The sequence below is a fragment of the Pelodiscus sinensis genome, chromosome 3 (assembly GCF_052426305.1).
Source record: "Pelodiscus sinensis isolate ZL-2025 chromosome 3, ASM5242630v1, whole genome shotgun sequence".
Taxonomy (NCBI): Eukaryota; Metazoa; Chordata; order Testudines; family Trionychidae; genus Pelodiscus; species Pelodiscus sinensis.
In genome coordinates, this window is record NC_143054.1 from 89643579 (window position 1) to 90131165 (window position 487587).

A 487587-nucleotide genomic window follows, 5' to 3' on the forward strand; every position below is an offset into this window, starting at 1 on the left:
GAGTATATTTGGAGTATAAATCCAAAAAAGGAGCCAGATGAAGAAGAAAAACAAAATTCTGGCACTGCAGCCAGGGCTTGATCCCATGCAGACATATACACATGCTTAATTTTATAAAGGTCAGTCATCTAAATGGTTTCATTTAATTTTGTATTTGAAGGACTGAGGCCTAACATGAGATTATTGTTTTTCCGGGTATCCCTGTACTCAGAAACCACACCAGGTGTCAAAGAAGTAGTTTTGGAGTTGTCAGAATGAAAATTCTTAGCTAAAAAAATCATTAGCAGATAACATGTTCCAATTCCTCATAACCAGCCAATTTGAATTTTACAAATTCATTTTTAAAAACTCTCCAAATACATTTAAAAAGTCACTTCTTAGGCTGAGAATAAGCAAGAGTCATTCTCCACATAGGGCAAACATTCTCCCAAGAAGTTGCTAGAGTCTAAATTAAAGAATTTACAACGATAAACTGGCTGGGGATGATGCTGAACATTACCACAGCCGACCCCCCTTTTCCCACGCCATAGAAGGCCAAGTATGTTCTCCAAATTCCTCTTTTAAACTTTTCAGCAACAATGGCGTTTGTAATAACCCAAGCCACTGGTGTGGTTGGTTTGGGGGCTTTATTTTTTTGTCTCAAATCCATTTAGAGCAGGAGCAGAGACTGATCCCTGTAGGAGGAACTAGACACTAATGAGTGTCCATACGAATCGAAATCAACAATAGCTGCTAATTCCGCTGCAGTTTGTCTCTCTGCACACACAAGGGTGGGAAGAATAGAAGAAGGGGGAGGCAGGGGGCGTTTCTCAGAGGTCGGAATATAAATATTCATTTGCAAAAGGCTTGCTGGTCTTCCCAAGCTGGGCTAGGGAAGCAGGTGCAGGGGGAGGGCCGGGGGCTCCTCTGTGGGTTTTTGTCTGTATCCTGCAGACAGGAAGGGCGAGGGAGGGGGAAAGGGCTGTGCTGGGTGGGTAACAACAACGTGAGCGACAGAGGGGCCGATCCGAGCTGGAGTCACCGGCAGCAGCCGCCTAGGGGGCCCTGATTGACGCAAACCTGCCGGCAGCCACGCACTGAACACAACGGCAGCCGCACCAGCCGACGCCGGCTTGCTCCAGAGCAGCACAAAGGCGGCGGCGGCGGGGCCAGCGCTCTGTCTCCATCGCCTGCCCGCCAGACCCCCGCCGGGCTGCAGGCAGCGCGCGCCTCGGGGAGCACGAGCCCGCTGCTGGTGCGGGGCGCGACTCTGCCTCTCCCGCCAGCTGCCCAGCGCCGGGCTTGCCCCCGAGAGGAGCTGCTGTTGCTGATGGATGCCGGGAGGTGCCGCAGTGCCTAGCGGTGTGTTCGCCTGCTGCTGCGGGCCGGAGCCTGGCGAGCGAGCGGGGCTCCCCAGCCCTTTCTTCTTGCGGGTGCATTTTTGCGAGGCGACTGCGGCCAGCTGCCGGGGAGAAGGACGAGGATGGGCGGAGTGCGGTGTGTGGGAAGACCTGGCTGAGATAAAAAGCAGGGGGGGGGGGCATCCATCATCCAGCCCCAGCTCCTGCTGGTGCCATCTGAGCTGACTGGGTGTGTAGGTGGGAAGAAGGAGAAAACCCACCCCAAGCCACAGGCTGCTCTGCTCTCTGGAGTCCTTTGCCTGCGCTCAAGAGGATCTTGCAGCATAGACCCGTGATTCAACGACATGTAGCCCCCCTTTTGCCTTTTAAAGCAAAGAAACGTGTCTCTTAACCAAGGCGAACGTTGCTCTTAAATCAACGGGGCTTTTGGAAAGCAACCCCCGAGGAGCTCTCCGAGTGAGGGGCCCCTTTATTCATATATGGGTTATAATTAGCCCCGGCTCCTGGGTCTCTAGTGATTGCAGCATCGGGGGTGAGATCACTGCCTGCATGGGAGAGGGATAAAAACCTCATCCCAAACCCGAAGGGGTCCTGCTTTTTTGGACTCGCTCTCTGTGAGCATGTGGCTCTCGGAAAACCACGGCAACGGCAGCATTTGATTACACCGATGAAATGCCTCCCTAACCCAAGGGGCAAAATTGGGTCTTCTGTGGGAAAGAGCCCTCCTCCTGGAAACTCTGCTGGGGATCCACTTTATTAGTTATTACTAGCTGTAACTGGGCTGCTTTCCATAGAGATTTGCAGCAATAGGGTGTTTGCCTGTGGCGGGTTGTTGTTATACTGGCTTTTCTCTCTACAGTGACTGCAGCTATTGGGGTTCTGGGGAAAAGGTTATTTGCAGGGTGGAAGAGGTGTATCATACAAGGCACAGGAGCAGCAGGTTGCTGGGGAGATTTGGGGAGAGGGTACACAGTCTAAAGGTGAGAAATAGCAATATTAGGCTTTTGGGGGGGGGGGGTGCATCCTGTAAGGGAGAGGAGCACTGATAGTAGTGACAGAGGAGGGAGCAGCACTATGACTCATTTGCAGGCAGGTCTGTCCCCAGAGACACTGGAGAAAGCCCGACTGGAACTGAATGAGAACCCAGATACCCTGCACCAGGACATCCAGGAGGTGCGGGACATGGTGATCACACGGCCAGACATTGGCTTCCTCCGTACAGATGATGCCTTCATCCTGCGCTTCCTGAGAGCCAGGAAGTTTCAGCACTTTGAGGCATTCCGCCTGCTGGCCCAGTACTTTGAGTACCGGCAGCAGAACTTGGACATGTTCAAGAGCTTCAAGGCCACTGACCCTGGCATCAAGCAGGCGCTGAAGGACGGCTTCCCAGGTGGGCTGGCCAACCTCGACCATTATGGCAGGAAGATCCTGGTCTTGTTCGCTGCCAACTGGGACCAGAGCAGGTAAATGCTGAGCCAAGATCTTAACACATGCCCCATCCCACCTAACTGAGACCTACTAACCCCCTACCCTATTGGGCTGCATGTCTTATGTTCTGTTCTTTAGGGTTTCAGTCAACCACTTGCCAGTGTCAAGAAGGGTCACTTCCTCCCAGTATTTTCTGTTTTTTTTTTTCCTGCTGAGAGGAGCGGGTATATCTCCTTCCTCTGAAGCACCTGGAGTGGCCAAGACTAGAGCCGAGACTTTGGAGAGGATGAGTCAGACTCAAGACTGTGAGATGGCACCATGCGTACTCTCTCTGTCAGGTGCTTGGCTGGCTGGTTCTTGCTCATGGGTTCAGGGTCTAACTGATCCCCATAGTTGGGAGCTGGAGGGAATTTTCCCTCCATGTCACATTTCTAGGGACATTGGTGAGCTTTCGCTTTCTTCTGCAGTGTTTGGGGCAGGTCATTTGCCAATATTATCTGGATATATCTTACATAATCAATTTCCTACCATTGCAGGATCCTTTGGCGCTGGTGCACCTAAGTCCCTTCTGTTCTGTGGCACAGAACAGTCTGGTCTCCTTTGGGCAGTAATAGGTAGTGTGATTTCAGTTGCTGTGTTTAGCATGTGGATACTGGGTGTTGGTGGTGGTCTGTGATGTACAGAAGGTTGAGATAATCTGGTGGACCTTTTCTGGCTTTAAACTCCATGACTGAACCTTCCCTCTATCATTGATGAAATCCAGGAGGTTACAGGGTGATGGAGAGGGCAATATAGACACACCCTGCTTTACACACAACAGGACTGATCTGCAGCATGGAGCACGAAGAAGGAAATAGAGACACATTTTGATTTAAAGCCCCTTCTGTATACTCCCCTATATATTCATGGCAGGGAACAGAAACCCTTTTCCCTGTTATTAATGGATTGGGCAAAAAGCACACTCCTTGATTTACATTCCTCTGCCTTTTCCCCAGCTGAGATAATGATGCATTTAAAAGAAGCAAAACAGATAATTTGTCCAACTGGCCTGACAAATATTTATTACATCTTGTCTCAGCTCTTTTTGCTTAAGCGCCCAATATATCTCAAGCAATGAAATAGGGTTGCTTGACAGTAGTCATTTGCATATCAATAATACCCACAATGCTCTTACAACTCAGGGCTAATTCCCATTTCTGAAGAGGAACTGAAATAGGAAGCTCAGGTTCAGAATACTTTTCCTCATCTAGAGAAGGCAAGATTAGTAACTGAACTATCTAATTATGCATGTGTCAGACTGATGTTAAACACCTCTTCAGCTCTCTCCTATTCTGCAGCACAGGTGACAGTCTCTTTGGTATAGTTATCATGGAGGTGGGTGGGGTCTTTATGCAAAGTTTTTGCAGCAAGCTTTCAAAACTGAATGAGGCTACAAAGGCCCTAAAGCTGATTACAGTCCATTCTGGTGCCATTGTGGTGTGGCTATGGCTTATTGGGCTCATACAAGTGCAAGGTTTTTTTTTGCACAAAACGGAAGTGGCTACACCCCTGGCGCAAAAAGAGTCAGCAGAAAATATGCTAATGACATCGCGACTCATGCATTAGCATATTTTCTGCCACAAAAACTTGCAGTGTAGACATATGCATGCAAGACTTGCAGAATTAAGCATTACCTAATAATAATGAAGAATTACATCATTATAGCTCAGAGCTGAGCAAAATAGAGCCTGTTGGCCAGATCCAGACCTCCACCATCCTGCAGCCCAGCAGAAGTGTTGAGCAGATTCCCTGCCCGCCACATCCCCACATGCTGCTCAGAGTGGCCAGCTGTGAGGGGCCATGTATGTCTCTGCATGCACTGTGCCCCTTGGGAGGAGAAAAGGGGAGCTTTATGCATTACCCCCACCTGCAGCAGAATCTTGCAGGTTCCATTGCCTGGACATTTAACTCAAGCCTTTTCTTAAGAAATAATCTGGTACTATCCTCAAAAAAAGAGCAAGATGACAGAAATAAATACAAGGATGTGACAAATTAGGCATCTTGTTAAAATTTTACTTCTGCTTTAATGAACTTCCCTCACAAATCTGGTCCTGACCTATCTCAGGTATGATCAATTTTCTTCTTTGTAATGGCACTATGGTAAAACAAGTTTTATGCGGAACTATCCAGAGCTCTAGTCCTTCGTCACTGCACAAAAATTGCACTTTAAAAACTTGTCATTAACATGTGGCAAGGGTGGGTTCATTCACCTGTATTGATTGTGAGATGTTTTCTTACTTGATTTGATTTACATGAGATCAGCTGGGACAATATTAAAAAGACAAATCATAATTACAATTTTATGGAAGTTTTACTGAATGCATTATTATTTATATTATAGTCATAGTATGACCGAGGTGCTCCAATACATATGTACTCCAACGAAGATTGGAATCCCATAGTCCTTGCCCCAGAAGGGAGCTGTTTGTCCATAGGAAGAAGACAGACAAAGGGAGAAGAACAAAGGTGCAGAAAGGGGAAGTGACTTGTTGAAAGTCACATAGCAGATCAGTGGCAGATCAGGGCATAAAACCTGGATCTCCTGACAGACACGTACCCCATCCAGAGACCACACTGCTTCCCCATGAGTACATCTGACCTGATACTCAGTTAATGACTGATCCTGTGGAGTGTTATGCACCCATCTCTCCTACTGAATAAGCCCTTAGTGATGTACAAGTACTCAAAACTTTGTGCTTTTTACTTATAGCAAAACTTTTCAAAAGCTTCTGGTCAGTCAGTGAATTCCCTGCATTCTTTCTTGACTAAGTTAACATGTGCTGCAAGGCCAGAAAAATATAATTTATCACAGATATACAGTTTCTTATAGCCAACATATGAATAATTCCAACAAAAATGATAGTTGTTTTTTAAGTGAATAACAGCCATAGAACAGATGACTTATATACGTCAGCGGTCTAGCATTTATAGTTCCAATTACCATCAGGCCAATTAAAGGATTTAGGAATAGGAAAAGGATGAAACAAAAAAAATCTATGAAAAAAGAACAAGTCTGTGTGCCAAACAAGACATTATACTCACTAAATTAAAGCAGGGACTGAAAACTGTATCAGTTGCCCTCCCATCTGAAAGACTAAACCAGAAACTTATAAAAAGATGAAGGAGGTTGTAATGCAAGAGCCAATGGGAATGTCTCAGTAAGAAGTTTAGCACCTCTCTTTGGAGCTGGGTAAGGAAAGGGTGATGGGATTCCTACCTGGATTGCACAATCTTTCATAATAACTTCTGAATTAGAGATATATGATTTCATTGGGGTAGTAGGTGTATTATTCCTCTTCCTTATGCCTACAACTGGTTGCTGGATGGAGATTGTCCCTCTCCCCACGCATAGACTCTTTATTGGGGATACAGGAGCTCTAAGACCTTACCCCTGCCAGTCAATTTGCTGGCTATTTCAGCGGGCGAGGGGTGGTTTTTTTTGTATCCTTATCCTCCACTAGCCTTTTTGAGGATTTTGGGATATCTTCCCATTTAATTACTGCTAATGTTTGCTATCATTACCACTCAGAGCTTTCCCAAGAAGGGCAGAATAAAACTGGCATGGTTCCTGTCAGTTTCATAGTTGTTTGCTGGGTTCTGAAGATCAGCAATGAAATTGACCAGACTTATTAATTTTACTCTACTGTGGCATGGGGAATCTGTATGCAGAGTTGAAGGTACTAGGTCAGTCTGTTGTACACTCAGGAACTGTACAAGTTCACATTCAAATAGCTATTTCCACAACCATAAGGATTAGAAACTTTTGTGAAATGACAGCTTAAATTCTGCAAACACTAAGGGCATGTCTACACTAGCAAATGATTTCAAAATAACTTATTTCAAAATAATAACTAACAAAATAATAATTATTTCGAAGTAGAGTGTCCATACTACAGGGAAGCCTTGAAATAAGTCTGAGACAGGCTCCCTTAATGTGGACATGCTACCTTGACTTAGAGCCCCAGGAAGCACTGGAGAGTAATTACTAAGAATGACTCTGGGGAATAGTTATTTCGAAATAGCAGCAGTGGAGTGTGCACACAGCACTTACGAAGCTGACATACCAGCTGCTTTCAGGAGCCATGCAGAATCAGCTTAGTTAAGGATCCTGCCTTGGCCCCATTGAACCACCAATTGGACCTTTGCTAGCCCAATCGGTTATGCTGACTAGAGCTGCCAGGTCCCTTTTTGACCTGGTATTCCAGTTGAATATCAGACACCTGGAAACCTTGTGGTAAAGGCAAAGAAACACGGTTTTGCTTCCTATACTGGTAGCCCTGGTATAAGACATTAACAACAGCTTATTGAAAAAAGTATTGTATACACCTGACTCGAAGCAAGGGTTCACAGCTGATAAGCCTGAACAGGGGTAGGTGTTTCCTTCCAGATTTAGATGTTGAACTCTGTGAAAGACGTAGTGTTTAGGACGCTACCGTCTCCTTGTCATCTCAAATTGGCTAGTTTAAGACATCTCCCATTAGCTAGCTTGTTGGCTTTTTTGAATCACATTCTTAGGTACCTATCTCTCCCCATTCATTGCATAGAACGTCTGAGTGCCTAACTCAGGCTTGTGAATCTATTGATTTCCTAGGTGTCTAAAAGTTGAACATTGTGATGTTTTTGTGAACCTAACCCACAGTATTAATTCAGTACATGATCATTTTTATCTAGCTTTGTTACTGATATATTTTTAGGCTAAAATATTGTATAAACCATGGTTATATAAAAGGGGGCATTAGTTGCAGTTAATAGTGAACTCTAGATTAGAATTAGTTATACTCCACTACCTAAAATATGTAATGTGAGAGGCTGTATGAAACAGTGTGACTGAAGTCAGCCATTAATTAACCAGGATTTATTTTCTAGCTGTGAAGTACAGGTCACCTGTAAGTTACAGTAAGACACACCTTATAGCAAATCAGACACAATATACACCACTCACCTGTAATTACTGTTGTAAACTGGGGACAGAGAAAAATAAAGCACTCAGTGTCCCTTCAGTAAATAAACATCCTAAACGCTCAAAGGCATTGAGGTCAAAATGACTTAAACTGCTGCACTCTTTGGGTCTTGCTGTGAAGAATGGGCACATGCTACTTAGCACACATCCTGAGGTAGCCAATGGTTGTAACTTAGTACAGATTGATGAAATATACCATAAAATCTCCAGAATAATGTGCACTTTCCCCCTTGGCTTTTTAGGCTCAAAGCCGGGGTGCACATTATACATAGGAGCTATTTTTTAAAGTTTTAAACTCTCCCTCCCTTCCGCACAGAAACTTTCCCGCTGCAGTGAGGAGCGGGGGCTACCACCCCCCAAGCTCCCAGACAAGGTGAGGAGCCGGCCGCGCTGCCAGGCTGCAGTGCCCTGGGTTGCTGCCTGCCCGGTGCTCCTTCAGGCTGCGCCTGGGGGGTCCCTGCAGCAGGCGTGTGCTTGGCATGGCACGCGGGCATCTGTCCGGAGGGGCGGGGGCTGGTTTCAAACTCCGCTGCCGGCTCCCCGGGCTGCGCGCGTGTTTCCCGGGCGAACCTGCAGGTACGAGCGGTGCGTCCCTCCCTCCCGCTCTCCTGTAGCCTGGGGCCACCTACGGGAAGCGGGCAAGGCTGGGCTTGTTACTGGTGGGTCGGTTCCTGGCTCCTGGCGCAGTGGGGCAGGCCAGGCAGCTGTCCGGGAGGGTGTAGGTTTCAAACTCCACCGCCGGCTCCCCGGGCTGCACACACGTTTCCCTGTAGCTTCAGGTCTAGTTTAAGGATACTCAAATGTTGTGTTCCAGTTTAGTAGAGACCAAGAAATTCTGGACTTCAGAAACAGGTTACCTCCCATTCTCTTATACAATGGGGTGCACATTGTACATAGGAGTTCAGTTTTTTTCATTATGCTAAGATTCTAAAGTCAGGGTGCACATTATATGTAGGTGCACATAATACTTGAGATTTTACGGTAATGATGGCGTCTTTCTTTCACACTGTATAATGGCTGTACTTAAAAAAACAGAATCTGTGACAAACCTCATCTCATTCTAGTTTTATGTTGTGCTAGTATAACTGGTACACTAGTGCTTTTCATTTTTTGCCTTGTTATATCTCTTCAGTTAAGGTGAAAGTTATCAGAATGCTGTATATGGATCTTAGCAATACAGTCCAGAAGGTAGGATGGGGACCTAGGCTACATCAACACTGCTGTGCGGAATAGCTATCCCATATCTTAACAGCAAGCCCGTTATTCCAAAATATAACAGGCTCGCTGTTCTGATGTCCCTGTAAACCTCATTCCACAAGGAGTAAGGAACGTTTCAAACCAGCGGGTTATTTTGAAATTTGGCACTATGTACACAGTGCCCAATCATGATATAAGCTATTTCAAAATTGACTTGAAATAAGTTATGCAATTTGCATAGCTCAAATTGCGTAGCTTATTTTGAGCTATGGGTGCAGTGTAGTTGCACCCCTGGAGAGGCTTTTATAAATCCAAAGACATACAAGAAATTGTATGGAAACATTTTGTAAAATTGTGTGTCTGCAAAAGACTAAAATATAAGCCAACACTCACACTTTTCATTAGTTAGCTTTCCTTTCCCTTCTCTTTATATAACACTTGCGGTGTATCAAATGCTTATATAAATAGATCTTAATAAATTTAGATTAGTGTAACTGTTTCTGAACAATGCTTAACCACTGGGGTACCAAAGACAGGGTTTTTTTTATAGGGTGTGGATATAAGGAAGCATTGATTGGGGTGATGGCAAGAGAATGGAAGAATAGGCAAGCAATTGGGAGGAAAGGGAGAAAAACAATCAGGAATCAAGAAGGAGACAACAATTAATAAGGGAAGTACATAACTCAGGAAAGGGATGGGGCTATAAGGAATCAATGGCTATGTGTCAATCTACAATGAAGAGACCAAAGAAAGATTGAAATAAGTACAGGCAGTCCCCAACTTACGCGGATCCGACTTATGTCGGATCCGCACTTACGAACGGGGCTTTCTCGCCCCGGAGCTCGCAGGCAGCGGTCAGCCACCTCGACCTCCGGGGCGAGAAAAGCTGCTCCCGGTGCCCCTGGTCTGCTGGGGACCGTCGCCAGCAGACCAGGGGCACCGGGAGCAAAGCCGCAGCGGCGGCGGGTCCGCGCCAGAGCAAAGCCTCAGAGGCGAGGCACCCCACCGCTGCGGCTTTGCTCCCCGTGTCCCTGGTCTACTGGGGGGGGGGGGGCGCAGCTAGTGTGCCCCCCCAGCAGACCAGGCTTTTGTTGTGGACCCTGGGGCAGAGCAGCTGGGGCGCTGCCGGTTGGTCCCGCAGCGCCGCTCTGGGCACTACTGGACCAACCCGGCAGCACCCCAGCTGCTCTGCCCCAGGCGTCCTGATTCAGCCGCTGCTGGTCAGTTTCAGCAGCGGCTGAATCAGGACGCCTGGGGCAGAGCAGCTGGGGTGCTGCTGGGTTGGTCCAGTAGCGCCGAGGAGTGGCGCTACTGGAGCAACCCAGCAGCACCCCAGCTGCTCTGCCCCAGGCGTCCCCAAGTCAGCCGTTGCTGAAACTGACCAGCGCTGACTACAGGAAGCCCGAGGCACAGTTGCTCTGCCCCGGGCTTCCTGGAATCAGCGGCTGATCAGTTTCAGCAGCAGCTGACTTGGGGTTCTTAAGTTGAATCTGTATGTAAGTCAGAACTGGCGGTCAGTTTCAGCAGCGGCTGAATCTGGACGCCAGTTCCGACTTACATACAGATTCAACTTAAGAACAAACCTACAGTCCCTATCTTGTACGTAACCCAGGGACTGCCTGTAGAGAGGACAAAGGCTATGTTAGACTGCAGGCTTTTTTTTGAAAAAGCTTTTCTGGATGAGATCTTCCGAAAAAACTACTTCCGAAAGAGATCGTCACATTGCCAAAGCACATTGAAAAAGCAATCTGCTTTTTCGAAAGAGAGCATCCACACTGAATGGATGCTATATCGCATTTAAGCTGATTACTATGGACAGCATAGCCATCAGGGCACCTGTGCTTTTTTCTCATTCCTCTTTTTTCAAAATAACTTCCTCTTTCCCGTTCACACACGCCTTTTTCTGAAAGAGAGCTCTCTTGGAAAAAGGCTTCTTTCTCATAGAAAGAGGTTTACTAATGTTGGAAAAACCCCTCTATTCTTTCAATTTTTTTTGAAAGAACACGATTGCAGTGTGGACGTCAGTAAAGTTTTTTTTTTTTTTTTTTTTTTTTTTTTAAAACAGCTGTTTTAAAAAAAAAAACAAAAAAACCCTCTGTAGTGTAGTAGACATAGCCAAAAGGAGGGAAAATGGGAGTAGAGGGAAAGAGCATCAGACGAAATTTGTCATGAGAAACACACATTTTAGGCTAGCAATACTTACCATCTCATTTTGGAGGGCTCTGTCTCAGGAACTGCTTGATCAAATGCTCAGAGTTACACCACACATTCTACCCTGGCTCCCGAATTGGCATGAAAGTTTTTCAGCTGTTCAGATTTAGAGGGGATTCAAAATAGTTTTTGTTTAAAAAAGAATGTTGCAATCTCAATTAGTGGTTACTTCATAATATATCTTCTAGATCTGGCCACGTAAATTATTCAACAAATATTGTCATTATGGATTGAAGACCATATTTGACCAGCTTTTGAGGTAGCAGGAAACTGAAAAAAGGCTATTTATCAAAGACTTGACTAACAACAGCAAAGTATTCACCCAGTGTTACCTTCTGTTTACATTTCCCAGTAAGTCTCTGGACAATGTTCCACACCACTACTATATTGTAAGAACCCATGAAAAAATAGGATACTGCTGCATGGGACTTTTATTTGTTGTTGGTTACTGAGATGTGACTGCACAACTATAGATTAGCCTGGCATCCAGTTTTTTTTTAATTGCATGTATCAGCAGCAAGTAATTTTCTACCAAACATACACACACACACACACACAGACTCAAGTCCTACAAGTCCAGGTGAAAATGGAGCATGTGCTATAATGTATCATGTAGCAGGACACGGTAATGCACTGTCAAAAGCCTGTGAAGGGACTTCAGTTTACATAGGTTCCATGTATTGTATAGAGCAGATTAAAGGTGAGTCTTTATGCAAGTAACTCTGTGCTATATTAAGACTGTAATATTGCACCTTTAATCATATTTCATTTGCTAGAGCTTTACTGTTTTTACTTTAATATACAATGTGCAATTTGCATCACCTAAGATTTCCTCTATTACATTGGGTTTAGATTTCTGCATAGCCCAGCATTCGCTCAAAGTAATAGCTGTGTTAAATGGCCTATAATCAGAACCTAATTTGTAGTGAAAGAGGTGCTGGGATTCAACCTGGGCACTCAGGTATGAAGGCAGCACTGCTGCCAGCAGCACTGCAGAAGTAAAGGCAGCATGGTATGGCGTTGCCACCCTTCTGCACAGCTGCTGGTAGTGGTGCTGTCTTCTGAGCTTGGTGGCCAGAGAGCCACAGCTGCTGGCTGTGAGCCCGTGTGTGCTGGAGCCATCAACTGCCAAGCCTAAAAGTGCCAGGACTCAGTCACATAAAAAATTAAGTGCTGCCTATAATGGATTTTTCTTTCATTTGCGGTTTTAAGCAATATAGCTGGATTAAATAGTACTGCAAAATCAAGACAAAAAGTACAGAACCAAAATGCTAATCTAAGGTATTTTATCTTCTATTTTCTGCTAATTTCCTTTAGGTGGTTTTTTTGTAACATGGACAGATCTCTGAATGGTTCTAACTTGTTTTTATTTATTTAATGGATACATTGGATGTCTTCTCCTGTTAGCTAGTGAAAGCCTTTGCTGGTAGATCAGTCAGTGTCCTTTTGGTCTTCTTCATTGGAAAAAGAAATTCTTGGCTTTTTCAGCTGAGAATCATGAAATTATGTTACAGGCCAAATTCTGAGTCTTATAATCACATTGAGTACGACCTTAATGGGACTTTTTTGGGGAAGCAGACACTACAGAATATGAGTAAGGATATCAGAATCTAGCCCTGAAGAGTCACAACTCCTTCAGCACAATGGGGAAAATCCTGGCTCCATTGAAGTCAATGGGAATTTGTCATTGTTTTCAATGGGGGTCAGGATTTCACTCGCAGTATTATGATTACTTAAGGGCCTTATCAAGCAAGCAGCACGTACCATATTTTCCGGCATATAAGGCGACTGGACGTATAAGACAACCCTCTAATTTTCCAGGTAAAACATAGGTTTTGGCCTATACTCGCCGTATAAGACTACCCCCCTATACAGAACGTCCCTGTGCTGATACTGTATGTACCGCGCTGAGCCAATCCCGGCAAGCGGTGTATTCTATTAATGCATACAAAGCCTGCTCGGATTGGCAAAGGTTGTAATAGCCTGCCTTCCCTTCCCCCCCCCAAACCCGTGTGGGGACGGGTCCTCGCGTTGACTGCACGGAGGCCCCACTCCCTAGCATTGCTCTAGGCTTGCTTGCAAAGGGAGGTTTAGGTTGTGGTCTACGCCCATTTATCTGGGAGAGACCAACCTACCGCCCAACAAGCCGTCCGCTTCCCCGGTTGGGGGAGAGTCCCTGTAATCTGGGATGGGGAGGACCTGGCGCCTGTCAGGGGGGCTACTCACAGCCCCTCTGGGTCTGTTGGAAGTGTCGCTCCAAGGGCCAGCGTCTCGGGCTGCCTCGCCTCCGGGTCCAGTGCACGTCCGGGGCTCTGGAACTCTCTTCCCCTCGCGTCACCGTCCTCCGCCACCTCGTGACCTCTCGGGCCACCTCTGCCGCCTTGGCACCCCGGGTCGCCCTGCCGCGGTGCCTGCCTCTCATGCCAGCTCCGTGCTCCCTGCTTGCCGCCGCCGCCCGGGGTTTCTGCCGGCCTCCTCCCTCGGCCGGCGTCCGCAGTCGTCCCCGGAGGCCCCCTGGCTGCCTCCCTGCTCCCAGCCGTGCCCGCCGCGATCCTCCTCCGGCCGGCGTCTGCAGTCGCTCCCTGGGATGCCCCGGCCGGCCCCACGCTCTCCGCCGCTTCCGCCTCTGACCAGCTGGTCCGGCCGCCTTTTAAACGCGGCGGGCAGACTCGGGCGCACACGCCACACCGCCGGGGGAGCGAGCCGACTCCTGCTTTCCTCCCCCCGCTGCCGGGGTCATCCGCGGGTGTACCCAGGGACAGGGGCACCCCGTCACAGTAGCCGAAGCTACAGTATGTTTATACCCGGCGTATAAGACGACCCCCGATTTTTGGGGGATGTTTTTTAGTATAAAAAGTCATCTTATATGCCGGAAAATACGGTATGTGTCATTCTAGGCCCCCAACAGGTTGGCTCTTCAAGGGTACGTCTGCACTACAGAGAAGATCGAAGCTGCTACTGTTGATATTCCAGGGTTTGAATGATTGGGTCTAGTTAACTTGAACTGCAAGGGGCTCTCCAGTTGATGCCGGTAGTCCTGCTTCCACAAGGAGTAAGGGAAGTTGAAGGAACAATGTTCTCCCTTTGACTTCCTGTAAGTGTGGACAAAGCCAAAAGTCGAGTTAAGCTACATTGTCTTCAGCTACGCAATTAATGTAGCTGAAGTTGCATATCTTAATTTGACCTTGTCCCATAGTGGAGACAGATTAATGTGTCCAGAAGAAATGTCTGTAAAAACTTGGTGCATGAGCTACTCTGTTTTATACTGGAGCTAAAGAATACCCACAAAGTTTCCTACTGTACATACACCTTAAGTAGGAGAGAATTATTTGAGCTGGCGACTCTTTTTCTTCCTCAGGTTGAGCTTTGAGATGGAGCTGACAGCTCAGGTTCCTTTTTGATTTGTAAATGTTTCTTTTTTGACTGAAAGTCATATATTGCAGTTAGACTGGATGGAGTCTTATCATATTGTTTCTGGAAAGCGGCCAGCTACAAGTGGCTGTGGAAAGCTGGAAGCCTTAGTCCTTGAAAGGGATCCACTGTAGTCAGCGCCTACGCTCATATAGATCCCCACTGACTCCAGTAGGACATGTAAGGGTCCATGTACAGCTGTTCGAAATATTTTTTAACATTTTACATTAAAAATGGAGTTTTAAAGATTGACTTTTCACTTTATCAAAAATTTTCATCAAAAATAAAAATGAATATTTGTGACATAAAAATTTAAAAATGTCACCCTTTTGTAAGCTTTCATTTGGAAATTATAAGGCAATTCTACTTCCCCCCTTTAAAATTTCCAGTGCAAGTAAAGGAGGAGAAAGTAAGAAAATGAGAGCGATAAGGTTCTTCCTCTCCACTTTCTGTTACTATCATACCTGCATTTTAGCAGTGGGGAAAAAGAGGGAAGTTTTAACATAGTCGAATTTATCTTGACAAAATAACTTGAAAGATTACAAAATGAAATAATAAATAATAATTGAAATTTTCCCCCAGTTTTGTTGTTGTTTTTTTGGTTTGCTAGCAGATCTCTTTCCAAATGTGGGGCCTTTACCGGTACTGTTCACTGGCAGAATAATTACAAGAAAAGAACCTCCTTGGAATAAAGAAAAGCCTCTTATCAGCTTGGTTTGGAAAGTCCATAGTTTTTGTACGACATACTGGGCTGTGACTCAGGCTACGTCTAGACTACAGGCTTCTTTAGGAAGAAGCTTTTTTCAGAAGAGATCTTCCGAAAGAAAGCGTCCATACTGCAAAAGAGCATCGAAAAAGCAATCTGCTTTATCAGAAGAGAGTGTCCAGACTGAATGTATGCTTTCTTGCATATAAACTAAAAGGGTGTCATAAGGAGGTGGGAGAAAACTTGTTCATTTTGGCCTCTGAGGACTGCAGCAAGGGAGATTTAGGTTGGACATTAGGAAAAAGTTCCTAACTGTCAGGGAAGTCAAACACTGGAATAAATTGCCTAGGGAGGTTGTGGAATCTCCATCTCTGGAGATATTTAAGAGTAGGTTAGATAAATGTCTATCAGGGATAGTCTAGACAGTATTTGGTCCTGCCATGAGGGCAGGGGACTGGACTTGATGACCTCTCGAGGTCCCTTCCAGTCCTAGTATTCTATGGTTCTATGATTGCTATAGACTGAGTGGCCACCAAGGCACCTGTGCTTTTTCCTCTTTTCTCTTCTGAAAGAACTCCCTCTTTCCTGTCCACACATGCCTTTTTGTGAAAGAGCTCTTTTGCAAAAAGGCTTCTTCCTTGTAGAATGAGGATTACTGATGCAAGAAAACCCCCCTCTGTTCTTTTGATTTTCTTGTGGAAGAATACAATTGCAGTGTGGACGTGCCTCAAGTTTTGTCAGAAAAACAGATGTTTTTCCGACAAAACTCTGTACTGTAGACATACCCTCAGAGAGACCAAAGTGAGGTAGTGAGACGCTCATAGAATTATAGTTTCTGTTGCATGTTTGTTTATATAGGAATCTTTACATTCATGTGTTTGTAAATATACATTATATACTATTTGTATTTTATTTCCTACATGCACCTGTTATACCATCTCTCTGTACACAAATTTAATGTGGACTGTAGCAGAAGAAAATGAACATCAGATTCTAAATTGAGTATTGAAACTGCCTTGCTAGTGGGTAAAAAGTATTCAGAAGGCAATTAATTAAATCTTAATAGGCTGACATTGCCTTTAACCAGAGATGTTCCAAAGCAGTGATATGTTTCTTTTATTTTTGTTTTTGTTTTCATTAAGAGACTATTTTTGTTGTGCTTTGAAAATTCTACAGTGTGCGAGAGAGAGAGAGAGAGAGAGAGAGAGAGAGGTGTGTTGAAATGTCCTTTTGTTTGCAGTTGAAGACTGGGGACTTGTGTTCTCCACCTTTAGAATTATGCCCAGGAACTTTGGGAGCATGTTTCTAGTGCCAGACTACAGTAGTTTTCCATGTAATTTTGATCTTAAAACAATAGAAGTTGCATTGATATTACAGTATATGCATTTGATAATTGGGGAAATAAGTAGGCAGCTCAGAAGGTTGTCACTCTCTATAGGAAATTTGACATATGCTGTGGCAGTTGATATTTTTCTGCTCATATTTCTTTATCTGAGGGAATCTATACAGCAAATATAAAATCAAAATCCATCCTTTGTTTGACATGTTTTGTAAATAACAAAAAGAAATGGTTAGAAATTTTCAAAACTGATGTTTGCATGCTCACATAATTCCTTTTTGGTTACCCTAACTCAGCCCACCCTCTGTTATTAACAGGTACACACTGGTGGATATTTTGCGTGCCATACTTCTTTCTTTAGAAGCCATGATTGAAGACCCTGAACTTCAAGTGAATGGATTTGTTTTGATTATAGACTGGAGCAACTTCACCTTCAAGCAGGCCTCCAAGCTCACACCAAGCATGCTGAGATTAGCCATAGAGGGTCTTCAGGTAAGATTCCCTTTTTTATCCCTTACTCTATTTCCTGGGCTCCAGGCTGAAAACCTGCATATTACATACAAACTAATGAGGTTCATTTCTTTAAAACAGGGACATTTACACCTTATGCAGGAATAGTGCAGTGCTAGGGTCAAGCTTTGATCTAACTCTTGAAATGCCTTAGCTGGTACTCAGTCTATAGGGTTGCCAGGTGTCCGGTATTCACCTGGATAGTCCGGTATTTTCAGCTCCAGTCCGGTAAAAAAATTCAGAGAATACTGGACACCTAAAATGTCCGGTATTTTCTGAATTTTTCCCAGGCCAGAGGTGAAAATGCTGGGCACCTGGCAATGCTACAAACACTCAGCACCTGGCCTCCCCTCCCACCAAGCCCCCCTCAGCTCCCCGACCCCAGCCCCCATGCTTACCTGGTTCTCCAAGGCTGCTGGCACAAAATGGCTGCAGGCCAAAAAACCTAGGGGAAGCTTCCCCCGGGTCTCCGTGCTCAACCGCTCCACTGTTCCTATCCCTGCACTTAAAGGGGACATGTTGTTTTAATGCTGTTTTATTTTAAAATTTCAGCTTAATAAGTCCTTGGAGTCTTTTTTTGCTCAACAACTTTGGTCTCCCCCCGTTCCCAGTGGTTTTTTTGGGGGAGGGTTCGGTATTTTTATTTCAACTATCTGGCAACCCTATCAGTCTACCACAACTTAGGTGAGTGGTTTGAGCTAACAGTGTGATTTCAGTTCTCTCACTTATTCTGGTGGAGCTCCATGGACTTGACAGGAATTACTCTGGATTTGTATTGGTGGAAGTGAGCACAGCCAAGCCCCATATTGGAAAGAGTGTGCTAAAATGAACCATCAGTGTGTAAGCTTGGCTGCGAGGGCAAAGAGCAAAGTTGCAGGTTATGTTGGTATACTTTGGACAGAAATCACATAAAGTGACCCAGTGGCACAAAGTATATGGCAGATGAAGGGCATGGTATGTGTTTTATTTGTGTGGTTTTCTCCTCTTGTTTTTGGAAACTTTTAATGTTGCATGGAATTTTTACTTTTGCAATATCAGTCAGCATTTGAAATGGTCCTTTCAGACATTAGTCAGAGGTTGTTACCCTGAGGACAGCTGAGAAATTTTCTGCTAAAGGTAAATGTATCTGAAAACATGACCGATGATGTAGCAAGCTATTGTGTTGTATCTTAAAATTCCATATTATTTTTGAATGATAGGCTGTTTGTTTCTGGGGCTGAGTGATATCCAGTGGTGTGATTTACCCATGGCCTGAGAGGACACCAGGATCTTCTAACAAAAGGCCCATTTTATAAGGTCTAGTATCCAGTCTTCAACAGTGGCCAGTGGCTTGATCCTGTGCCCACTGAAGTCAATGGTAAAGCTCCCATTTACATCAGTGGGGCTCTATCACATTCCAGATGCCACAGAAGATTCAAGAAACTCCTCATATGTCAAAAGTAGGATAACCTGTCCCCTGTTATGATTTGATTCCAAATCCCATAGTTAGAGATTGACCTATGCCCTGAAGCATGAACTTTTATAATTCCTGTTACCACCAATCTATTAAAGTGATTTAATAACTGTGGTGGCTGAATCTGTTGTAAGATAGATCAACATAATTATGTAGTGTAGACATAGCCTCAAACCTAATTGGATTTGGGACCTGTTACACTGGGGATAAGCCTGCTTAGCATTGAAGAGAAAGTACTGGAGTTTTCCCCTCAAGGGAGCTGGAAAGAAGTGGGAGGAATAAAAAAGTCACTTGGTCAAAGAAGAAAAACTAGGGGAGGTCAGCACCAGTGCAGAAAGCCTAAAATTGGCCAGTACAAGAGCGTGGGTACTTATTCTTTCACAGATTGCTGACTTATTTCTTGTTTAAAATGTTATCCTCCCTGCCGGTGACAGGTTTTTTTCACATTCTGGAGAAGACTTGTGGCAAAACAAGACTCTGACTGCATGTGAGACAGACTCCAAATGTTTTATCAGGAGGTACTAGAAGGGTACAAGAGTGACAGAGGCACGCTATTTGTTATCTTAGTAATCACCCTCTGTTTAATCAGAGAAGATGAATTGGCTTCCAAGATTTCACAGAACTCAAGATGGCTGCTCACTGAAGTTTACCATTTGGGGAGTTCAAAATGTGCCTTGTGTTGGGAGAACTAGAGGAAGGAAGTAGTGTCAATTGAACTTGATGATACTCAAATACCCCCTGAATCAAGTAAATTCAACATTTATGGTGCACATTAAATTCCCATTTGCTTTGGCTTTCATGATTAGAAAACCGTGAAATGCCACATATAGTAAAGCATGAGCATTATGGATTTTCTGACCCTCCCAGCTACTGATATTATTGTGATTAATTCCAAAATGAATTTTTAAATTAAAAAAAAATAAATCCAACTTGCTATTTAATATTCTAACTGCATTTAGAGTTCAGTGACCCTGTCCTCACTTTGGACTGACCATAGAGTCTTGCTAGGTTGCAGTGGGGTCAGGAGACAGCTCTTTTGGCATGCAGGCAAGAGCATTTCACACCCTAAAGTCCACACCCCAGTGACTGTGGGGAGCAGATATGCTCTTGAGTCCAGCATTGCTCTGGAAGTCGGGCTAATCATGCTGAGTTCAAATGGGAGACAAACACAGCACTGCTAAGGAGAAGACTCAGGATCATGTCTTTGGTCCCAGTGAAGCAAAGTACTTAAGCACTTGTTTAATTTCAGTCAGATGAATAGTCACATACATTAAAAGTGTTTTGTTGGATCAGGGTAGCTGGTCATTAGGAGCTAGTGGGCTACCCCCCACCCACAGTGTCAGAAACATGTAATATGACTAATATAATATAACTAGCCAATTAGCCCGTCATAAGACAGGATTTTCAGGTCTCTCCTCCATGTCACTCTTCTCTCCTGAGCCTCCGGTCTCTCTCTCTCTCCTCCTCCTCCTGCCTCCCCTCCTCTCTCTCTCTCAGCTCTCCTACGCCTCCTGCCTCTCCTTTCTCTCTTTCTCTTCTCCTCCCCCTCCTGCCTCTCACTCAGGGGACCACAGAGCCCAAATGGCCTTTTGGGCTTCGCGTTCCTCGTGCTGCATGGGGAGCGTGGAGCCCAAATGGTCGCTTGCGCCACTTGCTCCCACTCGGCGGCCTGACCAAGCGGCGCAGAAGTCAGCCAAGCGCCATGGCGGGAGGCGAAGGAGGGCGGGGTGGTGACATTCATGGCCAGGGGGTGGCGCCTGGAGCCGCTGTCACGCTTCACATCACTGCTCCACCCCCCTTCCCCTCCCGCCGTGGCGCTTGACTGACTTCTGCGCTGCTCAGCCGGGCCACCACGCGGAGGCAAGCGGCTGTTTGGGCCCCACAGTCCCCATGCAACACGGGCCACCCAGAGGGAACAGCCAGCATTTCAGCGATACAGATTTACAGACACGGAGGGTATGTCTACACTACAAAGTTAGTTCGAACTAACTTTAATAGGTGCTACACTAGCGCTCCGCTAGTTCGAATTTGAATCGAACTAGCGGAGCGCTTAGTTCGAACTAGGTAAACCTCATTTTACGAGGACTAACGCCTAGTTCGAACTAGCTAGTTCGAACTAAGGGCTGTGTAGCCCTTTAGTTCGAACTAGTGGGAGGCTAGCCCTCCCCAGGTTTCCCTGGTGGCCACTCTGGCCAACACCAGGGAAACTCTATGCCCCCCTCCCGGCCCCGGACCACTTAAAGGGGCACGGGCTGGCTACGGTGCCCGTGCCAGGTGCAAGCCTGCCAGCACCCAGCTAGCAGACCCTGCACCTGGCACGGCACAGAGCCACCCACCTGATGCCCCCAGCCCACCCCCTCTTGCCGGGACCAGGCTGGCGGCTCCCGGGAGCTTGCCCTGGACCGCAAGAGGCGGGCACCTTCCTGGGCTAGTGCGGACATCGTGGACCTTGTCCACGATCTCTGCACTAGGCACAGGAAAGTGGCCGTCTAGGGCAGGAGAGCTGCCAGCCTGGCCACCCAGGACCAGGTGTGCATGAAAATCAAGGGGGTCCACTGAGACCCCCGACCCTGAGCCCTGAGCTTACAATGGCCGTCCTGGGTCAGACCAAAGGTCCATCTAGCCCAGTAGCCTGTCTGCCGACAGCGGCCAACCCTAGGGACCCTGGAGGGGATGGACCGAAGACAGTGACCAAGCCATTTGTCTCGTGCAATCCCTCTCCAGCCTTCCACAAACTTTGGGCAGGGACACCACTCCTACCCTCTGGCTAATAGGACTCCATGGACCCAACCTCCATGACTTGATCTCACTTCCATTTAAACTCTGTTCTAGTTGTAGCCTTCACAGCCTCCTGCAGCAAGGAGTTCCACAGGTTAACTATTTGCTTTGTCAAGAACAACAACTTTCTCTTACTAGTTTGAAGCCTGCTACCCATTCCTTTCCTTTGGTGTCCTCTAGTCCTTCTTTATGGGAACTCAGGAAGAACTTTTCTGAATGCACCCTCTCCACCCAACCCCTGCTTTTAGAGACCTCTATCCTGTCCCCCCTCCGTCTCCTCTTTTCTAAGCTGAACAGTCCCAGTCTCTGTAGCCTTTCTTCATCTGGGACCTGTTCCCAACCTCTGATCATGTTAGTTGCCCTCCCCTCTCCCAGCCTTTCTCTTCCCCTCTCCCACCTCCTTTTCCCAGTCTCCCCCAGTTTTTTTCAATAAAGACAGAGTCAATGTTGGAAGAAACGTTATCTTTATTTTGTACATCAATAAGAAGGGGGGCTAGGGAAGGGTAAGTGGAAGGAGGTGAGGGAGGAATGGGGTACGAGCCCCCGATGGGGAGGACTGGGCTGGCTCTGCGGGCTTCTGGGGGTGGAAGCTCTCCTGCAGCCCCCCAATTACTCCCTCTCCCCAGATGGCAGCCTGCGGCAAGTGCAGCCGGGCTGATGGCCGAGTGGTGTGATGTGCCCAGCGTGGGTACTCCGGGCACTCCAAGCCAGAACTTCTTTGCAAGCGGGGCACCCCTTAGAACTGTGTGTCCGGGGTGGGGGTCGGGACCCTTTAAGTGCAGCCCTCGGCTAGCCTGAGACAGCATCTCCATGCTCTAAGTCCTCCTTTTATGCCCTGCCGGCACTGCTTCCGGCCATCCTTAAGCCCTGTTCAGAGTCCACTCAATGTGGACTTGCTAGTTCGAACTAGCAAAACGCTAGTTCGAACTAGTTTTTAGTTCTAGATGCGTTAGTTCGAATTAGCTTAGTTCGAATTAACTAATTCGAACTAAGTTAGTTCGATTTAGCGCTGTAGTGTAGACGTACCCTGAGCTACTATATATATGATGTACTGCAGTGCACACACAGTAGCACCTCTGTTGCCACTAGGGGGCTCTTGTTGTGGTTAAAGAGCTCCTTATTGGGATGAGCAATAAGTGGTCCACAGGCTGGAAGTGGTTTGCCAGGGTTAGTCCCTGGCAGGTTACCAGATTCTTTATTTACCTGCACACCTGCAGGCAGAGCTGCTTGCAGCTCCCATTGGCTGTGACCGGCACTCCTGGCCAAATAGGAGTTGTAGGAAGCACTGGTTTGACCCGCACCACTTCTCACAGCTCTCATTGATTGGGAATAGTGAACCACGGCCACTGGGAGATGTGAGTGGCCGTACCTGTGGATGCTGTCTGGTGACTTGCCGGGAGCTATTCCTGGCAAACTGTGCTCAACCTGCAGGCTGCTTATTGCCCACCCCTGCCATTAAGCTGCTGTGCATGTAGTTGCCACATACTGACCTCGAAACACATAGAGCTTGTCTATATGGTACAATAATAAGTGCTGATACAGTGTGCATTTTAAAAGCACAGCAATATTTTGTGCACTAGCTTCCTCGTGTGGACTCTGTTGGCTTATATTAAATGTTTCCTAATATTCATTAACAATATTTCTTTAACATGCACCAGCAAACATTTAGTGCATGACAGCTATTTCAATACAGGCTAGATGGTGTGCAACACATTGTTTCTCTTCAGAATGCATAGCCTCCTGGTGCTCATGTCTACACTGTGTAGACAAGCCCTATAGATTGCAGGCGCAGGACCAGGAATGAAGGCATCAGTGGGGCTAGCTCCACACCTATAGGCTGTGTCTACATTGGCACCCTTTTCCGTAAACGGGATGCTACTGAGACACTTAGGAATTGCAAATGCCGCAGGGGATTTAAATATCCCCCACGGCATTTGCATGAACATGGCTGCGACTTTTTTCCGGCTCAGGGTTTTGCCGGAGAAAAGCGCCAGTCTAGACAGGATCTTGCGGAAAATAAGCCCTTTTCCAGAAGATCCCTTATTCCTACTTTCAAGTGCAAAAGCACAACTTGTACATGGCAGTGTGGACATGTTCTTGCACAAGATTTCTTGCACAAGAACATCTTGCGCAAGTAGCCGCCAGTGTAGACATAGCCTAAAAGTTTCCTCTCATGATCAGAATGAATTTTGTGTTGTACACCAGTACGAAGTTCATGTGGCTTATTTGGATGTGCCACTGTGGCATCCTAGTTATTAATAAATATTTTATAAACCTTTACCTTTTCTCTCTGCTGCCATGTCTCCTCCCCTTGCTCCATCAGCTCCCCTGATGCCTGCTGCCCCCCAACTCCTCACCCTCCTCTGCTGTCCTGACTCCTGCCCTTCTCACTGCCCTTAGCCCTCCTCCACCAGCCCTTCTCTCCCCCCTGTGCCCATTCCTCCAGTAGCCCCACTCTGATCATGTGAGCTACCCCTCCTCATTCCCTCTTCTAACACCTCCCTCTACACACCTGCCCTGCCTCTCTCCTCTGGTGCTGGTCCCTCCCCTGCAGGTGTCTGCCCTTTTGCTTCACCCCAGAATCCCCTGGCACCTGCACCTTCCCTTAGCCCTGCACCCTCCTTGTGCCTCCCCCTTCCCTTACTGCCCCTTCCCCCTTTGCCCTCTTTTTCCCTGATGCCCACCCCCTCACCACTCGCTGCCCCCGTTCCCCTCCTGCTCCTCTGTGCCCTCACACATGACTTGCTCCATCCCCATCTTTCTCATGCCCACCCCCTTCTTTCAAGCCTTCTCCCAGCACCTCCAGCTCCCCCTTCTGTCCCCCAATGCCCTTCCCCTCTCCTCTCCTCTCCCAGCATCACCCTGTCCCCCCTCCCACTGACACCTCCCCTCCTGCCCTTTTCCTCATTGTCTGCACTTGTCCCCCTGGCATTTGTCTCTTCTCCATCCTGTCCCTTGATGCCTTCCCCTTTCTTCTCCCTCCCCCTCCGCATAAGCTCCTTCCTCTCCCATCCCTTCTCCCTATTTTCCCCCTCCCCCTCCGCACAAGCCCCTTCCTCTCCCCCCCCTGCACAAGTCCCTTCCTCTCCCAACCCTTCCCACTAGTTTTCCCCCTCCCCTACCTTCTGCCTTCCACATGCGGGGCCGGAGTCTGTGCTTGGGCCCTGGACTCTGAACCCAAAGCTAGGCCAAGCAGCGCAACGCGGCGCTGAGCAGTTTTAAAGTCCCGGGCCGTGACGTCACATCACGCCCGGGTGTCTCCCCGCTCACCTGGGAACGCTGCACATGGCAGCAGCAGCAGCAGCCGTCAAGGGGGAGCCGCACTGAGAGCTGCACACGGCACGGACGGGATGGGGCCAAGGGGGACACTCTGGGGCTGGCGTGGAAGGACGCGTGGGGGGGCCAGCAGGTGGGGTCCGGGGACTGCTCCAGGCAGAGCCGGGGGAGAGATCCAGCTCCAAATATTGCTGGAACAGGGCCTCCAGCTCTGAATACTAACTTGTCACCCATGGTGCCCAGCACACTTCCGGGTTCAGGATGCAGGGTCCCTTTAGGCATTGGGCCTGATTCAGGGGAATTGGGCGAATCGGCCTAAGGCCAGCCCTGCAATGGCTTAGCCTGGCAATGTTGAGTCATTGGTGAATGAGGCTGTTTGTTAATTGGCAGTGTGTATGGTTGAGGGAGACAGTGTAACAGCATGACTGGAGAGGTGGCACGGGGAGAAAATGGAAAAGGAGCCACAAAAGGAGGATACAGTTTATTTCCACTGGCTACGTCTAGACTGCAAGCCTCTTTTGAAAAAGAGCATCTAGACTACAACTAGTATTTTTGAAAAAGCAAGCCACTTTTTCGAAAGAGAGCACCCAGACTGTCTGGATGCTTTCTTTCGAAAAGCACAGTTTGCATTGCTTAGTTCCTTTTTTTTGGAAGAGCACTTTCGAAAAAAAGGCATTATTCCTTGTAAAACGAGGTTTACCGCGGTCGAAAAACCTGCCGCGTTCTTTCGATTTATGTTTGAAAGGATGCAGTAGCAGTCTAGATGCAGGTTAAGTTTTTTTGAAAAAAGCCTGCAATCGAGACATACCCTCTCTGTTGTCCTGTAGAATGTCCCAATTTTTCATTCCAAGGGGGAAAGGGTGGGAGAAGAAAGATGATTCCCTTTTAATTCTTGCTTCACATCCCTCCCTTATCTCCAACAAACCACTTCCTAGTACTTCCTCCCAGCAGTACTGTCCTAGTTTTCCCTTTTAAAATATGCCCAATCTTTGCATGTGTATATGTGTGTGGTGGGGGAGGAAATGGGGTGAATGACCAACTGCTCACTTCAAGCCCACCAGTTATTTGGACCTCAACTGCCACAGAAACTGGAGAGAGGCCTTGATCAATTTCCCCTTCCATACCGAGGCTCCTCTTCCCCACTCCAGAACTACCTATAGGGAAAAGGACAAAGGAAGAGGGGGGCTGCTTGCTCTTTGAAGCACTGGAACTGGTGCTAACAAATACACTACTCAAGCAGAAAGTCAAACTTAGTGAGCTTCTGCCACCTCTTATTTAAAGAGAAGTGTCCATCCCCATCCCCCCATGTTGTACTACATTTCCTGCTATGGCTCAGGTTCAGTGACCCCTCCCCTGGCTGGAATTTAGAGCAGAGGGGAGATGGGTTGAGGTGGAGAGCAGGGACTGTCCATAGCTGCTGTTTACTCCTGGCCTCTTTATCATCATTGGGAGCCCAGAAAAGCTCTGCTTTCAGTCAGAGCAGCATTACAGAGATAAAAAAATCAGTTTAAAATTCATTTAAAATTGATATTGCAGATTTGATTTACTATTAAATAAAAGAAGTAGATTTGGGATTAATTATAAAAGAGCTTTCAAAAATGCAAAGTTGTTGGGGGTGGCAAGAGCTCTTTAAGACAATAAGCAATTAGCTGATTTATGGGGTTCTTAAATCTGAGACAACAGAAATGCCTTCTAACATGTTACTGCTGTTTAGCAGATAATAGTAGTTGCATCCATGACAGCTTTGTTTTACACTTTGTCATCATGCAGACTGCATCCCAAAGCACTTTATGGAGATAAATAATAATTCCCAGTTAAATAAGGATGCCTCACTCCCTCCTACTATTTGAGAGCCAAATGCACAACAGAAGACATATTTTCAGCTAAGAATGGAAGAGAAGTGGAGAAATATACTCCCTCCTTTCTCAGATGCTGTCAAGTCAATGAGGCTGCTAGGATAATAGCCTGATTATGGAAGGGGACAGTGAGAAGGCCAGTGTTACACAATGGGTTTGGTGTGCAGGTGTTGGATGGTGGGCTGTGCTATACAGGGAGGTCAGACTATGTGATCTAGTAGTCCTTTCGGGACATAAACTCTGGGGGTACGTCTACACTACAGAAGAAGATTGAAGCTGCTGCTTTCCATCTTCTAGGGTTTGAATTAGCAGTTTAGATCAGACTGCTAATTCAGAGTAAGAGGAGCACTCCATTCGATGCTGGTAACCCTGTTTTTACGAGGACTAAGGGAAGTCAAAGGAAGAGTGTTCTTCCTTTGACTTCCTGCCGTGTAGAGAGCACCAAAAGCTGAGTTAATCTACTTTGACTTCAGCTACGCAGTTTACATAGCTGAAGTTGCGTAGCTTAATTCGACTTTGTTCTGTAGTGCAGATGTACCCTATGACTCTGTGATAATCAGAGGGTGTGAGGCGAAGGATTTTGACTTTATTAAAACATCAGTCTACAGCATGGCATGTACAAAGTTTTATGAAGATGCAAATTATAACCAGTATCCAAAATCTAAAATCCTCCCAACCAACCCAAACAAGGACTTTCATATCAGCCCCTTATCCAAATATAGTACAAGTTGAACTTTGATAGTCTGGCACTCTTGTCTGGCAATATCTAAGGTTCAGCATGAGTTTGGTTAGTCAGATGTCCTCTTATAAGTGTGGACAAGTTTCCCACAATCCTATACAGTTACTTTACAGCCAGCAGTCCTGGTTCTCAGTGCTGTTATTTAGCTCTAATTTACCCCTTAATATCTTCTAAGAGCTCACTAAGCAGTGGAAATGTTGATAATGCTACTAGACAATATTGACCTCCCCTGGTTTGGCACTGGTCAGATCCTGAGGGTGCTGGACTAGAGAAGTTTAACCTGTACTTCCTACCAACACACAGGAGAACAAATGAACTTTGCACTGTGACATGAAAGTAAACAAATTAGGTCTTAACTTGGTCAGTGAGGAAGGAAAGGGAGTTCCAGGCTTGATTACATCACCCTTTTCCACACCTCTCTTTTGTTTTAAATCTAGTTGTTAATGCAAGTGCCTCAGCTAAGCTTGACTGATAGGATATCCAACAAGGAGAGGGGCTTTGTAGGTTTAAGACAAATGACTAAAATAGTGCCCATAAGCAAATTAGAAGCAAATGATGATGAGAATGTAGGGGAGATGCACTTGCTGTCAGAAGTACTGTCTAACAAGCAGGGAGTCTCATTTACCACTAAATGAACTTTTTCAATAATTTTAAATGTGATCCCATGCAGAGTTTATTTCAGTCATCCAGCTCATAGGTGACAAAGATGTGGGCCACTGTGGCACAATCTGGAGCCTAAAGAGATCACAATTTCCCTCCATGAGAGTGGACATCATCCACATCCCAATCACTCAGAGCCATAATCTGGGGGTCATCTTTGACTAAGGGCAGGTTTACACTGAAAACACTGCAGTGGCACAGCTGCAGTGCTTCAGTGAAGATGCTACTAGGTACATAGGAAAGCTTCTGCTGTCAGCATAGTTAATTCATCTCTATGGCAGCAGTGTCAACAGGAGAAGTCCTCCGGTCAATAGTGCTGTCTACATTGGGGGGAATGGGGAATAGATCCTATAACTACATCGCTCAGGGATGTGGATTTTTCACACTCTTGAGTGACATAATTGTATCAATTTAGTCAATAAGTTTTCCAAATGTATTCCTGGCCACAATCTCCCCGCTTAGTTTGTGTGTGTATAATACAGAAATACCTCAAAGACTCAAAAGTTAGGGAACACCAAAATGAAGATTGCTCATGAATTTTAATTCAGTCTCCTTGGACGTATGCATTATGAAACAGCCTTTCATTACATGATCACATACTATTTTTGTGTAGGCCCACTGCCTTATTCAGTACACAACTGACTGGTGCTCTCTGAGGGTATGTCTACACTACCACCCTAGTTCGAACTAGGGTGGTAATGTAGGCAACCGGAGTTGCAAATGAAGCCCGGGATTTGAATTTCCCGGGCTTCATTTGCATCTTGCTGGGCGCCGCCATTTTTAAATGTCCGCTAGTGCGGACTCCATGCCTGTGGCTACACGCAGCACGGACTAGGTAGTTCGGACTAGGCTTCCTATTCCGAACTACCATTACTCCTCGTTTCACTCCTCGTTTAACAGTAGTTCGGAATAGGAAGCCTAGTCCGAACTATCTAGTCCATGCCGCGTGTAGCCGCGCGGCACAGAGTCCACACTAGCGGACATTTAAAAATGGCAGCGCCTGGCAAGATGCAAATGAAGCCCGGGAAATTCAAATCCCGGGCTTCATTTGCAACTCCGGTTGCCTACATTATCACCCTAATTTGAACTAGGGTGGTAGTGTAGACATACCCTGAATGAGTAGCTATTCAATAATCAGTTTTCTCTTTGTTATTCAATATATGGCCCCATGCCTTATTTACTGCACATTAGTCAAAGAGAGGCTTTTCCATGGTGCTTATCACTATAGTATGAGTGCTTCAGAAATATTAATGAATTTATCTGCACAAATCTTCACGGAAGTAGAGGAAGCGACAGGTGGACACCAGCCCCATTTTACAGATGGGAAACCGAGGCAAAGAGATTAAGGCCAGAAGTGCCCATGGATTTTGCATGCCCAATTTAACATGCTTAGGACTTGATTTTTTTTTTACAACTGTCATGGCTCCTTCCCGACTCTGTAACGATAAATGCAGAAGTGGAGGCCAGCAAAAGTACCCCAAAATCTTATCTACCAGGCTTTGATATAAAACTTCCCCCCCCAAATCTTAACAACCTAGATTTTGGGAATAAAATACCGCGGTCACCACCCAAATATTAATAAAGCAACCAGGGAGAGACTACTTGGGAAATCTCACCCCTAAAGTACAAACCAGGACACAAAAATTAACCAATACTAGGTTAATAGAAAAGAGAAAAAAGAACTTTTTTTTATCACCATAATATTCCTGTTGCAAGCATAATGACTAGATGGAACAGTAACAAAATAATATACTCATGGAGGAGAAATGTACCATGGGCCAGGAACTTAGTTACAAAGGCGAGCAAAACTCATTTTTAAATGCACAGACACTAGATCCCATTTTCCAAACCATAAAACAATAAAACCTAATGGATTTATCTAAACTTGATCCTACTTACAGACTGTGAAGAGTATTTTCTTAGAGGGAGACATCCTGTCCCTTTCAATAGCTGGAGAAAAACTGCCCAGAGACAAAGGAGGGAAACCCCACAAAATTCCTTTGTCCCAGTTTGAAATTCCTACCTACATTTCTGTTGGCTGCCTGCCACCTGGTTTAGATAAGGGACATAGTTGACCCCTTAGTCCCAAGGGTACTGGCTAACCCTCATGATCATGACAATAACATTTTAACATTCAGCTGAATTCTAATATTTTGTAACTTCTGAATACTTGACTTTGCAACATGAATAATTGTTTTTATATTTTAGTGAAATTTCCAAGGTTTTAAAATAACAAACTGAAAAAACCCTAGGAACTCCATCACATAACATTATAAGGGCACCCTTATTTATCATAAACAATGTTGGAACCTTTACATTCACCACACATACCCCTTCCACTTGAGCTAATGGAGTAACTGATCATAGTAGTAGGTTGTCATCCTACATGTGGACCAGCACTACAGGGGACAGGGACACTTCCCCAATGGATTTCATATTTGCTGATGACAGGAGAATGCTGAGATTCAGGGCTCTATCCAGGGGAGTGTGCTCTAGTGGTCACAGACTCTTCTGCCCAATCTCTCTCCCTCCAAACCCAGCTGCTTCTGCTTTGTCTGCTCTAATATGTCCTTGTCCCAGTCATGTCTTTCCATCCCAGCCTTCTTATCCCAATCCTAGTCTCCTTGCCCAGCCATTTCCCCAATTCCCTTCTCCCACCAGACCTTTAACACCTTATCCTCAGACTCTCCTCCAGTGATCTCAGTCTGCCTCCTCACCTACTGGCTCCCAGCTTTCCCCGTTACCCTCCCTGTTTCCTCCTCTCATTGCCCATTCACAGTCCTCTGGCTCCCAGTCTTCTTTCCCCTTGCCCAGCCACTCTCATTCTTTCTCCTCACCCCAGCTCCCAGTCCCAGTTTCCCTTTCCCCACATGCCACACCCTTCCACTGGTTCCTTGTCCCAATCTACTCCTGTCATGGGTCCAGGTCTGACTCTTGTCCCCTCTGTGTTTAAATCAGCTTCCTTCTCCACACTGCCTGGGCCAAATAGGACGGTCATTGAGAGCAAAGGAGATACAGATTTCCTGCTCTCAGATTCCCAGTACCTAGGCCAGGCACAGCCCAGTGTTCCAGAGCTGAAATTGAAGTCTTGGTCAACGCCTTATTGAATACTAAATCTTTTAGCAGTTGCATAGGGGGTGGGGGGGCAGGCGGCACTGTGGAGCTGGTGCTGGGGGAGGGGGGAACTGGCTTTTAAGCTCCTGTTCCCCCTTGCTGCCTCTGATACAGAATGTATGTGTATGTGTGGGGTGGGGGGAAGTGTGTGTGTGTGTGGGGGGGGGGGGGGGAGAATTGAGTAGTTGAGTAATCTACTCGGCTACCCAATAAGTTTAGGATTATCAGGTAGTTGACTACTTGCTTACATCCCTAGGGGGCACGAGATTTTCAGAATAAAGGACAGAGGATTTTTTAAAATGTGTTTAACAGCATGAGAACATAAGATCAGCCATACTGGGTCAGACCAATGGTCCATCCAGTCCAGTATCCTTTCTGCCGACAGTGGCCAATACCAGATGCCACAGAGGGAGGGGACACAACAGGTAAATCTCACGTGATCCCTCCTCTGTCACCCACCTCCAGAGAAACAGAGGCTAGGGACACCATTCCTACCCATCCTGACTAATAGCAGGACCATAGCCATTGATGGACTTAACCTAACATATTTTTCTTCAGCCTTATTCTTGTAAATGGTTGAAATATTTTGCTTGAAATTTCCGCCCAAAAATTCATCCTGAAGTGGACACCCAGAGTTGAAAAATTCATCCTAAACCCCCTACATAGTTAAAGATTGTTAAAGTTATAAGCAACCAAAACAGTGCTTTATCAATGGGAAGCATCTGGCAGCTTGAGGTATAGCCAGTGGTACCAGCCTAAGGGTGTCAACATGTAGCTGACTACATGATTAACCGATAAGCTTGGGTTTATCAGTTAATCCTGTCAATTACATGCATTCTCCCCCTCCCCCGTTGCTGCCTCTGTATCAGAGGCAGCAAGGGGAGGAGGAGGGAGCTGGTGTCTGTGGGAAGCTGGCTTCAAGACAGCTCCCTTTGAGTACTGGATCTACCTGACCCCCCCCCCCTTTGTGCTGCTGCCTCTGATAGGGGGGCAGGAAGGAGCTTTCATTCAAACACTAGCTCGAAGCTCGCCTGCTGGAACCTCCTCCCTGATCTTAGCTATTGCAATTTAGCCTCCTCATGTCCATTCAAAATGCAGCCCCATCTGGCTGAGTGTGGATTTCTGCACTGCCTCAGGCTATCAGCCCTTTTTTGGCTATTCAGCCGTCTGGCTGAGTAATACTCCTGTGTGAAATATAACTCTTTCTGGGGTATACACTTAACAGGGGCCCATCCTGGTGCCCTCTCTTAGGCTATGTCTATACTGCACGTCTCTTGCGCAAAAGCCTATGCAAATGAAGCACGGATTAGCATATTGCCTTGCTTCATTTGCATAATTAATCGGGCCATTTTTGCGCAAGAGGCTTTTGTGTAAAAAGGAGCTGTGTAGGCCACTCCTTTTTGTGCAAAAACCCCCTCTTGTGCAAGAGCCGTTCTTCCTGAAAAAATGAGGAAGAACAGCTCTTGTGCAAAAGGGGGTTTTGGCGCAAAAGACTCTTGAGCAAAAATGGTTCTAATTAATTATGCAAATGAAGCGTGACAATATGCTTACCTGCACTTCATTTACATAGGCTTTTGCACAAGAGAGGTGCAGTGTAGACGTAGCCTTAGCGTTCCTCGAGAGCGGTGCCTCTAGGGCTTTCCCTCCTGGAGACAGCTTCCTTGCTCTTACCTTAGGGCTTATTTCTCAGGCCATCAGTCCACTGTAGCTCCCCACACAGAGCTCTCCATGGTGCTGCTGCTCCCTCCAACCAGTTAGCCAACCAGTCAGTCTTCACCTCCTCAGGGCTCCAAAGACACTGAGGGTATGTCTACACTACAACGTTAATTCGAACTAACTTAGTTAATTCGAACTAAGCTAATTCGAACTAACGGATCCAGACTGAAAAACTAGTTCGAATTAGCGTTTTGCTAATTCGAACTAGCATGTCCACATTAAGTGGACCCTGAACCGGGCTTAAGGATGGCCGGAAGCAGTGCCGGCAGGGCATCAGAGGAGGACTTAGAGCGTGGAGATGCTGTCTCAGGCTAGCCGAGGGCTGTGCTTAAAGGGTCCCGACCCCACCCCGGACAGACAGTTCTCAGGGGTGTCCCACTTGCAAAGCACTCCTGGCTTGGAGTGCCCGGAGTACCCAAAATGGGAACATCACAGCGCTCGGCCGTCAGCCCGGCTGCACTTGCCGCAGGCTGCCATCTGGGGAGAGGGGGCAATCGGGGGGCTGCAGGAGAGCTTCCACCCCAAAAGCCCGCAGAGCCAGCCCAGTCCACCCCATCAGGGGCGTGTACCCCATTCCTCCCTCACCTCCTTCCACTTACCCTTCCCTAGCCCCTTTTCTTGATGTACAAAATAAAGGACAATTGTGTTCAAAAATGGAATCTGTCTTTATTGAACAAAACTGGGGAAGACTGGGAAAAGGAGGTGGGAGAGGGGAAGAGAGCGGCTGGGAGAGGGGAGGGCAACTAAAATGATCAGGGGTTGGGAACATGTCCCATATGAAGAGAGGCTAAAGAGACTGGGACTTCTCAGCTTAGAAAAGAGGAGACGGAGAGGGGACAGGATAGAGGTCTCTAAAAGCAGGAGTTGGGTGGAGAGGGTGCATACAGAAAAGTTCTTCATTAGTTCCCATAAAGAAGGACTGGAGGACACCAAAGGAATGGAATGGGTAACAGGCTTCAAACTAGTAACAGAAAGTTGTTCTTCACAAAGCACAGAGTCAACCTGTGGAATTCCTTGCTGCAGGAGGCTGTGAAGGCTAGAACTAGAACAGAGTTTAAAGGGAAGTGAGATCAAGTCATGGAGGTTGGGTCCATGGAGTGCTATTAGCCAGGGGGTAGGAGTGGTGTCCCTGCCCAAGGTTTGTGGAAGGCTGGAGAGGGATGGCATGAGACAAATGGCTTGGTCACTGTCTTCGGTCCATCCCCTCCAGGGTCCCTAGTGTTGGCCGCTGTTGGCAGACAGGCTACTGGGCTAGATGGACCTTTGGTCTGACCCAGGACGGCCATTGTAAGCTCAGGGCTCAGGGTCGGGGGTCTTAGTGGACCACCTTGATTTTCATGCACTCCTACTCCTGGGTGGCCAGGCTGGCAGCTCTCCTGCCCTAGCCGGCCACTTTCCTGTGCCTAGTGCGGAGATCGTGGACAAGGTCTACGATCTCCGCACTAGCCCAGGCGGGTGCCCGCCTCTTGCGGTCCCGGGCAAGCTCCCGGGAGCCGCCAGCCTGGTCCCGGGAAGAGGGGGAGGGCTGGGGGGCATCGGGTGGGTGGCTCGATCCGTGCCAGGTGCAGGGTCTGCTGGCTGGGTGCTGACAGGCTTGCACCTGGCACAGGCACCGTAGCCAGCCCGTGCCCCTTTAAGGGGTCCGGGGCCGGGAGGGGGGCAGATGAGTTTCCCTGGTGTTGGCCAGAGTGGCCACCAGGGAAACCTGGGGAGGGCTAGCCTCCCACTAGTTCGTATTAAGGGGCTACACACCCCTTAATTCGAACTAGTAAGTTCGAACTAGGCTTAATCCTCGTGGAATGAGGATTACCTAGTTCGAACTAAGCGCTCCGTTAGTTCGAATTAAATTCGAACTAACGGAGCGCTAGTGTAGCGCCTATGAAAGTTAGTTCGAACTAACGTCTGTTAGTTCGAACTAACTTTGTAGTGTAGACATACCCTGACTGTTGTAAAGTTGTCCCCTGCCTTTGCTCCATCACTGATCTCAGCTTTCCTGGCCACCAGTGAGCTTCTTCCTTAAACACCTCTTCCCATTTTGCTATTATACTGCCACACAGTCTTACCGGATTGTAACAGGATGGCTTACTCTTCAGCTGGAGAGCCAGGAGCTAAGCCAGCCCTAAGTTGAGCCCCACCAGAGCTGAATCTGTGATTCGGATTTAATAGGCAATTGAAAACAGCAGTGGAGCCATGTGGTTGGGAGATGCAGCTGAGATGACCTGGAGGCCCAATAGCAAGCTAAGGAAACCCAGGAAACGGGGCTGTGGAGTGGGATCTGATAATGACTCTGTGATTGTTTGGGGTCTTTTAAGTTCTGTTTTTGACAAAGTTTGCTACTAGCCTGGTGAAGGGTAAATTAATAGATTTTTGGGACTGAGAAGGGGACTGGAAGCTCAGTGAGTTCTTAGGCTCTGATGAAAGGGAAATAGAGGTATGCTGGTGGAGGTCAAGGTGGGACATGGATCTAATACTGTGAACTCAAATAAATACATTTCAGCTCATAATATAGCACTTTACTGACTCCTGGCAGATGTATTTTATTATGTTAATTAATTACCTATGCTCTGTCTGTCTATATGGCTCTCTTGCCTTATCAGTGCTGTAATGTTGTGGCCATATAATTTATAGACACAGTTGCTTTAATAGTTTTCCATGGGCCAGTGAGACCACAGAATTACTGATCTGAATGTTAGGTGCTACATACAGCTTCTGTAAGCAATGAACTTAAGATATGTTGAAATTCAGTATATTTAGTCAGTCAGGAGAAGCCCTGCCTTTTCAGTAACAAGCTTGACGTCTGGGTTTTCCTTTATTACAGTACATAGCCTACTTGACATTTTTATTTATAGATATTTCTATTTAATTATTTTTTCTGTTAGAAAATTATTTTTACTTTGCACATTTGTGACCAGGTGACCCAGCACAATCTAGGAAGTCTGTATTGCAAAATAGGCCAACGTTAGTGTAGCGGGTCTGTGACAACAAATGAAGCAGCTATGTCACCTAGTTGGTGGTGGTACTCAGGTAGCAAGTGGCATTTGTCACTAACTTTTTACCACCTGATCCACTCTCTGTCCAGCAGTTCATTCCTCTGGTCTGTTACTAATGCCCCAGATTTCTGAGAAGCTTTCAGAGTGCCACCATTCTTTTTAGAGACAAGGCACAAGAGGTTTATAGAACAAAAAGCAGGGTTAGTGGGTTACAGATTGCTGTAATAAGCCATAAATCCAGTGGTTTTATTAATACCTAGATTTTTAGTGTGTAGCAAAACTATGAATTTAAGCCCCCAGGCTTGTATTTTGAAACTGTAGTGCAGGTTTTCTTTGAGGTAAAGGTCAGATAGATCAAATAGGGCATGATTGCTTTGTGAAAAATATGATAGCGAGTTTTCCTCATGTCATTTTCCTTTGTTTTCATTTGAGATAGCCTGGTTTCCCCTACATACTTGTTGGCTCATTCATGGTGCGTCTATACAGCACAGTTATTTTAAAATAACTGCCCTTATTTCAAAATAACAATGTGAGTGTCTACACAGAAATTCCGTTATTTTGAAATAATTTTGAAATAATGGATGGCTTATTTCAAAATCTGTAAACTTTGTTCAACAAGGAATAACACCTATTCCATAATAGCTATTTCGGGATAGCAGTAGTGTGGGCACTCCACTGCTGCTATTTTGAAATAGCTCCTCCCCAAGGCCATTCAAAGTAATTACTCCCCAGTGCCTCCTGAGGCTCTAAATCAAGGTAGCACATCCACATTAGGGAAGCCTGCTTTGGACTAATTTTGCGGCTTCCCTGAAGTGTAGACGTGCTATTTCGAAATAAGCTATTTCAGAAAAAAATTTCTAAAGTAACTTATTTTGAAATAAGTGTGCTGTGTAGATGTACCTCAATGCACTGGATGAGGGACACCACATATATTGACAGGCATACGTAGGATCATGAATCTTAAAAGGTATACTGTAGTAGTGGAGATACATCTGCAGGTTTTACATCTGTTGTTCTGGCAGGGTCTGGTACTGCTTTGAGTTGGTGTGTCCTGGTCTGTGGGGATTTTGCTTCTGATGATGATCAGTAAAATAAGCTCAGCAGCAAGCATGTGATGAAATAAGCATATTTAAAGGCTTGGCAATGTATTATGTACTCAATATAAGATTTATGAGTAACTTAACCATTTGTATCCTTACTTTTCAGTGCTTGGGTTATATTTGTGTCAAATGATGATTTTGGCACTTAATTTCCCAGATTTTTTTAAATCCTTTTACTTTTTTCTCATGCCTCTCACCCCTGCAAAAACAAAACACTCCCCCCAACCTGAGGGAATAGAATGGGATGTATCCGATTGACAAAGGGGTGAGTTGTATTGGCTAAGTTGTTCCCAAAGTAGTTTGGTACAAGATGTGCCCGTTCACCGTGTAACTACCACACACATCACCTCCACTATTTCCATTCCCCCCATGATGTGGGTATGTACAGTGTCACCTGCATTCACTCTGAGTATCAATAAAAGAGCTTAGTAAATTAAGAATCAGAGCCAAGGCTAGAACTCATGTTAGTGTAACCTGTAGGGCCTCCCAGCCAAACTGTTGAGCCCATCCTGTCCTTAATTACACTATCTAAAACTGTGGAAGCTAATAATACTTTCTCATCTGTAGCTTTCAAAGTACTCGGCAAAGATGGGTGAACATTGTCACAGCTGGCCTAGCTAAGTGCAGATACTTGAACCAATTTATATGAGAAGCAATAAGCTGAGTCTGCAATACCAACCTGGAGACAAGTTTCCTAAGTAACTTGTCACAGCTAATCTACTGTTTGCTCCTTCATTGCACCCTCCAGAAAACATAGCTGGGCAAAGTTCCCCTGAGGCTCTGGTGGGATGTAAGAGGTGGGGTGGAGGGAATTGAAGAGGAAGCAGCATTTTACCTAAGAATTTCCTTTTACTTATGAAAAAATTGCCTTCCCTTGTTTCAGTCAATGGAACTGCTCAGTTATCATGGCTCTTCACCAGGCTTTACAGCCGGAGAGCAATGCCCATTTTATCAATCAGTGCCAATTTTGGAAACATTTTACACTACTTACCCTTGAAAATTACCTCTATACCAGCCAAGATTAAGCTCTAACCAGGTTTCATTTCTCTGTCTAGACAAATTAAAGCAGAGATCACTTAAGATGAATAATGGCAGCAAACAATTGACCATCAAGTTCACCCTTAATTGAGGTGGACAGGAGAGGTGCTGGTATTGGAAGAAGTCCTTTATAGTTCAGGATCAGGGCTGGGAAAGAAGGGCAGTGACTGTGTTCTAGGATTGTAAAATCTTGTTTAATTAGTTAAGTATTAAGTTTAACCAGTTAACTGATTAAATGGGACTGTATGGCTATGTCTACACTGGCAGGTTCTTGTGCAAGAATAGCTGTTCTTCCATAGAGCATACACACTGCCCGCCAGCTGTTGTACAAGAAGATTTACAGTAAAGTGTGGTAAGAGAGGACTTCTTGCGCAAGATCTATGCTCTTTTCTAACAAGTGTAAGCTCTCTTGCACAAGAAAGCCCTATGGCTAAAATGGCCATCAGAGCTTTCTTGCGCATGAGAGCATCCACATTGCCATGGATGCTCTTGCGCAAAAGCACATGGCAGTGTGGACGTGTCTTGTGCAAGAATCCTTGTGCAAGAACCCGCCAGTGTAGACATAGTCTGTGTGTGTGTGTGTGTGTGTGTGTGTGTGTAGGAATTCCAATGCACTGGGCTGGGTGTGAAAGCCAGAGGGGGAGGGAGAGGGTTGCTGGCTCGGATGAGAGCTTACTGACCATCCCCACTGCTGCCACTTCTGACCATGCCCCCTACTTCCCCTGCATGAGGCTGCTAACTCCCAGCCTGTGAGCCCATGTGGGCTGAGAGTTGGCAGTCCTTCCCCACCACCTCTTCTGACCCCTCACCCTCATGATGCTGCTGACTGGGAACCAGTAGAACAGCTCTCTGCCTGTGAGGGGCTGCTCCCGTGTAACAGTTACCAATTCATATCCCTAGTGTATTTCCAGCTCTGTCACTGAATTCTCAGGTAACCTCTACCAAATCAACAAAACATGAGGGTTGCCAACCCTTCAAGATTGGCCTGGAGTCTCCAGGAATCAAAGATTAATGTTTAATTAAAGATTATTCCATGGGATGTAATTGGCAACTCTACAAAGTACTCTAGAATGAACTTCTGTCTGTTCACATACTAAGTGAATGCATGTATTAGGGTCTAGCTATCTCAGAGAGATAGAAATAATTTTGTAGGTCATCAGGTCAACCTTCCTTCCAATACAGAATTGTTTTCTGCATTATCTTTATTGTGTCTTGATTTTAGCAAGCACAAGTAGAGCTGGGGGAAAAAATTGGGAAAGCATCTCCAGAATAGCAAGTAGACTATTATTTTGGGTCCTCACCCAAGACAAGGAAGACCCAGAGTCAAGCTCTTGCTCTTTCTGATTCAGGGACTTGAACCTGGTCCTTCCCTATCTAAGGTGAGTATCCTAACCACTGAGCTATTGATAATTCTGTGGGCTTGTTCTCTCCCTGGCCAGAAATTCCACCATGGACCTAAGAAATCCACCAGTCCTGTTGAAATTGGCACATTCTCATTAAATACTCTGAATTCATCTGAAAATTCTCAATCAGTTCTCATCCCCAGTACAGGTCTACCATGTCTCTTGAGACCATTCCACTTTTTCATACAGATTGGACCTCCCTGGTCTGGGACCTGAACAGCCCCAAACCAGGGAGTTTGATGGACCAGAGGAGATCAGTGCTCCCCTGCTGGCTACGGACCTCAGCTCCTGGGCTTCCCTCTGGGCTGTCGGCCTAGTCCCCACCACCAGCCCCAGCTACTGGTCCTGTCTAGCAGAGTTCCTTGCTGCTGGCCCTCCATCAGCCATGACTTCCTGGCTACCACTGGGTTCCCTGCTGCTGGCCCAACTGGGACTTCCTGGCCACCACTGATCCTGCTGCTGCTGCCCTGGCTGGGACTCGCCACTGTTGCCAGTCTGGGGCTCCTTGGCCACCGGCAGGGCTCCCCAGGGTCGGGGCTTCCTGGTCACCACTAGCCTCACTGCTGCCAGCCTGCCCAGGACTCCTCAACCTTTGCTTCCCCAGCTGCTGCCCGCCCTATAGCCATTAGCCCGTTTGGGTCTCCTGGCTGCTGGACTCCCAGCCAGCTCCTGATTCTGCTACCAGGGTTCTTTGGTCCAAAAAATCCCAGATATTAGAGGTATAGCCAGTACAGCTTATTGTTTTGTTTCCCCCGGTATTATTTATGTTATAATTTTTCTGTTCCATAACTTTACCCCATTACTTCAATTTGTACTCCTGAGTATTGCACCACAAGTGATCGCGATCAATGCAGAAATTTCTGGATGAATTTTCATGGCCTGTGTTATGCAGGAGATTAGAATAGATGATCACCATGATCCCTTTTGTGATGCCCAGCATCCAGCTGTGATCATATTGGGGTGGACTTTTATTGCCTTTTCTATGACACACTATCTTTGCATATATAATTCTGTAGTACCCTGCTGTATTCTTCCCCTCTAAAATCACTACTATTTGTTTGTACTCCTTGTTTACAGTCTCTTAGCAAGTAGTAGCTCATGAGTGATCCTGTTTAAGCCAATTTAAATTTGGCTATGAGCTACTACGATATAGAACATGCTGCAATGTCATTTAACTAATATTTGCAAAGCACACTTGGGATGCTCTGAAGGAAAGCATTATAGCAATGCAAGATTTTGTTTGTCTGAAGATAGTTTTCCATCTGTCATGGTTGCATCTTTGGAATAATAGAATATTGAGGATTCAGTATTCAGCTGCTGTAACTAGTGTAGCCTCACTGATGTTTTAGGGTGTGTCTACACTGCATTGTTTTTCCGGAATAACAGCCGTTATTCCAGAAAAACAATACTAGTGTCCACATAGCAATTGCATTATTTTGAAAGAAAATCAAAATAACAGAAGGCCTTTTCCGTCGTTGGTAAACCTCATTCCATGAAGAATAACACCTCTTCTGAAAAAGCTTTTTCAGAAGAGGCTGTGTGTGGACACTCCACTGCTGCTATGTCACAATAGCTCCTCATTAGGGCCATTCTAAAGTTATTCCTCCCCAGTGCCTCCTGGAGCTCTAATCGAGATAGAACATCCACATTAGGGAGCCTGCCTCGGATTAATTTTGAGGCTTCCCTGTAGTGTGGATGCTCTATTTTGAAATAAGCTTTTCTACAAGATATCTTCGGGTATGTCTACACTACAAAGTTAGTTCGAACTAATGTTAGTTCGAACTAACTTTCATAGGCGCTACACTAGCGCTCCGTTAGTTCGAACTTAATTCGAACTAACGGAGTGCTTAGTTCGAACTAGGTAATCTTCATTCCACGAGGATTAAGCCTAGTTCGAATTTACTAGTTCGAATTAAGGGCTGTGTAGACCCTTAATTCGAACTAGTGGGAGGCTAGCCCTCCCCAGGTTTCCCTGGTGGCCACTCTGGCCAACACCAGGGAAACTCGTCTGCCCCCCTCCCGGCCCCGGACCCCTTAAAGGGGCATGAGCTGGCTACGGTGCCCGTGCCAGGTGCAAGCCTGCCAGCACCCAGCCAGCAGACCCTGCACCTGGAACGGATCGAGCCACCCACCCGATGCCCCCCAGCCCTCCCCCTCTTCCCGGGACCAGGCTGGCGGCTCCCGGGAGCTTGCCCTGGACCGCAAGAGGCGGGCAGCTGGGCTAGTGCGGACATCGTGGACCTCGTCCACGACCTCCGCACTAGGCACAGGAAAGTGGCCGGCTAGGTCACGAGAGCTGCCAGCCTGCCCACCCAGGACCAGGTGTGCATGAAAATCAAGGTGGTCCACTAAGACCCCCGACCCTGAGCCCTGACCTTACAATGGCCGTCCTGGGTCAGACCAAAGGTCCATCTAGTCCAGTAGCCTGTCTGCCGACAGCGGCCAACCCTAGGGACCCTGGAGGGGATGGACCGAAGACAGTGACCAAGCCATTTGTCTCGTGCCATCCCTTTCCAGCCTTCCACAAACCTTGGGCAGGGACACCACTCCTACCCCCTGGCTAATAGCACTCCATGGACCCAACCTCCATGACTTGATCTCACGTCCCTTTAAACTCTGTTCTAGTTGTAGCCTTCACAGCGTCCTGCAGCAAGGAGTTCCACAGGTTGACTCTTTGCTTTGTGAAGAACAACTTTCTGTTACTAGTTTGAAGCCTGCTACCCATTCCTTTCCTTTGGTGTCCTCTAGTCCTTCTTTATGGGAACTAATGAAGAACTTTTCTGTATGCACCCTCTCCACCCAACTCCTACTTTTAGAGACCTCTATCCTGTCCCCCCTCCGTCTCCTCTTTTCTAAGCTGAAAAGTCCCAGTCTCTTTAGCCTCTCTTCATAGGGGACCTGTTCCCAACCCCTGATCATTTTAGTTGCCCTCCCCTCTCCCACCCTCTCTCTTCCCCTCTCCCACCTCCTTTTCCCAGTCTCCCCCAGTTTTGTTCAATAAAGACAGATTCCATTTTTGAACACAATTGTCCTTTATTTTGTACATCAATAATAGGGGCTAGGGAAGGGTAAGTGGAAGGAGGTGAGGGAGGAATGGGGTACGAGCCCCTGATGGGGAGGACTGGGCTGGCTCTACGGACTTCTGGGGGTGGAAGCTCTCCTGCAGCCCCCCAATTACCCCCTCTCCCCAGATGGCAGCCTGCGGCAAGTGCAGCCGGTCTGATGGCCGAGTGCTGTGATGTGCCCAGTGTGGGTACTCCAGGCAATCCAAGCCAGGACTGCTTTGCAAGCAGGGCACCCTGAGAACTGTCTGTCCGGGGTGGGGGTCGGGACCCTTTAAGCACAGCCCTCGGCTAGCCTGAGACAGCAGCTCCATGGTCTAAGTCCTCCTCTGATGCCCTGCCGGCACTGCTTCCGGCCATCCTTAAGCCCGGTTCAGGGTCCACTTAATGTGGACGTGCTAGTTCGAATTAGCAAAACGCTAATTCGAACTAGTTTTTAGTTCTAGATGCGTTAGTTCGAATTAGCTTAGTTCGAATTAACTAATTCGAACTAAGTTAGTTTGAATTAACGTTGTAGTGTAGACGTACCCTTCCAGAATAGCTTATTCCAAAAGAAGTTTGCAGTGTAGATGTAACCTTAGATTCCAAGGGTCTGTTGTGATCATGTGTTCTACTGAAGATCAGACAACAGACCATAAAACTTCCCCAAAACATAGGTTTTAGAAAGACATCCAATCTTGATGTAAAAATTGTCAGTGATGGAAAATCCACCATGACCCTTCATAAATTGTTCCAATGGTTAATTAACCTGACTGATATTTATACCTTCTTTCCAGTCTGAGGCTATGTCTATGCTACCAGGTTATTTCAAAATAAGTTATTTTGAAATAATAACTTCTGAAATAACTATTTTGAAATAAGCTATTCTTCTTCACGAGCAGGAGTTATTATTTTGAAATAACAGCCCCTTATTTCGAAATAACAGGCTTGGTTGGGTAGATGCTCACCTTGTTATTTCTAAATAAGGGAAGTTATTTTGAAATAACTCCTCATGTCCTTTATATGTCTAGATGCAACTTTCAGACATTGGATCATGTTATAAACTTCTTTGCTAGATTGAATAGCCCATTATTAAATATTTTCCCCCATGTTGTTACTTAGACTGTAGTCAAATACCCTTTTACCTTCTTTTTGTTAGACTCAAATTTCTCAATCTATTTAGTTTATTGCTATAAGGGAGGTTTTCTAATCCTTTAAATTTTCTCTTGGCTCTTCTCTGAGCACTCTCCAGTTTATCATCCTTCTTGAATTGTGGGCCCTAGAACTGGAGAGAGTATTTCAGCAGCAGTCACCCCAGTCAATGGAGTCATGGTGACTTATTGTGGACCTAACCCATGATCTTTAGAAGAGAAGTGCAAGCCTAACATTTGCAACATGTAGTGGAAACTGTAGGGTCCCTGTTGTTATGGGAAATATGGTCTCTTCTTAAAACATTCCCAGTTGACTTGTGACATAATACATCTCCTAAAGGTTTAGATACTAATTTCCCCTCTTTTTCTGCCTAGAGCCAAATATTTAATTTACAACCAGCTGCGACTCAATATGAATATTGGTGCCATGTAGGGTAGGAGAAGTATCTTTTACATTTTTTCTCAAAACTCCCATAACTTAAAAAAAGCCAATGAGGCTTTGCACAATTTTTTCACCTAACTTTTCAATCCCAAAGTTGAATATTTTGGAAAGTAAGGTTGAGTTCTAGTTCTAAAAAGGGGATGCTTTTAAAGCAGGGATTCAACCTCCTTGTTTTGTCGGAATAATTCAGTGGGTCTTCAACAAATTGATAACATCATCTGTGACTGAATTTTTAGGTAAATAATTACTTTGCCAAGTTAAAAATGATTTAAAAGTGAGCTCCATTAAAAAAGCTTAAGTTACTTTGGGGCATCTGTAGCTGACAATTTGATACTAATGTTTTAAACTTTCCATCTTGTTAAAACTCTCTGAAAACTATGCTATGCTCCTCAGTCTTGAAAGGGGGCTGTCTGGGGTCATACCTGCACTACAGCTAGGAGCCTGGGTCGAATAATACATGTTAGCTCTAACTGAGCTAATGTGCTAAAAATAGTAGCCTTTCTGGGGGATGCACTGGTGGTACCTTGGGTAGCTGCTGATGTAGCCAAGGGGGTTAGGCAGACTCATACACATGCAACTAACCTGAGTGTCTGCCCACAGACATTTTAGTGCCAGGGAGAGCATGCATATTTACACCCCCCAACCGATTTCTTTATCATTTTTAGGCCAGTTATCCAACTGTGGATAGTGAGGGCAGGAGATAATTTCTGGCAGAGGGGGCACATGACCAGCCCATAGAGGGTTTTCAAATTGTGTGATGCCCCTCCTGTGGGGCTCAGTCAAGCCTGGGACATGTACCTAGGAAATGCTACCTCCACTCCCCACTCAGCTCAGTGGGCTATAGAATGCACCAAAAAATCTGGAGGGCAAATGACCTCATGCCCCCCTTCCTACATATGCCTCTGCCCCCATATATTCCATCCTCATGGATCTTCATCCTGGATTGCTCTTTTGTACCCTCTTTTGGAGCCAGGACTGCCCTTGCTACCCTCTCCCACTCTGTCTACACTGGGATTTTTAGTGTGCTAGGTCGAGCAAAACTAGTGCATTTATCTACCCATTCTGGAAAGTATGCTGCAATATGGGGTGTAGACGTGCCCTTAGGGGGTATGGTTAGAGGAGTCAGGAGCGTGAGGGAACATGGAAGGGAAGAAGAGAGTGCAAGGAGCCAGAGGGCAAATCAGACGGATATGAACAGAGTGGGTCAGAGGTCTTGTAGGACATGGAGGTGAGGTCATTGGAGGCCTGATGGGATGGGGTGGGGAAGAATTGTCTTATCCAACTGGCTAAATTATAAATGCTTATAGAATTAATGACCCTGGGACCAAAGTCCTTTCAGAAACTTTACTGCTCATGTAAGCACAATATGAAGCTAACTGCATATGCCAATAATTTATTTTCATTTCAGAACAGAGGCAAAAGTTAAGTGAGAATGACTGATGGTGGTAGAGAGTAGGGGAGAATTATTTGGCACTGGGGAACTGGCTGAATCCCTTAACTATACACTTCCAGTGCCCCTTTTAAGAGGTAGATTTTCTTAAACAGTTTTTAAAATGCATTTAGGGTTCTGGCTAGGCACTATTGAAACATGCTTCCAACCCTGATTCTTTCTTAAAGCTTTTTGTTTAGGAATATTGAGCAATTATTTAAAACTTCCATGTTTGCCTTAGAAAACCTGAGGTTATCTTCATACCATGGCTATTAATACACTCCACTCTATAGCCCACAACAAGGAACCTCAGGCAGTGAGTGCATGTGCAATTTAATGAAAACTCTGAAGAGAGACTGACCAACCTATTTATAGCATATTAATTGATCAAGGCAGCCATGGAAAGAGGAAACTTCTGGGAAAATCAATGCAGGATCAAATGAAGGTGACACTCAAGCCTCTAAAGAAACCAGTATGGAAAGCCAATTAAAATAGAATCCATTTGATGACACATGGGAACAGCTAAGGCCATATATTGTAAGTGGTAGAAATGAATTCAAAATAATTGGCCTGTCACTACCCCTTCATATACACGTTCTTCTCCTGCCCAATTATTCTTTTTGATGAATCATGTTACCATTGTGTGGTCTTGATGTTGCTTTTCTCTCTGAAATGTCCTTTGCCAAAGGCTTGACAACCAGTTGCTTTTGTGCAGCAGACTCTGATGTCCCAGAGGTGACGGCAGCACTGGATAAATGAATGGTGCAGTCTGTTGGCTCTGGCTGTGTGGAACTGCAGCAATGACTGAGAAATTCAGGGGGGACGCAAGGGGGAAGGACACTTGGGCACATTGCTGTGACTGTCATAGATAAGCAAATGGAGAAGATATTTCTATTAACACTTTAATTTCTGGTCTGTTCAGTGATGTACTTCATCTTATAATAGTAGAGGCGTATACACTTTCTGATATTCTTTCATAGAGTCTGTCAGAGGGGCTGTGTCTACACTGGCATGAATTTCCGGAAATGCTTAAAACGGAATACTATTCCGTTATCAGTTTTTCCGGAAAAGGAGCGTCTACATTGGCAGGCTGCTTTTACAGAAAAGCCCTTTTCCCGGAAAAGTGTCTGTGGCCAATGTAGATGCGCTTTTCCGGAAAAGAGCCCCGATCGCCATTTTTGCGATCAGGGCTTTTTTCCGGAAAAGACTATTGGGCTGTCTACACTGGCCCTTTTCCGGAATAGTGTTCCAGAATAAGGACTTATGCCCGAGCGGGAGCAGAATAGTTTTTCCGGAATAGCGACTGATTTTGTACAGTAGAGCATCGTTGCTTTTCCAGAAATTCAAGGGCCAGTGTAGACAGCTCGCAGCTTATTCTGGAAAAGTAGCTGATTTTCTGGAATAAGTGGCCCAGTGTAGACACAGCCAGGTTGTGTGAGAGCATTTGTGTGCATACCTCCTCTGCCCACAGTACCTTCAGTCTATTGTTTGTGTGCCTGGCTAGAAAAGGTTAGATGAATCCCCAGGATTTCTTTTGTGGTAGTAACGGTGCTGTTTTGTTTTCTCTCACATTAAAGAACAGACAACTGGAATTCTGAAGGCCTCTGTTTTACTCGCGGGTCTATCACTGGCCTTCTAGGTGATGTTGGGCAAGTCACTTTGCCTCTTTACCTCAGTTTCCCCACCTGTAAAACGTCATTAATGATAGTAACATAGTAAATGTTTTGAGATCTATTGCAGCAAAAAGTGCTATGTCAGAACTAAGTATTTTTTCCACCAGATTTATTGATTTGGTAAGGCATTGTTGATATCTGAATTTTTCTTACTGCATATCCTATAAAGAAGATGGAGCCAGTATTTCCTAACTGATGTAAGGTTACTCTAGTGATAAATAGCCTTAAAACGCAAACACTAAGCTATGCACATAGACTTAAGCAGCCGAAAGTGGAGTGTTTGCTTTTATATTTGTACTCATAGCAAACAGAACTGTATCTAGCATAAAAAGGATGATGAGAAGTGAGTGGGGAAAAATCAAATGTTTGTTTCTCATATGCATAGCTGGCTGGGGTAGTAACTTATACTTTTTTTCCCTTGACACCTAAATGTGGTTGGAGGAAATGGGTAAAAACTCAAAGTTGTTTCTATTTGCTGCATTTTGTGGGATAAACTTAGTACTGTATCTTCTAAGAGACTTGCCATATGCTTGTCTTTGCAAAGTGACACCCACAGACATACTACTATCTATCAAGCAGATACATAAATAGTTCTCCCCTGTATTTTCTCAGAGGTATTGAATGGTAAGGGAGTTAATCAACTATGAACAATTTGTTTGTCTTGGCTAAACTGATATTAAAACAATCAAGAAACTGTATTAATGATATTTTACTTCCTGTTCAGTCCTGGTTAACTAACGTTATGCCTTGAGCTGCTCCTTAGTTATGCTGATGAATAACAGTGGAAATGTCAATTATCAATATCTCTTCCATACTTTTTGTAATCCCACACAATTCCCAATGACGCTGACAGTTTCCATGGTGAATCTTCACCAGACAATTTCAATATTTCATTAAATCACAAAAGAGGCAGGCCTATGCAGGAATCACATTTTGAATTCACACTGAGATTTTTCAGCATTCTGCACAATGTAAAGAAGGAAAAGATGGCAGGGAAATAGGATGTCTCATTTCAGCATATCTGTTACCGATACTTTCATGCCCCGTTCAATCTATATGGGTATGTCTACACTACAAAGTTAGTTCGAACTAATGGACGTTAGTTCGAACTAACTTTCATAGGCGCTACACTAGCGCTCCATTAGTTCGAACTTAATTCGAACTAACGGAGCGCTTAGATCGAATTAGGTAAACCTCATTTTACGAGGATTAAGCCTAGTTCGAATTTACTAGTTCGAATTAAGGGCTGTGTAGACCCTTAATTCGAACTAGTGGGAGGCTAGCCCTTCCCAGGTTCCCCCTGGTGGCCTCTCTGGGCACAACCAGGAAAACTCTTCTCCTCTCCCCCAGCCCCGGGCCCTTAAAGGGGTAGACTCTGGCCAGACGGCACTGGAGTCAGACAGCCCTGCCAGCAGTATCTGCCCCTGAGCCAGTGGCCCCACCATGAGCCAGGCAGCCAGTGGCAGTGAGCCGTCCCCTGCCCAGTCCCCGAGCACCCAGGGGCCAGCCAGGGGCTGTAGACGGCGCGCAACCTCCTGGTCTAGTGCGGAGGTCATGGACCTCATTGAGGTTTGGGGACAGGCCCCCAACGTCCATGATCTCCGTACTAGGAGGAGGAACGCGGCCGTCTACGGCCGCATAGCAGCCGCCATGGCCCGCAAGGGACACAGGTGCACGCAAGAGCGGGTGCGAATTAAGTTGAAGCAGCTGCGGCAGGGGTACGCCAGGGCCACAAGGGGCGGCGCCGCTGCAGGGGCTGCCACCTGTCCCTACTTTGCTGCCCTCCACCAACTCTTGGGGAGAGGGGGGAGTCCGTGCCAGCCCGGGGGACAGCGAGCCGGGACCGGAGGGCCCTGACCTGGGCGCACCGGAGGGGCCACCGCCAGCTGTTCCAGCAGGGTCGTCCAGGGAGACCGTACCGGGTAAGTAGTTTGAATTAAGTAGTTCGGGGGAGGGGGGAGACCAGAGACCATGCGCGTGGGCCATGCTTTCTACGGATCACGCAGACACCTGTGCACGTGCGAGCATGTGCCATGCCACCCTTGGGCAGGTGGCTCCAGCTGCGTGACACCCAGGGGCCATTGCCCAATAGGCACATGCTTGTGCAAAGAGACGTGACATGCTCCCGACCCCGGGGCAGGACCCAGCAGGATGCTTTCCCTTCACATGTCCCCTCTACACGGAGGCAGGGGACATCTCCCCCTCCCCCCCGCCGCCCTGGCCACACTATACATGGCACAGGGACATGGGTGCGGTCTTGGGGCAGCTCCCAGTCCCGGGGAGAGCCAGACATCCTGACCATGGCCTCTGTACAAGCACAGCGGCTGTGACGGTGCAGGACATGGTCACCCTCACGTTGCGGAGTTGGGGAGGGGGCTGGGCATCATCCTCTGCGTCCCCAGGGAGAACTGACCACTTCTCTTCTTTCTCTACAGCTGCACCAGCTGCTCGTGCAGGGCGCACCACCCCACCCGGGACATGCTCTCGCACCCGCAGCCTGCTCCGGACTGCCACCACGGAGCAGGAGTACCGGGAGCACCACCTGGGGGCCCTGCGAGCCGTGCACCGCACACTGCAGGTCTGGATGCGGGAAGACCTGCAGGTCCACCACGAGCTGCTGGCTGAGGTCCGAGGGCTGAGCACCAACCTGCAGCTCCTGCTGCAGAGCATGGTGCCCCGTGCTAGTCCTGCGCCTGCTGCCCCCCCAACTGCTGTTCCTCCTCCCACTCCTGCCCCCCCACCTCTTCCTTCTCAACCCCCACACCGTCTTCCTCAATGTCCACACCCCCCACCTCAACCTCCGCACTCTCCACCCCATCCCCCCAGGGACGCCGAGGCCCCCTCCCTCGCCGTGCTGGGAGGCGGTTGGCCCGGCGAGACCCCCACCCCTGATCCTTCAGTTTTCCCACCCCCTCCTTTCCCTTGCTTCCCCCTTTCAGCTCCCTCCTCCCAGTTTTCCCCCTCCCCTCTCCCACCCTCTCTCTTCCCCTCTCCCACCTCCTTTTCCCAGTTTCCCCGAGTTTTTTTAAATAAAGAGAGTTTCTAGTTTTGTCCACACGTTATCTTTATTTTGTACATCAAGAAGAGGGGCTAGGGAAGGGTAAGTGGAAGGAGGTGAGGGAGGACTGAGGCACGAGCCCCCGATGGGGAGGACTGGGCTGGCTCTGCGGGCTTCTGGGGGCGGAAGCTCTCCTGCAGCCCCCCAATTGCCCCCTCTCCCCAGATGGCAGCCTGCGGCAAGTGCAGCCGGGCTGATGGCCGAGTGGTGTGATGTGCCCAGTGTGGGTACTCCAGGCACTCCAAGCCAGGACTGCTTTGCAAGCGGGGCACCCCTGAGAACTGTATGTCCGGGGTGGGGGTCGGGTCCCTTTAAGCGCAGCCCTGGGCTAGCCTGAGGCAGCATCTCCACGCTCTAAGTCCTCCTCTGATGCCCTGCCGGCACTGCTTCCGGCCATCCTTAAGCCCGCTTCAGGGTCCACTTAATGTGGACATGCTAGTTCGAATTAGAAAAACGCTAATTCGAACTAGTTTTTTAGTCTAGATCCGTTAGTTCGAATTAGCTTAGTTCGAATTAACGTTGTAGTGTAGACGTACCCTATGCTAGAATTATCTAAGTCTTCATACAGTGTATGTGGAAATGGGAGCTAGTGAACTGCAGAATGCCATTTGGAGTGGGTGGAGGAGGACAGAGATTTTGCCACTTCCTCTCCTTCCCCAGGTTTTAATGCATGGTTTATGCAAGGTTGCAGTGCTTCTGAGGTTTGGCCCAGGCAAGAAGTGCTTGGCCAGTGGCCTGAGTAACCTCCTCACCAGATCTGATAGAGCTTCTCTGCTAGATCTTCAACTAGGAGTGGGTTCCCAGTTGTGAATGGAGCAGTGCCAGCCATAGCACAGAAGTAAAGGTGGCAATACCATATCATACAACTTGTTATATCTGGGCTTCAGAGCTGGGCACCCAGCCAGCAGGTCCCTTTCTCCAGCTGCTCAGGGCTGAAGGCAGCACAGAAGTAAGAATGACAATATTACAACCTTCCTCCCCCACAATAGCCTTGTGACCCCCAGTTTAAGACATGCTGACTTAAGGGCTTTACATGTTTATATTTTGCCATTTTAAAATACATGTTCATGCTTTGTTACAACATGTGACCTTTAAGATTTCAGTATCTGAAGCTGTGAAATTAAAATAACACTGCTTTGGTACTAAGAAAATATTGACAGGAACAGGAAAGAGCCTTTAATCCCTAAGCATTTCAGTGCACATATAATATCATTGAATACAATATGTTGTAGTTGGAATTTTGTACTTAAGAGCAACACTGCCTAGGGACTTTGTGGGCCTTTGCATTATTAGATAGTTCTGGGCCAACTTGCTCCATGCGCATAGCTCCTTTTCTTTTTGCCCTTTGTCTCTCTCTTTCTTTTTCCACCTCTCTCCTTACTTCTCAAAATGAAGATAAAAAAATCAAATACCAACAATTTTTACACATCATGCTGTGGCATATATTATAATCAAAGTAATTCATTTATTTATTGTAAAATAAACACTCCTTGGAGAGGACTCCATGCTTAGATATTAGACTACCTTGGACACTGCCGTGAGAATGTCTTTTTGTAGTGACCCACATTCAGCCTTTGCATCTGAGGCTATGTCTACACTGCAGGCTTCTTGCACAAGAAGCCTTTTGCGCAAGAGTTTTTGCACTAAACTTCTTGCACAAGAGCACATCCACACCTCAAAGCGCATCACAAAAGCGCAAGTGAGTGTCCGCACTGCATGGATGCTCTTGCGCAAGAAAGCTGTGATGGCCATTCACAGAATGGCCTTCAGAGCACCTATGCTTTTTTTTTTTAATCAGGATTGGCCGTTACTTTGTATTTTTCTTATCTCATATCCCCATGTTATATACTTGGATGGGAAGATCAACTGGATCAGGGCATATGAATATGTAGAGTGCATAGGATAATGGCACTTGAATCCCTTATTGGGGCATTAGTTGCTCCTGCAATACCAATAAAAAAGTAGTCAAATCGCTATAGCATGTTTTGGTGCATGGGTGTAGAGAAGAATCTAAATGGATAAGAGACTAATCATGGTAATGTGGCTGCTCTTCATGTAGACGTAGTTTGTATTTTATAGACATTTTCATTCTGCATTCCAATCCAGAGTGGTTGTTTAAATGTAAATTTCTGCGATAGACTGTAATGGCTTTTAATGAGATGAACATCTATGTAATATGCAGTTTTAAAAGTTATTCAATGGGGATTTTAAAGGTAGATGGGAATAGCTCCAAATCTCCATAAATATGTATTTAAACAATAGACTCAAATAGCTCCAGAATAGTCATTAAATTCTATCTAATCTATAATACATATATTAAAAGCACTAATGTAAAGACATATTTAGGGACTTGCAAAACTCCATATGTTTGCATTCTCATGAGCTATTTTTATTCTTTAATTTTATTTCTTTTTAAGTACTCTGTGGATTTGGCTGGGAGCTTTTTGCTGTACCGTAACTAACTTGTAGCTGCCACTTGGGAATACCTGTGAAAGAGGCTGTATCTCAAAACAAGCCACTTGTTGCATCTGAATATTCTTTCCTCTGACACTTGGGGTGTTCTGTCCCCAAGCACGCAGCCATATTGTGTGTGTGTGTGAGAAATAGTGAGGCAAAATGGAAATGAGACAAGTGGATGTATCAACCATTCACCTCCATGGATCTTTCCAATCAGTAGTGTTTATGATGACAAGCCTACATTTTCTGTAACTACAGGGGTCACGTCCTCAATCAAAGACATATAGCAGGGGTAGGCAAAAGGGCCTCCATGGACTCGATAAGGCCCACCAAGCAAGTTGATCCAGCCCATGGAGGCCCTGCCACTCCCACGCCCCTGGGCCAATCAGGGCCTAGAGACCTGGGAGTGCACGGTGCTTAGAGTCAAAGTTGCTGTGAGTCCGAGGACATGGAGTGAAAGATTTCATGTGCTCCCCATGCCCCCGGCCAATCAGGGTTTGAGGGGTGAGAGAGAAGCACATGAAGACTCCTTCCACCCTACCCCCATCCTGCAAAGAGTAAGGATGTTAGCTATCGGTAATTGATTAATTATTCATTTTGCATTGACTATTTGATTAATCGATAGGGCACCTCTAGGGCTGTTGCTACATGTCAAAGGCGAAAGCGCCATGTGGAGTTTGGGGTCAGCTGAGGACTTGCTGACCCTGGGCTCCGTGCAGTGCTGCTGCTGCATTTTAAAGTGGCAGGGCCGCACAGAGCCCGGCGTCAGCTGAGGAGTCCCTAGCTCAGGGGTTCCCAACCTTTTTCAGTCCCCGTACCCCCTTGGCTTTTAGTAAACCTTCCTGTACCCACTATTCAATATGAAAGGAAATACATTCTAGACTCTAGAATCCACAGCTTTTTTCACTAACACTACTACTTTTGGAATATTTCAATTAGGATAATTTAGTTATTTACCAAATATTCCCCGTGCCCCCTTGACAAGCTTCTCGTACCACCTGGGGATACGCATACCCCAGCTTGGGAACCCCTACCCTAGCTGATCTTGGACTCCACAGCACTGCCACTTTGAAATGCAGCAAGGAACCTGACGCCGGGCTCCCCCCCGTCATTTCAAAGCGGCAGCACTGCACAGAGCCTGGGGCCAGCTGGCGAATCCTCAGGTGATCTCAAGCTCCACGCTGCGCTGCCACTTTGAAATGCCATAAGGAGCTTGATGCTGGGCTCCCCAGCGTTTCAAAGCTGCAGCGTTGTACGGAACCCAGGATCAGCTGGGGAGTCCCCGCTAATCTCAGGCTCCACGCAGCACTGCTGCTTTGAAGTACCCTCTCTTCTCCTCTCTTCCCCCCGCTGCCTCTGTGACTAGGGGAGGGAAGTGACTAGTTGACTAGTTCCTCATATCCCTAGCAAGCAGTGCATGGCACTTCTAAGCGCCATGCCTTTTGCAGGGCAGGCGGAGACTTTGGGTGTTCCCCCTGCCCTCAGGCTCTGATTGGCCTGGGGCGGGGGAGCACGCGAAGTCTCCTCCCACCACTACGAGGCACCTAGAAGGAACCTAGAAGGAACCACCAGCTGTTCAGAACAGCTGGTGGTTCTCTCGGGGGAGAGGGAGACCCAATGAGGGTCTGTGGGCGGGGAAGCATGGAAGTATCTTGGCCCCCCTCTTCTGCTTGAGGCCCCACCCCTTTTGGGGCAGCCTGGGGCCACTTCAAAAATTTCTGAAGTCATTCCCGGTCAAAAATTATTGCCCACTCCTGACATACAGTCATCTCTTAAGTGGAATTCAGTGTCTGTTTTGCGGTGCATAACGACTCCTCAAGGCAGTTTGACTTAATGTGAAGCACACTGCAGCACAGTTGAGACTGCAGGAGGAGGAGGTTAGGTAGGCAAAATGTGATAATTGACACTGGAATTTGGCCAAGGCATTGAGGCTAATACCCTACATCTCATACAAAGAGTGCCATGGAATCTTTCCCTACCACAAGGGGTCAAGAACTCAATGTGACATCTGAAAGCAGGCAACTCCAGCAAGGCCAGAACCCTTTTGAGACTGATTTGAGGCTTTTATCTCTGTTGAGTCAGAAGGAAGAGTGCCACTTCCTGAACTGCCAACACCAGTATAACAGCACTAATTTTCCCAGAAAAATATTAACTTAGTTTACCTTTTTTAGTTTGTGTGTTCTGACATTTTTTTAGGAAAGCAAAGCAATCTATTTGACAATTAAGGTTTTGAACAGTCAAGATATCTTAAAACATATATAATGCTTCTAAATAATTTCTTTCATCATGAAACTGACCAAAATATAACTACACAATGTCCAGTTTCTGATCATGAGATTGTTAAAATGTTTCCTCCCTAATGCATTTATAGTTATATTTTAAACAGAAACAGCACAGGCTTTGAGACTATGTGGGGTCTTTAATTCCGAGTGGGTTATGAAATACAGCTATGCTGCCTCATAGTTCAGTTGTCTCATATCCCATTTTTCAATCTTGGTTGGGGTTCCCATGCTGAACGGTCTCTTCTCTGCACAAGGAGACTATGGTGGATCTGGTGGATCATTGGACAGAAAGTCCAGCCTGTGGAGGAGAACTGGAGATTAGCCCAATATTACGACTCCTAAGAAATGTAACTTTTTTTTGGTATTCAAATTTCATCTGAAAATCAAAACTTTCCATGGGAAAACCCAGTTTTGACCCATTCTAATTCTATGGCCACTTTTGCCTTATGCATATTGGCAGCTTCTAGTCTATGAAACTGTCTCAGCAAATAGTGATATGAAGCACCACAATGGAAGTCTTTTTAACAATGAAGCTTGCTGTAGGGATTTAAAAATTGGATTCTAGTTTGATCCCAATTGAAAGTGATTCTTCTATAAAATATCTATTTTAATAAACCTTCATCTAGTAACCCTGTAAGTGGGAGTTCTAGCTCTTGGGAGAGCCATGCAAGCTGGACAGGTCAGAGGAAAAACAGTTCACAAGTGTTCAGGTTGGGGAATCTACTGTCAGCTAACAACCTATCCTGTTTTAAAAACAGTTAGGGTGTGTCTAGACTACAGGGTTTTGTTGACAAAAGTGGACTTTTGTCAACAAAACTATACCTGCGTCTACACTACTGCTGAGTTCTATCGACGTTATGTCAACAGAACTCAGTAGTTTTATCGATGGCAGTAAACCTCATTCTACGAGGAATAACGCCTTTTGTCAACAGAGTTCTGTCGACAGAAGGCATTATTGCATCTACACCGTCCTTTGTTTCTACACTCTCATGTCGACAAAGCGGCTTGCTTTGTCGACAGAACTGGATGTAGTCTAGACGCTCTTTGTCGACAGAAGCTTTGTCGACAGTAACTGTCGACAAAGCCTCTGTCAACAAAAGCCTGCAGTCTATATGTACCCTTAGGCTGTGTCTACACTGGCATCCCTTCCGGAAAAGGGATGCTAATGAAGCACTTTGGAATAGGCAAATCCGCGGGGGATTTAAATATCCCCCGTGGCATTTGCATTAACATGGCTGCCGCTTTTTTCTGGCTTGGTGATAAGCCGGAGAAAAGCGCCAGTCTAGGCGTGATTCTCTGGAAAATAAAGCCTTTTCCGGAGGATCTCTTATTCCTACTTGAAAGTTTCTGAGTAGGAATAAGAGATCCTCCGGAAAAGGCTTTATTTTCCAGAGAATCACGTCTAGACTGGCGCTTTTCTCCGGCTTATCCCCAAGCCGGAAAAAAGTGGCAGCCATGTTAACGCAAATGCCGCGGGGGATATTTAAATCCCCTGCGGATTTTGCTATTCCGAAGTCTACATTAGCATCCCTTTTCCGGAAAGGGGTGCCAGTGTAGACACAGCCTTTATGTCTAGAAACACAACAAGGTAGCCATTCTGAGAAACAAAATGATTAAGATAGCAGGATCTTGTTTGTACATTGCGACATCTCACTATGGAATTGATTCAGAATAATCAGAAACTCATGTCCTTTTGCTAATTCTATGCCTAGCATCTCCCATCATTAAAAAAAACAAGAAATATTATTCATTTTGGACAGGAAGAGCATGGTAGGCTTATTATGCTAAAACATGCTGCATCTGTCAGCAGATTCCTCTGCATGTATAATCACTGAGGATCGTTAACAGTGCTGGATTTTAAAATGATTTGATGTACCTTTCAAATGGAAGCTACTGTAGATCAGGGAGTCTAAATAAATAATATGTGCCTTATTTCTCTGCATCCAGGTATTATCTTCCTCCTGGCTGGTGTTCTGCTGACCAGTTGCCCTTTTAATTTGGCTGTGTAGGCTGGCTTTTGTTTTTGGGTAGCTTTTTTGTTTTTGTTTTTTGTTCTGTAAGCCTGCTGTGCTCATTTCCCTTTTTATGCTGCTAACATCAAATTTGTTCAGTATGTGCACGAGCTATGTATATTAAAAGTTAAACAGCTACTCTTATACATTATTGATCTACCAGTAAAATGCTGAAATCTAGGGTGTAGATAGAACATTCTACCCTCGCATTTTATGCTGATAGTCTGATCTCTGAAATCTTTCATCTTTCATTTGAAGTAATCCATTATTTTTCTTTAAAAAAATATTCTACATAGGGTTGCCAAGTGTCCGGTTTTCAGCCAAAGAGTCCAGTTACCACTGCTGACCAGACACTAAAATTCTGGTTACCAGAGTAACCACAATCATCTCCCGACTAAGAGGGCAGAAAGATTGGCAACTGCTCAGCTGCTGACAGAGAGACTCATCAGTGACTAGAAGGGCAACCCAGTGACAACCCAGGGAAGGTGGCTATGCCTGAGGAGGGGACCAGCCCAGGGCTGGTTAAGGGGAACAGGTTCACAGGGTGCTGTGAACAGAGCAGTAGAGGAGAGGACAAACTCCAAGCAGGTCGTGGGAAGAAAGGGGGCAGTCCCACTGCCTTTGGGGTGCAGATGTTGGGAGAGTGGTCATTCAGGCTACGGCTAGACTGCGGGGGCAGTGTTTTGGGATACCAGAGGTATCCCGAAAAAACACCGCTGCATCCAAGGAATGTGTTTGCTCTTCTGCTTTTTTTTTTGCCGCATTCCTTGTTCCAAAAGAGGGTTTGTTTTCTGAAATTTGGCCCAGTCTAGACGAGCCAAATTTTGGAAAAGCCTCTTCCGACAAAAGTATCGGAAAAAGATACACAAAATGTGGAGCGTATTTCATTAATTTTTTTCTGATAGATCCTTGCAGTCTAGCCGAATCCTCAGAGAGCAGCCCTGACCTTGTCCTGCTCTCCCCACAGTGGCCACAGAGGGATCCCAGGTCAGTGCAGGGCTGTTTCTCCTGAAGGGCTGGGCCAGGTCAGGCTGCCAATCCTGGCTCTGCACACAGTGCAAGCACCATCCAGATAGGACCCTGGCTGCCTGTCCTCTCCCCCCACCCCAGCAGTACTCCTTGTTCAATCCTTGCCACAGGCTCCAGTGTTTTGCAGACAGCCTGTTGCAGCTGCAGTCAAGATAGACTGATCACTGGGGCCCCAAGAGCCCTTCATCATGGGGTATTGAAGAACCAGGCGTGGAAGCTTGTTAAACTCACCTAGGAAAGCAGGGGGACCCTGGAATCAATATTTCTATGTATGTTTTTTGGAGCCAGCCAAGGTGTGCAGGTTGCAGCTACAAACAATGGAGCAAATTCCCCAGATGGAAGCGAGCAGCCCTCTGCCCCAGCTTTGACAAGTGTTAATCTTTTCCATCCGTGTGTAGATGCTTTCCATCCATTTGCAGAATGTTTATGTTCACCGAGACATGTGTAAATGTGCACCACCATTAGAGACAAAAAACCTAGCTCTGAGTTCTCTGCTAATAAGCTGGGTGGCATTAGAATCTTTCCTGAATGGCTAACAGTTTACAGAAAATGCTATTTGGGACCATCTAAGGATGTTAAGGACTAGTCAACTATCCGATAAGCAAGTGCTTATCAGATAGTTGAGTCGACTGATGGCTTCCCTCCCACCCTTGCTGCCTTTATCAGATAAAGGCAGCAAAGGGGGGTACTTCGAAGCGGCAGCACTCCACAGCTGATCCCGGACTCAGCTGTGCAGTGCTGCCCCTTTGAAATGCTGCCACGGCATTTCAAAGTGGCAGTGCTGCGTGGAGCCCGGGGTGAGCTAGGGAGTCTCCCACTGAGCCCAGGCTCCATGAGGGCACTTCTGCTTTGAAATGCACAAGAGCCTCCACCTGCTGCGGACTCTTGTACATTTCAAATTTGGCATGCCTGCATGCTGCCCGGAGTCAGCGTGACTTCCTGTTGGTCTGGGCTGCACGTGGAGTTCTGCTTTCCTCCTTTGAAATGTACAAGAACCCCAGCGGGGGCTCTTGTACATTTCAAAGGAAGAATGCGGAAGTGCCTATTCACTAGTTGAGTAGTCGATGGAAATTCCATCATCTACTCGACTAGTAAATTACTTGATATTTAACATCCTTAGGATTATCCCTTGCTTTAGTGGTAGGGTCCAGAGGAGCTGGGGGTGAGAGCTTGGAGCTAGGACTCTTGGGTTCTCTTCCTGGCTCTGGGAGGGGAATGGGTGCTAGTGGGTTAGAGCAAGGGGCTGGGACTAAGGGCTCCCAAGCTCTATTCCTGTCTCGGAGAATCTTTCTGGCGCTTTTTTTGGGGGGTGGGAGGTGGGGAGGAGAGAGCTAGGGGTTAGAACTCCTGTTTTCTGATCCTGGATCCTAGCTCTGGGAGGGACGTGGGAGTGGTGAGTGAGAGCATGGAAGGGAGCCTGGAAGCCAGGATTCTGTTCCCAGCTCCTCCATTGACTTGTGTGACTTAAGTGAATGGCTTATGGAACACACTTCTGCCCACCTGCAGTCAACTGCTGAGGTGGGGAGAGTGTGGTGGTCTCTGGGCTGGGAGGGAGTGGAGTGAGAGGAGGATGGTGCATTGGGGGAGTGGGTGGAATAGGAGGCAGGGCCTCAGGGAGGGGATGGAGTACAGGTATCCAGTTTTCAGAAATTGGGAAGCTGGTAATGCTATTTCTACATGGTCATTATGTTGGATATTTCAGTGTAATAAGTGGAGGTGTAATGACTTTTGCTGTCTAATTTGGGTAATACAATTCATGAGTTTCAAAATTTCAACATTAGCAGGTGTTGGACAGTGTTTTCTTTTGCGTCTCTTGTTGTGATCTTGCTGCTGCGACTGCACGACTGAACCTTTTCCTTGCGTGGTGTGTTGTTTTTCCTTCTGCCGAGGTGTGAGAGTAACTTGTGATGTTACCACCTGCTTCTTCCCTCAGTGGATAAATTGAAATAGGCCATGTCTCCTCACATCAAGGCAGAGTGGCTCTGATTTGTTTAATCTTGTCAGATGGTTTCACTGATAGAGGGGGCAGCTGGTGAGAATAATTCTCTTTTCTTAGTTATGAAGGGATGGGTCCTGACTGAACAGTTAAAGGATGATAAAACTCATTCAGGATTTTGTGTTTATGATTTTAGTTACTGCAGGGAGATTTTCTCTTCTGTCAGTCTATTTTAATACTTGTGCCATTCATATAGCCTGGTTCACAAATACACATGATCCTTCTGTTATGTATGGTGTAACATTATCTCAGGATTTGGAATAACTCACTCACATAAATATTATCTATATTCTCTCCACCAAAACTATGTATGCCTACACTATGCTATGTCCACATATATATCATCTTGCATATTGAATGCAATAGCTTTCTGTGAGTTTCAACCAGTAATTATAGGGACATTTTTTTTTGAGATTGGGATCCAATTTATGTGGAAAATTGTTATACAGAAATAATAAGTACTATATTTTCCTATGATTGACTTACATGGGGTATGTCTACACTACCACCCTAGTTTGAACTAGGGTGGTAGTGTAGACATACCCATGGTGTTTGTAAACAAATTGTATATGCTGAGAATTAAGTTAGAGCTCCATTAAATGTTTAAAATTCATTCTGAAATAAATGGACTCTACATGAAATATTACTCTTCATTTTCTTTTCTTTTTTCTCCCTGTGTGCAATTTTTGGAAAAACCTGGTGGGAAGGCCCATGTTATATTGACTTGAATATTTTATAATATCCTGCATGTAAGTAGGAACATCTTATGTGTTCCTCCCTATATTAATTGTTGATTAATTGCTCTTCTCCATTTCCCACTATTTCTGTGTCTTCCTCATGTTTCTCATATCCACATTTCAATCTCTTTTCATTTTGCCATTATCTTAAACCCTTTATTTCTTTCCTTGCTATAAAGTGGAAATTAGACGAGTGACAAGATTGGTGTTTGGTAATGGGATATAGAGCCTTTCACCTCTAGATAATCAATTCAGATTTCATCCAGCTAAATTCTGGAACAATCACAGCACAAGGCCGGTGCTATCTAATGACTGTTTGGTGAATACTGTAAAATGCCTTTGATCTCAATGGACTGAGTAAGTATCCAAATCATTAAAACCATCACAACAGTTGGCCACCTTTGAGTAGCTTCAGCAGAGAGATCAAAGATTGCGTGTTCATGGGGATAAAAATATTTCATCTTCTATAGAGACAGTCCCTCCTGATCAGAATTGAGATGCAAAAGTGGTGCAATGAGAGAAGACTGAATCACATTTCATCTGTCTATACAATATGTATTTTGTAGAGTGACTTTTTGTCTTATGCAGTACCCCATGACACCTTTCATGAGTGGAAATTTCACACTATTTTTTCCAAATGCTAGAAAAATATCTTCCTATATTTATGCACAGTGCAATTTTCAATATAATATGCTTGCCTTGTTAACAAGATATTAATTACGAAAGTTCTGTGGAAAATTATCACAAGAATTTTTACAGAAGAAATCCCCCATTGGTAAATATCCTATTGGTAAATAATGTTTTTCCCATAGGAAAATTAAAAGAAATTTGTGTATGAGGCAACTTGCTTTTCCTCATTTTCCTTTCTGCTTGTCAACTTTGGTACTGTTCCTCAAGTTACAAAAGTGTGAAAAATTGTAATGGGGTTCGAGCCTCTCTGTAAGTAATGAAGTGAAATTGTGAGAAACTCACTTTTTTTAGTGAACTCTCTGAAAGTAACATTTTAAATTTCTCTTAACTGTTCCTCTCACTTCTGTAGGAAGAGAGAGAAAGCAGGCATTTTCCAACAGTTACGAATTAAAAATTTTCAAAAAAGACAAAATAAATTGACTTTTTAGTCAACATTTTTGTGTGAAAAATCATGGAAGCATAGGACTATAAGTAACTCCAAGAAGTCAAGTCAGGGAGATTTTGATAAAGAAACAACTTCAATAAGTTCTACTCACAAACTTTAGTAGGTTATTACAAAGATTAACTGTAATTTTTTACTCAAGACAAAGAGAACATAAAATGGTGTATATATAGGATGTGCCTTTAATTGTGCATATATACGTATTATTGTTCACTCTAATTATGCAAACATTTATCATCAGTGGGTTTTAGTAGTATATCACAAAATTATAATTTTTACAAGTGGCATGCTGAAATGAAAGATGGAAGGTTACTTGATGTGAAAAAAAGCAATATTCTTATTGGAGAGCTGCTATCTGTTTGCTGTTCTCATCTTATTTAATGGAAACATATTCCTATATAGCTTGTAAGATAAAATGAATGGTAAAAGGATTGCCAATAGTCAAATTGCCTCATCAGGATCTCTTCAGCTAGATGTCTACATAGAGTTGCAGATAATTAAAGACTGCCATGAATGATTTTAATTTGCCTTTAGGTAATTCCCATTTAGCTGACTGTTGTAACAAAAATACATTTTGGACTCTTTAAAATTTGATTTAGAAAATGCTCTAAAGTTCTTCATAAAACTGAAGCTAGGAATATAAGATAAAAAGGCACGTCTTCAAGTTAAAGTACATATCAGATTCTTAAAGTCTGAAATAGTTGAGGCAGCATGTTGTAGGATATTTGGATTTCTTGAGGTATCTGCATAGGAGGTTTACTATTTAATATTATTTATTTTGAATTCTGTGATTTATGACCCACCTGTCTGGACTGGAAAAGAGGTCAGGGTACCAAATAAAATATCACTGCTGCCTAAATCTTCCTAATGAAGGCTTTTTTTCTCTGGTAATTATGTTTTTTGCTTAAGTCCTGGATAGCTTTAGATGTGTAAGTGTAAACAAGATCAAGACCTTAGTGTAAATATTCAGGGACACTACAATTATCCTATAATACGTAGCGCACATTTCACTGCAGTCTATTTGAAACACCTTGTTTTTTGGATATCTGCAATGAAGATTTGTGTTTGGTAGCCTGTCTAAGGTGTCATCTACCCCTAATGTAGGCACTGATGGCTCTCAGTTCCCAGATTAGTTTATATTTTCTACTACTACTGCACTGTATTTCCAGGTGGTTGGCACCCAAGGAATTCAGTTGCAGGCTTTGAAAGACCCTTTTGTATAGTATGTAAGAAATCTGAGTCTTCCTAGGGCCCAAAAGCAAACAATTCCGCTGTGTAGGAAAGATAGAAAATATGGCAAAAGACCAGCTTGGCTTAACAAGGAGATCTTGCATGATCTCAAAATAAAAAAAGGAGTCCTATAAAAAATGGAAACTTGGACAAATAACAAAGGATGAATATAGGCAAGCAACACAGGAATGCAGGGGCAAGATTAGAAAGGCAAAGGCACAAAATGAGATCAAACTAGCTACAGGCATAAAGGGAAACAAGAAGACCTTTTATAAATACATTAGAAGCAAGAGGAAGACCAAGGACAGGGTAGGCCCACTGTTTAGTGAGGAGGGAGAAGCAGTAACAGGAAACTTGGAAATGGCGGAGATGCTCAATAACTTCTTTGTTTCGGTCTTCACCGAGAAGTCTGGAGGTGTGCCTAACGTAGTGAATACAAGCAGAGAGAGGGTAAGTTTAGAAGATAGGATACACAAAGAACAAGTTAAAAATCACTTAGGAAAGTTAGATGTCAGCAAGTTACCAGGTCCTGATGAAATGCATCCCAGGATACTCAAGGAGCTGATAGAGGAGGTATCTGAGCCTTTAGCTATGATCTTTGAAAAATCATGGAAGACAGGGGAGATTCCAGAAGACTGGAAAAGGGCAAATGTTGTGCCCATCTATAAAAAGGGGAATAAGAACAACCCAGGAAACTACAGACCGGTCAGTTTAACGTCTGTCCCAGGGAAGATAATGGAGCAGGTAATTAAGGAAATCATATGCAAACACTTGGAAGGTAATAAAGTGATAGGGAATAGCCAGCATGGGTTTGTGAAGAACAAGTCATGCCAAACCTCTTGAGGTCCCTTCCAGTCCTATGATTCTATGATTCTGTAGATAATGATGCTGATAATGGTGCTGATGCAAAGGGTGGGATTTTCAAAAACTTCTGGAGTCCTGATTTCCTTAAGCCCAAGTGATGTTCAATGTGAGAGAGGTCCTTACTATGCTTGTTGAGTATAGCAACTCATTATTATCACCAGCATTATGCTAGTGCCTACAAGACCAGTCAGAATAAGGGGCCCCATGTAATAGTACTTGTACAAACACACAGAAGATGGCAGTCCCTGCTTCCAAGAACTTACATTCAAATTTAAGGCCTGCCCTATGCTTAAGAGTTGGATTTACAGTACCTAGCTATGTTGCTTGAGTCTGGGAGAAATGTCACTTTTTGAGTGCCATAAGACACAGCTAGGTCAACAGAAGAGTTCTTTCTTCAACTTAACTACTACATCTTGCAGAGGTGGATTACCTACATTGATGGCAAAACCCTCCTTTTAGTGTCGGAAGCATCTATGTCAGGGGTAGGCAGGATCTGGTCTGCCAGGGTTTGCCCCTGGGCTGGATCTGGCCTGCCAGGGTTAGCCCCTAGCAGGCCCCCCAACTGCCATATTTACCTGCGTCTCCACAGTTACGGGGAATTCCAGCTCCTGTTGGCCATGGATCAACGTTCCCAGCCAACGAGAGCCACGATCACCCATTCCTGCAGCGATGCAGGTAAATATAGCAGCAGCGGCTCACCAGGAGCTAACCATGATGAACTGCCACCATTTTATTGCTCACTCTATGGTATGGCATTATGGAAGCATGCCTGTAGCAGTTATAGAGCAGACATACCCAAAGAGAAGATGCAAAGTGGTAACAGGTAATGGGGGATGGGGAGGAAGGGTAGAAAAAGAATTGAGTAAGAGTTGTGGGAGCATGGGATAGTATGCTTGCTGTGTGCACATGTTGATGGTGTTGAGACAATCAAAACTGAATAAGAATTAAATAAACAAATGTCAATAATCTTGAACATTAGAGGCATACAGTCAACTGAGTATGTCCAAAAGAGGAACTTCTGTCCACAGACAGTGGAAGTGTATTGATCCCAGTTATTTGTCAGTGGACCCATGCAGTATGAGTTATGGGTAGCAGTCTTTGTTTCTTCTCTGTGATCCTATGCATACAGAGATAACAAAAATATTGAAATGGAAGAGAACTGAAGACTAGAACACTGCCTGTGCAGCTAAAGAGCTCAAATCTGACTTCTCTGGTATGTGCCCAGGAGTAGAAATTGAAAGCTGCAGGTTGCTGGAAAGAAGCATGTAAAAACAGACAATGCAATTTCTGAGAGGAGAGTGGGGCTGAGAAGACCACTGTGCTGTGAGTAAATTAGGGTTCCTTGAATTTGGAACTGAAAATGCTGTAATAAGGCAATTTGTTTGGGACCATTCCCTTTAACTGTCTTGTTGACCTGAGAGAAGAGGCCAATTTAACAGTCACTAGGAGGCTAGGGATGTTAGCGACTAGTTGAATAGTCGACTATCCGATAAGCAAATGCTTATCGGATAGTCGAGTAGCAACTTGACTAGTCGCTTTCCTCCCTCCCTTGCTTCCTCTATCAGAACGAGGCAGCAAGTGGAGGGGAGCAGAAGCTGGTGCTAGGGCCGGTTCCCCCTCAGCACCATCTCCGTGGGGGCAGGGGAGGCAAAGGCACAGCAAGGAAACGGTGCGAGCGGGGACTGTTTCAGTCCCTGCTCATGCCATTCCTACTGCTGGCACTTCTGCTTTTGGAAAGTACAAGAGCCTGTCAGGCTCTTATATATTTCAAAAGCAGAAGTGCCACTGGGAGCAGGGGGCAAGCAAGGCCTAAAGCAGTTCCTGCTTCCCCTGTGTTCTCTGTGGCACCCCCCTCCTTGCTGACTCGATGAGAGGCAGCAAGGGGGGGGGGGGAAGGTGGACAGGAGCTGGAGGGAAAAAACTGGTTAAAAGCCAGTTCCCTTCAGTCCCGTCTCCGGGATGTTGCCTGCCCCTCCCCACTACCTCTGTTCGGGGTGGAGGGGTGGGCGGGGAATAGGGAATGCTGCTGTGAAGCAGCCGCTGTCCACAGGAGTCCCAGTGGGGAGCTGGGACCCACTGTGGACAGGGGCTGTTGCCACCAAGCAGCCCGTGTTCATGACAGCCAGGGCTCTCTGTCACAAACAAGGGCTACTGGACTCAGTGCGAGCCAGGACCAAGCATTCCTGGCTAGCACTGATCACTGTGCCCCTGCATTTTAAATGTAAAATGCTGAGCTGCGGTGTGAGTGGCTGCGAAGCTGGCACACGTCAGGACTGCTCATTCCCGGCTGGAGTCGGATCCTGGAGCTACCCCCACTGCGGCTCTACACAGCAGCGCTTGTTGACTAATCGTATAGTCGATAGAAATGGTACTGACTATACAATTAGCCAGTTAATCGCATTTTAACATCCTTATAGCAGACAACCTTACATATAAACATACAGGGCTCTACCTTTTATCTGACTGCAAACTATTAGCCAGCATCTGTAAGCCTTGGCTATTTAGGATTGTAAACAATACTAATTAGCTGTACCTCTCTTCATATATAGAATGACTGTATTTAGAACTGATTATCAGATGTATACTTATCTTGCTCTATTCCACACAGTCAGTAATGTTTCTCAGTGGTTAGTAAAAAAAGTCACACAAACAAATAAATCTAATTAGTTATCTATGTTGCAAAGAAAGGAAGAGATTAAGTACACTCTTTTTAACCATTCAGTTATGCTCCATCGGCTGCCTAATCACTTCTCCAGTCAAGTGCATAGCTTGCTTTGTGGCTCTTTCTAGATACATGTTTCTTCTCGGCTTTTGACATGGGATTTCTTTTTCAGAAATCCATGCAGAATGCGATTACTGGGCTACAGGCTGCTCTGCCATGAAGTGTTATAGGGGCACTTGCAATTGCCACCGTGCCTGTGACTTAATCTGGAGAAAACACAGGAATAATTGATTTGGAAGAAATTATTACCTGCTGATTTGTAGGATGGCCAAGCCTGATGCATCCCTGGTGTAAAAATTAGTTCTTCTTTTAGTGATTGCATGCACTGTCATCAGAAGGTTTCACTCTTACCAGTACCCATCAAGTTGGTTCTGCAGTGGCATCTTCATGGCAGTGTATTTAGGTCCCCTACCGACCTGCTGCCTGCTCGTTTCCTTCTTACTCCAAGTGATGGTCATTGGGGCAGCTTTTCTCTTGCTTTAGAAAGTGTTTTCCTAGTGGTTTTTTCCCCTGTTCATAGTTGTTAAATCATTATTATACCAGTTTGTTAGTAAGTTTGCATTGGGGGTTCTCCCCCACTAATTTTTCTCATCTCCGGGACATGCCATGGCCCCAGGGTTTCAAGCTGTGTGATAGATATGATAAGCCTGTGGCTAAGGTACTTGTCTGAAGTGCCTCGGAAAGGGACATTTGCAAGACAAGTATAACATTTGCAGAGGCTCCAAGCCCAGAACCAAAAGAGAGAGACTATTGCCTTAAGCTCCTTTTAATGGAGTTCATTCTCCAGCCTCTGCTGGCCCAAGAGCTGGCACCAGCAGCCTCAGTGCAAATCTCATTGGCTTTGGTGTGGTACACCTTGGCACTGAAGAAAGACAGCACTGTCACTGCTCCCCTGTGTGGAGGGTTGGCTCACTATCTCTGGTGCCGCACAAGAAGTAAGAGGCAGAACGGGATTGTTTCCTCGCCAAGAAGAGTAGATAGAACACCAGTTTGGTGCATCCCACATCAGAACACCAGAAAGCTGGGCCATGGGTCTCAACGCGGTTGAGTCTGGCCTTGAGGGGAGGTCTGTCGAGTCTGCTGTCAGTGCCCCAGTCAGGGAAGTGTTGAAGGTGGACCTGCACCTTTCCTCCACACCAAATACTTTAGCGGATCTCTGGGACTTAATTGCCATGGTGGCACAATCCCCAGCTGCTGCGCCATTGCCGACACTGTGTGCGCCACTACCTATCTAGCACCAGGATAAGTTCACCATGATGTGGCACCATTCCCTACCACCAAATGGTTCAGACCCAAGGCCTCCTCCATCTAGTGCAATGTCACAGCTGCAATATCAGTCACAGCGGGGGCAGATACCTCTGAGCATGTCATCAGGGAATTGGAGAGGCAGGAAGACCCTGTCCCACCTCAAGCCTCATCTTCTTCCTCACCAGATGAGGCAGAAGTGAACACTACTACATCCCTCTTGGCAGTGAGCATGAAAGCCCACTTGGACCTTCTTAGAGGGTAGCCCAGAACCTCAACATGCCAACTGAGGAGATTGTGGAGGACTCACACCCCATAATCTACATACGTATCCTGGAGGTGGCACAGCCACTTATAAAAATCATCCAGAACACCACAAAGGTACTCTGGCAGTCCCCTACCTCTATACTTCTAACTGCCAGGGGTGTGGAGAGGTGTTACTTTGTCCCACACTGAAAATGGTGCATAGCTACCTTTCCGTTTAGGATTTCTCAGCCCATTACCTAACTATTCTCTTAAGTATCAAACCAAAAATATTTCATAAACTTCATGGTGTGTGGGGTGTGTGTGTGTGTGCCATCATCCTAGTATGAATGGCTGAATTTGTTTTGTGGTGTAAATGGAAGGGGGAGGAACTTAACAGAAATAGATCCCATGGGCTCGTTTGTCTCTTCCATATCTACTGCATAAGGTAAATATTTGATCCTCTGAAATGTCCTGGAGGCTAATGGGAACAGTATAGGGACCATAAGTAGTAGTTCCTACTCTTCTTTGCTCCATTCCATCCTATGTACCCCAACCCCCACATCACACATCTGTTTTGTCTGAAGACTTCTTCATTAGCTCTAAGGATGTTCACTTGCATAGAGTACATACTGCTCTGTGCATCTATGCTGGAATGGCAAACTGGATTGACGGAGTACAATTTCTTGTGGATTTACAGAACTATCTGCAAATACTGGTTCAAATGTCACCAAACAATTTTTCCTTCCAAAATATTTCCACTGTGTACAAAAGATGGAAAGTATGGCACCTTGGCTTAGCCAGAAGAACTTACATAATCTAAAAATTGAAAAGGAATCATATAGAGTGAAAATTAGGTAAAATTACAAAGAATGAATATAAGCAAATAACACAAGTATGTAGGGACAAGATTAGAAAGCTGGGGGCAGAAAACAAGCTGGCTACGTCTACACTGGCCCCTTTTCCGGAAGGGGCATGTTAATTTCACCTATCGTAGTAGGGAAATCCGCGGGGGATTTAAATATCCCCCGCGGCATTTAAATAAAAATGTCCGCCGCTTTTTTCCGGCTTTTAAAAAAGAGCGTCTACACTGGCCCCGATCCTCCGGAAAAAGTGCCCTTTTCCGGAGGCTCTTATTCCTACTTCAAAGGAATAAGAGCCTCCGGAAAAGGGCACTTTTTCCGGAGGATCGGGGCCAGTGTAGACGCTCTTTTCCGGCTTTTTTAAAAGCCGGAAAAAAGCGGCGGACATTTTTATTTAAATGCCGCGGGGGATATTTAAATCCCCCGCGGATTTCCCTACTACGATAGGTGAAATTAACATGCCCCTTCCGGAAAAGGGGCCAGTGTAGACGAGCCCGCTCAGTCTAGTTAGAGACTGAGGGTATGTCTACACTACCCTCCTAGTTCGAACTAGGAGGGTAATGTAGGCATACCGCACTTGCAAATGAAGCCCGGGATTTGAATTTCCCGGGCTTCATTTGCATAAACTGGGTGCCACCATTTTAAAATCCCTGCTCTTTCGAACCCCGTGCCGCGCGGCTACACGTGGCACGAACTAGGTAGTTCGGACTAGGCTTCCTAGTCCGAACTACCATTACTCCTCGTGGAATGAGGAGTAACGGTAGTTCGGACTAGGAAGCCTAGTCCGAACTACCTAGTTCGTGCCGCGTGGGGTTCGAAAGAGCAGGGATTTAAAAATGACGGCGCCCAGTTTATGCAAATGAAGACCGGGAAATTCAAATCCCGGGCTTCATTTGCAAGTGCGGTATGCCTACATTACCCCGCTAGTTCGAACTAGCGGGGTAGTGTAGACATACCCATAAAGAGTAACAAGAAAACAAAAACAATAAAAAAAAGAACAAGTTAAAAATCACCTAGAAAAGTTAGATGCCTGCAAGTCATCAGGGCCTGATGAAATGCATCCTAGAATACTCAAGGAACTGATAGAGGAGGTATCTGAGCCTCTAGCTATCATCTTTGGAAAATCATGGGGGACAGGAGAGATTCCAGAAGACTGGAAAATGGCAAATATAGTGCCCATTTATAAAAAGGGAAATAAGAACAATCCAGGAAACTACAGACCAGTTAGTTTAACTTCTGTGCCAGGGAAGATAATGGAGCAAGTAATTAAGGAAATCATCTGTAAACACTTGGAAGGAGGCAAGGTGATAGGGAACAGCCAGCATGGATTTGTAAAGAATAAATCACGTCAGACCAAACTGATCGCTTTCTTTGATAGGATAACTAGTCTTGTGGATAAGGGAGAAGCAGTGGATGTGGCATACTTAGACTTTAGTAAGGCGTTTGATATGGTCTTGCATGATATTCTTATCAATAAACTAGGCAAATGCAACTTAGAAGGGGCTACTATAAGGTGGGTGCATAACTGGCTGGTTAACCGTACTCAGAGAGTAGTTATTAATGGTTCACAATCCTGCTGAAAAGGTATAACAAGTGGGGTTCCACAGGGGTCTGTTTTGGGACCAGCTCTGTTTAATATCTTCATCAACGATTTAGTTATTGGCATAGAAAGTACGCTTATTAAGTTTGCAGATGATAGCAAGCTGGGAGGGGTTGCGACTAATCTGAAGGATAGGGTCATAATTCAAAATGATCTGGAGAAATGGTCTGAGGTAAACAGGATGAAGTTTAATAAAGACAAATGCAAAGTGCTCCACTTAGGAAGGAACAATCAGTTTCACACATACAGAATGGGAAACGACTGTCTGGGAAGGAGTATGACAGAAAGGGATCTGGGGTTATAGTGGACCACAAGCTGAATATGAGTCATCAGAGTGATGCTATTGCAAAAAAAGCACTCAAGCAACTGCTGACCTAATGCCCTGTCTGAACCGGTTCTGGGTGGCCTCATATGCAAGATAGCATCCAATCAATGTGGATGCTATCTTTCGAAAAAGCAGATTGCTTTTTTGTTGCATTTTTGCTGTGTAGACTCTCTCTTTCAAAAAAAGTTTTTCTGGATGATCTCTTCCGGAAGAAGCTTGCAATCTAGAAGTATCCAGGGTATTTAGACACTGGAATAAATTGCCAAAGGAGGTTGTGGAATCTCCATCACTGGAGATATTTAAGAGCAGGTTAGACAGACACTTATCAGGGATGGTCTAGACAGTACTAGGTGATGCCGTGAGGGCAGGAGACTGGATTGGATAACCTCTTGAGGTCCCTTTTAGTTTTAGTATTCTACGATTCTAGTTGCTCTGATATGTAAATAACTTGCTATCTTTTAACCATCATAATGTATTTTTTCAGCATGGAGATTTATTTTATTGACAAGGTGCAAGGTGAATTAAGGATCCAAGTTCTTACTCATTCTGCTTGATGTTTGCAAGATGTGTAATGACCTCTTTGTGGCACAGTCTTTCCAAACACTTATGACAGTTATTTCAGATTTTGCTGTGGAGTTGTGATTATTGTATGTGCACATTTGACTTCTGAATGTTGAAAGACTGGTTCCAAAGGTGCAAATAGCACCTTCTTTTCTTGTTAATGAAGCAAGGCTTGGGTAGCATATAAAGCTTTTGAAGAAAAAATATTCTTAGACATGAAAGCAAACAGAAAGGGGGATAAAATACAACATGTAATTATCAAAGATAGATCTTACTAAACTAAATGGATATCTTTATAATTGACTTTTTTAAGACAAGGGAAATGTACTAGATTTAATCTATTTGGACGTTAGTAATGGCTCAGACATAGTATTATACAGGAAATTATTTGTTAGTATTGGAATTGAAAGCGGGGTTAGTGAATGGTGTTGAAAGGAGAACTTTTAATATAAAGTTCACTAGTGTATTTTCATTAATGATCTTGGGACAAAAAGTAGGAGTGTGCTGAAGACAAAATTGGGAGGTAGCAATATAGAGGAGGGTCAACATATCTAAGAAGAAATGGATGACCTTGAGGACAGAAGTAATAGAAATGGAATGAACAGTACAAAGTGCAAAGCCACGTATATAGGGGCTAACGGGTATTTTTTGATAGAAGCTGTGATTCATCAGTTGAATATGAGTGAGGAGGAGAGAGGCCTGAGTGTATGGATGGATCACAGGATGACTATGAGCCACTAATATAAGATGGCTGTGAACAACGTAAATATAGACCTAGGACTGTATCAGGCAAAGTATTTACAGTGGGGAGAGGGAAGTATTAATGCCACTGGACAAAAACAATGCCAAGACTTACTCTGGAATACTGTGTACAATTCTGTTTACCATGTTAAAGAAAGATGATTCAAACGGGAACAGATGCAGAGAAGAGCTACTAGGGTGATCAGGGGTACAGAGAATATAATTTTTGAGAGGAAACTAAAAACTTGGCTTGTTTAGCCTAGCAAAAAAGTTGGCTGAAATATGGTTCTTCTCTATAAATAAATACATCGGGTAAAATCCCAGGGAAGAAAATAATTATTTAGTTGGCACAAGAACAAATGCATATAAATTGGCTGTAAACATATTCAAGCTGGAAATTTCTAAGCATCAGAGAAGTGAGGTTTAGGAACATCCAACCACTAGAAGTAATGGGGGGCACAAAACCAACTTATTTTAAAATGGTGTTTAATAAATGTATGCACGAGTCCTTCCTTTGATTTCACTTGTTGCAGTAAGATAGTTCCTTTTTTCCTTTTGCTTGGTGGAATGAGGACAATCATGGGACACAGTTGTACCAAGATACAAAATATCTCAGGACAGAAGAGAGGCTGGTAGGGGAGTGGCACTATATGTGAAAGAAAATGAAGGATCAGATAAAGTAAAGCCCTAAATCGAACTACCTGTTATTCCTCCTGCAAGGAGGTTTAACAGGTAGTTTGATTTAGGGGCTTTAATTCGAAATACCAGGTCCCTGCTGTGTGTAGATGCGGGCAGTTAGTCCGGATTTGTAAATTTCAAAAAATGGTGACCGGCCGGGAAGATGCAAATCAAGTGCGGGATATTTAAATCCCAGGCTCGATTTGCAACTTCAAATGCCTATATTGGCCTACCTCGTTCGAACTAGGGGGCTAGTGTAGACATACCCTCAGAGCTCTACTGTCTTTGCCTTCTGGGGATCTGAGAACTTCTGGCAAACACGGGCATTTCTCCACAAGACAAATAAATGTTGAAGTAATTAAATATAGTAAGAACTCAAGTGAATACCATTATACAACTCATCAGTGTATCTAAATATCATCCCGTTTAAAGAAGCATGTGTGGTACTCATCCTGCAATGTTATATAACATGGGTATCTGTGAAAATGGGGAGCATTTAAAATTATTGCATATTTAAACCTCTTGTTGTCTTGCACGTATGCCTAATGCAAAGGGTCTAGCCTAGATATAAAAGAACAGCAGACTATTTGAGTCGCTGGGTATATGCACACATACAGACATGATGAATTTGGTGGCAGTATTCCAGAAAAGGGATAGTGAAATCACTTGTCACTTCAAGCTTTCTTCCTGGCTGTTAAAGAAGGGTGTCTGTTCCTTGCTATCAACTTTCAAAAATAAAATGCATGCTTGGTCATACAATATTATTGCAGTTTTTGATCCTGAGAACAAAAATGAGAATATGAAAATAACCATACAAATGAGTATTCCACCTCTTGGCAAAGCAGCCAAAACCAATTTAGAATGAAGCTTGCTCCATAAATGTCAGCTCACAGCCTTTGAATATGTTTATGAGAACAAGGCTCATAAATATTTTATGATCATGTTTAATGCAATTTAATTATGGAAACTGTAAACAATATTGTATATGTTTTGACTTCCAGGTTAGGTTTACATCTGATTTTTAAGGTAGGAACACTTTTTTGTGCAAAAACTTGCGGAGCGTCCACACTATAAGTGCATTCTTGTACAAGAAAAAGTACAGTAAATCGTAAGAACACAGGGCTTTTTGCACAAGAGTTATTCCTCTTTCTATGAGGACTAAGCCTTTTTACGCAAGCGCTCTTGCACAAAAAGGCATATATGGATGAGTAACAGGGCTTTCTTGCACAAGAAACCCCTATGGCTAAAATGGCCATCAGAGTTTTCTTGCACAAGAGAGCACACTGCCATGGATGCTCTTGCGCAAAAGCACATCTCTAGCACAAAAGCACTTGTCAATGTGGATTGGCTCTTGAACAAGAACTCTTGCGCAAAAAGTTCTTGCGTAAGAAGCCTGCAGTGTAGATGTAGCCTTCTAGTTATAATACTGGCAGAGATAGGAATGTGGCACACTAGTATTAAAGAGTGAATGAAATTGAATGGATATAATCAGGGACAGCATGCTGTATAGGTGGCTTCTGGGCAGATCATAAATGTGAAAAGTCTACATAGGGGCTGTTTATAGAATCATAGGAATGTAGGCTGAAAGGGACATCAAGAGATCAGCTCAGTGCTGTGAAGTCTTTTGTAATCATTCTGTCAGGAATTTGTCCAGAAGTATTGCTACTCTGCAATGGAATGTTGGAACAGCACTGAATGAGCACCATTTTGGAAAAAAAATTTAAGGTTAAGCAAATGAATGCATTTTAACAGAAGAAAATTGAGTTGATGCACACCATATATCTTTTCCAAAGAATTTACTTTACTCATGATGGTTTTTTTTTTAATGTTTTCTAGGATAGTTTTCCAGCTCGGTTTGGAGGAATTCATTTTGTCAATCAACCATGGTATATCCATGCCCTCTACACAGTTATCCGACCCTTTTTAAAGGAGAAGACACGAAAAAGGGTATTCTGTTTGTTTTTTGTATTGTTAAACAATGATAGTCTGTAGATGTATCATAGGTTATGTCTACACTGCAGAGCTTTTCCGGGATACCAGAGGTTATCCTGGAAAAGCTCTATCACATCCAAGGAACACATCTGCTTTTTCAAAAACCTCATTCTATGAGGAAGAAGAGATGTTTCGAAAGAGGGCTTTTTCTGACATTTGGCCCTGTGTAGATGGGCCAAATGTTGGAAAAGCCTCTTTCGGAAGAAAAGCGGAAAAAGATACGCAAATTGCACTTTTCAATTTGCGTATCTTTTTCCGACTTTTCTTTGTAGTGAAGACATAGCCATAGTGTACTGAAAATAGATGTGCTCAAAATCTCCAGTGGGTGTTTGTGTCACTCATTTCAATATGATTTTAAAGATTTCTGTTATGAAGAATGTCTCCCCTGCCACAAAAATATACATGTCTTTATCCTTTTAGACTCCAGTTCAGCAAAGCACTTAAACCTATTTTATTTTAAGAATGTGAGTCCCAGTGGGTTGAGTGATAGACAGGTAAATATTTTAACCAGTGCTCTTTCATAAGAAATGAGCACATAATGATTTTTAAAATTACTTCAGGGTTTTTTTTTAATATATATATATATAGTGCCTTATTCTTCTCTGGGGTAACCACATTGACCAAGAATGGCTGGTCTTCCTTTTGACAAAGTTGCCTTCTATACTTTCTCCCTATTTATCAGAATCAAATCTAGAATAGCCTTCTGGCCCAGTGAGGTTTTTTTTAACCTTCTTCAATAAAAGTTTCCAGTGCATTCTGAGAATTTGTGAATAACTGTGTGCTCTCAGAAGAGTTGAAGTTCCTCATCACTATCAAATCCTGTGCTTTGAATGTAATTTTTAGGGGGTTTGTTTGTTATTGAAAAACTTTCATCTGCGTCTTCTGGGTTTGATGGTCTATGGCACTGGTTCTCTGCCAGGGATCCATGGGCCCCAGCAGATTTTAGGGGGTCAGTCAAAATAAACTGGGCTTCATCCCTAAGTAGGAGGGCTTAGGAAGAAAGCATTACCTCCACCTTCTGACTCACCTTGGCAAGCCCTCTGCCTGTCTGGATTGGAGGTACACAACCAAAATGTGCAGAGTTGGTACAGATCTCTTCCCCTATCACATCAGAAGAGATTGCTTCACAGCTGTTGACTCCATGAGCAGGCAGCAGCTCTCCAAGGAGACACACCATCTCTGTGCCCTGCCACCTCAGCATTTGTGACCCACAGGTCCCCCTTGAACCACCTCTGGTTGGGGAGGGATTGGGATACAGGAGAGGATTTGAGGTCTGGAAGGGAGTTTGGGTGATGGAGGCAGTCGTGACCTGCCTTAGGGGACTAGGGTGAAGGGTTTGGGTTGTGACCTGGGGCAAGAGGGGGTTGTGACTTGGGGCAGGAGACCGGGGTCCAAGAGAGGGTGCAGGGGTATGGGTTGTGACCTGGGGCAGGGGATTGGGATGCAGGATCTGGGAGGGTATATGAGTACAGGAGGGGGACAGAGGGTTTGGATTATGTGGAGTGGGGGACAGAAGTTTGGGGTATCAGAGGCTGTCTCCAGCTGGGAGACCTACCTGGTATAGGTCTATGTGGTTTTTGAACAGCTACAAGCCGGGGGAGGGGGAAGGGTGTTTCCCAAGCTGCCTGTTGACAACAGGCAGCTTCTATTGATCGGAAACTGGCCAATGGGATTGTGCTGGGGTGGGAGCAGAGCATGAAGCTTTTCCTTCCCTCTCCCCCCACCCGGCTCACAGCTGTTCAAACAGAACCCCGCAATGGCTGCATTTCTCAGCAGCGTGCGGCGGGCAGGCAGAGAATCTGCCTGAGGCTCCCCACTGCATCCGCATGCTGGATCTGGCAGCTTGGTGGACCGGATCTGGCCCACGGAGGGTATTTTGCTCAGGTCTGGGTTTGGGGGTGTTTAGTTAAAGAAGGGCTGAGAATCACTGTCCTCGGTCACTTTGTTTCTGAGAGAACTCAGTGACTGTTTAAAGGCTAGTTGGTAAAAGCCAATATTCATTTCTTATGGAATTATCAAACTTAAAAAAATATAGATTGGATAGTGTCTTGTAATGTGTTGAATATTTATCTTCTTAGGCACTTGATCTTGTAAACTCTTTAGGTGGAACTGTTCATATGCTTAAAGTGATTCCCTTGTGTATTTGTAGGCTCATAGACACAACATGATGGCTCAAGGCAGGGATTCTATCTGCCTCCATTGGAACATCTCTTAGCCCAGTAGGGCCCCAGTATAAATATTTATTACCAGTTATAATAATGATATTATTTTGGGGTGTGTAGATTTGTGACGTTTTTGGTTTTATCCTCACATGAACAGATATTTCTGCATGGTAATAACCTCAACAGCCTGCATCAGCTAATTCATCCTGAGATCTTACCTTCTGAGTTCGGAGGGATGCTGCCACCCTATGACATGGGCACATGGGCGAGAACTCTGCTAGACCATGAGTATGATGATGACAGTGAGTACAATGTGGACTCCTACAGCACTCCTGCAAAAGACCTAGAAAAGGATCTCTCTCCCAAATCCATGAAGAGGTATGTTAAATCAGCTTTCGAGGCATCCCAGCACTTTTGTGGTGTTAATACTTCCTTAATTCCCTATAGTAGTTGCTCTTGATGCCATAGCTAATTTCTCCAAATGATTTATAACCTGGGAAACCATTTTAAAAATGTCTGCGAAGCTGATTTTTATAACAGTAATCATAACCAGTGGGACTGTGAGCCTATTATAATTTCTTCAATAGTACTCGGCACAGCATGGACAAGAAATGAAGGTCCCTCATCAAGTTGCTTACAAGAGATTAGCCTACATGTGGACCAAGTAGTGGGAGAAAGAGAGGGTACGTCTACACTGCATCCCTAGTTCGAACTAGGGATGCAAATGGAGACAATCGAAGTAGTTAATGAAGCGGGGATTTAAATATCCCGTGCTCCATTAACATGATCTCGCCGGTGCGCTAGTTCGAATCACAGCTGATTCGAACCAGGAAGTGCGCGCCGGGACGCGTTAGTTCGGACTAAAGCCCTTAGTCCGAACTAATGTTACTCCAAAAATGAGGAGTAACATTAGTTCGGACTAAGGGCTTTAGTCCGAACTAACGCGTCCCGGCGCGCACTTCCTGGTTCGAATCAGCTGTGATTCGAACTAGCGCGCCGGCGAGATCATGTTAATGGAGCGCGGGATATTTAAATCCCCGCTTCATTAACTACTTCGATTGTCTCCATTTGCATCCCTAGTTCGAACTAGGGATGCAGTGTAGACGTACCCAGAGAGAACAGAACCTAACAAATATCTTGGTATGCTGAGATTTCTTTGTATAGTTAGTATAATTATCTTGCCGTCATATAGCATGAGGACAGGATGTGCTAGTTATTGGTGAAAGGCTAACTGGAACAAGTATAGTTTTTAGGAAGGCGAGCAAGATGTTTTGGTACACTAGAGGAGTGATGCTGTTTCAGGCTTGGAAGATAGTATGAGAAAAAGGTGCAAGACTGCAGATGGAATGATAGGAAGGCAGAGTTGTCAGCGTGCAGGGCATAGGTAGATAGAAGTAGCAGGCAATGAGAGCAGAAATATAAACAGGGAAGAACAATGTTGAGCCTTGAAAGTGAGGATAATGGGGCAAATCTACTCTGTGACGCTAATTCAAATTCAGACCTGAAGATCCAATTCAAAGAGATTGAGTTTGGCACAGAAGGAGAAAGGAAGGCAGTGGAGGAACTAGAGCAGAGGGAAGCATTTTCAGAGTTGTGGGCAAGGAAGATCATTTTGACTGAAGGTCTCTCTGCGTTGGAGAGGGGCTAGATGAGAGCAGTAAAAGTAGAGAGTAGTATTTAATGGATGAGGCTGTTAAGATTAACCATTGAAGGCTGGAGCAGCTTCCTACCTGCTGCATGCAGAGGCCTGCTCTAGCCTTGTGGGGCCTACTGCAGGCAAGGTCTGCTCCAGCTGTTCTGGAGCAGACAACCCAGCAGTAGGCAGAGGAAGGGTGCTCCAGCCAGCTTGGAGTGACTCCCCCACACCCACCCTCCCCTTTAATTGGTTAACTGGTTCAACACTATGTTTAACTGGTTAACCAATTAAACAGGATTTTACATCCCTAGAAAGCTCTACGGCTTCAGTGCATTAAATATAGTGTGTTAAAATGGCATTGAGGCTAAGATAGACAGTGACAGGAGTAAGGAAAAATCAGAGTTAAGGCTGATGTTATCACCTTGACTGACTTGTTTTGCTGAGGTTTACATTGGTATGGTATCGAACAGCACACATGACTGATTTGTTTTGCCTTGACTGCATTCATTGTGGTATGCAGCAGCACACACTGCTTTCTGACATCTGTTGTAAAAAGAGAGCAAACAAAGAGTGGAGTGACAGCCGACTGAATTTCTAGGCTTTTGTATGTGTGTCAGAGCAACTGTTTTCTTCTTTAACTTCTTTTGGTATCTCAGTAATTATTGGACCCACAAGATAAACTTCCTCAAATCCAGTCCTATCAAGAATGTTATTATTCTGTCATTCAGCTTGCTTCCATATATCTTCTTTAAATCCATAGTGTATACTTCAGAAATGCCTCAAAGCTCATCTAAGTCTTCCGGGATTGGGTGAACCAAATGTGAAAAGCAGGATGATCTCTTATTTAAGGGTACAGTACTCCGAAACCTGAGTTGTAGTCTCAGCTAAACTTCCTGTGCCTGTCTCTCATTTGTACTAAAGCTCCTGTGCGACTCAACTTTGGAGTGCTTCAGTCTCTAAAATGGGGGTTAACAACACCAATCTATTTCATAGGGTGGGAGGAGATAGAAGATTTTTTCAAAATACAGTAAACTTCTGATAATCCGGCACCTTTAGGACCCAGGGGGAGCCGGATTATCAGATTTGCCGGACTATCGGAAGGGGGGGCTATGAGGGGCCTGGGGTGGGGCAGGATGCCACCCCAGCCCCTCATAGCCCCCCCTTCCGATAGTCTGGCTGCTGGTCAGTTTCAGCAGCGGCTGAATCGGGGACGCCTGCAGCAGAGCAGCTGGAGTGCTGCCGGGTTAGTCCGGTAGCGCTGACCCTTGGCGCGGCGAGACCAACCCGGCAGCACCCCAGCTGCTCTTGGGGACACCTGGGGCAGAGCAGCTGGGGTGCTGCCAGGTTAGTCCTGCAGCACTGCTCCTTGGCGCTACTGGACCAACCCCGCAGCCCCCCAGCTGCTCTGCCCCAGGCGTCCTGATTCAGCCGCTGCTGATACTGATCAGGGGCTGACTCCAGGAAGCCCAAGGCAGAGCTGCTCTGCCCCAGGCTTCCTGGAGTCAGCCGCTGGTCAGTTTCAGCAGTGGCTGAATCAGGACACCTGGGGCAGAGCAGCTGGGGCACTGCCGGGTTGGTCCCACAGCGCTGAGGAGCAGCGCTACTGGACCAACCCAGCAGCACCCCACCTGCTCTGCCCCAGGTGTCCCCAAGTCAGCTGCTGTTGAAACTGACCAGCAGCTGACTCCAGGAAGCCTGGGGCAGAGCAGCTCTGCCTCGGGCTTCCTGGAGTTAGTCACTGGTCAGTTTCAGCAGTGGCTGAATCGGGGACAGCTGGGGTGCTGCCGGGTTGGTCTCACAACCCCGAGGGGCAGCACTATGGGACCAACCCAGCAGCACTCCAGCTGGTCTGCCCCTGGCTTCCCCGATTCAGCCGCTGGTCAGTTTTAGCAGCGGCTGAATCGGGGAAGCTGGGGTCGGAGCAGCTCCAATGTTCCGGCTGCCCGGAGCACTTCCAGGTTCCTGATGGTGCTGGACCATCAGGAGTGCTGGACCATCAGATGCCGGACCATCGGAGTTTTACTGTATTAAAAATAACTTCCATCTAATGAAGAAAGTATTGTACAAGTGCAAAAGTGCAGTTATTGTTTCCTTGATGTGTCACTGACGTATCACAGCATGGAAGAGAGAGGTGCTTTAAAGAAGCAATGAGGATGATTACAACAAAGGGAGCCACAAATTTTTAAAGCTAACTTAATTGATCAGGAATATAAGCGTCTTTCCTTTTGAAAGCGTATCCAGTTTTTTGAGGGAGTGGGGGAGTTGTGGGTTTCTCTAGGCCCATACATGGCTTGACTGAAGTCAATACACATATGCCCATAATAGCCTCCCCCTCACTCTCATTTATAATTATTTAGTGACAGTTGTGGTGTCTTCCCTATTGTCTAGGGCCTTCTACCCCAGGACCTAGCAAATTTCAATGGCCAGTCTGAAAGAGATACAGATGATAGATAATTGATCTCACCTATTCCATTCCCATCTTACGTATTTGCTTGCAGTGGGAAATATGGGGTGTGCAGGTGGTTGGGGGCCAGGGCAGGGAGCAGGACAGAGGGAGTGGACATCCTTGAAAACCCTTGAAAAGCTACTAGAGTCAGGACACCCTTAAGCCTTTAAACAGCATAGCAAGGAACTAATGAAGGGTGGTTGTCATCTCTATTTTCTCTTCCTGATCATAAGCATGTCAGCTTTGTAATACTTGATTGTTCACTAACTTGACGAGCCAAGGCGTGGATTCATGGAACTTCAGTCTGATTCCTTAGAAATGACAGTAGTAATACCTCTTGTGTCAGAGGTTTATTTTTAAGCACCGGTTCATGAAGATTTAAATATAACAGAGAAATTAGCCCTGCACTAAAGCACATCAGCTTTTTTTAACAGATTTTCCTCATGAACCTGGGGACAAATCCCAAGTTCCAGCACATACTTGGGAACAAGTGTACTACAGGCAGTCCCCAGGTTACATGGATCCAACTTACATCGGATCCCTACTTACAAACGGGGTGAGGCAACCCTGCACTAGCTGCTTGCCCCCCAGCAGACCAGGGAGATGCGGAGCGGCTTTTCTTAGCAGACACCTCAGCTTGAGAATAAAGGACTGAGGGAAGTGAGGTGTGGGAGAATAAAACTGAGCTCTGGAGAAATGTTTGGCTAGAGTTTCCCCGACAATATGTACCAATTCCGACTTACATACAAATTCAACTTAAGAACAAACCTACAGTCCCTATCTTGTACGTAAGCCAGGGACTGCCTGTATTTTATTTTTAGTTCAGAAAGAAATATTAATGGAAGAATAAAAAGAGCTCCAGAATATATTGTAGTCAAACATTTTTATATATTCTATTTACTTGTGAACTAGTTTGCCTACACTACTCTTCTCTTTCTTGTTCTTACCAAGTATATAAGGGCATTCATATACACTCAGATATATATATGGTTATATGTATGCTATACAAACATTTCCTCCTTCCATTCCACATTGTGAAACATCTCCCCCAAAGTCCAGGAAGTTGTGATCCAGGACTAGCAATATTCAGCGCCATGCCAGTGACAAGTTTAAGTGGTGAAAGTAAAAATAGAGGCTTTCTATAATTGAGAAAAAAATATTCTTATTTTTTCACTGGGTAGAAATATTATTTATTTGCATATATAGCAGGGATGGCCAAAGACTTGAACAGGTTTGGGAGCTATACAAAGACAGATAGAATTCCTGCCCTGAAAATCTCACATATAATTTATTTTATTTGTTGTCTGTACTTGATGAGAAAGATGGACCAAATTCTCTCATGGTGTCAACTCACAACTTCATTGACTTTGTTGAAGTCTTAGAATCATAGAATACTAGAACTGGAATGGACCTCAAGAGGTCATCAAGTCCAGTCCCCTGCCCCCATGGCAGGACCAAATACTGTCTAGACCATCCCAGGTAGACATTTATCTAACCTACTCTTAAATATTTCCAGAGATGGAGATTCCACAACCTCCCTGGGAAATTTATTCCAGTGTTTGACTACCCTGACAGTTAGTAACTTTTTCCTAGTGTCCAACCTAAACCTCCCTTGCTGCAGTTTAAGCCCATTGCTTCTTGTTCTATCCTCAGAGGCCAAGATGAACACAAGTTTTCTCCCTACTCCTTATGACACCCTTTTAGATACCTGAAAACTGCTATCATGTCCCCCCTCAATCTTCTCTTTTCTAAACTAAACAAACCCAATTCTTTCAGCCTTCCTTCATAGGTCATGTTCTCTAGACCTTTAATCATTCTTGTTGCTCTTCCCTGGACCCTCTCCAATTTCTCCACATCTTTCTTGAAAGTTGTGCCAGTTCAAACTAGTAGAGCATTTGATCCAGTGCAGGATTCAGTGTTCTTAGCTTTTTGTGAGGCACTTGAGTTCTGTTTCGGTGTAATATGGAACTAGACTGCTGACACTTCACAACTTTTATTGACTGGCTTTTGAAATATTTTGGCTTTGGAATGAACAGGTAAGGTTGGAAGCCATGCCTCTTGTGGAAGTGATGCTGTCTAGTCTCTAAAGCTGTGCAGGGTAAGGCCAAGTCAAGGATGAAAGGTTCCCAATGAGAACCCATGAAGCCATCGAAAGTAGTGTTGGAAAGTACCATCTACCACTTAATCAGCAGCTCGGTATTATGGCACCAGCTTGTCACCTTTATAGTGCCTTCCATCTGAGGCTCACAGAGAGCCTTACAATTATCAGTGACTTTAGCCTTACATTAGTTCCCTAGTTAACTCTGTAAAATTGATAATGAAGGTTGAGGGAGGTGTTATCTGCCCTACTGGCCATGGCAGGATTCCATGGAACTGACTTAGTGGAATGCATTGCTGAGCACATTTTGTCCTGAACAGCAGTAGAAACTTGTGCAGATGCCTAACATATGCTGCCAACTGCAGTGCTCCATTAGCAAGTTGGGCTACTGGAAATGTCCCTTTATCAGCAGACTGCCATTCTTTGGTGGAGTAGGTCAGTCCATGAGCGGGCAGAGCAGACAGCTTGTGCCATGTTGGGTGCTAGGGAGAGATCCTGCCTTGCTGTTTGTGTGAACAGAAGAAGATCCCTTTGTGCTCAACTCCTGTGTCAGCACACCAACATTGAGTTCTTTCCTGCATTTGTTCCATCAAGGTATTTCTGATCACTTGCTGTGATAAGATATCTGTGTTGTCTGAACCCTTATTTTTGAGGCCTTTAAAAAAAAGCTGAGACTTACTCTTGTTTGGCTTCAGCAAGAAAATTCAAATGTTTTCTTTTTGCAGATCTCAGTCAGTGGTGGATCCTGGGGTGCAGAAACGCCTGGATAAAAATGAGGAGGAAAACATGCAGCCTCTGCTTTCACTGGACTAACAGTTTCTGAGCATCAAACGTGAATTGGGGTGGAAGGTCCTGCTTTTCAGCAGCAAGCAAACCATTGGAAAGGTCATGTACCAGCTGGGATTCTATTTATTCATGTTAATGTAGCATAATGTAATCAGGCAGCAGGTTATGCTAGTCTGCCTGAAACATGGGTGTCCTGGGTTGAAAAAATACAATTTATTCTGTAAGTGCCAACTTGTTTGTAAATATAATGTAATCTTCCACTTTGAATTTGTAAGTTATGCTAGGCAAGTAATATGGAGAAGTGACTATTAAAATGCACTGTAAAAGGGAACACACACCAACTCCTGCAAACAAAAATATTATTGATTAAGTTTTGTCCTTTCTGTAGGAAGCTATCTTGCAGCTTAATATTGACAGCTTTTTGACCCTGTCATGATCATCCAGCATTCAGAGACAGTGAGAATATAAGAACTTGGAAATAGGGAAAACCACCCTAGTTACGACAATAGCCTATACAAATTTATTTTGCCAATAACCTTGTGGTTTTGGGTGTTTACTTGGAATAAATCATGCAGCATAGGGGAAAAGAGGTAACATTATATGAGCAAGGAACAAATACCTCTTCTTCTTCATTGTTTGGCTGTATGGACTTGTGAGCTTTTCTTCCGTTAAGTTTACAAGAGAAGTTTGGGGTTTGGAAACTGCTTGACTCATTCACCTAATCTGGGCCTTACAGTGTGTGTCATATTGGAGCTACTTCTGTTGCATATTGTGCTCACTTCAAGATTTTTTCCAGAACATTCTCCTCTCTTGGAGTGAAAAAATATTCATCCCAATGCAGTATAAGAACTAGAATTTTGAACTGCAGCAGCAGGCTCGGGGTTAATTATGAAATCCTGTGCACTGGGTGACTGAATACATATATATTTTTACCAATCTTTAACTAACATATAAAGTGACATTATTAGACAAGTATATTTAATCCAGGGTTTATAAAATAAATCATACCTATTCAATGTACTTAGAGATATTATAGATTGTATATTGAGACAATGTGATCATTATTAACATAGTAGAATCTTATGTACAGCATCCCACTTCAAGCACGGAGTAATATGAATGAGGCATAGTCAAGCTATTCAGTGTAGACATTAAAGACATTTTTGTTTCGGTTGTGGTGTAATTGTATATATTAAACACGTGCCATACTACAGAAATATTCTTACCTCAGAAGAGCGACTGGTTTCAACGTGGACTGAATAGAGTCGGCTGAAATTTGGGGGCTGTATGTTCATATCTGTTGTGCTAATATGCACAGGCATCAAGATAAGAATGTGCCCCCTGAAACTGACGAGATATTTTCATTGGGATTAACACTGCAATCAGACAAGGATGGGAAAACAAAGAAAGTCAAGACAATACTGCTGAGTTATAGAGGTACTGTAGGAACGTATCAGAATCAGTTAGGGCAGGGATGGGGAACCTAAGTTGCCTGAATCTGGCCCCTGAGGGTTAGGGCCTCCCCCAGCATTGGGAAGCCCATGCTGGCACTCCAGTCCCCTGCTGCCTCCCATAGCCACCGACTGACTTTTCTGTGGATCAGCAGCCCTCGAGCAAAAGAAGATTCCTCACCCCTGAGTTAGGGTATTCTTATTTGATCCCTAGTAGCTGGGAAGGACCTAGGGATCCCCTAGAAACACCCCCTTCTTAGGTGTCTGTGATATTAGGTGTCTGTGATTCAAGGAAGATCTTACACTTTGGCAGTGATTACTTTTCTTATTTAAAACACAGATATATGTGTCAGGTCACTGATCATTTCCAAAGGTGGCTTTAGAGTGAAACATTAATATAGAATTTCAAATAAAAAATCCAGCAGGAGAACTGTAGCTTTCAGAATTAAGCTATAGATAAGGCCACACCAATGTTGGTATTGTCAAATGGGGTTCTGCCCTATCCAAAGTGCCACACTCTCTTTTTACTTAGAAACCACCAGATGTATTCTGACCAGAACAAGCGAAACAGAAGTACCTCTTTAGTATTCATGGAGGGAGCTGTGAGATTACTAAGTGGTATATGTCTGCATTTAGTGCCTCAACATGTGGTTATATTACAGTGATCATTCTGAACAAATCATTGTATTTCTGCATATAAACTACACACTAAAAATATAGTTATGAAAATAATAATATACAAGTCCTGAATTTAAAAAACTTTGAGCCCTGACAGTTTTAACAGAAGTCTGTGAAAACTGTAGGAGCTCACAACTTTGCAATCCACCCTTCCCAGATTGTATAGTGACCTCCTTTTCCAATGGCAGAACGACCTATATCTTTCTATTGTTAAGCTTTAAAAGATGATGGAACTGAGTTACGAATTCTATCACCATTAGTGTTACACCGTGCTGAATATCCAACTTGCACCTCGAGGGCTCAAAAAGATGCTATATTTCTATGTATGCTACACATAACAAGCACTTGTGGATATCAGGATGGTATGTTCACATAAATCCTAATCTTGAAATCCTTACTCAGGCAAAATTCTCACAATAGATCTTTTTCCCTGCATATGGATTTCAAAGTTTTGCCCAGAGTTAATGTTCCCTATCTAAGCATAACTAAAGATAGGGATGGTCCAAAACTTGATGGAAGTTTATCAGTTCCAAGTCTAGCAGAAGCAGTTCCATGTTGCACTACCAGCACCGAATATTAATTTGACAGTAAAAAAGAAAAAAAACCAACAATTTTTGCGCAAACCTTTTCACTTAATTGTCAGCATCTACAGAGAAGATTTTAGCCTCTGCTTCTTGTGGAAAATATTCTTTAGAAAAAAGATAGAGTTAAATTGCAATAGATTTTTAGCCTATTTTTCAGTCCAAATTTGAGCTATCTTCATTATTATGGAAGACAGATGACTCATTCTTGTACTGTAACATTATTGCTTTAGTGGTACAACTTCAAACATAGGATGGAATCCTGTGTTCCTGCTTTTGTTTGTTTGGGCAGTATTAACCTTTAGTATTCAAGTTCTGTGCTATTTTTCTTAAATGTAAAAAAAAAATCTTTTGTGGAAAAGGAATTAGCAGTATTAAATACCGGTGACCACAGAGTTAGGTGAAGAAGGTATTATGGTTTAAAAATTAGTTATCTTGTTAGTCTTTAAAGTGCTACATTGTCCTGCATTTTGCTTCAGGTCTTAAGCAGGCTCTCATTCCCTTTAAACTATGTCTCTGTGTATAAAACAAATATTTGTAAAGTACTAGAAATTCATGTAATCTTTTGTGCTCAAAAGGCCTAAGCCAGTACCCAAGGAAGTCAATGAGGATCTTTCTGTTCACTTTACTGAGCACTGAATCAGGTTGCAATAACCTCTTATAAATACCAAAATTTACATGGCCTCTTAGATCCAAAAGTGATTATATAGAACATGGTTTTTATCTCAGTTACGTCCCAGAAGGCATGTAAGTTTCTTGGACAATATAAAAAAGAATTGTTTTAGACTCTAGTGTCCCTCTTCACAAAAAGAAACCATTGTTTTAGTTTAATTAAGTCAGCATGCTAAGGGGAATACAGGCAGTCCCCGGGTTACGAATACAGGCAGATAGGGACTGTAGGTTTGTTCTTAAGTTAAATTTGTATGTAAGTCGGAACTGGTACATACTGTAGGGGAAACTCTAGCCAAACATTTCTCCAGAGCTCAGTTTTATTCTCCCACACCTCACTTCCCTCAGTCCTTTATTCTCAAGCTGAGGTATCTGCTGAGAAAAGCCGCTCCGCGTCTCCCTGGTCTGCTGGGGGGGGAGGGCGCTAGCTTCGCGTCTCCCTGGTCTGCTGGGGGGAAGCAGCTAGTGCAGGGTTGCCTCACCCCGTTTGTAAGTAGGGATCCGATGTAAGTCGGATCCATTAACCCGGGGACTGCCTGTACATACTTTTGTAGTGTACATCTAAAAGCATTGTTTTATGCGCTGTACATGGAGAAATGTTCTCTGTGGGGCTTAATCACAAGCTCAGCAAATTTTAAGTATAGCACTAGACAACATATTATACTTTTCCTTTTCTGTTAGGGTATGTCTACACTAGCCCCCTAGTTCGAACTAGGGAGGCTAATGAGGGCGACCGAAATTGCAAATGAAGTGCGGGATTTAGACACCCAGTGCTTCATTAACATGTTCCCAGCCGGTTGCCATTTTGGAAACTGACTAGCCCGGAATAACTGCCTGCGTCTACACATGGCAGAGAAGTGCTATTCCGAGATGATATGCCAACATGGAATGAGGTTTAACTGTTAATTCGAACTAAGGGGTTTATCTTGGAATCGTGCTTCTCTGCCGCGTGTAGACGTGGGCAGTTATTTTGGGCTAGTCAGTTTCCAAAGTGGTGACCGGCCGGGGACATGCTAATGAAGCGTGGGATATTTAAATCCCGCACTTCATTTGCAATTTTGGTTGCCTTCATTAGCCTCCCAGTTTGAACTAGGGGCTAGTGTAGACGTCCCTTTAGTCTTCTTACTTAGGCCTATATAATGTAATAGAGACTAAAAAGATTTCCAACCCCTCTGAGAACAATCATAACAACATGTGGGGAACACTTAACCAAAAGCAACACCGTCTGACTGCATGTCATCCTTTGCTCTATTGGTTTTGGCATCACTTCAAGATTTCCGGAAAGGATAGGTTTGGGGAAGCAGGAGAAGGAATGCCCTCAAGTCAGTCATTGAAGAGGGAAGTAAAAACATCTTCAGTTGCTTCTTTGAGAACGATTTGTTGGCATATCATCTAGGAATGTAAAGGGTTAACTGCTTACCCGGTAAACATGCCCCTTACCGTCTTGCTTACCTGGTTAACTGGTGGGAGGCTGCTCCAGTGGACCTGTCCCAGTTGGAGTAGCCTTTTTGCCCATGGTGTGATGCAGTGGGCTTGGCCCAGCCTGGTGAAAGCAGCCTCCGCCCACAGTTAACTGATTAAATACTGTGTTTAACCAGTTAACCACTTAGCTGGGACTTTACATCCCTAATATCATCACTGTTGAGAAAATGGCCATAAGGTAGATACCAATATGAAGGATAAGAGCAAAGAATGCATGGGATTAGCATTAAGAAGTCACTTCATTTCAGGGCTTCTAGTGGGCTATCATAGGAATGCAATGTAATCTTGTTATGATATGAAAGTATTCACATCATCCTACTTATCATGTTGCATTGGCAGCTTTGCCTGCATTTTTGTGGTACATAGAAGAGTGACTTTCATCCACATATCTCAAAGAGCATTACACAGGCAGCTAGCTAGTTATCATTTTTTCAGACAGAGTAGTGGTAAAGAGAATTAGACATGTGAGGTTCCTAAAAGAAGACTTACATATTGATATGTGGTAGCAATGACATTTTTGGTTTGTTTAGCTTACTTCCATCAGTATTGAAGAGCATGTCACTTAAATTACCCCTCTTTTATTTTTTTATTTTTTTGAGAAAACTATCAGCTATTATGTCACAAGCATGTCTAAGATTTCCTTAGAAATTCACTAAACATACTATCTGGAAACCCTTGCAAACCAGAAATGATTGGCATTCCAATATTATGTTGTAAATTAGGCAGAAATGAAGAAGAAAACATTTCTCACAAACTGTTGTAGCCCTGACCCTTAATTGCCTTGAAAACCTGTTACAGGACTGTATCTGGGATTTATTTATATTTAGTGTACATATTAACTTTGAGATGTCTTTCAGACGAGCTGTCATATCTTAATTCTCGAAGAAATCCTGACCAATTTTTCCACATAGGTGTTTAAAACCAAAAAAATATATTGGTCCCTGTTAGATTATCATGCAACCCGGCTTAGAGATTTGTCATTTTTGCCTTTTCTGTGGTATGCCAGCTATTGGCGTATGGCTGAATCACAGCTCATGAACTCTCCTGCTTTTTCCTTCATGTTTCAGTGCTACTTGTTCCTTGTGCATAAGTTGGTTAAACTTACATGAAATGATGTTTTGGAGGATAATAATGGAATATAAATTTGTACACCAACATTCAGAATCAATGTATATCGTGATGGCTTTCCTCTCTTCTGAATGACTTGCCACTTGAGTTATTAATGCTGACTTTGAATGGGATGGAACACTTCAAACAAGCAAGGAAATTCTGAAAAATGAGCTCATGGGAGCCGGAGGATTTGACCTTAGTTTTTAATAACACAGTACAATAAACTGGTATAAAAGTAGGCCAAGGTATTTGGTCTTTGAGGCTACATCTACACTGCAGCACTATTTCAGGATACCAGACGTATCCCAAAATAGCTATTCTACATCTTTTGAGTGTGCCCATTATTTCAAAATATAAAGGGCTCGCTATGCTGACATCCCTGTAAACCTCATTCCATGAGGAGTAAGGGACATTTTGGAAAAATAGAGATTTATTTCAAAATAAGTGCTGTGTAGACAGCGCCAAATTTCAAAATAAGCTATTTCAAAATACCATTGAAATAAGATAAACAATTTGGATAGCTCAAATTGCATATCATATTTCAACCTACCATGCAGTGTAGATGCACTGAATCCTTCTACCAAGCCAGCTATTTGCTTGACCCAATGACTGGGAGGGCCTGTAAGAGCTGTATTTGCTTTTGGTGCCTAAATAGATTTACAAAAAAAAGCGCAGGAACCAGAAATATTCAAGATCATTTATTTAGCAAATGACTTCTCCAAAAAGTTATGAGACTGAAGTAGATGATAGTGAAGGGACACATTTGAACAGAAAACAAATGACAGGCTAATTAAGATTCCTATTTTGGTGTTGAAATGCTACTACATTTCCAAAAAGGAATTGCTGCTGCACAAGCAATGGTCAGTATTGCCCAAAGGCAAGGATTTCAAATTGGATCCTTTGGTTAATAATAAATTAAAGAGAAAAAGCATAAGACAAGATAACAAAAAAGATAAAATGCATGTACAGGCAGTCCCCGACATATGCGGATCTGACTTACGTCGGATCCGCACTTACGAACAGGGCTTTCTTGCCCCGGAGGTCGAAGTGGCGGATTGCTACCTGCGAGCTCCGGGGCAAGAAAGCCCCGTTCGTAAGCTGCTCCGGTGCCCCTGGTCTGCTGGAGACCGTCTCCAGCAGACCAGGGGCACCGGGCGGGTTCCCGCACTTCTGAGGCTTTGCCAGAGCAAAGCCTCAGAAGCGCGGGGAACCGCCGCTGCTGCCGCTTCAGTCCCGGTCCCTGTGGTCTGCTGGGGACCATCCCCAGAAGACCACAGGCACCGGGACTGAAGCTGCAGCTGCGGCGGGGTCCCGCGCCTCTGAGACTTTGCCAGAGCAAAGCCTCAGAGGCGCGGCTCCCCACTGCCGCTGCAGCTCTGCTCCCCGTGTCCTTGGTCTGCTGGGGGGGGGGGGGGGGGCGCAGCTAGTGTGCCCCTCCCCCCCCAGCAGACCAGGCTTTTGTTTTGGACCCTGGGGCAGAGCAGATGGGGTGCTGCTGGGTTGGTCCAGTAGCACCAAGGAGCGGCGCTACTGGAGCAACCCAGCAGCACCCCAGCTGCTCTGCCCCAGGCGTCCCCAAGTCAGCTTCTGCTGAAACTGACCAGCGCTGACTACAGGAAGCCTGAGGCAGAGTTGCTCTGCCCCGGGCTTCCTGGAATCAGCTGCTGATCAGTTTCAGCAGCAGCTGACTTGGGGACGCCTGGGGTTCTTAAGTTGATTCTGTATGTAAGTCAGAACTGGTGGTCAGTTTCAGCTGCGACTGAATCTGGACGCCAGTTCCGACTTACATACAGATTCAACTTAAGAATAAACCTACAGTCCCTATTTTGTACGTAACCCGGGGACTGCCTGTATTCAAATTAAAATGGCAGCAGTCCCAAACTTAGAGAGCAAGATGGAAGTCAAAATGCTATAAGATTTTTTTTTGTCTCTGAAGGAATATCACATTCAGGAAATAGGGTGAAAGTGTAAATTTCTGTCAAAGGGTAAATTCATGGAGGCTCTAGGAACCCTGGAATACAATTCAACATCCCTTCCTTTCTCAAGCATTTAGGCTTGGTTTCTCTTCCCATCTCAATTATTATATAGAGTAAACAAGCTCTTCAACATGACTTTTACTGGTGAGTAGACAGGTTCCTGACTGACTAAGCTCCAGAAACCTGGGGGAGTCAGTATTTTGCTGTCCTTGATTGACAGTTCCATTTCAGATTCCATGAGGGGGAGAAGAGACAAAGTGCAATGAAGAAAATGAAAAGCCAGGTGGCCTGTGACAAAATGGCATTGAAGAAATGAAAGGGCCCCAATAAGCCTACTGTGATGGTGAGAGAGGCCTTCCTCGCACTTAATATGCTGCACAGCAGTGTTCAGGAGGGAGGGAGGTAAAATATTTTCTTCTCACTCCACCTCAGTCTCTTATTTTTAACCTTGACCCATATGCCAGTCAGTATCTTTTCTTATCTCGTCTCTTCTCTCTATCTCTGCTGGACTATTTCCCACCATGCTGTGCAGTCATTTGTAGCAGGGTAAACAACCTATCCTGAGATTTACTTGTAGTAGAACAAGAAAATTGAAGAGACCTCTTTTGCATGAGTTCTTCCAGTCAGGGAAAGAAGTGATGTGCTTTGCAACTCATTGCCATGGAGCTTACTTTGTATGGGTTGGGCCTTCTGCAGTATCAGATGATAGTCCAGCCAGTCCTAAAATCAGTATCTGGGCCTATCTATTTAAAAGACTGCAAATATATATTGTTTGGGAATTATCCTTAATCACTTAGAAAACTTCTTGTGTTCTTAGAAAGCTAGAGATGAGTATCAAGTATCAGTATCAAGCATTTCTGCAAACGGTGTTAATTGGACTTGGAAGGATTAATTTTTTTCAGTATTAGTCAGTAAATGTTGATTTCATTGTATATATGCCGAGGCAAAAAATATTTCAACTGATGATTACTGAAATCTACAAACAGGAAACATTAGAAAAATTATTTCTTGAGAACTTATTTAGAAACAAAGTCCAGTGATTTTTGGATGCCTGTTTCAGGCATGTCACAAGTGAGTTAGTGAATTAATAATAAGAAGTTACTATTTTTTTTGTATATTTTGACATATGATGTTGACAATTTGTGTTTTAATGGGTTATAAAGCTTTAAATTGTTGAATCTCAATGTTTCTTGTTATTAAATAATTGTTTTACCTCTTCAGTGTCTCACAATTATGAAAATTTTATTTTATAAAAATCTTAAAAATAAACTATCCATCAAAATTATTTTAAAAAACAGAGATCTGCCATGCTGAATGACGATGAGAGACATTAGTCATTCATATTCCAGGTGACTTAAAGGAACACCAACAACTTTCAACATCACACTTTGTTCTGTAAAAATATTATCTATTAGGCCAGATCTACACTAAAGGGTAAAGTCGACTTAAGATATGCAATTCCAGCTATGTTAATTATTGTGTTTTGCGCCACCCACACATTAGGACTTCCCTTACTCCTTGTGAGACGCAGGTTTACTGGCACCGACACTAGCGCCCTCTCAGTCATTCGAATTAATGTGTCTTCACTAGACTTGCTAATTCGAACTTTGGAAGATTGACTGCAGTGACTTCAATCTTTTCTGTAGCTTAGGTAAGCCCTTACAGATGCAAGTAACACTTAGTATTACTATAACTGAAAATAGGGGTTTCCCTCTTCTTGTCAGTTTCATAGTTCATTTGCTTTGTAATTTTTACAACACTTCCTTTATAATCACCTTCACTATTTTCCTCTATCTGTGGTTTTCCATGAGATTTCTGTGAGTCGATAACATAGGAATGCAAGGTGGGAGGGATATATTTTAAATAGGAAAGCATTTGCAAAACCACAAAAATTGCAAGGAGAGTCAGTGAAAGGTGTAGTAACTAAAACCACTTCTCTTTTTGCAGTTGACTAGATTTCAATTTGATTGTGCCTCTTTGAAATTGGTTCTCCTTCATTTTTTTCTTGCTGTAGACCATAAAAGACTATAAAAGAGATTCTGCAATGCTTTCCCAGGACTTCAAGTTTTCTCCTTCCTGCCCCCTCATATCCTTATATCATCTTAGGGTCTCAAAATATTTCATTTGGTGAATCACTGAGAAAGGGCTCCTTAGTTCACTGGTGATGAGCAGACAATAGTTTGAGAACCACTGTTTTAAATATTTCCCTTATAGAAACTCCATGGTAACAGGGTGAACTTATAACAACAGCTGACCTCAACCACTGAGTAATACAGGTAAGGTTCTGTCTAAGGGTCACTAAAGCTCTTGAGTTCTGTACTCCTCAAGTAGCAGTAACCATTAAATACATTTTTCTCATGCAACAATATACTTTGCAGCTGTATTGAAAATATGCATCAGCATCACATCAAATATACAAACTGCAGGATTAATTTATAAATAGTGCTTGTATCCTCAGTATAACTTTGTGTATTTTTTGTTTCGCAGTCTAGAACTATTAGGTGTCTATATAATGGCAAGACAAAACTGTTGATCATGTTCTCTCTATATATATTTTCAGTAAAAAATTCATTTAATCAATAGTCCTCCAGTTTGAATTTCATTCCTGGACACTAATAAAAAGTTTATTTTTTGATCTGTTGTGTTTCATCCTATAAACTGCAGATTTACCACCTTTGTGAATCACTGTCACTGTTTATATTGTATATTTAAATATCATTAGTTATTTGTGATCAGTGGGCTACTTTGGAAAGCGAATTCCTTTCAATCATTGTTGGTTACTGAGGAAGAATGACATTCTGTTTAATAAAATATGACCAAATGAAAATTAAAATACAAATATTTTTGTTTGTACACAAGTGTGTTTGTCAACCTACTTGTGCTAAAATATGTGTGGAGGAAATACTTTTGTTTGAGTAGGTTGTAACTGACATGTTAAGAACAAATAACTGAGTAGAAAATCAACATTTGTATTAAGTGTGGTGATATTGGATGATACTTTAACCATTCAATAGTGGGTGTTGGAGAGATGGTGCATTTTCACATTCACAATACTGTTATGTGCTGGCATTTACTGGAAATGTGTCAAATCTGGGCATCAGTATATGCACAGATGAAGAACACCAGGGAATCCATCATAGGGAAAGGTCACTCCTCTCAATAGAACTAGCTGCTGCATATCTCAACCTGCTCCTCCCTATGTATCTTATCTTCCTCTCACATTTATTCGCTTTACATCTGGGTAGGAGATCCAGGGAGGCTATAGTCTGATGTGACATCACTAAAGCTAGAATGATTCCATCAAAATCAGCTTCTTCAAGATACTGTTCGTATGAAAAGGTCTTTTTGCATAGTCCCTGTAATCTCATATTTAATGCTGATCTTAGCAGAATTCCTTGTTTAAATGTTGGTAAGGTACAATTGCCATGGATAAGTTCTGGTGGCTTGGCTCCTTTTTCCCAAAATATGCCATCCTTACTACCCCTCCAGGTAAATATATATTTACAATTTCCACAAGCGCAGTCATTGTTATATATGCAATCACTGCTCCAGTAATTCACAGTATCCCTAGACATAGGATGGGATTTTCAGCAAGGTTCAGTGTTGACCTAATTCTACTTCAATTAACTTCAGTGGGAGCAGAATTAGGCCAACGCTGAGGTTTGGCCTAGAGTAGAGAATTGTCCTGCTAGAGTTTTCAGCCATTGTAGTGTAATGGTATGTTCATTCTGATCAGTCATCATGGCTCTTAAATGTTCATGGTCAGAACATTTCCTCAGTACTCCCTTCTCAGGCCCAGTGCATTCTGGGTACTTATGCTACAGTGTCTAGTTTGTAAATAAAGCAAGCCACATCTGGGAGAGATGCTGTAGCATTTTTAAAAATAAAATGAGAACAATATCAGTTTGCCTTTTAATTGTATAAAATGATGTCTTGTAAAGAATTAAGAGGCACAGAGATTCTTTGATTTACAAACAAGAAAAGCTTTGTTCTGCTTGGACTGCATCTTATCAAAGTGAAGGCTCAAACTGCACAAGCTCACCAGAAGGAAGCATGCAGGAGTACAGGAGCCATGCTCATCTCTGAAGGGGTTGTGGAGAGTTGTGGTCTAGACGGGGAGGAGGAACAACCAAGGGGGCAACAGCCACCCTAGTTTTTCCTGTTCATGTGAAAACCACAACAGTTCAGGATACTATACTGCAGTTTTGAACAAATGCAAGTGCAATGGTACTGGCAAGCACCATTGTGTGGTCATAAAAACATGATACAAACATGGCAGAAGTGCACACTGGCAAAATTCCCTAATTTAGGCCAGGCTTTGTTTTAGTCTTATTGCCTGCATGGGTAACTTGATGATGCTGGTTCCATTCTCAGAAAAGTCCTTACATGCTGGGCTACAGAGAAAAATAAATGTAACACATCAATATTTCTTCAGTGCAGCTGGTTAACAGCATTTTTAATAGCTGAATCTTGACTAAGACAGTGTCACCATCTTCCCTCTGGATAGAGAGCCAGTCTGTTTCCCTACCCTTTATCTATCATCTTAAATAGCTGATGTCAGCCACCCAGCTCAACAGCTAAAAGAATATCCATCTCATGATTTTATCATGAGGGCCATCATGGGAGACCTTTTAAGGACATCAGTCCTGAGTTAATGGGACAAGTTGTTGTCCCTCCTCCCATATCTGCATAAGCATCTACTCTATTATTTATGCATTTTTCTCATGAATTTTAATGTTGCCTCTTCCACCCCAAGCTTGTACAAGAGAAGTCAGATTATTTCCTACTAATGAAAGTTTGGTTTGTGTACCATTGAAAAAAATCAGTGTCCCAAATTTATTTTCCAATGAAATCCTGGTGATTTAATAATTTTATGTGTTACAAGCAGTCATTTGATTGGACAGTACCATTATTTTAATCTCACATCCTTCTATCAGTTTCTTTTTTCTATAAGCCCTTTACTGATGTTTTAAAAAGAGTCTGAAATGTTAAAGCAGATGTACTGTGTCTGTACCATTTTTGTACTTGTGAGGCTCAAACACTCTGGCTGTGTCTACATTGGCATCCCTTTCCGGAAAAGGGATGCTAATGAGACACATCACAATTGCAAATCCGCGGGGGATTTAAATATCCCCCGCGGCATTTGCATTTACATGGCTGCCGCTTTTTTCCGGCTTGGGGATAAGCCGGAGAAAAGCGCCAGTCTAGACATGATTCTCTGGAAAATAAGCCCTTCCCCTAGGAATAAGAGATCCTCCAGAAAAGGGCTTATTTTCCAGAGAATCACGTCTAGACTGGCGCTTTTCTCCGGCTTATCCCCAAGCCGGAAAAAAGCGGCAGCCATGTAAATGCAAATGCCGCGGGGGATATTGAAATCCCCCGCGGATTTGCAATTGCGATGTGTCTCATTAGCATCCCTTTTCTGGAAAGGGATGCCAATGTAGACACAGCCTCTGGGTAATTGAGTTTTGCTTCCATGAATGTTTAGAGGAAGAACAATCTAAACTTGCATGCATGAGGATTTGTACCTGGATGTGTTGATTTTTATAGGGAGTGGGACACTGTTTGATGCAGCACGTAACTAAATTCCCAGAACCCTTCTCCTGAGCCCTGGTACAGAGGTGAAACAAGCCCAGACTTCACCCATGGTCGTGAAGAAGGCAGCAGCCAACCAATATTGCTGAGGCCCTTTGTCATAGCCCTTTGTGCAACTGCAGCGCATTACTGATGGTGACGCATATTGTCGGTGAATGCCTGCTGACTTGGTTCAGCGGTGGTCTAGAAGAACCACACTTCTGAATGGTTCAGCGGTGGTCTAGAAGAACCACACTTCTGAATGCTTCAGCGGTGGTCTAGAAGAACCACACTTGGCTAAATGACTATGCACATGCAAAATAAACTAATATATTTGTAGAACAGCAACTTTCCCACCACCTCCTACTGCAACCTTCATGAATGCTAGGTGACCACCACCTCCATCTCAGGGTGTGTCTAGACTACATGCCTCCTTCGACGGAGGCATGTAGATTAGCCAGATCGGAAGAGGGAAATGAAGCCGCGATTAAAATAATCGCGGCTTCATTTAAATTTAAATGGCTGCCCCGATCTGCCGATCAGCTGTTTGTCGGCAGATCGGGGGAGTCTGGACGCGATGCCCCGACAAAGAAGCCTTTCTTCATCGACACAGCTAAACCTGGTTTCACGAGGCTTACCTGTGTCGATGAAGAAAGGCTTCTTTGTCGGGGCATCGCGTCCAGACTCCCCCGATCTGCCGACAAACAGCTGATCGGCAGATCGGGGCAGCCATTTAAATTTAAATGAAGCCGCGATTATTTTAATCGCGGCTTCATTTCCCTCTTCCGATCTGGCTAATCTACATGCCTCCGTCGAAGGAGGCATGTAGTCTAGACACACCCTCATACTGTCAGGGCACTGTCAACCACAAGCCAATTGCCCGGATCTATAAAAAGCTCTCCTTCTCCTTTTCTCTCTCCCCTGTCCTGAACAGTGAGGAGGAGAGCAGGTGACTCTCTCATTCCAGAAACCCTTGTATGGTTAACTCACCCAACCAGCAATGTTTTTTCTTTCCATTCTCAGTGAATAATCACACATAAGAAAGCATCTTACAAAGCTTTAAAATTATACCAGACAGAAATGTTGATAATTACCAGAGCACTGCATTTCCCTTGTATTTTTTAATGTTATTTCACATTTTTGCAGTGGATGCCACGCTAAAAAGAAATAACAAGGTGAACAGTTTGAAATGTGAAGTGATCTAGATAACAAAGTACTGCTTACAGCAGAGAGACGCTCCTGTGAATTGGTCTATCAGCAGGAAATGTTCTGCCCACGAGTGTTTTACATTCTTACTAGGTTCACTTAATGCTTGCATTATGAAGGTCTAAAGAAACAGCGTGAGCAGCTTGTTTCCACAAAGAATCAGGAGGAAAAAACTAAAAAGATATTTTGTGTTTGATTTTTCCTAACTGCACCTTGCATGTCTTTGGAGAAATAGCTTCATTTTCTTGTCCTTTAAAAAGTCATAGCCTTTGTCCATTCCCTATTCAGTAACATAAAGATGATTTTACTTTATACAAATTCCAGGTGCACAGGCACTCAAGCCTAACAGCAGCTTATATTCATGTGGTGCTTTCTCTTCTAAAGTATCCCAAAGCCTTTATTGACTAAACCCTAGTCTCAAGGTAACCCTACAGAGGGGTGAAAGTGTTTGGAAAAACTTTGCAAGGAGACTCTTGTGGACTTTCCAATGCACTCTGCCTTCAAGAGATGAAGTTTTCAGCCTTTTTCAAGAGTCATGATCTTCAAATCCCAGAAGACATGGTAATTGAAAACATGGAGGGGTGGTGAAAGCTATGTGAGAGTATGTCTACCATACAGCATTTTTCTGGAAAAATGGCCATTTTCCTGGAAAAACTATACTGATGCCCATGCTGCTAGGCTACGTCTAGACTGGCATGATTTTGCAGAAATACTTTTAACGGAAAAGTTTTTCCGTTAAAAGTATTTCTGCAAAAGAGCGTCTAGATTGGCAAGGAAGCTTTTGCGCAAAAAGTGCTTTTGCGCAAAAGCATCTGTGACAATCTAGACGCGCTTTTGTGCAAGAAAGCTCCGATGGCCATTTTAGCCATCGGGCTTTCTTGTGCAAAAAATTAAGGTGCTTGTCTACACTGGCCCTCTTGAGGAAGTATTCTTGCGCAAGAGGGCTTATTCCTGAGTGGGAATGTGAAAGTATTTGCACAAGAAGCACTGATTTTGTACATTACAAAGTCAGTGCTCTTTTGCAAATTCAAGCGGCCAGTGTAGACAGCTGGCAAGTTTGTGTGCAAAAGCAGTTGCTTTTGCGCAAAATCTTGCCAGTCTAGATGCACCCCTACTGTGTTCTTTTGACAGAAAGTTGAAAGAATGGAGAGGTTTTTCCAACAGCAGTAAACCTCTTTCTATGGGAAAGAAGCCTTTTTCCAAAAGAGCTCTTTCAAAAAAAGGATGTGTGGATGGGGAAGAGGGATTTTTTTTTGAAAGAAGAGGCCTCCAGGGGAAAGCACAGGTGCCCTGGTGGCCAACTCTTAACTATGAAAGCTATTGATTTCTAGGTAGTAACCATGCAGGGGAAGCCAAACAAAGACAACAGTTACAGTATTAAACAGTAGTTATAATATTAAATCTAACATAAATCTGACTGCAAATAGTAATCACAAATTAAATGCAAGATAGCATCCAATCAATGTGCTTTTTCATTGTGCTTTGGCAGTGTGGATGCTCTCTTTTGAAATAAGCTTTTCTGGAAGATCTCTTCCAGAAAAGCGTCTTCCAAAAGAAGCCTGCAGACTTGTTTCACAAGGCATAAAGGAGCGATCGACAAAGGCGTTCCCTGTTGACCGATCTGTGTCTTGACTGCCGCACTGTGCTGACGATCAGCTGAGCTGGCACAGCGCGGTGGCCATTTTTATTTTAATGAAGCTGGGGATATTTAAATCCTGGCTTCATTGACTATGTCTGCTAGTCTAATTTACATGCCTCTGACGACAGAGGCATGTAGTCTAGATATACCCTTAGGCTTGGAGCCAGCATGCTTTGAAAAAGGAATAGCAGCCTGTTCTCAAATCTGTAGACACCCTAACATGTTCTTTTCTTGGGGACAGTCTACTGGAGACTTGCAGGGAAGAGGCAATATGATGCAGAGATTTTGCTCCTTCTCCTCTGCTGGCTTCAGGGCCCTTCTGCCCTTTCATTCTTCTTCATCAGACCCTTTGTTCTATAGTATGGAAAGAAATTGGCTCCAAAGAATCTCCACTGAAAACATGTTGCCTCCCTTTCTGTAATTTTGTTTGTTTGTTTGTTCTCTTGTTTCATTTTGAGGCATGGCTTGGGTAAAGAAATTGGGTCCCTTCCTCCACTCCAGGGTAACTCATGGAATGGAGTTTACATAACCTAGCAGACTGTGCAAATCATTGTGACAGTATTATTCAAAGTTCACCCATTTGAAATGATTAAATGTGAGCATCTCAGAAATGCACAATAGTGCCAATTTTCTGTCTAGTTTCCTTTTCTTGGAAGCACCTTATCAGTGTAACGTAAAGCCCAGGTTGACAGGAATTTACACCTCTACAAGGATAATAAAATGCAAATAGCCTAGTTTAGCTCGAGTACTTCTCATGTATAAAGTATAATTTTACCATCTCACCATTTTCCCTAGAGCAAGAAATAAACACTAATAACATGACTGCTGTCACTTTGGACTGAAATATTAGGTTACTGATTACAAATGACCAGCAGCAACTGGCATGCATTAGCTGAATGCTACATAGGGATAACTGCCTATTGCATGTCACCATTGCATATTCCCAGAACAGTGTTTACATCCACTGAGATGGCTGTAATGGAGCCTCTTTAAAAGGGGTGGGGGAGAAGTGGCGGCAAAGTTTTCAAACAATGAGGAACGAAGGAGCCCACAAAAAGCAAATCTCAATGATTTGGCCTTGAGCCTCCTCTCATAAATAGTGCTTTCAGTGAGATGCTTTAGCTGCTTTTCCCTTATGATTCCTAGGCTCAGGAGTCTATTTTCAAGCTGCCTTACTGGGCATGATTGCCTCCAACTACTTTATGAGAGCTGGGGCTGGTGACTTTATAGAAAATGTATCAATAAGAAAAAGCATGTAAGTAGCTGTTTTTCTTTTAGTTGCAGTAACTCACAGAAGGAAATAGACATATTGTTTCTCTCACTGACTCAACTGAGGAGTATTTAGAGCGGAGAGGGCTCTATAGGGTCTCTTGCTGGTTGACATATGAACCCCACAGAAATAATCAGTTCGTTTATTTCCATCTTCTAATGAGAAGTCAGCCTGCTGAAAAGCCTATTACTAATTCCACCTTCTGCTTTATAAGTTTGATTGACCTCAGTCGTTCTGATTTACCCCCATGACGTCTCCTGGCAGCAAGTACCGTATTTCAGCCAGCCTGAGTTTGATGATGTGACTAACTTCTGGCAGCACAGTTCTCCATATGGGGCTCACCAGCAGATGTCTGGCTGGGGAGGAAAGGAAGGAGTTTGAGCTTCCTTCCATCTCCTGGCTTTTGGGCATTAGTACAAATTAATAACAGGTAAATTTGAACAAGAGTAAAGTTTTGTCGTCTTGGTCTCTAATTCTACCTCCAGTCTTCCTTTGCATCTAATCAGAAATGTTTCTCATCACTCTTTCCCATCCTCTTCTTACTTCTTCTTGACTCCTCATGGGCTGTGTACTTAGTCTGTCACTACTTCAAGCAAGGTAATGGTCTTGCCTCATGCGTTCCCTGTAAATTAGGTATCCCTTGAAAAATTTTACAAACATCAAGAGTTTTTCTATTATTGGATATACCCTGGGATGAATTACATTATAAGCACATACACACACCTTGCAAGATTATGAAGAGAGCAAAGATTAGTAGGCCCAAAAGTGAGGTGATTCAACAAAGATCACAGATGACAGCTGGGGAGTAAAGCATGCCTAACTGAGCCAGTGGTAAAAATATTCTCTTCAGGCCAAATATTTAGCTGAGGTGTGTGATGTTTCTTATTACTGTCTGACCAGCGCGTTTGTGACTCACATAGGGAAGAAAAGCTCTTTATCCTAGCTGTGTTCACACCACATTGTGTTGAACCATCTATAAAATAAATCTTGTCTCCCCTAGCAGATTACATACCCATTGCCAGCAGTGGGTATAATTGCACCATTGGTCTAAGTGCTCGTGTAGAGAGGGCTAAACAGTATTCAAACACAAGGACCAAATTTTCAGGATGGTCTGACCAAGATCTTCACTATTCCAGGCATAAAACAGCACAGACAATTTATGTACACTGATATAAAGGCCAAATCTGGATTTAAAATACTGCAAAATATACCTGAGAATCGTAACAACTAGAAATAACTGGTCAGGAAATTCTGGCATTTCAAAATTTGTTTTAATTTCAAATCAGAACAAAACATCAAATTTCAAAATTTATCCCAGAATGAAAGTTCTGGGGAAAAAATAATCACTTCAAAGACACGAAAAAACTTTATGATAAAAAATATGTATAATTTTATTTTGATAATTTAGAGGCATTTGATATAGCTAATGTCAAAACACAATGTGACATAATTCATAGACTCATAGACTTAGACTCATAGACTTTAAGGTCAGAAGGGACCATTATGATCATCTAGTCTGACCCCCTGCACAGTGCAGGCCACAGAATCTCGCCCACCCCTCTTAGAATAATCCTCTCACCTATGTCTCAGATATTGAAGCCTTCAAATACTTTGAAGGCCCCAACATGCAGAGAGTCCTTCAGCTGTGATCTGTGCCCAATGCTACAGAGGAAGGCGAAAAACCTCCAGGGCCTCTGCCAATCTACCCTGGAGGAAAATTCCTTCCTGACCCCAAATATGGCGATCAGCTAAACCCTGAGCATGTGGGTAAGACTCACCAGCCAGACACCCAGAAAGTTCCCTATAATGAATGGTCAATTAGTTACCAAGATCATGTTATTTCATCCAACCATCCCCTTATCATAGAATCATAGAACTGGAAGAGACCTCAGAAGGTCGTCAAGTCCAGCCCTCCGCTCTAGGCAGGACCAATCCCATCTAAATCAACCCGGCCAGGGCTTTGTCAAGCCGAGACTTAAACACCTCTAGGGATGGAGACTCCACTACTTCCCTAGGTAACCCATTCCAATGCTTCACTACCCTCCTAGTAAAATAGTTTTTCCTAATATCCAATCTGGACCTCTCCCACCACAACTTGAGACCATTGCTCCTTGTTCTGCCATCTGTCACTACTGAGAACAGCCTCTCTCCATCCTCTTTGGAACCTCCCTTCAGGAAGTTGAAGGCTGCTATCAAGTCCCCCCTCACTCTTCGCTTCTGCAGACTAAACAGACCCAAGTCCCTCAGCCTCTCCTCGTAGGTCATATGCTCCAGACCCCTAATCATTTTGGTTGCCCTCCGCTGGACCCTCTCCAATGCGTCCGCATCCTTTTTGTAGTGGGGGGCCCAGAACTGGACACAGTACTCCAGATGTGGCCTCACCAAAGCCGAATAAAGGGGAATAATGACATCTCTGGATCTGCTGGCAATGCTCCTCCTAATGCATCCTAATATGCCATTAGCCTTCTTGGCTACAAGGGCACACTGTTGACTCATATCTAGCTTCTCATCCACTGTTACCCCCAGGTCCTTTTCTGCAGAACTACTACTTAACTGGTTGGTCCCCAGCCTGTAACTATGCTTGGGATTCTTCCGTCCCAAGTGCAGGACTCTACACTTGTCTTTGTTGAATCTCATGAGATTTCTAGTGGCCCAATCCTCCAATTTGTCTAAGTCACTCTGGACCCTATCTCTGCCCTTAAGCGTATCTACCTCTCCCCCTAGCTTAGTGTCATCTGCAAACTTGCTGAGGGTGCAATCTATCCCCTCATCCAGGTCATTAATAAAGATATTGAACAAAACTGGTCCTAGAACCGAACCTTGGGGCACTCCACTAGAAACCGACCGCCATCCTGACATCGAGCCATTGATCACTACCCGCTGGGCCCGGCCTTCTAGCCATCTTTCTATCCATCTTACCGTCAGAGATATTAAAATCAAAAGGGTCCATAGAATCATCCATAGAACGTCTCAAAATAATTCCTACAATCTATCTTTTAGAAAAACATCCAGTCTTGGTTTTAAAATGTCAGTGATGGACAATCCAACTTAATCCTCGGTAAATTGTTCCAATAGTTAATTACCTTCAGTGGTAAAAACTATGCTTGATTAATACCTATGTACAGGTTGGACCTCTCTGGTCCGGCACCCTTGGGACCTGAATGGTCCCAAACCAGGGAGTTTGCCGAACCAGGGGAAGTCAAGGCTACCCTCCCAGTCCTCAGCCCCCTGGGGTGCCAGTCCCAGTCACTGGGCTCCACTCCCAGCCTCGGCTAGGGCTACGCTCCCGCCATGCCAGCCCCAGTGCAACTGACCCCAGTGGGGGCTGCCTTCCCTGCCATGTGCTATGCTCCCCACTGCACCATCCCAGGCTGTGCTCCTCACCTCTGGCCTAGCAGGGGATTCTGGCCACTAGGCCTGCTGCCATTGGCTAGGGCTTCGCTTCAACCCTGGCTGCCCCCGCTCCCAACTAAGTTGTCTGGTCCAGCAATATCCATGAACCATCAGGACCATGGATATTGCTGGACCAGAGAGTGCTGGATTTCAGAGCTGTATTAATAATATATCGTTATTATAATATACAAGTAAAACGCAAGAAAACAAAATGAAAAAGTTAAAATGTTGCCTTACTTAAAAATGCCTTACTTAAAAATGCATCTATGTTGTCACAAAAATTGAGGAAACCAAAGCAAATCATTTCAGTTTTTTCCTGTACAACATTTCATCAAAATCAATATAGACCCACAAAATGTTCAATTTACTTAAACTAAATTGCATTTTCTACTGGAAAAAATTATTCAGTCAACATTTTTGTCGCCAGCTCTTTTTTATGTATCTTTCTTTAGAGAACTCAGCCTCTCTAGCCTCTCTGGCCTCTCACTATATCTCCATTTTTGAATTCTCTTATATTTACAATTAGGACACATTTTTGCTGACATCTCCTGTGCCTACAGCTGAGGATACAAGACAGCAGGTGCAGTCTTAGCTGTGTCTCATAGAGAAGGACATACAATTATAAAAGCACAGAAATATAAAATTGGAAGGGACCTCAAGAGATAATTTACTGCATTTCTCTGTACTCTAGAACCGAAACAGCCAAATTTACTGACCTGCTGAGTCACATACAACAGTCTTAAGAATGCTTAGGGCTGGGTCACACTTGCTGGGGCTCAGGGCTTCATCCCCATGGAGGAACCTGCCGGGACTTAGGCCTTCAGCTAATACATCCCAGAGTGTTTGTTTGTTTGTTTGTTTTTGCAGCAGCTTTACACTGTTGACTTATTTAATTTGAGATCCACTATGACCCTGCCCCGCCCCCATTACTTTCTGCAGTACTCCTTCCTAGGCAGTCATTACCCATTTTGTATGCATGCAACTGATCCTTCCTAAGAAGAATACTTTGCATTTCTCCTTATTGAATTTCATCCTATGTACTTCAGACCATTCCTTCAATTTGCCCAAGTCATTTTGAATTTTAACCCTATCCTCCAAAGCACTTGCAACCCCTCCTAGCTTGGTATATTCCCAAAGTTTATAAGGATACTCTACATCAGTATCTAAATCACTGATGAAGATATTGGACAGACCCACACCCAGACCTGATACTGGGGAGGGTGGGGGGAGACACTCAATATGTCCTTCCAACTTGACTTACCCCGATAAGTACTCTTTAGGAACAGTTTTCCAACCAGGTATGCACCCACCTTAGGTTATGTCTACACTGCAGGCTTTTGCAGGCAGAGAGTATGCTAATGAAGTGCTCATTAGCATTTGTCATGCTGTCATTTGCATATTCTCTGCCACTGCTTTTTGTGCAAGAGGTTTTTGCGCAAAAACAAGCAGTATAGACAGGTCCGTTTTGCACAAAAAACCCCTTTTGCGCAAGATCCTTATACCTCCTTTTTTGACGCATAAGGATCTTAGGGTATGTCTACACTACCCCGCTAGTTCGAACTAGCGGGGTAATGTAGGCATACCGCACTTGCAAATGAAGCCCGGGATTTGAATTTCCCGGGCTTCATTTGCATAAGCGGGGAGCCGCCATTTTTAAATCCCCGCTGCTTCGAACCCCGTGCAGCGCGGCTACACGGGGCTCGAACTAGGTAGTTCGGACTAGGGTGCCTATTCCGAACTACCGGTACACCTCATTTCACGAGGAGTAACAGTAGTTCGGAATAGGAACCTAGTCCGAACTACCTAGTTCGAGCCCCGTGTAGCCGCGCTGCACGGGGTTCGAAGCAGCGGGGATTTAAAAATGGCGGCTCCCCGCTTATGCAAATGAAGCCCGGGAAATTCAAATCCCGGGCTTCATTTGCAAGTGCGGTATGCCTACATTACCCTCCTAGTTCGAACTAGGAGGGTAGTGTAGACATACCCTTACTGGGAGATATGAATTTCAATCCTTCAGCCACTTTGGACATGGGTAGTGCTATTCTACCTGTATTTACTAGAAAAACCTCCAATAGGATAATGTTTGGTTCACTGTGAGTGTCTTATGAACCCAGAGAGAGAGTTAGGGAGGAGCATTTGTCAACCCTAGCAGCTAATAGTGTGTGGAACTTATCAGCTAATGGTTCTGAAATTTAAGTTTAAATGTTTACATGTTATTTTCAAAAAGTGAGACAAAATATTTCTTCCCATCTTTCCACTGTGAACAATTTATCGTGAGAAGATAGATATAAAAAAGAGAATGTTTTAAATGTATTTTTAAAATTAAATATAATTAAATAACTCCCAATCCTTCAGTTTCTTCTTAACATAGTCTCAGTGACAATGGGGGAGTAAACATACAGCAGTGACTCCTGGCAGGATAGGGATGAAAGGAAGTATTTATAGTCTAACAGCACAAAGACTCTTCAGAGCGTAATTTTATTTGTCCCATAATATAATACATCCGCCGTTGCTCAAAATCAGGCGTGCTGCAGGTCCTGTCTCATAAAGCAACTGATCTGTATGTTTATGGATCACTAAAACACAGGCCTACCATATATAATGACATAATCAAGCATGACTGCTTTTTGAGTTATACCATGTGCACATTTAATACTCAATTAACATCTTGGGCTATTGTACACTGTCATGTAAATTTTATTTTGTTTTTAAAAAAATAGAATCCTCTCATTACAGCCTCCTGTTAAGAATCTAAGGACTATTAGCTAGACCTCATAAGAGTCATTTTGGGGGTATTATATTTTTAACATGCATCTCCTATGAAAACTCTGTCTCTGTTCAAATAAGGATGAAGTCTTAATGTCATCCTTCTAGAAGCTTCCTTAGCATGCACAGTATGGTTTGCTACTTGATCATTTTGTATATAGTAGTATGGGCAGGATTTCCAAAGCTATGTAGGTTTCAAAATTGGAAGCTGTTATACACATAGGTTCCAGTGCAGTGTTCAAAGGATGCAAGAGGAATGACCAGAGTCTTGAAGTTCTTAGAGCTGGCCACATCCAAGATTCGGAAGCCAGATGAACTTGGTTGTACTGTCAGGCTAGATTACAAAAGGATTTAGGCATTGTGATGCTTAGCTTGCTTAAGAAATTATTTGGGGGAAGTTCTATGACCTGGCGTCTACAGGAGGGCTGACTAGACGATCACAGTGGTTCCTTCTGGCTTTGGAATCTACCTGGGTATCCGGGGGACAGCGAGCCAGGACCGGAGGGCCCTGACCCGGGCACACCGGAGGGGCCACCACAAGATGTTCCAGCAGGGTCGTCCAGGGAGACAGTACCGGGTAAGTAGTTCGAATTAAGTAGTTCGGGGGGGGGGGGGGGAGGCAGGAGGGAGACCAGAGACCGTGCGCATGGGCCATGCCTTCCACGGATCACGCAGACACCTGTGCATGTGCGAGCACGTGCCATGCCACCCTTGGGCAGGTGGCTCCAGCTGCGTGACACCCAGCGGCCATGGCCCAATAGACACATGCATGTGTGAAGAGACCTGACATGCTCCCAACCCCGGGGTGGGACCCAGCAGGATGCTTTCCCTTCACATGTCCCCTCTACACGGAGGCAGGGGCCATCTCCTCCCCTCCCCCCTGCCGCCCGGCCACACTATACATGGCACAGGGACATGGGTGCGGTCTTGGGGCAGCTCCCGGTCCCGGGGAGAGCCAGACATCCTGACCATGTTCTCTGTACAAGCACAGCGGCTCTGACGGTGCAGGGCATGGTCGCCCTCACGTTGTGGGGGGAGGAGGGGACTGGGCATCATCCTCTGCATCCCCAGGGAGAACTGACCCCTTCTCTTCTTTCTCTACAGCTGCACCAGCTGCTCGTGCAGGGCGCACCACCCCACCCAGGACATGCTCCCGCACCCGTGGCCTGCTCCGGACCGCCAGCACAGAGCAGGAGTACTGGGACCAGCACCTGGGGTCCTTGCAAGCCCTGCACCCCACAGTGGAGGCCTGGATGCGGGCAGACCTGCAGTTCCGCCAGGAGCAGCTGGCTGAGGTCCGAGGGCTGAACTCAAACCTGCAGGCCCTGCTGCAGAGCATGGTGCCCCGTGCTGGTCCTGCGCCTGCTGCCCTCCCAACAACTGTCCCTCCTCTCACTCCTGCCCCCCCCACCTCTTCCTCCTCAACCCCCACACCGTCTTCCTCAATGTCCACACCCCCCACCTCAACCTCCGCACCCTCCACCCCATCCCCCCGGGGATGCCAAGACCCCCTCCCTCGCCGTGCTCGGAGGCGGTTGGCCCGGCGAGACCCCCACCCCAATCCCTGAGTTTCCCCTCCCCCTCCTTTCCCTTGCTTCCCCCTTCCAGCTCCCTCCTCCCAGTTTTCCCCCTCCCCTCTCCCACAGTATCTCCTGCCCTTTCCCGCCTCCTTTCCCCTGTCTCCCCACAGTTTTATTCCCCCCCCCCAGTTTTGTTAAATAAAGAGAGTTTCTATTTTTGAACACACGTGTCCTTTATTTTGTACATCAGGAAGGGGGACTAAGGAGGGGTAAGTGGAAGGAGGTGAGGGAGGAATGGGGTATGAGCCCCCGATGGGGAGGACTGGGGTGGCTCTGCGGGCTCCTCGGGGTGGTAGTTCTCCTGCAGCCCCTCGATTGACCCCCCTCCCCGGATGGCAGCCTGCGGCAAGTGCAGCCGGGCTGATGGCCGAGTGCTCTGATGTGCCGAGTGTGGGCATTCAGGGCACTGCAAGCCAAGACTGCTTTGCTGTCCCTCATCGAGTTAGACAAGCGAGCGGGGAACCCTGAGAACTGTCTGTCCGGGGTGGGGGTCGGGTCCCTTTAAGTACAGGCCTCGGCTAGCCTGAGACAGTAGCTCCACACTCTAAGTCCTAACCTGATGCCCTGCCGGCACTGCTTCCGGCCAGCCTTAACCCCGGTTCAGGGTCCACTCAGTGTGGACATGCTAGTTCGAATTAGCAAAACGCTAATTCGAACTAGTTTTTAGGTCTAGATGCACTAGTTTGAATTATCTTAGTTCGAATTAACTAATTCTACTCCCTTCTCCTTATCAGTTGTGGAGTAAGGGGACTTGAATGGCTCATCTTAAACTCACATCCTGCATGTGTACCCTAACTACTGGGCTAAAGGTTCTAGGAGATTATTGTTAGATATGCTCTGAGCAGACCTATCAGATCAGGCCTCTCAGGAGAGTTGAACAGAGGACACCTGTTTCCCCCCAGAGAATTGAAGAAATATAGGTGCCCAGGGAACTTTGACGTCAAGAAGTAATGCTCTGAGTGGAGTTTAGGCACCTACAAGGATCAGCAGCAGCTGAGAGGAGGTTATATGAAGACCAATAGTTGCCTAAATCTGGGACTTTGGTACCTAAATTGTCAGTTAGGCACCTAAATCCCTTTGTGACTCTAACCCTCAAATTTATTTAGGTACTTAATTCATCCTTTAGCCTATGCAGATGATACCATTAATCTACGAACCTATGGAACTTTCAAGGGGGCAGGGAGACACAGGAATGAAACTGCATGGCTAGAATCCAAGTCATTTTCAGAATGGATGTGGGCAGGGGTGGCCCGTGAGTATAGGTCAACTTGGCAGTCGCCTAGGGCGCTGTCTTCAACGGGGTGCCCAGCACGCCCGATGATTACGTCACACCATTGATGGCCGTGCAGGCAGGGGTGCTGATGGCACGTTCCTCCTGGGGCACCAGCTGCCGCAGCTGGCTTCAGACCGCTCCTGGATGTGGGTAGCACATGGAAACTGTGGAGTCTGAACACCAGATGTGATCTGACCATGTCTGTCTCATGAGGAGTGGGACCAGCTGGAATCAACATCTACTCTCTTAGTGCCCTACTTAACCATTTAAACCCCCCCTTCCTATAGTTTTCAGGGCTCCCCTTGTTCTTACAACATATTAAGCAGCTCCCTGACTCCTGGAGCCACCTACTCATTATTTTCAGTGGGCCAAATTCTCCTTTTGGCTCCATGTGTGCAACTTTCTATTCCTGTGGGTACATATTGTAGCATTAGTGTCTGCTGCATTCATGTGGAAGAGTGGCCGGTGACAGCAATTACAGTACTGGGTGGAACAATATTTTCTTGGCTTGTTATGAGATTTCTGTGATAGGGCCATCTAAGGTTAATGAACAAGAAATAAATGGTGCCAGTAGTGGTTAAACAGGCAATTTAAGGAACAGGGAGACACAGCAGGGAAAGGAAACATAATGCACAGACTAGCTCAGAAAATGCAGACATTCCTTTCAACAGTAGCAGATGACAGCTCCCTGCTCGCAACCCAAAGCTTTTATTGGAAATCAGTAAATTCCTTCTGTTTGAAAGTGCTAATCATAACAATCCATTATAGTTCACTGACTTTAGTCCAGTGCATACACCTCCTGGTCTCTTATTTACTAATGATTTAGGATAACTAGCATCTGTATAGCATACTAAACTGAAGAAGCTGAGCTGTTACTGAGATTAAAGTCAGGCATCAAGTCACTGAATGCTAATCATAGTTTTCCTCTGGGAATACAGTAATCAGATTTGGGATGTCTGGCAGCCAGCCAGACTTTTATTCCACAAGAGTGGAGAGAAAATTAGTTATAAATATGGTGTGACGGGGGAGGAGGAAGTCCTGCTCACATACAATAGATTGGAACAACATGGCCTCAGATGAAAGGGAGAGAGCAGGAATACAATGGTTCATCTCCAAATGCGTAAACCTATTGGAGGTGACAGGTAGAAAGACCTTCTGAACTGCCCTTTGACCCCCTAGCACAGCCCCATTCCAGGAGTTTGGTTGCTGATAAACATGCAGTAGCGTGCAGCTTCTTGTTCCTGCTGCCTGTGTGCTGAGATTGAAGTGACATTTGATGATTCATAAAACAAGGGGCATGGCCGCTTCCAGAGGTGATTTTACTATTTCAGGGAGTAAAGACATTATTTTTACAACTATTTTATCACTGTTCCCTTGAAAACACACCCCAGTATAAGAGATTAGAGCACCCATAGTCATGAAGGAGTGTGTGCATTCTTCATAAATAGGTCAACCTAGCATTTCTCTCGGATTTCTTTACTTGTCCCTCCTAGGAGTACGGCTATACTGTGTTTTATTTTTTGGAAGAGGTATGCAGGGGCTTTCGAAAGTGGGACTTTTTTACACCATTTGGCGCCATGTAGACAGTGCCAAATGGTGGAAAACATTCTTCCAGGGAAAAAAATGGAAGAAGGTATGGAAATTTCGGTGCTATTTGCATACCCTTTCCAAAAAATAAAATATAGTGTAGCCAGATCTAGAATCAAATACTTTCAACTAAGATATCTGCATCCCATTTAATGGTTTTCTCCCACTCATGGAAAATGAAATGGTGGTTTATCTGTGAACCATAAACCTTAGTGGCCTGCTTCTTTAATATCTTAGGCATAGAATATCTCCCCCACGTCAGAAGTTGAAAGGGCTGCTGCCCTGACTGATACTGGCCTACATAGATAGGCCAATGCTGTCCTGCTCTACAGTAGAGTAAAAGACATACAAATGATAAGGCCAGGGAACAGCAAATTACTGTCTCCAACTAAGACTTTTCTTCTGCAATTAATGAGGCAGTGTTTTGTGTTTGGCTCTTCAGCCCAAAATTAGCTCTGATGCTTTACTACTCTCAGAATGAACAGTCTTCACTAGGGGTACATCTACACTAGCCCCCTAGATCGATCTAGGGAGGCTAATGAGGGTGACTGAAATTGCAGATCAAGCCTGGGATTTCAATATCCTGTGCTTGATTTGCATGTTCCCGGCTGGTCGTCATTTTAGAAATTGACTAGCCCGAAGTAACTGCCTGAGGGTATGTCTACACTACAAAGTTAGTTCGAACTAACGGACGTTAGTTCAAACTAACTTTAATAGGCGCTACACTAGCGCTCCGCTAGTTCGAATTTGAATCGAACTAGCGGAGCGCTTAGTTCGAACTAGGTAAACCTCATTTTACGAGGATTAAGCCTAGTTCGAACTAGCTAGTTCGAATTAAGGGGTGTGTAGCCCCTTAATTCGAACTAGTGGGAGGCTAGCCCTCCCCAGGTTTCCCTGGTGGCCACTCTGGCCAACACCAGGGAAACTCTATGCCCCCCTCCCGGCCCCGGACCACTTAAAGGGGCACGGGCTGGCTACGGTGCCCGTGCCAGGTGCAAGCCTGCCAGCACCCAGCCAGCAGACCCTGCACCTGGCACGGCACAGACCCACGCACCCGATGTCCCCCAGCCCACCCCCTCTTCCCGGGACCAGGCTGGCGGCTCCTGGGAGCTTGCCCTGGACCGCAAGAGGCAGGCACCTTCCTGGGCTAGTGCGGACATCGTGGACCTTGTCCACGATCTCCGCACTAGGCACAGGAAAGTGGCCGTCTAGGGCAGGAGAGCTGCCAGCCTGGCCACCCAGGAGCAGGTTGGCATGAAAATCAAGGGGGTCCACTGAGACCCCTGACCCTGAGCCCTGAGCTTACAATGGCCGTCCTGGGTCAGACCAAAGGTCCATCTAGCCCAGTAGCCTGTCTGCTGACAGCGGCCAACCCTAGGGACCCTGGAGGGGATGGACCGAAGACAGTGACCAAGCCATTTGTCTCGTGCCATCCCTCTCCAGCCTTCCACAAACTTTGGGCAGGGACACCACTCCTACCCCCTGGCTAATAGCACTCCATGGACCCAACCTCCATGACTTGATCTCACTTCCCTTTCAACTCTGTTCTAGTTGTAGCCTTCACAGCCTCCTGCAGCAAGGAGTTCCGCAGGTTAACTATTTGCTGTGTGAAGAACAACAACTTTCTCTTACTAGTTTCAAGCCTGCTACCCATTCCTTTCCTTTGGTGTCCTCTAGTCCTTCTTTATGGGAACTCAGGAAGAACTTTTCTGAATGCACCCTCTCCACCCAACCCCTGCTTTTAGAGACCTCTATCCTGTCCCCCCTCCGTCTCCTCTTTTCTAAGCTGAACAGTCCCAGTCTCTGTAGCCTTTCTTCACCTGGGACCTGTTCCCAACCCCTGATCATGTTAGTTGCCCTCCCTTCTCCCAGCCTTTCTCTTCCCCTCTCCCACCTCCTTTTCCCAGTCTCCCCCAGTTTTGTTCAATAAAGACAGAGTCAATGAAGCAACTTAATTAGCTTCATTAAAATGAGTCCTACAATTGCTGTTATGTGTCTCTTTGGATGCTGTTATGTCCACTCCAACTCATCTGATGAAGTGGGTTTTACGCACAAAAGCACCATGATTTGTCGGTCTCAAAGGTGTCACAGGATTACTCATTGTTTTTAAAGTTACAGACTTCACCAACACTACTTTTTTGTGATTCCCTGTAGCTTTCTTACCATAGGGAATACCTTAAATACTTCAAATGCTTAGAATATCTGACTTCAGATACTTACTTAGGGTCAGATTCTGACATTCCTATTTAAATTATTTATCCTGCAAATAATCCCACTAATTCGATGTAATGCAGGTAGCACCAGTTAGCGAAAGCAATCAGAAAAAAATGAAGGGTCACCACTGTAAAAGGTAAATGTACCTACTCTGAAAACTAAACATGCAAAATAGCAACTTTGCGCTATTCAATATGTTTTCTGTTTGCATTCAAAGCCATAACACAGGCAAAAATATGTTTTTACTACATTTTACTCTTCTTCACCCTAGACCCAACACATCTGACATCTATTCCCATTGGAGCATCATTAGTACAACTCTTTTGTAAATTCCAACTACAGAGCTAATCATTTACCTCTGAGTAGCCTCCACTGAGGATCATGGAATTACACGAATGTTGCTCTCGAAATAATCTACAGGTAATGGAGTTGAATAGGTTTCACAGGGAACACAATTTGAACTCATCTTGAACTTCAGATCATGGATTGAATGCACAGAGATCCATATAATGAAGAACATATTTTAACTGTTAATTGTTCATCTCAGTCACTGACAATGTACATGAAACCCTATAATACAATTTATACATAGCCATTCTTAAGAATGTCACTTTTAAAATCCATCAACACCATAGTAAATGAAATGAAAAGTGAATGTCAATTGTAATTATCTGAATATACGTATTGTATCATATTTCCTGTTTTCTTAAACATCAGTTTTCAAATTATCTATATCTTGTTATCATAGGAATTAAAATATTGCATTTAAGTTATACCACTGAAGAGCTACGAGGGATTTTTTGGGGAACTGGGCATGTTACATTGTATAGGAGAGCATGAAATATGGAAAAACAGTCAGCCCATCAGCTGAGTTCAAATATTTGGATCAAAAAATCTTTGAGTCCTGAGATAATATCTCTTAGGTAAAGGAAATAATCAGGTAGTATTAATTAAGTAATAAAAATGTGAAATTGCCTTTATGTGCTCATATTTATGTTGAAAGTTTAGCATGAGGGTCTTTGGAATGATATTCCAACTAAACATTTGATCTACTATTCTTTTTTTCATTTGTCCTACCTCACTAGGTGCCTGTTAACTGAAAGCAGTAATTTTATCGTGCTCCTAAATATTAATAGTTCGGAATTAACTATTGGGGTGTTAATTGCTATATTATACAAAATAACATCACACAAGGAAAATAATGCAGACTTTTCGTACCTATAATAATATGCATTACCAGATCTATCCAGACATCTAAATCATAATTTTAAAATGTCATAATTGCATTCTATCACATATCTGGCAGCCTTATGAACTTAGTTGTAATTTAACTCTGTGGGTATTGAACTATTTAGAGTGGTTGTTGTCAGTTATTTCTTCAGGTAATCATTGTTGCCTGAATGGCGAGGACAAGGAAAAGAATTTAGATATAATAGTAGTTACACCGAAGATTAATTTGGCCTTTATACAATTCAGTATTAGTTAACAGAAAACAAGATAGTGAAACTTTGTACTTACCAAGGATCTGACCTAATTAGATTGTTTACACCAGAACCAAAAGCTGGAAGGCAAATTCTTTTCTATGCTGGAGCTCTGTTTAGCAAGGAGAGGGAGGAAGCTAGGGAGCTGGTTTCAGTTCCCTGCTTCTGAGGGCCAACCATGCTCCCAAAGTCAATTAGTGCAGCTGTCAAACTGATTGGGAATCTGGTTTAGGGTTCCTAATAAGCCCCTACATTACAGGATGACTGGAGTAGCAGAGCAGAGCTCTGCCATCCCCCACTTCTTACTTCCCACTTCCTTCCCTCTGCCCAGTCCCAACATAACCCTCTAGACCAAGCTGTACATTCTGGAGCAGATGTAGGGGCTCAAGGCCAGCACACTTATGCCATCATAGAGTCCTCCTTTGGATTGAAAATTCTCTGCTGGTGATTTGCAGACAGTTTCTTGGAGTGTTTGTTCCTTCTGCATGGTGCAGAGGAGCCCAGTCTTAATGAGGAATCTGGCCTATATGGCTAAGTACTGAAATCTGAATGCATTAAGGCATATGAGCCTAAGGTTTTTGACGTATCAAATAATTCTGTGTAAGGTTCTTGCAACCCCCCCTGCTACTTCATGGTGAGATTTTCATAGTTAGCTTGCAGGCACCTTTTTAAAAAATTAACTATAACAGGGCAGTAAACAGCGCATGTCATTGTATGCAGATCAGTGAAACCCTCTGCTTAATGGGCAGCTGCAATCAGAACAGCAATGTGATATTAAGATGGATAGGGAATGAGATAGAGAAAATAAAACTTAATAAAAAATCAGTGATGCATCCTAATTTGGAATACAGTGTGTAGTACTGGTCACCACATTTCAAAGAGTCTGTTGTGGAAAGAGAAGGGCAAAAGAATGATAAAGGGCATGGAAGAACTTGCTTATGAAAAGAGACTGAAAGTATTGGGATTGTTTTCTTTAAAAAGGAGCTGACTAAGAAAGAACATCACAAAATCATCTATGAGTTTCATAGAGATGATAGGCAGGTAGCTTCTGTTCTCCTTGGCTACTTCTACACTGCAGAGTTTTTGTGCAAGAAGTCTTTTGTGGAAGAGTTATTGCGCAAAAACTTCTTACACAAAAGCATGTCCCCATCTGAAAGCCCTTTAAAGAAAACTGAGTTCAACTTTGCATACTCAGACTCAAAGCCTTAGATATATTGTATAAACTGCTCTTCAGATCTCTTCAGGCCTCTGAAAAGCTGCATCATTAATAACATATTTTCACCATAAATGTATTTTATCCAAGAATGCTGTTCAAAATACCAGACAAAACACCATGATGATGGAAACTCAGGAGCATAATTTCCATGAACAGGCATCTTTTTATTCTGTGGCTCAATGTTACTTTAGATCCTATTATAGTAACCAGGATTTTGCCTTATGAAAGCATATCTGCTTTGGATGTAAGCAATTAAATTGTAATAATGGTTTAGCCTTCACAGTGATGCTGAAGACAAAGACAAAAACTGACACATCAGATTTCTTGCAGTGCAGCAGCATCACTGTGCAAACATTTCTGTTCCATTTTCAAGCTAGGACAAGTTCCACATGATTATCTAAAGGAGGCAGTGAGAGACTCTTTAGTGGGGATGTAGCCAGGGCTCAGTCAGATGTCACGGCCATAAACTTAATGTCCTCACTTTCTTTTATATTATGCAGCTGTATAGTCAAAGCAAAATCCTAATCCCTGCTCCAGCAGCACAAAACCAATCTCTCAAGGATTTCTTCTGTGTGTATAAATCTCCAGGTGACTTGGGGGCCATAACAGTCCACATGCTACTGTCCTTCCAGCTCTCAACATAAGAGAGATGTCTGGAAAAAGAGATTGTGGTTAGAGCATTTCTGTAACCCCAGCAATCCTCGGTTGTCAAAATATTCTTTCTGTATAAAGTAAGAGAGCTCTAAGGTTGCTTTACTTCAGGCTAGGAGTAGGACCTGTGGCTGGATGATTCCAAGGTCATGGGGACCATACATGTGGCTTAATTGCATTTTTGTTGCTTACCAGTGAGATGTCTATGAGAGTTTCCTACACAGTTCAGAATCTGCATGTGTAATACCATATACATATTTATTATATACTATGGGTTAAAAAAGACCTTTTTAAATGTCAGTTGTTTTCAAGAATCAAGTTAAGTAAAACTAAACATCTGGTTAAAGAATGGTTTCATTTAAAAGAGCCATTGTTAGATTGTCTGTTTTACCCAATTTTAGCCATGTTTTAATTCGTAAGAACATAACCTAAGAACAGCCAGCCTGAGACAGACCAAATGTCCATCAAGTCCCATATTTTGTCCTCTGGCAATGGCCAAAGTCAGATGTCCCAGAGGGAGTGAGCAGAAGAGGGAATCATCAAGTGATCCCTCTTCTGTCATCCGTTCTCAGCTTCTGACAAACAGGCTGGGGACATCATTCCTGCCTATCCTAGCTAATAGCCATTGAGGGACCTAGCCTCCATGAATTTATCTAGCTTTGTTTTGAACAACATTCTCTGACAAAGAGTTCCTGCCACATGTTGACTATGTGTTGCATGAAGAAATGCTGTCTTTTGTTTGTTTTAAATATGCTACCTATTAATTTCATTTAGTTCATGTCTAGTTCTTCTGTTATGGGAACAAATAAATAACTTTGCCTTATTTACTTGGTTCACACCAGTCATGATTTTATAATCCTTTATCATATTTCCCCTTGGTCTCCTCTTTTCTAAGCTGAGTCTTTTTAATCTCTCCTCATATGGCAGCTGTTTCAAACCCCTAACCATTTTAGCTGCCCTTTTCTGAACTTTTTTCAATGCCAAGATATCTTTTTTGGGATGAGGTAACCACATCTGCACATAGTATTCAAGATGTGGGCATACCATGGATTTGTACAGAGACAATAAGATATTCTCTGTCTTATTTCTATCCCTTTTTAAATTACTCCTAACATTCTATTTGCTTTTTGGACTGCTGCTGCACACTAAGTGGATGTTTTCAGAGAACTGTCCACAATGACTCCAAGATCTCTCTCTCAATAGCTCATGTATTGCCTATCATTTTATTTAAATAGTTACAATTCCTGCCCATTCTTTTGCCTCTATACATGGTAACACCACATTTTTTTTCAGCAAAGATCCACTGCTTTCTAAAGAGCCAATATAAGGTTACTTTGTGTATATCATCAATTACTGATGTCACAAAGTTTAAGGACAATAAGACAGAGGTTGCTCTTCTACCATTTTTGTCCTCCATTTAGGAAATATGGTTTTCCTGTATTTCTTCTATAACTTGAAAATAGTACAATTTTGCTGCTTACTCTTTTTTTATAAGTGCACTAGCAAGAATGGTGTCTATTAGTGGTACTGGAAGTGGTGACAAATTTCATAATTTTATTTTTTTTTTTTTATATTTGGTATTTTTTGAAAGCACCAGTTCTTGGAGTAGTTAGCTGGCCCTTTCATTTAAAAATAATAGTGAATTTATAACACTCATGGCTGCAAAGAAAAGCATGTAGCTCTAGTGTAGCTTATGGGATCAACAACAAGAAAGTGAACAATGAGACTCCAAAGTGCGTAGTTGCTGGAACTCAGGGTGGAAAGGGTACAGTCACATAACTTGTGTTGAGGTGGTTTCCATCATGCACAGGTTTTACAGTTTGGTTCAATGGCTCTCAGCCCTCCACTATAAAATTGTTCCAGCACCTGTGCCAAAATGTATGTTTTATTTAAAAAATCTTGATTTTTAAGCCAACTTCATGATTTTTGGGGCTAGGCTCATGATTTTTTAACTCTTTGGGTTAGCAATTTTGAGGAGGATATGTTTTCTAGTGAAGAACTCTGATACCCTAGTGTCCTATCATTAATCTCACTGGTTATACTAGCAGTAAACTTAAATAACTCCTCTCCCTCACTGGTATTTATTCCTCAGATGTATTTAAAGAGCACTATTGTATCTCCCCTTGGAGTTCTTTTGGATAGGCTAAACAAGCCAAGATCTTAGGCTATGTCTACATTACATGTTTTCCCGGAAGAGGCAATGCAAATGAAGTGCTGATTAGAATTTTCTCGTGCTTCATTTGCATAATCTCTTCTGATCCTTTTTTGCACAAGAGGTTTTTGTGCAAAGACATGCAGCATGAACATTTCCGTTTTGTGCAAAAAACCCATTTTTTGCGCAAGATCTTTATGCCTCCCAGAGCACAAACCGTTGTAGGTTGTATGTAAACAATGGCTATTGTTGGTTTTCTTTAATATGTCAGAGAAAGAGATGAATTTTCTTTAAGAGTGAATTTGGATATTTCCTACCAGGTTATAACAATTTTAAGGCAGATCAAATTTGGGGTCTAAATAAGGTTACATTAGTCTTTAAGCGAAATAACTTGTTAAATATTTTGTGTGCATAATCTTATTCTTGATAACTAGTAAAACACAAATCTTTTATCCTGAAGCATATAATGAAACATTAATAAAGAAAAAATTGTGAACGAATTTACAAGTAGTTGTAAAATGATGACTTCAAAGCTGAAACAGGATAATACAATATTTAAGAAAATACTCAAAGATAATTTCTTAAAGGTATTATTCAGGAAAATGTCATTCCCTGTCAATTCCAGCTTAGTTACACAAGTGTCTTTGGAAGCCCCACATGATTTGCTATGGCAGTAGTTATAAAATTTAAGTAGTCCGACAGGCTGCGTGGCAATGCTGCAGAGTGAGTGCCATGACAAAAGAACTAATGACCTAAATAGCTTAGTACAACCAAGAAAGTCAAGTTTAAGAGTACTGCATAGCCCAAAGAATTTCTAATTGGGTGGGTGTTATACATGTAGTCCTCATTTGATCTCCCCTATGGTTATAGGAATAAAGTAGGAGACAGAAGCTCATTACAGTATGGAGCAGGCTCTTGAAAAGTCAGTTTTTAGATAAGTTTCTGGAGTGGTCTCAATGAGAATGATACTTTATGATACATAGATTTAGCTAGTGCTTTTTCATTATTCAGAAAAGCACGAAGTAACAATGACTTAAGTAAATTGGTCCATACTTTATAGTATTATTTTCTTCCCAAGAGTGCCTGTTCCCAACTCTGATATTCCTTGTAAAGCCAATTATTTGGAGCGCCATATTCAGGTCAGGTGTAAGTTAGTGTGAAAGAATACTACCACATTCTCAGTTTTCTTATCTGGAATTGGAACAATACTAAAACTCAATATTGTCTTCAGATGACTCTCTCAGATGAGAGTCAAAACTAATATTTCAAGAAATTTCATGTAACTATTTGAAGTATGCCTGTGCCTCAGATTTTACTTTATATCAAATTTCCCTTTACAATTCTCCTGCCCTCTATTTTCTCAGTGCAAGATCATTTTAGCTTGAAAACAAGCCCATTTTCTCTACAAACAAATTCTTGGGTCTTTATAGAGCATAGGTTTTTTTTCAAACAAATGAGCCCATTTTCCAATTGGTAGCAAAAATGGGATTAGAATTGCATTTCACAGTGAATATCTTGTAAATGTTTATCTCAAATGCATGTAACAAAAATGTCACTCTGCATTACTAATCAATATGAAATTCCATAGTACCACCGGTCAGTACATCTGTTATAGAAATCACATGTCTACAGCCATTCCTACAAAGACTGTGTATTTCATAGGAAACCTTGTGGCATCAAAATCAAATTCTAAAAATATTTTCATAAACTCATAGATGCTAAGGCCAGAAAGGACCATCTAGTCTGCCCTCCTGAATAGAACAGGCTGTAGCAGCCCTTCTCTCCCCACATTATAATTCCTAGATCAGATCTTTTAGAAATTATGTTGAAGAAGTTCTATGCCCTATATCCTATAATAGTCAGACTCCCCTGAGTTGCAATTAGCTTTATGAGTTAGAAGTGATGAACCCTCTCTTAGACCCCTTCTGCAGCAGACTAGCAGTCCTCAAGGTCATTCTGGCTTGTAAAGGACTACATGTTGCTTACTCCCATGTCACTGGCCATGAGGATCCACTAAAGTCACAAATTCACCTTGTGTTTGTGTCATTTCACTTCATTACCATGTGACTGTGATATCCCATACAGTTCAGTCCATTCAATCTCCATAGTCAATTACACAAGAAAACAATTCCCTGTGGATTATTATTTTTTGTTTTGTATCTAGATATCTCTTTCTCTATTATTTTATGTGAATGCAGACAAACTATCTGGCTGAAAATTCATAATGTTTGGAGACTGCAATTTTCGCTTTCCTCCCCTTTCTCCACTTAGTCTAATTCACTCAGCATCTAATGTTATGCAGATGAGCTAACTATAGGATTACAGTAAAATTTCTTCATCAACTATTTCTTTCTTTACAAACTATTTTTCTTCACAAGAGTAAACAAGCAGTGTTTCTCTCTCAGGGCTGGCCTTACCATGAGACGAACTGAGGCGGCTGCCTCAGGTGCCAGACTGTGGGGAGGGTGCCACTAGGACCCAGAGTGTAGAAAATGGTGGCTGCTGCTGGTGGATATGTATTCTCTCTGCTCTAGATGCACAGAGATGGTGGAGTGCTGGGCTGGAGGAAGGAGGGCACAAGAGACGTAACACGCAGGCAGGAGAAAAGGTGGCATGGGGGCGTTATTTGAGCTCCCCACCTCAGGTGCCAAAATGTTGTGGGCTGGCCCTGTTCTCTCTGAAAATGACATTTTAAACCTAAGCACATAAACCAGTGGGCAAAAAGAAACTATCCCTCCAACATACATCCACATGCTTTCTCTTTCTCTTTCTCTTTCTCTTTCTCTTTCTCTTTCTCTTTCTCTTTCTCTTTCTCTTTCTCTTTCTCTTTCTCTTTCTCTTTCTCTTTCTCTTTCTCTTTCTCGTCCACTCCTCACCCCAAGGAAGGACATTGTCCCAGTCTTTGAGATCTGAACAAATAAACAATTTGTTATTGTTAGAGACACTGTGTGCTAATTGAGCCCAAGAGGTTAGAGTTGATAAATGTGTGTATTATAAAACATAACATCATGGGAAATATTTTCACTAATTTAGTTTTTGCCTTTAATTCTTGGGGTCTAAACATTCCCTGAACCCGAAGCACTGTGGCATTATGCTGTGGATAAGGAGGGATCAACTGCTCCTCGTGTTCTATCAGTTCCCCGTCAACCCTTCTGCAATTCCAAGCCTACACTTGTAATCGCAGAAGGGTTGACAGGGAACTGATGACACTGTCAATACAGGCAGTCCCCAACTTACGCGGATCCGACTTATGTCGACTTATGTCGGATCCGCACTTACGAACGGGGCTTTCTCGCCCCGGAGCTCACAGGCAGCGGTCAGCCACCTCGAGCTCCGGGGCGAGAAAAGCTGCTCCCGGTGCCCCTGGTCTGCTGGGGACCGTCTCCAGCAGACCAGGGACACCGCAAGCGAACCCGCAGCAGCGGCAGGGTCCCCCGCTTCTGAGGCTTTGCTCTGGCAAAACGGTCCAGCACCAGAGCAAAGCCTCAGAGGCGAGGCACCCCGCCCCCCACTGCCGCTTTGCTCCCTGTGTCCCTGGTCTGCTGGGGGGGGGGCACAGCTAGTGTGCCCCTCCCCTAGCAGACCAGGCTTTTGTTGTGGACCCTGGGGCAGAGCAGCTGGGGCGCTGCCGGTTGGTCCCGCAGCGCCGCTCTGGGCACTACTGGACCAACCCGGCAGCACCCCAGCTGCTCTGCCCCAGGAGTCCTAATTCAGCCGCTGCTGGTCAGTTTCAGCAGCGGCTGAATCAGGACTCCTGGGGCAGAGCAGCTGGGGTGCTGCTGGGTTGGTCCAGTAGCGCTGAGGAGCAGTGTTACTGGAGCAAACCAGCAGCACCCCAGCTGCTCTGCCCCAGACGTCCCCAAGTCAGCCGTTGCTGAAACTGACCAGCGCTGACTACAGGAAGCCCGAGGCACAGTTGCTCTGCCCCGGGCTTCCTGGAATCAGCTGCTGATCAGTTTCAGCAGCAGCTGACTTGGGGTTCTTAAGTTGAATCTGTATGTAAGTTAGAACTGGCGGTCAGTTTCAGCAGCGGCTGAATCTGGACGCCAGTTCCAACTTACATACAGATTCAACTTAAGAACAAACCTACAGTCCCTATCTTGTACGTAACCCGGGGACTGCCTGTATTAAATAATTTCCCCCACTACTGACTGCAAACCTGCAGGGTAGGCGTTCTTAGGAAAGAGCTGTGTTACTAAGAAAGCATTAGGAAGCCATCTATATTTCATTCCTCTTCCGAGAGAGGAATGCAAATGCAGACACCCGAAATTGCAAATGAGGTGCAGATTTGAACTTCCCGTGCTTCATTTGCATAATTGCAGACTGCCGCTTTTCCGGAATAGTGCTATCTCAAGAAAAGAATGGGGTTATTTTGAGATAAAACTCTTCCTCCTACTTGAGGAGTAAGGGTTATTTTAAAGGAAGGATTTTATCTCGAAATAACCCAATTTTTTTCTCAAAATAGCGCTATTCCAGAAAAGCATCAGTCCGCGATTATGCAAATGAAGTGCAGGAAATTCAAATCCGCACTTCATTTGCAATTTCTGGTGTCTGCATTTGCATTCTTCTCTCTTGGAAGAGGAATGAAATGTAGACATACCCTTACTGAATGGAGCGCCCAGGTGAGAGTCCTGACAAAGTTTTCCAGCATAGATAAGACCTACAGCATAGCATGCACTGTTGCCATTCCAATATGGTTAATTTCTAACTGTTTAACTGTCAAGATGTAGATTCTTCATTCATACCTTCTTTCCTGCCAAAGAGTGGCCACTAAACCAAGTAATGGTCTTGTTGATTTTTCTGACAACCTTGCATCAGTTTTTTGGGGTAGTCAGAGAAGCAATGAGAAGCAACCCCTTTCTAGACCTGCTGGAGTGCTGATCTTCCTGCAAGTGTGTATGTGGCCTGAGCTTGCCTTTTGCCTTGTAACCATTCCCCAAATTTGGAACATGTCTTAGTTACCCCATACAGAGGAATCTTATAACTTTACATACAGTATTTCCACACATATTTTACCTGGACAATAATGATCAGCAAATGCTGAGTTTTCAAATGATGCCTTACAAGACATACTTTATACAAAGCTAGAAGATTTACTCGGTGTTGCTCAGTCCTTAATTAATTTTTTTTTCATTTAAATCATTGCTCTGAGCTGGGCCTGGGGATGAGGGGTCCAGTGTACAGACTGCCCTGGGGAGAAAGGACTATTTCCACCCCCTCTCTTACCACAGCATCTTGGGGCCAAGTGAGATGCATCTCTCCATGGCTGCTGGAATTTCAGTGGGCACTGCTGGAGGAGGGGTGCATGTCCTCCAACTGGGGCAGATCCAGGTTTGTCTGTTCCCTGCACTCCCAGCCCGAGTGAGGAATTCAGCAGACTGCATTTTCCTCTTGTTCCCTCATGAAGGGGAACAACCAGCAAGCTTTAGGGTGAGCTTCAGGCTCCTTACCCTTCCAAAGAGTGTCTGGGAATTGAGAGGTTCGGGACTGGGACATTCCCAGGTGCAGGGGAGGGAGTGTCCCCAGCCAGCCCCTTTTGCCTGCCTGGTGATTCTGTCTCTTTTATGCATGGTTATATGAGAAGCAATCCAATTGCAGGGTGTGGTATAAGCAAACCCTTACCTTGCTTTAAGTTAAGATAAGAGAAAGCTGAATAACTGAATTTGGCCCTAGGTCTTACTGTTTAGGAAGAGTTATTGAACAAACAGACAGACAGACACACTCACATCTATGTGTGAGATTTTTTGTTTATTTTTCATGATAGGAACACAGAATTTATCATACTGAATCAAACCACTGGTCCATCAAGTCTGCTATCCTGCCCCTGATGACACTTATACTTGACACTTCAGAGGAAGTAGGAAAATACCCATCATGCCTCTGGACTGTTTTGTAGTACTCAACATGTGAGAAGGTGGTAGTAGAGGCATTCCTTTCTGACCCTGTTAGCTATCCACTTAGGAACTAAACAATGACATTTAATTATCCTTTTCTTTGCACCCATCATGACTATAACATTATAATGGCTGCAAAATTACCCCACACTTTCTTAAAATGTCTACAGTATTTGAATCAATGTAAGCAGAAAAATATAAGAATCAATGCAAACCTGTAATAAGGATCCTTTCAAATGGGCTCAGCCAATGGAGATTAGAAATCACTCTGCATCTATATACCGGAAACAGCTGAAGTAGAAACAATCTAGTTATTGCTAGCTTACTCCTTGATTTTGAAAACAGCTTGTCATTTTTGTCCATGTTTCTTTGGTTTCTTGATCAGACTTTTGTGTGCAACTAAAATTATTTTGGTTTGCTGTACATCACAAAAGAACAGGGATATGCTTAGGGGGATTTGCTTCCATTAACGTTACACAGCTGACCTTTAGTGAAGAACAGAAACATATAGTCAAGGATAAAGAAAGAAAATAGCTTGGGCATAACACAAGAAAATGAGAGATTATTCTGTGACGTTTGAACAAAAGATGTAACTTTTTAATTTTAATTATAACTGACTACATTCAAACATTTTTGGGTTTCAGTAAAACTCTTTCTGTGGGAGAAAGAGCCACAATAGCCTTACGGTTGATTCAAGGAGGGAGGATAGTTCATTGGCGCTAGGCTGCTATCTGGGTTCTCAGAATGGATTCCCTTCTCTTTCACAGACTTCCTGTGTGACTTAGGAAACAACGAATGGTCCTTCAGCACCTTAGAGACTAACAAAAAATGTAGATAGTATCATGAGCTTTTGGGGGCACAACCCACTTCTTCAGATGAATGGAACAAAGCAGTGTTCCCTCTAAACTGCGTGGCTGCACACAAAACATTCTGAGCCCACCCACCCCGTTTGCAGAGCCGCACAGCAGCGCTAATCTTCCTGGATCTGAAAGGTGAGTGATATGGCTGCTCCCATGGCTGGGGCTGTGTGATTGGGGGGGGGGGGGGGGGGAAGGGAGGCGGACAGGTCCAGGGATGGGGCAGTGGCTGTGACCATGGCAGGAGGCGGCTGCTCTGGCTGCCGCCAGGGCCAAAGCCATGTTGGGAGGCGGATGCCACTAGGGCCAAGGCCATGTGGTGGGCAGCTACTGCTGCCTGGGACTGGGGACGTGGGACTTGTGGGTGGCTGCTGCCATGGGGTGTTGGGGCCTTAGGGCTGGCAAGCGGCTACTGCCGTGGGGAGTCAAGGCCTTGTTATGGAAGAAAGCCCCACTTACTGTGGAGATGCATTAGCTCCTGCCCCATCTTCTGCCCTGTTACACAGCTAGCACTAACAATATAGATAATGTTAGTAACAGATGGGTGCCATAGTGGCTCACATCCGAATAAGCGCACATGACATCAATATTGGAGCACAAGACAAAAACTTACTCAGCTCATGGATGGAAAAATCTTAGAGGGAACCCTGGCCCAGAGGTACAAATAAATAGCAGAAAAAGAGGGGCAATAGGGAGAGAAAGAGGAAAAAATCTTGTCAACTAGAGTGTCTGTGTTAAAGAGGCTAATCAACTAGCTAATAGGCTGTAAGTGCCCCATACTTAGCTTTTGATGTCACTTGGGTGTTGAATATAATGGTCCATCCAGTTCATATCTTTGTTCAGATCTTGATTAAATGTGTCAAATTTGCATATGAAGGGCAGTTTCGCAGTTTCTCTCTCCAGCTGTTTCTTGAAATTGCTTTGTAATAGTTAGTCACTTTTAGATCCTTTAATGAGTGCCTGAGCAAGTTAAAATGTTCTCCAACAGGTTTCTCTGTGTTAACATTTTGAATATCTGATTTGTGTCCATTAATCCTTTTTTGTAGAGACTGCCCGGTTTGGCCAATATACATGGCAAAGGGGCATTGCTGGCATAGATGGCATAGGCCACATTAGTGTATGTACAGTTGTACGAGCCCTGATATTGTGGCTTAAGTGGTTAGAGCCTGTGATGGTGTTACTTGCATAGACTCACTGATATCCCCTATGCTTGCAAGGTGATACCAGACTCTGGTATACTAGGAGCTTAGCGCATTAGAGCTAGAGGTGCTGAATTCAAATCCCATTAGGGACCTAAGCTGAGCAAGTACTATGATTGGTATTGGATGTTGTATGATTATTAGATGGACTGTGTAGTTACAATAGGAGGGGAGGTCTAAATGAGACAATCTCTCTAGAAGAAATAATCCAAAAATATGGAATATTTGAGCACTGCTGCTCACAATTCCTAGTAATTTAAGAGGCTACAATTTTTTTTCTTTTTCTTTTATTATTGCCCAATCAAGGGACTTGGACCACTACTGAGATGCATACTTCAACTTCTTTTACAGCCATTGCAAAAAGCTCCTCTATTGTGAGTGAACCTGGAAGAAAACAAACAGCAAGCTATCAAAGTAAATCTCAGTCAGCTGAAAAAGGCTGTATAGAGGTTAATTCAATTATTTAATGGATGTCTCCTTCCACAGCATGCTTCAGGCAGCTGTGCTTCATGTATTTTGTTTTTCTCTCCTAACATATTTCTTCTGAGTTCCTTCCACCCAAATGAAAAAAAATCATCTTATTCTTTAAAAACATTTCTTTACCACTATGGTTATCTGGCCATGCAAATGAATGTCTGATCATCCCATGCTCAAAGAAGAATTGAAGTCCATTATTTACAAAGAATAATTTTCATTTAGAAGAAACAGAATGATTTTAATGCAGGACAATGTAGCACTTTAAAGACTAACAAGATGGTTTATTAGATGATGAGCTTTCGTGGGCCAGACCCACTTCCTCAGATCAAATAGTGGAAGAAAATAGTCACAACCATATATACCAAAGGATACAATTAAAAAAATGAACACATATGAAAAGGACAAATCACATTTCAGAAGAGGAGGGGGATGCCGGGGGGGGGGGGGAAGGAAGGAAGGTAAGTGTCTGTGAATTGATGATATTAGAGGTGGGGAGAGTGGGATGTCTGTGAGCTAATGGTATTAGAGGTGATAATTGGGGAAGCTATCTTGGTAATGGGTAAGATAGTTTGAGTGTTTGTTCATTCCTTCTCGGAGAGTGTCGAATTTTAACATGAATGACAGTTCAGAGGATTCCCTTTCAAGTGCAGATGTAAAAGGTCTTTGTAACAGAATGCAGGTGGTTAAGTCATTGAGAGAGTGTCCTTTCTGGTTAAAATGGCAAGAAATTGTTTTTTCTTTGTGATCTTGTCTGATATCTGTTTTGTGGGCATTAATCTTTTGGCGGAATACTGGAACAGGATACCATACTCCAAGAGGCTCTCGGAGACAGACCCATTGTCTCCTATAGACAACCACCTAACCTCAAGATGATTCTTACCAACAACCAAAGGACATACCACACTAATACCAACCCTGGTACCTTCCCTTGCAACAAACCCCGTTGCCAGCTTTGTCCACATATTCATTCTGCTGATACCATTAGTGGACCTAACCAAGTGAGTTATAAGATCAAGAACATATATTCCTGCGCATCCAGAAATATAATTTATGCTATCATGTGCCGAAAGTGTCCGTCTGCTATGTACATTGGACAAACATCTCAGACACTTCACCTCTAATATCATCAATTCACAGACACTTATCTTCCTTCCTTTCCCCCCCCCGCATCCCCCTCCTGTTCTGAAATGTGATTTGTCCTTTTCATATGTGTTCATTTTTTTAATTGTATCCTTTGGTATATATGGTTGTGACTATTTTCTTCCACTATTTGATCTGAGGAAGTGGGTCTGGCCCACGAAAGCTCATCATCTAATAAACCATCTTGTTAGTCTTTAAAGTGCTACATTGTCCTGCATTTTGCTTCAGCTACCCCAGACTAACACGGCTACATTTCTATCAGAATGATTTTAGTAGCTGGAACTGCTTACTAAATTAAGTTTACGCTGGTAATTGTGTTGTGATCAATACTGTAATATTGCACAGTAAAATAGGCGACACTGCAGTTTGCAGCAAAAATAGCAGTGGGGGTCAAATAAACATGCCAAGTATTACTCTAATGAGGACAAATTTTAATGAGCTCCATGCATGTGTATTCACTGTTCTTACTTCAGTGACATCTAATGTGCTAACTCCTGCTAATATCCACCCATGAGGAGTGTGATGCACAACCAGTAAGATGAACAAAGTGATAATTTGATTTGTATGGAGGGAAGTGCATCTAGCAAATTGTAGATGATAAGATCGGGACATTCACTGTTAGCACCCCATAGCTTGTGAAATAATGTTCTTTTGCATCTAAGGGTGTGCAAAGTGTTTAAGCATAGAATTCTGTTAGCTGCGTCCACTTTTATACGCTTGAGTGCAGCGCAGTTGCTTATGATATTTTTTTTCAAAGTGGATGTTCTATTTGACGGTTTAAAAATAAAGACAAATAAACAATAAGATTTACTTCATAAAATCATGGAGCTAGATTGCTCCTTCACCCAATGAAACTGGAATCAACTGGACCCCTTGAAGATCCTCTGTAATCTTTTATCAGGTTATGACTTTTGTCTTCCCCACCAATGTAATGAACTGTTCTCCTGAGGAAGAACGGCTCTTGCGCAAGAGGGGGCTTTTGTGCAAAAAGGAGCTGTCTACACAGATCCTTTTTGCACAAAGGCCTCTTGCGCAAAAGTGGCTGCTAATTAATTATGCAAATGAAGGGCTTCATTTGCATAAGTTTTTCAGGAAGAAGGCTACAGTGTAGCCGTAGCACTGGAGTCCTGCACTACTGAGGGGACTCCACTAATTTCAGGCCAAATTACCTGTTCCATGTACAGAAAAGTTCTAAACAGTATGGAGGAAGTATTTTCTCTCTCTAAATCTCTCTTAACAGTCAGTTGCCCACTCTCCTTTTCCTGCCCTTTTCCCCTTAATGAAGCCAAAACCCATACTAAGTCCCTGAGGTGGTTAATATCCTTTTTTACATACACGCACTGCTCCCATTGAGCATGGATTTTGACAGCATGATATGAAAAAGATCTATTTCTTCTTTTATGGCTCAGTCATCCCACAAATAAACTAATAGGAGTTTTATTATTGATTTCCACAGGAAAAGGAGCAGATCTTTACTTCACCAGCTCCCTTCAGTGCAGGGAAGCTTTCTAGTTACTTAACAGCCTATTTTAGTTACCAATAACTGTCATAGCCTTTTTCCATCATAAAAATGTAGGCGTATTTCACTTTCATTTGAATTCTGACTATAATTCCTGAGTTCTTATGATTTCTTTTTCTGTCATAACGTTGGGATGATGTGCTATATAGAGTTTCAGGGGGTAGCCATGTTAATCTGTACCTTTAAAAACAATTAGTCCTATGGCACTGAGTCCTGTAAAAGCAGCAGGTCTGTGGTACCACCCCCACAGCATGAACTTTGTTTCCTGGCCTTTGTGTAGGCCTGCTGCCGTTCTTTTATTTTCATTCATACTAGGTCCAGGGTGTGGCCGTGCCATTTCTGGGCCAGGCTGGCATCCATCTGGCTGTACCATTTTGCCTTCTGGTGCTGAGATCCTGGAGGTTTGTCTCCTTGCCGCAGACCTCAGTGAGATCCAGGATCTCCAGACCAAGCTGTGTCCCCTGCTTGCTATGCTCTCCAACCTCTCTCTTGCTGGCTGCTTTCATGGCCAGAGAGCCCATGTACCCAAGTCACTTGCATCCTTCTCCTCTCCCACCACACCCCTGGACATGCCCTTTTATCGAAATGCTCTTTTTTCCGAAAGCCCATCTGACTCACTCACGCCCTTCGATTGCCAACTATCCCCTCTCCCCCACACTTGCTTCCTGCTTCTGACTCACTTACCAATAAAATTGTTTGTTTGTGTACAGAATGTAAAGCCTCTCCTGGCACCTAGCATGGGCTACGGAGAAGTGACCTGTCAGGAAGGGCTTTGCTCTGCAGGCTTGTGGATCTCACATGTAAATGAAACCCAAACACAATCAGTAAATTTGGGCCCGACTCCAAACAAATCCCCTTCATTCCAGGTGCTTCTGGGTACCTGGCTCACTAGCAATTGGAAGGGGCTGGGTTATGTGTGAGCAGCCGGGTAGGGAGAGAATTTCCTGCTCTCCATGCCTGATTACTGCCCATATTTGCAGGGCAGAAGAGCTCCAGATGTGCCCTTCCAGCTGGCAAGCGAGCTCCTGCCATGGGTCTGGGACATGCTCTGTGTGCACAGGGCACAATGGAGAGACATGGAACCATGGGGGAGCCCCAGCTTTATATGCCCATGCCCAACTGAAAACCAGATTTGGGTCACACAGGAAGAGAACCCAGTGGGGTAATTTGGGCTACTAGTCCTTATCCCAGTGCTCCATGGCCCACAGCCCACCCCCCTTCTCCTATTGGCGCTGGTACTTCTGTCCCTCATGAAGAGCAAGGGAAGTCAATGGGAGTGTGTGCTCCCGTTGACCTCCCGGTTTGTGTATGGCATCAAAACACAATCTAAGATATTTCAACTTGGAGTTGAATATCTTAAGTTGACTTTCTTCATTAGTGTAAAGCTGGCATTAATAAGGCAGGCACAAAATTTAGAAAGCTAACGTTCCATACACCCCCTAACATTCCATAAACCCTGTAACGTTTCCCACCATTGCTACCACTAGTTCAGCTCCAGTCAGTGTATCAATGGGGGAAGAGATTAGAGGATACCAGCATTTTATGCACCATGTTGTGGAGAGCCTCTTTGAGCAGCATTAAATAATTTTATCATCAATCATCAATCATCATCTATTAGACAATGGTGGCTTCCAGGAGCCCTATAAACACTAGAGTTCATACTACTGGTATCAGCTTAAAGGCTCATAAAGGCTGTACCATTGACAGCTGTGTGTAGAGGTGAAATTGTTGGCTAGGGTAGAAATCCCTTAATAGCACCTTAAAAACTTTGTGCTATAGAAACCAGGGCATCAACACAATGAAAAAGAGCTTTCAGCTGGTTGGTTTTTTATACCTTTACAACAACATGTTTTTCTCTGAAGAAAGAATAATTGCATCACCTTCACTTGATATGACATTTAGCTTAAACAATTCTCAATAAGGGTATGTCTACACTTACCCCCTCTTTCAAGAGAGGGATGCAAATGAAGACATTCAAAATTTCAAATGAAGCTGGGATTTAAATATCCCGCACTTCATTTGCATATTCGCGTTATGGCGCTATTTTGAAATAACAGATGCTGTTAAGACGCAGTTATTTTAAGAGAAAACACTTCTTTCGAAATAACCCTTATTCCTCATACAATGAGGTTTACCAGTTATTTCGAGAGAAGTGTTTTCTCTAGAAATAATCTCATCTTAACAGCATCTGTTATTTTGAAATAGCGTCATAACGCAAATATAAAATGAAGCATGGGATATTTAAATCCCAGCTTCATTTGCAATTTTGAATGTCTTAATTTCCATCCCTCTCTTGAAAAAGGGTGCTAGTGTAGACATACCCTAACTGAATTACCATATGTTGGAATTTCCATGAGATGCAGAATTTGGCACAGAATGCCTAATAATATTTATTAATACCTCTGCCCTTCCCCAATTTTCTGACGACATTCAGTTACCAAAGAAACATTTATTTCCTAATGTAAAACAGATGCAGCTTGGGACCTCCATAAGTCACTGGAGAGGGAAAGGTTGAAGTCCTGATGACTATGAGATTCACTGGAAGAACTGATGTCTATATTGTGGTCAGGAAAGAGTATGGGTTGGATTGATTTTTGGTTGATGGAGGCAGGAGAACATGATGAGAGGGGGAAGTGTATATTTTGCGGGGAATGGCATATGTAACATGGTTCTGGGAGAAAAAAAAAGTTTTGAGATCCTTTGTTAAAATTCTAGTGGTGCATCACTGGACAAATTTAATTTTTCCATTCTCAGTTGGAAACATAATAAAATACTGTTTCTCAGTACTTCTCTCCTTGTCCCTCTGTAGTTTTAATTATACTCATTATGAAGTGGCTGGGCTTTCTTTCTTTTCACAGGTAAGGTTGGAACAAAGGGCTTGAAGAAATAGTAACCCCAATTCTCATCTGAGCTCGGTTTTGCACTAAGAACTTCTATAGAAATCTGTGAAGTGGGGGATTATAATATAATATAATATAATATAATATAATATAATATAATATAATATAATATAATATAATATATAAATCAACTTGCTTTCTGAATAGATTTAGCAATTGGTATAGTGTTACTTAAATGAAATCGTTTATACTTATCAGATATCTCAATCTTTTTCATTCTCTCTAGCTACATCTACACTGGCGCGTTCTCACGCAAAAACTCTTTTGCGGAAGAGTTCTTCTGCAAAAACTCTTCCAGAAGAGAGCGTCTACACTGGCATGTACTTTTGCACAAGAGATGTGCTTTTGCGCAAGAGCATCCATGCCAGTGTAGACACTCTCTTGTGCAAGAAAGCTCTGATGGCCATTTTAACCATAGGGCTTTCTTGCGCAAGAAAGTCATATTGCCTGTTTACACTGGCCTCTTGTGCAAGAACAGTTGCGCAAAAGGGCTTATTCCTGAGCGGGAGTGTCAGAGTTCTGGTGCAAGAAGCTCTGATTTCATACATTAGAATGTCAGTTTACTTGCGCAAGAACACGCAGCCAGTGTAGACAGGCAGCAAGTTTTTGAGCAAGAGCGGCTGCTTTTGCGCAAGATTGCGCCAGTGTAGACACAGCCTCTGTGTATATTCAGATATGTATTCTTTCTTCTTGAAAATTTTCCCCTGTTTCTGGAAAGCCGGTTCATATTTCAGAGAACTTGTAACAGGTTTGGATCCCATTATGGTTAATCACTGAGAAGCGGATGTTAGGAAAGGTGTCCTACATATCCACTCCTGGGAAATTGACTTGAATGATGTGACATAGGTGAAATAAAATCTTCGCCAGCAATTTATCTCAATGATCAAATTGCCTTGTCCCCTGGAGCTGAAACCATAATCACAGACACACATTTCAGGTAATTTTCTAGAAAGCAATAGATGAGGAATGATGAAGAACTTGTTTTTAAGGTACAGAATCTGGGAGACATTTTAGCTGCTATTATCATTTTAGACTCAAATCAAGAAAGTTTTCCAGGTAGATTGCTAAATATTTCAGAAAAAAACCTACACGGTTTTGGGAAATGAACCACAATATTATAATACGAATCTAGTAGCTGAACCTTTCTTTTTCATGGGATGAGCAGGGTGGCATTAGGGACATTATTTTAATGTTTGTTTTACATTTTGCTTTCTTGTCTGGTGGGAGATGTAAGTACTGGAGAGGGAGGCAGATGAACTTAGATTCCAAAGTGGAAATCACTTCATCTGTCCAATACACAGAACAGCACTAATGCAGCTTTGACTATCAGGCCTGTAAAATCCTGGAACACCTTCCAATAGGAGTGTAGGGGTTAAAAACTCATTTATTTTAAGATTGAGCTTGATACATTTATGGAGGGGATGGTGCAGTGAGATTGTCTATTATAGCACAGGGCAAATCAATGACTGCTAGTAGTCAATATCTACAATTGTTAGAGAAGGAACACTAGATTGGCAGGGCTCTGAATTACTATGGAGAATTCTTTTTCAGATGTCTGGCAGATGGGTCTTGTCTATATATTCAGCATCTATCTGATCACCATATTTGGTGTCAGGAAAGAATTTTTGCTCAAGTCAAATTGGGAAAGACCCTTGGTTTTCTGTGTTCCTCTGCAGCCAGGGCACAGATCACTTGCTGATTAGAACTAGAATGGTAGAGTCTCTGGAAATTGAAGTCTTTAAATCAAGATTTGATTACTTCAGTAACTCAGCTAGATGTAATGGGCTCATTAGTGGAATTGGTAGGTGAGGTTCTGTGGCCCATGATGTGCAGGAGGTTAAACTAAGTGATTAAGTTGGTCCCTTCTGGCTGGAATGTCTATGAATCTATGGCGAGGTCTACATTACACCTGGAAGGTCAGCTTAAGGAACACCACTCCAGCTACATAAATAACGTAGCTGGAGTTGACGAACCATAAGGCAAGCTTGGCACCATCTCCACAGTGGGAGTTTGCCAGGAGAAATGTTCCCATCGACTTCCCTTGCTCCTCTCAACAGCGAGGAGTACCAACACTGACAAGGGTACTCCCCTCAGCATTGGATTTAGCGGGTCTTTACTAGACCTGCTGGATTGAAATCTGGAAGATAGATTGCCAGAGTTTCAATCCTAGGGTAAGTGGAGGATGTGGACTATGAGATGGTCCTGTCTTCACTGAAGCAAAGTTCAACACAGATAGCAGTAATGGGCAGGAAAATGAAGGATTTCAATGGGCAATAACTATTTTTTTTCACGTTAAATATCCACCTCAGAGTAACTGTGACCAGTGACTGCTTATTTAGTTTAATAACCCTCCCCTTCTGTCCAATGACATCTCCTTTACACATCTCTTCTTGGATGCCTATGTACCATTTCAAATGCTATCCCTAATAAAAATAAAACCTGATAGCTGTGCCTAGACTGGCCAGTTTTTCTGGAAAATCAGCCGCTTTTCTAGAAAATCTTGCCAGCTGTCTACACTGGCCGCTTGAATTTCCGCAAAAGCACTGACTTCCTACTGTAAGAAATCAATGCTTCTTGCGGAAATACTATTCTGCTCCCGTTCAGGAAAAAGTCCCTTTTGCGCAAAGCTTTTGCGCAAAAGGGCCAGTGTAGACAGCTCAGATTTGTTTTCCACAGAAAAGCCCCGATCGCAAAAATGGCGATCGAGGCTTTTTTGCAGAAAAGCGCGTCTAGATTGGCACGGACGCTTTTTCTCAAAAAGTGCTTTTGTGGAAAAGCGTCCGTGCCAATCTAGACGCTCTGTTCCAAAAATGCTTTTAACGGAAAACTTTTCCGTTAAAAGCATTTCCAGAAAATCATGCCAATCTAGACACAGCCGATAACTTTCAATCCTGATCCTGTTATAGTTGAAAGAATTTCACAGGATTTTTTTAGGGGGATGAGGCAAAACACCACATTTATTGACAATGTAACTTACATTCTCTATTATATGTATATTCACACCACCCACCCACCCACACTCACCCACAAAGACACACAATTATAGTCTTTTTGTTGCTTAAAGTTACCAGTCTGTTGCTCACATTAACTCATAGGCCAGGCAAGTTAAATGTGAGGGGGAGGAGCGGGAACTTCTCTTGGTCTGACACTCCAGTCTTGACAAGATGAGACCCGGAGATCCAATGAAAGACACACTATATTTTAGAGGACTTTTCTCACATTCAAGTCTATACATTTTGTTGTTTCTGTTCTTAATCACCATTTTAGCATCTGTTTATCTGGAACTCATCTTCTTTGCCAACTGACATCAGTATGTAGTACCTCCTTCCCAGTGTTCTTTCAAGGCTGTCTTGTTTGTAAAAGGATGCTTGCTTTTAACATTCCAAAGCCATCCATAGTGTCCTGCATTGGTCTGCTTCATTTTGGTCCTTAGTTTATGGTAGCTTGATGCCTCGCCTCCAAACACATTCCAAACTCATTCACTCCTCCTTCCCAGGAACTACACAGTCATTTCACTCATTGGAAAGGAGTTACAGTTGTCCATACAAAAGGTATCAATCTATTTCAACACAAAGAATCGTTCATCATATTTTCTTTGTAAAACAATCTTTATTCTAGTTACTTTTAAGATCAACAATGTGATTATGCTGAATCACAAGAGTCCTGATCTCTTTTTGTCTTGACATTAGATACAGTCACAAGCAGTTTTCCTGGTGCTAAGCAGAGAAGAGAAATGGAAAAAGTTATAGTTGTTTAACATTCATTCATACACTACAATTCAGCTATATTTCATGAACCATTGTAAATTCTGTTGTGTACAATCCCTCTCCACCACTTCTGTTATCTGCCTTTATGAACAAACTTGTGTTCTTTCCTTTCTCTCAGACTTGAATTCTTATCTTACCCAATTTTAACTCTTCTCTTTTTCTGCTTCCCAATATTAAATTAAGTCATTAACACTGACTTACAAAAAAATACTCCGGTCCAATGCTCTTGATACAGGCTATCATCCAGAGAACATCATAAATATACCTAGGGGCATGACTGCCATCTCTTTCTTTATCATAAATGGGAGAGAGATCCTGAAACTATTTGCAACATCAGGCCATGGTATAGAAAAGTTGAGAGCCAACAATCCAATTAGTTAATGATCATATGAACAAATATAGATTGAAAATCTATAGATTGCTAACATCTTCCCCTTTCACTGTTTTGTAACTTTTACTACCTACTTAAATTGAATGTGTTCACTGCTTTCCCATTTCTCATTGCAATAAATTTAAGTTCCTTGTTTTCATCTTCAAGACCCAAATAAACCCTACACCTTCATCTCTGTTTCCGGTTCCTCTTTTCCTATCCCTAGGTTTTTATTCTGTTTGACTGCTGTCTTTTTCTGCTGGCTTCACACATTTTATCATACTTCCCTCTTTGTGTTTGGCAACCATTTTCTTTTATTCTCCCTCAGCTTCTTTCCTAAAACTGATAATTTCAGACAATTTTTCCCACTTTGCTTTTCATCACCAAATGTTCTCTATGATTTCTCTGGCTTGGCCTATAGGTCTGTGTCTTTGAATATGAACTCTTCCAGGCAGGGAGCATGTCTTACTAAATGGTAAGTGCTGTGCACTCCCCAGACTACGATTTAGCATTTGCAAAGTTAGAATATGCATTATTAACTGCTCTTGTTTTAGTTCATTCCCTCTTTCAAAAGTATTTTATTATTGTGTTCATTTGAGGTGTTCCTGGGGTGGAGAGAACTTCTACAATCTCTATTTTGGGCAGATGTCATCATTTTGGGGTATTTTTCACTCTGAATATGAAGTCCATGCAGTCTGCTTGTCCCAGAAAATTGGGGACTTTTGTTGCTTAATTTGTCACACATATTGTAGAGTTGGGTCTTAATTCTTCTCTTGCGCACAGTAATATAAGTAAGGAATAATCTGATTAAATGCAATGGAATTTCACTAATATGGAATTGTGGTACAGTGGAGGCTATTCACACCTTCCTCCTGCATTCAGTCAGTGGGGAAACAATTCATCGTTAATTTTAATAGGGTCACACCATTACCAAACTAGAGTTGAGAATCGGGCCCCAAATTTGGCAACTATAAGCATGACAGCTAATTATTCTGATATTGAGAATTAAATCTGATATCTACAGATTATTGAATGGGTGATGATTTGTGTTATTTAACAACCAAACAGTACTGAGGATTCTATGTTTTGATGTTAAGGTAATTTGACAATTGAGATCACAGTAATCCCATGTCCTTTACATTTCCCTGAGCCTATGCTTGCCCATTCCCTTTGAAAACAGCTTTTTTAATCTGGAGTAATTTTCTAGGGAACTTTTACATCAGAACAACCATACTGGTTCAGACCAAAGGACAATCTAGCACACTATCCTATTTCTGACAACGACTGATGCCAGATGCTTCAGGGGAAATGAAAAGAACAAGAATGAAGTGATCTATCCCGTTGCCCAGTCTCAGCTTCTGCAAATTTTGGGACACCTGGAACATGCAGTTTCATTTTGACCATCTTGACTCATAGCCACTGATGGTCCCAGCCTCCATTAACTTGACTAACTCTTTTTTGAACTGTGCTGTACTGTTTGCTTCCACAACTTTCTCTGGCAATGAGTTGCACAGGTTCACTGCATGTTGTGGGAAGAAGTACTTCTTTTTGTTTGTTTTAAACTTGCTACCTATTAATTTAATCAGGTGACCCCCTACAACATGTATTTCGCAAGGGTGTAAGTAACAATTTCTTATTCACCGTCTCCACACCATTCCTAATTTTATAGATCTCTATCATATTCTCTTCACTCAGTTGTCTCTTTTCTAAAATAAACAATCTCAGTCTTTTTAATCTCTCTTTCTCTGGAAGCTATTCCAGACACCCAATCCTTTTCATTTCTTTTTCTGATTCTAATATTAGTTCCTAAAATTTTGTATGCTTTTATGCCTGCCACTACACATTGAGCAAATGTTTTCAGAGAACAATCCATGATGGCACCAATATCTCTTTTTTTGAGTTGTAACAGTTTATTTAGATCCCAACACAGACTGCTTGGCAGAAATATACAATATATTTCAGTTGAATTTCTTCTTCTTTTTTAGCTTGTTGACATCCTCATTTGTGATGTATTGAATCCAGAAGGGTTATTTTGTGTTGGGTTTTAATTTTAGTATTGGAGTCACTTTAAAATTGAAAATCTTGGGAGGGAGGGGCAAGGGGTTCTGTCAGAGAGGTTTCATCAACTGAAAGAAAGTGTTTCAAGAGAACTGGATTTGATATAACCCATAGCTATCTTGTGCACTTAGCCAGTATAAACTGAAAGTAAGGATACTACCTTGTGAGGAAGAATTTGGCTTTGCTTAGACAGACAAAAACAGCTCTCAGCTGTAGTGTTAGTAACAAGGAGAGCAGACCTTGAGTCTGGATCAATGTTCTCTCTAATGTTTTCATCCATTTGCGGATTTTTTTATATCCCTGCATGGAATATTTTTATGTGCACCAAGGCATGCACAAATGTGCACCACCAGTAGAAATACAAAACTTAGCTGTGAGCGCCCTGGTAATCAGCTGGATGGCATCTGAATTGCTCTCCTGAGTGGCCGCACAAGTGCTCAGTTTACAGGGAACAGTGGTCTGGGTGTCTGTTTCTTGTTGGAGTTGCTTTACTGAAAGTAGAAATTATGAGTTCTTTGCAGTTGCTTGGAAACCAGTGACATGTTAGAAGTTACTCTGACTTATTCTTTTTTCTGAGTTACGTATTGAAAGAGTAGAGTGAGTATTTTGGAGAAATTTAGATTTTCTATGTGCAAGAAGACACTGACAATAATCTCCCCAGCATCTTATAGAAAGGCTGACTACCAGAAATCATCTGTTGCTAGTCATCACCACCTCAGACTTTCAGTAACTATATTCTGTGGTTCGCTAGACTATTGCTATTTTAGATGTGTGCTTTGAACTCAACAAAACAAGGATTTTTGGGTGGAAACATTTGCATTTACTAGCCATTTATTAGACAGAGGTGCTGTATTTCCACTGATTAATTTTCTGACACTACCTGGAAAACAGACTAGTTACCATAGCTTTGGGTAACTAAGGAACCTTCTGTATATAATGTAAGCATCAACTCCCAGATAGAACACAAGACAACAAGATAAGGAAAGGAAAGAACATGGGAACTAATTCTTATTCTGCACTTGGTTAAGCCCTGCTATCAGTATTTTTAATGAAGAAGAAAACTCACCACTTGGGTCTGATTTACAGTAGAAAATTATGCCTCCTAGAGAGGCATAAGGATCCTGCACAAAATGGGGTTATTGCACAAAACAGAAGCAGCTACACTGCTTCATTTTGTGTAAAAATCCCTTATGCAAAAAGGAATACCAGAAAATATGCTAATGATGTCGTGACTTATGCTAATGAGTCCCTCATTAGCATATTTTCTGCCAGAAAAACTCATAGTGTAGACAGAGCCTCAGTGTAGACAGTGCTAGAATTCTTCCAAACTATTTCATTTTAGGGTACATTTCCACAGCAGGGCTAAAGTCGAATTGAGGCACACAACTTGAGCTATGGCAATTGCATAGCTTAAGCTGAAATAGCTTAATTCAACTTTTGGCACAGTCTACATAGCAGGAAGTCGAAGGAAGAGGCCTCTCCCTTTAACTTCCCTTACTCCTTGTAAAATGATGGTTGTAGGAGTCAGAGAAAGAAGTCCTCCAGATCAACATTATTTACAAATAATGACTTGCAGTTTTGACACGCTCTTTGTTATTTCAGAATAACATCAGTTATACTGAAATAAGTCTGCTGTGTAGACATAGCCTCAGGAAGGAGGCATACTTATGCTTATGGGAGCCCCCAGGGTGGTATAGGTAGTGTTTTTACTGAAGTACTACATTGGTACAGCTGCAGGATGCAGTGTTCTAAGAGTAGATAAGCCCTTAGTTATGAATCACATGAAGTCCACTTTTGGGCCATTTTGCTATCAGTGTTTCAATAGACACCTTGCATAGTAGTTCATAAATAGTTTTGTTTTTCTTGTTTTGAGGCTAGTAGAACTGCAAGGCCTGGCAGTTCAGTTGTAAATTAAACAAGTCCCAACAAAATGATGTTGGGCATTTGAGAGAACATATAGGGGATCAAAGAAAAATCCACCTCATGGCCCAGCCAGAAAGAATGCTCATTAGTCAGCTCTGTTAGAATGATTTATAAAGCTTTTGAGAGTAAAGGTGGCTGCACTTTAGACTTTTTGACTCAGGCTGCTTTGTGAATTCAGGTCAACAGCTCTGCAAGGAAGGCTAATAGCAGTATGTCTCTAGGCATTGTCAGTCTAGCACTTTGATCTTGCCAGATCAGCTGAATAATATGCAAGCAAAAAGGGGAGCTGGGAGGATGAGGAAGAATCTGTTTTGAAAGGCAGCAGTGAAAAGCCATTGTCTCAAAAACATTTCTCGGTTACAAGAAACCTAGCACAGCCTGAATTTTTTTCTGAATTATTTAATTGATGAAAAATATATCGAACCCCCCCCTTTAATAGTAAATTTAGAGCATCTGTTCTCAGCTTGTTCATCATTGTGGGTCACAAGTTAAGAACCACAGAAGCCTCCCCAAACCCTCTACAATCCCCTATGCTCAGCAGCTCCTTCCCCATGCACAGATACCCCTCCAGACAGTGGGGCCAGGAGGGGGGTCCTGGGTGCAGGGCTAGGCAAATGGACCCAGACGGAACTGAGCAGTTGGAACATGGAACCCCACAGTGTGGGACCAGCAGCTGGAACTTTTTCAGGTGGGTATATAGGGGTATCAGGCATCGGATGTAAGTATAAAACTCAAAGGAAACCAGGCTCGATTAACAGTATTCTGTTAATCATATAGGTGAATGCATCATTACAGTTTTTACAAAAATTGTGACGGGGTACTTGATTCCTCTTGTCCCCCGCCTGCACCACCTTTTAAAATTAGCCACTTAGAACTAGGTTGTAACTACTCTAATGAAGCTCTACAGAAGAGAAAAGAGGTACATGTGCCCCTCCCACCTCCATGCAAAGCCTGCCAGATTGCCCCTCTGCATGAGTGGGGTGAGATCCATTTTCTAAAGGGTTGAGTCTTCCCCCTGTCTCCCCGTAGGTGGGTGGAAAACGGGTGAGAAAAGGAGTTCTTTGGCTCCACCCACCAATACACTTAAGAGTGGAGATGGTTCAGTGTGGAGGGAAGTGAGCATGTTGTCCCCGTGAAAAAGCAGTAGGAGCTTCCTCACTCAGAAATGGGAAGCTAGGGACGGGATAATAACTCCCAAATACACTTCCTATCTTAGGGCTGTTTGTGGGGCAGCGCAGCTTCCTACATACTAGTCCTCAGACTAGGGTTGCCAGATGGTTTACCCCAAAATACTGAACACGCCCTCCCCTCAAAAAAAAACCACTGGGGAAAAAATTCTGTGGAGGGGAAAAAAAGGGGGAAACCAAAGTTGTTGAGCAAAAGAACCCCAAAAACATTAAAACCACTTTAAGTGACAATAGAGTCAGAATAGGGACAGAATAGGGATAGCAAGACCGGAGAGGCTTCAGTTCTTTAGGCTTTTTGCCAGTGGCCATTTTGTTTTCTTCATGAAGTTAGAATGCAGCTTCCCTGCAGAACCAGGTAAGCAGGGGGGCAGGGACAGGAGTGGGCACCGGGGGCTGGGCCCAGTTGCCAAGTGTGTAGGGTTGCCGGGTGTCTGGTATTTTCACCTCCTGGCTGGGAAGAAAAATCAGAAAATAGCAGACATTTTAGGTGTCCAGTATTTTCTGAATTTTTTTACCAGACAAGAAGCGAAAATACCAGATTGTCCGGGTCAATACCAGACACCTGGCAACCCTACCTCAGACAGGGCTTTGGATATGTGGTATTAAGGCTGAGACTAGCAAGGTGGGAGGTGAAAAATCATTAGGTCATCTCATCCGTCCCTTAAGGGACAATACAGGAGTGTCACATACAGTTATTCCAACTATCCTTCCATTTGTCAAACAATGCGGCTTCTATTACTTTGGTGGAGACTGTTGCATTGTCTAATAAATCTCACCATTAGGTATCTTCCCTTGACACATACTTTACACTTCTACTACATTCTAACAGTGAACCCGAGATAGGATTTGGCATGTGTAAATAAAAGTAAACGATTGCATTCTGCTATGCCCTAGGGTGATGTAACTCACGATCTCCCAACAGCAAGGTCAAATGCAAAATGTTTTAGTGCTTCATTTAAAGACATCCCAACTGCTTAATCAGGGGCTAAGCATGAAGACCTTCCACTCCAGTGTTGAAACATCAAGATGAATCAGAAGCCAGACTCCTTTGACCTTAGAGGCTGCTCCAGAAGGTACAGACTTCATACAATGAACAATCTTTTCCTGGCAATATGACATCATTGTCTGTTTCACATGATATGCTGGTTCCTTATATCATGTTTAAGTGCCTTTGCAAATTTATATCCATGCTAGTGTGGCTTTCATATTTGTACAGTAACTGGCTGTGTCACTTCTCTTAATACTCTCTCATGAAGCCAAGTAATTAGTGTCCAAGAATAGTCAGAAATTTCTGTAGTATATTTCATTATATGTTACAAAATAATGTAACAAGTAAAACAAATATGTGTCATTATCAGTACACGGAATGGATACTAGGAAAAATACCACTGACTATTCAACTGTCTTCTCTATTTGTACAGGACTGTTGCTCATAAGTGTTCCCAGAGAGATGAGTTACCTGTTCCTGTGACAGTTAACTGCCAGTAGATCAGAAATGGCCCTGAACTAACCCCCTGCATCTAAACATCCCTGAACTGTAGAGAAATATGAATCTGTATCCAGAGTAAAAATCTGCCAGAGACTCATAGCTTTAGAGTAAGATAAATCCACCAGCTATATTACAACAATTTAATCTAAATCCAGATAGGTATATGTATTTTTGTCTTTTGCCTGTTCTAATCTGCAGGTGTGACTTTCTGTTTCATGAGTGCAAAGAGTAGTAGTGCACCAAACTAACCACTACCATCACAGTGGTGTGGCAATGCCACTAGAGTAAATGTTAAAATGATAGAATCATAGGTCTAAAAAGGACCGTGAGAGGTCTTCTAATCCAGTCCTCAGTTCTCAAGGCAAGATAAAGTATTATCAAGGCCATTCCTGACAGGTGTGTGTCTAACCTGTTCTTAAAAATCTCCAATGATGGAAATTCCACAATCTCTCTAAGCAATTTATTCCAGTGCTTAACCACCTTGACAGTTAGAAAGCTTTTCTAATGTCTATCCTAAATTGTCTTTGCTGTAATTTAAGTACTTTGCTTCTAGTACTATCTTCAGAGTTTAAAGAGAACAAATTTTCTCCTCCATGTAATAATCTTTTATACACTTGAAAACTGTTATCAGTCTTCTCCAGATTAAACAAACCCATTTTTTCCCCATCTTGCCTCATAGGTCATGTTTTTTAAATATTTAATCATTTTTGTTGCTTTCCTCTAGAGATTCACCAATTTTTCCATATCTATCCTGAAATGTGGTGCAGAACTAGGCACAATACTCCTGTGGAGGTCTAATCAGAATGGCATAGAGGTGAAGAATTACTTCTCATGTCTTCCTTAGAACACTGTCCTCCAAAGCACTTGCAACTCCTCTCAGCTTGTCACTGTCTGCAAACTTTATAAGTGAGTTCTCTGTGACATTATGTAATATATTGATTATGATATTGGACAGAACTGGACCCAGAACTGGTCCCTTTGGGGTCCATTTGATATGCTGCCCTTCCAGCTTGACTGTGAACCACTGATAATGACTCTCTAAAAAAGTTTTCCAACCAATTATGCACCCACCTTATAACAGCTCCATAAGGGTTCTGTCTTCCTAGTTTCTTTATGAGACAGTCATCTGATACTACATAAAGCGCTTTATTAAGGTCAAAATATGCCACATTTACCACTTTCCCCCATTCACAAGGTATGCTGCTCTTTTAAAGAAAGCTATTAGTTCATTTTGACAAGATTTGTTCTTAATAAATCCATGTTGACTATTAGGGTATGTCTAAACTACACCCCTCTGCCGACTGAGGGATGTAGATTAGGCACATCGCTATTGCAAATGAAGCGGGGATTTAAATATAGCAGTCTAGATGGGGACAGGTGGACCAGGAAAGCCTTTTCTGACTGATCCCTTATGCCTCGTTCAATGAGGTTTACAGAATCAGTTGGAAAAGGCTTTCCTTGCTGACCGACCCCCGTCTAGACTGACGCTTTTTGCCAGCAAAGTGCCGCATTGGAAAAAGTGGCAGCCATTTCTATTCAAATGAAGCATGGGATATTTAAATCCCTCCTTCATTTGCAATAGCAATGTGCCTAATCTACATCTCTCTGTCAGCAGAGGGGTGAGGTTTAGACACACTCTTAGTTATTGCCTTATTATCTTTTAGATCTCTGCAAATTGATTACTTAATTATTTGTTCCATTATCTATCTGGATACTGAAGTTGAAATGATGGTCTGTAAGAGGGAGTTGTCCTTATTTTTCTTTTTACAGATTAGCATGATATTTGCTCTTTTCCAGTCCTCGGAATCACAACTTCTGTTTAAAGATTGACCTTTCTAAATCCTCTAAAATCAACATGTTTAGTTGGCTTCTTTTGAAATGTTTAGATGCCTTAGGAGGATACAGTTTAGGGATAGAGAACCAATTTTGGAATCCCTTTGAACTAGAAGTTGCAGAGATATAAGCCCTGAAAAAGAGAACCATTTTTCAAACTGTTTAAAAGTGGGTTTCTTTTTGCCAAGAGGTAGCGATCAAATTATTGTTGGTCAAAATGCTCTCAATGTGTCAAGTTTAATTCAGAAGTAGCACAAGTGCGAACTTTCTCATTTTGTCAAGGGTGCTTGACACCTGCTTCACCTTAGGCTCCAACTCCATACTACTCCTTCCCTCAAGGCGGCATCCCACTCTGCCTCTTCCCACCCATGCTCTGTTCTGCCTCTTCCCGCCCCATTCCATCCCCTTCCTCAAGTGCTCTGTACCCTTGATCTGCCCCTCCCTCCCAGTGTCTCCTGCCAGCCATTAAATACCTCATCCATGCCAGGCAGGAGGCACTAGGAGGAAGGGGGAAGAGTTGATTGGCAGGGCCACCAGCAGGTGGGAGGAACTGGAGAAGTAGGGGAGGAGCTGATCACTATGGACCTCTGAAAGATACTCCAGCCTCAGAGCATCCATGGAGTCAGCACCTCTGCAGAGTACTAAATCACTGGGGGAGCTACATCTTTGAGGATCCACATTGAGATTGGTATTTAAGGAAATGACCAAAAGGGGAAAAGGCAGAGGGTTTCTACTTCCTGCAGCTGATATGCTTTAAATCTCGACTCGTGTAAGTTCTCTATAAACCGAATGCTTACTCAGATTACTTTGAAATGTGGTTCCTATTTCTGCCTTCTTGCTATTGTAAAAATCACAGTACAGAGCTAATTTAACAATTTCAATTCAATTCATGAAATTGTGATTTATACAAGGCTTTATTCAGGGGTGAACATTTTACTTTGGTGGGGAGATATAAGCAAAGTATTGTGGGGGAGGGGAATGGACAGACAAATGCTTTCTGAGGGTACGGCTAGACTACTAATCAGTGCTTCATTAGCATTGCCTCTTCTGGCAAAACACATAGGCTACGTCTACATTGGCATGTTCTCACGCAAAAACTCTTTTGCGGAAGAGTTCTTCTGCAAAAACTCTTCCAGAAGAGAGCGTCTACACTAGCATGTGCTTTTGCGCAAGAGAATCCATGCTAGTGTAGATGCTCTCTTGCGCAAGGAAGCTCTGATGGCCATTTTAACCATAGGGCTTTCTTGCGCAAGAAATTCATGTTGCCTGTCTACACTGGCTTCTTGCGCAAGAACAGTTGCGCAAAAGGGCTTATTCCTGAGCAGGAGTGTCAGAGTTCTGGTGCAAGAAGCCCTGATTTTATACATTAGAATGTCAGTTTACTTGTGCAAGAACACGTGGCCAGTGTAGGCAGGCAGCAAGTTTTTGCGCAAGAGTGGCCGCTTTTGCACAAGATCGCACCAGTGTAGACACAGCTATAGTGTAGACATAGCCAGTAATGTAACACTCACATCTTAGCATGTGTGTATATATCCCAGCCAAACTGAAGTTTCTATTTCATTCATATGACAAAGTGGGCTCCAGCCCACAAAACTATCTGCCCAAATAGAAGAGTCAAAGGTGACACCAAGACTCTCATTCAATCAAAAAGTTTAATTTTAAGCGTCTGTTTTGCTGAATATGGGAGGACAGAAGCACAAGCTTGAGGGCTTTTTTGAACTGAGCCTAAATGTGAAAGTTTAGAAGAAGCAATGCAAATGTTATTTTCTAAAGGGACAAACGGGTGCCTAATTTCTACTGAAATGCAGCATGTGGCAATGTGTCTAATAGGCAGGTTTCTATTGTTGTTGTTTTCTCAGCCTCAGAAAGGACGTCCATCATTTAATTTTCCTTACATTGCCTATTCCTCTCTCTATTCTCCTTCCTATAATAATGAATTTGGATGTGGTTTTGGAGATTCCCTGACTAATTCGATATAAAAATGCACACAAAATGAACAAAATAAATAAAACTGGAGAGACAGAATGATGAAAAATTCTAGTCCTGAACAACCTTGCCTGAGGGCCAGAAGCTTGCATGTGTCACATCAATATTCTTAGCAATGCTTAAATTGACTTTGTTGCACCACAAATCACATAACACCTCCTCATGTGTGTGTTCTTTAGAACTCCCCCCTCCTTCCTTCATATATAAAATGGATGATCATAGACAGTCTACAAGCAAGCAGACCTTTTTTACTTGCTACATAGTAAACGTAGTGACCCAAAGAATATTTCAGTTTGCTTGACAATTTTCTCTTTATCAGTGAATGTATTGAATGACAGATAATTTCACCACACAATCCTTATTTTTGTCACATAAATCCTTGCCTTTGCTAAATTGCCAATACAAAATGTCATTTTATTTATTAGAGTATTCTTGTCAGCAAGATTTTGATTATGGCTTTTTGTTTAAATAATTATTTAATTGGGTTTCTCACCAAGTTCAAACTCTTGAAAAACCACTTAATAATGGAAATCCTTTCTCAGATGTTATTAAAGAGTTTTAATTATTTGGAAAAGGTGCATTCAAAGCACACATTAAAACCACGGATGCATTAAATTAACTACTATATTGACATTGTGTTCTGTATTTTCATTATAAGCCTCCATGGTTTTTCACTGCCATAAAATTGGTACCTGTATAAAAACTTACAGGCACACAGGATATCAAGTTAGCTCAGTCACAGATTTGTACATTAAACCACTATGCTTTGTAGGACCACATCATTTTTTTCATTTCTTAAGCTGCAGAAGCCCATTGTTGGTACCTCTGACTGTACCCAAATATACAAAACTCCAGTTTTGACACACACATGCTAAAGAAGTTTCCATTCCAGATCTTGATACCTCTGCTCAGGTGAATTCATTTATACTGAGGGAGCACCTACCAATCAATTACTGTATATCAGGGATGCATTGTGCCATAAATACGTAGCAGGCATATCGAGTAAACAATTGTCCATGCCCTGAATTGCTAACAATCTGAAATAGAGAGGCACATGGTGTTCCTTATGTTCATGGCAATGTAAAAACTTGATTCTGTTTGATGCTGACCAACTGATATGAGGGAAGGCCACAACTTCAATTTCCAATGGAAGGAATGGTCCCTCAGCCCCTCATCAAATCACATACTTTTATCTAGTAGCTTCTACGTCAACATTTATTGGGTTTCTTCTTCTTTGCTTTCCTTAAATGCTTTGGGTACAGCCAGGAGAGACAGAGAGACAGAGATAGCAAGTGAGCGAGCGAGCGAGAGAGCCCTCATCTTTCTAGAGAAAATGAAACTGCTAGGAAAAGCATGTAAATGGAACTCAGCAGGCTTGAGTTGCCAACTGAATTAATTAACAAATATCTCAATAGGACATCTTTTTTTTAATAGCTTCTACTTTAAAGAGGCTCATTTTAATCAATAGCCAAGTTTAGCCAATCCTCACACTGCACACATAAAAATTGTTTTCTTTAAGATGGTTGGAAGCATGGATGACTGTTTTCTGAGTTGGTAAAAATTTTGCCTACCAAGTTCGCAATGGCTGGAGTGTAATTGCTAATTTAATTCTCAAAAACTTCTCATCTGCTTTATCATCCACATAATAGTTACCTCTGTGCTCTATAGTGATTAGAGCAAATTAAAAGAAACTCTTTTTCCCTAGTTATATGGGCATCTGAGACAATGGATGCTTGGAAGGGTTTTTGGATTACAACTGTGTTAATGAAATGTCCTTTTAAAAAATCTTATTTAATGGCTGGTCAGATCCAGCCAATTGATGCAATACTTTGTGGCAAAGTTGACAGGCTGGATGGAGAGAGTTATGGAGGGTATGTCTATACTACAGAGGTTTTTTTTTGGAAAAATGGCAGTTTTTCTGAAAAACTTCAATTACATCCACACTGCAATCGCGTTCTTCCAAAATAAAATTGAAAGAGCACAGGGGTCTTTCTGACATTGGTAATCCTTTTTCTATGAGGAAGAAACCCAGGACTGTTGGTCACTGCTCACAGAGGTAGGCATGAACTGACCACCTCTCCCTCTTTATGTTCTCCACAGCTGAACCAGTCAGGACTGAGGGGTGAGCCACACCAACTGAGCCAGCCGCCAGAGCCAGCATGCCAGACAGCATCCTGCACAACATGCAGCAGTCCCTGGTGCAGAAGATCTGGGAGGATGCAAAGTGGCGGAACTGTGTGAGGGACCAGCTCATGCAGTAGTGTGATAGCATGTGTACCATCATGAGGGAAGTGATGGCACACCCCGCTGCTGTTGCTGCCCCTGCCTACCACCCTCCTGCCCTCCAAGTTATGCTCATTTCCCCTCCCCTTTTCCCCCAAGCAATGCCTCTGCTCCTTCCTCAAGCAATACCCATGCCCCCTCCCCAAGTGATGCCTATGCCCCCTGCCACCTGCCATCCCTGACTCTGCTCCAGCCCCCCTTTCTGCCACCCTCCTGTAGTCTCAGGACCCAACCAACTTCAAATCTGATGAGGTCCCTGCATCCAAGGTGGCACATCCAGCCAGTCCTGATGCCACTCCGAGCTCCCCTCCCCCTCCAGGTTAGAAGCCCCACTCTCCCTTTTTAAACACAAACACAAAGTTTGTTTTGTTCAAACCCAAACTGGTGTCTTTTTTGAGCCATTGCTTGACATATGGCTCCAGCCCCAGCTGTGTCCCTGCTGGCTGAGCCACATGCCTGGAGGAAGAGGAGGCTGTGGGAGGTACACAGGTGCGCTTAACATAGTACTAAGGATAAGCAATATCTGCCGAGACTCCAGTGGCTGTGACTGTTGCCTTGACTGACATACAGACAGCTAGGGCAGACAATGTTAGTGTGGTGATTTTTTCTGAAAAAGGATGTAAAAATGAGGCCCCCATGCCTTTCATTTCTCAGCAATGTTGTGATCAGATTGTGAGTAAAATATGTTTTCCCCAAATGCCAGCCTGGCGCACACAGCCTTTCTTTCTTTCTTTCTTTCTTTCTTTCTTTCTTTCTTTCTTTCTTTCTTTCTTTCTTTCTTTCTCTCTCTCTCTCTCTCTCTCTCTCGCTCATGCATCATCACTAAAGCTCTGTGGGCTGAACATGGCCCCAAGTTCCTCCACTGGAACCTCACCGAATGCAACCTCCCCATATGGCTCTCCCCGTCCCTGTCAGAAAGTGGCACAGCTCTTTTTGTGGAACTGTTTCCCTCTCCTCTGCTAGGTCGAGGAAGGACCCAAGGGCTGTGTCTACTTTCCTTGAAAGTAGGAATAAGGGATCCTCTGGAAAAGGGCTTATTTTCCGGACAATCGCGTCTACACTGGCGCTTTTCTCCGGCAAAAACCCCGAGCCGGAAAAAAGCGGCAGCCATGTAAATGCAAATGCCGCGGGGGATATTTAAATCCCCCGCGGATTTGCAATTCCGAAGTGTCTCATTAGCATCCCTTTTCCGGAAAGGGATGCCAATGTAGACACAGCCACGGTGTGTGCTGGGGAAGGGGAGAAAACTGAGCGGGTTGGAGTGGAGTAGTAGATGGACATCCTCTTCAGGCTCCTACAGAGCCTCGTAGGCCACAGGAGGAGCTGCAGTTGGGAGAACCTCTAGTAATGTGAGCTGGTCTCTTGTGGAATTACTGAGGATCTGCCAGCTTTGGGGGTAGACCCTGTGGCCTCTTCTATGGGTGGGAGTTGCAAGGCCCCCCCCTCACAGAATCTCACTGAGATTCCTCCCCTAGAGCCACTTCACGTGGGCTCCAGAGGAGGAGGAGATCATCCGGCCATGGCTAGAACATTAGCCGGTGCAGCAGGTGGAGGTGAGTTAGCGGTCTGTTCTGGAATGAAATAAAAAGCAGCACCTCTGACCAGGTGAGCCTGTGGCAGCTTGTTCTTGTCAACAGAACCAGGAATAGAAACCAGGTCTCCCAACCCCCATTCCAGTACCTTAGCCTCTAGCTTTTGCCAATGGCTTTTCATAAAGTCCCCACTGCATTATTTCAATGACTACACAGGGTGCTAGTCCACGGAAAAATTAGGCGTAGTTTATCCAGTGAGACAATAAACTGATTGACAGCCAGAGAGGCCTAGATAGTATTGCATGCTTTCTTCAGAAATTGAAACAAACTAGTAACTAACTAAAAGGGAGGTGTCAAAACAAACTCCTAGGTTCCCATGGACCAAAACTTCGGCAAGGTTTGACCTGCACAAGCTGCAGGATTTGCAACAATCCATGTCCCATTTTTAAAACCAGTTCGGTGTATAAATAGCTATGGAAGTTGTGCAACAAATTACTGATGTTACACCTCCCAGTTGGATAATTGTGCCTGGAAATTATTTGAGGTGATCTGTTGGGTAATTGCCAGGACCAGCTAGGTTGATGGGTGCATGGCTTTGCAAGCAGGTGGAGAATCTGGGACAAAGCTGCTGTCCTTCGCATCATCCCCCTGAGAATCAATGGGAGTATTACCATTACCGTTAACAGGAGGAGGATTGAGCTGTCGGCTGCAGTGTTCTCCCGAAGATGTTGTATCTATGTCTACGTCTAGACTGCATCCCTCTGTCAACAGAGGGATGCAAATCAAGCATGTTGAAATTGCTAATGAAGCAGGGATTTAAATATCCCATGCCTCATTAGCATACACATGGCCACCCCCTTTTTTTTTAAATAGAGTTTTTTCGGAAAAAACCCAGCAGTCTAGAGGCGGATCTGTTGAAAATAGAGCCTTTTTTTGACAGATCCTGTATTCCTCAAAAAATGAGGTTTACAGGATCTGTTGAAAAAGGGTTTATTTTTGATAGGTCCACATCTAGACTGCTGGTTTTTTTCGAAAAAAAAAACTCCATTTCCAAAAAAAGCTCTGGCCATGTATATGCTAATGAGGCACCGGATATTTAAATCCCTGCTTCATTAGCAATTTCGATGTGCCTAATCTACATCTCTCTGTTGATAGAGAGGTGTAGTCTAGACACACCCTATGCGTGGAGTGAGTTTTATCTTGGGCACCAATACTGAGATCATGGGTGTTTGTTCGGCTGTGTGCCACCATTGCACTCACCAGTTACTAACAAATATATTCATATGTTTGAACGATGAATATGTTTGAATATGATATTTGTTTGTAACTGGTGGGTGTCACGATAGAACATATCCGAACAAGCGCACATGACTTGAATATTGGTGTACAAGACAAAACTCACTCCCCTCATGGATGGAAAATCTTAAAGGGAACACTGTGACCAAATCTGCCACCTTAGAAATGCCTGGCAACCCTTCTCCTTCCCCTTGGGCCACAGAACCATCCTAAGCAGCAGGTAGACAGGTGGGCCAGCCTCCAGCTCCTGACGGCTTGAGGAAGGTTGAGGGGGAAGGAAGCACCTGATGATGATGGCAGCTGGCAATGCCGGCTGTCAGAAGCCCCACAATGGCTGGAGGCATCAAGCTGGCCAGCTGGACAGGCAGGAGACAGGTGCACATGCCTGAAGACACAGGGGTATAGTGTCTGGGGGCAATGCTGGTTAAGCTAGTTTTCTGGCTATTTAAATGCTGGATAACAAAGCTTTCACTGTATAATATGTCCACCATATTTGCCCTGTTCACTAAACCAGTTACTCTCTCAAAGAAGGAAATCAAGCTGGCTTGACATGATTTGTTCTTGAGAAATCCATAACGGCTGACAGTGACCACCCTCCAATCTCCAGGTATTCAGAAAATGAATGTTTTATATATTGTTCTAATAGCTTCCCAGTAATAAAGCCTGGTTGACTGGTGTCTAGTCCCTGGGCTCCACCTTCCCCCTCCTTATAAAGATGGGCACTAGGGTAGCCTTTCTCCAGTCTTTCAGGGCCTATTCTTTTTGAATTTTGAATTAGAATGGCCTACCATTATTGTCATGTCTCTCCAATTGAGGCAACGGGACATCAACAGCCTACTGTAAACCTGCTTTGATTAGCTTTTCTTAAATCACTGTTCTGCAGCATTTCCAAGCAAAATTAAATGTACCCAAGAGGCATTGTTTGCTGAGGTCTGACACATACTAGAGTTTAATCTTCTGTGACATTTAGCATTTTGCAACTTCATTGTTAATGTTCACTAATTTGCTGAGTGCTTTTTTTTAAACAAAGGTATTTAAAAAACCAATACCTCCCCACAATTTTTCTCTGGTGCTCAGATTTTCTCCCCCTTTTTTTATAGCAGCTTCTCAAAATATTAGTGAAATAGTCAATAATTTAATAAAGAAAAATGCATCAAGGACTTGAGTCAAATGCACAAGTGCTGGATCTAGGGGTGCTGCACACCCCCTAGCTTGACGTGTTTTCATTATATACAGTTGCAGATTGGTTCAATAGCTCCCAGCATACATTATAGAAATTGTTCCAGCACCCTGGCTTAGTGCCCTTTGAAGTCAATACAAGATCAATGACACCAATGGACCCTGGATTGGGCCCAAGTGAGGCTATCCTTTTTGGCAGTGTGTTCTGAAAAACAGGCTTGACAACTACAAGGAAGGGGACATTTTAGTACTAAACAAGAAGATACACTGCAGAGTTTTAAAAATTGCAAACAAACCCAGACATTTTCTTTTAAGATTTTTTAAAATTCTGCTGCCTAAAATCATTTCTATATTTTGCTGTTTTGTTTAAAAGCATGACCCCCCACTAACGTCATTTGACTGACAATTTCATAGTTTCCTTGCTCTGCTTTACAAATTTCCTGCATATCTCATTATGCCATGGTGGGCACCATCATTCTCATTGGCTGGCCTTTGGTTATATATGCATGTATGGCATCAGAACATACTGTTAACAGCCACATGCTTTACAATGGCCCATGTAGCAATGACTCATTCTGTCCTTCTCATTGCAAACAAAGACTCTTCAGAGTGGTCAAAGAAAGATACATCATTTCCCTTCTCTGCCCCCCCAAAATAGTCAGTTGCGTTAAGAAAGGGTGGCTTTGCCAACTCTGACAAGATAAGTTAGCTACAGAGAAAGAGATAAAACTTCCATCAACTCATCTTCTTGGTTGGTTTTTGTTTGTTTGTTTGAAAACTATGCCTGGCTCTAATTTATTAGCATGAAGTACTGGGCTTCTATCATGCCTTGTTCATCTTCTGAAAGGAAAAGCATGGAAGATGGCTGCTATAATTAATGGGCAGTTACATCCCCATAGTCCTGTCACCCAGTGCAAATATTTTAAAATAGAGGTGTGTCAACATCTCTATTGTGTGCTCCTTTTAAATAATCTGATTAATTCTACAGGGCCATCATTATGTGATGCCTCTCCATTAAAATAGCAAGAAGCAGATGGGATTGTTTCAGTGTTTCCTCCACACCAGCTGCAATTATTCAGTTTTGGAGTTTGATTTCAAAAGGATTTTTTCCCCCTTTTCCTGTCACATGCCATATTGATTACAGTAGCTAGAACAAATGTACTGACAATTAGGAATAAGTCGTGAGATAGTTTTAGGGTTGCAGCAATGAGAAATATCACACATCAGGAAAGGTCACTCTTTTAGTTGCTAATCTTGTCCAATAATTTGTGTGTTCTGATTGAGGGTAATGCTACCTCCTGTCCCTAGTTTGAATAAATGCTATAGAAATACAGAGAACAATAACCAACATATGGCAGGCAATGAGACATAAGTAGGGATATTGACACACTGCTGCATGGAGGAAAAGACATGCACAGGAATCCACACATCTAGCCTGTTGTGGAGGCAGGAAATATATAGGGTTAGACATATAGTTGCCTTTGCTAATTCAAGGCATGATGCAGCTCCTGGTCTGTTAAGCAAACTCAGATGGCTAAGGAAAGCTTTTCACACAGAGCTGAATAATTTGCTGCTTCTCCTATTTGGCTGTACAAAAGTTTACCAGCTTTTTTTTTTGGAGCCCTCCATGCAGGATGAACAGGTGTTCTGAGCTGCTAATGGCTTGTATCCTGTCAGCTCTATGGGTAACATTGGTCTCATATTTAGAAACCTTTGCTTGTTCTTGTTTCTGGCAAATGGATAAAACGATTGACCACCTCCTGAGCTGGGTTGAAGTTAGAAGCTCCCTTTGGAAGGCCCTCAGCTTTGGCTGGACAGTGCCGTGCAGGGCTACAGCAGTGCTTTAAAGGGCCCGGGGTTCCGGTCACTGCTGCTGCTGTGTAGCAGTCCAGAACTCTGGGCCCTTTACATCAACATGCCTCAGGGCACCTGCCCCCTTTATACTCCCTATCAGCAGCCATGCTCTTGCCAGAGAAGGGGGCACCAAAGATAATCCCATTTTCTTGCAACATCTAGTTTAAAGGGTTATCGAGGAGACTGGCAGTCTGAGTGCATCCTTGGGCTGGATAAGGGTGGCTGTGCAGAGGAGTGTAGGATGTCACCGATGTTCAGGCTACACAGAATCCACTACTAAGGTACATCTACACTGCACGGCTATTTTGAAATAAGCTACTCTGGAATAGTTATTCCAAAACAGCTTCTCTTGAAATAGCACATCTACACTGCAGGGAAACCTCAAAATTAGTCCGAGGCAGGCTTCCCTAATGTAGATGTGCTATCTCAGTTTAGCAGCACTGGGGAGGAATAAATTAAAATGGCTCTTGTGGGGGCTATTTTGAAATAGCAGTAGTGGAACATCTACACACACCTTATTTTGAAATAGGTATTTCAGAATAGGCATTATTCCTCATAGAATGAGGTTTACAGATTTTGGAATAAACCATCTGTTACTTTGAAAGTATTTTGAAATAACAGAATTTATTAGACGCTGTGTAGACACTCACATTGTTATTTCAAAATAACGCTAGTTATCTAGAAATAACGGTGCAGTATAGACACACTCTTACAGCCATAGTTAGCCTGTAATTATGGTCAGTGGCACAATCCAGGATCTATGGCTCTGACAAGAAGACACCTTTGCCTGCTCAATACTAAATTGGACCTGTAGATACACCAGCTCTTGAAGAGCAGACATCAATCTTTAAGTACGGGTGATTATCTAGTTTTGAGCTGTCCGTAGAGAGACAAAGATTCATAGACCCTAGAGAGAACCAGTGTGTAACTATAAACAGAACCCTTATCCAGTGCCGGACCGAGCCATACTTGCGCCCCAGGCAACGGGCACGCGGTGCATGTGTGGCTCTGCCTCCGGGCGCGTGGTGCATGTGTGGCCCCGCCCCTGGGCGCCCCTTACCACTTCAATCAGGTGCCCCCCATAGGTTGGCACCCTGGGAAGCTGCCAAGTTAGCCCCCCCCTTAATCCAGCCCTGCCCTTATCTAACGGGTTCTTCTGCAGAGCAGCCTCTTTTACAATGTTCTAAGACAAGGTTTCAGCCTCTGTGCTGGAAGAAGCTTGAAAGTGGACTCACTTTTGCAGACGGTTTGGCTGTTGAGGATGATAACTACTTCCGAAGAGCAGGAGCCTCAGATCAGTAGGCCGCTCTGGCTGGAACACTACCACCGAATCCACATGTTCTGAGTCCAGCAATGCTGAATGCCAGCAGCTCCCACTAATCTCAGCTAGAGCACCTCTCAAAATAAAGGTCTAATTTTGCAGACAAAATAATTATATCCTGTCAATGACAGTATCAACAAGATGGACAATAATAGACTTAAAATCTCCTCAGTGGAAGCTTCCACCTAGCTAGCAGATATCACAAAGTTTTGTTACCCTTGTCACTCTCTGTCTGCTGGTAAGAGGCCACACAACCCATTGTGTGGACTACAGACTAGTTACTGGCAAGAACATTTGTGTTTTAATATGTTTCATATTGATATTTAAATTATACTTTTCATTATTTGCATGATTCTTATGTAGATCTGTCATTAAGCCTTCTACACAACAAAGTAGAATCCATAAGAGATGTATGATAGAAAAGATTCCTCTTGCTTTGTAAGGCTGAAAGGAAACTGTACATCAAGTACATCTTCCATGCAGAAATATTCTCTCTCAGGAATTAACTGGCAGTTATAAATGCCTTACCCCTTGATCATCAGAATGTTGGTGTGTATCTACAAAGTGGTTGAACCAAGTTACTTTTACAAATCCCATTTCTCCTTTCTTGAATTTATAAATAAATCCCATAGCCAGAGGCAGATAAATCACATTTTATTTTCCAAAACTGATTATAATAAGCATACCTTTTATAACATTTCAGTCTGATTTAAGGAAAGCCATGCAATTCAAGTAATTTGTTGCTAAGATTTCAGATAAATGCAGTTTATAAAAGTCCAAGGATAAGGACAGCCATTTTGACTAAGTAGTTTTTATGTCAGTGGCCAGGATTAAGAAATGGTCGGATTTACATCACTTATCCTCAGGCCCACTGTCATAAAACAGAGGGGTGGGAATAGAAAGGGGGGGGGGCAAAACAGACAGCTGCCCCAGGGCCTGGTGATTCAAAGGCACCCAGGGCTCTGGGCCACCATTCCTGCAACTGCAGCAATGGTGGTAGCCATAGCCCCAGGCTCTTTAAGTCACCACTGGATCGCTGCATGGCACTGTTCTGGGCGGCACTAAGGACTGGGGGTAGTGTGGCATGCTCTGAGTGGTGCAGAAAGTTGGCTGCCTCCAGTCCCATGCCTTCCACCTGAGAACACACCCCTTCCAGGAGCATGGAGCTGGGTGCCCCCATCTTGCCCAGGGGCTGTGGAGGTTGTCAGTGCCCCTGCTTGTCCAATGAAGCAAAGACCAAATGCTTTACTTCTTCAGAGATAATTTGATACTTAATTGAAATGTTAGAGGAACAGGCTCTTAAAAAATGCTTGTCCTTCCCAAATCAAATGGGAAAGGAAGAAATAGACATCATGAGCAAAAAGGCAAATTAAGTGTCAGAAAAAACAACTTTTGTATAATTTCACTGATCAGTTGAATTGCATAAACAGATGACTTTATGAAAGTTATAGTCCTTTCATTAAAACAATCTTAGTAGGAAAAATATAGGACAGCCACCTGTGTAACGATAGTCTGAACTACACATAACTTGTGTCAGAGGGGGAATCATGTTAGTCTGTAACTTTAAAGCAACAAGTAGTCCTGTGGCATCTTAGAGACTAACAGAAATATATAGGATCATGAGCTTTCAAGGGTAAGACCCACTTCATCAGATGTGTTAGAGTGGAAATAACAGAAACCAATATGTATATTTTCCAATGTGTTAACCAGTTAACATCTTTATTCAAGCCCAGGGTAACAGTGTCAAATCTGTAGATAAATTCCAGCTTTGCAGTATCTCTCTGTAATTGGGTGGTGAAATTCCTTTGTAGAAGAAAGGCTGCTTTAAGGTGCCATAGGACTACACAATTTGTGGTGAGCACAAAAGATCGCTTGAGGGAATGAGGCCCAGTGTTCCTCCTTCCTCAAATGGGAAGAACAACTGCTAGACACAAGATGGTAGTTGAATTTCTAAATAACTGTCAAATCCATGTAATATGATGGTATTTGTGAAAGACTTGTACCTGCATAACACAACGTATGCTAAGACTAAGTACTCATTTCATATAGTCCACTAAACATCAATCAGAAAGTAATAATTTCCATTCATTATCAATCTGACCCAGTAACCTAAAGGAAAAACTCCACATCCCATTACCTGAGTCCTTTTGGGACATAGTTATCTGAAGCCCATGTAATTCAATCTTCCTGTTGAGATAAACATCAACGTTATGATGATATCTTGAATTATACTAACCCCCTCCCCACAAAAATGGTTTACAGACGTGAGCAGATTTATTTAACCAGTTATTAGGGTTACAATTCATGGTATTTCAGATGGTAACTGAGACTGGGGTCACAGCTACATGTTTCACCAAATAAATTCATAAATATAGTATGGAAGAAAAATAGCAGCTTGCAAAAATGCATTATTATTTACATTGCTAGACATGTACAGACAATCACAACAATGATTTACAATCAGACACCTTCACATAGGTCAAGTACCAGCACATCTCTTTTATTTAACATGGATAATTCATTCTGTCCGAAGAAATAAACAAGATGGCTGAGGCCTGGTATGTTTACTTGCAATGCCCATTCTAAAAGTAATTGATAATACAATGCACTTTGATGGAAACCTAGATAATAACTTATAAGGCCATCAGTCTCATCTAGCAAATTTAAACATCAAGATTTCTTACATTTATCCAATTTTTGCTGATCGCATCGAGATAGTATCATGTTGACATTTTTATTTGAAAATTTCATTTTGTGTCACAAGTCGTGTCTGATAATATAGCTTCCTGTCTGACTTTTTCTAAAAACACATGATAGCCAGCATGGTCAATCTGCAGTCTAATGCTGACTTGATAATGACATTGTCCATACAGAGACAGAGGAAGTTAAAAAAAAAATCCTTCCCACTCATGAGATCTTCACAGTATACTTCCATGATCTTCACCTCTCCTTTGCCCAGCCCCATCTTGGCTCACTTCCCCAGATCTCAAAATGAGAGGAAAGGTGAGGTGGTAAGATTTTACATACACATAGTAGGCATATATAGCAAGTTTTTATTTCTTGCCTTCAAAGTAAATGTAAATACTCATCTTTAACATAATTTGAATAGTAAACCTCACTGTATTACATTGAGCAGCTTAAAGGTATGTGTGCTTCCTTCTAAACTGGTCAATTATACATAAAAATAGCAGTAGTCATGTAGCACATTTTCAGATTTACTAACGCTTTTTCCTGTCAGTAATCTGATTGAATATTGACAGGATATGATTTAGGATTCCAGGTAATCTTGCAAAAAATGTTGCTGAAAGAAGCCTTGCATTAATATTTTTGCTCTTTAAAATGATTACATGGAAAATAGATGCACTTGAATTCAGAACTGGTAGAGGAAAAAAGAAGAGCAGAAGAGGCAGGAAAATGCACATGCACAAACAAACTGCACAATTTGACAAACACTATTTCAACACCACAGCTTTTCCTCAAGAACAATGTTAATAGCATTTGGATGAACAATGTTCATCCACCACCTCTTTTCCCTCCTCAGTAAGACACTTTCCCAGGTGCGTCAGATCTACTAGATCACATTTCTACAGTAACAAGTACCACTGTAGATACTGAGGACCTCAGTAGATGGGATAAAGTGAAAAATCTCAAAAAAACACCCCACGGTTCTCATGTCTCTTTACTGTCCTGGTTTCTTTGACTTCCGCCCTGAAGTCTTTGGATGACTAGGACTCTTCTCATGGCTGGGAGTTGGAGTAATAGGGAATTGTAATCCATATCCATTGTTTCCATCTAGAAAGACACATTGAAAGAAGCGGACTGGAGCTAGGAAAACACAGAAGACAAACAATTTGTCAATATTCACTGTTTCCAAATCGTGAGCCTGATTCACTACTGTGTGGCTCCAGTTTAATGCTTGTATAACTCCATTAACTTCAACTGTATCATGATGGCATGAAATTGGAGTAATATGGCAGGAAATTAAACCGAGTCATGAAGAAGAAAAGCTGAATGGGCTTTTTAGATCAATTCATGATGTTCAGAACACTCTGAGATTTTTATAGTATAACTGAAAGTGGTCCATATTACATTCAGCTTTCTTACAAAAATCTATTATTTTTCTTAGCTATGGGTATGTCTACACTACCCCGCTAGTTCGAACTAGCGGGGTAATGTAGGCATACCGCACTTGCAAATGAAGCCCGGGATTTGAATTTCCCTCATTCCACGAGGAGTAACGGTAGTTCGTGCCGCGTGTAGCTGCGCGGCACAGGGTTCGAACAAGCGGGGATTTAAAAATGGCGGAGCCCCGCTTATGCAAATGAAGCCCGGGAAATTCAAATCCCGGGCTTCATTTGCAAGTGCGGTATGCCTACATTACCCTCCTAGTTCGAACTAGGAGGGTAGTGTAGACATACCCTATGTTCCCTTTAGCTTATTGTGGTGACCAGATGTCCTGATTTGAGAGGGACATTCTTGATATTTGGGACTTTTTCTTATACAGACGTCTATTACTCTCCACTGTCTGTCCCAATGTTTCACACTTGTTGTCTGGTCACCCTACTTTAGCTGTCATCTGTTTCCTGGAATGGCTTCACTGTATGTGGCTAAAAGGCCCTTGAATCCAAGCACTCATGACTCTGTACTTCAATGACCCACTCTGAATGCTCTCAAGAGTTCCATCAAATGTCCATGGTTGGAGATGGGTAAATAATTGTTCCAAATGACCAGCACCATCATTCCTGCAGAACATTGGAATCATATATTGAAATATTTCTTTCCCAGGCTTTCACATGTTGGAAAGTTTTGCTAGCTTTGTGCCACTTGAGACTCACTTTTACAGTCATGCTTTTTTGCCATTACCGTATCAGCTATTTTAAAGGCTCTAAAGAGTATGCTCTTTCAGCTCAAAGAAAAAAGGTAAAATGTCTAATCTGTCAGGAATGTTGAATTTTATAACTGCATTTGAATGTTAATTACACTCTGGAATTAAAGTTGGTGCGGAATGACAATTATATGTTTGGGGAAATGAAAAGAGAAAGGCTGGCACTAGATAGAAATTAGTTCTCATGGAACTGATGTTCTGATGTCTGTATCTTATTTTCTTCCTGTCCATTCAATATAAGAAAGTTTAGCTTGTCAGTATGACAGTCTAACATGAAACAAACTGCAGGGCTTCCCTATAATAGAAACTCAGATACAAGATCTGTTTATTGACTGCCAAATCCTATCAAATGGAAGAGCACAGAATGGTTTGTCACAAAGGCCAGTGCATTCAATCTAGTGATTTGTCTTCTCTGGTCTTTTTGCTTGATGCACAGGAAAGTTAGTTCTTTGTCTTGCTCAATATTACACTTGATAACCGTGCTAGATACACTTGACAATTCTGAAAATGACTAGATGACTATCCAACAAAATTTCCAGATGATGCTCTTTGTTATAAAGAACAATAATTTGCAGCAAGGAAGTCAACCAATTACAAACTCACCTTTCTCTTTCTTAATGGAAATTATTTCTGCATATTCTTCTAATGGATATAAAAATAGGAAAGTAAGTCAATAGCTGGTTCTTTTTGTTTTACCGAGCAGGCAACAATGGGTCATGCACTTGTTAGTTCCAAATAAACATTAAAGTGACAAAGTACCAAACAAGCTATAAATACATTTTGGAAAAATTTATAAATAAAATGGAATTTTAATTCTCTTGCTTTTTGTATGTTTCCAGATTCAAGTATAGTCTATCACAATGGTTCCCAAACTTTTTGGCATCACACCCCCTTTTTGATTTTTAAGAAACCCTCATGCACCACCTCCTATAGCAGCAAAACTTGTCCGTCCGTCCGTCCGTCTGTCCGACCGACCGACCGACCGGTGCTTTTTCCGGAAGATCGGGGCCAGTGTAGACGCTCTTTTCCGGCTTTTCTAAAAGCTGGAAAAAAGCGGCGGACATTTTTATTTAAATGCCGCGGGGGATATTTAAATCCCCCACGGATTTCCCTATTACGATAGCTGAAATTAACATGTCCCTTCCGGAAAAGGGGCCAGTGTAGACGTAGCCTAAAGGTATGGAGACTCCACTACTTCCCTAGGTAACCCATTCCAGTGCTTCAGCACTCTCCTTGTGAAATAGTTTTTCCTAATATCCAACCTGGACCTCTCCCACCGCAACTTGAGACCATTGTTTCTTGTTTTGCCATCTTTCAGTACTGAGAATAGCCTTTCTCCAGCCTCTTTGGAACCTCCCTTCAGGAAGCTGAAGGCTGCTATCAAATCCCCCCTACTCTTCGCTTCTTCAGACTAAACAGTCCCAACTCCCTCAGCCTCTCCTCGAAGGTCATACGCTCCAGCCCCCTAATCATTCTGGTTGCCCTCCTCTGGACCCTCTCCAATGCATCCACATCTTTTTTGTATAGTGGGGCGGGAGGGGGGGGTTATCCATTTTTCATAAAAGGGATGCAAATTAGACATATCGCAATTGCTAATGAAGCCGGGATTTAAATCTCCCCCACTTCATTAGCATAAAAATGGCTGCCGCTTTTTTTCCGCACGGAGCTTTGCCGGAAAAAGCGCAAGTCTAGACACAGATCTTTTGGAAAATAAAGACTTTTCCAAAACATCCCTTATCCCCCTTAAAATAAAGGATAAGAGATCTTTTGGAAAAGGCTTTATTTTCCGAAAGATCCACGTCTAGACTGGCACTTTTTTCCAGCAAAGCTCCAAGCCGAAAAAAAGTGGCAGCCAATTTTATGCTAATGAAGCGGGGGAGATTGAAAAGGGATTCAATCTAGACGTAGCCGAGATGTGGCTTCACAAGAGCCAAATAAAGGGGAATAATCACATCTCTGGATCTGCTGGCAATGCTCCTCCTAATGCAACCTAATATGCCATTAGCCTTCATGTCTACAAGGACACACTATTGACTCATGTCCAGCTTCTCATCTACTGTAATCCCCAGGTCCTTTTCTGCAGAACTACTACTTAGCTAGTTGGTCCTCAGCCTGTAACAATGCTTGTGATTCTTCTGTCCCAAGTGCAGGACTCTGCACTTGTCCTTGTTGAACCTCATCAGATTTCTTGTGGCCCAATCCTCCAATTTGTGTAAATTACTCTGGACCTTATTTCTGCCCTCGAGTGTATCTACCTCTCCCCCTCGCTTAGTGTGCAATCCATGCCCTCATCCAGGTCATTAATAAAGATATTGAACAAAACCAGTCCTAGAACCGAACCTTGGGGCACTCCGCTAGAAACCGACCGCCATCCTGACATCAAGCCATTAATCACTATCCGCTGGGCCCAATGACTAGTTTGATGCATATTCCCGTTGGTTGACACCAGTCAGAGGTCAAATGCTCAGTCTAAGCCAACTACAAGAGAGACCCGAATGAAAACACCAAGGCTACATTTGCACTACGAGTTCTCTTGGCAAAATATGCAAATGTGGGACTCATTTGCATGAGTTGTGATCTCATTTGCATATTTTTTGCCAAGAAAACTTGTAGTGTAGACATAGCCCGAGAGTGACAAGAACCAAGGTGCCGCAGGATGTTCAATGCTGCACCAATGACTATTGGGTGCATTTATATGAAAACATCCAAGTAGCAGCCGATGCAAGCAACATTAGAAATATGTACGACAAGATCAAGAAAGCCTTGGGTCCAACTTCAAAAAGATCCTGCAACTGAAGTTCTTATTCAGGTAAGGAATGAGAGTTTTGCTTGTGTAAGGACTACAGGACAAGTGCTATCTAATTACAGTGGAATAAAACTGTTTTTTTATTCATTGTTTATTCAATGTTCTATTGAAGAAAAGACAAACCTCCCTCATACTAAACTGAAAAAAATGTTTCTGTTTGATACAAAGATCAGATCCCTAAACGTCCCTTACAGCCCAAATTTCCTGTTAATTCCCACCCCAGTTTTTGCAAATAAGAGAACTTTGTGAGAGGGAGAAAAAGGGTCACTTAGGAAACATATTCTATTAAAGAGAAGTATCTTTGTTTAGAGGAAATGGTGGCAGGCTGTTCAGAAAAAAAAATCAGAGACTATGTGAGGAAACAATCATTAGTAATTTTTGTTACCAGAGCTTCGAAGTTTGAACCAAATTGCTTCATTAAGTGGTTTCCCTAAGAACATTAAGCAACTGAACAAAGTACAAAAATTCATTACATTATAGAAATCATAAGCATTAGAAGTGACTAATGAGTAAGCAATTAGGAATATAAGGCAAGCAGTGACAATTTCACTGGGTTTCTTACTGATCACTTTCCATTTATTATGACTGCAAATACTGTATTTTGATTAAACAATCAAAACTGAAACATGTAGTGATAATAATTACATGTTACAGTGAATGGTTATTCTAAGGAACTGATTTAGCTACCTAGTGTAGGGAGGCTGAGGGAGACTTGCCTCTGTCTGCTACTTTACCTACCAAATACTTTAGGCTCTCTCTAACACCTCATCATAAAATACACGACAGGCTGATCACAGAAAGCACTGTAGGTGGTGGTCAGAAATTCTCTTTGAACAGAATGAACCTCACCATCTACTTTCTCATTTATCTGTCAAAGTGCATGCACACTAAACATAAGAGATGGCTTTATAACTGCCAATTAAATTTGATCTTGAATACCAAAAGCTAAATGTTAAAGGGTTGTACAATAACGAAAATGTTGTTCTTTTCAATTCAGCATATGGTGAGTTTTTAGACATTGGCTTCCCAATTTAAAAACAAAATGTATTTTAAAAAAACCCATTTGACATAAGAGGTCACCATTTTCTCAAAAACAAATGTGTTCTTCCAGCATTCTCCCCCTTAGTCCTTTTTTGCTCAATGAGGCCATAAAAATAGTATCAGTCTGGCCTCCAGGAAACAATCAACATGCTTTAATGGGTGTGGGGGCAGGAGGAAACATTACACACATCAGCAGGAAAGGTCAGAAGTTTTCCAAATCAGTTCACCCGTCCACTCAAAAATGACATTTTTCAGCATTATAATGTTGTAGCAGAGACAGCAACAGAGAAAAGTATCCCTCAAGAGAATATCTCTTCCACATCTCAGTTTCTGTCTTGGGTAGACAATAAAAGAAATGCAGACAGTACCTGTATCTACACCCTGAAAATAAACGGATGCCTCATAAAACACTGGAACTCTCCCTAAGTGCTCTACCTTTATCACCTTGCCCAACACGTGTTATAGGTTCATATATCCTACAGGTTGGACTCAGGACCCTGACTGGTCCCAAACGAGGGGATTTGCTAGACCAGAAGGTCCCTCCCCTTGTGGCCGTTATGCCACTGGGCTAGGGCTCCAGCTTGTCCCTGCTGCTGCCTCAGTCCCATGGGGTTCTCCCTGGCCCACTGCTGCGGGAGCCAGAGCGCCACAGCCAGAGCTGTGCAGCTGGGGCAGAGCTCTGCAGCCACTTGGCTCCATGGCTGGGGCCAGAGCTCTGTGTCTGGGGTGGAGCAATGAAGTCGGAGCTCTGTGGCATGGGCCAGAACTCCCTGGATGCTGCTGGGGCTGTGGCTGGAGTTCCCTGACTGCTGGAGCCAGAATATGGCTGGAGCTCCATGTCTGGGGATGGGGACAGAGTTCCCTGGCTGCCGCTAGACTTGGAGCTCCCTGACCAGCTTGGAGCTCCACGGCTGCGGTCAGGCTAGAGCTCCCTGGTTGCTGGGGCCAGGGAGCTCCACTGGGGCCAGAACTCCCCATCATGCCACCTATCCTCTCCCTCCCCCACCCATACACACTCTGGGCTCCCAGCTGAGTCACTGATGCCCCTTACAGCACTCCTGCCCCACCATCAGACCTCCCTCTTCCTGGGCTCTGTGGTCCAGGAACATCTGTGGTCCATGCAGGACCATGGATGTTGCCGGACCAGGGAGTCCCGGTTAAGGGAGGTACCGCCTGTACTACAAAGATAATTTAAATTATCTCATTAAAATTGCTATTACAATTGGTATTTGGGCTGGTCTAGAGATCTAATAGAGATAACGCTGTCTCATGAAGTATGAGAGCTCAGACAATAACTTCAGTAACTCTCTCTCCTTCACCTATGAGGGTGTGTCTAGACCACAGGGTTTTGTGGACTTTTGTCGACAAAACTATACCTGCATCTACACTGCCACTGAGTTCTGTCGACATAACGGCGACAGAACTCAGCAGTTTTGTCGATGGCAGTAAACATCATTCTATGAGGAATAATGCCTTTTGCTGACAGAATTCTGTCGACAGAAGGCATTATTGCATCTACACTGTCCTTTGCATCTACGCTGTCATAGCGACAAAGCAGAACTGGATGTAGTCTAGATGCTCTTTGTCAACAGAAGCTCTGTCGACAGTATCTGTCAACAAAACTTCTGTCGACAAAAGTCTGTAGTCTAGATGTCCCCTTATGGGCTGAAGCACCACAGAAGCAGTGCTTTCACTTCTGAGGGAGAAAAGCAAGTTGTGCCAGTGTTTGGAGCCCACTCTGGTCAATTGCAAAGCAACAATAACAGTTGCTAAAGGAAATTAGACTTATGACACCCTTTGCTCAAGGGAAGATGCCTGTGACATGAGCATCTGAAGGTAGCAATGGGGGAAAATCAGAAAGGAACCAAGAGGACAGCTACAAGATTTATTTATCAGTATAATAGGAGAAAGATGAATAGGTGGGGGACCCATAAAAATTCACTGATGCTCTCTCAGATCTTCAAAGAACTTCACTATCAGGTGCAGTGTTTTTATGCCTACAACTCCAAGAATGAATGACTAAGTCCAAAAATTCTCAGCTAGGTCTCTGTTGCATGATTCTGTTGGAGCACAAGTAACACAGCAGCATATAAATTGCACGTGAGCCTTTACATCCTATACTCTTTTTTCATCTTAGGAATTTACAGCTGTGAAGACTGGGCAACTCTTTGGGGGGCACCATACAGAAAAACTCCACACCTAAAATACAAATGATAAATAAAAGAGGGAGACAAAGTAGGTGAGGTAATATCTTTTACTGAATCAACTTTGGTGGGAGATAGAGTTTTAGCTTACACAGACACCAGAAGAAATTAGTCTTTCACCAACAGAAATAAAAGATATTACTTCACCCACCTTGTCCCTCTAATATCCTGGGATTCATGTGGCTACATCAACAATGAAAATAAATAAAAATGTAGGTTAGAAAAGTTTTTAGTGAAATAAATGGCAAATGTACAGCAGTGTCCTGCAAGCTATAGTAGAAAAGGAAGGAAAGCAGGTCAAAATTATAATCTTTGCACATGTGAGGTTTATGCAGCAAGGTTTAATTAGCATATGTAAAAAACCCTGAATGGTTGCCATCCAAATGTGGAATTTTACAACTATATAAATCTGAAGGCTGGCAACACTATCCAAAGTTACCACTAAATGAAAGAAATAATACAACCATTTTGAAAAAAAAACATTTCAATAAAGTCCTTTCAAATATCATGTTCTGGTAGGAAAAGACACAAGTTTCAGCATTCTTAAGTACTTAAAAGGTTTGTAGTCCTAGCTCACTTAGCAGTTTCTAGTATGAGCTGAAGAAATAAGCTTTGGAGTTTGAATAAGGATGGGATGAACAACAAAACACTAGCAATATAATTAGCAATAAATTATATCTTGGCCAGGAATTTAAAGGGGACAGTCACTTTTTTTAATCTACAAAACTTGGTGTAAAACAAATCAGTCAGGAAAGTCTGGGGGCAGTTTTGTTAGCACACATTTTTTGGTTATGGCCACACTGCACGGCTATTTAGAAAAAAACTATTCGGAATAGTTATTCTGAAATAGCTTATTTTGAAATAGCATGTCTACAGTGCAGGGAAGCCTCAAAATTAGTCCACAGCAGGCTTCCCTAATGTAGACGTACTATCTCGATTTAGGAGGAACTGGGGAGTAATAACTTAGAATGGCCCTGGTGAGGGGCTATTTCAAAATAGCAGCAGTAGAGCGTCCATACATGCCTTATTTCAAATTAGCTATTTCGGAACAGGCGTTATTCCTCATAGAATGAGGTTTACAGATTTCAGAATAAACCGTTCATTATTTTGAAATTATTTCAAAATAACGGAATGGCTGTGTAGATGCTCACATTGTTATTTCGAAATAACACTAGTTATCTTGAAATAACGGTGCAGTGTAGATGCACCCTTAGACTGGTAACTGGTTATACTGTAAATTAAAATTACAAGAAGTGCTTCAGAAAGTGCTGTCAGTTTAAATAGGACAAAGGCTTTGTTTAAAGCATGAGGGAGATGCTCAATGGATACTAATTTTAACAAAACTGATGGCTGGAACCCACAAAAAAAACAATTAATTCCAATTTACTAAAGCTGCACTGCAGCAGGTGCTAAGTAGACATGAAAGAAAGTGATATTTGAATCTAGCTCAACTAATAAGATTAAGAGCCTGACACACCAATAAGGTGTAGAAATTCTTTGATGAACTACTGGAAGATTCTGATTATAAAGCTGCTTTAGACAATCATAGTGTGATTACCCTGGTAGTGTTCCAGTAGGAAAAAGCTTCAGCAACCCCCAGCTGCTGTTGGAATAGGTAGTGTGGCCACAGGAGAGGGACATGAACAGGATGCTCCTATGCTATATCAAGTCACAGATGCAATTTTGACCCCATAGGGCCTTTAGTTGCTGTTATAATTTAAAGCAGCTCTCATGCTTCTCTAAATTGGTTCTCAGAGCCAGCCTGGTTCCTAGTGGCATGAGAATCAGAGAGTCTTAATAGAAGCTCACAGCTCCTGTACACCTCGTGGTTCACACAGAGCTTACCATGTCCAGATAAAAAGAGGGCTAGGATCTGGGCCAAGATGTCTAACTGCCAATTGGACCCACAAATTTGGTAATTAAAATCTCAATTCTACCACAGGTGACTCTAGTTGATCGAGAGAGCAAAACTGAAGGCTTGGTTTGAAGCTGCTTTCATAATGTATTTATAATTACTATATATTTTTTAAAAAGTTGAATACTTATTTATAATGAATATTGTATTATTATGAACCATAGAAAACAACGTAAACTGACAAATATATTTTATGTCTGCAGATCTTATGTCATCACAGAGGGCATGTCTACACTAGAAAATTATTTCAAAATAACTTATTTCAAAATAATAACTCCCTAAATAGCATATCCACACTGCCGGGAAGCCTCAAAATTAGTCCGAGGCAGGCTCCCTTAATATGGACCTTGACATAAAGCCCCAGGAAGCATTGGGGAGTAATTACTCTGAATGCCTCTGTGGAATATTTATTTCAAAATAGCAGCAGTGGAGCATCCACACTACCACTATTTCAAATAACTATTTCAAACTAAGTTTTATTCCCTGAGGAAAGCAGGAGTTACTATTTAGAAATAAGCAGCCCCTTATTTTGAAATAACAGGCTTGGTAGTGTGGATGCTCTGCTTGTTATTTCGAAATAACTCCCTAGTATAGACTAGGGGTAGACAGGAATCCCTAATTGATTAGAAGCCATAATGCTGAATATGACATGTGGTATCTAAAATGTCATGCTGGAAACTAAAACATTCTGCATCTTGCTAATTGGCTCCGGAAGCTTTTCAATATGAAGGTTTAACTCATAGGATGTACAATTTGCATGTGTAGAAAAATGAACTTTATTTCATCCTACCATCTCTTTTAATGAATCTCACAGCTACCAATGTGCGTGTATGAACCCAAAGTGCAAAACTCCCCTCAAACTAATTAAACACTTCTCCCTGTTAGATAATAAACCACATAAGACATAATATTGCAACACCTAACTGATGAAAATAGATGCCTTTCAACACAGCATACCAATTATCAGAGTACACAGTCTGAAACTGAGAACTACAGTATGATTGTCAACATCAAAAAGCGTGCACAAAGCTCCTTCACGAATGGCAACGCAATGCCATTAGACATGTTTCATTTGTGAAATAGAAGAATAAACTAGTCACATCATTCACAAAATTATTTCCCCACAGAACAGAAGTAAATGTAGGTCCTAAGCCAAAGCCTCTGGGAGTCTGGGAGTTTTTGCATCAACTGTAGCAGTCTTTGGGTCAGGCCCTAAATGGTCAGTGATGTTGATTATATTAGCATTCGTTCCCCAAGAGTTCTAGTGAGTTGATAGAACAATCTGTGCACTGATCTTGTAATTTGGACATGTTGATGTGACTGGTCTCTGCACTCTGATTACTAGGGCCATCACGATCAGCTAATGTTTTCTATTAACACTAGCAGATGTACACAGCATTGCTCAGATCTGTAACTGAAGGATATAAAAAAAATCAAAAATATACATGTGTTATTTCAATGACTATTTTTCAAAAATGAAAGAAATTGAAGGCTGGAGTGAGAGGCTCGGGGGTGAGGAGGGGCAGAGAGTAGGAGGCTTAGGGAAGAGGGTTGGGAGGTGAGGGGTAGCTCAGGACAGGGGGAGAAAAGGGGTGTTGAAGTCAAAGCAGATGGAAGGTGATGAACTCAGGGCAGGGGGCTCAGAGGTGGGGGGAGGAAGGGCTTACTGGGGCCACCATGGTGGCAAGGGTAGTGCTGCTCCAGCAATAACTCCTCCCAGGGAGCCAGGGAAGGGCTCTCCTACCAGTGACCACCCTCCTCCAAGGCCTGCAGGTTATTGCGAGGAAACTCTGGGGGCTGCCCCTTCTGAAACAGCCCACCCCCCAACCTGCAGGCTTTCTGGAGGTTGAGGCTCCAGGGGCTGTCCCCTTTTTCAGCACCTCCCCACGCACAGCAGGCAGAGTGGGGGGAGGCCAAACTCCAGGGGGTTCCCCTCCTTCAGCTGCTCCCTCCTCAAGTGTCTCCCCCTCCTGGCCTGCAGGCTCTCTACTGGGGGAGTAGGCTCCAGATTTGTGGCAGGGGAGGCTCCTTACTGGTGTGCTGGCAGGCAAAATGGTGGAGCCCCAGTCCTACTAGACACTCTCTTGGTGCTGCAGCTGCCCTTCATGACCACTCTCAGTATCACATCCCTCACCTCCCATTTCCGTTCCTTCTCTCTCTGCCCCTCCCATTCCATGTTACAGGAAATAATCTCACTCCCGACACTTTCCAGGCACAACCAAACCCTGACCTTGGTTTCAGTTAGGATAAGAGGAAGCTGTGTATCAAATTTGGTAGTCCTAGCTCTTACGGTTTAGGAGAAGTTCTTGAACAAACTAACAAACAGGTGCATAGACAGATGGACTCACAGACATGCTCTAAAATATATATACAGATCATAGTTTCTGAAAACCCGTTAGATACTGAACAATTAACAATGTTTACAACATGAAAATCAAACGGTAAATATCCCACCAGTGCAATAGATATAAAACAAATTGAAGTTCAAAAACAAAACTTTACACGTTTAACTTTCTAATGCAAGTGAATTACTCCTCCCAGAATAACGTCATTTCTCTCTCATGGTGTAGGTAGGTTTAAGAAACAGTGCTGGAAGTATGCTAGGGATAAGACTCAGTAGCTTCAAATAGGGCCACAAGTCCTTATAAGGAAAGGTCTGTCTACATTAAAATGCCACCCTCGTGGGGTCTCACAGTAGAATTCCAACAATAGTAATAGTGAGATAAATACTCTAAAGTTTAATTTAAACCATTTAAAAGTATTCTGCACTACATCCAGTTCAGCCAATGGTCATTACTAGAAACAGAGCTGGTCCCTTTGACTTGGGTCTAATGTTCCTTCTAATTTTTTCCCATCCATGTGTGGAATACATTTTGTAATGTGCACCAAGGCATGTGCAGAGTGCAATACCAGTAGAAACACATGCTACCAGTTATGGACACGAGGCAGCATTTGAATCTGTACTGAGAGGCCATCCAATGCACAGCTTACAGAGAATGCTGCTTGGTTCCCATAGTGTAACTGAAATAGGTCCAATGGGTTCAACTTCCACCAAATCAGAACTTTGGAAAAATAAGATCAGCTGTGCTTCACAGTGTGTATGTCATTTCTTAAGCATTTTTACAGCTACATGTTCTATGGTGAGAAATCCTGTCATTCTGCCCCCCAAACAAGCTATGTTATTAGAAGAGATGGAATCCCCCCTTCAGTCCCCTGGAAGAATTACATTTCAGGGGGGCAGAAGGAATGCTTTAAGGGCATTCATCTAAAGGAAAAATAAGTACTCTCTGGCATTCATTTCTGTGACTAGAAAATTGTTGGAGGAGGATGTTTTATACGTAGCTTATTTTCCAGAAGGTGTGTCAGAAATATATACATACTTTTCTTCCCTTCTATTTAGCAATACGATTAAGAAGAGTAATTAGCTAAACAAAGAGGTAAGAACCAACCGTGTAATAAAAAATATGAAGAAATTTCATATTGATGCTTGCTTTTCTAGCAGAATCGTTGAACTCTAGAGATATTTTAAAATGGTTATTTTGATTTTTATCTTCTGCCATAAATTCTGCATTTATTAAATACATGCAGCCAAAATGAGATATATTTTTGACCTAGTTATAGAAGGGGAAAATTAATTCACTGTCCAATAAGCAGAAATAACACAACTATTCTTATTCTTTCTGCAAAGTTAGGCAAATCAGAATCTCATTACTGGATCTAAAACTGCATGTTAAATAAGTCTATTTGGGATCTCTGTGCAGCATTAAATCTGTGACTTGCATATAATTTTTGGTTATAAAACTGATCCGTTTATCCCTAGAGAAATAGTAAATGTAGCTATATTTCCACTAATTTTATGAGATATTCATTTTTATTTTTAACATTATAAGTAATGCTCTGTACCACCATTAATATGAATAACTCATTAAAACAACCTTTGTTCAGTTCTCAAATTTACTTTTTCTTATGCTGTGCCATATGCTTGGAAAAACCAAATAACCTCTTTTTCTCTTCTCTCAGCTCTCTCACAATGGGACTGATTTTCCATTGCATTCACTTGGATTTACTAATGTTTTATATCCATTTCACATTCACTTTGCAATGGTTCAAATGACTACACAGGATTCAGGTTTATAGATTATAAGGCCATATGCCCTTAACACAGGCTTCCAATGCTAATAAATATCAACTTACCTGCTCCCATCCCTATGATTTATTTTAATTAAACATAGTGGAGCAGGTTCTAACCTTCTGCTTTGTAAAACACATTCATAGCAGAGGTACTATGTAAGTATTGCAAAATAATATGAAAAGAGCCCTTAATAATTATAGGAACTAAGTAACAGGTACTTTCAACATTAGAGGATCTCACAAGTAAGGCATAAGATCAGCCGACTTTGATATCCTGTATAGAAGTACAGTAAGTCTTCTGTTGACTTACCCTATGCTAAACCCTGTGGTTACATCTACACTACAGCAGAAAGTCAACTTAAGCTACAATCTACATGAATAACGCATCTGGAGTCATCCCTTAAGTCAAGTTACAGCAGGATCTGCACCATGGGCAGTTGATGGGAGAAACTCTCTCATTGACTTCCCTCATTCTTCTTATCCAGAACATACTCAGCTGGAGAGTAATCGGTGGTCAATTTGGCAGGTCTTCACTAGACCCATTAAATCGACCACTGGGGGATTGATCTCAGAGCATCAATCTATGCTGTAGTATAGATATAGCCTATGTTAAAATTCCAACTCACCAGTACTGAGTTGTGCTGGCAAACTGGTTCAATTCACTCTGGCTATGCTATAAAGCAGGCTGGGGATACCTTGTTGGGACAATATGAGCTATCGAGCTAGGACAGAGAATGTCCATAACAGAATCCTAGAAACAATCAAGTTGAGGGTGTCGGTGATGCTATGTTACTGCTTTTGTGTGTGAGTAAAGATTGATTTTGTTTGGAGGCTGTTTTTTTGGCTGAAAAATTCTGATAATGTTGATTGAAATGAATAAATTCACAAAATGTTTCTGAGAATTGTTTGAGTTTAAAAAAAAAGAAAAAAGGAAAAACCTTCAGAATTATCAGACTGAATCATATGCACATTATCAAAATGAAATATTTCAATTTTTCTGGCTAGAATCACAAAAGGATCTAGGAGCTATTCACAAGAGAGAGGAAGGGGTGGACTTACTGCCCAAAAGCCTCAAGGTAAGGGTACTCACCTGGGATGTAGGACTATCTTTGATGAGTGCCCTAAACACAAGACAATTGGCTATTCTACAGTGAGTCACACTGAATCTCTCCTATTGAAGCAAAATACTTGGAATAATCATTGGGCTAGAAAGAAAGAGTGGGAATGACTAATAGTTACTGTACTCCACTCCCCTGGAAAGGGCACAAGTGTGTTTCAGTCTCAGCTTCAGTGACTAAAGATTTATGCATGGTGTAACAGTTTTAGCATAAGAGTTTGAGCAAGCTCTGCCTTAGAATAGCCAATAGGCCAGTGGTTACGGCACTCACCTGGAAATGGGGAAATTTGAGGTCAAGACCCTACATCTAAAGTGGGGATTCAAACTTGGGCCTCATTGCAGTTGGAGCTAATGGTACCAATCTGACTGCACACCTAAGCAGTGACCATCCTGAAGTTTAACACAGAGTTTAAGCAAAATCAGTGAGGAGTTCTATGGCACCCTAGAAGCTAACAGATTTATTAGGGCATAAGCTTTTGTGAGTAAAACCCACTTCATCAGATGAATTCGAGTGGAAATCACAGAGCCAGAGGTATATATATGAAAGTGAAAAAAAATTACTTTACGAAGTGTTAATGAGCCTAATCAAGTCAGGGTTGATAATTAACTTCTTGTTCTTTTGTTGTAGTTTCATATATCGATCTCTGGAGTATAAGTACAGACATGACCTTAGTTCCCAAAATGGTTTCACAGAGAATAAGCTGAGAAAAATGGAATTACTAACACAAAGTAACTAAAGAACACTGATATCTTTTTGCTATTCATAGCTCATATGAAGTACAAAATATTGAAACAGTCAAAGATTCTTAGATATGTTATATGAGTGGTACAGGTCTTAAGTATCAAACCTTAACACACCTCAAAGTCTGAGCTCATTTCATTACTTTCTAGGAACTCATTAGGTTCAAAAAGTGAAGAATAATATTAGTGATTTAATGATGAATTTTGGTGAGAAAAGAAACTAGGGAATCCTTAATATAAGTGATTTTGAATTTGTTCTTGCTCTGTGGATCTCAACTGTCACTGACACACATCACTAAGAGAAACATTATTTGGTTTTTTTGAGAAGTCATGTTTTTTTTCCTCAATATTTTTGTTAAGCTTCAATACCTATCAGATTGCAGTCAAGTTATCAAAGTCAGAAGATGGATCCCAGAAAAGGATTTTTTATATATAAAAGGGATGGGGCTATGAGAAGAAGCTACTGCCAGGACACTAAATCAATCACAAAATTGCAACATACAAATAGTCTGTCATACAACAGGTGAGAATGAGAGGGAAAGATATAACCCTGGAGTTTCAATAGGTGAGTTTTCACAGTTGAGAGCTATTCATCTTGGTGTTGTCCTTCTCTAAGTTAGTTTAAATTTTCTTTTGTGGCACATTACTCTTGTCTGTGGTAAAAAAGTTCAATATTAAATTTAATACAGTATGTAACATTCCCTCATAAACCTTTAATGGTGTCAGGGGAGGGGAAAAAAAGACCCACTCCTTGTCAGTGTGTCAGAATTAACAACAACTTTTGAAAAATTGTATACACTCCAGCACTGACAAGTTGTATATGTCATCCAAACATCAAAGATGGTCTTACAAATGGCTAGAACACTAAATAGAACTTACTTGCTGTTTTTGCAGCTTTAGAAATCTTCTCTGTAAGAGAAAAAAATATGACACTGAATGCAAGACAATAAAATAACTTAATAGTAACTGTCAATCTCGACATGTTTGTACAGACTCATAATGAATTTATCTGCTGAAATTGCTGAGTTCTTCAAGTGATTACTATGTACCCTTGAATAGCTTCTGCTGATAATGTGATAGAATTAATCCTTTTATGTAAGGAAATATCTGATAAATTACTGCTATCTACCATGGCAGGAGAAAAGGATAAATCTATTTGAAAAATGCTTCCTTTAATAGAGATGGAGGTCTAGTTTGTTTGTGTAAAGGATTTTTCTGTCATGCTTAGTGATCATTTAAATTGTCTTAGTCTGAATATTGCACCACTTTAATAAGTATATATGCTATATATACACATATATAGGTAATATGTAGTTGTAACTGTAGTTCCCTATATCATCTATACAGTTGTTTAGCTTTCTAAATTCAATTGTAAATGCAAATACCTACAGAGCAGACATAAAATAAATTATATAGTCTCAGTGACAAACTGGGAATTGGCCGATCCTTGGTTTTCAGTAGTGTTTGGCCCTAGATGTGTGTCTGAACTTACCCTCATGTGCCCATTTATATTTTAGTGTGAGCAAAAACTACGGAGCCAAATATTTCTGAACTTTATGGAAGATCATATTTGCAATTTAGGCAGGCCCATATCCAGTGATATGTAATTGTTAAAATAACTGACGTACAGGTTTACTAAGGAATATAAATTATTGTCTACTGCAAGTATCAATATTGCATTTTCCTTGATAGGATTGCTCTTTAATCCTTGTATATAAAAATGTTTTAAAATTCAAGGTACATACAGATTTTAAAATTGCTTATTGCTCTTTATCTGATTGCCTTATAATATCTAAAGCCAGATGAAAGATTCAAATCCAAATCTAAGAATGTGAAACTATTCTGTTCAAGCTTTAGAAGCCAAGAGAAGATTTCTTATTTAATGTTTGAGATTATCTCAGAATGCTTAAATACTTTTCAGCTTTGATTATTCCAGTATAAAGTATTAGTATTTAATAGACTGTGCATAATGCATCAGGTTCAACTGGAAATACACAGGAAGAAGAATTGAAGCACAAATTCATTACAGTATCATAAATTTAGTCTCAGATTTTAAATCCTTAGAGTGTAGCTAATGCTGAAATATAGAGTTGATAAATGTTTGGCTATAATTCACTTTAACATTATTTATGAAACCTTTTATTTGTTATTTGAAAACATGCCAACATTTTTGTTCACAAAAACAGTGAAAAGAGACTGTCAAATACTTGAGTATCTTGTTTGCATGACCATTCATGGAAATATATTTGCACAGCCATCCTGAGAACTCTTTAAGGTCTAGGTTTATCCAATCAGGGATCATCAATATCATGTAACTAAACAGATTTATCACATAAACCAAAGTGATTACTAGAAGAAGCAATGGTGATAAATAACCTATACATAATCCATAGTAAATATGATTTTTTCCTAAGTGAGGTCTGTGACCATGGTTCCAAGTCTGGGATTTTTTAGGGCTAACAGGTCTTTTATCTTGAATTTACAGTATTTTCCCTTTTAAGGAAATGATTTTCTTCCTGCTGAATCTTGTGGTTTGGTTTTATAAGATATTAGAAATAAAAAAAATCATTGATATATATATATATATATATATATATATATATATATATACCACATGTGTGTGTTAAAAGAATAAGACTTACGCAAAGCCAAAGTTAGAAAGTGTCAGAATTAAGGTTGCTTGGCCAACCTTAATTTGTCCCTCTTGTGTGCCTGCATTATGATGCAATCTTTAATTACTTACATACTTTTTTTCCCCGTCAGGACCTATGGCTTTGTCAGGACCCATGCCTCATTTAGTGCAAAGAAAGGATGCTGCTCAACTAATCAATATTTTATTTCTCCCTTACGTGTTTGTTGTGTGACTGCATGCTTTCAGACCATATTAGTTCATTGTGTGTTTTTCTATAGAGCTCATCACTATAGTATTTAAGTCTTTCACAGTTAATGAACTTTTTCACATACCTCTGTGGAAATGATGGGGATCTGAGGCATGGAGATATTAAAATCAAATTTCCACTAGTTTTTCCATGCCCAATCCGAGTTTTCAGAGTACTTAGCATTATATAGCACTTCTTCTGTTCAAAGCACAGTTACCATTCCTTACAATTACATCTGTGAGCACTCAGCCTTTTTGCAAATCAAACCGCTACATCTCAGGCACGCAGCGAATGAGGAACACACAATTATTAACAACCTGAGAAAAATTTAATTTAAGTGACTTGTGCAGCATCACACAGGAACTCAGTGACAGAAGGCAGTGACAGAAACCAGTTCTCCAGGGCAGCATTCAACTGTCCCAATCATGAGACTGTTCCTTCTATTCCTGCAGGCTCCTTCCTTATTCACCAACTCCCTTCCAATATCTGCAACAAATGAGGGTCCTACCTGAAACAGTCTCCTTCACTATGCAACTCTGATTCACTCCCAGACCATAGTTTGAGAGGCAGGAGTCCTGTCCAAACATTAGTATGTGATCATATAATTAAAGACTGTATCATAATGCATATCTATGAGTGAGCTGAATAAGCATTGCAAACCCAACTTTAATTCTAGCATTTCCTAACTTTAGAATGCTTCATTTTGCTGTTTTAATAATGTTCTTGTAACAGATTTTTTGAAGAGATGTAATTTCCTAGGTTTTTAAGAAAGCAAACGGAAGAAAATTCTACCATGCGACATCATCTTGACGCCCATAAGAGGTGTTGAGCCTTATACCCACCACACAAGGCTTTTGCCATTGGAGTTAATGGAGTAAGTGATAACAGTAACCAGAAACCATGGTGTGTGGTCCTGCACTAGATGGGGATGAGACTCAGTGGCTTTCACAGATATTTGCTGGCAGGAGAAAAATGGGGAGATGTAGGGATCTTGGCTCCATTCCAGCCTATGGTATGGAATGAACCCTTCTAGCTCATTCCATCCAACCGTTTCTGGTCTCAAACGTAGCTCTTTCCCAACAACACCATCACATTGCAGTTCACTACCAGTCCCAGTTTCTCACTTTGGCCAGTGTCAGTTTCTCTCACTGAGCATCTAATCCCATCTGTTTTAGCTTCCCACTGCCCCCAGCCCTTTCATCATCTTCAGTGACTCCAAGTCCCTCTCCTTGCCTGGGTTCCTCATTCAGTCTTAAACTCCGCCTACACTGTGTCACAGAGCAGACCCTGGGGGTGTGTGAATTGCAGAATGACCTGAAACTTTAGGTTCTAAATGCCAAATGTAGATGCTGCTGGTGCTAGTTAAAAGGTACCTAGGTCAAGTTAATGTAGTCCTCTTTCAAACAGAACAATGTTACTGTGTACTAAGTGCCTTTTAGTTTACACCAGCTATGTCCATATGGGCAGTTAGAATGTAGCACGCTTGTGTGCTCGCCATTCCTACCCTTGCAGTCATAACTGAAGAAGTCTGTAGACAAGCCATCATTGCTATTCACCAGTTCCTCCTTGGCTCCTTTTCTAGTCTTTGCCTAGTTAATCCCAATTCTTTATCAAACCTTAGTATTTCCTCTCTCCCACTGACTGGCTCCCAGGCCTTCTTGCCCAGCTCCCACTCCTAGTTTCTTTGCCAAGACAGTCTCAGTCTCCCCCATTTCAGCTCCTACTCTCCATTGTTGGATTCAGCACAGCCCACAGCAGAGCTGAGAACTGTAATTGCAAGGAAGTCCTGCTCAGCTCCAAGCTAAAGAATGTTCAGTGTGGACAGAAACTTCTGGGAATTTAGTTTTTAACATCCAAGGAGTTTCTGCGGAGCATGTGTGAATTGTATTTTTCCTCCAAACACTTACAACTGGGTCAAATTTGGGTGGATTTTCACATAGATGGGAGAAACATCCCTGACACAAGACTCACGCTCCTCATGCTCCCTGTCAAATTTCAAGGCCTGCCTCAAAGGCACAGAGATACAAAAGCTTTTCAAAGAATTCAACATGGGCAAAACGGTGTATTTCCCTAGCCACATTCTCAGAAATTGTTGAGCCACTTTGGCTGAAGTTTTTCATAAAAATATAAGCTGAAGCAGATATGGGGCATGAAAAATTTCAACCCAACCAGTTTTAGTTTGGTGAAGTTATAAGCCACTGAAAACAGAATCTCATAAAGGAAAATGTCAGACAATCTTCATAACTAGCAACATTATTAGGACAAGAAGCAATGGTCTTAAATTGCAGCAGGGGAGGTTTAGGTTGGACATTAGGAAAAACTCTCTGTCAGGGTGTTTAAACACTGGAATAAATTGCTTAAGAAGGTTGTGGAAGCTCCATCATTGGGGATATTTAAGAGCAGGTTAGATAAATATCTAACAGGGATGATGTAGATGGTGCTTGGCCCTGCCATGAGGGCAAAGGACTGAACTTGATGACATCTCGAGATCATTTCCAGTTCTATGATTCTATGATCATGAACACTACCTATATTAACTCATTGAGCTCCAAAATTGAGCATAAAACAATGAGGCCTGTTTTGCAACACAGATTAAGTCTCTGAATTTCTGTATCTCTTATTGGACTACAGAATTAGCAGGACTTGCACTCTATTTGTTGAGCCCAAGACTCACCATTCCCAATGAAAGAAGAGCAGATATATTCTTATATGAAAGCAGATCAATCCTGAGGCAGCAAAACATTTATGCTAGTGTTTCATTTTAAGCCTGCAAATAGTCAAGAGGAAATATGCCAACATTCTGTATGCTTGCTATTAGTTTATTTTGTATTTCCTTATTTTTTGTTTAGTTTGTTTTGCATTTCCTTGTTTTTGTTTTGTGTTCACTTGTCTTGCACATTTTGTTATAATTAAAATATTTAAGCTTGACTGTTTGAAACAAGTTAAGACAAATACTGTTTGTGGTTATTGTGGGGCAACCTCACTGAAGTCCACAAAGTACAATTCAAAGTGCACATTCTTTCCTTTACACAGATATTATTCTGTAGTGAGATTAAAGGTGCTATCGGCAGCTGACATGAATCAGTGTAACTTCAGTAAACTCATATGCACTGAGTTACAGCAGTTAAGCATCTGCCCATGAGTTGAATCAATTGATGATTTGTACTATCACAGCACTTGTGATCCCACACCATGGTCCTGGATCCCATGATATAAGGTGGTATACAAACTAAGAATAAAATGTTGGTTTCTGTCCCAAAGAGCTTACACAACAAGACATTATAATAGCATCCCACCCTCCTTTCATTGTTTGTTTTAGAGGCATAGATCCCCATACTGAGATATAAGATGAAAATATGTTTGGGTTAAGGACAAAGATATAGTCCAAATACATCAATCCACAAATGCACAAATATGGGTTTGCTTTAGTTGGTTCATCCCTTGTGAAATTCTCATTGATTTTAATGAGTGTTATGCACATTAAGAGCTTGCAGGTTTGGGGTCTCTTTAAAAATGTAAGACGAAATATTGATTACCTGTTGTCAGGTTGTGCTGTCTTAGAATTTCTTTTACTGTCGGGACTGTTAAAGAAACATATTAGATAAGCAATGCAGTTTTATCATTTAAATAAAAACACAATTGATAGAGTTGGTTAACACAGATAAAGTGCATTTTGCAAACAAACCCTTTTAAAGGAAAAATGTGTCTCTGGTTGTTAGTTGAACAATCTCGCTTCAAAATATTACTAATAGCTATTTTCAAATGGACTATTTGAATCCTCAAAATGTACGCTCAATCATTTTGCGTGGACATGTCTCCCTCTGATTTGGGGGATCAGTGAATACAGATATGGTGGACCTCGCAGATCTGCACTTCTATAAAAATGATTTCTGTTTAACCAGCATGAAGATCCAGAGATTGCTCTCCATATACTGTATGTGGTTTTATACCTTTCAGTACCTTATTCTGCTTTTCCAATGCTACTAATTATTTTAGTGGGCATCACATAAACCATCATAGCAACTACAAATGACTCTGCGGAAAATAAGCCAGCATTGGGTTGAAGCTGTGGAGCTCAAACAGCTTAGTCAGCATGAATGTGACCAGGAAATGTTTCACACAAATGATAATTATCTCAAACTGTGAATGCAGTCATCACAAAATATACTGGTCAGCAATTCAAAATATCCCACACACTGAGGAGATGGAATCTGCACTAGCTCCAGATATGCTGTCCCAGCACACAGCATTATGGCAGACTAGGAAGAAACCACTACACTCCTATGTAGATAGAGTGTCTAGGAATCCTGCAGATAGGCTAATGTACCAGCTGTGGAGGGCCATATTGCAGCCTATATCCAGGCTACAGGAGGAGCTGATTTCATCCCTCTGTCTCATATACACAGGGCCAATATGCTGAGTTACTTTGGCTTCATGTGCCACTCTAAATCCCCCCCTACGCATATGAGAAAGGCTAATACAGCTCTTCATTCCAATCACCATAAAACGTGATGTTCTCATTTTAATTACTACTTGCAGAATTTCTCTTGCCTTTATTACCTTTGGCTTTTCTCTCTTTAAGATGTTTCTTCTCTGTTTTTTCTACAAAGCAGAAAGAAATATAAGAGTTTATGGAGGGGCAATTTAACTTTGCAACAATCAGTTTATCAAGGTCACTCTTCAGTTGGAACTGGGACAAACCTTTCAGAGATTGTTTCAAATAACAATAATAAGAGCTGTAATGCTGGACAATGAGATTACTACTGTAGTGATCTTACATTACACACACACACTTCTCAAATAGTCAGCTCTTACCTTCTCTTTCTTTTGCAGCCTTTTCTGTTTTTTTCTTTGCTAGAAAGATTTGCAAGGAAATATTAATTAAGGCTGTTATCACTTGGGGATTCTATTCTGGACACCTAAAGCAAACTGATCTCTGGTGTGTAACTATAAATGTTCCTAAATTTGCAGCTGGAATAATCTGCACATTTCATCAGGCTATAGATCTACAACATTATATTCTTTTTTTATTAAGCCTTACACCAAACACACATACTTGTCTTAGATTGATATATGTTTATGCCCTTTTTCAGCATTCCTTTCCCAATCCCCCAGAATACAGCCAGTTATCTAAGACACATTGAAATTAACTAAGGTGGATAACTACAGGCATCTGAACCATTCTAATATCCCCTGTTGAGTACAGCAGAAATCTGGCAGTATGCCTCAGAACTGTTCATTTTCACTCCATATGATCCAACCAACTGTAATAAGGATTCAATATCTCTTGGTGTGTGTGCCATCTGATTAACACAAGCTTGCTTAATTCTAATCACCTCTGTCTAGCTCACCCTTAAAAATAAATAAATACACTGAACACAAAATAATCAGTTCATCAGGCCAGATTTTCAACAGCTGAAAATCGGCATAGCACTAATAATTTCAGTGGATCTATGCCAGATTGCACCAGCCAAGGATTTGGTTACACATGTTTAGTGAGTATATATTCCATTGGTTTTCTTTGCTAGATACTAAAAAAAACATGGTCTTAATGAAAACACTGGATTTGTGGCTTATTATAACAATCTGTAACAGACTTGACCTCCTTATTTCTCTGTGAGCACAGAAATGTAAATGGGGCACTTCCCCTTAAATCCATGCTAACTCTTTATGCTCAACTATCAGTGCAATCGCCTGTTTAGCTATGACACTCTTAGGCTATGTCTTCACTAGCAATGGAATGATGAAACTTTTGTCAATCAGGGGTGTTAAAAAAAGACAAAGGTTTTGCTGACAAGTTCCATTGTCAACAAGAGTGATCTCACAGAAATTGGTCCAATAAAAGATATTTCCTCACCTGGTAGAAGTATTTTGTCAGCAAAAGAGCTGACAAATTGCATCTACGCTGCCTGGCTATAGTGACACAGCCATGTTGCCGAAAGCTGCATAGTGTAGACAAATTTTTAGAACCTTTCCCAGACCTGAAAAGCTCTGAGTAGCTTGAAGGGTAGCCTCTCTGATATTATCTCACCCGCCTTGTCTCTAATATCCTGAGACTAATATGGCTACAACACGGCATACAACTAGTCCTTTCTCCTAGATATTTGGGAAGTGTAATATTTACCTGCTACTGTCATTTCAGATGCTGGTTCTTTAGGAAAACAACAAGAAAGAAAAAAATAAGGAAGAAATTCAGGTTATTTTATTTTTAGAAGTTGATAGTTTTGAAAGAACTTTACTTTCAACTGCAACTGTTCCCATGGGACATTAATTTGGAAATAAATGAGTCCATGCCCTAAACATATACACAGAAATCTATCAGTTTTGCCCTTTGAAGTGCTATAATCCAACATGCAGCTACAATGCCAATGAAAGCTTTTCATACAAGTGAGGATTTAAATAGGGTTCTTTTCAGATAAGCATTCAAGGTTCTACCTGCCCAACATTTTTTTTCTGTAATGCAAATTTAAGCTTTTACCCCTGCTGTCCTACCAGCTATGTACCCTAATTAAGAGCTCTGACATTGACCTGCTGTCTGTGCTAGGACTTCACCTCTCTCTCTTTTGTGCCCCCAAACTTCTTTGTTTTAGACTGTAAGCGATTTGGAGCATCTTGAACAATCACTTGTGGTCTCTAGGCACTGCTGCAAACAAATACACAACAGATACAGTAGGCCAGCTCCTCAGTTGGTGTAATTTCAACATAGCTCCAATTTACATAAGGACAAATGAATCTGCTATGGGCTTTGGTGCCTGATCTGTGGCCCTGCCCCCCCATGCACTGCCCACACTATGTCTGAGGTGCTGCCTCTGCTCGGCCTCTTTCCTCTGAGATCTTACCCATGCTTCACCCCAAGGCTCTGCCTTCACCCCTTTTCCCCTCGGGGCCCCTTCCATTGCTTGCTGAAGGGGAGGAGCAGAGAGGAGTGAGCAGGAGGAAGGGGGTTAAGAGGAGTAAGTAGTAAGATGAGGAAGGTAGAACCTTGTGATGCAGCCCCTTTTAATTGTGGACCCAATGCCATGATGCCATTGTAAACCTGGGACTGAATTTACACTGTTTAAGACTTGGTGCCTGGAAAATGAAAACATTTCTTTTCCCCTCTTTTTCATTAATATTCATTTTATCCCAGGGGCCAGAGAGAAACATAATCCCTTTTGACTAGAACAGTACAGAACGGGATTGGTTCAGTTTGCAGGGATAGAAATACACTTTTCTTCAGATTCCACTTTGGGTGAACTATCACTTTTTGGCTTCAGCTGAAAATGCTATGCTTCATCTGTGTTATAAACAGAGCGGGCCAAACTTTTTCCATCAAAACTGTTTTTGATAGGAAGTTGCATTTTCAACTGCACAAACTTTTTTTTATAAAAGGTGTCCATTTTCTAGGAAAATGTGGACTTTGTTTTAATCTCATTAATAATAATTATGACAACATAGAAAATGATACATGGTACCCTATAAATGTTGTACTTTGGGCACCTCATGCCCCAGTTATCCCCTGTTGTCCATTTTCTGCAGCCAGACTACATCTGGAGACTGTTTCACTCTCTGGTTGGCCCAGATTTGGGGAGGAAAACCTTAAGAAGTTTTAGTGTCTCTTGTCTGCTTCTCCCTTATCTTCACCAAGGCAGAAATGCTTATGGATTAAAACCAGAGGAAAACATCAAAAGAAATTCTACCTAACTTTATACTTTTATTACTGAATAATACAATTATTTATTTTATTCGCAGTAGGGGCAGTGAAGGGCCAATACTGAGATCTTTTAAAAATTCCACACTAAATGTTTCTCCCACTGTATGTTAGCATGTCATATAATTAAATATTTTCTTCTTATTTGAGAAAAATAACATCAGCTTTGTTTTCTGTTCAAGGTAACCAATTTAATTTGACAGACTTTAAAGTAATCAGTATGCAGGAACTGTATTTTAGATTTGATTAAAGCTTCTGATTTGACAAATGACCAACTGCCAACACAGACACTATTTCATACTAAACTGGAGATAATGAAAATTGGATGGTTTACTATTTATTTGAATAGCCAGATGATAATTAATTTTGGTTGATTACTATTAAAATGCACATAGACAATTTTGGAGTCCTTCAGACTTAGTTTTTATTTCTGTTTCTGGCCTGCCTTTCAGATAATAAGACAAATTCTCCACTGATTTACACCTGATCCACTGATTCTAATGGGATAGCACAGGGTACAAATTAAAAAGAAATTTAAATCAAAATATGCATATGCTTTTAGCATATAGCTGTGCTACAAACAATCTCAGAAAGCTATTGATAACTCAATATCCATGGCTTTATAGTGCAAACTGATTTACATAAGTTTTATCTCTTACTACAATGCACATATAAATTAATTAGTAAAGCTATTGTTAATAGTAAGATTTGTCAGCCCCTATCCAGAAGAAATATTCTTCTGTTAAAGATCAGTTAAAGCCAAAATATATTCATATAAATGAGGATGCACTATAATACTGATCCAGAAAGTCTTTTAACTAGAGCTACACAGGGTACTGGATACTTTGATTGCTGAATTAGGGTATAAATTCTAGATAAAGATATAGACGTACGCTGCTGAGCATCTGTTTGGTGATTTTTTTAAGTTAGAAAGTATTTATCTAGCTCTATATGATCATTTCAGATCACAACTTGCAAATTCAAGGATGTTTGCACATATATTCCCACAAAAGTAATATTGATACATCTTGGGTACTGTTTGGCAAGGACGTGTCAAAGCAGCATATGCATTGGTAACATTTCCCATAATGCATCACAGTCTTCCCTCTTTCCTAGCTGCCAGGTGCACTAAGAATGTTCCCTAGCCTCATTGCATCATGGGAGATGTATTCTGGCTGGGAAGTCCACTCACAAAAAAGAATAAGGTCATCAGTTTCTCAAACTACAAGTCCCATGAGATACTGGAGTAGCTCAGAAGAATCCTGTCTAATGTCAAATTAAGCAAAATTGAAACATTTTGATTGTTACACACACCAGAATTAAAGGATTGTATCATTTTGCCAAAAAAAAAAATCCTAGACTTTGGGTGATTTATTTTTAATTAAAATGTGTAATTTTTCTACAGAAAACAGATCCTTTTCCTTAAGCATCTGTTTTATTGACAATGTTTTTTGTCACAAAATAGTTTCAAAGGTAATTTTTCTCCCAGCCCTAGTGATGAGGGGCTGCTGCCACCTGCTGACTTCAGTGTGAGTTGATGGAGGTCAATAACTCTCAGGATTTACCATTTATAATTTTATATTATTTTCATTAATATACGTATTTGTGTTACAGTAGAAACAAGAGGCCAAAGCCCGATTGTGCTACCCACTGTAGAAACACATAACAGACAGATCCTGTTCCAAAGACCTTTCTGATCATTTATCTGACAAGGTATTGATTAAATAATTGTCATATTTCATAAACACTGATCTTTATTAAAAGTATTATTGCTGTTTTAACCCAATGTGCAGTATGTAACATCTGATTTCACATGATAATTAGCACAAATCCAATCCTTCTCTATGCAACAAAAGCAACCATGGTCCTTAACAAGGAAAATTTCTGGAGTGCAAGGTAGATTCATTCGGTATATGTTGTCTAATTTCTCTTGAAACTCACTTAAACATCATGATCTTTTATTATTTTCTTTATTTTAATTGGGTATTTTATTCTGGTAGGGCTTGTCTACACTATAGAGAAGCTCGAAGCTCCCGCATTCGTTCTTCTGGGTTCAAATTACAGTAAACTTCCGATAATCTGGCACCTTTAGGACCCAGAGGGTGCTGGATTATCAGATATACTGGACTATCAGAAGGGGGGGCTATGAGGGGTCTGGGGTGGGGTGGGAGTGATACCACCCCAGACCTCCCCCTTCCAATAGTCCGGCTCTGCCCCAGGCGTCCCCGATTCAGCCACTGTTGGTCAGTTTCAGCAGCGGCTGAATCAGGGAAACCAGGGGCAGAGCAGCTGGGGTGCTGCCGTGTTAGGCCCATAGCGCTGCCCCTCGTGGCTGCAGGACCAACCTGGCAGCACCCCAGCTGCTCTTGGGGATGCCTGGAGCAGAGCAGCCGGAGTGCTGCCGGGTTGGTCTTGCAGCGCCGAGGGGCAGCGCTACGGGACCAACCCAGCAGCACCCCAGCTGCTCTGCCCCAGGTGTCCCAGAGTCAGACTCTGCTGAAACTGATCAGCGGCTGACTCCGGGAAGCCCAGTGCGGAGCTGCTCTGCCCCGGGCTTCCTGGAATCAGCCACTGGTCAGTTTCAGCAGCAGCTGAATAGGGGCACCTGGGGCAGAGCAGCTGGGGTACTGCTGGGTTGGTCCTGTAGCACTGTCCCTCGGCGCTGTGGGACCAACCCGGCAGCACTCCGGCTGCTCTGCTCCAGGCGTCCCCAAGAGCAGCTGGGGTGCTGCTGGGTTGGTCCCGCAGCTCTGAGGGGCAGCGCTATGGGACCAACTGGCAGCACCCCTGCTGCTCTGTCCCCGGCTTCCCCGATTCAGCTGCTGGTCAGTTTCAGCAGCGGCTGAGTCGGGGAAGCCGGGTGCAGAGGAGCTCCATTTGTCTGGCTGCCCCGAACACACTTCCGGGTTCCTGATGGTGCCGGACCATCAAGAGTGCCAGAGCATTGGATGCCGGACTAATGGAGTTTTACTGTACTGGGTCTAGTAAAGACATACTAATTAGAACTGAGCAGCACCAGGAGTCCTGCTCCTCACAAGGAGTAAGGGTTCAATGGGAGCATATGCCCCCATCGATTTCCCACTGAGTAGACGGTGCCAAAACACAATTTAAGATACTTTGATTCCAGATACACAATTAATGTAGTTGGATTTACATATCTTAAGACAACTTTTCCTTTTAGGGTAGACCAGGCCTTAGATATAAAAATTATAGGCTGTTAAAAAGGCTAGAAGACTTGCCTGCTTAATACACTACATGAACTATTTCTCAACAGAACAAAATAAATTATATAATATGTTCTTTATTTCTATTATGCTAAACACTATTATTCTAATTAATCTATAATTTCACAAAATTGATCTGTGAGCATACTCACCTCATTATGCTACTAATATAATTTACTTTACTTATATAAAAAGTAATGACAAATTAGCTTATCTTATTGTTGCAGTTTCACAGTATTAGACCACCAGTAGCTTTGGCTCATTTGCTTTTTAGGCCGAATGAACAAAATCTACAATACAGACACTTTTAGAAATGAAAATAACATTCACTAGCATGACAAAATAGCAAAAATGAAAACCCAATCCAAGGCATCATGCATTAAGGGCAGGTTCATATTCAATAGAAAATGTCTGTGGCACATACTTGCAGTTACTTTTGCTCTAGCTGAGAAGTAAAAGAGGGAAGAATAAAGTTCAGAATGGAAATGTATGGAGAAGGCTGACAATATTTTTCAGGCCAAAACTTGCTTTATTTATTCTTATATATAATTAAGCATTTTTAGTTACAACATTGCTAGTTACAATAGTAACAATGACAATAATCACTTTGAGAAAGATAAAATGTGCTATGTAAGAATTAAACGTAATTATTAACAACAGCCCCCTTATATCAACATAACTTCTTTTACATTGTAGGCCAGAGCGGATGACCTCTTTTATTGCAGTGGTCATCAATTTGCAGTGAAATTAAACTGTTCTCCTTTACACTGCTGCAGTAAATGCATTGCACACGAGAAAGTTCATACTACTGTAATGGTAGATTATTACTGTAATGGTAATATCCAAGAGTCATTTAACAAAATGAAAAATAGATAGTCCAATGTGGTGGACCAAACAAGATAACATATAAAATGCTAGTCTAGGGAGATAACTACTCTGGAGGAAAATGGAACTGTCCCTGGTCCTGAGAATTTGAACAATGCAGCAGCTCAATGAAATCCAAATGAATTGCAGAATGATAGAAAAAAATAATTTATGAATGAAAGTATTCAAAAGAAACTCTTTCAGATTATGGGTCAAACTCTGCTGAAATAACTTTCTTGACAAGAATGGAGTCAAGGAAGCAGGAAATTGTCTTTATACTGATGAAAAATTTGACATGGGAATTCTAAAGATTTGTAATGGCTTCAAGGTCACAGTATTCTGCAAAAAGTTTAACAATACTATAAACTCCTACATTTTGTCATTTGTCATATGCAGTTTTATTATGAGATTTATGTATACAGCAATTTTACATGTAGGGATAACTGAACATAACAGTAAAGCTTACCTGATTTTGTTTGTGGAACTTCTTTTTCATGTCTGACAGCTTCATGCTCTATATAAAAACAGCAGCATGAAACGGCTAAGTCAGTGATGCATTTTTAATAATAGTAAGCATTGTGTGTATGTTTTCTTCAAGAGTAAACATTTTTCTTATACTGTACATGCTGTTATTGTGGAAAAAAAGCCAAATTACTACCCTCTAACAGCCTATTCACTAGGAAGTCTGCAGCATAGTAGTGATAAGTAATATTGCACGAAGGTGTCAAGTCTCCCCATGATGCACACATAATGCTATTAATGCTACCAAAAGTTATGCACATATTTCCAGGGATAAAAATTGCGGCAAGATGTAGATTCAAAGCATATGCCCCAAAATGAACAAGGAGGTAATATTTTATAGTATAAATTCAGTACCCGTGAATATAGTCTACCCTTTAATCAGTAGCACAGATCACAAATAAGTGGATGACTGAAGTATTTTGGGGACTGATACATATCTCTGTGGATCAATGGGCACTTGCAAATTTGCCTCTTTTACCAAGCATTTGTTTGCAAGTTAGATACTTAAGATGAACGCCAAAAGTTCAGAATACATCCCAGGTCATACGAATAGACTATACGTTGTGATGGAGAAGAAAGGAAAGGAAAAGCTGAAGCAGCCGTAAGCTCTTATATTATGGTAGTACAGGTATCTTGGCCAACTGCAAACAACTAAGTGACATAGCAATTTTTAGAGCAGAAAGATCAGGTGAGTGCTATGTTGGCCACTGTTTCTCTCTCTAATTTCCACAACATTGTAACAAAAAAACAAAAACAAAAAACAAAAAACAAAAAATAAAATAACAACAACAAAAAACAAAATCCCTCAGCAAGTAGCAATACTTAAAAGTGAACTGAAAAGTTAAAATAAAAAAAATAGCTAATCCCAGAAATCAGTGCTAAATGCCTCTGTCCCATCCCCATTAAGATTCCCAGGAGTTCCATGTTTAATGATGATTCCACAGAATGATGCGTTCTGGGAAATGCCTAGAAAACCAGGAAGTGGCAGGAATTTCACACAGGAGACCGTGAATATAAACAATGAATTTAAACTCAATTTTGTGCTGTGTGAACCCTCCTTACATACACACACAATGCATTTTTGGGGTGGGATTACTTTTATGATGTACTCAAATTTTTACTTCAGCTTTGCAGTCCACCTGTATGTGTTGAAGAAAAGAAGGGCATAGAAAGTCAGCAAACTTGCCATACTGTAACCTCCATTTGTTCAGGCACTAGCTAAATCCCACAGTTACTGGGACACATTTCATGTTTACTTGTACCCTCCCAACCCCATTTGAGAGAGAGCTAAATTTCGCAGCGTGTTTTAATGTTTTTTCCTCTTTTTGTTTACTTGACCAACAGTGTTCATTTAGTCCCAGGTGATTGTTAACAACGATATTTTAAAAGTGTCCTACTCCTTTACTTATTTCTGTACTGAAATTTGTGATATGGGAGGGAACGAAATGAATTCTGTGCTAAAACAGTTGGTTATGGAACTAAATGGACTGCCAGTTAGGAAAGACAAACAAGTATGTTAAATAAAAGCAAAAGCAGAGAGATTAGGATTGCTGGGAAAGAGAGAAAGTAGTTTTAAGCAAAAACTAAAAAGATTACCAAAACAAAATTTTTGTTAAAAACAATCACACATCCAACTATATTACAGGATTTAGCCTTCTCAAGGTTTATACCACATACTTGCTGGCTTTGATTTGACTACAAAGGATAAAAGAAGGTAAAAATATAATATTTTAGGGATAAAGAATGAAGAAATACACTATAAACATTTTTGCTTACTAACATTGTTCCTTCCATTTTGTATATTCCTTCCTCACTCATTCTTAGCTGAAACATCACATTCCTTTCACATATAAAAAGGTATAAGTAACCTTACTATGGGCCAGATTAAGAAGGAATTTAGGCACCTAAGGATACAGACAGGTGCCTAACCTACTTTTGTAAATGACACTGGGTTCCTACTGAAAATCATTATTAAATAAATGTATATCATCATCACGCTATCACATGCTAATTCAACTGAGTATAATAAGCCTAATTTTCCTCTTCTGACAATGTAAATCAGGAGTAATTCCACAGTTGTCAACAGATGGTTGTACATATGGAATATAAAGAGAGTCAGGTCTTTTATACATATCTTGTGGAATAACACACACTATCTCTATAGCTAGTAGTAGCTGGCCAAACTAAAATGATAGAGGTCAGATTTGGTTTTGATCAGTGAAGATTATCCAGACTATCTGAAATGTTTAAGTCTGAAACTGGATTGGAAATTTCACAAAAAGCAGCCCTGTCATGACCTTTCTGACACTCCTGTTTCCAACCATACCCAGATATAATGGAAAAAGAATTGTTTTGTGATAGTTTGGTCAGAAGTCAGAGATGAGCCTTGTATGAATATTAAAAAAAGCTTGAATTTAATTGTAGAAATGGCTGAAAATACAAGAATGCTATTATTTTTAAGCTAGCTCATTTTTAAGCATCCCGGGTAGCTAACTTATTTAATATTACTTGTAGATACGATTTGAGTGTATTTTCAAATGGAATATTTGACAATACTGAGATTTTGTGTTTGGCAATTCTGCCAAAGCTATTATCAGACTGATACAAGTTAAACTGTTTTGGACTTTACTTTGCGATAGTATATTTGTATAAAACAATATTTTTACAAGATATGCAAGCCTGATGTTATGTTTCATCACTTTGTTTTATAGTACCATAATCATGCAAATTCCTGGTAAAATATAAAGATAAACAATATAACTAACAAGTACTATTTAAAGAAACCAACTCTTTTCAAATATACACTATTTTAATGGGTATCTAATTTGCAAGGAAGATCATACACTAAATCAGGCTGTGTCTAGACTCAGGCTTCTTTCGGAAGAAGTTTTTCCAGAAGAGATCTTCTGAAAAAACTTCTTCTAAAAGACAGAGTCCTCACTGTGAAATTACATTGAAAAAGTGATCTGCTTTTTCGACAGATAGTGTCCACACTGAATGGACACTATCTTGCATGTAAACTGTGATTACTATGGGCAGAATGGCCACCAGGGAACCTGTGCTTTTTCCTCTTCCCTCTTCTTGCAAAAGAACGCCATCTTCCCCATCAACACATCTTTTTCTGAATTCATAAATGTGAATTGTGTACAGTATTAGAAAAACACAAATCTACAAAGGATGACCTCTCCTTACCTAATTTTTCAGTGGGAGCTGTCTTTTCTTGTTTCATTTTTTCCTCTATATTAAGGAAAGGTATAAAAATATACATTCATGTGATGTTAGCATAGGTGTATAATAAACAATATATTTCTAAATACATCATATTTTACTCAAGCCACAAAATAAGAAAATAAACCCATTCCTTTAGCATTACTTTTATTGTAGCACTGTAGAATTTGTATTCTGATTAACTACTGAGGTAAAACAAAGAAGATCCAGAATGGAACCGGTGAAACTTTTCAGCAGACACAAAGTAGTTAGTCATTTTATTAATTTACATTCAATTTAGGTTTTTTTATTCCCTTACAATGTGATTGTCAGATTAATATGAGAGCTGTGCACCAAAAGTGACTCAATGCCATCTCACAGCTACCTCTAAAACTGACAGAACTATTTGGGCACAGCCAGGAATTTGAAGAAGCAGCTATTTTAGATAAAGCATCTCTTTTTCACGTCAGCTAAATTCTAAAATGTTCCTATTTTAATGCCATTGCATTTCCATTTGTCTAGGGTTTGTATATTAACAGTTTCATATATCTATACAGCAAAGAAAGGTCTAGATGACTTTAAAGTGGGCACTGTAGCATCAAATGGGTTAGTGCTGAGTGAACCTCAAAAGGTTTGGAGCTTATCCAAATGCTCCAAAGTCTCAGTGCTTACGTGAGCCTTAAACTGAATGGTTTTTGCTTTCCATTGTTATGATGGAAGTCTCACAAAAATTTTTTGTCCACGAATGTTTCACTATAATCTGACTCTTCCCAAAGGGAGGACAGCTTTTAAAATATGCTTGTATGTTGGGATTTCCTGAGGTTAGCTCAGCTTCGATTATAATAAGACTATGGTTGTGCCAGTGCTATGTATTCAGGTGCTTTTGCAACATGTGCAGAGAAGTCAGCATAAGCCAAAGGAAAGAAATATACACATTTCCAGTTTTCTCTCCTAATATGCGTGAAAAGAACACCATGTTTGAATCCCCACTTCTCAAATAGTCTCACAACAAGATGGTGGTATTGGCTGTATGATATTCAAGAGCCACCACGTTCAGAAGTAGAAGTATATACTGACATCTAGGGAAACTATAGCTGATCATTAAGTCAGTGCAGATTTCACTGTGCTCAGAGGGCAAGTATTCATGCAGACTGAATGTGTTACATGCAACAGAGCAGCCAGGAGAAAGCCTCTAACTTTCTATCAGTGTGTGGTGAACTGGAACTGGATGGTTTTTATTGCTAAGGGCAAGAGACTGCCTCAACAGAGTCCACTTACACTGACGTGCTAATTCAGCTACCCTAGGAGCTTGCTGCTATTTTCTTAGGCCAGACTTAATGCAGGAGCTATGCTGGTGCATAGACCAGCCATACCGACTCTGATAGAAGCCTTGACAGGTGAATATTCTGTCAAAGGGGAAGGTTGCAACAGTGGAAAGAGGCAGTAATGACCTCATTACCAATTTACCAAGTGGATGGCAGGTTAAGTCAAAGGTAGATACTTAAAGCTGTCCATTCATGAGAGGATAGTGGCAAATTGTCTTAGGACAATCATAAGATTCAGGACCAGAATGGTGAAGGAAAACATGTTATATCTCCTTGCACTGGCTTCACAAAATATGGCACAGAGTCCCTAATATCAGTAAATAAATAAGGGATTATGAGGTGAAAAGCAGATTTTGACTGTTTAAAGACTAGGATGAGAATCATTGACTGCCGCTTCCCTCCAAGAAGGCAGCAATAGAAGATTTCTAAATATCACCAGTTGCTCGATGCAGTGAATTCTTGCAGGGGAATCCTGTGCATATTTATGACATTCTAAATCTACTAGCTTGCTCCACTGTTATACAAGGGAGATGGGAAAACTAATATTCAAAGGATGAAGATTTCCAGTGAAACTGTCAAAACTACAACAAAAATGTGTGTTTAGACAAATAGGTGAGAAAGACCTATTTGTCTGAAGCTGAAGGAATTCATGTTTGTAAAAAATATATTAGTGATCTGATCCAAGAAGCATTTGTTTTTATGTAAATCTAGTCCCCACGATAATAGGAGTGCTGTCAAACAAGATCAATGAGATCCAAATATCTGATGTTTCAGTGCCTATTGCATACAATAAGACTATTCAGAGGCAGCTTAACCTAGCACAAAACAGCTGAATTTTCTATCAAATAATCATTTTAACGTAGGTTTCCATGGCAGGACTATGAATAACCTTGTTGTTTCAGGGGGGTTTCAGAAACTGCAGCCCAGTGAGAGGAAAGGGATTCACAGTCTGGCTCACTGTGGTACTCATAATGGATGAAATTCATGAATCACCCCAGTGCACATTATCAACACACAGTTGATTCATAACTGAACTCCTTGTCTGTAAATGATTCATAGACTGTATGTTTGTGCTCTTTACATAGTACTATATCCTGTCCTCTTTTGGACTTGGACCATTGTCTGTAACAACTGATTGTGCTGGGGAAAAGCTCAGATGGGGGAAATTTCAAATATTTATCTTTGGATTATTAAGGGTCAGATTATATGCACCTTACTCCCACTGGAGAGGAGATTTCCATAAATTGTTCCACTGCCAGGACTACTTGTGGGAACTACAACTCACCATTAGGAACAAGGCATTGAAATCTGGACCTGTGGGAAGTCAATTTTCCTAGCTGAATGTTGCAAACAAACCTCACCCCCAAAGAAAAACAAAACAAACCTTTCCCTGACCTAACAGAGGACCCTTCCTCCCAGTCCTGTATAATGTATAAAATTCCTATTAGAAAGGACCCATAAAGGAACATTGAAACTGAACACAAACAATTACCTGATTTTGCAGGGGGAACAGCTTTTTCTTGTTTAGTAGATTGATGCTCTGCAAATAAGAAGAACCATAGGACAGAGATTACATATTAGCCTGTATTACAGTATTTCCATTTATAGCTGAAATATGAAGAGACATTGCAGTTCAAAATCAGAGGAAAATGTATAACAGTTGGTGCCATAATTGCTGTGCAAGTTTCTGACTTCTGTTATACCAGTATAAATCTAAAAGAACTCCTTGAACTTCCATCTCACTCATTTTCTACACTCATATCTCTGCTCTGACAAGCAACATGTGGGTATGCCTTCCTCTTGCAAATATAACTTTCTCCATCCATCTTATACTTACTGTGTTCATGAGGTTTTACAACTGTAGCTAGAAAAAAGAGAAATATATTTTAAATGTATGTCACTATAATGTATGTTTTAATTAGTTTGTTCTATTTGAATCAATAACACAAAGCACTGACAGTCTATAAAACAGTCAGCATACTGTTTACAAATACTATAATATTTGCAAAAACTGAAAAGTAGAGCACTGTCATGACTGAATAGCTCCTTACAACTCATTTTAGGCCAATTATGAAGTGATATGCAAAACAGTCAAAATTAGGCTCCTGTAAAATTCCCTTAGAACTAATGACACCCATTCTAGCAGCTCATGAACAATTCTAAATGGATGGCAGTTTAGACATGAGCAAAAATGTTTGTGCAAACTTTTCTTTTTTGTTGCGGGGAAGAAATGCAGATATGGCAACACCAAAACATTTCATGAATTCATGTCCATTTTTCCTGTTTTCTTTTCCAGTTGAATAAAAGAAAAAAAATAGCCTGAAAATTCAAAATATTTTGACTCAGAATTTTCAAAATGGATAATTTCAGGGCTTTTAAAACTTTGAAATAACTTTTTATTTTGAAATACCTTTTATTTTTATTTTGAAACATTTTAAATGGTCAAAATCTAAACAAAAACTGTCAACTCTTTGATCTGCCAAAAATTCCAAAATTATTTGTTTTTCAACTTTCAATTTTTATTTACCCAGATATATGCCAATTATATTGCTAGCTAGCTATAGGGTTTGGGGAGGGGAGTCATTAAATTTCATTCTACAAAGGGGTATAGCAATGGCTACAGGTGATTCATTCTGCCTCCTTGATTTCACTCTGAATCACTGATGCTTTGAATTATCCTCACTAAATTGCAAAAATGTTTCCCAAAGAACAAAGCCATAGGGTCATCAGATGCCTGCGTATCATTCAAGAGAGCACAAGGAAAGATTGCTGATACATTGGTCCATGCATCACATCCTCAAAGGAAAATATAATCTATTATGTAAGTTTTGGCCTCCCCGCTTGTTAGGTTATATGCTGCAGTCCACAGCAACCATTAGGTAGGGGAAAGCAATGCTTCTGTTAAGTAGATCAGCAAAGCAAACTGCAGAGCAAGTCCCAACAAGGAGTCTAATGAAACATGCAGCCAGATCCTCAGCAAGTTTAAATGGAGCTACTTCAGCTTACACCAAGTATGAACTTGCCCCTTTATTATGATTGGCAGGACAACATGCAGGACTCAGGGGGTGGGGAAATATTAATGTTTTCAGTGTGGAAAAAAACCACCTCTGTAGTTGTTTTTCACCCTCAGAGAGAAATACCAAAAGGAATAAAAAATGTGTGGACTTCTTTCCTTTACAGAGCAGCTATTTTGCAATCACCCATTCTCCACTTGAGCCTGCTGTTGTTACCCTGGATTAAAAGAGACAGCAACAGGGGCCAATACACAGATAACAACAGAAACAATGGAGCGTGTTGTGCTAAGAGGGAATGTAGGATAAGAACACTGGGGACATGTCATTCATGCACCGGAGATGGAAGTTCTGGCATTTGATTATTCTAGAAGGTCTAGTATAGACCTGTAAAGTGAATGCTGAAGGCATCTCCAGTTGGCATTTGTATTCTCCTCAGTCATGAGGAGGGTTTCCTCCTGTTGGCCTCCCACTGTGAAATGCCACCACGCTCAGCTTAAGGTAAGCCAACTCCAGCTACGTATTGTACAGAGCTGGAGTTGCATGCCTTAAACTGACCTTCCAGGTATAGTGTAGACCCTGGCCTAAGTGGTGGCAAGGGTGGAATCAACAATGTGAAGGAATAATAGTAATATGTTGGTGAGAGAAGACAGCAGTACTCCTATGGCCCCATTTGTCATGGCCGTGGAATTCACTTATTAAAACATTTGGGCCCTGCAGTATTAAACTGCAGTCTTTTTACTACAAACTGAAGATGCTTGCTGTGTATCTCTTATTCTGTTACATTAGCAACATACTTGGTAGTTTGGCCTCGACTTTTTTGCCTGCAAAGAGAAAAAGAATCAGTTTTCAGTACACAATACGTTTTAGATAAATCCTACTGTATTTCAAGATTATAGATGACACATTAGACCTCTTAAGGGGGAACTCATACTGTGTGATGCAAAAACAAACAAACCCAAAACAAAAAAAACAAACAAACAAAAAAAACAAAGCAAACCAACCAACCAACCAGCCAACCAACAAGAAATTCCTTCCCAGCTATGAATTTTAAATGAGCAAATTAAATTTATAGCAAGTGCCAGTTTAAAATATTTATTTCTAGAGCTGAAATAATGGCCAGAACAAGTCTAACAAGATAGTATTTAAACACTGTAATAAATAAATAAGTAAATAAATAATTGTTACAGATAAGCAAATGAAACACAAAAACTCTTGAACTCTTGAAATTCATCAATAATGATGGACATTATTTGACCAAGTCTATAATCTCATTAATAATTATTTATTACAGTATAGTCTATTTAAAGTTCTCAAATTATTTTCAGACATTAAGAATTAAGTCTTTACACTTCTGTAAAGAAAATATAATTTCCATTTTACACATGGAAGAATGGAGAAAGAGAGATTAAATAATTTGCTTCAATTCACATTGGACTTCCATGTCAAGATCAGAATCTGTCTCTCTAGAGTGAGGTAGTAACTTTATCCTTGTCCACATGTTATGAATAGAAAACGGCAATGCCACTTACCCAAAGCCAGAGGGAACCATGGCCAGAATGGAATTTGAATTTATAAATACCCAAATCCAAGACTTTAACCTTACGGTCATGCCTCTCTCTCATGAAATACACTAAATATTAATTAGATTGGACAGGAATTTTCCATTTCAATGTTATTTGACAGAAAATGCAGTTTTTGCAAAACTGAAATTTTACATGAGAAAATTCTGATTATGCTGAAGTGTTTCAATTTTGTTCTGGGAAAAATCAAAACAAAATATTTACATTGGGGTCAAGTTTACCAGAATCAAAACAGTTTGGTTTATCAAACCTAATGAAAAATTACATGGGTCAATTGGACATTAGTCCATTATGCTGTTATGGTGTCTCGAAAGTTGTAATTCAGGTGTTTCATACCATCATTCTCCTCTATAGCCCATGCTCCTTGGCTCGACTCTACCTTCCATGATTCCCTGTAGTTTTCCCTCTGGCTGAACTACCATAGTGCATCATAGGAGTCTCATGGCCATGGTGCATCTTGGGTGATGAAGTCCAATTATGCAACCTGGCCTACAGAGAGGCCTGAGGCAATGAGGCAAATTGATTACAATTCAAAATGCATTTCAGCACTTAAAGCAGCTCAGGTGATCACAAATTAATGTCAAATCAAAGTGAAATAAGGCATTTTGACATCTCTCGATTGAAATTTTTCATAACTTTCTTTTCCATACATTTATATTCTGACATTTCCTCCCAATTTTGGAGTATGGAAGATTATACCTCTCCTTGGGTGTGTCTAGACTACAGAGTTTTGTCGACAAAAGTGGACTTTTGTCGACAAAACTATACCTGCGTCCACACTACTGCTGAGTTCTGTCGACATAACGTCGACAGATCTCAGCAGTTTTGTCGACGTATGTAAACCTCATTTTACGAGGAATAACACCTTCTGTCGACAGAGTTTCTGTCGACAGAAGGTGTTATTGAATGGAAACTGTCCTTTGCGTCCAGACTACCATGTCGACAAAAGCAGCTTGCTTTGTCGACAGAACTCAATGTAGTCTGGACGCGCTTTGTCGACAGAAGTTTTGTCGACAGTATCTGTCGACAAAACTTCTGTTGACAGAAGCCTGTAGTCTAGACGTACCCCTTAGGGAAAGGATGGGCACTGCTCCTGTCTCAGAATCTAGACTACAGACCTCCAACAGTGTTGTTCAGGCCATCTACCTTTTATAGGATGAAATTAAATCAGTATACATCTGTAACTCACAAAAATTCAGAGTGCTAGGCCATAGGGAAGAAAAAAAATACCAGCCCTTCTCCTTTTCTGTGAGGACCTATGTGGCCAAGGAACATGCCTGGTCAGCTTCTCCTTTGTCTAGTGGCAGAGGTGTTCTGAATTGCAGTCCTGCTCTTTTACAGAGCCACCTTGCCCTGAGCAGAACCCATCTCCTGACTTGACAAACCTCACAGCTGTGCCAGGTTGAGGCTGACTGTTCTAAGAGGGCTCCTAACTGGGCTGGGTATCTGTCCCATCACAGGGATAAAAACAAATTAAATATCAGAATGTCTCCTGCATAATTTCCCCAGCTTTTATAAAAATGGGACAGAAGGAAGATCACCATTAAATATCAGTGACATGACAAGATATTCAGAAATATACCATTGAAATTAATTAAGCCCATGGTTAAAAGACGAAGAGCCACATTATGCTTTCTTTCTTTCTACTGAGTAGTATACTAAGTAGTAGTCTACTCTGGAAGCAATCATATTGAAATTAATAAGACTATCTATGGAACAAAGTACTGCTCTATGTGAGTAAAGGTGACAGCACCTGACCCTACATAAATCATATACCTACCATATTTCAAGTTTAAATAATGAAGAGAAGGAAATAGAGGTCCAAACTTGGATGTGGTGTAAACAGGTGGCACTTCATTCAAGTAACTGGAGCTCAACTAATTTGATCAGTAAACTATCTAGATTTTATCCCCAAATAAGATGGTTCTCAAATTTCTTGTGTGGTATCCAGAATTATTCTTGGTAACCAGACTTGGTAGTTTCACCCATTACTATTTTTATATTTAATTCAAATTATGTTTGAATCTTGCTTGCTCTTTTGAATGCCAAGAAGGGTATTAATTATATACAGCATATTCCTGTAAATTAGCTTCAGATAAGATTGAGAAGAGGATCCCTTCAGTTTATTGAACCATAAATTGGTAAGGCTAAAAGCAAAACAGGCTTACTGATTACTGTCATCTAGATGGAAAACTTGACATGTTGTTTACTATTCAGACAGTGAACATTTTTGTGTGTGAGCAAGTGAGTGTGAACATGCATTACAAGAAAATAATTTATTATTAATGAAACAGATGTAATTCTAGAACCATTTATTGTACTAAGTGGTAACAAAAATAATACAAAAATATTTTATAGCTTGAGAAGCATTGTCCTTGATTGCACAGTTAAATATATATAATAAACTAGTTACACAGCAAGGACTCCAATTGGCTTTATTGCGATTTGGATTGCACCTGAAACTCACTCTACCATGACATTTGTCCATAAATACATTACAAGAAAAGGCCCAAAGGAAAAGTGAAATCAACCAGAATCTCTTTGTGACATCCAAAGGCAGAACTTGTTTCCTAGAATTTGCACCTGATACTTTGAGGCATAAAAAGGCTAAATTTTGTCCCCTTTATGTATGTTACATAGAAGAAGTTCTACTCCACAAGAACTCCTGTTGACTTCAGAGGGCCTACCTTGGGGGTGCATCTAGACTGGCAAGATTTTGCGTAAAAGCAGCCGCTTTTGTGCAAAAACTTGCCAGCTGTCTACACTGGCTGCTTGAATTTGTGCAAGAGCACTGACTTTATAATGTACAAAATCAGTGCTTCTTGCGCAAATACTTTGACACTCCCACTCAGGGATAAGCCCTCTTGCACAAGAATACTTGTGCAAGAGGGACAGTTTAGACAGGCACCTTAATTTTTTGCGCAAGAAAGCCTGATGGCTAAAATGGCCATCGGAGCTTTCTTGCGCAAAAGCGCGTCTATACGGGGCATGGATGCTTTTGCGCAAAAGCACTTTTTGCACAAAAGCATCCATGCCAATCTGGATGCTCTTTTGCGGAAATTCTTTTAATGGAAAAATTTTTCCGTTAAAAGTATTTCTGCAAAATCATGCCAGTTTAGACACAGCCAGAGAGTAAGGAACTATGCAGCATGAGTTAGAGTGTTAGAACCTATCGTCAAGTGTTTAAACGGATTCTCTCTTCAAAATGTGATAGAAATGTTAAAATAAAAAGTGAAGGCATACCTTCAGCAGCAGGATGAAGGACTACTTTAGTGTCTTTCACCTTTTGGGCTTCTAAAACCACTGTAAAAGAAAATTAAATGAAGATTTACCACCAAAACAAACAAACAAACAAAAAAACCCACCTCAGCCAAATCAAATATTTTATCCAAAACAAAGTGGAAAAAAATTTAAAAATGTGGAATTTGTATACCTTTTTCTCTCTGATGTACTAAGTAGGAAATCATTTAAGCATTCAATTAAATCCATCCCTCTTCACAAAAGCACATGCCTAATGTTAAGCATGTGCTAAGTAGCAATGCCTTCACAGGAATTTAAGCACATACTTAAAGTGCTTTATTGAATAGGGTCTAAGTGTGTCTCTGCTTTGTGCTTTGCTCCTTTTAAATTTCCAAGGAACTACTTCAGGGAGCAGCAGGAGTTAAAATGTGTCACATGATTCTGCTTAATCTTCAATACAGTTTTAATTTAAAGTTGGATGAAACAGCTTTGTCCTTGTTGGTACAGGGTGTTTCAGATTGCGAATTACGTGTGTTATCAACAAACCAGCAGAAAAATTAGATTAGTGTTATTTGGCCTGTTTCAGTACATCTCAGACTAAACAGATTTGAAAAAAAAAGCTTTAGAATGGAATTCATCAGGAATTTTCACCCTGTCCTTGACCAATTTATCCACTCTCATAAAGTTATTGCCTCTTGATTGAATGCAATGTGCCATTTTCTCAGTTTTCAAGATTTGTGGACTTGATTCATCATAATAAATTGCTCTCTTCTGAGCCCTGTCAGGCCTTAAGAAAGTAGATGCCTGTTAAGCAGTGGGGAGACTGATTCTGCTATGCATGTAGTAAAATTATACCCCCCCCCCCAAGTAAATTAAAAGCAGCAAGTTGATTGAAAAAAGAGGAGGTCATGCCTTTCTTGTCTTGCACTTCACTATACCAGTGAAGATTGCTCTAATAGCCCCTGGGCAATTAGGGATATATAAACCTGCTAAATTGGTTAACTGGTTAAATGTGATGTTTAATTGGCTAACTGATTAAAAGGAGGGGTGGCTGGCCTTCCACCCGCCAACCCTCATTACAGATGGGGCTGCCCCAACCTGGCCTGAGCCCCTGCCTGTGATGTACTCAGGCTTGCCACAGACAGGTGATGGAGCAACCCCCTGCACATGGCGGTGGGGAGCTGCTCCAGCCCCCACCAGTTAACTAGAACTGGTAATCATGACCTAATAAGGGTGAGGCTTACCAGTTAACCTTTCACACCCAATGGACAATAGGAACTCAATTGAAGGAACACAGATAAGAGGGAAACAGCATGGTAGTTAGCAGAGTAGACAAACAAAAACCCTGTGGACTGAATTATCCCCCCTTCTCCCCACCAAAATTACCTAATAAAACAGCTCTCCTGAACATAGACTGGCCTTTCAACCTTCCTCACAAATTCTGTCTTAGGTATTCAAATGGTTCCCCTTAATATAGTATCTCAAAACAGTTTTCAAGGTAATTATTTTCATAGCTTCCCTGTGAGCGAAGGAAGATTTAATTTTGTGTTAAAATTGGGAATACCATTACATGTCCAAAGTCACTCTGAAAGTCTGTGGTGAAGTTGTAAATTGAACATAGGTCTTCCAAGTCAAGGCTAGCCTTGTGACCGGTAGACCATTCCTCTTCTTAGTTTCTGCCTCTTCTGGTAGGCCTGTGTGCTGCTAGAAAGCTCCATGGAGCAGAGTTTCACAATCACTCTTCTGAATAACTGTGATGACTTGGTGCACTGATAAAGGCAAATCTCCTTAATGAAGATCTAGTTTAACATAACTAATAAATGCAGTTAGGTTTTCCAGGGCATTAAGCTACAGTAAATCAAAAATAGAAAATAGAGTGCTCAAATGAAAGCTATTGTTTTTTCCATCCTATAACTACAGTAGAGGAGCAATAAAGCCAATTCTAGTATATCTGACTTCATATAATTTCTAATTCTAATATATCTCCATTTGGATTGCCTTATATATACACTCCAAATAGCCTAGGCATTTCAAACTAAAGAATGAATTGACCTTATTTTTTGGGTGAGGGTTAAGCTCTATTCCCACACTACAGCTCAGGAGCACTTTGTTCCACACAAATATGAAGGAAAATAGAACCTTTCTGATACTTCTTTGGTATGCATGTAAACAACGGGGTATAGAAGAGGTATAGACTACATGGGGATATTTTCTGAGAGGACCCACTCTAACTTAAATCTGAGCTATACGCCTGTGGGGAACAGCAATAATGATCCAGATCTTCCTTCAGTTCATACATTCTGTCTGTCAGATGAACAGAAATACTGGGAAATGCAGATCTTGATGAAACAGAGTAATCGCATATGAAGGCATTAAAAGTTAATGGCTTTAAAGTACTGTAAGTCTCAAGCTCCCAAGAGGACAAATCTTCCATAGATGGAACTAGAGAGAATGAAATTACAGCTAAAGGCAGATTAAGTATGTGCATTGTATTCATTACTTTGGCATGTGTGTTGAGATGCCTAGAGAATACTCTTTCAATATAATTATTAAACCCTGACCTTTAGATGTACCAGAAATTTTCCTGCTGTTAGATTACAGGCAATATACAACCCACACAGATCATACCTAAAGTATATTAAAAAACAGCTTCCAAGGAAATCAGAAATCATTGGGGTCAAAGGCATCATTCTTTTACAGGGTGCTCATGTGTGTTTGCAAGTGCTGTTATTGTTCAGAGTTGAGCTCGGACCAGCCCCCCTCAAATGAAATAAATATTTCAAGCTGCATTTCATAGCTAGCAGTTATCTCTATAATGCACCAAATTAAAATCTGAAACCCATACCCCATAGAAAAAAATTGGATCTGATTCTGAACTTAACTGCTCAGACCCTTCTCTATTATTGACTAATCTCATTTAAGTGTTAAAAAAAAAAAAAAAAGCCCATGTCTTTGTGCAGTTGCTTCAATGTATTATGTAATTAAGGTGGGATAGAGATTATTAAAATGTGGAGAATGCATACATTTATGGAAAGTAAGAACATGCTGAGGGACTTCAAGGGAAAACATATGCATATGATATCATTTGAAATACTGACATTTAATTACTTTATGGCATGTTTATGAGATTACCTCCTCCCTACATCTTGCTTGTCACATTAATTATGAGGTAACCTAGTGGAATAATGACTGGTCTTTAATGCCACTGTTTTTTCAGTTGCAAGCTTCCAAAAGCACATTTTAGAAAATTAATATCACATAGTTAAAGTAGGGGATTTTTTAAAGTATCAAAACCAAGACTCATTAATTTTGGAATTGTATTTAACTATTCAGTCTTCCTCAAAGCACTTACGTGCAGTATTTTCTGCATGTTGGAATATGGTAATAGTTTCCCGGGTGGGGGAATGTGTTTGGATAATTAATCAGGTGTGGTAAGTATGGAAGGGTACATCTAGACTGCAGAGTTTAAGGAATTTTTTTTTTTTGGAAAAGCAGACACGTTTTTTCGGCAGTTCTGTAAACCTCATTTTATGAGGAAGAAGGGATGTTCCGAAAAAGGGATTTTCCCCAACATTTGGCCCACTGTAGGAAAAGCCTCTTCTGAAAAAAGAAGCGGAAAAAGCTACCACATCTTTTCCCAGAAGAACTGTGTAGTCTTGACACAGCCTTTAAGAGTCTTTCAATATGTTGCGCTGATTGACAGTTAAGCAGAATAATGTTGAAAATGCTGAAAATATGCCAGGGAACCTATATTATACCTAACAATCAATAAAAACATAGCCCTATATAGTTGGTGGCCTGTTATTTTAGCAATCACATAAGTTAAACTGTGTCTGTTATTTGGACTGAATGAATTACTATTTTATTTTAATACAAGCAAAAAGCGCTTAATGCATTGTGGTAATAGTAACTAAAATAAAGCACATATAAAATAGAGTAAATATTTCAAACTGGTGTTACCAAATAACATTTTGTTCTTTAATTTGTTCCTCAATTTTCAATTGAATTAGTTTGCACAAATGTAACCAACAGTTTGGGCTAAGCTCCGCTGAAAGTCATTTTGGGTAAATTTTTCAAAAGCTCCTAAGTAATTTAAGAACATCAACCCACTGAAAGTGGGTCCAGTGCTACTCAGTCACTAAACCACTTCAATTCTAGGTGTTTAAATACAGAATTAGAAGCCTAACTTTATGCATATGGGATTGAAAATTTTGACTTTGGACCCTAATTTAGGATCTGGTGAGAATAGATATTCTGTATCTATTCCACAATGGAGTGTATTCATTGTTACCTGGCTTTGCTGGCTTGTCTTCTTTTTTGACTTCAGGTTCTGAGAAAAAAAAAACATTTTGGAAGTTAAAATTATAAAAACAAAAATTCAGCCATTTCAATTTGTGTCCTAATTTGGTTACTCTGTTTTTATACCATTTCTCAACCAAAAAAAGATAGTCCTGCACTGATTCAGGGAAGATAAATAATAGTGTATAATAATACTATATTGTAATAATTGATGTGCTTTTCATAAAAAGCTGAGGAGCTCAACCGTGATTTTCAGTTATTAATTAATCAAGTATCTCACAGTTCTATAAAATGGATATTATTTATCTATACCCACATTACAGACAGATAGAGTGAAGTATACAGAGGTTAAGTAGAACTTTCTATTGAAGGCTATAGCTTTTTCAGTAAATTTCCCATATTCATTGCAAATTCTACATAACTACCTAGCATTAGGGAAGAAATGTTTTTTTCTGTCCTGCAGTTTATTTGGTATTATGGAAGTTATCCAGTTTGGCATTGGAATGAAATTGAAACCTGTCAACAAAAAATCAAGAGAGAGACCTTCCCACAAAATAACCACTCTCCTGGGAGAATTACACATAGCAGAATGAGATGAATTACCTCAGAATTTGCTTAAATCCGAGTTGCCTTTGCTTGCTTAAGTTTATTTATAAACTATTTATAAATATAGAGGGGTTCCTATAGTGTGGGCATTGCAACTGTGCATATATAATAATTTAAGTGATACTGGACTTGATCTTGGGATAAGAACTTGTCAACCCTCAAAGTGATAACTGAGGATTCTTACGTTATCAGTATATACATACTCTACAGATCAGGCTACAACTTTCTGTGTATTACTTTTTAGAGTAGTGTTGCATGTTAAGTAAATATACATGTGGTAAGCTATATACAGTGGTGGCTTAAGTCATACTACTAAATTGGCATGTTCAACTGTACCGTATCCCATATTGTTATGGCCAATTGTTTCAATCACAGGAAGACTTCCTTTCAATTTATCTAGCCAGCATACAGTGTGTCTAGACTACAGGGTTTTGTTGACAAAAGTGGACTTTTGTCGACAAAACTATACCTGTGTCTACACTACCACCGAGTTCTGTCGACAGTAAGTTGACAGAACACAGCAGTTTTGTAGACAGAGGTAAACCTCATTCTACGAGGAATAACGCCTTTTGTTGACAGAGTTCTGTTGACAAAAGGCACTATTGCATCCACACTATGCTTTTTCAAAAGAGAGCATCTAGAATCTCTGTTGAAAAAGCGGCTTGCTTTGTCGACAGAAGTGGTTGTAGTCTAGATGCTCTTTGTCGACAGAGGCTTTGTCGACAGTATCTGTTGATAAAGCCTCTGTCGACAAAAGCCTGTAGTCTAGATGTACCCTATGGGAGCTAAGTAGTCAAAAATCCATTTTTGTCTGGGTCTTTGTCAGTTTGTGGAATATCTTGATTTTTTTTCATATAATAAGAGGGGATCATGTAGTGCACTTGTCAATGTCTACATGATATACATTGATCAGTGTGCACCACTAACCTTAAGTAATTGTACTGCAAAAGGATAAAAGCCACTACAGGTTGAACCTCTAAAATCCATGACTCTCTGGTCTGGCAACATCCATAGTCCATCAGGACCACATATATTGCTGGACCAGAGAGCCCCAGATGGCTAGGTTCAGGGACTGGGCTGATGGTGGGGAGCACAGGGCTTGTGCAAGCCTTGCAGTTAAATGAACCTCTGATTTGGTGGTTGATGTGATTGACTCCAGTAATGAATTCGTTTGTATAGAGATGTGGGCAGAGTTGGCACCTGGGCTGATTGCAGGAGTGGGTTCCTGGATGCTTATGCTGTAGCTGTGTAGCATGGTTACTGGAAATAATTTGTTTCAGGTTGGGGGGTTGTCTGTAAGTGAAAATAAGTTTTTCTCCCAAGGCCTCTGAGAGTGAGGGATTCTTTTCCAAGATAGGTTGTAGACTGTGGATAATACTTTGGCATATTGTGGTGCCATGCAGGGGCCCATGGCTGTGCCGCTGACTTGAAGATACAAATTGTCTCTGAATCGGAAGTAACTGTGGGTGAGTACAAAGTCACAGAGCTCTGTAATCAGGTGAGCATTGCTGTCATCGGGGATGATGTTTCTGCTGGCCCGTAATACATCTTCATGTGGAATGTTGGTGTAAAAGGCTTCTATGTCCGTAGTGGCCAGGATGGTATTTTCAGGTAGATTACTGATGTTTTGAAATTTCCTCAGAAAGTCAGTGGTGTCGCGGAGGTAGCTGGGAGTGCTGGTAGCATAGGGTCTGAGGAGGGAGTCGATACAGCCAGATAATCCTGTGGTAAGTGTGCCAATGCTTGAGATGATGGGTCGTCTGGGATTTCCAGGTTTGTGTATCTTGGGTAGCAGATAGACTCCCTCCTCAGACCCTATGCTACCAGCACTCCAAGCTACCTCCACCACACCACTGACTTCCTGAGGAAACTTCAAAACATCAGTAATCTACCTGAAAATACCATCCTGGCCACTGTTATTGTGAGGGTGCATCTAGACTGGCATGATTTTGCGCAAAAGCAGCTGCTTTTGTGCAAAATCTTGCCTCCTGTCTACACTGTCCGCGAGTATTTGCGCAAGAATACTGATTTTGTAATGTACAAAATCAGTGGTTCTTACGCAAATACTCTGATGCTCCCGCTCAGGGATAGCCCTCTTGCACAAGTATTCTTGCACAAGAGGGCCAGTGTAGACAGCCACATTAATTTCTTGCGCAAAAAGGCACATGCCAGTATAGACGCTCTTTTGTGGAAATACTTTTAACAGAAAAACTTTTCCTTTAAAAGTATTTGCGCAAAATCATGCCAGTCTAGATGCAGCTGGACAGTTGAGGTGATTGGTAATGGATATAGAGCTCTTCACCTTTTGGATACCCCTCCAAATCCAGCATATACACCAACTTTCTAGCAACTCACTTCACAAAGATTACCAATCTCTGTTAGATTTGATCAGAGAAACTTTGACAGCTCATGATATCATCTACATATTTGTTAGTCTTTAAATTGCTACCAGACTATTTGTTGAAATTTGAATGTTAGGTTTGTCTTTGCTATTGCAATAAATTGGCACCACGGATTCAGTGTAGCAGTGTTGATTTAGCATGTTTGGTCAAAACACACTATGCTGACCAGAGAGCACTCTCCCATCAATGTGCCTCTACCATTAAAGAGTGGCAGAAGCTATGACAGTGGGAGAGCATCTCCCTCAGACACAGTGTGATGTAGATGGAATTTTAAGTTGATGTGGATTATGTGCTAGGGAAGTGGGTAAGGAGATTCAAACCTCAGAGGAAAGTAAATTACATTGAATTACATTGTAGTGTGGACAAAGTAGAAAATTAAGACATTCCTTCATATGAAGGGTTTGAATTATGTGTTGATTCATTCCCTTTAGAAACTGATATTTAAATCCTCATCTCACTAATCCAGTTACTCTCTTTCATTAAAATAAGTCACAAAGTACAGCTGTGAACTTCACAGCCAAAGCTAAGTCTATTTTCCAGGGCTCAGGTCTTTTGAACTGAAGTGGCTAAAACAATATCCATGTGCAAAAAGTGTTCCTAAGAATTCCATGTAAATATTCCTCACACTTGGCAGTGCAGATGACTTATTTTAGCTTTCACCTGCCTTATTCTTCACTTGTCTGTCTTTCACATTCTTTCATATTTGATAAATGCTACACACACCATGTATGCTCATTAGAAAGTGTCACTCAATCTTCACCACTTCATTTTTTATGTCTGCTTGTCTCATTATTCTTGCTTTCTGAGATGGAGGGTGTGTATTTAAATGAGAAAGGAATAATTAGAGAAAGCTGCATGTACAGTATGGTTTATAGTTGCAACGTGACATACCTGCAAGATGATATAGTCCTAATTGAACTCAAGTGTGTAGGTAGTATAATACATTTTAGGTAATGAGCCAGTCAATTTTAATCTAAATGCTAGGAACATCTATGACTTTAAAAGTTTTGGGAAAAATTATCCTCAAGTAAAACTAGCAAATGTTGACCAAAATTTTATGGCTAAAATGTGTCAAAAAACCATTTTTTTGGCCTAAGGTAATTTTCAGAGAATGATAAAAATAAGCAAAAAGTAGTGGTAACAGGTAGGAGGTTGCCTCTAAAACAGAGCTCTCTCCATGTATGCATCACAGAGCAGATGAACATAAAGTATGGCAGGAGCCAGGTTGTTTCTTTTAAGCCACACAGATGAGTAAATACCTGCTGGAAATAACACCTCCCACCTCCTTGGGTTACAAATTTTGTGTGGTTCAGGCAATTGCAACAACAGCTTGTATTCTCCCTGCTGCTGTTTTTTCCCCAGTTGCCTCAGCTGTTTGACATTCTAAAATTTTTGCTGGGCTCCAAAAATATCTAAATAAAACACATAAAAGATAAAGTTTGGCCTTTAAAAGTTTAAAAGATAAACTTCGGCCTTTTCTTCAACCTGATCTTCAACACTGGTAAAAGATAGGTCAATGATAACAGTTGTATATTAAATACAGTTTGCTCTTGCTCAAATTCCTATGAGAGAGATTCTCTATCTGCCCTTCCTGTCAAAATTATGTGTGAAGTAAAAGATATGAGGACAGAGTAGAAGAGAAAATAATAAACAGAAATAGTATATAAAATTAGAAAAGGAATTGAAATGTGAAAGGTAAGGATAGTCTGTAAAAATGCATATTTTCTTATTTCTGTGGGGAGATATCCTGGTGGGGGAGAGAAAAAGAATACTAAACTGAGGAAAATAAGCAAAGAGGGGAAATATTAAACTTGTTGAAAAGGGATTCTAAATATCAAATCCCCCTAACATTTCTTCCTTAATTATAAATTCATAACCAGAGACAAGCCTCCTACTTCACAAGGCAATTACCTCATTCCCGTCTTTCAGTTCATAATCTAGCAATGACTGTTAAAAGTTCAAGAATGTGCCCACGACTAGTGTTCTGATGACTGAAAACCAAGTGTTGTTAGTGCTTCTGCCTCTTCCCTGACTCCCTTCCCTTGAGCTATCTTCTGTGCCTTGATTGTTGCAAATTAGTGCACTCCACTGGAGACGTATTTAGTGCTGTTATTTTGGGGAACCAGAAGGAAACGCAGTGTTCATTTAAACACATGGAGTGAAATCTTGACCCCTTGAAGTCAATGGGAACTTGGCCATCAACTTCAATGGAGCCAACATTCCAACTTTCATCTGATGAAAACTACATTTTTCTTTAAATTTATAACCACATATAAATATAACAGAAGCGATAAAGAGCAAGATTGAAAATCACTTGCTGAATAGTAGAAACCAATTCCATTTTTAGTAATATAACTAACAGGTGTGCCAAGACCATTCTTTTAAAAGCATACTTTAAAAATTCCCCATAGATTTTCAGAAATATTGGCAATGCAGAGCCAAATTCTGGTCTCACATACACACATTTAAATCCCAAATAATTCAATTGAATTCAACAGAATTATTCCAGGTTTATTCTGGGTTAACAAACCAAAATTAGGTCCCCAAAAAGTTATTTTTAATGTATTTTTCCCCAACAAGAAAGCTGTATATAGCCAAATAGAGACATTTTATATAGCCAAATATTATTAACAAAGTACTAACTGAAACGTCCAAACTACTTTATCTTTCAAAGGCTCTGTTTGCAAAATAATGTAGTCTGGGTGCAGTCTAATACACTTTATGCTGTTACAGGTTAATTTAAGAGATAACATTTTAGAGAACACTCAGAGTTACATGATGTTCTAATCTAAGGTCTCCCAATGGGAGCCTTTCCAATGATTTCAGAATGCTTTGGATTGGACCCTTAATGCTAAAATATCAAATATAATGCCCACATTGGCACATGTTCATGTTACAGAGAGGTCCTAAAGGGAAAAATGAAACAAACACAGGAGAGCATGTTCTGCGAAGAGTAAACAATCAAACCAGTGTACACAGTTTATAGAAAGTTTTTTTCCCCCTCTCTCATGTATTGTAAAATAATAACAAGAGCCTTTCATCTTCTGCTTAGCCAGAATAATTGCAGTGACTGATATTGAGCTGTGGGCATGTAGTAAAAAGGAAGCAACAGAACATGAAATGACAATTGTGTTATCACAGTAGGACTAGATTACGCCATTTGATGGCAGCACATGAGCTGAGGGGAATCATCTCAAATGTGTCATTGAAGGAAAGAAACATTTCTTACAACAGTTGAAAGCTGGAATGAACTTCAGTGGAGAGAAACTAATTGATTTACCTTTCTTCTCGCCTTCACTTTTCACTGGAGCTGAAATAAGGGAAAAAAGCTATTCTTCTTGTCTAAAGTTAATGATAAATAATACCAACAACATTTTGCACCCAAGTTATACAGAATGCCTGCCAAGGAGGGATCTCAAAGCACTTTACAAACATTAATATGTATACCCTTGGGGAAGAAAGTCTAATATATAAATATTAATATTTATACATGCAGAAGCTCAGGTTCAGAGAGATTAAATGACTTGTCCAAAGGCATATTGAAAATTAATGACATGGATGGAAAAAAACTCAGGAGTATAAACTCTTACAGTAGAGGTTTAACCACAACTCAATCTTTCCTCACTCTTATTTATATGCTGAGTTACACACAGGATGAAGTCTTCAGAATAATCACTTCAGAAGGAAGGTAAAATGGGGGGGGGATTCGGAAGCTCTTTGAAGCACAGCCTGTGCTCCTTGGTTTAGGAAATTCTGTGGTCTATATTTTGCATTTTAATACAGGAAAAAAGTTAACATATTGTTATGATAATAACAGTAACTAAAACAATGTACAGGCAGTTCCCGGGTTATGTACAAGATAGGGACTGTAGGTTTGTTCTTAAGTTGAATCTGTATGTAAGTCGGAACTGGCGTCCAGATTCAGCAGCTGCTGAAACTGACCAGCGGCTGACTACAGGAAGCCAGAGGCAGAGTTGCTCTGCTCCAGGCTTCCTGGAATCAGCCGCTGATCAGTTTCAACAACCGCTGATTCTGAACGCCAGTTCCGACTTACATACAGATTCAACTTAAGAACCCCAGGCGTCCCCAAGTCAGCTGCTGCTGAAACTGATCAGCAGCTGATTCCAGGAAGCCCGGGGCAGAGTTGCTCTGCCCCGGGCTTCCTGGAATCAGCTGCTGATCAGTTTCAGCAGCAGCTGACTTGGGGACGCCTGGGGTTCTTAAGTTGAATCTGTATGTAAGTCGGAACTGGCGTTCAGAATCAGCGGTTGTTGAAACTGATCAGCGGCTGATTCCAGGTGTCTGGAGAAAGGCCTGTTCTGCTGGGGGGTGGGGCGTACTAGATGCGCCCCCCCCCAGCAGACCAGGGAGACGCGGGCGGCGGACCGAGACGCACCGCGGTCCTGCCGCCCGGGTCCTCCGTGGCTTTGCTCTGCGTCTCCCTGGTCTGCTGGTCTCCAGCACACCAAGGAGACGCGGAGCAAAGCCGCGGAGCACGCGGGCAGCGGGACAGCCCAGACGCGCCACGGCTGTCCCGCTGCCAGCGTCCTCAGAGGCTTTGCTCTCCGTCTCCCTGGTCTGCTGGTCTCCAGCAGACCAGGGAGACATGGAGCAAAGCCGCGGAGCACGCGGGCAGCGGGACAGCCCAGACGCGCTGCGGCTGTCCCGCTGCCGGCGTCCTCAGAGGCTTTGCTCCCCGTCTCCCTCGTCTGCTGGTCTCCAGCAAACCAGGGAGCCGCGGAGCAAACCCCGTTCGTAACTGCGGATCCGACATAAGTGGGATCCGCGTAACTCGGGGACTGCCTGTATAAGTAAAATAAATACTTTAAAATAGTGTTATTAAATAAATATATACTTAATTTAAAGGTATACCCCCAATTTTCATTTGAGCATGGTTACAAAAATGTAACCAGTAGGATTTGGTCTAAATCCTACTGAAAATAATCTTAGATAAAATTTTCAAAAGCTCTGCAGTCACTTAAGAATATAAACCCTATTGAAAGTGGGTCCAGGGCTTCTCAGTCAATAACACTGTTTTGAACACTTACCAAAGGTGCTTAAATACAAAATTAGGAGTCTGACTTTAGGCACATGGGGCTGAAAAATTTGGCTTTCGCCCCTAACTAATGATGTGGTGAGAACTGATATTCTGTATCTATCCCCCATTGAAGTTTATAAACTATTACCTGGTTTTGATGTCTTTTCTTCTTTTTTGACTTCAGATTCTGAGAAAAATGTTTTAAAAAAGATTTTAGAAGTTAAAATTACAAAATAATTTCAGTTTCTGTCCCAGTTTTGTTACTCAGCTTTTTACCATCTCTATTTTGAAAGTTTTCCAGTTCTGCACTGGGATAAAGTTGAAACTTGTTAAAAAAATAATCAAAGGAGAGACCTTCCTACATAATAACACACTTCCATCTCTATCCCATAGGTGCTGGAAGCAGGAGTGAGGGAGGGATGCTATAGTACCTCCTGGCTTGAAGTAGTTTCCATTATAAAAAATAGTTCCATCAGTCCTATTCACACCATTTTTTGTTTGCAAATAGTTTTGTGATTCTTTACACTACATTCTGAAATCTCAAAACTATTTTCAGGATGTAAAACTATTTTCTACTCAGCTCTAAATTAAAATTCTCTTAAGGAACCGTAGGGTCTCTCATCAAACCAACTAACTTCATTTTCAGGAGAATTTATTTTCCCACACACATTAGTTCATATATTTAGAGCATTACATTTGGCATTACCTATAATTCACTTTACCCAATGTTTTTAACCAGAAATTGTTTACTCTCTTTAGGTATAAACTTATTAATTCAGATCCTCAGCAGTTATAAATCAATATAGCTACACAGAAGGCAGTGAGCAATGGTAATTTATAGCAGATGAGAATCTGCCCTATCATGCAGATGGGTGAACCAGGTCAGAGAAAGAAGGGAGGAAGAGAAAAATCAAATACCCCACCCAGAAACTAAGTGAATGAAATAACACACTATTGTAAACTCCACAATGGTGAAGAGAAATATCCTCTAATCAAAATCCAATAATTTGTGCTGATATCCCAAAGTCTGTTAATATTCCCATGGGGTAGGAAGCTGGGAAAGAACTGAGAAACAGCCTAATTATTAATAGTGTATAGGAGTTACTAGCTAGTGAACTCTGCTTATGGAAGTGGAATGGGGGCAAGGGTTGTGGAAGCTGAAGTCACAATAAATGTATCTGCCAGATTCAAGGCTGTGGGGAGTCAGATGATTCAGAGCTATGGTTTAAGCTATGGGCACAGATGACCTTTTGTGAATGTGATCTTATTTCCACTCCCTTTGTGTATTATGCTCATCTATGATGTGTTAAGATAATTTCTTTAGGGGTAAGACTATCCACTGTGTTTGTACAGATCCTGGCAGACTCAGGGCCTGATTCTAATTTGGTCTCTGGTCATTATTGTCTTACAAATAAGTGCTAATGAATTAATGGAGAACATGGTTCAACTGCAGTGGAAGAGGAAAGAATGGAAGCAAAAGAAGGATGGAATTCTTGAGGTAGAAGAGAAATGATCTCCAAATGTTTGCATACATTCAAATTTGTTTTAGATAAACATCTGAAGTTTGGGGAAAGCTCTGAATCTTCTGAGTTGGGTCTGACTGGCTATGCATTTATTGCATTGCATGCACTCACACCACTGAAAAACTAATGCAACATTGGTATATTATGTGTAAATCTGACTGAGCAGCCCTCGGGACAGTGCTAGAGGAGGAGGAGAGGCGGACATGGCTACAAGCCACTTTTGCACTCCATCCCCAATATCTGTGGCTGGGAGATGATTCAAAGCTCAACTAGACTTTGACTCAACTTTGTGCAGCCTTAAGATCTTTTTAATAAGCAATATCAGGTAATGTCTGCCCCAAGTGCTTATTCATGACAGCCAAACTTACATATGAGCTACCTGAGTACTTTCTATACCATAAGAATCTTTGTCTAGCAGGGGAAGCTGGTTATAGGGCTTCTTATTGCTGCTGGAGTAGCATAAAGTAGCCTTATGGAGGCTGGCAGGATTCTACTTTCTACTCACTTTGCTTGAATGAAACTGCACAAATTTCCAAGCATTAGAAAATCAGGCTCTTGCCTTTCAAAAACATAATCATTATAGTTAACTTTATTTTCCCCTCAGAGATGGGTATCATATCATAAAAATCTTGTTTGTTACCACAATTATATATAATTAAATAAATTATGAACAATTGTTGTAATATCACTGTGTGGTATCTATTTGCAAATGCTGTATTTAACAGTGATCAGTATAAAATCACCTTTTTTTTTCTGATGACATGTACTGTAAATGCTCTACAAATCTTATGAGGCAGAAGAGACCTCATGATGACTACCACTGCCAATAGCATTGCTCTGATCAAATGCTCTTACTTGAACTTATAATGACAAGGAATAATGACAGAGTGCACAAAGACCATAATTCCAGAAGCTGAGCAATGCATTTGTATCTTTTAAGATAAATGGATGGATTATCTAAGGCAGTGTTCTACAATGGATAAAAGCAGCTTAATTTCTGAGAGTAAATGTGGGGTAATATATCTCTACTGGACATGAAATCAGAGCAGTGGAGGGCATTAAAAAAAAGAAGAAAGATAAATTGGGGAATACAAATCCTTTATCAGAAATGCTGTTGCCTGTTATTCTTCCTTGATAAGACTATTTTGAGGAAGAAAATCCTGAGTTTAACTATATCTAACATGCCCCATATATATCCAATCCCGATGAGTAAGTAAAGGCGACGTAAGGAATCTTTTAATCCCAGCATCTCCAGCTGATCACCAATCATTTAGCCTTCTTCCAAAACCATACAACTTGCTTATCATTCCCCCTTTGATAAAAATATGAACATTGCCTATAAATTTAAACTGGATACAAAAGAAGATAAACTTGATATAAGAGCGCATGTTCCATTTTCAAGGCTCCCTAATATGAGCTTGAATTCTTAGAAGGTACAACACAGGAGCAAACACCACAGGAATCTCTCCAGTAGTTCTTGGGAAAAATGGGAATTTTCATACTCAAGATCTACCTAGTCCTGTATCTTGTCAGCATCAGAGACTTCAGGCAAAGTATAAGAATTGCACAGTAGGTAGATGTGGGATAATTTATCTCCACCTCTAACAGAAGTCCTACCTTCATTTCTAATATTTAGAGATTGGCATAACCCCTGAAGGCTTAATAATCTTCCAACATTTTGTGTTAATTAATTATGAACATTCTGGATATTCTTGATATCTACATAAGTATCACATCCTTTTGTGAATATTTTTAAATGCTTGGTGTTTAGTGATGAGTTCCAAGGTTTGCTTACATGTTTCATATAAAAGTATAAATTTTCCCAATGTTTACTTTCACTGTATATCCCCTTGCTACCATGTTATGAAATATGAAGGACAGATGTTCTTGATCTCAGTTCTCTGTATCATTCACTATTTTATATACTTTTCTCATGCCCCCTCTTATTAATTTTCTTTCTAAGGTACACAATTTCAGCTATTTAATTTTGCCTTCACAGGAAAGTTGTTCCATCCTTCCTCACATTCTTCTCTGAACCCTAGTTAGGTCAGCACTATCTGTTATGAGATGCAGTGATGATTACTGCTTACAGTATTCTAGATGAGGCGCCACTGATCAATTTATACAAAGACATTGTTATCCATTTTATAGTATTTGTCATTCCATCCATTTTGCATCCTAACATCTTGTTAGCCTTTTTAAGTGCAGTTACACACTGGCTACATCTAGACTGGCATGATTTTCCGCACATGCTTTTAACGGAAAAGTTTTTCTGTTAAAAGCATTTGCAGAAAAGAGCATCTAGTTTGGCACGGATGCTTTTGCGGAAAAGCACTTTTTGCGGAAAAGCGTCTGTGCCAATCTAGGTGTGGTTTTGCGCAAGAAAGCCCCGATCGCCATTTTCGCCATCGGGGCTTTTTCGCGCAAAACAGTCCTGAGCTGTCTACAGTGGTCCCATTGCGCAAATACATTTGTGCAAAAGGGCTTTTTCCTGAACGGGAGCATCATAGTATTTGCGGAAGAACACTGACAATCTTACATCAGATCGTCAGTGCTCTTGCGCAAGTTCAAGTGGCCAGTGTAGAAAGCTGGGAAGTTTTTCCGCAAAAGCAACTGCTTTTGCGGAAAAACTTGCCAGTCTAGACACAGCCACTGAGTATAAGTCTTCACTAAGCTGTTCACAAAGACACACAGGTCCCTTTCTTCAACTGATATAGTTAATTTAGAATCCTGTATACTCTATGAATAGTTTACTATGGTGAATTCTAATCTCAGTACTACCACAGGTCTGCCAAGCGATCTTGGACAAGTCACTTTTCTTTAGGTCCATCTACCCAGCAGGGCTAAAGTCAAACTAAGCTATGCAACTTCAGCTATGTCAATTGCATAGCTGAAATCAAACTAGCTTAATTTGGCTTTTGACGCTGTCTACACAGCAGCAAGTTGAAGGAAGAACACTCTTCCTTCAACTTTCCTTACTCCTTATAAAATGAGCACTACAGGTGTTGCAGTAAGAAGTCCTCTACCTCTCCATTTTTTTTTGAAATAATGGCTTACAGTGTAGACACACTCTTTGTTATTTTGGAATAATGTCAGTTATTCTGAAATAATGCTGCTGTGTGGACATAGCCTCTGTATGCCGGTTTCCTTATTTACTGCTGAAGAGTTCTGTGCAAGAGCCAGGCATTGCTATTGTTTTCCCTCCAATGTGAATTAGGATAAATTTAATTTACCATCATGTTGCCCATTCATGTAGCTTGTTTACATCTCTCTGAAATTCCCTAATGTACTTTCCAGTGCTGACTAACTTAAGTAACTTTCATTAGGCTATATCATTACTCATGCCCATTTCGGATCATTAATATTAATCAATAACTGCTGTAGTATAGAACCCAGAAGCACCCCACTGTGAGCCTTTTGCAATGATGAAAACTGACTGTTTACTCCTACTCTTTGCTGGCTCTGAACCAGTTTTCGATCCAGGACTATGAATTTTATAACTAACGATTAAGGAAGACATTGTGGTACATTACACAACCTGACTATCTTATTTTTACCATATATAAGATCCAGCTGCCAGATACACAGACCTAAATTTTATTCACTGGAGTAGCCTATGAAAAGAAATGAACCTGTGCACCTGTGAAACCCTTTCACGGGCATTAGATTTATAATCAGTATCACATGATACAAATGCACTGCGTGTCCAAATGAGAAAGCAAAGCTAAGTATGTGACACTGGGGCTGCAAACATGTAGGTAATAATAAATGGAAGTGTGCCAATAATTTTTCAGTTTAGGAAACACATTTTTCTCCCAAATTGATGGTTGCATTAGAAGAATGAACCATTAATTAAAGTCAACTCATTGACTTCAGTGAGTTCTAGACAAAGCTTTGGAAAACATTGCTTCTGCAAAATAGCCAGCCATAGTGGTCAGCACTCCTTGAGCACTGGCAAGTGGCACTAACACTGCTTGCTGCATTCAGTACCCCAGAAGTAGAGTTATCTGTTAGGTGAAGGCCTGGCCAAGATGTCAACCCCAAATCTCCACACTGAACACCACCTGGAATGTTGTGCTAGAGGATCACATGCCACAATTTTTTAAAAGTCTAAGCAAGGGCTACTGCAGAGTGTTTTTGCCCCAGACCTCCTGGAAGCACAACACTTGTATCTACTCTGTGCAGGTATGAAACTTCCAGCTTTGCACCTCAAAAGAATGTTTAGACAATGTTTTTACAGTATCTAGCTGTTACCCAGAGAATTGTAATGCTCTCTCTCTCAAGTTCCTTATCTGAGAAGCCACAACTTCAGTTTTCCAATAATGTGACTATCAAAATCTCAACATTCTGAGTGCTTTCCCCCATTCTAGTATTACTACATTGTGCCACTTATTACCACTCTAAGGGTATGTCTACACTAGCCCCCTAGTTCAAATTAGGGAGGCTAATGTAGGCATTCGAAGTTGCTAATCAAGCCTGGGATTTAAATATCCCGCACTTGATTTGCATCTTCCCAGCCGGTCGCCATTTTTGAAATGTACAAGTCCAGACTAACTGCCCATGTCTACACGTAGCAGGGACCCAGTAGTTCGAAATAAAGCTCTAGTTCGAACTACCTGTTAAACCGCAACCCCCTGGTGCCTGGAGAGAACCACCAGCTGTTTTGAACAGCTGGCGATTTCCTCTAGGTGCTGCACATGCTTGACAGCAGGAGACTTTGCATGCTCCCTCTGCCCCCATGCCAAATAGGGTCTGGGGGTGGGAGAGTGTGTGAAGTCTTTGCTCCCTGCACCCACCCTGCAAGGGGCACGTGGCACCTATAGAGAATCACTAACTGTTCAAAACAATTGGAGGTTCTGTCTAGGTGCTGAGCTCCCCTGGCAGTGGGAGAAGACTTCGTTCTGTCCTTGCACCCCCAGGCCAATCAAGGTCTAGGGGTATGGGAGCGCATGAAGTCTCTTACCCTCTGTCCCTTCCCTGCCTGGGGTATGTGATACCTAGAGGGAACCGACACCTGTTCAAAACAGCTGGCGATTCCCTCTAGTCACGTGTCTTTGGCGGGGGAGGAAGCTTCAAATGCTCTCCCATCCCTGGGTCTCAATGGCCTGAAGGCAGAAGAGTGGCAGGATGGCTTCAGGCCAGATCAACCCGGTTGGCAGGCCAGATCCAGCCCATGGAGGCTGTCTTGTCTGCCCTGTTTAAAGGTATATTCAAATTTTCTCACAATTGGATGTTGACTTAGATAATGGGAATTTTACACCTTCTAATATATGAGTTCTATGTAGGTACTTTTATGGACTCCCTTACTTTAGTAGGATCTGATCACTGCAACAGCTTTTTGTATCCACAAAGCATCTGGTATGGACAGTGTCAGACAGCATGCTGGATTTGATAGACAAATGGCTTGATCTGATATGGCAATTTCTATGCACCAAACCCATATGTCTAACTGAAATATCTGATAATGTTTTTTTATTATGGATTACATAATGCAGTCTAATATGACATATGGTTTCAACTGCCCTATTGTAATGTTAGGTTAATTTTGCAAAGATATGCATATTGGAGTTGCTTACATCTAACATGATTAACACTGAACTATCTATCTCTTCTATGTAAAGTGACATAATGCTACACAAACCTTTGGTTGTAATCACATTATCTGTTAAAGGAGCTCCCTAATTATTGCATACTCTCACTTTGACTGAACCCACCTCTTTCCCCATCAATAGGAGTAAATGTAAACTCCTCTTCCTAGTTTCCCACAAGGCACTGGGCCCATAAACTCAGTGGAATGATTTTCTCTTACAAATCTTTTCTCAAATTCTGTTTGTATGTTCTATGTGGCATGTCACTTTTCATTGTTAAGAAAGAAATATCTAATGATGCACAGCACAGCACACGGATGCTTAAAGCCACTTTACACACTGAGGTTACACTTTTCTGACAAAATGTCAATGTGCTGCCATACACTTTCAGCATCACTAGGTTAGTTCCATTTGCTTTTGAAAGCACTGCTTATATAAATTCCAAAGGATAAAATGATTTATGAAGATCTATCACATAGAACAGGAAAAACAGAAGCAACTTTTAGGAAGCTGAAACACTGGAGCTGAATCCCAATCTGTAAAGGCAGCAAAAATAAGATTTGCCTTGTCATGAACTTGGGTGCTTGGAATTGATTTTCATCTCATTTGTTCGGGTAACTTCTTTGCATACACATATACAACCTGAGTCTGTTCCCAGTGAGGTCAAATGGGAAGTTTGCAATTGCCTTCAACAGTAGAAGGACTAGCCTAAAAGAGAGGGTTTATACATATGCAACTTGATCTTATTTTTTTTAAAGTTGCTTTTATTTTTGTTTAATATAGTGAGCTATAGAAAGGTTCCAAAATGCCCAAACTTCTGCAATGGTAAGTGGGAATCTTTATGGCCCAATTGTATAGAATATGATTGTATTTTATTTGTTTTTGATAAAGATGATGAGGTTTGGATTGCAAGTGTGGCAGACTTGAAATGTGGCCATTCTTTTCTGGAACACTGTGTCAGTGTATCAGATCTGACACATTCACTAATAAGACTTACATTGGGGTAAGTTAAGTAACATTTCTGTTAAAACAATAAGTAACTCCTAGCAAATCATTGCCCTATACTAAACAGGACAAAAACAAGACTGAAAGTATTACTCTTTGAATCTAATAGCAGCTACTTTTGCGGAAAAACTTGCCAGCTGTCTACACTGGCCACTTGAATTTCCACAAGAACACTGATGATCTCATGTAAGATTGTCAGTGTTCTTGCAGACATGCTATGCTGCTCCCGTTTGGGCAAAATCCCTCTTGCGCAAATGCTTTTGCACAAGAGGGCCAGTGTAGACAATGTGGTATTGTTTTGTGCAAAAAAGCCCCGATAGCGAAAATGGTGATCAGGGCTTTCTTGAGCAAAACTGCGTCTAGATTGGCACGGACGCTTTTCCGCAAAAAGTGCTTTGCGTAAAAGCGTCCGTGCCAATCTAGATGCTCTTTTCCACAAATGATTTTAACGGAAAAACTTTTCCGTTAAAAGCATGTGCAGAAAATAATGCCAGTCTCGACGTAGCCTTTGTGAAATAAGAAAGTAACAATACGTCACTCCATGCCATTGCTTAATTACTGCTTTTCCTTTAGAAAAAAAAGGGGATGGTAGTCGTAGCCAGGCAGGCTATGTCTACACTGCAGATTTTTTGTGCAAAACCAGCCATGTTTGTGCAAAAACTCACAGAGCATCCACACTACAAGTGCATTTTTGCAGAAGAAAAAGTACAGTAGATTGTCAGAAGACAGGGCTTTTTGTGCAAGAGTTATTCCTCTTTTCAGCCTTTTTGTGCAAGAGCTCTTGTGCAAAAAGGCGTGTGTGGACAGACAACGGGTTTCTCGCACAGATGCTCTAAAGGCAATCAGAGCTTTCTTGCACAAGAAATGGCAAGTGTGGTCAGTCTCTTGAGCAAAAGCATGTCTCTTGCACAAAAGCAGATGGCAGTGTGGGTGCGCTCTTGCACAAAAAGTTCTCGCGCAACAAGTCTGCGGTGTAGATGTAGCCTTAGGGTATATCTATACAGCACAGTTGTTTAAAAATAATGGATGGCTTATTTTGAAATCTGCAAACCTCATTCCGTGAGGAATAACTCTCTGAAATATCTATTTAGGAATAGCAGTAGTGTGGATGCTCCACTGCTGCTCCACTGCTGCTATTTTAAAATATCTCCTCCCTAGGGCCATTCAAAGTAATTACTTCCAGTGTTTCCTGGGGCTCTAATTTGAGGTAGCACATTCACATTAGGGAAACCTGCCTTGGATTAATTTTGAGGCTTCCCTGTAGTGTAGACATGCTATTTTGAAATAAGCTATTGTGGGGAAAAAATTCCAAAATAGCTTATTTCAAAATAAGCCTGCTGTGTAGATGTACCCTTATTGTCCTGCATTACTAGGAGCATTGCCAGCAGATCGAAGGAAGTGGTTATTTCCTTCTATTGGTACCAGAGAGGCAAGAACTAGAATATTGCATTCAGTTTATAGAAAGAGGTTAGAAACAGCACTCAATTTATTTCCGCTTTACCACTGATTTTGTTTCCCATTTCTCCCATTACTTGTCTTCTTTTTAAACAACCTTACATTTTCACATGAAAGTTTTATGTCTGAGTATGTCTACACTTGCAGCCCAATTCAAAATAGGGCTGCAAATGTAGGCATTCGAAATTGCAAATCAAGCCCGGAATCTAAATATCCCACACTTGATTTGCATGTTCTTGGCTGGGCCCCACTTTTTGAAATCGACAAGCCTGGAATAACTGCCTGCGTCTACACGCTGCAGTGAAATGGGCATTTGAAATAAAGTCCTAGTTCAACATACCTGTTATTCCTCCTGAAATGAGGTTTAACAGGTATTTCGAACTAGGGCTTTATTTCAAACTCCCGTTTCACTGCCACGTGTAGACGTGGGCAGTTATTCCGGGCTTATCAATTTCAAAAATGGCATCCATCTGGGAACATGCAAATCAAGCATGGGATATTTAGATCCTGGGCTTGACTTGCTATTTCAAATGCCTACATTTGCAGCCCTATTTCAAATTAGGCTGCAAGTGTAGACATACCCTCTCTGATTATCAATTAACTATCTCTGTGGCCTTCTTATTTCTGCTTTTTTTTTCTATGACATATGGTGGTCAGAACTGAATATATTAAATGAGAGAATCCTTATATTGTGATATTTTAATATAGAAATATTTTCTGTCCTATTTCGGTACTGTTTGTTTTCAATGGTGACTGCCATTGCACATTGAACAGGTGTTTTGAATAAGCTTTCCCTCATTTTAAGACTTTGTATTCACCATACTGTAAGTTTCACATTCATGACTCTTGACTGATTGAAAAAATTGGCTATGATTTAACAACAATATTTCCTTTTTTGAGCTATTGACTGCAGTATATTTGGTTTTGGTGTGGAGGTGGGGGGAATATCATAGATTACAAGGCCAACATGGATGACTGTGATCATCTAGTCTGACCTCCTATATAAGACCAACCCAGGTAATATTTAAATCTACATACTGTGAGGGTTCATTGAAGACATAACTGATACTTTGCAATGATATATGTTATGGATGAAATACTAGAAAAACTTCCATTAACTTCAAAGGGGCCAAGTCCTATGTGTGTAATCCGTAAACAAATATCTCTGGCTATTGTGAATTGTGTAGCATATTGCAGTGTAGATTTTCAAAGGTGAACATAAAAACACAAGGAAAGTCAGTGGGACGTGGAGTATTCAAATGCCCCTTAGACTAAAATAGCCCAAATTAGATCATGGACAGGGGCTGGGGAGAGGGCACTGAAAGAGCTTTGTTCTGTAAGTGATTAACTGCAGATGATAAAATTGCATTAGTCTATTCCTACTTGAACATTTGGTATGTTTTTAATGCTGTTGGATGGGCATATTACAAAGTTAGATTAATTGTCAGGACAACTACGGCTCTTGCATAGGCATTTCTTTTACTATTACTTGAATTAAAAACAAAACAAAACAAAAAGATCAGACCCAAAGTATTTAAGAAGAACTGATCATTTGAAGGCAAATATTCTAGGCATGTCAAACACTGTTAGATCCACATAGTGGATGTGTAGCATTTGTAGCCTTATGAAAGCTGAGCAGAAAGTAACAGTTCAAACATCTTAGGCACTATGTCATATCAGACTTGATGTTTTTTTAAAAACATTTTTTAATTCTAACCCATTTCTGCCGAGAGCGGGCCAATGGAAGGGTACAAAAAAGAACTTTGTTTTTTTCTTGTCCTGTATCTTGGGGATAACCATTCAAGACTATCTCTCTTTGCCAGGTTTTAACTCTGTGTAAAATTAGTTTGAGACTATTTGAGCCCTGATGCCTTTTGTTATTGCACATCATTTGACTTTCATGTTATTGTTGAAAGACATCATCATTAGAATTAGTGCGTGGAGTAATAGCGTGCTCTCCTATTATTCTAAATATTACTTACATATATTATGTCGAATGGATGTCCTTAAAAATTTGCATATCTTCTGTTTCATAAATTTTGCCAGAGAAAACATTACCTCATAAGTTGCAGTACCGGTAGCAACTAAATATCATTGCTAACCACTGGATATTTATCTGAAGCAGCTTTAAGACAACTAGCAGTTTCAAAGAGTGGGCTCTGTATCTTCATTTCAATTGACTGTTATTGCATTGCTAATTTATTACTTATTACCAGTTCTGAAAGTATTTATCCATTTTATCTGAGACTACTTTTTTAAAAAGTGATGTGTGTGTAATCAACTTGTACCTAGTATCTTAAGTGTAATCTAATTGAAGTCTAACCTATGAATATATATGAATAAGTACATTTGAAAGCATTCAATTAGCCTACAAAATCCCTTTTTTATATAGAGGGAATGTGTACCATCAGTATTTTTTTTTAAGGGAAATCCCAATTATTAAAGGTAAGACACAGTATATTAGAATGGCACGGTGCTTATATTGGGTAAGTGATGTGTAATATGAAATGACAAGTACAACTCAGAGACATGGGAAAAATTAAGGAAGGAAAAACAATGAGCAAAAATAATTTTCTGTCTGTGAGATCTATTTATCATCATTAGGTAGTCCATTAAAGTGCATGTCCCTTAACAGATAAATGAGAAACAACATTCTTGCACCACAGAGCTCAGAATTTAAGGATCTATAACCAAGATCCCTGAAGATACTGAGGAGCCTAACGAGGTGCTAATTGTTCTTATCAGTCTGTTGTAACTATTTGAACCATCTACTCACTGTCTCTCTCTATTTTTTTTCTCCTTTCCCCCTCCCCCTTATTTATTCTTGGATCTGGACTTCTAATACTCCTGTCATCTGAAAAAGTGAGTTTGCCCACGAAAGCTCATGATACCATCTACATGTAGGTGCTATTAGTCTATTTGTTGCTTTTAAGTTTTTCCTAAATATCTTGGAAGGTTTAGGCTTTTGTGTCTGTACAGAGCCTCAAATGGGGCTTCATATATGAGTAAGTATGAGCACACATGAATCTGATTTCAGGACCAGGGCCTAAGTTATGGCATAACTTCACAAATAATTGTTACCTCTTTCTCTGATGAGTACTGGAGGCTTCACTGCTTGTTTTCTTGTGACCCCTGAAAAAGTTAAATTTTTATATACATTCATGGGAGGCAAAGGAAAGGAGAACCAGGTACAGCAGTAATTGTAGGCAATAGCTTTAGTTGATGTTCTATGTATCAAAAGTTGATAGGCTTTTGTGGGGGTTTTTCCCCCAAAATCTTTTATTCTGTGTGACACTGTTCCTGATAGAGAAACATTGGGGTTTATAGGGTTTGTGGAAGGAGGATTTTTAAGAGAGATCTGTAGGAGAAACTGTATGGGTGGAAACATGGGATCAAGGCGCAGAGCAGTGTAGGACCTCCAATCACAGGTAAGAAGGCACAGAAAAAAGTAGGGAAATGAAATAAAAGGAACATCTAACAGACAACCCATGATGTAACGGGAATAGGAGGGGAGAAGAAAAAAAACCAAGAGATGTCTATTAGGTATTGTTTACCATTTCCCACCCCCAGAAATTTGCCACACTCGTGCCATTGGTGCAGTCTTATCGGTGACAGAAATGGTGGGAACTCATAAGTGTAGATAGGACATTGGTACTTTTGCAGTTTAATTACCATGTTTGTCTAGACCAGTTCTGTACATGGTTAAAAAACAAGGTTAAGATGCCAGGTGGCCAGTAAACACTAACATTTCTATTGTTTCTAACATGAACAGAGCAGCATATGTGATAACAACAGTGAGATTTTTAAAGGAAACAAATGTATTACTATGGGATTTAAGTGGAGGCCCCATTACATGATACATTTAAAGTGATCAAAACTTGATCTAATATATCTTAGTGGATCTTTGCCATCTCTACCATTTCAGAACACCATGATCATTATTTCTGCTCTTTAAAGTAGATCACAGGTTATATGATAGTCACTTTATGACCAACAAAGTACCATTTCCGGTAGCATGCAATTAATTAATAATGATGTAGGGTGAAATTTTGAAAAGCTCTTGAAGGAATTGGGCATCAAACTCTCAAGGTGCTTTTGAAAATCTTATTTTTAAATATGGATTCTTAGCAATTTAGAACTTCTCTTTTTTCTACTACCTCTGATTCTATTTTTACCTGTTTCTTTGACAGGAACTGGAGGCTTCACTTCTTTTTCTTTTGTCAGCTCTGCAAAAGTTATTAGCAAAAATTGAAGCAGGGAGGCAATTATATTATCATGCATTTATACAGTATTTTGAGCCATGAAACAGTTTCACACATAGAAAAAAAAATCAGTCAAACTAGACTAGGGTTGATTAGCATGGAGTTTTGTTAAAAATCCAAAACTCAGGTTAGTTTAGCAAAGGGTTCAGTCTGGGCAAACTATGCCCTGTTGTACCAGACCATTTTTACCCTGGAAAGGTTATATAGGTAAAATTATGCTCTTAGTACACCTGAACTCCCCCATTGTCTTCCATGGGTTTGCACAGGTGTCAGTGAATTTAGCAGGTGACTTCAATGTAGTTAATTCTATTCTAGCTCTCTTTCCAACAGGTGCACTGGCTGTACCAATCAGAAAAGAGACAAAATGGCAAATCTTAATTTTTATTTCTTAATTAGATATGACTTCAGAAACACAAAGGGCTCAGATCTAATGACTAAAAAGGTGCCAGTTTTTGTAACTTTCCACAGAAGATCTGCAAGTTGAGGTTAACAAGAATTGTGTACACTGAGGGTATGTCTAGACTACAGGCTTTTGTCTACAGAAGTTTTGTCAACAGATACTGTTGACAAAGATTCTGTCGGCAAAGAGCGTCTACACTACATTCAGTTCTGTCGACAAAGCAAGCTGCTTTGTCGACATGGTAGTGTAGACGCAAAGGACAGTTTACATGCAATAACACCTTCTGTCGACAGAACTCTGTCGACAGAAGGCGTTATGCCTCGTAAAATGAGGTTTACCAGCGTCGACAAAACTGCTGAGTTCTGTCGACGTTATGTCGACAGAACTCAGCGGTAGTGTAGATGCAGGTATAGTTTTGTCGACAAAAGCGGACTTTTGTCGACAAAACCCTGTAGTCTAGACACACCCTGAGACACCAATGGACCCATTATTATGGACAACTGGATATTTAATAATGAAATAGGTCATTTTTACATGTCCATTACCCTTTTCCTTTAAAGTTGCTGAAGTCTTCACTTCTTTCCTTTTAACCGGCTCTGTAAGGAAACATTTAACATTTATCAAAAGTCAGGTTAGAGAAAAAGATGACACATGAGAAGGAAGCGAGTCAGATATTTTTATATGGAAAGAGAAAAGAAGAGAGATGTGATAAGCAAATGGCTTTAATAGCAGGGAAATAAGCAGGCCAATACAAAGACATAATTAACTGAGCCTTTTAGACTTAGTTTGATATGCAAAATAACAAACCTGTAATGTGCCATTAATTCTTTTGTATTAAGAAAAATTGCTGGGTTGCCTCAAACACAGAAAATGAATAATAATGATTTATGAAGAATAAAGTAATTTTATACATCAGTTGGCATGAACAATGGATTTTTCCATGACTGAACCAAACCACAAAATGCACACACATTGACACAGTAAGGCTATGTCTATACTATGGATTTTTTCTGGGGTACTCCAGAACCCACGCCTCCTCCCTACCTTCAGGGCATCCCTTATCATACCTTCCTAATGGCAGAGCCTACTTCATCCCTGGGGATGCTGGTGTTGGCTCCCCAGTGGCTGCCTGGGTGGGTGGGGAGGGAGGGGGAAGGGTACGGGACTCAAACTGAGCACCCTGCGCTCCCCAGGTGAATGGTCCATCCACTAAAACTCTGCTGCATCCAGGGAACGTGTCTGCTTTTCCGAAAATTTTTTCTAAAGAGCAGATATGCTCTTTTGGAAGCCCTCAGGAATAAGGGCTCTTCCAAAAGAGGAGGTTTTTCCAACATTTGGTCCCATGTAGACAGGACAAATGTCGGAAAAGCTTCTTCCGAAAAAAGTATTGGAAAAACGTATGCAAATTGCAGTTTGCAATTTGAGTACCTTTTTCTGAAAAAAAGTCAGCAGGGTAGAGACAGCCTTAGAGGGTTAGAATTAAAAGCCAGATCATGCCAAAAAAGGCTTAGGAGATGTACTTTTTCCTGAGAGTGACAACAGATGGAACTAGAACTGGGCAAATATTTTTCTCTTTCTCTGGCCCACTGGCTATTCATTATCATTCACAATGGCAGTTTGTAGTTTTTCAAGTTCAGCCAGAGGGCACTGTGATGGGAATGATGGTTTGGCCAAGGAGACTGGTCCAGAGGAGGGGAAAAAAAGTGGGATGAATTACTTACTACTACCCTGAGTCAGCAGCTCAGGTGAATGCAATTCAAAAGTGAAATGAGGAAAAATGTCAAAACATTTTGATTCAAAATGTCAAAATGAAATATTTCATCCTTTATGGATCAAATTTTTTGGAACTTTACATGCGGTGGGAAATTTTGATAATTCAATCTTTCCATCACAATTTGTGACCAAACAAATTTTAAAATCTCAGAATTTCACATAGCATGAACATTCCAATTTTTGACTAGCTCTGCCTTCTAATTTCAACATTGATGGCAGGAGCAAGTAGTTTGAGTTTTTAACTTTGTTATTTGAACACTGAACCTTCAGTATATTTTGTATATGTGCCCTGAGCGTTATCAAACACGACATTTAGATTTCAGAAGAGATTACAAATAATATCCACTTATCTCCATTTGAGACTCTTACACAGTATTGCATAGCTATTTATGAATTTAATTATTAAATCTATGAATTTATATTTAACTCATGCCATTACCTTTGTCCTTTGGGATTTCTGGAGACTTCACATTTTTTTCCTTTGCATGGTCTATAGGAAAGTACAGTGAGTTTCACGTTTAGTGATGAAAAATTATAGATGGACACATGATGCATTATTCAGATATTTAATTATTGAATCAATGAATTTATATTCAATATGTGTCATTACCTTTGTCCTTTGGGATTTCTGGAGTCTTCACAGCTTTTTCTTGTCCATGCTCTATAGAAAAGTGCGGTGAGTTTCACGTTTAGTGATGAAAAATAATAGATGGACACATGATGCATTTAGAAAATTAAAAATTGGCAAGTAACCTACACTAAAAGAGCTAAACTGATATAACCCTTATAACCTGAGTATTAGCAAGTAGTGAATTTAGATGACATGAACAATTACGAATAATACCCACATATCTCCATTTGATACTCTTTCCTAATATTGCATAATTATTCAGATATTTAATTATTAAATCAATGAATTTATATTCAATATGTGCCATTACCTTTGTTCTTTGGGATTTCTGGAGTCTTCTCGGCTTTTTCTTGTCCATGCTCTATAGGAAAATACAGTGAGTTTCACGTTTAGTGATGAAAAATAATAGATGGACACATGATGCATTTAGAAAATTAAAAATTGGCCAGTAACCTACATTAAAAGAGCTAAACTGATGTAACCCCTTATAACCTGAGTGTCAGCAAGTAGTGAATTTAGATGACATGAACAATTACGAATAATACCCACATATCACCATTTGATACTCTTTCCTAATATTGCATAAATATTCAGATATTTAATTATTAAATCAATGAATTTATATTCAATATGTGCCACTACCTTTGTTCTTTGGGATTTCTGGAGTCTTCACAGATTTTACTTGTCCATGCTCTATAGGAAAGTACAGTGAGTTTCACGTTTAGTGATGAAAAATAACAGATGGACACATGATGCATTTAGAAAATTAAAAATTGGCAAGTAACCTACATTAAAAGAGCTAAACTGATGTAACCCTTATAACCTGAGTATTAGCAAGTAGTGAATTTAGATGACATGAACAATTACTAATAATACCCACATATCTCCATTTGATACTCTTTCCTAATATTGCATAATTATTCAGATATTTAATTATTAAATCAATGAATTTATATTCAATATGTGCCATTACCTTTGTTCTTTGGGATTTCTGGAGTCTTCACTGCTTTTCCTTGTCCATGTTCTATAGGAAAGTGCAATGGATTTCAGAGAAAAACTTAAATAATCCTTGTTATGTAAAAAAACCAACAAATGGTCTGGTAGCACTTTATAGACTAACAAAACATGTAGAGAGAGATAACTTCAGTGTTAGCAAGCAGTAGCATGTAGCTGACATAAGCAATTACAAATGATACCCACATATCTCCATTTGACATTTCCAATATTGGATAACTATTTAGATATTTCGTTATTAAATCTATGAATTTATATTTAACTTGTGCCATTACCTTTGTCTTTTGGGACTTCTGGAGACTTCACAATTTTTTCCTTTACATGCTCTATTGGAAAGTACAGTGGATTTCAGTTTTAGTGATGAAAATAATAGATGGACACAAGATGTATTTTAAAAAATTAAGACTTAGCAAGTAATCTAAGTTAAAAGCTAAACCAAGAAACCTTTATATATGCATATGCACACTAGGGGTATGTCTACACTACCCCGCTAGTTCGAACTAGCGGGGTAATGTAGGCATACCGCACTTGCAAATGAAGCCCGGGATTTGAATTTCCCGGGCTTCATTTGCATAAGCGGGGAGCCGCCATTTTTAAAACCCCGCTGGTTCGAACCCCGTGCAGCGCGGCTACACGGGGCTCGAACTAGGTAGTTCGAACTAGGCTTCCTATTTTGAACTACCGGTACACCTCGCGCTGCACAGGGTTCGAACCAGCGGGGTTTTAAAAATGGCGGCTCCCCGCTTATGCAAATGAAGCCCAGGAAATTCAAATCCCGGGCTTCATTTGCAAGTGCGGTATGCCTACATTACCCTCCTAGTTCGAACTAGGAGGGTAGTGTAGACATACCCTAGAAGATTTAACCAGCATTGCTTGGGTCCTTAACTCAATTAATTTTTTGGATTTTTTTGAAAAATAAAACAAAAATGTACATGCTTCATTTAAATCATTGCTCTGGGGTGGGGCTGGGAATCAGGGGTTCAGTTTGCAGACTACTCTGAGAAGAGATGACTATCCCAACCCTCTCTCACCACAGCAGCTTAGGGCCAGGTGAGAAGTACCTCTCCACTGCAGCTCGAGTGGGCACAGGTTGGGGAGGGATGTATGTCCCCCAGCTGGGGCAGGTCCAGGTTCGTCTGCCCCCTGTGCTCCCCAGCCAGAGTGAGGAGTGCAGTAAACTGTGCACTTTCCCTTTGCTCTCTGAAAAAGGGAAACAGCCAGCAATATTCCAATATTAATGGGGGGAGCACACCTACGGGTGAGAGTCTCTTTTCAGTATGGTTATATAAGAAGCAATGCCATTCCAGGCACATCCCATTTTCCTGGCACAACCAAACCCTTACCTTGCTTTACATTCTGATAAGAAGAAGCTGCATTTGGAAGTCCTAGCTCTACTGTTTAGGGGAAGTTCTTGAACAAATGGATAGATGGACAGACAGACAGACAGATAACCTCTCACAAATATATAGTAGCTATATAAATAACCTGAATGTTAGCAAATAGTGAATTTAGATGACATGAAGGATTACAAATACTGCCCAAATACCTCCATTTGAAAATTTTCCAATATTGAATAACCATTCAGCTATTTAGTTATTAAATCTATGAATTTATAGGTAACTTGTACTATTACCTTTGTCCTTTGGGACTTCTGGAGTCTTCACAGTTTTTTCTTTTACATGTTCTATAGGAAAGTAGAGTGGATTTCAGTTGTAGTAACTAAAAATAATATATGTACACATGATGCATTTTAAAAAATTGAAAACTAACAATACTGTCTGGTAAACACAAAACCAATATAACCTTGTTCTCTTTATACTTTCTAGCATTGTGTCAGCAATCACCTTTCACATTGTGTTAAATTAAGTCCTTGATTCTTTAATACGCTTCATTAGCACAGACCTTTTTGTCTAGGCAGGGCCCCACTGAAGTAAATGGGACTTTGTTGCATGCAGAGCTCCATGTAAGGGGATCTGAATGTAGAATCAGATTCTTAGGGCCTCAGCTAAAGCCTGTTGGAGGTTAACAGGAATCTTTCCATTAACTTTAGTGAAGAGTCAGGCCCTTCAATTCAATACCGTAGGTGAGGAATATGTATTTCATCTCAGTAAGAGTACTGAGCATGCTTATTACTTTGTATAAATATTATATAGCATACATCTTATTACTCGCCATTTCCTAGTGGCGCTAATCTGTTGGCCTCTTAAGTGTACAGATCAATGAACATTTGCAGGGATTAGATAGCAAATGATGTCTTCAAAGAGAGGAAATAATTTTGGACCTTTCTGAATGTCACTTAGTTGGAGTGAAAGAATGTTTGTAGGAATGCTAATTAGAATCAATCAATCCCACTGACCTGATATGGCAATTAAATGCCTAGCAGGACTAAATGTCCTTGAAAGGATTACCGTAGATTCTGGATAAACCAATCTCAGCAAAATCCACTATAATCACAGTTTTAAGACAACAGAAGATTCCCCCTAAACTAGGTTTCCAATGCTTAAGAGCCCCAGGCCTCCAGACTATCAAGACTGGATCCCAAAGGTCTGTCTTAATCCAGCACACAAACTCAGCCTAGGGGCTTTGTTAATACAAGTTCATTTCCAGAGGGAAAAGAGCCTTAGGTCACCTGAATGCATCTGATCTGCAAGACTTTGAAGCCACTATCAAGAGCACCAGAGCTCAAAGGAAGGGTACTAGTTAATCTGGCTTCTCCCAATATGGCATGGGGACACACAGTCCAACTGTCCATTCCTCCCTGCTGCAGGGGCCCTCCCTCAATTTTGTAGTAGGAGTAGCCATTGAAGAAGGTCCCAACATCCTCTAGCAATGAGGGTCTAAGCAGCAGAAGCAATAACTAGCAGCAGCACACAGGGGAACCTTTCCCTACCCTCTGTGAGCCAGGACTTTAGAGACATATGGACCCAAGACTTCCTCCTTTTCCACTGGCCCCAGGGAGCACATCAAATGGTCTAAATGATGTCAGCCTTCAGGCTGCTCTAATTTGAGTCAGGGACTGACCTGGTCCATGCTGGACCCAGGATTAGAGGAATATAAAAATAGTTTAAATCCACTTTCCCTCTCTCTGCCCCACACTGATCCTTTATTTATTCCCTATAATTTCAGGATCAGAAAAAGCAGCTAGTGTAGATCAATTCTTCAGTACAAAGGGTCTTGTTGTTACACAAATATTCACTCTAGCAATAAAGCAGGAAAAGAATAGAAATAGAACAGTCTGAAAAAGTAATCACTTTCTGATTCTTTTTGTTAGGCATCAGAGGATATTTAAATTTACACATAGCAGAGTAAGTTTCCATTTTTAAAGTAAAATACAAGAGAAAATACTCCACTGAACACTAGACACAGGATTTTTTTACATTAATCTTCAAGTGAACTACATATAATACATAGCAAATGTGATAAAGGACCAAAGAGCAGAAAACAATACACACTTGTTTCTTTAAATAACAGGTAGCATAAGTCCAGTGAAAGGGATAAAAACTACTGACTTTTTTATTTGTGTAGAAACATAAAAATAAATAGCGCGCATAACTGGGTAATAATGAAAAATATGCACAGGAAACTGCCTCCCAAGCTTCTTTGGCCTCAGATTAACCCCACATGATGATGTCAAATCAAATTTAAACCAACTTGCAATTGCTGAAGTGGCTTCTTTTTTTCAACTAAGAGCTCTGATTCAGAACTGGTGCAACCCACAGAGAGAGCACACATGCAACTAACCACTGACAGCACTGAATAGGCAAAAGAGAATACAGTGGGGAAGCAAAATGTTGTCCCTGAAGGGTTGTTGTGCTCCAGTGAGACTGAGTAATACGGGACTCATGCACCCCCATGACTTTGTATTTTTGGATATTAACTTTAAACTATGCTTACTCTGGGGGTGTAACATTGTCTTTCTGGGAAAGAGCTACAGATAGATGTTCTGTCAGGTACATAACTATCTCCAAGGCACACAAAGCACCTCAAGTTCCCATCATTAGACAAAGTAGCTGCATCACAAGAAGAGTAAGTTTTAAAGGCTGTGCAGCTTGTTTCAGGCACAGCAGCTAAATCCCAGTACCTGACACATTCATGTACACATGCACACCTGTCCCTACCCCTAATATCAATGGCTATGGAAAGTAACAGCTCTACACTAAATATATACTGTTAGTATTTAAGGGTACAGCTACACAGCAGTGTCATTTTGGAAGAACTAATGTTCTTCCAAAATAACACAGTCTGCATGTACACTACAAGCAGTTATTTTGACATAATATCGAAATAATGGCGAGCTGGAGGACTTCTTACTCTGACTCCTATAACCCTCATTTTACAAGGAGTAAGGGAAGTCAGAAGAAGAGCGCTCTACCTTGGACTTCCTGCTGTGCAGACAGCTCCAAAAGCCAAAATAAGCTATTTTGACTAATCTACGCAATTGACAAAGCTGAAGTTGTGTAGCTTATTTGAGCTTTAGCCCTGCTGTGTAGACATGCCCTAAGAGAAAAATGCAGTGTGCAGAGAAGCAGATTTCTGTCTCAATGACAGGGACAAAGAGAAAAAACTAAAAGACAACTGGACCTGCTGTGACCCTTATGCCCTTGACTAGGAAGACATGAGAGATGCAGGGAGCAGGGGTGGCCACAGTAGACACTGTGGAAAACTATTTGTGGGATAAAGAAGTGCACATGGAGAAGTGGTAAATCAACATGATTGTCAGGGCTTGAGACCTGTCACTATTATCTGTCGCTTTACACAGAGAAAATTAAATTCTTCTAATACGCCTGTTTGAAATAATATAAAATAATTACTAAAATCAAAATATTATTATATTTGCATAAATGGTGGTGCTTCTTATTCTGAAGAACTTAAAGCAATTTTAAACTATGTTCAGAGACATTATTGCTTCACCCTTGAAATGCAAGTAAATCTGGAGTGGAGGATAGCAATAAGGTGGATGAAAGGGGCACAGCATGCTGTAAAACAGTGACTCAATGGAAATTTCGGCCGAGTTAACCAGCTATATTTGCAAAAAAATGCCATTAAGAAATTTCAAATGTCCATGAGAAAGACAGGGAGAGAAGAAAATAGTCAGACTTACATTTTTAAAGACTCAGGTGGCTGAATGGTTGAAGCAGTGAGCTTTTAACCTCAGCCTTCACAAAGCCCTGCAGGCATGTCGCTATCTGTCACACTTTCATACCATTTCATATGCTTCTGTTATATATTATTCATGTTACATCCACAAAAGTTTATAGAAGCAATTCAGTTCAAAACCTGCCAACTGCCTCTAGACTACAATAATAATTCTTTATCTATATAGTCTCAGGGGGTAGCCAGGTTAATCTGTAACTTCTTCAAGGACCTTAGCCCTTTAAATTGCCTCTGGAGTACTCTGAGCAGCTATTAGGTCTGCTTGGAGAAGGCAGTGTTGGGTGGGATGCTGCAGTCTGGGTGGCGCTGACCCTTCCTTCTGAGGCTCTGCCCCCATCATCTTGCTTAGGGACCCAGTGTGTCTGTCAGCTCCCTGGGTCAATTGTAATCTTCAGATTATTTTTAAAGATAGAAGAAAGCCCCTCCCAGATTGAGTTATAATTATAGTAAAACTAATTATGATAATTATAAACCAACATTTTATTGTATTATGTTTCATTACCTTTATCTTTTAAAGTTGCAGGATGCTTCATTTCCTTTTCTTTGATATACTCTGTAAAAATATGTAGTAGTTTAAAAATTATCAGACTAAAGAGTTAAAGACTAAAATGACTCAATGACAATGCTTGATTAGACAACTGATTGTTTCAAAGGGTCCCCAAAACCATTTCGAAATTCAGTCAAAAACTCTGATTTTTTCATAATAAAGCTGCCCATTTTATGTAATTACAATGTGAGAACAAAGATCACTCAAAACTTTTCTGATGTTTTCTGAAATCCTTTGCAAACCTTAGCCAATGCTTCAAATTTCAGAGGCTGTAATTCTGAATTGCACCTACAATTCTGGCAGTATTAATTAGCCTTAATATGTCTTAAATTACAAAAAAAAAAAATTCCTCCCCAATCCAAAACTATGTGGTATCTTACAAATAAAAACATACATATTTAATGGGGATTTTAAAACAATCTAACCCTCTGTCATTTATAGTATTGTATTCTTCTATATTACCTTTATCCTTTGTTGTAACTGGAGGTTTCACTTCTTTTTCTTTTACAGGTTCTGTCAAGAAATATTTAGCACAGATACAGTGTCAGCCAGACACAAAAGCCTGGTTTATGAAATACAGAGTCTGAATCTTGTCAGATAATGAACCAGTTAGACAGTATGAGAGACTCTAGCTATACAATGGTACCAATGGCAAGTGATGAACTGATTAGAGGAGTTATCTGAAACTTGCCTTTTTTCAGTTCAGAGAGTGTGTTTTGTTGATTTCACGCTGAAACTTGTAAGATTTCCTAAAGTTTAAACAAGCAGCCCACTACAGGGGTAGGATATTCTTCTAATCCTACCTGCCATCTGAAGGGAGCAAACTGACCCATTTCTAACTCTCATCTCTTCAGATGATGTTTGGGTGACCCACTTTCACGATCTTCACTTTTTCAGGGATTTGCAAAATAATCTGAACACTTTGAATCCTCCCAATATCTTCTCAGGGGCGGATAGTCTGTTCACCCTCCTCAATTTTTTTTAACAGGCTAGGAAAAATGCCTGTGCACTGAGTATTCACTCATTGCTTTGAGGTGCCTTAACACCTTATTGAAAGTGCTTACATTGCCAACATAACAAGATAAAGACTAAAAATCAAAAGAGAATTCTACAGAAAGTGGAAACAGGATGAACTGCTAGGAGGAGAACAAGTAGTACAAGAATGTAGAATTGTTTTTTAAAGTGTGTTACTCTAGTAATGAGCATAAAAGTCAATAAAAACAAGTTATTTAAAAACATTGTAAGCTAGAGAAAGGCAAAGGAAATGGAGGCCCTCTGTTTAGTGGGAATAGAGAGTTAATAACTAATGACAGCAGGAAAGTAGAGATGTTTAATGCCCATTTTGCTTTAGTCTTCACTGAATAGGTAAATGGTGTCCAGATAGTCAACACAGTAATACTAACAATAGTGGGGAAGGAATGCCAGCCAAAATAGGGAAAGAACAGGTTAGGGAATATTTAGATAAAGTTAGTTGTATTCAAGTGGCAGGGGATGATGAAATTCATCCTCAGGTACTTAACGAACTTGCTGAAGCACACTCAGAACCATTAGAAATTATCTTTAAGAACATCTGGAGTCTGCATGAAGTTCTAGAAGACTGAAGAAGGGCAAACATAATACCTGTCTCCAAAAGGGGGAACAAAAGGGACTCAAGGAATTAAAGACTAGTCACCTTAAGTTTGATATCTGGAAAGATACTGCAACAAATTATTAATCAACTTGTAAGCATCTGGAGGATAATAGGGTCATAAGTATTGGCCATCATGGATTTGTCAAGAACAAATCATGCAAAGCCAGCCTAATTTCCTTTTGTGTCCGATTTATTAGCTTAGTGGGTAGAGAAGAAGGAAATATATCCTGATTTCAGTCAGGATTTTGACAGAGGCCCTCATGACACTCTCATGAGTTAAGCTAAGATGTTCTAGATGCAATTACAGTAAGTTAGGTGCACAATTTGTTGCAAGTTGGTACTCAAAGAATGTTAGGAAGAGATTTCAGGAGGTCATTGGAACCTGCATGGACATGCATCCATTGGATCCTAAATCCAACACCTTAACCATTCAGTCAGCCTGGTGCAGAAGGTTGAGAAAGTTAATGGGGGAAAAGCTGTTCTTGATTTGATTTTAATAAAGAGGAAGGAACTAGCTGAAAATTTGAAAGTGGAAGGCAGCTTTGAGTGAAAGTGATCATGAAATGATAGAGTTCATGATTCTAAGAATGGTAGAGGCAGACAAGAAAAATAAAGACAATTGATTTCAGGAAGGCTGATGTAAACCAACTCAGGGAGCTCGTAAGTAAAGTCCCTTGGGAAGCAAGACTAAGAGGAAAAACAGCTGAAGATAGTTGTTCTGCTCTACTCTGCATTGATTAGGCCTCAGCTGGAATATGGTGTCCACTTCTGAACACCACATTTGAAGAAAGATTTGGAGAGGAGCCAGAGAAGAGCAACAAAAATTATTAAATCTCTAGAAAACTTGATCTCTGAGAGAAGACTGAAAATAATTGCGTTTGTTTAGTTTGGAAAAAAGACTAAGAGGGAACATAATAATAGCTTTCAAGTACTTGCAATGGCATTACAAGGAGGAGGAAGAAAAATTATTCTCCCTAATCTCTGATGATAGGACAAGAGCAACGGGCTTACTTTGCAACAAGAGATGTTTAGGTTGGACAGTAAGAACAATTTTCTAACTGTCAGGGTGGTTAAACACTAGAATAAATTGCCTAGGGAGGCTGTGGAATCCATCACTGGAGATATTTAGGAGCAGGTTAGATAAACATCTGTCAGGGATGATCAAGGTGATGTTTGGTTCTGCAATGAATGCATGGGATTGGACTTGGTGACCTTTCAAACTCTCTTCCAGTTCTAGTATTCTATGATTCTATGAAACATCTGGCATATTTATTTGGCACTACCCTGGTGTTGGGAGCTGGAATTGGTGATTTCCTGAGGTCCCTGCAAACCATACACTTCTAAGATACATTGATTTTTTTGTTCCATTTTTTGTACAGCACCTAGAGTTAGATTAATAGGATCCAAGTCCCCGACTGTGGCTCCATGTTGCTATAATAATACATTTTGCTGCTAAATAGTAAATAATAAGGTGAATGGAGAGAGGTAACTAGTAGGATCCCCAAAGGGTCTGTCCTGGGAGCAATTCTATTCAACTTATTTATAAAAGATCTAGAGAAAGGAACAAACAGTGAGGGGGCAAAATTTGCAGATGATACCAAACTGCTCAAGATAGTTAAGACCAAAGTAGACTGTGAAGAGCTTCAAAATGGTCTCACAAAACTAAGTGATTGGGAAACAAAATGGCAAATGAAATGTAATGTTGCTAAATGTAAAGTAATGCACAAAAAATAATCCCAACTATATGTACAATATAATGGGGACTAATTTAGCTACAACTACTCAAGAGAAAGATCTTGGAGTCATTGTGGATAGTTCTCTGAAAACATCCCCTCAATGTGCAGCGGCAGTCAAAAAAGAAACTAGAATGTTAGGAATAATTTAAAGGGATAGAGAATAAAACAGAAAATATCTTAATGCCTCTATATAAAACCATGGTACGCCCATATCTTGAATACTGTGTACAGATGTGGTTGCCTCATCTCAAAAAAGATATATTGGCATTGGAAAAGGTTCAGAAAAGGGAACAAAATGATTAGGGGTTTGGAATGGGACCCATATGAAGAAAGATTAAAAAGACTTGAACTTCTCAGCTTAGAAAAGAGGACACTAAGGGGGGATATGATAAAGGTCTAGAAAAACATGACTGGTGTGGAAAAAGTGAATAAGGAAAAGTTATTTACATACTCCCACAATATAAGAACTAGGGGTCACCAATGAAATTAATAGGCAGTAGGTTTAAAACAAACAGAAGGAAGTTTTTCTTCACTCAGTGCACAGTCAATCTATGGAACTCCTTGCCAGAGGATGTGGTGAAGGCTAGGATTTTAACAGGGTTCAAAAAAGAGCTAGATAGATTCATGGAGGTTAGGCCCACCAATGGCTATTATCCAGGATGGGTAGGAATGGTGTCCCTAGCCTCTGTTTCTCCAGAGATGGGTGACAGTGGAGGATTACCTGCTGTGTCCCTTCCCTCTGGGGCATCTGGTATTGGCCATTGTCTTCAGACAGGATACTGGGACGGATGGGCCATTGTTCTGGCACGGTGTGGCTGTCATTATGTTCTTATGCCCTGCCCCTTCTGGAGCCGAACACCCTCCCATCCCCAAACATTGCCCAGGGCCCAGTGAAGTCTGTTGCCAGCGTTGGTATCTCTACATTGTAGGAGAAACCCAACAGCAGTCCTATATACCATGCCATATCCTGGAACACCAAAGCAACAAATGGGTGGGCAAAAGATGGAGTTTCTGTCTCCACAATCAGTGTCCTTAATGTTGAACACTTATGTCAAGAGCCCTTATGTGATTTGAACACAGCTTTTGTGGTCAATTCCAGCAATGAAAATAAATTTAATTATATTAGCAAAATAAGCCAGCCAGCATCACGCACAGCTAAACCCATTAAGTTCAGAAGCCTGCTTATAAGAACGCCTAGTCAATGTGCATCTCCATAACTAAGAGCACCATTATTGCATTATTTCAAAAGATGTCACACCAATGATTTAATTTCAAGAGATCAAACACTTGTGAACTCAAAATCCTGAATTATTACTGACTAGGTCTTATGCTCCAAATGATCTGACAAACCAGAAAACCATTCTGAAAATGCTGCCAAGATTAATGCCATCTCCAGGAACAGCTTAGCTTTTGTAATGGTGCTGTCTCTGATATAGATGTCACTCAAGAATTAAAAGAAGGCTAGGAAATAGTAGTTTAAATTATAAATAGATGTAGGATACATTGTGACTAGATAAGAAGTCTGAGATATATCATATAGTTAACACTGAAATACTATATTATAATCATGGCAAAATTATATTCTAATATGCAGGCTAGTGCCACTAATTCACACCGAAGTCCTCTGTTATTTAATCTGTACTTGTTCTTAGTACTAAACTTCCACTGACATCACAATATGCAGCTGAGTCTCAGTGATAATTAAAGATAATAATTTGATCCATAAAATAATATTTTTATAGTCTAGGTTTTTCACAGCTATGTTACAAAAAGGAGAGAAATCCCTTCATGGCAAGAGACAAACAGAGTAAACAGTAAAGAGACCTAAATTCTCCGCTTTAAAATAGAACAGAATTACTTAGCATTTCCATATTAATACTTCTGTTTACTTGATACTATTCTATCTCATCAGCCATTTCTCCATCCACCCACTACTACTACTACTACTAATACATGGCTCTCATATGCTGCTTTTGGTTTCTAGAGCTTAACATGATGCTAAGTCAGTCATAGGGAAAATGTATCTTAAAGCTTACTTGTTTCTTTCAGCTTTGGTTTATCTGAAGAAAAAAAAAATAAAAACAAAAACTCTTTAGAATTACCATTGTTTCTTGTGGGATTGAAAATGTATTGGTAACAAAAAATGGTTTGTAACAGAAGAAACCCATGGAAATGTTTTTAGTCAACAAACAAGAGAAATTAACCTTAACGATTAAGAATTAGATTGAAAGTCATTGCCATTTTATGGCTGTTTGACAGCAGATGTGAAAAGAATTCATAGATGCAGTCCAATTTTTAGTGGACATACAACCACACCACACCACACCACACCACACACATACACATACACACACACACACACCCTCCCCAAAAACAACAGGTACACTTTGCTACTAATTAGAAACTTTTGTAGCAGTGTGCAGTAAACCCGGGAATATTCTGACTTGAGTATATTTACAACTCTAGCTGTAAGGTAATTTACAGCCTGGTAAAACTCACTACAGGTTGAACCTGTCTTGTCTGGCACCGTTGGGACCTAACTGGTGCCAAACCAGAAATTTTGCTGAATCACGGGAGGTCAATATTGTCTATCAGCATTATTGACACTTCTATGCTTACTGGGCTCTTAGAAGACATTTAGTGCTAAATTAGAGCTAATAAACAGCCAGGATGAATGGTAACTAAACAATTTTACAGGACTGAAGGAAACTTGGCCCCATTCATGCTAAATGGACATATGGCTAACTAAAATCATGCTGGACCACAGATGTTGCCAGACCAGAGAGTGCCAGACCAGAGATGTTCAACCTGTAGCTCTAATCCAGCTAGCATGCTAAAAATAGAAACATAGCCTTAGCTGGCAGTGAGAGAAACCAGACAGGCTGACTGCCCATGTACATATCTAGGGTCCCAAGCAAGGTTGTATTTGGGATGACTAGCCTGTCCTGCCATGCTAGCTACAGTTCTATTTTTAGCATGATAGCTCAATCCAAACTAGAATGCACATATGTATTTAAACTTCAAATTACCTATCCAGCTAAAGAGTAAAGAAGTAACTCACTCCTAGTCTGTACCAATAACATAATATCCTGCCCCTCTTCCCTGCTCCACATTTGCTCATCTACTTTTGGCCACTGAATAAGGTGACAGAGAGAAAATTCTGTCTGTCCCCTGAAGCTCTCCAACCCCTGATCTTCATGCTTTCCTGTAAACATTTTGCAAAGGTTGCACTAATCTCCACATTTCCACTACCATGAAAACAGGTAAATATTATCAATAATATTTTCCCCAGTTTTATATAATAGTGATTTAGAATCCAAGGCAAAAGAGTCTTGATACCTGGACATTTTATTTTGAAACACTAGAATTCTTGCTTGGGTTGTTAAATTAACAACGCTGCTAACCTGTGATTTTATTATGACTCACAGTATTTTTGTGGCTCTTAAAGCCCGAGCTCCTAAAATCAGACAAGTAGGTAAGAATTTTAGCTTTCATTCAAAATTAAAATTGTAAGTTTGGCCTTCCTGTTTGTGAGAAAAAGATTGAATCTCTGATCTAATAAAACCCTAAGTCTCAAAAAACCAGAAGGCTAATACCTAAAACCCCAAATGAGGATTTTTAGAAACATCTTTTGGTTTTAACCCATGTAATTATTTTTCAGTTCTAATTCCTGAATGGTTGGGATTGGTAGCATAGAACTGGCATTACAGTCAGACAGACAGTCTTCCTTTCCTTTCCTTACTTAACTCTGGAATCTGACAACAAATATCAGAAATGGTCAGTTTTAGAGGTAGGTATATATGTGCGACAGTGCAGTGAGTGAACTGCTAGAACTACTGTACCACAAACCTGCATAGAATGCCTACAGCAGACCATGGCCATACTACTCAAGTGTTATTGGTCCATCTCTAGGTTAAGAGGTAAAAGGATATTGCCTAGAACCCAATGCAAAGCCCTTTTACTGAAGTTTTTCAAAGACTAGATTTTTATTCAACGAGTTTTTACATGCGTGTCAGGCTACTGCTGGAGTGGAAGGTACGAGTCCCAGCTTGTGCAAATGTACTTGCACTAGCTCTCATCAAGCTAACACATCAATTACAAACTGTTCAGAACTCTGGGTGGCTAGGCTGTGCTACTGCTTACACATGCTACCAGATCTATACTACTAATTTAGTGATCTAGCTCAATGAGAACTAGTGTGAGTTTTTCTATATGAGCTGGGAATCGTACCCCCAGCTCCACCTGTAGATATATCTGAAGACATGCCTCTTCTCTTCATCAGCCTTCCAGTTTTTCTTAGGATGCAAGGCAGTCTCCAGATCTTTGTAGAGACAGAGCTAGATCCCCAGGAGCATAAATGGGCAAAGCTCTTTGATATCAATGGAGCTACGTTCATTTCTCCCAATTGAGAATCTGTTCCACAGATGCTTGAAGCCTCACTTGCCTTCCCATTGATTAACTCTCTTTTTAAAATGGGGACTCCACATTGCTAAGGAAAAGTCACTCTGTAGTCAGGAAATCCCCTGTGGGACAGATGAAATGTTAAGAATACAGAATGGCTCATTCACTTGAAGACACTGTGTGTGTTTTGCATTACGTAAGTGAGATGCCAAACCGGAATCCTATTTCTTCTCTGACAAACTGAGTAGATCAATGGCAGCAACTGCTACAGCAAGGAATTTAAAGGTTATTGCCATGGAGCTGTCTGTTGTCCCCCTCCCGCTGCCATTGTCTTTATGAAGCAGATACTGTCAAAATATTTCAAGTTTCTCTTTACCTTGCTCCACTGCCTTCACTGTTTTTTCTTCCTTCTTTCCAGGTATTGCTGCAAAACAAAGATAAGGTTTAAGTAAGACTTCTAGTAAATGCTGCCCCATAGACAAATCCTCTCTCAAATAATTAAATGTCTACAGATATCTCTGAAGGAAATAATTTCAAAGTCTTGTGACCACAAGATAACCTCTCATCCTCACAATAAATTGGTAACACATTTTTGACCCATCTTATAAAGAAAAAGGACTAAAGTGAAAAGGGATACTTCATTTCATTCAAAAAATGAATAACAAAATAATTTCCTTTATCTTGAAAGAAACGTAAGGCCCACGTTGTGATGAGCCTGGCATGACTGCACAGAGGAACACACAAGACACTCTCTGCTTTGCACAGTCATGCAAAAGCCTCCCATAATAGCAGTCCCTATACTCCATACTAATGATTAGTGCCAGTACAAAACCCTATGGTAAAAGTAGCTTGTTGAATCAGGGCCTAAGCACATGCTTCCCTTTAAGTATGTGAATAGTCCCACTGACATCAGTAAGACTCTATCACTGAAATACTTATTTAACTCCTTTGAAAGAAGGGGATGATAGAGATTACCTGCTCTCTGCTCGATTCTAGGACATAAATCAGCTAAAAGGTAGATAGCTAGGAAGTGTGGTGACATCCACACAAAAAGGCTACAATCCCTCCTGGCAGGTACTTAAATAGAGGCCTTCATATTTTCTGACATTTAACTTGACACATTAGGGAATATGCAAGATCTTCAAGAGATCAGTAAGTGCATTTAATAGACTATAAAAGTTTTTGTTATTCAGGGACCAAAAAAAAAAAAAAATTGTAAACATCTGCTTTTAGTGATAAAGTGTAGTGGCATCTTAACTCTGGTCCAACATTTAACATCTGTAAAATGAAGCTCTTACAAATCCTTAGGCAAAATGAAATCCCCTGTAGTATATGAAACGAACAAAAAAATCTGTGGCACTAAGGAATTGAAAGGGAAAATGTCATATCTGATTTTCATCAAACAAGTTGAGAGAAACGCAAAAAGTAATCCAAGGATAAATTGCAAGAGGTAAACTGTGTTCAGAAAATTATTTTACTTTCAACAATCTAAGGCATTTTTGGTAACAAAGGGAAGTATGTTTCTTTATTTGTATTATAAGAATTTTCAATTAGCCCCCTCATTTTTTTCCATTCTGGCACAAGAAAACATTAAGTATAAAATTTTATGCTACAAGGAAAAAAATCAATGATTTTGCTTTTAAAAGTAATACTAATGGTTACAGTCAGTCTGCCATGTTTACTTAAATTGATTAGTTCCTGTCGAAATCAATGAGGCTATTCACAAGGGTCTTGAGCCAGCAACATGCTGAGGACTCTGGCCCCACTTCACCAAAAACATGCCAGCAAGTGCTCAACTTCAAGGGCTTGGCTATACTACAGAGTCTATAAGGTCGTAACAACAGCACTGTACCTATGCTAGCACAGGTGTAGTGTAGATTCAGCCTTTGTTGTAGGAAAACCACTTTCCTTGAGCAATGGTAGTTAGGGCATCAACCTAACTGCATCGACACTGGAGAGTAGATCAGATTATATCAGGCTATAGTGCAGGTTGTAGAATTTTCACCCCATGAGCTATGTTGATTTAAACTTTAAGTGTAGGCAATGCCTCAGAATGTGAATAATCTCATTTACTACTATAGTACTTAAGCAATTAGCAACAGCACATTTATGTGCTTATCTTGATTTAGCAGGATTGAGCCCATTGTAAATTACCACTCACTGTGAACAAGGGCAGTGGAAGCTGAACTACATGCATTTTGAAATGTACATGTAACTACAAAACTGCTATGATAAAGACCAAATGAATTTTTAAGTATGTTTGTTTTCTCTGAATGACATTTACCTTTCTTAGCTGCAACTGCAACAACTTCCTCTTTGGCTTGTTGAGTTTCTGAAAATTCAGGACATTGATGGAATGAAAAACAGACTTCAGAAGTCCCTCAAGGATACCAGATAGCAACCCAAAATAGCATTTGCAATGAGTGGCATCAAAATAGCAAAGGACAGCAAAGTGAGCCATAGCACATACTGTAATATAAAGGTGCTTGTTTGTTAATAAAAACAATCTTACTGATGATCTCACATTTATGGAATCAGGGGAAACACAGTGCAAAGAGAAAAAATGATGAGAAAGCATAAAAGTGGGAAAAAAATCAGGTTAGGTCATTTTAATCTATAAAATCTTCACATTGAAGGCCTGAGAACCCTGATGTTGATGGTAAAATAAATCTATTCAGTGAGCAGGCATATAACAGGCTAAACCTAGGATTAATTTTTCTTAAAACATTATAAATCTGTGAAAAAAAAAAAAACTTTTCCCCTTTTGATACCTTGTCAGATAAAACCTAAAGGAGTTGAATATCAAATGCCAGAACAGTTCCAAGTTTTAAGATAGAGATAAGCCTGTCCTGCAAAAATCTGATCCAGATTTCTAAGCTCTCCCCATTTGAGGGCATTTGGATTTAAAGTTTTGGTTAAGTCCATTAAAACAATAGAAGCCAATCAGGAAATTTGAGCTAGATGCCAGACCTTACTTCCCCATATTCTGCCCTCACCCTGCAAAAAAGATTTGGAGGATTCTGGATTTAAGGGGTTAAGTTTGAAGCTTTCTTGCATTAGGAAACTTAACTTTTCTCCATCACTGAATAACAAAGCTTAACAGCAAAAACAGCAGTAAACTTCTCTAGTTTTTCATAATTATCACTTTAAGACTCATTGCCCACAGGGAAATCTCTTCAAGATTACCAAGTGCCACTCAGAACTAATGAATTTTCAAAACTACTGCATTGTCATTTTTATATTAAATGGATATACAAAGCTCATTTTTAAAGTCCAGAATATAGACAAAATTCATGATGAAATTAAAAATGCCCCATTGTATGTCAATCAAGATAAGAAACCATGTAAACATTCCACTAGTGATCAAAATGGCTGCACTGCTCAAGGGCAGTGCAGATTGAAAAGCCCAAGTCAAAGCATGTGACATCTGGGAACAAAGTATTCTTAGTAACGTCCTGCTTCCTAAACCACCCTCCATATCACTCCTCCTCCATAAAAATAAGATTGTTTTTAAACTAAATGAAAAATATAAAAAGTCGAAACACTCCTCTAGCCCAAGCAGAATTTTGACCACAAAAAGCAAGGGTGACAGAGACTCCTTGCAATCCCCTAGAGATGTTGCCATTCCTATAGATTTTATTTGGAATATATCCAGATACTACAGTGATGGGCAGCTGAATAAACCTTTATGATTGATAAATGAATTACCTTAATAGATAGAAAACTTTTCTTAACATCTAACCTAAATCTAACCTAAATCACCCTTTCTGAAGATTAAGTTCATTTTTTTGCTACCTACACTGTACATGGAAAACAACTGATTACCATCTTTTTATAACAATCCTCTTTATAACTATTCTGTATTTTATAGTTGTACATTTGATTTTTCTTCCTTCTAAGTGCAGTACTTTCCACTTGTCTTTTTTGCTTTCCATTGTTGACTGTTGATTTCAGATCATTTCTTTTATTTGGCAAGGGATTTTGAATCCTAAATCTGTCCTCTTCTCACAAGTTGATATTATCTGCACATTTACTGACCATCAAAGTCATTAATGGAAATATTAACTATAGTACTGGTCCCAGGCCTCACCTAAGTGTGGCCCCCTGTAGAAACACTTTCTCAGTCTGAGACCAAACCATCAATAACTACTCTCTGAGTTGTTCACCTAACTCACAGTAATTTCATCTATACCTCATTTCTCTATTTTGTTTATGAGGCTATCATGCAGGCCTGTGTCAAAAACGTTACTAAAATCAAGATATATCATCTCTACTGCCTCTGTGTTATCCTCTAAGACAGTAATCCTGTCAAAGAAGGAAATCAGGTTGGTTTGGCATAATTTGTTCATGACAAAATCCATGCTGGCTATTCCTCATATCCTTTTATCCTCCAAGTGCTTACAAACCAAGTATTTAATAATTTGTTCCAGTATCCTTCCTGGTATAAAAGTTAGGAAAACTGGTCTCCCTCTGATAACTCATCAGAGAAATACTAAAAAAGTAAAGACTAGATATGCCCAGGTTTTTTAACCTTTCCTCAGAGGTCAAGTTTTCTAATCTTTTTAACATTTCTGTTGTTCCATTGTTAGAAAAGAGACAACTAAGGGGAATTATGATTGAAGTCTACAAAATCATGAAAGGCATGAAAAAATAAGCAAGTGTTATTTATCCCTTCACGTAACATAAGAACAATGAGTTATCCAATGAAGTCAATAGGCATCAGGTTTATGACAACCATAAAGAAGTAGCTCTTTACATAATGCGCAGTCAACTTGTGGATCTCGTTGCTCGGGTGATGTTGTGAAGGCCAAAATGTAACTGGTTCAACAAAGAATCACATAAGCTCAGTGAGGAAGGATCCATCAATGGGTTCTAGCCAAAATAGCCAGGGACACAATCCCAATTCAAGAGGTCACAAAGAATGTGATTTCCAAAATTTGGGACTGGACAACAAGTAAATTGACAATTTCCCTGTTTTATTCATTCGACTCTGAAGCATTTGGCTCCAGCCACATGCCAGAAAAATCACTGGGCTAGACTTACTATTGGTTTGACACAGTATGTCTGTTTTTAATCTCCTGAACTGGAGAGAGTTTCCAATGTCTGAAGAAGAGAGTTAAAACAAAACTTTCCTCATGTCCCTGTTATAGCAGCAGTCATTGAGTTTGGTAGCCAAGATACATTCTGACAGATGCTAAGCCTGAACTGGGAAGATGCTAAGAAGATAAAGAGCAACAATGGGCAAATAAATAGATATAAAAGACAAGGGACATATATTAGCCTTGTTTAAAGTGTAACTACTTCAGCCTACAGAAATTGAGCCTACAGTACAATGATTTGGTCCATACAGTACAAAAAAATTCCAACTTTAAGTCTTTCTGAGTAGTGAAGGAAACAGTAACAATATTTTAATTATTACAGACTTTTCATTATCAAACAAAGGATGTTGGCAATCCTTTAAAGTTTAGGATTAAATTAATACTTTGTGTTAATATGTGAAACTTTATTGAATTTTATAGAGTTATCCTAGGATGGATTTTGGTTACTTTAACCAAATATAGATTGCTGACTGACTAAAACACAAAGAAAATGTAAAAGGGAACATTTCTACCTTCCTTATATGCTCTTATAAGAAATCAGAAGGTTTGTGTTTTATCAAATGCAGATTCTTGTTCTGTATAGATAACAGGGCAAAACAAAGTAGACTAATGTGTGATTTACTACTCAATGAAGCCCTCCCTAGGAAAACCAAATAGGAGGATGGGAATTTACTATCAGAATTAGTCAGCTAGCAATTCCATTGCCATAAAAAGCAAATAAGTAAAAATGAGACAACTGTTGCAAGACATAATAGAATACATGAAAACAATGAAAATACAGCTGGATTGAAGAAGAAGGAGGCTAGTTATGGCTAAAAAAAACTGATGTATGAATTGGAGTTTTAGCAGGATATGTAAAATGTATGGCTGTGTCTACACTGTCCACTTATTCCGGAAAAGCAGCAGCTTTTCTGGAATAACTTGCCAGCTGTCTACACTGGCTGCTTGCTTTTCCGGAAAAGCAATGACGATCGAATGTAAAATCGTCATTGTTTTTCCGGAAAAACTATGCTGCTCCTGTTTGGGCAAAAGTCCTTTTCCGGAAAAACTGTTCCAGAAAAGGGCCAATGTAGACAGCCCAGTAATCTTTTCCGCAAAAAAGCCCTGATCGCGAAAATGACGATCGGGGCTTTTTTGCGGAAAAGCGCGTCTACATTGGCATGGACGCTTTTTCGGAAAAAGTGCTTTTCCGGAAAAGCATCCTGCCAATGTAGACGCGCTTTTTCCGGAAATACTTATAACAAAAAACTGTTCCGTTTTAAGCATTTCTGGAAAAGGGTGCCAATGTAGACGTAGCCTATAAGTAAAAAGGATTTTGGATTAGTATATATTAAAAGATGCTTAGAACGGAAGGTTTATGCATAAGGTTGTTTTAATAATATGCACCTGTGTAATGTTATGAAACAAAGTATAAAGAATGTGTTTAGTAAAGGTAGTGGAGCAAAATAGGATTGGACCAGCCTGGATCTGCTGATGACAAAAATGGCTTACCCACATCCAGGACTCAGTAACTGATGATTATGCTAGCCTCAAATCTGATTTAAGATTTATGCTTGATCAAGGTGGTGGTACATTGCCTTAACATGTTCTTATTAAAGCTTTAAATTAAGCTTTGTTTTTCGTACGGACTGTGCTTTTTCATTCAACCATATAGATGCAAACCTCAAGCTGGATGTTCATTTTTCAGACCTACTCTAAAGTGCTATCATTTTTTACACTGAAGCATGAATCTGCTGCAGAAAGTGTCTTCCACTACAACTCATAGATGCATACATTATGATTATCTAATTTCAGTGAAACTCATATATTAGAGCTATTCTTCAAATCTAATGTTAAAAACAGTTTTTGTGAACAGACCAATTTTTATCTAATTTTGCAGCACAGAGTTCACTGGGGGATTTTGTACCCAAACTTGGAACACTCTTTAGAAGAGGAAAGTACTGCACTGAGAGCTCTATTTCAAAAGCTGTGCTCTTTCTGGATGCCAACTTATCAGTTTTCTATATACTGTAATACAAGTCAAGAGACCAGTTAGAAAAGAATGACATAATTGCACGAGACTGCTCTCAATGACCTTTCAAAGTCTATTCCAGTCCTAGGATTCTAGATTATGAGAGTCTATGACGAGGGTGGGAAATAAAACACCAGCAGCCTGCAGTGTTAGTCCCTGGTGGGCCGCCACTCCTATGTTTACCTACGCCTCTGCAGGAGTCAGGCAATTGCAGTTCTGGTTGGCTATGAATCACCTTTCACAGCTAATGTGAGCAGCAGGAAGCATTGCGACTGGGATGCCATTTCCTGCCACTCACATCGGTTGCGAACAACAATTCATGGCCAACCAGAACTGTGATCCTCTGATACTTGCAGAGGCGGAGGTAAACATGGAGTCATGGGCCTGGCAGAGACTAACCCTGTGGATCGGATCCAGCCCACAGGCCAGATTTTAGCCACCTCTGGTCTATGAACTATGATTACAACACTTAATAGAGTCCAACAGAACATGTTCAGAAAGTAGCCAGAAGAAAACCTCATGCCCAATCCTTCAAGGTTCAGGTGCTGCACTCTTTCAAACTGCCATTGATGCTGATTGGCCCTGAAGGTGTTCAGAACCTGGCAGGTCTAAGCCCAATGATGTTGGCATATATAACGCAAATAAGGCCTGACAAAGATGACATACAGTACAGCATGGGAGCCATAATTGTGTTCCAAAAAGGATTTGCTCAACAGCTCCAAGAAAGGAGAAAAATAGCTTTTCGCATATGCCCATAGCTACAAAATGATATTTATTTCTCACTTCAGCTTTTCTAGAGTTTGCAACATACTTGTTTTCATTAGTTTCTCTATTTTGGCTGTTGGAGGCATAAAGAGAAAAATGTTTAAATTAATCTAGTTTTTATTTTGGTTAGCTGCAAAATGATAGTAGCATTATAATTTACCCTTTGAATCAGAAACCCTAAATACACCAGATAGAGAAAATTCTTTCAGTTTTGATTTTGTTTATGTTACTTGTAGAGGAGGGGTAGGAAACCTAAGGATCTGCCTGGATCTGGCCTCCAGCGCTTGGGTCTTGCCCAGCATTGGGGAGTCCATGCTGGCACTCCAGCCCCCCTCCCCCTCCTGCTTCCTTCCCAAAGCCCTTTGCTCAGGAGGGATTTTTCTGTGGGTCAGCAGCCCCCGATCCAAAAAAAGTTCCCCACTCCTGTCATAGGGAGTCTGATTCTGCAACATATCCTCACACTGGAAAGCACTCAGGTGATTATGTCCATGAAGTTCAGTGAGACTAGCTGTGCAAGTATTTACCACTTACTGTACAAAGGATTTCAGTTTGGGTGGTATCTGAGGGAGTGGTCTGTAGTGGATAGAGCAAGGGATACAAAATCAGATGTTCTGGGTGCTAGTCCCTCGGAAAGTCATTTTTGCTCACACCACCAGGCAGTGACCCTCCCCACTCTGCACTTTTATAGATGAGTAGTTATTCTCACAAATAGTCCCTTTAATTTCAGTGGAACTATATCTGTAAAGCATGGCACTATTCAAAATGGATAAGTATAGCAGAATCTGATGCAGAGGGCATTAGTCTTCCTTCCTTTAAAACAGGATTATTGATGCCTACTTAGTTCACAGCAATGCTGTGCTCTTTAATTGCCAGTTGCAAAGTGCATAAAGGTGATAAATACATGCAAAGTGCCATTTGTATAAATAGAGTCTAGAGAGAACACCATTTAATTTTGGATTCAGGTCATTCAAAGTGCACCTCCAAATCCGTGATTTATTTTTAACATGTAAAGACATGATTTTTTTTCAGGTTTGTAGAAATAATGTAGCATCCTTGCATGGTGCTTAAAGTTTCTGTGACTCCTCCTACTTCCCCATCAAACAGCAAAGCCATAGAGAAAGTACCACTAGATCTAAGCTTTTTTACCCAACTTCCTACAGTATTTATGCAGAATTAATAACAATAATATTTTTAAGACAAAGCTGGTAAAGAAGATGCCCCTTTTTCAGTCTGTACAAAACTTTGTCCCACTCTGTAAAGAAAACCACACAGTCAATAGCTCATGCAAAAAGTGTGCAGGGAAATTAGATAAATGATTCCCTTTTCACAATATTCCACGTCTATGTAAAGAGTTGGCCGAAGCCACATCTTGCCCTCTTTAAATCCACAAAGGCATTGGGGTTTAGGCACTTATGTCCCTTTGTGGATCTAGCCCTTTATGGATTTAGACTGGGTAGGCAATAGCTTCTGAATCACAAAGACTGAGGGAAACTGCCACCTGGCATGCTATGGAGACTTCAGGACAAAGACAACTGGCTGTCGGAGCAGCTTGCTCGGTGGAGAAGGTCGAGGCATTGCTATAGTTTCCAATAAAAATCCATATGGCTCTAATCAAATCTTTACATACCTCTACTGACCGTGATATGGCCTTTTTGTATTAATGAAAATATACATACACATTCTTCCATTTTCATTTTTAAAACACATTCAGTTACTCACCTTTTCCCTTATGACTTCCCACAGATACTGTAAAATAAATGAATATATTCTAAGAAATAAACTTTATAATGCATACAAAAACATTTGTCCTTTGCTAAGATACTCTCTTTGGAGCCGGTTAAAATCTACAGAAAGCAAGGCTAGCCATTGAAGTATATATGGAGCTTGAAAAGTTCCACTTTTTTCAGCAAGCCTATACTGCATACATGGAAGAATGGCCTCATAGTATGCATATAGCAGACACACGGGAAAAGAAACAATCCAGATATTTCACAAACATCTCAATAAGTCTGGCGGTTAGTAGTATTTGTCTCAAGTCAGCTGAAATATTTATGTGCAGAAGATGAAAAATAGCATTCTAATAATCATTCAGACAATGACATGTAGATACAAAAGACCATATCACATAATTCAGTCTAATTTACCTACCAGTGTTTGATATTTAATTATTGGATGTTCTTTCTTTCTAAAGCATAACTGATCAAAATGTCATACTCCTCATTGCCTTGTTATTAGATTCTTCATATTTATTGATGCCTGGGATGGATTTACATCCCTCACCCAATGGTAGGAAGAAAATAATATTTCCCTAAATGTCTGTGCTAATTGGAAAAAATTGCCATGAAACTCATCTGCAGACACTGGATTCATCTATAAAATTGGGCATCAAAGAAGTCTATAAGAAGAGTGAAGACTGTGTTTGGAGGGGTGTGAGAAATGGATCCAGCCAGAAATCAAAGGAGAGTCTGGCTGCAAGAAATCTTTTTCTCTTTCTACTGAAATGAAATATTGTTGTAAAAAAGAATGCAGTTTGGTTGTTTGAAAAAAGAGGATGGGAAAAAACCCTGACACAGTTTCTTCTTCATTCCAGAGCCAGACTTACTTCCTCCCTTGCACAAATAAAAAGGAAGGAAACCGAAATAAAAATCTAGCCATTCAAAAGAATAAGGGTGTCCTGCTTAGCTGCATGTCATTGGCTCTCAAGTACAACAGAATGGCTAGGTTATCATGCTCCATCACAATTCTAATAAATTTGAGTAAATTGGCTAATCTGTTCTTTTCTAGAACAGTTCATTTCTCAGCTCTTGGGTTAATTTAGGTTTAAGATTAAATTAAGAAAATGAGACTCAAGTAGATTTGTGTATGTTTTACCAGGTGCTTTTAGAGCTACTACAGGTATTTCCTTCTTCGATGGTTTGGCTGGAATAAATAAGAAAAGGTTGGTTATTACTGTGTGGGAGTTGCCACTAAAACACTGAGTAGCACTGATGAAAAATAAGACTAAAAATTGAGCTATTTACCAGTTTCCACCAGCTTTTCCTTCTTGGATGATTCTGAAAATGTAAAAAAGGAAAATGTTTTAGCACTACTTTGGTAATGCTGTTACATTTACTCCCTTAAAAATACTTTTTGTGAAGTGATCAGACACTGCTGAGCTAATGAAATCAGATGAAATGCCAATATCAGATTGTTAAAAGTTAATTTCATAGGTGACTTTAAAAGCAATTAAAGAGAAAACACATTTGACATTATATAAGGTCTGTTTCCCAATCTCTTCCACAATGAGATTTCCACAGAACATCAGTCACACCACCTATACAACTGGTCCCCCACAACACAGATTCAAGGCTGTAGGGCATAGTCAACCAGGGAGAGAGGGGAAGGGCTGGAGATGTTTATCTGAAATGTTAAATTTCCTATTATAATGGACTAAAATTCATATTAAATAAGAAAAGGGATGAATTAATGCTGCTTGGAAATTAAGTAAATATTTCATAAGGTATAAGCAACTAAACTATTTTTGCATGTTTGGATGTAAGGGAAGGAGGGGGAAAAAGAAAGAATGGAGTCTGGAAGATACTTTGGTTGATTTAACCAGTGATCTCAGTAACATCTTCAACATTGCTGCACACTCCTTCAGAATTCATTTGTATGTATAGTATATAAACATATTTTAATAAATATTCTTCCCCCACTTATGTTTACCTCTCTGAAATTGAAGAATATGTAATGATAGTTTCTTTGACTTCAGGGCTACTGACTTCTCCCTATTTTCCCACAATCTCTCTAAACTCAGGTCAGGAAAATCAGGACAGAACATGTATGGCAGAATGGCTACGTCTACACTGGCATGATTTTCCGGAAATGCTTTTAACTGAAAACTTTTCTGTTAAAAGCATTTCCGGAAAAGTGCGTCTAGATTGGCAGGACGCTTTTCCGCAAAAGCACTTTTTGCGGAAAAGCGTCCGTGGCCAATCTAAACGCGCTTTTCTGCAAAAAAGCCCTGATCGTCATTTTCGCGATCAGGGCTTTTTTGCGGAAAACAAATCTCTGTTGTCTACACTGGCTCTTTTGCGCAAAAGTTTTTCGGAAAAAGACTTTTGCCCGAATGGGAGCAGCATAGTATTTTCACAAAAGCACTGACAATCTTACCTGAGATCGTCAGTGCTTTTGCGGAAATTCAAGCGGCCAGTGTAGACAGCTGGCAAGTTTTTCCTCAAAAGCAGATGATTTTGCGGAAAAACTTGCCAGTCTAGACACAGCCCATATGTATGACTTTCACTTTAAACATTTTTGTACAACCTGAAATTTCATTTTTATTTAGCAAATTCAACAAGGTCCTTCCAGAAACATATGGAATCCCTTTGTACAAATATCTACATCTTTCAACAGGGAAGTATATAGGCAATAACTAACAGAATTACTTATGAATGTTGGATCACAATCTGAATTTATGGGTGACTTACTTCCACACTGCTATAATGGACTACACCAAAACCTGTCCCAAAAGCCACAAGCTTTGGGAAAATTTAAATCTGGATCTTGCCTTTGGGGTTCAAGCCATTGTTACTAATTTAGAAGTATTTTCTTCTATTAATTAATGGTCAGTGTGACACAGAAGAAGATTGTTTTCTGTTGCACAATATACAAATTTGACATTTGCCATGGCATTTGTAACAGTAAGATTTGGTCATGAATTTATAAAAATGTATTCATTTATTAGCCAATACAAAACTATCTTTATCCAGATCACAGCTTGTGGCTCAGAACAAATATATATTTTACCATATGTGTAACTGATTTTTTTTTCAAGATTGACACTAGTCTGAAGTTTTACCAGATTCTACAAATTTTGAAGTTTTTATCTAACCATTGTTTGCCTTTTTTAAAGGCAATAAAATGTTTGTTAATTGTTCATGAAACTACCTAAATGCAATTTTGTTTTGCTGCTAGTGATGCATCTTTTATATATCTTTAGAGAGAGGAGAGACAGAAGAGTATCTCTGAGGCTATTATTTATGCCACTCCATTCCTTAATCTGCAAATGGTGTGTTCGGGTTGGTGTATTCCTGCAGTGTACCACATATCTTCACCAGCAGCCAATTCTCAACTGTGATCTTCTCTTACCCATTGGCAGAGAAACAGTCACTATGTTCCCATTTTTACTCTCTCTCTCATTATATATATGCCTTTCAATTAATTCAGATAAATTATTTTAATCTTAAAGCAGTCATGTGAATAAGTGAAATTCATGTGAAACCAGTGACAAAGTTGAATATCTATTAAATTGCCTATTTTTTGTCCTAAAATATAAACTATACTATAATGAATATCATTAGGCTATTTGGATTATATTTCAGGGAAACCAATTTCTGCACAGGAATATTCAATTTCTGACACAAAGATTGTAATAAATCCTATTTTATATTCACAAAAACACAGAACTGCCAAATCCTGTTCAGTATGGCATATACCACAAATCTTTAGATTGGGAAGCTAACAGTGTTGTATCTTTTTGTTTGCTTGCTTGCAATTTTCCTATTGACTTCTTCAAGCATTTGTTACCCATTTTTCTTCAATTTCTGAAGAGCACTAATACTCCTCCCTTATTATGGTTTTCACACCAGCTTTATGGCTTCCCTTTAGTAAATGACATGACATAGTTTCTCTTCAGAATGATGGAGAAGGAAGAATAGGTTTTGGTATATCCTCACCCAGGAAAAACATGCAATCTCCAGAAATCATTAATCTGAAGAGATCTCCTGCCATGCCTGAAATAATAGTGGCACCATTTCTTCAGAGAAACATAAATACAACCATCTGATACCTGACCACTCTTAATTAAGCATAGCTAACAACTTTCCCACCCAAGCCAGGTTAGCTTTTATGAGTCCATCAGTAGGATCAAATAGAAAAAAATGTTTCCCGAGTGAAAAGAATTGAAAGTCACTGACAGAAACAAAGATCTTGGGGAAGCATGATAGAACAATAGTTCTACTCCAACCATGGGAACCTGGGCAGTAGAATCTGGCTTCCCAGACATGCTGGATGGCACCATGTCTTTCTTACATCTTCAGGATATATTTTTTTCAGAGGAAGAGAAACCTTCTCCTTTTCGTGTCACTCCAATATGCCTGATAATTCCAGCAACTTAGACTCTATGGAAGCCAAAGGAATATCCACAGACACAGCCAGTCACCCCACTAGATTCTGATATGCTCTGTTGTATTCTGGAGAAGCAGGGTAAGTCAGGACAGAATCAGAGGCAAATGACAAAAAGAATATAGATGCTACGTCTGTTGTGCCTGTTCCTTCAACCCTTCCTCTGAGGCAATCTCAGAAATATCATTGCTTAGAACTGCAATTTGGGAAATGAATCACAGGTAGATGAAAACACTCAGGTCAGAATGCCCATTAGGGCACAGATGGGTAGACACCAATGGGTGCTTGCCCCTTTACTCTTAGAAGAATGATACTCTTTTACTGAAGCTGCATAGGCATATCCCTAAAAGCCTCCAGATCAGAAACAGCAACACTAGATTAATTCCCGGAAGGAAATTTTTGTTTCCTAATTTCCCACCAATTTACAAAGTACTGAAGCCTATGTAGAGGTTTGAAAAACAAGGAAATTTGGCTCTAGAGAAAACTGTTAATCCTCCGAGTCTGAAATGGAGTTAACATGACATCAGAGGCAAGGAATTAACCATTGACAGAGCCTTCCCTAAAGCCATTCAGAATCATAAACTTAGTGTGGACAAAGATGTCCATTTTTAATGCACAACAAAGCAGAATCAGCCATCTCAGACACAAATACATTCCATCACTCTAAAAAAGTACAACTTAAACAAACTGATTCTGAGGCACAACCAGTAAAAGAAAAAGTCTATTTTAATTTCTTTGTAGAGTCAGAGGATCACTGACTGGCAGTAGATCTTTCCTGGCATTTGTATTCCTCCTTCATCTTCTTTTTAGGGGGAGTAGCAGACGGATCTGTGGTGTATTTCCAAACATTAGGTTTCTGTGACAACATTTAATTATTGAATCACAGAAAAGTCAGGCTGGAAGAGACCTAAAGAGGTCAAATAATCTATCCCTCTGCATAGAGGCAGGGCTATTCCCAATACCTGTTTCTCTAATCTGTTCTTAAAAACTATGGTGGTGATTTTACTGCAGCAATGGGTAACCTAGGGTAGTAAGTGGGCCACACAAGTGGCCCTCCATCTCAGTGGACTGCAAGATTGTCATAACCAAGATAGTTTCTGGGATAGGGTAATTTTGCTAACTGCGCTTGCACACCTAGAATTTGTGGATTTGCGGAGTGTGTTGGTAGAACCATAACAGACCTTTGATTGGATGCAATGGGAGCTCATGGCTCTCATAGTCAATGATGTGTACAATCAGCATGCATCTCACTTCATGTGCACTTGCTTTAAGTGTGTGTCACTTTAGTAATGACTGTGGAATAAACTGACTTGGACAGCAGCCAGAGAAACTTGACAACCCTGCGCATGGGAACGGGTAAACAAAATGTCTTGTGCATGAAACATAGAACCTTGCTGGGCCGCATGTGGTCCTTGGACCAGAGCTTACCCATTGCTGTTCTAGAGCCTCCTTAGATAACCCATTCCAGGGCTTAATTGTCATCAAAACTCATCCTCTATCATAAAAAGGTTTGGCTTCAAGGAATCTGCATTTTCTGATAAAAAAATAGTTTGTTGGAAAATACCTGATCAGTTCAAATTTTGTAATTTCTAATTCTGTACAGTTCTATGGCCCTAGAACATTAGATTAATGTACATGATCACCTAATGGTTAGATACTCGCGAAGGGTTCTGCAGATGCATAGCAGAGCATAGAACACCCACAGAAATTCTCAGCAAGGGAGATGTCTTGAAGGACATTATCAAACCAACAAAAAGCATCAGGAGTAGTGTGCAGCTCTGACAGTCAAAAAAAATGCTAGAAGCATTTTAGTGTATGCAACAAAATAAGGCATGTCAGCATCAGCTATTTTTGAATATTTAAAGCTCCAAACTTGGGCATTCAAAGATTATGCAGGAACCGTTATGTAAGAGGAAAATGCTGTGCACTATTTTTGGGCACTTTGAAAGAGAAAATGATAGATTTTGCACAGTGTATTCAAAGACTATGTTTGGTATATAGGTTATTGGGCTCAACTTTAAAACTAAAAATTGAGCCCATTTATTCCCTGAAAACTGCTTATTCAATGTAATACAAGATTAGCAAGATAGCATTTACAGCAGATGCACAGCCTGAGATGTCAGTCACAGAGTATTTAGCCCTTATGACCCTTATTCAGCAAAATACTTAACATATGACTAAATGCTTTGCTGAAGAATGAAACTCTTAAATATGTGCCTAAGTATTTTGCTGACCTTGCCCCCAAAATCTTGCAAATCAACAGTTAATTGTGAATATTCCAGTGCTTTTATAATCTGTCAGATATCAAGCAAACCCCTTGGAAGACATTCACACAAACAACAGATATTTTTAAAAAAATCATTTACATGGCTTAGATCTCATTCTCCTCTTATCACTATAAGAAAGGCAAAAGCCTGAATAGCAACTTCTCTATTTAACAGATAGCTTGCTCCCCCTGCCTTGTTCTTGAAGGACTGTCATACTCCAGTCTAAGTAACAAAACACTGCTTCCAATATATTAAATAGTAAATCACACATTACACTGTTGCAGGCATGCAAGATCAGTAATACTTACAAGGGAGAAAGAGTCTATTTTACATTTTCATAATCAGCAATAGTGCAGAAGGAATTATTGAAAATTCATTAAAAACAAATTTGGCTGAATATATATTTTTACAGTATTGGTGAATATCGTGGAAGCTCACTTCACATTAAGCCATAATATGCTAACTGGGTGAATGTTTCAGAGTCCTAGCAAAAGTTGTGAAATGTCTTGGATTCTATTTTTAAAGAACTCTATTGAAGAATAAGAATCAGATATCAGATTAGAAAACTAAATTGTTCTGAGAATGAACTACTTTACATGCCATTAAAAAAATCCTGTATTTAAAGATTTTAAGATTCCAAAGTGAAGCATTCTAAAGTTGGGAGAAGTGGAAAAAAGAAAGCCTTTGCAACCTTAACTCTGCCTCCTTGTGGGTATACATTATGATATAGATCACACACTAATATTTCCTTTCCCATTCAGAGTTAGGTCATTTCCCACTCTCCACGTCCACACAGAAGCATACGGGGAGTGAAACCTAAACCTCTGCATACCTTCTTCCAAGCCTATTCCTACTCTCCACAATAGTTAGACATGCCAGAGCCTTGACTCTACCTCCCAATATTTCAGTCAATACAGATTTTTCCAAGTACTGCATCAAGGAAGTTGACGTTATGAAAGCAATGGGCTTAAATTGCAGCAAGGGAGGTTTAGGTTGGACATTAGAAAAACTTCCTAACTGTCAGGGTGGTTAAACACTGGAATAAATTGCCCAGGGAGGTTGTGCAATCTCTATCACTGGAGATATTTAAGAGCAGGCTAAACAGACACCTTTTAGGGATGACCTAGACAGTACTTGGTCCTACCGTGGCGGAGGGGTAGGGAGAGGGGCGGGCGGAATGGACTCGATGACCTCTCAAAGTCCCTTCCAGTCTTAATGTTCTATGATTCTGTGATTCTATGAAAGGAGATAGGGTTGTGGACAAGAGATGTAGCAATATAGACTGAGAAAAAAAAAGATCTTGGAAGTGATATGGAAGAAGAAATAGTAAGATCAGAATAAGATTAGAATACTGTCTTAACACATGGATCTACAGAGCCACCTGCTGATGGTTAACATGAAAAATAAATTGAAATACTTGCACTTCTCAAACATACACTTAAATTATTACTGTTATTTAAAAAAGAATAGATCTTATCATTTAATGGCAGTCATGTGTGTTATCTGTGCTTTTAAGTATTTCCCGTACCTCTTAATAGTTTCCCACAGAAGCTTTCCAGAAGAAGATATTTGCTAGAGCCCAGCTATTTAAAAGAACATTTTCCCTCTAACACGTATTTTACAGTCCCATAAATGATGTTAATTTGCTACATTGCTTCCCTTAGTCAGCAAAATTTTACACATGAAAATGACCTGCAAAGATGAAGGTTTTTTCCTTACCTTCTGCTATTTTAGCTGCTGCTGGTGTCTTGGAAACTAAAAATAAAATAATTATGTTTGATATAATCAGTCAACTATCGAGTTTTGGCAATTTAGACAATACTTTTTCAATGTAGACATGTTCGGTTGTTGTATATCTCAACAATTCTTGCAAAAACTAATTAAATGTTCTTGAACATGTTGCAAGTGTTGATTTTGTATTTCCTAAGGGAAGATAACGTTCCATATGAATGGTTTTTTTTCAGTTGTTACATCAGAATTTGTAAGGGGGGGTGGGGATAACGGATGGCTTATTCCAACTTCTGTAAACCTCATTCCATGAAGAATAATGCCTATTTCGAAATAGCTATTTTGAAATAAGGCATGTGTAGTCACTCTACTTCTGCTATTTTGAAATAGTCCCTCACCAGGGCCATTTTAAGTTATTCTTCCTGGGGCTCTAAATCGAGATAGCATGTCTACATTAGGGAAGCATGTCTCAGACTAATTTTGAAGCTTCCCTGCAGTTAGATGTGCTATTTCGAAATTAGCTATTTCAGAATAACTATTTCGGAATAGCTTATTCCTAAATAACTGCAGTGTAGATGTTACCTTAGTGCTGTGTGGATTCTGTTCACATGTAGTGCTATCAGAAGACTTACACGAGGTTTAGAAGTAAGTTTCTTATTTCCACTCTAGCTTGGGAAATGCACAAAAAGGTAGCATATTCCATACTTAAAGAGAATAAACATTTAGTTCTGATAAATGTTCATAACTTTGGAGATTTATTAGAATTATCTGAATTTTCTGAGTCTATGGAACTGAACTGGAAATCTGGTCATAAACAAGCCCTGTTAGCAAGGAAAACCAAGAAAAATTTGGAATATCAGTTTTGACAATCAAGTACTGTACATTTACTGAACTTGGTCATGCTATAGATACCTTCAATTTCCTGTTGAGGAGCTCTATCAGGCATCAAAATTCCCTCAGAACATTCTTTGCTTTTTCTATTTAAAATTACAGGATTCAAGCCATAAAATAACCAACTTTTAATCATGAGAACTAAAATTCAGAGAGTAGATTTTCTTTGTGGGGAGAGGATAAGGGAGAATACAGGAGAAACAAAGAAAGACAGTTCACATTAACAAAAAATAGCATTTATTTTATGAAGAAGTGCTCCACAACCAGCATTTAAATATCTCTAGTCTTTGGCTTTTCATAGCATATATTTTGATTCAGAGCTACTTTCTAAGCACCATACCTCTAATATTGCTAAAAAACCACCCCTCTAATGTTGTAGCTGCCGTGAGAAATTCAAAACATTCCTGAAAGTTTGAGAGCACTGCTGAAGTAGGTATCAGAGGCCATTTGATCTAAGAATGTTATGGATCTAACCTATGCAAGAAACCACTATTCTCTTTAGAGAATTCACAACAAAATACATCTTTTAGATTAAATGGATTACACCAGAGGCCTTTTGTATAATCCAGTAGATGGTGCTATGATGCAATAAACAAGCTTTACAAACATGAGACATACACTGAAAACGTAGAGAAAGTTATTCTTACCTGGTGCCGGTACTTTTAGAAGGGCTGGTTTGGCTGCAGGAGCTTTTGCTGGCCCTTAAAGAGAACAAATTAAATAACTTACTGCCAAGTGTTATAGCATAAAAATACAGAAGTCTAAAAGAAGTCTGTACATGAAAAATACAGTCCTTAATGAAGAATGAAGAGATTATTAGAACAATAGAAGTACCCATACACTCAACTGATCCATAGGCATGAATACACTTAGAAAAAAATGTTTTTCCTCTTTAGAGTAACCTGTCATTATCTGAAGAAGTGGGTTGAGCCCACGAAAGCTCATACTATTATATGCTTTGTTTGTCTTGAAGGTGCTACTGGTCTATTCGTTGTTTTTTTAAGTTTTTCCTATCAATTGCTGTCATGAGCCAGAGGTTTCCTTCTCCCCATGGTGAAGACTGATCCTGGAGCCACTGCTTAGTTACTATTGCATTAGACCCTGCAGATGCTTAAATCTTTCTACATGGAGACTCAAGGCCAGACAAATCATGTCATTGTAGGTCAACTGGTTTTGGTCCAATCATAGTATACATGCAAACTCACTCTGGGCTGGGGCAAAGGAACCTCCCTGGGTCACAGTTCAAAGCTGTGAAAGGAAAGGGTACTTGTAAAAGACCTCCAATAATCTTGTCCAAACACTGCACAAAAGAACTAGATTGAATCCACTGGGTACATCCACTGTGTACTAGAGTTTAGCTAATACTTTGCATCCTGAATAACTGCTAGAATAGACTGTGCTTCAACCAAGATAATTTAACAATTTTTCATAAATCCGAGTCTACTGGTTTTCCTAATGGAATTTGGTGTGCCAACTAAAACAATACATGTATTCTCTGACTTACAATTCACATTTTCATACTGCAAAAGGAAATAATCATTTTAATCACAATCTGAATTACAGAATGCCAACAAAATGTTAGTTAATCCTTCACATCTGTCACAATGTTATTAAAAAGGAAAAAAAGACGATGGCTAAATCAGAAATGCAATTTCCAGTTCTTCCCCTCTAGTATATTGAGAAGTTCATGAAAAATGCATCAGCCTGTCTTGTAAAACATAATGAAAACAAAATATAAAGTTTAACAAGTGTGGGATTGGTTTGTTTGTATCCGTTTAAAATGATGCAGTAAATTAGTACTACAGCACTATAATTACTCTGGAGGGCTCATCCTTCTTTAAATAAGATCTTTAAGAGGAGACATTGTTAAAGAGTTTCCTTATCATTTCTATCTAGGTCCCCAGCCCTGCAAAAAAGCAGGAGATTCAATCAACAAACCTTATAAAGCTCAGGGATTCACTGGAATTACATATTTCTCCCCGTGGGCTCTGAACATATCTTTACCCTCCCTTTAACTCTCAGGCAATGCAGCTGCTTTGGAGTCAGGTTGCCAAGATGTCCCATAAAGGCAGCTCTCTCTAGAATTACTCTTTAAAGAGATTCCCAAGTCAGTGGGACTGAGGAAGGCACCTCCTACATCTCGCCAGGCTCAGTGTTTCCACCTCTGGCAGTGTAGGAGCTCCTTGCCATATGGTGTTTATTTTCCCCTTTGGGGCTTATTTCCCAATGTTTTTCAGGAAGCTCTCAAGCCAGATGAAGAGCACTCCACAAATTCACAACACAAAACAAAGGGAGAAACTTTACTCTATCCCTTTGTGGGGGCATGTGTAGGGGTGCTGAGACCAGGGATGCTCAAGTGTGGCAAAACCCCCTGTAACTTGCAGTGGTTTCTATCACATTCAGGCTTTGTAGTTTTATTCAATGACTCTCAGCACCCCCACTGTACAATCAACAAACCCTACAGATCTCAAGGATTCACTGGAATTACATATTCTCCCCATGAGCTCTGATGACATCTTTATTCTCTATTTAACTCTGGAGTTGTCCTTCCCCTGCATAGGCAATCAGTAACATAGCATCCACTGTCAGAAGGAGAGCAGCCTTCACCCTGGAGATGCCTTTCTCCCTGCTGCCAGTAGCCTAGCAGCAACTTGTCTCTCCTCCTCCTTTCTCACTGATGGAGGGGTTTTAAAAAGTGTCAGGAAGCCCTTAATTGGACTCAGGAGTCCCTAACTGGCCTGAGATAAACTCTTTTCAGGTTATAGGGAAAAGGGTCTTTATCATTCTAGAGCTAATATACCTGCCTTGCACCACTCTCTTATACAGGTTTATCCTGACTTGGTTACAGTGCAAAAGGTAAAGCAAAAGGTGTGTGAGTAGTTTTACTCTTATAGAGTCATCACATTGATTCAATAGGATAACTCAAATGAATAACATTACCCACAGGCCTTGTTTTTCGTAGGACCAGACTCTTGATTTGTATCAATTTTCAGGCCAGACTTAGGAGGGATGTTTTTGCACTGAGGCCCTTCTCAAAACATGGATCTTGACTCCCATGGGAGATACTTCCATAAGGTGCTGAGAAGAGGGGAGACAGTGCTACAGAGATGGTTGAAACTCCTTCTACGCAGATAAGGAAAGATCAGTAATAGATTTGAGAGTCTGGTTAGCATCCCCAAATTTCTGGGCACCAATAATTTTACTTATTACTTATTTGTAGTATTTGAGTCAAGGATGGTCCATCAAAGATTAACAAATTCCATAAGCTTTAAAAATGTCCCCCACGTTCAGTGCAAACAGTCTGATCAATTGAAGTCTGACCTAAAAAATAATGCATGATGAGCGTATTAGCTATGGGGAAGCACTACTGTAGAAATAAAGATTCCAGGGCTACTATGATATTTTCTTGAAACATTGTTTTGAGATTTATGATTAAGAGCCCAAACCTGAAATTACTACATACACAGAACTCCTTCTGCGGGAACCTTTAAGGTCAGGGGTGGGGAAACTTTTTTGGGTCGGGGACCACTGACCCACATTAAAATCAGTCAGGGGCTGCACACAAATAGAAGAAAACAAAAACAACCCCCCCCCAAACCCTCACTGATATGGCCCCTCGCTGAGAAGCAGAAAGATACTCCCCACATTCCTTTTGCACATCATAGCCTATGGGGCCAAGGTTAGTAGATTTTGTGTGCCACAGTCCTGTGGAGGGGCAGAGGCGGGGCTAGAGTGATAGCATGGGCTCCCCAATGCTAGGGGGGAGCCCTGATCCTTGGGGGCCAGAGTCAGGCAAGCCTTATCCGGCCTCTGGGCCTGAGGTTCCCCACCTCTGTTTTAGGTGCACAAAGAAGGCAAGGAATGGCAGTTTGAGAGTACTTGGGCATTTCTTCAGAAACCTACAAGTACATAAGCCTTCTCAGCTTTTCTACAAACCTCACACCCAGCAAGATCATTCGAAATATTTTTCTACTGTGAGAACCTCTGCTATTGTAGACAGGTGATAAAAAAATGGGGAGGCAAAACTGCCACTGTCAAGGAAAAGGAGGAATTAGAAATAGTGTAGGTATTGAAAAGAAGAGGCAGCTGAAGTTTAAACATGTCATTTTTCAATTATAAATTGTGAAGGCACTTTCTTCTTTCCATCTTCAACAATTTTAATTACGATTATTTGGGAACACTGAAACATGTTTAAAACAGCTTGCATTTAGGTTCTTTGGACATGATGGGTTCTTTATTACCTGTAAAGGATTTTTTTTAATACGCACACAAAACCAGACAGACAGATAAGTACAATAGACGTGACTGCTGCGGAGATGAGATACCCACAAAGTTTGCATGTGCATTGGGATCAGTTACTTAGAAAGTTGTGCCAGTTTAATATAAAATGTAAATTTAGACTAACTCAGTACAAAAGGCGGTGTGAACACAGTTATTATTTCTGATTTAAGTCAAGATCAGTAATCTCTTTAAGAGTAGGTAAAACCTGTTACTGATTGACTTAAACAAAATAAAAAATAAGCTGGACCATGCAGCTTTATCCTCTAGTTTAAATAACCTTGAGCTTGCCATGCCTTTCGTTAAACTGGTGCAACTCTGTACACAGGCAAGACTTTATTCATGTTGAGAATAAAGGGGATATGTTGTGGCTTGATCTTTATGGTGTGGGAGAGAGCTGGGCAGAGAGGTATTTGGTGAATGGAAGCTTGTTGGTTATAATGAACTTAACACCCTGCTTTAAGGATTTTTATCTGGGCACACGGCTGTGGTAATTATGACACAATGACCTCAATATTAGTAACTCTTAAATACCGACTCTGCTACTTGAATTGGCACAGGCAGCAACCTGTGACACATGAAACATGAAGAAACTGCTAGAGTGACAGTGGGTCAATAGAGCTAATACAGTATTTAGATTCTCACCATAAATAAATTATATATTCATTACTTCCTAGACACTAGAAACACCAACACTAGAAATATTATTCCAGCATGAAAGCCGCCAAAATAGAATAGACTTCAAATGCAAAACAGCACTAGACCATTACTGGCAACAACAACACCAAGTTGCCTGAATTTAAATTGATGTCTAAATTGTCACCAGCAGGGTGATCTGAGATAAGCTAACATAAATGACTGCCAAGCATTCCAATGAAAAGCCCTGAAAAATTCCAGGGGAAAACACATTTATATTTGGGTGATATGTTGCTCTGAACCAAAACATTTCTGAGTTAATCCTCTGCTTCCACTAACTTTCTGTGAAAGCATGTTTTGCAGGCACTACTTCAAAGCTTGATAATTACCACATTTAGATGAAATTAATCATGAAGCAGCTTACAGCGATGCTCTCTAGCTAAGGGGTCTACTAAAGCCTTTAAGAAGTGCCTAGTAGTTGCCAGATATGGAAATTTTAAAAGGTGTCCATTGCAGGGATCTGAATCATTTATCATAATAATCTGCCATTGCTATAGGATATAAAAAATAAACAAACTGGCAGCACCATTTACAACAACAGAAGTGATCTAAATAAAGCCCCCAAGCTCTCTCTTTTATTTTTTCCATATAAGTAATAATTTACTAGGTCAACATTCCTTAATATATTTTAGAGCATCAAGTTACGGTTAAAGGCAACAGTGTGTTTTTTTCCCTCATCCTAAGTATATAACAAATAGTAAAATTTAAGCAAATATCTAAATTGTCCTTCAATTCAGAAATTGTCACAATTTGTTCTTAATTTTAGGAGCAGAAGATTAATGATGGTTGATTTCAGTAATATATGACAACATAAATATTTATTTTTACACTAAACCCAAGATTTTCAAATCAGGGAGCCTGAAGTTACACTTCTAAATGCATATTCATGCACCCAGGATGGGATTTGAAAGTTAATACAAATTTGGAGACAATATTGTCAAAAGTGACTTATCCACACTCCTAACTCACATAGCTGCTTTTTAAAATTTTATCGTAAGTGCCTAATTAGTAGTTCTCAAAGTTTTGTATTGGTGACGCCTTTCACACAGAAAGCCTCCAAGTGTACCCCCTGTTATAAATTAAAAACATGTTTTATATTTAACACTATTATAAATGCTGGAGGTTAAACTGAGTTTGGGGGTGGAGGCGGGTCAAGCGCCATATACAGTAAAACTCCGGTGGTCCGGCATCCAGTGGTCCAGTACGCCTGATAGTCCGGCACCAACTGCAACCCGAAAGTGCTCCAGCAGCTGCTTCTAGTTGTTAGAAGCAAGGCACTGAGGTTAGTAGCAAGGATTGGTTCCTGAGTTCGAGTTATTATGGTGCGGTGTGTAGTTGCTGGTGAGAATATGCTTCAGGTGCAAACCTCGGTGCCAACTCTGCCCACATATATACACCAGCAACACCATCACAGGACCTAACCAGATCAGCCATACTGTCACTGGTACATTCTCCTGCACATCTACCAATGTAATATATGCCATCATGTGCCAACAATGCCCCACTGCTATATACATCGGCCAAACTGGACAGTCCCTACGTAAAAGAATCAATGGACACAAATCTGATATTAGGAATGGCAACATACAAAAACCTGTAGGGGAACACTTCAATCTTCCTGGACACACAATTGCAGATCTAAAAATAGCCATCCTGCAGCAAAAAAACTTCAGGACCAGACTTCAAAGAGAAACTGCTGAGCTACAGTTCATCTTTAAGTTTGACACAATCAACTCTGGATTAAACAAAGACTGTGAATGGCTCCCTAACTACAAAAGCAGCTTCTGCTCTCTTGAAATTCACACCTCCAGATCAGCTGCTAGAAGTGGGCCTCATCCTCCTTGATTGGATCCACCTCGTCATCTCCAGCCTGATCCTGGCCTGCATAGTTACACACCTGCCTCTGGAAATTTCCACTACATGCATCTGACGAAGTGGGTCTTTGCCCACGAAAGCTTATGCTCCTACACTTCAGTTAGTCTATAAGGTGCCACAGGACTCCTCGTCACTTAAGGAGAATGGAAAACAAACAAATGATCAATAAATCAGGCCAAATCGTGGTACAGTTGAAGTAAATGAGAGTTTTGTCATTCCCTTTAATGTGTCCAGGATATGAGTATTATAACAGCCACTTACAGAAATCAAATCCTGTACTGGGACACTGCAAGTAACAACTCCAGCATCCGGGGTAGGACTTTACTTCTTCCTAACCCTTCTATCTTTCTATCTAGCCAGCCTATAATATCAAAACACGGCAACTATATAGCCCTAATAAAGATTCAGCACAACCTACTGATGGAGATATTATCATTCCTGATCATGACAGTGTTTTCTTCCAGGGGGATGGTAGCCTTTTATTATTTCTTGTCCTCACAACATAATTGCCATTTTTCCTAATAGGCTTTTTTTACTGATCCTCTCTGATTGAATGATTCTCCCTTTCGGGTGTACATAGAAAAAAATTAGCTTATCTTTCTCCCCATCAGTTCTTGGTGGTGTATAAGGAGACGTCTACGCTGCACGGCTATCTCGAAATAGCTACACTGCATCTACACAAGCCACCCGTTATTTTAAAATATTTTTCAAAATAACAGGCATGATATTTCGGCATCCCGGTAACCCTCGTTCCATGAGGGTTAAGTTATTTATCAAAATAGCATGTTATTTCGAAATTTGACACTGTGTAGACATACCAAATTTCAAAATAAGCTATTTCAAAATAGATTTGAAATAAGATATGCAATTTGTGTAATGCACCCTAAGTGTTATTCTATATTCCTTTCACTTACTAGATCTCTTTGCTTATTGACACTCAAAGACTCACTTGGCTGCGTCTAAACTGGCATGATTTTGTGGAAATACTTTTAATGGAAAAGTTTTTCCGTTAAAAGTATTTCTGCAAAAGAACATCTAGATTGGCACGGATGCTTTTGCGCAAAAAGTGCTTTTGTGCAAAAGCATCTGTGCCCAGTATAGACGCACTTTTGCACAAGAAAGCTCCCAAGGCCATTTTAGCCATCAGGCTTTCTTGAGCAAAAAATTAAGGTGCCCGTCTACACTGGTCCTCTTGCGCAAGTATTCTTGTGCAAGAGGGCTTATCCCTGAGTGGGAGCATCAAAGTATTTGCGCAAGAAGCACTGATTTTGTATATTACAAAGTCAGTGCTCTTGCGCAAATTCAAGCGGCCAGTGTAGACAGCTGGCAAGTTTTTGCACAAAAGCGGCTGCTTTTGCGCAAAATCTTGCCAGTCTAGACGCACCCACTATGTTCACATTTGGTCCCTTTAAATCATTCCTTATGAATATGTTTTCCTTACACCAGAAGGTACACAGATAACATAAGATGGTTGAATATGCTTCCTGAAAGCTTAACAATATCATCAGGAATCATGTCCATAAGGCAGGCACAGAAATTCTAAATTTGTATTGGGCTTTCTTTGAGTGGCAGTGAGACTCAATAATAAGCAATGTGTCTTTGACGTTATCTGTAGAGGCTTACTGTTCTCCAGGAATAATGAAAATAGTTTTTGTTACTTTTAACAATTATTATTTTCACAAAAGATGGTTCATACATACTTTGCCTTAAGCAATAAGGTAAAAAACTTGGTATACTATTGTGCAGCAGGTAAAAATATAGAGCAAGATTTCCAAAAGCAATTGGTACTTATTAATTTTTTGACTGCCCAACTTCAGGTACCTTAAAAGGGTCTTTTATCAGAAAGTGCTGATGGCATCTTTAGTAATCAGGTCCCTTCTGTTGAGCCGCCCAAATACTGTGGCACCCAAAATCCTCAGTTACTTCTAACAATCTTAACATAACCTTGACCTTTCTTATGAAGAGCCATACAATTTTACAAACCACTAACCTGTACTATTGGAATCACTTGTCGGCTTTAGAGACACGTGAAACACTTCCACTGTAATTTTACAATAGTTAATCATGATTATTTTAAAGGCAGACATATTACACTATGGGCTATCAATATATCAGCATATTGTAGAATAAGGAGACAACTTACCTTCTTTCTTTAAAAGTGGAAGTGAAGGCTTTTCTTTTACTGGCTCTTGAAAATAATTAAAGTACAATTAAACACATTTTTAAATATTTAATCCCCCCCCCAAATATTTTAACATACATGATCTGGTTTTATTCTTATCTGTACATGCTAAATAGATCAATTTTATTCAGCCTAGAAATAAACATCTGGAGCTAGCATATGTGTATAGCAGTGAAACAGCTAAGCAGTGCTTTATTCTTTTACACCTTTCTAGTACTGGTAGCCTGCTCTTTTCCTCAGGCCTCGATCAACATTCTTTTGAAGTAAACTAGAAGTAAACAGTAGCTGTAAATGACAGCTAAACTACACAGAGGGTGATAAAAAAGCCTTAAGCTTATGTAGTGCCTTTCATGCAACTGTATCCCTAGGAGGTTTGTAATAAACCATTACACACAAATGCCTCAGTATTCTCTCACAGAATATGGTATGTTCGCATTTAAGTTAATTGACTAAATATTTCAAACCTTGGACTGGAATGAATCTACAAGTTCATGACAACTTAACACAGCTTCTCCACAGATTTTTTGCATAATGTATATTTTAGAAAATCTTACAGGTCAACTTCAGAGATTCTGAATAATCTATAAATTTGTACACAGGCAACTATTCAGGTAAATGCTTATGTTTCAAACTGTTTATTACCTTCTCTTAGAAGGATGCTCTATGCAGTTTGCATATGTGAGTGTCCTGCTAATTTCAGTGGGAGCTAGGCATGTATAACAAGGAGTAAAAATGTCCCTAAATCCAAGCAGCTTTCAGTTCAACTCAGTGGAAAGGTAATATACTGCAGCTCTGCTAATGCTGTATTGACATGTTAGGTCCACCAGGAGACAATTTTATTTCTGGAAGCATTATTCTGTAAACTGGAGCTAATGCAACTTTTCATGGGACGGCCATAAACCACAACATAACTATAATCTAACCTGGAGGTTACAAACATAGACTATAATCTCAGCATCAGTGGATAACCATATTGTCAGAATTCTATCTCTATATGATATTGATATATGTCAATCCAATGACAGAATTTTAGGATGCCAGAGTATAGGACATATAGAATATGTCTACACAGCAGCGTTATTTTGGAATAACTGACATTATTTTGAAATAACAAAGAGTGCATCTACACAGCAATCCACTATTTCAATATAATTTCGAGATGGCGGACTTCTTACTCTGACTTCTGTAACATTCATTTTACGAGCAGTAAGGGAAGTCAAAGAAAGAGTGTTCTTCCTTTGACTTTGTGCTGTGTAGACAGTGCCAAGAGCCGACTTCTGCTACACAATTGACGTAGCTGAAGATGCTTAGCTTAATTTGACTTTTGCCCTGCAGTGAAGATGTGCCCATAGTGTGATCTGCTAACTAGGCTAGACTTACACCAGCAGGACCCATTATAAGCTTTAGATGTCTCAATGGGACCCTTGATTCACAGAGCAAAAACAGATGTTAAAAAGATCCCGAAGTAGATATTGCCCATTATTAACCCAAATTAACACCAATCACACACTTTATCTCCCACTTAGCTGGTGGACAGGTGCTAGTGTGGCTTAACCAGTTCCCATGAGTTTACTATGCTGTGTATGGGGCTTGTATATAAACAGAGCAGAGTTAAAGGTCTTGTACTACATGAGTAGAAGCTCTAAGGCTACGTCTAAACTGGCGGGTTCTTGCTCAACAACGGCCGTTCTTGCGCAAGAATCTGCAGTGCATCCACACTGCCCACCTGCTCTTGCACAAGAAGATTTATACAGGCAGTCCCCGGGTTACGTACAAGATAGGGACTATAGGTTTGTTCTTAAGTTGAATTTGTACGTAACTCGGAACTGGCTCCAGATTCAGCTGCTGCTGCTGAAACTGATCAGAGGCTGACTACAGAAAGCCCGAGGCAGAGTTGCTCTGCCCCCAGCTTCCTGGAATCAGCCACTGATCAGTTTCAACAGCGGCTGAATCTGGAGACTGGGACAGAACAGCTGGGGCGCTGCCGGGTAGGTCCCCCCAGGACCAACCCGGCAGCACCCCAGCTGCTCTACCCCAGGCGTCCACAACAAAAGCCTGGTCTGCTGGGGGGGGGGCACACTAGCTGCACCCCCCCCCCCGCCAGCAGACATGGGAGACCCGGAGCAAAGCCGCGGAGGCGGCAGGGTCCCGCACCTCTGCGGCTTTGCTCCGGGTGTCCCTGGTCTGCTGGGGGGGGGGGGGGGCCCAGCAGACCAGGGACACCCGGAGCAAAGCCGCAGAGGCGGTGGGGTCCCGCGCTTCCAAGGGTTTGCTCCGGGTGTCCCAGGTCTGCTCCGGGTGTCCCTGGTCTGCTGGGAGGGGTCCCCAGCAGACCAGGGACACCCCGAGCAAAGCCTTGGAGGCGCGGGACCCCGCCGCCTCTGCGGCTTTGCTCGGGGTGTCCCATGTCTCCTGGGGACCCCACCAGCAGACCAGGGACACCCGGAGCAGCTTTTCTCGCCCCGGAGGATGCGGTGGCGGGACCACTGCGCGTCTGGGTGGTCCCGCTGCCCGCGAGTTCCGGGGCAAGAAAAGTCCCGTTCGTAAGTGCAGATCTGACATAAAGTCGGATCCGCGTAACTCGGGGACTGCCTGTAGCATGGCGTAGTAAGAGAGGGCTTCTTGTGCAAGAGCTACACTCTTTTCTAACAGGTATAAGCTCTCTTGTGCAAAAGCTCTTGCGCAAGAGGGCAGTGTGGATGTGTGGCAGGGTTTTCTTACAAGAAAGCGTCCACACTGCCATGGTTGCTCTTGCGCAAAAGCACATCTCACACATGGCAGTGTGGACGTGTTCTTGCACAAGACTTCTTGCACAAGAACTGTTGCACAAGATATTCTTGTGCAAGAAGTTGTCAGTGTAGACATAGCCCCAGAACAGGTATTCTTGCGCAAAAACTTGCCGGGTGTCTACACTGCACGTGCGTTCCTGCGCAAGTAAATTTACAGTACAGCGTTGGAAAACAGGGCTTGTTCTGGAAGAGTTATTCCTCTCCCCATGAGGAATAAGCCCTCTTGTGTAAGAGCTCTTCCACAAGAAGGCAGTGTAGACAGGCAACATGAATTTCTTGCGCAAGAAACCCCTATTGCTAAAATGTCCATCAGAGCTTTCTTGTGCAAGAGAGTGTCCCCACTGCCATGGATGCTCTTGCGCAAAAGCACATCTCTTGCGCAAAAGCACATGACAGTGTGGACGTGCTCTTGTGGAAGACCTCTTGCCCAAGAATTCTTGCACAATACAGTCCTTGCCCAAGAAGCCTGCAGTGTAGACATAGCCTAACAGGTTAGCCAAAAAAGAACCCATCCTTCTGTTCAATCCAGGAGAATTGCAAACCATGCTTCAGATGGAAATTACTGTTAGCATTTCTTTCAGTTGCTTCTTACCTTAGCTTCCATTTTTAAAAGAGCAAGAAAGCGAGAAAAGATTGACAGAAAGATGAACAGAAGAGGAGCTATGGACCATGGTATTATTGACCAAAATGTAACTGAGAACAGCATTTTGCTGTTCGACTTAGGTGCTGCACATTGAACACAATAGGCCCTTTAAACCAATGCATCTTCAATAGCCATTGGGGTTTGATTTGCTGCTCTTAGCAACAATTCAAAAGAGCGGAAACAGAGGAAGTAGCAGGTGGCTTTTCCATCATAAGAACAAAATACATAATTAAAGTCACTGAGAGGCCAATCTCAGTATAGACTGCAGTACTGCTAGCAGATGTATCTGACTTTAAACACAATTTGCTGAACAGGGAGATTTGCTAATGTGAATTACTATGGTTGAAGAGTAAGACACCTTACACTGGTAAGCAATCTGAAATTGTGATTAAACAAACATTTTTCCACTTTATACACACATGCAGTGGTTTGGCATTTCTCTAGTATTGTTCTAATTCCTCTCCCTAGTCTTCTTCTAATGCAATTTTTAAGTAAAACAAATAAGTTTCACAAATAAGTTTCATCTTGTAGCCTCCCCAAAATCCTTTGCATAATGATGTGCCAATCATGGGCAGAGATTTGAGGAGGCAAGAGCAAAATATTGTTTTGCTAAGGCCAGAGATGCCTGTATAGTTCTTTCTCATAAAGTCCACTACTGCCACATCCTCAAAGTCTAGTAGTAGGAGAAACTGTCTCCTTACAAGTGCCTCTATGTGTGCCTAAGGAATGTACCACATAGCCCTGCTGATCCCCTACCATCCCATTAGCCACTCTAACAATGCATATAAGAAGCAAAGGACCAAACTGCTGCTTCACTGAATTAAGTTCCAAAAACACTGGAACCTGCCTCTCTCCCTGTGAATAGCTTCCAATACAGCCCTTACTAGGGCTATGTTTATACTGAAAAAATTAGGAAGAATGGCTCTTGTGCAAGAGGGGTTTTTTGCACAAAAAGGAGCCGTCTACACAGCTCCTTTTTGCGCAAAAGCCTCTTGCGCAAAAACAGCTACTAATTAATTATGCAAATGAAGCACAGGGATATTCTACTCCACGCTTTATTTGCATAATAAGCTTTTGCAGAAGAAGGCTGCAGTACAGGCAGTCCCCGGGTTACATGGATCCGACTTACATTGGATCCCTACTTACAAACGGGGTGAGGCAACCCCGCACTAGCTGCTTCCCCCCAGCAGACCAGGGAGATGCGAAGCTAGCGCCCCCCACAGCAGACCAGGGAGACGTGGAGCGGCTTTTCTCAGCAGACACCTCAGCTTGAGAATAAAGGACTGAGGGAAGTGAGGTGTGGGAGAATAAAACTGAGCTCTGGAGAAATGTTTGGCTAGAGTTTCCCCTACAATATGTACCAGTTCCGACTTACATACAAATTCAATTTAAGAACAAACCTACAGTCCCTATCTTGTACGTAACCCGGGGACTGCCTGTATAGACGTAGCCCCAGAGTTTAAAGAGCTTCAATTTGGAGGAAGACTGGACTTCTTCTCTGTCGTCTACTAGTCTAGAAAAATCCAGTCTACCTCAAAGGTTACCATCGGTGTTCCCTCCTTCCATCCAATTAAGATGGGGAACCTCCAGCTCTCAGGGAGAGCTGATTACCACATAAACCAAAGGAGTTCTAAGTGACCAACCACTCCATAGCTTATAACTCCTGCATAACTTCCTTGGACCATTGCTACTACTGTGATGATCCTGGGTAGACAAGGGCTAGAGAGGGACTTCGGTGACGTGACACCATTACAGTCAGGAAGTATTAAAATGATTGGCAGGGGAAAGACTTGCTAGTGTGGGGATGTAAGGAGCTGAAAGGAATCCTGAGAAAACAGAAATAATATAGGGGAGGAGTTGTGATTTAGGGTGGCATAGAGTTTTAGGGGTATTAACCAAGTCAAAATTTTTGACGAAGCCTTAATGACATTTTGACACCACATCCCTGATGTAAACATTTAGGCTACATCTAGACTGCATCCCTCTGTTGACAGAGGGATGCAACTCAAGCACATCAAAATTGCTAATGAAGCAGGGATTTAAATATCCTGCACCTCATTAACATAAACATGGCCACCGCTTTTTTTCAAAACGGAGTTTTTTCCCCAAAAATGAAGTTTACAGGATCTGTCGAAAAAGGGTTTATTTTTGACAGATCCATGTCTAGACTGCCTTTTTTCCAAAAAAAAATTCCATTTCGAAAAATAGCGGCGGCCATGTTTATGCTAATGAAGCATGGGATATTTAAATCCCTACTTCATTAGCAATTTCAATGTGCCTAATCTACATCTCTGTGTTGACAGATTGGGTGTAGTCTAGACACACCTTTGGACTGCAAGTTGTTGGGGGCGTAGAGCGTACCTGTGTGTTGTCTGAGATGTCTTTATACTGTACATCACAAACAGTAATAATTTCCTGACTCTCAGAATTTTTTGTAAGTAGCTCTCCAATCGTCCTTGCTTTTCTTGTTGCTTAAGAATGGCAACAAATCTGAATTTCAGGTCTATATCATTGTCAACCACGGGATAAATCCACTGAGAACAATGGGGAATGGACTAGGTTGCCTAGTGGGGATGGACTAGATAACTGTATAGTTTTTTCTGTCTTTAGCTTTCTGATACACATAATTAATCATCTGAATAGCATTCAACAGGAGTTGCACATGTAATAAAATAATTACTTCAATCAATCAGAGGATTTGAGTGGCAGAAATGCTTAACTCATCTTGCAACTTCTTTTCAGTTACCACTTGTACGTGAGCTATGCTTTTTAGTGAAGAAGCATGAAGCTTGTCTGTCCTGATCAGCTCCATGCTGGAGAAGGGTAATAGCCTTAAGCCTGTAGAACACTTCAAAGGGAAGCAGACCGAAATGTTTATGAATTCATCCCATCTACAGTAAATGGCACTTCAAAGAAAGCAGATTCCCTCATGAGAATTCAAAAAGTTCTACTATCTGAGTGAAGCGTAAAACAAGGAAGAGAGCGAGAATTGAATAGGCAAGTGATTCACCTACATAAGTAGGAGAAATTTGGGAATGTCCAGTTAAAAATATACCAGAGACTCATTTTCCTTTTCTTTAATTGTTCATTCTTTTTTCACTCAGGAATTATTAAAAGGAAATCAACGTCTCCCACTAACAACATGTTCCACTGCCATTGGTGGGCATTACGGATGTTAACAATAGACCAAGGTTGATTATGAGATTGTAATCATGCAGGCATCAGAACTGTATGCATTTACACAAGGTATAGTCTACTGGGAGAATGAAGGAAGAACAGGTATTTTGGAAGATGATCAGGCATTCCCAAACTGTGCTGACGTTCTTCTGGTAGTGAGCTATATGGTCTATCCATTCATTTTGCAACAATTTTTTAAAGTGGCAAAATATGAACCAATGTAGTTAGGGAGCTGCTGGCATAGATAACAACATTACTGCTTATAGTAGGGCACCAAATCATCTCTGCTGTAAATTGTCATGGTTCCAATCAATATAAATATTTACAACAGGCTTTATATCTTCAAACAATGGGGGATTGGTGAGTTCTGTAAGGACAGGGTGAATCAACGTTTCTTTTGAGCGGGTAGAGGACAAATACATTCCAAATTATGTATTTGTAAGAAGATCTACAGCTTTGTGGTGGAACTTTTTCAGTAAAAATGCATGGGGAATTAATAAAATTTGGTGCAAACTTAAAAATGGCTGAAGTCATCATGGAGAACTGTGAATTACAATTATTTTCCAAACTGCCTCAAGAAACTGACATTTTTTGAGCATGAAAAATCAGACGAGGTTTTATTAACTCTATGGTTCAAATACTCCTTGCTACATTTCCTTTACTTCCCTTTGTTATAGGTTCATCTATCTCTCTCTCCTTTGCTAGGATGGTACATTTTAATTGTATTTCTGAACATGTAAACAGACAGCATTCTCATTCTGTGTGAAAAGGGAAATCTGAATAATGCAATGAACATCCACTCATCTTTATAGGTGACATGCAGTATTCTAATTATACCCTAAGAGTGCAGCAAAAATCTACGAGGAAGCAACTTCATATAGAACTTACTGCAATCAAGATAAAAATCAATTCACTTGTAACCATGACTATGTATGGCTCTTCCCCTCAGGACCATTTGCCCATTCTATTATTCTAATCATTTAACCATGTTTCTCTTTGTGTTATGTATAACAAAACAACAGAGCTGACTCTGCTGGTTAAAAAACAAAGAAAGAATGGCCATTAGGTATATTTTATTTTAAAAAATAAACACTCATAAATAAAAAGTGTAGCTTATATCCCATTTCTTTCCAAAAGCAACCAGGACCTCTATGAACCTCTCTAGAAGAAAGGCAGACAGGAAATTCTGCAGTGTAGCTGGATGCATGGTGAACAGGACAAAACTGAGGAGGTGTTCATTTTAGACTAATACTAGATTTAAGGCAGTTTTCTAAGGTCAAGATCCTAGAAAATGAGCCTACCCTATTCATGTAACTGGACTATTATCAGCATTTTATGCAAGGTCTCAAGAAGTAACAGGTGTCAATAAGCACATAAAAAGAACATTAGAACGGCCATACTGGATCAGACCAAAGTTCCATCTAACCCAGTATCCTGTTTTCCAACAGTGTTCAATGCTTGGTGCCCCTAGAGAGAATTAACAGAACAGGTAATCATCAAGTGATCCCACAGCCCTGTTGCTGATTCTCAGTTTCTCTGATGAACGTATCTTCCATGAATTTATCTAGCTCTTTTTAGAATCCTGTTAAAGTCCAAGCCTTACAACATCCTCCGGCAAGGAGTTCCACAGGTTGACTGTGCATTGCATGTTCCTTTTAAACCCAAGTTCTTATCTTATTATCTGTATCAATGCAGGCCTATGGGCTTTACCAATACTAAACTCACCTAACCTTCTTGCCTGAAAGAAGGTAAAAGGAGCTATATTGAGTATGTTTGTTTCATATATTGTATATCTATCAGTGGCTTGAAAAATGATTACATGTATTGAAATGTAGATAAAAACACAATGAAATGATTGCATTGTTTGTGCTCATGCTAGTAATTGCACTTTAAAATGTTAAATCTTTAATATAAACACAATGTAACTACTTCTGACACTGTACAAATTTTAATAATGACCATTTCTTTTATATATCTTTTAAGTTACTTTTTAAAATATTGATTTAAATGTACTTAAGACTGGGAATTGTAGCAAATCCTAAATTCTATGGACATTTTTAGTCTGCCTTAAGAGTATTTTTATACATAGATGCACACCTATGCATACAATCTACATATATAGGAACACACACAAACATATGGTTCACTGTTGTATTGTGTAATGGAATATTGTTGATGCCATTTGTAGCACCATGTATTGAATCTCAAATTCAGTAAAACATACCTAGGACCCAGAAGTCATTCAGTATGTCATATATGGTATCGTATTCTGAAATAGCCAAGAGCTGTTGAATGACCTTCTGGCTACATCTAGACTGCATCCCTCTGTCGACAGAGGGATGCTAATCAAGCACATCGAGAGTGCTAATGAAGCAGGGATTTAAATATCTCATGCTTCATTAGCATAAACATGGCTGCCGCTTTTTTCCGAAATGGAGCTTTTTTGAAACCCCCCCCGGCAGTCTAGAGGCGGATCTGTTGAAAATATACCCTTTTTCGACAGATCCATTATTCCCCCAAAAATGAGGTTTACGGGATCTGTCGAAAAGGGGTTTATTTTCAACAGATCCATGTCTAGGCTGCCATTTTTTTGCGAAAAAGCTCAGTTTAGAAAAAAAGTGGTGGCCATGTTTATGCTAATGAGGTGTGGGATATTTAAATCCCTGCTTCATTACAAATTTCGATGTGCCTAATCTACATCTCTCTGTTGACACAGAGGTATAGTCTAGACACACCCTCTTTGTATTGTCATAGGGTATGTCTACACTTCATACTTATTTTGAAATGAGCTATTCCAGAATAGTTATTATGAAATAGCTTATTTCAAAATAGAGCATCCACACTACAGAGAAGCCTCAAAATTAGTCCGAGGCAGGCTCCCCTAATGTGGACGTGTTATTTCGATTTAGTACCCCAGGAAGTACTGGGGAGAAATTACTTATAATGGCCCTGGTAAGAAGCTTTTTGGAGTGTGGAGGTTTACAGTACTCGAAATAAGCCGCTTGTTATTGGATGCTTGCATTGTTATTTCGAATGCTAGTTATTCCGAAATAACGGTGCAGTGTAGATGCACCCTTATAGGAGCTTCCAAGGACAATGACATATTCAAGGATAAATTATAGGAATGAGAAAGGTACTTTTTTCATTAACAATGTAAAAGATTTCATATGAAAACTGACCCAAAGCTCCTTGAAGTCAAGAGAAATACTTCCACTGTCTTTAAATTGGCATTGGGACAGGAGTCCCTACAGAGACAGCAGAAAATATATAACACTGTCTACATGCCATTTTAACTTGGTTGATATACATTGATGTTCAGCATAGAGTAATTATTTTAAATAGTAGGTCTGATGATTCAGACAGGAATCTTCTTTTGAGGGAATGGTATGATTTCCCTTCATAGAAAGATTCTCTTCACATTGCTTAAGTAACTGACACATACAACTAACCCTGTTATTTTTGAATCTGAGAAGACCAATAAAGATTGCATTAATTCACAGACCAACACAAATAGTGTAGTTGCAATGAAAATAGAGTAATTAATTAAAAATAGGCCAACTAGCTGTTACGAAAGTGCAGGTAACTCACTCAACACTTTTGAAGGGCAAGAGGCAAAGTGAGTATATAGTTACCTGAATAGTTCAGACATTTGATTTGTACTGAGTCCTTTTATGCCATCCCCCCAAAGGGTTTTTTAAAAGAATGATAAACTGTTAAACACTTTGTCTAGACTAAACAACTGTACTGTGCTTTGTTTGAGGCAGATTGACAGTTATAACGTTAAATAGTGCCTGGGTATTTCAAATCCAGCCAATCTCAATCTTTCATTTATTCTTAAAGGCATGGCATTCCTGGTTCTTGCCTAAAAGGAAGAACATTGAGCCCAACCGCTTTTGTTTTGTTTTGAACTTGACTTCACAAGGAGCCAAATCATCCCACAGAGATGCAGCTGCAGGAATGAAAGTAATATGTGTGCATTGTCCTGTTTGTCCTTATCCCTCCTTCCCACTCTCCAACCCACCCTTCCCTGCTCTGCATGTTCAGGGATTAATTCATAAGAAAGGATTATGTAAATTATCTGCATGTAGCTGAACTAATAGATGCTTAAAGAGTGACAGAACAATACTGTCATCTTGATACAGTATTCAGTTGCTCTTGTAAGATTCAACAGCAGCTAGGCCACTGCTCCATTAGGAGGGCAAGTTAAAAGTTCTTTCTCTTCTGAGTTGACTAAAACCAGCCTATCAGTCACTGGCAGAGTGAGCAACCGCCTTCCTTTCTTAGAAGAGGTTTCTGCAATGAAGAAGCACCCATATGATGAACCGGTTGCCACAGTGACTTGGGAGCCTATGCACTCATGTCAAAAGTTATGCAGGAAAAACAATGGGAGTTACGCGCCTAACTTTCTTAGATGCTTTTGTAATTCCCAACCTCCAGCTTTAGATGCCTAAATGCCTTTGATATTTGGATCGAAGATACTTTTCAAAATGGCTCTCAGGTTCCTAAGCAAGTTAGGTGCTTGAAAAATGTTACAGTGGGTCATAAATCGTATCTACCATGGTAACTTTACATAGTTCTCAGGAGGAGACACCCTTAACATCCAGCTGGTTCAAGACTGCAGGGATTTGCTTTGTGTCTCTATTTGGCAGTTTGTTTGCACTGCCCCCCATTGTATATAAGCAATGACCCTGTTTTTCATAGATATATGGATTCCAACACCAGAAGGGACCATTGTGATCATCTAGTCTGACTTCCTCAAAATAATTGCTAGAGAAGATCTTGTAGGAAAAGCATTGAATCTTTACATAAAAATTACCAGTGCTGGAGAAATCTTTAATCGCCTTTGGAAAACTGTTCCATTGGTTAATTACTATTCATGTTAAAATTTCTTATCTGAATTTAATTTCTGATCTGAATTTGTGCAACTTTAACTTCCATCACCTGGATCATGTTCTAACTTTCTCTGATAGATTGAAGGGCCAATTATCAAATTTTTTTCCCACATAAGTATTTACTGATTGTAATGAAGACATTCAACCTTCTTGTCATTAAGTTCTTGCAGTCTATCATGTTTTCTGCCTCTTTATTCATTCTTGTCTCTGAGCATCTCCAATTTATCAACATATTTTTGACATTGTAGGCACCAGAATTGGACACAGTAGTCCAGCTGCTATAGTTCCAGTGCCAAACAGCTATTTGTATCGGCTCAGATACGTGTAACCTGATTTTTAGTATAAGACCACATTACTATGTTTGTCTCTTGATGAGTTGGGAAGTGTCAATAAGGTAAGTAGGATCACACTTTATTTACTTAGATCACAGGGAGCAAGTATCTAGGTATTTAGTTTACAAGGTATGTACTATGTAAAACTAAAAGGAAATATTCTTATTTCCCATAAATCCACTATTTATTATAGTCCAAGACACCTAACACCAAAGATATGAAATGCCATTGCCTTTTGCTGCATGCTGTCACATAGACATTTGTGCAAAATGAGTGTGAAATGCTAATTCTCCATTCACTTACACCAGTTTTATATCTACTTTGCACAAGCAAGTGTAAATGGCAATACAAGGAGCACAGCAACTGGGAAACTGGGCCCAAAAACTTTAGGGAGTAAATGAGGATGTCACGTTGGCTATAACTATGAATAATGGGGAAAATTAAGCAAAGGAAAATTTAAGTGGCTTTTTATAATGTTTTTTCTTAAGTTTGAAATCTATTAAGACAGAATATTCTTTTAAAGTGGCCCAGAGACTTCATATATTTAAAACAAAGCTATATAAAGAACTTGCAGATGAACTGTACAGAACCATCTTGCATTGTGTGAAGAATGAATCAGATGATCTAACAGGTCATCTCCATTTCCACTTTCTCTGATTTTATTATACCAAGACCCACAAACAGGAAATTGTTGGCAAAGTTGAGAGACAGGAAAACTAGTGAATAACATCAGCAGCTGGCAACAATATATAACTCAGACTTTTTACGGGTTAATAAACATAGCCTAGTCCACAAGGTAGCCTGCATAGCTTGTGTCTGAAGAGAAAAGCAGCTATTAGTGGAGATTGCCAGGAAACAGCAGGTGAGTCATAAACAGGACCCAAGGGAGGGTAGAAAAAAAAAGTGAGGATGGTCTAAGATGCTAATAATGCCAGGAGCAAGTTATTAGCCAGGAATGAATCAGTCTGCAACACAAGAGAAGAAGCCTAGAGTTCTAGTAAACCAGACAAGGAACCCAGATGTTCCAAATGATAATTGTCGATTTTGCACCATGGGTAATAAAATAATAAGGATGATGATGATATAAGACCACAAACAGAAGCTGAGGCCTTTTTTGCTGAGGGCTGTATAAACACACAGGATGTCCTGGCCCTGCTCCAATAAACATAAGGTCTAGAGACAAGACACAAGTGAGTTTAACAAACAGTCAATCAGGGGAAAGCTGTTGGGGGAGTAACTGGGTAAAAGCAATAAATAACTGCATGTGCCTACTTTTCCAATGTGTCCAACTCCATGTTTCTGACCTGCACTTTTTTAAATTTAAAATTATAACATTAAAAACTCTCTTTTAATTCATAATCCTCAATGCTCCCTTAAATTTTGCTCTACACATACACATCCCTGGATAGCGCATCCCTAGGCAACTCATCTTTTAGTAATGTTGCTGATATATTTGTTTTCTGCACTTCTCTCTCTCCTTAGCTATCCCCAATCAGCCCTCCTCCTCCAGCATTATTAGTTTTCTGCATACATAGCTACAACCAGTTCCCCAAAGGAAAACTCACTCAACAAAATTTCAGGATCAATTTGAGGAAATGGCCAATTAAGCACCTTCACTCCCCACAAATCATATTTCATCAGTATGGGTCCCCCGCACCTCCAAAATATACTGTAACACATCTACACCACCATATACTTCACAGTTGCACTATAACAAAAACACCCTAACTCTGCCCTCAGTGCTATCACTGTGGAGGCCTGTTAAACATCTTTGGACAAGTGCATGGTATGAAGTGTGAATGAAGCTGGCATTCAGTGGCATCCCTCCTTTGAACTGTCCACAAGGGGTTTTTTTGTTTTCAGTTGATCGGGGAGCAAAATCCCCATCTTCATCAATTCAAACCTCTTGTAGTAATGTGCTGTGTCTTGTCTACATTGGTGTGTACGCCAAGAGTGTTTCTTTCAGGTACTATATGTTGCCATCGAAACCATGGCTAGTTCACTGTGTGTTTGCTGGCTCTGCTGGAAGCACTGCCCAGGAAGGGAATATTTCTGAAAAGGTATCATGTTTGGCAGGCATTTTAGCATTGTTCCCGGATGTACTGCATTCCAGAAGTGACAATTGCACCATGGTATAGGGAGGAGAACAGCTATAAATAATAGCTGCTTATCTCTAAATGCATTCCTTCAAGAAGGAACACTTATATATCGTAATGTTTAGTAGCAGAAAAATTTGGCAGAGAAAAGAAAAGAAAAGAATAGATAATTGGCCACCAGATGTCGCCACTCTTTCTCTTATCAGTAGAAAACAATTATATACGTAAGGTGAGAAGTGCACCAGGTAAAGTGTGGGCAGGAAAGCCACACAAATGAGAAATATAGGAAGGTTTTTGTGAAGACTAGGAATTTTTTAAAAAAATGGTTGTACAGATTTCTTTGTTTGCCTCTATGAAGCAGAGTAGCAAAGGCCAAGCTGTGGGAGAATGGAATGGCCTTTTCTCCTCATTTCTCATGTATCTGTGCCCTTTTGAAAGTTACCCAGACTGGCATTAAATAGCACAGAGTAGAAGACAATATGCCTGCATCAGACCATGCAAAAAAGGCAGCAGAGAGGCCCTGTCCCCGAATTCTTGAGCACTTCAGTTCTGCTCTCTGCAACACTAGTATAACATCCCTCTTCCAAATATAGAGAAAACATACTTTCCTCCCAGTGACTGTCGAGCACATCATCTCCAGGCTCCAGTAGAGTGGCTCACTGAATCCACATAGCTGAATAAATAATCCAGATATATGATAATGTCAAAGCAACTTTGCATTTGAGGACAAATGTAACCTCATTGTTTAAAGGTCCCCAATGCAGGTTCACTTGAATGACACAAAGGAATTAAAAGACATTGGTATTCTCAGAGCAAGCCCACCAGATTATCCCTGACAAGCACAGGAGTAATCCCATGCGGGCAGTGTAGAGGAGCCAATACCTTGTCAAAGGTGCCTGAGTACAAATAGGCACACCACACACGCTGACTTTTGATAAGCACTGTGTTGCACTGATGACCTCCTTTGTTCCATCCTGGCTATGGAGAGCATTGGTGGGCACCTGTGCATGACCCTCACAAATAATTTGTCTACACAGACTGAATTCTGAGAGGGCCCAAGCACTTTCTATATTTGCAAGCAGCAACTGTTTTTGCTAAACTTCATTTGGATGTTCTACATAAGAGGTTTTCTTCTAAGAGGACTGATTTTCATAAGAACATAAGAATATAAAAACGATCATATCGTGTCAGACCAAAGGTCCATCTAGCCCAGTATCCTGTCTTGAAACAGTGGACAATATCAGCTGCCTCAGGAAAAGGGGAAACACAACAAGTAATCCTCTCCTGTCATCTATTTCCAGACAAACAGAGGCTAAGGACACCATTCTTACCCATCCTGGCTAATAGCCATTAATGGACCTAACCTCCATGAATCTATCTAGCTCTTTTTGAATCCTATTAAAGTCCTGGTCTTCACAACATCCTCTGGCAAGGAGTTCTACAGGTTGATTATGCACTAAGTGAAGAAAAACTTCCTTTTGTTTGTTTTAAACCTGATATCTATTAATTTCATTTAGTGACCCCTAATTCTTATATTATGGGAACAAGTAAATAATTTTTCCTTATTCACTTTTTCTACACCAATCATGATTTTATAGACTTCTATCATATCCCCTCTTAGTCTCCTCTTTTTTAAGGTGAAAAGTCCAAGTCTTTTTAATCTCTCTTCATATGGGACCCGTTCCAAATCCCTAATAATTTTTGTCGCCCTTTTCTGAACCTTTCGCTATGCCAACATATCTTTTTTGAGATGAGGTGACCATGTCTGTACTCAGTATTCAAGATGTGGATGTGCCATGGTTTTATATAGAGGCAATAAGATATTCTGTCTTCTTCTCTATCAGTTTTCTAATGATTCCTAACATTCTGTTTGCTTTTTTGACTGCCGCTGCACACTGAGTGGATGTTTTCAGAGAACTATCCACAATGACACCAAGATCTCTCTCTTGAGTAGTTGTAGCTAAACTAATCCCCATCATGTTATATGTGTAGTTGTGATTATTTTTTTCCAGTGTGCATTACTTTACATTTATCAACATTAAATGTCATTTGCCATTTTGTTGCCCAATCACTTTCACAAAGTACTGAACAGATACCTTAAAAAGGATTTTAAAAGAACAGGCCCTCTTTTCCAGCCACATTTTAAGTTGGACACACTGAAGTTGAGACATTCAAAAATCAAAGCTTACTTTTGAACATCTTGGCCATTGAGCTTGTTACCCCCAACCAGACTGTTTCTCAGCAAGACTCCTTCAGAAATGTGCACTGATGTGGCTCCTTATTTGTCCAGCCAAGTGGAGCAGGGGTTTTTAAATAGGATTGTGCCAGGCTCTTATTTCTGCCAATTATGTTTGTTTAAGTGAGACCTCTGAGTTTATAACAACAGAATTATCTGTTTCTCAGAACAATTAGCACAATGTTTTTGTAGTAACTGGAGGCCAAAAGATTAATGTGTTTTATCTACAATACACTTTTAAAAGCTAATTAAAAATCCTCCAGTTTATTTTGTACTGAGCACATTCAGCATTAGTCTACTCTGCAGCAAACAAAGAGAGAGAGAGATAGGGGAGAGAGAGAGGTGACAAGAGGGGATTAAGAAAGGTGATAATTTGTCTGCAAACAAACAAATACACTATTGGGGGGCAAATAGCTCATACTCAGGGTGCAGCAGTACAAAAATTGTTCCAATGCTACTGGCAGTTAGGACAGAGCTGAGCAAAATTACATTCATGTAATGCAAGTGATAAAATTACACCAAGGACCAAAACCACCTTTCATTTACTAACTGGCACAAATCTCAAACATTAATCAGAAAATAAAAATGATATGCCGTTAGCTGTAAAATGTTGCCCATTAGATTGAGAAAAGATGGGTGGCAGCAGGAAGAGTTGCCCTCAAAGCATTATTTTGAGGCTCTTATTGTCTATTGCTCTTATTGTGGCTATGTCTACACTGGCAGGTTCTTGTGCAAGAACTCTTGTGCAAGAACACGTCCACACTGCCATGTGCCTTTGTGCAAGAGCATCCATGGCAGTGTGGACGCTCTCTTGTGCAAGAAAGCTCTGATGGCCATTTTAGCCATAGGGCTTCTTGTGCAAGAAACCCCTGCAGCGCATCTGCACTGCCCTCTTGCTCAGCTCTTGCGCAAGAGGGATTACACTTGTAAGAAAAGAGCGTAGCTCTTGTACAAGTAGCCCTCTCTTCCCACGCTTTATTGTAAATCTTCTTGTGCAAGAGCGGATGGCAAGTGTGGACGCTTTGCACAAGAACGGCCATTCTTGCGCAAGAACCCGCCAGTGTAGACATAGCCTGTGTGTCTTAATCAACCATGTAACCATCATTTTATTGTAGGAATAGACTGTGTTGACAGGCCTTGTGGAATCTGAGAGTCCTATGGAGTGATTTGAACGAAAGGATGGAGCACAATTTGAAGGCTAAGGTTTCAGGAAGTTTGTTCCAGGCATGAAGGGGACATGCAGTGGACAGAGCAGAAACTAGCATAGAAGACACAAGTCAGTCCTTTCTTGTTGGTTTAAGGGAACTGAAAGCGTTTATGGAAGCAGAGAGACAAAATCAGAAAGGTAGGCAGTAAAGAGGAAAAGCAGCAGTAAAGAGGGCTTTGAAGTCATGGGCAAGGAGCTTTTATTTAATGCAATTGTCACTGCCTGTCCTTCTACACGGAAAAGGAAAAAAATAATTAAATAGAAAACCATCCCCATAATCCTGCTTTTTGGCCACTTATTCAGACTGCAAGTTCAAGCCTTCCAAAGCTCACTAGTCAGCAATCTCTGCTATATCTGCACAAAGCATGTAAATATAACCACATGCTGAGACTGCTCATTTTAAAATTTTCAGCTATACAGTACTATCCTGTTGATCAAATGTGGCAATTATTGCAGGCCTAAAAGCTTTTAGGGATAACAATAAATGCTGCCAGTCAATGCTAAAAAAGAGACCATGAATTCAAAGAGCAAATCCAATGACAAATCACAGCAACATGTTTAACCAGAATATATTATGGATTAAGATAATTTAACACAAAGGCTCATGAACTTCAAAAATGCAACAAGCTAGGGAGCAAAGAAAAAAAGATGGAAATGTGGGTGTGTCTTGCACTGTTTAATTTGTCTCCCTCCAGCCTTGGTTTTAATGACTCACCAGGTGTACTAATGACTTCTGCAGTTGAACATGTTAATAACTTTATACTACAGTTTGACCATGAATTGTAATCTTTTAAAATGCTATATTCTCACATGAAAAGTATGTTTAGAGACAGAATAACGTTATGAGGGTCATTCTGAATTGTTATCTTAAGTTATGATATTTTATTTTTAAATCTGTATTTATACATTTAAGGATGCAATTTAACTTTATACTTCAGTAAACTCTATGGAATATCTACCTCTCAGTTTATGATGTAATTTAACACAAAATCTGAATAATTAGACAGCACAGATAATGCCAGGATACCTGAGCTGTAAGCCTGGCTCTGATAATGCTTCCTCTGATCCTGGGTTTAATGCTTTCAGTGTGATGTTAGGCTCTGTTCCAGTCTCTGTAATAATCACCATGGCATTAAGTGCCCATTAATTGTTATTACAGTTGTGGGTACTCAGCATCTCTCTCTCTCTCTCTCTTTTTCTCTCTCTCCTCTGGGTATGTCTATACTGCAGATTTTTTCCCGAAAAATGGTTGGCAGAAAGTCAAAAGCATGAAGGGGTTTTTCTGACAATGGTAAGCCTCTTTCGATGAAGAAGAAGCCTTTTTCCAAAAAAAGCTTTTTCAGAAAAAGGCATTTGTGGATGCAGAAGAGAGTGTTTTTTCAAAAGAATAGGCCTCCAGGAAAAAGCACAGATGCCCCGGTGGCCACACCGTCCACAGTAATCACAACTGAAATGCAAGATAGCGTCCAATCAATGTGGACACTATCTTTTGAAAAATCACATCGCTTTTTCAGTGCATTTTTTGCAGTGTAGATGCTCTCTTTCGAAAAAAAAAAATTCTGGAAGATCTCTTCTGGAAGAGCTTCTTCCGAAACAAATTTGCAGTCTAGACATAGCCTCTCTCTTGTTCTCGCTCTCAACCCTCCCCCCCCCCAAGAAAAACAAAAGAACAACAACAACCCAACCCTGGGTATCACTAGATGGACATTCTTAAATGCTTTTTTCTGAGCCACTTTTCATAAGGTTTTGCATGTACACTCAGCCCTATTTGTATATATGACTAATAGAGATGTCATTATAAGTTGTATTGTCTTTTGAATGTATTTATTTTCAAGCATTAGTACAACAGTCCATCTTAGTTATTTTAATCCTTTCCAGTTTGAACTTCAGGAGCCTTCTCAGTAATCTCCTATCTGTTGCATCCATGAGTTTACAGACACAAAATGCAAATCACTGAAGAGTTTTATGTGTGCCCTAGAAAAATACTGCTGGTGTTACTTGCCCCAAATGTTTAAGAATCATAAATCAGGCTCCAAGAAGTAATGAGTGTAGTTTAAAAATTCCAATAATGTTAAAACAATAAATTGTGTGTTCTTTTTATTTGTCTTCTAGTGTTTGAGCCTTTAAGGTTTAAACCTTCCTGAGAATAAAAAAATAGATTAGATTATTATTAAATTATTAGATTTTGTTAATCGAAAGATGAGATTCTACCATAATCACATGACTCCAGCAGATGCAGCTTTAAGAAAAAACCCCAATAATGCATGGTGTGTGATAAAAATCATGCAAGTTTATTTCCTCCATTATTATTTCCAATTTTTAAGGATTCAAAAGGAGATAACACGCCATGATCCTGAGAGCTATCCAATGGAACTATAACTACTAAGGCCATGCATGCCAGACTAGAAACCAGACCAATCAAGTTCACCAACCCACCTAGTAAGGGCTGGCTGGGAGTGGGCTAACAATCCACTTTCCTAACAAAACAAAGCTGGAAGCCTGTGCTACTGCTCAGCTCAACAAACTGGGCCTAATTCAACTCAACTCAGTTAGATTTTGAAGAGAGATGACAATGTATAATGGCCACACCTGAAAGGAAGCTACTCCTCTAACAAATATGCTCCATTCTAAATCCATAATTAAAATCTGCATGTGAAACATTCAGACATAATATAAGCCTGGTAAAATAGCTCAAGTAACAAGAAAATGGACAGATATAAACTAAATAAGGTAGTAAGATATTTAAGGTTAAAGAGGTGAAGTAAGATATTTAAGGTTAAAACAAATAACCATCATCTGGACATATTCTACTATAATCCGGGCTACTGAATGCCAATGTTATGAACCAGGATGTGGGTAGTCAGGCCTAATAGTCAGAGAAGAAGTGTTCATGCCTAGCACAGAAATGGTCACAGATGGCGCTATAAGCCATGAACAGAGACAGAGTCAGTAATCAGGAGTCAGGGACCACGTAAAGCTACAGCAAAGACTGGAAGGACAGTGGCAAAATTGGAGTCCAGCCAGGATCAGGTCTGGAGAAAGGCTAGGAGCAGGCGAGGGAAAGAGGGATTGCAGTTGTTGGTTTGTGTATTGAACAGCCACCGATCAGTTGTTGCTGCTGGGACTAAGAACAGGTTTGCTGACTTTCTCAGCCAATGAAGCATAGTAGTTAATCGGACAGCCCTTTGTGGTTCCTCTGTGCTCATAGGCTCCCTGGAGAGTGGGCAGGTAGGGTACGTCTACACAGTGGCACTATTTTGAGATAACATTCTCAGGGATGAGGGGAAAGGGCCTCTCTTCTGTCTTTTTTTGCATGATATGATGCAGGCATATTGTCCTCTACTCTGTGCTGTTTACTGCCAGTCTGGTCAACTTGCATAAGGGCACAGATACATAAGAAATGAGGAGTAAAGGTCATTCCATTCAGGAACGGGGTTGAGGCAGTAACAGATTATCAGCCTGCTATCCCATACCCACAGAGAAAAGCAAGCCAACAGAAATTACCTTAGGACTTATGTACAAATATTAGGGCTGAAAATCAACAAAGAAAAATATAAAAACTATGACAACACACAATAAGAAATCCCAATAACACTTTGAGATTGGCACAGAAGAGGTTTGACACTTCGCAATCCTTGACAGAACCCTGAGCAAGAGATGGAACCAATAGAATAGTGAAAACCATACAGGCAGTCCCCGGGTTACATACAAGATAGGGACTGTAGGTTTGTTCTTAAGTTGAATCTGTATGTAAGTCGGAACTGGCGTCCAGATTCAGCCGCTGATGAAACTGACCAGCGGCTGACTACAGGAAGCCCGAAACAGAGTTGCTCTGCCCTGGGCTTCCTGGAATCAGCCGCTGATCAGTTTCAACAGCAGCTGAATCTGGATGCCTGGGACAGAGCAGCTGGGGCGCTGCCGGGTAGGTCCCTGCAGCGCTGCACTTTGGCACTGCGGGGACCAACCTGGCAGCACCCCAGCTGCTCTACCCCAGGTGTCCCCAAGTCAGCTGCTGCTGAAACTGATCAGCGGCTGATTCTAGGAAGCCCGGGGCAGAGCAACTCTGCCTCGGGCTTCCTGTAGTCAGCCGCTGGTCAGTTTCAGCAGCGGCTGACTTGGGGACTCCTGGGGCAGAGCAGCTGGGGTGCTGCTGGATTGCTCCAGTAGCGCCGTTCCTCGGCACTACTGGACCAACCCAGGAGCACCCCAGCTGCTCTGCCCCAGGCGTCCTGATTCAGCCGCTCCTGAAACTGACCAGCAGCGGCTGAATCAGGATGCCTGGGGCAGAGCAGCTGGGGTGCTACAGGGTTGGTCCAGTAGCGCCGAGAGCGGCGCTGCGGGACCAACCGGCAGCGCCCCAGCTGCTCTATCACAGGCGTCCCGAGTAAAGCCTGGTCTGCTGGGGGGGGGGAGGGGAAGGGGCGCACTAGCTGCCCCCCCCCCCTCCAGCAGACCAGGGAGACGCGGGCGGTGGGACCGAGACGCGCCGCAGTCCCGCCGCCTGGGTCCTCCGCGTCTCCCTGGTCTGCTGGGGGCTCCCCCAGCAGACCAGGGAGACGCGGAGCAAAGCCGCGGAGGACCCTGCGGGACCGCGGCGCGTCTAGGAGGTCCCGCTGCCTGGGTCCTCCGCGGCTTTGCTCCGCGTCTCCCTGGTCTGCTGGAGGGGAGGGCGCAGCTAGTGGAAAAAAAACCTTTTTTGAAAAGTCCCTTATTCCTCAAAAATCAAGGTTTACAGGAACTTTCAAAAAAGGTTTATTTTTTCCGACAAATGGCCCCATCTATACAGGGCTTCCATTTGCATATCCTCTTCCGCAAAAAAAAAAAAAAAAAAAAAAATGCAGTGTAGACATAGCCTGAGTGAGGTTATTTATGCCACAGCTTAATTTGTTGTCAGAAGTGGGAACAGGATAACTTATTTCTGTCCAAATCTGAAATCTACAGTATAAGAGCGAATCCTGGAATCTTAAGTAGTGAGAATTTATACAGTAACCTATTTTAAATGTTTAAAAATTGAAAATGCATATATTAAATAATCAAACGTTTATTGAAAAACCCAACACATTTCAGTTTCTTACCTGCTTTCTTTATTTCAGGGATGGTCTTCTCAGGGGATTTCTTTTTTTCCTCTTCTTTTTCTAACATTTAATTAAAGAAAGTCATTTGATATCTATGAATCACACAATTCAGATATGCAGTTAGCCAATCCCTGGTGAGCACATGCTGAAAAATAATGTGACTTATTTTTTAGTTCAGATCAGATGATTCCCATTTAGCCACTGTACATATCCAGTCACAGAGAAATCAGATCAAATATGGATAATTTGGACCTTTAATAATTCATGAAAAGCCAGGTGAGACTTATCAGTGCAGGAATATGGTACCTTTAATTTAAGTTACCAGATGTAGCCGCAAATCTTATCAAAACTACATGATATTGACATTGGCATGCAGAATATAAAGACATGTGCCCCACCATTTTTACATGTGGTCATATAGTTATGTCCTGTTATACTTGGGATAATCATTAACATTGCCATGGACAGCTTCACAGCGGGGGGGAGGGGAGTAACCCGTGACATTTGCCATTGGTTCTCTGGCTTGTCAACCAGGAAAAGCCTTTAAAAAGTAATACAAACCAAAAAAGTATTAAGCATTGGACGGTATGGAAAGAACATGCCATAGGAGAGCATTGTGGTACTGCAAGTTTAGGGTTTGGTCTGCCACCATTGACGTTAATAGGAATTTAGCCATTGATTTCAATAAGAGTTGGATCAACCTCTCAACAAACGTTCCACTTACATACCTTTCTTTTTAGTTTCAGGAATAGCTCTCTTCTCTTGGGTAACTTTCTTTTCATCCTCTGTTCCTAAGCAAAGATTTAAAAGAACTTCACTTGACTTTTTATATCTTACTAAAGAACTTTGACTCACATTTTATAAAGCAACTAGCACAGTTACCTGGCATTGCTCAAGTCGTTAAAGAGGGGCTCAGGGCAGGCAGGAGCTCATTGCCTGGGTGCTCAAGGTTAGCCATACTGCCTGGCCGGATGCTCACCAGCACAGGAAATTCACCCCTGTACAGTTGCTGGCAATATCCAGATCCCTGCCCCCAGTTTGCCACTCTCTTATTGGTGCACCCGTCCCCTTGTGGTGATTCTGCACTGTAACTGTGTCTGATAGTAGCAGACTCCTCCCTTCGTGTTTTATAAGTTACAATCATATTCCAGGCACATCCCATTGCCTTAGCACAACAAACCCTTCCCTTGCTGTAAGTTATGAGAAGAGAAAGGTGCATATCAAATGTGATGGTTCTAGTTCTTACTGTTTAGGAGGAGCTCTTGAACAAACAGCCTCACAGACAGATGGGCAGACAGACACACAGACTCTCTCAAATATATAGTACAGTTTGCATCTCCCAAATCCGGGATTCTCTCATATGGCAACATCCATGGTCAGGCATAACCACTGATGTTCTTGGATAAGAATGCCCTGGGGCAGGCAGGCCATCAGCTGAGAGCCTGGTGCAGCCCCACGAGTCTGCTAGCAGACTTGGCAGAGTGCGATCAGAGCTGTCTGCCACCCAGCAGTGGGGCTGGGACCGCAGCATTCCAAGAGAGGAAGCCTGGCCGGGCCATGTCAGCCTGGGAGGCAACGGGGCCACAGCAGCCCAGGCGGCAGTGGCAGCAGTATGATTGGAGCAGTATGATTGGACGCAGCAGCCCGTGAGGGAAAGCCAGCTGTGGTTGCTCTGCAGAATCAGGGTGCCAGGGCCATGTGCTGTCCCGCACCGGGGTTGGGGCTGCGGCAGTCCAATCGGGCAATGTGCTGTTCGGTAGTGGGCCTGGAGCTGCCTAGGTGGCTGGCAGTGGAGTTGGGGCTGGGGTTGGCCCACAGTCAGCCTAGCAGGGCTGAAGAAGCTGACAGGGAGGAGGGGCAGCAGTCTGAGAGGCTGGTGTCAGGGGACCTCCCATTGTCCGGCAAATTCCCACATTTGGGACCAGTCGGGTCCCGAGGGTGCCAGACAAGAGAGGTCCAACCTGTAGATAAGGAAAGAGATCCAAAAAAAAGGTCCAATACATAAACAGAGAGTAAGGGTGAAAAGACAAAACAGCTGTAGGTTGTCTGTCCAGACGTGTTTTATCTCTGTGACACCAAGACTATTAAACCATGACTACTTGTGACAGATTGTACTGGGCCAAACTGGGCCTTTGGGTAGATCAAACTGTTTCAGAAAGTGGACATTCCTTCTGTGATACTTTTACTAAACCTGCCCAGCTTTGTCCAACTCAAGTATGCTTTGGAGGATTTGCCATCACAATGCAAAGAAAATGTACATCTGGAGATCAATCCATGCAATGCAGAAGACATGCAATTTTAGACCAATTAATAGTTCATTAAAAACATGACAGTCATCCCCGCAAATATATAAACATACCGCATACTTCAGTGAGTCCACATAAAGCAGAGGATAGAACTGGAGCCAGTGTGTGCACTAGATAATTATTTAAGAAACAAGCCCTTTTTCAATCCATTATATCGATGAACATACTATAACTACGATTTTTCCAGGGATATAGTAACTCTGCATTTGTTCTAACTTAGTGTTTCCCTTATGAAACCTGACTGACAATAGAAAAACTCTCAAGAGATACTCAGCAATAAGCACAGAATCCCATGAAAAGCCTTTATAAATAATATACCTTCATAACATTTTTATGATTGGACCTTTAAAACTGTCATTACAAGATATCTGCTATTCGTGGTGAATTGCAGTTAAACCATTTGTCTGCTAAAGAACACTACTATTTTTTAAATGTATTTGCCTTTATTTGATGGATTCCCTGGGCAACAGTGGAAATTAACCTTTTGTTTTATGAAGGCCACAACAATTTAATTACTTATTGCATGAGTGTTATTAATTGGTAGAATAGAATTAGGTATGAGAAATCAGAAAACTCATATACTGTCTTGTTTCACTCCCTTTGCTAGGAAATGAATCCCCATTAAATGCTAGTAAAATAACAGTATCAGCCATGTCCAGATCTCTTTCCCTTTCTATTGTCCACCTCATAACCTTCCAGGTTTTCCCTTTCAAGTTCTATACAGGCAGTCCCCAACTTACGTCGGATCCGCACTTACGAACGGGGCTTTCTCGCCCCGGAGCTCGCAGGCAGCGGGACCCCCCAGAGCGCAGTGGTTCCGCCACCTTGACCTCCGGGGCGAGAAAAGCTGCTCCGGGTGCCCCTGGTCTGCTGGGGACCGTCTCCAGCAGACGAGGGACACGGGGAGCAAAGAGGCGCGGGACCCCTCTGCCTCCCCGGCTTTGCTCCCGGTTTCCCTGGTCTGCTGGGGACCGTCTCCAGCAGACCAGGGACACCCGGAGCAAAGCCTCAGAGGCGCGGCACCCCGCCGCCGCTGCCGCTTTGCTCCGGGTGTCCCTGGTCTGCTGGGGACCGTCTCCAGCAGACGAGGGACACGGGGAGCAAAGAGGCGCGGGACCCCTCCGCCTCCCCGGCTTTGCTCCCGGTTTCCCTGGTCTGCTGGGGACCGTCTCCAGCAGACCAGGGACACCCGGAGCAAAGCCTCAGAGGCGCGGCACCCCGCCGCCGCTGCCGCTTTGCTCCCAGTGCCTCTGGTCTGCTGGAGACGGTCCCCAGTAGACCAGAGGCACCGGGAGCAAAGCCGCAGCGGCGGCGGGGTCCCACGCCTCTGAGGCTTTGCCAGAGCAAAGCCTCAGAGGCGCGGGACCCCTCCGCCTCCCCGGCTTTTGCTCCGAGTGTCCCTGGTCTACTGGGGACCGTCTCCAGCAGACCAGAGGCACTGGGAACAAAGTGGCAGCGGCACCCCGCCACAGCAAAGCCTTAGAGGCACGGCACTCCGCCGCCGATGCGGCTTTGCTCCCCGTGTCCCTGGTCTTCTGGGGGGGGCACCCCCCTCCAGCAGACCAGGCTTTTGTTGTGGACCCTGGGTAGAGCAGCTGGAGTGCTGCCGGGTTGGTCCTGCAGGGACATACCTGGCAGCCCAGCTGTTCTGTCCCAGGCTCGAGATTCAGCCGCTGTTGAAACTGATCAGTGGCTGATTCCAGGAAGCTGGGGGCAGAGCAATTCTGCCTCCAGCTTCCTGTAGTCAGCCCCTGGCCAGATTCAGCAGCAGCGGCTGAATCTGGAGCCAGTTCCGACTTACATACGAATTCAACTTAAGAACAAACCTATAGTCCCTATCTTGTACGTAACCCGGGGACTGCCTGTAGTTATGAGTATCAGCTGAGTTAGCAGAGCTATAGCTTGTTTATTTTGTGATGCTTTGCTATTACAAATGTATACAAGAAGCCAGCCCATATTGTTATACAGAATAGCTCATGCAAATTGCATCACAAGTCCATAAAGCAAGAGCTCTTTCATTCCTTGAAAATAGTTCCAGAGTAGAAGCTTTTCTGAATTTAGCAGATCCAAGCAACAAATATGCTATTAGCCCTTGCATAAATTAACATCAAGAGAAAGAAAAAAAGAAGTTACTTACTTTTCACTTCCTTAGCGATCACAAGAGGCTTTTCTTCTGCATGAAAACATATATAAAAAAGAACATTCTTAAACAGGGAATGCAAAAAAAAAGTTAATTACAAATACTGCACAGCACGCTTTCAGAAATTAAAGAAGTCAAGAAAAATATGTGTTTGACAGATACAAAAATAGACATTTTCTTAGAAGTTATAAATCTCCTGGTCTTTGTGAACTGGTTTCACAAATAAGAGTACATTGAATACAATTGGGGACTTCTTTATCAACATGAAGGAATCTTACTGAACCAAATTGGTTCATACTTTCTAGCAGACATGATAAATTCATGGTTAAATGCTGAGCTCTATCTCAAGATTTAATCAATTTTAGATATATTTGGTCATTTTCAGCATTTCTTATTTTCTTCAGAACACCAAAGATGAGTCCTTTGTGTTTTTTCTACAAATCGTTTCACCCAATTGCTTGTCTGTGCCTCATGTCCCCTATTTAGCCCCCAATTAATCATGATTAAATTTAAGTTGACCATTGTATTAAAATGGAGTAATGATTTGCTTATCTGTAAGCATATGTTTAACTAGGACACTGAACAAACAATGCAAATTTCAAAAATGTGTGCAGTAAGCAATATGGACAGTACTAGAGGAAAAACAAATGTGCATAGTCACATCAAACATGTGAGCATATGACTTTTTATATAAGGCCACATTCTCATCTGTGCTGACCTTCCACTTAAATTGGGCCTGTTTTTCTACAATTCTCATTCCCTCTGGTCTAAAACCAGAGCAATTGAGACTCCACCGCTAGGGAAATTCAGATGCTTTCTGTTCCCTTTCAGTCACTAGAACAATACAAAAGGAATCAGTCTGCTTGTCAAGATCTGGACCATTATTTAAACCACTGATGCTCAACTTGGAAGAACTGGAGAGTGACTTTAACATCATGTTCAGCCATTGTGTTAATGTTTCCTTTGCGAGATGGCACAACGTGACTGCAATTTGGGATCACCATGCATCATATCCATGCATGAGACAGCACAAAATCTCTTGCCATTGGTTTTTCAGGGTGCCTGAGGGTAGGAAGTGCAAGCGGAGCACCAATCAGATCTGCCAAGTTCAGAGATTCCTGTGGTGCTCTGATCAAGCTGCCTGTGTCTCCGCAGGCAGGAAACTATCACCTCGTCCTATCTGCAGATCCCAGTTCTAGAATTCTTACCACATCCCACCTGTAGGCAAATGCACTCCTGTGGCAAAGTGCAGGGTACTTGCTCCACAATGAAAAAAGTAGTGAACTCCAACTCAGCTTTCCCTTCCTCCTGCACAAATATGCAGAGGACAGGCCCTCAGAATGTCTGCATCAAAAAGGGAGGGAAATGCCTTCGGGAAGTTGGGCTTCACAAGAGAGCCTGTAGGACTGGGACAATTCCCATACTAACACAATTGTTTTCCATCACCATCATTCTACTATAATAAATTGTCCACTACCATACATAAGAAGTATGTCTATTGCCAAGAGAAAATTTGCCACATCTGGAGCATGGACTGTGTTGAGGTTCTTCCAAACACAAACATAACCAAAATGGAACATGAAGGACTAAATGCCATGTGAGGGTATATGCATCAACTGGTAGAGAATGGGGAGTTAGAAGTCAGAAGGTACATGAACCAGAAAATAGAGATATAGGGAATTGTGAAATAGTGATAGAAATGTAGCCGTGTTAGTCTGGTGTAGCTGAAACAAAAACAGGACTATGTGGCACTTTAAAGACTAACAAGATGGTTTATTAGGTGATGAGCTTTCAGGGGCAAGACCCACTTCCTCAGATCAAATAGTGGAAGAAAATTGGCACCATATATACCAAATATACCAAAGGATACAATAAAAAAAAAATGAACACATATGAAAAAGACAAACCAAATTTCAGAACAGAAGGGGGATGAGGGAGGGAGGTAAATGTCTGTGAGCTAATGATATTAGAGGTGATAATTGGGGAAGCTATCTTTGTAATGGGTAAGATAATTAATCTCTTTGTTTAGACTGAGGCATAAAGTGTCAAATTTAAGCATGAATGACAGTTCAGAGGATTCTCTTTCAAGTCTGGTGTTAAAAGGTCTTTGAAGCAGGATGCAGGTAATCAAGTCATTGAGACAATGCCGTTTCTGGTTGAAATGGCAAGAAACTGTTTTTTCTTTGTGATCCTGTCTAATATCTGTTTTGTGGGCATTGATTCTTTGGTGAAGTATCTGAGACGTTTGTCCAATGTACATAGCAGACGGACACTTTAGGCACATGATAGCATAAATTATATTTCTGGATGAGCAGGAATATGTGTTCTTGATCTTATAACTCAATTGGTTAGGTCTAATAATGGTATCAGCAGAGTGAGTACGTGGACAAAGCTGGCAACTGGGTTTGCTGCAAGGGAAAGTTCCAGGGTTGGTACTAATACAGGAAGGATAAATAACAGACAGAATAGGCTACTGGAAAATTGATTGATTATTTCTGAAGAACATGGGGACTGAAAAATTTCAGAAAAAGCAAGAAGGTGGATTTAATACAAACAAAACAAACAAACAAATATATTGGGCTGAATTGCCTTCACCTGCTTCTACAGCTTTCCTTGTTCTCTACCTGTGATGTCAAGTACTTCTTGAGGGCAGCCAGTGGGGAGGTAAGAGTATTGTTAACATACAGAAAGTATACCACTTTAGACTACGTCTGGGTGTTAACAACAGCCTGTTGCTGTGCCAATGCTGGGGCGATCTAAATTTAGGAATGCACTTGAGTTAGAAGGCATGGGGTTATACAAGGGATGCAGTCTGGCTGAAGGTGGAAGACACTGTGAGAGACTCTCATCCACACATATCTTCCAGGACGCTCCATGCAGTCATATTAGTGCTCTCTCTGAAAGAATTTTTCTGCTCATCTATCACATCTAAGAAGTAGAGGTAAGGGAAGTGCCAGAATACTGCTATCAATATTGTGTGTTGTTTAGAGGAATATGTAGAAGCAAGAATAACTTTTGGGGATGAATGTCAAAAGGTTTGGAAATGGTCTGGTTCAGACAGTGTTGCTAAAGTTCAAATTCTTTTACAAAGCTTATCTTCATTTATCAAAATCCCTGCTCTCTAGAAATCCCAGGAAAAGAGCTTTCATGGGAGACTTGATGTTGTCTGGTTTTATGAAATATTGCAAGAGCCTTCTCTCACCTAATGTTTCTAATCTTGGCAGAAATAAAACAGTTTATAGAGATGCACAGAAAAAAAAAAAGAAAATCAAACTGACTAAAACAAAAATTAAGTTAGATTAACTCAGAGAACATATTACTTTGGTTTAGCATAAATTTTGGGTAAAAGTCTACTTAATTTTATGCTAACATAATTTGATAACAAAAAATTATATTTTAAAAATAAGACTAATTTCCTGATATGTCAAGAACACTTATCTTCTTCAAACCAAAATGAAGTCCTGGCCCTTGTAAGATCAATCAGAATTTTGCTATTGACTTTAGTGGGGGCCAAGATTTCATCTAAATGTTAAAAGACTAATTATATTTTTGCTCTTTATGCTGTTTCCTCCTTTTTTTTCTTTTTATTTTTTTTACATTTCTCTTGGCATGGAGAATAAAATTAGACTCTGGTCAGTTGAATTTTTGGTTCTGGTCAATTTCACATGCATTAATAAAATGCTGCAAAGTTGGGTTGAAACACTGAAGAGGAAATAAAATAAACTGCATGGTAACATTTCAATTGATCATAAGTTTTATGGACACAGTATTTTTAAGTGAAATCTAAATTTGGGGTCAAATTTGACTTGAAAATGTCCCTTTAAAAAGCCAATTCTTAAATGAGTTTGTCCTTTTTGATCCAATTATTTTCTCTAAGAGAAGTAATAGTGCCTGGAGTTGATCAAGTTACTGAAAAGTCCATAAAGGTCACGAAAATCCATACCAAATTGATCTGAAGTTTGCAGAACTACTACTTTTCAATTGGAAGTCTTTTTTGTTTGACATACCTGGGTATGTCTGGACCAAAATTAAGTACACAGTAACCCCTGCAAATCTTTTTTTTTTTTTTTTTTACCCTGTGCCTTTTCATTTCAGTGGACTAGTGCAATATAATGTTTTCTTAGACTAAGCAAGGAAAGAAATAATGAGGCACAGAGGTCACTGATGACACAGTAAAAGTTGAGCTCCTGGTGAATCTGTATTGCGTGATTTTGTCTTTGAAGCTATTTTACTGTGTTCAAGCCCCAATCTCAAATATTATTTGGAAGCTTTGAAGATTGATGCATGTAGACATTTGTTAGATCTGTGGAAAATATGCAAGTAGCACTATCACATCTGAAATTCCTGGTGCTTTCATGTGACCCACACAAGAGTTCATGATTTCCCTGTGGGGTGATTACAGACTTTCCATTTCATGGCTGTGTTGAATTAAGCACAAAAACTGTTTGTTAATAACATGGGGCCATATGCTCCCCTCACTAAACAACACAGAGGGGAGCAAAAGAACACAAATACCAGTTTAATGAAGCCAGAAAGCACACACAGGGGGAAAAGAGAGATGGCATACTAGTCTGAACTATGTAGCCAAGGGTAGCCCCCTTCACTTGGACAATGGGAAATCAGGGTGTGTGGCTGCTGTGGAAAAGAGCCAGAAAGGAACCACAGTGTGTGGCCCTGAGAAAGGGCCATAAAGTACACAGAAAATTACTGTGGAGGCTAGTAATAGCATTCACCCTGTTAAGTGGCTGGAACTCCTATTGTGTTGGGGTAGGAGTACATAGCCAAGTAAGTGAAGCAACATCAACATTGGCTGCACTGTCTGCTATTGGGTAGCACAGGAGACAGGCTGGGAAGAATGTAGAAGGATTCCTTGAAAGGTATGTGCACTTAATGAGGAATCTCTAGGGTTTGTGAAAAGGGGAGGCCTATGGAACAGAAGAATTATAGGGTCTGACTCCTGCTCTTTCTGAAGTGATGCCATCCTTACCTCTCGGGTACGTCTACATTGTCTTCCTCTTTTGAGAGAGGAATGCAAATGCAGCTTACCGAAATTGCAAATGAAGCACGGATTTGAATTTCTCAGGCTTCATTTGCATAATGGCACCCAGGTGCTTTTTCAAAATACCCCCCCCCCCCACAGTCTAGATGGGGTTATTTTTTAAAAAAACCCTTCTTTCAAAATAACTCTTACTCCTTAAAAATGAGGTTTAAGGGTTATTTCAAAGGAAGGATTTTTTTGTGAAATAACCCTCTCTAGACTGCATATTTTCTTTCGAAATAGGGTATTTCGAAAAAGCGTCCGGACGTCATTATGCAAATGAGGGACGGAAAATTCAAATACGCGCTTCATTTGCAATTTCACTTGGTTGCATTTGCATTCCTCTCTCGAAAGAGGAATGCAGTGTAGACATACCCTAAGAGAACGTGGCATAATTGTATTTCAAAGAGCAACACATCTTTATCCAAGTACATTTTTCCCACACATGGGGTTTTTACATGAAAGGAGTGGATAATTACATGTGGTAATTGGGAAAACTTAAAAAAACTTATTTGAAATACTTGGCTTGGTTTTGTTAGGTAAATTTTGGTACATGCTTATTTTAATGTCGTTTCTCTGCCATGATTATTTGAACGAAACTAATGTTAAATTATTGAAGCTTGGATACTGAACCATATATATATATCCAGTGTTTTCAAATGTAGTAGGTTCTTTCCAATGACTAGTTAATTTTTTCATCTTATTACTAAAATAAAAGAAGTGCAAAAGTGCCTCATTTCATTAGCTAAAATGTCAAGGGCTTTCTGAAACAGTGATGATTTAGACCTTTCCTCATCGTAGCTAAATCATTAGTGTTTTCAGCTAAAACTTGTAGTCAAAACCAATGTGCATGTTGCTTTGAAACCATGTTCATGTTATCTCAAAGTTTTTGCTATCTTTACAGTGGATTCAGTGAATTACAGTGCCCAATGTTACTAAAATAACTTTTGTACAAACTACAAAAACTGCAAATATACTTTAAAAAACCACATTCATTCAGTAAGAGATATTTCTACAGGATATCTAGTTAAAGATTTCTAGATTATTTCCAACAGATTCCTTGTGAAAGGTAGTTTAAAAGCACAACACACTGCAGTATGGTATTTCCAACAGAGACATTGGTCTATTTCCATTCACATTATCTCTTGGCCTGGAACATTTAAGATAGAGCTTAGACTCATTTAATGTCTTCCGAGCCACATAATAGAGAGGAAAATATGAAACACAGCACATACTTGCTGATAAGAGCGTACATTGCACACAGTTGCACACAGTATATTTATTTGGAAAGCTTTCTGTTGTATATTAAAGTGTTGGTATTCACTTGTTTTAAACTTAAATGATTTCACTGAACAAAAAGGAAAAAATATGTATTATGAAATACTATATGTCTAAAGAAAAAAAGAAGGTCACTCATAGAGACTGCCCAGATACTACCACAGTGATTTATAAAAAAGAACCACACTTCCATATATTGAGGAAGATTTATCAATGTTTGTATTGGCTTTAGTAATTTAGATACCCTGGATTATTTCCTCCACTGTGAACTCAGACTGTAAACTGAAATGTCTCCTTGAGTTTGTCAGATGCCGTATGTCATATACAGCATATCTATATCTATATCTATAGATATAACTATATGTATATATATCTAGCATGTACATATACAGATGCACATTTGTAACAAAAGCCAGTTTAGTCTCCACCATGAGTTTTAAACAAAGATAAAGAATGTAGTTCACAGTGAATTTAGTTCACAGTGCAATTTCTCCAGTTATTCAAAATTTGTACTTTAGAGAATTTTAACAGAGGTGCGAAGAGAATCATCTTAACATTAGTCCTCAAAAATCCTCCAAAGTAAAGATTCAAAATGATTATATTTTTCCTCCTCTATGCCATAAATACCATGAAGATGACAAGTAGCAGCCACCACGCTTAAGCTGAAGGAGAAGGAGGGCTCTTTTCGGAGCTAATCAGCACCCATTTATAAGGCAGTATAGTTATTGTTAGGCTATGTAATGTGAAGCACACTCTCTCACCAAGAGATGAAGGTTAAGCTTTCACAGCTTTCAGAGTTTGCAACTCCGGAAAGAAAAATCACACTTCAACTTCCCACAAGCCAATCCAAAGCACTACTATAGTATCAAGTGTACTGTCTCTTTAAAATTACGTCACCAGAATTGAGGTGTATTCCACCAAGAGAAGGTCCTAGATGCTAGCTGCTCACAAAGGAGTTCAGATCTTGCTGAGCTGACATGCAGACATGCTATTTATCTTAATTAATATAAAGCCTCATTGTTCATATCCTCGTTAGCTATGTTTCTGAGTGATCCTTTCTGAATTCTTTAATTCCAGTGACAGCAGCACATTCCTTTGAGATTGACCCCACCATCTCAGAGAAAGCAACATGAAGCTGACACATTTTAAGGAAAAGAAAGTGAAAGTTTTCTCAAATTAAATGTGATTTGTATGAAGAAAACAAAGCAAACTGGTGAGCAGAAATAAAAGAAAAGCACACACAAAACACCAGAGAACTGAACTCACACAGCATAGTGTCTAACCTTAAATTAAATAAGGACACACAAACAACGAAAGGAAAGCAACAGAGTTAAAAGAGAACACAGAGGCAGAACCCTATTAAGGTCAGAGCCAATGGGATATGCAACAGCAGGATGGATTTTTTCGAGAGGCCGGGGAGGAATGGCAATGATGGGTGGGGTGGGTAGAATTTAATTAATAAACAATACTTAGTAATTACCCAAGGTCCACTGAAGTAAGTGATCATCAGACACTGGATTTGGCTGAGACAGAGTTATTCATCTGAAAATATCAAAGTGCATCACAAAGATGGGTAGCTATAAACATTTTTTCCAATATCTGGAAGCACAAAGAGACTAAGACTTAGCTGAGATCACAAAGTATGTTCGAATTGGGGGGAAAACATAGCTAAATACTGACATCCTGGTTTAGGGAATTAATAAATCATATTCTTCCCAACAAAATGCTGCATGGCCCCATTCCCCTCTTCCAGTAAATTTCCTTATTCTAATACTGACATTTCAAGTCAGTTTTGATGAATGGATTTTCAGTTTTTCTGAACCAGTGTGCTCAGCCCTACAGTGTAGTCTCTTTCCATCCTGAAAAATATTCCTTGACTTCTATTTATTTTTGGTTTTTTTCAACTAGTTTTAATCAATAGAAGCAACATATTCCTGCTGTCTAACAAATTTCCTAATCTGCAACCTGTGTGAGATTTTATCACTAAATAAAATAATGCACTAATTCTTTTTATGCCAACAGCTTAACACTTTATTTCAAATAACTAATTTTTGATTGCAAAGGCCTCTCTGGTCTGTTCTTATCACATAACACTCATTAACTAGTTAGTGCTCATTTAAGCACTTTGCAAAGTACTATATTTTTGCCAGTTATTCTTGCTGTCACCTAGGTCAGTGGTTTATTACTCAAATACTTTCCCCCCAGTTCTGGAATAAGACTTCATGTATTACAATCCTCAGGAGCACCAACTCATCCTTTCTCAAACACAGATACCATTCTGGTGGCAAAAATATTAGCTATTTATGTCAGAGTTTTTTTAGTAGCTTTTCCTTCCTTCAAAATTCTTGAATGAATACCATTCAGTCCTGGTGACCAGATCCTAAGCTTTAAAAAAAAAATTAGGTGAGCAATTATGTGCATAAAGTATGGCCCCATTTTGTGTTTGCCAACTGGATGCCTAATTTGCACTCATAGTTACTGCAATTGCATGCAAAAATGATTTAATTACATACGCAATTGACCAGTGAAACACATAAATGATCATTTCCATGTACAATATCAGTAATTGCTCATAACTTTGAAAATCAGCAACTTAATGTTAATTTGACACCAGTTCCAGTTGCACAACTGTTATATTTAAAGATTTCACTTATCACACAACAAATGAAGCATTCTTTTTCCATTAAGTTTCCCCACACACGCACTAGTTGGTGGATCTTTTTGCTGTAAGTAGGATTCAGATGTTTTGCCACAACTATGCAGGACTGCAATCTATTTATATACTATAATGTATCTCACAATAACCACAGATTTGTACTCTTGTCAAACAAGGGAACAGTATATTTATAGAGAAATATTTCTCCATCATCATTAGGGGCAATGAGATAACAAGTCACTTGACTATTTTCGTCCAATTATTTTGCTTGAGGCTAATCAGAGATTACAAGTATCTGTCTAAACAAGTATGGCTACAGCAAAGACTTGAAACTTCCATAGAAACCCTTCTGTTGTTTTTTATTTATTAAATTTAAGTAAACCTTAATATGATGTGGTGGCTGTTATATGTCAGGAAGCTTCAGTCCCATCTATTTTTCTCTTACACTGTGACATTTCTGGAGAGTAAAAAAATAAATTCCCTCTGAGAGATTATCAAAGAGTGCCATGGTATGGCTGAATGACTGGACAGTATTTTATGAATGTTGTTATACTCGTGCTGCCTTGTAAGTTCTAACATGCTACGTCAGGCAGCAGAAGAGAATGACATGGAGTTTATGGGCTTTGGAGGCTTTAGACAATACTTAGAAGGGGAGACAGAGAAATGGTATAGAAATACGGGCCACCATAATATTTTCAAAGTGATTGAACATAGTCCCATTTTAATAACAGAAATAGTGTTATATCAATCTTACTAACATTATTATTAGGAGAGCAAATTACATAATGCAATGGCAAAGTAATTAAAGATTATCTTTATTTAGGTGAGGGCTATGTAACTTGTACTTAGTGGGGATAGAATTCTGGAGAGGTAGATTATTTTCTAAGCCTTTGTAAGTTTAATAAACATAGATCAAGAAATATTATTCACAGCTACAATGAATTATATCAGAAGTGGGCAAAATATAGCCCACTAAACATTCGGATCCTGTCCACCATGATCCTCTGCATCACCAATGTCCCACAGCCCAGTGGGATCCTTGGACAAGCTCCCTGCATGCCACAGCATTGTGGGTAGGAAGGGTGTCTCTGTGCATGGTTCCCACCCATCAGCGCAATCCTCACAGGCAGCTCACAGAACCTCCTCCCCATGGCTCACAGAGATGCAGACACTGACTCCAGCAGCTGGCCACTTTGAGCAGCATGTGGTGATGTGGTAGGCAGGGAGCCAGCCCAAGGGTCCCACTGGGCTGCTGGCTGGAAAACACCTAGGGTAAGCACCTCTCAACAAGAGTCTTCACCTGGGACTCCACCCCTCCTGCACCCAAATACCTGCCCTAGGCCACAACCTTCTCCTGCCTCAGATCACAACCTAAACCCTCTATAGCTCCTCTTGTACCCCTGCCCCAGTCATAACTCACTCCCAAACACAGCACGCCCTCCTAATCCCATGCCCCAGGTCACAACCCTTTCCTTCACCCATGTTCCATCCCAGACCATGCACCCCTCTTGCACTGCAGTCCCCTATCCAAAGCTCCTTTCTGCACCCAACCATGCACCACTGCTCCATCAATGTCATAGAAAAGTGTGGCCCTTGACCATTTACCAAATTCTTGGAGTGGCCCCTATCAATAATTATTGCCTACCCATGGATTACATAGTAATATTTGTAAATGCAATTACTGAAATAGTAATCCAACCTAGTCATTTAATAATAATGATGGTAGTTTATATTTATGTAGTACCTTATCTCCTGAAACACTCAAAAGCATTTTAGACATTTAGACCCAATCCTACAGTCTCAGACAGGAAGACCCTGGTGCCCTCCAATAGGCCCACTAGAATCAGTGATCCTCTACACAGGTTCCTGGGACAGTCAATGCAGATTTGATCACACACAATCAGAGTCTTAGGCCCTGATCCTGCAAATGCCCTTGAGTGATTTTGGTATACAGGTGTGGCCCTGCTCCAGCAAAATCAATGGGAAAGTAGAATCAAGACCACTGAATGAACTGAAGAAAAGAATCAAACTTGCCTTCAACAGCTGGTGCTGCAGGCTTCTTTCTTGGATGTTGCTCTACAAGTATATGAGGAGGTTCTGTTTCCTTTTGTCCTGCACATAAAGGGATACAAGTTAAACAGTGTAGAAAATGAATCCAAACTTTAGCTTTCATTATGTAGCATCTGGATTTTAAATCATTGTGTTTCTCCTTACAATGTGCATTATTCATAACTTGGGGTATATGCTCGACATTTTCAGAGTCACTAGCAGACTGTCTTCTTCAGAACTGTTCCTATCTAAAATATTGCGTTTTGCATAGAAACTGTGTATCCAACAGATATTATTGGGAAAAATGTACATTTTAAGAAATATAACATCTTTCTTATAATATCTACTGAAAAAGACATTCTAAGTCTTTGAGGATATCATTACAGCTTAGTACAATACTACATTTTGAAGTATTTACAGTTCAATTCTTCTTCAATACACTAAAAAAATTCAAGATTAATACTTTAATGAAAAGCCCAGTTCTGAAAACAGAACTACTTCCAGCATCAGTGCAGAAATAATGGTGGCACGGTATGATATTGCCACTATTATATCTGCACTGCTGCCGGCAGAGCTGGACCCTCTCTGTGTATTGGTAATGAGCTATAAAGTATGAATCCAGCCTAGCTCAGTAGGCATTAAAAGTTGTTCCTGTCTGTTGGATACTTGGTGGCCCCTTAGGTAGGATGAGGTGGGTGGGTCTCCATTCCAGTTCCCATGTGACAAACTCACAGCTACTTGTTGCACTAATTGATAGTCGCAGAAGAAAAGCCAAGAACTGCATGGGACATAGAGACGTTGGGCTTATTTGCACAATGCATTAGTGCTTGCCAGGAGTGTAAATTCTAGTGTGCACCACAGTGTTATGCACTAACTGTCCATGGTGACACTGATGATGTACACTAAACATTACTTAATGCATGTAGATGTAGCACCGTTCCAAAGAGTCCTAGATCAGTGCTCACCAGGGAACGTGTAGTGTGTGCTAGCAGGGTCCACACAAACAATCACTAGGATATATTCCAGAATTAACACCCTTGCTGGTGTGCATTGTTGTACCCTTTAGATAAAACCTTGAACTACTGCTGTTCTAGATGAAGTCCCCTCCACTAATCAAAGTTGTGACATACTGGGAGAGTAGTGTGTGTGAGAAACTTGCCCTACTGCTGACTAGAAGGTAAACAGTGGGCTTTTCATCTCAAAGTTTTCAAGTCAATACAAGCACTAAATCCACACCATTCTTTTAAAAGCTGAAGTTTTACAATGATATGCAAATTATCTGTAAATATGCAGTTAAGCTCAGAGGTTCCAAAACTGTTGTACATGAATTTGATGTTCCACCAATTCACTTTACATCACTTTTGTAAGAAGGTCATATATGAACCAATAAAATTCGGGAACCTTTAATTGCTGATCGAATATCATAAAATGTCACACATACAGCTGCTCAAAATTTGGCAGTAATGCCTGAATCATTAAGAAAAGGCTGAAATCTAAGTTTCATAAAGAATCCTATAATTTCAGCAAAAAAGCCAAAGGATAATACTAAAGCTCAAATATAAAATCACTTTAGCTTTATGACAGTGAAATTAAGGAAGGTCAAATTTTAGGAATTCCAATGCATCAACAGTTTTCCAAACCTCTTGGGTCTAATAATCAGGCTTGAAATCAGCAAGAAGCAAGCTAATAAGATGTCTAGTACATTCTGTTTCCAGCCAGGTCAGAAGTACCATAGGAATAGCTTCTCTTGATACAGGATTTCATTATTTCAATATCTAGTCCAAGGTGAATACTAAAAGTATAGTGCACTGTGGAAATTAACAAAGAATAGAGTGAATGTGTGTGGTGGGGGGGAGGGGAGGTCAATTTTTTTTCTTCTATCAGAAAAGTTTAGAACTTTGGCCTAAAGTTCAAGTCAATTTTTTTTAATTTAAACTGGTTTGCCCAGCTTTACATGGAAAAAGAAAGATAAATTATACAATTATAACTAACTGCTTTTTGTGCGGGGTGATAAAGGGCAGCCACTCAGAATGTTGAGTAGGTCGGTAATTAAGAAAGATAGTTAATAATTCGGGCTGTACTGTGGGCTTTCTGCACTGTAAGGGAAAGTACCACATGAGAGAGAGTTCTAACACCTAGAGGAAACAGAGAGGTGAACATCATATTACGTCACTGTTCCTTGTTTCACCAAAAGTTCTAATGACTGCACCACTCTTAGTTAGTATAATCCCAATGTTATACCACTTGCCACTAATGACTTGTCAGGATTCTTTTTCTAGTTCTATACAAGTTTTATGCAATCATTTATTTCATTAAAATTGACCACATGACCTATGTATGAGTGTATTTAAAACACCAAATGCTTCAACTCCACAGATCAAAAAGTCTCCCTTAGGCCAGAATGTTTGTTCTGAGCAGGTTTCCATATATCCTGATAAAAAGCTACTTTAATGTTTCCATGTGTTATTAAACGTCTATCCATTCACTTTGATGGGAAGGCAAAGGACAGTAGCCAAATAAATATTTCATCCATTCTTTTGATGAAATATGTTAAAGGGAAATCTGAGTCAAATTTCTCCTTTCTCTCTCTCTGTGGTAAGTCATAAATCAGAAATTATTTTGCTACTATACAGAGAACTCAGAAACAGTAAAGCAGAATTGGTCATATATGATTAGACCATCCAGCATCCAGTTTTCAGCAGTGGCTAGAACTGGCCAATTCATGCTGTAAATTAGGGGAAGGTAGGAGTTTTTTGTTTTGTTTTATGTTTTACTGATCCCTGGAAGTGATCAGATTGCCTCATGAAGGACCAGAATGTATAAAAACTTAGCTAAAAACATTATTGGTGATACCAATTATCTAACCCCTTTTTCAAATGTGGCCACAGCCCTGAATTTGAACTCCTATGGCAGTGCATTTTAAAGTCTGATTATGAGTGTAAGAACATTTTATTTTGTTTGCAATGTTAACTATTCATTTCAAAGGAGCCTTTCTTCTTCTCCTAGTGGAGAGGACCAAATACAAAGACTGGTTAATTTATTTTTTTGAGGGCCTGCTTTTCCTCTCAGACATGCAATTACAGTCATAAAAATCTGTGCACATTGCATGCCCAATTTGCAAGTGTGCTGGTCATGATCATATCCACAACTGGCTAGAAAGGGGCAGCGAGAACAAATAGCAGGAATATATGATTTATACGTAAAATCACAGCTATTAACGTTGCTTTTCAGCACTTAACCTTTGGGAAAAAAATCATTTACTCAAGGATCAGTTAAAGTTGGTGGAAACCAGAGTAGGGTGAAGGGTTGTAGCTTCCTGCATGCAGCAGAATTCCAGTAAACTCACATGACACTCTCCTTTCAGAAACATTGTCATTTAGCAATAACATCAAGACACAAGAACAGCCTTCTCCGCTGACTGAAAGGAAGAAAGACTACTACAAAGGTAGTTAGAGATGTCCAGATGCTAAGATGGGCAGATCAGTCAGATTAAGCTGAGACCAGAGCTCTGCAGCTCCGGGATCTACTTCTGCCATCTAAGTATATAAAGACTTTTAAGGTAAAAAAAAGATAAATAAATGTCTGATGATTGGATTTCTCACTATTTCTAATTTTATAGAATGAACAGCAGGCATACTTTATTTACGCTAATTTCCTTAATCTAGGGAATGACTTTTTAGCTGTGTCATGTCCAAAGTAACGATGCTGAACTTTAACTCTTATTATAATAGCAAAATTTGTTTCTTGCCGATCCTGTTCCTGTGTGAAGTCAGTTGCTTTCCATTCCAGGTGTGTTAGCTGGCAGTACTTACTTAATTCAAATTAACAAAAGAAACCATACTCCCAACAACATTCAACAGCAGTCAGCATTGCTAGAGAATCCATCACTCCCAGAAGCTGATGCAGGCAGCAATAATTGTCACAAATAAAAGAGCATTGAAAAACACCTCTCCTCCTCCTGTCCTGCCATCACTCTCTCACATTCAGATAGATGCTTGGGTGACCAGGTGGAACTTTGTAGCATGCCCTACAGGTCACCTAATCAGTGCTTTGGCACAAAAAACCCTTAATTAGACATACTATTGTAGTTGTTCTTTGAAAGCAATGAAATCTTGATGTAATCCTGTTCTCACTGGATTTCTCTTTTAGACATGCAAGTTTCTGGAAGGTAAAATCAGCCTCTCTTCATAACATTAGTATTTTCCCCTTGAACTTTAAAGTTGTCACTGTTCTGAGGAACAGTTTCTTCATTCAGCACTTGTGTACACTGAGAAAAGTGACTGGGGCAATCTGGATCAACCCTTAGGAAACTACAAAAATTATATATATATTTGAGGGAAGAGGACAGTGGGGGACACCAAAATATGAGGTTCACCAAATAGCCACACTTCCGTTACCATGGCAAAACTTGCACTGAAGTTACACTAAAGAAGAAAATAAAGTAGTTTACATCACATTTTGAATGAGTGACCATGCTACACATGAGCTCGATCCTGCACAGTATTACATGGAATGACAGCGTAGTAAAACTGCAGTGATGGGTTAGAGAATGAAGTCTTGAATTTATAACTGGCTCCTCAGAAATGCTGAGCACACATATCCCTCTCTTGCTGACATTAAGAGTACCATTTTTCAGTACCACTCAGGATCAGGCTCTTAATTAAATAAGTAATTGCCCAACAGTCAGTGACCCTCTACTAAAGTATGAGGTCAATGTTTCTGGGGGATAAACACTGTCATAGGACTAATAAGCTCAGCAATTATCAGTAGTTAATATAATTAATACTTTACGTTTCCTATGACACTGGCTATATACCAAACAGATGTGTTAAAAGAGTGAGTATATATTCAATATAAAATCTAAATGTTCAATATGTTCCACTTCAAGAGCATCAGGAGGTTACCAATCTATTAAGCTAAAAACAAAGGGCAGAGGGTTAACAGTGATGGGATGGGAAAGATGTGTGCAGTTTTGGAAGTGTGCTATGGTGAATGCTTTTTAGGAGAGGGTGAGGGGCAGGGCTGGATTACCCAACAGGCAGACTAAGCATGTGCTTAGGGCACCAGCAAAGCAGGTCCCCCCCCCCCCCCATGAGATTTTACGGAATAGTATTGGTTTTATTTTGAATTACATGGGGGGGGGGGAAGGGCACGGTAATCTTTTCAGTGCTTAGAGCCTCTAAAAATCTTAATCTGGCCCTGGTGAGAGGAAAACCTCATCTCCTTTATAGTCCTTTTGCAAAGTGCTGAGAGGAGAAGGAAGTAGCAACAAGACCCACTTCTAGTTTTGATATTGCACAATTTTTGTTTTCAAATATGTATTTAGTGCAAGCATACTGAATTCTGTTAAACTGAAATATTTTCTTGGACAAAGGTGCAATCAGGTTCTTAATGGCCATAAGGATGTTTTCACCCACACACCCTACCCCTCAGATTTGACTTCAAGAGCTTTGCCTTTATGGGCACATTAGATGGTCAATGCTCTATCCTTTCACCGAGACGCAAATACTGATTAAAATCACAATTGGGAATTAGTTTGGTGGTTTCATCCTACTCTCCACCGGACATTATCTGACCGTTTGACAGACTCTGCAAAGGCAAGGTTCAGGGCATTTAAGCAAGACAGGTTTAAGATGCATTGGCAGAGCTTCAGATGAACCTTTCATCAGGCCTGCCTTTAGCTTCTGCCATTAGTCATGGCCATAAAACTATCTAATAAGTACAGCATTGTGCAGCTAAATCTTCTTAGGTCAGTATATTCTTAGAGATACTTTTTTTTTTTCTCTCCCTGAGGTTTTTACCACTGAGCTTCCAAAGTGCTTCCTTGGCTGAAATCAAATTTTATGAAAGCTGTAGGAGGTGTCTCTGCTCAAAAGAGTGCAGAATTCTGAGGAGGGTACTTTGTCAAGATAGCTGAGTATCTAAGTATGAAGTCACACATTCTCCTTTGACCTTAAAAAGAAAATAAGACCAAATTGTTGGGAGACATACACATTCCAGTGTCCTGTGGGCACAGTTCTGTCTCCATTACACAAAAACTCCCACAGTGATTGGTAAGTGAAAAGTTACCTTTGCCCAGTTCAGGATGTTTGGCACCATACAGTGAGCCACAGTATAACACACAAGAAATTCAGCACTTTACACATGCCCATCCATTTCATTATATAACATCTAGCATTCACTATCTACAGTCAAATGAGTAAAGCAGAAGTCATAGACAAACTTAAAATACTCAATAGTAAAAAATAAGCAGAATAGAGGAGACCCATGCCTTGCTATGATGAGGTATAATAGACATCAGCTCATGTCATACAAAAGCACATCATCAGTTAATAACTCAATTCATTAGCCCAGTCACAAGTCAAAAACAGCTTAACTGTCAAACAGACTCACCAAGGCCAGTATTACCCTAGGAACTCTAAAGCCTGACTTTATTCCAAAGAAAGAGTTTATATACAAATTCCTGATGGACAGTTACAGCCTGGCACTATAAAAGCCAAGCCATGCACACCAAATCATGACTGGTACCACAAAACAATGGAGCAATATTTAAGTAGTAATACGCAACATTTGCTCAGATCATAATAAAATTATTTGAATCCATATGATTCTGATTATGAGTCAAAAATTTCTACTTTTAAAACTGTTCACGAGGTGTATACATCATCTTCTAGCAAGTTTAGCAGCCAGAAGCAAGAGAAAAATCAAAAGACAATGGCACTTATATACCTGTGCTGTACTATTTTAAAACTACCCAAGAGACTAAATCTATAATCTGAATAATTCTCTGAAATTAGTATTTCAGTAATGTCAATATTGAGTTAAATAGCAGTGATCTGATTCTGAGCATTCTTTTGTTTCTGAAAGAGCTGGAGTTGCAAGGGATACAGTAAGGGAACTAAACCAATTTCTTCCTTGACAGATCATATATTTCTATAGAAGACCTACCCAGACACCAATGGCCTGAAGAACAAACCCCACCCATGTACATATCTGGTCTACAATCTTACAAATTCTGTTTAACTCAGTGTAGGAATCAAATTATGGGGGGAAAATGCTGCGGTGCTAGTTGTGATGCAGTTCTTTTTAGAAACTATTGCTGTCGCAGAAGTAAAATGTGTTCTCCCTGAGGCTACGTCTACATTTCAGGTTATTTTTGGAAAAAGGTACTCAAATTGCAAACTGCAATTTGTGTACCTTTTTCCGATTCTTTTTTTGGAAGAGGCTTTTCCGACATTTGGCCCGTCTACATGGAGCCTAATGTGGGAAAAACCTCCTCTTTCAGAAGAGGCCTTATTCCTCATAAAATGAAAAATACAGGGCTTCTGAAAGAGCCCTGGACGTTACAGAGTTTTCCCGGGATACCTCCAGTATCCTGGAAAAACTCTGTAGTGTAGACATAGCCTGAGTCTATCAAACTGGAATAATTCCATGCATGCATAACTGCAATATATATGCCCACACACACGAAAAAGCAAACATTGTAAGGAGAAATAGAAAGGCACAGAAATAGCTGTTTAAGAATATAAATAGTATTTTATTGCAACATAGTTTATAGTAATTTCTCCATGTGCTCCTATACTTCCCATTGCAGACCTCTGCTTTCTACAAAGTCCCATCACTAGGGAGGATGGTTCAGTGTTTAGGGTCCATCATGGGATATAGGAGACTGGAATTCAATTCCCTGCTCACCCAAAAACACTGACAGTGTGACTTTAAGAGAGTCAGTTAGCCTCTCTGTGCTTCAATTTCCCATTGTTTAAATAGTAGCACTTTCCTAACTCACAGCCTTGTTGCAAGAGTAACACATTAAAAAGTTCTCCAGAGGGATTCAAATTCCTTATCTTACCATGCATCTGCTGCCTCCTCTCACCATTTTAACATTTTATTTTGGCTGCATATGATTTTAAACATACTTCTTGTGTGTGAACCATACTACACTTAAATCTAAATAAATGAATCCAAGTTCTGGAACTATGGCCTCATTCTTTGGTCCCATCCCCAAACTAATATGCAGTGTCAAAGAATTACAGGAGTAAACCCTGAGGGAATTGGAATATTTCTGCACTATATAATTGCTACCTAGTTTCATAGTATGTACAAAATCCCAACAACTACAGGAATAATAGCATTTGGAAGGAAAGGGTTCTATAGTCAAGCATAAATCAAACAGACAAAAGCCCTGTTTAGGTCTAATTGGACGTGTGGATGTAAGACACTTTTGAACTGTGCGTGATGCTAACCATATGTAGTAATATTGAGTGTGTTACAGGAAGAGGAAGAATACTGAAGCACTGAGGAGGAGGAGGAAAGCATTTGGAGAAGAAGATAAACAAATTAAACTTGTATTAAGGATATGTATCAAGATGTAGTGACTTTCATTTCAAGAGGCTGATGTAAGTATGTCTGCTAGAGCATGGCTGGGCATCACTTAAGAAAGTGAATGGAAAAGGGAGTAGGCAACATTAAACAATCATAAAACCTGCAGGGCCAATGTAGGAGTAAGAGATATTTACAACAAAGATGAAGGTGACAGAAGACAAGGCAGTGACGGAATGCTTTACTTGGGTAGGGTAGTTTTTCTTTGGATGTCATGACACTACAGGATAAAAGGGGAGGAATTTCTGTACAAAGAAAAAATGCTTTAAGAAGCACAAAAAATGATATATGCTTTGGCAAAAGCATATGTCAGATTCTTTTTTCCAGGATTTCCCCCCTTCAGGGAACCCTTTAGGTTAACTCGATGTGCTATACCTCAGCATTTTTAATTGACAGCTTTATGGCCCGGTACACACATACCATATTGTGTGCTGCTTCTTCTGGGGTTGATTCTACTCCACCAAAGAAAATGCCTTGCCACTGACTTAAATGTGTAATGAATCAGGCTGCTAATGCTGTAATGAATATACTAGATGTGCCTGTGTAAGCTGAGGCTATGAAAAGGGCCAATGGAAAATTATAAGGATATATCTGTGCAGTGTAAATTTTTTATTCTGTCCCCAAATATTCTGGCTTTAGAAGACATGCCTTAAATGCAAATTTGCATACATCCTAGCAATCTCAACTTGAGGGAGACCTTATGTCATCAGGAAAACAAACTTCCTTGAGTTCCTTAATTTCTTAAGGCAATTTTAGCATGAAGTTGTCAAATTAATGAATTGCCTTTGTCATGACTCACCTACATTTTATAGGCAAGATTTATCTGCATTTTCTTCTCAGCTTCTGGATATATTTCTTCCCTCTACACTATTCTTTAAGAGTATGGTATAAATCTTATAATTTTCTAGTCTGTTTTTCTCAAATTCCTAGTGACCCAATATTCTTCAGAGACTACTATATAGAAACACACATATGTAATCCACTGGTGAGTGTATTTTGTGTATCTTTGGTGCAATTCTGCACTGATCCACAGAGGACATGAGCTGTCACAGCCACTAGCTATGACACTTTAACAGATCATGGAAATCCCCAGTTCAATTCTTGGTGCTCTAGTCAAGATGGCAGCTGTCACAAACATACACAAAACTTAGTTATGAAACTATGTAGGTAGTTACATGCGGACATACCTTCCATGAAAAAAGGAAATAAAAATTAAGGTGCCCTACCATACATACACCCTCACCCATGTACCTTATAACGGTTAAAACTGATTTAACAATCTGAGGATAGATGCTTCCAAATGGGTGGGGTTGTTATGGATGAGTTCTCCAAAACACTTCCTACCTCTTACCTCTGTGGCAGAGTTATGGATAGAACTGAGTTTTTCAGGGTAGAATTCACTTGTCTTAACAATCCATTCTCTTCCTGCAGTTCCCTTCCTCATTCATTACACGCCTTCAAAATCTTCACTTATGGATGAGTCTGTCCTAGTACTACTAATAGAACACATCTCCTAACTTCCAACAAACGAAGCAAGGGTTTACAGACAAAAGAGCCTCCCTCACTACACAACTCCCTGATTCAGAGTAGGTGAATCCACTGAATGAAGCCATGGAAAAAATTAGTCTGTGAACATGTAATTAAATAATATAATCATGCATATGCACAAGGGGTCAAATTAAAGCGGTACAGGCAACCATAATACTGGCATTTGCTAACTTTCAACTTTGTAAACTTAATAATTCTAAATGTTATTGTATGCAATTTCCTAGGGGTTTTGATTGACAGAAGAGCCATGGTAAGACTCAGGAATCTTGGATTCCATTCCAAGTTCTGGAAGGGAGTGTGTACTAGGGGACACAGATTGTTTTACCAGTTTTCCCTTAGCTGCATCTCTTTGCTCCATGTCCTCCAATTTGCTTCTTCCCCACCTCTGGTTTCTTGTTCCAGTCCCATTCTCCTTGTTTATTCATTCCCAGTCTCCATTACTTAGGTTACATACCTAAGACTCCATCTTCTTGCCCAACCAGTTTCCACACTTCAGCCATGCTGTCTAAGTACTAATCTCCTACCCAGCTCCTAGTCTCCCCATACCTACATACAGATCCAATCTCCTTACTGAGTCAGCCCCAATTCCTTCTACTTCCTACTGGCCTCCTTATCCCTGAACTCTTCCTTCCCAGGCAGGTCCAATTCCTGCTTTTCAACTCCTCGTCCAATCTGCCTCTCCCACTCCTCCTCTCAGGCTGCCAGTCCCAATTTCCCCCATCTGTTCCCTGGCCCCTTGTTCAAATCTCCTTTCCCTGCTAGTTCCAGTTTCCCCTCCATATCCTTATATTTTGTCAAATCTCTCTCTCCTTCTCCCACTCCATCCCTGCATTGGTTCCTAGTCCCAGTGCCCCCCACCCAGCTCTTCATCTGACTACTTTTTCCACCTTCAGCCAATTGGCTCACAGTGTCCCCTATTTCCCTCACTGGTTCTTCATCCCAGTTTCCTTATCCAACCAATCCCAGCTGGCCCCTTGGTTGTTCAGTCAGTCTTAGTCTCCCTCACATCAGTTTATCCTCCTCCCTTGAATTTCACTTAATTCCTAGTCCGCTGAAGACCTTCCTTCCTCCTGGTCCATGTCTGCATTCAGACCAGCTGTTTCCCAATATACTGGAGACAACTCAGGTTTGTGAAAAGAAATATGATCTTAAGTGAAATTTCTAGCTTAAAGTCTCAGTTTTGCTTCCTTGAAAACTGAGTGAATATGGAGAAAAATAACTTTAAAAAATATCCGATGAAGCTACAGCTATTTTCTCTAGTCAATTAACCTATCAAGTTAATACTGAGTTAGGTATTGAAGACAAGCAATTTAGTTCATTGGTGCCTCCATTTGACTGATTATTTAAATCTGTTTGAAATGCTATTATTAGATTAATATTTCTTGCCAGAAAGCAGAACTAAGAATGAATAACTTTAAATTGAACAGTGACTTTACATAGATATTGTTAAGGATTATTTAACCTCTTTCATGTAAATATAGAAATTGTTTATTTCTGTGATTTTTTTGTTTGCTATTGGTTCTGTTTTTGTTTATATTTAGGCTTGTTCTCTTTTATGCTGCCCTCCCCTCCCTCCCCACATCTTTCTAAAGAAGCTGGGACTAGATGACATGGGATATATCATCACTTGCTAACTGCCCTGTTCTTTTCATTCCCTCTGAAGCATCAGACACTTGCCAATGTGAGAAGACAGGATACTGGGTTAGATGGACCATTGGTCTCACCTAGTTTGGCCATTCTTAAGCTCCTAAATTATCTGCTTTAAAGACTAAGATTTTTGAGGCCTTCCATATTTTGTTCATAGTTCATTATATTTTCTATGCCACTTGGTTAATAAATCTTACCTGAAATGTGTTGCTGGATTTTCATATCTTTTATTGGGTGAATTATCATAGATATGAGATATTTCATAAATTATCCTTTTTTGAGCCTATATCCCATATTGATGTAAATTGTTTTAGGTCCACTGACTTTAATAGAGCTGTACCAATTTACACAAAAAAACAGAATGTCTCTCTCTAATTGCTACATATAAACAGAAAGTTCTGAATTTCTCACAGTGAACTATTAAAGTAAGAGATGAGTTCTTCTGTATTGAAGCAGGATACCAAAGATTCCCTGGGTAGTTCTTCTGAAACAGTGATGTTAATTTGGGAAATTTTGGCATCATTACACAGAAGTGCCATGGGAGTGCTGATAGATATGGCCTAGCATGCTAGCATCTGGCATGGATTCAAGATGGTATAACTTAAGTAGGGAATAATGGGTGTCTGTTTTGTCTCTGTGGGATGATGTGGAGATCATGCACTGATAATGTTCCCATTAAGAGATCTATGTCATATGAGAGCCCTCCCAAGCAGACACAGCCTTTGCAGGGAGTCAGAGAAAAGAACCCAGTTAAAATGGCTTCTTTACATTTTTGCATAATTAAAACAGAAATTTAAAGAAAGAATATTTGGTTCTAACTGACAGCTGAAATTATTGCCAGAATGGTTCACTAATAAATAACATCTAATTAGCCAGAAATTATTCAATGATTAATCCTTAATTTTCTGTGCTTCTCGTGTAGGTATTTAAATTACTCTATATTATTTCTTCCTTTTCAGACTATTTTAGAATGTGTTCAGAATTATCCCAGCAGGTTCCTAGAGGAGTAAAAGACAGCTTTGTGTCATCAAATCAGCCTCAATTATGTCATCAGCAGGAGCAAATACATCAACAAGTGCTCCATCAATCCAGCATTCTTTGAAAATTGATGCACAGATATCTCCCTATTCAAGGAGATGAGACTAGTCGGATCTTTACAAATTAGGGACACATTTTGGCTCCCAGATAGAGAAGATTTGGAAGTTCTTAATAAGTTCAAAATAAAATTGTGGGGAGAAGTTTGCCATATGTTGTAGAGGTGTTAGCTTCCCCCGTTGTTCCCCGCTCCTAAGTCAGCCATCTGCCAGACTTCCAATCTGCTTTAATCACTCTCTGATATGATGGGTGGGAGAAGTGGATAGGAAGCAGTATAGTGCTCGTTTGAATAGAAGAAAAATATTGCCTCTGGCATTCTCAGTGAAACACAAAAGCCATGTAAAGCTGGAGGTAGTTTCATCATGCTCAATTTCAACTGACCAAGAATCAAAATAATAAGGAAATTGCAGGATTATTCTTTATTGGGGCTGATTCTCCACTGCATCAAATATGCTCCAGAGCATATGCACTGGTTTCAAAGATGTTATCCCAGCATAAACCCAATTTTATGAAATGGTCAATCAGTCTTACTGACTCTGAGCACTCACAATATACAGTGGTGTTTAATTAAGTACTATCAGTACATATCAAAAAAGTTCAAAGGCTGTTAGAAGAGGCTGCCATTTGGATGCCAAGCAGCAAGAGAAAAACTGGAACTCTGCAGTCCCTACAGGAAGAAGTTAGGGTGCTGCATTTATGCCCACAATTCTTAAACTGCTATAAAGTTATTTAAATATCTAATAAGTCAACACATGTGCACCTGAACATTACTGACCCATTTTCTAACCAATCTATTTGTCCACCATTTTAGAACCTGCTAATAGGTCAGGTGTGGGCAGTAAACAGCTTGCAGGCCTGCCACAGTTCACCAGGATTTGCCAGACCACCAGACACTTTGTTTATCTGCATGTTCACAGGTATGGTTGCAGTTCACTGTTCCCATCAAATGGGCGTTAAAGAAAGCACCGGGCCATCTCTTCCTGTAGCTCCCATTTCCCAAGAACGATGAACCACAGCCATTGAACACTGTGAGCAACAATACCTATGGACGCTCAGGTAAAGAAAGAACCCGGGGCTAACTCTGGCACACCACATCCAGGCCATTGGCTGCTTATTGTCCACCTCTGTAGTAGGCACTTGACTTGGCACTCTCTCCTGGGAGGGAACTGCTGTCACTATGCTCTCTATGGAGCCTCCTGTTCTGCAATTTTCCTTTCATCCTTGTTCTGACCAATCCTGGATCTTTAACTATTCCAGGCATCTTTCCTCATGAGCATTCCTCATGGGGAATGGCTGGAGTGAGGGATGAGGGGAGCTTTATAAGATGATTCTATGGAAGGATTTTTACAGTGACTTATCTCTAATTCTGAAGTGCACGCTGGCCCTTTTATGCCATTCTTGCAGTGTACTGGTGCTGGAAATTGCCTGGTACTTCTCCCACTGCAAGACATTTTCGTGGCAGTATATGACTAGAAAATGGATCTTTACAAAATGAGCTTTTAGAAGGAGTTTGGTTCAGGGCATACAAAAGACAGAAGGAGGGGCGTTAGTGGAGGAAGAGGGTGTGGCTAGAATCTACTGTCCTTGGAGATCATTTTTCCAGCTTATTTCAAAGGCCTAACAAGCCCTCGTAGCCTGAAGCTGCAAAAAGAGGCAAAATGGCACATTTGTTCTCTCTCCCTGCTTTCCCTTCTGGGCTCTTTCTCCTCAGAGGTGCAGCTTGGAATCAGATCCACAGTATTTATTAGTAGGGAATTATCTGTATGTGAAGACCAGCCCTTGGAAATTCTGTAAAGACATCTAGGGAAATATACACAAGTAAATGATATCATTTTAGGACTGGGGTAAGTGAGAATTCTTGGATGAGGCTGAACAGCCAATTGAGAAATATCACTGTCGCCTCAGCAGTGCTGAACTTAGACAGCTGCAAACAGGAATTAATTCAGACAGTTCTATGACTGATGTTATGCAGGAGGTCAGAGCAGATAATCACGGTGATGTCCTCTAGCCCTTAAACCTATGAGGTGTACTGCATGGGAGTCAGAGAGACACATAGTAAGCCCCTCCACTTGGGTGACTGCATAAAGGCATTTCACTATAGTAAGGCATATTCTCCCTGCAGTTTGCAGAGTCCATTGCCTATGGAGAAAAAGCTGGCCAAAGAGGAGGTGAGGATGAATGACTCCAGGCAGAGCAGGGCTAGCTCAACAAGGGGAGCAATCCTTTAACACAGTAATCCATTAGACTACATGTGCATGCAAGTGTCCATCCACATGAGGGAGGATTTTGCCCTTCCTAAGGATGTAAAAATAGAAGAGAAATCAAACCCCAGTGAAGCTACCACTCCAGAACATGAATTCCAGCCAATGTGATGTAAAACGCTGAGTAAGTAATGGCAAAGATTTTATTCAGAACAAAGCTCCACTCACATAAAAATAATGTCAAGTACATCTGACGTCCTGTAGGCAACTCACACTTTGAGAGTCCTTGGGACCCCTATGCCCCAAGAACTACACATTATGCCTAATAGGCACTGGCCTAATTGGAATCTGCTACACAGAGAACCAATGAAAACTGATGCTGTTAGCATCTCTAAAACCAGAACCACATATTAAGCTATCTAATTTCAGATGCACCTGAATTTGTTACCTGCTACTCACTTTTAGGCATTCATTGTAAGTAAATATTTACCCACTCTACAATTTACTGAAGGTCAGATGATGGACTTGTATTTATGCTGAGTAGCACTTTATCCTACAATAATCCATTCAGGATAAATGGGACATATTTCAAGGAAAAGGCTACTCAGGATGAATAAATTCAATACAATCCACTAGTAAACAGAGGCCTACAACTCATATAACATTGACAATTACAAGGACTCTCAGGCTACGTCTTCACTGGCATGATTTTCCGGAAATGCTTTTAACGGAAAAGTTTTCCGTTAAAAGCATTTTCGGAAAAGCATGTCTAGATTGGCAGGACGCTTTTCCGCAAAAGCACTTTTTGTGGAAAAGCGTCCGTGGCCAATCTAGACGCGCTTTTCTGCAAAAAAGCCCCGATCGCCATTTTTGTGATTGGGGCTTTTTTGCGGAAAACAAATCTCTGCTGTCTACACTGGCCCTTTTGCACAAAAGTTTTTCGGAAAAAGACTTTTGCCCGAACGGAAGCAGCATAGTATTTCCGCAAAAGCACTGACAATCTTACATGAGAAAATCAGTGCTTTTCCGGAAATTCAAGCGGCCAGTGTAGACAGCTGGCAAGTATTTCCGGAAAAGCAGTGACCAGTCTAGACACAGCCTCATTGTTGACGGAGTAAACTCATCAAGTAAGGTCAAGAAGGAATTTCCCCAATGATACAATGGTCCAAATGGAAGAAAGTTATAGATCTCAATTGTTCTCAGACACAGCTAGTCTAGACTATTTTTGGATAGAAATGACTTTATAAAATGGATCACTGGGCTCATCCAACATTGCTACTTAATAGATCTGATCCAACTCCTATTCATGTTCATAGATTTCAACTGAGAAGTATGCTCCTATCTATAGTATCTTGTTTTACTCTGCACAGTCTAGAAACTTAGAGTAGGTATACATGAACGACTCAGTTACTGAGAACAGTGCAATTATTTGAGTAGAATCAGGATTAGGATTCTTATTTAGTGACTGACTGGGGCAACAACTGACCACACTCACTGTACAACCACACTACAGAAGAAACATGGGGAAGATAGCTAAGGCATAGTTGGAGTAGCAGGGGAGAGGGGAATGTACCTTGGTAAAATGTTTTAGTTTCACCAAGAACAGAAGTGTCAGTTTGCACAATAAAGTCTCCAACCGTGAAGTCTACAGGAAATTGAAAAAACATGGAGTAAACAGACTATATTTCTCCCTCATTTACAAATATGCATCCTTACTAACTTCAGGGAAATTTCACAGATGTAAAAAAGGACATAATTTGGTCCAATATCTTTAGATACCCACCAGGAGGTTAAATATAAGAGTTATATTATTTAATTTTTATTTATTTGAAACACGTCAAATTATGTTGAAGGATATACTTTTTGTAATTCATGATGGTATAAAATTGTAAGAAAACTGAAATAATTTTATAGTGCAAGTGCCTAACATATTTGCCACCTAAGCAGGTATAATAAACAATTTATTTTTTCCTGTACATAAAAATATTCCATTATATTAAGAATAGACTATTTGGGAACATTGTAGGCATGAATGAAGTCCTCTAAAGCAGCAACAAATATTATTAAACAATAATGATGTTTACTCTTATGAATCCATGTAGTCTAACATAAGAATATAAGAACGGCCGTACTGGGTTAGACCAAAGGTCCATCTTGCCCAGTATCCTGTCTGCCGACTGTGGCCAGCACCAGGTGCCCCAGAGAGGGTGGATCGAAGACAATGATCAAGCGATTTGTCTCCTGACATCCTTCTCCAGCCTCTGACAAACAGAGGGCAGGGACACCAATTCTATCCCCTGGCTAATAGCCTTTTATGGACCTAACCTCCATGAAATTATCTAGCTTCTCTTTAAACTCTGTTATAGTCCTAGCCTTCACAGCCTCCTCTGGCAAGGAGTTCCACAGGTTGATTACATTGTTTTATACAGGGACAGTAAGTGTCTTATTTTCTATCCCTTTCTTAATAATTCCTAGCATCCTATTTGCCTTTTTGACCGCGATGCACACTGTGTGGAAGTTTTCAGAGAACTATCCATGATAACTCCAAGATCTCTTTCCTGATTTGTCATAGCCAAATTAGCCCACATCATACTGTACCTATAGTTGGGGTTATTTTTCCTGATGTGCATTACTTTATACTTATCCACATTAAATTTCATTTGCCATTTTGTTGCCCAATCACTCAGTTTGGTGAGATCTTTTTGGAGTCCCTCACAGTCTGCTTCTGTCTTGACTATCCTAAACACTTTTGTATCATCCACAAACTTTACCACCTCACCGCTTACCCCTTTCTTCAGATCATTTATGAATAAGTTGAAAAGGATTGGTCCCAGGACTGACCCTTGGGGGACACCACTAGTTACCCCTCTCCATTCTGAAAATTTACCATTTATTCCTACCCTTTGTTTCCTGTCTTTTAACTAGTTCTCAATCCAAGAAAGGACCTTCCCTCTTATCCCATGGCAATGTAATTTACACAAGAGCCTTTGGTGAGGGACCTTGTCAAAGGCTTTCTGAAAATTTAAGTATACTATATCTACTGGATCCCCCTTATCTGCATGTTTGTTAACCCCTTCAAATAACTCTAATAGATTAGTAAGACATGATTTCCCTTTAGAGAAACGGCGTTGACTTTTGTCCAACAAATTATATTCTTCTACATGCCTCACAATTTTATTCTTTACTATTGTGTCAACTAATTTTCCCGGTACTGAAGTTAGGCTTACCGGTCTGTAATTGCCAGGATCTCCTCTAAAGCTCTTTTTAAATATTGGTGTCATGTTGGCTACCTTCCAGTCATTAGGTATGGAAGCCGATTTAAAGGATAGGTTACAAACCACAGATAATAGTTCAGCAATTTCCCATTTGAGTTCTTTTAGAACCCTTGGATGAATGCCATCCGGCCCCGGAGATTTGTTAACATTAAATTTTTCTATTCGCTGCTATGCTGGGTAGAGGTGCAGTTAAATTCATTAATCTAACTTTTGAGACCTCCTGGTTAGGATAACCCATCTGCTGTTCAAGGTAAGAATACACAAGCTCACCTGGGAGATTAATTAAAGTAGGTTGGAAGGCTAATTAGTTAATAAGGTCATTAAAGTTACTGATAATGTGCTGCTGTTATTCTATATTTCTATACAAGAAAAGGAATTCAAAAGACTGGTACAGCTAACTAGGGGCCATTGTGAAATGAATATTGTGGCTTAGGAAGGGACTTTCGAGCTGCAGCTGGTAATGCCATTCTGAATGTTTTATGAAGAGTGCAGAACTGAGCATATCTGACCTTTACCTCACATCACCTCATCAGAGAGAAGTGAAGTATGGTATGGATGTTTCAGTGTTACTCTTCACTGGCTATGCACGGAATATGGCTTGTTTAATGAGAAATGCTTTATTTTACCTTTCACGGGTATCAATCAAAGTACTTAGTAACTACAATTCATTGAGTTGTACCTGAAGTGGTAAATAGATTTAACAGGATTAAAAGTAATAGCCATACAACCAGTTGTGAGGGATAGAGTACAGCATGGATCCTCTTTTAGACACCCTTTTATATGGCAATAGTCAACCTTTATGAGCTAGAGTAACTTCATGAACAATAAGAGTCACAGAGAAGCTCAAAGTGTTATGGCTTCCAGACCTTTCCCGCTTTCTTGTTTACATCGTGATGCTGCTTCAATATGACTGTATCATCATATTTAGAGACAATACCATGAGGCTAACATGGGTATTTTCTAAAATTCTACTTGATGCAATCTCTCTCTTCTCTTCCCTTACCCCTACGCCTTCCAATTTCCTAGCTGTTGGGAAGGTCAAGACAAATTTATCTCAACAAGTCTGGTTCCTTTATAGAGAAACTCTGCTGTGCCTCAGGGGTGTATCAAGCAATGTAGGGAGCGCTTCTGTGAAGAATGTTCTGCTTGGAGAGCAGGCAAAACAAAATGAGCTGCAGCCATCCTTGCAAATGCCAGAAGAGGCACAAGTGAGATCCCGAAGAGCCCCATGAAGCTATATTAAATATTTTTACTAATCAGGGTCTCTGAAAGCATGATGAAGGTTTATTAACCATTTTGTCAATCTGACTGCAGTTCCAGACCAGTGCCCTCCACTTGCGTCTGATTTCCATGACAGGACTTGAGCCAGTGTAACATTTTCCTCTCTTTCCAACTAGCCTTCTCTCCTGTCTTCATTGGTGCGGGTGGAGAGGGGGGAGGGAAAGGAGGGAAGGGGACAGGGAAAGGAAGGATGGAGAAAACAAAATGGACACTCTACCTTTTTCTCCAAAAATCCTATGATCTTTGAAGGGAAATGAGAAACCTGCTCCTTCTCTCTCCCTAGTTTGGCACAGGGCAACCTGTACATATTTCTCCCATTCTGCTGCTGCCCCCTTCACTACCAGTTGCCTTTTTCTGGGGTAATTCAGAAGGAAAGCATCTATGGTAGGAAGATTCCTCAGGACAAATAAGGAAAAAGCAGGGAGTACTAATTGATACATCTAAGTCTAAAATGGATGTGTAACCTCTTGAACAAATAAGTATTTACGCAAAGCTTGACTGATTTCATATCCCTCCCTCGGTATTGAAACTTTGGCTGTTCCCATAAAAACTTCAGCAAATTTTGTTTCATTTAAAGTATATATGACCTCTTCCTAAGATTATGTCATCCATGACATAGTTGTACTTCTGCTAAACACTTAGCACCATAATTCCTGGAAAACTATCAGTTAAATAAGATTAGGACAGTTGAACTCACTTAGACTATGTCTACACTGAACATTTATTTCAGAATAAGCTATAGTTATTCTGAAACAGTTTATTTCAAAACAGCCCATCTACACCACAGAGACGCCTCAAAATTAATCGAAGGCAGGCTTCCCTAATGTAGATGTGCTATCTCGATTTTGAGCCCCAGGAGGAATAATTTAGAATGGCCCTGAAGAGGGGCTATTTTGAAATATCAGAAGTAGAGCGTCTACACACGTTTTATTTCAAAATAGCTATTTTGGAATAGGCATTATTCTATGTAGAATGAGGTTTACAGAAGTCAGAATAAGCTGTCCGTTATTTCAAAATTATTTTGAAATAACGGAATTGCTGTGTAGATGCTCGCGTAGTTATTTCAGAAAAATGGCCATTATTCCAAAATAATTTTGCTGTGCAGACACACGCTTAATGTCATGGGGCCAACTCAATTCTCAGTCATTAACAGTGGTTCTCACTGAGCTACACGGAGCCATGTAAATTAGTGTATTCGGCATAGTCAAAGAAGCGGGGATTTAAATAATCCCCGCTTCATTAAAATAAACATGGCCACCGCACTGTGCCAAAGATCAGCTGATCCGACATAGTGCAGCAGTCTAGACGCAGATTTGTTGGCTGGGGAAGGCTTTGCCGACCGATCCTGTAACCTCGTTTCATAAGGCATAAGGGATCGGTCAGCAAAGGCTTCCCCAGCTGAAAGATCCACATCTTGACTGCCACGCTGTGTCGGATCAGCTGATCATCGGCACAGAACGGTGGCCATGTTTATTTTAATGAAGTGGGGATTATTTAAATCCCCGCTTCTTTGACTATGTTGAATACACCAATTTACATGGCTCCGTCATTGGAGCCATGTAGTCTAGATACACCCAAGGTGTGTCAGAGGAGATATGTGTGTGTGTCAAAGAGGAGCTAAAGAAAAAAGTTACAGATGAGGTAAAAATTTTCACACATAAAAAGCAATGATGATTTTCAATGCAGTTTCAGTTCTTATAAAATTAAGTATATTGGACTTATTGTTTGTGGAAAAAACATATTAAGATGTTATTCTAGTCTTCTGCACCTTTCTTGGCACAAAAGGATGATGGTAGATTTTAGCACTTTCTACAGTTTTCCATTGACTTCACTTTTAAGTTACCCTTAATTTTAATTCATGCAGTTGCAGAAAGAAAAATTAAAAGCTCTGATAGTACAGCCATTAGTTGTTATGCTTTATTAAAAAATTCTACTTGCACACTTCTGCAATTTTGCAGCCTTTTAAAAATACAAAACAAACTTTAGTGCATAAAGAAGCAGAATCTGTCAGAAAAACAAAGACTAGTAGAACAGAGTTCAATGATATATGAAGGTACCTGTATAAAAATCCCTGTGTGCAAACATGTCAATCACATAGCGACAGAATGCATATTGATCTAACAGAGCAGAAAGGAAAAAAGAGCAATGAGAAATTAAGTTTAAAGGCCTTTTTACCCCCCATGCACACTGAAGACAAAGCTCAGCAGTGACAAAACATGTTTTTGGCTATTTTTGTGATTTCTCTCAGTATTTTTTCCAGACTTTAAACAGTTTTCTCTTTCTTTCAGTACTGGTTGCATGGGGTACTGAGGCCAAATGGGTTTGTATTAACCTAGAATTGTGAATCTTTCCTTGGCTTATTACTAAATCATAACCAGCCCACCCACAAAATGACTTGCAGTGAGTATATGCAGAGAGCAATTCTGCAGAGTGCAGGACATGAACCGGCACTCCTGCACTGCTGCTCAGCCTCCTGACCCCCAATATTACCCCTGTGCAGGACATGATCAGTAAAGAGAAACTTGTATAGGTCCTGTGCATTAAGAGGGAACTTCATCCAAAATGCATAAAATCACCCACTCTTTGGCAACAAATAATCAGGTAAACTGAGGATCAAGTTTAAACTTTAGAGCCAATCCTGCAAACACTCCCAAGTGTAGTGCTTATGAACAAGGGCTGTTCCTTGAAGTCAATGATATTCACAGTAGAAAAGCAATGGCAGGACCACCCACTTAGTTCTGAATTTCCTCACGTTAGCGGCCTTAAGAGAGAACTGTTATATCATTTTCAATTTTAGTTTCTGAACATGTCTCAGTGAGTTATTTATATTGTTAATTACTGGTTACCTTTAAACAGAAGACCCCAAAGTCCTCAGAGGCATGTACAAAAGTTCAGCCCACCTGTAAACTGATTTTGCCAATAGACCGAATGGCTTCTGTAGACCCATAATATTCCTTTTTAACTATTCACATTTAATAACATTTTATAATGGAATATTTTATTAATATGATTTTAGGGACTTTTGAAAATCCAATAAGAAAGAGAGAATGATACTCAACAGGAATATAAATAGAACCATATGTACTCTGCAATTCAGCAGCTATGAAAATTGCCACAGAATCATGCTTTAGATACTAAGTGCTTTTTTTTTAAGTCATGAAAGCTAAGAAGTTCAGGGTATCCTTAGGGATTTCAGGTATATCTACACCACAAATGAAGGTGTGATTGCAGTTCAGACTAGCATACCCACATTAGCCTTAATCTAGCTGGTGGGTAGTAATGATAGTAAGGACATGGCGTCATGAGTTGTCATGAGCGTTAGCCACCCCAATAGGAACCCACCAGGAGCTCTTGGCAGATTCTGTGTTTGCAGACCTGTGCCCTTGTTTCTTCCCTAATACTGTCCTGGCACCTGTCCTTGCTAAACTAACACCCCTTTATTTGTGGTATTGATGTTCTTTAAGTCAAAACAGTGTCCAAGAAATGCTGAGCACTGATTGATTTTAACTTTAGGCACCCAGTGTTAAAAACATTGGTCCAAGTTTCTAACATTTGCAATGATGAAGAAAACAGGTCATTTAGGGACTGAGTGCAAACTGATTACAGGAATGGCTCACTGAGTCTGCAGTTAGATAGAAACTATAGCTCTAATGGAACGGAAAACTGCCCCATTCATCTCCAAGGGATGCTATTTTTGAAAGCTAATGATGACAGTTCAAATGTCAGTATTGTTTAGCCATTCATTATTTTAGGATTTACATCCAGTTGGAGGACTTCTTCAGCAATTCCAGACGGTCTTCCAACCCTTCCTATCATAGGTGTAAAAAAAAAAAAAAAAAAAAAAAAACACCCTCTACTCATTTACCAAAGTGAGCAGCTTTGACAAATTCTCTGATGTAATTATGTGTGTTTTTTAAAAGATAAAATTATGCCAGATATTGAATAGTGTACATTTTAGAACAAACATGAATTCAATTATAAAATTACATCATAGAAATTATATGGTGCTGATGCTGTTATTCACTTTGGGTATGTCTACACTACAGCAATATTTCGAAATAGCTTATTTCGAAATAATGCGTCTACACACAAAATGCATTTTGAAATAGTGTTTTGCTATTTTAAAATAGCGCGTCCACATTGAGTGGATGCTGAATCGCATTTAAGGCTGGCTGGAACCAGGTCTGGCAGGGCATCAGGTCAGGAGTTACTTTGTGTGGCTGCTGCCCGAGGCTATCTGAGGCTTGTGCTTAAAGGGACACCCCACCGCAAACAGCCAGTTCTCAGCTTTCTCTGTTTGCTTGCCTAACCTTGATGAGGGACAGTAAAGCTTTTTGTCTGTGTATGCTCTGGTTGCCCTCACTCGGGACACCACAGCACTCTGCAACATGGACCCAGAGCTGCTCCTGGGCACTCTGGTGCTTCTCATGGACATGTTGCTGTGAGCCTGGCTGCACTTTCTTCAGGCTGCCATCTGGGAGGTCCATCGGGGGGCTGTGAGTATCCAGGAGGCCCTGCGGGAGAGCTTACATCCTGAGGAGCACTAACAGTCTCCCTGGTCTGCCCCACTGGGGGCTTGTGCTTTATCCCAATCTCACGTCCTTCCACTTACCCCTTCCTAACCTCCCTCCTGATGTCAAATAAAAAACACGTATTTTCATGAACACAAACTCTCTTTATTTAACAAAATTGGGGGGGAGGGATGAAACTCTGGTGAGACTAGAGAAAGGAGGAAGGAGAGGGGAGAAGAGAGGGTGGGAGAGGGGAGGAGGAAACCTGGGAGGAGGGAGCTGGAAGGGGGAAGCAAGGAGAAGAAGGAAGAGGGAAAGCTCAGGGCTCAGGGTTTCACCAGACCAACTTGATTTTCATGCAAACCTGCTCCTGGGTTCTCATGTGGCCTTTGGTGGCCAGGCTGGCAGCTATCCTGACGTAGATGGCTGCATTCCTCCATCTAGTGTGGAGATCATGAACGTTGGGGGCATCCCCCCCAAACCTGAATAAAGTCCATGATCTCCACCCTGGACCAGGAAGGCGCCCGCCTTCTCCGGGCCCTGGCAGGCTCCTGGGAGCTGGAAGACTAGTCATGGGGAGTGGTGGAGGGCTGGCTACCTGTGGCTCGCTGGCTCATGTTTTGGGGCCACTGGGTCGGGGCAGTGACTGCTGGCTCTGGGCTAGCAGGCTTGGAGCTGGCACAGGCACTGTGGCCAGAGTCAACACCTTTAAGTGCTCCAGGGACGGGGGAGGGAGAGGAGTGTTCTTGATTGAGGCTGGAGTGGCCACCAGGGCACCCTGGGAAGGCTGGAGGCCTCCTATTTCGAGATGAGTGTCTACACAGCACTTATTTCAAAATAGCTATTTCGAATTTGGCGTTATTCCTCGTGGCATGAGGTTTAATAAATTCAAAACAAGTGCTCCGCTATTTCAAATTAATTTTGAAATAGCCGTTTGGCTGTGTAGACACTAGTAAAGTTATTTCAAAATAAGGGCAGTTATTTCGATTTAACTTTGCTGTGTAGACGTAATCTCTCATATCTAATTCCCCCAAACCTCAATGTTTAATTAATCAGAAGCTGCTGCAGGATTTCCCTTTGTTGCCCTAGAGTGCTGCAGAATCTCGAGACCCTTGCTATAAAATACATATCAAGCTGTCCATGGAGTACAAAGATCCTTGACTATAAACAGTTCTTGTGAAGCCTTTAAGGTCTATTATATCAACTTGTAAAGGGCTGCAAAAAATAAACCTTTTTCTGATATTCCAAAAGCAGCCGGAAAAACTATTTTCTTAAAAAAAATTCTCAATATTTATTTATAAAGATATATAGTTCATTTGGATTGGGTAGTCTCTTGACCAACAAATACTTAGGGACTTTAAGATATTTGGCTGGAACAAGTGCATGAAGTCTGTGCACTAAAATAAAGATATTATCTGAATCAATAAAAGGACAATGAATCTCTCTCAAAATTAAAGGCCTATCCAAAGCCCACTGAAGGCAATGGAAGGACTCCCATTGACATCAATGGGTTTTAGATTAGGGTCAAAAGACATTAGTCCCTTATTGACTAGAAATCTCTACCACTTTTCATGTATATGAAAGGAGACCATTTTTAAACTTTGGAATGCAAACATAGATCTGGACTACTTTATTTCTCCTGTATATTTCTGTAATTTTAAAAGTCAAAAGTGTTTTTTTTTAATTACATCTGGGTGAAGATATTTTATGATAAATTTCAGCCCTCAGCAAATTTTTGGCATTACTTAAATCCTGAAAACATTTGTAATGGAAACTCAATCACAATATAGAATTACAGAAGAATGACTAACACCATGTACTGTTGCATATGAAACAGTAAGTTAACCATGTTCCCATTTATGTCACTGGAAAATTTCTTTCAATGATATCAATGCAAGAAACATGCCTTCAGGATTTCAAATAAAGATGCAATTTTCCAGTTGATTCTTGAAACTTCAGGGCTAAAGATTCAATTTAACAGAAAGTTTCCCACACTGGAGGTGAATTGATTTGGAAACATCTAACATTTACCAGTGTTCTTACATATGTTCAGTCACCTTGAATCTGAACCAATTGCTTGGAGCCTGATTCTGAAAAAAAGTGATGAGTGCATCCTACAATAAGCTGAGGTCCTAACACAGTGAACAGGTCAAAGCCATCAGAGTGCGGTCAAAGCCATCAGTAGGAGTTCAGTCTCCTACTATCCCAAAAGGCTCTGGTGTTTCCCGTGAAAACTAAATTTAGTTGGAATGTAAAAAATGCTAATGCAACAGCTTATCAATGCCAGGAAAGGAGCTATGTTTTTCCTAGGCCTCTAAATCCTTTAATTATTTTCAGAGGTCTAAAATATATGCATTAGGTAAAATAAAACAACCCCTCACATGGGCCAATGATGACAACCCAGACATTATGGATGAAACTGCTTGGGCAGATTCTTGCCTCACTGACTTCAAAGAGGCTCTGCACAGACACATGGGTATGCTCACAGGTATCAAGATTTAGGGTACATGAGGTACCTCTGCCTCTGGTTATATCATAGTAAACCACAGCCTGTAGTGTGGCTGAATTATAGCAGGCCAGATTCTGCTAACCTTATTCAAGCTGAGTTGGATTTTATTACATAAATTGTCACAGTGTACGCAAAGCACAGCTCAGTGTGAATGGAGAGTAGTAGAATCCAGCCTGACTGTTGCAGAGATATGCTTTTAGTGAATACCCACCCATTATGGAACTAATTCATTTGCTCCCTCCTATGAGAACAACAATTCTTTTAAATTCAGTTGAAATCTGGAACCCGGTCATGTTTCCAGACTACATCAAGTCACATGAGGCATTACCTTGTCATTGTGTTGTACAAAGCGTGGTTTAGCCTGATGTAATAAAAATTATACATTCCACTCTATCAACTGTAATTTTTGTCATAGTTAAGCAGAAAAGATACACAATTGTAGAATCAAAATATACTTCCTGGTAGGCCACTAGGTAACTCATACTTAATCAAATTAATGTCACTATTAATTCAACATGTCACATTCTCTTTTTACTAAAAAAATCACTAAAAATCACTAAAAGGGCTAATTTCTAATAAAGGGCAATTTAAAAACCACCCAATTTTAGCATTAAGATCTAAGATCTGAATATCTTACTCAACTCTTCTGCTCCAAAATGTTCAGTAACTGTGAAAACTGGCCCTTGTTGTCTGAATGAAACATTCACATGCAAAATGAATCTTTAGTTATGCCAGTAACATTTGTCATGCTGGTGGATTAGCTTAAGAACCTTTGTTTTTGTGTGTGTTTTGTTTCCATCTAGTGACCTGAGACCCAATGGGGATTGAAAGATACTATTATTTTCTTTTTCCATATATGAAGATTTGACTTGGTCTCTGCCAGCTTACACATCATTGTCTCTGCTTCTTCCCTACTACTTTTTTAGCATCTTCGGCTGTTTCCTCCTGGTTTTGTTTACCTTTCTTTTCCGATTTTGTTTCAGCCTTCACTGCTTTCTCCTCTTTCACTTTCGGTTTTGCCTTTATTAATCCAGCTTCCTCTACTTTTGTTTCTGTCAGCTTGCTTTTTTCAACTGTCTTTGATTCTTCTTTTCCATCTTTCGTGTCCTTTTTAACTTTTTCGTCAACTTTGGGGCTCTTCACTTTCTTTTCTTCTGAATGTAAAAAAGAAATGTAAAAATAATTTTTCCTAAATAATAACACCAAGCACCTTTTTAATTCAAATTGGTGTAATGTATTATTCCTTTAGTGTTAACAATGTACAAAAAAATAAAAAAATTATAGATAGTCCCTGCTGTAAACAGCTTACAAATCTAATCATGATGGATACAGAGAACAAGACAGAATGGGAAGCCCAAGGGAATGAAGGCATATAAATCACTCTAAACAAACTAGTGGATAAAATACTCAACAATTCTATACCTTTTATAAACTGTATTAATCATATATGTGGGGCCTTTCATTATATGAAGGGGAAGAAGTGAAGTGATTCCTTCCTGATGATGCTAACAGCTTCTTCTGTTACAACAGGCAACTCACAATCACTTTCTGTTTCTGCTACCTAATCTTTAATACTAGAGATAATGACTTTGCTGTTCCTTTCTAATATAATACATGACATTTTCAACTTTTTAATCTTTTCTACTATCAATTGATTTTCAATTCAACACAAAAAGTCAATTTTCCAGCTTTTTTCCACGTCAACCCTTTTCCAGAGTGAGTTTCACTTTTAATGTACCAGCATTTTCTGATTTACATTTCCATGGAAAATTTTCTGATCAAGTAATGAAATACACTTCACAAGTTGTGAATGTTTGGGAATTACAAAATAATTGTATTTCTTTGAATTATGTGTAAAAGAGGACACACAAAAATATAAAATACCCTATAAATCACTCATTAAAGTCATTAATTTCAGTGGAGCTATAGCAGGCCTATATGACTCGGTCTGTGATAGTCAGGAATGTGTTCTGACTCTTAGTTCATTGTACTAACCACTAGACACGCTGACCATGATTCAGCCAGGCAAACTGTAGTAATGTCAAGGTGGATCAGGTCCCCTGGATTCTGGCCTTGCAATCCAACCATATATGTAGCCAGTCATTAATGGGAAAATCATCTCTAAGAACTACGATATGGTACAATGTCTTGTTTAGATAGGTCAGGCTAGGCCTCATCTACAGTGCATAAGCTGCAGTTTTTTACAACATCTTCTCTTAATAAAATCATTGTGATTATTAACAGTATCTAGCCTGATCTGGTAATAGATTTTCAGAGTCCTTTTTATTTTTAAATGGTTCCCTCTAATTAAGAATGTCCACAGTACACTTCTGCCAGTGTATACAGTAACCTTGCCAATCTTATGATACCTTGAATCTGGAGAATGATCTCAAGTGTGGTAATAATGAATGTCATAATTTCATGTGGCAATGTTGTGACATCATCATATGTCATCATAGCCTCACTAACAGTTGCTATTCCCACCATAGACTGTACCAGGTTGGCCTCTGGACAAATACACATTAAAGATTGTAGAAGCTGCTAATGATAGTTTTCATATCTAAGGGTCTATCTGACATACAGTCTGCAGATGGAATGGCAGGTACTTAACACCTTACAGGATGGGACACAAAATAGGCAACATGTCTAATCAAGGCACTAACTTGGTTCTTCAGAGACCCAAGCTCCAAAGTGTGTGTATATGAAAGCCTGTAAATGAAGTTGATGGGAGCTGAGGGCATGTGTTGGAGTGGAGAACTTAGCTCTTTCCAAATGTGCTGCTTCTGTAACCTTCAAGTTTATTTGACCCTGAAGCAATGTTAGAAGTTGCTGCAAAACTCCTGTCTCCCATATTGCTGTGGTACAGCAATTTCCACTAAGCTACTGGACCTATTAAACTGAAATTAACTATATGGACACTGAAATTACTAATGACACCGGAATAATATTTAGATGAGAGCCAATTCCTAACTCTACACAAGGTCACAACACTACTAAAATTCATAGGTGCTTGATCCAGGAATGCTGGAGATGCTGCTGGCTTGAAGTAGTTTCCAATAAATAAAAGGGCTCACAGTTTGTTTTAATAGCTCTCAGCACCCCCATCATAAAATTGTTCCAGCATCCCTGCTGAAATTTCTGGCTGATTTTGTTCAGTACATTTAGGAAATGTCATTTACAGGCAAGCTTGCTCTTGACTTTTTTTATGATTCAGTAGCACATGATTTTATTTTCTTTATCTTAAAAGATCTATCTTTTGTACTATGCTAAAGCAGATTCAACAAGTGTATTTTATTTAATCAAAACTGCCTATATATAGCTTGCTTTCATACACATTCACTCTCTGCTGGCTCAAAATAAGGATTTAACTTTTCAGCATAAATTGTTGTAAAATCAAAATGCAATGAAAAAGGAATAATTACCTTTAGGAGGAGCTTTCTTTTCAATTTTTTCTTCTCTTTCAGGTTTGACTTTTTGAATGACTAAAAATGAATAAAAATATACTTTTCCTTACAAAATGTACTGTGAAAACTGAAGAAAAAGAGTTGCCAAAAGAATTGCCCCAGGATCATGACACATCTCATGAACCTATTTCTGTTTCATTCATTTACAATTTACTCCATATGTCCCTCTTTTTAAAAAGGGCTCCAACTTCTTTGAGTCAGTAACACAGATATACCCATATAAATTGGTGATGTTTTAGCAGCTCTAACACAGAGCTCTGAGTTGGCACAAGATTTTAATCACCTTTATATGAGGTTTCATTCTCTGATACAGAAATGTATCAAACTTCTACTCTGATACTTCTCTCCTTCCTCTCCTTGATTACCATGAAGCCATATTTTGCTGGAACAAAATGTCCCTGAAAGTTATCTTCACTTAATTTGAGAGACAGCTAAATAACAGTAGCATTCTCTTTCAACACATTCCACTCTGGAATGGACACTCAATGTAATGGTCTGTTGGGTATGTGCTTGTTAGCTGATTTGTTGAGATCGTGTTCTTGCAAATATAAGTTCTTGGGCCCTTTACCTGGGCAGAAAAGCTACTTTCAAGTCTGCTTACTCAGCCTTCAGAGGATCTCCTGTGTGTAGGGAGAATTTTAAGTGGTTTAGAACCACCACAATGACTTCTGTACTACAATGTCTCCCTGCAGCTGGCATTTCATTAAGTGCCTGGGCATCCTCATGCTCCGATGATCCCCACCAGCTGGAATGAGCCCTTAGCATTAGTAGCAGATGACATAACATAGAGCAAACCTCAGCTAAAGCTGAGAAGTGGCCTGACACATACTGATGTAGGAAACATGCTTGAGGGAAGGACGGCTCAAATTAAAGAGGTGTGCACTAAGCAACTCATATACAGGAGCTGTTCATGCACAGAATTCTCCCCTGGGATTTAGAGCTGTTCTATACTAGAAAATTAGGTTGATTTAATTAAGTAATTCAGGAGTGCAAAAAATCTGCAATCGAGTGGTGTAGTGAAAACAATCCCCATGTAGACAGCACTTGGTTGATGGAAAAATTCTTTCATGAACCTACTTACTGCCTCTCGGGGAAGTGGGTTATCTATGCTGATCTAATGGAAATGCTGATGGAAAATACCTCCCATCCTTGTCAATAGTGTCTATGCTGAAGGGCTCCAGCTGTAGTGGTGCAGCTGTGCCACTGCTGCATGTTTTAAGGGTAGACGAGCTTTTTAAGAGAAATGGATCGTAATATCTCCCTAGCTACTAATGCAGTCAAATCACCAACAGTTAGCTAAGCAGAAACATGTTGTCCAGTCACTCACTGGCACATTTAATACAACAAAAATGGAGAGACAGACAGATCACACATTAGGGTTGTCTGAACCTAATGGAGGTTTGGGAGAGGGATTTGGGAGGGAGCATGCAAACTCAAGCCTAAATTGAGTTTGCAAATTTTATTTTTTATGAAGACCACTCCTGGTTTACCTTAGGATGTACCTTTTTAAACAAAATAAAAAAACCTACTTTGATATTTAAGAAAAATGTGCTACACACTGAAGATAGAAAAGCTAACTACATTTCATCCCTCAAAAAGGTAAGGGATAGTGCTTGTCTTTTACAAATCATGTTCATTTTTTCATTTGCTCTCTCATTGTACTCTCACTTGCTTTTCCCACACCTTTCGTTAGAAGACACAAACGCAAAGCAATCTGATTCAGACATTGTAACTCACTGTCACTATGTTTGAACAGCTCCAAAATCAAGCAAAATTAATTGCTGAGAGCCTACTTTCATTTCACTAACATATAAATTATTCTAGATCTAATCAGTGTGGGTATGTCTACACTACAAGGTTAGTTTGAACTAACGGACGTTAGTTCGAACTAACTTTCATAGGCGCTACACTAGTGCTCCGTTAGTTCGAATTTAATTTGAACTAACGGAGCGCTTAGTTCGAACTAGGCAAACCTCATTCCATGAGGATTAAGCCTAGTTTGAACTTACTAGTTCGAATTAAGGGCTGTGTAGACCCTTAATTCGAACTAGTGGGAGGCTAGCCCTTCCCAGCTTGCCCTGGTGGCCACTCTGGCCAAAACCAGGGAAACTCTATTGCCCCCCTCCCGGCCCCGGAGCTCTTAAAGGGCCACGGGCTGGCTACACAGTTTGTGCCAGTTGCAAGGCTGCCAGCACCTGTGCCAGCACACCCAGCAGCTGACACCCATGAGCCAGCCACCCGATGCCCCCCAGCCCTTCCCCTCTTCCCAGTACCAGCCTGGCAGCTCCCAGGACACTGCCTGGGGCCGCAGGAGGCGGGCGCCCGCGTGGTCTAGTGCGGAGATCGTGGACCTCATCGAGGTTTGGGGGGAAGCCTCCAATGTCCACGATCTCCGCACTAGCCACAGGAACGCGGCAGTCTATGGCCGCATGGCTGCCAGCCTGGCCGCCAGGGGCCACCAGCGCAGCCGGGAGCAGGTGCGCTGTATGATCAAGGACCTGCGGCAGTCCTACTCCCGGGCCTGCCTGCCAGGGGCCAACCCGGAGGCGTGTCCCCACTTCCAGGCTCTGGACCACCTCCTGGGGGCTCATGCCGTCCCTGCCCCCCCGGGATGTGATAGACCCTGGGGCAAAGGGACCGCTCCAAGAGACGGAGGAGGAGGAGGAGGAGGAGGGCTCCGAGAGCCAGAAGCCTGCCGGCAGCCTGCCCAGGACCCAGGACCCCCGAGGCACCCCACAGAGCCGCTCGCCTGTGTCGTCCAAGGCAGGGGAGGCGTCCACCTGTGAGTACCATCATGCTCCCCTTTTGCGTACAGGGGGCTGGGGCGAAAGGGAGCCCCGGGACCGTGCGCCTGGGCCTTGCCCACCACGGAGCAGCAGCTGGGGATCCTGCAGGGGCCCTGGCCTTGCAGAGGGGAGCTGGGTTTCACACACCTGGGCCCCTGGGGTAATTGACCGCTGTTCTTGTTTCACCACAGCCGCAGCACCTGGGACTGCAGGGCGCACCACCCCGCCTGCAGCAGCCGCCCGCACCCGGGCAAACAGGAGAGCCAGGAACCAGGAGGAGTACCAGAGGTGGCTCCTCCAGTTCCTGGAGCAACAGCTCCGTCTCCAGGACCACTGGGTCCAGGAGGACCTGAGGCTGCGCCGGAGGAGCTTGGAGGCACTGGAGGAGCAGGGCCATGCCCTGCGAGGCCACCTCCAGAGCCTGCTCGACTGCTTCCCAATTCCTCCTGCTCCCCCTGCTCCCCCTCCTGCTCCCTCTGCTCCTCCTCCTCTTCCTCCTCCTCCTCCCCCTGTTCCCCCTGCTCCCCCTTCTGCTCCCGCTCCTGCTTCCTCCACACCCCCGTCCCTCCTACCCCACCCTCCACAACCATTCCCCACCAACGCTCCCGGACCCGCAGTGTTGCGAGACAGGAGAGGCAGCCGGACCCCCACCCCTGAGCTTTCCTTTCCCTTCCTCCCTTCCCTCCCCTTCCAGCTCCCTCGTCCCAGGTTTTCCCCTCCCCTCTCCCATCCTCCTTCCTCCCTCCCTCCCCCCACCCCAGTTATGTAAAATAAAAAGACGTTTTTGTTTGAAAAACAGGTGTCTTTATTTGACAGTAGGTAGGGAGGGGAAAGGGGAAGGGAGTAGGGTGGAAGAAGGCCCCAGTGGGGCATGCAGGGAGAGGTCAGTCCTCCTCCTCCACCAGGAAGCTCTCCCGCAGGGCTTTCCGGATCCGGACGGCCCCCCGCTGGGCTTCCCAGACGGCGGCGGTGCTGGGCTGACCGTGGTGGCCTGCCATGTGGTCAGCCTCAGCCATCCAGGCTGGCAGGAAAGCCTCGCCCTTTCTCTCACATAAATTGTGGAGCACACAACATGCTGCCACCACGGGAGGGATGTTGTGCTCGGCCAGGTCCAGGCGGGTGAGGAGGCATCGAAAGCGGGCTTTCAGTCACCCGAAGGCCCCCTCCACCATGATGCGGGCCCTGGTCAGCCTGGCATTGAAGGCCTGGCGGGAGGGATTGAGGTGCCCCGTGTAGGGCTTCATCAGCCACAGCTGCAGTGGGTAGGTGGCATCCCCCACCAGGCAGACGGGCATGTCCACGTCCCTGACCCTGATGTGGTGGTCGGGGAAGAAGGTCCCGTCCTGCAGCCGCTGGCACACGGAGGAGTTGCGGTACACCCGGGCTTCGTGTGCTTTGCCGGACCAGCCCACGTTAATGTCCGTGAACTGTCCCCGGTGGTCACACATGGCCTGCAGGAGGATGGAGAAGTACCCCTTGCGGTTGACGTACCGGGACGCCTGGTGTTCCGGGGCATGGATGGGGATGTGCGTCCCGTCGATGGCCCCCCCGCAGTTGGGGAAGCCGAGGGCACCGAATCCCCGGATGACGGCGTCCGGGTCGGCGAGGCGGACCACCCTGCGGAGCAGCACCCAGTTGATGGCCTTGACCACCTGCGGAGAGAGACACAACAAAGCGCCAATCAGTGGGGCGCCCGGGTGGCTGGGAGCATTCGTGCCCTGGAAGCAACCCCCCTGGTGGCGTGTAGTACGGCCGGGACAGACCGACCCCTCCTGTGCGGGGCGCTTTCCCCTCCTCCCGCCCCCCTTTGTCCCTGGGGCAGCCCATCCCCTCCTTGCAGCCCCCCCTCCCCCTCCGGCGTAGTGGCCGACGAGTGCCATACCTGCATGAGCACCGCTCCGACGGTGGATCTCCCCACGCCAAACTGGTTCCCGACGGATCGGTAGCTGTCCGGCGTGGAGAGCTTCCAGAGGGCGATGGCCACCCGCTTCTGGAGGGGGATGGCGGGCCTCATGCGAGTGTCCCTTCTGCGCAGAGCAGGGGCGAGCCACTCGCAGAGCTCCAGGAAGGTGTCCCTCCTCATCCTGAAGTTCTGAGTCCACTGTCGGTCTTCTCAGCGCTCCAGGACGATGCGGTCCCACCAGTCACTGCTGGTGTCCAGATGCCAGATGCAGGGGGCACGCTGGTGCCGGGGCGCCGCTGCGGCTCCTCCACGGCCCTCAGGGCAGCCAGGTGGAGAGGCAGGGGGCTGACGTGCACCAAGTGGTGCCAGGCAGCCTTGAGCCATTGTTGGCAGGCTTGCAGCAGCTAGTCCAGAAAGTGCACCAGAAAGTTCAGGGCAAGCTCTGGCTCCATGTTGCCACCTGCGGCGGCGTCCCCGAAGGGAAGCACCGACACAGACGGGCACAGAGACCAACGCTTTGCTGTCCCTTGGCGAGGTTGGCAAGCAAGCAAGAAAAGCTGAGAACCGGCTGTCCAGGGGGGTCCCTTTAAGCACGAGCCTCAGATAGCCTCAGACAGCAGCCACACAAAGCAACTACTGACCTGATGCCCTGCCAGAACCAGTTTCAGCCGCCCTTATATGCGCCCCTGCGTCCAATCAGTGTGGACACACTAGTTCGATTTAGCAAAACGCTAATTCGAACTAGTTTTTAGTTCTAGATGTGTTAGTTCGAATTAGCTTAGTTCGAATTAACTAATTTGAACTAAGTTAGTTCGAATTAGTGCTGTAGTGTAGACGTACCCTGTCTGACTAAATAACAAAGAAGACAAAGATTAGAGACCGAGGATTTGTCTTCACTGCAGAGTTTACCTGGATTAACCTAGCAAGGGAGTGAGTGTCTGCATCACAAAGTCCTACCCATTTTATCATCAGAGGGGTAGCCGTGTTAGTCTGAATCTGCAAACGCGGCGCCACAGGACTCCTCGCTGCCATTTTATCATGTCATCACTCATGCTGCTCTCATGCATGTGTATCTGGGATATATCCCGTAGTTCTTTAGATAGACTTTAGGACTCATTTCCACTCAATGGTGCCAACTGCAGGAGAATCTCTCTGTCTTTTGGGGGGAATTTTGGTGAGGCCACTGAGAAAGACATTGGAGGACCATTAGCACTTAACTGATTTTGCCTGAGCCATCACAGCAAAATGAATGGGTGCCAGGCAGAGTTAAATCAGAGTCCAAGCTCAATCTATTTCCAGACAAGTCAGGTAGCACTGGATTAATTCACTTCCAAGCCCTACTCAGCTGTTTTTCTGTGTCAATAGAAATGGGAAAGAGTGGCAGCTAACAAATAGTGAATAGTCCAGCTTGTCTGTGCTGCAAAGGTGAACCCTAGCCCAACCCAGTTAAATCAGAATCTGCTTCCCTAAAAAGTAAAGACAAAAGTAAATATGTAGGAACCTACAGTCAATTATCAAAGAATTATAAATGAACAAAATAAAGTGGTGGAGCAGGCTGAATGGATTCAGAAATTCTCCTATCCAAAGTACATTTTAAGATAGGAATATCCATTGAAAGAGTACCAGAAACCCACCTCCTCATGCTCTGTTTCCCCAGAATATATGTGGTAATTGAAAGATATATTATTTTTATCCAGTGCATATCTGCTTTGCTAGAGAGGAAAAGTGCAATTTCTGTCAGTGGAAAACTGTACAGACTATGTGTTTGAGCAAAAAGATTTTAATAAAAGCAAGAAAACAAACAGTTATTTTTGGATATAAGAGACGATTCGGAGCAAGAAATGGAAAACATCAACTTAGAAAAGTCTCCACTAAATTGAAACCTGATACAAGGGAGAAAGACTTTGTTGTAGTCAAATCCCTAAATCCAAGTTTGGAGAAATGGACAACAAGAAACACAAACACAATACTCAGAGACTCATTACTATATAGGAATGCTTCATGGACCCCTCGTGTTGTACAAGAAATATATGTTGTACAAAATTGAAGATAGGAACTGCTCAAGGCCTTTAGCCAAATAAGCCTGAGGAAAGATTAGTACATCATCAGATAAGTCATGCTGACTACAGACTCTAAACAGACCTCCTCACCTGAAAAGAAAAAAAAAACTACACCATAATACTAAATCTAAGAATTACCAACAATTACCTTTTGGAGGTGCTTTTTCAGTTTTCTCCTGTTTTTCTGGTTTGATTTTCTGAGCAACTAGAAATAAACAGACATGATACTGCACTTATTTAAAGATACAGAGTTCAGAAGAGCTAAGTGAGAATAAAAATATTTAAATTGACACCTGCATTCTGGGGTCTGATACCGTGAAGAAAGAACTAGGCAATTCAGCTACCATTAACTTCAACTCACAGGACTGTCCCCAAATTAGTGATCTCAAGTTTTGTGACATTTATGGATGTTGTTTATCTGAGTTCTTATTTAAAGCTCTACTTGGGAGGAAAGTGATGTTTCACTGACATTCTATGATTCTTTGCAAGAGGAAACACTGAAGATAGACTAGAGTTTCGCAGCCAGAGAGAGCTCACAGCTGAGAGCTATGCTCATTTCATTTGGAAGTAGCACAAAGCAACAGTAATAAAAGCAATAATAATCCTTCATTAATATATGGGGATGGAGAAAGAACTAACCCAGGAAGAGTGCATCTACACTGTGCCTGGAGCTTGAAGTAAGCCACATAATTTGAGCTACACAAATTTGTACACAAAATTTGTACACAAAATTATTTTTTAGTCAATTTCAAAATATCTTTTTTCAAAATTTGGTGCTGTCTACACAGCACTAATTTTGAAATAAATCGCTATTCTGAAACATCCCTTACTCCTCGTGGAATGAGGCTTACAGAGACATTGGAATAGTGAGCCAATTATATTTCGAAATAACAGGCGTGCTCAAAAGACAGAATAGCTATTTCGGGATACCTCTGGTATCCTGAAAGAGTATTGCAGTGTAGACATAACTGAATAGGTCAAGCAGTTCATGGAACTTCTCTCTCTCTCTCTCTCTTTTTCCAGTAGTCAGAGTCACATTTTGTAGCCCATAAGAAGGTGTATAGGTGCAAATTGCAATGTGGGTCCACTCTCTACCTGCAGCTAAAAAATGCCCTTGTCGCAGTTTTATAGAAAATGTCACTTTACTATCCATTTACATAAGGTTTTTGGGGTAAGACCAGTATTGAACAGCTCTGATTACACTAATGGCTTTTAACAAAATATAAAAAGGAAAAGGATTTATAGATAGCATTGATACATGGGACAGCAGGGGTGTGTCTAGATTACATGGCTCTGTTGATGGAGCCATGTAAAGTGGTTTACCCGACATAGTCAATGAAGCAGGAATTCAAATACTCCCCACTTCATTAAATAAAAATGGCCGTCACGCTGTGCCAACTATCAGCTGATCTGGCACAGCACAGCAGTCTAGACGCAGATCGGTCGACAAGGGAAGCATTTGTCATTTCACGAGGCATAACGGAGCAGTTGACAAAGGCTTCCCTTGTCGACCGATTCGTGTCTAGTCTGCTGCGCTGTGCTGGATCACCTGATTGTCGGCACAGCGTGGTGGCCATTTTTATTATAATGAAGCGGGGAGTATTTAAACCCCCGCTTCATTGACTATGTCGGGTAAACTACTTTAAATGGCTCCGTTGATGGAGCCATGTAGTCTAGACACACCCCAGATGTTTGTAGGACAGAACCAGTAGACTCCTGCCCTAAAGAATCAAGCACAATTTGGGGCATAAAATAAATGAGCAGTTCTACCTTAATAAGATGTGATGGGCCAGATGCAGGAAATTCTGAGTGAAATTCTATAACCCGTTTTACACAGGAAGTCATAATGGTCCCTTCCAGTCTTAAAAATGTACCAATCTTAGATCTGCTCAAATAGTAATAATAGTAAGAATGCGAACACTGAAGTTCATGCGAAGTTGTGCACAGATTATCTCAGGCTGACTTCTTTTTAGAGTGAAACCTGTCCTCCCCCCCAAAAAAAGGTAGAGGTGAAATAAAAGAGTATTTCGTTTTCAAAAGTCATGCCCAAACCAAAGATGTGAGTCTAATAAATGCCACATTCACTGCTGGTGAAACATGATAACCCTTGCCCAGCTTTGTTTATGTGTTCAAATTATTTCAGACAATAACTGCTTTGTCATTAGCACATCCATAGCTGGTTGCCCTTCAACCTTTAAAACTGAAAATCTGTGAAATCACTGAAATCTAATTATACTGGAAGGTAAAACTAAATAATCCAGATGTACAAATGTCTTCCCAATCATCTCAGTTAAATTCTTTTTCTGACAGTCATTGAAGGGCTAATGCGGGGGGAAGGTGGGGGTTAGCCTTCACCATGCCCCTTCTGCCCAAGGAATCTGCTCCTTCCAGGGGGACCCAGAGAGAGCACCTCCCAGGGTCTGGTGAGGTTTCTCTCAGGTTTAAAGGACCTGTGCAAGGGAGTAGATAATCAGGCCCAGTGCACCTTGAAAAGTATTGACAGCTCCTGAAGAGAAATAATTACCTATGGGTTTTTCTTTCTTTTCAGGTTTTTCTGGTCTTTCAGGTTTGTCTTTGTGCATCACTGTGAAGAAATAAACATTTACATTTTAATGTCAGCTCTCACAAATTCAGAAATTAAAATAATTCTGCCAAGATACAATAAAATACAAAACCAAACACGGGCTCTGATCTGCTAATTTTTACCATACCTCTATGAATACTCTCTCAGAAAACTGCTAAACACAGGACTCAAACTCACATTAGACTGGTGGTGTGTGGCTTCAATGACCATAGCATGTCACGTTAGCCCACTACTTATTCTGGTGGAAGACTGCCTGCAAAAGTGCAGGTGACTTTCTATGATGTACCAGCTCAGCTCAAGCCACAGGGTAGAGCCAACTTTTTTCTTGACGTAACTTTTAAAATATTCCTCCCTTAAAGGGGCAGCAGATTCTGAACACTAGGGCTATGTACAGACAGCAGCACTATTTTGGGATACTAGAAGTATCCTGAACTAGCTATACTGCATCTTTAAACTCACCTGTTATTTCAAAATATATTTCGAAATAACCGGCTTGCTACTCTGGTGTCCCTGTAACCCTTGTTCCATGAGGGTTAAAGAATTATTGGAATAACACTTTATTTCAAAATTTGGTACTGTGTCGACAGAGCCAAAATTTGAAATAAGCTATTTCTAATTTATCTCAAAATAAGCTGCGCAATTTGTGTAGCGCAAATTGTGTAGCTTATTTTGAAGTAAGAGTGCAGTGTAGACACACACTAGTTCAGATCAATGATATCAGTCTAAGCAAGACCAGGGTAATAATAATGCACTCATACATGAAGTTCACAGCAATAATTATACACACACACAATGTGCACAAAAATAAGTACTTAATATTTTGGAAATACTGTACATGATTTTTTTAAGCTAGCTATTTCTCACAAACCCCTTGCTCACATGACCTCAAACTAGGACCACTAATGCTACTTAGGATCTCTATGTGGCATAGTATTTCTCAAGACAATTTGAGTAAGCATATGGGTTTTAGAGCACTTAAAAAAGTCAGATGTTAAATAGCAACCTAATTTCAAATTTAACTCTAGGGGAGCTACCACCCTATTGTGAAATAGTTCCTTTGTCAGACAAAAGGAAATATTTGAGGTCTGTTAGAGAATATTAATTCCACATCTAACAGCAGACTAAAATGAGAAATCAGGGTGTATTGAACCTCTTACTTCCTTGAACAATAGGGTGGTTGCTGCAGAATACAGGAGAATGTGAACTCCTGCTCTAACTAAATGACAAAACATTTATGTGGGTGGCTAATAATTTTCCACGTCTATTCTATCTTTCCCCCTTCCCCTCATTAAACAATTTCTTAATCTTCATAATGAAAGATGATTAGATATTAGAACAGAATATTGTGTATTCACTGCAGGTTCAAACTTTGCAAAACAAATGTATTTAAATGTATAATCTAGAACACAGTGGAACTCACAGGGATCTCAGATATGCCACAGTGACACTGTTTAGAGTGAAGTATACTGGCAGTTCAGAATTGTTTGAATGTATAGAAATGTGAAAACAGCAATTTTAATAACAGTGAACCTGCATTTAGAGAGAAGTTCTTCATTAGAAAACAACAGAATGACTTCACAGTAAATATGTGGCATAGTTATCACTATAGCTAGCTAGCTTGCCTATTTGTTTGGGTCTAAATTTTAATTTGAACTACGTGTGCAGGAAAGTAAGGAGTAAGAATCCCCCTTGTACTGCTGTGTGAGTTACTGATCCCATGTGTCTGGCTGCCCAGCATCCACTCACCTGCTGATCATTAATTTCATTTGGTGAGCCTTATGTTATGAGAAGGGGAAAATACAACCCTTCCTTATTTATTTATTTTATCCTCACTAGCCATGATTATAAAGACCTCTATGATATCTGCCCTGTCAATCATTAATCTCTTTTCATACAGAAACTGTTCCATTATCCCTATCTACTCTTTTGCACTTTTCAGAACCTTTTCCAGTTCCAATATACCTTTTTCCTTTCTTAGTTATTCCCAGCATTCTATTCACTTTTCTGACTACTGCTGCTCATTGAGTGGATGTTCCCAGAGGACTATCCACAATGGCTCCAAGATCACTTTTGTGAGTGGTAACAGCTACTTTAAATCCCTTCAGTAGGACTTAACTAACTCATTTGCAAATGTTGCTATCATATTTTTATCCCTTTTTTCCAGATTATTTATGAATATTGAATATGACTATTCCCAGTATAGACCCCAGAACGGGATCACTATTTACCTATGATCATTCTGAAAACTAACCATTTATTTCTAACTTTCATTTTCTATCTTTTAACCACTTACTGACCATTAAAAGACTGTTCTTATTTTGTGTAAGAGCCTTTGGTGAGGGACCTTGACAAAGGCTTTCTAGAAATCTAAGTATACTATATCTAAAGGATCCCTCTTGCCCATGTGCCTGTTAACTCTCTTTAAGAATTCTAATAGTTTGGTGAGGCATGATTTTCCTGCACACAAAAAAAACATGTTGACTCTTCCCCAGCAAATCATATTCATCTGTATGTCTGATAATTCTGGGTATGTCTACACTACCCCGCTAGTTCGAACTAGCGGGGTAATGTAGGCATACCGCAATTGCAAATGAAGCCTGGGTTTTGAATTTCCCAGGCTTCATTTGCATAAGCGGGGCGCCGCCATTTTTAAATCCCCGCTTGTTCGAACCCCGTGCCACGTGGCTACACACGGCACGAACTAGGTAGTTCGAACTAGGAAGCCTAGTTCGAACTACCTAGTTCGTGCCGCGTGTAGCCACGCGGCACGGGGTTTGAACGAGCGGGGATTTAAAAATGGCGGCGCCCCACTTATGCAAATGAAGCCCGGGAAATTCAAATCTCGGGCTTCATTTGCAATTGCGGTATGCCTACATTACCCCGCTAGTTCGAACTAGCGAGGTAGTGTAGACATACCCTCTGTTACCACAGTCTCAACCAATTTGTCTAGTACTGAAATTAGGATTACTGTCCTGTAATTACCATGATCACCTCCATATGCTTTTTAAACTATCCTCCAGTCATCTAGTACAGAAGCTGATTTAAATGATAAATTGCATACCAGTTAGTAGTTCTGCAATTTCATATTTGAGTTACCTCAGAACTCTTGGGTGAATATCATCTGGTCCTGATAATTTATTACTGTTTAATTTATCAAAATATTTCAAATCCTTCTCTATTGATACCTCAGTCTAGGATAGTTCCTCCTTTTTATCACTTAAAAGGAACAGCTCAGATTAGGGAATCTCCAGCATATCTTCAGTCATGAAAACAGATGCAAATAATTTATTTAGTTTCTCTGCAATGGCCTTAGTGTCCTTGAGTGATCCTTTAGCATGTGGATCATCCAGGGACCCTACTGATTGTTTAGGAGGCTTCCTACTGCTGATGTACTTATAAAAAATGTTTGCTACTACTTTTGGAGTCTTTGACTAGCTGTTCTTTAAATTCTCTTTTGGCTGTCCTAATTACATTTTTACACTTCATTTGCCAGAGTTTAGGCTCCTTTTTTTCCTCACTAGGATACAACTTCCTTTTTTTTTAAGGATGCCTTTTTTACTTTTGCTGCTTCTTTTACTTTGTTGCTTAGCCATAGTGCCACTTTTTTGGTCCTCTATGATTTTTAATTGGGGATATACACATTAAATTAAGTTGAACTTCTATCATCGTGTCTTTAAAAAGTGTCCATGCATTTTGCAAAGATTTCACTTTTGGCACTGTATCTTTTAATTTCTTTTTAACTAACTTCCTTATTTCTGGTTAGCACCCCTTTCAGGAAATAAATGCTTTGATGGGTTGCAGTAGTGGTTTCTCCACCATAGGGATATTACATTTAATTCTATTTTGGTCACTATTATTAAGGGTCCAGCTGTATTGACCTGTTGGACCAGATTCTGTGCTCCATTTAGAACTAAATGAAGAATTATCTTTCCTCTTTTGAGTTCCAGGATAGGCTGCACCAAGAAACAGTCTTTTAAAACATCAAGAAATTTTTTCTCTCCATCTCCGTCCTAAAGTGACATGTACCCAATCAATACTGAGATAATTGAAATCCCTGTTATTGCTCAGTTTTTATTTTAATAGTCTCTCTAATCTCCCTGACCATTTCACAGTTGCTATCACCATCCTGGACAGATAGCATATATGTGCTAGTATTTACCATATATTTGAGAGTGTCTGTCTGTCTGTCTGTCTAAGAACTCCTTCTAAACGGTAAGAGCTCGGAGCACCAAATTTGGCATACAGCTTCCTCTTATCATAACTTAAAGCAAAGATGAGGATTTGGTTGTGCCAGGAAAATGGGATGTGCCTGGGATGGGATTGCTTTTCATAAAACAGAAAGGGAGGGCTCTGCAATATAATGAATGCATTGGGCAGAGGGGATATGAAATGGAAAGCAGGGATAGTTATACTGTATAATGACCACAGGGAGCAGCAAATGGCCAGAGATGGGGCCCAGGACAGTAGTTTGCTGCATCCCTCACTCTGGGTGGGGAGTGCGGGGTGCAGATGAACCAGGACCTGCTGCAGTCTGGGGGCAGCATCCCTTCCCCACCGGTACTGACTTTGGAGCAGCAGTGGCCATGGAGAGGCACTTCTTACCCCAAGCTGCTTCAGTAAGAGGGCTGGGGTAGTCCTCTGTCCCTGGCAGCTTGCATACTTAAGCCCTTATCCCCAGCCCCAAACCAGAACAGTGGTTCACATAATGAAAAAAATACTTGTGTTAAGGACCTGAGCAATGCCAGATAAATCTTCTAGTAATCTATAAGTTTAAAATACAACATAAAGCATCCAACAGTCCACCGGTGTTCATATCACACTCCTTACCCCTAGTAGGCCTGGGAGGGTAAAGCTCATGACACAATGAGTGGAACAGGTTCAGTGATGAATCCTAATTGCATGCCACTTGAGCCATGTTGCACATGTGCTAAGAAGAACTTAGCCTTTAAGTCAAATAAAACCATACAGGTAACGGATACACCCCAAAGTCCTTTAAAATCTCCCCTCTCCCAGTGATCATCTTTCATTACACTTCCTCCCTCCATGAAAACTGAAGGTCAACAGATGAGGCTATTCTGGACAGAAGAGGGGTGGGATGAATGCATTTCAAGCATGGGACACCTACCTTTTGGTTGTTCTTTCCGTTCAATCTTTTCTTGTTTTTCAGGTTTGTCTTTGTGAATTACTAGAAATACATAATAGTGGCATAGTCATCACTGTTACATCCTCCACAAACCTAGCGATTCTTTTAAAAAAGTATTTGCAAGATAACAGTAATGGAGTTCAGTTCTGAATCACAGATGCTAGATTCTGATGTGTAGCAGCAATCTTCTTTACATTTTCCCATTTAATTCCATGTACACCAGAAATATAAATATTTTTTCTAACAACTGAGCCTGTTAATGCTTGTGAAGATTGCTGTATCGTGTATCTGCACTGTAGCTGAGCATTCAGACACTTTTACTCTCATTTGTAAGATCTGTTTTTGACCTATTACATAAGCAGGCTGCTCTCTGATCCTAATGTGGGAAACTATTTTCCACTCTTTGACAGCAGCACTTTCTATTCTTAACAGAAAATGGCTCACACAAGCTGTTTTTTATTTTTGGATGTTACTTCAACCAAAAAGATGGATTAGCAAGGGTATATGTCTCTAACAAGAACACAACATCAGAAAAATAGCTGTTCAAATAGCTGCCTTCAGCAGAGAAATTTGATCTCCATAGGTAGCCAGCTGCTCACCTACATTCTTGCTTAAGAGTTTGGCTATCCCAGTATCCCATTTCATAAAGAAGTGAACGTAAAGATGCTCACCACCACAACAGACACCCATGAAAGAGCAAGGTGGTAGTCTTCCATGGAAAAAGAAAGAGAGATTTTCTATCCTCACCTCAATTTTCTTGCAAAAACTAAAACACAGTCATGCCAGGTGGATGACTGTCACAGTTGCATGCATGTATATCAACGTGTCTTCCCTGATCAACTCATAATTATTTTAGCACTTTTTTACTTTATCAGAAGAGTTATGAAAAACTACAAATGATGTGATTTTTTTTGTTTAAATATTTCTTCCTAAAATTATGAATGTATGTATGTCATTGAACCAAATGTTTGGTGTAAATGTTATCTAATTACATTATTTCCTTGTGAGAAAAAAATGTTAGCACAATAAAATTTCAATCACAGCAAGCAAGTGATTTTTATTACCACCTCCTAAATGTAATTGGAAGAGGTATAGAGGCTTGTACTTTTCAGAACCCCCTAGAGTTTTTGGATACCCAATTTACATTACAATGAACGGAAGCTGAGAATGGGATCTACATGGGGATTTCGGTGTTGTGATGTAGAGCGTCACAGTGCCTAACTTTTAGGTGACCAGAGAAATCACAGGAACCCACAAAGCCAAGTTAGGCCCCTAGCTTCCCTACACAATGAATGGGGAAAGAAAGGTGCCTTAGAATAAGATCCAAAATAAGCCCCGCACAATAGACGTACCTAAGCAAACCAATGGGAGCAGAGGATGCGTACTAAGTCCTACTTTGCTTAATGAGGAGGAACCACTTGGACTTAGGCAATGCAGGAGCCTCTTGCAGGAACGAGGACTGGTGGTGATGTTGGTGCAGCTGTTACCATCCACCTTATAACTTTTAGCACCATGGCTAGAGCATTTGCTTGGGCTGTGGAAGCTCCACGCTCTATGCCTTCATCTGACAGAATGGGGAGACCCCTGTTTAAATCCTAAGGAGAGTTATCTAAGCACTGAGCTATGAGGGAACTCTACAGCAGACTGTCTCAATCTCTTGGGCTGAAGCTGTTCTCCTGCGGACTTAGGTAAATAATTAAAGATATAGGAGCAGGAGGCTGGACCCTGGGTCTTCCACCTCGCAGGCGGATGGTTAACCCTTGAGTCATGTGATTACAAGAGAAAGAATGACTCTGTAGTCCAGTGGTTAGAGGAAAAGCTTCCACAGGGGATATGGAGTGATTCCCTAGATCAGACTATCCAGTAGTGCACTGGTTAGATCACTCTCCTGAGATGCAGAAAGTGAACCCAGATTTGCCACATCCCAAACAAGTACAGATTGGACCTCCCCGGTCTAGCACCCTTGGAACCTGACTGGTCCTGAATGATGGATTTTGCCAGACCAGAGGATGTCATTTCTGGCCTCCTGTGACGGGGCGGCCCCGCCCCACATTCAAGCCCAGGGAAACCACCTGGTGCTGGGGGCGGAGAGAGCCACACCCTCACAGCCCTACTGGGCATGCTTCGAGGGGAGCAGAGATATAAAAGGCTGCTGGCCTGCTCAGAAGGGGCAGACCGTGGCTGGAGCTAGCGACCAACTGTCGGAGAGGGAGTCACCAGGACCACTGAACACGCTGCTGCCAGGCCCCAGCCGGGCTTGGCCCCAACGCCGGAGCCGCCGGCCGACCCCCCGTGACCCAGGCACCGGACCGGACACGGCCAACCCCGACGCCGACTGGGGAAGTGCCGCTACAGCCACCCAACCAACGCCGACAGGTGGGACCGCGGCGGGCCGGGGGCTGGGGGTAGGAAGCGACCCAGGGCAGGGAGCTGGAAAAGCCCCTGAGGGCTCAGCACATTGCAGGGAGGAGCCCCCATCGAGCCAGTGGTGGGAGCCACCCGCCGCTCATAGAGCCCTGGGTTGGGGCCCGGTGGAGAGGGAGGGCCTGGGCCCCCCTACCCCTGCTGCCCAAGACCCTGGCGAGTGGGGATAAAGAACTTTGGGACTAGGCATCTGGGCCTGCGTGTTGAGGATTAGGCCGTGAAGCCATATTTCCACTACTGCAGGGGCAGCGAACTTTGGGACTAGGCAAGTGGGCCATATTACCTCTAAAAAGGGGCATCACGCTTCGGGCCAAGGCCCAAGCGGGTTGGATGAAGCCCCTGATGAGGGCGGCAACCCCAGTCGTGGGGGGGGCCCCTAACACCTCCCTACTAGGCCCTCCACCGCCAGCCTCATGGCCAGTCCCCCCCTCTCACTGGCCCCCGCTGCCCTGTTAACCTCCGCTGTCCTGCTGGGCAGCCCGGCTGCCTACACTCAAACTGGGCTCCCACTGCAGCATCCAGCAGTCTCACCACCTCCACCGGGCTCTCAGTGCAGCATCTGGCAGCCCTGCCACCTCCATGCCCCTATTTCTATTGCCATGCCAGGAAGCCCTGCTGCCCTACTAAGCAGCCCCACTACCATGTGCCCTGCCCTGTTGGGCTGCCACTGCTCTGCCCTGCTGGGAAGCCCTACGGCCATGCATTAGGCTCTCGTTCTTCTTTCAGCCTGCAGGGCTCCCAGACGTTAGCTCTATACTGGGACTCTCTGGTCCTTCCAGACCACAGATGTTGCCAGACCTGAAAGGCCCGGTTGAGAGATTTTCAACCTGTACTCTACCCACTCCTGCCTGATGCTGAATGGGGCCCTATCCATTAGGGCACAGCTACCAAATTGAGCTCTGTATGTGACATGGGCAGACTTCCTCTATCTGAGGAGGAATCACTCTGGGTATGTCTACACTACCCCGCTAGTGCGAACTAGCAGGGTAATGTATGCATACCGAACGTGCAAATGAAGCCCGGGATTTGAATTTCCCGGGCTTTATTTGCATAAGCCGGCCGGCGCCATTTTTAAATGCCGGCTTGTTCGAACCCCGTGCCGCGCGGCTACACGCGGCACGGGCTAGATAGTTCGGACTAGCAAGCCATTCCGAACTATCTGTACACCTCGTTCCACGAGCTTAGGTGAGAAGATGTTCATCCAGACACCTAAAAGGAGACATCAGGGCACAAGCCTGGAGGCAGAAACAGGTGTTTTGTGAATGTTTACCCTAAAAACGCAGGTGCCCAATAAGTTTAGATGTTTACTGAGTTTGGCAAGAGTTCTGTGGAATGCAGTGGGAACCAAGGCTGACAGCTGAGTCCCAGTTTAGAGGGTTTAGGCACTAAAGTACCTTGATGGATCAGAGACAGGGTGTCCAAATCCCTTACGTGGCTTTGAAACCCACAAAAGTGGGGTTCTCTCATGGGCTTTGGTGATCCAGTGTCTGTTTTAGGATGTTCAGTTGTGTAACAAGGAAAAGTAAGGGAGTGTACCCCGTTGCCAAGTTTAGGTCACTTATTTTTGGCAGGAGTAAGGCTGTTGAAGCAGTAACAGCACCTGCATGGTGGTTGCAAATTTAAGTTGGGTGTAAAACCTTTCATGTTATGCTGCCAGGTTTTGAAAGTCCAAGCAATTCTGCGAGTGACAGCTTTCCTGCTGTAATGCATGAGGGATTTTTTTCATTTGATGACACTCCGTGTAAATGCTAGAAAGACTATCTGAACCATGCAGAACAGGGTGATGACAGAGACCATGTGTTTCTTTAGCCATCAATGAAAAGGCTGCACATGACCAATTAAGACTACTTACAGTGTCATACATATGTATAGGAGACAAATCATCCTTCATAAAAACCTAATTTTATTCCATTTCTCCACAGCCCATCTCCCTATTTCATATTTTGGCATCAGAGACCAAATGCCCACTTTAAGGTCCTTTTGTACTACCGGAGCTGTATGAAGTGACCTCCATGTGAATGAAAAGTATGTGTGCTTCTATAGGCCATAAGGTAAATGCAGGGAGCACACACAAATTGGCTCCTTTTGTGAGGGATTAAAAGGAGTTTGATGATGCTGGGCATATAGCCTGGAATGTGGATAAGCTATTTGGAAGGCTGGCATAAGCATAAAACATCTTTTTCTTACAAGTTATAAGCTGAAGCAGTGATCTAATTAGCCTGAGTCCTATCCTGCATATTGGTCTCACAGTAGCCTCAAAATATGCTAGTCTCAGATTGTAGCATTTAGCACTACCTCATACAGAGACGGTCAGAACTATGACTTCTGGCAATAAGCGTATATGGAAAGGGCAGGTGTTGCCAAAATTAAAGCGATCACATTCACAGCTATGGAGAACAGACATTTTTGATTCCTCAGTCACAATAAAGTTTGGCAGCTCTGAGACCTTTGAAAGATCACATTTTTATAAATTAAACTAACTAAAATTAACACATTTCTTTTTCCAGAATTTCACCTTCAACTTTAGAAGGGTGCCTTGAAGTCATAGCATGTACTTCAATTTCTACAAACGTAGAGGCCTGGATAGATAGGTCCCACAGTTTTTCACCACTAGCAGGAGTCACACTGGAATAATATGATCATCTTTCTCTTGTTAGAGTGTTTAAATCATTCACTTAATAGTGCTCTCAGTCTCAGCCTGACTAGGGCTGGGCAAGTCTCAAAGCCAACATTGAGTCTTTGGATGGCAATGCAGTTGTGCTATTCAGAGACACATCTGGATTTATATACAACACTTCTGTATATAAAATTGGGAAATGCCAGTTTTAAGTTTGTCTGTGGAACATTATTTGGTTCATAGGGCTAGGCATTACGATATAGTCCAGGAACTTACGTGTTGTGATATATAACAATAGAAAATGACTAGACTTCACAAAGCCTGAGTTAGGTGTCCAGGTAATGAGGAATACTAGACACTTAACAACTTGATCCACCTGCGTACTAGGCAGCTTCATGCCAAAGCTAGACAACAGCAGATGCCAATGAAAGGAGTGTGTCCTAAACCCTGCCAGAAACACCAGAGGGACAAGGTGGCAATGGTGCTACTGCTCCTCTTCAATGGTTATAGCACTCAGATGAGATGGTGCAAAATCTAGTTTCAATTCCTTTTATGTCTGATGGGGGAGGTGTAGCCAGACACAACACCCCATCTTGTTTTTCCACGAGCCCCATCTTGTTTTTCCCCCCCCCCAGAGAGCAAGAGAAAGGCAGTCAGCCTTTGATGCCCTGGGAACGCAGGTGTGGTGCCTGTCCCTTATTCTACCATAAACAGAAACCAGACAGTAAATGGGCTAGCTGACGACTGGGAGGCCTCCCGTCGCCGTGATGGCTAGTATCAGTAATTGACACGCCTGCACTGTCTCGGGAGAGGAATCTTCGCCCATCACATACCAGAGGTGCCCATTGTCTGCATCTTCCCAGGTGTGAATTATGCTTTGCACCCTTCGTGGGAAACTTGGCATTCAAAGCCATTTTTCCTGATTGGCCACTTAAGACCAGGAAGAAGCCCATGTGACCCAAGGGGTATAAAGAGGGTTGAGTTGCCCACCCAATTTGAGCTCCAATCACCTACACCTGCTGGCAGGTATTGATTGTCTCCCGAGGTCCGTGGGACGCCCAACCTCGCCCTACTTCTTCCCGAGGGATTGAGAGAAAGACGCTGGCCACGCCAAGTCTGGAACGCAGGGGTGAGAATTGTACCTGCAATGTGTTTTTCTTTATGTGTACACTCTAATTATCTCTCTGTTGTAAGTTAGTTACTTTATTATAGTTTTCTTAAAGTCAAACTGCTTCATTTCTATTGTAAATCACCTTTGGTAAGGTGATTTTGCTATAAACTTTGGGAACAAGTGGGGTGCCCTCATTCACTTATAAAATATATATATATCTATATACACTGAACCAAGTTTCTTTATTTCTTTTCTCTTTCTTTCTCCTATAAATAAGCCAGTGCGTGTCAAGCTTCTGACTTGAACCCGTGCTGCTGTACCCGAACCGAACACAAACAAAAGAACTTCAGCCGGTCATAAAGGGACAGATATAGGGAGAGCTTGGGCGTTTGAATTTGTGTCACACCCAGGTGGCAAAATTCAGTTGGGGCGCTTCTCAGTCTCCCCGAGGCTGCCCGCTGTGAAGGAATTATGAAATTCTAGCAGCTGAAATCTGAAGCGTAATAAGCTCTCCCTGTACACTTATTGGGGCGCCTTTCAACCTCTTCCAGGTTGCCCACTGCAAGGGACCCCCGGTCTCAGCAGTTAAAGTCTTAGGCGTATAGCACACACATAGTATAGGAAGAGCTTGGGCGTTTGAATTTGTGTCACACCCAGGTGGCAAAATTCAGTTGGGGCGCTTCTCAGTCTCCCCGAGGCTGCCCGCTGCGAAGGAATTATGAAATTCTAGCAGCTAAAATCTGAAGCGTAATAAGCTCTTCCTGTACACACTGGGGCGTCTGTTAGCCTGTTTGGCTACCCTCTGCGACGGGACCTCGGTCCTAGCAGTAAAGTCACGGACGTTAAACTACTTTTCAGGGTGCCCTCCAGCCTCCTAGGCTGCCCGCTGCAACGAGACTCTGTGTCTCAGCAGTTGAAGACTTGGGTGTAACACACACGCACACACTGCCCTGACCGTCGGCTGACAGGAGGGAGTGAAGAAGGATTTAAATAAGGGTCAGCCACTTCTCAAACACATGTCCTAACCACTGGGCTATGGGGCAGTCTCATGTAAGAGTCTCTCGATCTCTCCTGTTGAATCTGTTCCATTTTAAAATAATTAAGCAGTCAAATTAAGGGCAAAGAAAGAGAGACTTACTGTAGTCTGGTGGTTTGGGAACACACATGGACCACTCAGGGTGCAATTTTTCTGCTCCAATGCCTATTTAAATATTTATCCAGACTGGAGCAGCTTCAAATGGGGATTCGGAGAGAGAAAGAGACTTCACTAAGCTTCGAGAGAGACAATACCATCATTTTTCTTTTTGCTGTTCCCTGCCTTGCTCACAACACAACTCCTACCTGTAGCCAGACAGGATCCCCCCTTGTAACATCCATTTTTGCTTGCCTGAAGCATACAGGGCACACAGAGCAGAAGGCCCAGGCTGTGTGACTGTGAATGGCTGTAAACAGAGATACGCCAATTGCTGACCAAGAGGTTGCCAAGGAGTGTCCTTGACTTAACCCATATTGATACGAACACACAGCCGTCCGTGGGGGGGGGGGGGAGGAATCTCTCGCCCAGTAAAAAAATGTCTAGTACTCACAATTTAGTTATGTCTCTTGCAAGTGTAAATTAACTTGAAACTTGCTTGTAAGAACTGGCGCCACAAAATGGACCAGTACAATTTGGCATCTTAAGATAAGAAAGAGGATACGGGCCCCCAGGGGTATAAAGATGGGTCCAGCAGAACATTTAATCTGAGCGTCAATCTACCATCTATCTGCTGGTCGGGTTAGGTGTTTGATCTCCCGAGGTTCCAAGGGGACACCCACCTCGTATTCGTCTTTCCTAGGAATTGAGAGACCAGCCCTGGCCTGACACACTGGAGTCGAGAGGCACAGAAGGGGGTAAAAATTGTACCTGGATGTGGTCCTTTGTCTTAAGTGTACACATAGACTTAGAGCTCTTTAAAGATTAAGCTGTCACTTGGTACCATTATTTCTATTTTCTATCTTTATTTTCTTTGTAACCATTTTTAAAATCTGTATTTGCTAGCAGTTAAGAAAGAGAAAAATAGCCATTTTAACCATATGCTTTTATAAGTTTTTTTTAATAAACCTGTAACTGTTTAAGCTTTAACCTGACTCCTTCAGTTGCTGTAACAGAACCAAGCACAATTTAAAAGAACTTCAGCCGGTCATAAGGGATAGGAAAAGCTTGGGCATTTGGATTTGTGTCACTCCCAGGTGACAGATCTGTTGGGGCATCTCTCAGGGTACGTCTACACTACAGCGCTAGTTCGAACTAACTTAGTTCGAATTAGTTAATTCGAACTAAGCTAGTTCGAACTAACGCATCTAGAACTAAAAACTAGTTCGAACTAGCGTTTTGCTAGTTCGAACTAGTAAGTCCACATTGAGTGGACTCTGGACAGGGCTTAAGGATGGCCGGAAGCAGTGCCGGCAGGGCATAAAAGGAGGACTTAGAGCATGGAGATGCTGTCTCAGGCTAGCCGAGGGCTGCGCTTAAAGGGTCCCGACCCCCACCCCGGACACACAGTTCTAAGGGGTGCCCCGCTTGCAAAGAAGTTCTGGCTTGGAGTGCCCTGAGTGCCCACACTGGGCACATCACACCACTCGGCCATCAGCCCGGCTGCACTTGCCGCAGGCTGCCATCTGGGGAGAGGGAGTAATTGGGGGGCTGCAGGAGAGCTTCCACCCCCAGAAGCCCGCAGAGCCAGCCCAGTCCTCCCCATCGGGGGCTCGTACCCCATTCCTCCCTCACCTCCTTCCACTTACCCTTCCCTAGCCCCCCTTCTTATTGATGTACAAAATAAAGATAACGTTTCTTCCAACATTGACTCTGTCTTTATTGAACAAAACTGGGGGGGACTGGGAAAAGGAGGTGGGAGAGGGGAAGAGAAAGGCTGGGAGAGGGGAGGGCAACTAACATGATCAGGGGTTGGGAACAGGTCCCAGATGAAGAAAGGCTACAGAGACTGGGACTGTTCAGCTTAGAAAAGAGGAGACGGAGAGGGGACAGGATAGAGGTCTCTAAAAGCAGGGGTTGGGTGGAGAGGGTGCATTCAGAAAAGTTCTTCCTGAGTTCCCATAAAGAAGGACTAGAGGACACCAAAGGAAAGGAATGGGTAGCAGGCTTGAAACTAGTAAGAGAAAGTTGTTGTTCTTGACAAAGCAAATAGTTAACCTGTGGAACTCCTTGCTGCAGGAGGCTGTGAAGGCTACAACTAGAACAGAGTTTAAAGGGAAGTGAGATAAAGTCATGGAGGTTGGGGCCATGGAGTCCTATTAGCCAGAGGGTAGGAGTGGTGTCCCTGCCCAAAGTTTGTGGAAGGCTGGAGAGGGATGGCACGAGACAAATGGCTTGGTCATTGTCTTCGGTCCATCCCCTCCAGGGTCCCTAGGGTTGGCCGCTGTTGGCAGACAGGCTACTGGGCTAGATGGACCTTTGGTCTGACCCAGGACGGCCATTGTAAGCTCAGGGCTCAGTGTCGGGGGTCTCAGTGGACCCCCTTGATTTTCATGCACACCTGGTCCTGGGTGGCCAGGCTGGCAGCTCTCCTGCCCTAGACGGCCACTTTCCTGTGCCTAGTGCGGAGATCATGGACGAGGTCCACGATGTCCGCACTAGCCCAGGAAGGTGCCCGCCTCTTGCGGTCCAGGGCAAACTCCCGGGAGCCGCCAGCCTGGTCCCGGCAAGAGGGGGTGGGCTGGGGGGCATCGGGTGGGTGGCTCTGTGCCGTGCCAGGTGCAGGGTCTGCTAGCTGGGTGCTGGCAGGCTTGCACCTGGCACGGGCACCGTAGCCAGCCCGTGCCCCTTTAAGGGGTCCGGGGCCGGGAGGGGGGCATAGAGTTTCCCTGGTGTTGGCCAGAGTGGCCACCAGGGAAACCTGGGGAGGGCTAGCCTCCCACTAGTTCGAACTAAAGGGCTACACAGCCCTTAGTTCGAACTAGCTAGTTCGAACTAGGCGTTAGTCCTCGTAAAATGAGGTTTACCTAGTTCGAACTAAGCGCTCCGCTAGTTCGATTCAAATTCGAACTAGCGGAGCGCTAGTGTAGCACCTATTAAAGTTAGTTCGAACTAACGTCCGTTAGTTCGAACTAACTTTGTAGTGTAGACATACCCTCAGTCTTTCCTAGGCTGCCTGCTGTGAAGGGATTTTGCATCCTAGCAGCTAAAATCTGAGGTGTAATAAGCTCTTCCTATTGGTCTGCTGGCTACCCTCTGCGACGGGACCCCGGTCCTAGCAGTAAAGACACAGACGTTAAACCTTCTCTCGGAAACACACACACACACACACACACTGCCCTGACTGTCAGCTGACACTACCACAAACAAAGTTCTACAGATGGTTTCCTTCGTGACACATCTATCATTCATTCCCTGAGAATCTTCCATCCTGTGTACTGAGTTCTTGGCTTTACAACCTTAACTTTCTTTTAATGTAGTTTTTGGTATGTAACAGCATATGCACATTACATAGGAGTGCAAACCAGAAACACTTATCAGGCTCCCACAAAACTTTAGGAAGATTACTGATCCAGAAATGAAATTCACCATTCAAGTTCCTGTCTATAATAAACTCAGATTAGGACCCCCACATCTGCCAAAGAATGTGCTGCTAAAGAACTGGGGAGCCAGGTGGGCTGCTAAAGAGCTGTGGAACCTGGAAATCCATAAAGCCCTGTATCTAAAATTCCCTGACAGACTGACTGCTTAGGAGCTGCCGAGATCAGCTGGATGAGTTGTAAGGAAATGAGGCTGTCTGGCCAGCTAGCTTGTCTGGTTTCTATCACATGTTTTTTAATAATTTTTGATAAACTATAATGTTAGAGCTGCAAATTCAAGTACTCCAAAGTGAAGAAAAGCCAGAATTAATTTGACTCTGTACATGTGCGTTATGATATGATCTTAAATTATAGGATCGCACACTGTTTTGGGTGGGGGAGGATCTAGATTCCAAACTCATCCAATGCATAATACATTCAGATAATGAAGAAGCAAGAGCAAAACTAACTATGCTGCATTTGTATAAATTGTGATTTCCCATAGTTTGGGCAAACTGACTGATTTCCATGTGAATGGAAAAAAAGTATTTTGTATTTTCTGCCTGCCAAATTTCAAGACCCAAACTGTAGAAATGTTAGAGCTGTTGAGAAGAACAGTTGGAATGTGTTTTTCATAATACTAACAAAATTACCTCTGCCACTAACCTCACTTTTTGAAACTGGTTAACCATTTTTGATAAAACTTTAAAAGGAAATTTAGCCTGAGGCATAGAGCAAGCATGGAAAATAATATCCTGAATGCTTAAAGTGTGGCAAAGTTATAAGAAATTGAACATAGGGGCTTATAATAGAAAGTGTTAAGGCTCTTTACCAATACACTATTCTAGGAAATGCTACCTATTTCACCTACAATAAAAAAAGATGTGAGGGGCATATTTGTGATATTTTCCAAAACGCTAGTCATCTGATAGGGTATGTCTACACTACAAAGTTAATTTGAACTAACAGACGTTAGTTTGAATTAACTTTGATAGGCACTACACAGGCAAACCGCTAGTTCGAACTTAATTCGAACTAGCGGTGCGCTTAATTCGAACTAGGTAAACCTCATTCTGCGAGGACTAAGGCCTAGTTCGAATTAACTAGTTCGAATTAAGGGCTGTGTAGCCACTTAATTCGAACTAGTGGGAGGCTAGCCCTCCCCAGCTTTCCCTGGTGGCCACTCTGGGCACCACCAGGGAAACTCTTCTGCCCCCCTCCCAGCCCCGGAGCCCTTAAAGGGGCATGGGCTGGCTACGGTGCCCGTGCCAGGTGCAAGCCTGCCAGCACCCAGCCAGCAGACCCTGCAACTGGCATGGCTCGAGCCAGCCACCCGCTGCCACCCAGCCCTCCGCCTCTTCCCGGAACCAGGCTGGCGGCTCCTGGGAGCATGCCCAGGTCCACAAAAGGTGGGCGCCCGCCTGGTCTAGTGCAGACATCGTGGACCTCATCCACGACCTCCACACTAGGCACAGGAAAGTGGCCGGCTAGGGCAGGAGAGCTGCCAGCTTGGCCACCCAGGAGCAGGTTGGCATGAAAATCAAGGTGGTCCACTAAGAACCCCTACCCTGAGCCCTGAGCTTAGAATGGCCGTACTGGGTCAGACCAAAGTCCATCTAGCCCAGTAGCCTGTCTGCCGACAGCGGCCAACACTAGATACCCTGGAGGGGATGGACCGAAGACAATGACCAAGCCATTTGTCTCATGCCATCCATCTCCAGCCTTCCACAAACAGAGGCCAGGGACACCATTCCTACCCCCTGGCTAATAGCACTCCATGGACCCAACCTCCATGACTTTATCTCACTTCTCTTTAAACTCTGTTCTAGTTCTAGCCTTCACAGCCTCCTCCAGCAAGGAGTTCCACAGGTTGACTATTTGCTTTGTGAAGAAGAACTTTCTGTTGTTAGTTTGAAGCCTGCTACCCATTCATTTCATCTGGTGTCCTCTAGTCCTTCTATTATGGGAACTAATGAAGAACTTTTCTTTATGCACCCTCTCCACAACACTCGTGCTTTTATAGACCTCTATCATATCCCCCCCTCAGTCTCCTCTTTTCTAAGCTGAGAAGTCCCAGTCTCTTTAGCCTCTCTTCATATGGGACCTGTTCCAAACCCCTTTCATTTTAGTTGCCCTCCCCTCTCCCAGCCTCTCTCTTCCCCTCTCCCACCTCCTTTTCCCAGTCTCCCTGAGTTTTGTTCAATAAAGAGAGTTTCTATTTTTGAACACACGTGTCCTTTATTTTGAACATCAGGAAGGGGGGCTAGGGAGGGGTAAGTGGAAGGAGGTGAGGGAGGAATGGGGTACGAGCCCCCAATGGGGAGGACTAGGCTGGCTCTGCGGGCTCCTCGGGGTGGAAACTCTCCTGAAGCCCCTTGATTGACCCCCCCTCCGGATGGCAGCCTGCGGCAAGTGCAGCTGGGCTGATGGCCGAGTGCTGTGATGTGCCGAGTGTGGGCCCTCAGGGCACTCCAAGCCAGGACTGCTTTGCAAGTGGGGAACCCCTGAGAACTGTCTGTCTGGGGTGGAGGTCGGGTCCCTTTAAGCACAGCCCTCAGCTAGCCTGAGGCAGCAGCTCCACACTCTTAAGTCCTAATCTGATGCCCTGCCCGCACTGCTTCCGGCCATCCTTAACCTCAGTTGAGGGTCCACTCAGTGTGGACATGCTAGTTCGAATTAGCAAAACGCTAATTCGAACTAGTTTTTAAGTCTAGATGCACTAATTCGAATTAGTGCTGTAGTGTAGACATACCCATAGTATATTTAATCTGCAACAATTGAAAAAAAGTACAGAGGAGTCAAATTTAGTCTGCTCAGATAAAAAGATGGAGAGAGTGTTGGGTAATATTTCTGTGTCCAGGAAGAGGGGAAGAAAGATCTATTAAGACAGCATTCTGTTCATACCTTAGTGAAATAAAAATAGTTCCCAGTTTAATAAAATTTAGGATGATGAATGTATTACAGACAGAGATGAGATTGTTTACTCCAATTAACTGAAAAGGCTTATCTATACAGGGACATCCAAGAAATACTAAATTAACTAAAGCTGTGAGGTTAAAGCACATTCAACCTCTGTGTGGACACTCCTATTCAGAAATAGAGCAGCCTTAATCCATTATAACTTAATTCTTCTTCAAAAGAGAGTAAAATTTAGTAAACTAAGACTACTATACTTCTGAATGAGAATGTGCATACAAGGATTTAATGTGCTTTAATTTTCATGCTTTAACTTCAAAGCTTTAGTTAATTCATCTTAATATTCCTCAGTGTCCCCATGAAGACAAGCTATTTGTGACCCCATGAAGACAAGCTATCTGATGAAGCTTAAAGTTAGAGTTTTGTGAAGCTCTCACTGAAAGGGAAATCCACTTGAACTGGGATCTACGGTGGTGAAAGACCATACGTCTTTATGTGTGTCCATACAATGTATAGTTAAATAAGGCCCTGATCATGACTAGGAACTTTCTACATGCTCCTGAAGTATAATTTTAATAAATATCTATTATCTATTACACATGCATCGATAAATAGTCATAATTACCTTTTGGTGCTTGTTTTTCAAGTTTTTCTTGTCTGTCAGGCTTCTCTTTATGAATTTCTGGGAAGAACACAATCAATGGTTTATTTATAGTGTAGGAGAAAACCTCAAATATCAATAAAGGAAATAAATTATAATAAAAAAAGAAACAAATTCTAAGGATATATTGAAGGTTCATGGATTGCTAAACTGTATATTTGGAAATATATGTGACAAAATTCTCACCATATACATAGAACCCTGAAAATCTGCGGATATCTGCTTTATTTCCATGAGTATCCACATTCATAGACGTGAATGTGGATATCCATGGCTCATTTTTGCAGAGATGGATGCAGATACAAATCTAGAACCCTTCAAATTTGCAGATATCCACTTTATATCTGTGGGAATTGACATCTGCAGGTGTGGGTGTGGATGTGGATATCTGTAGCTCATTTTTGTGATTACATATGCAGATACAGATACAAAATTTTGTATCAGCATAAGGCTCTACATATATGAAGGTTTGCTCTCAATGTGAGTTATTGTTACAATAATTTGCAGGTTTTTATTAATTCCTAAAAAGCACATAATTGTTTTTATAAAGCTCTACCTGTGATTAGCTGTTATGGCTTCTACTTCATAAATACCTTGTGGAAGATCACCCTTATTATTAAATGCCTATAATTAATATTTAGTATTAAATGTAGTAATACAGTTATATATCAATTTTATGTGTACAGTAACAACTATGTACAAATACATTAAGAACTATAGAATTTCAATGAAATATTCTTAATAAGAATTTGTTGCTATATTTCAAAAACATCCAATAATTACTGATCAATGCACCTTTTGGATTTATTAACACAGATATATCATGTTAAATAAGAGGACTATGACAGAAGTTTATAAAATCATGACTGGTGTGGAGAAAGTAAATAAGGAAAAGTTATTTACTCCTTTCCAAACCACAAGAACTAGAGATCACCAAACGAAATTAATAGGTAGCAAGTTTAAAATAAACTAAAGGAAGTATTTCTTCATAAACACACAGTCAGCCTGAGGAGCTCCTTGCCAGAGGATGTTGTGAAGGCCAGGACTTTTACGGGGTTCAAAAAAGAGCTAGATAAATTCATGGGGGATATTCCATCAATGGTTATTATCCATGATGGGCAGGAATGGTGTGCCTAGCCTTTATTTGCCACAAGCTGGTAATGGCAAAAGGGGATGGAACATTTGATGATTACCTGTTCTGTTCATTCCATCTGGGGCACCTGGCATTGGCCACTTTTGAAAGACAGGATTCCAGACTAGATGGACCTTTAGTCTGTCTTATTATGTCCGTTCTTATGTTCCTATGGTAAATATAGATTCCCTTCACTTAGGCATATATCTAAAATTACAAGTTCCTTTGAGGAGAGAATATATTATTTCTGTATTTTGGATAAACCCAGCACACCATCGCCATTGTAATGATAGGTAATAATGCTTTGCTTTTATAACATATAATATAAATAAGTTTCTAGAATTGAGGGTCAGTGCCCATAGCAATGACATACTTATTATATAGTAATGGGTAATTTTTACTAATGGATTTAATTGACTGATTGTCTGGGAATTATCTTCATAGAAGAAAGAGTGAATGCAGTGATAGAAAATTCAGAGTGAAGATGTATAAGACTTTTCAACTAGTTTGCGATCAAGTCACTTTTAAAAAACTGAAGTCAGTGTTGAATGTTTGGTTATTGTATTCTAATGTATACATCCCAAACAGGATATGCTATATTACATTTTTTACTTTTATTTTATTCCTGAATTGTGATGTTAAATTGTGACTGAGTCACTTTTCTGTAATAATACAAGTATACAGCTCCTAGAATTATTAAAACATCATGAAATCTTAAAAATCATGGGCAGCTTGTTATAGTACCAGTATTGCCCACAGGAAAATAAACACACAACATTACCTTTCATATGCTTCCCAATGTTTACATACTGGAAATTTCTTTTCCAAAAATTGGCATCATCCACATTTTTGGAGGACATGTATTTGAAATGGGAATATTTCTACCTGAACTGATATAACAAACACAGCCCTGTTACACAGCGTGTTTTATAGGCACTGACTCAGTGTGCACTCGGAGGCTCAAGAACCTATGAAAACATTAATGGTTGCTTCACACCCCTCAGCCATAGCTGTTCAGTGGGGCCCCAGGGCTGACTGTACAGCGGGTGGTGGGAGATGCTCAAGGAAGGGTGGAAAGGAGCCAGCAGTGGCTGGGGGGAAGCCTTGCCTGAGGGGGCTGAGAGAAGTGAGCCAAGGGTGGACAAGGAGCCTGGGGGAGGGGGCAGAGTGGGGATAAGAAGAGGCAAAGAGAGTGTGGGGACCTCAGAAAAAGGGGTGGGGTGGGGACAGGGCCTTAGAATAGAACCAGGGTAGAACACCTGCGATTTACATCATTTAGAAGTTAACTCATTTAAGAACTGGAACAAGGATCATTTGCTTATCTTAAACATTTTAGCAACTGTCTACCTTTCAGCTGGCCCACACAATACTGTGCCATCTCTTCCATAGAAAATCTCATCTGTGAGATTGGTACTATACTAGTGCTAAAGACCTTATATTGATTTTATCTTATGTGTCAAAAAGACAAAGACAGCAAACAAAGATAATATAGATTATACAGACTTTAAAAACAGAGCCCTTGCTCTGTTCCGGATCTGGTTGTTAACTTTTGGGGGAAAATAACAAGTGATATCATAGCAGACATCTGGTAAACTGCTAAAGACTATGTTTGACTGCCTGCATTAGTGTAATATGAGCACACCTCCTGAAATGTAAAACTGATATCGGACACTAGACCAAAATTAACTCCTGGTTTGAACAGGTGCAGCTCCTACTAGAGTCAGTGGGAGGTGTGTGCCCTTAATTAAGGTCTAGGCTTGGCTTTCCTGTTCCCTATTACAAGATCAATCACCACAAAATTAATCCAACAGAGACAGAGGAAAACACTGTACATACTGCATCTACTGGACAGTCTACACAGCACCCAAAACTCAGAGCTATGCAAATTGCGTAGCTTATTTCCAGTCTATTTTGAAATAGGCTATTTCAGGCCATCCCTTTACCCTCATGAAATGAGGTTTACAGGGATGGCAAAATAATGTGCCCATTACCAAAAAATATTTTGAAATTTCGGGCATGTTTCTAAGATGTGGGGTAGCTATTTCAGGATACCTCGCTATCCCGAAATATCTGTGTTGTGTAGACATTACCTAAGGGCCCAATCTAATGTGCACTGAAGTCAGTCATTGGGGCTTTAACAGACATTGAGGCCATAAAAGTCCGTAAAAGCATATGCATTGCTTAACAGGATAAATGGGAAAGAATAAATTTCTACATTCCATTAATGGACTGATCTGCTGCACAGATTTGTCCACAGACTTCTGAGAATCAATATCCATAAATTTCAAGCAGTATTTGCCATCTCACATACAGTTTGTGACAGGATTAGAAGAAAAGCATGATTGTGCTATATCATGAGTCTCTACTGCATTCAAATCAGTGCTCATTCTGTCAGCAAAGAGGCAAAAATATTTATTAAAAAGGAGGAGAGGCCTAGATATGTACCATTATCAGTCATTAGAGAGAGAAGATAAACTGTCCAGAAAATCCCGCTGAGCCATTTCTGACCTTGTATTTTCCAGTTTTCATATGTATAGCATTCTTGTTGTTCATTAAGCCCCCAAATTCAGATTACAAAGGAATCAACTAGTTTAAATGCTCCCGTTACAACTGAGTTTGGTTTGTTTGCTTACTGCAACTGTATCAAGATTTTTCTCCCAGTCACTGCTAGTGTCCACAAGTCTTACACACGGCTTCTATTGCATTCTAACATATGCTCATTTTTTGCTCTCGTTTTTATAGTTCTTTTGATAATTTAATGTACATGAAAGATGTCAATGGACATCGTTAGAGACATGAAATCTTTGAATCCATCTGCAAATTAAGGACAACAGGGAGAGAAGTTAATTAATTTTTTCCACTCAGTCTCATCACTGTCCATCAGCCCTCACACAGAGGGACTATCTCTAATCATGAGAGGAAACAAAGGATGAACTACTCCATCATGTTTACTGAAGAATCCAATTATAAGATAAAGTAACACCCACCTGAATTTAACTTACATCTTGCATTTTTCTGATTGTCCTCAGCATGTTAGACCACCAAAGACTTCCTTATGCATACAGAATTGTCTGCTTTGGACTTGTTTTCATCAAGTTAACTGATTGTCAGATAACAAGACAAAGGCTAGCACAGATACTTTCCAAAAAGTTTATTCCGGGATACACTTTATCTTTACCTTAAGCTAACCTTAGTCTAGACAGTCTCATAAAGAGCAGTCTGGATCCACACAGAAAGTTTAGTCATTGCAGTGCTTAGAAAATTGCTGGAACAACATTGGGATCCACAAACCTAGACTCATAAAATCATAGCACCATAGAGCTGGAAGAAACCTCAGAAGGTCATCAAGTCCAGCCCCCTGCTCTAGGCAGGACCAATCCCAACTAAATCAACCCAGCCAGGGTTTTGTCAAGCTGAGATTTATTTAGTCTCAAACTTGATTTAGTGCCTAGGCTCCTAAAAAATGCACAGGCAGAGATAGGTTCCTCAGGTTATATCTAAATTATGAGCTAGAGAAGTGGTTCCCAGCTCATGGAAACCTACTTATACTAGCTCTCATCTGGGCTAGCATGCTAAAATGGTAGTGTAGCCATGGTAACAGGGGCAGTGGTAGCACAGTCTAGCCACCTTCAGTATATAACCACGGAGTTCAAAAAATTTGTACTCAGGGAGTCTAGCCTATGCTGCTGCTTGCTGCGCCTGTGCTACTAATATTATTAGCTCAATGAAAGCTATCATGCGGATGACTATGCAACCTCCCTACCGGGGGGTATGTCTACACTACCCCGCTAGTTCGAACTAGCGGGGTAATGTATGCATACCGCACTTGCTAATGAAGCCCGGGATTTGAATTTCCCGGGCTTCATTAGCAGAAGCGGGGAGCCGCCATTTTTAAATCCCCGCTGCTTCGAACCACGGGGCTCGAACTAGGTAGTTCGGACTAGGTTCCTATTCCGAACTACCGTTACTCCTCGTGAAACGAGGTGTACCGGTAGTTTGGAATAGGCACCCTAGTCCGAACTACCTAGTTCGAGCCCCGTGTAGCCGCGCTACACGGGGTTCGAAGCAGCGGGGATTTAAAAATGGCGGCTCCCCGCTTATGCTAATGAAGCCCGGGAAATTCAAATCCCGGGCTTCATTAGCAAGTGCGGTATGCATACATTACCCTCCTAGTTCGAACTAGGAGGGTAGTGTAGACATACCCAGGTAGTGTAGATGTAGCCTAAGAATGGGATCCACTAAAGCAAGACACTAGGCCAGTATCTGTCTAAGCCAGTCAATGGGAGATGCTGATGAGAGGAATGTAACCTAAATCTCACATCTCTCATGGTGGCACAGTAATCCAGGTTGCAGAGAGGCACCTATCTCTGCATATAATCCACAGTCAGGAGCTCCTCTCCTGTAGTCATACAGTTTAGGCACCTAAGTCACTTCTTGCAAGAATAAGTTAGGTATCTGCCTAACTCCACACAGAGTTAGTGAGTTATCAGCCCTCACAAGGCAAGATGAGGCTGGAACTCCAGCTCAAGTCCCTGTGGTAGAGCTCAGGCTTCAGTTGCAGTTGGTTGGACTCAGGCTTGGGCCTCAGTCCCTGCAGCAGGGTTTTGGCATGAAGCATCAGAGATTTGAGGAGGAAGCACCATCTCCACTCTGTCTCACCTCAGCAGGCCTCTCAACTTGTGCTGACTCTGCCTCCAATGATCTTTACATGCGCCTTCTGTGAAGGCTTGCTCTGCTTCAGACAAGCACGACTTCACAGCACCACATTAACTCACTGCTTCTTCCTGTCTAGGCAGCCAGATCTGTCCTTATTGATACGCAGAATATGCAGCTGTGTAGCACACCAGAAAATTTGGGGTACCACTGAGTCTTAATGTCTACCTGCTCCTTCCCCTGTTCTGTGGCTCTGCTTCCTCCTTCAGAGAAAATCTAGTTAACTTAAATGTGATAAAGCCTGACAGAACTATAAGCAGAACAACTTGTGAAAGAGCCATTCAAGGGATAATTAATCCATTTAACAAGCATTAGCCCACCTCAGATACATACTGTCATTTTCTGAATTTACTGTGTTAGTCACCAGGACCTTCGTTTAAAATTTGCTTTTAAAATATTTCATGTGTTGCTGAAGATTATAAAATCACATCTCTAAAAATTTGTCATCCCCTGTTCCCTCCTTCCCCAGCTGCTGTTGGGCATAGAGACACCACTTTAATAGTACTGTGTAGGGCCCCATAAATCCTAAGGACAGCCCTACAGACAGCATTATTGTTCTTCACAGCTAGCAAGACAGTACTTTTTCAGTGAGGTCTTATGCAATGGATAAATTGTTAAAGAGAACTCAACCAAGTATGTCACAGAATGAACAAAGAAGACAAAGTATAGAAAATACAATTCAAGCTATTTGAGGCACCGTTTTACAGCAATTGAAACTAAAATTTATTGTATTGTGTGCTGTGAAATGCTAAATGCTGAAAGCATGAAACCTTCTAAATTAATTCAGCATTTGGAAAGTAAACATCCATGATTAAAGAACAAGCCTCTTGAGGTCTTTAAGAGAAAACTGAACAGCTTGAATAGACAGCAAACACTGATTTGGAAAACAAGTAATGTCAGTAAGAATGCTCTTGAAACTTCATATCTCATGTCACTTCATATTACCCAAATACATAAGGCATATACAATAACAGAATCTCATACCTCCTGTGGCATTAAAAATGCTTACAAGCACGCTTAGCCATGAAGAGTCAAATAAGCTAATGATATTCCGTGACCAAAGATACTGTTTTGAGGCATATTAATGACAACATTCATGAGCAGTTGAAAGAAAAGTTAAAATGGTGTTCAGTTTGATGAATCAGCAGATATTTCAGACTTAGCGCAGTTCTTAGCTCTCATTTGATATCATCTGGATGTTACTGTTGAAGAAAACATGCTCTTCTGCAAAGCGCTGCCTAGCCACATACCTAGTGAATGTTTATGTATCCTGTTTGTTGACGCTGCTAATTATTTTGAAATCAATTGGGAAAAACGTATTGCTGTATGCAGTGACAGGGCCCAATCAATGACTGGTAAGAACAGTGGGCTTGTTGCAAGATGAAGAACCATTATGCCACATGCAATTTGGAGCCATTTTTTCTTACATCAATGAGCCCTCACTGAAAAAGGGATGCCTTCTGTTTTATGTCAGGTGCTTGAAGAGTCTGGAAAAATTGTGGATTTCATAAAGTTGGCTTCTATCAGTTCACCTTTTTGAAGTTTATTGTGATGAAATGTGTGCGCGTCATAAAAGTATTTTCTTATATACTCATGTGAGATGGCTTTCACGAGGAAAAGTGTTAAGCAAACTTTTTGAATTACGAGCTGAAGGACTTATGTTTCTGCAGCATCAAGGGTCTCCTTTTGTTAAATCATTCAGGCGATGTCTAGATTGCAGCCTTCTTTTGGAAGAAGCTTTTCCGGAAGATATCTTCCAGAAAAACTTCTTCCGAAAGAGAGCGTCCACACACCAAAAGCGCATCAAAAAAACAATCTGCTTTTTCAAAAGATAGGTTCCACATTTATTGGACGCTATCTCACATTTAAATTGTGATGTCGTCAGTCATATGAATAAGCTGACGATGAGTTTTCCAAGAAGTACACAAAAACATAATTGTGTTTGTGAAACAAGCAAAGAAGCTTCTTTGGACTGAGCAGCATCAGAGTGAAAACCTCAAGTCATTTCTTCTGAGTTGCGAGTTTATGAAACTCATTGCTAGTGACAAGTGTGTGGACATTAAACAATTAAAATACATTATGATTGAATATATATTTAAACTTGATAAGCAGCTCCAGGATTACTTCCCGCCTGATGATGAAGAACTTGGCAGGAGGTGAATAATTAATCTATTCAACAAAGGAGTAGTTGAGTCTGTCGAACTCACAGGAAGCCTGCAAGAGAAAGCGATTGAGCTTTCATCTGATAACAATTCTTCAGTGTTCATTTCCTTCAAAAGAAGTGAGCACATTTTGGATAAAGCATGAGTATCCCAAACTCGTAACTGAAGCTTTGAAAGTTTTAATCCTGTTCACAACATTGTATTTATGTGAACCAGGATTCCCATCAGTGCTTGCGATAAAGACAAAGCAACTAAATAAATTATTTGTGGAGAATGACCTGCTGCTGTGTGTGTCTTCAACCCACCATAACAATATTAGCTGGTACAAAACAAGCACAAGTGTTTCACTGAAGAACTCTAGGGCTATGTCTAGACTGCATCACTTTTTCTTGAAGCTTCTGAACTGTAATTAAATATTAATTGGGCCCCAGAAAGTGTGAAAATACTCTGTAGCCCAGTGGTTAAGGTAATCACTGGAGCGGTGGTAGATCCAATCCAAAAAGCAAAAAGAGGAATTGAACCAAAGTCTCCATATCCCAGATGAGTACCCTAACCCAAGGTTTCCCATAGAGCAGACCTTAGTCTTAGAAGAGTTATAGCATTAACCCATTACTGTCCAAACACACACATCTCCAAGCCTGGTGCAGCGGGGAGACCCCAGGGGAAGGTGAGGCAACCCTTTCCCTTGCAGTGGCAGCTCCTGACCTTCAGGGTTGGGCCCAGGTCCATACACGAAGGGCACGTCTAGACTATCCTCAGCTTCCAAAAGAAAATATGCAAATTTGGCATGAATTTGCATATCTTCTTCTGATCCCTTTTTTGGAGGAGGTTTTTTCAGAAAAAAAAGCAGTCTAAATGGGGCTTTTCAAGCATAAACCCCCTTTTTCAAAAGAACCCTTATTCCTCAAAAAATGAGATTTACAGGGTTCTTTTGCGCGAAAAACCCCATCTAGACTGCTTTTTTTTTCTCGAAAAAAACTCTTTCCGAAAAAGAGATAGGAAGAAGATATGCAAATGTGCGCCAAATTTGCATATCTTCTTTCAGAATCCATGGGTAGTCTAGACGTGCCTTAAATATTGTAACCTGGTGCACAGGCTGCAGCACCACCCAGATTTAGCCCAGCTGCTGCCGCTGTCATGAGTAAGAGCTGGTCAAACCAACTCTAAGTGGAACTGTGACCCCCATATGCCAAGCCCCAATGCATGGAATGGGGAGCCAGATCCAGTCAAGTAGGTCAGGAGGCATCACCGTGGGGTGAGTACTAATAACGCTTGTTCTCCAACTCCTCACTCATGCCCTTCCACTTAGGGCCTCCCTTCCATACCAGGATAGGATTAGAACTATGAAAAACTTGTATGGTGGTTCAAAAAAGGAGATAAACACAGTTGGTGGGTTGCCTTACAAAAAAGTTTAGGAACCACTGCCCTAACCACTAGGCTAGAAGTTCAGTGTAGTCCCCTCGTCTCAATGGTCAATTTGTGTGCAGTTAAGCAACCTCTGAACATGCTTACCTGACAAGGCCCTGAAGAGAAGATATGAGGAGGAATGCCTATCTCCCCCTTACTTTGTGAGTGCTCTGGCGCTTAGGCCTGAGATAGGAAATTGGATCCCTAGAATGAGGCCCCAGTGCACATGCTCAAAGGCAGGAAATTATGTGCCCATGGAACATTTACAGCACAAATTTAGGTGATACTGTAAGTGGAGGGTGTATGCTTTCTCTGTCTGGCCAATTGAAGGGAACAATGCTTTAAGTCCAGGCAAGGATGAGAGGTCAAAATTAAAAAGGGGACAAGAGGCCAGAGTGTCAACACTGGCTCATGCTCGGGAAACTAGATGGGCAGAAGGGTTTGAAAGGGCAGCCCTGTGAGGAGAATCCCCATTTTACACAGAGCAGACTGAGGGAGCTCCCTTCCTTTTAGGTGGTGAAATACCAGGTTTGCTCAAGGCCTGCTGAGAATATTGCCCTAGCTGCCCCTTTTTTAGGAGGGCTGGGAAGGATTTTTTTCCATTCCACCAAATTGGTTAGGGAGGGCTTTGTTGACATGTGGCAAGAACTTAGGTTATATGTTGCAACTCATTATATAAGGGTACGTCTAAACTACATGCCTCCGTCGACGGAGGCATGTAGATTAGCCAGATCGGCAGAGGGAAATGAAGCCGCGATTAAAATAATCGCGGCTTCATTTAAATTTAAATGGCTTCCCCGCTCTGCCGATCAGCTGTTTGTCGGCAGATCGGGGCAGTCTGGACGCGACGCGCCGACAAAGAAACCTTTCTTGATCGGCACAGGTAAACCTGGTTTCACGAGGCATACCTGTGCCGATCAAGAAAGGCTTCTTTGTCGGCGCGTCGCGTCCAGACTGCCCCGATCTGCCGACAAACAGCTGATCGGCAGAGCGGGGCAGCCATTTAAATTTAAATGAAGCCGCGATTATTTTAATCGCGGCTTCATTTCCCTCTGCCGATCTGGCTAATCTACATGCCTCCGTTGATGGAGGCATGTAGTTTAGACACACCCTTAGTGTGTGGAAGGATTCACAGTACAGCTACTCCATAGAAAAGACATACAGTGACCAGATAAATGGCATAGTAAAGGCCTCAAAAAGGAGGTGAAAGGTGAAAGGAATAGAATGGAAGGACAGTGGGGCTGTGGCTCCTCTGAATGGTACAGCAAGAAACCAATCCCCTTTCTTGTAGCCCAGCTTAACCCTCCTAAAAGGGAGGAGAATGAATGGTAGGGTCCCAGCAATGAATTGGTTGGGGGACCTGGATGGAAAAAGGGGGAGCTGGCAGAAGCCTCCTGTGTAGTTATCGAATGAATGTGGAGTTACCTGCCAGATAGTCCCATCTAATGATCAAGTTGTGACCTGATTAAATGACATCAATTGTTTCCTGACCTTATTTTGGTATAGCTAAACAAGTGAGTTTAGATGGCTAAGGTGTGGCGGTGGAGGGCAAGGTGGTAGATTACAATAGAACTTAAAACTGGTCCAAATGGGCCTAAGTCCTTCTGTGGATATGAGCCAGCGTGTGTCCATAGGTCTAGCGCAGGCGTGGGCAAAATATGGCCCGTGGGCAGGATCCGGACTGCTGAGCCACTGGATACAGCCCGCAGAGACAGGCAGGCTCCCCTGCTTGCCACGCAGCCCCGCATGCTCCGAGCAGAAACGTGACTGCAGGGCTCCGTTTCTGTTTTAAAACTGGAGGGGTGGGGGGAAGTTTCAGGAACCACCCTGCCTCCAGCACAATCCCATTGGCCGGTTTCTTACCAGAAACCAACCAATGGGAGCTGCTTGTTGGAATAATAGGCCCCCCCCCTCTCCTCGGCTCAGTTATTCAATGAAGCACATGGCCAGGCAAGCAGGCTGGCTGGCTGGGAAACATTTTAAACTCTGCAGTCAGGCAGGTTAGTTTGGCAGCTGCCAGGGAAGTCACTTGGCCACAGCCTGCTTCTGGCACCCCAGCCCATTTCTGCCCCAACCATCTGCCCCACCCCACACTCAACATACCCAAACTTTCTGTCCCCCTCTTACACTCATACCCCTCCCAAATCTGGAACCCCAAACTCCTGTCCCAGATCACAATACCCTCCTACCCTAGGTCACATCCTTAACTCCTGCACTCCAGTCCCCTGCCCTAGGTCACAATTTCCTCCTTCACCCAAACTCCCTCCCAGGTGCCAGTCGCCCTCCTGCACCCCATTTCCTTATCCCAAGCTCCCTTCTGCACCCGACCTCCATCCCAGACCCTGCATCTCCTCCATTAATATCATGGAAGAGTGCGGCTCTCGACTACTTTCCAAAAACTTGGAGTGGCCCCCCCCATCAAAAATGATTGCCCACCCCTGGTCTAGAGGAATGTAAAGAGAGTTTACCCTACATAGCTTCACATATAATTTTTTAATCTGGCTCATGGCCGGATAAATTATATGCTATTAGCAAATTCATGCACACAGGCTGAAGCATTTGGAGCCCGTTAGGAGATCCTAAACTACCATAGCTTCAAATTGATTTCAAATTATTCAGATATATTTCTTGCCTCGCTACTTTATCCCTGTCAAAATCCAAGAAAATTCTTGTGTTTCAGATACAGACCTATTTTGTTTGTTTTTCCCCTTGTAATGATTTTAGTGGATCGCATAGTAATCTACTTTTAAAACATTCATATATCCATGGAAGGCAGATAGAGAGCAGATAACCTAAACTAGCCCCATGGCATTTGGGGAGCAGATCCAATTTAACATGAATATTTCTGAACGATCTGTATAACTGAGATTACTCCCCACTAGAAACACTGAAGATTTCTGGATGGATTATCTAACCTACAGCAACACTTATGAAGAAAACACATCACACACAGCCCTTAAAGAAACTGAACAATATATAAACTACACTCCCAACTTCGAAAATTTGTCTTCACGAGGCAAATTTCTTCTAATCTCTGTATGAAGTTGGAGCCAGCGGAAAATATACTCTAGAATACATTATTTCTGCACATTGCAAGTTAAATGTTACCAGCAAAAGCAAGTTTCTATTTTGATTGAATCTGATTAATTTATAAGCCATAAAATGCAACAACAAACTAACTCCACATATTTAAAATAGGGAAGCATTAGAATTTTCTCTTCAGAGATTTTCCTCTTGCATTTTGATATTCTGTGTCTTATATTTTATGACAAGTAGCTTTAATTTTCTTGTAATCACATCATATCTTATTTTTGAGGTGACAAAAGAGTCTCTAATATCATAGAAGTCTTACATGGCCATTTTAAAGAACACAATTTATCTCTATCAATGTGACATACTGTTAATAAATCTTAAATATTATGAATTCATGTTTAGAAAAATGACAGACTCAAGCAGCAGCAAGGATAATCTTTGTCACCAAGGCAACCATCCTGATCCTCAATGAGATGGCAGAATAGTTTATTAAATAATTGCAAAGGAGTATGTATTTTAAAAGATGTTTCATTCTAAGGTGTTTCTAGTTATCAAGCAGGCTTAAAATAATTATCATTTCCCCAGTGCTACTGGTTTCTAGAAGGAACAAAGATTTTATTTCCTAAAATGTGGGCACTGCTTGACTTATCTAGTGTTCCGAGGATATACAGAACATGCCGCATAATTGTTTTAAATGCCTCCAAGAAAAAAAGCTTGCAGCCTTCTCACCAACCATTTTCAAACCGTGACAGGAGATATATTCACTATATTGTTAGCAGGCCTGCACAGCTTTATGTTGTAGACCCAAAAGAAGCCTGATAGTCTGATGATAGTCAGACTTACATGAGCTAAAGCTGCAGCTTTCTGCAGTTTGATTGAAAATCCCTGCTTAACAAGCAGTTTTGGAACCCTTTTTTATCCTCCCCACCTTGTTTTGTCCTCCCCCCAAGCCTTTACCATGTTAATTTTCTTTATCAAGAGTTTACAGTGTCTACTAACAGCCCCGCTCTCCCCATGCACTACAAAAAAACAAACATTAGTAAGAGGAGGGATGGGAAAGAGAAGTAAATTATAGCTTCCTGAAGCACTTTATACTAGAGGTGTCCTCTCAGCACACTTCAGCCTCACATTAGTATGAATAAAGCCCCATAGCCCCTTCATGAGGAGACAGGAGGATGGTTTTATATTTCCATCAACAAATACAGTTGTTCATTTCCAGTCCGCTTATTTTATTATGCTGTTGTTGGGCTGCGCACTGTTAATAAGTAGTCATTTGTAATAATATGTATTACAAACGCAGCATCTACAGGGACAAATTGAGGTCAGGGCCCACTGAGTTACGAACTGTATGTGTACATAATCAGAGACTTTCCATTCTCCAAAGAGCTTATAGTGTAAACAAAACAAAACAAAAACCACAAGAACATGGTAGAAATATTATTCCCATTTCCTAAACGTGGAGCTTTATGATTACATGACTTATCTATGGTCACACGGGAAACCAGCATCAGAGATGGCGACTTAACTTTGATCCTCTGAAGCCTAGTCTAGTCCTTTAACCCCCATCTCTCTACATTAGTATTAAACAGTCATTCTGAGGGTGAACTGAGCTTTTAATATCAACAATTGTTTTAAATTGCAACCATTATGACTAGATTGATTTTAAGGGGTTATATTTTTATGTATCTTTTGCTGAGTAAACTATAGCAAGGGAGCCGGGTTTCAAGCTATTCACTCTTCCTCCTTCCCTGTTCCTTCCCCTCCCTTTGGCTATACAAAACAAAACTGACTTACACAGGCAGTAAGGCTAAACATTTTGGACCAGGCATACAAAGGGTATTTAGACTCCTAACTTCCACCAATATTAGTGGAAATTAGGAACCTAAACATCTATGTGACTCTCAAACTTTGAGTTTAAAATCTGCATTTTCTCAAAAATGTCCATATGATAGGGGGAATAGACGCCACCCAAAATGCCTGGCAAGATTATGGTTAATAACTCTGCCTCCAGCAGCCAGAAGCTCTACATTTGCTGCCCACGATGATGTTGGGCTACATCCGTGCTGGTTTAGCTCATCTTACTTGCAACAGGTGTGTGATTATCCTGGCTAGTTGTTGGTGGTGTAAACCAATAGCTAAGCGACAGCTGGAATGATTTGGATTAGGAGTTTAGGATTCCAGAGATGAGTCATTTTTAACTTGCTCCTAGACATTGTCTTTTCAGAGAATTTTTGTCAATTCTCCCTTTGTTAGTCTCCTTAGGAGACATTCTAAACTATATAGCTATTGTCTGGCTCTACTTTAAGCAGAAAAAGCTGGTTAGGACACAGCTATTTTTATTCAGTGGTGTGGGGAAAGGAAGCTGTATAATGGACTCATTCCCAACATGTTAACACTACATGGGGCTACAGTCTAAATCATTATAGCAGTCACAATACAAAAAATAATATTTCTGACTCTCAGAATGAACTCTGAGATTTATGTCTCCCAATGGGCATAGCCTTTGGGAATGGCCAAGGAGTTGATGGTGCAGGTGTTAAAAGGAGCTCTATCTTTTATGTTCCCCTGATTCTTGGAGCTGCCAGGCTTAAACTGAAGTTGTCTCACACTAGCTCTAATTTATGCCAAAAATAATAGCTCCTGTGGGGCTTTTATGGCAGCTGGAGATAGCTAGAATGCAGTAGTGATCAAGACATCCTTTCCTTGATACAGTCCACTACCCTCCATTGGTATGGGGCCAGAGAGAGAGGCTTTGTGCTAATCGACACCTTAAGTGAATCTTCAGATGGCCACTGAAACCAGAATTAAGTCTACTTTCTGCTGCAGAACAGGTCCTAGGATGGATTAGGACCTGGCCTCAGAAATTGTAAGTAATCTCTTAGCATTAGTGGAGCTCCACCCAACCTATTAATAATAAAAATATCAGTGCAGACTGACCAGTAGTCTCCCTATCACCTGCCCCGTGAGTGTTTTGATTATGGGGTGATATCAGTGGTGCAAATGGGTCAGTTCAGACTGTCATACCACAGGTAATATTAACTGGTATGGTGTGCCAGAAAGACTCCCTGTCTGCCATGCCCAGCCCCTCCACTAGCTGACACAATTCTGTTTACAGGGCTGAGGGCTGGGAGGCAGGGCTGGGAGTGCTGAGGCAGCCAGAGAACCTGTCAGAATTCTACTCTTTTCCCCACTGCCCCTCCCATTGGTGACAGGAGCAGAAATGCCAGCCCTGCACCTCCCCACCCACCCCAGCCCAGTACTCAGGCACATGGCAGCTCTGTAGAAAGGGAAGGGCTGGTGTGGTGAAATTAGCAGAACTGCTCCTCCAGTTCCCCTTACCCCAGATATTATGGGATGAGGTGTGGGGAAAGAGAAGGGGGTCCCAACCTGGGCACTGGGTGGAGTCACATGCCTCCCCTTAGCTTATGTGCCCTATATTCCTGTACTGGTAAGAAATTTTGAATGCTGCACAGTAAATCAGCTCCCAGGGTGTCTACACTGGCAAGGCAGTAAGTGCGCACTAACTCTGCACTTGCTGCACTCTAGATAAATTACCTTGACAAGAACATAAAGCTTGCTATGCTCCAGATACAGTGCGGGGCAGGGGAGGGGACAGTGTCCACACTTGAACTGCCTTCAGAAATGGCCCATAATCCCTCAAGTCCTCTCTGTTCCTTGTTTGGAATTCCTCCTCTGTCTGCCCTGCAGGTATGCACATCTCCCCTTTCAGAGCTCCCTCTCTGACAGCCTGCATGCTGTGCTGATTTGCTCCAGGACACAGATAAAATGCTTGTGCTGTTGAACACAGAGGCAGATGTGTGTGTATTTGTGTGTGTGTGAAAGAGAGAGAGAGAGGGAGAGAGAGCACCAGGGAGGAAGATGGGGCAGGGGGGAGGGGGATGGAGGAGGAAGAGGGATGAGTTGTTGGGATTTCCCCCTTCTCCTGCCTCAGCAGGGACTGTTTCTTACTAGTATCTGAATTTAGAAGATAACATGTTGACACCCCTCGAAAGCATAGTGCCCCTCCCACTCCCCATACACATTCCCTGTCATCCTTTCTCCCCTTCCCTTGACTTCTGTTGAAAAGCAGCTGTCAATTAGCAGGATGACCATGGAGCAATGGGATTGGGACACCTGAATCATGCGATGCTGACTGCCCCATGTGGCATTGCAAACCCTTCCTAAAGCACCCTGTGGCCACAATGCACTGCTCTCTGTGGCACTGCAAAAGCTGAAAATGTGGACATGCTGCACCTTCATAAGGACCACGGTGTGGACACACAGAGGTTTCCCTGCAGTGCTCTGTGAGCCACGCTGTAACTACCAGCATGTTGCGTATGCCAGTGTAGACATGGCCTTACATAATTAATCAGCGTATGGAAATCTGGCAGGATCCTTATTTTGGGGAAGCTACTCTGGGCTGGTCTTCACTATGAGCTTAGATCTACATTTTCAGCATTAGGTTGCTGAATTTGAGTGTTCCATTGCCAATGCTCTGGCAAGCACTTTGAACTCCAGTGCCCTTCAGCCAGGTGAGGAGGAAAAGCCCCTGGGAACTTTTGAATGTTCATTTTTCACTGAAGAAGCATGGAGAGCTCACCAGCACCAGCTCTGAGCCCACATACCCAGGTTCACAAAAGCCTCCAGCACAGAGTGTTTACGGACAGTGGATTTGATTGCTGGGGGGGGGGGGGGAAGAGTGTGTGTAATCAGAGCTCTGAACCAGTGAAAGAAATACTGCTATCTATGCCAAAATCACACAGGGCATGACAGATGCCTTATGAAAATACGACAGGACAAGGCTGTTTCTGAGCCATAGACATGGGAGGGTGAAGACATTCACCCATTACTGTTCAACAATGTTTTCATCCCATGAGGCATTGAGACCGTAACCCAGAATTCCAAACTATTTCAGGGACTGTGAGATAGCTACCCACAGTGCATCACTTCTTGAGTTGATGTAACCCCTGGCAGTGAGAATGTGCCCAGTCAACCACAGACAACTTGTAGAGACATGCAAAATTGGATTTGTTAAATCAAATGCTGAAAGTTGAATTAAATAAAATTAACCTAATATTGTAGTGTAGACATGCTCTCAATTGGAAAGTCAGAGTAAACACACCACTATTATTAGATGCATGTACCTCATTCTTGGGGCTTGATGCACAGAATAGAGTCAACATTTATACTGTGCATTCTGGATTACTCAAATTTGGGAAGTAATAAAAGAGACTGCTAGCCACTCTCCTCCCCCATGCCTGAAATCAACAGAAGGAGGAGAAGAAGACCTGCTGCAAAAAATACAAGACCTCAGACTTCCTCAGTGAAAATTTTGAGCAGCAGGAAGCACCTGTGATTCTTGTGGCAAGGACAAGACATATCTGCTTAACTCCAGTTTGTCAGGCTTGCTTCATTTCAGCTATGGCAGAATGGACCCCGAGAAGCAAAGAGATCAGATTCACAAAATCCCCTTCCTTTTTAAACAGCAATAAGCTCTGCTATTCTGTGGCAGACTAGGTGGGTAGGAGGACTTTTGCTCTTTCTGCTGTGTCAAGAGCACAAATTAAAAAAGCTCAGTGTCATCATTTGGACCATGACACTCTACACTGGAGAGAAGCTAAAGGCTCTGAAACCCCAAGTGCTACAGGTTGAATCTCTCTAGGCCAGTATCCTGGGCATCTAACTGGTGCCAAACCAGAGAGTTTGCTGGACCATGGGAGGTCAATATTGTCTATCAGCATTACCAACATTTCCACTGCTTACTGGGCTCTTAGAAAACTTTTAAAGGTAAATTAGAGCTAAATAACAGCACAGAACACTGACAGCCAGGACTGGTGGCTGTAAACAAACTTTATGGGATATGTTATTGCTATGTTGATCAGAATAAAAAGCAAGATGGAAATGTCAAAAGAACATTAATAACAGACATTGATGGTAACAAAAACAAATAAAAACAAATTTGGGAAGTAGATTTTTGTATTTTGGGCATTCACTCAGTTCTGAAGATTTTGTTTAAACACATTGCTCCTTGCACAAAGATTTACAAAATACTGTATAAGTGAGAAGAAGCTTAGGGAGAAACAGAAAAGTTTACAGAGCTGGGTAGCAATAACTCATACACTGAAAAATAAACATTTCTATATGGAGATATGAAAAACAAGTCAGCTGATGTTTGAAAACACTAAAGATGAAAATAAGCATATATTCTAGAGATGAGTGAATAAAATAATTAATTTCCCAAATCACAATAATCAGGCATGTAAGAAAATTCAATAGAGGGCCATGTTTTTCAGGTTGCATTTATGCTATTAAAATATTTGCTTTTCCAGTCTCTTTGTAGCTTGAGGAACAAATGTGGGTTTAAAAATATATTTTTTATTTTCTGATCTATGTATGGAACATGATGATCATCCAAAGGATACTTGCCCATAACTCAGTATTCTTCATGGTGAGTTACTGGATAACTTTTTTAAGAAGTGATTATATGACATAAAAACCTATGGTCTTAATCTCCAAAGTCTATACTAGAAAAGTTATACCACGATAAATAAATTGGTCAGCACACTGTGAATTTTTACCAGTATGAGCTCTAATGTGGATGAATTTATATTGACATAAAGATGCCTTAAACTAGTACAGATTGTTATGCTTCCTGAACTGCAATAAGCTATACTCATACAGCACTTTGATCACTTATAAATGATTCCACAATGCAGGAAGGGATTTCCACTTTAAATAGTATAGTTAAAGCAACACATTTGTTTTTTTTTAATGTGGATAAGGTCTTAGAAGAGGGAACAACAAAAGAATATAACTATTAGTTATGTTATGTGGAAATGCTGAGAAAAAAAAATATGCAAAAATGTCCACTTTCAAATCTTGATGCAAAAAGTAGCTGATCACAATCAAATGACATAATTATTTCACTCACCTACTCATATTTGTATATTGTACTTGTGGCTCTTGATCTTGCAATTCATAAAGTGTGTGTGTAGGGCAGGGGGGTGGGGACACAGACTGCACTTAGACAGCACATCGTTCTGTCCCATCCTTCTGTCCCATCCTCCCCAAAAAAGTATTATTTCATTAACTCATTTGAATGTGGAGAATTCCGACCAAGCTGGTTACCAAGGAGTTTTTTTCAGCAGTATAATTGGGCTAGCTTTTCCCAATTTGCAGCAGAAATTTCTGATTTTTTTTTGCTTCACTGCTATGACGAAGCAACATGACTAAGGCACAGGGAGGGTGGAAATCCCTGCATAGACTATATAGTAGTTCTATTCTGTAATTTTCTAGGTAAAATGTGATTTAATTTTTAGAAAGACAGAGTTAATGTGACTTGTGATTGCATAAGAACAATAGGCTCAAGCCCTATATGATATCACTTCCATTTATGGATCTGTTTAGGTGTATATGTAGCCTCCATCACTGCAGTATATCTGAGTGCTACTGTGTGTTTCAGAAATCCCATGTTTTATCTGTGTCAACATATGTTATACCAATAAAAGCCTACTAAATAATATTCAGACAGTGTCCAGCATCTTCTGCCATGTCAACACTTTACTTGCATAGATATTTCTAACATCTTTATTATTAAGCTCATTTTTTAATTAAAATAAAATTGCTTTGAAATTCACTCACCTTTTTTTTTGGTCACAGGGTGAATTTCAGCTAAAACAAAGGAAGAATGTTAAGTTAAAAACCAAAGTCTGACCAAGTTTGAACTGTGAGAAATAAAATAAGCCCTGATTTAAGACCAACTGATTTCAATGGCCTTTGAAGCATGTCCTGAATTCCGAAGGTTGAGAATAACTTCCATATTTTAAAATATGAATGTGTACATATCACTAATTTATATATTTAAGCAATTAACTTAAAATTAGTCTTATGTAAAATATTAGTCTATTCTACAATTCCAAAATGCTGTAGAGTAATAGCATTGCTACTAGCAATATTTACTACTGCCATAAACACTGGTGTAAAACTTCTGCAACTTTAATTTGGACACATCTAATGTTACTTCTGATTTTGGGACATTTTCTTCCCCAACCCAATGATTCAAAAGATTGTCAGTCTCATTTCACTTCCCTCCTAATTATTCTCATATAAACCCACTGTAACATGGTATTTAGTCTGCAGAGGCATATAAGATGTGATAAATAAAAAGTTCCTATTATAACAAAAAATGTAATAAAAGAAACACATAAAAAACTAAACATGCAGCTGTCAAATAAAATGATTTGTCCTTAAATGTTTTACTAACCATGAAACATTAATCAACATGATCAACTATAATAACCATTGATTCAGGAAAAAAAAAGAAAGCTAAAACATATTAAGTCTGTTAGAAATTATTAGATTTTTGAAGAGTTTTTAGACTTTTGAATAGCAATTTTAGCAAGCAATGAGTACACATTGTTAAATGCTGTAAAGCTCTTTATAGAATATTTTTTCACTATGTCCCCAGAGGTTTACAATTATATTTTTCTGCACAATATAAAATGCTCAGTCTTTCCCAGTGAATAAAGATAAATATCAGTGATAATGCTGAGGGTGAAGAAATTAATTTTGGTAAAGCCCACACTATGATAAGCATTCTTATCCTTTCTAGTGACTACTGACACCAATATTAGTCTTGTTACATGAACCACCTTCATTGTCATTATTTGTATCCTTATTATCTTTGTCTGCAATTTGCATCCCCGGCAAGGTTATCTTTGCTTTCTTCAGATTCATAATTATCATTATTAGTCTTCCTTTCTTCTTCTTCTTCCCTTATCATTACTGTGATGTCCTTACCATTCCCTTGGACATTTTCTCAATAAATAACTGTATTGTGAGATCAACTAACTTTTAGTGTGTTTGCAATTATGGTACTTCCAAGAAAGTGGGAATTTTGAGTAGACTGTTAGTGCACAAAAATACACAGGCTGATAGACTTCAGAATTAAAGAATAATCAAGGAGCCCACTGAGGAGATATGTGAGCCATTAGTGAGTATCTTTAAAAATTCACGGAAAACAGCAGAGATTCCAGAGGACAGATAGAAGGAAAACATAGTGTCCATCTACTAAAAAAGGGAAATAAGGATAACCCAGGGAACTATAGTTGTCATCTTAATTTCAATATCCAGAAAGATAATGGAGCAAATAACCAAGTAATGAATTTGCAAACACCTAGAAGATAGTGTGATAAGTAACAATGAATGTGAATTTGTTAAAAAAGAAATAATGTCAAACAAACCTCATAGCTTTCTTTGACAGGCTTTGTGGGGAGGAGGGGGGATATATATATAGTATGTCTTGTCTTTAGGAAGGCATTTGATACTGTATCACATAACCGTCTCATTAACAAACTAGGGACATATAGCCTAGATGGAGCTACTATTAGATGGGTGCATAACTAGCTGTCAAACTGTTCCCAGAGAATAGTTACCAGTGGTTCATACTCAAGCTGGAAGGGCATAACAAGTGGGTTACTGCAGGGTTTGGTTCTGGATCTGGTTCTGTTTAATATCTTTATAAGTGATTTAGATAATGGCATCGACAGTACACTTATAAAGTTTGTGGATAATACCAAGCTGGGAGGGGTTTCAAGAGTTTTGCACAATGATTAAAATTCAGAATGATCTGGAGAAATATAGCGGTTTGAACTAAACAAGATGAAAAATGGTCTGAACTAAACAAGATGAAATTCAATAAGGACAAATGCAAAAGTATTCCACTTAAGAAGGAACAATCAGTTACACACATATAAAATGGAAAAAGATTCCTAAGGCAGGACTACTGCACAAGGGAGCCATTTTGGGAGAGGAGGAGGAGCAGCAGCCGTGCATACCAGGATGTGGCTTAACTCCATTCATCTGAAGAAGTGGTTTGTGCCCACGAAAGCTCACTTCAAACTTTATTATAATTGGACATTCCTAACAATTCCAATTTACATGCAGCATACACAGTTAGTAGAAGGACAAGCAATTAGTGGCAAAACCAGTAGTATAAACAAAGTAGATAACTGAAAATAATAATAATTAAATTGAATACATCAAATCCTGCATTATTTATAACAATCAAAACCAACCTTTTTTCTTCAGTGGAGGTTCCACTTCACCTAAACCAAGATGGGAAAAACATAACAATCAGATAACTGGTAGAATTGCCATATTTTTTTCATCCTAGTTTATTTTTATTTTTAAATGCATTCAAAAATTTATGCTTAACATGTTGAGTAACAGGAATTCTATTCTGAGATTTCAGACTTACACCTCCCACTTCTGATTCCACATGGACTTTTTAAGAGAAAGAGCAGATGTCTTAAATGTACTATAGGCACCAAAAAGTTTCAGAAATGATAGTTAAAGATGTGACCAGATACTGACATGTGGGTGGGGTTTGTTTAGTTATAAACCTGAGTCCAAAATTTTAACAAAGGGCACAGTATTATATTTTCATTGACCAACAAGAAAATATTCCAAATGAACAAACACTTCTTGCAAAGTTCAGAAGAAAAGAACCCTAATAATGCTCTCAGTGATGTCAGTGGCAAAAGTCCCATCAGTGAGAGCAGGAAAAGCTGAATGCCAAAATCTGATACTGTGCCTTCACTTGTGACATGGCTTCTAGCATTGCAAAGAAGAGTTTAGTGCAGCCTCAACTTCTGCCCGAAAAAGTGCTACGGATAGAGGTTTCCAAATCTGAGCTGATCCATATCCTAGATTTTTAGGGCCTAATACTATGAGGTGCTGAGTCCCTCCTGTGATACTTGAGCGGTGCTGAATGTGTTCGGGTACGTCTAGACTACATGCCTCTGTCGCCAGAGGCATGTAGATTAGGCTACCCGACAGAGTAAAATGAAGCGGCGATTTAAATAATCGCCGCTTCATTTAAATTTACATGGCTGCCGCTTTGAGCCGACAAACAGCTAATCAGCTGTTTGTCGGCTCAGCGCGATAGTCTGGACGCTCCCCTGCCGACATCAAAGGGAGCTGTCGACAACCCAGGTATGCCTCATCCCAGGAGGCATACCTGGGTTGTCGACAGCTCCCTTTGATGTCGGCAGGGGAGCGTCCAGACTATCGCGCTGAGCCGACAAACAGCTGATCAGCTGTTTGTCGGCTCAAAGCGGCAGCCATGTAAATTTAAATGAAGCGGCGATTATTTAAATCGCCGCTTCATTTTACTCTGTCGGGTAGCCTAATCTACATGCCTCTGGCGACAGAGGCATGTAGTCTAGACGTACCCTTTGTTGCGTGGTTCCTGACCATCAGCACAATTTAAAAATGTAGAGAAGGAAACCACTTTCTACTTCCTTTTTATTTCCCAACAGTATGGAGAGCTGGTCTTATGGTGGTTGGAAATCATATCTTAGAATTGGGTCATATCACCATATATAAGAGTATATCTGTTAGTGTTTGTTCACAATACTAATATGAAAACCCATGGAGACATCCTGCAGTTGCAGAAATTAGGTGATACTTGTAGTTGATGAAGATATGGGTGAAAGATTGTTTAAGTTCCTGTTGGGTTTTAACCATTTGTGTTATGATGAAATTCTACGCAGAGCAATATGAATATGGTACGGTACTACTATGATAGTCATGCCTAACTCCATATATGCATGCAGGATGATAAACATAACATTAAGTGCTTGTGCATCTATTACCACACCACATACTATTGAACTGATTATCTGTTAACAAAAAGATGATTCTTTCAAAAGCTGTTAAAAATAAAGACTAACTGTTAGTTATTTGGTTTAATGTATCTGACAGCTCCATCAGGTGATGCATATTAGTCGCAGTTCCAAGACCATACATTTTAGTTATTGATGTTTGCTATCCAAAATTGATGTTTGTTATCCAACTTTCTCTTTAGTTCCTTTAGTACTTTTCCAGCAATACTGACCCCTACTGTTCAAATATCACGTAGAAGTGCTGTCTTAGATTTCTTATATTTTGCCTATGTAGAGATGTTTCCAGGAACTCAGCAAGAAGAATCAAACCTGTACCTTTGGGGCTAAAGCTGTGTGCCTCTACAGAATGAGCTAAAAACCAATGTGTGGTTAGCTAAGCTTGTAGAGCAGACATCACTCTTCCTTGTCAGTGGTCCCAGTGTATACTGATGAGCCCCTATACATAGAGCCAATGTACAGCAGTTGTCAGAAGTGGCAATTGAACCTGCAAACTTAGGGGGCTAAAGTCATGGCCTCCTGACTAAAACCCAGCTCTCAGATAAAGCTGTAGAGCAAACTTCACTATTCTTTGTAAGTAGTCTCAGTGCCTCTAGATTACATCTGTATATTTAATTCCTTCATTTTTCTAAATCCTTCCATTTTTACAGGATAGAGAGAAACTGTTGAATATCTGTTTTTATTCTCAAATACTTCATCTCAGCATAAATTAGCACTCTGCTTTAAGACACACCACTAGGAACATTTAATTCTGACATGTTTTCTGTAATTGCCTATGAAATGAAAGATGAAAGGTAACAAAGACATCAGTTTCTGAGTCTAGTAGCCAGCTGATTCATTACTAGCAAGGGTAATCACTTCTATTCACTTTCCTCCTTTGACTGTGAGGTTAAACATTAAGTAAATCCACATAATGCATGTAAAACATGAATTGGCACAGTTATATAAGTCTATGTATAGGAAATACCTTCATCGCTGTCATCATCATCAGTTGAAACGATGTCAGACAGGAAAGAAATAAAGCCATAAAGCCAATCAGTGGATTCTTCCAAGGTCTGATGTATGACTCTCAGCGGGTCTTTGCTGAGCTTGTTAACAGAATTTCCTGAGTGCAGTTCAAAACAGAAAATGGTTGAAAAGATATTTTCTGGGAGTTAAAGTTATCTTGCTTTACTTGTTCACATACAGTACTAACAATGCCAATTTCTTTACCAAAAACAAAGCTTTGGATGATATTTTTTATTGCTCAAGAGCTTAACACATCGATGTCTTTCTTCTGAAGAATTATGTTCTAGATACTTTCAGACCAACACTTGCAATTATTGGACTGGCTCAGGACCAGGAGGATATCTCAACTTTCACACCCCCTTTTGGTGCTTGTGTGGATTAGACTAAATTTACATTTGCCTCTCAGACTGTCTGTTCCAGTGTCACAACCCAACATAGACATTGCTCCAAACTGAACAAGATGTTTGTCTCCTCCATTCCAAGACCATAACCTGACTTTACAGTGTGGAAATCCAGCATTAATTAGCATTTGGCTGCTGAACAGCAATCAGTTGTGTGCTTTGCTTCAACATGCTACTCTGCTGGACTCAAAGTTCCAGGGCTACGTCCACACTGGCTCCCTTTTCCAGAAATGCTTAAAACGGAAAAGTTTTCCATTATAAGTATTTCCGGGAGAAGCGCGTCTACATTGGCAGGATGCTTTTCCGGAAAAGCACTTTTTCAGGAAAAGTGTCCGTGGCCAATCTAGACGCGCTTTTCCGCAAAAAAATCCCGATCATCATTTTCACGATCGGGGCTTTTTTGCGGAAAACACTACTGTGCTGTCTACACTGGCCCTTTTCTGGAACAGTTTTCCGGAAAAGGACTTTTGCCTGAACGGGAGCAGCATAGTTTTTCCGGAAAAGCACTGATGATTTTACAGGGGCCAGTGTAGACAGCTGGCAAGTTATTCCGGAAAAGCGGCTGATTTTCCGGAATAAGTGGCCAGTGTAGACACAGCCCAGTTATCTGCCCTTTTTTCTGCATACATCGCCACAAGGATCCTGCACTACTTTAAATCTGGCCCTGGAAACTGCTGCACTTTGGTGGCAGTGCAGGTTGGTTGCATCATTCTTGTGGAGTGCAGAGAGGACTCAAAGGAGAAAGAATATATATATATATATATATATATATATATATATATATATATGTATATATATATATGTATATATATATATATATATAATCTTTTTGTTGTTGATGTTGGACAATTTTTCCTGGCTTTTTTTTGGTTTTTTGCTCAAAAATTTGCCATCTGGAATCCAGTTCCAGCACCTTTTTTTTTTAAACAAAAAAAGCAGTGTGTGTATACAGGCAGTCCCCGGGTTACGTACAAGATAGGGTATGTCTACACTACCCCCCTAGTTCGAACTAGGGGGGTAATGTATGCATACCGAACTTGCTAATGAAGCCCGGGATTTGAATTTCCCGGGCTTCATTAGCATAAAGCCGTCGCCGCCATTTTTAAAAGCCGGCTAGTGCGAACCCCGTGCCGCGCAGCTACACGTGGCACGGACTAGATAGTCGGCTTTTAAAAATGGCGGCGACGGCTTTATGCTAATGAAGCCCGGGAAATTCAAATCCCGGGCTTCATTAGCAAGTTCGGTATGCAAACATTACCCCCCTAGTTCGAACTAGGGGGGTAGTGTAGACATACCCATAGGGACTATAGGTTTGTTCTTAAGTTGAATTTGTATGTAAGTCGGAACTGGCTCCAGATTCAGCCGCTGCTGAAACTGATCAGCGGCTGACTACAGGAAGCCCTAGGCAGAGTTGCTCTGCCCCGGGCTTCCTGGAATCAGCCGCTGATCAGTTTCAACAGCGGCTGAATCTGGACTCCTGGGACAGAACAGCTGGGGCACTGCCGGGTAGGTCCCCGCAGGACTAACCCGGCAGCACCCCAGCTACTCTACCCCAGGCGTCCTGCAACAAAAGTCTGGTCTGCTGGGGGGGGGGGAGGGAAGCACTAGCTGCGCCCTCTCCCTCCCCCCCCCCCCAGCACAGCAGGGAGACCCGAGCAAAGCTGCATAGGCGGCGGGACTCCGCTGCCCATGCGGCTTTGCTCCTTTGCCCCGGAGCAAAGCCGCACAGGCGGGGGACCCCGCCGCCTGTGCGGCTTTGCTCCGGGGCAAAGGAACAAAGCCTCACGGGCAGCGGGATCCCGCCACCTGTGCAGCTTTGCTCGAGTCTCCCTGCTGTGCTGGGGGGGACTCCCCCCCAGCACAGCAGGGAGACAGGAGCAAAGCCGCAGAGGCGAGGACCCCGCCGCCTGTGCGGCTTTGCTCGGGTCTCCCAGCTGTGCTGGGGAGTCCCCCCCCCAGCACACCAGGGAGACCTGGAGCAGCTTTTCTCGCCCCGGAGGTCACGGTGGCGGGACCGCTGCGCTCTGGGCGGTCCTGACGCCCGCAAGCTCCGGGGCGAGAAAAGCCCCGTTCGTAAGTGCGGATCCGACATAAGTCGGATCCATGTAAGTCGGGGACTGCCTGTATCTATATCTATATCTATCTATCTATAGATAATCGGCATGGGAAAATGGAGGGTCTCTGTCATGTACATACACACATTCACCCTCATTCAGAGCTAGCTCTACCTTAAAGTCCCTTTATGAAGATGTAAAGTACTTCCCTTGGCCTTATGCACTAGTATGAAGGGAATCATAAATGGATAATAAGAATATTTTACATTTTTGCATCCAATTAAACTTTCACCAACTTTCTTTTTCTTTACCCACAGCTGTCCTTTTGATCTTTTCAGCCTCTTATAGCTCATTCTGCCTTCTTAGTCTCCGCAGTAGACCTGCATTATCCTAATATCTATATCAAAGTATTGTTTAAGAAAAAGAAAGAAAGGCATGTTCTATGCAAAAATGTACTTTTTCATTAGAAGTGTAACCATATTTCAGAAATATGGCTCAAGCTATTGTCCTCATTACTTCAAATTATCTGAAGGCTGAAAGATTCCCCATATCTACCTGACATTAGTGGAGACGATATAATATACTTTAACTAAGATAGACAAAGATAAATCATGAACAGGATTTTTATGCCCATTTAAAGTAGATTTGTATAACAGTATCCTACTCCTATTAAGTTCAACAGAAATATTGCAGAAGACCCCAACTGTAAAAAGAGTTGGCACCATATCCTTGGTTACCTCCACGTGCTATGCACTGAATTATAATGATATTATATATAACTATTTTGATAAGTCAAATTACATTAAATACAAATCTGTTTACCACCATTTCTAACTGCAGTGTTTGTTTTGCAAGCAAAAGCTAACTAGCAATCAGAAGCAGACTCACATGAAAATTTCAGTTATAAACATAGGCAAAGTGCAGGTTTTAAGCAAACTTGTTGCAGGCAACAATATATATACTTTATAAGTGTAATTGATAAAATATATAATGAAAATAACTATTTGCTGCATACATAAGATTCCCTATTATAGTTATCTTATTAATAATGAATTAATCTAAAATCCCTCTTCACCACATAGAAGACCAGAACAACTTTCTATATATCTGAGTTTGTCTGTGAACAATGTGTAAAAAGGTTTGGGGTTTGACAAGTATTTAGATTAAATATACTTGGAGATATGGTTATGTTCCATTAAATTGTATCACTCACATTATTCTATAAATAAATTCAACACATCACATTGATATGGTATCCTATCGAAGTGTGCAACATTTTTTCACAGTTTTCTTATATCGTTTTTTATCCTGGGCAATATAAAAGCATTAAGAGAGAATTTCAGAAAGCTATACAAAAGGATTAAAATTTAGGGGTTCAGGGTATGTCTACACTACAAAGTTAGTTCGAACTAACGGACGTTAGTTCGAACTAACTTTAATAGGCGCTACACTAGCGCTCCGCTAGTTCGAATTTGAATCGAACTAGCGGAGCGCTTAGTTCGAACTAGGTAAACCTCATTTTACGAGGATTAAGCCTAGTTCGAACTAGCTAGTTCGAATTAAGGGGTGTGTAGCCCCTTAATTCGAACTAGTGGGAGGCTAGCCCTCCCCAGGTTTCCCTGGTGGCCACTCTGGCCAACACCAGGGAAACTCTATGCCCCCCTCTCGGCCCCGGACCCCTTAAAGGGGCACGGGCTGACTACGGTGCCCGTGCCAGGTGCAAGCCTGCCAGCACCCAGCCAGCAGACCCTGCACCTGGCACAGCACAGAGCCACCCACCCGATGTCCCCCAGCCCACCCCCTCTTCCCAGGACCAGGATGGCGGCTCCCGGGAGCTTGTCCTGGACCGCAAGAGGCGGGCACCTTCCTGGGCTAGTGCGGACATCGTGGACCTTGTCCACGATCTCCGCACTAGGCACAGGAAAGTGGCCGGCTAGGGCAGGAGAGCTGCCAGCCTGGCCACCCAGGAGCAGGCGTGCATGAAAATCAAGGGGGTCCACTGAGACCCCCGACCCTGAGCCCTGAGCTTACAATGGCCGTCCTGGGTCAGACCAAAGGTCCATCTAGCCCAGTAGCCTGTCTGCTGACAGCGGCCAACCCTAGGGACCCTGGAGGGGATGGACCAAAGACAGTGACCAAGCCATTTGTCTCGTGCCATCCCTCTCCAGCCTTCCACAAACTTTGGGCAGGGACACCACTCCTACCCCCTGGCTAAGACCACTCCATGGACCCAACCTCCATGACTTGATCTGACTTCCCTTTAAACTCTGTTCTAGTTGTAGCCTTCACAGCCTCCTGCAGCAAGGAGTTCCGCAGGTTAACTATTTGCGTTGTGAAGAAGAACAACTTTATCTTACTAGTTTCAAGCCTGCTACCCATTCCTTTCCTTTGGTGTCCTCTAGTCCTTCTTTATGGGAACTCAGGAAGAACTTTTCTGAATGCACCGTCTCCACCCAACCCCTGCTTTTAGAGACCTCTATCCTGTCCCCCCTCCGTCTCCTCTTTTCTAAGCTGAACAGTCCCAGTCTCTGTAGCCTTTCTTCATCTGGGACCTGTTCCCAACCCCTGATCATGTTAGTTGCCCTCCCTTCTCCCAGCCTTTCTCTTCCCCTCTCCCACCTCCTTTTCCCCGTCTCCCCCCAGTTTTGTTCAATAAAGACAGAGTCAATGTTGGAAGAAACGTTATCTTTATTTTGTACATCAATAAGAAGGGGGGCTAGGGAAGGGTAAGTGGAAGGAGGTGAGGGAGGAATGGGGTACAAGCCCCCGATGGGGAGGACTGGGCTGGCTCTGCGGGCTTCTGGGGGTGGAAGCTCTCCTGCAGCCCCCCCAATTATCCCCTCTCCCCAGATGGCAGCCTGCGGCAAGTGCAGCCGGGCTGATGGCCGAGTGGTGTGATGTGCCCAGTGTGGGTACTCCGGGCACTCCAAGCCAGAACTTCTTTGCAAGCGGGGCACCCCTTAGAACTGTGTGTCCGGGGTGGGGGTCGGGACCCTTTAAGCGCAGCCCTCGGCTAGCCTGAGACAGCATCTCCATGCTCTAAGTCCTCCTCTTATGCCCTGCCGGCACTGCTTCCGGCCATCCTTAAGCCCTGTTCAGAGTCCACTCAATGTGGACTTGCTAGTTCGAATTAGCAAAACGCTAATTCGAACTAGTTTTTAGTTCTAGACGCGTTAGTTCGAATTAGCTTAGTTCGAATTAATTAATTCGAACTAAGTTAGTTCGAACTAGCGCTGTAGTGTAGACGTACCCATACAGTACAATAAAGTATGTACTTTGTTTACAAAAATTGCTTGCATTTGCCCCCTCCATCAAGGTCGAGAATTTTTTCAAATGAATCAGTCTTCTCAATAGTTTAATACTTATACTAAATAACCAAAACTCAAACACTCACCTGCCTCCAAATAAAGTAAATGGGGACTTATTGTAATTGACATTGAAACTACTTTGTACCGGTCTTATAGTATAAGAGATTTTAAGTGAGTAAACAATTTTCATTTCCAGAGTGGTGTAAGGAGATCGTTGGAGCATAATTGAGAATCTGGGTATAAACTGGTCTTTAATTAACCACCTTGTCACAGAAAACCTTTGTATAATGCTGTGAAAATATACTAAAAATATTATGTAACTACAGGCAAAAAAGTTCCATTCGCATCTCCACTATGAAGCACAAGTTTCAAATCCTCCTTACCTTAAGTATGCAAAAAAAAAAAAAAAAAAAAAAAAATATCCAATAGCATTTACAAAGCTGACTGTTTGGTGACATTTTCAAAAAGTGATATTTTGTTTGTGTGTGTGTTTGGAGGAGGGGAGAGAGCAACTACAAGTTTCTCTAATATTCCCTGTAATATAATGTTCTTTACACAACTGTTCCAACTAGCCTCCTAAATGTCTTTTTGTCATGCTCTGTGTAATATATAAAAAAACAGTTTTAGCTGTAATTATGTATCTTAATATGCTTAAAATACCATGCCAGATATACAGGAAGTCTAAAGAAATCACTGATCAAATTGCTCTCAGCTTTCCCCAGAACTTGGCCAATATCAGGTTGGAGTTTTCCTATTAAAATAAAATGAGGTAAGGAAAGGAAAAGCAATTCAGAGTGAATTAAACAGAGATGGAGATGCTGCTTGCTTTAAGAGCATGCAAGAATTATGTCTGTTTCAAGTGGATTAGTGTGTTCCTTGTGTTTTTGTGACTGACAAAAAGCAAGTTCTCAAAACAGTTTAAGTTTGTTATTTTGGTATTATTTAGAACAATTTCTTTTTTTGGTCTACCAAGAAAGATTAGGTGGATAGTTTCTTAGAAAACATCTAAAACCAAACACCGAAAATGGAATGACTAATAACTAAGGGTACGTCTAGACTGCAAGCTTCTTTCAAAAGAAGCTTTTTCAGAAGAGATCTTCCAAAAAATCTTCTTTCAAAAGGAGTATCCACACCTCAAAAGCGCATCGAAAAAGCAATCTGCTTTTTTGAAAGAGAGCATCCACATTCATTGGACGTTCTCTCACATAAAAGGCCACCCGGAACCCCTTCAGCCAGGGCATTAGGTCAGCAGTTACTTCCAGGTGCTGTTGACTAAGGCTATCTGAGATGTGTGCTTAAAGGGACCCCCCTGGACAGCTGTTTCTCAAGTTCTGCTGCAGGCTTGCCTACCTCTCTGAGGCTATGTCTAGACTGCAAGCCTCTTTCGAAAGAGCCTCTTTCGAAAGAGAGCGTCTAGACTGCACGCGGAATTTCGAAAAAGCAAGCCGCTTTTTCGAAAGAAAGCACCCAGTGAGTCTGGATGCTCTCTTTCTAAAAAGCCTGTTTGCTTTCAAGAACGCCTTCTTTCGAAAGAGCACTTTCGAAAGAAGGCGTTCTTCCTCGTGGAATTAGGTTTACCACCGTCGAAAGAAAAGCCGCATTCTTTCGATTTAATTTCGAAAGAACGCGGATGCAGTCTAGACGCAGGTGAAGTTTTTTCGAAAAAACCCCTGAGTCTGGACACAGCCTGAGGGACAGAAAAGCTTTTGCAGTGCGTGCTCTGGTTGCCCAACTTTCTTGGACGCCACAACATTTTTTTATTTTTTGGCTATGGAGCCAGAGCTGCCCCTGGGCATGCGATGGCACCACACTGTCATGCTGCAGGTTATGCAGCAGTTTCAGCAGACCATCTTGATAGTCCTGCCCCATCTCGACTCCCCACTCATCTGTGAGTCCCTCTGCCTGCATGAGGGAGCAATGACCTTGCCCCTGGACCCCAGGGTCGAGAAGTGAATTTGGAGGCTGGACACTAATTCTGAATGGTGGGACCACCTGGTGATGGAACGGTGGAATGACCAGCAGTGGCTCTACAACTTCCACATGCAGAAGGCCACCTTCTTGGAGCTGTGTGCCTGGCTCGCCCCTGCCCTCCAGAGATGCGACACCCACCTGCGGGCTGCCATCCCCCTGGAGAAGCGGGTCGCAATTGCCGTATGGAAGCTCGCCACCCCCTGGTGAGTGGGCTACCAGTTCTGTGTGGGGAAGTCTACCGTTGGGGTCCTCCTCATGGAGGTAAGGCACTCTCAGGCTGCAGTCCCTGCATGGGGGGGGGGGGGAGTCCTGGAAAAGAGGGACCCTTGGGAGAGGAGTGGAGGGTGAAAATGGGGTGGCGGGAAGGCTCATTCTGGGGGGGGGGGGAGTTGTGCTGTCCTTCTCTCACACAGGCCTGCTACTGGGGGGCCGGCCTCATTGGGGGTAGCTTCTGGGTGTTTGCGGAGGAGGGAGATGGGCACTCCCTCTCATTCTCTGTTTTGTGTGTTTATATGTCTCCTTCTGCATGTAGAAAGAGCCATCAGCTCCATCCTGCTGTGCAGGGTCATCCGCCTTGGAAACCTGGATCCCATCGTGGCCGGATTTGCTGCCCTTGGCTTTCCAAACTGCGGTGGAGCAATCAATGGGACCCACATCCCAATCCGCGCACCACAGCGTCGAGCCACCCAGTACATAAACAAGAAGGGCTATTTTTCTACGGTGCTGCAGGCCCCGGTTGACTACCGGGGACAGTTTTCAGATGTTTTTGCCTGGTGAGTGGTCCGGGCACATGATGCATATTTAGGAATTCTAGCCTGTACCACAGGCTGGAGGCTGGAACATTCTTCCCCCAATGGGACGTTTGCATGGGGGAGGTACAGATGCCACTCTGTATCGTTGGTGATGGAGCCTGCCCACTTGTGCCATGGCTCATAAAGCTCTACACTGGCCACTTGGACCACACCAGGAAACAATTCAACACACACCTGACCTGGGCCCGGATGCAGGTGGAATATGTCTTCGGGCACCTCAAGACCAGGTTCAGGTCTTGACGTGAGGGAGCACAACATCGTCGAGATGGTCTCTGCATGTTGCATGCTCCACAACATAGTGGAGAGCAAAGGGGAGGCCTTCCTCCCGGGGGCGGGAGGACAGAGGCTGGTTGCAAGAGAAGGATCTTTGAACAGCTGCAGACAGCTGCCATCTGCCAGGCCCATCAGGCCATGGTATACATCTGAGAGGCCCTGAGGGAGAGGTTCTCTGAAGGAGCCCAATAACTCTCCACAGGGCCTCCCCAATGGGGACTTGTGCCTTGCCCCCCTTATACCTTTCCCACCACAACCCCTCCTGTCCCTCTTCCCTGTGCAATAAAGACACCAGTTTTGGTTTCAACAAAAACTTTGTATTTAATTTTTTATAATAAAAGTAACTGGGATGGAGGGGGGATGAGAACCTGGATGGGGGGAGGGAGGAGGGTGGATCAGGGCTGCAAGTGGTGCGTGGCATGCCTGCAAGTGCTGCCTTGGGTCCAGGGACCATGACAAACTCGGGGTTGGGTGGAGCCTGGGACAACGGGGGACAGGCAGGAGAAGGGGTTGCAGTGAGGTCAGGTCTGGCAGGAGGCCAGGGGAGGAGGCACGGCAGGAGGAGCTGGAGTGAGGGGAGGAGGACTGAGGGGATCGGGATGGGGAGGCTAGAGTGGGGACAGGAGCTGGGTGTGCCATCACTTCCAGGTTGACAGCACACATGTTTTCACTCTGCCGCACGAACTGGTCCCACATGTGATTGTGCCTCTCGACATCACCACGGATCTTTTGGGCCAGGGTTTGCTGCATGTCACACAGGACTGCAATGTGCTCTCTCATGAGGTCCTGGTAGACCCGCCAGTGCTTACGGATACCCAGCTTCAGTTGGCTGCCTGGAATGGTGTGGCTCACCCTTCAACGACAGCTGGTCCGGCTATGGAGGACAAGAGAGAGGTTGTCAGTCATCCATGCAGACACTGTCCCTGAGGAGCAGTGAGCTACTGTCCTAGGAAAGTAGGAATAAGAGATCCTCCGGAAAAAAGCTTATTTTCCGGAGGATCGTGTCCAGACTGGCGCTTTTCTCCGGCTTATCTACAAGCCGGAAAAAAGCGGCAGCCGTGAAAATGCAAATCCCGTGGGGGATATTTAAATCCCACGCAGATTTGCCTATTCCCAAGTGCTACATTAGCATCCCTATTATAGAACAGGGGCCAATGTAGGCGTAGCCAGTGGGATCCCATGTGCAGAAGAGGGGCCCGCAGTGGCTTGGCCCTCCCTGGGGCCCACACATCCAAAACACCTGCACCTGGCAGTGCTGTCTGCAGGAGTGGGTGGTGTCTCTCCTGTGCAGGCATGTCCATGTGCTGCGTGCAACACTCCTCAGTCTGTGTGGGGGCGTGCATGCACCATTGTGCCCAGCCTCCCAGGGGAAGACATCCCTCCCAGGGGTCAGACATGTGTGGGGCCACCCCCCAAGCCAGTGAGCAGCAGCCTCTGCGTGCTCTGGGGCTGGCTCCTGAGACCACGTGGTGCACACTGCTGCTGCACGTGCTTGCATGTACATGGACAGCTGCACGCTGTCCAGGCCGAGCATGCTGAGCAACGATCACACCCCATCCTCTCTGAGACTGCCTCTCCCACCATGTGTGTGTGACAGTTTGAGAGCACTCACCTGATGATCCCTCCCCGGCATCATATGATGCGTGGAAGATGTCCAGAACCTGGGGTACTATTTTCCTCGTGAGGGTGACCACGCTACCAGTGTCCTCCTCTTCCTCCTCCTCCTGAGGTTGCTGTTGCTCCTTGTCATCATCATCCTTCTCCAGGAGCTCCAGCTGGGTGACCACGGGTGTCTCCAAGCCCGAATCCACAAGTACGGGTGGGGAAAGGGCTTCCCCATCCCTCAGGATCTGGTGCAGCTCTCTATAGTATGGGCAGGATGGGGGTCCTGCCCCGGAGCAAGAGCTGCACTTCCTGACCCTGGCGTACCCTTGCCAGAGCTCTTTTATCTTGCGCCAGACTTTGTTAAGGGTGTGGGGGGTGGCGTCCTCTCTGGGCCAGAGCTTCAGTCATGCACCCATAAATGTCCACGTTTCTGTCCACATTCTTCCCCCCACAGCTCCAGGAGGGTCAAGATCTCCGCCCCAGATCAGGGTTTGGTGTCCCTGGGTGGGTCCTGGGACCCCTAGTGCTGCTCCCTGGAAGGGCCAGGGGGCTCTTGTGTGGCTTGTGGCTGTGCCATGGGTCAGCAGGCCTGTGGCAGGGAAAGCCGTAGAGTCAGGATGCTGCTCCAGGACTGGCTTCCTGCCACAAGGCTTGTGTAGGGTGCCTTCAGCTTTAAGAACTGGCAGGAGACAGGAACTATAGAACTGTGATTAGTTTGGATGAAGTGTCCACCAGGGCACCTGTGCTTTTTCCTGGAAGCCTCTTTTTTAGAAAGAACTGCCTCTTCCACGTCCACGCACACCTTTTTCTGAAAAAGCTCTTTTGGAAAAGGTGTTCTTCGTCATAGAATAAGGTTTACCAATGTCAGAAAAACCCTTGTGTTCTTTCGATTTTCTTTCGAAAGAACACGATTGCAGTGTGAATATAGTTGAAGCTTTTTTGGAAAAACAGCTGTTTTTCTGGAAAAAAACTCTACAGTCTAGACACATAAGTGGCATGCCACTTGGGAACTTTTCTCTCTTTGGCCACACAGAATATATTCATGCTTTAAATCTATGCTCCATGCCACACGACATAATACATAATATCCAGTGATCTCAAAGGGAGCTGCGAGGGACTCAGCACTTCTGAAAAATTAGGCCACTTATTTAGATGGCTAACCAGAGCTTTAGAAGCTTAACTTCATCCACGTTTTTAAGAATCCTGGACCACAGCATTAGGCAGCTTGAACATTTTTCCATTCTATTTCACATGGTCACACTCTTGGTTATCTCAGATATGGACCGAATCATCAGCCTCTCTTATCCCCTAAAGGAAGCCAATTTAATAGCTGAGTGGGTGGCAGAGAGAATTTGAAGGTGTCATCCTCTAGATTCAGGTCAGTTGCTAGACTTTCCATGATTTGAAAAAGCACTGAAAAGAAGAGGCAGCGTAAGTGCCTTGAATTTAATCTGCATAGTGCCTTTACAGGACTGGAGGGTTGCTCAGGGAGAAGCATGTTTTGAAATCTGGCATTTTGTTGAGCTGATGAACACTTTACAGACTGAGCCAAAAATACATCTAACATTTTTGTCTAAGACAATTTAATACCGGAACAACTGGCACTGGGGACAAAACAAGCCCCGCATGGTAGCTGAATTTTGTTTGAAAAGAACATGCAATTAATTGTGTAAAGGCTTCATTTTATTGACATCTGCTCCTGTTTCAATAAGAAAAACACACACACAACTTAGTGACTTCTGTTTTGTTTTACAGTAGAATCTCTTTTAGTCCTTCTCCGGTTAGGTACTGATCCTGCAGCTCTTACTACCTTTGAGTAAATTTACACATATGAGTTATCAGAACTCAATATGACTACTCACTTGTGTAAATTACTCTAATTCCTTTGTGGCTGCAAGACTGAGACTTCAAATATCAGCAAACCAGAGTATTTGATCATTTATTGTTTGAAAGCTTAGCGCTACTTGTAGCTATATGTCTATAGGAATAATAACCTGATTCACCTATCTTCTCTCAAACTGATCCTAATCAGACCATTTCTCACTTGCAAAATTGTTTTGCAGATGTTTAAAGTTGGATGACTTCCAGATGATGGAAGCTAAATGGCAGCCAAATGGAAGGATTTTATAAATTACTTAGCAGTAAAACCTTATCTAACGAAAACCCAACAGAATTCTCTAGGAGGGTCTTTGATACCCATTTTATACATCTACAAGAAATTTGGGAATTTGCCTGGATTTTCTTTGATAAACACATTTAAAATGTGGTTAAAATAGCTTGTTTTATCCTCTAAGAAGTGTTGCAAGGATTAAATCCTGCTGAGCCCCCCATAGATTTGGAAACTGGTTTTCATGCTTATTACATCCAAACTGGATTACTATACTTCTTTGTTTGTAGCCTTCCCACATCAGTGTTGCTGGAATTGCAATTTGATCCAAAATGCAAGAAAAAGAATTATCTCTTTTACCCATAGGAACCAAGACATTCTGAATGCTCTTTGACTCACTATTTCTGCAGCCATTTATTTGAAAATTGTGTTAGTTTCTTTCAAGGTAATGAACAGTTTATGCCTGAACTATATAACAAAACTTCATACTTTGAAATTGATGTAAAGTCTTTAGCTCTCTGAAATCAACCCAATGCTAGACTTTTACAAATACCTCAATATCTTTTCAATATATCCTTTGGTCAGAAAATGCTGTACATGAAAGTGTTGATGTAATTTCAAGTATGTCAAAAATTTTAGACAAGCTTTTGAGAACAGATAAAACGTTATTTCTTATCTGAACTAAGTTTTGTAACAGTGATTCGTCAGTATACAAATGAGGAGCATGATATGATTTGAAGCAGTGGTGTGAATATATTTGGTTAGCATTTATGGTTGGTGTTATTGCTGTAAAGCACTCAGAAGGTACTAATTGACTGGTTACTTACAAGGGTCAACACGTATACTTACAAGGGTATGCGTGCCACTTATGGCATGTGAGTCAATTTTCAGTGGCATGCAGGGTAGGAGCTCAATCCCCCCCCCCCCCCCGCGCTCCTCCCCCACACAGCTGTTTTTTGAGCTCCACTCGGAAATTCAAAGTTCCTGGGGCATTGTCTTGCTGAATAAGCAGTAAAATGGAGCAGCTCCCAGAGCAGGTGATAAAAAGCAAGACAAGGAGAGAATAAGTGGTTAGGCAGGAGGAGGAGGAGTGAGGGAGTGGTTAATTGGGAGGGGGAGTCAGAAGGGAGTGGAGTTTGGAGAATCCCTTGTGTGTGGGAGAAAGAGGCAGAAACTCAGCACTCAAGTCTCCTGGGAAGTGGGAGGTAAGGGCCTGACTCCATGGGGTTGGAGGGGGAAAGAGAGGGTGGATGGGGTGTTGGCAATGGGATGAAGTGGAAGCAGAGAGGTAGTTTGTTTGTGCTGTGAGGTGGGAGAGGTGTGGATAATTTGTTTGTGCTTTAGCTGGGAGTTAGGACAGGACAGACTGCTGGTGCCTGCTATTTTGAGAAGCAGGGTTTTATCCCAGCCCCTACGTGGGCTGGGAGGAACAGATTGCACAAGGGTAGGTGGGGAAAAGTGGCGGTGGGTGGGTGTTGGCATCTGTGCAGCGAGGTGGAATCTGGGGACAGTTTCTTTGAGGTGTCTGATTCTTTTGTTGTAATCTAGATTGCATTTCTTTCTGTCTGTCTGGGTTAGAGCAGGGGACGAAAGCAGGCTGTATGGGGGGCGTGTGTTCTAGGAGGACATTTGCATGATTACATTTCAAACAAAATTTACATAGGTGTTAATGGTGTACGATCTGCATCTTAATTTATTTATTATTTAAGACTATTATTGACTTTAAAAAGTATTAATGGCATGCAGACCTGTAAATAGAAGTGAATAAATTAAATCTCGGCACACCACTTCTGAAAGGTTGCTGACACCTGGGTTACTAAATTACTTCCTACTTTAGTTATTTGTCTAATCTTAATAGCAATGCTAACAACAAGGCCTGAAGTCAGAACCTTTTTTGTCAAGTAGTTGTGCCAATCATATTTTTACCAATTTTAATGGATTTATCTACCAATTATGATTTTAATTCTATTTCTGGTGATGACAACAATACACTGAATGCCATTTGAAATCATTATACAGATAAAGGTAATTACCTGGTATAAAATTGAGATTTTCAATTTATATTTTACCAAACATAACAGAAATACTAAGTTTTCACATCCTAACACATTCCCTAGTTTGAGTAAAACACATGTGACTACGTCTAGACTGGCATGATTTTCTGCAAATGCTTTTAACAGAAAAGTTTTCCGTTAAGTATTTGTGGAAAAGAGCGTCTAGATTGGCACTTTTTGCGGAAAAGCATTCGTGCCAATCTAGATGCACTTTTCAGTAAAAAAGCCCCGATTGCCATTTTCGCGATAGGGGCTTTTCTGTGCAAAACAAATCTGAGCTGTCTACACTGGTCCTTTTGCGCAAAAGCTTTGCGCAAAAGACTTTTGCCCGAACGGGAGCAGCATAGTATTTCCGCAAGAAGCACTGATTTCTTACATGAGATCGTCAGTGTTCTTGTGGAAATTCAAGTGGCCAGTGTAGACAGCTGGCAAGTTTTTCCACAAAAGCAGCTGCTTTTGCGGAAAAACTTGCCAGTCTAGACACAGCCATGTATGTGTCAGGAAGTACTGTACTTTGACTACAGAGTTTACATATTGCCTAAGAATCTTTAGGCTGCTAGTTGTTTTTGAAGGGAACTTTAACTTCAGCTGGCACTGACCAAAAGAAAATATATTAAGCAAATCCTTTTAATAAAGCAGATTAGATAGATGCCTTCTCTCCCAGCACTGACCACACACTCTATTCAACTCAGGATTCCCTATGGATCACTTTGGTATTCTAGAGGCCAGATTTTCTTCACATTTACACACAAGTGTGCATCAGGATAAATTCTAGTCTGTATGTATCCATGTTTTACACTAATGGTCAGTTCTTCTGGGAGAGGAAACTCAGACTATCTATTTCTCTTATAAGCCAGTAATGATACTTAAAATGTAAATATGAAATTAACAGTCCACAGTATAATCTCCTCTCTGGCTAAATTACTTGCTTTTCATATGATCATTGCCCAGTAATAATAAAGAGGTTCAGTGTAAATATATAGGGTATGTCTACACTACAGTGTTATTTTGAAATAGCTTATTTTGAAATAATGCGTCTACACACAAAATGCATTTCAAAATAGCATTTTGCTATTTCAAAATACCGTGTCCACACTGAGTGGATACTGATTCAGATTTAAGGCTGGCAGGAAGCAGGTCATGGTTAGGGCATCAGGTAAGGAGTGTCTTTCTGTGGCTGTTGCCTGAGGCTATCTGAGGCCTGTGCTTAAAGGGACACCCCTGCACCCAGGCAGCCAGTTCTCAGGTGTCCCTGCTTGCTTGCCTGCCTCGCTGTGGGACAGCAAAGCATTTGTGTCTCAGAGTGCTCTGGTTGCCCTCACTTGGGACACCATAGCACTCTGCAACATGGAACCAGAGCTGTCCCTGGGCACTCTGGTGCTTCTCATGGACACGTTGCTATCAGCCTGGCTGCACTTGCTGCAGGCTGCCATCCGGGAGGTCCATCGGAGGGGCAGGGGGCTGTCAGTATCCAGGAGGCCCTGTGGGAGAGCGTCCACCCTGAGGAGCACTCAGAGACTCCCTGGTCTTCCCACTGGGGGCTTGTGCTTCATTCCTCCCTCGTCCTTCCACTTACCCCTCCCTAACCCCCCTTCCTGATGTCAAATAAAATAAACGTATTTTCAAAAATATAAACTCTCTTTATTTAACTAAACTGGGGGGGGGGGATGAAACTCTGGTGAGACTGGGGAGAGGAGGTGGGAGAAGGGAGGAGAGAGGGTGGGAGAGGGGAGGGGAAAAACTGGGAGGAGGGAGCTGAAAGGGGGAAGGAAGGGGAAGAAGGGGGAGGTGAAGTTCAGGACTCAGGGGTGGGGGTCTCGCTGGGCCAACTGTCTCCTAGTATGGCAGGTGTGGGGGCCTTGGCGTCCCTGGGGTGATGGGGAGGAGGGTGTGGAGATTGAGGAGGAGGGTGTGGAGATTGAGGAGGGAGAGGCAAGAGGGAGAGAAAGAGTGGGAGAAGGAGCTGGAGATGGGGAGACAGCAGGCACTGGAGCAGCATGAGGCAGCATGCTCTGCACCAGGGTCTGCAGATGGGCACAGATGGCACAACCCGGGGTAAGCAGCTCATGCCAGAACTCCCAGTCATCCTGCACCCACTGCTCCATGGTGCAGTGCAGGGCTCACAGGGCCCCTAGGTGCTGATCTCGGTACCCCAGTGTTGTGGTGGACCTGCTGAGCCCTCGGATGTGGGAGGATGTCCCAGGCAGAGTGGTGCACCATGCACATGCAGCTGGTGCGGCTGTGGAGAAAGAAGAGAAGTGGTCAGTTCTCCCTGGGGATACAGTGGGTGAAGCCCAGCCCCCCCTCTGCGAGGGGGCCCTGCACCGTCAGAGCTGCTGTGCTTGAACAGAGGCCATGGTCAGAATGTCCGACTTTCCCTGGGAGTAGGAGCTGCCCCGGGACTGCACCCATGCCCCCGTTCTGGGTATAGTGCGGCTGAGGTGTGGGGGAGATGTCCCCTGTGTGTGTCCTGCTGTGTCCCATCCCGGGGTCAGGAGCATGTCAGGTCTCTTCACACATGCGTGTGGCTATCAGGTCATGGCCCCTATGTGGCAGGCAGCTAGAGCCACCTGCCCAGGGGTGGCACGGCACGTGCTCGCTTGTGCACAGGTTGCTGTATGATCCATGGTAAGCAAGGCCCACGTGCGTATTCCCTGGTCTCCCTCCCTGCCCCCCTGTAGCAAGGGGACAGTGATGTCACTCACATGTTGTGGTCTCCCCGGACGACCCTGGTGACTCAGTTGCTGGGACAACTTGGGGTCCTGGCGGCGTGGCACCCTCTGTGGTGGCTCCTGTGGCTCCTCCTCTGCGCCCTGCTCAGGGCCCTCTGCTCCTGGATCAGTACCCCCTGGGAAGGCACAGACCATCCCGCCCCCCCCCCCCATTATGCGGTCCAGGGCATCAAAATAGGGACAGGTGTCTGCCCTTGTGGAGGAGCTGCCCCGAGCGGCCCTGGCGTATGCCTTCTGCAGCTCTTTAAATTTCATGCGCACCTGCTCTCAGGTGCCCCTGTGGCCTTTGGTGGCCATGGTGGCAGCTATCTGGCCGTACATGGCGGTGTTTCTCTATCTAGTGTGGAGATCATGGACATTGGAGGCCTCCCCCCAAATCTCAATGAGGTCCATGATCTCTGCACTAGTCTAGGAGGACACCTGCCGTCTCCGGCCCCTGGCTGGCTCCTGGGAGCTGGGGGATTGGGCAGTGTACAGCTGGCTGGCACTGGCTGACTGGCTCAGTGTGTGGCCACTGAGTCGGGGCAGCGACCGCTGGTAGGCCTGGGTCTGGCACGTGCACTGTGGCCAGAGTCTACCCCTTTAAGGGCTCCAGGGCTGGGGGAGAGGAGAGCAGTTTTCCTGGTTTGGCCCAGAGTGGCCAGCAGGGGAAAGTGGGAAGGGCAGGAGGCCCCCTATTTCTAAATAAGCATCTACACAGCACTTATTTCGAATGAGCTATTTCGAATTTGGCATTATTCCTCATAGAATGAGGTTTACCAAATTCGAAATAAGTGCTCCGCTATTTCAAATTTATTTCGAAGTAGTGGTTTGCCTGTATAGACACTATTAAAGTTAATTCAAAATAATGGCTGTTATTTTGAATTAACTTTTTTGTGTAGACATACCCATAGAGAAAACCTCAGCTGGTACTAGAAAGAGGATTTTTCAACCAAACTAAATTGCAAGCCAAAAAAATAATTAAAATACAGTTAATTTCCCTATTAAATAATATTATTGCTTACTGGGAATACTTGCCAGAAACCGAAAATAGACTAAAAGTAATCCTTCAAAATTCTGTGTAACTTCAGATAGCAAGGGTGTGGCTTACACTCGGACAACTATACATATATGCTTAGCCTTAACTTTACAAAAATCGTTATGTTGCTCCAGGGGACTTAGACTTCTATTGACTTTACTTGGATTGGATCAGGCTCTAATTGTATAGTTTGCTTAAATGTCATGTCATGTATTAGCCATGTTGTAGTGAATAATAGCCTGAAACAGAGGGACCACTACTCTCTTCTTGGTAGGTGGAGCCATGCCAACTCCACCCCCTGCAATAGAAGCAGCTGGGGGAAGAGGTGGGGGGAAAGAGAAAGGGGAGGGGAACAGGATGTATAAGAGGCAGGCCCTTCAATTCAGTTGGGCTGGAGCTAGTGGAGGAAGCAGATGTCTCTGGCTTACTCTGGACCAAACACTGAGATGCGTAGTACCCTGCCCCTGGTAGAGACTGAGGCTTTGTCTACATTTCACGTCATAACCCAAACCCTCTGAATCCCTGCTCCTACACTCATACCTCCTCCCAGACTGTGCACCCCAATCCACTGCCCTAGACCATAACCCCCTCCTGAACCTTATATCCCCTCTTATATACCACTTGCAGGTCTGAATACTCTCTTGCAACCATACCCCCTTCAGACCCTGCACCTCCTTCATATACCCCTCCTTTACCCAAAACTCCTTCCCTGACTCTACAGCCCTTCTCCCGCCACTTCAAGCTCCCTGTTGTATCTAGCCTCCACCCTAGACTCTGCATCTCATGGAAGAGTGTGGCCCTTGACCACTTAGCCTATTTTGGAGTGGACCCCCTCATCAAAAATTATTATTCACCCCCACTTTAAAATTATTATATTCCTATATGGGTGTTTGTGTTGAACTTCATGATTTTCATGTCTGCAGTGAGTGCTGTGGACACTGGTCTTCATAGTGAAATACTTGAAAATGCTGCTAATGATTTGTACAATGCTTATTTTTGGAAGCCATTCATGAAGTAGAACTGAAGATCTCCCAGTATATCAAAGCCTCCTGAGGACCTATTGATTGGGACAATATGTTAAACTTACAAATGTGTTTTAACCAGAATGTGACAAGTAAAAGGATGCTACTGTAATTAACTAGAGACATTATAGTCTGCTAGATTTAGGTGCTAGCAAACAAGTGGAATTACCGCTTGCTGGCAATCACTGATTGCCAGTGCTTTGCTATCTTAGTTACGCAGACCTCACACAGACTCACACATTTATTTAGAATACTGCAAGCCGAATGTCTTTACCAGGTGGTAAATACAGATCATCACAATATTGGAAATAGCTGGCTTAGAGTATGACAAGCTGAACCAAGGAATGGACCACAAAAAAAGGAAGAAACTTTATTAGCAATAATTAACATTATAGGCTGCCACTTGACTAAATAAAGCAGTTACGGTGTGAAGAAGGGATTTGTTTCATGCATTATGAAGTAGAAATTTGATTTCAGTAAACAGGGGGAAAACCACTGAAAGGTAATATAGCAAGAACCAACCAGTGTAAGCATATAATTAAATAATGCTGTTCAAAATTATTCACAAAGTTTACACAAATGCAAACATTCTTTTACTGGAATGAAACAATTACATTTGATTAATTCTACTTAATCATTCTTGGTTCCCTCACCATCAATAGGCCAACAAATTTATATCACTGATGATACCTTATCTAATCACACAATTATTACCAGTGTGACCTACCATTATTTGTTTAAAATTAGAAAGTTCAATCATAAGCATCAACAAGACCCTGAAATTTGGTTGCCTTTTGTATTACTCTCAAACACTTAAGCATGCAAAACTCTTTTCTTTTCATAGAGACTTTCCTATTAATCCAAGTCAGTTTCTGAAATGTCAGGATTTCAACTTCATGAGGTCTGTCATAATGCATCATACAGAATACCAGACCTATTGGGACTAATACTAGTAATACTAGCTAGCACTGCAGTACTTCATGGTCTTGACACTGTTTCCAATATAAACTCCATTTTACAAGGTGTTATAACTCAGCTGTAAAATTTGCTGCAAGGCAAAACATGGGAAATAATATGTCAGCTGGGCAGCCCATTTTTAAAGCTAAATTTGGTTTTAATCAGTATGACCGATTTTAGACTTATAGAGGAAGGAGGTAATTTTGTGGATTTAGGGGACATTTGAGGACCTTCTATATAAATTAAAGCTATTTCTGTTTAGAATTTGGATATTTGTAGACTGTTCATTCATTATATGGACTGCTGACATTGGGTAGTAAATATGGTCTTTCAGTAGCCTGCAATACAAAGATGTAAAGTTTCCAAAAACAAATAAGACCAAACCCTATTGTTCTAACTCCATCCTTACGTAGGAAAAATTGTCGAAAATTGCCTTCTTCGCATGGCAATTTTTTACTAGTTTTTTTTTTCCAGTGTAATTATAACAATAGGACAGACCCTGTGTGGATCTTCTTATTGCAGTATAAATGTGACTTTCAATTTCTTATATTATTTGGGAAGAGGTTTAAGCTAACCCTTCCCTCACAAGAAATATTTCTACCAGAATAAGGCTACGTCTACACTACACGATTATTTTGGAATAAGCTATTCCAGAAGAAATACTCTAGCTTATTTTGAAATAGTACATCTCCATACCAAATGCCCATTGAAATAGCAAAGAAATAGAACGTCCACACTCATTAGATGCAGAAACTCATTTAAAGCCACCTGGAAGCATTTCACACAAGGCATCAGGACAGCACTCACTTCCTGTGGCTGCTGTCTGAGGCTATCTGAGACTTGTACTTAAAGGAACCCCCCTGTACATCAGCCTCTTGGGCTCTTCTCTTTAGCCTACCTCATTGAGGGACGGCAGACCCATTCCTTTGCCTGTTGTGGTTGCCCTTGTGGACACCTCAGCACTCCAGCTATGGAGCCAGAGCTGCCTCTGGGCAGTCAACGGTGGTTGGAGAAGGCACAGGGCATCTCCAGAGTGTTGCAGAAGCTGCACACTGGCACATTGTTTCCTGACTATGCCATCAGGGTCAGGGTCGTAGACATGACACTCTGTATTCTGGAGGATGCAGCCTAACCTCTGTTGCCCTGGCTAATGAGGCCCTACACTGGGCACCTTGAACACTCCAAGGAATGCTACAGTGCCAGGCTCAGAAGGGCCCGCACGGTGGTAAAGGGTGCTTTGGGCATCTGAAGGTGATGTTCCATTGCCTTCTCATCAGGCTGGACATTGGGGAGCGCAACATCCCACAAGTGGTGGCCTCATGCTGTGTCCTTCACAATATTTATGGGTATGTCTACACTACCACCCTAGTTCAAACTAGGGTGGTAATGTAGGCAACCAGAGTTGCAAATGAAGCCCGGGATTTGAATTTCCCGGGCTTCATTTGCATAAAGCCGGGCGCTGGGCTTCCTAGTCTGAACTACCGTTACTCCTCGTTTCACGAGGAGTCCGTGCCGCATGTAGCTGCGCGGCACGGAGTCTGCACTAGCGGACATTTAAAAATGGCGGCGCCCGGCTTTATGCAAATGAAACCCAGGAAATTCAAATCCTGGGCTTCATTTGCAACTCCAGTTGCCTATATTACCACCCTAGTTCGAACTAGGGTGGTAGTGTAGACATACCCTATGAGAGGAGGGGGAAGGCATTCCTCCCTGGCTGCAGGGCAGAGGCTGACTGGATTGGCAGGGCCTTCAAGCAGCTGCACACAGATGCCATCTGGCAGGCCCATCAAGGAGCTGTGTGCATCTGGGAGGCCCTGAGGGAAAGTTTCTCACAAGAAACTCAGCGAGACTCTCCCCTGGGCCTCCTCACTAGGGGCCTGCACATTGCCCCTCTTTGCCTTTGCCCCTCTTTGCTTTGCCTCCCTTTCCCACTCCCAGGAGAGACAATAAACCACACTTTTTGTTTTGGAAAAAATAAACTCTTTGCTTTCTTTATGTGGGGTCAAAGTAACTGGGGAGGGACTGCGGAAAGAACCAGGGATGGGGAAAAGTGTGGGGGGAGGAGAGGCTTAGGGCTCAGGCTGGGAGTGGCACCTGGCTCTCGTAATCCCACCACTACGGGTGCAGGGGCCTCAGCGGCCACAGGGGAACTGGGGGAGAAGTGGGAGGAACAGGGGAAGGGGCAGGTGGAAGGGCAACGGCAGGGGCAGGCAGCATGCCGGTGATCAGGGATCGAACTACCACACATATGGTGTGGCCCTGCTCCAGCATCTCCTGCCAGTTGTCTTGCTGCAGCTGAATGTCTTCCTGTAGTCTCCAGTCCAAAGTCTGCTCCAGGGATTGGAATGCCACAAGGTATTCCCACTGGAACTCGTCCATGGGTCTCCTGTACCAGTGGGTCCCTCGGGGTCGGGAGGTGGTGTCAATCGCTCCCTTCTCATAGCTGGCCTGGCTGTGGAGAACAGAGAGATGGTCAGTCATCCTTGGAGACACTGTGCCTGAAGCCTTGCCCTCAACTCTGAGGCAACACCAAAAGGTGTCAGTTGAGATGAAGGTGATGTGCTTGGAGCAAGGCCATGTGTGGCAAAGACAGTGGGCCCTTTCCTCCAGCGGCCCAGATGTCTAAGGGGGAGCCTCGCTATCCCCACATCCCGGGGATAAGCAGGCATGAGAAAGTGACAGCCAGACCAGGATCCTGTGAGTAGGAGAGGGGCAATGGGGTCACTGGGCTTCCTTCTGGGCCACGTGCTTGCTGGGTATGGCAGTGGTGGCATCCCACAGGGAGAGAACTCAAACCCCTGCCTATTGTTGGAGAGGGGGCAGGGTGTTGGGAGAAGGTGTGTATGAGCAGCAGAAGCTCTTGCTCCTTGACACGCTGTCCCCAGGAGTGGATGCATGTCTATGTACCGTAAGCGGCACTGCTGAGTGTGGGTGTATCCATGTCCCCAGCCTCCTTCTGGTGGCTTGTGATGGAAAGGTGTCCCACCCCGGTGTCAGGCATATAGCAGGCCTCTCCAGACTCCCTGTGGCCAATAGCACAAGGGTCTTCTGGTGCAGTCTCCTGGGGCTGTGTGCCCCAGACTGGTGCTCAGGCTGCTGTGTGATCCCCAGGCTGCAAAGGCCAAGCGAGGAGCACACAGCTACCCCTCACTGCCCACCACTTCCACCCTGCGTGTGTAGGGAAGGTGATGGAACTCACCTGATGTGGTTTCCCTAGCATTGGACAATGCCTGGGACTTGTCCAGAGCATGGGGTACCGGCTCCAGGGTCAGGAGGGTTATTGTGCTGGCCTCATCCGGCTCCTCCTTCTCCTCCTCCTCCTCCTCCTCGTCTGCATATCTGCCCCCCATGTGGGCGACAAAGGGTGTCTCACGTCACGTCGCGTCAAAGGGGGAGCAAGGGATTGTCCTCCACCCAAATATGTGGTGCAGGTCTTTAGTGGGGTTCTACCCTGGAGAGGGAGCTTTGCTCCCAGGCCTTAGCTTAGGGCCTGATGGAGCTCCATTACTTTCACACCTGCACCTGCTCTGGGTATAAATGTGCCCTTTATTGGCCAGGCTGTTGTTCATGTGGCCATATATATTGGTGTTCCAGCGTCTGGTGCAGAAATCCTGGAGGTTGCCCCAAACTTCAACAAGGTCCAGGATCTCTGCACCAGACCAGGAAGTTGTGGATCTTTTCCGTCCCCGGGCAACGTCCTGGGAGCTGAGAGACTGCTCCCTGGGAGCAGTGGAGAGCTGAGTGGGAGCAGCAGAGTCACTCATTTTGAGCTACCTCAAAGCAGTGGCAGCTACTAAGTGGCTCAGGGCTCTCAGGGCCTGCTGTCTGACTCAAACCGTTTCTCCTGAGTCTGCAGCTTTAAGGGATCCAGGGGAAGTGGGGACTACAGTGTTCTGATGAGTGTAGACGGAGCAGCCAGCATGGCACTGTGGGAAGGGCTGGAGGCCAATTATTGTGAAATATCTTCAGTTGCCCTGTCTACATAGGCACTATTCCGAAATAGCTATTTTGGAAGAGGCATTATTCCTTGTGGAATGAGATTTACAAATGCCAAAAAAGCTGCCCGTTATTTCAAAATTATTTTGAATTAACGGGCTAGCTGTGTAGACTCTTTCATAGTTATTTCAGAATAACAGATGTTATTCCGAAATAACGCTGCTGTGTAGACTTGCCCCAAGAGTGTGTACATTGTTATACTAATATAACAATAAATTCACACCATAGCTTATACAAGTAAAACCTTCCCATGTAGACAAGACCAGTGTAAGAATCACAGGGTTTGCCTCCAAAGTAAGCCCATTTCATATGCATGAAAATGCAGTTTGACAATGATACAAAAGAAAAATAGAAATTTTACTGCTGAATTCAATGTATTTTGATATTAGAGGAAGTTTTATACTTTCCAATGTGTAGCAGCTCCTACACATTGACTTGTTATGAGCAAATGCAAATGGAAGAGTCCAAAATTCTTAGTTTTTCTTCCACTTTTGTTGTTTTGTGAGGAACATATGCTTGCTTACAAAAAGCCAAATTTGGTTTCTTTCTTTCCTTTCCTCATTGCCAAGATAATTTTCACAATGTGAATTGATGCTCTGTTTTTGTTAACCCAGGCCTGCTGAAAACTGTCTCTGGCTAAACAGCAGCACCAGAGATAACTGTGAACTAATTTAGGAAGGGGTTAACTTCAAAGCCTTAGAGAGAGCAGCTGACAGCTGCTACCCTATAGCAGCATAGCTAGGATCAAGCTGTTTTGCTTATTGTACTGCAGGAAGCAAAGAAGAGTCCCCTCTGTGACCAGCGGAGAGCATGGCTGTTTCCGTGGTCCCCCAGTATTCTGATGCTCTATCCTGGCCCCACCCACACTCCACTTTGCACCCCCACTGGTCACAGAAGAATGAACCCGCAATGTAGTTTTCTTAAGAACCTCTATATGCATTTGTGCCAGAAAATAATTCACAGTGGATAATTTTTTCAACAAATATAGGCTAGTTTTCTGCTCATGGAACAGCTGAAAGAAAACTGAAACCACTTCACATTTTTATTTTTTTTTTACTTTTAGGAAGTATTCATATTATTTTGTGGGGGGTTTCATTTCATTATTTGTTTTCTTGATGGATGGCTAAATCACTACCAACTCACTGTGAATTCACTGAGGAGTTAACATCCAAGTTGTGTTGGTTTACTGTGATTGATCGCATATATTATTATTAGGAGTGTTGAAAATATTCAGACATGTTGAACATAGTCCATTTATAAAGTAGGGTCCTTAGCCATTTCATTTTTGTGAGGGTTAAAACAAGCTTAAATCAACTCAGTCGATAAAAATCATAACCAGTGACTTTTTTTGGTAAAATGTAATATGCATTAATGACTTGTAAAGCACTGTCACTGCAAAAATCAAACAGGTCAATGCTGTAAGGCACAGATAACATTAAAACATTAATAATCTTTTTTGTATTTTTGAAGATACAAGTATGAAAGGCAAGTCCTAATACAATGTGCAATTCACTTATTCATATAATATTCACAGTCTACATACTGCATGAAATTTGCAATATTTTATCTCAGACTCTTGTAGCACGTCAGCTTCATATCACATTAGAAAATTTTCAGTTATGTTTATAACAGTACAATAAAATGTAATAGGAATATAAGTTTTCATTTTTTCCCTTCACAGGAATGAGAGTATGAAATGAATCTGAAACACTGAAAAATTGAATTCCTTACTTTGGAAAGAAGGATTTGGAAGAAAAAAAATTGCCATTGATCTAAATTCTTACGGGTCAAGACAGTATTCTCAAATCACACAGCCAGACTCAGCTGACTAGAAGCTGGCTCTTGTTTTCCAGTCACTGCACAAGCCCACTGGTGCACGTGCAATTTTATTCATATATTTTGCAACACTGACCGCCCACTATGGGTATATCTACACTATGCATTAAGGGTGTGATGCTCACTGTGTGTACACTTTTGTATGAGCTCTCATTCAGCTGGTGCAAACATAATCTGCAGTGTAGCCTCAGGAGCATGGGTAGCCACAGCAGAGTTTTGGCTTAGCCATGCAGGATATACCCCACTGGATTTATACTCAGCACAGCTAAGCAGTTTCTCTGATGCAACTACCCAAGCTACTTTGGCTACACTATTTATGCTCATACTAGCTCTCTTTCAGCTAGCACAAGCATGTATACATGAGCAAGGGAGTCTCACCCTTACCTCATAATGTAGATGGAGATTAAAACCGTTTCCATCCAAACCACTAGCTACCAACTTTGCAGAATTTACAATAAAATTAGTCTTTCTGGATGCATACAATTACGAGATACACTCATATAGGCCCTTATCCTCTCCATGTGACATGTGAGAGACATATGTAATGAATTCAAAAAAGGCAAAAAATTGCTAATTTTTTCCTGAAATCCAAGATTCAAGATCAGGGAAACCAAGACCACAGATTTATAGGCTGACATTCTCTTTGGAGAGTTATTAGAAAAATGAATAAAAACAATGTTATTAAAATGAATGCAAGACTGACATTATCAGAATCTCGCTGTTATTTTTTTCTTGAAGGTACTAAAAATATCATGAAAATAAAATTCAAGTTAATCTTTCAAGCAAGAAGTCATAATAGTTCAAGTTTAAACTGCCTGCAACTCTTTTGAGGGTAGATTTTCTTATGCTTCTGTTAGTCCCATTAAAACAAATATATCTTCCCACTGAAACGAACCAAACTGCTCATACTGTACTACGCAGTGGGTGAAATTCTGGCCTCATTAAAATCAATGATAAAACTCCCATTGACTTCAATGGGGCCAGGTTTTTTTTTTAAATCAATCAATAATGTTTAATAGTGGGAGAATCCAGCCCTTAATGTTTTCTGTGCTTCTACCAAGACCTCTGGACAAAAAATTCATAAAGACATTATCAGCACTTTAATAGGTCTTTTGCTATAAAGAGATGGTTTAAACCATCTTTTGGGATAAATGCTGTAAATGTGTAAGCTGTGCACTACTCCCGAAGGCAATCTTCAAGTGGACAAGGAAATAAATTGGAGGGAAAAACCTATGAAACACTAAAGTCACTAAGGAAAAAAGACATGCAATAGTAGAATTAACTCTCATTTTCTTCTCTGTTTCATATGTAAGTGGTGGGAAATTAATGTATATCATGTTTGCAAAGCTAGATCAACAATACTGAAAATAACAATTCCCATTTGTATATCCTTGCCTAGATGTTTCTGGCAAAGCCTCAAACTAAAGGGAAATTAGCAATGGTTTTCACTTATTCTGAACATAAGCACTGTAGTCTGTGTTCCTTAAGAAGTGTTTTAATGGTGCCAAATTATGAGCCACATCACAGAACAATAATCCCACTGAAATCAAGGGTCAAGATCCTCAATAGGATAAGTCATTACAGCTCTGTTAAGGCACACAGGTTGGCATATGTGGCTCCCTTTTTACTATTATGCACAGAACTCAGATCAAGCAGCATGATTCACTTAGAAAACCAAGCTAAACAGCAGTATAATAGTTGAAAGCCCTGTCTCCTGCTGAGGAGAAATATGTACCCATTGTTACCTTTGTGTAAATAAAGAAACCTGGTTAATAAATTCATGAGAAGCAAAGGAAGGAGAGAATTCTTCCTAATAGTGCACCATCTGACATCCAGTTTAAAAGCCTGTGTTGCTAATGAGTCAGAACACCAAGTCTCTTCCCAGGAAAATAAAATGACTCATCAACTGGAAATACTAAGGTACCACTTCCCACAGAATTTCACAAATTATATATAGTCACCTTTCAAATAAAAGTTTACATTGTTTTATTCCAACTGCCTGAAAATGTCATTTTTCATTAATCCATTGGGAACAGCTCACTTAAACAATGCAGCAGAAGTGTCAGATTTCCATCTAACTGTTTCAGCCTCCAGTATGAACACAGTTATCCATGTCTTAATATTTCTTCATCCAATCTCCCTAGTAGGCACAAGCTGACAGCTACATCCTTCAGTTCAGTCTTTCAACCTTACAAGAGTGCTTTGCCGGAGACATCCTTGAGCACTGCAGGATCTGGACTGCTAAGTACTAACAATTAGGTATATTTGATGGATGGCTTAGTCAAAAGAAAATAAATCATTTTAAAATGGTACTTTACAATTAATACTCGTTTGAAGCTTTAGATTAGATTGAATGTGGAGATGATGAAAGTGTTATGCATCTCTTAGGGCAGGTCTACACCACACAGCTTTTAGCAACAAGGCTGTGTCAAAACTGCCCTGTTGCTAAAAGTCACTGCTTTTTGTTGGCACATTTGCAAACAAAATATATCTACCCTATTGAGCAGGTCTCCTTTTGTTGGCAGGAAAGTACTCCTGCCAACAAAGCAACATTCACACATGCATTTGTTGTGGCAAAACCTTGTTGTCCAGGGAGACAGGGAAAAGTTAAGCATCCAAGAACTACAAAAGCTTTGACAAGCAAGGGCATGCATAGGCATAATCATAGAGAATTCACTCAAAAAAAGTAATAATACTTGATGGGACTGATGTTGCCCTTTTCTCCCCCTGAAAGCCAAAGACGCCAGGTTATAGTGAATGAATTCACAGAGGAAAATACAGTTTCTCTACACTACACATTTATTTGCAATCTATTAATTCAAGACTGAAAGGTTTGTGGGTCAGGCTCAGTCTATGGCACAAAACATTTAGGTCAGTAAATCAATATTGATACTTAGCAAGGCAACATCTGTATATCAGTAAGTCAACAACCTCTGGGAGGTCAACTTTGAATCAGAACTCCATTTTTTCCCCCTGAATTAAAAGGCTCAAGTTTCAATTTTAACTCCTACATAAAGACAGATGTTGTAACATTAGAACTGAAGTTACTACTTACGAAAAATAATTGTTTCACCTTTATCGGGTTTTCTTTATTTATTGTTATGCTTCTTAACCACATCATTGTATTTCCTCCTAAAAGGCTTTCTTCAGTAGTAATTACTTATCACTGGGACTCTTCAGAACACAAAAAAAATCCTTTATCTTTTTAACAACATATTACAAGAGTTGTCTGTATGACTTTAGTATATTAAACTGCTAAGCACAGACCATAAATAGTGTGTAGTAATGAGCTCAGTAATTCAATACCTCTTCTAGACTTCACTTCCTCTTTTCAGCATCAGTCACCATTCTTCTATCAGCCTCAGAGTCATGTATTCATGGCCTCATCTTGTACAAGCTGTCAGAACTCTTGGGCTTGTATCACATTTACTGGTCGCTGGAGGAGTAATGGTAGTTCCGAATAGGAAGCCTAATCCAAACTACCTAGTTCATGCCGCGTGTAGCTGCGGGCACGGACTCCGAACTAGTGGACATTTAAAAATGGCGGTGCCCAGCAATATGCAAAAGAAGCCCGGGAAATTCAAATCCCGACTTCATTTGCAACTCCAGTTGCCTACATTAACCACGCTAGTTCAAACTAGGGTGGTAGTGTAGACATACCCTAAGTGTCAGGTTGCACGTGACTGCTATAGAATGGTTTTCTGTAATATTTAGGAAAATATATGGGAATGATCTGTAAACATTCTATGTTTAGTAGTGTTTTTATATAGAATTTCACAGAACTGAAATCTGAATGTCTTGCATTTATGCTTAGCGTTAAGGCTATATGCTGTTTCATAGCTCATATATATCCATGTTCATCTTGAAGAACCAGAGGGGCCTAGGTCCTGCTTTAAGTACAAATCTCAGTGTAGCTTTCACACTAGCATTGCTAGCGAAGCCTCCATAAAAACAAAGCTAAAAAATGTCCATAGGATGAGTACTTGAGCATAAATTAGGCAGGTAACAGAAAGACAAACAAGACTTTTAAAGATTACAATTATTTACAAAAAATTTAATCCTCTTGCAGTTTAAAATGCAAAGCTGAATGAAATATAAACTGATATCCTCTGATATTTCTTGCAAGAGAACATTTTCTATTTTCACCTGAATGCACATAAAATATAATATCACATTTTGGTCGCAAATAATGAGATCTTAAACAGAATTTTAGGGGCCTTACCTGCAAAGTTTTTGTAGTCCACCAGGTCAAACATTATAACAGCTACTGCTGACCAGGTAACAATCAGAGCAACAACAAGAAGCCATGCTGCTGGTGAGCTGAATGTTGTCATTAGGTCTTCTGTAACTGACTTCTTTCCTACTTTTGCTGGTGGCGTGAGAACTGATCCATTCTTGTTGTCTATTACTGTGGTGGTGGTGGACATGTGCCCTAGTCAAACATTTAAAAAAAAGAAAAAGGATAAATAAATATGTTAAGCTACGTACCTATTAGTCTAAAATAAAGAGCATCCACGTGGCTTCTGATCTGTTACACTTGTTAAGTTTTTTAACTGCATAGGTCCTGATTCAGGAATGCACCTCTATTCAGAACAGTATTAAGCATGTATTTTATTTTGTTTACATGCTAAACTGAACATGGAAGCCATTAAATATACTGCCTACTAAAATAGGGCTTACTTACTCAGACATTTAGTTCTTACTTGCAACAATCTGGGATATGAGTCCAGCTTGTACTAGCCTGCCAGACTGTGTGGACCATTATGAGCTAATCCTATTTGAAACAGGACAACAGCAAAGACCATTATCTCTTATTGCACATTAGCAGTAAGCACAGGGAAGCTGGTCCATAGAAGGATAATGCAGGGTAGATTTACATCCAAGCTTGCCGCTAACTGATAGTTTACACAAGCCCTTAGATCACATTCCTGAACTAGGCCCATAAGTAATCACTTGAACATATTAAATCCATACCTATTCAGGACAATACATAAGCAAGTGGTTAACACTAAGGTCAGTGGGACTCATGTCTCTTCTTTCCTTTATGCTGAATGGGGGGCATTGAGGGGATCAGGGCAAAGACTTTCTGGGCCCCTGGGCAAGGTGAAAGGGAGTGGCAGCTCCATGCTCCAAAAGGGGCAAGGCCTTGGGCAGACTGGGAAGTCCCGAGGGCTAGACAGCTCTCAGCATTGCCCAGAACAGTCCATGAAGGGCTCTAGCCCACTGCCATAGCTGCAGTAGGGGTAACATCCAGAAGCCCCACCCCCTTTTGTATTGCCAGGTCCCAGGGCAGTTACCCTCTTTGCCATCCTCTCCACTGGCTGGCCTGTAGCTTAAAAAAAAAACCTTCCTGAATTGATGCCACAATCAAAACATATAACTAAGGAAAAAAACCCAATGAATAGCTTTACTGCTCACCATGGATGACATTCCACTTTGCTGTGACTAGCTACACACCTAAAAGAGTGGTCGACGAAAGCAGAAAATGGAAGACTGACTTGTTATGGACACTAGCAGGCTCCCCTGCCCCTGCCCTCCACCCTTCCTGTTGTCAGCTGATGGCTGGCTAGTGAGAGACTCCTGGCTCAGGAAGATTTGAGACTTAAATAGAGTTCTGGCCTCCTCTTTGTCAGGTGCCTCCTGCCAAAACAGCTTGAAACCCTCCCACCCTGATCAAATTAGTTGCTTAGCTTCTGATCTCTCTTAGCCCAGCTATGTTCCCAACTGAGAAAACTAGTTCTCCTGGACTGTAGGCATTCTGTTTTCTCAAATGTACTCATAGGAGTGATGGGCCATCAAGGCTGGGACATATTAATGGCTTTGCCATTGTTAGCTCCTATGTTAGTGGTCAGGATTTCATCTAACAACTTCTAAGTGTCCAGCTCAAGATGCTACAGTAGAAAAATGAGGGGCACAAAACTGTTTAAGATGTATCTGTGTATGTTGATATCAATCAGTACCTGTGGCATCATATTTGAAGTAACTTCTCTACAGGTAAACCGATGCATTATGTATAGCTGTCACCTCCAACAGTCCAAACACATGCTATACATTTGCATAGTTTGGTTAAATTAACCCTTATCCAGTTCTTATTAAAGTTTCCCATTGAGTTCAGTGGGGCATTGGATCATGCCCTGTCAGAGTCTGAATTTCCAAAGAATCCCTTTAATTATTAAAAGAATTAAAGAATGGTGCAAATACGAGTGTGAACTAGCACTCACATGTTATTTAATACCAAAGCAATAGCAAGAGCAAGTTGAATTTTGTAGCAAAGCGCAATAGTGCTGCCTCTCTCTGGGCCAACCGGCAGCGCCCCACCTGCTCTACCACAGGCCCGGCTCCCGGCTCTACCCCTCCGCCTCCCCGGCTTTGCTCCCGGTGTCCCTGGTCTGCTGGAGATGGTCCCCAGCAGACCAGGGGCACCTGGAGCAGCTTTTCTCGTCCCGGAGGTGGAGGTGGCGGGACCGCTGCGCTCTGGGCGGTCCCGCTGCCTGCGAGCTCTGGGGCGAGAAAGCCCCGTTCGTAAGTGCGGATCCGACATAAGTTGGATCCGCGTAACTCGGGGACTGCCTGTACACTTCTCTATTTTAAAAATATTACTGTTTCCATTTCACTGAACAAACGGATCAAACATCACACTGCAGGACAGAAAAACCAAGTGACAAAAAATGAATAAATATCAGCTTTCTAAAATCAAATTCCAAAGAAATAGTATTATTTTATGTAACATTCAAATTCATTCATACAAAAATAAACTAAACTATAAATGCAACAGGTCATAAATTATACATTATGCATTTTCTTCCCTCTGGGGAGGTCAGTAGGCATTTATAATGAAAGGGTGAGAACAGAAAGATACTATGTCATCTGGACAAGTCTGATTGGCCTCATAACATGTATCTCCAATGCCACAATAAAGACATTTGCATAGTGAAAGCAAAGGCAGTTAAAACTACATTGTAATGGGATTAAGGAGGATGAGAAAGTGAATTTAGGCCACACATGAGGGGACTATATTGGAGAAACAAACCCTGAATGGAAGATGAAGCTTTATTGTGCATGTGTGTGCTGGGCTAGTATAAAACCAGGAAGCTGGCAACAAAAAGTGTGGCAGTGAGGAAGTCTTCAGTCAGTCATTCTCTGTGCATTGGAGAGAGAATGAGAGAATCCAGGGAAAGAACAGAACCATGGGAGTCTGGCCCTCATGGAAGGGTGTATACTGAAGGGAGAAGGATTGATAAGGAAGTCCATAGAGGATGGAGTAGGAAGTAGCCCAGGGAGAAAGCAGTCGTGCTGGGGGCTGTGCAGACCTTGACTGTCGTACATTGGGTTGTAGATATAGATCTTGTTGTTATGGTAACTGAGTAGGTCACTGGGGTCAGCCCAGCTAGTCTGTGCTTGTTCTAGGAGTTCTGTGCTATGCAATAAAATGGACACTTGCACCTACTCCAGCTCTCTGCCTTTCCACTGATTTCTTCCTATGCTGTGAAACTCCCCACGACATAACATTGACTGTGTGAAGTAGAATCCCCAGGATGGACCCCGGAATTGTGGGTAGCTGACAACAGGTCCAGTGAGACACTATATCCTGTCTGGAGAAACCACAGAGTAACGTGGCTGGCGGGCCAAGTCACAGAGAGCAAGCTTCAGTTCCTGGAATGAGAAGAGCCCCAGAATGAGAGAGAGGACCAGTTAAGCCTTTTTTACCCTTTTTGCTCAGTTCAGCTGCTGCTGCTGTTACCTTGTGACTCATTTTTTGCCGAAGCTCACTCACTAGGCTCTTGCCATTTTGATGCCGGACTATCAGGAGTGCCAGACTATTGGATGCCGAACTATTGGAGTTTTACTGTTATTGCAATTTAAAGTGCTGTTTTACTGGGTAAAGTAAACATGTACAAAAAGCACCTTTTAAATTTAATAAATCCACATCTTTTGTATTCAGCCTGTTTACTTGAATGACAAAATATGTTCCCAAAACTTATCTGCCTTGAAGACGTAGTACACCTATAGTCATTATTACAAAAGAGGGAAATGGTTAGCCATTAAGTCTCATTGGTCATGATTGTTACCCAATGTAAAAAAACCCATAGAAAGCAGTGATGTTATATAATCTTGCAGTCAGAGAACTATTAAAAGGTATTGTGTGACTATTGAGCCAGGTTTACCTCACAGCCATGCACTGCAAGCTAAGGTACAAGCTAGGATTTCACACAAGATTCCAGACACAGTCAGGCATTGCTGGATACTTCTTCTTGGGTACATGGCTGGCTGGGAGGGTCTCTTGGGATTTCTGAGCCAGAAAACTACCAGTGTGATGTTTGCCCCTGTGTGGAGTTCACCTAGAACCCATCCTAGGAATGGGGATGGATAGCTCAGTGGTTTGAGCATTGGCCTGTTAAACCCAGGGTTGTGAGTTCAATCCTTGCAGAGACCATTTAGGGATTTGGGTCAAAAATTTGTCAACGTGCTTTCCAGTTCTAGGAGATAGGCAATCTCCATTCATTCATATATAAGAACAGGGCAGCTGGGAATGAATCTTTTTTCCTACTATGTGCTAAGGTGGTTTAAAGTGGTAAAAATGTCATGGAAGTCAGAGTGCTGGAGGAGACAATAAAGAACAATTAAAGAAGCTCGAGATTCTCTGGACAATCCTGGCACTTCCACTAAAAGATATCTAATACCATGGACATAGGTCACACTTCCAAGTTCCACAAACAGTGCCTGTTAATTTACAAGACAATACATTGGTCAGATAGATAACTAATGGGCCCTAATCCAGCATAACTAATCACTAGTAGATTTCCCCCCTCCCCTATAAGTGAATCCTCAGGTGCTAAAAAGCTATCCTCAATCCTGGCCTCCATCATAAAAGGTTTAGCATGAGTTTCCTTAGTCCCAGCTGATTTCTCAGTTTGATGGAATGGCTTTTTGAGGCTGTTGGCAGCTGGAGAAAATTAGAAAGTTGGTAAGATCCCAGGGTGATTAAAAATTACATGGGAATAGAAAAGCGGCCAGCTGCCAGTGCCTTGTCTGTATTAGTACTCTTGCTGAATACAACTAGCAGTGAAGCTTCACAAGAATGAGAAATCTTAGGGGAAATGCCTAGTGCAGGAAAGGACCAGGGAAGAGAAATGACTAGTGTATTGAGAGCTCGGACTGGACTTTCTTTCTAAGGGTTTGTCTAGACTACAGGTTTTTTTTTTAAAAAAGTGGCCTGTTTTCGAAAAAATTTCCCTTGCATCTAGACTGCCATTACATTCTTTCTAAATTAAATCGAAAGAACGCGGCGGTTTTTTTGACCACGGTAAACCTCATTTTACAAGAACACCTTTTTTCGAAAGAGCACTTTGGAAAAAAGGCATTCTTGAATGCAAATAAGGCCTTTTCGAAAGAGAGCATCCAGATCCGCTTTTTCGAAAGAAGTGTTTGCAGTGTAGATGCTCTCGTTCAAAAGAGGCTTTTTAGAAAGATTCTTCTGAAAAAGCCTCTTTCGAAAGAGACTTGTAGTCTAGACATACCCTTAGAGGCTAAAACGCCTGTACTGAGGTGTTCTATTTGCAGTTTATGTAACAAAATCTCTAAGAGAAAAATTCCCCAGCATTTGAAATGTTTATTACCTGTTTTCTCAACATAAAACAGCTACGTATATATGAAAATATTAGAAAGAAGTGATGGAACTGCTTATATGAAAATGCAATATCAGTAACTTACAGCTATAAACATGTAAAATTCTTTATAAAATGGGGTGGGGAAGATGCAGAAACCATTTCTAAATAACAAAAGGAATAGAATCAAGATTATAGAACAGGGAAGACGACAGCGCATGAAATTAAATGAACTGAATACCGAAAAATCAGTGACAATGGCATACTATATTATACATTCAATTTCCTATTTTCTTATTATTCCTGCACTGGTTTTATTTTTTGATCGATATAAAGTCTGTAATGGTATAAAGATTGTATTGTTTATCTTATCTATTCATACACAGAGATAATGTAAAGCAAGTTTTAAAAATCGTATTGATTTCAATGGAAGTTTGAGGAATAAAACCGACATTTCTCCTAAGCATTTTATTGAGTCGGTATCCAGTTCAATGGAAATGGGGAACCAGATACAATGTCCATAGTAGAATTGCATGCACTGTACATTATTAACTGGTACAGTTATTAGTACCAGATCCTTGAGGGTATGTCTACACAGCAAAGTTATTTCAAAATAACAGCCATTATTTTGAAATGGCTTGTGTAAACACTAGGAAAGTTAACTGCTATTTTGAAAGTAATTTGAAATAGCGGAGGGCTTATTTTGAAATTGGTAATCCTCATTTCACAAGGAATAGCACCAATTTTGAAATTGCGATTTTGGAATAAGCACTGAGTAGATGTTTATTTCGAAATAAAGAGCCTCCAGCCCTTCCCAGGGTGCCTTGCTGGCCACCCTGGCCACAAGGTAACTTTTGACCTGATGCCCTGCCTGAACCAGTTCCAGCTGCCCTTAAATGCAATTCAGCATCCAATCAGTGTGGACGCACTATTTCGAAATAGCAAAAAGCTATTTTGAAATGCATTTTGTCTGTAGACGCGTTATTTCTAAATAAGATATTTTGAAATAACTATTTTGAAATTAAATATTTCAAAATAACGCTGTAGTGTAGACATATCTTCAGAGATTTGCATTAAAGGAACTCAACAGTGGTGATGCCTCCCACAAAATTGCAATGACCATGCATGCAGAGTTATTACACAATCAGCTACTTTGCAGGTGTGTGTGTGTGTGGGGGGGGAGGCGACGAAACCCTGACAGAGTAATGGGGACAATTGTTCTGGGGTCCAACAATTCTAAAGGACATGGGGTCCCAGCTGCCACCACTGCTACTGTAGCAGTGCCTAGATCCACGGGCCCTTTAAATCACCACCAGAGCAATGCACAACGCACTCCAGTTGATTCTAAGGTTTGAGGGGGCAGAGTGGTATGCTCTGAGTAGTGCTGAGGGTGTGCTGCCTCAAGTCCCACCATTTCTGTCCGAGGCTCCACCCTTTCAGGGAATACAGAGCTGGCTCCCCTCAACCTTGCCCAGAGACCTGGCATGGGTGTCTGCTTTCCTGGAAGAAACAAAAGATTGTCTTCAAAAGATATGTTTCTATTAATACTAGCAGATTTACCCAGCATTGCCTGGGTCCTTAAGGGCAGGAAGCTAGCATTGCAGGGTATGCAGGACTCGGGGCAGTGCCATGGGGATGTGGAGGGAGTAATGCACAAGGCTGGAGGCGGGGTGCCAGAGTGAGGGTTGAGGGGTGAGGAAGGGCTCAAGGTGCAGGGTTCCATCCAGCACGATCCTTTTCTCTCCCTCAGCACCTCCCCCACCCACTGCCACCAGGGACATTTTCTCTCTCCTAGTCCCCTTCCAGCTGCCAGGGGAATTTTCTTTCTCCCAGCCTCACAGTGATCAAGGGCCGGGGGGAATGGTTTGGGGGCAGAGGTCTACTTACCTGGTGTGCTGTCAGGCAAGATAGCAGAGCCCTAGCCCTGCTAAAGTGACAAGGAGTCCTGTGGCACCTTATAGACTACAGATGTATTGGAGCATAAGCTTTTGTGGGCAAAGACCCACTTCGTCAGATGCACGTAGTAGAAATTTCTAGAGGCAGGTATAAATATGCAGGCCAGAATAAGGCTAGAGATAACAAGGTTAATTCAGTCAGGGAGGATGAGGCCCACTTCTAGCAGCTGATCTGGAGGTGTGAACACCAAGCGAGGAGAAACTGCTTTTGTAGTTGGCTAGCCATTCACAGTCTTTGTTTAATCCTAAACTGATGGTATCGAATTTGCAGTAAAATGTAGCTCGTCAGTTTCTCTTTGAAGTCTGGTCTTAAAGTTTTTTTGCTGCAGGATGGCTACCTTTAAATCTGCTACCGTGTGTCCAGGGAGATTGCAGTGTTCTCCTACAGGTTTTTGTATATTGCCATTTCTAATATCTGAATTGTGTCTGTTTATTCTTTTACGTAGGGACTGTGCAGTTTGGCCAATGTATATAGCAGAGGGGCATTGCTATGCCTACCTTCATGCCTCCAGCTTCCATTCTGGACACACCACATGATCCATCATCTACAGCCAAGCACTAAGGTCTTGTAGGTGTTGGTCTCTGTCTGAGGGGTTGGAGCAAATGCGGTTGTACCTTAGTGCAACCTGCAGCAAAAAAAGTCCTTTTCCCATGACTTCTGCTTGTCCTTGCACCATGAAAACCCTGACATTCCTTTAAGTTAGGAGAAGAGGAAGCTGCATACCAAATTTGGTGGCCCTAGCTCTTACCATTTAGAAAAACGTCTTGAACAGACAGACTCACAGACAGACACACAGACATACTCTAAAATATATAGAGGGATTAATTTAAAACCCATAGAAAAATATAGGCAAAGAAAGCATTTTATTGACCTGAAAAGCACTTCCCAATGGATTATGGAAAGATTGTAATACCTTTCCTTATACTAGGTACTTCATTATACAAGTAGCCCTAGTGACTACAACAGAAGAGCTCATGATTTCAGATATTATTCAATGTAACAATATCACAGTTAGATCCCCTGCAAAAATTCTGAAAGTTTTTTTTTCAATATCTTAGATTGGGGTGGGCAAAATATGGTCCATAGGCCACTTCCAGCCTGCCAAATATTTGGCCTGTAATGATCCTGTGGAATGTAAGGGTATGTCTACACTACCACCCTAGTTCGAACTAGGGTGGTTAATGTAGTCATACGAACTTGCAAATGAAGCCCGGGATTTGAATTTCCCGGGCTTCATTTGCATGTTGCCAGATGCCACCATTTTTAAATATCCGCTAGTGCGGACTCCGTGCCCGCAGCTACACGCAGCACGAACTAGACAGTTCGGACTAGGCTTCCTATTCCGAACTATCTGTACGCCTCGTGGAACAAGGGATTGTGCTGTGGGCTTGGGCAGTGCATGGAGAACCCAGGGGCATATAGTGCACAAAGACATGCACACTGGACCTAGCAGCTGGCCCAGAGCACACCACTCTGCCACCCAGGAGCCTAACAGACTGTCCCACTGGGCTGCAGATCAGGAGCTACCTAGAGTAAGTGCCTCCTGCCACAGCCTGCACCTGATACCCCACCTCCACCCATACCCCAATTCCCAACCCTAGGTCACAACCCAAACCTTCTGCACCCCCCTGCACCTCAGCACCTGGTCATAACTCCCTCCCAGAACCTGCCGCCCCTCCTACATCCCTTGTCTAGGTCAGAATCCTCTCCTTCACCTAAACTTGCTCCCAGATTGCAAAACTTCTACACCCCAATCCATTACCCTGAACTCCTTTCTTCACCCAACCTCCAGCCCAGACCCCATACAATCCTCCATTAATATATAGAAATATATAGAAAAATGTGTCCACTGACCACTTACCAGTCAAAAATATTTGCCCACCCCTACTTTATATTCAGTATTTCTTCAGCTTTGTACTTTATTTTTAAACACATTTGCATGGAAATGGAGTCTTTCTTCCTTAAAATACCCCACCTGGAGTCATGATCCTTATTTTGCGATATCACAATGATTTCCACATCAATCTAAGATGACTTCAAATGGTAAGGAAGCTGCAATAGGTGATGAACTCTTAAGAAAAAAATATACTATTTTCATGCAAATGTCCTTCATAATGAAAAGACAAATAGAATATTGGGTAGAATGTTTCTAAAAATAATATTTTTCAAAGAAATGTCATGTGCTGTTTAAAATAAAAGAAAAAAAATCAGAGAAAAGGCTCCCAAATTTGTGTTCTCAGTTTTTCAACCAGACTCACATTCTAGCCAGCGGGTTCTTATGTAAGTTAATTTTGTCATTGATACGAAGTTTCTGAACTACTTAAACACAAGAATAGTTGTAATTGACCTCCATTCATATACTCAAACTTGAATATTCCATCCATATGCTTCTCCATTTTTTTGAGGGGGGGGAGAATCATTGTTTGGGGTTACTGCATCTGTATTCCCCTACTTCCCCACCACTCCCATGTTCCAGCAAGGACACACTCACTCACTTGGATTTCCATTTCTCTTGTTGTTGGATGACAGGTATCTTAGGCAGTAGGTGGCTAAGCCTCCCCAAACCACCGAGTGTGGTCCCTCCCATATCTTACCCACTGTCCACTTCCTGCTTCCTGCTCTGCCAGTAGTTGGCTGTTCCATGCATTCAAATAGACACAAATCAGACATCAGTAATGGTAACATAAATAAACTTGTAGTGAAACATTTAACCTCCCTGCACATTCAGGGTATGTCTAGACTGTAGAGTTTTTCCGGGATACCAGAGGTATCCCAGAAAAGCTCTGCTGCATTCAAGGAATGCATCTACTTTTCCACACAAAAAAAAAAATTCGGAAAAGGAGACGCATTTTTTGGCATCCCTGTAAACCTCTTTCTATGAGGAAGAAGGGATGTTCCAAAAGAGGCTTTTTTTTCCCTCACATTTGATCCTGTGTAAATGGTCCAAACTTTGGAAAAGCCTCTTTCAGAAGAAAAGCAGGAAAAGATACGCAAATTTTCTGACTCTTCTTTGTAGCCTAGACACAGTCTCAGTAGTGGATTTAAAAGTAGTCATCCTTCTACAAGAGAACTTTAAAACCCAATTACAAAAGAGACAGCTGAACTACATTTCATTTTCAAACTAAATACAAACAAATTAGGATTGAATAAAGATCTAAATTGGTTAATGCATTACAAAGGCAGTTTCCCCTCTCTTGATATTCACATTTCCCCATCAATTACTATGAATGAGTCACATCCACCTTGACTTGATTAACCTCATATACATTGGTCCTACAATTGAGAAGTAACTTCTTTTTTAGTGTTCCCTTCCTATATTTTCCACTCTAATTCATCTGATGAAGTGGGTTTTACCCACAAAAGCTTATGCCCTAATAAATCTGTTAGTCTCTAAGGGTATGTCTACACTAGTCCCCTAGTTCGAACTAGGGAGGCTAATGTAGGCATTCAAAGTTGCAAATGAAGCCCGGGATTTAAATATCCCAGGCTTCGTTTGCATCTTCCCGGGTGCCGCCATTTTTAAATGTCCCTTAGTCCGAACTCCATGCCTGCGGCTACATGTGGCACGGAGTAAGTAGTTCAAATTAGGATCTCTTATTTGAACTACCGGTACACCTTAGAGATCCTAATTCGAACTACCTACTCCATGCCGCGTGTAGCCGCGGGCACAGAGTTCGGATTAAGGGACATTTAAAAATGGCGGCGCCCGGGAAGATGCAAACGAAGCCCGGGATATTTAAATCCCGGGCTTCATTTGCAACTTCGAATGCCTACATTAGCCTCCCTAGTTTGAACTGGGGGCTAGTGTAGACATACCCTAAGATGCACAGGACTCCTTGTTGTTTTTGCAGATACAGACTAACACAGCTAGCCCTCTGAGAAGCTAATAAACCAGATGTAAATAAAAGTCTTGAGGCAGTCTGAGAAACCCAGCTTGGTGTCAGTTTCCCATTCAGAAAGGAAGAAACTCTGCTGAGAGATTTTCAAGAGTACTCTGCACTGGACTAAGTCAAGTCCCATTGGGAGTTTTAGAATTTATTTAAATGAAAGCATAGTTAAGTCAAGGTTGAGTAGTTTTGAAAATCCCACCCTAAATCTCCATTGTGCTTTCACAGTTGATCAAACAGAAGCTAAAGTTTCAAAAGTGTGTGTGATTTAGGAGCTTAAATCTCTCTGAAAATCAATACTTGAAAATTGGACAGGTTTCTATGTCATTTACTTGTATTTGAAAATTCTGCCATAAATTACCATTCTCTTTTGCCTACTAGCATTCCATATTCCCACTAGATCACCAACTCATCCCATATCCATAAATCTTTAAAACCCTGATATCTTTTCTTGTTGGAAAGTAGAGCACACACATTACCACAGAGAGATCATTTCTCATCTTAAACTATGGGAAAAGTAGCCTTGTGTGTCTTGCAAGTGATGGTTTAAAAACAAACAAACAAACAAACAAACAACTAGCCTCCATTTAATCTGAATTTGGTTGTAAAGACATTACGCCTTCAAGACATTTAACTTTCTCCTTGTGTGGTTGTTTCTATTTTGTGTAATTTTTTTAAAAAAAGCTTTTATGTGATTCAGCTTATTCAAGCATTATAACTAAGGAAAGGATTAGCGATGAAAAGTCTTCAGGCGATATTGTTGATCCTGTCAAAATAAATCTTGTGTGATTGAGACTGTATTGTAATATCCTACACAGTAATTTATAGCTTAAGTCACTGCAGAAAGAAGGAAAGCGGGGAAAGTTGTAAAGGTCAGATTTCAAATTCTTTCCGAAAAATTTAGTGGGTTTTAATGGGATATTTTATACAGCATATTAAATCTATAGCCATTTCCTTTTATGCAGTAATTTTCTGAGAATTCAAAAGACCAGTAATATTAACAATAAGAACGTAAGAATGGCAATACTGGGTCACACCAGTGGTCCATTTAGTTCCATATTCAGTCTTCCAATAGTAGCCGATGCCAGATGGATCAGCAGGAATGAACAGAAGAGCACAATTTATCATGTAATCCATCTCTTGTCATCCAGTCCCAATGTCTGGCAGTCAGAGCATGATGTTCCATTCCAGACCATCTTCGCTAATAGTCCTCCATCATCTTATCTAATTTGTTGAATCCAGTTATGCTTTTGGCCTTAACAGAGTTCCCTGGTAACGAGTTTCATAGGATGACTATATGCTGTGTGAAATAATATTTTGTACTCATCTGAGGAAGTGGATTTTGCCCATGAAAGCTCATGAGCCTATATATTTTAGTTAGTCTTTGAGGAGTCACAGGACTACCCATGGCATTTGCATGTTTATTTTAAACTTATTGCCTATTAATGTAATTGGGTAACCCCAGTTCTTGTGTTATGTGAGGAATAAATAACACTATCACCACACTGTTCAAAATTTTATAGACCTATATTTTGTCTCCTTAGTCATCTCTTTTCTAAGCTAAACAGTGCTAATCTTTTAAATCTTTCTCAGTCTATGTCTACACTACATGTTTTGTTGGAAGAGGCAATGGAAATGAAGCGCTAATTAGCATTTTCTTGTGCTTCATTTGCATAATTTATTCTTATCCTTTTTTGTGCAAGAGGTTTTTGCAGAAAAACATGCAGTGTGGATGTGTCCCTTTTGCGCGAAAACCTCTTTTTGCGCAAGATCCTTATGCCTCTCCAGGAGGGGTTTTTGCTCAAAACAGACACATCCACACTGCATGTTCTTGCGCAAAAACTTCTTGCACAAAAAAGGATCGGAATAGATTATGCAAATGAAGTGCAAGAAAATGCTAATCAGTGCTTCATTTGCATTGCCTCTTCTGACAAAAACCATGGTGTAGACACAGCCATATGGAAGTTGTTTCATGTCCCTGTTCATTTTTGTACCCCATCTGCATACTTTTTCCAATTTTAATATTGTTTTGAGATGAGATTCATACAATATTCCAGATGTAGGCATATTATCGATTTAGAGAAAGAAATTATATTTTCTGTCTTATCTACCTGTTAGTGGTTCTAAGAATGTAAGCTGTTTTGACTGTTACTGCATATTGAATGGATATTTTCAGAGAACTATCTATGATGACTCCAAGATCTCTTTCTTGAGTGATAAAGCTAATTTAGACCCCATCTTATGGTATATATAGTTAAGATTATGTATTCCAATGTGTATTACTTTGCATTTATCAACACTAAATTTCATCTGACATTTTTTACAAAAAAACAAACTTATTCACACTGCTCCAAACAAAAACAAAGGAAGTGGTCAATACAGAAGGAGAAGCTTCCTAAGAAAAGGCAAGATGTTGCAGAAACTGAGGTTGATCATACTGACTAAGAAGGGTGCCAACTACTGCAAATATTGAACTAGTGCTCAAGTATGGTGTTACATGGCACCATGCTGCTGGAGGTGTTTATTTGTATTAAGTCAGTAAATGCCTGCCTTGATCATTTTTTCATTTAAAATCTCAAGAATGTAGTTTATAGCTTCAACATCCTGGACAATTTAAATGTGCATTATTGTATTGTCTATCTAAACTCTCACTATAGCTACACCATAGTAAACGGCTTTTCATTCCAGGCCAAAGACAGCTGCATTTCAGTGATGGATGCAGTGATCAGTACATATGTTTGAACTTATCAGAATGAGAAGGGCTATGTACCTGTTGGATGCAAAGGAATGAGCACTTTGCGACAGGAAATATGTATGTGACCTTTGATCACTGTAGTTCTATTTCATTTTTGTGCACCTGCATTCTTTTTATTCTCTATACTGATACTCTACCTTCTATGGTATTCTGAAATAGTAACAGGAGTACTCTCTCTTAATGCAGATCTTAGATATCTGACATTTCTGAAAAAGATGCCAAAGAGATAGTCAGACATATTTGTGAGATAATACCAACGGAGATACATTTTATCTTTGGAAATGTCAAAACTGAATGTTGAAGGAAAGTGGATTTCATTCATCTTTAAAGAGCATGAAATCTTTTGGAACAAGGTACTGTACGTATTCCCTAGGTTAGTAATGTGTGATTGTAAACTAAACTCTATCTCACTCCTAAAGTCTATGGAATGGATCAGAGGACAAATGTTTACTGAAAAAGTGTCAGGATAAATAGTCATCTAAAATATGCCTCTCCACATTTTAGCAACACCCTGGACAAATAGATAGGTATAAGGGAAAGCCAAAGTGGGCTGCAGGACACCAGAGGAGAAGGGTGTGGCCTCACAGCCAGCAGCTGGAAAGAAGTGATTTTCCCTTCGAAGTGCCCTTTCTCTCTGGCCGGCAACTCAGCTGCCCTCTGCTCCTCCAGCTCATGCTCATACACCTCATTGCTTCCTACTCCTCCCACCTGCAGATGAGTCTCCCTCTGGCCTGCTCCAGAGCTGCCAACTCTACCAAACTGGAGGGACCAGACACCATTGCAGCAAATGGCATCCATTGCAGCAAATGGTAACCCTCTGCCCTCAAAACTTCTGCCCCTACAGACTCCCCGCAGAGTTGCCTTTCCCCCAGTAGGTGATGTGCTGGGCTATGTAGGGAACCATCATTGATAGGAACAGCCCTGCTGATGAACCCTCATATGTTTGTGGGTAATTCTAGAGAGATATTCGCAAGCTAGCAATTTATTCCATCATAGCTATGATCCTGATCTATGAACACTAAATAGTCACTTGTATGTTTAGCCATTAATATTTCTGTTTTTCTTTTCTTTTATTATTAAACCTTTAATTTTTAGTTACTAGAGGACTGGCATGAAAGTGATTATTGGTTAAAATCTGAGTTATACATTGACCTAGTTTAAGTGGTTGATCTTTTGATATTGGAAGGACCTGTTTCTCATTAAATGGGTTATCAGTAATGCCTCATCATGAAGTCCAGTTTCTGGGTGGTGAGCCCAGGGTTGGGATGCCTAAGGATACTGTAGTTTTGGCTTCCAGTTAACCAATGTGATGAGAACAAGTTCCCATTTTGTTACTGGCTTGGTATAATCTAGCAAACAAACCACCAGTCTACAATGAGTCTGCCCTATGTCTCAGTATTTTATTCTGAATGTGGCATTTTTAGCTCTGACCCACTCAGGGTATCATTGGTGCCAGCAAACACACGATTCCGTCGGTGCATATTGTTTTACAGAAATCCTTCGGGTCAAATATCTGCATTATAGTTAACAGGGTGGTCTTTACAATGTCATTAGAAACACTGGTCATCAATCATTGCAAAAAGTATTTACAAATAATATGTAAGGAATTTTTGAAAATTATGGTTGTAAGGTCTTGGAGTTAAGGCAAGTCACCAGGAAGTGGCATACCTCAAAGTTATTCCCTTCAGGCAAGTGATAACTGACACCTATCTCTCTGGCTGTTTGTGTATTGCATATCTTGCTGCATACTGACACAGGTGGGAATGGAATGGCTATGAAATTGAAAAAAGCAGAAATCTACAGGATGAAATAAACACCAAGGACTGTCTTCCTTATGAGTAAAGACAAAGGATTGATCTAGTATATTCTATAGAGCATTAGGACAAAAGTCTTCACCTACGAGGGAAACTGACAGGCTACATCTACCCTTGCGCAAAAATGGTGGCTCATTAGGTATGCAAACGAGGCATGACGATATTCATCGCCATGCCTCATTTGCATATCTTCTTGCACAAGAATTCGCAGTGTAGATGTAGCCACAGTGTGCTTGCTTCATGAAAGGAGAGTCAAAACCAGCCTGCCTGTAAAGACTGCAAGGGTTTTGGATGAGCTTATGAGTATCTTGTTAAGTCTAGACTTTAGAATGCTTGCTATGATTTTACTTTATATGCAGATATTTATTTCCAATACTGCTGCTTGTTACCACTTGAATATACTTTGTTAACTAAACTTATACTTGATTGCACTATACACGTCTAAGTGTTTTGTGTTGAGTAGAGTGGTGATCTGAGGTGATACTGGTAAAGCTGGTGTCTACTGCTTCTTTCGATGCTGTGACTCCATGAATACTGAGTGTGTTCATTGGACCAAGAGGTAGACATTCCAGAGAGGTTCTTGGAGGCCTCAAAGATTGGGATGTGCCAATTCCTAAACTTTAGAGTGACAGTGGAGCCTGAGAGGCCTAACAAAAAGTGCTTGTATTGCTGTGGCTGGGGGAATTGGAGATCTAACCCATGGCAGGCACAGACCAAGGCCATTTTATGCTAAAGGCAGGTCGCAGTAAAGTGCCTCACGACCCTGGGTATCCCTGGGAAGTGTAGCAGAACTATGGGGCAACAAAACTATGTGTGACTGCAGCAACAATCAAGAATAACATAACTATATTAAAAGACAAGGATGTCAAAACCTCTTAGCAGTGGGGGAATAGCCATCATCCCCATTATTCTTTCTAGAGACATCCCTCAATCAATCAGCATCAATGCAATCTTGCCTAGACCCCGTCTTAGGCCATTACACTCAAGAATTCACCTTGGCCATAGACTGGAAAAAGAGAAACAGTAGACAATCCAGATCTGATGGGGAAAAAAGACCATTGGATATCATGTAGTACATTGCCACAGAGCCCAAAACATTTTGCCTTCTTCCACAGATACCTAGACACAGGAGTTCTTTCTATGACACTTCACCAACACATTGACAAGAAAAGGTAATAAATAAATGCTTCAGAATTCTAAACACCACCACCTTTAAGTGAGAAGAGTAATTGTCAGCAGGACTCTATGGGATCTCTGATAGAGGAGTAAAATCAGAATCACTCAAAAAAAAAATGTCTCCCTCTGTAAAAGTTATGAAAACAGCTTTCAAGTACCTACAAGTTTGTTACAAGACGAGGAGGGAAAAAAAAATTCTCCTGAACATCTGATGAGAGGTCAAGAATCAATGGGCTTAAATTGTAGCAAGGGCAGTTTAAATTGGACATTAGGAAAAACTTCCTAACTGTCAGGGTGGTTAAGCTCTAGAATAAATTGCCTAGGGAGGCTGTGGAATCCCCATCCCTGGCGATTTTTAAGATCGGCTTATGTCAGGTAAATGATGTGATATAGAATCCTAGGATTGGAAGGCTATGTGTATACTACAAGTTTATTTTGAAATAAGATTATTCCTCTTCACAAGCAGGAGTTATTATTTCGAAATAATACCCTCTTATTTTGAAATAACAGGCTTAGTAGTGTGGACGTGTACCTTGTTATTTCAAAATAACTCCCCAGTGTACACATGCCTGAAGGGACTTCAGGAGGTAATCAAGTTCAGACCCCCACACTCATGGTAGGATCAAGTATCTTATAGATCATTCCCTGACAGATATTTCTCTAAGGTTATTTTCCTATATGTTTCCCCCCCCCCCCCACTAACATCGTTACTATCCCAAAAAGTCATGACCAATTGAAGTAAAGCAAGGAATCAATGTATTTTTTTTCTCCAAAATAGAGTTCAATATTTATTTGTTTAAAAGGTGTGCCACCGTAAGAAGAAGTTTTTATTATAGGTTTTAGTCCTTTGAAAGGAAAGAAAGATTATGATCCTGTTTAATTGTATGGGTGACTCAGAAGAATTGCATTTTAATCTTGAAAGAGATTCATCTGAAAGACTTACTAGTAGCATATCAAAGTTTAAACACATTCATTGACAGGTAAGATAAAAAAAATCTTGAACTCAAATATATTTAAAATAGAAGATAATTTATTTTGAATGTTTTTATACATGATAGCCTATCTAAAATACCACTTTCTAATACAGTTTGTTCATTAAGCTTCTAAATGTATACCCCAAATCCAAGGAAATTCTCAATTATACCAATACAAGAGTAACTGTTTTATCTAAAAATTTCTAAATATCCAAACCTTAAATAAGTATGCATAGAACAGAGCTTACCAAATGATTATTATTTAAGGGTATGTCTACACTACCCCGCTAGTTCGAACTAGCGGGGTAATGTAGGCATACCGCAATTGCAAATGAAGCCCGGGATTTGAATTTCCCGTGCTTCTTTTGCATAAGCGGGGCGCCGCCATTTTTAAATCCCCGCTCGTTCGAACCCCGTGCCGCGCGGCTACACGCGGCACGAACTAGGTAGTTCGAACTAGGCTTCCTAGTTCGAACTACCGTTACTCCTCATTCTCGAAGCCTAGTTCGAACTACCTAGTTCATGCCGCGTGTAGCCACGCGGCACGGGGTTCGAACGAGCGGGGATTTAAAAATGGCGGCGCCCCGCTTATGCAAATTAAGCCCGGGAAATTCAAATCCCGGGCTTCATTTGCAATTGCGGTATGCCTACATTACCCCGCTAGTTCAAACTAGCGGGGTAGTGTAGACATACCCTAATTTACCTCACTGTGTGTGTGTTTAACCAGCACTGGCATGCATGTGAAACTATGTTGCATAAAATAGCTCCTGGCTGTAATTGTCCTATTCACAAATGGAGGCATCCACTTTCTTACACTTCAGTTATATGCATTTTTCAGAAATCTATAACCTCCTTAGATTCCATTACTTGCATTAAAAAATGAAACCCGGAACAAAATAGACTGGCATTGTAAATGAGCCCAAAAGTCTGAATAGCTATTGAGAGAACTTTAGCAAAGTGGCTTGCAAACCTAATGCAGATAAAAAATGAATGCTTGGCTGCTTTCTAAATTTAAGATAGTGATAGAAATGTAGCCGTGTTAGTCTGGTGTCACTGAAACAAAATACAGGACTATGTAGCACTTTAAAGACTAACAAGACGTTTTATTAGATGATGAGCTTTCGTGGGTCAGACCCACTTCCTCAGATCAAATAGTGGAAGAAAACCACTTTTCCAAATAGTGAAAGAAAACCACTAATCATTTTCTTCCACTATTTGATCTGAGGAAGTGGGTCTGACCCACGAAAGCTCATCATCTAATAAACCATCTTGTCAGTCTTTAAAGTGCTACATAGTCCTGTATTTTGTTTCTAAATTTAAGAGATTCTATCAGTCTGAACAGGAGTCACAATGTTAGGGCTTGGCTACTGTGATATACCCAGTATACATTCTAAATTTGTGAGGAGCTTTGCCACCTTTAATCTGGGATTTGGAGTGACTGGTATTCTGGAGGCTGTTTCGGGAGCAGTCCTGACAGGAGGCTATAGTAGGAAAGCAGTATAAAGGGCAGCCCAGTTTAGACAGCTACTCACTACCCCTGGTGTGTCACATCTGCACCTCTGCGGTTGCGCTGTTGTAGTACTTCAGTGAAGATGCTACCTATGCTGACAGGAATGTTTCTTCTGTCCAGTTCCCTAAAAATCAGTAGCTAGATTAATGGGAGAATTTTCTTGTCAATCTATTGCTGTCTGCATTAGGAGGTTAAGTCAGTTTCATTATGTTGCTCCAGGGTGTGGATTTTTCACACCTCTGAGCAATGTGGTTATACCAAATTAATTTCCTAGTGCAGGCCAGAACTTTAAGTCTTGTTTGGGTACATACTTTGAAGATTGTTTTTAGCTTGATTAAAAGGCCCGCTCCTCCATCTTCCTCATATCAATTAATAAAGGACAAATCTTTGCCTCCAAACTGTGACAATGCCAATGCCATGAGGGCTGGATGAAAAAAAATCCATTTCCTTGGCCAAAAATTGGCCACAGAGTCACTCTGCTGCTACTAATGTAACCTCAAAGATACAATATGCTATGTGCGCTGGAATGGTGGATCTGTGCCCTAGCAGATTGATTGGTCTTAGATCCAAACCAACGAGCCTAAGTGCTTTCTGCATGCCACATTATGCAAATCTTCTGGCGATTCTCAAGTACATACAGACACAAAGTGTTCTATTTGATGATCTCCCCTATAATCTCAACTTCATATTCAAAATGTGCAATTCTGTTTCCATTTTAGGTTCTTATATGGCTCCTATTAACAAAATGCAGGAGTGTTCCATAATCTTTTAAAGTATACATCATCACAACACGTCTGTGAGATAAGGAACTATTATTACTCCCATATTATAGATGGCAAACCAAGGCACAGAAAGGCTAAGACCTTGTCTTCACAGAGACACTCTGGAAAGTTAATCCAAAATAACAAAAAGTGTGAACTGAAACTGGATTAAACTGCATAAAAATGAACTGAATTAAAGCTATTTTAATATTAAGCTAAACTGAATGAAGGCCACTTTAATTCTGAATAAATAGCCATACCGGAATTTAATTTAATTTAATTAATTTACACCTTTAGGCCAGGTCTACACTGGTGGGCTGTGTCTACACTGGGCCACTTATTCCTGAAAAGCAGCCGCTTTTCCGGAATAACTTGCCAGCTGTCTACACTGGCCACTTGCTTTTCCGGAAAAGCAATGACGATCTACTGTAAAATTGTCAGTGTTTTTCCGGAAAAACTATGCTGCTCTCGTTCGAGCAAAAGTCCTTTTCCGGAAAAACTGTTCCGGAAAAGGGCCAGTGTAGACAGCACAGTAGTCTTTTCTGCAAAAAAGCCCCGATCGCGAAAATGACGATCGGGGCTTTTTTCCGGAAAAGCACGTCTACATTGGCCATGGACGCTTTTCCGGAAAAAGTGCTTTTCTGGAAAAGCATCCTGCCAATGTAGATGTGCTTTTTCCGGAAATACTTATAACGGAAAACTGTTCCGTTTTAAGCATTTCCGGAAAAGAGTGCCAGTGTAGACCTAGCTCTGGAGAAGAATCAATGTAAGATATGCAATTCCATTTATACCATTGTATAGCTGGAATCGACATACCTTATATCGATTTTTCTGGGGCGGTCCTGCAGCGGGAGATCATTGGGAGAACTGTAAGGAGTACTGTGGTTGATGGGGGCACCATCAATATTCAATTAAGCAGGTCTTTACTAGACCCTCTAAAATGAATTCTGGAAGATCAACTTTTGCAGCATCAGTCTTCATGGCAGTGAAGACAAGCCTTTAGATAATTAACTTGTCAGAGTTTCCCAGGGTGGAAAAGCTACAAGTCAGTGGCTCTCACCCTTTCCAGACTACTGCATCCTTTTCAGGAGTCTGATTTTAAGCGAGGCGAAACTCGGGATACATCAGTCAAAACTACTTGCATACAAAACCAGACATAAAAATACTCATGCGATTGCATACTATTCCTGAAAAATTGCTTCCTCTCTCATTTTACCATATAATTGTAAAATTGGTCAATCAGATTATAAATATTGCACTTACATTTCAGTGTATAGTATAAAGAGCAGTCTAAACATCATTGTCTGTATGCAATATTAGTGTTTACTGAGTTCAGTAATGCTTTTGATGTAGCCTGTGGTAAAATTAAGCAACTATCTGGATAAGCTGATGTACCCCCAGAGACACTGGTGCATACGCCCTGAGTACATGTACCCCTTTTTGACAACAATGAAGAGATAAAAGTAAGCCCGGTATGCCATACCAGCAAGAAAGTGGCCAGCAAGGTCCAGTAAGCTGAACCAGATGGTACAACATATTGGAAAGACACCATACCACCCCCATCCTCCCGCCCAGCTTCTCCTCTGGCTTCATCTGTACAGCACCAGCCCTGTAGAAGAATGGAGTGTGGGGGAAGGGGAGGGGACATGGAAAAGGTACAGCATGGGTTCCCAAACTGGGGGTTGTGCTCCCCTGGGGGGCCATGAAGAAATTCCAGGGGGGCACGAGGCAACCCGCTCCCCCCCCATCAATCCTCTCCCCCTAAATTTTCCTGCTATTTTTGTTTTTCAGACCCAGTCAATTCCTTTTTTTTTTTTTTGGCTCAAGTTTTGCTGCTATGGAGTGGAGGGTGGGGGGTGACGGTGAAAAATCAAAAAGGGGGCGTGATGCTGAAAAGTTTGAGAACCACTGCTGTACAGCTCTGTGGAAGGGCTGGGCTTCTGCTCCTTTCCCTGATGGCAGGGGCTGAGCAGGGAAAGCAGCAGAACTGCCAGCAGGTCCTACCACTCTTGTACTGCCCCCAGGCTCCTCCCAGGTAACATAGGATGGGGAGGGAAGGGAAAGAGCATGGGGGTCCTTAGGCTAGAGGTGGGGTGGAGTCAGGAGGGAAGGCAATTCCACTGCCCTTAATGACTTGCCCAAGGTCAGAAGGGAAGGCTGTCATAGGGCAGGAAATTGAACCCCTGCCTCTAGACCAGGGGTTGGCTATCTTTTCAAATCAAAGAGCCAAACTACATCGAAATTCAGAACAAGTGGTTAACAAAGAGCAGGGGCAGATGACCATTTTGCGGGGCCCCGGACAGCATAATTTCATGGGACCCCCCCCCTTTGCCACAGCGCATGCGCGGGGCTTTTTGAAGTGCGGGGCCCGGGGCGGCTGCCCCATTTGCCCTGCCCTATATCCGCCCCTGACAAAGAGCCATATAAAAATGCCCATTTGACTGAAAATATACCACTTAATATTATTGATATTTGACAGGATGATTAGTAGCATAAATGAAACATTGTACTCACAGACTTTATTTAACGGGACTTATGCAGTAGCTGGGGTGCAGTTTGTGGAAGTGGGGGGGTGCAGGAGTGAGGGTTGGCTTGTATGAAGGGCTCAGGGCAGGAGGTTGGGGTTGTGTGGCAGGTGCAGGAGGCAGGGCAGGGCAATGGTGGAAAATAGAGTATGTGGGGGATCCTGGGGCCGGATTACTTTACCTGGCTGGGGCTGGGCAGCTGCACTTGGGCAGCAGTGGCTGGATGAGGGCCCAGGCCAGGATCATCACAGCCAGATCATGGCGTTCCCTCCTACCCATGCTGCAGCTGGAGCAGGGCCTCCACCAGCCCTTCCTGCTGCCAAATGGGAGCCAGACTGTGGGGCTTGCCCCAGGATCAGGGCTGGGGGCAAGATGCTGTGGCAAGATGGAGGCTGGGCCCCAACTGGGGCCTTGTTGGCCAGACTGCCATAGCCAGAGCCCGAGCCAGCCTGACTGTTGCAGCAGTCACGTTGTCGCCAGGGCTGGGCCATGGAGTCTGCCCCAGGAGCATGGCAGCTGGGGACAAACCATGGCAGTCAGATGGGGGCTAGAGCCATGATCCACAGACAGATGGAGGCATCTGCCACTGCCAGTTCCTCTCACTATCCCAACCGGAAGCGTGCATATGTCCCCTACAGTGTGTCCTCAGATGGCCCTTTAAACAAGCAGACTGCCCCAGTTGCCAGAATGTAGCTCATTCGTCACGTCTGGTTAAAGGTGAAATAGACAAAAAAAAAAAAAAAGACCATCTTGACATGAGTAATGTGTTTTTAAAATTTTGAATTATTTTTTCATTTTAATTTAAAAAGTTGCATGTATTTTGGGAATGACAAAAGAACCATATTTGGTTCTGCACTAAGCCATATTTGGCTCAAGAGCTGTAGGTTGCTGACCTTTGCTCTAGACCCTCGTGTATTGCCTGAGATCCTGAAAACATCCCTCCTCTCTGTGGACAATGAACTTCTCTAACAATAGTGTAGGTTGCCATTGAGTGCAGTTCTCTCCCTTTTTCTGTGTATTAGTCCCTATCATTTCAAATCATTTGTACCTCCAGTTTTCTTTATTAATATACATAGAAGAAATCCTTAAACTTTCTATCATTTCTGATATTTTGAAATCCTAGATACTGGCATGTATTCTTTATTGTTTCAATGAAATTGCAATGAGTTCTCTGAACTTTCTTTAATATTCATATAAGCGGTCTCAGGCTCATATCTTTGACAGTCAGATAGAGATATCATCTGCAGATTAGAAGTTGATAGTCCTTTCTGAATTTTCAAGAATGCTTAGGAGAGCTATTAAGTTAGTCAATGTACAGTTCTAAAAGATTTCACAGCCTGTCATATTCTGGTCAAGGGATATCGGCTGACCTTTCTCTATTAATTTCCTTTTCTGTTAGATAAATAGTGTCATTTCAGTGGTAATTAGATAAGTGTTAATAACACATAAAAATGCCTATTTTCATCTTTCTTGAAGCTGAACACTACAGTTGTTATTGAAGCTTTCCTTACTTTGACTATAACTTTACAGTTACATTACTGACAGTTTCTCCCATCAATACAATTCTTCACCACAGCTTCAAAAAAACCCCAGCAACAAACTGTGAACTAACAAATGCAATAAATCTGTTAGTCTTTAGTGGATGCAGAAATACCCAAAAAGTGTAAAGCAAAAGTGTTGAGTGACTAATGAACTATAGTAGGTACAGTGTAAAGTAACTAAAAAGGTGGGTATTTATTTCCAAGCTGTGTTATATTTTATCAGTTAATCCTAGAACATTTACAATCAAAATACCAACTCAAATGATGACTATGGCCATCAGGCACCTGTGCTTTTTCCGATAGGCTCTCGTTGCGCAAGAAACCCCTGTTGAGTATCCACACACACCTTTTTGCACAAGAACTCTTATGCAAAAAGGAATTATTCCTTGTAGAAAGAGGTGTAGCTATACCACAAAAAGCCCTCTGTTCAGCCATTCTACTGTAAATTTTCTTGCACAAAAATGCACTTGTGGTGTGGATGCTCTGCAGGTTTTTGCTCAAAACCCCCGTAGTGTAGATGTAGCCTTATTTCCAAGTGTGTTACATGTTTTTTCTCCTTCAAAGTCTTGTTCTCCGGTTCTTAATTATTGTGAGGTCTGTGAGGACACGTGAGTTATCTCTAAATCTGCATCTCCCTTATCACTTTACTGTGTATTTCTGTTTTGTTTTAAGCTGCTCACGTCACATATTAACACCCAGAAAAGATTTAAACATTTAAGATATATAGTCAATTTTTAGAACTCAGATATAAATTAAGAGTTTATAAAAACATACTGGTGTTTTGTTTAAAATGAATTCAGAATGAAAAATACAAAACTGAAGGTACATTATACTGAAGCCTTCTGTGACAGTCCGAGCTATGCTCCTTAAATGTGCTTATCTCTGACTACAGAAGCAGTGATTCAAAGAATGAGAGGATAAATTCAGTTTCTACATTCACTTGGCCCCTGTTCTTCCAACTGAGGTTTCAGACAAAGTAGGCAATTCATGGTTTGAAATGTGGACACCTGTCCACAGGGAACATGAATGAGCATCAGTACATTTTACGAAGTGATTTTTCAAACATCTAGTTGGAAACAATTTACTACCCAAGAAATTTAAGCCACATTCAAACCAGTTCCCAACAGGTAAAAGCTGTTCTATTCTCTATCAATATCTTCAAATGTATTTTCACTAAAATGGGAGAAGATTTATATTTGTTCATCTGACTTACTATACAATATTATGAAAAAAGAAATCATAATTTGGTGGTCTCTTCTTATCAATGTGTTTGTAAAAACACATCTTATGTCTGTGTAACACAAAGGTTGCCAAAGAAACAGGAACACTTGTCATAGCTATCATTGACAAACCGGCAATCAGTCAAAATCCAAGACTGTGTCTACACTGGCGCGATCTTGCGCCAAAGTGGCCGCTCTTGTGCAAAAACTTGCTGCCTGTCTACACTGGCCGTGTGTTCTTGTGCAAGTAAACTGATGTTCTACTGTATGAAATCAGGGCTTCTTGTGCAAGAACTATGATGCTCCCGCTCAGGAATAAGCCCTTTTGCGCAACTGTTCTTGCGTAAGAGGCCAGTGTAGACGCGCAAGAAATTCATATTGCCTAAGAAAGCCCTATGGTTAAAATGGCCATCAGAGCTTTCTTGCGCAAGAGAGCATCTACACTGGCATGGATGCTCTTGTGCAAAAGCACATGCCAGTGTAGACACTCTCTTGCACAACTACTTTAACTCAAGAACTCTTGCACTAATGAGTTTTTGCGCAAGATCATGCCACTGTAGATGTAGTTGAGTGTAGCAGTCAAAACCAAGAAACTAAAAACAATTAATTGTAATATTTTTAACTAAAAAGCCACCTAACGTTGGAGAAATAAATATTTTTTATTAAAACTTCCAAAAATATTTTTGCTGGAGAAGACAAACATTGGCATTACTGAAATACAAGAGATGTGAATAGTGACTTATTATTGTCCTAAAGATCTTCATAGAAAATATACCTCCAAAGAGTTATCTCCAACTCTCAGCATTAAGACTACTGCTAGTAATAAGCAACAGCATATCTGTAGATCTGGAGACAGAGTTCATGCTTAAACATCACACAAAATTTAAAGGTGGCACATTTCTTATACGTTATTAGACAGAGGCTCCAATCCTGTTTACTCTCAGTTTCACTCATGTGCAAACAAGGACCAATTGCAGAGACTGAAATTAAAACACAATGACACCAGATTACAGCTGTGTCAATACAGTTTGTACTTTATTAAGTTACTTCTTTTTAGCTATACAAATAATTTCACCTGGATCATGCCATAGTGGTCATTGAAATTGCATAGGATTTTTCCTTTCCACTGAAATGCATGTGAATCTGTTAGTCAGTGGAGTTAGTCAGTGGAACCCAAGAATGTTTATCTTCAGGGCAAGGTGCAAGCCTGGTATCTCTATCTCAGGCTTTTTTAAGAAAGAGAAATAGCTTTTGGGGTAAGAAAGTATTATATTTTTGCATTCATTAATAAGAAAGCTTGTGTTTTTATTGTGAATTTGTCTAGGTACTGAAAAGCAAATTAAAATAATATGATGAAACTGGGAAGAGCAGATTTAAATGGATAAGGTCAAATAGGGTGTATGTAGACTACAGGGATTTTTTGAAAAAAGTGGCCTTTTTTCAAAAAAAACCTTTACCTGTGTCCAGACTGCTGCCGCGTTCTTTTAAAAGTAAATCCGCAGTTTTTTCGACCGGGGAAAACCTTGTTTTCGAGGAAGAAAGCCTTTTTTTGAAAGTGCTCTTTTGAAAAAAGGTGTTATGTAACGCAAATTGTGCTTTTTCGAAAGAGAGCATCTAGACTGCCTGGGCGCTTTCTTTCGAAAAAGTGGCTTGCTTTTTTGAAAATACTGATTGTAGTCTAGATGTTCTTTTTCAAAAGAGGCTTTTTTGAAAGTATCTTTCTAAAAAGCCTACTTTCAAAAAAGGCATGTAGTCTAGACATAGGCATATAGAATATCTAGGAAACAAAACAGATGATCCCAGGAAAACTTGCAATTAAAGCTGAAATGATGCCTTTTGTACACCCTATGGTGGTTCTATTTTACAGAGAAACTCAGGTCACCTTAGATTGCAGATGTCATACAAAATGGTGATGTAACATGGCACAGTATGAAAAGTTTCAGGCCTTAACACTGCAAAAATGTAAGCATACCCTTAAGTGTAAGCACATGAGAAATTCCACTGATTATTTGCAGGAGCAGGGCTAAAGTTCCTAAATTCTAATTATAGATGCACAAAAGAGCATTTCAAGAGGAACTTGGTGCAGCAGGAAGAACAAGTGATTGCATTAGGATATGAAGAGTTTTGAGATTTAAGACTGGAGTAAAAATGACATTATGTACTGGAACTGAAACACCTGGTGATAACCATACATACTTTCCCTCTGCTAGGAGAAGGATTTTCTGCCAAATGGCAGGCCTAACAAATACATTACATTATTATTTTTATTGTTAGTGGCAGATTTCTATTAACAGGATCTAATCCAGCAGATGTTACCTGCAGCTTTCTGGGTTGTGCAACCATTACAAGATTAATAATTATGGCTTGATGTATAGTTATCATAAATCTTCAGGAAATGAAATCATCTCCCCCTTCTTGAATTCACCTGCCACTTTTTTGAATTGTATTTTCCAAGTCTGCTGAAATCAGGCAACAGTGAAAACAGATAGAAGTCTGACTTGTGGCTTTACTCTCAGGGCCAGCTCATGCTCCTACTGAAATAAAACAAAACTCCCATTGATTTCAATAAGAACAGGAGCTAGTCCCAGGAAGCTGATAGGACCCATGTCTGAATCTTTTGATGTTCATAACTAAATTATTATTATTAACAGTGGTTCGGTCATGTTGTGTCATTTTATCAGGATTAATGTTTATTATTTTTGTTAAAAGACTCAGGCCCTGGTGTTCTGTGATTATATGATAATATAAGCTTTCACAATAAAGTTTCTAGGCTTCACTTTATAGTAAGAGGTCAGAGAAGAGAAAACAACCAGAATGTAATGTTAAAATATCACAAATTTAAGTTAATTTTATTAGTTGGGGGAAAGGAGATCTACCCCGTGATTTTTGAACACTTGAGTGGTAAATACAATGATAAAAACCAAAAAGTCACAATAAAATTCATGAGTGAACCTACCGCTACCTCTTACTATCTCTGAGGACTCTGCTGTACCCCAATATAGCATCATTTCCATTGCAGCTAAGGAAATTATTAATAAAGATTTAAGAAATTTTGCCTCTGTACAAAAATAGCAAAATTCTCAAATTTAATGACTAATAAAAGGCATATATCTTTTGCTGTTCATCTTCCAAAAAAGTTCATTATTAATATTTAAAATCTGTGTGCTACTATAGAGTTATGTGTCACATGATATTTCCTTTGGATGAAATTTGCAAAATCATCTAAATCAGCAAACAGTAAAAATAACACATCATATGAAACTAGCAATAGCTCAAGTCAAACAAATATCAGATTCAATGATAAAGTTCAAAATGTACAATTTTCACTATTGGCTCATTTTTCAATTCAGCGTCTGCTGTCTCAGAATATTCAGGTTTAAAATTCACTTTTCACAAGAGTATGCATGTACCAAATTTGTTCATTAGGATATCAAGGAAAAAATAAATACAAGAGGCAAAAAGAGTTTATCCTAGTGAGATAAATAGATAGGAACATAAACACTGTCAAATCAAGTGTAAAAATGTAATAAGAAAAGCAAAAAAAGATTTTGAGGAACACCTAGCCAAAAATACAAAAAAAGCAATAGCAAAATGTTTTTTAACAGGGGTCATGGGATAAGAGGGAAGGTCCTTTCATGGATTGAGAACTGGTTAAAAGACAGGAAACAAAGGGTAAAAATAAATGGTAAATTTGCAGAATGGAGAGGTGTAACTAGTGGTGTCCCCCAAGAGTCAGTCCTGGGACCAATCCTGTTCAACTTATTCATAAATGATTTGGAGAAAGGGGTAAGCAGGGAGGTGGTAAAGTTTGTGGATGATACTAAACTGTTTAGGATAGTCAAGACAGAAGCAGACTGTGAAGAACTTCAAAAAGATCTCACCACACTGAGTGTTTGGGCAACAAAATGGCAAATGAAATTTAATGTGGATAAGTGTAAAGTAATACACAATGGAAAAAATAACCCCAACTATACATACAGTATGATGGGGGCTAATTTGGCTACGACAAAGCAGGAAAGAGATCTTGGAATTATCATGGATAGTTCTTTGAAAAATTCCACACAGTGTGCAGCGGTGGTCAAAAAGGCAAATATGATGTTAGGAATTATTAAGAAAGGGATAGAAATAAGAGAGAATATCTTATTGCCCCTGTATAAAACTATGGTACGCTCACATCTTAAATACTATATACAGATGTGGTCTCCTCACCTCAAAAAAGATATTTTGGCCTTGGAAAGGGTACAGAAAAGGGCAACTAAAATGATTAGGGGTTTGGAACGGGTCCCATATCAAGAGAGGTTAAAGCGACTGGGACTTTTCAGTTTAGAAAAGAGGAGACTAAGGGGGGGATATGATAGAGGTATATAAAATCATGAGTGGTGTGGAGGGGGTGAATAAAGAAAAGTTATTTATTAGTTCCCATAATAGAAGAACTAGAGGACACCAAATGAACTTAATGGGTAGCAGGTTTAAAACTAATAAAAGGAAGTTCTTCTTCACACAGCGCATAGTCAACCTGTGGAACTCCTTGCCAGAGGAGGTTGTGAAGGCTAGAGTAACAGAGTTTAAAGAGAAGCTAGATAATTTCATGGAGGTTAGGTCCATAAAAGGCTATTAGCCAGGGGATAGAAATGGTGTCCCTGGCCTCTGTTTGTCAGAGGCTAGAGATGAAGGGCACGAGACAAATCATTTGATCATTGTCTTCGGTCCACCCCCTCCAGGGCACGTGGCGCTGGCCACTGTTGGCAGACAGGCTACTGGGCTAGATGGACCTTTGGTCTGACCCAGAATGGCCATACTTATGTTCTTATGTTAAGAAATATGTGCAAAAAATGTAATGAAAACTCATTGTGAAGTTTGGTTTTGTCATTACTACCATAGTTATAATTATGATGCTCTATATGGCCTTGGCCTATTTTAGCAGCTTGGAAGTGTGGCATTTATTAACAAGAAAAATGCATTTGAAGCTCTTTAGGACAGAGATTATCTGATATACAGGCAGTCCCCGACTTACGCGGATCCGACTTAGGTCGGATCCGCACTTACGAACGGAGCTTTCTCGCCCCGGAAGTCGGGGCGAGAAAGCCCCGTTCGTAAGCTGCTCCGGTGCCCCTGGTCTGCTGGAGACCGTCTCCAGCAGACCAGGGGCACCGGGCGGGTTCCCGCGCTTCTGAGGCTTTGCCAGAGCAAAGCCTCGGAAGCGCGGGAACCGCTGCTGCTGCCACTTGGGTGCCGGTGCCTGTGGTCTGCTGGGGACCGTCCCCAGCAGACCACAGGCACCGGGTCTCATGCGGCAGCAGCGGGGGTTCCCGCGCTTCTGAGGCTTTGCTCTGGCAAAGCCTCAGAGGCGCGGGGAACCGCCGCTGCTGCCGCTCCAGTCTGGGTGCCTGTGGTCTGCTGGGGACGGTCCCCAGCAGACCACAGGCACCCTGACTGAAGCCGCAGCCGCGGGGGGGTCCCGCGCCTCTGAGGCTTTGCCAGAGCAAAGCCTCAGAGGCGCGGGGAACCGCCGCTGCTGCCGCTTCAGTCAAAGCGGCAGCAGCGGCGGTTCCCCGCGCCTCTGAGGCTTTGCTCTGGCAAAGCCTCAGAGGCGCGGGACCCCCCCGCGGCTGCGGCTTCAGTCAGGGTGCCTGTGGTCTGCTGGGGACCGTCCCCAGCAGACCACAGGCACCCAGACTGGAGCGGCAGCAGCTGCGGTTCCCCGCGCCTCTGAGGCTTTGCTCTGGCAAAGCCTCAGAGACGCGGGACCCCCCCGCGGCTGCGGCTTCAGTCCGGGTGCCTGTGGTCTGCTGGGGGCCGTCCCCAGCAGACCACAGGCACCCAGACTGAAGCCGCAGCCGTGGCGGGGTCCCTCGCCTCTGAGGCTTTGCCAGAGCAAAGCCTCAGAGGCGCGGCACCCCGCTGCCGCTGCGGCTCTGCTCCCCGTGTCCCTGGTCTGCTGGGGGGGGGGGCGCAGCTAGTGTGCCCCCCCCCCCGCAGACCAGGCTTTTGTTTTGGACTCTGGGGCAGAGCAGCTGGGGCGCTGCCGATTGGTCCTGCAGCGCCCGTGGGCACTACTGGACCAACCCGGCAGCACCCCAGCTGCTCTGCCCCAGGTCCTGATTCAGCCGCTGCTGGTCAGTTTCAGCAGCGGCTGAATCAGGACGTCTGGGGCAGAGCAGATGGGGTGCTGCTGGGTTGGTCCAGTAGCACCCCAGCTGCTCTGCCCCAGGCGTCCCCAAGTCAGCTGCTGCTGAAACTGACCAGCGCTGACTACGGGAAGCCCGAGGCAGAGTTGCTCTGCCCCGGGCTTCCTGGAATCAGCTGCTGATCAGTTTCAGCAGCAGCTGACTTGGGGACGCCTGGGGTTCTTAAGTTGATTCTCTATGTAAGTCAGAACTGGCGGTCAGTTTCAGCAGTGTCTGAATCTGGACGCCAGTTCCGACTTACATACAGATTCAACTTAAGAACAAACCTACAGTCCCTATCTTGTACGTAACCCGGGGACTGCCTGTATATCTATGGAATGTCCATCGCAAGAGAGTTCTGGATTCTAGGCACCAACATAATGCGAAGAATATATACTAATAATTTTGAAGTGGATCGAGTAAGTTTTTGTACTCTGGGCAGTTTCTGCCAGGCAATGTTATTTCTACTTAAGTTTTTAAATTGAATATAGAATGCTGTTGAGTGGGCGGGTATGGAAAAATGCAATTAACTGAATCAGTTTGAATGTTTATATCTTTATATGCACATGCCTTCAGCATTTCTCAGTGTGAGATGCATTAACCTATGCAAGATGATAAATAAAGTATGGCAAATGTAATTTAGTTAGAAACTTTTTCCCAATTTAATGAGGAAAAAATAACCCCCATCACTTCCTTGTTCATTAAAACCAAAATTATCTTTTGAAATATCATTATAAGAAATCATATACATTCTTAGCTTGAATTGATTTTAGTTAAAAATCTGGAGCTCATTTAGGGCCAGAGTCAGGAGAGCACTTTAAAACTGAGTCGCTATTGGCAGCATATGCTTAAAGCTAAGCATATTTTAAGTGCCCATCCAAAATATGGATGTTTTCCTGAATTAAGGTCTGATTTATTTGTGGTTCTTTTCTTACAGGGATTATCAAAGCCAGTATGGTCCCTATTTGACTGGATTGTTTTTTGTTTTTTAAATAGTTGTTTGCAAAATTTTCCTTGTCCAATATTTATAAACTTATCTTTTTTAGCATACTTTCTCTGCTCTTTAAAAGAAAACAAAAATAATCACAACGGCTGCCTGAGTTTCCTAAGTAATTCAACAACAAAATAATGTATTGAGAAAAAAAAGGAATCTTTTTGGTCTTCAAGCACAGAAAAGGTTATGAAATAATGGAATAAATATTAAAATAATAGAAGAAAATATGTTGCTTTATGCCCTTTTACATGTTTACTGAGGTAAGAAATGATTTGTTGACAAAATATGCTTGTCATTTATTAAATCTTCTGTTCCTAGCACAGTATGTTGCCACCTTTGAGGCGTATGAGTGGCATATACAGGCAGTCCCCAGGTTATGTACAAGATAGGGACTGTAGGTTTGTTCTTAAGTTGAATCTGTATGTAAGTCGGAACTGGCGTCCAGATTCAGCGGCTGCTGAAACTGACTGCCAGTTCTGACTTACATACAGATTCAACTTAAGAACCCCAAGCTTCCCCAAGTCAGCTGCTGCTGAAACTGATGAGCGCTGATTCCAGGAAGCCTGGGGCAGAGCAACTCTGCCTCGGGCTTCCTGTAGTCAGCGCTGGTCAGTTTCAGCAGCGGCTGACTTGAGGACGCCTGGGGCAGAGCAGCTGGGGTGCTGCTGGGTTGCTCCAGTAGCACCCCTCGGCGCTACTGGACCAACCCAGCAGCACCCCAGCTGCTCTGCCCCAGGCGTCCTGATTCAGCCACTGCTGAAACTGACCAGCAGTGGCTGAATCAGGACCTGGGGCAGAGCAGCTGGGGTGCTGCCGGGTTGGTCCAGTAGTGCCCAGAGCGGGTGCTGCAGGACCAATCTGCAGTGCCCCAGCTGCTCTGCTCCAGGGTCCAAAACAAAAGCCTGGTCTGCTGGGGGGGGGGGCACACTATCCGCACCCCCCCCCCCAGCAGGCCAGGGACATGGGGAGCAGAGCAGCAGCGGCAGCGAGTCGCAGGAACCCCCCCCCCCACGGCTGCGGCTTCAGTCCCGGTGCCTGTGGTCTGCTGGGGACGGTCCCCAGCAGACCACAGGCACCGGGTCTCAAGCGGCAGCAGCAGCGGTTCCCGAGGTTCAGAGCAAAGCCTCAGAAGCGCGGGAACCCTCCCGGTGCCCCTGGTCTGCTGGAGACGGTCTCCAGCAGACCAGGGGCACCGGAGCAGCTTACGAACGGGGCTTTCTCGCCCCGGAGCTCGCAGGTAGCAATCCTACTGCCTCATCCTCACAAATCCTTGCAGGGAAGAGATGGTCAAGTGGAACATAATGTGGTTGCTGTCCAACTTCAGGCTGCTTTAAAGTCCATGTATTTCGTATTGCAGCTAAAACTCCAAAAGGAGTATTTTAGAAAAAGGTCTAGTGCGAAGGTCTAGTGTGAAGTATTAGCATATCTGCTTATGAACATTGAACCAGCAAATACATTTCTCACATGGATTGTGTCTGTTTTGGGAGCAGGTGGTAGGGTCATTGTTACCAGGACAAGAGTCCATAAAAATGCTATCATGGTGTTAATACGTACCACATATGCAAAAAAAAAAAAAAAAAAAATCATGCTTTTGGCCCATGAATACTTTTTGCTACAAAAAACTATACTAGGTTTACAAAAATTCTTTTTTAAGATTACTCACTCCTTACAAGACAATGTCTACAAACAAATGGTTACTTCTTCACTGGCCTTCACCAGATAGCATGGGCTCTGGCATAAATGTCTGTCAATACATAACATTAGGAAATTTCCACTGGGATTAAGATTACAATACTATTCAAAATACAAAAGAACAACATAAACAGTAAATGCATGAGTGATGCTGTGTAGGTGTGGCTTTACTTTGGCAATGTAGAAATCCCAGTACATGCTTTTTAGCTGCTATTATGAAGTATACACTATCTCTAAGAGCATGTGTTTTTTACTTTCACATTTTTCTAAAAAAGATACACTAATTTGTGTGTTAATGTAGTACGATGGTTGCAATTTTAAACATTCTGCTTGACCTACCAAAAGTGTGTAACCTATACCCGCATTGTGTCATGGTCTTTTAAATGATTAGTTATGCTGCTAAATGTACCATTTTAAGTCCCATTCTGCCTTCAGCGCATCAGTTGTTGTAGTGGAAATGGACAGGTGAGACTAAAGACAACAATGAGTTCTATATGTAAACCATGCACAAAGTTACAGGCCTATTGAGCACTGTAACTTGATATATCAACATAAGATTAGATCAAGAAAAAAAGAATGGAATTTTAATGAGAAAATATTATGAGATGCTAATTGTAAGAAACCTAACTCTTAGCATGAACTGAAATGAGGTTCAGTTGTTCTGGAGTGCTTGGAAAACCACAGCTGAAACCTACATAGTGGAAAGTAGGCAAGGTCTTTTATTTACATACCAGAGAATTTGAGAAAGACACACAGACATTCATGATGCTTTTGACAATTTGACTTTAGGCAAAGGTATGGGGATACTTTTGATGTTAGGAAAACCCATGGACGTACGGGGCGTAGCCAGTCTTGTTTCATTACACATATGCAAACATTTGAACTGTTTTTGAAGAAACAGAACAGAGGCTGCTCCAGATAGAAAGTTTGTCTAAATTTCCACTGCTTTTTATTCTTTCTTTTGGGGGAAATGGGTTTGTGTGGCACTAAATGAAACTTTAAGTCTAAATGCAAACTTCAAGAAAGCAAAGAACAGGACTGAACCAAGGCTAAATTCTTTCATTGCCTGGCCTAGTTGGGAGTTTAAACCATGAGTACAAGAGCCTTCTTGTAACCTGGCTTCTAAGGGTCAAATGCAGCATTACTTGTAAACACAAGCAACTCCACTTCAATGAAATTGTGCCACAGCTGAATTTAGCCCTAAATGAGGTTCACCAAATTGGATAATTTGATGTAAGTAAAAGGATATGTAATTCCCAGCTTAGATAGATGTACATATGCTAGCTCTGCCTAAGCCAGCATGCTAAAACAGCAGTGTGGCATGGTGATGTCTCAAACTATTCATCCGCCTACAACCCCATCGAAGTAGCTACTGCCAATCTGCTACTTTTAGCGTGATAGCAAAAGTAGAGATAGTGTATGTATGTTTACCTTACTGGGAATTACACCCCCCAACTGCGGTGTGGATACACTCAATGAATTAGTATATCAGCCTTCCCTCACCCCACAGAGAGAATACATCTACACAGCAGGGCAAAACTCAAATTAAACTATTCAACTTCAGCTACATCAATTGTGTAGCTTAAGTTGAAATAGCTTAATTCGGCTTTTGGCACTGTGTACACAGCAGGAAGTCAAAGGAAGAACACTCTTCCTTCAACTTCCCTTACTTCTCATGAAATGAGGGTTATAGCAGTTGGAGTAAGAACTCCTTCAGCTCGCCATTACTTTGAAATAAAGGCTTGTAGTGTAAAGCGCACTGTGTTATTTTGGAATACTGTCAGTTATTCTGAAATAATGCCTTTTATAGACATAGCCAGAAAGATCTCACTCCTGTGCTAGTTCACCTCTATTCTGCAGGGTTTCTAATGAGTTTGAAGAATTATTCAATTGACTACCACTTGCCTAATCATATTTCTCTGATAATTCTGATACTTCAAACACGCAGCTGTGGTCCTCCCTCTGTTTAGAGAGTTGCACTACTCCCTGTCAAACCCTGGCTGACGGTTCTAGATTACCAAACAAAAAATGGGAGAACCCTCTATAAGAGAATTTAGAAGAAAAGAAAAAGTTTAGGGCCAGATTCTCAACTGGTGTACATTTTTCTACCCCTCCCACCTCCCACTCACTGCCACGAAGGTATGTGGATTGGCTACGGATTTATCTCACCATCCAGAAGAAATTTAGGACAGAATCAAACATTATGTTCAAGTCCTGCTAATGCTTGCATGTACATTTTGTTAGGTTCTTTTGGGTAATATTCCACCCATAAATGGAGGACGGGGTTTGTTAAACCCACACAAGTGAGAATAGATACACTGAGGCAAGTTACTGGATACAAACATTTTCTGATGCATCCTCTTGTCTAACGGGCTAATAATCTTGTAATACTCATGATCCCTAATAAAAATATTTAGGGCAGGTCAAGGATCTTGAACATGGAAAAAACAAAGAATATGACTGATTCATAGGTCAATGTAAAGCCAATAGCAATTACAAAAGGATAAAAAATATCAGGCATGTTCTCCTCTGTTAGATTTTGTTGGCCATGCCTCAAACTGATTTTAAAACAACAAAGTGCTCATCATTCAGAAGTCTTTAGAACATGGAACCATTGCTGGAGATCATCCTTCTCTGCATCCTCCTGAATTCCTCCTGAAGCACAGATGTTACCTTTATGCACCATGTTTGTCCCTCCTTCAGACGCTACATTTGATAGTGTATTTTGTTCTACGTGGACTTATCAAACTGCAAAACCCTAAGACAAACTCAACAGGAATGTCAGCTGGGTGAAGGGTTCCTAAATAAAAATCTTTACTATGACTATTTCCTAGCAATCAACTTTCTATATTGAGACCATGAGTTTTAATCATAAAACAGCAATGAATAAGTAACAAAATATAGAGTGAAACTCTGGTCTTACTGAGATCAATAGAAATTTGCCATTTCTTTTATTTGGGCCAGGACTTAACCTTGGGTGTCCAAAAAGCATTTAGCTGGTAACGTGAACTCTGTAATACTTGTTCAATCTACTTAGAGCAGAAAATAGAAAAAAAGTTTAAAGAAAAGAAAAAGAAAGCTTCTTTCCCTCTGTAAGCTGCTGACCTGCCTCACCTAGGGCAACAATGGTTTCTCTGATTTTGATGCATCCTGGTCTGAAGCCAGCCCTGCATTATAAAACCAGCTTTAGAACAGAACTGTTGTTTTTTAAACTTTGCCAGAGTGAAGTTTCAGTTTTAGCTTTCAATGTTATCAGTAAAACAGCATGGCTTAAATCCATTTATGGTATGGGCAATGGGTAATCATTCTCAAAAAATCCTAGTTAACGAATGTTTAAAGATATTTAAGCACAAGATTTAGTGAGGTTTTCTAAAGAACCTACACACAGGCTTTGTCTATACGGCAATTCTTTGCAGCAGAAAATATGCTAATGAGAGTATCATTAGCGTATTTTCTGCTCATTCTTTTTGTACAAGGGGTTTTTGCAGAGAGGCATAAGGATCTTGTGCAAAAGGGAAGTGGCTACGCTGATTCTTTTTGCGCAAAAACCCCTTGTGCAAAAAGCATCGGCAGAAAATATGTTAGTTACATCATGACTCGTGCTAATGAGTCCCTCAATAACATATTTTCTGCTGCAAAAACTTGCAGTGTAGACATAGCCAGAATGTTCTGCTGACCTCTTGGTCTCCTAAGCGTTACAGCTATACTACAAGCTTTTTCCGGAAGAGGAAATGCAAATGGAGTGCTCATTTGCATATGCCGTCTACACAGTGCTTTTTTTGCACAGAAACCTCTTCCGCAAAAAGGATTGGAAGAGAAAATGCAAATGAGAGCACAACAGATGCAAATGAGTGCTCCATTTGCATTTTCTCTTCTGGAAAAAGCTTGTAATATAGTCATAGCCTAATTAGGGTACAATGTTCAAAAACTCGTAAGTTACATAAACACTGAAAGCCCATCAACTTTCTCTGCCTTCAGTAATGTGACCATAGCCCCAGCTTCCAGGTTCAGACTTCTGCCAGCAAAGCTCTGTTGGGCAAGGGTGTGAAAAGAAAAAGTATGATCCTTAATTGATACAGCGTACTTTTACCAGTATTGCTTGTTTTACTAAGGGGTGATAGTGGATAATTTTATTCCACAAGTACAAAATACAACTTTGTTGATAAAGCTGCATCTACAGTAGAAGCAAATTTTCTTGGGGATGAGTCATCATCAACTTACCTGATAAAGGAATTAAGCAGATATTTCCATGTCTGATTATTCAAACGAATAAGAGAGCCATTTTGTAATGTTATGAAATATTGTTAAACTTGTTCATTTGAACGGAGAGCATTTAGAAAGCCTTTTATGTATTTAACACTCCTGAGTGAGCAGGCATTTGATTATTCTATATGTGAACTTCTAGGCTGTTGAAGGTTACTTTTAGCTTCTGGCATAAGCTCACCCAAAGCATGTGTTGCACATCTTTATGACTCTATAATCTGGCTCTTCCATGTGTTATTTCTCATGTATCACTGTGATGACCTACATTATTTTTAAAGTGTGTAAACCATGTTAAACCTGCCTTTTTAAGTGCTTTATGACTACATAACTTTTCTTACTTGTCTACTGAACTGAGCACAGGTTGAAAAATCCAGGAACTCATTCTGGTTTTGTCACTCAGAAGCTGTGGAGCCTCTGGTTATTCACCTCAGGCTAAATTGGCTCATTGTAATTTGCCCAGACTAATGGGCAATGTGCAGGTGCATAGCTACCAGGACCAAACTAGGGACTGAATTATGACTGAGCATTTGTGTGTTTAGAATCTCAGACAAGTACATGCCCAGGGATAGGTAGTCCCTCAGCTGCTGCAGTTACATGCCAGTTTTCTAAGGGTTTATATAGGCTTCCTGTGAACACTAACACATTTTGTCATTTTTTTTAATCCAATTATGATTGGTGCTGTGATCTTCTACGCAACTTTTTGTTGAGCTAAAATGTCATCCCAGATAATAGATGTAGGGCTTTGTATTAGAAATTATTATAGGGCTGGGTCTTGACAGTGTTGTTCCAGTTTTAATTCTAATTAATTTCAATGGCATTACATTTCTGGGTTAAAACCAAAGTTATGCACATTCTGTATAGTTAATGCTTAGTAGGCCATTATCTTGAGATGGAGTATCAGAAAAAGGATGTCTAGATAATTGCATCAAGGTGACCTGGTCCCAGCTCCTGAATCTAGCGAACCTCTCCTTAGTTCAGCAGGTAAAATGTCAAAGGCAGCATTAAGGTCTTCTCTTCAGCCATACAATGTTTGGCTCCATGCACTCTGGTTGCCATGAGATGCTCTCTCACATTTATGCATGATAATTTATGGGGCAAGTTCAACTTAAGCTAAACAACTGACATAGCTCCAGTTACTTAGCTTATTCCGACTTTAGCCCTGCTGTGTAGATCAGCGTTTCCCAAACTATGGGCCACGGCCTGATACCGGGCCGTGGGAAAAAAATACCCGGCCTCAGCATGGCTGCCAGGGTGTTCCGGGCTCCTGGACTACCCGTGCAGCACTGGATTCCCCAAGTCCTCAGCCGGGATGGGCAGATGCAGCCGTATGTTTCAGGCTCCCGGCAGAGGCATAGTGAGGGTTACCAGGTGAGCTCTTATTGCTGGCTGTGGAATGGGGAGGGAGGGTTGGATATGGGCCGCAGGGAAACAGGGTCGGGGCAGTGGAGCTGCCCGGGGGAGATAGGGAGGGGAACCGGCCAGTGGAAGCAGGGCTGGCCGGGGGCCCGGGAGCAGTGGAGCTGGCCAGGGGAGATCGCGGGGGTGGGGGGAACTGGTTGGCGCAGGCAGTGAGGCTGGCTGGGGGAGATCGCGGGGCTGGCTGGGGAACCAGCTGGTGGACGCAGGGCGGGGAGGGGGGAGAGAATCGGCCAGCGGGGAGAGGGACAGTTCAGGGCGCACGCAGATCCTGAATAAAAATTTAAAAGCAGTACCCTTTAAATATCCCCACTGCTGACAGTGAGGTTTAAAGGCACTACAATGTGTAAGAATGGAGAGAACCTGGTGCATTCACCATCCGGAATGAGAATATGGATAAAAAATTCCAAAGATGGTGTCAGCTTTCTGACAATAAGGGTATGTCTAAACTACATGGCTCCGTCAACGGAGCCATGTATATTTGTTTGTTCGGCAAAGGGAAATGAAGCCGCTATTTAAATAATCGCAGCTTCATTTAAATTTAGAGGGCTGCCGCGCTGAGCCGACAAACAGCTGATCAGCTGTTTGTCGGCTCAGTGCGCTAGTCTGGATGCTCCCCTGCCGACATGAAAGCCCTTTATCGACCTCCCCGGTAAACCTCATCCTACAAGGCATAACAGGGAGGTCGATAAAGGGCTTTCAGGTCGGCACGGGAGTGTCCAGACTAGCACGCTGAGCCAACAAACAGCTGGTCAGCTGTTTGTCGGCTCAGCGTGGCAGCCATTTAAATTTAAATGAAGCCATGATTATTTAAATCGCGGCTTCATTTCCCTTTGCCTATCAGCCTAATTTACATGGCTCCATCGAGGGAGCCATGTAGTTCAGACACACCTTAAATAAGCCCCTTTTCAATACACGATGTGGTGGCGCAGGGTTTTATTGGATTACAGTCCATTTTTCCAATCCATATGCCCTTAACTTACTGGTAAGAATGTTGTGGATGGCCGTATCAAAAGCTTTGCTAAAGCTGGCCCTGGGGGCTTTGGGAGGACCAAAACCAATGTATTTGCATATTCATCATTTGCTTAATGAATATGCAAATCTGCAAATGAATGTTACCAGTCCTCTGAAAGCTCGTGAATGGATTTACTGGTCCCCGTGTCAAAAAGTTTGGTGTAGATGAACCCTATCAGCTCATGGACTGCAAAGGAGTAAGACTGTATCGCACTGGGGATTTGAACTTGCAAGCTTCTTCATTTGCAGCAACAACAGTTCAGCAGAGATACTCCACCATGAAACTATAGCTTCAAATTCAAAATACAATATGCTGTCATGGATTAAAACTTTACACCACCTAAGGAATCAGCTCTAAAAAGAATCAAATGATCAGCGTAACCTTCCTCCACACATAAAGGAGAAGATTGCTTCTATGGCCTTGTCAATCTATGTGCTGAATGTCAGCCTGCAGTGGAACTGACATCTATTGCCACGTGAAGCCATCACTGCCTTACACAAGGCCAAAAGAGTCACATCATTCAGGTCTGCCAACAGAGGGAGCAAAGGGGACAACTGCCCCTGAGGCCCAGCAATTGAGAAGGGCCTGGGGCTCCTGCTTGCTGCTGCACTTGCAGCAGTGGTGTCTTTAAATCACCGCTGGAGCCCTGTGTGGCATTCTGCAGAGCCCCAGATGGTGCTGGAGGGGGCACACTGTGGGCAGCACTGAAGGTTGGCTGTCCAGTCCCACCCCTTTTGCTCAAGACCCCACCCCTTCCAGGAGTGTGGAGCCGGGGTACCCCCCCACACACCTTGTTTAGGGGCCCGACAAATCTGTTGGCTCCTTTGACATCATTACAGCTGAACAGAGCCTTTAAGTGTGACAGGGCTATTTAGAGTCTTCTGAACAGTACTATTGATGACTTTTTAAAAAAGTACTTTTCATTTCACTTAGCAGATGCCAAATTCCGAAACACAGAATAATTATATAGCTGTGTAATGCAGCTAAATCATTTACACATTTGAAAGTCCTTGTGTGATTCATAGTAATTTTGAGCTAGTCTGCATTAAGAGAGTGCCAGTTAGGAATATCTACCCAAGCAAGGAACTACCCATAAAAATAAAAAGTTAAATTTAAAACACCCCACCAGACCTAAGCATATTTCACTCTCAGATTCCTGCATACAAGTCCCTTTGACACCTGTGGTAATACCCAGTATGTATCTGAGAACAATTATAACTCTCCAGATAGCAAAAACAAAAAGAGCAGTGTTTTCACCAAATTTGGATAAGAATTTCTACATGAACTAGCCTCAGCATTTGTGATATAGCTGTCTGGCTGTACCACCTGTTTTAGTACTGTTTGCTGCCAGGAACAAATTATATACACTCCTCTACTCGGTGATGATTTGAAAAAAAGCCACATGCACCTCACCCACATCAGTCTTATGTTTGCTCTTGCTAACATCAAGCCAGAATACTACAGGTTGTTATGCTGCAAATTTTACAGCCTTTGGGAAACAGATTCATTCACACATCCTCTCAAACTGAATGGTTAAAATTGAAGAGTGTAAAGTACAGATTTAATAGTCTGAAACACTATCCCAATCAAAATAAACCTAAACTTTTGGAAGACTGTCAAATAGCCTATTTTGTGTAAAAGCCATTATTAAACTTGAGGATGATAAGTGGACTGATCCACAATGGAAAAAAATCTGGCAGAAGAATCCGCTAAAATATTTGATATTTGAGTAAAAAAGGTGGAATTTAAAACAGTTTTCTTCTTGCACTGTTGTTTATAAAATATTGTCATGCATCTAAAAAGTTATTTAAATATGAATGGCCAGGATATATTAAAGTACATTAAATATTCATGTGTTTGGATAAATGTTTTGTGGTTTATATGATTATTATTTCTCATTCTTTGGGCCTAGCCCTAGAGTAGTTATTCAAGTAATGTTCTCATGGGCTTCCATAGGAACTTTACCTGGATAAGACCTGTAGGGTCAGTAAATACTGTTTACTTTCAATTCATATTAAAACTTAGCTTATAAATATAGGCCCTAGTCTTGCAAATGGTTCTGCACAAGTGTGCCTCGGTGCCTCTACTGAACCAGAAGCAAAATCAGCACTACAGAGCTGCTTTCTGTCATATGCAAAACTCGACACATTTCAATGCTAATTTTGCTGATAGGAGATTTGTATGTGCAAGGATGTCAGAACTGGACCTATTGGTATGAAGCCCAATAGCTCCAGTTCAGTATGCATTCCCCTCCTTGTGTCACTTTAGGGTCACTGTCTAAGCTACGGTTGCTCAGGTTACATGGCCAATGCTATTATTAGAGGTGTGTGGTGATCTAGCTTCACTAACTAGCAGTAGAGTCTCCAGCTGCCAGACTTCTCACACAATAACCCACCCTTCAGGAAAACTGCTATTCCCCCAAAAAGCAATAAATCACACTGACACGCTGACTCAATTACACTGTCAAAGTACAAATTGTTTCCAATTAATTATATTTGAAAATAGTTACAGTACCTTCTGTTGTAATCTCGGCCATAGCAGTGACGGTGCAAGATACTCTGCTAAGCAGGTCAGGTTATACCAGCAGTTTAGATAATTCTTCTGGGTCACTGACTCTATCTGGAGATTTAGAAATAAAAGGTGGGAGGGCCTCCTCTTTCCCTATTCTGTTTCTTCCTTTGTGCCTCGCTGAACTTGTCTTCTCTGTAGAGTCCTGGCCCCCCAGAACAACCTAAGCCTTTCCCAAGGCAATGCCTGCACTTCAGACTAAAGTATCAGCGTGTAACAAAAATAGCCGTGCCTCCCAGTGGATCTTCAGCACACGAGCCACACACCCTATAAATACAAATAAAAATCCCCAGATCCAAAGGGGACAGCAGAGCATGGAAAGGCAGCAAAAGCAAAGGAACTGGAAAGAACTGTTTAAAGCCCCTGCAGCTTCACTAATATAATTACAGTTCTGGGGGGGGAGGGTGCGAGGAGGTAGGTCAGAAAATATGAAATACAGAGTTCAAAGTAACCTTATCCCCATCCTAGCTCAAATTTATTCTTAGCACACTTAATTCTTGGCACATTCTTCCTGGCCTTATTAGGATTGGGGAGGGTCCTATGAAGTCTACCAGTCAACAACAGAGAGGGTAAATGTGGGTAATTTTCTCCATTTTGATTCCCAATCAAGTTACTGACACACAACCAGGAAAGTCATTTTAGATCATAGACATCACCCATTAAGAACTTTACCCTTGCCCTTTGTTCAGTTAATTCACACACCTCCAAAGGTGTTTTTTTTAAGTGTTGCTGACTATATGTAAATAAAATGCTTGGATTAAAGGATGCAAGCTATATCCATTCACCTCTACAATTTTTAAGCAGACCAGATTTTCTTTCCTAGGACAAATTCAAAAATCTCAGGCAAACCAAATTTTGTGCAGTGTGTTTAGAGACAAACTTATACAAAACTTATACAAAAATCAATAGATTTTTTTTAAGTTCTAGTTGTTTTATTAAAAAAACCAAACAAACATGCTCTCCACTGTAGTGCTTGAAATGCCAGCAGAATGGGAGGAAGAACATGACTGACAAAATGTGGTTGAACCAGTATTATTCCTCAGCATGTAGGCTCTGAAAACTGATTAGCAGCCTTGCAGCTGGTGAACTTACAGTCAGCTTATTTCTACTGCAATGACTGGCATTTGCTCTTCTCATCTACCCTGCACCTGAAGTAAGCACCTAGTTATGTGGCAAGGTGCAAGGAAAGAAATCTGGCGGGATGGGTGAGAAGCAGAAAGGAAGGCAAATGATTCAGAATAAGTAAATGAGAGAAGAGAATGAGAGTGAATGAGTGGGCCAAGAATGTTCTTAAGTAGATCAGGGCAAAGACCACATCTAAACATTTCACAAACAAATATGCCACGTGCTTGTGTTTCTGTCTATCTGCCCTCACTCTCAGTCCCCTCCATGTACTCTCCCATCTCCATTGCTGGAGAAGCACTGAGGCACCATGTCTATGCCCTCTCTTTTCCTCAGCTGCTTCATGCTGAACTAGTCCCAGAAAAGGAAGAGGAGACAAAGCCCAGCTGGTGGTAATGGTTCCATCTCAGCGGCAGTGTGAGCAGGCAGAGAAATGGTGTGGGTACCCCTGCAGCATTCTGGAAGGGCTGCAAGGAGGCACAGCAGGACTGCCAAATGCAGGAACATTACATGAGAATCATGACATGTGGCAGCTCAACGGCTAATTTCACAGACACTGCCTGAAATGGAGACCTGGGTGAGAGCGGGGCATTTTCTATGCAGGAGATCAGCTTGTCTTTGGCTTCAGGGGAAACATTCAATCAGTGCGCCAAGGGTGAGTTAAGTTAGAGACACATGAAAATAGAACCTACTGGCTCTGAATGAAGAGGAATATTCTTTGGGGCTGAGCAAGGGAGGATCCTCTAGTGAACCTTAGAGATGAGCAGGACACCACAAGACCTATTTAAACTGTTGACTCTGATCATAAGATCTAGCCTCCAGGGCTGTGTCTAGATTGGCATGATTTTCCGCAAATGCTTTTAATGGAAAAGTTTTCCGTTAAAATCATTTTTGGAAAAGAGCGTCTAGATTGGCATGGATGCTTTTCTGCAAAAGCACTTTTTGCGGAAAAGCGTCCGTGCCAATCTAGACACGCTTTTCTGCAAAAAAGCCCCGATCGCCATTTTCACGATCGGGGCTTTTTTGCAGAAAACAAATCTGAGCTGTCTACACTGGCCCTTTTGCACAAAAGTTTTGCGCAAAAGGACTTTTGCCTGAACGGGAACAGCATAGTATTTCTGCAAGAAGCACTGATTTCTTACAGTAGGAAGTCAGTACTTTGCGGAAATTCAAGCAGCCAGTGTAGACAGCTGGCAAGTTTTTCTGGAAAAGCGGCTGTTTTTCCAGAAAAACTGGCCAGTCTAGATACAGCTCAGGTGTCTAGACAGGGTTGTGCTCTCAAGATGAATTTCTATGCAGGGAACCAACACAGAGTCTATGCAACACTTGCACCCACAAAGCAAGGTTGATCCTCTGAACAAGAGTAAGTTTGTACCTAACTTCTTAAGTTGGGTAACACTTTCACTGATACTATGACAGTTTTTAAAAGAATGAAAACACATATAAACCTTGCTGTGGTTCTTTCAGGAGCTATCACAGCCTGTTAAACCAGGAAAAGGTTTTGTATGCTAATTCTCCACACATCTCAGAAGGTGGGAGAGAGAGATTTACCCTTCAGCTCCCTCACTAGCCACTAGGTTCCTGCATACAGGGATGCTCACTGTCCACCCACTTGCATGGGAGGAGAAGTGGCAGTCCAGCGAAGGCAAGAAGAGATAAATTTTCATAGAGGCATTCTATAGTCCCCTGCATGACTGTATACCATAGATCACAATTTGGCGAGAAACAAGATTTCTGAGCAGGAACTCATAATAAACCAAGGTGAGTACTTCATTTGCAAAACTGACTATTTGAGAAGCTCCAGTATTAATTGCTATTTTAGATGACAAATTGTATAGCTCAGAGAGTCAAATTACTGGTACCCATCTTTCAGGAGCTGATTTCCAAGTTGTCATGACAATAATGCTCAAAGAGGAGGTGGAGGCAGCAAATAACTGACATTATATTGGTAGAGAGTGGGAGAAGGAAGAACAGACATTCATACTAATTAAGGGAAGCATTTGAAGAGCCAATCAAGTTAGCTTTTATTAACAAGGAAATACAGAACAGGTTTTAGATTGTCTGCTAATTTGTTAGGACATTTGGTGATTTTTCCTAGGTTTTTTTTCTCCCTTCATTCTCTTGCTCAAGTTATAATCCTGTGTATATATCACATCACAATTTCCATAATATTTTATTATGATGTCACACTGGGTTAGGCCTTCCTGTAAATAATCAATTTTCCTTTAGCTCCAGGTCCTGGTTTTACAGCTGTTGCATTGGAATTCTGTCTCTGCTTATATCCATGATTGGTCACAATTAATTTTTTTGCGATCTTTTTGTAGTCCTTGGTGTCACAAATTCTTCACAAAGTACTCAAAAGTTTACCTTCCATTCTGGGCTAAAATACTGTGAATAAAGTTTCTGAGCTCTTGGAATCTCATATCCAGACCTTAAACATGCTTTGAACACAAGCCAAAAACTAGATCCAAATACTGTCTCTGATCTAGATGGGCATCACTTAGGACTCCTTGCAATATTTTCAGATGCTTAGTTTTGATATTTCAGTCTCAGTCTCATAGGCCTTCTTTCAGGAAATATCACAGCCTCTCTAGAGGCTGAGTTGGATTCAGAGCAACTCTCTAGCCAGGAGATTCAGGGGGTAGTCTGTTACAGAAAAAAACAACAAATGGTCTGGTAGCACTTTATAGAGTAACAAAACATGTAGATGGTATCATGAGCTTTCGGGGGCACAACCCACTTCTTCAGATGACCGGAGTTATGAGTTGCAGATATGAAAACTTGAAATAAATAGGAGAGGGGAAGAAGACGGGGGAGAGAAAGAAAAAGGGAAGGTGATAGGAGACAGAGCATCATTAAGTATCTGGAGAATGGGTACTTAAACCTAAGCAGATAAAAATCAAAGTCAATAGATAGATTTCTAAAACAGGAAGGATACCATTCAGGGCGCTGTTAGCACCTTCAGTGGTTATTAAGTAGGTATAGTTCCCACCAGCCCATATCACAACTGAGTCCATTGGCATGTGAATTGAATTTGTGGATGAACTGGGATTCTAGGGCTTCTCTGTGTATTTGGCTTGTAGAGCTGGTTTGTGACAAGACAGCTACTTGCAGGTCTGTCAGACTGTGGTTAGGCAAGCTGAAATGCTCACCAACAGGATTCTGTATATTCCCTTTACGTATATCTGATTTGTGTCCATTGATTCTTTCCTGCAGAGACCATCCAGTTTATCCAAAATATATAGCATACCTGCATCCTAACACCTTGAGACTTTATTTATAATTAAGGGACATTTGATCTGCTAGGTTTTAAGAGTAGAAATTACTCCACAGCTCAATGTTGGGATGTTAATAGATAGAGAGGAAAATATCTACTGCATAGACAATAGACTATTCCACTTCCACCTAGATAGCATGGATTATTAGAATACATTGCAGAACTGCTAATATAATCTAAACCTACATGCCTGATATGACAAGGAATCCTGTTGCATTTTTAACATAAAAAGGGTCACAGATTACCAATGACTGGAATTTCAGAGAGAAGGAATAAGGGTGATGTTATAAGGTATCTGAATCCATATTCCTGATTCACTGCCTGTGTAAAAGGTCAAAATAATGAAAGGAACAATCAGAAACAGATTTGAGGCATTCACTAGCTATGTACATATTTGCTTATTTTCTTGTAACTAAACAGTTCCTTCTAAGAGCCAGATCTCAGGGGGCATAAAGCAAAATAGCTCCATTGAGGTCAGTGGAAACTACATCAGTTAATACTAGCTGAGAATCTGGTCCTCTATGTGGATGACTTTTGCAGAGTTTAAAATTAAATCTATATGGGACACTATTTCTTGCTCTTTAATCTGATTTACTCACTTTAAAATAGATTGGTGTATTTCAGCTCCTGTGGTTTTAGACTGTTTGACTATTTGACACAATCTGTCCTGGAGACATGAAACAAGCTTCAGCTTCTAGAAGCTAGAAGAAAGGTGCCTGGAACCTCCTTGTCCGGAGATTCAGAAACAAAGTGTAGACAAGGCTGCAATCCTAAAAGTTACAGGAAATGCCAAATGACCAAGGAAGAGAACTGGGCTTAAGTGGCCTGACGTGAAATAATGACATGAATCATATATCTGATCTTTGGAAGAGATATCGGTCAAGATCTGGTTTAATAGTGTGAAAATATACACTAGCCATCATTTTCTCTCTCTTTCTCATTCTCTCTCTCTCTCTCTCTCTCTCTGTATAACAGATTTTATAATCCAAGACTATGTGGATGTGTCAGGAAATCAGGCTGAGGGCAGACTGGCCTACTGGTCAGAGTCCAAACAGCAGAGGCAAGACTGAGTCAGAACCAGGGTCAATGGCCACAGCCTAGCAACAGGGAAGGCAGGAGCAAGGCTGAGAAAGAACTGGAACAAGGGTTGTTGCAAGGCAATGTCTAGGCTGGAGCAAAAAGCAAGACAGTAGCAGGACCTGGAAAGCAGCAGACACAGGGAGATGGAGATGCTGCAGGTATACACATTGAGAAGCCAGCAAGATATTGCTGTTGCTGGGTTTAAGAATGGGCCTGATAGCTTCCTTAGACAATCAGGTGGCCTGCATGATGTGATCCAGCTTTGCTCATTAGGCTGCCAGGGGAACGAGCAGCTGCAGCTGCAGGTCCTCATTCTTGAGAAGATGTTTTCCCAGATAGACTTTTTCTACTCCATTTGCTCATTGCTTTCTTAAGTGCTTTGGGTTGGCTTGAGTAGGAAAGACTGTTTAAAGACCAAATTCTATGCTCAAAGCACAGGCTTTTGAAACACTTCTCTTTAATGTTCAGTTGCAAAATAATTAAGAGTTGGTTCTGTGTGGCAAAGTTCAGATCTAGTTACAACTTTCCCCCCATGGATTCAGAGTTCAACTCTGGGATTCTCTCTTTTAAAAAAATAGTGATAGAAATGTAGTCATGTTAGTCTGGTGTAGCTGAAGCAAATATTAAAAAATAGCCTTTGAAACTGTTCATGCAAGATACTAAGGGTATAGGACAAGAGTTTAAAAGTTATTTAGGTGTCTAAAGATACAGATAGTACTCGTGAAAATCCCTAATGGCCTAACTCACATTGTGAAATCAATGACTAACTTGCATTGATTTCAATATTAGTTAGGCACCTAATGCTTTTAAAAATCTCATTAGGTACCTAAATGCCTTTAAAGCTCTGGCTCAGACTCCATAAAAGAATATGTTTCTCAAAAAAACAAAAAAGAATATTTCAACACCAACCTTATATAGTAAAAGAAATCTGCTGGTACCTGTCTTAGCAAAGCTGAAAGTATCAAATAGCACACAGACAAATATATTCTCATGCCAAATGCTTTTGAAAAAAAATAGGATCAAATCAACACTCACAATGCTATGACTAATGAAAACCCTCTTTATTAGACTATGGAAACTATTTGATGAGTCTGACCTTCATAATCACAAGGAAGCCTATCCTTTTTCTACTCTATGACTCATTCTCTTACTTGAGATATTTTATATGTAATGTATAGTTTATACTAGGTTGTGATTTCCATCTTTATATATATTGAATAACTGCTCACTTTAAGGCTATGGCTACATAGCAGCATTATTTTGGAATAATGTGAGTGTGTCTACACTTCAAGCCATTATTTTGAAACAGTGGCGAGCTGGAGGACTTCTTGCTCCAACACCTGTAACCATCATTTTTTGAGGAGTAAAGGAAGTTGAAAGAAGAGTGTTCTTCCTTTTACTTCCAGCTGTGTAGACAGAACCAAAACCGAATTAAGAAATTTGAATTAAGCTATGCAATTGACATAGATGAAGTTGCATCGCTTAATTCAACTTTTTCCCTGCTGTGTAGACGTGCACCAATAGGTTGTCCCATTTAAGTGGAATTGCTCACCTATCTGAGAGAAAATTACAACCAGGCCCATACAGTATACGCTATATTTCATATTTACACATTTCTCATATGATTCATACATTTCATATACTCATACTATTACAAATATTGAAGAAACATATGTATTGTCAGAGATAAAATAAACAGCATCTGCCATCTACTATTATGGAACATAAGAAAGGCCAGACTGGGTCACACCAAAGGTCTACCTAGCCCAGTATCTTGTCTGCCAATAGTGGTCAATACCAGATACCTCAGAGGGAGTAAACAGAGTAGAGAATCTTCAAACAATCCCTCTCCCGTCACCCATTCCCAACCTCTGACAGAGGCTAAGGACACCATTCCTACCCATCCTGGCTAATAGCCATTGATGGACCTAACCTCCATGAACCTATCTAGATAGGTTTTTTGAACCCTGCTAAAGTCCTAGTCTTCACAACATCCTCTGGCAAAGAGTTCCACAGGTTGACTGTGCGCTGAGACTGTGCTTTTGTTTGTTTTAAACCTGCTGCCTATTATTTCATTTGGTGACCCCTCATTCTTATATTGTGGGAATAAGTAAATAACTTTTCCTTATTCACTTTTTCCATACCAGTCATGATTTTATAGACTTCTATCATATCTCCCCTTAGTCTCCTCTTTTCTAAGATGAAAATGATAAAGTTCTGTCATTGGTTATATACCTGTGGAACATGCATTTGTTTCAATAAGGAAATTTTTAGCCCATAATATTGAAGTAAATGAACCTTATCTCATCAAACTTCAATAACATGCACAGAGAAAAATTAAGCAGAAAATGAAAACGATATAAAGCATGCAAATAATTTCACTGGTAATTAATTAGGAGAGAGAGCCATTTTTAAACAGCTTTGATTGCAATAGAATTTCTGAAAAGGTTTTTAAAAACAAGACAATAGTATTTTCCCCATTATAGTTATTACTTTTGCTGGTCTGAATGCAAGCAACGCTCCTGAACCAATCAAGGTTAGAAATGTAGTTGTCAGCGCCAACAATACTTCTCTATTTTCTGTTTTCTTACTGAAAAATATAAATGGATAGCTTTTTCATTAGGCAATCGAGTTTCTTCATAGAATATGAATGGATGCTATGAAATAGCAGATTGAGAGCCAGAGATGACAGCTGCAACTGCTCTGAAAAAATAAGAATAAAAATTAAAGGATGTTTTTAAAGCAAAAAAGGTTGGTGCATTAATGGTTTTGCCACTCAGCACAGATACATTAGTTTTTCCTGAACAGTTTGTCACCACTTGTCTATGTCAATCATATTAAATCCCTATCCATGCTCCAACATATGTCCCAACAAAGTCAACTTTCTAATGCAGACCAAAAAGGTATTTTGCTGTATATGCAGCCATTACAGACCCCTTGCCCTTTCCTCGCTCTCCTCCTCACCTCCCTAAATATGAGTGACATGGAATGCAATGATCCTAAAGGGCAAATCTCAGCATTTCCAGCTTTTAGTTAACAGATTAAATAAACCAGCAAAATGAGCAGCCAGGAGAATGCAGAGCCAAATACTCAGCTATGTTTGTGGATGACACAGAATGCAATCCAGGGAGATAGGGAGAGAGTACAAAAGTGGTGTGAAGTTCATCTTAGCACTCCACAGGTTCGGAGGACATTCTGTGAGTGGTACCCAGGTACACAGCACAGCTGCAAAAGAGCCAATCTGATTAATGCTGACTATTAATGGTGTGAGGGCTAGTGAACAGGGCACTGGATTGGGGATCAGAAGATCTTTTTTCTATTTTTGCTACTTGCACGGACCTCTGTGTCATCTTGGGTAAGTCTGTGTCTCCCTTTCCCTCTCACTTTTTCTCTGTTTTGATTTTAAACTCTGAAATTGCAGGCAGTGTTTCCTACTATATGTTTGTAAACTACAGAACACACTGGGGACCTGATCTTGATTGGGACATATGGTGCTACTGCAATGCAAATAATAATAAGCCAGAAATGGTAGAGGAGACAACACAAAGTTGGGGTGTCACAATCATACCCACTACACCTGCTGTAGGAAAGATAATATTGAAAACACCTCAGCACCATCCCTCGTGCCCTACGGGGTGATCCTTCTGGAGTAGATATGACAGACACAGCCAGAGCCAGCCAGCTGTGTTATGTGGTGCAAGGTAACCACACTCTATAGAAACTCTGGCCAGGAATGTACTCAAATTCATGCCAGTCCAGAGCCACTGAATCCACATATCAATATGAACTTTCATTGTTCGTGGGTGTGCAGATCTGGGTGTTTTGGTTTGGGATTATCTTTAGCTAACATTTGGGAGTCTCTCTGGCTATGTCTACACTACAAGTTTTTGTGGTAGACAATATGCTAATGAGGGGCTCATTAGCATAAGTCACTATCTCATTTGCATATTTTCTGCCAATCCATTTTTTCGCTGGGGTTTTTGTGCAAAAAGGGAATATCCACACTGCTTGTTTTTGCGCAAAAACCCCTAGCAAAAAATCAGATCGGCAGAAAATATGCAAATGAATCACAGCTTATGCTGCAAAAACTCATAATGTAGACGTCGTCTCCATGTAGTACTTCTGAGGTCCACAAATGCACTGGTTTTAAATTCCTGCAACCCATTCAAAATGCAGATTTTGATCGGTAAATCTCTTGGGATCCCAGGTGCCTTACAGACTGCCCCTCTTTCAGGCTAGGTCTACACTAGGGGATAAATTCTAATGAAGACATGCAATTTCAGCTACATTAATTATGTAGCTGGAGTCAAGGTATCTTAAATCTCGTTTTGGCACCATCCACACAGTGGAATGCTGACAGAAGGACACTCTTCTATCCACTTCCCTTATTCCTTGTAGGAGCAGGACTATTGGCACCAAAGGAAGCACCTCATAGTTTGAATTAGCGTGTCCTTACTAGACCTGCTAATTCAAATACCAGAAGATTGACTGCAGCAGCTTCAATCTTCTCTGCAGCGTAGATAAGCCAGGTACCAGTTTGGATCAGTGAGGCCACTAACACTGACATATGTCAGTGAAAGCGCTTAACTTCCGGTATTTATTTTCCACATGGGCCAACAGAGTCACTTTTTGGTGACCTGAGCTCATTAAAAGCCACGATTATTCATTTTCTGAATGGACATGTGGTATACATGGAAGGTTTTGTAAATGGAAGGAGGGGGATACTGAAGTTTTTAATGAGGCATAATACAGTCATAAACCCAACAATGGAAATGTCAAAATAGAAACAAGGAACAAAACTTAGTTCTCTATAGTGCAAATAAAAAACAGAGCTTGCCAATTAGCAAACTATTCTGGGGTTCATCTGCATTAGTCGCAGCAGCAGCAATGCAGTGTTAAGACCTCCCAAACCCAAAACTAGAAGCACATCTGGCCATACATTTACTTTTCACACATCACCAAATGCATACTAAAATGAGTATCAGGTATATTGTTTCCTTCTCTGGGTAAAAATGTGGAGCAGAGGTACAGATGCTTCTTTGTCCTCGTGGTGTAGTGCACGTGGTTGGGGAAAGAGTAAGTTGACACAGACACCTTTTATTAAAAGTACATAGCCATTTGAAACTGGGCCAGTTGAGCTGGATTTCTGGTTGTTTTGTGGCATTGAAGCATAGGGAAAATTAAGGTTTTTACCTTTGACAATATAGAACCCAATTTTCCAAGATGCTGAGCAACCATCAGCTTCAGTTTGAGTCAGAGAAGTGAGGATGCTCAGTAGTTTGAAGAATCAGGTACTTCAAAATTGTTTTTCCTGAAATCAAACCATGACTTGAATAGTCTGTTTTTCAGGATGATTAATTTAAATACAATTGTCACTCCTAAGTACAAGAAAGTTATGGGATATTAATAGCCTGTTGAATTATTGAAGAGAGATGACTAATGCTTCATGTGCCATAAGACTGCTATCTGCAAAAATAACATCTGTGTCTTTGCTGGGCAGAGCTACAATTAATCACTATTTCTGAACCCTGAATGAAAAGGATTCCATCAGGTTGTGAGTTCTTCGCCTCCAGATGTAAAACTCAACTCTCAGCTACTTTCACTTGAAATTTCAAGAGTTAACATGTTAAAAATAGACACCAATGGCAATGTGAGCAGCAGAGCAGGGTAGCTGTCCTGAGTACCTGGCCACCAGAGGTCCTAGGCACATATTGAGGGTAGCTTATTCATACCACCATTCACATTGCCACAGTCACATGTCAGTAAACTAGTTTGATGAGAGCTGGCACACATACATCGCTAAAGTGCAGATCACAACCCCTAGCTACAAGTGTGGTGAGGCTCAATGATCTTACAGCAAATGTGATCCTTGCTTTTCCACCATATTTATGGAAGAGGCTCCTTATTATCCATTGCCTACTTAGTGGCTCCATACATCAGAGGGCAGGATTTAACATTTTTGGTTAAGTCTTGCTTACCCAATTAGGGCTAAATTGTCAGAGGGACTGAACACACATCACCTCAGCTGAAGCAAATGGGAGCAACTCAGTATTCAGCACTTTTGAAAATCAGGCCACTTATTTAGGCAACTAAAAGTGGTCTTGAGAATCTAACTATGGGCATACATAGATTTTTAGAAATCTTGGCCATGATTAGTTCAATATGTGGGTGTTCCTCGCCATTTATCTTTTAAACAAAGCTATGTTGCTTGTGTATTCAACAGCAATAGCCGTCACTTCAAGCTAGACTGCAATGTGTGTCCAAAACCTTTGAGCTTTCTGTAGTTAAATATACATTTCAAAATACTACTGCATTTAAATAGGAGTCTCCCACTGGAACAAGAGACACATTTCAGCCATAGATTTCAGGTAACTCCTCAAGAACTGAATTAATCACAGTATCATCTTGTTAAGCTTGAGAAGAGTCTGGGGCCCGATTTCAGAATGTTACACCTGTGATCACCCACTGTGTCTGTTGCTCAACACTAAAATAACATAGGGAGCATCCATCTGTCAGTGTTAAAAAAAACCCAGGGTTATTAAAAAGGAAGCTCACTGTGATCATTTTAAATACTTTCACACATTTTTATAAAAACACTTAAAAGCTATTTTTCAAGTGATTAACATTGATTAATTCACCACTACAGTGATTATTTGCATAATTTTTAGAATGCATAATTAACCCAGTGATTTGTATGAACACTGTGGTCCCAAAAGTGTGGGTTTTTGAAAAAAAAAGGTTTTCCTTTCAAGTCAAGCTACTATTTTAACATTGTGACCCCATAGAACAAGATTAAACAGGTGTATATATAGATTGTCCTATTATACTATCCATATTTATTATATAAACAGATTAAGAGTGTATTTACAGACACTTATTAGTAGCAGCCACTGATAAGACTACTGTAGGTGTTGGACAGCTATATTCTGTAATGCAATTAAGATGAATGTACTCTCCAGGCAACTGTAAAGTTACTGGATGTTAGGACTGCTGCTGACCCCTAGCACCTAAATGATTCTGGAGCAAATCTAGTATTTATCAATTTCTACTTGTTAGCTTAGCTAAACCTCTTGTAAATTGACTAAGAGCTTACACAATAAGCTAGTTTGGTGACAGAGATAGCAGGTGGAATGAGCATGTGAAGAGTGCCTCTAGCAATTTTTATTACCCTGATACAGTTTTCTTTTATGTCCGTAATCCTCTCTGTTACCCCTTTTATGATAGGCTTTCACCTCGGGGGCACCCCTCTGGGTCCAGAGGAAGTATTTCCAGGGGTCATCATCCCTGGCACCCTCTGGTCTATGCTTTCTTGGTCCCACAGGCTGTGTCCAGACTCAGGGGTTTTTTCGGGAAAAGTAGCCTTTTCCCGAAAAAACTTCCCCTGCATCCAGACTCAAGCCGCATTCTTTCGAAATTATTTCGAAAGAACGCGGCTTTTCTTTCGATGGCGGTAAACCTCGTTTCACGAGGAAGAACGCCTTCTTTCGAAAGTTCCTCTTCATTGTAAATAGGGCTTCCTCGAAAGAGAGCATCCAGACTCGCTGGGTGCTCTCTTTCGAAAAAGCGGATTGCTCTTTCGAAAGATCCGCCTGCAGTCTAGACGCGATCTTTTGAAAGAGGCTCTTTCGAAAGATGCTTTCGAAAGAGCCTCTTTCGAAAGAAGCCTGCAGTCTAGACATAGCCACAGTGGCCTGTCTGGATCTTCCATGGGAACTTAAAAGTGCAATCCCCTTCCAGGATAACAAAAGATCCCATAAATCTAAAATCTCAAATAACTTTTTCTGCCTTCTCAAACCACAAGGAAGTCTTCTGCTCCTAGGTCCTGCAGAGTTCCTCCCTGGTTGCTTCTTCACCAGAAGGATTCCCTATGCCACTTCCTTTCCTCAAAGAAGTTTACTGCAGGGATCTCCTGCCATTTATAAGCCCTATCTCAGGACCCTCCTCCTCCCCTAATCTAGTCTCTTTCCAACTGATTCTCCACCCCACCCCAAAAAGCTCTTTCTCTGTGAGAGATACCTTTTTGTTCCTATCTGCTGGGTGACCTCCATTTGACTGAGTTTACATAATCCTTCATAGCTTGGACCAACAAATGTAATCTTAGCCATCTGTGTCCACTAACTGACTGGATCATGGGCAAAGCTGAGAGGCAACTTCTAGGTAACAAGCAAGGATGAGCCCAGCAAGTTTGTAACACACTCCAGTTTCTAGACAAAGGGAAGCTTATCATTATGATTCACCCTGAATACTCCTGGACTCTTCCAAATTTTATAGCTGACTAATGGAATATTCTTCTCCTCTAAGGAGAATTAATGAAGCAATACAATTACATGCAATAGGTACTTTGGCACCAAACCATCCTCTTCTACCACATGTCCACACAGATCTGCTTGGCTCTATGACAGTGTTTCTCTAAGTGGTCCGCGGATGGACCCACTCTGAGAAAGCTGCTACCGGACTGCAGCCAAGGGGAGCTGCGAACCACAGCCAATAGGAGCCATGAGGCTCTATGGATGCAGAGCTGGTAAGTAAACAAACCAGAATGACCCGCTAGCAGCTTTCTTAGAGTGGGCCCATGGAAAAAATAAACAAGAGAGCACACATGACAAAGATTTCTCCCTCCAAAGGTATACTCCTGTTTTACTAGAGCAGGGGTGCACAAATACCAGCCTGCAGGCTGGATCTAATCTGCTGGGGCTTGCTTATGGTGGCCTCCTCATCCCTCCCCTGTATATTTACTTTCACGGCTGCAGGTACAGGTGATCCAACTCCCATTGGTTATGGCTAACAGGAGCAGGAAGGGAGCCGTGTCCTGATCCGCACCACTTCCCGCCGCTCCTATTGGCCGATAACAGCAATCCACGAACAGAAGCTTCAATCGCCAGTACCTGTGGCTGTGCGGGTAAATATAGCAGTGGTCCACCGGGGTAACTCAGATGAACCAGCCCCAAGTTTTTGCCCACCTCTGTATTAGCATCTACAACAGCTTATTTCCACACAGCTATAGACAGCATTTTTCTCATCAGTCATAGAGGTAGAAATGTCATGCTCTTCAGAGCTCTTCCGAATGGTAACCAGTTATAAACTCAAAAGGTCTCTATTTATTTCCAGTACATGGCACTTCTCATGAGGAATTATCTTCTCTACCTGCATTCAAGACCATCTCACAGACCTTCACAAGCAAGTAAATCCCAGGACAAGAGACACCATGCTGTGCTCGCTTTCTTGTCCCCTTATGCAATATGTGATAATCCTCTATGTCTTCAGTGCTTCAGTCACCTGAAAATCTGATCCTTGCCCTTTTTGCTGTCAGGAAAATAGATTAGGAAACACTGAGGACCAGTGGCAATAGATATCAACAATTCCTTTTATGAAAGTTGTCTAACTTACAGTGCTACAATAAGTGGTTCTACCCCTTATCAAAGAAGCCATTACTTCATTCCAGCAACTTTGCAAATCATCCTTCCCCCCACATATACACACACACCTTTCTAAGCAAGCTAATCACAAAGTTAATGAAATATAATTTTTGAAACCACATCTCTGCAGCCACCATCCTGGAGCTAGCTTCAGGCAAAGACAGGGCACTCATATACCCTGACAAATAGCTTCCCTCTATCCACTGATATGGGAAATATATTCATACTAATCCTGCCGTATTTTTCAAGAGATATGATGGATCTCCTAGCTCTTCTGCACCAATTCCAAGGCAGCAGTTAACAGAAATGCTCCACAGTGACTCAGGTCTTTCTTTTCAGAGGAAACCTAAAAGTTCATCATGTGAAACTGCTCCCTTGCCTCCAGACCTCTCATATGCAAGACTCTTTGTTCTATCTCCATCCTTTTTCGTCATTTGCAGCAAGCCTTTGAAAGAGCTCATGAGACAGGATGGGCTGAAGTCTCGACAGTACACAGACAAATCTACTTCTCCTTTACATAAAAATGATACCGTCTCTATGCTTTCTGACCACTTTTTTAAGATCAGCACTTGAATGAAGAACAAGACTTAGGTGCTGCTAAGGATGGGATGAAGCGGGGAACTCTACTTATCAATGCTATTCCCTTCTCTCAAGGAATTCTCTATTTATCAGTTCCATTCACTATAGACATTTGTCCACAGATTGTCAGATTGGTTCCCAGCTTTTGGGAACCATAGGGCTTTTCTATACTTGAAAGTTATTTTAATTTAAGGTATGGTGTGACTTTAAAGCATAAGAGCTACTCCATAACAGTTCTCAGTATGGCCACTATTATTCTGGAATAAGTTCATGCACTGGGAGGTATTATGCAATAACTATTCTGTGCAATATACTTGGACACTGAAGTAGCAACAGTAGCTAAGAAAACCTTTGTGGCTGGCTGATCCTAATGAATAAAAATACGGCCATAGTCATCTGTGTACATATAAGCTGGAAAACGTCAGTTTCCTATAGCTAGGAAGAAAGCCCTAAGCAAGATTCAGCTTATTCATATTGCAGTGGCTCACTAATTAAGATCAAATCACCCAACATTCTGATCTATGCATTGGCTCCCCGTGGAATACAGAATGTTGTTGGAGGTTGCTATCCTGTAACAACAGCTGTGTTCCACTGGAAAAAATATATCCATCAACCCACCGATGAAGACTCATGTGACCATGAGAGGCAGAACCTTCACAGCACTCAAATCACAATGATCATCAACTCTGTTTAGGACATGT

At 41.8% G+C, this 487587-nt stretch overlaps 2 protein-coding genes across 18 annotated transcripts; one reads left to right on the forward strand and one right to left on the reverse strand.

The window, feature by feature from the left end:
- Positions 1–871: 871 nt before the first annotated feature.
- CLVS2 (clavesin 2) lies at positions 872–88276 on the forward strand. The gene is made up of 5 exons (XM_075924073.2): positions 872–2803; positions 16949–17123; positions 74612–74722; positions 77087–77307; positions 83835–88276. The coding sequence occupies exons 1-5, from the start codon at positions 2415–2417 to the stop codon at positions 83920–83922; spliced, it is 984 nt and encodes a 327-aa protein (XP_075780188.1). The 5' UTR covers positions 872–2414; the 3' UTR covers positions 83923–88276.
- A 70267-nt stretch (positions 88277–158543) lies between these two features.
- Positions 158544–471849, reverse strand: TRDN (triadin). 17 transcript variants are annotated; one of them, XM_089777234.1, is made up of 55 exons: positions 471359–471848; positions 427796–428005; positions 397387–397524; positions 394812–394841; positions 392377–392406; positions 372253–372309; positions 357991–358050; positions 352806–352865; positions 350430–350486; positions 343491–343550; positions 341028–341219; positions 335106–335165; positions 313608–313685; positions 302599–302634; positions 298884–298946; positions 298156–298215; positions 275670–275714; positions 267325–267378; positions 265778–265813; positions 258650–258682; positions 258501–258548; positions 257349–257375; positions 250039–250086; positions 248131–248178; positions 245390–245413; positions 240450–240500; positions 239943–239993; positions 235920–235970; positions 234562–234612; positions 234246–234296; positions 233915–233965; positions 233583–233633; positions 233252–233302; positions 233081–233131; positions 231414–231464; positions 230382–230432; positions 229288–229338; positions 216784–216822; positions 214878–214907; positions 208582–208620; positions 204294–204353; positions 200265–200291; positions 198294–198320; positions 197949–197996; positions 195117–195161; positions 193602–193619; positions 191869–191916; positions 190963–190983; positions 185749–185775; positions 184440–184478; positions 184185–184226; positions 183161–183205; positions 177625–177654; positions 163394–163432; positions 158544–161730 (listed from the first exon to the last, which is right to left on the reverse strand). In XM_089777234.1, exons 1-55 carry the CDS (start codon positions 471378–471380, stop codon positions 161585–161587), a joined length of 2958 nt encoding a protein of 985 aa, XP_089633360.1. In that variant the 5' UTR covers positions 471381–471848; the 3' UTR covers positions 158544–161584. The 17 variants fall into 17 exon arrangements, with proteins under 17 accessions (XP_089633360.1, XP_014437211.3, XP_089633362.1 ...); XM_014581725.4 differs by having other exon boundaries at positions 341028–341222; XM_089777236.1 differs by lacking the exon at positions 163394–163432 and having other exon boundaries at positions 341028–341222; positions 471359–471849.
- Positions 471850–487587: the final 15738 nt, after the last annotated feature.

Coding starts and splice junctions, on each gene's coding strand:
- TRDN (XM_014581725.4), bottom strand. CDS start 471,380: ATGGCCGAGATTACAACAGAAG. Junction 200,292..204,293: donor CCTTCATCCTGCTGCTGAAG/GTATGCCTTCAC, acceptor TTCTCTTTGCAG/GCAAAAAAGTCGAGGCCAAA. Junction 185,776..190,962: donor TAGAGCAAAAGTAACTGCAA/GTATGTGCCACA, acceptor GTTTTCCTAAAG/AACCAGCATCTGAAATGACA.
- CLVS2 (XM_075924073.2), top strand. CDS start 2,415: ATGACTCATTTGCAGGCAGGTCTGTCCCCAGAGACACTGGAGAAAGCC. Junction 2,804..16,948: donor GCCAACTGGGACCAGAGCAG/GTAAATGCTGAG, acceptor TGTTATTAACAG/GTACACACTGGTGGATATTT. Junction 74,723..77,086: donor AGGAGAAGACACGAAAAAGG/GTATTCTGTTTG, acceptor TCACATGAACAG/ATATTTCTGCATGGTAATAA.